The 481,189-nt window shown below is 42.3% G+C and overlaps 29 protein-coding genes, 1 long non-coding RNA gene and 7 other non-coding genes across 53 annotated transcripts; 24 read left to right on the top strand and 13 right to left on the bottom strand.

Moving 5' to 3' along the window:
• Nucleotides 1-121,300: 121,300 nt before the first annotated feature.
• arl13b (ADP-ribosylation factor-like 13b) lies at nt 121,301-129,280 on the bottom strand. 4 transcript variants are annotated; one of them, XM_069711814.1, is made up of 10 exons: nt 128,767-129,279; nt 126,988-127,058; nt 126,592-126,841; nt 126,049-126,154; nt 125,652-125,854; nt 125,102-125,207; nt 124,856-125,006; nt 124,220-124,342; nt 123,346-123,414; nt 121,301-122,575 (listed from the first exon to the last, which is right to left on the bottom strand). In XM_069711814.1, the coding sequence occupies exons 1-10, from the start codon at nt 128,823-128,825 to the stop codon at nt 122,562-122,564; spliced, it is 1,152 nt and encodes a 383-aa protein (XP_069567915.1). In that variant the 5' UTR covers nt 128,826-129,279; the 3' UTR covers nt 121,301-122,561. The 4 variants fall into 4 exon arrangements, with proteins under 4 accessions (XP_069567915.1, XP_069567913.1, XP_069567917.1 ...); XM_069711812.1 differs by having other exon boundaries at nt 121,301-122,732; nt 128,767-129,278; XM_069711813.1 differs by lacking the exon at nt 121,301-122,575 and adding an exon at nt 122,741-122,905.
• A 147-nt stretch (nt 129,281-129,427) lies between these two features.
• LOC138628664 (gamma-glutamylaminecyclotransferase-like) lies at nt 129,428-132,016 on the top strand. The gene is made up of 2 exons (XM_069711830.1): nt 129,428-129,520; nt 129,929-132,016. The coding sequence occupies exons 1-2, from the start codon at nt 129,452-129,454 to the stop codon at nt 130,421-130,423; spliced, it is 564 nt and encodes a 187-aa protein (XP_069567931.1). The 5' UTR covers nt 129,428-129,451; the 3' UTR covers nt 130,424-132,016.
• Nucleotides 132,017-132,801: 785 nt separating this feature from the next.
• Nucleotides 132,802-179,509, bottom strand: LOC138628658 (FERM, ARHGEF and pleckstrin domain-containing protein 1-like). Of its 2 annotated transcripts, none has more exons than XM_069711822.1 (28): nt 179,281-179,509; nt 173,344-173,571; nt 156,465-156,569; nt 154,850-154,892; nt 154,518-154,596; nt 152,361-152,458; nt 151,562-151,676; nt 149,771-149,918; nt 148,553-148,648; nt 148,280-148,446; nt 148,115-148,183; nt 147,913-147,985; nt 147,416-147,626; nt 141,197-141,405; nt 140,829-140,915; nt 138,601-138,734; nt 137,705-137,786; nt 137,518-137,579; nt 137,234-137,409; nt 137,004-137,134; nt 136,835-136,903; nt 136,641-136,730; nt 136,291-136,373; nt 135,752-135,864; nt 134,605-134,765; nt 133,730-133,837; nt 133,350-133,501; nt 132,802-133,158 (listed from the first exon to the last, which is right to left on the bottom strand). In XM_069711822.1, the coding sequence occupies exons 2-28, from the start codon at nt 173,515-173,517 to the stop codon at nt 133,083-133,085; spliced, it is 3,111 nt and encodes a 1,036-aa protein (XP_069567923.1). In that variant the 5' UTR covers nt 173,518-173,571; nt 179,281-179,509; the 3' UTR covers nt 132,802-133,082. The 2 variants fall into 2 exon arrangements, with proteins under 2 accessions (XP_069567923.1, XP_069567922.1); XM_069711821.1 differs by having other exon boundaries at nt 140,829-140,918; nt 179,281-179,508.
• Nucleotides 179,510-180,116: 607 nt separating this feature from the next.
• On the bottom strand, nt 180,117-180,190 carry trnai-aau (transfer RNA isoleucine (anticodon AAU)). Its single transcript has one exon. It is a non-coding gene; the product is annotated as a tRNA-Ile (tRNA).
• A 353-nt stretch (nt 180,191-180,543) lies between these two features.
• LOC138628627 (N-chimaerin-like) lies at nt 180,544-197,244 on the top strand. Its single transcript, XM_069711768.1, has 15 exons — nt 180,544-180,605; nt 180,896-180,968; nt 182,657-182,695; nt 182,780-182,835; nt 185,595-185,626; nt 185,748-185,861; nt 186,741-186,867; nt 187,399-187,560; nt 191,402-191,479; nt 192,295-192,379; nt 192,818-192,991; nt 193,862-193,939; nt 194,024-194,161; nt 194,242-194,347; nt 194,444-197,244. Exons 1-15 carry the CDS (start codon nt 180,597-180,599, stop codon nt 194,613-194,615), a joined length of 1,443 nt encoding a protein of 480 aa, XP_069567869.1. The 5' UTR covers nt 180,544-180,596; the 3' UTR covers nt 194,616-197,244.
• A 3,380-nt stretch (nt 197,245-200,624) lies between these two features.
• On the top strand, nt 200,625-200,697 carry trnam-cau (transfer RNA methionine (anticodon CAU)). Its single transcript has one exon. It is a non-coding gene; the product is annotated as a tRNA-Met (tRNA).
• A 270-nt stretch (nt 200,698-200,967) lies between these two features.
• Nucleotides 200,968-201,040, top strand: trnak-cuu (transfer RNA lysine (anticodon CUU)). The gene has a single exon. It is a non-coding gene; the product is annotated as a tRNA-Lys (tRNA).
• Nucleotides 201,041-201,312: 272 nt separating this feature from the next.
• trnag-gcc (transfer RNA glycine (anticodon GCC)) lies at nt 201,313-201,383 on the top strand. The gene has a single exon. It is a non-coding gene; the product is annotated as a tRNA-Gly (tRNA).
• A 313-nt stretch (nt 201,384-201,696) lies between these two features.
• trnam-cau (transfer RNA methionine (anticodon CAU)) lies at nt 201,697-201,769 on the top strand. The gene has a single exon. It is a non-coding gene; the product is annotated as a tRNA-Met (tRNA).
• Nucleotides 201,770-202,087: 318 nt separating this feature from the next.
• On the bottom strand, nt 202,088-202,159 carry trnad-guc (transfer RNA aspartic acid (anticodon GUC)). Its single transcript has one exon. It is a non-coding gene; the product is annotated as a tRNA-Asp (tRNA).
• Nucleotides 202,160-204,619: 2,460 nt separating this feature from the next.
• LOC138628621 (TSC22 domain family protein 1) lies at nt 204,620-224,708 on the top strand. Of its 3 annotated transcripts, none has more exons than XM_069711757.1 (3): nt 204,620-207,464; nt 221,293-221,344; nt 222,742-224,708. In XM_069711757.1, exons 1-3 carry the CDS (start codon nt 205,375-205,377, stop codon nt 223,006-223,008), a joined length of 2,409 nt encoding a protein of 802 aa, XP_069567858.1. In that variant the 5' UTR covers nt 204,620-205,374; the 3' UTR covers nt 223,009-224,708. The 3 variants fall into 3 exon arrangements, with proteins under 3 accessions (XP_069567858.1, XP_069567860.1, XP_069567859.1); XM_069711759.1 differs by lacking the exon at nt 204,620-207,464 and adding an exon at nt 217,700-217,782; XM_069711758.1 differs by lacking the exon at nt 204,620-207,464 and adding an exon at nt 220,609-220,917.
• A 12,650-nt stretch (nt 224,709-237,358) lies between these two features.
• On the bottom strand, nt 237,359-240,904 carry LOC138628663 (coiled-coil domain-containing protein 122). The gene is made up of 6 exons (XM_069711829.1): nt 240,723-240,904; nt 240,348-240,445; nt 239,689-240,087; nt 239,472-239,588; nt 239,149-239,222; nt 237,359-239,048 (listed from the first exon to the last, which is right to left on the bottom strand). The coding sequence occupies exons 1-6, from the start codon at nt 240,748-240,750 to the stop codon at nt 238,952-238,954; spliced, it is 813 nt and encodes a 270-aa protein (XP_069567930.1). The 5' UTR covers nt 240,751-240,904; the 3' UTR covers nt 237,359-238,951.
• Nucleotides 240,905-240,986: 82 nt separating this feature from the next.
• Nucleotides 240,987-243,694, top strand: mtrf1 (mitochondrial translational release factor 1). The gene is made up of 9 exons (XM_069711828.1): nt 240,987-241,494; nt 241,587-241,684; nt 241,772-241,853; nt 241,945-242,052; nt 242,215-242,387; nt 242,465-242,582; nt 242,719-242,855; nt 242,974-243,072; nt 243,164-243,694. Exons 1-9 carry the CDS (start codon nt 241,164-241,166, stop codon nt 243,299-243,301), a joined length of 1,284 nt encoding a protein of 427 aa, XP_069567929.1. The 5' UTR covers nt 240,987-241,163; the 3' UTR covers nt 243,302-243,694.
• Nucleotides 243,695-243,995: 301 nt separating this feature from the next.
• wbp4 (WW domain binding protein 4) lies at nt 243,996-247,282 on the bottom strand. Its single transcript, XM_069711826.1, has 10 exons — nt 247,188-247,282; nt 246,927-246,999; nt 246,764-246,826; nt 246,191-246,317; nt 245,876-246,082; nt 245,715-245,785; nt 245,542-245,617; nt 245,166-245,410; nt 244,816-245,054; nt 243,996-244,719 (listed from the first exon to the last, which is right to left on the bottom strand). Coding segments are annotated over exons 1-10 (1,305 nt in total). The 5' UTR covers nt 247,190-247,282; the 3' UTR covers nt 243,996-244,517.
• Nucleotides 247,283-247,547: 265 nt separating this feature from the next.
• Nucleotides 247,548-247,619, top strand: trnae-uuc (transfer RNA glutamic acid (anticodon UUC)). The gene has a single exon. It is a non-coding gene; the product is annotated as a tRNA-Glu (tRNA).
• A 197-nt stretch (nt 247,620-247,816) lies between these two features.
• On the top strand, nt 247,817-254,001 carry LOC138628711 (glycerol kinase). 2 transcript variants are annotated; one of them, XM_069711905.1, is made up of 21 exons: nt 247,817-247,998; nt 248,386-248,459; nt 248,542-248,648; nt 248,746-248,823; nt 248,901-248,980; nt 249,132-249,269; nt 249,371-249,480; nt 249,583-249,649; nt 249,898-249,915; nt 250,881-250,916; nt 251,002-251,069; nt 251,151-251,193; nt 251,276-251,356; nt 251,478-251,556; nt 251,722-251,818; nt 251,899-251,983; nt 252,139-252,259; nt 252,514-252,657; nt 252,754-252,840; nt 253,087-253,173; nt 253,327-254,001. In XM_069711905.1, exons 1-21 carry the CDS (start codon nt 247,906-247,908, stop codon nt 253,338-253,340), a joined length of 1,707 nt encoding a protein of 568 aa, XP_069568006.1. In that variant the 5' UTR covers nt 247,817-247,905; the 3' UTR covers nt 253,341-254,001. The 2 variants fall into 2 exon arrangements, with proteins under 2 accessions (XP_069568006.1, XP_069568005.1); XM_069711904.1 differs by having other exon boundaries at nt 252,751-252,840.
• Nucleotides 254,002-255,222: 1,221 nt separating this feature from the next.
• On the bottom strand, nt 255,223-259,559 carry LOC138628710 (insulin receptor substrate 2-like). Its single transcript, XM_069711902.1, has 7 exons — nt 259,470-259,559; nt 258,660-258,737; nt 257,400-257,907; nt 256,878-257,127; nt 256,496-256,745; nt 255,818-256,397; nt 255,223-255,727 (listed from the first exon to the last, which is right to left on the bottom strand). Exons 3-7 carry the CDS (start codon nt 257,882-257,884, stop codon nt 255,331-255,333), a joined length of 1,962 nt encoding a protein of 653 aa, XP_069568003.1. The 5' UTR covers nt 257,885-257,907; nt 258,660-258,737; nt 259,470-259,559; the 3' UTR covers nt 255,223-255,330.
• cyp4f3 (cytochrome P450, family 4, subfamily F, polypeptide 3) lies at nt 259,510-263,592 on the top strand. The gene is made up of 13 exons (XM_069711906.1): nt 259,510-259,713; nt 259,918-260,062; nt 260,152-260,205; nt 260,368-260,495; nt 260,885-261,006; nt 261,078-261,224; nt 261,544-261,655; nt 261,820-261,886; nt 262,189-262,318; nt 262,515-262,648; nt 262,744-262,808; nt 262,899-262,981; nt 263,059-263,592. The coding sequence occupies exons 1-13, from the start codon at nt 259,510-259,512 to the stop codon at nt 263,264-263,266; spliced, it is 1,599 nt and encodes a 532-aa protein (XP_069568007.1). The 3' UTR covers nt 263,267-263,592.
• A 445-nt stretch (nt 263,593-264,037) lies between these two features.
• On the top strand, nt 264,038-268,702 carry LOC138628713 (lymphocyte function-associated antigen 3-like). The gene is made up of 11 exons (XM_069711907.1): nt 264,038-264,290; nt 265,151-265,300; nt 265,386-265,511; nt 265,593-265,759; nt 266,078-266,177; nt 266,259-266,360; nt 266,541-266,561; nt 266,874-266,894; nt 267,039-267,065; nt 267,142-267,192; nt 267,296-268,702. Exons 1-11 carry the CDS (start codon nt 264,212-264,214, stop codon nt 267,313-267,315), a joined length of 864 nt encoding a protein of 287 aa, XP_069568008.1. The 5' UTR covers nt 264,038-264,211; the 3' UTR covers nt 267,316-268,702.
• A 1,190-nt stretch (nt 268,703-269,892) lies between these two features.
• On the top strand, nt 269,893-276,540 carry slc19a1 (solute carrier family 19 member 1). The gene is made up of 6 exons (XM_069711891.1): nt 269,893-269,910; nt 270,971-271,517; nt 272,215-272,998; nt 274,225-274,417; nt 274,816-274,957; nt 275,244-276,540. Exons 2-6 carry the CDS (start codon nt 271,245-271,247, stop codon nt 275,442-275,444), a joined length of 1,593 nt encoding a protein of 530 aa, XP_069567992.1. The 5' UTR covers nt 269,893-269,910; nt 270,971-271,244; the 3' UTR covers nt 275,445-276,540.
• Nucleotides 276,541-277,928: 1,388 nt separating this feature from the next.
• Nucleotides 277,929-279,502, bottom strand: LOC138628706 (C-X-C chemokine receptor type 2-like). The gene has a single exon (XM_069711898.1). The coding sequence runs from the start codon at nt 279,458-279,460 to the stop codon at nt 278,399-278,401; it is 1,062 nt and encodes a 353-aa protein (XP_069567999.1). The 5' UTR covers nt 279,461-279,502; the 3' UTR covers nt 277,929-278,398.
• A 6,666-nt stretch (nt 279,503-286,168) lies between these two features.
• Nucleotides 286,169-292,734, top strand: arpc2 (actin related protein 2/3 complex, subunit 2). Its single transcript, XM_069711899.1, has 10 exons — nt 286,169-286,401; nt 287,288-287,322; nt 288,081-288,193; nt 289,339-289,384; nt 289,603-289,789; nt 290,040-290,133; nt 290,400-290,526; nt 290,625-290,725; nt 291,498-291,598; nt 292,430-292,734. The coding sequence occupies exons 1-10, from the start codon at nt 286,328-286,330 to the stop codon at nt 292,449-292,451; spliced, it is 900 nt and encodes a 299-aa protein (XP_069568000.1). The 5' UTR covers nt 286,169-286,327; the 3' UTR covers nt 292,452-292,734.
• Nucleotides 292,735-293,540: 806 nt separating this feature from the next.
• On the bottom strand, nt 293,541-296,708 carry LOC138628704 (keratin, type I cytoskeletal 18-like). 2 transcript variants are annotated; one of them, XM_069711892.1, is made up of 8 exons: nt 296,334-296,708; nt 296,100-296,182; nt 295,794-295,950; nt 295,543-295,704; nt 295,330-295,455; nt 294,568-294,797; nt 294,313-294,347; nt 293,541-293,783 (listed from the first exon to the last, which is right to left on the bottom strand). In XM_069711892.1, exons 1-8 carry the CDS (start codon nt 296,706-296,708, stop codon nt 293,575-293,577), a joined length of 1,377 nt encoding a protein of 458 aa, XP_069567993.1. In that variant the 3' UTR covers nt 293,541-293,574. The 2 variants fall into 2 exon arrangements, with proteins under 2 accessions (XP_069567993.1, XP_069567994.1); XM_069711893.1 differs by lacking the exon at nt 294,313-294,347 and having other exon boundaries at nt 293,669-293,783.
• Nucleotides 296,709-296,742: 34 nt separating this feature from the next.
• Nucleotides 296,743-301,346, top strand: LOC138628705 (keratin, type II cytoskeletal 8-like). 2 transcript variants are annotated; one of them, XM_069711896.1, is made up of 10 exons: nt 296,743-296,791; nt 296,968-297,252; nt 298,068-298,276; nt 298,433-298,493; nt 298,708-298,803; nt 298,898-299,062; nt 299,159-299,284; nt 299,385-299,605; nt 299,725-299,750; nt 300,568-301,346. In XM_069711896.1, exons 2-10 carry the CDS (start codon nt 297,094-297,096, stop codon nt 300,744-300,746), a joined length of 1,242 nt encoding a protein of 413 aa, XP_069567997.1. In that variant the 5' UTR covers nt 296,743-296,791; nt 296,968-297,093; the 3' UTR covers nt 300,747-301,346. The 2 variants fall into 2 exon arrangements, with proteins under 2 accessions (XP_069567997.1, XP_069567998.1); XM_069711897.1 differs by having other exon boundaries at nt 300,522-300,649.
• A 1,487-nt stretch (nt 301,347-302,833) lies between these two features.
• Nucleotides 302,834-304,676, bottom strand: LOC138628646 (G-protein coupled bile acid receptor 1). The gene has a single exon (XM_069711797.1). It carries the CDS (start codon nt 304,669-304,671, stop codon nt 303,589-303,591), a length of 1,083 nt encoding a protein of 360 aa, XP_069567898.1. The 5' UTR covers nt 304,672-304,676; the 3' UTR covers nt 302,834-303,588.
• A 3,005-nt stretch (nt 304,677-307,681) lies between these two features.
• aamp (angio-associated, migratory cell protein) lies at nt 307,682-311,539 on the bottom strand. The gene is made up of 11 exons (XM_069711839.1): nt 311,398-311,539; nt 311,167-311,304; nt 310,961-311,080; nt 310,688-310,827; nt 310,312-310,456; nt 310,111-310,194; nt 309,367-309,482; nt 309,161-309,255; nt 308,979-309,069; nt 308,518-308,672; nt 307,682-308,366 (listed from the first exon to the last, which is right to left on the bottom strand). The coding sequence occupies exons 1-11, from the start codon at nt 311,477-311,479 to the stop codon at nt 308,291-308,293; spliced, it is 1,242 nt and encodes a 413-aa protein (XP_069567940.1). The 5' UTR covers nt 311,480-311,539; the 3' UTR covers nt 307,682-308,290.
• Nucleotides 311,540-318,163: 6,624 nt separating this feature from the next.
• Nucleotides 318,164-370,543, top strand: LOC138628623 (histone deacetylase 4-like). 4 transcript variants are annotated; one of them, XM_069711761.1, is made up of 27 exons: nt 318,164-318,478; nt 321,430-321,766; nt 334,071-334,139; nt 343,017-343,336; nt 346,801-346,951; nt 348,612-348,735; nt 350,254-350,372; nt 356,501-356,629; nt 356,731-356,840; nt 357,359-357,493; nt 357,581-357,773; nt 358,849-359,072; nt 361,391-361,609; nt 361,933-362,128; nt 362,762-362,895; nt 363,079-363,181; nt 363,287-363,333; nt 363,486-363,593; nt 364,084-364,139; nt 364,425-364,512; nt 364,620-364,739; nt 365,115-365,212; nt 365,570-365,688; nt 365,891-366,024; nt 366,456-366,540; nt 366,765-366,909; nt 367,181-370,543. In XM_069711761.1, exons 2-27 carry the CDS (start codon nt 321,745-321,747, stop codon nt 367,218-367,220), a joined length of 3,288 nt encoding a protein of 1,095 aa, XP_069567862.1. In that variant the 5' UTR covers nt 318,164-318,478; nt 321,430-321,744; the 3' UTR covers nt 367,221-370,543. The 4 variants fall into 4 exon arrangements, with proteins under 4 accessions (XP_069567862.1, XP_069567863.1, XP_069567861.1 ...); XM_069711762.1 differs by lacking the exon at nt 318,164-318,478 and adding an exon at nt 318,520-318,678; XM_069711760.1 differs by lacking the exons at nt 318,164-318,478; nt 321,430-321,766 and having other exon boundaries at nt 333,724-334,139.
• Nucleotides 370,544-371,699: 1,156 nt separating this feature from the next.
• LOC138628645 (ribose-phosphate pyrophosphokinase 2) lies at nt 371,700-379,393 on the top strand. The gene is made up of 7 exons (XM_069711796.1): nt 371,700-372,037; nt 374,824-375,007; nt 376,456-376,554; nt 377,081-377,205; nt 377,463-377,636; nt 377,746-377,905; nt 378,267-379,393. Exons 1-7 carry the CDS (start codon nt 371,916-371,918, stop codon nt 378,357-378,359), a joined length of 957 nt encoding a protein of 318 aa, XP_069567897.1. The 5' UTR covers nt 371,700-371,915; the 3' UTR covers nt 378,360-379,393.
• A 1,025-nt stretch (nt 379,394-380,418) lies between these two features.
• Nucleotides 380,419-382,832, top strand: LOC138628640 (thymosin beta-12). Its single transcript, XM_069711789.1, has 3 exons — nt 380,419-380,528; nt 381,668-381,780; nt 381,911-382,832. The coding sequence occupies exons 2-3, from the start codon at nt 381,681-381,683 to the stop codon at nt 381,943-381,945; spliced, it is 135 nt and encodes a 44-aa protein (XP_069567890.1). The 5' UTR covers nt 380,419-380,528; nt 381,668-381,680; the 3' UTR covers nt 381,946-382,832.
• A 27,252-nt stretch (nt 382,833-410,084) lies between these two features.
• On the top strand, nt 410,085-411,764 carry LOC138628641 (transcription elongation factor A N-terminal and central domain-containing protein). Its single transcript, XM_069711790.1, has 2 exons — nt 410,085-410,347; nt 410,553-411,764. The coding sequence occupies exon 2, from the start codon at nt 410,558-410,560 to the stop codon at nt 411,548-411,550; it is 993 nt and encodes a 330-aa protein (XP_069567891.1). The 5' UTR covers nt 410,085-410,347; nt 410,553-410,557; the 3' UTR covers nt 411,551-411,764.
• A 1,460-nt stretch (nt 411,765-413,224) lies between these two features.
• On the top strand, nt 413,225-417,304 carry LOC138628700 (ras-related protein Rab-9A-like). 2 transcript variants are annotated; one of them, XM_069711886.1, is made up of 3 exons: nt 413,225-413,354; nt 414,907-414,941; nt 415,621-417,304. In XM_069711886.1, exon 3 carries the CDS (start codon nt 415,716-415,718, stop codon nt 416,319-416,321), a length of 606 nt encoding a protein of 201 aa, XP_069567987.1. In that variant the 5' UTR covers nt 413,225-413,354; nt 414,907-414,941; nt 415,621-415,715; the 3' UTR covers nt 416,322-417,304. The 2 variants fall into 2 exon arrangements, with proteins under 2 accessions (XP_069567987.1, XP_069567988.1); XM_069711887.1 differs by lacking the exon at nt 413,225-413,354 and adding an exon at nt 414,185-414,535.
• An 893-nt stretch (nt 417,305-418,197) lies between these two features.
• LOC138628699 (neuronal membrane glycoprotein M6-b-like) lies at nt 418,198-440,443 on the bottom strand. The gene is made up of 7 exons (XM_069711885.1): nt 440,261-440,443; nt 425,172-425,358; nt 424,206-424,365; nt 423,700-423,868; nt 422,008-422,081; nt 421,834-421,899; nt 418,198-420,877 (listed from the first exon to the last, which is right to left on the bottom strand). Exons 1-7 carry the CDS (start codon nt 440,328-440,330, stop codon nt 420,725-420,727), a joined length of 879 nt encoding a protein of 292 aa, XP_069567986.1. The 5' UTR covers nt 440,331-440,443; the 3' UTR covers nt 418,198-420,724.
• A 9,929-nt stretch (nt 440,444-450,372) lies between these two features.
• gemin8 (gem (nuclear organelle) associated protein 8) lies at nt 450,373-453,534 on the bottom strand. 2 transcript variants are annotated; one of them, XM_069711795.1, is made up of 3 exons: nt 453,247-453,534; nt 452,351-452,837; nt 450,373-451,545 (listed from the first exon to the last, which is right to left on the bottom strand). In XM_069711795.1, exons 1-3 carry the CDS (start codon nt 453,247-453,249, stop codon nt 451,286-451,288), a joined length of 750 nt encoding a protein of 249 aa, XP_069567896.1. In that variant the 5' UTR covers nt 453,250-453,534; the 3' UTR covers nt 450,373-451,285. The 2 variants fall into 2 exon arrangements, with proteins under 2 accessions (XP_069567896.1, XP_069567895.1); XM_069711794.1 differs by having other exon boundaries at nt 452,351-452,840; nt 453,247-453,532.
• Nucleotides 453,535-453,955: 421 nt separating this feature from the next.
• Nucleotides 453,956-464,841, top strand: LOC138628644 (uncharacterized). Of its 3 annotated transcripts, XR_011311480.1 has the most exons (9): nt 453,956-454,230; nt 455,487-455,544; nt 457,394-457,702; nt 457,847-457,976; nt 458,152-458,185; nt 458,671-460,120; nt 463,345-463,468; nt 463,617-463,653; nt 464,005-464,841. It is a non-coding gene; the product is annotated as an uncharacterized lncRNA (long non-coding RNA). The 3 variants fall into 3 exon arrangements; XR_011311481.1 differs by lacking the exon at nt 453,956-454,230 and having other exon boundaries at nt 455,458-455,544; nt 457,850-457,976; XR_011311479.1 differs by lacking the exon at nt 453,956-454,230 and having other exon boundaries at nt 455,458-455,544.
• Nucleotides 464,842-466,875: 2,034 nt separating this feature from the next.
• Nucleotides 466,876-470,856, top strand: LOC138628671 (OX-2 membrane glycoprotein-like). Its single transcript, XM_069711837.1, has 6 exons — nt 466,876-466,900; nt 468,436-468,525; nt 468,759-469,010; nt 469,218-469,544; nt 470,246-470,339; nt 470,493-470,856. Exons 1-6 carry the CDS (start codon nt 466,876-466,878, stop codon nt 470,527-470,529), a joined length of 825 nt encoding a protein of 274 aa, XP_069567938.1. The 3' UTR covers nt 470,530-470,856.
• A 1,299-nt stretch (nt 470,857-472,155) lies between these two features.
• On the top strand, nt 472,156-477,313 carry LOC138628686 (OX-2 membrane glycoprotein-like). The gene is made up of 6 exons (XM_069711860.1): nt 472,156-472,226; nt 474,893-475,231; nt 475,353-475,679; nt 475,841-475,934; nt 476,114-476,152; nt 476,248-477,313. Exons 1-6 carry the CDS (start codon nt 472,172-472,174, stop codon nt 476,360-476,362), a joined length of 969 nt encoding a protein of 322 aa, XP_069567961.1. The 5' UTR covers nt 472,156-472,171; the 3' UTR covers nt 476,363-477,313.
• A 364-nt stretch (nt 477,314-477,677) lies between these two features.
• On the top strand, nt 477,678-479,650 carry LOC138628687 (OX-2 membrane glycoprotein-like). Its single transcript, XM_069711861.1, has 5 exons — nt 477,678-477,738; nt 478,385-478,723; nt 478,845-479,171; nt 479,329-479,422; nt 479,602-479,650. The coding sequence occupies exons 1-5, from the start codon at nt 477,684-477,686 to the stop codon at nt 479,642-479,644; spliced, it is 858 nt and encodes a 285-aa protein (XP_069567962.1). The 5' UTR covers nt 477,678-477,683; the 3' UTR covers nt 479,645-479,650.
• Nucleotides 479,651-481,189: the final 1,539 nt, after the last annotated feature.

Genomic DNA, 481,189 nt, shown 5'->3' with positions numbered 1-481,189 from the left:
TTTCATTTCAGGATAACAACAAGTCATTTTTCTGGACCAGGACTTGACCCATATTGCTGTGCTCCTAACGGACAGATGTCAAAAAGGGCTCCATGCCTGTAATTCCCCAAAGTCGCCTGCCAGACTGATGCAATGAAGGCAACCGTGGCAGATAAGGGGAAAAGTCCTGACCTGCCTTACAGCCATCCAGAGGTGAGTTGTCGGCTCTCGGGACGTGGTAACGGTGCAGTTTGTGTCTAACTTTCTCAGTGGATACTGTAAAGATGTGAAAATGAAGAGTAACAATGATCCCCAGTGAGGCCTGGCTGGAAATGATTCTGCAATTGTAGATCAAAGTTAACAGAAGACAGGTAAATGGATGTATTTAGTGTAATTACTGACAGATAATTGACCCCTTTTAATTAAGAATACAGCTTTTTTTTTATTCTGCTCCTTCACTGCTTTAAGAGCCATTAAATATTCTTTCAGTTACTCCTCCACTTAAAGTCGTGATCATGAGAAAACTAAATGAATCACAGATGTTTCTTTTTCACAAGTATGGACTCCACATTAGCTCTTTGGGTGACGATTGGCTCTCCAGTAACACAAGAGAAGAATTTATGGTTTTAATTGTTTCAGCCCCCATGGCTCCTGGAGTCACTGAAACAGCAAAGTGCTCGTTTTTTTCCCTCCTTGTGCAGTAATGTAAAATGTCTACCTGCCCTTTAACAGGCTGACCAAAGTGCAACAGGTCCTTGTAATGGAGAATAATCCAGCCCCCCTCTGCCCCCCGTGTCAAATCCTCATTTCAGCATTAATAAAAGGAGTGTTTTAAAAGAGAGGATCTTGTTTTTAAACCAAGATGTTCTTGAATGTATATATGCTGTTGGCTCTGTTGTGTATCTTCTGTTTGGGTTTTATTTAAGTGCCTTAATTGGTATTCTACAGCCCAGAATTTAAAACTCTATATTTCACTGCTGTAAAAAGAAAACACTCCTTACATTGTAACATTTGGGCCTTCGTGCCATCATAGTGATGGTATAACGACATTAATGTTAGTCCGTCTAGGCAAAACATGTCAGCTTGTCATAAATTAAAAAAGAATTTAAAAAAAACAACTATAATTACGTAGCTACAGAAAGGCCCATTCCCCACTTGCTTTAAATGTATAATAACATAATAAGTGCTGTCAGGGTATATTCAACTGTATTTAAAAGGCTGAGTCCATTTCACGGCTTGTCACTGCTCTGGACGGCACTTCACTGTTGCAAAATGTTGCATAATGCAGCTTCTTTCTGAGGGGAAGAAAAGACTAAGTGTTTTGTACCAAGTGGAAGAACTCGCGACCTGTCTCAAAGTCAGACTGTCAGTGCGCCTCTCCGTCATCACGGCTGTCGCCCAAGCAGGCCAAGTTGCCGTAGCAACGAAGTTAAATGCCCATATTGGAGAGTGGCCGTCACACCGGGCCTTTGTGCAGCTTGAACAACTTTTCGTGCTATAACCCCTCTGATGAGTGATGAAGACGCATTTATCACTTCAAGAAACACCTCCGTCGAGATAAGAGCTGCAATTTCACAACATGTAGAAACACGGTGGCGAAATATAATGTTTGATGTCAACACAGCTGCTTACTTCTGCACGGCGATGTCTGTAAGATGAGTGTGACCTCTGCAAATATCACAACCAATACCACATTCACTCCAGCTCTGAATGCAACTGCAGTGTTTCCACTTTATATTTCTACACCACTATATCATACGTTTTATTTCATTGTATTCTTCCATGAGAAATGTTTACATTCCAGTGAAGTCCACGTAGAAATAAAGATCTCGTATCAAGCCAATTCCTTCGGCAGTTGATAAACCAGTGAAGAACGGACTTGTATGCGCATGGAAGAAGAATATCCACAACACGTCTCTGTCTTTTAAGATATAATAACATGTCCATCATCTCTACAGATCTCCCCAAAGAAAAAGCATTTCTTATAAATTCCAAAAGGCATTTCTTATACATTCCTCTTTGCGGCGCCAGCGGATGTATGTCACATGTCAAAACATCAGCTCTTCTGACAACGTGTCACACTGCATTTATAACGCTGCGTAGAAGTGAGCTGCACATTTGCATGAAATAGAGTTATGAACATCATCACCTAAACCGTCCTTTCTCTAAGATGAAAAAGGAAAACGCTGTGTATTTGGTGGGATTGAGGTGGTGAGAAACAAGTTTTAAAAAAAAAGATGCTGGCCTCAGCAACTTCTCAAACACGCTTTATATTCAACCCAAGAAGAGCGGGATTATTATGATAAATGTGGTGCGTGAATGTTTTTAAGCAGAGCAGAGCTACTGGAGCACTGTTGACTCAGAAAAATTACAATTGTGTGTATACAGTAAATGCACCAAAGGGATGTAGACTTGGATAAATTGAATTTCTGTCAGCCTAGAAGGGTCTTCCAGATGGTCATCTCCTTCAGAGCACACTCAGACTGCCAGAAGGTTGTTTGTTTTACAGAGCCTCAACTGGTTTGTACAGTAAGTGTCTGCATTTGCAGATGTGGGTGCAGTGTTTACGAGTTCTGCTTCCCTTTGAATATTTGTTCTATGAGCTTCTTTTTTTTTTATTACTTCGCCGACTTGCAAAACAAAACGAAAAATAACAAGTGGTTTGGTTTCATCGGTGAGCATGCAGTCACCCTTGTGGGAATTATAGTGAATCAAATCTAAATGGATTAAAACTGGAAAAGTATAATAATGCTACTAGAAGCGAATTACGCTCTGGCCTCAAATTTTATGTACAGACATAAAAGTGAGATTGATCTTCTCATCTAATTCTGACGACAAAGACGCAAGCATATTTTTCAAAACACAAAACTTTTCTTTCAATACAATAAAAAAAACAAATTTTAAAACGTGGCTAAATTCGGGGAAAGCTGGTGGTTTTGAAATACATTGGAAAAAGTCAACATGTCCTGCCTCAAGTCGGCAATGACACTTTGATTAAAAAAAGATAATCAGAAAAATGATTCATGCATTGGCCATTACAAACAAAATCCATTGAGAGGTAACACTTTCCAGGCTTGTGAAATATGAATATTCCTTCATCAGGTTGGTTAAAAATTCATTTTTAGGAGACAGGGTTGAATGATGACGCAATTCCTGCATAGTGATATAATGCCAGGAGAAAGAAACGGGTAAATAGCAATAGTTTCACCGCAGCGGACCAATATGCAGAACACATCAAACATGGATATAAAAAAGATCTATAGGATCTCAGGAGATCATAAAAACTAACACATCAACTAATTGGGTAAAGTATTAGACAATTAGCACATTCATACCTTATCAACGATTTAAACAAGAAAAATGAAAATAAGTTCCAAAGCTGGAAACTCCAATTATGTTAAATAAGACGGGGCTGATAGCGAAAAGGAACATTTAACGAGGCCTCGGCCTTTGGCAGCCAGGAGAGACGAGTCACTACTTCCAGACTAAAGCTGAGAAAAAAACTAAAAAAACAGGACGACCTCCCGACTCAGCACACAGTGTGGGCCTCTTTGCAGCAGCATCCACATTTGAAGCATCGTCTTCTGTCATGACTACAGCGTGTTCGGTCAGAATCAGTCTACACGAGTCTGAGCAGACGTGAATAGAAACTGTAACCTGACTGCTCCGTGGGGGCGTTTTATTTGGAGATTTAAACATGTTTGACCTTTTCTACAATATTTGCAGCATTTTGTCGTAATGTCAAACATGAAATAGCTCATGTTAAATTTAATTGTAATCTTAGCCACAGCTCATTTTGAATTGTATAAACTTTACTTTATATAATTGGTCTTAACACCGAGGACATATTTAGTTGTGAAGATATAGTGCTTTAGTATTTTCATTTTTTACTGTACATTATGCTTTCTGAACTGAATGTATTGCTCATTAAAGAGTGCGATGAAATTAGAAAACTTTAATGGCACTTTAAATAATCTGGAAAATTGTTGGAAGGTAGCATTCATAGTTAAACATGTTAAGCTTTCGATCTGAACATGTACTATCAATTTTGTCAAGCGAGGACTTGAAGTTCTTATTATTCTTTGAAATGTACAAGACAGGTGCCAAAGGAGGTAAATCTCCTACTGAAGGTAAGCCTTTTTATTATTATGTAAGTAGACACTTCTGTTAGACAGGAACGGGATAATTTGCATCTCAAGTAAAAAGTTTTACTTAAACCCATCAAACGTCCATTAAAGATAATGTTTAATGTCAGCCCATTCATCCAGAGAGCTGCAGATCAACAACTCCATCAGAACTATTAAATTAAAAGGGTTTGAGGGCTGGTCTTGTGGTGAGAAGAAATTTGAAATAGAAAGTACTGTACATTATAATTATATACAAGTATAGGAGGACAACCAGTGGCTGATGCTTGTCAGATTGAACAAACCCCTTTTAGTGAAATGTTCTATCAGGTTGATTTTTCCATCATCTTTTACTCTGATTGTGGCATTTCTAATGCACCCGTCTCCACACTGTCACACAAGAGTGCAGCATTTATTTACAGTTGCCAAGTTCTCTAAGCATTTTATTTATTTATTTATTCTTATCTAAAGTTGTGAAGCCCTGCAGTCTTGCAAACTTTTCTGACTGCATCCACTAGTAAATGTTGACAGTCTGTCAGTTGGTCACTCAGGAGCTCTAAAACTCATTCGTTGTCATTGTTGTCATTAATTTAAGAATTTTAAGAAATTCTTTAAAAAAAAAAAAAGACTTAAAAACCCCCGACATATATCACAGGGTTATCCTGCTGCGGAGGACAATAACAGGATGACATCACCAATAAAGTTTTCCTGAAAATCAAAATGATCGCCTTCGATCTGAATAACATTTTATTTTATTCAAAGTGCAGAATCATGATGTAACATGGTTCCAATACAACATGGTGAAAAGAAAGCCTATAGCAGCATAACTAAGGGAGGGTTCAGGGTCAGCTGAGCCAGCTAAGTATAATGGAAGTGGGCAAACAGTTTATATTTACAGAATACACCTTTTGAACCTCCATTACTCAAACAGGACATTCAATGACAAACTTCTCATGTAACAGCATGTTGCTTCTGTTTTTTGCTGAGCAGCGACCTTTATGAGCACATGCATAGAGCTGTTCCTGAAAATCATGAAGCAGGAGTGAGAGTGTGGGCAGCGGCACGGATGTGAGGGGTTAGGTGAGATTGTGGAGGGGAGTCTTGCAGAAAGTAATCCCCCAGCGGCACGCCAAGTGAGCCTCTCGGTGGTCAGAGGCTTTCGTCAGCTCGCTCATTAAAGCCCCCCCTATCTCTTCTTCTCTCTGCTTCAAATTGCCTTCCCAGCCTCATACTGCGTCGGGGCCAGAGGGTCAACAGATTATCTACTTAATCCCGTTAATCCGCCCTCACATCAGTCCGGGATGATTCTCACCATAATTGTATTCGCTGCCGCCTCAATTAGAAAGAGGCAGGCGTGTGAGGAAATGAGGTGAAATGAGACGTCACGATGGATCATTGCAGAGGATGCACACATGTCTCTGTGTGTGTGTGTGTGTGTGTGTGTGTGTGTGTGTGTGTGTGTGTGTGTGTGTGTGTGTGTGTGTGTGTGTGTGTGTGTGTGTGTGTGTGTGTGTGTGTGTGTGTGTGTGTGTGTGTGTGTGTGTGTGTCACTTGCACGGGTGAGGGGCAAACTAAAGTTCAAGTCTGAAAAGCAGGTTTGTTGTGGTTCCTCGCTGTGGGCAAACCGGCGAGAGCAGCTCAGCGAGACGAAAAGACGACGACTCGACCGTTCTGTGTTCCTGCCGTCTACGGTGGCTCAAGCTGGTAACACAGCCTCCGGGGCTGAACCATTGGGTTCACTGATATGAACAGTAACTGTATCTGTATGTCCAAGGATAAAAACTCCATCCATGCATGAACAAGCGTGCAGACCTTGTGGAAATAATATGTAAATAACATCAGTTCACGGTGGATGAACATCTGCGTGCTTCTTTCTGCCTCTCCTATTATCCCTGTCAGTGTGACGAGTCAAAGGTTAACCACTCCTAATGGGTGGACATTATGTTAATTAGACCATCTATTAGCGTCCTGTCAGATTAGGCTCAGCCAACACGATGCGCGGTCAGAGGGCGGGAGGCCGAGAAAATCAAACAGGGGTGTTAGCCCCTGGAGAACTTTCCATTCCTAATGGCTCCACACTGTGGGGCAACTGTCCTCAAGCTGGGAGTGATGTTATAGGTAATGACCAGGAACTAAAGACATCTAACAAATGTGGCGTACTAGACTAAAGAGACACTTAAAGGTTTGATTGTTGTTTTTTAAGAACGAGAGGAAAAGCTCATCTGTTGGCTGCTGTATTTTCTAAATTTCAGCACACAGTGACTCATCACCACAAGTGCTGTTAAAGAAAAGTTCAACTTCACCAGTAGATTGCTTATTAGAACGGGTCCATGCAACAAAACGTTATGGATTCATCCATTTATCCAGCCATTAGCAGGGCAAAGCAAAGAAGCCTCCATCTGCCTCCCCCAGCTCCTCTCAGCACATCCCAAGGCAATCCCAAGCCAACTGGGGTATGTTATCCCATCAGTGTGCTCTGGGCCTGTCTATCAGTGTCTCCTCTGTCGGAAATACTACAACTCAACTGGCTTATTTCAGTGCACATGAGCTGATTCCAGACAACCACTCATTTTAACCCGTATTCTCAGTACACCCAGCAAATAAAACTCATTTCTGCTGCTTCTATCGAATTCCTTTGCTCAATGCCCAAAGTTTATTATCATAGATGAGAGTTGGACAGTCAAATCAACTGACAAATCAAGAGTTCACACTTCAGACTCAACTCGTCACCATAATTCAGTCTGAGACCTCCAGTAACTTGGGGTGGCAGCTCACTCTCAAACAGAAGAGATGAATGCGCCAAAAGCTCTGAAAATTAAGACACTGATTCCCAGGCTTTACGTTTGGCCACAAATAGTTCCAGTGCGAGGTCAAAGGTCAGTGAAGCTGGACGCTCACCACTCTGAGGCTGCAAAATTTGTCCATGAAAGTCACGAACAGATCAGGTGACCGGGGACGATCACGGCGATGAACGCAGTCACCCTCTAAGAACTGTCTGCATTACATGAAGCTTTCCTGCATTTCACTTGCCCTGCTGCTCAGAGGACGCAAGAGCACAGGAGAGAAACAGCTGAATGTGATCACTGGTCCAGACATCAGTTTGCCCTCAATTAAATCTTAAGCAGCAAACTTTTCAAAGATGAGGACCTGCCGGTGATCAGATGCCAGCCTTATTTCCCGATGAAAACCTGCGTTTTGTGGGTAGCTGTGCAGTTTGTCGAGAACAAACTGTAGGAACTTCCTCTCGACAAACGGCACCACGGCAGAGGACCGAGGCCTCCACTGTCAGACCTTTCAGTGTGGTTATTTATTTGTTTTGAATGACCTATGCTGCACAAACAAACTGCGCCAACGGAGTAAATGGTCCATGGAATGAGTCCGAGAAAGCACTACACAAACACTTGAAGTGCAGGAACAGTGAGAATGTTTCCAGCGTATGGATAACATGTAAAAGACTGTCAGCTGTTACAGATGTTTTGAAAGTACATCTAATCCCAACCAATACAGAAACGGGTTGATTTTGCTTTCGGTATGAGGAAAACAGGCAGAAAAGTGAATGCTTTACCTGGATTGAAGTTGTTTCTGAAGTCAACACTATTTTCAGGTTTGGTCACATTCCAATTTTCTCTAAAATAGACTCCCGTACCCGACAAAACCTTTGCAATTTTCATCTTCAGGTTCCTCTTTGCTGCAGGATTGTTTACATCTATTTCACAGCTCGGTGTTATACTGTATATTTTACTATGTTATCGAAGGCGGTGACCTTCCGATTATATTCAGTGTGCGGAGTGCCCAGAGGCCCCACTTATCCAGGGTGCTCCACCAGAATTAATATGCTGCTTGATACTACCAGGGTTCAGTGCTCTGCCTCAGGTGTCTTTTTACTCACTGTCGCTGCCTCTCATTGTCTTGGTCACCTTTCTGGTTGGGCACCGTTGTAATTTTGCCCTCTCGACTGGGATAAAGAATCCGTATGTATCTTCTAGCGTAAGGAAAAAAAACAAAAAAGGATACAAACCGACGGAGAGAAAAAGGTGCTGTGAGGAAACGGACCAGAATGAGACTAAAGGTGCGCTTGTCATTCTTGTGAATGGATTACCCCTTTCAATCTCTTTGACCTTCACTGTCTCCATGTCTGCTGGTGTGAAGTCAAGCTCGGGTGACCTTTGGATTTTTACACAAGACTACCGGCCCACCGACGTAACTCTTATCTTTTGCCAGGACTGATAATGCCTTTCCTCCCCCCCACTCATCTTGATGTGGAAAAGTCAGCTTTCCCCCTATCGCTAGATGCAGTGAGAAAGATTATGACTCGGTGAGTGAGTGAGTGTGTGTGTGTGTGTGTGTGTGTGTGTGTGTGTGTGTGTGTGTGTGTGTGTGTGTGTGTGTGTGTGTGTGTGTGTGTGTGTGTGTGTGTGTGTGTGTGTGTGTGTGTGTGTGTTAGAGCAGTAACCTGTGTCTCAGTGAACGGCAAAGAGAACAACATGAATTTGCCACAGTACAGTAATGGCCCCAATTTTCTTCAGAAGTTTTACATTTAAATCAAAGTGCAGTAAAGACGTATTTAATGTATACATATCGACGTATCTTACTCGAGGTACTTTTTGTCTCATCTCATAAAAAAATACAAATAAAAAAGGGGCAACAAATCCTGATCAATAACAACATTTGCGTCAGGGTTTGTGTAACTTGTCAAAGCTATATAAGGATCAGGATTTTAATGAGGTGAGTGACAGCCATATTATAATTTTGAAGTTGCACAAAGTTCCTGCACACTTTTCACCACTTCGGTCACTGAACTTCTTCAGGATTTAACTAACAATATAAAACAAAATTTACTACATAGACACTGGCTGCAATAATAAAATGTGAAATCCCAAGGCAAATACATCAGCGGTGTCATAAATAAATGTTCAAAAATCCCAGCATGAGACAAACAAGATCAAAAGTGGAAGCGTGACAGGGAGTTTGACTTTTTTCAAATTTCTTCAAAACTGGTCCGACTTAGAAGCAGCGACATCAAATGCACGGCTGTAAATAGTACAAATGAAAAATCTCAGCATTAAGTGTTGAATTTCTGCTCACTGTCAGCAGTTGGTTTATTATAAACACAAATGTTTCTATCATAACCATTACATACAAGAGCACCAGCTGCAAAGTACAATCTTAACACAGAAAAAGAAAAATAGTTTGTTAAGATGTTTTTTTTTAATTTTTTATTCATTATATAAGTTGTTATTTTCTCATGCGTTAATTTGACATGTTATTCTAGCATAAACTACACCAAATGTTGTTCGATATCATGATGGTCTACAACCATACATCAGACCAGCCTTCTAACTGTGATCTGAAGATGGAAAAACACTTTTCACTTCATCACATCACACAAATCATGGCTAGGCAGTCTTTGACAAGGAGCCACATGGGGATTTGTATTAAGAGCTCTCAAGCAACAACCACACAGTACATTAGACAACACTAAAAAGCTTTGTTAGCACTGAAATAAATAATTAAGTGAGGTAGGAAACGGATCACTTTAATTAACTGTAAATCTGCAAGGATGAACACAACCTGCATCGTATTGTTTGATTTAATGAAGCATATAAATAAGAAATTGGCAGGTTGGAAATGCTCACCTTGCGTGTTCACAGCCACCTCATGAGATGACGCAACACCTGGTGATGCTTGTTACAACCACATCACAATATAACTGCTGCACTGACAGTAAATGTACTGTTCGAAATTACCTTTATTCTGCAGGCTTTTTCCACAGCACTTTGGCTGTGACTATGGAGTGAGTACTTTGAACACGCATCGACGACACCATCATGTGTTTGATCCATCTAACCACCTCGACCCAATCCAAACTCTCCCGTAATAATTACTACCACCACATTTGGTAGTCATGGTGTTGTAAACCCCCTTCGACAATTATCAGTGGGTGAGTGGAAACAGGGACCTTCAGGACAATCATGCAGAACAATGCTACATTAAAGCAGAATTTTGACATTAGACATCTATTAATTGGCAAATTGCAGGGAAAGCACAGGTAGGTGGGTTGACGTAGGTCCTGATTTTTTTTGCATGTCAATTTTCACTGATATAACTGTCCTTACCCTTCAAAGACAAGGCAAAATGTCTGCTTTGAAAAAGATCTCTTGCTGGCCTTTTTTCAAAGGCAAGGACACAAACAGCTCATTTCAAGTTTAAAAAAAAAACAGCTGATTGTGTTGAAACTAGAAACGTATGGCACGGGTGTCCTCCAAGCAGCCGAACGCATTATCTCAAAACAATTAGAAAGACAGCTACGTGCTGATGACTGAGCTGAAGTGTGGCAGACAGGAGTGTTGTAAATCCTAGACTACCTGTTGGGCTATCATAAACAAACATGTAAAACAACACAGTGCTCCCAACAGAGGCCTTTTGGATCTGAATTAAAGGTTTAGAGAAAATCTTGATAATCCTCATTCTCAAAGCAAAAAGCCAACCAATACAGCAGCATAGATGCTGTAATAGGACATGAGATCAATGAACCTTTGAGAGGTCACAATGGAGAGCTCTTATGGGATTAAAAAAAAACCAACATGTTTACCACCACTGCTGTAGCATCAGTCTGCAACACAGCGTTATAGATTATATCATAGATTGATTAACCAACATCTCACATCCAGTGGAACAGCATCGCTCTTCGTAGAAGACTTATATTCTGGCAAAATTCTGTATTTGCATTAGTAATATGTAGGTCTAAAGCCATTTATTTTGAGGGGTAAAAACTTGAGTCTAAAAGGCATTAGCTGAGGGCCTTACACTTTTTTATTAGGTTATGGATGGATGGATGTCTGGCTGCTTTAATTTATCCAAGTATATGTATGTATAGCTGAAGCTTCCGTTTCTGTTATTAAATACTATTCCCAAGCTCCTCGTGAATCGGCCTTTCTCAACGATTTCAATAATGACAACGCCTCGCTTACATCAGGCAAATTAGCAGCAACATAATTTTCCTTCAGCTATCACGGCTATCTTTGTTTGGTTCTGAGACTGTGTTGTCTGTAAAAATACATATTTCATAATAATAGCAATAATAACGTACTATTCTTCTAATCCGATGACTCGCTCCAGTTTGAAGACGGGTGATCAAACGTTATTTTTATTCTCCCGACAGCTCCTCTGTTTTCTTTTTCTCTTTGAAGACATACAAACACCTGACTGACACGACTTTTGCCTCTACTGTCTCTCTGGAAACACACAAAACACACACGCGCGCGTGTGTTTGAATTTTCTTAGATTTCTATTCCTCGTGTTATTTTTGAATTGTGTTATATCTTGGCAGTTATTTTTCTCTTACTCTTTGAATCTGATCGATTTTTTTTATAGACACTCCTTTTCTCGTCTTGACTTCACAGATGGTCGTATCATCGGAGTAATCAAAATCTCAGATTTTTTTTGTTTCTGGTGGTTTGTGATCACTTCAAGAGCAGGTTGTGCATCTTTACAAGGCTGTGGTATTGATCACTCAATTAACTTCCCTTTTTTTATACTTTCAAAAGCCTTTCACAATCATGTTTTTATTTCTGAGTGCTTTATGCCTGCCTGCAGTCAACACTTATTGGCAGTGCTAGCAGAATTAAAAGAGATGTTCTCTCAACATCACATATCTATTATTATTCTATTTCATCTCCATAGCTTTATAGACAACATAATTATAGATGAAAGATATGTGGGAGTACTTTGTTTCAAAGGTGGTGTGCAGGTGGGACTGTTCAGTTCAATGAATAATCTAAATAGTCAAAAATGCCAGGCCACTTGTAGTTACAAGTTACTGCTCGGTGAAACAAGTGGGGGAAGAAAATGTATCATTCCTTATCCTTTGTCTTCTCATTGTCTACAGAGTCAAATATATCAATGATTGTCAGATCAATCCAGATTTCGTCAATAAATCTTTCTGGAAACTTGGAGATTACATTCAATTCCAGTGTTTTCTAATTCTGGTTTTCTGCAATTTCTGCAGAGGCACCTACAGCATCGTTAAGGTAAGGGAAAACATTTTTGGTTATGGCAACTAAAACATGGCTAAGGGGTGGTGAGGGCAAATGAAACACCTGGTTAAAGTTAAGGTATAATAAGGTATATCTTCTGCACAGATGTGGCTTCTTGAATGGTAAAAATGAGCGTAAAAGCATAGGGAGTTAGGAAGGGTTGAGTTACAACCTGCACCATTTTCCCTGGCTATAAAACCTCATGCAGCACTCTCAACATTGATTTACAACAGCGATCAATCAGCCCTCCCCAAGTTGGAGAAACTTTCACTCATTGCCGACATAAAATGATATTATTGTGGTAGGCCTGGGCGGGACTGAGCCTCTGGGACCTGGATGCAGCGCTGCTCCTCGCCTCCCCTGCTTTCCCTTCCTGGCCTGAGTCACACTCCCTAAACAGGAGTGGCAACAGGACGGGGATGAAACACTGTACCAGGGGAGCTGCCCCCTTCGCGACCTGCTTCTCAAGCCATCGATCTCACTCACGGGCCTCTGCACCGGCCCATGGGTCTCCCTGATTGAATTCCTCCTGTTCCTAACGGATCTGCTGGTGCTGGCGAGCTTGCTAGCAACAGGCAGGATATTATTTAAGCCTGGGAAACTTGATATGTATCGCCTGCCATGTTTTTTTTTATTTTTTTATAAATATGTGACTCACAAGGCAAGAGCTACAATAACTCTGTTGTTTAGTTAGATTAGATTTAAGTATCAAAAACTTTTATGTCACCTAATTCAACCTGATTACTTTCTTCTCTGCCCTCCCATTGCTTTGTGTCTGCAGATGTGTGTGTACTTGTGTGTTGGACAGGCGCCGTCAGCTCACGTGATTTATCCCGCAGTAAAACACTTGTTATGCAAAGCACTTATTAAAGCGTCAGCGGGGAGGATCGATAAACCATTCTTTACGACAACAGCTTAAGAAAACCTGGTCGCAGGGAGACAGCGTGCAGTGGTTGGCCGTGATATATGGCATCGCCAGGTCAAAATTAATTTACTGATGTGAATGTGAGAAACGCCATGCCAATAAAATGGCAGGGAGAGACTATTATGAATCAGCTTGCCTGGCTGTCTGTAACCATAAATACTAAAAACATCATTAGAGGCTTCGAAGAGAAACATCAATTATAACGATTATTAGTGAAGCAGATCTACGGGACTGAGGAAGTACAAGCAAGAGAGCTCGTGGGACTCTAATGACTGCCAGCAAAGACTATTTGTGAGGAATGTTTGTGAGACGAGTGCATAAATGTGTGTGTGTGTGTGTGTGTTTGCAGAGAAAGTGAAGGGGGTGATGGAGATGCAAGTATTGTCACATGATGGATCTAAATGCATCCGACACCTGTGGTCCAGTTGAATGTTTGTCTTGCTCACTGGCTCAGATTACATCACATCATACAGCAGTGTGCGTGGTACAGTAAATGATGGCGTTCTCCTCTAATGGGCTTGAAATCTTCACACGCATCGCATCACATCTCTGTGAAAAAGCTGTTTACAGCGGGGTTAAGGTACCTGGAAAGAACCAACATACGGAAGATCAACAAGCTTGTCGGCTGAGAAAAAAAAAATAAAAAAAATCAGACACAGGTGAACTTTTCATGGTCAGCAGCTGCCAGAAACATTTTTGTACGTTGCCATTTCCGTGGGGTTCAGAAAAAGCTTCTGACAGGTGCAAATTGGATTTAACACTTGGTCTGCGGCAGAAGCAGAAGTTGTGTAATGTAGGAAAGAACGGCATTAACATGTAAGCATCATATTATTGTTTTGGTTGATTGAGATGGATCAAATTTTTGCCACTTCCTAAACCATTGGTTAGTTAAATCTATAGTCATTATATTTTAGAAACCAATCTTTTAATTTCCCTGCAAAATAACAAAAGTTGTCAAATAAATGTAGCAGAATAAAAATTGTCCTCTGTAGTGTATTGAGTAATTGTACTTTCCAACATTAGTCTGTATCACTCCTATTTGAAGACCAATATATAAAGTAACTAATTAGGTTTAAAGAGCTGCTGAATCCACTTCAGGAATCAATGATCATCTCTGAAGAGATATTGATTCTTTTGTGCATATTTTAGATTAATACAGACTAATTAGTGCTCGCTGTCTTGTTATGCTGTCTGATGAAAAATGATGTAATAGCATGAAAGGTAAAACTGAAGCAAGTAGAGAGAAGGCAAGAACAAGCGGCCGACCTCAGCTGTCAGATCAAGTTCAATTTGTGAAAACAAGAGTGGACGCTACAGGAAAAAAAAAATGCATATCACACTCATAACTATGAAACACAGATGTTAATCCTCCAGCTGGTTGATTGTTAGAACAACCAATGCCTATGTAGGCGACCTCTAGTGGCCGTAGTAGTTATGACAGAAGCGATGGAGGGAGTTGGCATAGTATAATGAGTGAGAAACTCCATGTCGGGATGAAGCTGAGAATAGTTTGAATCAAACACAGGACTTTTACCCATGACACTGAGTCAGAGTTCACTCATTTTAAGGAAACAGCGAATTTCTTTGAAGAGGGCAGCAAAAGTCTCAAGAGACTGATTCGTCTTAATTCTTTTTGTTATAACACTGAAACAAAAAACTAATTTTATTAGAGGTTTTTATAACCAAAATGTCCCCTGAAAACACGTTTCATTAAATGTACTAAGTATTAGGACCATGTTAATAATGTTGGCTATGAACAGTAGATGGAAAGAGGGCTTTACACTAAAATTATATGTTAAGAAATTCAAAACGGGCGCTTAGGTTGATAAAAGCTTCAGTCACGCCAGTGTGGCTGTGAAATGCAAATGCTTTTAAGTTCACAGCAGGGGAGAGTCTGCAGGAAAAAGTCACTGGTCTTGATGAGGGTGAAGAGGTTCAAAAGCAACTTTGTCTTTAAAGCTTAGAAACTGTTTGATCACACTGCTCAGGCTCATCTTGGACTCGCAGAAATGTTCGTTCTTAGTACTTTGTGGAGTTGCAACCCGACAGTTTGCAGCACTGGAGGGAAAACAACAAGCTGCTTTACCCTGATGGCCAACGGGATCTATAATATGTATTTTTTTTTTAGTGGCTGCAGCCTGTTTAATTGAAAACAGACTGCAGCCACTAAATAAATGAATACATATTATTGCACAAAATTAAAAACATTTGACTTTGTAAAAGCATAAATGTTCTACTAGTGACAACTATTCATCGAAGTGGGGGTCATCCATCTAACAATGAACATGGCCACAGCTACAAAACACTTCCAGCTTCCCATTTGCAGGAGACTCGATTCCATTAGCTTTTCCTCACCCCTTCACTATATTTAGTTGAAAAGTTTATTTATTTATTTATCTATTTGCCAGCATGTGGTCCAAAAGGTTGATGAAACAGCAAGTGGTCTGCCATTTCTGTAGGAATAATTATATGGAAATGGCATTCACAGGCCACTGTGTCGCTCTCGAGCAGCCGGCATTGAATTGACAGCAGTGAAGTGACTGGCAGGAGTGAGAATAGATTGTCCCAAATGATTTGCTTTTCCTTCCGAGCCGGGCGTGTCACCAGCCGTTCTCGGCCTTATCTACGTGTGGTTAGCCGTCTGTACGAGCCGCTCGGAGCGGGCGCTCTTCCCATGCAGGCCTTGACAGGAATCAGTCAATCTGAATAGGGAGATGTCATTTTCTGATCTGCCTGGCTTTATAGCATTGCAGTTTCATCAGGCTGTGGTTGTTAGAGGCCCGGCTTTGGCCCAAACAATTTCCCTTTTTTCTTTCCGGATGTAAATTACAGGGGGACCAGCATGGAGGAGGTGAAAAATGATTCACATACATAATCTGGACTGGATTAAAATCAATGACCATCAGAGGTAATCACCCCACATCTCTAAAACCATCTGAACTGGGCTTTAGCATAATTTCAAACAACTACTAGTCCTTGCAAACTTGCAAAACGCCATAAAAGGAAGCAGACCGATCCACAGGAATGGAAGCATTACTTATTTCTTTAAAAAAAAAAAAAAAAAAAAAAAAAAAAAAAAAATCTGCAAAACTCCTGACCTCCACAGCAAGAATATGCGTATTTTCTATACTAATAGACCTCTGTGAAAAAAAAAAAAAAAAAACTTTTAATAGATTATACAAACATTGTCATAGGAAGGTTTTGTATCCAGTGACCCTGGTACATAAAACTACCTTTAAAAAAACAACATTCTTAACTTCTCCAAGTTCTCTTGAGGTTTAACACTTGCACTGTTGCTCTGCAGACGACGATGGCTCTACACTTTGAAGCCTCACCATGAGGTTGTCGTTTGTTTTTAGTGAAATGCATCTACAGGATGGATCGCCATGACGTTTGGTGCAGACAGTCATGTTCCTCACTGGATGTAATAAATGTGATGATCTCTTAATTCAACTTTTCCTCCACTGTCATTATCAAACCAAAACTTTAATTTGTCCATAACACGTTTTATTAAATTCTAAAATTGTAAAGGCAAATTCAGATTGTAAAAAAAATCTACCAACTACTAAAGTCTGTTATTGTTTAGTTATCTGACTTCAAACCGATCAAAGTTAATACAACAAATATTATATCTGAACTAGTATTTAAGGGGACATAAGAGGGAGCATAGGATAGAGCACAAAAGGCAAAAATATGAATACAAATAAAATGATTTTATTCTTCAGATGGTTTAGAATTGTAAAGGCTGGTCCAGCCCAGCAGATTTTATTGATGGCACAAACGCAGACATTCCCAAATGCAGTCGTGTTTACTCCCGTGAATCCATCCATTTAATTCTCAGCTGTGCTTATATTTAGAACTTTAACAGCAGACTGAGGACTTTCAGTCAATTAGAGAAACACTACATGATAAAAGGCTGAACCAGACAGAGCCACTTGCAGTTAATTGATTGGTAGCTGAACAATGCAGACCCACAATGATGTACAAGCTCCCCATTTAATTACAAGGAGGGCGGGGTTGCTGAGAGAGGCTCAGTGAGAAACATTTAATTCTTTAGGTAAGTAGCACCTCAGAAGATGTCTGGCTTTTTTTGACCAAAATGCTTGTTAACTTTAAATTTGCCTAAAGTGAAGTAGAAATCTGCATAAACCTGCAGATGAATAATTAAAAGGGGCGAGGATGAGTGTGTCAGTAGCAGCTGATTGTAAACAGCACAATTGTACATTTTTGTGTCGTTTCCACGGCACATGAGCTTCACTAAGAATCCAGATTTTGTTTTTTAAACACACTCTAGCTGGTTATTTGTCTTTTTGTGTTTTTGTATTTAGTGTGCTACCATGTCACACCTTCATACTCCTAGCCAAAGCAATCAGAAATACTTACCACATATGACCAGTTATATTTTCTAATGGGTGCTTTGAGAGAACTGTATTGAGGAAGATGGAGATATCTTTGCTTTTGAATTCAGACTTATCTCCTTTCAAAGTGTATCAAGACAAATTACATTTTTTAGAACTCTGAAGCAAGCCAGTTTTACAAGGGTACAAAAAAAAAGCCTTTAACAAGCAGCTATGAGTTCCCTTTCTTCAGAGTCACTGCTAGTTTAAGCCCTTTGTGTCTTCTCGCCTTTTAAAGCCTCCATTTTTGCACACATTTGGCAAATCAGATTGCTAACACGGCACAAATAGATGCAGATATGTTGCTATATTTCTATACTCAAGTATTTGTGTTTCAGGAAAACACATACAGGAGTTTTCTTGTCTTGCTGAGACTTGAAACCATGTTTTATCAGTTTTTTCTTTCCACAAGGCTGCAACATCCACCCCGATGCGCCATGAAAAATTCGGATTGACCTTCGTCTCACCTTTGAGAAAGGAAGTATGATGAAAAAAAAATGTGTTCAAGTGAACTAAGTGTCATGGTTGCAGAGACAGCTGCGGCGACATCTTTAACTTTCCAATAAAATCATTGTGTTATCTGTAATTGCATTGTCTGAGGAGGTTTGTTTTCTTGAAACCCGAGGTCAGGCCAGTGGGCTTACTGTAATAACATCATAATGACATGTTACATCTCCCAATCTGTGGTTTCTCAATCCAGTTAGTCGCTCACAGACAAGACTGAGGCTTATTGAACAGACAGTGAAACAACTATCTGTCAATAGTATCAGTGAACTGATGTGGTAAGTCTATTTAAGTTAATCACTTTAATAGACCTGCTAATGGTTTTCTAATGGAAATGTCTGTATAACTAGTAAACATTAGCATTTACATGATCCTCGAAAATAAATTGAATTTCTTCATGCCCTGGCTGTATCATTTCCACTAAAATAGTCATACTGAATGCAGCGCATTCAGCAATCTCTGTTATTATTGCTAATACGTTTTCAATGTCCCTCGCTATTTTTTAATCAAATGGGATTTTTCTCACCCCTGTGATAAGGGGCTTGGGAGTCAATCTCTCAGATTTTATGGCAAATATGAAGCTCTTCAAAAGAAAGAATAAAATGTGTCTGATTGCCTTCAAAAGCAGCCGCCGTTGTGATGAAATTCTTTGTCTCCTCGTGTGTGACATTGGAGTCTACCCGAAGGGCACCAATATAATCTTTTCCCTTACATTGCCGTGCTTTTCCATAACCTCCAACACGAAAATCGCTGCTTCTCCTGACGCTGGAAAAACCTTGATTTGTTTCCTATCAGATAAAAAATGACAATGGCATAAAAGACAGCGGTGATGACATGGAAATATGTATAGGCAGGTGAGTGATGGGTCTTATGGACTCATAAAGCATTGCATTTCATTTAGATGGTACTTTAATGTTCATGTTTTGTTGCTGATGGGAGGTGAAAGGTGCCTTTGACAGATCAGATTTAAGGCACATTCATACATGGTTACCTATTGTAACTCAAAACTTAAATTGCCCCTTCACTAAGCCCCTCCCCTGCAGACGCACCATCTAATCAGAACACAGTGACTCTAACTAGTAGTACTACTAGTGATTTGTCTGAAAATTAAAGCAATGTGAATGGAGCGTTTATATATATATATATATATATATATATATATATATATATATATAAACGCTATATATATATATATATATATGTTGTATTTGATTGAGCAGTGCATTTACAGTATCTGCTCAACTATAAGCTAAAAGTCCAACATAGCACTTTTGTGGTAAATCTCATGCATCTGTTTGTGGGATCACACGTTACACTGAAGGCTGCGTTTTGTTCTAAAAAAAAATTCTGGTATCGATCCTGCCATTGTGAAGGCTGAGTCTGGCATTTTGGCCGACACCGTCTTCTTTTTTGGAGCGAGAACTGACCATATTTTTTGCACCATTGAACTAAAGGATCTATTATTTGGAGAAAAAAAATGAAAAACCTCTCGTGTTAAATATGCTCCAGTTCTCCCTGTAAACTGTATGTGCAATGTGTGAGCAGTAGTTCAACTCAACAGAAGTAGCAGCAGTGGGTCAATTTGATCTCGGAGCACTTGTTTATGAGAAAAATTAAAAGGTCACTGGCTGAGAAGAATCTGAGGAGGGCACATTGAAACATGATTCCTTGAGAAATAATGTGGATTATTCATGCTGAGCAGACCAAAGCTTACATAGGACAGCTTGTACAGGTGGGTTGGGGATAGATGGCATCACTGAGTGGTGGCTTGTGGGTAGAAATTAGTCTCTCTCCCTCTCCCCCCGTTACCTCTGCTGGGAGCGAGCGAGGGTCGCAAATGACTGCAGTTGCCAGCCGCTCATATTTTACCCTCTCATTAGTAGTAAAGGAGGACGAGGTAATTACCGTGTTGGAGTGGCAGCGAAGCTCTGAGGTAGAGGAAGGAAACTCCAAATGATGAGATATGTATTTTACAGAGGCTGAAACCTCGGCGACAACCCGTCAGAGAGTCATCTAAAGCCGTCGAAGAAAATGTGTGCACGCACGTGTGAGTTGGCCTCAGATGATAAATAACACAAAAGCAACTTCATGTAAACTACCCTGAAGTTCAACCCAAGCAGTTATTTATACAGAGAAGCAAAGAAATAGATTATAGCAGATGAGTAAGCCGGGGTCAAATCAAAACCTCAGCCTGTTTATTGTAAAATACGAGTGAGAGTTCTGAGATAAACTGGAATGCTTAATGTGAACCAGACTTAATCGGCCAACATCAGTAGCTGCATCCAGACTGACAGCAGTCCTGTGTGAAAATATGCAGCCCTGTCATTCATTTCAAAGAAGAGATTTCATTGACAAGCAGGGTCACCTGGCAAAAAAAAAAAAAAAAAAAAATCTAATTTGCATTAAATTGTGACCCTTCAGCAGTACCTCTGTTCCAACTGGACTTCCCGGATCGTATTTCATCTTTGTCTCACCAGAAACTGACAGTAACTTGTTTTAACACTTTTGTGGCTGACTAGGAACAAAACCCTGAGGCCAGGTTTGAAAATTTAATGGAAAGCCTTTCCACATCCACATATTAATGCCTAACAATCATGTTTGGGTGTCCACATACTTTTGACCATGTAGTTTTGTCAGCTCTTACCATTGCTTTCTCGGTCTCTCTGCATTTCCCTTTCTAAAAACTGCTGTTATGATAAAGCCTGCAGCTACAGACTCTTCTCCTGTTGGTGATCTTTTCAACGAGTGCTTGAACCAATGTCAAGGTTTAATTAAATGAGCTGTGATTAAATTTAAATTGATTTATATGTTCTACAGGGCTAGTGTGCATGCGGACTGATCCTAGTGACCAAAGTTTGTATTTGGGTCAGAAGGCAGGAGGACGGCACATTAAGATGCTGATCTGACCTTTAGCTTTTCGTAGAATGGATAGCAGCTGTAGAGCCATTAGGATGTAGCCCATAATGAGGCTACTGTGCAGTGGTCTTCACAAGAAAGATCCCTAACCCTCATCACTCACCTGCCTACACACACTACCACTGTACATAATGACTGCCTAAGCACAATGTTAACATCTTCCCATCCTGAAATCACCTAAATCTGGAACATTTTAGCCTTACAAGGCAGGGACAAAGGAAATATCAGACAGCGATTACTTAAAATGTTCTGTGGACACAGTAGTGCACACTTTAATCTGGACACTCAGTCCCTCTTATAAGAATAATGTCTCCAAAAGTATACACAACACGGTTGGCCATCATCTGCACTAACAATGTGAGGGTTTTAAAGTTTTACTCTAACAAAACTGGGCTAATGCCTTCATCAGTCGGAAGCCAACAGCTGCCGTGACACACGGAAATCCCCGCGGGTAACTTCCAATCAGGCGGGCAAGCAGTGAGTTTCACTGCCTTCTCCGGTGGAAAAGGAAAGTCTAACGCACCTCTGACAGCTGTTCTTGGCGTCTCTTGGCGGAGTTGTGGTGGTCGGAGGTGTGCTGCGCACCCACCTGTGATGTCACAGGTTTAACAGCCTCTGTTTTCACCGTATACTAAAGCAGAGCAAGTACCCCAGAAGCGTAACGTTTTTGGTTTAGCGCGAGTTGATGCCATGAAACATTCGATTTAAATCATGTATTGTTTGAGTCCCTGTTTGCTCTTTACTTTTCCAGAATAACTCAAATACATAACTTTTTAGCAGTTCTAGTAATTAAAAACTCCAAACAATACATTTAAGTTACTCTTTAAATAAGAATATATTATAAAATATACATGTACAGTACGTTCATATAAAATCTCTACACATTTATATAAGGTACATTCATATAAGTACATTTGACAATGCACCAGGAATATTTTTTTCATAATGCACTTTCAGAAAATGTCAAGTAAGTTTGTAGTTGCCAGGTAACGCTTCCTGAAATGTGAAATTGTTCATCAATATTCTTTTTCTTAAATATAACTACATACTGTACAAGCATGCTTTACTTTTTATCTACATTATGCTCTCAAAGTTGCACCCTGCTATTTTCAAGTCTTGTATTTAAAAGTGCCTCTTCAACAGTGCACATACAGTGATAATTCTATGACTCATTTTAAGCGCAAAAACTTTTATGCAGTTCAAATGATCAAATCAAGGGCTCTCTGATTTTCTGAAGTTTAGTCAAACTGCATATCCCTGCTTAGTTAGAAGTTGGCTTTTTCTTATTTATGAATGATGATTGTAAAGTTAGATTGTTTGCATCCAGGTGGTAAACAGGTCAGTAGATATCTGTGCAACACAACATATTGACGTCTTTGACATGATGACGAAACTATTATTTCCTCACATTATTTTAATTATTTTAAACACAAAATTGTACATATTGTGCCTTTAAAGTGAGCGACCAACACACAAAGCTCCCGACTCAACACAGCATAGTTTTGTTTATATGATCAATTCCGCTTCCTGTGTGAAAAACAATTTAATATTGGATGTGCTGCCTCATTTACATGTAATCAAGAATGATTTACTGGCAGACGAAACACACCTCACAGAGATATTGACTGTGGTGCTGCCAACTGTACACCCCCGGATGTATTCCAGCACCACGGACAGCGGCACCTTTTCAATCAGTGTCCACATAATATTGGTAAAGCTGATGTGTTTGAAACAAATTACAGATGGGGGCATTTAATTCACAGCCTCACACCCACAGATGAAATTGGATTTCATTTGCTTGTGTGAGATGTCGCCTGCACCACACTTGCATTGTTAAGTCTGCAACTGAAGTAGCACTCTCAATATTTGACATCCTGACACACTAACTAAGAAACCGCCAGCATTACATCTGACGGAAACCATTATTCCCCGGTTGTGGGAGAGTGTTATGTGTGGCAATGACTTGTGTCATGTCCCATTAATAATGGTAATGATAGCATTAGGGGGGCACCGTGGGATGTAATTCAAAGATCTGCCGAGTGCGAGTGACAAGGTCATTGTAAATGACAGTAAGCAGGCCTGACAGTGCCTCACAAGGAGAAATGTGCACTTTTCTTTTTAGATCACTCACAGAAGTGCGATGCCCACACTAAAACAAAGTCTACTTTGTTATTAACCAGCAGCGAGTGGCAATTGTCTCATTAACATATGGTGTGTCCGGGTACATTAGCTGTGCCTTCCATATTTACATATGCTTCAGATTGTAGAGTTTGAGCTATCTCTCATCAGCAGCAGGTGGAAACATTACAGCTGGTGGACGCTGGAGGCTGCAGGGACTGAGAATTAACCCGCGACAGTTTCTATAACTAAATCCTGCCAGCTAATATCTTTATCTCCCTATTTCCTCAAAATCGTAATGAAAAAACATACTTTCCATTTTCCTCTTCCGTAAATCACCGCTGGAATTTACATAACTAGTTTTCAGCCGAACAAACAAAGTCTAGAGTTTCAGCTAATGATAAACACTGCATTTAACTAGTTCTAATACATCATCCTTTACAATTAATAAGCACTATATAAATAATTCATGATTTTGGACATTGATGTGTCCTTAAAACGTGCAAGTCCAGCAGTAGTTTACTCTATAATAAGGCAATTAATAATATGCACTGATTTAATTTATACCACATGCAGACATTCAGAAACGACACCAGATTCCATATTGTGATTTAACAACTTACATATAGACTTTGCTGGGACAGCTGTCAGATTGAAATAAAGGAGGGCAGCTGTGGTGAACAGTGTATCTTATTCCCTGTGGTTCAGGCTGGCAGCCTGATCTTACTGATATATATATATATATAAATATAAAAAAATAATCAAGCAGTGAACATCACACACTATTAATGTGTCAGAGGCACCCCCCTCCCCCCCCAAAAAAATATATAAAATTGACGGAAGGAACATACAATTAATTAACTATCGCCTTTCTCAGCGCAGATCTTTGTTTGTTTTCAGCCGGTGCTCAAAGCCGAGTGCTTTCAGCTGAAATCGCTGCTCTCTGAATTGAGTTTTAATTTCTTTGCCCAAACCCGACGCAACGCCACCGACAGCAAATCCACGATAAGTCATCAGATAGTGATTAAGTGGGATCATGAAAACAGTGCAGCTGTTGGGCTTTTTCACATGGAGATGCATTTCACAAGTATTATTAGCCCTCTCAGTGGTGTCCTTGAAAGTCACATAATCACAGTAATTCAAACAAAAAGTACGTTTTGTCGTTTCCACCACGTGTCGTTGAATGTCAAGTTATATTTATGAAACAAACATGACTTTACATCTTTCACCAGCGTGTCTATGTTGGCAAACTTCTTATGATGGACCTATTTTCTCCTGTTACCCAATGTCACAACAAAACATCAACAGCAAAAACACATGCCTCAGTGATTCTACTTTTTCACCGAGAAGTATGAAAGCGAACCTCTCGCAGTCAGCCAATTCTGACAAGGTAAACTATATACAGCAAATGTTTGTGCAGATTCAGCTCTACTTTTCAAGGTAGCCCTCAAAGCAGCGATGAGGAGTTCGCCGGGAGGACAAACTGTAATCACAGATCCACGGCCTCAGTCGCACGAGGATGAGACGGGGATGATGAGCAGAAAAGAAAGAGTGCAACAGGTATACCTGGATGAGTATGATTGATTTTACTCGTCAGCTGGCAGCAGAACAATTCAATGATCCAGGGACATAGAATCAGCTGACGTGAGCACGACTTCACTGTGCTGCCTACACCAGCTTCAAAAAATGACTTCATTCCCTTGATCATGACTTTAATTAATGTGAGGACCAATGTTTCTCGATTTCCATGATGTCTGAGTCGATTTCAATGGTTAACATCATACCTGGCTTTCTATCGGTTGGGGAAGTTTGACAGTTTCACTTCAGGTCATTTCACAAAAATCCAAGAGCGCGAGCCGAGATCCGACTGCAAGGATGAAGGGGTTAAACCGGAGAACAGGAAATGTGAGTGCAGACGCACAGTATTGAAAGAGAGCTCTTCAAGTCTGCGAAAGAGCAGCGACGGATTTTGAGAGGGAAAACTACAATATTTACACCCTTAGATTTAAAGAGCATGCTCCTGACTTTAGGCAGCGATATACCCTTGTACATTTAGCACGACTCACAGTGCCTAACAAAGGGCCTTTATTTCACAAGCTGATAGCAGCCAGCTGTGGGGCTTATCATGAGCAACACGGGGGTCCACTCACAGCCACAGATCAAACAGCCAACCCTGCCATGAGTGCACAGCCGGTAACACAACACAAGAGTCACACGATTTTTCACACCATGGCAACCCAAAGGTCACCTCCATCAGAAGCTTATTATTTAGCATTAATGGCCAATTTACTAGGCATGAATACAGCCAGTAGTTACACCTTAGAAGCCCTTCATGAAGACCTAACTTAGTTCACATAAAACTTTACAATAATTGTGCCAACTTCAGGCAGTTTGGTCACAATGTTTACATCAATCACATAAGACGCTTGCTTCAGCTAAGTTTGCCTAAATTGACATGCTGTGTGGATTTACGGCCTTTCAGACGGGCTCAGCCAAGACGACCGCTCCTGTGTTACATGTGCAGACCGCTGAGGCTACAGAACAAATGCACTTCTGACCGGTCATGAAGGACCTCCTGTACTCCCTTAAACTGAGCTCTTTTTACAAGTATGCGCATTTTAGAGTGGAGGAGAAAAAAAACTCGAACCTACTCGGAGTCGTGATTCCCAGCAGACCAGACGTCTTTTCCTGCATTGCTCCTGTACAACGGATACGTTTTACCTCCGGGTAATGGCTTCACCGCGGAGGAGACATCTTTCTCTAAAAGCCGTGTTTCTACAGTGGCATGTCCTACAGCCATTGTTCCGACCGGGTGAACAAACATCTTTTATTCAGAGTAGCGTTACTGCGGTGCATCGCCCCAATTTTAATGCAACAACAGTTGCTCCGGCTGCAGGAGCTGTTTCTATCTGATTGAGTGAGAGCGCCGTTGACCTTCAGCCATTTTACTGAGACTGTATTAAAAAGGCCCAGCCAGAGCCCTGATTTTATGGCCCAGCCTTCCCAAGGTCCCACTGACCTGATGGATATTACGAGGATAAATCAAACTTTCATGCCAACACACTCGTCCACAGCAGGGGATGGAGCATGACTGCGCGCTGAAGAATGGCATGACTCAGTTGAGGAGCGTGCGTGTGTGTGTGTGTGTGTGTGTGTGTGTGTGTGTGTGTGTGCGTGTGTGTGTGTGTGTGTGTGTGTGTGTGTGTGTAAATGTGCATTTTACGGTGTTTCACAGTTTTTACTCCGTCAGTTCAACGCAGCGTACAGAATGGGTGGCACGAATGGAGGCGTTTGTGTGTGCGTCCATGTGTTAGGATGCGTCAGTGAAATTGCATCAAAAAGTAGGCGAGCGAGTTAGCACAATAAAACCGCTGTGGTTTGACAGCTGCAGCATATATACTGTAATTCATCAGCGAATAGTGTGACCCGTCTTCTGAAGCTCTTGACTACCTCGCGGAGCCGTGTCAGTGCTGTGAAAGCGGCGGAGCGGAGTGCTCTTTAATGTGCGCACATCAACTTAACATTAACAATGCAGACACGTCGGGTGAGTGAGAGGACATTGGTGGATGGCAGCTCCATTTCCTGACTGACCAGATTCTTATAATCAGGGGCAGCCGGGGTTTGTTATTCTGGGATTTAAGCCTCGGCGTGGTGACAGCTGGATAATGCTGCCCTGATTCAGACACCAAGCTCGGCTCCTCTGGATTTACAGAGAGCGCTGAGGGCAGATACTCTTAATGACACGCATGTACTCTCTGACTTCCTATTTCTAACTGTGAAAGCTTCTTATTTCTGCTGATTATCGCCTGTGAAAATCGTCATATGGCAGAAACGTGAAAGCCGAGTTACGTGATACAGGATTACATGTTAGACAGCGTGTGGGTTGCGAATAAAAGTTTAAAGAAAACTAAAAGATGGTGGTGAAACATTACAACTGATGTGGGAGGTTAGAAGATTACGCAATCAGAAGGACGCCATCTGCAGTTCATAATTCAAGCAATTTTAAACCTGTATACCCATACTGTAAAGTACTGTAATTTTCAAGTTATACATGTATAGGTATATGTTTCTGTACACAAATAAATTAAGAGGCAAGTACTAACATTATATTTCTGTGTATATTGTCGAAATTAATTGCCAAATTTTCCTTTTTCCAAATTATACCTAAGAGTTCAGTTTTTAAATCAGTTTCGATGACCAGAAACTTGCGCAAAATACTGCACGCCCAACAAGAAACAGGATAAATAATGATACTGATAATAACAATAATGGCTGGCAATGTTTTATCTATTCAGGTTTCATCTCTCTCACCCTTCAGATATCACAGGCCAAAAATTCAAAAGCTATAAAAACATTTTTAAAAAAGGTGTTTAGTTTGTTTCCTCTCCCAGAAGAGCTTCTCCCCGAGTCGCTCGGGGTCCCACAGCAGCATTTCCTGCGCCTTTTTATCATAAATCCATTTCTGCTGTTATTGGGTCAGACTTACTCTCCGATGGGACTTCATGTTGCTTTAAAAACCAATAACGGAGCGCCTCTGGCCACTTTCCAGACAATTTATCATTGTTGCTAAATGTAAGCAGGGCACCGTGGTGATGTTTACAAATTTAAAGGCAGGTTATGGGAGAGCCTGTGCGGGCTAGTGCCCTTTCCAACCGTGTTTGTGTGTGTGTCAATCAGATCATGAACACAAATTCACACTTTGGTTTGTGTTCATCTTAAAATTCTTAATTTCTTCAGTTCTGAGGAATCATATGAGACTTTAGCTTTAAGACTGACCGCCAGGGTATGAAATGTATTTCCTCAATTGTTAATACTGAGTCAAAGACAATACATTTTCCACAAAGACAGGGAAGTTAATGTGAAGTATGTGGTTTGGACTTATGACAATAAAAGTGATCTAAATCTATTTACTAATTAATTTGGAGGATTTACAAGTCAGATTTGTTTCTATAAATGGTCCGAATTAAAGCAGCAAAAGCCAAACAGAAGTTAAGTGTTGCCACTTGGAAATATTCGTATACAACAAAATAAAATGAGCACAACCTTGGAGTCCAGCTGTGGCGAGATGACATGCTTCCTCACTGCATGGGCAGAGGAATGAGCATGACATGAACACCAAAGAAGGAAAATTATGATAAATAGTGCAGGCAGGTCCATCATCCTTAATTAAAGTTATACAGGCTGGAATTGAATTTGTTTTGACTCCCCCTGCCAAGAAAATCTCTAATTTAGGCAGCGTGGCAGGTTACTAAACTCTGTCTAATGAGACAAGTGTGAGTCCACGTGCCTTTGGTTTATAAGTACTGTTTCGCTTTTAATATGGTGCTGTGAAAGTAAATGAATCAAATGGCTCTTGAAGGACAGAAAACAATGACCAAACAATCTACATTTAGCTGCCAAGTCACAAATTTAGCTTCGCTTTAGCATTTGCCAGAAAACAAAGCTGAAATACTGTCCTTGTCTGACAGGATGTTGAGGATTTGCCCTTTGTGAGACCTCCTCTGATTGGTTATGTTGAGAATGTCAAGCAAAGAATCTGTACGAGATCTGAAATGTGCTGCTAACATATGAAAATGGTATTTTTTTATTAGTTGTAAAGAAAGTTGAGTGCTGTAGCTTACATGACTGAAAGATCAAATACGTGATTATATCCGGTCTGGTGATTATATCCGGTCTTTACTGCTCTGTTATACCACACAATGATCCAAAATATTGAATGAGAAATGTCACCAAGACTAACGACTCCATTTCCAGTTAACTGTGAACATTTTCCGGTGTTGATGGATGTGTTTACCATGTAGCAAATGACCTTGACAACAGATGGTGATTATACTTCCACTCTTTTTTTTTCCATTTCATTTTTCTCTGCAGCCTTACACCATGCCAACAATCTCAGAGCAATTAATAGAAATACAGAGTGAGCTTCAAAGAGAGACAGTGCACCATGCACAAGACTTCAGCCTTTCAAAGGCTTAATCTTTCAGATAATCATAGATATAGATCACAAAACAGCAAACCTGATTTCAAACCTCTTACCTGCTGCCCGAATCTCAACTTTTTCTCCACGTCTATACCACAGCAGTCTTATCTAGGAGTGTAGCCAAACATAAATGGAGAAAGTGAACTCGCACGTCATCTAAAAGACGCCGAGATGAAATACAAGCATTTTCCTACATATAAGCGACTTTTGACTTCGGTATCTAATTTAATGTGGCCAGTAAAATTACTTACAAGCATCACTATGCGACAGGCAAATGTCAAAGGTCTTGAGATATACAGCTTGTTTTTTTTCCGCCTTTCCCCTCACACACCTCATTTATTCATTAAATATGAATTGTTCATTATATCTTAGTCTTTCTAGGAGTCCAGTGACTGTAAATGCTTTGAAATAATCCCTGCACATCATTAAAACATCATTTCTCATCACTGCAGTTACCTTGAAAAGTCAAATCTATTGTTCTGTTCTGTGTTGCCAGCTGTGAATTAAGGTTTAATTTGGATGTTCAGGGCTGACCTGGTTGATTTTCCCAAGAAATCTCCAGATGTCTTAATGAATTTGGATTTATTACTTTGGCCTGGTTTCCTCAGCTCACATCACACAGTCGATACTGACCTGCTGACAAAACAGCTAAGGAGAAGTGTGCAGCTGGTTCAAACACCACATGTTTGTCACTAACGGTAAGAACAAGCTTGGATCTACTGTAGTGCTCAACCAATTCACCAATAACAGGTAACACTGCCCGTGTGCCACATATATAAAAAAAAATGATGTTGACCTACTGAAAATACACATCATTTTCTTGGAACAATTCTGCTACTGAGAAGGACGAGATTTTTTATTTAACTTAATACTACTCCTGAAGAAAACATGAAGCCTTCATTTCGGTTCACCATGTACACAAAGATACTTTTGAACATTTTTCTTCCCGCGAATTTAAAAATACTCATTACGCCCAGTCGAAGAAAACATTCAGCAGGTTACTATGGTGCCTTTTGGTTCTTGCTTTTTTTCGTTCAGCAAAGTTTCTGATTGTGAATCAATTGGCTTTATTATTTAGAGGATAAAGACTAAGAGCAGACAAAACATCGATCTACCGACTGGCCTTTGTGTTACAAATCAAAGGCTTTTTCGAGCCAATAAAAGTCCTTAAAATAAACGATAGAGACACCGGTGCATAACCATACTGTAGTAAGAGGCTGCAGAGCAGGAAAGCTGCATCACGGTTATAGGTAGGTAGGTAGGTAGGTATATACTTTATTAATCCCCGAGGGGAAATTTTTTCCAATGACGTTCACTCAAGGAAATAATCTGCCAGAGGTGAGGGAGCTGAAATCTCAAATTTTTGTTTGAAATACTTCTTCATAGGGATGTAAACCCTATGATATTTAAACTGCATTAAGAAATTTGCTGCAAATTGCAAGATTGTAATAAGCTGAAAACACAGATATGTTTGATAGTTTGATATCCAGACATTCACAAGTCTTTGACGATGCTACAGTTGTGTAATTTTTAGCTCATGATCCGATTGAAGCCTTGCTCTTTATACGACTCAACAGTAAACGGGAGTAAAGTCAAGTTTGGAAGTTAGGACTTAAAGCATTATGATCAACAATTTCTCAATATCTTTCTCGTTTTATATTATGAAAGATTAATACCTGAAATAGTCTCGACTTTCATCTGGAACGCGTCCTTCAAGCGTCTCCTAATGCGAGCAGAGAACATGTGGGCGAGGTTTGGTTACTGTACATCGCAAAGTTTCCAGCGCAGAGAAATGCATAAATGTAGAAAATGTACAGCCGCAGATGAGCATCCACCCACACCTCCTTCATCCTCGCTGTCATATCATAGGAAAGCTGAGGGAGGGGGGGAAATGAAATCAACCTCATGTAGGAAACACTAAATAAGGAAAGGCAGCAAGGTCAAGCAAAACTACAAACTGTTATGATTGAAAACTGAGTCAAAGGCACAGAAAAGAAAAAAATACAAATACTGACTCAGCTTTTATGAGGGACAATACGAGGCAGCTAAAGTGAGAAAGAAAAATTATCTATGCAAGACGATGTGTTCTCCATTCATCTGTTGTTATTGTGGCCACTGCTGACAGAAGAAAAATCACACAGGTCAGCGCTGTTCGACTGGCTTATTTTCAAAATGTTTGCATGCATTTGCCTCTCAAAATGTCCAAAGCGGCTCAGGACTGATGTTTTTAATAGGACTGTCAATTTTAAAAAGGGTTCAAAGCGATGTCTTTGAACAAAGAGTCCTTGACTTTGCCTCAGTTGGTGTGAGGACGTCAGTACGAGGGCTTTAGCTATAACTAAACAGACACATTTCCAGTCGACGTTCTTTTGTTGTTGTGGGTTTTAGTGCATTTGGAAAATGGAGGGAAAAAAGCATCCATCTCTGCGGACGATGGCAGGTGCTGTAATGGCTTTTATGCTCATGATTGCTTACATCTGAAAATATGTCTGTATCTGTGCCCATACAGTAACAAATGTTTGCCATATCCGTCTCCATTTTCATGTTTAGTTTACTTTCAAGACAGCGTGCCTAATTTGGCTTTAATCACTCGTGTGTGCGTCCCTCTTTTAATACGCCTTTTTTTACATTAAACATTTGGACATGTCACTGCAGGAAATCACGTGTAATTAATAGATTTAATAATAACTGCACTGCAATTAGGTGTGTGAGTTGCAGGGTCACGTTTCTTCTCACTTATTTTCTCGCTAGAGCACCTAATGGAGTGACGGCATTACTAATGTTATTAGTTACACCTTTGCTTTTCAAACTCAGTCAAAACCCTCTAGATCTGCTATATACACATATATATAACAGTTCTTATAGTAGAAAAAAAAATGTTTTGTTCTTTGTTACTTGAAGATGCATTCACCTTTTTTTGGCCACTTAGGGATCATTTCTGCACCATTTGGCTTCTCACCAGGTTTCCAGGGAACTATCTGGGTCTTCAGATATTAAAGGATTTTCTTCCTTCACCAGCTGGTCTCTAACTGTGTGTAAACTGGATTTATCAGAGCTTTTTCTCTCCGCCTGCTGCAGCTAAAAACAAGGCCGACGCAGAGAGGTGAGACTGAACCAGAATAGTAAAGTCCTGGTCCGTAAGACCTTAAGCTGAAAAGCACCAAAACGCTCAGTAGATTGGAGAAGTACTGTGCGTTCTCTCTGGGTTTGTCATCTGACAAATCAACCAATACACAAATATTGAGTATGTCAGCTTCAAAGAACACTGTCTGCCTTTTATGTTTGTTTCGAAGTTTTATCACCATCCACACGCTGTCAACGCTCAAGGTAAATTCAATGAAAAGTTTCAGTTGAGCAACCTTTGTCAGGTTATTTACTGGAGTTAAATGCCTCAGTAAATGTACCTGCTTGGTACCTTGCTTCAACTCACTTATGCTTCTATGTCTGTATACAGACAACTAGTTTTCTACTTTCCAAAAGCATCTGCCCTATGACAAAGACTATATTTTTGGTATAAGGCAGGACATTCACATCATACTGGTGTCAATTTCATTGGCCCTGATAAACATACTCCAATGAATGGATGGAGTATCTTTGTAGTTGTGGATATAAACATGATCAAAAAGATCAACAAGATTAAAGAAAAGCTTAACAACCAGAGAAACAAGCTAAATAAAGCATAAAACGATGTTGAAGTTTAAAAGTGTAAAATGGATATAAATGCATGACGTTGCCTGTTATTTTCCCAGTGCAGTTTCTACTGCAGCATCACTGAAAATCACAGGAGCGTAAAAAAGGCTTCCAAGTGATGCAGAATCTTAAGCAGATAAGAAAACACAGGTCCGAGTAAAGTGGATGAGACAGTCGCTTGTTGTCACTTTTCAGGAAAAGGCGAACAACCCTCACAGCTGACAAATGGTTAGAAAATCCACACACACATCACACTATTTTATCCCATTTCCTGTGACTCAACTGTGAACAACAACATATCTGCTGGGGCGTGGTGCTAATGTGACAGCCTCTGCCATCAGCCCGGATCTATATTCCTTTACGAAAAGACAAATGAGACATTAGGCCTTTTATCGCCATTCAGCCGTAATTATTTAGACAATCCTTTTCTGACACAAGCAGAGCTCTGATAGAGTGTGATTTACATGCCACACAACTTTCTAATTCTCTGAGCGTCTTCTCTCTAAGTCAATCACTGCGTACACCATCTGTAATTAGATGCCAGTCATAATGATGAGGATCTTTGTATTGGTGTTTGAATTTGATTAAGGTACTGTGTGAATTAGATTTCAATCTCCAAATAGCCTGGTGTAGGCGAACATCGTTAGGCCTGCTTATGAAGCCCTCAACCACTCCATTAAGTTGTTTTTCTAATTAATTTCAGAGTGTGTGTTCAGTGTATAAATACCGCACAAAGAGGAAAGTAAATTAGAAAAGTCAGCCAACTCTGCAGCAGCTAATGTAGTCTCACTGAAACTGCCTCCATATACAAGTGAGATAAAGCAAAATAAAAAAAAATTTAAAAAAAACTGCTCTTCCTTCAGCTGCTAGAAGACACAAGAGAATAATACATACATTTTTATTACACCTACAGGGGGAAAGATGCTTTATTATACATGTGACTTTCAGTAGAGTTTCTCAGTTTCCTGATATAGGCATCCAGTACGGAGGCTGACCCTTCACAACTTCCTACTCCTCACACTCTCTGCTGATGATCCACAATATTTTGCACGTTAGAGTTGTAAAAAAAAAAATGGTGTTGAACAACTTTACATGAGGTGCAGCCTGGCTTTCGCCTCCATCTGCGTACATACACCATCCGAGTTCAGGAGGCCGCCTATTACTGCCTTCCGAGGATAAAGTGAAGTTAACTTTGGGGTGTTTTAGAGGTTAAAAAAAAAAAAAAAGATTGTATTTTTTTCAGATACTTTGCATAAATTTTAAAGTATGTTTAGTGGAATAAAATCTGAACCATGAAAATATGTTTAAAGTGCCATTTCTGGAGGGAAAAATCCACACTAAAAGCTTTAAAGTAGCAATACGGCTCGCATTTCTGAGTCTATTTTGCGGTTGGTGGTGCAGATAACTTGCCAAACAAGACAGCATGACATTACATCGAGACATTTCCAGTGCAGCGCTTGATGGCTGAAAACGATTCTAACAAAAACATCTGCAGGAAAAGAAGCAGGATTTTTTTTTAGCGTCAGTCCTTCAAAACAAGAATCAAAGAGCAAGAGCTTCTTTCCTGCACCGCTATTTCACACCGTACATTCAATGATCACACAGGGAGACATTCATCACGGAGGAGGCACAGATAGCAATTTCCCTGGCAGTGGCCTCAACAGACCAAGATGCAATGCAGTAACTGATGCTACTGTTATGAGAGTATGAGGGGTGAATTTATTCTTCAAGCAGTTCCTGTAATTTGTATTTATTTTTCTAATGTTGGTAGTGTAAACTGATGTTGGTAGTGTAAACTGTAGCAAAACTCATATGGATGTATTCATGGCTGAATGTTTACTGTACTATTTTTGGGGGATATTTGATATATTGTGTATATAAATTTAATAAGGTTTGACCACTATCATTACATCACCTCTGCTTATAGCAATGCTCATATGTACTGTCCTCGACAAATTAAAAAGTACTAGAATGCATCTGCACTTAAACCAACCAGGGCTTCACATAAATGTAAAGTATTAAAGTGCAATATTTCCATATGAAATTAAGCGGAGAAGAAGTGTGAGGTTGGACTAGGAACACCTAAATATGAGTGTATATGACAGATGGATGCTTCCAAACTCAAGAGAGAGTTGTTATTGTTTTGAATTCAGAGTCATAGAAAAGGTTACCCAAATAAAAAAAAGGGCTTTTCTTTGTAGAGGAGTATCTGAACATGGCGGATCCTTCGTGCAGCAAAGGACGTCAGACATCAGTAGGGAAAGTTCAGAGAGCTTGACGCATTTGTTACATCTCACCGGTCATGCTGTTCTTATCTTACTCTTTCAGTATAATGTAATGTCACTGATGTTACAGTAGTCCTGCGTTCTTTCATCCTTTTGTACATCATGTACCGAGTAGGGAAATGGGTTTGACATTGACATAACTGAAGTAAGCAGCATATTCACTTTGAATTAGAAAAAATTGCTAGCATTTCTGTGTTGGAAAGTACAAAAAATAACTAAATCAAATTTAGAAGGAAATTAAGACGATTTTGATCCATATCACTGTTCAATCCAAGTTATATATTTGAATTTGTTTTACAGAGTATGCTCTACTTAGTAGCTCATTTTTAAATTTTCTAATGTGTCTTTGAAAGAAAAGCAATAACTATAGCTGCCAAACTGTGAAGCCATTCCTTTAAATATCAGATGTTTAAACAACTGACTTTGACAATGTGTGGCTACAAACCAGCCATCAGTGACGAACAAACCTACTCAAGCGAGGATCCAAGCAATTAATGGCTCGCTGTCCACCTCTAGCTAATGAACTAATTGTCTTCTTGCCCCTTTGTGCAGTGTTTTTTGATTTATGTTGGAGAAGGCATTAAGGTTTGTTTACTCCTGCAAGGTACATAAGCTCTTTGGTGATTTGTCTTAAACAGAAAAACTACTTAGCAGGTGAGTGTGAGAAGCTAAAAAAAAAAGAAAAAAAAAAAGGCTTTTAGAGTGACTCATGTAGATTTAATGTAACTAGTTTGGGCTAAAAATCCAGGTAAAAAATCTTGACAAATCTGTTATTGTTGTAATCTAAACTTCGTGAATGCTCCATCACAAAATATATTTTTATGTCTAAAAGGTAAAACATCTATTTCGATATTAGTCATTAAATCTTTGACAATGTGATGCATTTCAGTGGAATGTTCATTTTAATGAGCACATGTTTAGAAAGAGAGAATTAGAAAGAGAAACCTCGCCCCAAAGTCTAGATTTCATAACTGGAAAGTGAGTACTAGGGAACAGCATTTTCCCTCCCTGTGGCCACTTGGCTGTTTTGTGAGAAAGAGATACCAGAATTAGAGGGTATCCTATCTGGAGTCGGGCTTCCTCTGGGCCATGTTGGTTTCAATGCGACTGCCTTAAGGCCTGATTCAAAGGCTGAGCAAAGATAAAAGGCTGGTGAGCGGGAGAGCACAGGATGTTGTTTGTCATTGCTTGTTAAAAACAAACTGCTGAAGATCATTGAAGGTCCCATGCTTTCAAACTCAAGACCGCAGGCCTTGAACAAAACAAGTGAGGGAATAAGGCACTCCCAATCAAAATGAGGGTCCTCTCATCTCGTTTCCCTCTCGGGTGGTGACTGATGTTGCGAGGGTCTGTGGACGCACCGTGCAATCCATTACGAGGTATCCTCAGGGCATTTTGCCATCATGTTAGTGGTCAAAAACAGCTCTCAAAACAACATCTTCATAAATTTGTGGCATCATCGGAACGTCCTGGGCACTTAAAAATGTGTTTTCATCTCCAGGCGAGCAGCCCTCCGGGTTCAGAAAGAAGAAGAGATGTCCAGTTGCTGCAGTAGGGAGCATTACTGAGTGCCTGAACGGTGGCAGCATGGCTGAGTAGCAATGTTAGAGGTATAAAAGCTGAGAATATAAGAGGCAAAATGATGTAAATTATGGATAAGTGCTTTTCAAAAGTGGCATCCAAAATCAATGGAAACGACTTTTCAGGACATTATCTTGGTACGACTTTACATGTCGGTTAAAATTCAATTTCCATTAGCGTGTGGTCAAAGTAGAACAAAACTACCCTGTCAATCTACATCAACGCGAGATTCATCAGGTATTCAAGCCATGAAAATGCAAATGGGAATATTTCCCTTTCATTAAATGCTTGTAATTAATTTCTTAAACAACAGAGGACTTCTTCCTCCACACATTAATTCCATTGGTCTGTAGAGGCATATCTTAGCCTTTCCAGAATTAGCACAATTAACCACTGCTGAGTAACGATCACCGGGCCATTTGAGATTGCTTCTGGCTCTTTCCTCTCCATTTCAGCGGCATTATATCTAACGGCCTGACAATAGTGAGCCCATATTTGTTCAATATATGAACACATGAATTATTGATACGAGCTGCTATATCTGTTGCCACTTCCCTTGGGTAAAGCCACTTCTCCATGATGTTAGATAATGAAAAGAGTGAAGAGACAGATTTGCAATTTCTCCCCAAAACGCCCGTCTCCAGCTGTCGACTGTCTTTTTTAAGAGGACTGTCTGTCTCCTCTGCTGACTCTTGTACTAACGAAACAGCAGCAGGCTGCTCATGAAAAATTAAAATGGGTTCGGTTTTGATGGAAACTAATATTTTTACCGTCACAAACTGCAAAATGTTGGCAATCCATGTCGGTACTATGTGTTCTGTAGTATTATGCTATGAAATCCCTGATGTACATTGGTACAGTGACAGTCAAATCTTCAAAGAAATGCTGTCTGTAGCAAGATGGGCACCGTGTGAATTTCAGCAACACTGGCACAAGTGCTATTTTGTGTTGACTGGGTACACAACAACACAGAATCTAAAATAGCTCAGGTACCGACAGCCGACCCCACGACCCGAGTGATGCAACACGAGAAAAACTTTCCGGTGACACGACCGTGGTAACAGCTACTCCTGAAACAAGTGGGCTCCCAGATGCACCAGATTGTCTCGTACATGACAAAACAAAGTTATTCAACTTCTATAGCAAGTGGGCCACACCGGAAAAATCTCCAGAGGCTTGTGGGCCACACAGAATACTCTCACAATCAAGCATAGTCTCCTACCATCTAAGTCATGGACATCTTTGTTTCAGAAAGATGGATCTTTTTAGGGTCTAACTTAAAGTTCAGACACTCGCTCCTCCTTAAACCAACTGTATTCATATTTTCTAATTGTTTCAAGTTTCCTATTTACCACTGCAGATGCTGCTAAATGTGCTGATTTAAAACAGCATGACTTGATGTTTTTTGTTTTTTTTTTAATCTAGAGTACCATTTGTGTTCATGTAAAATGCCCAGAAACAGAGCAGACAGTGGCCTTACAGCAGTGTGGGAGTGTCAATCACGCTAATGATGAAATGTCCCCAATGCACAACTCATGAAGCCATAACATGAATCCAGATGAAATGAGCAATACAACAAAGCTGAGTACACCTGCGCAAAATCACTGCAATATTTATACTACGTGTCATTTTATGATAATTGTATCATCTGTAGAGTATCCGATTTGATGCATTATGCATGAGCGACAGGTAAAGTAGTCAGTTTTCAGAAATACAAAAATTATTCTTTTTAACTTTCAACTAAATTTCAAACATTTTTGCATTTAAAAACACGATGATGTGTTGTGCCTTGGGTTTTTATATCAATCAGAGATCATGAACATAAAATGGTTATACAGTGATATATGTTCAGCAAGTGCTGAGAGATCCCGACCTAATAAACACACACACTGTATAGTTAGTTAAATCAAGATCACCTGATAGGCCACATACAGAGGAGGAGGTCGGAAGATGAAGGAAGCTGCATTTGCCAACATTGTAGGCGAGATCAGCAGTAACACGATGAGATATTTCTGTCTGCATAGCTGTGAATGAGCTAATTATTGAGGAGCATATTGCAAACAGCTGATGCCAATCAGCCCGTGTAAGTGCCGCTTCAGTGCTCTGGCTGGTTGGGCTTCATTGTATGATAATGTCTTTTTATTTTTGTTTGTTTTGCATCTACATCGAGATGATCTGAAGTATCATCTCTCCGCTCATCATCGCTGCCAAACACACAGTTCTTCCTGCATTTCATTCAAAGTATCTCTGCTGTCAAATGCTGACAAGTTTTTTTTTTAATTTTGGGGCTTGGAGAGGATATCAGAAAGGCTCAATGTCATAAGGATAAAGTTTGAATGAAGCCCTAAATCACTCTGACATATGACAGGAGCGTGAGCTTGTGACATCACAAGAAATCTGTAATGTTGCCTTATGATATGTATGGTAATATGTCGTTAATAACAGCCTACTGAGCCGGCTGGGATTGTAGTACAGAATTGGTCGTCCTTCTCTTCCTAGTGATAACCGGTGTCGGTCATTTACTGAGCTGTTAACATTCAGAGCAGGTATCATGATTGGTGGCGTGCTTCTCTTATTTTTCCCCTTTGTGGACAACGTGATGTCACATCAAGCCACTTCAGGCACATAACTGAAGTTTCATCTGTCTCAAACTGCAAAGATAAATAAGCAGCTGTGACATCAGCCTATTAAGAATAACAGAGCAGGGGCATCTTCCTACACTCATCACTACACACCCATATTCATGCACGGAGAATGTTTTCGACCCATTTTTCTACCGACAGCTGCCTCAGTAGACCATAATGCAACACGGCTACAGCATATTTTCACTGATCCGTCATCTGCTCAGAGAGAAATTCGAGCCTTCTTTGACAGCTTCTCTTGTAATTTGAAGAACCTGCATGGCGCGGCATCACTCTCTTATCCTTCTGTAGACTTTGAAAGCTGCAATGTCACTGTCATGCCTTCCACCTGTACGACATGTTACGCCTACTCCTTCACGGATTTAAAAAGATGGATGGAAGGTGGATAAAGTTTATACAAGTAGAGGCTGAAGCCAGCTGAATTATGCTCGATCCAGGCAAACTAGTCAAGTGGGAGGTCTGTGAAGTATTTAAGTTAGGCATCTACAAGGCACTTAAAGGCTTTCATTGTGGCGGAGGTCAGTGCTGTTAGCCTGTTCCCAATGATGCAAGTAACATCGGGGCAAACAACTTTGTCTCAGAGTGGATTTTGTGGGTGTGCTGCAGTAAGAAGAGGTCAAGCACATTAAAAATATCTGCTTTTATGTAGATGTGAAAACATGTTTCTTTTACCAAACTGACATCCGCATTCCTCCCTTCTTTTCTAACTGCAGGAGCTGCTATTAATTTCAATATTTTATGGGATTTCAAATAAAGAGATCCAGCTTTTGTAAAAATGTGCCCACACGTTCCTCCAGAATCCTAATTTATCATAATCACGCCTAAAATTTCATCAATGATTCCCTTCACTTGTCCAAACGCCTGTGAATTTATAGCGGTTAGGCCATTAGGCTGTTATAAAGTGAAACATCAGTTCAAAATATCCAGACATAAAAAGGAAAAGAGCTCTCAATCTCATTTTACCTGCCTTCTATAGATCTGCTCCTGCAATCCTGTTTCATGTTTCCCGAAGGAACCTGGACCTTGATGGACTCAGACAGCCGTATCAAACTACAGAGTGACACAGTCTTTATTACATGCATGGCAATTTGGGGCATGGGGGAGGGCGGAGCTGTCCACAGAGAGGATATGATGAGTTAATGGCAAGGAACTATGTCTGATGTGGATGGTGGTTGTTGTTCGGTGTATCTCCATCACACTGTGAAGATACCCGACCACCACAGAGTGTTTTACAATTTGTCTCCGCAGTCGCTTAATGAGGAACGTTTTTACAGGGACGCAACATCAAGACAATACAAACCAGTTTGCAAAGAGGACAAAAACAGGGGAACATTAACAGGAATAAAGGGGACGCAGCTGTGGTAAAGTTGTGGACCATCTAAAGCTGAACAAAGGATTGCGCCATATTCAAATTAGTGATAAGGGAGTTATTAGTGGAAATTAGTTTTCTATTTATGTGCTTCAGGAACTCTATTATGTGGCAAAAGCCAGGATGAAAGAGAGGGCATAAAATAGTGCAGTATATAGGTCTGGAAATGATAAAAAATAATACAACATACAATGAATAAATACTAGCTCATGCACGACTGCTACACAGAGAAGCATCCTGACCATCTCTTAGATGCACAACATCTGCAAATAATGATATTTATTTATAATTCATTGTAGGCCTCAGCAACAGTAGTTTTCAAAACAATACAGCTCAGATTTAAAAAAAGAACAGCTGCTTTTATCAACACTTCTAAATCCATTTACATCCAAGCTTTCAATAGTCTCATAGTTTCATGTGTACTGGTGTTCAGCTGTTATAACATTCCTGTGCAATTACCAGCAGTAATGAGAGTATTTTAATATGCGTCTCCAAAAAAAAGAAACAAAGCTGAGGGTTTTTTTTTCTCACCGGTACATAAATTAGACATGAGGAGGCCTGTGCTGTATTGTGCAGTGTGAACTTTGCAGCTACAGAGAGGTGTTATTTTATCAATTAATAATTTATTAAGTCTATATTACATTTTAAAGTTTAACAAAGACATCACAAAGGTTGTCAGCATGCCCACTCTGTTTGGTTAAAGGTAACTATGAGGCAAGTCTTTATCCAAACAGACAGCAGTTCAAACCTTCAGTTAGTACCTGGGAACACAGAGTACATATACTGTGGATGACCTGCAGGCTGCAAACAGATGACTTAGACTACTGATAATGGGGAAAAACTATATGGCTCTATAGTGACCTTAGAGAAGGCAAACTGAGCCCTGTGAGATAAGTCTATGTGAAGGGGATGTTTGTTTGACACACACACACATATATATATAAAAGCTGATATCTGAGCAACTGTGTCCGGGTGGACATCAGTCTGAGACTAGCCTTGGACATTTATTGCACGTTAAAACTTTCGTTCTCTCCTCCAGTCCTCCCCGTCTACATCACATAAAGGCCCAAAAAAATATCCCAAAAATCTTAAGGGGAATAGCAGCACGAAGAAATGGCAGCTTTAGAAGCCTTAACCTCCCTCCCACAGCACCGCATGCCACTTCTGTTTCTGTGCTGCAAGCGTGAGCCACAAAACCCTGAATGAGGACGTCACTTTTAGGAGAAGTCAGGAGCAACCTGCAAACTGTCTCAAAACTTTTTCCTCCAAAAATAACATATCTGCAGCTTTTATCCAACAGCAAAACCATCCTTCGACGAAACCTAATGTCAAGATTACAGTTGTACACGTGCATATTGTACATTTACAAGACATAAACTGAAAATATCTACAAATAAAATTACTATTATTCAGCTTTTACATTAACATGAACTTTTTTATCAATAATTTCTGAAAGCAACTGCAGTATGGTTTATAATGTAAAGTTTATTATGATAAATAATCTATGATGAATTAACTGTTAAGGTGAAGCAACCAAAACACATGATTGATGTTATGTTATGGTTAAATATGACAAAAATGAGTGTTTTTGTTTGCAACATGGGGTCGGCACACGACAGTGATATATTATTACTATCTTCTATAGCTCGCAGAGCTGATAGAGACTGAAAACAGCACACCTGCTCCTTAGTTGGAGTAAAGATGCACCGTGGCAAAGTTTCTCCTCAAGAAGCATCTTGTCTACGTCTACGTCTACGTCTTCCTTTGGTATGCAGCACCATATGGCATGGTGCAAAGAATTTATACTTTGAAAACCTACGTTCCTTCCATCGGCCTGCAGGCTTGGCAGTAATTCGCTGTTCTTCTTGAAAAGTGGAACTGTGAGAAGAAGTGTCTTTTTGTGGCCTGGGGAAGGGTTGTTTCAGGGAGTCTACAGTGTGAAAACATACCTTTCTAAACTAGCAAAAACACCTGTAGGGAGGAAGCTGAGCCACAGACGAAAGGCTCGTACCTGCCAGAGTTACGACAACACCCGATTGGTACTACTATTACTTCTGCTGCCACTAAAAGCAATAATACACGTTGACGTTATAAACTGCTCAGCAATTATGACACGACAAAGCAAGACAGGAGAAAGGCAAGCCATCAAATTACTATAATTAAGCAGTAAGCTTAATAACTAGATAATTAAGCAGCTCAGAGAAGATTCTGCAAAGGGAAGTGAGTTTGATGTCGAGGACAGATTTACAAAGAACAGATTTGCTGATGAAAATTGTATGGCAAGGAAGGTTATTTGTGTTGTTATGTTAAAAAATTCAGGAGGAGGATGTTAAAAGTCAGTCATGGCAGAGACGCGGAGGAGAAGCGGTGAGTGAGGCGCGTGTTACATGATGCTGATTATGCATTCTTACCGGCACACTGGCGGTGTTACAACCAGCTTTTCTGAGTCAGGCCCAAGTGGGATGGAGTCTGGAGAAGCAGTGTGCCATTTCTTTTCTTCTTATCCCCCTGTGTGGCAGCAGATGGGACTCCGTTTCCTAGTGACAGAGACACAGAAACATGAAGCGGCTGATCAACCTGTGGACATGTCTGATAACCAAAACATCAGGGAGGCTGCCGAGACATCGTGAAGTTCACTTCCGCCTGTATTTAACTGCAGGGGTTATTTTAACATGCCCAAATGATGGCTTACTGCACTAATATCAATTTTACTGCAGTATTAATGTTAGTTTTGGAAATGTTTGCTTCAGTTTCAGTTATTTTCCTATCTTAAGGATGGCTCACGGCGAGAGAGAACCATCCTTCAACGAATGAACCCACGGTCAAGCCCAAAACATGCTGGTAGGGATCCAGCCTGCTTTACTGTCCTTTAGAAAGAAGCGCTATTAGCTCCCGGGGTGTTTTTCTGTAGCTGACCCTGCGCTCTGACCTTCCTGCGGAGAGGGATGAGAAAAAAAACAGAATTTCTCAGCAGGGATCACTAAAGCATGTAATTCATTCATTAATCCTTCTCGCCTCTGATTAAGAATATGTGCAAACGACTGATAAGTCGGTTAAATATGCGTGTATCACACATTTTATGAGAATGGCCTTTGTATTTGCATAGCAAGACTTTAAGCAAGTAGGAAAATGTAATGATGTCGTGGACTTTGTCTTACTTTTCTTTTCTTTTTTCTCCACTTTATGCACCAATAATATATTTCCTTACATGTATCATGTCAACACAAAAAATGTAGGGTTCAATTACAGCTTAGATACGGAAAGAAATAACACAAATATTATTATTTGAATATATTGTTTGAAAGTCTTAAAGGATCAGTGTGATACAAAAATATTTAGAACAACAAAGGTCAGAGATCACCTTCATTGAATTGCGGGTGCTCATGACCACCAGAGTTGGAAGGGCTCCGTGGACGGCTGATATCACCGAGGACTCTGTTTGGTGCCAAAAATGTAAATAAGTTAACTTGGTGCAGTAAAATCATAAGTAAACCTTCCCAGTTAGAAATTTTGAAGTTTAGATTTGCCATTCTGGTTAAAATTCGGAAAAAGAGTTGAGTGAAGAATTCCCGTTCACTCATACAAAAGTACATCTGACCTCTTCATTAGATTTTGCTGCTGGGATTTGATCTGATCACCTGCTCTTACATCACAAGATGTCCGTGTGAAATCACAGCAGCAAAAAAAATTAAAAAGAAAGAATCTAAACTAAATCTGGTGCCATTGACTATGCACTATTTCCCTACCCTTTGATATTAATTGGAGATGAAATGCAGACTCTAAAATATGCCAAGAACGTATATGCCACAAGGGCATGAGGTCAGGACAGACAGCTGGTTCACAGTGTGAACTGAAAGAAGCTGCAGCTTAAAAAATCGTCCGCCCAGCCTCATTCTCTCACAGTTATATCAAGTCGGTCTGTGCTAGTCAACGTGGTTGACTTTCTCCCCCCCAAAAAAGGCAGACATTGATAACCTCCACCCTCCAGGCAGCGTAATTGTAATGACTTTGCAACAAATGACACGTCACTGCCTTTAATTTAATTAACTTCCATCTTTATTGGCTTAATTGTTTGTGACAAGGCATTCGCCGAGACATGGACTAGGAGGGTGACGGGGTAAATGATATGGCGATGAGTAATTAATGTGTTTCTTAATTGAACTGGAAGCTGCTGGGTTGTATGTGGATCTGCAGCACTCGCTTTAACAAAGTGTTCCCCGGTTGAATGGATGGAGAGATTCCTGTGAGTGTCTCATAAGAAAAAAAATAACTCGTATTTTTCAGATGAGCGGTTGAAATTTGGTTTTAAGATTTGTTTATGTCTTTATAGCTTTTCAGATGTGCCCAGCGAGCGGACCTGAGCACCTTTGATGTGCAGTAAAAGCCGTCCACGGAGCCCTTCCAACTGGCTTGTTTGTGATAACCCAGGAGGACTGTGAGCGCTGCAGAGATACAGCAGCTGGGGTTCTGCCTTTTGTTTAATTAAAGCCCCTTTTCACACCAAGAAAGCTTTGGAAAACTTAAATATTTAACAGTTCATTTGTCCTCAATGAATGTGACTATTTAAAAAGAAAAAAAAAAAGCACCCAAGCAATTCAACATATTGCTCTGAGAACTAAATCCATTTTCCTATGAACACTGAGAAGGCATTTGTCAAATTTGTAGTTTGTCTGAGTGCTATTCAAATGATTGGTTTGGCATTTAGTCAGTGGAAAGTGACTCTAATTTAAACTGTCTGGCATGTTCGCTGTTTCTCAGAGCAAACACGGCTCCGAGCACTGACACTTGGGGCTTAAAGGTAACGTCCACCTTGTAAAGGATCACACACAAGCGCACTGTCAGCGGGATGTCTCATATGGTAGTTAAGATTTGAGAAAAGGAAGAAAGGCATGTGTTTGGGCTGCTGTCAAATTTGGAGCGCTGTCTGTGGGGTGCAGTTAAAAAGCCAGCCAGAACGAGGACCTTTTCTGATTGGTTTGTTTTGTGGGTTTTGCATTTAAAAGGCACAGTCCGCCACACGGGTCAAGAAGAGGCGCTGCCCTTCCACTAACATTTAAAACACAAAGTCCTTAAAGAGCATGAAATATACTTTACAGGAACTGGTTAGTTCTGGCTTGTACGGTATTCATATATGGCAGAGTTCATTTTACAGTTGGGAAAAAAGAAAATGATTGGTGTCCTTGTTTTTGCCTCAAGCAATCAACCCTCTGCTAAATCCCGCCGCCCCCGTTAATATCATTGTTTTATTGTTGCAGGGACTAAATAAAGCTTAAATTCGTGGAAACTCAAGATTTGTACTAATTCCTAAAACACTGGGCTTCATTTTACACAAAATTAGGCCGTTTTTTTATCGCCAGTTGACAACGGTTCATTTAGTTTGCCTTTAATGAGCACTGATCCCACCATATTTAATCACCTGTTGCTAGCAAGTTAATTAACTGTCCTCAAAAAATGATAAATTTGCCAATTCTGGGCTTCATGGCTTTGGGACGACCACTACTCCTGTAGGTAGACACAACAGCGTGGGAATACGTAAAGTTGAAGCCTAACTTTAACCTCCAGGGTATCCCATCTCGCCGCTCGACCGTGAAAAATTACAAAGCGGATTTCCACATGACCTTGAGCTCACGATCCTGTTGGACAACATGGTGTGTGCATTTAATCCCGTGTCAGAAGGGAAATTTCTCGCTACACCGGACTGATGATCACTTGATTGGAAGATCCAACGTCTGGGCATTGTTAGATTCTGTCAGTGATACTAAGACTTCATAGATGTTCTTTCACTGGAATACAAACAGATTTTTAGCTCCACAAGGACAGCAGCTAATCCCTACAGGAAAGACATGGTTATGAGCTTTTGTCTGCGCTTCTATGAATAGATCCTGTCCAGTCTTTTAATATGACACGGGTTCTTGCTCCTTAGAAGTAATAAGACAATAGGCAGGACTTAAGGATAACAAGGCCGACCAGCAGGCGAAAGCTGAGATAACGAGGCTCCTGACAGACAGCGAAGGTAAAAAATGGCAGGGAACCCAGAGCTCCCTTCTCATTACCAGTTTCTCACCCTCCAATTCCAATGCTAACTGTCTTTGCTCTATGTTGAGAATATGCCGGTGTGCAAGCTGTGACATCTCGTCAACAATGAGCCGAGGATGCCAGGAGCTTGTTTTCCATTTTGATGACAGGCTCGGATCAAGTAGAGCCGACAGCAGTGTGTTTTAGGATCAAATGCTCCCGACATAAGGTGGTTGTGATCGCGATTGGATTTTAGAGAAGTAAACAATGACCAGCTGATTAAGATTGTTTTGTTCAGGGAACAATCTCTGCCCATGAGTCTTATCTGTATTTTGCGGAAATATGTTGCTGAACGGTGTGGACACACTGCTACTGCGTGGGCGAGGAAACGAATATTTGGGCAGCATATTTCTCCCTTCTCCATTGCTACTGGATTAGTTTTCCAACTTTTAAGGGGGACCAAGACTTGTGGTTACTTTTATAGATTTTATTTAGTTCAATTAAGGGTCGAGCCTTCAGTTCAAATGCAAACAAATGTACCTGGTGTTGATTAAATTCCTAAGAATTTAATAAAAGATGAGGCTGGCTTTTTTTTTTTTTTTTTTTTTCCATATTTAACAAATTACATAAAACGACAGCGAAACAGAAGTCCTCCCTCATTATTAGTAACTGATTCAATCCTGTTTATCTCTCTTTCAGCTCCTACACATGCTTTTGTTTTTTTTCAATTCATTTATTAATGCGAGTATGTAGCTTTAAGTGTGTTTATATGGCATATCTTTGATAATAGCACTTTGGTCCAAACAAATACATTTATTGCTGTGTATCCTTCTGGGTAAAACCGCAGACAGTAGCGCCATGGGATCTATCTCTTTTATATTCAAGACAAGGGTCAATTATCTGCCTTTTATGTCGATACCAAACCTTTTTAGAGCCGTTTAGAGAGGACAGGCTGCCACTAGAAGACACCATATTGGCTGTGTGTGTGTGTGTGTGTGTGTGTGTGTGTGTGTGTGTGTGTGTGTGTGTGTGTGTGTGTGTGTGTGTGTGTGTGTGTGTGTGTGCATATAAAGGGTATGTGTGTTAGTGTAACTTTCCAAAAAGCCTTCTGCCCCATTGGCACTCAAATGAACCAGTCTGTCTCTGCACAAACATTGAGGGGTTAATAGGATGTTCACCTTGCGAATGCCGAACTGACAAAAAGCCCTCCGGGCAAAGTCCCACCCCCATTTCCTTCAGTCCCATGATTCCCAGCCTCACAGCCTGATTCATGAAGACAGCAGACATTAAAGTGTAATGACCTCGTCTCAGTTTCTTACATTTCTTCTGCTAAACTCTATAATTCTGGCACTTGTTAGACTTTTTCACTGAGCGAGGCAATTCAGGACGCGTGTTTTAGTGCCGACCGTGAGAAAAATAGTTTGAAGTAGATGAGTGCTTGTAAAGAGCTTTGTCTCCGACATAAATGGAGACCAGACAGCGTGTGGTTTGAAGACCTGAGCATCAGTTAGCGGTAATATCGGCTACATTTCAGGACAACAATAATGAATGACTTATAATATCATAATGAATGTGGATTCACATGTACATGTGCTGAGTGAGTTTATCCGGTATGTAAAAAAAAGACTCAAGGACAACTCTTTAAATCTTCCCTTTTGAACACACTGTGCTCTTTCAAAAATGGAGCAGCTCGCCCACTTAGTCACAAAGATATTGGTTTGTCAAGTACAACCACCGCAAAGGCCTCTGACTTGGCTGAATGGTGGATGAGCTTCGAAGGGCTCGGCCTCTTTTTCAAGCAAAAGTAACAGTGAAGCTAAGCGATGATGAAGAGTTGAGTCAAAAGGTATTGAAAACTACATTTTACCCAAGTATTACCAGTAAAGTCAATTCTTTATTGCACCAAGGCTATATGAAATTAAATATATGGAAATTGATGGATGTGTTAAACAATCCTTTTGAGATTTCTTGGCAGAACGACAAGCCAAGATGGAGAAAATAACACTGTCCTCGTGATTTTTTTTTCTTCAAATTATTCTCTGCTGCAGCTGTGCTCATAAAAACCTGTTTGTATGTCGTTTTGTTCAGACCCCACCTCTTCTTTTGTTTTCCGTTGTATTCATGAAATATATACATGAAATGTTCATTCCACTGTGGCAGGACTCAGCCGTTAATTTCTTCGAATCTCTATCCGATGCACGGTGAGTCCTGGATACAATATCATAGCTTGTGCAGTTAATTTGTTTTCTTCAGCGGGTATCCTGGCAACATTCATCTCTGTGAAAAATCTCTGACAATTGTCCATGCACTGCACAACAACGCCTCATAGAGCCAATAATTACTGTGATTGCTGCATACGTCAAATCAGGAGCATAATCTAATGGTTAAATATAATTTCTATAACTTTTCTCCAATTGACAGTGTTAATGGAACAATCAAATGTGTGTAGCTAATTTACATTTACTCATAATCATGGCCTTAAAACCTTCTGTGACTATAATGGAAGTACATCAGCAGGATATTTCAGGGGAAATGGAAGAATAACACTTGACAGCTATAAAATGGGTCTCGGTAGCTCTTACATTTAACATGTACTGATTTGGTGGGTGCTGGTCGAGTAGAATTTCTGCTCTAAAAAAGAAACATCCCCATGTCTGCATCGACCGAGGGAGGAAAAGAAAGAGACGGCGGCAGACAGAAAGTGTGAAAGAGACAGAGAGATTGATGACCTTATCCCCGAAAGGAGAGCAGATTCTTGTGACAATGGTGAAAGTTGATGAAAAAAATTCCTGTAGTTCCTTTAGTATTAGATTAAATAGTGATCGCATTGAACCAGGTGCACTAAATTGAAAATTTCCAGGAATTAAAATTTAACTAACGAAGGCTAATTTTTTTCTGTAATCCTTACAGAGAGCACTTGTAAAGAGACAATCCTATTTTCCTTTTGTTGTGGCTATTAAGGTGCTTGAGAAATGTAATGATCACGAAGCTGTAACGGTGCCAGTAACTAATGTATGTGCCAAGTAAAAAAAAATAATGTCAAGCTTTATGTATGAACAGGTGCAATAACATTTTTATTGCCCGTGGAGTCTGTCATGGCTGCAGGCTTATGTTAAAGGCAGAGAGACGTGCAGTGTGTGAACTGGCACGACACCCACTCTGTGCTCCAATTCTGCAACGATACATACTGATATATGTGCATGTTTTAGATAACAAATGTTCACGTGGGGGAGTAACAAAGACCCAACCAGAAAACTGTGTGAATAATGAAGAGTGCAATCAACTTTGCAGCTTTAATATACAACATCATCCTCCTACATCATCGTGTCCTATGATATGTCAAACAACAAAAGGAGCTCGGAGGAGAGGGAACGCTGCATGGATGAATCCTTTGCAGTTGCAGCCAACTACTTTATTTAAGCTGGATTCACAATAAGAACACAATTAGCAAACATCCACCTTTGCCAGCTTGCAACTTTGATTAATAGATTTTCTGATTGAACAACACTTAAGATCCAGCTGGCAGCTTCATTTCTCAAGAGTGAATATTGACAGATGAGAAACAATTGTAATGTGTCGACTCTCGTTTATCCTGCTCGTCACAGCGAACTCCGAGTACTGCATGCACCACTTTTACTGTTATTATGTGGCTGTGCTACTTGCTAAGAAACATATCCAGGAGAAGAAAAAAAATAGCCACATGTTGAAAATATAGTTATTAAATGCCATTTCCCTTCAGCCTATGATCTAAAACACTTTTCTCAAAAGTTCCCTAACCTGCAATTCATGTCCTTTAAATCCACAGGTATGCATCTGCAGCAGCATGGTAATGTTGGACAGATAATAACTGGTGTTTGTCTGCAGTGTGTTGCTGATCTCCAGCTGGAATTCACTTTTACAATTTTATGTGGTTCAGATTTGTGTTAAATTATTTACCTCATTTGATTTACAATGCAATAAATAATGGTTGCAAGGTTTGTCCATTTATGCCTGTGGACATATAACGGCTCTTTATTTATGTTACCTTGATGTAAAAACAGTGTTTTGAGACAACAACAACAACAAAAACTAATAATAGCATAGTTCACCTGAAATAAACAATAATTGTACGTGCTATCGAAGATGAGTTCTTGCTTGAGATGTATTTTCTGAAGGAGCTGTCTTCTCAACAAAATATTCTCCCTGTAAATGTGCTGATTTTGCATTGGTAGTCCATACTAAAAATTTAAAGCCAACAGGTTGGGATTTGATCACACCCCGACAGAGCGCCTCCAACAGTCTTGGATATCATAGATCACAGCTGTGCACTCTCATCACAAATCTGTGTCCTGAACTGACTGTAAGGCACATCACCTATGAATGAGATTAAACTGCTTTTTTATGAGCAGGATGGGGGGAAATTCTTTCACAAAAGCAGATCTTGCCATCAGTATCATTAATATAATAGATGTGCCCTTCAGTGGCACATTATTATTAAAGCGCAGCCAGGAGAAGGAGCCTTAAAAACATCCAGTCAGGCACAAAAAACACTACTCATGACTCAAAGTCTAAGCTACTTGGCTACTTGGAGGTCCAGCCTTCAAAGTATTAATGCAAAAGTCAAATTCTGTTTGCCTCCATCGTTATGTCTGTTTCCATGTGAAATACATGCTGGTTTCAGTAGTCTGTAATTTACATTTAAATGAAAGTCTTCAGTAATATCATGCACCAGCAAAAGGCATTTCTTTATAATCCTTCAAACGTGTGTTTTATAAATTAATCTGCAGTTTCAAACATTATTCATTGAAATCTTCCATTAAATACGACATCAAAGTCTTTGCTTTTGTGACTTTTTTTGCATTTCATGTTTTATTGGTTTAGATTAAATTATATGAAGTGCTAATTGCTTTTATCTCTTGTCATTTTCCGTAAATAACTCGAGACTGAAATAGATGAGATAGATTCAAACAGAGATGTGTTGCTCTTAACAGACAAACAATGAGAAGTAATCCCAAATAACAATAAAGAATGTCTATTCTATTTTGAAAAACTGAGTGTAGTATCATATCTTTTTTTATTATAAATCATTTGCGACGCTGCAGGAAAGTCAGTCATAAACACAAAGGATGGATTAGATTAGATTGACTGTCGTCAATACAGCTTTAGCCATCACCCCGTCCCTAACACGAGCTCATCATGTAGCCAAGGAGTGTCTCTCCTTGCTTGAAAGAAAGTGTGATAATATCTGTCATCATTCATTTCTCTCTGACCTATCACTGTATCGTCCAGCCTGCGAGTGTTTTATGTGATGCTGCAGAGCGTGACCTCTGTTCGAGACAGATGTTAAGATTTACTTGAAGGTACAGTGGACGGTCATGTCCCGGCAGTGAAAGACAACCAACCAGGACACCAAAACAAAAACTAAAAAAAATGGTACGTCATTTCGTTTACAACCGAGCTGGAGGACAGTCGGCAGACAGGCAGGTAGCAAAGAGCAGAGAGGTCAACTACCTCCTGCATTTCTGTGCCGTGTTTTTGAAAATAAAACATGCACTTGTTTCAAGATGAAACGTGTTGACAATGACTTGTTCTTAACATTTTTCTTGACATTTTAGGGCCTTTAGTGAATTTAGACTCAACTACTAGATGAATTCAGATGAAATTTTGTTCCTCGGTTCATGTCCCTGAGGGGGTGAATCACAGTGAGTTTAATGATCCTCTTCACTGTTGCTCCTGATTAACATTTTTATTTTTAGTAACATGTCTTGACAACTGATGGATGGATTGTCAAGAAAATACAGAGCCTGGAGAATGAATCTTCGACTCGAGTCTGACATTTCATCTATAGCAACCAAAAGCTCAAAATTTTCATTTATTGAGTTCAACAGCTTCTAAATGAGCAACGCAATCATGGTTCTAGAGAGTTATAGGGACAACTATCAAATGGAAAGCAATTACAGTTGGTATGCATGCTCTCCACAATGAAGAAAAATATTAAGGAAGCGTCACACAATGCGAGCACATGCACACAGACGGAAACATTGGGTGTCCTCGGTTGGACGGAGCCGTTTATGTCGAATCCTGAGCTTTTAAAAACATCAATTACTATTAGCTTTGTAGTTGTGAACAAAATAGCATGCCAGCTCAGAGCACAGCTGCTTAAGTGCAGCTTCGCAGAGCCACTAGCATAATTACAAACCCTCTGTCTCAAAAGTCACTAATTCACTGATTTTACTTTACTGATTTGTACAGTGGTGCCATAGGATTTAAAACTATTTAAGCACATACATTTTGTATTGCAGCTAATTTAACACAATTTGCTTTTAAAATGGGAAGAAAAAGGAACAGCTTTCCGCCAGACATAAAACCTGATTCAAGAAGGCCAAGAATCAACTTTAGATAAACTAAACAAGTGTTTTGAGCCTCTGAAGTTGGAGGTGAAGCACTCCACCAACATCCTCACTGCAACAATTAACTCGATCCAATATCCTGCTCCTCTCCGCCTCTTCATGTTCCTCGTATTGAACATTTGAAAATGGAATAGTACGAACAGACAAGACTGCAAATTACCATCAGTCTAGAGGGGAAACGGGTGGAAATTAACTGCACTTGCAAAAGGACTTACAATTGAATTAGATACAAACATTTGAAAATTGCTTTCTCATTGTGATCTAATGGTTTTTAATTGGCAAAAACAGTTTCAGTCTCCAGAGGAGATCTGTTGAACCGCGTGTCGCATATTTAAATTTTCGGTGTTTCATGTCATCCTGTCATAATAAAAGTTTTTTTCTTTTTTTCTCAGAATATTAAACTCTGTTTCATTTATAACCTCACCTTGTGCTTGAACCATCCTACAATATTTGAGATTTACACAATATAAATCACAACTAAGGATTGGCTCAGTTTCATTGTTCTATGTCATGTTTGCACACACTGTCCTCAATTAGTTTTGCTTTCATATTTTCAACATTTTTTGCAGCACTAAAAGCATTTCTGTGTAATTAGAGATTGCTCTTTGATGTTTTGCATCTATAGAAGGGAAACCCTATCAACGGCATATATTCTGAAAATGGAAAGCACTTTTAATATTACAAATAATTTTATCCTGTTGAAAAAGATGACAGACAAAAGAATATTTTCAAATTTACCGTAGGATGTGTGCAAAAAATAAATTGACTGATGTTGACAAAGCGACATAACTGTTCCTCTTTCTCTATGCAGGTCACAGTGCTGCCCTCCACTTGCACGCAACAGAGGCAGTCTCTGAACTTAATGATCCAGCCTCGTAAAAATAGAAGACATCTTTGTGTTAAACAGCTGAGCAAACTGAGGGTTGATACTTATTAACGGTATCGATGGGAAATAATCTTAAAAAGTGCAACATAACATGGTAATTTGCAATAACTTACTTAATTATATGTATAATATGTATATACTGTTAACAGTGAGTTTCAAAATTATTCATGGTACAATCTTTCCACAGTTCATTAAAGGATTTCCTACATTTCTGGAGGCAGTCTGAGGTGCGGTGTGTTCGTAAAAGTTCCAGACTCACTCCTTATCCCTCCAAACTTCTATCTGCCTGCTCGTAATGAACAGCGTATCTGTGCCACTGGCCTCCTTTGTCATGCCAAAGGGATAGATCTGTTCTTTATCTTCCACGTTCTTAAAATAAATTACACAGTGCGAGTAAAAGACAAGCAATCCTGCTGCTGCTGCTGCTGCAGAGATTGTGTGCGTGTTGGTCCGGAGTGGGTTTTTTTTTTTTATTGAATGGCTTTGTTTGGCAGCGATCTTTCTGACTTTACTCAAACAGCTGGAAATCCATTTTCCCCTCTCCAAAGTTAAACATGCAAACTGTTTGTTTCTATAATTCATGTTGTGTTTGCTATAACAAACGTGTACACACAGATAAGCAAACAGAGCTTTCCTCCGACTGAGCTTAAGCAGTTGACTTTGTTCATTTTTCATCAGCAGTGACTGAAATTCAAAGTGCAGTTGTCAGATAAAAGCCATGTATCTACAAAGAGTCTTTTTATTTATTAAAAATGGGTGCTTCCTGTTTAGTGCCAAAACATGTTTTTTTACATGACTGGCATTAAGTGGCACTGACTGGTGGCGACAGAGATAATGACGGTAAATTTACCACTGGACATTCATATTGATTTGTCAAACAGCAGGGTCTTTGGGTTCAGACAGAAGTAAACAAAAGCAGCTTTCTCGAGTCTGGCTGACAACAGTCTCATTCAACTAGTGCACATTTTGTCAGCTTTAATTAGCAGACATAAAACTGTCTGAGTGGGTTGAAAACTTTACGGTTATGGCTGCAATGTGAAATCAAAACTAACCATCAAATCTACAGAGGCACAGGTGTGAAAACGTCCCCTTTTTTTTGTTTTCCTCTCTTATATTTCTGTGTTTTCATGATTTGAAAAAATTACATAAAAACAAAAGACTCTTTTTAGAGCCCCGTGGAAACATGGAGAAATTCACAGCTTGACAGAACTAACGTGCCAAGTTTGCTAATCTCTGCTGCGTGCAAAATACACAAGTCTGCAAAAATGTACGAGAAAGCTTAATTTGGACCAAAGTTTTAGATTCATGTATCACCCCAAATGCCACAACATGAATATATGTTTTATTTCTCCGATAATAAATGTGTTTGGGTAACAAAGCACACCGAGCAATTAAGTAATTAAAAGAAATAACACCAAAGAAGAAGTCGTCTGAGCCAACTGGCCTGCTGCTCAGCTCCCAAAAGTCTTGCAAATCTTGTAAAACGCTGGCCTGAGCCTCATAACAAGACTTCATCAGGCCACAGCTTCATGGGCAACTAGGGGGAAGCCAGTTAAATGTCTCTGCAAGTTTTACATCCGGAGTTGGAAGAAATGTATATGAAAAAAGTTATCTGTTGTCCCCGTGAGTCAGACGTGCTGAGCTCCACGTTGGCTGGAAGGAAAATACAACTGACACAGGTGTCAGCTTCACTCATCATCTTCAGAATTCAATTTTACACAGCCAATGAAATTGCTCATTCACTGCTATTTTTAGATAGCGCATATACTGTATTTACTCATTTCCAAATGCAAATGAGTCCATTAAAACAGTTATGAGGGGAAAATCCATTATGCACGTTGGGCCGCAAGTCGTTGTTATTCAGGTCAAAGTTTTTGGTGGTGCAACTGCGTCTGCCGAGCAACATCGTGCCGGAAAGGCACGGCACTGCTGCGCTTTCATCACTCGCTCATTTGCCAACTTATAACATTCACAATCATGCTGGGATTTTTTTTTCCCCCATATAAATAAAACACATCCATTTAAATTGGGATGCGAATTTAATCGAGAGGCAGGTTTATCTGCAATTCTTCCCCATTATTTGGGAGAAAAAAATATAAATACAGCTGATGCAGTCGCTGCCTGCTCGTTATTTTCGTTATATTTAATTCATGTTTGACATATTTTTCCATGCGGATGCTGGCAGCCCAAAAAAAATGTTGAAACGGTAACATAAATCAACGCTGTGTTCAAGCACGATGATCATGACAGATGCACGAGTAAGACAAAGCTTGAGGGGTGTGTTTATGAAAACTGAAGCCAATCATGTTTACTTGTTGGGTCGTTTATGCATCAAAATACAAGCCGTGACTAAATTGACCTCATCACCAGCGGGATAAAGACATCTCGGGCTTCTTTGCTGCTGTGAAATCGCCTTCTCCAGTGTCTATTTAGTCATCTCCAAGAAGGAAATGTCAGCACGAATCACAGTCAACATGATGATTCAGAGTGGTCAGTCTGGCTTCCATCTTTATGACGACGGCAGATATTATACATCAACTTCTGCTCCTCCGTCTCCCGAAGATTCTCCCCGCACATCAAATTCGGATTATGTCGGATTATCCAGAAGGCCGTGACATATTCCAAACATCATAGGCTGTCCAAAATGACTCGAGCCTTAATAGTAGTAGTGACCTAATGAAGAGGCATCAGGGGAGGAACAGGATCCCACACAGATAAAGAGAACACAATGCTTGTAGATGTTAACAAATTGTGTTGTGCAACTGCTGAATTTGATGACGTAAATGCTCTTTCTTTTAGCTGCTTTGTTATCTGCACAACAGGTGCATCACCTCTGGCAGCCGAATTTACTGTAATACAGTCATCAGACAAGCAGAATCACCGGCTTGCTCCAACCTCGTTCTGCTCTCTCCTGTGCTGTCAGGTAGATCTGTGTTTATGATGCTCTGTTTTTCTTTCCTGTCTTTGTGAAATTCGGATGCGTCACAACATCTGTCGCATGCTAATGACGTGCCGGTGGTGGGCGGCTGAAATGTTCTCTGCGCTTTTTGAGGATACCTCAAAGCTAACAAATTAGCATTTTGATTAAAAACAGAGAAGAGGGGAAGGTTAAGAATCAACCTTTTACTTCACTCTTGTAATGGCGAAATTAGTTAATATGATAAAAACTTCTTCAGGTCCACAATTACAAGAGCAATTCATCAATGAACACTCGAAACTTGATTAAAAAGTTAATAAAAACTGAAAAAAAAGTATAGTAGTTGACGGACACAAAATGTACCGCCAACTATTTTGATAACTAATTATTTAATCTCTCTTTTTTCATATTCAAACACTAAAGTAGATTCAGCAGAATAGTCAAAGTCACACACTCCATGAGCCCATCAATACAAAAGCAGTTTTCGTTCGAGGTTTGCTGTGAAGACGGGAAGAACAGAGAGTATCTGCAGAGGTTCTTCTGACCCACGGGTATTTTCAAGCCCCTTGTGAAGGAACAACGCACTCCAAAGAACTTTTTAACTACAACTGGGCGGTGAATTTTGGTCGGTGAAAGTATTGAATAAATAAAAGAACACACGACAACACTGAGATTAATATTTAATGCACCACAGAGACGCCCTTTTCTTAGCATGCTACTGGCGCAGGACAAGTGTGTCGAGGGCCACCGGCAGCTTTGAGTATTTCACGTGTAAAGAGAAGTGAGGTAGTTGCAGGGATAGCTCGCTCTCACAATCAGAATATTTATGGATTGCTGTTGATGGGATTTCCACTGGGTCCTATAAAAGATTTTATCCTGAACATTAACATCTCCTCAAATATGTTTCTACACCAAATGAGACTTTAAGCGAGAAACATGTAGCGCATCTTTTGTAGCGTGTAACTCTGCCTCACACAGCATGATGATATAAGAGATGTTTTATTTGGATTGCAGCGAGGCCGGGGTTTATTGCCACGCCGCTTAACATGTTACACACAATGAAATAATATCCAGAAAGCTGTTAAACTCCAACATGTGTTTATCAGTTTTCATCTTTAAACTTCTGCTACGGTGAAACAAATCAAAACTCTACAGAGGCTTTGTTGTTAATAGCTGAAACAACACGAGAGGCGAGGGCCAGTCCAGACCAGCAGCCTTGTTGCAATTCTGGCAACACACTCCTCCGCCTGTCTCTCTAATGAACCTGCGGCATATTAATCCCTATCACTAATGAGGCTATTCAGAATGATAAGCTTCCCCAGCATCCACTAATGAACACATGCTAAAGCTGCCTGGGCCTCTGCTCAGCGCTCATCAGGCCGGCAGCAGCACCTGCCCGTCACAGCAGACGCCACGCCGGCTGCAGTGGTGGTGCAGCAGAAGCAATACTTCAAACTGCTCTTCCAAAAAATATGCAGTGCTTCCCACACGCAAGACTTGCCTGGGTGGGCCGCTCGGGTATATCGCAGGCTGTCCAAGTATATAATCACCATTTATTTATTTATTTTCTAAACTGCCCGAGAGAACGACGCTATTGACACGATTGATTATCGAGGGCAAAACCTCCGTCACCTGTGTCAGTGTTACTCCGCAGGTCAGCTGAATGCGCAACTTTTCAAATTAAAAGAAGAAAAGACTGAATGGATAACACGTGCATGTGAACTACAGACGGAGGCGATGTGAAGGGAATTCATGTGATACTCTGTTATGTGGACAGACAGAAAATTAGGTTACGTAATAAAAATGGTTTTGTTTTCTGTGACAGATGTGACTTGTCTGAGCTTCAAGAAATGCAGACATAAAAAACACTTGATCTGCTGTTGAATTTCAGCTGTTGTGATAAAACCTTGTTATCGTTCACATAAAACAAGCTTATTCGGCTGTTTTGGGTGGAGCTCAGCTATGTTAATAAATGATACTCAACAAGGGTTGAGTATCAAAAAAGAGACCCCTGATTTAGAGCCATAAGCAGGACTTAAAGGGTCACTCCACCAAAATTCAGAATTTTTTTTTTTTCTCAATGCATCTTTTTCTTTAGTAGAAAATAGTTTCAGACATTTTTAAGTGAAAACTCTTTACAGAGATGTTCAGACATTGCACCTAGAAAAGTGTGAAATTGAATAGATTTGATCCACTACTGCAATCTGCATATAACAAGGGTGAGATTTCATTTACGCGCTGTTTGTTTTGCCAAATTCATTTTGGTGAAAATGTGGCTGCCCCCTAAATTATGTTCAGTGGCAGCATTAAAGTGGTGTTTATGAGATTTACATCCCAGTTCTCATGTGGCTGAGAGTATGAAACAAAAGCAATGTCATTAAGACAAAAGGGGGGAAAGTATGGTTTCAGGAAAATGTAAAGCAAACGTCTCATGCTTCAAATCACTGTGACGATAAAATAATCATGCTTCAGGATTGATGAATAAATCGTGTTTTTACTTTTGTAAATTAATAGTATAGCATTGTTATGCTAAGCTTCTGTATCTGAATAATTGATAGGTGGAAAAGGATGTGTTTTTGGGAACTGGGTGAAATAATCCCTTAAAGATAATATAATTACAAGTGTGTGTGAGTATGGGGATGTGAAGTCATTGTGTTATAGCTCTAAATATAACTTTAGCCTATAGTTACACCAAATAAATGTCACATAACACTTTAAAAATCATATAAATCCCTTTTTTTCTGAAATAAGTTTAATCTTTATGTGAAAATTAACAAAAGACATGAAAAATAAAATAAAGTCCCCTTGGAGTCTCCAGTGTTTGTCATTGTGCTGTAAAGCGGTTCAGAGAAAAACCTGGTATTTCACATTAGCGACAGCTGCAGCCGATTGCTTTTTAGTCGTGTCAAACGATATGTCACCCTGTTTGTGACAGCATGACAGCTGTTATCATTTTCACACAATACACATCCAGCTCTTAACACTTTGGTGGAGAGTCGTCTATATCTTTTCACACCGAATATGTGACAAAGACCACGGCGTGTCATGATACATAGTCAGCGTAAAGGGGCGTGCCTGCAGCCCATCTGCTTCCAACTACATCCTCCGCTACCCCACTCGGCTCGCCGCTGCTGCCGGCAAAGTCCTCTCCTGCCAGTAAACGCCCTCACCAGGACGCCTGCCACGTCTCCACAGCCCACTCGGCCTAAAGGATTTTAAAAGCGCACTGATGTGCAGGCCCATCGACCAATCACTGCCCTGCTGTATTATGTGCAAGCCAAAGAAGTCCCATTCAGAGGGTGCACCAGCAGCAGTATTGAGTTGGCAGCATGTTTCAGACAGGCTTTGATGGGCCGCTGATCTGGCAGCGACATGAAGTCCCTGTGGTTCTTTTTTTCAGCACATGAATCAACCCTGAGGAAGTCCTTCTGAGGAGAGCACGTCCTCCACTGCACCCACAACACAACACAGCCAACGGACGCATTCTCACAGAGAAGAATTGGGCACACGTATGTACTCTACTCCAACATCTGAGCACATCTTAACACACTCCCACCACTGTGAACAACCATCTGTGTTGGATGAGGCACTTTATGAGGATGCCGGATGGGAGCCCATGAAAATCTTGCATGACACGCCGCATCTTGGCTAAAAACTGAACCCGAAACAGCACTCAAAGCGCCAGATGAGAATTAAGAGGTGTCAATCCAGACTGGCTGGCGGTTCGGCCAGACGTTGGATGAAAAAAGGGAAGGAGAGCAAATGCCAAAGAGGACACATCAATGTCGGTCTGCAGAAGTTACAACTTCAAACCCTGTAATCAAGCGTGTGCATCACAACTTGGACGAAGCAATCAAAGTAGGACATGCTGACATTTAGAAACAATCATCAGACACAAGTGACAGCAACAACAAGTGTTTTTTGGTTTCATGCAACAAATCTAGCTGATAAATCAAACTGAAAACTGATAACAGCATTTAGTAAACAAACAAACAATTTTAATGATTCAATTAATTTCATATCATTAACAGTCAAATTAAAATGTAAAAATGGACAGCGGACTTGTTTCACTGTTTGTTTTATTTGTTGCTAAGTAACAAAAAAAATAACGTTGTTTTTTTTTTTAATTGTGTTCATTTAAAGCCAATGTTGTAAGAAGACAAGTTAAAGTTTTAATACAAATGATTCTTAAAGCATCGAAGCAATCTTCAATGTTAACATGATGAGAAGAGACATTAGCTGTAGACTCTTACGGTGGAGTCACATTATCATGAATTAGTATGTGTGTGCGGTGTAATGCGATGGCTCTGCATGGATATAAACACACACAACTACACAACATCCACCAACTTCACCTCCGCAGCTTTCATTTTTTAAATTAAGGCCACAATATTTCCTGTTTTGACACTGAAAGCTGACATTGGACAAAGTTCTCGCACACTAAACAGAAACATAAAAGAGAAAATTGCTGTACTGTGCTCTCAGTGTAACAGTTCTGTCAGGCTTTAATTATAAACAGCTTCTGTGTGTGATAATGCAAGGTGTTGCCAATTTGTATTCACTGAGGTTGACAACATTTCTCAGTATTTGAGTTTGTATACAGCAAAGAAATTATGAATAGAGGTTGAGAAGACGTGATGAGAGAAAGGGGAATGTTTTGTTTAGCGGCTGCAGCTAGAATATATTGTCTATTGACAGTTATATATAAATCTAAAAATTACTGAGAGGGCTAAGAATATGCCTCTATTCACTGTGTGCAGATATTCAGCTTCAGGTGAATCTTTTTCCACTTGAACTCTGCATGTGAAGGCTAATTTTATTCTGCCGGGGGCTTCTGTCCCGACCTGAGCACGGCCGATCGGCACATGAACGTCATGACATTTCCTCTAAGAGGAGCGGCTGCAGGCCTGTGAAGGAGGTCAGGTCATGTTGCAGCGGATGAAACAGTCAATCCCTGATATTACGCCCTGTGCCACGTACAATAACTCTCTCAAAGGCTCAAATAATTCCCAGAGTCGTTATTAAATTGCAGACACCAAATGTCAGTGGATATCGTGCTCATGTGGAGTCACTTCTGCCCGTGGAAATTGTTCAACATTTAAGCCGCCCTGTGAGACAGCGGTGCGTTTTTACTGTATGTGATACCTTGACATTTTCAAGCTGCGGGCCTCGCATATAATAACTATTAACAAGCTACTTTTGTGAAAATAAAAAGATAAAATAATGTGCTTTCTTTTCAACAGAAACAAATAAACAACTAAAATTGTAAATGCCAAGAAGACAGCGTATATACAAATATGATTTTTGTACCGCAATGATTTACAAGCCTCGAGCAGTCTGATGTAGAGGTGGTACGCTTGCTGAATGTGAAACAGATTCGCAGCCACTTCTACCGCGACCGTGTCGATTACAAAGCTTTTTCTGAAAGCATTCAACTTCCCCTCTCAGTCGTGTTAAGGTCTTGGAAAAAAAAACATCAAGTCAGACGCGCTTGCCAAATAGTCGTGGAGCGCATTATGGTCCTCTTCAGTGGCAATGACTCTACCTTTCTGAAAACACACCTACGTCCTCGTATCGCTATTTCAAAGTCAATCGTTGGTTTAACACATTTTTTGTTAATGCATCACGGAGGAGGGGGAAAGGTGTCAATGTGAAAGTAGGCCATTGGGAAGACTGATGGATAGCATTATGCCAAACGCACCATTATGAGAGAGCCGTGGATCATAAACAAATGACATAACGATCACGAGGTGTTGTAGGAGTGGAGGGGAAGATGGGTATTCTATCTGGCTACACTAAACGCAGCAGTTAACGTGCTCCACTTATGATAAATCAAGGAGGCACTGAAGGGAGGCCAAGCCAGTCCACTACTCGTGCTCTTAAACACCAAACACAGTCGATCGGGGTTGCCTCCGTCTCTCCATCTTCCTCTTCTTTCTTCTAAAACTCTAAAACACAAAACTCTTCCTCCATCGTCTTCTCCAGCTTTGTAGCAGCGGTTAAAATGCGGTGGACCGGCTCGGTCATTCGGGGTTGGGGGAGCGGGGGGGGGGGGGGGGGGGGGGGGGGGGGGGGGGGGGGGGGGGGGGGGGGGGGGGGGGGGGGGGGGGGGGGTATCCGTGATCTATGTTGATGACACTGACTTGCAAGCACCTACAGTCTCACAAACTCCATTTGGAGTGACCTTAGTCATAACCCGGTCTCATGCCGCTGACTCCGATAGATACCCTCATTTATCATAAAGGAACCTCAAATTGGCCTTCTGACAATGACTTCCACATCACAAATGAGTAAATCAACAACTACATACATACGGAAATATACAAATAGCTGTAATTATCTGCACGGAGTGACGCACTATCAATCATAATAATGGGTCGTGCCGAGGTGGTGTTGTTAAAAAGAACCGGCCCATTATCTAAAGGTTTCCTCACAAGGTGTCTTTCAGCTCCGTGTCGCTGCCAGACCACCGAAGTTCTATGAAATCTACAACACAACTCTGAACAGGAAATGACCTGTAGGCTCCTGTTGACACCTCCCTACCTACTAAAAGACAGACAAATGGAAAAGGAATTTACTCCAAATGAAGGAGTGCAGTGGCAAATATGTGGGCTGAAGATAGAGCTTAGTAGCCACGCTAGATGGCAACATCACATACAAATATTCAGAATATAGAAGCTGCTGACTGCTATTCTGAGATTCACATTTTGAAGATGGCTTGTTTTGCATTTACACATCCCAGTTCGGCAGTAAAAAGCAGCTGAATATTACAACCTTGATGCTTCTCGATTAATAGTTTTGTTTCCAAATCTTAAGGCATCCTGTCACCCTTAAGGCAAAAGCTAATGTAAATACTGAAAGATATCATTCAGTGTTTTATATCTACAAGTTTGCCATTAATTAAAGTCTCCAACTTGTGAACTTTGGGAACGTTGCCCTTTTGGAAATTCTTCATGAAAGCATCAATTAAAAATAAATGTGATTTAAGTGACAGCTTTTAACTACACTTAACGATGACACTTGTGTCACTTTTTAAATTTATCATCTGTAAAGTGTTCAAAGTGCTATACCCCCTTAAGAACCTTCTTCACTTTAGGTAGACTCCAGGACCTTTGGTTAAATACTTGAGGCGTAGTAGAACTTTAAGTTTTAAACAGTTTTGCATAAAGTCTGCACAACATGAGCTAATCGCACATGTTCTTAATCAACATGCTTTCAGTAAAAAAAAATTAAAAAAGCCACCCCTTGCTTTTCTGTAGTGAAGTTGATAAATAGTCAAACCTCATAGTTTTCTGGTCTGTTTAGGGTTACGTACTGCACTTGAGACCGTCTCTGGTCTTTAATGTACATGACACGGACCAGCACAGCAGTATGTCAATCAGAACTGTACCCAGGAGGAACAGATATATCAATCCAAAACAACTGTGTGACAGCAAAACACTTCCTGTCTGCTCTGGAAATGGTTGAGCAAATTCAATTTAAGTCAGATGAGTTAAATTAATACTTCCCGTAATCTAATTTGAGAAAAATAAAATGTAGAACCATTATTAACATACTGTAATTCAACATTAAAGGCCTGAAAGAGCATCTGAAATGAGTCACAGTTGAAGTTGGAGCCATTTTAAAGTTTCTGAGTGGTCTTCAGGCGCTTTTCCCAAAGTCCCACACTAAAAAACAGCAGAGAGAGAGTCTGAAATTATTCATTCACTCTCTTTGTGTCTTCTCACAGTCCCAGCCAATCACTGCTTGGGACCCTCGTCCTCTTAGAAAAGCACTGCAGGTCAGAAATATGGAGTCAGCTGCGAGTCGCCTATACTTCCTGCCAATATTCAATATTTTTGTCCAACTTCACATCAGAAGTCTCGCAGTTTCTCCCTTCTTGGCAGCATGGCGGAGTCCACTGAAAACCTCATTAATTACATTGTGATTGATGAGTTAGAAACTCTTGAAGGCAGAGTACTGTGATCCACAACCCAGCTATTCAGAATCAGGAAAACTGAGGAATACATTACCGAGTTTAACAGCAGAACTAATTCACTGTAATATTAATAGACAGCTACATTACTAAAAGAAAGGTGCATTTCCTTATTTCTGGAGGGAGCTGCTGTCACGTGAGCAGCGGCCGACTTGACTGTCAAATCAACTAAACTGAAACAACAGCTGAGGTGAACAGGAATCAATAGCAATGTTCTCAGCCTTCACACGCCAACACGCAACACACCGGCCTGAAGGAAAAGTGGGAAACAGTATAGCTGGAAATATATATATATATATATATATCTATATGCACGAGTGTGAGAAAAAGTCAAACTTTTTCTACCTTTTTCTACAACTTGATCTTCTTACAAAGCAGTTACTTGTTCTTATGAATGATCCGAGTGAAGTGGAAGCAACGTAGCCTACTTTAAAGCGAGGAAAGTGTCAAATTGGATAAATTTGTGCCTCTTATTTGCTCTAAAGGCATACAATTGTTATTGTTACTTATTGTTTGTGTGATTTATGTTGTTTTACATCTGGATGTCTTTTATTTTGGGTTCCAGCAACACATTTCTTTGCAGGATTTTTGCTAAAGGAGCACACCACCAAGTCGACAAAGTCAAAGTCAGTCTACTCTTCGTAAAAAGTGCTCACCTGTAAAATCAGTTGTATTCATTGCTCATCGGACATCAACTTGTGTCAGCATGGGCTTAGAGACCCCGATTTCATGTCTAAACGGGAAGTGAAACAGCTGTTTTATGCACATCTGACAGAAACGATACGCCGTGGGCACACTGCTGCTGTGGTTTACCTTTGTCTTTTCAAGTTTACACATCAGTGATTGTGTGCTGGGCTCTGAGTCCTGCCAAAACACAGCAGATCTCTGCACAGCACAGTCCCTGAACGCATCGTGCAGACAGAGGAATGAAGCTGCTCTCACTGTGCACCATTAACCAGACAGTATGAGTCTAGCAAACGAGACTGACATGTGACATTGTGGACGGTGGTGTTGTTGTTATTCTTTAACTTACGGATCGAAAATGAGGTCAGCAGGTAAAGTTAATGGATCTATTTTTTTTTCCATAGTTAGTTTTAAGCACACAAACCATCATCTACAGTGGAATTGCATCCAATGGAATTTTTTTTCCAACCGTTCCAGCAACCACTGACTCTTTCAACTCACATGATACAACCATATACGTATTGTTTTAAGATGGACTTTAATAAATGTGAATCTTTTTTCAAAGTTTTGATGCATTTCTTCCAACATATCTCAGCTGACTGCAGTATTAAAGCTGCGAAATCTACCCTCCTCCGCCTCCGCCTCCTAGCTATAGACTGGGAGAGATAAAACTATATCTTTGCTGGTGGTCAATTTCCGAATTACGCAAATGTGAAGCAAAGTGCAGCTGAAATTGCATTTAAACACCAGTTACCATCAGTTCCACCCTTAGGGAAAAAAACTCAGCACAAATCCTTTCAATTCACAAGCATTTGATAAACAAATTGCCGGCGTGCCTATGCTGTGATTTGATTGAAATTGCTGTCGCATCAGATTGCCAATTACAACAAGTGTGTGATTACACTGATCGTTTTCAAAATGACCATCCCTGAATGTGCTGTCACTCTCGCACATTCTAATTAAACCAATCAGAGTACAATGTTTGCCTCTCAGCTAGTCATCACACAAAACACAGAGCCTCTCTTTCAATTGGCTGCAGGCTTTTTATTGGACACATACGATCTTGTTATGGATAAAGACCTGGATCTACATACCAATTTGAAGTGGACTTTGCAAGGCAGAATGAAAAATTATAAATACAAAGCCTATATTTTGAGGTTTCTTACTCTAGTAAGAAAGATAGTAGTTGCAGGAATGAGAAGTGAAAAATAGATCATTACAAAGTTAATTCACTGTGAAAATTACAATGGATTAAAGCTCACTGTGCTAAAAGGACATTTTCTTCTTTTTCAGGTTGAAGCGTTTAAAAACGGCTGAATTAATTGTTTGAACTTGAATCACAAAAGTGCCAAAATGTGACAAGTGTCTTCGAAAAGACAAACAGCCAACGGGAATTCAAAATGTCATGGATCTGTTTAATGGTTAAATGTACAGAGGAAAACGAGAGGTGAAAATGACTGTCTTTATGCGAACAGCTAAAAACACCGAAGGGAAAACATCAATTATCTGTGGAAGTAGAGCAAAGTGCTAAAAAGCAAATAAATGGTTGTGACACTAAAAGTAATCCCAGATCTTTGGTCCTGATGTTGTACCATCTTTGCTCTCTACTTTGTGCAGTAAACAACAGAACAAATGTTGATCATCGTTTCTGGTTTAAGTGTTTAAATGTGGAAAAACGTTTTTTTTTTTTTAAAAACATCAGCTATTAGCCATCTAATTAATAAGTGATAACATTGTGGTATACCTGCAGTGACGGTTTTAAATTGAAAGAGCATATTTTCTAAACTATTTCACAAACTATTTTATTGTATTTGTTTCATTATTATCTTTTTTTTAAAGGGACAATGCAGATGAATCAACCCCACTGTAAATGTGCAGGGTTAGCCAAAAGTCTGGATTTGACCAGTTGTCCCTTGGCCAGATGATATAATTGGCCATTTAAACTAACAATAAAACAACCACAGATGAAGGGCAACCTTTGATATGTATCAACAAGTTCTGTTCATAGCTGAATTCTGTAGAGGTTTGTTTTTCATTTCTTGGCCCTGAAGACTAAAGTGTGTAAAACCTGTTGTTGACTCTGGTTCTGGTCCAGAGACGCAATTTAATCTCCTCCTCAAGCGAACCGGCGTATTCCACTGCATGTGCACCAGATGCGAGAGTCGCTGGGTCTGCAGCCTGGAAACTGAATGATGCCATTGGTGAAATGGGACGTCATTATACACTGCGAGTCATTAGGTGCAGCACAAAGCAGGAGAGGAGGACGCTGCGGTCTGCAGAGGAGACCGAACCTCCGCTCGTTATTTGAAGCGAAGAAAATCTCAAAAAGGTTAGAGTCGTAATTTAGGATGATTCCAAAAGAGTTCAGTTTAATGAGGCACTTTCACACATGAAGCTCAGTTTAGAGAACACAAGGAACTCTCGGTGTTGTTTGTGCTTTCTGTGGTTTGTTAAGTTATAAAATGGGCATGTTGAGTTAAATGAGTTTAACATTTATCAAGCACAAATGGTTAATCGGAGAGCATTGTGGGAAATTTACCCTTTTTGAAGCTTGACCAAAGTCTCTTCAACTGTTCAGCTCTCCACTGCATTTCAATTCACAAGCCTCATTACCTGGGCAGATTGTAGCATAATTTGCACCAAACTAACCGGCGTAGGACTCATCTAAAAACCTGAAGTGCAGCAACATGTCATATGACATGCATGAGTTGACCCCATCGGCACCTACCAGATGGGACTGTGGAACACGACGGCATGCGAGTGAAAGTGGAGTGGAGTGGAGTTGTCCATTGTAACACCAGAAGACGGCCAGGCAGGAGAACAAGTTACAGGAGCGAGAACGTGTCAATCAAGTTTGATAAACTGGTGTCCTGGTCAATAACACGATCGATGCACCACCAGATATTTAGACAACAAACTAAAGCTCCTTCTACATATTTACAGAAGACTTGTGATGTTCAACCAGAAGCAACTCAAATACTTGATTACACTATTATCGTCCAATTGTATGCAAAAAAAAAAAAAACATAAAAGCTTAACTTTGACCAAATGGCCGTGTTGCCGTGACAATATCCCCGATGGTGCCAAATCGCCTGCATCTCCGTGGGAGGAAATGATCCACAGCAGAACAAATTGTACGTTTTATTGACATCCATCATTCTCCTTCGTTTTTTACATCGGCTGAGCTGAACATGTCACCGTCCAACAAATGTCACACTTCTATTCCAAGCGTGTATTAAAAAAAAATCCTGATGTGTGTTTAATTGGCAGCTTTAGTCTGTAGATTGATGAATAAGAGACGCAGACTGAGAAGCAGAGAAAACCTTACAGACACAAAAGCAAAGCAGCTCCACACAAATAAATTACGATATGCTAATTGCACAGATAAATCACAGGTGTAAACACACACACACACATACATTCATTATTTGTTGTACAGTTTTAAAGAAACAACATTTCTACTGCTGTTGCAAATCCATGAAGATGCATTCCTCTCCAATGTCCCTTAGGGGAGATATAATAATACGTTTTCTATAAAAGGTAAAACAATCCAGCCCTTAAATCTTAATTTTTAAACCTAACCTGGGGAGCCTTTTTCCTTTTTATCTTAAGACGGTGGGTTATTACAACTAAACATGTCAAAGGAGATGGATATTTTCACGACTCCATCTTCATTCTGGACCAGATATGAAACCTGTAGTTAAGAAATTTATTTTTACGTCTCAAAATCTATTAACAAATGAGTAAGCACAGCTTAGTAATTGTGTGTATTAAAATTTAGCATTTTTTTGTGAGCTTTCATGATACAGTAAAACTCATTTAGTCAATCAGTTATGACTGTATGGAACAAACTGTGTTTCTGATGCACCTAAGGGAATAAACAGACACTACCTGCCTTTGATTGAACGAGAATCAGATAATAATTGTATCAACGCGCCACTCAGGAACACCCTGGGAAGCAGCTTAAACCAAAACTAATATCGCATCTGAGGATGCTGTTTGTGACTCAAGAAGCAGTATGCATAATAAATGGGTTTTACTCAATCTCACACAAAAAGGCAAGTTCTCCCTGCGGATTATGTAACTCACCCTGCGCAAATAAAAGCAAATATGTACTTCACAGTTTGTCTGATGAAAGGGAAAATAAGTGAAAGAAAGGCAAAAAGGCAGGCTTTAAAATAGTCACCAGGACTGATGCCTGATGCCGCTGCTACAGTGAGCTGCATAACGTTGTCACTAGTTGTGCTCTGATGTTTTGCTTGAGGGCAGGTGAGGATTCTCAGGAAGCAACGATCCACCTCCACCTGGAACTTATCAAACCCGGCTGTCACAGCTCGACACTTGCAACCAAAGTTTACACGACACTTTGCTTTTGCTTTTAACAGTAACTTTCTTTGTGCATGCACCAGGATGAAACAGCAGCATCCAGTTTTTTTTAATACAAGTTAAATGGACTCCACTTATATGCCACTTTCCTCAACAAAGCCCTTCACAATGCCTGTCATTAAAGCTATGCATACAATGACCCCGTCTCCTAGCAATTACACTCTCATTACTGGGAATATAAATCTATAAATCGCTTGAATACATTTCACAGAAAAAGGTGGCATTACCTGCCATTTTTGCTCATTTACGTGCAGCAGAGAAAAGTGGAAAAGGGGCAGGCTAAGGTTTCAATATAAATCAGAGGTCATGATGACACATCAGAACAAAAAACAGAAAGAAGCTTCTCCAGTAAATTATTGTCTGGATGATGCAAATTTTGGCAAGTGTCATGGTTTAATGTCTCGCTCAGCAACAACAACTGTTGTGGCTGTACAGGGGGAGCCACGGATCGAACTGTCAACACCTCCATTACTGGACAACCTGCTTAGCATCAAGGCAATACAGCCTGAAGGCCGACTTGCATCGCAGTTCTCCAACAAACAACAAACAATCAACTATATTCTCGGGGATGCTGCTGCCATGTCAGAGAAAAGAAGACACCGATGCAGCAGCTCTGACAAAGAAGTGCAACATGCAAGACTGATGTCATGAAATCAGATTTTTAAATACTTTCACCCTTGAAGTCATTATGGACATTACAGCTCCTCAAATATCAGACAGCTACTGTTAATATATGTGACATGTTTTCTTTTAAAAATTTCGACATGGCAGCCGTGTTGGAAATTTAACCCGTCACTACAGTGAGACACTTCTGAAAGTTAAAATTTTCCTTTTTCTGATGTTATTTTTACTAATTGGGGTGAGAGGAAATTTCAAATAAGTGTCACCGCTGCTTTGTAAAAGGCCAGCGTGAAATGAACAGTACAAAGAATCCGACTGGTCTAAAGAAACACACCGAGGACAAGTGGAAAAAATTACTAAGACATGTTCAACAGGCAGAAGAAATGAGAAGAATTATGATACACTGCCAGAGAAGCAGCGCAAAGGCATCAATATTTAATGTAAAAATTATTATATGGAGATATTTTTCTTTGAAGTGCAGAAGAAAAACAGTTCGATTGACATTAAGCTAAAACAGTTGGAGGCGGTGAAACATAAACACATCTAGCAGGAGGGCAAGAAAATGGTTTGTTGTAGGTAAAGACAAAAGAGTCTGAGAGGAAAAATATAAAGAATGATTTGTGTGATCAGAGGCAATTGTGATCAAGTTGGATATACGAAAAAACAATGAAAGAAATCCTTCAGAACAGAATTTTAACAGTCACAAGAGAAAAAAATGTTTAATTGTAAAATAAACTACAAAACATCATTATAGATTTTCCCATTAATTGCTATTTCAATATATTAAAGTAAATCTAGTATTCTTGTTGCAATACATGCTTGAAGTGTCTTTTTTTCTGCCCTCCATTTAGTGGTTAAATCACTGCAGAGATATTCTGAATGTTATTGTGAAGTTTGTTGTGCCACAAACAAATATCTGGAGGATCTGAAGTGAAGTCGACACTGCTTACCGGCTACACGCGCCAAGTCTTGTAAGCAGCCAGCTGGTGCCTCAGAGTTGCCCAAAACTTTTTCAGCCAACCGGTTTACTTTTCCCACTGCTGCAAAGCACAGCCAAAAACACACATCTGACGTCTGCAGCCAACTCAGGAAAAGTGAAACTGAGAATTAGCAAGAGAGACAATCTGATAAGTGGTAGATTAATACGATTTTTGAAATGGTTTCAGATTTCTTTTCTTTTGAGTTACTATAATGTCTTTGCAGTGAAAGCACCATTTTGTAAACCCTTTCTATGGAAATTAATTAATTCATGGCTGCACCCTGCTGTGAAATAATCTCGGTAATCTCAAAGCAATATAAAGGATCCAAATTTGATGCAACCAAAGCCTCATTTGGCTTTAAATTGAGGGCATAAAACCCAGCACAACTCAAACATGCAAGAGTTGTGGAGAATTACATCTAAGCTGCAGACCATGCTGGGACTTTTTCAGCACCGTGGGTGAGGTGAGAATGTGATTCAAAACACGGCCATGTAATCGCTTGGGTTACTTGTCAATACAAGTCTTCGGGGGAAGAAGTTGGTTTCTAGCAGGTAGCCTGGTGCCCAATTACCTCAAATCCACAAGTCCTCTTCTTCCCCAGTTTTTTCCCCAAGGCCTGTCACACACTCATTCATTTTTAATGAGACTCGTGAGTTATGACTCATTTGGATATCAACGGGTACACACACGCACACTTCAACATCCACAGTTCGAATATGATGAAAAATTGAAGTAAAATTGCCTCAATAACATTTAAAATGTTTTTTTTTTTGGTTCCTGCTAGTTTTAGTGGAAGATTAATATTCAGGGTGTTTTGTCAATAAAGATTGTACCAATAAAGGCCTATCGTGTTTGCACTGAATTTTAAAAAGCCACATTAATAATTTGCTCGAGTCCAGTTTAAAAAAAAAAAAAGAAAACGGGGAGAGGAGTAGGGGTGAAGGTTTTCCGAGGAATATCATCCATCTCAGTGGAAACAAATGAGCAGAGTGATTTAAAAAAAACCTGGAAAGTTACTGTTACCAGCACTATATCCATTATAAGACATTTCAACCACAACGATCAAATAAAAAAGGCAGCCGTTGCACTCGAACTAGTATTTCATTAAAGACTCCACTCCTGAGTGACTTTGAGAACATGAATATTTTATTTTTTTGTTCATTAAAAATGGTTCCTTTTTGTCAAATTATTTATTTCTAATACATCTCTGAACATACTGCTGTTCCAAATCAATAGAATATAAACATTATTACACGACATATACTGATAATGATGTGGTGATGCTGTGTCCCCCTGATAGCAGTAAAGAAATTCTCTTCATGTTTGAGGTCAGAGGTCATGGTCAGCCTGTAGGCACTCATTTTCTGGCTCAAGGACATCCCAGCAGCACAGACATGAGCTCACACTGAAGCATGCTAACATGCTGAACTACGATGATGAGCGTTATACTGTACTTCCTGAACACCAGCACACTACGACTGTCATTGTAAACATGTTGGCATTAAACTCCAATTGCAGCGTAAATGAGCAGGAAACACCTCTTTTCCTTTGGGACAGAGGTGACGACGGCCACCCCCGTCATATTCCACTAAAATATCTGACGTTTTCAAAATCAAAGCCTAGTTTTTCCTCAGAAAGTACATTTCTTGTTTCCTCCAAGGATTTCAATCCATCTCTCCTACTTTTATACCGTGCATCTTGATGAGAACTAAATACTGGAGCGACTGCAGTGTTTCAAAAATCAAAAATGAAGCCATGTTTGTTTCAACTGGGACACCGGTGTTGCTTTTCATGTAGCGATATTGAAGTTAATCCCGCCTCAATGGATTTTAGGTCATCAAACACTCAACTGGAAAGGTAATTGTGTGCAAAGCGTGCTCCTTTCCATTCATGTAATAAAGGCATTGGGGATGCAGTTTGGAGGCCGACAATCTAAATCGAATCTCGTAGTTTCCCCCTAAACGTTTTCCTCGCTAGCCTTACTCTCCACGGAGCAGCTGATACACATCAGACAGAACCGGGAGGATAAAGTTCAGCAATGAGGGAGTTTTTTTTTCTTCTTCTTCTTCCCACTCTCGTTCAGAGCTGATGCTGATTCTCTCATACGAGGTTGTCTGTCATTTATATGACCATATTACTCTGCTGAGATACTTCAGGACGTTTTATTTTTAGTGTGAAACATGAGACGACAACATGTCCTAATCAGGTCGAGGTAATTTCATTTCGTCATGTGCAAAGACACGTGGGAGGCCTCTACGAAATACTGCATCATTTTAATCATCACTCACTTTGACTGACAGTATCGTGCTGTCACATCTGATCAAATACAGAATGTGCTTTTGAATGATAAAGAGACAACAGCAAATGTAGGAAGCCTCATGGCAAAAAGCTCTTGAACAGGGGTTAATAGTGAGAGTGTGACAAAAATGTGTACACACAGAGTCAAATTGTATGTCATTGCTTTGGTTATGTCATGGATGGATGTGCAGCTCTACTGGGTGGAGGACCAGGAACCCTCAACCTGGGCCACTGGCAAATAACCGTTCATGTTGGAAACTTGATCAAGTAACCACAAAGAGACACAGAACAACTTCAAGGAGAACGGAAATGGCCACAAAAACATGCTAAACAACCTCAAAAAGATGCTACACAGCCACAGTAAAGCAAAAAAACAACCAAAATAGCTGTAAAAAAAATAAATAAAAAATGGCACACAACAACCACAAAGAGATGCATAATGATAATAAAGAGAAGTAAAATGACTACAATGAGACACACAGTGACCAAAAAGAAATTGATGTAAGGCAACTACAAGAGCAGCATAACCACCACAAAGACACAACTAAAGCAACCAAAGAGATGCAAAACCACTTCATGAAAGTAGACTGCAAAAAGAGATGCAAAACAGACTGAATATGTTCCTCCTGCTGTGCGCAGGAAGGTTGTCTCAATCTGCATGTGGCTTCAGGCTATTTGGATTTACAAATGGCCACTTTCTAGTTTATTTAGCATTAATGTATAACACTGTCACTTATGTACAGTTTATTATTGTCGTCAACTAAATGTGAGTCTTAACTCATTTTGTAAATGTGTTGCGCTCACACGAAACCTATTTGTTCAATCTGAGAAGACACTCATTCATTTTCTGAACTTTAACCTTCACCGTTACAAACAACCTTGCATGACCTTTCCTGGTCCTGCAAAAAAACATAAATCAATCACGAATTCTTCACGAGAGACCACATTTCTATTTTCCTGCTCTCATCTGGACCTCTTGATAAATGTCAGATCCTCAGAGGTACACAAGCTAGTCATACTCATTAATTTCAAAAATGCTAATTGTGTAAGAAGTATTTTCCGTTTCATCATCTTCACCACTTGATGTGTCTGTCACAAACGGAAACGCAGAGACCCGCTGAAGATGGAGACTCGCTTCCCATTTGCCTCCCCCGTTAGCGCTCGGGTCTCTGGTTTGGCTCTGAAGCAATGATCCATGATACAAATGATTCATGAAGGCGTGACATGTAATGTTTTATATTGCCGCAATAAAACTTTTATAAATGTCACCCAAAAAAGAAAGAAAAAAAAAAAAAAGGGAGAGCAGTGCTATTCATAGATGTAGATACCAGACGGGGCTAAGATTAAGTTTATTGGTGCAAATTATAACCAAACTATTGCAATTATATGTAGTGGGTATTCTGGGTAGAAGGATATGAAGAGGGACAAATGTCAAATGTTGCCTAGCAACGTGTTACAATAATATTAATGTGGGCCGAAAAACACAGCCTGAACATCTGTTATTTACCTGTGAAATATGCTTTTCTTATAGTAAGCACAGCAGACTATACATTCTTTCCCTTGAAGGAAATGTTAAGATGAGTCACAGATTGACTTTATGAACCCTCTGAATGTTTCAGCTCCTCCATCCAAATGAGTTTTTTCTTTATACAGCCACCAGTTCTTATTTTCTCCAGAAAATCTGCTCACATCCCTGTAATATCTCCTCAGGCACATGCACTGTATCCACAAAAGTTGGGTCTGCTTTCCTCTGACAGCACAGAAGAGCAGCTCCAGTATTTTTTTTTTTTTCCTTTTGATGATTTCTTGGCTCCGGCGCTCATGTTTGCAAATCTAGGCTAAGATTTTAAAAATAACCCATTAATTCTGCTATAGATGGATTTCCTTTCACTCCCATAGGTTCCAGAATATACGCAGAATGGCGTTTATTTTGATTAAAATGTAAAATGTGCTTGTGTTGATTTATTTTCTAGTCAGTCTGCTTTTTTAACTCCTACCTGCTGTTTTTCTTTGTGTGACTGAAGGTCTAACTTTTACCCAAGGCCACATTTTGGACAAAAACAACATTATGTCAAGCCTTTTATCTTTAAATATTCCAAAAATGCTGACTGAAATAAAACAAGTTCTGCCTAGTAATGCAGGTTTATGCAGAAAAGTTCTGGTTCAACCACACTTTCAGAAAACATGATGCTTAAATGTCCTTGAGTGAGACACCAAATCCCAGAGAGTCTTCTCTACAACCCTACACAACCTTTTTCTGCCTGCCTGCAAAAGGTCAAAACCGGTAATGACAATGCATTTGCAAAATACCATCGTCACAGCGAACAGAATACCTGGATGACTTCCCCAAGTTACCTGGCACAAAGGCAGGCCGTTGACTCTCATATTGTTAATGTAAACAAAAGCACTTGTTTTTGCCAAGTTGTTCAATCTGCATAGCTCCAATTATTTCTAATTAGTGTGTCATTTGTGCCACAGGTCAGTGCGACACCGGTAATTACACCTCATTTTACAAGAAAGCGCCATCCAAGTGTCTCAGCAGCACTGTGGCTAAGAAGCAGCTTTAAAGCTTTGTGCAGAGGCAGAGCAATATGATTTCAGCATTGTTTGTTTTTGTAGATCTCACACTGACTCATCTTTTTAGATATAACTCTCAGAACACCTGTTACCACAAACACAAAATTTCTATCCTGATGAAAATCAAATTACACCTTTTGGCACTTCTGTATTACATCCACATCCTCACATTGTATTCAGTTTTACAGCTACTGCAGAGAACAATCAGAGAAAGTCTGCAGCCATGCTTGCAGCTTTGTGTGGCTGTAATTTGGTGACAGCAGTCCTTTGAGCATCATATAATTTCCAGTTGTGAAAACCATTGACATCCAGGTCCTAATTGAGACTGGTAAAGTTACATTACTGTGAAAGTGAGGAAGTAAGAGCAAACACAATCCCATTCAATCACCTTCACCAAAGTCCACTGTTAAAGAAAACATGCTAAAATGTAATATATTGTTTTGTTTGTCCAGATCAGGTCATCAACAGCATTAACAGTATTCAAAATCCAATTAAAAACATATTAATATTCTCTAATTAATCTTAATAATTCTTTTTTTTTTTTTAGCATTAGGTAGTCTTTATGTATGTCCGATGTTTTATTGCTCATTTTGTCATTAATGTTTCAAGTCTATGATCTTGTGCAACGCTTTGGGGAACTGGATTATATCCAAAATATGCTATATTGATAAATAGAATTGACTTTCTTAATTAAGCCAGATGGAAAACTCAGTAATGAGTAAGACGCAGAAACCAAAGCCTGAGAAAACTGTCAGCTGCCATCTTTCTATCGCTTACCTGTCACATTATTACCTTTCTTTCAACGTGACAGCCATACTATGTAAATGTAATCATGCTGATGTTTCGCAGGTATGTTTTCCATGTTCACCCACTTAGTTTCGCATTGTAAAATCATCTCGATGACAATGCTATCAGTTCAGCATGCCAGTATTGCTTAATGTTACCGATGTTTACATGTATTAATATGTTATAATGTTTGCTAGTTAGCACAAAGCACAGCTGAACCACAGTATTCGACACACTGAAATTCTGCCCTAATTCTGATTCTCTCGATTTGAATTCCCAGAATCACAAAAGTTTGTATACTTCCTCCAAATGGGCACATGAACGTCTGCACCAAACCGCATACATTCAAAAGTAGTCAGGGCATTTCAGCCTGAAGCAAAGCGGTTCACTGACTGAACAAAACCAATATTGCCATCCCTAAAGCCCCACCACTAGCATACCAAATATGTGTCTTCCATTTATAAAATCATTGCTGAATTATGAAGCAGCCCTGGATCCTCTTCGGTGCAGTCCGAAGATTACAAATTCATGCATAAACAGCATTTCTAACAGCTTTTGCTCAGCAAGTCATTTCCAATCAGGAGTCACAATGCAACTCGTTTGCAAAGACAGCTTTCGATGTTCCTTCTTGCGGATGAGACTTAAAATAACTTCAGGAGTGTGACATGGAGCAAACACTCACTCGAGCAAAAGTGTATTTTCGAGTGCAAGAAAACAATTCCATTTCAGTAAGCTTTTGCAAAATTGAATTAACCCTGGAGGGGTTAATTAGATGTGTGACGGTGTGAGAGCTCATTTCTGTTACTTTTTAATGTGAGTGAGGAAATAGTCGGCTGCACCTATATCACACAACTTAAATATAAACACTTGTCTCGTGTTTATGATATGGAATCAGTGGGTGAAAGCCTGAGATTTACTTTTTATTTTTTAAACCCTCCCTTTTGTAAGCGGTGTGGTCTCCCCCTCAATAACTAACACTATCTTAATAATTGAGAGACCTGGGCCACTGAAACTCAGCTGAAATATTAATGAAAAACAAGTTTATATATTCAAGCCATTACCTTATGTGGAGATGGAGCTTCACGCTCACTTTGACGAAGTGTTAGTTCAAAACACACAGTAGTCCACAGTTTGCAAACCATAGCATTTTCTTATCCCTTTCCAAAAATCCCTTTGCCCCTGTCAACCGGCTGAAACGTTTCTCACACAGAAAGCAAAAAGAAAGGTTTGCCTTCCGCTTCTGTGACCCCGGCTTTAATCCAACTGTTTTTATCTCATCGTTTTACCCCAACTTCACCCGAAAATACAACAAAACTTGTTGACTTGTGACCGCAAATTGTTCAATCTGGATAATCACAAATAGAGCCACAAGGCTTCAACAAAGATGGTTTCTACTGTTTACACCATCGCTACTCGTCTGCTGTGGAAATAACAGCCCTGTGGATGTGGAAGCTTCGTTGTCAGATCGCTCTCCAAGACTTACTTGGCAACCGTTTCACCCAAAGGCTGTACTTTCTTCTTTTTCTTTTTTTTTTGTATTTAGCCATGCCTTAGTTCATGGATGATCGGATTCCTGTCATGGCAAAGACTGGAGAAGCGTCAGCCAGGATAACTTTTGACTGGCAAGTGGAACAAAATGATAAGCTAACAGTAAGCAACTCCGCCTCAAAAGCAGATGTTTTTCACTATTTTACCCTCAGAGAGCGAGGGAATAATTTGGACAATGTTGGAGAAGCTGTCTGGCCACAAGGGCATGTGTAAGCATTTTTCTTTTGACAGAAACTGCTGGTCAAGTCTGGGTCACAAGCCTGTGGACGCCCCACTGGGCTGCACAGCATCCAGCCATCCTCCATCAGCTCCAAATGTCGACTTCTAGCAGAAAATACTGAAACCAGACCTTTTTCTCGTGGCACACGACTTAAAATGATTAAAAGTTAGCAAATCCAAAAATCCTCAAACCTACGCTGGTAATGATTAACTCCTTTGAACATCAGTTGTTTTTTGGTAAGCCGCTTTTTTGCCGAGTCCTGAAAAATCGTGCTTAGGGCACTGCCGGTCATTTTACAAGTGCTGATCCTCCTCCTGCTAAGCGGATTGGGGGGGGAGGAGTGTTTTGACGTTTTGCCAGTCTCAGTCAGTGATAAGGTTGACCCGGTCATCTCAAAGCAAGCTTCGACACAACACTGCCTTTTCTTTGGTGAATAAGACAACAAACTCTGTCCTTAGTGCGTGCCCTCGCACACAAAAGTACAATCCTGCCCCGTGACAGAAACTGCACCAAAGAACAAAAATACTAAACTCTTGTTTTTGATTTCCGCTTAGTTGCTGACATGTGAGAGGATTTTTTTTTTTTCAAAAGGAGCTGCATGGTTTCTCTCTTCTGTAGTTGCTATAAAAGCTGCTGATAATAGATGAAAGAAGGAGGTAAGCCTCAAAAAAGCATATTGTGACACTCGAAGGCAAACAATATTTGAGCTTAGAAAGCCAAGGTAAGCTGCAGCATAACTACAGCCCACTGGCAGTTTCTCCTTTTTCTCTCCTTTCCACTTTCATCTGCATTTATTAATCTAGAAAGTTCTGTTGCGAAGTGTCACAACTGGAACAAATTGTCAGCCTTGTTGTGACATCAAGCAACAATATTGTGTTATCAATTGGCCTGCAAATTGGTCCAGTTTACAAAGTTAATTTGTTCTGAGAATTAGTATGTTAGAGCAAAATGGGACACTGGGAAAAAATTTGACAATGTGGTCTCCACTGCAAAAAATAATAAATCAAAGTGCATGTTCCTTCATGCTTTTAGATTTTATTTAATTCAAAAGGACGCGGCGAAAACAGAGCCGTTCAATGCTCAGTAGTTTGTTCTCCGGAAGAAGTGGCACTAATAATGGCCTTGAGTTGAGACGTCTGTCAACTCTGCATTCTCCACAATTAAATAAGTTCTATACAAAGGAACATGTCTTCCGCTTCTTTGAATGCATTCGGCACCATCTAATTTGTTAAATTTTCACCACTGAAAGGGTACCAATTTGTAGAGCCGGGAGAGAAATTTTCAATTTATCAGAAATCACATCAAGAGTTTGCCTCGTCAACATCAAACACGACCCTTTGAAAACACCAAACACATGACAGCAACATCTTAGAAGAGTGACATACAGATCATGGCAGCACAGCAGGAATAATCAGATATCATACATGGTCTCTAAGTGACAACCCTGTTCATGACTGAAGAGTTTGTTCTTTCACTGATCTGCTTTATTGACATGAAAGTTTGCTCTTGACCTTGGGAACAATAGTGAGAGTGAACATTAATAAAATACATATTTGGAAAAAAGAAATTGTATCTCAAGGGCTTCAACTTAGTAAAAGGTTTTCCTCAGTGAATGGAGTATGGTGTTCATACATGACTTGTTTTCATACTTCATACTCTCTTGACAGCTTAACTTGTGAACAGAATTCATTTTTTTAGTTTTTACATAACTTAAAGCCCAAAGAACAAATGAAATATCAAGGACAGCAACCTGCAATCACTATATTTATTTTTGCATTGCATTCAATCCGCAGACTTAAAGCTAAGACCAACTATATTTTTCCCACTCAGGTTTCATTTTTCTTCTGTCTTTGAAATGTCTGGAAACCTCTGTAAATTCATTTTTATTTTTCCGGGGGTCATACTGACATTATGGGCTGAGGGCTTCAGGGTTTGATAGACAACTAAAACAATGACCAACATTTACTTTTTTGAAAGTAACTACAACCTGGAAAATGCCTTCATTATAAAAAAAAAAAAAAAAACGCAGAACTACTTTCACATTTTACTGCTGTGAGTCAAGTTAACCTGATAAATTAGTTGAATTTCACAGAAAGCCTGCGTCCTTGGTGGGCGCAGCTCGTGTTAGTCTTTCACCGTGCTGATTGATAGTGGCGGATGCTAATTCCATGGCAAATGATGCTATTATTCAGGGGCTCAAATTGAATTACTTCATCCATTGGATCTGCTTAACATTTTCCCCGTGGAGAGTTTAGCAACCAGTGTAATCTCCCCTATTTACTTACGAGTCCAGTTTTTTAAGCATCGTCTGTCTTTCTCCTTGCTGGTGACGTTGACGCAGTGAAAACTGTCTTTGCACGAATCATAACACGCTCGTACAGTTACATAGGGCTGCTCCAACAGGGAGATATAAAACATCCATTTAATCCACTAGTGTTTTTATGGTGACCATTAAGTGTCATGCTTGGTTTGGTTAAATTCCATTAAATTTTTCAGTTTTGCGTTTTTCCACTGTGTACATAACCCTATTCTGTCACAGTTCATTAAATATACTTTGTAAATGTCTGAAGTCAACATACAGCCCAAAATTGTTTTTCCAGGGCTCCAGGGAAGAGGACCTGCTCCCGACATGGAAATATAGGGCTCATTTAAAGGCACAAGAACACACAGCGATTCTTAGTTTCAGGTGATTATACACATCTAAAAACGTAATTATGAGTATTATATTAAATTTTTTCCAAGATATTCCCTTAAATCCGGTTACGACCCTGCTCTGCCGAATGGCTCAATTCCCTAAACTGTTAGCATTGAGACAAATCAGTCAACATGTGTAAACATGTTTTATGACAGTTATAGTTGTGAATTAGTCACATAATGTGGTAGGACAAGAACAAAGAAGTCATTTTTTACAGATGTGGAGAGTTTAGATCTCGAGAAAATTTTACTTTTGTCACATTTTTTGTATGCAATTACAATAGCAATTACCGTATAATCAAATGTGTGGAATTGTGATGAAACCGAGTCAAGTAGCTGCGTGGGCCTGAATGAGAAGTTCTAATATGCATAATTTGGAGAGGTTTTGAAGAGTTGAGGGTGGTTGTAATTGAGAATTTTTTTTTTATTATTTCTTCATGTGTAACAAGTACAGTGAAATGGTAATACCTCTGTTTCTAACATCCAAAAAATAAAAAGAGATCGTACTGCGTGAAATTATTTTGGGTTTTAGGTTATTGTTCTTGAATTAAATGAATTAAAACTCACTAAATGAGAAACAAATAAATCTGAAGAAGTCACTTTCGCACACACAAATTACCAACAGAGTCTTAATAGGTTAGACTTGGTAACATTTCCATAAAATCTTCCAAACAGCAAAAGTCTGAACCAAATGCTGTCAAAACAGCAGATAAGCTCGAGTAAGAAAATGAAATCCTGACACAGGATGTTTTTGTATCCAAACTAAGCACAAAAGACACAAAGGAAGCGCTTCAAATTCTGCAAACTGATCTAAATGACTAAAAGACATTGTATATGATGGAAATTCCCTAAAAAAAAAAACAACAGGCAGCTTAACAAGATAATAACGGATGATGGCGTTTTTAATCACAAAATGTATTTTTCAAACATCGATGGCCCAACTGTCTAGAAATGAAATCACTGAAGAAACACTGCAGAAAGGCTGAGTGTAAAATTGTGTAATTTAGGGAACACATCAGATCTGTAAACTACAGGAAACATATTTAGTTGAAACGCAGCGCTCTACAGAGATGATGATGCATTTTTGAGCTTGATGGATGATACAGAAACGCTAGTTAAGGACCACTAAAGTTGGATCCAATTTTCCATGAGAGCTTTGACATCGAGATCACCGCCTGAACTCCAATACAATCCAGAGATCCTGTGACAGAGAGGGACAACTTCAATCAGTCCACTGGTCTCACTTGTGTGATATCAAAAAAATTAAACAGAATATTGAACTACAATTTTATGAAATCAGGGTAAACCCCATCTGCTGAAGAAACCCATGTGATATTCTCAAAAGCTACAGAACAGCTGGGGAACCGACCTTGACTTTGTCGGTAATTTAAACCCTGAGCCACAGAAGGCGGTTGCAATCTTAACCACAATTTGGGGAGGGAAGATCAACGTCAGAGAAGAGACGAGGTTGCATTATCTCGGCGAGGAGGCTTGTTAGTTTGCTTTCTACGTCATTTTAACACAGGCGGTGAATAAAACAGAAGGCGTTGGTGCGTGTCGACTTCGGAGTTCATGGAAATTAAGCGATTAACGAAAATGTAAACAGTAATGTGACCTCTTTTCAAACTACATCGATCGATATGTCTACAATGAAAAGGGCTCTAATGACTCGAGTGTAATGTAAAGGGTTCACTGTGGGGATGAACACGAGCATTACCAGACAGCTTCCCGTTATGTCTTGAAAACCAGGCCGAGACTTGATGAATCATTTTGTGACATCTTCAGCCGACACAGTTGGTAACTGGCTGGTGAATACAGTGGACCTTTTAGTTCCTAAAGAGACGGACATCTTTCTTAAGACTTGGCAGAGCCTGAACAGAGATTAAAGACATAGATTCATGATGTATGATGCAGCCAGAAACACAAATACAAATTAATGCTAATGTTGCAAAATGTCTTCTGCATGTTTAAATCGGCACGAAAGGTGATAACATGCCAATGCATAAATAAGGAACGGATACCCTCGACATATAATATATGGACTGAGAAGGTCCACATATCCACCTTAAACCCTAGAAAGTTCATGAACAATAAATAAATTCCCAAAAAATTCTCCTTCTCTCTTCTCTTCCTTCTATTAACTAAATTTGCTGGCAGGATCTGGCTGTAGTGTTTGCATTACTGTCACAGCTCCTTCAGGTGCTCACCACCAGCTCTGTGTTTAAGAGAGCGGCTGCTCATCCACCAGTGACACAGCAGAACCTATCTGTGTACGGGGTGTCTGAGAGTGATGAGCCAGGACGGCTGAATACAGCCACAGAAACCAGTTGTCTTCGCTCCAAAACGGGAACCGCAGAGCGAGAGGCGGCCTGTCAGCTCCATCAACCCCGGGATCGTCCCAGAGAAGAGACAGCATTTTTATTGGCCTGTGTCTCACTCCAGTCCCAAGAAAACCAGTCTAATAAGTCACATGTGGCTCCTTTTTTTTTTTTTTACTCCTCATGTATTCTCTCTGTTTGAGGCTCTCTTTCACTCACACAAACACACTCTCTTCACTGCTTGATTTTATTTTCTATCCTCAGGCGGAGAGTTTGTTTTTGGTTTGTTTTTTATATATAAACTACAGTCTTTGTCCGGCAGACACTGACAGGAAAAACCGTACATTCGTCCCTCGGCATCTCACCGCTCTCATTTCTAAATATACAGTATCTAAAGAAGAAGCATTTTCATTCAGTTATTAATAAAAAAATGTTACTAATCAGAGCTATTAAATGCATTTAAGTGGTTATAATTGACGATTTCATGCTCAAACTTGTCTTCAACCATCTTTACTTTCAAGCGCATTAGTTAGAAACAGCTTATATTTCCCACAATGCCATTCAGCTCCACCCCCACTGCAGCGCTCAGCAGGTGGAACAGCATCTATCCGCCTGTGGTTTGCTCGCTCCTCTACTTTAAAATCCTCTAAAACTCTTTTCTCATGTGTGCAAAAATGCGCAAACACGCCTGATGTGCAAATTGGCTGCACACGTACAAATTGCACAGTTTAATGTTTAACAGCTGGTACTTTCATTCACAGCTAATTTTGACTAATTAGCCAGTCAGTCAGTAGCTAAAGCACAGGCAGGAAGTACCTGGAGTACCAGTGATCTCCACCACCCACTCCTATATCTCACCACATTAACACAATCGGTTTGTAAACGGCAGGAAAAGTGCCTGACAGCAGTAATAAACTCAACAAAACCTTCAGTGGAGAATAAAATGAAATGCAGTTCTCTCTATTCTGACTGGCTTTTACTTAAAGGAGTGAACAGCTGGGTGAAACAAACAAGTCTGCAGGCTCAAGGCCGCTACAAACAGTGTTCAAAAAAAGTACACAGCTTTTATGATCTCTCTAAAACATGTTGTGTGGAACTGTTCTTTTCCGTGCGTTGGCTATAATTGATATAATTATGTGAAGGAATGTGCACCCAAATCTGCAAAAAGAAAAACACCAGCCTGGTACTTCAATGTTGAGTCACTCTCTTTGTCCAATTGGAAGAGTAACAGAGGAAGAAGTAAACAAATGGGGATACAAATATGTATATTATCAACAGCTGTTTTCAACAATGTGTGACTAAATATCAGCATTGATGGATTATTTCTTTAAGCGGAATTTTATTACCCTTTAGGTTCTTGTTTACTTTTTAGCCCAATAATCATGAAAAACACTGACTTGTTTACATCAGTTTGAATTCATTATTGCAGCAGGTTTCATAGTTATGAATCTATTGTTATTAAAAATATGTAATATTTGTTGAAATGCTATTTTAGATACTAAACTAAAAACTGTTGTCCTCCTGTCTTCTGCTGCTGTCTTAATGGATTTTTAATGGGTATTTCAGAGCATCCAAGTAAGGTTGTACTGGTCTTGCTTCAGTCAATGGTGAACAGATGGCACTCCAGGCAGGAAAAAAACAGGGGTGAAATCAAAGTGTGTATTGATCCAGTAGCGTAATTAAACAAGACTGAGTGTCAGCACTTGGATCACATAGTGACTGAACTTCAGAGCATCTGGTATGAACCCAATCAGACAGAGAGAACACAAAAGGCGCAAACAAATCAGGAGCCAGGAAACAATGCAACCTCTGTAGACACCCATATTAAACACACATCATCGTATATATGAGCTACAGGTTTAGGAAAGTAGCTGAAGAGCAAGAAAAAAAGGTATAGGAGGAGAGTGACAGTAGCTTTGCAACCTCCCAGAGGATTTAGAAAAATACTTTTAGGAATGGGAGCTAGCTGCAGTTTTCCCCTCTGGATTGCTCTGACATTACTTCTTATGCATGTTAAATTTTGTTGCTTGACTCACCTCCAAAATTTGACAAGAAGTCAGCACTAAGAGAACTGAGAAAGTCCAAACACAGTTTCCGAACGTGCTCTTGAAAGAGCTCTCAAGAAGGGGCTGTCATTTTCACCCATGTTTCAAGTCAACTCTGCGACACAAAATATGTTAATAACGTGCTTTTGAAGTGTTTTGGAAAAAAAAAAAGAAAAAAAAAAGGAGTGCACACACACACACACACACACACACACACACACACACACACACACACACACACACACACACACACACCTGAGCGGGCCAATATCGAGCCTGGGCTTTATTCCGGCGGGCTGTCGGACGGAGACTGATGGAGGCTGGCAGACAGGCGTTTAGGGAGGAGTCCGTCTGTTCCACAGTGTGGCAGAGCCAGCCACCATCCATCTCCATTATACATATCCACATGCCACTGGGCAGGGGACAACTCCTCTGAGGATGACCAGAGGAGGGGGAGGATGGGGGGTGGCAGGATGGGTGCAGAGGAGGAGGGAGGGAGTGACTGTCAAACTCTTGTTATGCTGTTGTTCCCGGCTCCTCCTCAGCTCATACGTTTCGCACTTGTGTAAATCACAGGCGGAGGAAGAGGAGCAGTTGGAGGGACATGATGTGAATTCATTCGCGGTGGCCGGCTTCGCTCTCTATCGTCTCTCTTGAATCAGCATTTATATTGATTTCTGTGATTTTTTTTTTTTTTCAATCCAGTTTAGAGATGACATTTTAATTATTCACAGAAGCTTATACCTGCTGAGGCGCAGGTGACTGCAGCCAACTGTGAACCCACAGTCAGTTATCATAACAGATGATTAAAGATAATTTTGTAAAATGTTGTAATGTTATGAATTAAATGCCATGCTCAGTAAATATATTTAGGTTTATGTGGAAACTGTTTTAGGACATCGGCTTTGATTTTCTGTTTTGTCCGAGTCACACCTGAAAATGTAATTTCTTTTAGAGAGAGCTATACAGCATGACAAAACCCAAGATGACCGCACTGACTTGGATCACTGAGCCGGCATTGTGTCGACCGACTGTCATCACAATGCAACACAAAGGAGCCTTTGAGTGCGCCTGAAACAGGTCTGGATCCTTCTGACTTATTTCCCCGACAACCTGTGATCTGTAAATGGCCAAAATGATTTGGGAAGATTTGAATGAGCACGGAGATAAATGACTGGCTAGAAATACGGTTGCCATGGGAACAGGGGCCAGACGCCGGCGCCGATGTGGGAAATATAAATCACACTGATCAAGTTTAACTGAAACAAGCGAGCAAAGCTAATTATGGAAAAGCTTAGTCAAGTGGCCTCCTCTCAATTCTCACAAATGTACTTCTTTATGTTGAGCTCTGATGCTTTACAGCACAAATAATGCAGTAAATCTGTGTTTTTATACATGAGATCATTGCATTATTTCCGACAATGCAGAAAGCTGGTAAACCACATGTTAACAATTACAGGTAACAGATAAATGCAGCGTTTATTCCATTCCTCTGATTGGACAATTGCTGTTTGAGCAGAGATTATTTTTTTCCGTCAGTCCTACCATCTCACCTTCCCTCCTTTCCTCTCTTTACAGTTCACAACAGGATGAGAGCTAGAGTTACCCCCACCCCAGAAACATGTGAAGAGGGGCTGATGTTAAAAGTGGAGGCACGCCAGCTGGTGTGTAATCACTGTTTTAACCTCCCTCTCAGTCATTAATCATAGTCAACAGACTCTGGCAGGGGATGTGATCCTCCAGCCTCGTCCACTCCAACCAAACATGCGAGCTGATGACGGGCGGCCCGAGACAAGCAGCTAATCAGAGGAGCCTACAGTGAAAAAGCTGCAGAACTGGATAAAGAGTATTAACTAGTCATTTAAAAAGTCAGTAAGTATTATTTTAAATGTGTCTGGAGGGCTAAGCCTTGCCAGAGGCTCGACTTACACCTGTCGCTTAAACTCTGCAGTAAATGCAGCCCAGAACCACCTCACGTCACGACCATCTTTTTTTTTTTAACTAATAAGAGAATATGAAGATTTGAATTTGTACAATTTGAACGAGATCTTAAAAACAAAGAAAAAGTTTTCACTAATGTGTTTTATCCTATTTATGGCATGATTATGGCAACTTTGCCTCCAAGATAATACATTTATATACTCATCTGTTTTACCAGGTACATTTTAATGGTAATTTCTGCCTGGATTACATGAAGAGATATGTGGTTTTTTTGGGGGTTTTTTCCTGATGGGGAAATGCTATGTTTGTCTGAGGGTTTTGGGAAGGTGGGCGTACAAGGTGCAGGACTTTGACCCCACCGACCTTGGTTTGCCTGCACCAGGTTAGGCTGAGGCACCAAAAGCACTTTGGTTAGGGTTGGTAAAAGATTTTGGTTTTACTTCAAACTTAAAGAAAATGTTTCATTCAATTTGATTGATTTTGCTCTTCACCAGGCCGTTTCATTATTATGTTGATGCAAGCATAATCCAGACAGAACTGCCTTTCTACCCAGATACATTTGCTGGTGAAACTAGAATATAAATGTAATTTCTAGACAACCTTACATTTATATATTCAAGATATATATCTTCAGCATTAGCTCGATGACGTTCATGAAAAGTCTGTCCGGACTAATAAAGGTTCTTAACACGTATTCAGATTTTATTATTTATATTTTTATGCCTAAACTGCAGTCTCATAATCTGCCAGTTCCAAATAAAATATAAAATTCTTAATATGCTTCAAGGCTGCATACTTGGCTGTTTATCGTGTTTTAGTCGGTCCCAGTTTTGAAAACAAGACAAAGATTGAAGAAATTAAATGAAAACAAAATACTAAAAACACTTAAGGGGTAAGATTTGCACACTTGTTTTGACATTTATATATATTTTTTTGCTTCCTAACTTATTGTTTGGCATTTGAAAGAGTTTGCCTAATGGTTGACCAGAGTTGCTTCCCACTTACTTTATCTGTGTTCTTTTGTATTCTTATATCTGTCCATGTCCATTAATCCTTCTTAAGTCGTTTTGTAGAAAAATAAGACTGATGAGTCATGATACATACAGTAGCTGTTCTTCACAGGTTAAACTTAAGTATGAGCAAATTATTGGCAGATCAGCGTCACAAAAATAAAGTTCAACCATAACAAAAAACCAGTCTAAAAATAATGACAGCGTAGCTCGTGTTTTTCTGGAACTATGTATATTTAGGACTTTCAGCTGCGGATTATCAGCTCGTGTTAAGAAGCCTTACAATGTTTGAGCCGGCAGTTGTATTATTAAAGAGTTTCTTATTTGTGGCTGCGAGAGCGGAGGTCCAGACAGAAGAGAGAAAGGAAAAAAATGTGTGAAACAATTTTCTCCAGATGAGGATTTGCATAATATCATCCAAAATATTCCACGTTGCATCGATAATAACTTTCCATCTTTGCTCTGGTTCTCCACCAGGCCTATTTCCTCCGCAGTCATTTTTGATTTACATCATATTTCGCTGCAGTATTGAAACCAGAAACTTATTAGCCACTTTAAATCTGGAGGATCTGGGTTCAATAACCTGTGACCCCACAAAATCCTGAGATAGATGCTGCTCCATGTAATTCAGTTTGGCTCTCGGGTCATCATTTCTGATATATTTTCATTAGGTGGAGAGCTGCTTTTGCGCAATTCATTCCTCCTCAATAAACAGCAACTGCGAGACAAGCTGTAGCTTAAAAAAGAAACACCACAAGCTTCTTCTTGAGTAGCGGCTGTGAAAAATATTAACAGCCATCAGTTTTTGTCTTCGCCAGCCTGCACGCACACACACACACACACACACACACACACACACACACACACACACACACACACACACGTTTGTAAAGTAGGAAGTGCATAAGTGAGATAACACCTCTATTACTTTAACAATATTGCAGTTCTTCTGTGGGAACCCGCTGTTGGTTGTTAGTCACACTTATCAACTCGAGGGAAGCGCAACTTCAAAAGGCGCTTAGATCTGAGCCAAGCAGCCAGCCATTAGAGAAGAAACAACATATTAGCCTTGCTGTGTTTGATGGCTCCGTCTTCCAACTTAGAATGACAGTGTGAAATTAGACTAAACTGATTTGGTTCAGACCTGCAGAGTTCAACCTCAGGACAGCAGCATTGCTTCTTGTTTTCTTGCATCCCTCTGTTTGTTCGAAGAGTTTTTTTTCCTGCTGCAGTTACCATGGTATTATGAGTGGGTGAATACAACATATACTGCGTGTAAAAGTATCAGTATCATCACTTATGACATGTTCTACCGAATGGAAGAAATACTTAACATCTAACGTCTCTCTACAAAGTAATCTAAATTAATTAAAAGCATAAAATACAATAAGCCATTAGGAGTTGTTTGAGGTCACTGTCTGGCTAATTAAACATTCAAAGTTACAGCAGTAATTTTATTTTTGGAGCACTCTTTGGAGGGTGTATGTATATATTATTACTCCCTGTGCTGTACTTCCTAGTATTTAATTTGTTGTTTAATGTTGTTTATCATTTCAGATTTACTTCTAGCTCAAAGACCAACTCGGTGGTCTGAAGACTGACAATTAAAAGTTGACTACAAATTACAATATTATTTTATTTATAAGCACTATTAAAAAACTAGTTTCACATTTGTTCACTATATGATATTTATAATTGTTCAGTTGATCATTGGTAAAAACAGAAGCCTGTTTACACCTGAGTTCATCAAGAAAACTCAGGTAAACAAATGAGCATCAGATTGCATTCATAATTTAGATTCAGATGTTGCTCAGTGTTTCAGTAGACCTGTCAGTCACTTTGGAGGCAGTTTATTTGTGAGTTTTAGGTGGTAGGTCGCCACTTTTGTTCATATTTTCCAGATCAGAGGGTGAACATTTACGGTTGATGCTGTACTTTTGTTTTGTTCGGACTCTGCAGTGCATCAGGGATGCTGCCGCACATTTCAAAAGAATATAGAATAAAGTATTGACAAGAGGTCATTGGTGCACAGCTGGAGGGCTAGATCTTTTTGGAACAAGTGCATGATTATACATTATATTTAATCTTCATGTGAGCTTGTATCTGTGGCATATTGTGTGTAAAACTTGCCACCATGTGGCGCTCGGTGATTAAAGCCAGAGTTGCCTTTTCATTTTCCAAATGAGTGATGACAACAAAGTGGTAAGCAACAGTTCCCGCATCCACAGCTCCACCTACATGCTCTCCTGCTGAGGCTCATTACTGATTTTGGCAACTAAAGGCACAAAAGACCCCTGGGAAATAAAAGAGGCCAAGCACACACTGCTGCCCTCAAAAAGCAAAAAGTGTGCGACACACAAGTGACAAAATAAAATCAGCTGTGTTTCAAAACAAAACGGGGCTATAATGCAGATTTTACTCATCATGTCACTCAGAGTATACACCACACTGCTTTCTTCCAAGCTTTCTCGTTTGCACCAGGAAATAGCTTCAGCAGTTCATCATCGTCAAACGTGCAAGATTGAATTTTGTATTTGGATTATTGTACGTATTTAACTCCTCTGATCCTTGTCTGCGCTCTCTGTATCACTGTATCCAGCTACGAGGGACTATTTTACTTTCACCGTCCACAAACGTCAAAATACTGTACGGCTATGGAGGGGGGGGGGGGGTGATTGAGATAAGTCTGTTTGGCTGCTGGGAAGCCGAGAAGGAGCGCGCCGCAGTTCATTCAGCTATCAGAGATACGAAGGGCATTTCGGACATCAAAAAGCTCATTTGTGCGTGTCCACAAACAGAGTCTCCACCGTTTCCAGTTCTCAAGCTGAGCGCCTGCATCCAGCTCCATTTACTGATATCAGTCTTTTCATCTAAGTCGTGCCAAGAAAGCCAAAAAGCTTATTACCCAACACTTTGCACGGTTTCTTTAATGAATTATCAGATGAATCCATCAGTGTACTATTTGTTTAAGTAATTTAACAAGCAAAAAATATCAAACTTTTAATTATTCTGGCTTCAAAGGTTTTCTGCTTTTCTCTTTTACGTCGTTGTGCATTTAATTTCTTTGGGTTATGGATCATTGGTTGGACAAATAATGTTGCCTTCGGTTTCAGTTTTCTACATTTTATCAATAAAATACTCACAAAAAAATAGAATTCATTGGCCTGTTAATGAGGAAAATAATTGCTGAAGGCTGAATGGAGCACTTTGTATGAGGAACAAAAAAGGGACAAATTAATTTTCTGAGTGCGTAGGTACAATAACATTGTATGCATGGTGTGTACTTTCACCAATGAGTCATTGCAGCTTTGTACGATTAGTACAGAACCGAAGTGCAGCATAGATGCTGCACAGTATCTGTACAAAGGACAATCAGTTTCTTTATGTGTGCACAAAGTAAGAAAGATTTCTCTCGCGTACATTCTTGCTGCCAAGATGTGAAAACTGTGCATTAAATCGTCCAGTTTAAAGACACTGAGACTTCCTATGTGGCTCACGCAGAACAAAGCTCCAGCACAAATAGGCTCTATTGTGCCTGATCCTTATGCATCTGCAGCCAGTGGGGAGTTGTGTGCAGCGACAGTGGAGTGGTTGGCCTGGGTCATCAGCTGTTATTGTATTTTTGTGTGAAATACTGCATCAATGAGGGCAGTTAGGTTGGGAGTGCAGAGGCTTACTAAATATGTTTCAGCTCCTTTGATATTCAGGAAGTTTTCTTTGATTTATTTTCATTGTTTGTTTCTTTTGAGTTGGAGTACACTCATGAAAAACAGACAGCACTCATTTGATTATGCAGCAGGGTAATTGGGAAATAGAAGTGTTTTTCAGTCTGCAGGTAAAATGGAAAAATCTATTGATTCTACTGTGATTCATCTTAGTGTGTGTTGTAATGTGTGATGTTCGGAGAGCTTTAATTGCCACAAAGTAAAAGACGCTTTCCAGTCTTTGAAGGTCGCCACTTGAACTGTTTGCAGATTTCTCTGTGCTGCCATGAAAAGCACTAAAAAGTAAATGTTGCGTAAAGTCTCACAGCAATTACCTTCACAATTAACCATCTGTTTTGCAGGTATTTGTTTGATTAGAAAGTTGTATTGTACAAACTGAAATTTTTACCAGATGATGAAGCGAGGTGAAAAGTTAAGGGATCACCAAAGTCGACAGACCTAATCCTCCAATATCTGCAGTCAATTTCAATTTCATGAAAATCCATTCGACAGCTGTCAAGATATTTAATTTAGGACTACAAATGTCAACCTGATGGTGGAAGCAGGGTAAAAAGTCAGAGGATCAACAATGTCATTAGGCTTGATGCGCCGCAATCTATCCAGTAATTCATTTTCACGAAGCAACCAACTGCTAGAATGAGATCCGCGAGCATGGCTAAACTAGTAAAAGGCTTCTGTAATAGCAGCATCCCTGCTTTATAGAAAAAAGTTGAAAATAGTTTCTTTTAGATTCAGTCATGAGTAAGAGTTTTGCCCATTCATTGAGTGATTATGATGAAAGAGCATCCATTCATGAGTGAATAATAACAGCTTTTAAAATCTGAGGACACCTTTCTCCAATTCCCTGAAGGACAGCCTTTCCTCATTCCACGAGTACCACTCGCCAAAAATCTTTCAAGGACTCGCAGAAACTTGGTCTAACAGGTAGCTGAATTAATCGAGCACTGTCCAGTAAGAAAGGTTTTGAATGAGACATCGTGGGCAAAAGGTTTGAATTGTTTTCTTGCCAGGAGCATCTTTGGTCTCCCAGGAAAAGAACTTCAGAGCAGATGAAGAGTGCTGCAGACCACGAGCGCCATCTGCCCAAAGTCCTTTGGCAATGTCTATTATCCTGGTTTCATCAGGTGAAAATCCTGTTCTGGAGATCAAAACAATCTTTGAAGTAGGAGATGGTCTTTTAATGCTACAAAAAAATCAGGATGACCAAAGTTTAACCACTCAAGTCTTTAAACCAGTGTTTTAAACAGGGAAAAACGCATTCAATAATTATTTTTTTTTGCAGGACTCTGAAGACAAGGTATGTCTTACTTTGTAGCAAGAAATTGTTATTCCTTATTAAAAAAAAAAAAAAAAAAAAAAAAAATTTTAAATCAACTTAATAAAATGGAACCCTGAAGGTTAACACTCAAGAAATTTTCTCTTTAAATTAATTTTCAGCAAATAATGTCAAGATGTACAATCTTGTAAAAGGACCGAATTATAGCTGGAATTTAATTTTGATCCACTTGAGAAAAAGGTCAGTTCTTTTTTTTTTTTTCATTGTTCAATGCAGGAAAATATTTTCTTGAGATGGTGAGTGCACAATTTTCTGCCTTTAAGATAAATAAGAATCCACCATAATACAGACACAAAATAAAAAGTTCTGAAAAAATACATTTTTCAAAATATTTCTCAAGAAATGTCATGCTTATGTATGTGCAATCTGTATTACAACTTCTTTTGAATCTTTTCTTTCAATTTCTCTGCATAGAAAAGATCATTTGCAGGTTTCTGCTCAATATTCCCACACTTTGGCACTACAGGATTTCGAGTCTATTTCGGCGACTACAGTCCAGTCAGAAGCATAAAGACTGTCAGTTCACCACAAAAACTATGGGATAATTTGTGCCAAAAATCGGTTCAGTCGAGGCTCAAATCCGGAGCCAATGAATGTCAGGAGCAGTGAATCAGACCCAAAATCAGCATAATTATCCTTCTGTGTGTGGTCTTTCTAATCTCAAACTGCTGCCTTTCTGTTAACGTCTTTTATTAGCATATATATATTTTAACAGATATAGTAAATGTATTTAATATGCGCTACTTCATATAAAGCAAAGGTAAAAAAAACTAAACCACTTTGTATTAATACACAAGAAAACCATGAGTTTATAGGCTGGGAGCGTGTTTATCTTGATCTCTTGCCTCTGCTGCACATGAGTACTGAAAAGCAATTGATATCTGAGCGACCTCATATGACCTTTCCAACAAAAAAAAATCCACTAACTGCTGAAATGGTTACAGTCTGGAGCTTTTACAGAACAGACTGCCACGTTTCCAATACATTTCTCAATTACAGAGCAAGGCGAGTGCTGCGAAAAGACAAGACAGCGATGATCAAACACAAGCACAGACACATTCAACTTCATGCGCCCTTTCAACTCATCTGTCCTCTAATCTACTGTTGGCTGCAATGAGGCTCAAAGCTGCAAAGTCTACAGTCAGAATTAAGGGTCAGGAAGCACACAGACTTAATTGCTCAAAAGAGATCAGGCTAAAAATATTAAAAGCCAACATGAAGTGGGGTTTGAAGAACTTTTGTGACACTGGAGAGCTTCACAAAGCGTCGATGGCACATTCAAGACAGAGCTGTTAATGGCAGCCTTTACTATCATCACACAGGGAGGGAGATATAGAGAGTGTGAGAGTACTCGATGCTGGCAGGGAAGAAAATCTGCACAGTGAAGGAGAAAAATTCCCGCAGCTCCAGCCAGGACCTCAGAGTGGTTACTCTCTTTAAAAGCATGTAATTCATATACTTAGCAGCTGGACATTCTCAAAGGCCACGAAGTGCCAAATGTGCATCTGAATAAAACATGCACATAAAATCAGGTAACAGGGACTTTTCTAACCCTCATGGGCCCATATAAAAGTTCTATATCACTGATAAACAAAATTAATTGCCCTCTCTCATTTCCCGAGTTAATTGCCTTTGGGCGTTTCATTCTACAGTTAAGCTACATGTTTTATTTTTAATTATTTATTCATATAGCAAATTATCCTTCTTTATGCTCCCTCTCTCTCTTATTTTGCTTTTAAGCTCTCTCGATTTTCCTTCCCAGCCAAGTCCGGAGGTGTAAGGTGAGCAACAGTAGAAATGATGTCATGAATAAACCATTTCCCGCCCTCTCTCATTAAGCAATTACTGTTTAAATCAGTGCTGCTAATCGGTGTACCACCTTTGGAAATGTTTTATTTTACCTCAAGAAATCCAAACTGAACGGTGCCCTCATTATGTGTACACAGAAACCGTTTGTTCAAAATCTAAAGATTTACAAAGGTATCAACAACAGTCCAAAAACAAAGTTGAGTCTTCTCTTATTGTCTTTTCTTATTTTTGGCCGAGAAGCTCGTCTTCATTCTCCCCCTGTTCTACAACCCACTGCATCAGGTTGGAGGGTGTCTATCTTTTATTAAGGATTTTTTTCCAGCAGTACTGTCTTCTCCACATACCAAATTAATCCACAAGCACACTTTGCATTCCAGCAGTGTCTCGGTGAAACATGCAGCAGTCAAACTGAATTAAAAAATAGCAACATGACAAGAATTACACTGTGACCAGAGACGATTTTTTTTATTATTATTCTAATTCACTTGTGGACAGATGGTTTAAGTAGAAAATCACTGATCATTGTTTAAAACATCAGTACAATCACAAAATAATAGTTTAAAATGCCGATATAATGGGTAAAATTAAAACATATGGGGGGAGTACAACTGTAATGCCAATTAAGGGATCAAGCAGACTGTTGGCAGGCTTAATGCTTCTTCCATGATATTAGAAAGCTTTCCTTTAAAAAAAATGTTTAATATAGTCAATGCAAAACATGTTGAGTAATTGATGTTTTCCGTATAAATACACAGTCCATTGTTGAACAGCACAGCAACAAAACTCAAAGCCAATCAGCTTCATGAGGAAAGTATTTCCTTTTTAAAACTCTGCAGTGTTGGCCTGTTTTTCTTGCGCCAGTATTTGGCTTCAAATACTACAAAAGAACAAAAGCAGGAATAACAAAAACAGACATAGAGAAGCCAAATTCAGCCATCCATCTCAATTTAGTCTTCTCTCGCCTCACCTCAGTGAGTGGGGACTGAATATCTACATTTATCCACCAAAGCTAAGCTTATCCCTTGTTTTCAGTCTGCAAACTTCTTCTATTGGCTGCAAGAGACTTGATGCCAGAAGAGAGGAGGTCACACTCCTGCTAGAGGCCGGGGGAGACCACGGGACAGTCACTGAGGTGTATACCAGGGACATGCACGAAGACGTTCATATCAAGTTTGTAATTTCTAAACCAGTCAGATCATACAAATCAAGTCTGGAGGAGATGCTTTGTAAAAAGTCTTCCACAATCTGCAAACAGACAACATTTAAAAATAAATAAACTATTGGTGACAGAGTACTCCAGCTCATATGTCTTGTTATCCACCTGTCACATCTCCCTATGAAGACCTCTACACACTAACGTCTGCGTACAGCTGCATACTCCGACAAAATCCTTATGCACCTTCCACCTGCATCAGTTCTGCTCCGTTTGAGTGCACCCCACAGGGCTTTATTGTCTATGTTAATTCCCTCTGGTGCATTATTATAATGCTCCTTGAGAGTTAGTTAACGTGTTGCTATAGATTTCATGCTGGTACGCTGAATTCCCGCCGCAGGGAGCTACTCCCCGAGCTGAATCCAACAGCAACCGCTTTGAGATACGAGCAACTCTGACACATCAAAAGCTGAGGATCTGTCTCTTAAATTCAACTAATTGTCAGACCAAATATACAACAAAAAAAATCCATGATTACTGTTTCATTAGGACTTCACACAACCTTAGCTGGTAGTACCCAACTATTTTAACCCAAGACCTCCTAAAATGAAGCAAGTTCTATTTGGGCACATGTTCTCTTCTCTCTAAATCATCTTTGAAGGATTAATGTAGGGAACAAATCCAATGTTTTATAGGGAAAAAAAAGTTGCCATAGTTGAAATATGTTTTGTGTCCTGTTAAACACCTCAAAAGCCATCAGATTCATCCTCTCAGATGTGCATTAAGAACCAAATGTCTGCTGCTGTTTGGGTTGAAAACAAAACTCTATCCTCATCTTTAGGGTTGTCACATAATGTGCTCTGCTCTGTGCTACAGTAATGCAAAGAGTGCAGTTATTACTTCAATGGATTTCCAATACATACATACAACCTCCCGGCATCCAGGAGCAAATAAAAAGCACATTTCTTCACTTTAAATAGTTCTAAACTTCTTGAACTAAACGCTTTAAAAAAGAACCGTGTGTCCAGTTGGGGGAGCGAGACTCCTTTCCATCTCTTCATTCCAGGTGCACACAACTGCCCAATTTAAATCGGCCCTTTCCAGTATTTCTCTTTGTTGAAACAAACTCTGGGTGACCTTATGTTAGCACAGAGATGCAACTGACCCACTGTCGACTTGTGCAAAGTAGACAAAAACAAAAGCTCTGAGCAGAAAGGGCATCGATGTGCTGATTCTTAAAACAAACAGCGTGGAGAGTTACAGTAAACATGTTCAAATGAAAGAATACTTGATAATATACAAGATCATTATTTGATCCTCAGCTGCGTCAACTATTTTCAAGCAAAGTTTTAGTTTTGAAAAGGTACTTCTACATCTTCATTCCTGCAGCCACAGAAAATATTGTCCTCTGCATCGCCACAAACAACAGATCTGTCGAAGTCAGTCATTCTAGTAGACGTTTTACAACTCCTGCATCTTGTATGAAGCTTGCAGAACACACACTGATGCATACATTTGCTTGCTCGTACACGTAGAGGCTTTAAACTGACGACAGGGATCGGCTCTGGAGCTGCTCTTTGGACCTAAGAGGTACGATTTGAACTCAACCAGAAAACAGCTTACGGTAGGCTCAATGGAGGAAACGCTGGATGGTCGCGTGGTGTATCTGCATCATGTACACAACTCACTTTCATTCACACAAGCAACCCTATGTAAAAATCCCAGTACTTAAACACCCTCCCCTGCCTTCCACCCGGCACACCAGTGTCCATGTCACAGAGTGATTAATGGCTGTTCTTTGTGCCTGGCACTCACCTGCATTCAGCTGCTTGATTGATGGGGCTGTACGTCTGACAGATGGACAGATGTGGCGTGGCAGAGCACCCAGGCAGGGAGCGACACCTCAGTCCTGCCATTGCCATCAGCAGCCACTTCCCACTTAGAGAGGACACAGAGGAAAAAATAAATACAAAAAACAGTAAAACATTTGAGGGTAGTTACTGTTCAGAATCACAGGATTTCCCATGCATTGTTTTGTTAAGGTTTCTTATGGCAGGGTTTGGAGAAAGAACATAAACATACAATGTTAATCTATATATTAACACGTTTCCTTGAATAAATTAACCAACAAAGATCATTCACTCAACTCAAACGTTGACCAAATAAATGTCTAAATAATACTCTCTGCTGATCACTGAAAAAATATGAAACAAAAGTGACAGGTGACCAGGTTTGTGTGCCCATTGAGGATGTGTGAAGGTTTTGATAGAAAAAGCTCTGCCTCAGGGCTTGTTAGTGACTCAGCTGAACACAGTGGAGCAACATCTGACGTTTCTAACACTGCTTGACTGAGCTTGGACCCAAAATCAGATTCAGGAGGCAGATGAGCTATGATAAAACAGTCCTAACTTAAAAATATCAAACAAACCTTCAGGCTGGCAGGCTGAGCAACCATGCAAAGAAATCCAACAAAGAGTAGGCAGACAGTCGTACACTGGGATAGACACCGAGGTCACATCAGGAGGAATCAGGCAGCGGTGCAGACTAGAAAGCTACAGTAGTACATGAGTAATGCCACAACCAAACCAGGACCAGGAGCTGATTGCAGGTAAACAAGCAGGTGGGAAAATCATCTGAGGAAGGGCAGCAAAATTTGCCACGGCCCACTACTGGACATGTGAGGAACTTCTACTAATTCTTGCAGTTTTGAATGAAGTGTCCAATATATAGATCGCATTGACTGATGGTGGCACAAATGCACTGCCCGCAAAAGGAAGAGGAAGAAGAAGAAGAAGAAGAAGAAGAAGAAGAAGAAGAAGAAGAAGAAGAAGAAGAAGAAGAAGAAGAAGAAGAAGAAAAAGAAAAAGAAGAAAAAGAAGAAGAAGAAGAACACGACGGATATGACAAAGTGGGTCAAAGTTCAAGACACATTTTTGTGATGAGGTAGTATGTCCTAATTGTTAACATACTACATGCAACAGTAGATACTTTTTAAAGGAAGCTGTAGTCCGTACTAAAAGTAAAAAGAAATAGTATGCGATTCGGAACGCAGGGTGTGTTTCTATTAGCAGGTGCCTCAATGCAATGCACAAAATAAATGAGAGGAGCCATTCATGGCACCAACATATCAAAGTAAATTACATACGGTGTTGAGAAAGCTTCAGAAAACCTGTATATACATATATTTATTTACTGACAGTGTTGAGTCATTCTAAGCTCACAATTTTGATTGCATCCTTTCGTCATGTCATTTGTCTGTAACAGTTTTAATCTCTGAGGCGTTTCTGATTAATAGGTCAGCTCACTAAAAATGCATCCCACACCATGTACAATTCTCCAGATAGCTTCTTAAATTAAGGACGTTTCCTACTGAGCCTCGACTAAACCAAGGCAAGGTGCTATTTCTAAAATATTTCCTATTTTATACCCGCTCCACATTAGCAGTCCTCAAAAAAAGTGTAAGACTTTGAAAACAAGACGTTCCTGTCAGATATGGACCAAAGTGGAACATTAGCCCCTGTATCTTTATATCCATTCTTCATCTATTTTTTTAAAAGCGGTCTCATTCAGTGGGGTGAGACACCTTCTCTCTCTCCCTTCGATCCACACCACTAAAGCTCACCATGCTGCACATGAGCTACAAGACAGAAGCAGAGAGAGACTCTGTCTTCTGGGCTGCTGTTGCTGAAGTGAAAGCGGTGGTTTCTGTAGGAGAGGCAGACAAAGTCATAAATCATATGTCTACTAATGGCAGTTCCAAATGAGCCAAATGATCAGACAAGACAAGTGCCTTGCTTTGTGTGCTACTTCAGGCTCCACTATAACATCTGTGCGCTCTCAAGCAACTGTGCATGAGATGTGTGTCGCCCTTGTATTCATTAGGAATTGTCTACTGAGCCCTAACAGTTTAATTTAGTGTAATTTAGAGCATATCTGAGGAGCTGGCTGTGACAAACCATCAAGAGCAGACTTCTGTGGTAGTTATTCTTCGCCAAAAGCCAAATTCTCAACTACAAAAACTCAACTTTTTTTTTTTGAATTGACATGACAAATGTGCAAACTTCAGTTCAATTCTAATTTTAGAAGTTGTTTTAAAGTAGAGCATGTTAGCTCTGGCTATTTCAAGACATGAGAGGCAATTTATTTACAAGAAAATATCAGGGAATATTTGAATTTTTATGCAAAAAGTTCATACACTTAGATTTATATGGAATCGTGGGACAATATTGATGTTTAAGACAATAAACGGAGGGAACATTCAACCTGCACCAGGACCATAAAAAAAATAAAAACAGTTAAATTTAGTGACCTGAACCCGGTCAGAGCGAGGTTGAGGGCTTTCAAGTGCTTTCGTGCCAAGATGGGGATAATCCTGCTGCTGATACGACACTAAGAGCATAAATTAAAAGTCATAGTATGCAGCTCGGAGGACTATGACACAATTTGACGTCTAACCCCAGAAGGGGTCAGTGCCTCTTTCTGAGTGCCATAACCATTGACTGTTGGGCTTTTGTTCCATCTGGCAAGCGTATAATGGAGTTTGAGATGGGTATGCTGGTGCTGTATGGAGATACAGACTGAATGGAGGAGAATGTAATTACTATACCTGTCTATGCAACAATAGCTAACCACCTTTGTCGCCCCGGTTGAAGAAGCCGACAGCGAGTGCTGTTGGATTGTGGGATCACAAAAGCCGCCCTTGGTAAGCCTCCAATCAGTGTCTCGCACTTGCACTCAGACAAGAAAAAGTGACACTCCTTCAGTCAGCATGGCCAATGTGTGTTTTATTATTTATTTAACTACTTTCCTACATGAATTTTTTATTTTTTTATTTCAAGATGATACATGGCCAAGAAAGGAAGCAGCATTATAGCGGGCATAAAGGTTGCAGGCATGCAAACATAAAAATAACGGGGTGATAAAAATCACATCCACATAAATGGGGGTGAGAGAACTATACAAAAAGTCTGGAAAAGGCACATTCTAGTTTCAAACTTGGCAGTACAAGTCAAATCATAACCCCTTAGCAACCCATTTTCACTTTTTATTTTCCCCTGAGGTGGCGTCAAGGTTGGAGGAATCATCTCGCTGAACAGTGCCTGTCATATATATTCTATAGCAGCCTGTTCCAAGTCTTTATTGAAGCTGTATTTTAATATTATGTGTACATAAATTCACACCTTCTCAATATAGAGAGTACATGCATTGCAGATCCAGATGTATTATTTTATCACACTGGTCCAGCAAGTTAAATATTCATCTGGGTGTCATAAATGACGGAGTTCCTATTTGTAAAGTCAAAAACAAAGAAAAGAAGTGCATTGTTCCACTGATGTTTGGAGGGAGGCTGTAGCTCAGTTGGTAGAGTGGGTTGCACACTAATCAGAAAGTTGGTGGTTCAATCCCAGTTCCTCCTATCCACATGCCTAAGTGTCCTTGAGCAACACACTGAACACTAAAAAAAATTGCTCCCGATGGTGTATCATCAGTGTGTTGCAAGTCGCTTTGGATAAAAGCATCAGCTAAATGAAATGTTTGGTATCAACCATAATTTTGTACTTTTAAAACAAAACGCAGAGTGCTGTGGGGCTCAGATAGTAGAGCGGGTTGGCCACTACCTGTAAGGTTGGCAGTTCAATCCCCAGGTCCTCCAGCCACATGCTGACTTTGGCAAGGCCATGGAAACACCTTGCATGGCAGCTCTGTCGTCATCGGTGTGCGTTAACGGGAGGAAAAATGTCAGACGGGTTATCAAAGGTTACAGATCTGAGTTCGGGGCTCAGTTTGATGCCCGGCAGACTCTTCGTTCTGCAGTGTCATACAGGCTTTCCTTTCCTTCTAAATACAATAAGTCCAGCTCTGATTTTTGTATCTGATCTATCAGTATCATCAACTCCATCTGCTCTGTCTGTGCTTTCCTTAAGCTTAATGAGAAACCAGCAGAGATTAAGGAGCTCCCCCTCAAGGTCATAGCTGGGTATGATTTTTTTTTTTGTTTGTTTGTGATGTAGTTCAATGAGATGTGATTATATTTCTCATTAAAATATAAAGTGGCATCGTTCTCTGTTACATGAGAAGCTGCTCATCAGGTGTCACTCCCACCCACGACCTACGAACAGCTTGTTTTTAATGCTGCCATAACTCCTCTGGGGTATCATGCAGGATGAGCATCCAACCCACTGCGCACAGTTGTAGAAGATATACACTGTCCATGCTTGATGATGTCACTGTGTGATTAAGTGACGTGATAAAGGAGGAGGGCTAGAAGGAAGAGGATCATATGGGTGATTATAATCATAGTGGGGAATGGTGTAATATGACATCCGAGTCTGATCTTTAGATGTTTCTGTTTTACTGCATTGCCCTGTGATCAAACCTTACATTGATTAAAAAGCACTTTTATAAATAAAGACTAAAGCACTGGAACTCCATCAATCAGCTGTATACGGTGGAAAAGGAATCGGTGGTCTTACAAAGCTTGTAGCTGCTTCACGAAGGAGCAGATGCTGTGGCTTGGCAGGTGAAAATTATTTGTCTTGTAAACACCGTGGCTCCGGGCTTCAAGCTACCTCAGGTAGCTCTGTGTTTTACAAGACGGGAGATAATCACAGATTGCTGCAAAGTAGCTACTGGCAAACGTAGTCGGGAACACATTTTCATTCCTTGGTGTCAACTTCTCTTTTATTTCAGGTCTTCTGTTTGCTCTCTTAATGTAGTCAAGGGGGACTTATGTGCATTGTAGCGGCTGTTATATGGGTCATATATGAGACATTTCAATAAGCTCTTATCATTGAGCCTCACTCTGACTGCAGCTCGTCACCATAAAATCTATTTTACTGCTGCTTTGACTTGTTACAAGATTGATTTAATTTGATTTAAATGTGCTTCCACAGAGAATGATAAAGAACTCATATCCCCATACACTTGATTTGAATAGAGGTTTGGCAAACTTTAATTCAGCTATTCTTTGGAAATTAAAGAACACAGTCGAGTCAGTCTTTCCTTCACATCAGCAGAATTCAAATTACAGACTCTTTTAGGCCTGCTGTCTTTTTGCATGTATTTATTTGTAATGTAAAATTTCCCTTTAACTCTGCTGTAATGAATAATTCAGTTTTAATAATGGCTGCAGTAGTTTTGCATATACATGTAAAAAAGAGTTCAGTCATAGCGTTGAACCCACAGACTATCATCATTTAGACTTGCTGTGCTTGTTTAGCACCTTTCCGCTCATCTTTTTGGTTTTATAAATGCTGGTGTTACTGGCTTCAAAGCCTGATGTTTTTTAGTAAAAAAAAAATATCTGATAAGCACCACTGTGTGTTACCTACCGAGCATAAAATAACAGAAAAACAAAGGTACTAACTAGCTGCTGGCTACAGTGGAGCATTTACCTGCCAGATAGTTTCCTCAGTCGTTGGTGGAAACCAAAACAGACCTTATGACTGCCAAGTGGACACTCAAAAATGAAACACAATCCAAATATTGTCCAAATGTAGCCGAAATTCTCGCTAAAGGGGCCTCTGTGCCTTTACAAGTGCTTGTCAGATGGCCAAAAAGCTTCACAGTCAAAACCATGTTTCTGTATTTCTTTGTTTTTCTTGTGTGGAGTCACAAAATATTTTCTTGGTTTTCTTACCTTTACTTTCTTTGTGTGTTTTCTTGAGTTGCAGTTGAGCGCTCAGATCCACTTTATGTCAGAAACCACCGGGGTGGAAAGGAAGAGGGTAGAGCAAGCATAAGAGCCGGTTCACCTGTCAATAAAAATAATATAACTAATGAAATAAAGTATAACCCTTTTTTCTATTTAATCTCTAAAGTTTTTATTTAAATTCACATGATTTTTTAATAAAGTTTTTTTTCGTGTCACAAAAGAAACTGAAGTCCTTAAATTTGTAAACATACAAGAACAAAATAAAACAGAAAATGATTGGCTATTTTCTTGTTTACTTTGAATAAAAGATTAGTCAAGGCCATACTTTATACTTTATTGATGCGCTACAGGCATTTATCAGTCGATAACACAAAAATATCGATGCTTTAGGAATAAGTTAACTTCTCAAACTCACAACAAAAGGCTGAGTTCAGCTTCAACATAAAAGTTGGGGAGTTTCACACACTCTCGGGCAGACATTTGCATTAGTGCTTGCGGGTAATTAGCATCCTTACAACAGCTGTGGATTCAGTGTCTTGCTCAAGGACACTTCAGCAGGGTGGACACTTTTCAAACAGCGACGTGAGTCTGGTTCTGTGTCTGCTTGACAGGAGTCTGTTTACCCACCGGGCCACGGTGCCACTTCACACTGTTTTGCCATTCTTGCAACTTGAAAAGTGTCAAGCAAGAACAGATTTCTTTTCATACTCTGGCCTTCCTCACTTTTAGGTGACAGCTGCTGAGTTGGCACATGTGCATCGCGCTCTTAAGCACAATCTTACCCACGACAGCAGCGCTGACGGTGCACAGACACAGAGGACACTCGGTGGATCTTTGTGACTCTTTGTGATTGGTAAAAAGATATGAAGTGGAAGGACCAAAGTAAAAGCAATTTTCAGGAGCTGAGGGGAATATATTGAGGTCAAGTGAACTTCATTTTTTCCCACATTGCCTTTACATGAAGTCTCATCACACATTCATTATGTCTGAACAGCGGCCCCATAACACCTCGTGACATCGTTCTGAATACTGATTTCCTGAGCTCTAATGATGTATTCCTGCAATGACTATGTTACATATGACAGTGATGGGCTTCTCTTAGTAGGTGCTATTGTCAAAATAAAAGCTCCATTTCCTTTTTTCTTTATAATTAAAATGTAAAGCAGCCATGAAAATCGTTTTCTTTTGTTTAACATTATTTCTTACTATAATCTCAAGCTAAACAGACAAAAAATGTCACTTTCAATGTGACTAATATAACAATCCAATCAAAGCAAATATATTCAAAATGCTCATCAGCTGAGACCTTGATAAAGTCACAGTGGAAAACAACATCCATGCTTTCAAAAATAAATCAAAAACCCAGTAATTGCTCACATTCAGGGCTTATTTTCATAAGTGTTCGGCTCCCCTTGAAGAGCCCTCTACACCTCCCCACCACACCCAAACACTCTCAGAGATAGTGATAGAGAAAGTGAGCAAAAGGTAAAATGTGCTTGAATGCATGATTTTACAGGCGCCGCTTTAATATGTCTGAAATTCTGCAAAAGGCATCTCACTCTGCAGGTTTATTGACCGGGTCCTTTCTGCCTCGGCTGCAGTGACCATCAGATCAGCCATCCTTTGCTTCACAGTTTATGAACTTCAAAGCGGCGTGGACAGAAGTGAGAAGATGATGGACTGCAGGGACGTTAAAGAGAGAAAGCAAAAGAGCCAAGGCTCTGCCGGCTGTTTAATTTCAAATGAGGGAGATGACAAGGCACCCTGCGAGTGGACAGTACGGGTGGGTAGTAAATAAATCAGGACAACAGTATGCTGAGACACAAGGCCCTGTGATGCTTTGTGAGTAATAAGTAGGAGTTTCTGATCAATACATACATTTATAGGGAAGCCGGCAAAGCAGAGAGCTAGCTTGTGTCTTGGAGTACTGTGCCTGGTGATTTCTGAGTGTGTTGGATATCTACAGGGGAGGCAGTACAGAAGGCGAGTGTTATTTTTCAGCAAGTCAAAGAAAAAGAATCTCTTGCTTTTGGTCTGAAAATAAGATGAAACCCCACATTTTGAAGATATTTCAGAGCTAGAGATACACTTCGCACGCAGACTCATGCACATCCAGACTAAATGAACAGTTTTATAGTTTGGGAAATGTGTTAATTCGCATACTTAAATGTGAAGTCTCAAGCCAAGACAGGGCTAGCTTATAATAACATAAAGACTGGAATCAGAGGGAGACAGCTCGCCAATGCGGACACCTCTAAAGGTCACTAAAGTCTCTGCTGCTGCCCATAACACAATGTGTTAATTTGTGAAAAGATAAGCTGTTATTCCATGTTCCATGCTAAACTAAGCTAACTGCCTCCTAGCTGTAGTTATATATCTATATCTATATATATATATATATATATATATATATATAGATATAGATATATATATAGATATAGATATAGATGTGAGATATCAATCCTCTCATGTAACCCTCGGTAAGAACTCTAATAGGCTTATTTCCCAAAAGCCAGTCACAAAACAAATAAAGTGCCTTCCTCTGGTAGGCAGTAATGACTTTCTTGCAGCAACAAAACAAAATAAACTCTTAAAGCTGTCCAATTTATTAAAATTAGAGGACAGTGTTTTCATAAAACATGATGCAAGGGAGATAATGAAAGTCCCATCGCCGGCAAAAACATCTTTGATAATAAAACTGGGCGACTCAGGGGGGAAAAAGACTTCAGGAAGGTTTTACAAATATAACTAATAAACCCTATAACATTCAGAGTTATTAGCCTCTTGGACAACAAAGGTTTCGATGTGTATTTTGGCCTTTTTTTTTTTACTTTGTCTTCAGATCTTGATTTCTAATTTCAGCCAGACAACTGGACACGAGGCCTGTCACTCACATCTGTATGATGCCTGCAACAGTTTGTGTCTGTCTGATGAATTTAATGAGTTTAGTCTTTGTAGAGAACGGTGACCTTTAAAAATGACATCGCCAGATAAAAAGACTTTGTCTCTGCTCTGACAACAATAACAGCAAATGTCGTCTCCGAGGTGCAGCGACTGATGATACATTTGAACTCTGTGACTTGAGACTGGGTCTGATCTGGGGTGATCATTTCCACACATCCTGTGCGTATGCACACTCGCACACACACACCTATATACACCTGATAACGCATGCACAATAGGGGCGTTTGAGTTCTTCCTACTTTTAGCCAGGATTGTGCCGTTTCCATAGAGGTGCAAGATGTGCTGCTGCAGTGATAAATGAGCCCAGAGAGAGCAAATGTGTGAAAGGAGCAAAACATAAATGCCCAGAAACTGTTTGGAGTTCAGAGGGTTAAAAAGAAAACACACAAGTTGTATTTTTAGGCTTCAACCTGCTACAGATGAAGCTGACAACTTAAAACTCTCTGGCAGTTTGATTAAAGACTTTACGGGCAACAAATTGTTAAAAGGAGATCCCAAGAACTGCTGAATGATGTTTATTTCCTTGTCAAAATTTCCTGATGTCTACAGAACCTTCATCAACTGAAAAAGAAAATGAACAAAACCAGTAAACAGCATGGAACAACAGACTGCTGGCCTGCAGGGCATTAGATGGGTTAGCTTTCTACCCACGCAGCTCCGAGTTCCTACTCTTCCTGAGGACAACAACACACAACAACACAACACGCCAGCCTTACCACAGACCTGTTGTGCTTCTTCTCGGGCGATGACTTCAACCTGGTGTGACCGCCCTTGTTCACAAACTCCTTTCTGTAACAACACAAGTGGACAATTAAGCTCTGCGTTAACTCTCCGGGAACTGTTTTCATTCTCCCTGGTTTTAGTACGCCCACACTGACCACTCACAAATTCCTTTTGATTTGATCATTTCACATCTGATCTTGCGGTATCGGATTGACAGTTGGATTGTTCAGGAAAAATGTCTTTGTGATATTTCAGGCCCAGTTCCAGTGGACGATCTGCAAAGAGAAACACAGGTTGTTATTATTATGAGTACATCCCCCTAATTACAAGGTGCCTGATGGTTTTTACTTTCTCATATAAGCTGTCACTGACTTTATTTCCGTTACGTGTACTAGTTTTTTCCTCTTCCCAGCTCTCCTGCACAGATTCTCCTATCAGCTGGCTAAAAAACAAGCTCTGTACCACATATTGCACTTTGGGGAGCGGTGCATAGTTGGTTTTGAAACCACTGAGGATGCACACCAAGAGAAAAGGAGAGCTGGTGTTTATTTCCCCAAATGTTCAGGTCTGCCTCACTGCAATGGCTTTAATGGCTTCTTGTCCAGCAGCGACATTATAACAAGTCCTAAAAACGAGACAATCTTGAGGGACCGCGAGGCTTGACTGTGTTTTTCCTTTTGCTGTAGAGCTTCTTTTTTTTTTCTTATGTTACAAGACAAGCTGTCAAGGTCAATGAGAATTAGCCTGCACTACCTGACATCATGGCCGTTTAAGTGTGCCATGTTATCCTCGCCGTGCAGGTCATACGTTGTTTCTTTTTGGTTTTTTGCGAGTCAGAGCTGAGCTATTTTATTTTCAGCTCCAAAGATGCATCTTTCTTTTTTTTCCCCTCCAGCTTCCCCCTCCATTTCTCTGTTCATATCCTTGTTTATGCTGCTGTAAATAAATCCAATTTTCAGGACCTTGAAGTCACTGCGTGTTTCTGTGAACACAAGAGGCCAAACATGAAAAATGTGTCTTTGATGCCTCTTGTTAGATGTCCCTCTCTTTACAACAGCCTATATTTAGGCGCTGTGATTGCCACACTTCTGGCATAATGCAACAGAGGATTTCACATGACGGGTCACACATGAAGCAGTGATGAGATGATGGTAACCGCACCGCCTGAAACTTAACTGCGCTGATGTTGTCGAGTGTCGGGAGGAAGCCACACAGTCAGGGTCACTTTAAATGTGTGGACCGACTCTATAAAACATATATCTATATATGGGCAGAATCACTCCCCGCTCTGTGTCTGATTCACCACTGAGGGAGCAATCACTCTTCAGTACCTTCAATACCTTTCCAGACTGTTGTTTTCTGCTGCCCATCACCGTCGGAGCTGCACTTCTCTTGGTTTCGCTTAGTTCTGATTTGCCTTGTTACTCTGAATTGACAGTAGGTGTCTGCCTTCATCTTCTCTCAGCAGCAGTCGTCCACTGCCCACACGAATTCATCATGCAAAATAATGAGCTCCTATTTCAGCTTGATTTTACCGGCCATGCCGAAAATGTGTGACTCTGTATGGAATATATGTTTTTACATTTTTACTTCTTTACTGGCAAGGTAGTAGAAGAAGTCAGTGTAGCTGAAACTGAAACTTGAAAATTGATGTCATTTTCTTTGCTCAGCATTTCTCACATGATTTGCTCCTCAGTTCTTCAATTGTGCTGACATTCAGGACACACATGAAATACAGTTTGACTGTCATAAACACACGTGTACACAATCTCACCATCCTGTGACGGTGTTTGTACACCTTTATGTGCCTCTCTAATCAGCTCTGTCCAGTGCTTATTGATAAACCCACAGCTGTGCTTTAATTAAACCTGTTATTGATAACCTGTTGAGTCCCACGAACCAGGTGGACATCGAGCAACTTCTGCGCCACGTGACCTCCTCTTCACCGAGACGTGGAAGGACAGGCTACACGAGGAGAAAACCAAAGTGCACAAGGGACGGAGAGGCAGATTCTCTGTTCATGTGCCTGAAGGACCACAAACAAACAGAGGTTAGAGAGATGCAGTTGTTTACAGAAAGCTTACAGTAATCTTGCTGGCAGGACAACAAAGACGATGCAGTAAGTAGAAGGCGTCAAAGGCCTGAATCAAAGAATAAGAAAAGGGCTCAAGGATGAATTTTAAGTTTGAATTCAAAAATCAGTTTATTAGAAAGAATAAAGGGTTGCTTGTATTTAGATTAACATCCAGTGGCACTAATTCTAAGTAAAATAAACCACAATAATGATGATGTGATAGAAAAACTGCCAGTCAAACCTCAAACTGGATGGAAATATGATATTAAGGTTTGCTTTATGTATTGTTTGTATTAAACATCAGTTTTCTCATTGAGCCACATGAATCTGATCGTTTTTATGTTTCCGCTGTAATTGTTCTCTCTTCAGAGACGTTTAAATATGAATAGGGACATGGCGTTTACATGGAATAATTTCTCATCTCATATTGTTAGAAACTGGTAATTTGAAGTTTTCTTTTCAGTTTGAAAACCAAAGCCTGTTATTTTTCAAGCTTTTCTTTGCCAAGGAATAAAAACGAAAACACATTCATCAAATTAAAAGTAAGGATCATGGATTTGTCCTACGTTCAAAGATTTTTTTTTAATCTCCCAAAAAGTTCATTTGACATAAACGACAGTTGTATTTTGAAAACTTGTTTAATGTGGGAACATTGTGCTGAAATAGAAAATACGGAGGCAGGCAGTGTAGTTAGAGAAATAATTACAAAGACCAGATTGCCCATTGTTTATCACAGCCAATGGTATTTTGTGCACGAGTACTTCAGTGTTTAAGTTCTCCACTGCAGCCATCTACGACCTCAACAAGCTGCCCTTAAACATGCTGAGAGCTCTCAAGTGAAAAGAAATGTGCTAAATAGCCTTTATTAAGTCAGAGAGTGGGCGTAAAAGGGAAGAAATTTCATTTTATATTCTAAATGTTTCACTTTGAGCAGTTTAAATGCGCCACTTCATTGCGTGCCATGTTCACCATTCAGGTGTGGAGAACATTTCTGGCAATTAAGCACAGAAGAGCACCTGTCAATCATCTGTCAGACAGATTTGGGGCCGCACTCTTTGACCCAACCAAAGGAGACAACAAAAAGCAAAGATAAATTCGTTGGTGTTCGGGCTGCTAAAAAACCTATTCAGGGGAATAGGTGGCCCTCCTGTTCTCTGCAGCTGCCCTCACATCATCCTGTCACTCAAAGGCGGATGGCTTCATCTGTGCCAAGCTTTCGCACAATCCTGTTACTCTCTCAGTGTGGGTCCCCTCTATCCCCTCTCACACTTTCAACCCGATTTGCTGAGTCGGACCAGATATACCACAACCTTCCTCTGCTCCTTTTTCACCTTTTATCTCCTCTGTCTCATCCCCAAATTCCACTCGCCCATTATTTGCGCCTTTTCCTTTCTTTTCTCTATCACTCCTCCCTGTGAACACCTCATTACCCCTTATCTGCTTTTCTTATTCTCTCTCCCATCTCTCACAGCCATTTCCCCTCTAATCTCTCCCTTTTACTACCTTTTTGCATCTCCTTCTGTCGTTTGTTAACCTGCACTTTTTGTTTTTTTATCTCGCTGACCTCGATCAAGCCTTTGCATTGTGCCTTTATCAGTACTGCTAGTACCAAAACGCGAAGGAGGCATTGAGGGAAATGAATTGACTAACTGCAAAGTGCATCAGGCGCATTAGTCCATTGTTTTAGATGAGTACTCACTGCAGGCAATGAGGCCAGTGGATCAGAAATGATATTATAATGTGACATTGAAATAGGTCCAGCATTAGCAAAGCTAAGTGCATTTGTAGATAAGGGCACTAGATAGCGAAGGGCTCCGGCTCGAGTGCTTCGCAGGGCAGTTCTTTGATTTACATTAACTGGATTCATCTTCACCAATAGGTGCAAATTGCTTTTGTGGAATCAAGCCTGAATCTCATGAGCCAGCACTTATGAGCGGTCACACTATGGGACACGTCAGCTTGTGCCAAATCCCTGTTCCTTTGTTAAAAAAATAATGTTTTAAACCTGAATATCATTATTGTGTTGTTGAGCTATTAATTGATAGAAACATGTTTTTCCAGCAGGGATTTTCTGACAAAAAGTAAAGCTAAGGGCGACTTCTCAGTCAATGAAATATCCGAGATTTGTTTGCCAAGTGACATCTTGAATCAATCCAAACCTCAAATATATTGAGTTTAGTCTGATACAAAACAGAGAAAGAGCTAATGTTCACAGCAACCAGCAAATGTTTTGGCGTGTTGATCGATCAGTCCTGTTTGATTAACTGACTAATCGTTTCAGCTCTACACCGCACCGTTTTCTAACAAGTTTCCTTGATTTCTCCGCTGTACTGAGAGCTTTATAGAGTCGTAAACTGGACTTTGCACCAACCCAACATACCATCATCAAACAGTAAAGCAGGTGATAATGTCTCTGCAGGGACTGTGCAGTATAACAGAAACACCATATTAAAAAAGATTAACTTTAAAGTCACTTATAAACTCTTCACCACGGTTCATAATGGACTTCAATTAGCAGGATCTACTAGCTATTGAAAGGACTTAGAAACAACACTTTGATGTGGTCTTAAAAGAAGTAATGGAACACAACTGCACCTAAAACAGCATCTACAGATATAAAAAATATATCTATCCAATGGAAAACTGGTCAACAGAGAAAACTTGACTATGACTACTACCACTGGTGCCATTCTTTCACCTCAATACAAATGTGTAACGGTGTTAAATGTAGAAATAACCAGTTACTGAGTCCATGTAGAGACTGCTCCGTAATTGTGTCCTTCTCCAGGAGCTCAGAGAAAAACTTTCTCATCATATTCAACTCTCCTCTCTGTTTAGTTACGGAATGAGCCATGGCATGGGCTCCATTATAAGATGAAAGCTCAGTGTTCATTTTGTTCCTATATTTTTAACAGGCTTGGGTCAGAAACAAACTAAGAGATGCCATTCAGCCTAGATGAATGGCAAGACTCAGTAGTTAATAGTCCCATAGTATCTCCAGCTCCCCATATTGTATGTAAAGATAGATAGAAAAAATTTCCCCTTGTGGGATTAATAAAGTAACTATCCATCTATAGGAGATTACTAGAGCTGCACTGCCCTCTGCAGGCAACGAGAAATGACTGCGCAGTCGAGCAGTGATTCCCCAAAGGCTCACCCTGCTGCTGCGTAACTCCCTCCAGCACACAAGCTCACTCAATTACCTATTACCTCTCCTATTCCATTTTAAAGACAGATGCACAAACAGTAAGCCGGAAAACAACTTCATTATTTCCTCTTTATTTAACCCTCAGGGTTTCAGAGCAGGTTGTGCTGTCGCCACACGGCGCTCTGCAGGCATTTTTAAAAACTTGTACGACTGAAAAAAAGAACTGCCACTGATTATTCAAGATAACACGCGTGGTTACCCATTTCCCATGATGCCTAGAACCTGGTGCATGATGTAAGATCAAAGGCACAGGAGTTGCACAGCGATGACTGAGTTAGGATACTCATCATAATGTATCCTAACACTGCTCTCTTCTTCAGACATGTCTTATTTGTCTTCTTCACGGTCTATTTTAATGGGACAGGAAGAGAGGAAGAGCTTCCTGCAGTGACCAGTGAGCACTGTTGCTGCATATAAAGTGGCTCAGTACGGTGTGTGATAAATGATAAGGCAACTATTACCAAAGCAGCTTTCGGATCCATTTTTGAACAGATGCAAGATATTTGAGCTGTCATAGCTGATGGATGTTTGCAGGTATCATTTTCCAAGCGCATATTCCATGCTGATGTCAGCATCTCATCAATATCAGGATGTCTCAGAAGAATTTCTAGGCTGTGGCAGACACTTTGAATCACACAACATATATTCCCCCACATTACCAAAAAGATCAGACTTTCTACGAGCGGATGGCCAGAGGACTGAACTCTGCATGCAGGCAGTGAATTCAGCTGCCTTCACGTCCTTGAGTGAGACACTGACTGCCTTTCTGCTTATGTATTATAAGATGCTTTATAGATAGAAGCTTTAGTTCTACTCATTCAAGTCTGTGGGCGCTTACGGGCTTCAGTGCTGCCAATACTTTCCCTCCAATACCTGAATTCAAATTAGATAGTCACAACTCAGATCCTCTACTTAAAAAAACTACTAATGGAACTACGAAAAACAGACATATTATTCGTGACTTTGATTGGAATAACAATTGGGTTGAAAAAAAAACCTGTTGGTCTGTACCATTATGGTTTGGCTGTTATCAACTCCTCTGAAATGAGGGAAGACAGCAAAAAGGGTCCAGGAATCCCTGATCAGTCTTGCATCACATTCTTCTTATCATTAATGTACAATTTTAATTTGAAAAAGAAAGAAGAGCTTTCAGATAGATGCAGTGGCGTAAAATGTACCTCAGAAATGAAGTAGAAGATAAAATGGAAACACTTAAATACAAGTACCACTGAACTATTCAGCCCGAGTGGCTCCACAGTTATTCCACCACTGCCAGTTGTTTCATACCCGAGTGCTGCGGAGGTCTGAAATGGCACCTGTAGATGCCGAGCTGGCTGCAAATGGACATTCAAAACTGCGTGGAAAAAGAGGAAACATGAACAAAGGGTTACATCGTGTGGTCTCCTGTAGGCGTCGTGGCACACGAGAGCCTCCGTGTGTTTTTGATCTGCAGCCAGTTTGCCTGAAAGACTTGGAGCCAAAGGTTGGAGCCAAAAGACATCCTGTAGATCAGAAATTGATCTCACTGCAGGGGAAGAGAGAGGTGAGCATCAGGTTCTCCTGTACTTAATAAACTCTGTGACTTTCAACAATTCACTTTGTGATATTAATCAATTATATAGAAGGTGGAAGCAGGCGGGAGGAAAGAAACAAGTAGAATTGATAAGATGTTTTCAACTTTCTTGGCCTTTTACATGATGATATCGACATTAGTAGTAAAGCTCGAGGTCTTGTGATTGACATTTGAACACATGGAAGATAACAGACCGAGTCAAATTGAATATATGGAGTTAACAATTAACCGATTTGTATTTTTGTATTATTCTGCCTCTATGATTCATATGCTCACATCTCCTTCAGCCATGTTCATGCAGCATGTCCCACATGTTCAGGAAGTTAACGAGCATTGAATTGAACTGGTCTCTTACTGCAGGCAGCTATATTACCTGATGTGATTAACACTGCCATGAGGGAGAGGGCAGCCTCGCAGGATTACATGTGACCAAATCCAATGTTTCCAAATGAATGGCAGCCCTACTGGCAACTGCGCAACTGCCCAGAAAGATCTCATCTCAGTTCACGGCCTTTTCGCTGCTCGCTGCTGCCAAGTGGTTTAACACAACAGTGATTCAACCTATTCCCCGCTCATGAAAGCTTTTATGTCTGCCGTTTTAAACGCCGAGCACCTGCTGCTGCAGGTCATTCCCAGGAAAGACTCTCAGGGAGCCATGTGTTTTATGTTTCCAGCAGCGGCAGTTTTATTTGGAATAAACAGAGGAATAATAAAGAAATCGCACCTCTTTCAAAACCAGTGGTATGAATAGTTTATTGGATTTTCCATATTTGCGAAATCAATATAAACATCAATATATCTGGCAAATTGAGCAAAGAGACATCTGGCTAACTTGGGGGACAAGAAAAAAAAAACATTTTTATTGGTGCAACAGGCAGCACAGATTTCCAGGTGGTTAAAGGGAGTCTTTGATTCAATTCTGGAAACATCTTCACAACAGCAGGAAGTTTTGTAAAACCAGCTTGTGGGTTTTTCAAAGAGTGCTGGGGGATTTACTTTTTGGAGAATCTGATGCTGAGCTCTGACTCAGACATAATAGTAAAACATGAGAGGCATCTACAGGAAACCCCAGCAGCTGAACATTCATATAACATTACCACAACATGAGACAAGGAGGGCTATCATGATGTCAGATTTTCAATGTGGTGGCCAAAAGAATTAATGATAACAATATTATCATGATAATATGACAGCATTGTAATGATACTATAAGTTATTTAGTTTGTGTTTTGTCTTTTTGATAATAAAAAAAACCTCTCAAAATGTAATTGTAAAGAACATCATGTCCTTTGTTATGATCAAGACCAACCCATTTACGTCATACTGCGTCCCCATACTGTGTTGTTATTTCTGCCTACTCCGTATACATCGCCATGTCTTTCTTATCTGAACTGAGAGTCGACTATTGAACAGAATCCTCTGTGTCATTTCTGTAAAGCTCTTTGGCTGAATATTGTGATTTTTATCAACAAAACTGACTTACTTGACAACTGCATTGAGATCAGGTGACTACCAAAGCTGCAGCCAATTATTCATTAAGCCCTTGTGCCCTGTATATTCATTCCTCCCAGTTTGACCTTTAATTTGACAGCCATGAGGAGTGTGCCACCTAAAAAGTGCCAACCACAGCACTTGAAACAGCTTTTACAGGCTTACAGACTAAAGCTGATGTCTGATGTTTGGTAGCAGAGCATTTTTTTTTTTTTTTTTTTTTTACACTATTAAACTGTGCATACATTTGCACAGAAGAGGTACCAGATTGTCCTTTAACAAAGCCTGATTTTATAATCCTTGCAACATTTCATAGAAGCCACAAAATAACAAAAACACAAAATAACACTTACTTTTTCTTGACGGTAAAACCTCCCTCTCCTCACTTTCCGGTGTTTTGCTGAAAGACATTTGGGGTCATCAGTAACTAAAACAGATGCAGACAAGCAGATTTTGGCAGGTAAAGGAAGTAAATTACACCACTTCATCACCAAGTCGCTCCTGGAATGAGATTAACAGATTGATGATATCAAGAAGTGTGAGCGTAATGAGGGAGGGTGTTGATGGCTGAAAAGCACCTGCTTTAGGTGCAACGGTGCACCTGCTGTCGTCGTTCTGCAGGACACGGCGTCATCGCGTGAATTTCAGCTCCTGCGTCCCGACATCCTTCACTTAAATGAAGCTTGTCTGTGTGTCGACAACAGGGAGAACACTAATGAGACAGCACATTATTGCAATGCTCCGCTTGCAAGAGACATGGACTGCAGACACGAACAGATGTTTTACAATGCCTAAATGAGGACACAAAACAAAAACAGCTATTTTTGGAGAAAAACACCAAATCGTCATGTCCTGGATACAGAAAACTCATCGTGTCTCTCTGAAACTACATTTTGCTCTTTTATTGTTTTTATAAAATCCTGGAAAATCTCTCTCTGCCTGCTGTTTCTGGATAAAGAAGTAGAACAGAAAATGAGGCAAACCCCGCTCTCATCAGCACTTTGTAAATGTGCAATCACTTTGTCAACAAGGGACTCAAATTGCTCCCTTGTGCTTTGAAGATTCTCTCGAGTTTAATGTTGCGCTATCCATCATTTTGGAGCGGGTGTCAGGTCTTCATTTTCTTTAGCATTTAGGTTCAGTTGTCACGACTGTATGTTTTGCCCGTGGGGAGTTTAATTTGTATTAGTGACAGATCACTACTGCTGTGAGTGATTAGAAAGAAAAAGAGATGGTGTATCCAGGCTCAGTGTGTTTCTTATAAATACAATGGGTCCATTCAGTTCACTGTGCTCAGAAGCAGAAAGCCCAAAACATGACTGTAAAGTTTGATGTATTGCTTTGGACTATAAGGCCATGTTTTTAGGCTGACAAAATCAGTCAGCAGAAATCTTACACTGATTACACTGATTAGTCAAACAAACACAGGTGCAAATTTGTCCAGTCTTGTGTGGATACAGGTTTAAAACTTACTCACTGGTGGTGAATTTGGAAGCAAGGAGCCTTCAATTTAGATATTTAGATAGATAGATAGATAGATAGATAGATAGATAGATAGATAGATAGATAGATCTTCACCCACGGCGAAGATGATCAGGGGTCGCAGGGTCACTCAGCTCCAGCGCTCTGCGGAGGTTTCTGGGGATCGCTGTCTCCATCACAGATCCATACAAACAAACAAACAATCTGCATACAGCAGAATTTAATACGATGTCAGTACTGTAATTTATAAACTCTATCGTTGGTGTAACAGTAAATGACCAGTAATATAGTATTACACACACATATATATATATATATATATATAAATATATACATACATATATATATATATATAATATTCACTATGGTCAATATTAACATACCAACATATTTCACACATGTACTCATGTCTCAGTGACATCTCTCACTTATACCTAACAGGCATCATTTAAACGTCCACCGTTACTAAGCAACACACTCAACAGCTGCTCTCAATCTGACCGTTTACTTTTGGCGGTAAAACAAGAACATGACGTCATCGTTCCCGCTCGGTTCAACAGGTCCCGACGCATTATATAGCCCCGTCAGCTCCATAATCACAGATATCAACCACGTAAAATCATATTCATCAACAAATTAATATTTATCTCCGACTAGTTATTGTTCTCTTCTCTCCTGATAGATATCTTTAGCCCAACTAAGCTCCTTTATAGCTCTGCACCAACGGCTAACTGTTAGCAACGCATTCGTCACTCACCGGAGATTCTTCTCAGACTTTAAATAAACTTCTTCCTTCGGAGTCGGTCTGGTTAACGGTCAAATAAATAAATATCCTCAACAGCAGTGAGCAGAAATCAACCAAATGAGATTCTTCATGGTGTCGCTCATGACGCTGCTGTTTCATTGTGACATGAAGGGTCGTCTCCCGGGAGACGGCTTTGATGTCCCGACGTGCACGACAGCGCCCCTCTGGTGAACGTCGGTATTGCATTTCGCTACAGCAGCATTTATAGATACAGGAAAGCAATAAAATAACAGTAAAAACAATATTAAATATAAAAATGCACAGTATATACAATAAATAGAATAAAATAGGAAAATGTAATTAAATTAAATTAAAACTAACTAAACAATAGTGCAAAGTTGTTTTTTTTGTTTTTGTTTTTTTATATTTAAACAAACAAGAAAAACAGACAACGGTGTTATTGTTGTGTGATGGATTTTGCCAGTGGTGAGTTATTGTACAGTCTTATTGCGGTCAGCAGGAATGATCTCCTGTATCTGTCCTTGTGACAGCTGAGCTGGAGGAGTTTATTGGAGAAAGTGCTCCTCTGTCCCTGCAGCAGGTGGTGGAGAGGGTGGACAGGATTATCCAATATGGATAACAGTTTCCTCAGCGTCCTCCTCTCCACCACCTTTTCCAGACTATCCAGATTGTAGCCGATGATGGAGCCGGCCTTCTTAACCAGTTTGTTAAGTCTGTTGGTGTCACCGGCTCCAATGCTGCTCCCCCAGCAGACCCCAGTGAAGTACAAAGCACTGGCCACAACAGGCTGGTAGAACATCTCCAACATCTGGCTGCACACATTGAAGGATCGAAGTTTCCTCAAGAAAAAGAGTCGACTCATCCCCTTCTTGTAGACAGCATTGATGTTGGTCTTCCAGTTCAGTCTGTTGTCATGGAGACACCAGGTACTTGTACTCCTCCACCATGTCCACCTCCTCTCCCAGAACTCTCAGCGGTTGTGGAGCCGTCGTCTTCCTCCTGAAGTCGACCACCATCTCTCTGGTCTTGGCCACGTTCAGGAGCAGGTGATTCCTTCCCGCCCACTCCACAAAGTCCTCCACTACTGCCCTGTACTCGTCCTCCCGTCCGTCCCTTATACATCCGACCACTGCAGAGTCATCAGAGAACTTCTGCAGATGGCAGGACTCTGAGTTGTACTGGAAGTCAGTGGTGTAGAAGGTGAACAGGAAGGGAGACAGAACAGTTCCCTGAGGAGCTCCAGTACCACTGACCACCGTATCAGACAGCACACTGCCCAGATGGACAAACTGTGGTCTGTCTGTCAGGTAGTCAGTGATCCAGGAGACGGTGGACGTGTCCACCCCCCCTCCAACCCCACCACCTGCAGCTTCTCACTCAGCAGCAGTGGTTGGATGGTGTTGAATGTACTGGAGACATCAAAGAAAGTGATTCTCACAGAGTCACTGGTTCCGTCCAGGTGAGACTGAGCTCGTTGCAGCAGGTAGATGATGGTCGTCCACTCCCACATGAGGCCGGTACGCAAATTGCAGAGGGTCCAGAGAAGATTTCACCAGCGGCCTGAGGTGGGCCAAGACCAGCCTCTCCAGAACCTTCATCTGTGTGAAAAAGTGTTTTGCCCCCTAAACCTAATAACTGGTTGGGCCACCCTCAGCAGCAACAACTGCAATCAAGCGTTTGCGATAACTTGCAATGAGTCTTTTCCAGCTGTGGAGGAATGTTGGCCCACTGATCTTTACAGAGTTGTTGTAATTCAGCCACATTGGAGGATTTTCCAGCACCAACCTCCTTTTTAAGGTCGTGCCGCAGCATCTCAATATGATTCAGGTCAGGACTTTGACGAGGCCACTCCAAAGTCTTCATTTTGTTTTTCTTCATCCATTCAGAGGTGGACTTGCTGGTGTGTTCTGGATCATCGTCCTGCTGCAGAACCCAAGTTGGCTTCAGCTTGAGGTCACGAACAGACGGCTGGACGTTCTCCTTCAGGATGTTTTGGTAGACGGTAGAATTCATGGTTCCATTTATCACAGCAAGTCTTCCAGGTCCTGAAGCAGCAAAACAGCCCCAATTGCTGCTAAGGCTGCTAAGGGTGGCCCAACTAGTTATTAGGTTAAGGGCACAAACACTTTTTCACAAAGGGCCATGTGGGTTTGGATTTCTTTGGTTCTCCCTCAATAATAAAAACCTTCATTTAAAAACTGCATTTTGTGTTTACTTGTGTTATCTTTGACTAATATTTAAATTTGTTTGATGATCTGAAACATTTAAGTGTGACAGACATGCAAAAAAAATTGGAAATCAGGAAGGGGGCAAACACTTTTTCACATCACTGTATATGAATAAACATCAGCAGTGACAAACAGACAGGTGTATGCTAAGCAGAGGCCGGATGTTCATGTTGAGCCAAAAATAAAACAACAAAATACTCCATGGCAACAAGCATTACATTTCCAATGCAGCCACAGCTGCTCATGATGTAGGAATACAGCAAACAAACACAAACAGATATATTTCAAAGACCTTTAATTGTGCGGTTATAAAATTCAAACTGGGTAGAAAAAATATTTTTTTCAAACATCTAGGTCAATAACAAGAGAGTGAGTGTCATACTAAAGATCTGAAATACAATATTTTGGTTTTAAAGTGATATTTCATGGTTTCCACACATTCTCATGTGTTCTGACCCAATACTGGCTCTTCCAGCTGTCGGTGTAGTGATATGTTCTCCTCCCTTATCGTTCCACTGCAAACTCCTCCAAAGCACAAAGAAAGTTAACTGGGGCAATGGAGCGTGCCAACTTCTACATTCGTGTTATTTCATTTTATTTTTTAGGTGCAATTTCAGCTATTTCAAAGTGAAAAGGGATTCAGGAGACTGAGTCAGGGAACCTGGAACAACAACAGTGCTGGCTCACACCACAGGGGCACCTGAAAGGTGGCAAGTTGGAAGCTGGTTCCCACCTCAAGGGAAATATCACTTTAAAAACAGATGCACAGTGTAAACAGCAGAGAGCGTAAAAAAAAACCTGTAGCCCTGTAAACCAAAAAATATTCATATTTTTGTATTTTTAACAGTAAACAAAAAGATTATTTTTGATGCTTCTGGTGGGAGACAAGAAAACATACCTGATGACAGACTTTTCATTTCATGGCCATGACAGTTTTACAGTATTTAAAGTAAATGTCAAGACATTCAAGACTAAAACCGATTAACAATCAGGATGAAGTGTGAATGAGTGCTGAGGACAAATTCCTCAACCTCCACTCATCCTTATTTTACATCTCTGTTGTAAAAAGGGAAGTTTAAAGTACTCAGCTATGAAAAGCCACTTCAGACTTTTACCTTTCCATCCATGATCACATGATGTTTACACTATAAAACTCAAAGTGCAAAAATAAAAGATATAAATATGGTAATGTTTAATGGCGGCGTGGAAACAGTTTTCAGTAAGACTCAAACATATATGAGGTTATATTTACATTCTTTGTCAGTTAAAAGCATTTCAGTTGGACAAAAGGAGTCCAATCTTTTTAATACCGATATCAACAATAAAAAATAAAGTTTCAGTTTTAAAGAGTTCAGCACCAAACGTGCTTTTGACAGAATCCAGACAGACAGTTCAAGGCAGGTTCAGCGTCTCACACTGATTTGTGAAACAGATTTACGGCTTTAGAGCAGAAGTTCTCGTCGCCACTCGTGTTTAGCGTCCGCCGCACTTCGCCCGGCTCCCGCGGCCCCGAAACAGCATCTCTGTGGTGCAGACGTCTCACACACCGCTTGCTTGGGACAGCAAAAAAAAAAAGCAAAAAGGAGAGAGCCTTGATTGGTTCGGGAGTCAACCTCAATCAGTAACAGGAGGTTTAGAGAATGACGTCATGAGTGTCGCCGTTAGGCCGCGGCCTATTCGCAACGGGCGGGAGAGGTTTCTTGTAAAACTCTGTGGAGGTGAGGAGAAACAAAAAAGGTTTGGCTACATTAGAGCGCTATATCCGTCCAGTCCTGAAATTATTAAAAAAACACAGCCAGCCACTCTCCATTAATGCTCTATCTACGATTCAAGCCAGTGAAAAGCGATGAGGGGATGCTGCGGAGGTGGTTATGATGCGAAGACTGGAGGGAGAAAAAAAAAAAAAAAAAAGTGCATGAATACATGTTGATTAAAAGATGTCTGCAACCATGAAGGATCCACACACATTCAAACACATGTCTGGTGTGAGATGCAGGAGGGGGGAAAAAGAGAAAGAAAGACAGCAATGTGTGTGTGTGAGATATTAATTAACAGTCAACACACGTCTGAAGGCAGACAGAGTTCAGTGTTTCCTCTGCAGCACCATCGCTGTGACACAAATCCACCACACCTCATCAGGAAATCTGATGTGGTGCTACTATTTACAATATGTGGATCTGAACAGCGTGTTACTGCAGAGGAAACGTCAATCCGCCGCCAGAGGAGTTAGTGAATGAGTTAACCCACGGCAAGACCGAATTAGTGACACATTGAAGAGCCGATGGATGCGTGGAGTTACAGCGGACGTCACAGGCAGCTTTACCAGAATGTCTCGAGTCCCCGAGTGGCTGTAGTTTAGGCAGCCTAGAGACTTTAGGTGTGGCCCATCCCACTAAAAAAAAATACATAAAGAACAATGGTGAGGATATAACCGGAGGATCCTGCCCCTCCTTCATGCAGCTGCAGAGTTCGGTTTATCTGACTCCTTCAGAAGGTCCGAGGCGGCGCGGGAGGATTAACGACAACACAGCGATGCATTCGGCAGTCTGGAGCGAGACAGCGACGCCGGCCGTGTGCCAGATAGTGAGCTTCTTCATCTAATCAAAGAAGTATCTGAAGTCGGGGAGATCGAACGCCGCCAGCCTGCCTTCCCTTCTTCATTTAATCTCTGTCCTGCAGCTTCATCATCAGCTATCAAAGCGCTCTATCGATCGGATCGACAGCGGTGAGGAGACTCGAGCCGAGCCGAGCCGAGAGTAACCGTCACCTTTCGAGCTGCGCCGCCACAGAGCGAGTGATTTTCCGCGGGGCAGCGCAGCGAGGTGAGCCGTGTTGACGGTGTGCAGGTGGTGTTTCTGTTTGCACAAACCGCAGCAGAGCGTGCCGCCTGTAGCTCTTATCTACCAGCTCACTGTGGTGCTCTCTGCTTGTTCCGCTCCTCCCCGCCATGTTTAAATCCGCTGACCAAACAGCGCCACACGTGTGCAAGTCTTGTGTTTTTGTTGACAGTAGAGATAAGAATGTTGTGCTAACTCTTCAGGACTGAAACATTGGAGGCTTTCTCTGCAGTCATTGGGGCATCAATTTACCATGAGATGGAACTTCTGCACATTATCTGAAGGATGCAGTGGAAGCTGCCCGGCAACGTTAAAGCACCTTAAATCAGGACTGCAGCTGGTGACGCTGCACACACTGACCTGGAGGAGGCGGAGGGGTGGGGGTCTCCACCGGTCCATCCTCCGTCCTCAGTGGGTCCACCCTGTGCTTCCTCTTCAGGTGCAGCTTGCTCATCTTCTTTTTGCTCTGCTCACCTGTCGTGGCTGAACGTACAGACGCATTTCAGCGTTGGAGAGTCAACAGGTTGCATCACACGGTTGACAAAATACAAGTAGGACTGAAATTCCTCCTCAGTTCTGCCTTCATCATAGGACCCTAAGCAAGTTATAACTGCTCTGATTCATCATGTAATTATTTGTAATTTTCCTTTGTCGAGCACATTCAGTACTTTGTGCTTGGTTAAAATAAATATCCGTTTCATCGTTTGCTGTCAAAGTGAAAACCAGCTCTGAATTTCTTCCCACATGCTGCTACCATAGGTCCCTCTACCCTCACATCTACTCAGATAATCATTTTGATCATCTATAGGAACATTTTTGGCAGCAGGCTTGCATTATAAAACTACAGTAGTTTGCCAAACAATTAAACTAAATGTTTTTTTAATCCAATCAATCAAGCACATATTTAAGAACAGCCAACGGAATTCAACTGAATTTGGTTAGAAACTAAACGTCCAGCTTCCACGTTTGAAGATCCACAGAGACTGAACGACTAACCTGAGGTGCTGTTTTCCGGCGTTTGTCTCGTATCATCTGGCTCTTCGTCATTGTCCTCCTCACACTCCTCTTCCTCTCCCGCCTGCGAGCTGCAAGTCCTGCCCTCCTGCGTCGCTCTCTGCCTCTTCCTCTCCCTTTCTTTATCCTCGTTCTGAAAAGAACATGAAAGCCTGTCACTTCAGAGTCTCAACAGCGTAACAGTAATGAACCATCCCCCCCTGCTGTGTGCACACAATAGTTACGTACTTCATATATCACGGTGACTATTGGCTGAAAGGGGCTCTGAATGTTCTCATCGTCGGGCTCCTCTTCTTTGATCGGCCGGCCCTCTTGCTCTGCCTCCTGCTGCTCTCTGGACAGAGAAGACGTTAACCTTTCTGCATAATGATACTCTTCCTTGATGACGACGTCACATTCAGATTGAATTAGAATATGTATTTGTACCAACTGGTATTTAGCCACTGAGAGGGAGTTTGCTCTTTTCGATTGGAAGCAATTTTGTATGCCTCTTTTATTGAAGGATAATTACCACTTTGACATTTTAACATTTCCATTGGACCCAAGCTGTCTACACCATCTTCTGGCCATCTTCTCCCCTTTAATCTTTCCCAAATTAAATTTCTGTACTTGTGTATCTTTCACTTTATTACACTCTGCTTTATAGTTTAACCAATGTTATGTTTTGATTTTGTTTTATTGTCCTCGTTTAATTAACACAGAAAGTTATGGTTTAATTCATCAAACTTCTTTTCCAGTCCGAGCCCAGAGACACTGATCGTGTTAATGTTGTCCTCACCTCTCCTCTCGTATCCGCCGTACTCTCTCCGCCCTCTCCTTCTTGTCCTGCTCCTCCAGAGCCCGTTGCTCGGCCGTGTCCTTCTGCACGCGCTCAGTAATGGCCTCGTAATCTTTGGCAATGTTGTTGAGGAGCCAGTTCAGGCCCTTCTTGATGGACTTGTCCAACTTTTTTCCATAGCCTAAAACAGCAGAGCATGGCTCCTGGAGAGGGGACATATATGTATATATATATATATATATATATGAAATATAACAACACTAAAAGAACAGATTCATTTTGCACACCATTTTAAGAGTAAGAATGATCTGTTCCCAAAATAACCAAGCCATCCCTTCGTCTAAACGCTCTCAATGTCATTCAGCTGCTGCTCCACAACAGGTGCATAAACACTTACGATCTGACAGAGACACTTGTTCTCATTAACAAGCTTCTCTAGCGACAGGTTCTCAATGATGTCTGCTTCAGCAAGCGCTCCCTCCTGGTCTTGTTTGTTGGCAAGCCTGAAAGCAGAGAGAAAAACTAGCACGTTACTTACTGCTGTAATGCAGTTTTTGCGAGGTGTAGTTATAGAGGAATTCTCATGGAAATATGACTCTGCTGACTGTGGATTGCTGATTAGTACACTCTGCATACCTGAAAATATACTTTAAACTCTGTGTTCCCCAGCCCGTGCTTTGTGTCCCAGTTACTGATTAAACAGACGCCTCCAGGAATCAAGCTGCAGTGCACGTATTCAACAAATTGAACCGAGGGCTCAGACTTTTAGGCTCGGCAATTTCTCCATTATCTCCATATTTTTCAGCGTGCCCTGTGTGCTTTAACAAGTCATTCTGTTCTTGGCAGTCGCTGCATGTCTTCACCCAGACTTTCAATAGATGACATTATGATTTTTAGCCTTTGTCAAGTGTAATTTCCCGGGGGTTGACAGAGCACTCACACGAGCACGGGTTTGCCGGCAATGCGGGGGTGCTGGAGGACCTCCGCCATGGTCTCCCGTGTCTCCTGGATCCGCTGCACGTCACTGGAGTCCACCACGAACACCACGCCGTGGGACTCGGAGTAATAGTTTTTCCAGATGCCCCGGATTCTCTTCCCGCCGCCCAGGTCGAAGATGGTCACCTCGAACTTGCCCTGCTTCAGGTCAACCTTGGAAAAGCCCACAGTCGGAGCCACGTCCTGTGGATTCTCTGAAAGCAAACAGGAATCATGCAGACCTCCGGAGACGACTTCTGTAGCACATACTTCACAACAATTACATTTAAAAGCAGGGAGACATAACGACAGAAAACATACTGATGATGCGTAACTGACATTTATAACAAAGAGTCCTCACCTCCCTGGATTCCTCGCACTGTGGCAGTCTTTCCTGCATTATCCAGTCCCACCATCACCAGAGTCACTTTCCTGGAAGTCAAGACAGAAGGAAACATGAATAAACGTGTACTGACGCATCACTCCTGCATCACATCAAGACAACCTTGAGATGATGAGTTCGACAGGTTGCCTGGCATTACCTCTCGTGACGCATTTGGGGGCACAGATAAGTGAATTAATAATCTGAATGACCAACGCAATCAGAGATCTGCACAGTGGGCTGAGTGAGTCAGCAACAGTCACGTGGCAGAGACAAGATGAAAACAAGACAAAGATGATGCATATTTGCTCCGGGCAATGTTTGTAGTTATTCTTGCCAAATTGTACTTTTCTACTACTATAATCTGTGTACATAAAATGATCATGATTTTGTTTTAAAACTTCTTGTTTTAAAACAAACAGCATGTGCACACGGGGCAGCAAGCTGGGAGGGTCACAGCATCTACCACCACCAAGTCTCTCTTTAACACAGGGATAATGGGAATTGTAAAATTCAAGTTGTGTATTGAAACGTTTCTGATTGCAATTCAAGATGTGCATCTTAATGTGCTGCACTTATTTCAACAGGTGCATAATCACCATCTGACAACAGTCAGTCCCACCGAAGCTGTATAAAATAAAAAAAATTAAAAAAAAGAATAGGAAGTTTAACATATAAATGCTCTCACAATCATATTGGAGAATCCGGAGCCACTCGTCTAACCTTTCAGTAGAGGCTTACACGTAATCATAACAGCAGTCCTGCAAATCTTTGTGTTTACGTTACGGCTCCTGGCATTAAATCCTGCCGGGACAGAAAAACCATCTACCGAGTAAACACACACTAAGAAGCGCCGAACTGGAAGGACCGAGGGTAAGAAGACATGTCCCTAAAGCTCCATTGCACACGCAAATGTCTTCGTCTCCGAGCTGCGTACTCACCTTTGAAACTTGCGCCGAAAAGACATCAACCGCACTATCCATCTAACCGTCCTCTGGAGCCAACTGGCCTTCATCAGGGCGGGCTTACGATATAAAACCTCCAGAAAAGTGTGTCTACGACGTCGCCCGCTAACCCATATAACCCTCCGTCCCGTCACAGCGACGGGCCAAATGGAAGAGAGACCCACTGAATTGACCTCGCTACGGGATTAGGTGAGGATTTCAGACTAAATCCAAAGGATCAGATGCCTCACAGGACCCACGTGAGTTAAGCACCAGCAATTACATTTTGCTGGTCTTGCTGCTTCACACTCAGGAGCATCACCTGCTCGGAGTCGGGACACAAACAACACCTCAGTTATAAAACACACAGGAAACGGTCCGTTCATTTTGAAGCAGAAGAGACGCACGGCGTGCTTTATAATACGACAAAAAGGTTGAGATCTAAAGGTGACGACTAAAAAAAAAAAAAAAAGTATGATCATTATTCAATCTGTAAAATGTCAGATAATTAAATAAAACAAATAACAATTTACAAAATCCTGGAAATAGGTGTCTTTTAAAAAAAAAAACTCAGTCCAACTATTAGTTTGATTATGTTCTGTCTTTTGATTTAATTATTCAACATAATTGCCCACTATTACAGTTGTGGACATGTTTGTTTGTTTGTCTCTCTTTGCAGGAACAGGAAGCCTAAAAACCTAAAAATATAAACAGTATTTCAGTCATAAAATGCACCAAAGCACACATTTCTGCAGCCAGAAGAAGGTCTTTATTGACCGATGTGTGGTCGGTGTGGTGTTCAGGGTCCACTCACCTTGCAGGCTCTCGCCAGCGTTTCAACCAGTTGCAGCAATTCGCCATCAGGCTAAACATCCCGAGTCCAGACGACTGCGATCAACTCGTCATCCAGACCAGCAGCACCGGGGGTCGACTCTTTTAAAGACTAAATGATCTACATCGTCGTGTTTTATAAACGCTCGCATCGATTTCCAGAAGTCCAAAAATCCCCGTTACCTAAAGGCTAGCTGAAGCTAATGCGGCTAGCGACCGCGGGTGTCTTCTTAACTCGTTTGTGTGGCTAAGTCTGTCATTTTTTTTAAATTTTATTATTATTATTAACAACAGTTGTATTCTCCAATAAACGGCGTTTCGTGTAAAGTCTAACGCGGCCACGCTAGATTGTCATACTCACAAAAAAAAAACGTTAGCTTCTCGGCGCTAGCTGATTTACGGGGCTAACCGCTCGCTTTGTTTACGCCGTCTTTTCTGCTGCTAGGCTGCGGACGTGCTGACGTCACTACGTCGTCAGCAAATCAGCGTCAAATAAAAAAAAAAATGTTCCTGATTTAATCAGATTTAACTTGTCAAATGTCTGTAACACAAATATAGACACAACAATACAGGCCTGTTTGGTTTAGTTATTTAAAAAAAAAAATTATAAAGTTGTTTCATAAAAAAAAAAAAAATTTAACTGCGCTGCATCTGCGCATGTCTTACACATGCGCAGATGCGGTTCAGTTCACCGGCTGCCAGTCATAGTGGCGTCAATTATCTTCTCCTCACTCCAGGTACGTTTGTGCTCCTTTGTTGTGATTTATAGGTTGAAGGTCCTGCTAATAAAGCTTGTTATTATTCAGCCAGATGTGCAGACGTCAGTCATTACCTGTTGCATGTAGTGCAGAGTGAAGTTGCTCCTCCTCCACCTCTGCGTTCACAAATAACCTCTTTCTGGTTTAATGATCCAAGGTGTTAGTCAGTGATTATATTAATCATTGAGCTCACTGCAGTAACCAAAGAGCTCCTATTTTCTACTGTTGTTCTTTTTTTTTAAAAATTTTTTAAGGTTGCTCATTATTAATTCATCTCTGGACAATTTTCTTGATTAGGTAACATCCCTAAACAGATTTTGGTGGTCAGAGGTCAGAGGTCATAGTCCCGACACTAAATACTAACATTTCTTTCTTTGTCTGTTTCAGAGACGTCTTCCCTCCTCCGTCCTCATGACCCACATCTTCGTTTATGGCACCCTGAAGAAGGGGCAGCCCAACTACTACCGCATGTTCGACAGCACCAACGGAAAGGCCGAGTTCCTCGCCTCCGCCCTCACCACCCAGAAATACCCGCTGGTCATCGCCGGCGAGCACAACATCCCTTTCCTCCTCAACATCCCCGGCCGGGGTCACCTCGTCCACGGGGAGATCTACAAAGTGGACGAGCAGATGCTCAAATTCCTGGACGACTTCGAAGGCGTCCCCGCCATGTACCAGCGGACTGTGGTCAAGCTGGAGGCGAAGGAGGCGGTGGGGCAGGTGGAAGGAGGGGTGACGCCGGCACCAGAAAGCATCGTGGAGGCTTTTATGTACAGCGCGACGTCGTACCAGCCAGACTGGCCCTCGCTGCCCTGCTACGAGCGCTACGACTCGTATGGAGATCACGGGCTCCAGTACGTGACCAGAGAAGCACGACAGTGATGGAGACATCAGCTGTGATCCGCGATCTGTTCCTGTCTTCTGTGTCTGTCCATGTAGTGTTCCCTGTGATAGATAGACATAACGGCTAATTAAAACTGCAAGCAGTGATATGCGGGCCCTCGCAGCGGATCGAGGCCTCCGACGTGCAGGACGCGAGGGTCCACGTATCCCAGCTTGGAGTTAAAAAATATACCTAACGAAGACCCCAATGAGGGAATCTGAAAGCAGATTGTAGCGTCATATTGAACATTCATAATGTGGTGGACCAAGTTGTCTTTCTTTTTCATGATTTCAAATAAACTACGAAGCATAAAGAAAAAATTTGAGCTTTTATTATTGTGTAAATCTTTAAAAAAAAAAAACAATCCTCCTTAGTGCTGAATAATTTAGTTGATGACTAAAGAAGCACTTTCTCCCTCTAAAGCTTCTCTAAAAGGATATAACCTGAACCCACAGTTATATCTACTATTACACCACGTGTGTTAAAAGTTCAGTCTACACTTCTATGATATGCAAATCTGCAACTATACATGTCTGGATTATATTTACAATTGTCCCTGAAGGCTCCATAGCAGTTGCTTGGTGTGTAAAGTTTGTGCAACAACATCTGTGTCTCAGAGGATCACTGCTACCCAAGAATGGGGATTGTGATACGGATTCACCACATTTCTAGGATGAACTTTGTTTTATCACGATTGCTGTCATCTGGATTTTTAAGATGTATTTCATTTAGTAGGCCAAATGCCGTATCCTGCAGTGTTAATGACAGTGAAAAATAATCTGAATTTAATGGGGTCTTCCTCGTTTCATGCTGCAGCAGTCCAGCAAGTTTCATGAAAATCAAGCAGGTAGTTTTTCTTTAATCCAGACAAACATACCTCACTGGAAACATAACCTCCTCTTACTATGTCTTAGCATGTGACTCTTTTTAGGTAAACAATTGACATGTTGTGAAATGTTTAACTGTAAATACAGTTTCTAAGGGCATAAGTCAAACTTCTGCATGGTTTTTTCCTCATTAGCATTAAAAAAATATCTAAGTGACACAAAAATCTCCTGTCCCACCTAAAACAACTCTGTTTTAGCGTCTCTGCCCGGAGGATCATCTGAAGCCTGTTTGATGCTCGTCTCGTCTCGTCGTTAACATTCATTTACTGTGTTAATTTCTGTGGTGTTTCATACCAATCTGTGATTCTGCATTTTCTGTCAACACGACCAGGAACGACCTGCACTTCTCACGACGCCGTTATCGGTGCGTAGCTGTCAGGAAGGTCGTGTACTTGGTCTGTTGGTATTTTTACTGTGAAACATCCACGACACACAGGCTGCAGAGACAACTCATGAAACACGATGTTGACAGTTACCCGTGTGCGTGAATGTGTTAGTGCAGATTGATGGCAGGATAAGTTCCTGAGCTCACAGGTGTTAACGCTGAAAATGTGTTTAGTCATTTCCTGATTAAATTCTGCTTTTCTTTTATATTTGTCAACTGATTTTTCCTGAATTATTTTTTCTGATTTTCCATGTTTTGCCCTGATCCTCTCTGGAGGTTCTGTAACCACAAAAACTCAATTGAAATAAAACAAACAACAACAAAAACAACTTCTGATTTTCTTTTTTTCATATGAACACAATCTTTACTCATCTTTATTTAAAATAGTCAAATCCAGAAAACCTGGAGGAATACTGAGGAGAAGGTAGTTGGCAATCAACCGGTGAAATCTCTGTTGGCTTTGGAAGCAGGTTCGAAGTGTTTTGAAATCAGTTTGTCCTCTTAAACAAGACAAAAACATACAAGAAAACAAAGAGAAATGAATTAGAAGAATAATTCACAGTGTATCAAAGTACTGTACAAAAAGTTACAAAAAGGAAAAGATGGATGATTTTTAATTTTGTCCAAACTGGCATCACATTTAATTCATCAAATTATATATAGATTGTAAACTAATTAAAACACCGTGAGTGTGTTCACATGCAGAAGCTTTGTTTAGGTCCTATTCAAACATTGTATTTACATTTTCTGGAAGTGTGTTTGTACACAGGAATATTTAGAACACTATAATTGACCAGGGAAATATTATATGTCATATTTCAGTGTCTCAAATACTCCTGGTAGCTCTCTTGTTATGATGAAAAATAAAATCCTCCTCATGAACAGGGCAGGTGTTAGTGTGAATATTAAACACACGTGTGTGCATGTGAACAACACTCAGAAATAAACTGTCAGTTAGGTTTCGCGTTGCCAGTTTGACACAGAAAAATGTTAAAGTGTGAATTACATCGTGGACGACTGCAGGCAGTTTGTGTCTAATCAGACACGGGTGGTGCAGAGAGTGTGTAACAAAAAGGTGGGAACAAGAGGTGAAGTGGGAAGACCTCTGAGTGTGTGTGTGTGTGTGTGTGTGTGTGTGTGTGTGTGTGTGTGTGTGTGTGTGTGTGTGTGTGTGTGTGTGTGTGTGTGTGTGTGTGTAAAGAGTGCGAGTCAACTATTCAGAGGTATTAATCAGTGTCGGCTGCAACATGAATCTATGCCTTTAAAAAGAGTCTTTTCTGGTTTTTGTGAAGTCGAAGGTCCAGACTTTCACCCAGGTGAGTGTCAGAGAGAGAAGGAGGAGGAGGAGGAGGAGGAGGAAGAGGTGAGCTGAAGGAGGCAGAATCATCAATAAAGGTCTTTCCTGGTGCTCGGCAGGGAGCGGCTGGCAGAGCAGGTGGCGCTGCGGATCACCTCCATCCACCTGGAGATAAGAAGAAGTACATCTAATCAAACCATCTTTAGATCTACAAACTGATGAATGTGTCATGCAGTGTATAGGCTCAATAAGATATTGTGATCTAATTGATGAATAAGAGGTCAATGTCATGCTAAAATATCCCACGTTATCTTCCTCACAAGCAAGTTGGAGCAGGTTGCATTTATTTCACGCACCTTTCGAAGGTGTACTCGCTCTCTGATCTGAAGTAGTAGACGTGGGATTTAAAGTGGAGCTTGAAGACGTAATCTTTGTGGATGTTTTCCGACTCCGATGGGACGGTGACAGAGTAGCCGAGCAGAGGGAGGCTGGCCAGAGGGTAGTCGTCCTGCAGGCACACGAGTCAGGACAGTGAGGAAAACCTCACTCACTGCATCATCTTTACTCATGTTCATTGTGCTTGAACACTTCAAGTCAGATCTACTAACCCCTGCTACACGAGACTCAGCTGCAGCTACAGAACATTTCACTAAAATATACAATAAAGGCGATTTTAAGGAGACTGTCAACCACTTTCTTTCACTTGTAATTTTCAGTACACTCTTATGTGTCTAACCTGGTGTGACTTGTAGAAGAAGAGGCTGAAGTTGGTGAAGACCACCCAGAGCTTCTGCCAGCCATTACTGTTCTTAAACTTTCTCAGCAGGTTCCCTGACAGCTGGTTCTGCAAAGAGAAGACAGGGAGGAAAGAGAAGAAAGTGAGAACAAACCCACTTTAGTAAAATTTTATATTTCAATGTTAAAATGAGACGAAGGATGGGAAATTCCTCTCCTTCATTACACTCATAGTCAGAAAAGTTGAGTAAAAAAAGAGAACATTAAAGAGCACCAATATAAATTAAATCAAAAGTAGTTTAGATTTTAGGACACATATTTTCACTAATTGCTCATCTGTTTCACTCTTTTGCATTTAAGTTGTTAGGCAGGAGAAGATTTAGGACTCCGTAGACTTGCTACCAGTACAATTATTAATTCATGAGGAGCTTCATCTTGTATTTGTAGTGAACTGTCCCACTTATGGATCAATGTTCTCAGCTGTTGCAGTACCTCTCTGCTCCTGCGGGTGTCACTAAAGGACAGGCTGTGTGTTCTGCACCAGCAAACCACAGAGAGAGCCCGGGGCCCCTGAAGTCTGCTGAGGGGCCTCATCAACTCACTGGCCGGACTAGAGGCCTCTATCAACGTCAGTGTGGACAGAGGAACACATGGTTGTAAAGATGGAGAAAGATGGAGGAAAGAGAACAGGACAAACATGAGAAGAAGAGGCAAAGGACACTGGGACAATGGTCCTTTGCCTGTGGAGAAGACCAGAGGACAGACAACAACACAGACCGGACAGAAACAGACTCCACAGCCACGAGCTGGAGAGGAGGTGTGATGTGTGGAGAGAGGAGACGAGGAAGACACACACAGACAAACACAGTGCGGTACCTCCACGGCAACGCTAAAGTCCACCATGGACACGCTGGTGTTGCGATGCCAGCACACGTGCACGGTGGTGTTACCACGGTGACCCTGACGCTCCAGAGACGAGCGCGAGCCGCACAGCTCCTCCTCCGACTCCAGCTCGGCTGCGGCGTCCTCGGAGAGCTCTGGGGAACGACGGGCAGGTCAGACATGCTGGTTAGCAGGAGAAAGTCACTGGGACTGGGGGGGGGGTCAATAAATGGACACTGCTGTCCTAATGTAGACACATCACGGGTTCCTACTGACATCATTCATTCATTCATTAATGCTTCTTTTCAGGATTTACCTTGTTTGTAACTGCTCTTATGGAGCTTCGTACACTTCCAGCATGCAAACAGTTGGTTTGGGTTTCCTCCTCTGCCTTTTTTAAGGTGAGACTTTGGTGTAATTCTATAAGTATGCTATACATAGTAGGAGCTTTTATCAGGGTTTAATATGGGGGAGCTTCTTTGATGCAGAACAAAGACCTGATCAAAGAATTTAAATAAAGTCAGGTCCAAAAAAAATAAATAGAGAAAAATAGTAAAAAAAATGTACACAGCAGGTGATTTAGCTGAGACAGAAAGGAGACGTCAAACCAAAGGTGGAGGACTCATTGAAAACTGTGACAGGTGTTTAAGATAAAAGAATGAAAGAAGAAGAAGAAGCGAGAGGGGGGTGAGCAGCTGGGAAGTGGACCTACATATATCAGGTGACATAAAAAATATGATGAAAGACCACCTGGGACAAGAGATTATTCATGAGGGGCTGAAAGCTGCCGCCTGCCTGAGAGGGATTGAAAAATATCTTCTGCATCTGGGAGAATATTACCTGTCTCGTCCCAGCTGAAGCTTCTGTGTCACATTAACTGAGATTTTGGCAAGAAAAGCCATCATGGACAAATCAGACGTCACACTACTGACGTCTTATCTAATTTATTTTTCTGGTTCCCAGAGTCGTGTGAGACCTGGTGATGATGAAGAAATGTTTGGGTAGGAAGTAGCTGGCAGCAGGAGTTTGGGTTTAATGGTTCAAATCCTGTGGAAAATCTGCGTGGGTAAAGCGAATGACCGACGCACTTTGGTCCGGCCAGTAGCGAGCAGTCTGTACTGTACGTGGAGGAAACACTCACTGTTGTCAGGGAAAGTGGTGGAGAGCAGGTCGCTGCTCGGGCTGCTGCTCTGCTCTGCCAAGTCGATGGCCATCCTGATGTCCTCCACCCACCGCTCCATCTCCGACGCACAGCTGGACACAAACACACAGAAATACGTGGATAAAAGAGGTGAGAGATGTCTGTAATAGTTAACTTAAACTCTTCCAGCTCAACACACGGGATTAAAAAAGATGACAGAGAAAGAAAAAAAGTGTAAAAAGACAAAGCCAATTCCAATCACCGTGTATAATCAAGTCGGCAGTACAGAGAACAATCTCAATTATCTATGCACATGAAACTTTTTAATCAGTGAATGAGTAACTGAAGAGAAACTGGGTCACATAGTCCATTTTAATTTGAGGACAATCAAATTGGTCCTGTAGAGAAGCAGAGATCCATTTTTAATGAGGCCGACCTGTATTATTCTCTAAAACTGTTGTCTCCCATTCATTATGCATGATTTGATTTTGTTAGAAATTCAGTTGATTTCTTTGTTCTTGTCACATTTTCACACGTACCTGGCTGCCACCACCACGGACTGACGCTGACCAAACAAGGTGAATGAATGAGGGACTCCCCACTCCTCCTCGCTCTCTCTGATCTGCAAGATACAACATCAGAAAACCAAGAAACACTTCAAAAAAATCTGCAAAAAAACCTGAAAAACATCAGGAAGGTACATTTACAGCACATACATGCAAACAAATCCATAAAACTAGATGTGAAAACAAGCTTCAACTTCAAAATTAAATACAATTTCAACATCTGAAACATGGATTCAAGTAGTTTTATGTGTTTTTTTACTTTTACTGTGCCAGTCAATCATGCAAAAAAAAAAAATAATGACAATAAAAATAAAATGATGTACCGTCATGCCATAGAGAGGCAGCTGGCCATGAACCTTAAATTGGTTAGATGGGGTCATCCCTCGACTGGTGTACACCAAGGAATCACTGAACTGGAGGAAGAACAAACAGAAAGGAAGAAAAGAAAGAAAGTGAGGGAGATTTTCAGTCCGAGACACTTTGTTTTTGTTTGGTAGAAAGAAGCGTAAAGTCATACCAGGAAGAACATTCTCTGCTGAAGGCCTTTCCCAGATAGCTTGCTGAGGCAGCCGAGCCTGATAAACTCCTGGAAGTCAAATACATATACACAATACATGAATGAGAACAACAGAGGTGTCCAGGGTGAGTCGCTATGTGCAGGAGTCTAAGTAAATAAAGAGACGAACCCTCCCGGGGGTGACGAGGTTGTCGATGCCCGTTAGATCTTTCTTCAGCTCTAGAAGCTTCTGGAAGTTCTCCATCTTCATCATGGGGCCCTGAAGCTGCAGCACCATCTCTGAGATGTCCGCCAAGGCCGCTGGAGGACGATCGAAGAAGATAAGAAGATGGGTATAAAAAATAAATACAAAAAATACACAAGGGATCAAAGGTGGATGTGAAGAGGAGCCTTGTGTACCTCTACAGTCCCTGAAGTCATCATGCGTGGGCGGGTAGTGTTTGCAGAGCCTCTCCAGGATGAGTTTGTAGTGCAACAGGCGGTGCAGAGGCCTGAGGAGGAAGATGTTGAGGGGCAGGTAGCAAACTCTCTGCTGCTCAAAGTCGCGGCACAGAGCCTCCACCTTCCGACTGGACCTGAGGACAAACAGAGATGTTTTTTCTTCTCAAAAACTCTGCTACAATTTCATCAACTTGTCAAACGTTTATGACAACAAAATAAAAGTGCAGGTTTTTGCTTCCTACCTGCAGGCCCGCTCCAGCTCCACGAGGCCCTCTGAATGTTTCTGCAGGTGAACTGTGAGCTGCTGTACATGCAAAAGAGAGAGATCCCCACATTAGAGGCGTAACTCAGTTTCTACATTTGTAACCCAAACCTGACATTGAGGGATAATGAAGAAGAAAGAATAAGAGGGAGGTATAGAATATTTACCCTCAGACCCTGAATGTTCTTCAGTAAAACATCACCAATTCGTTGGTAGTCACCTTTAATGTGAGCGTTAGAGCGGCCTTCCCTGTGAGAGACAACAGGCAGGAGACAATATGTATGTGCAGTAACATTTATCCACCAGTAGATGTCAGCATAGAGCTTAGTTTATCACACGGGACTGGAAAATTCTCATTCATCTCCCACAATCCCATTCATCTTCTGTTAGTGTGTCCTCACAGAAACAACAGAGCAGATTCCCTTTGGGGGCACGGTGAGGACTTTGAGGTATTTGCATGTGTATATCAGATTTAGGGTCTTTTAGAGTCACATTATGGCTGAAGGTTGTTTAGTTTTAGGTGAGAATTCTTATTTAAAAGAGAGAAGAAGCTGTGCTGCAGTCTACTTCTCTTTGTTAACAAAGCTGTTCATCTCGGTTTCAAGAAAGGAAATGAATCAAATCATTTCATTACCCCCAAATCTGGTGTGTGTGTGTTGTAGCAAAAATGTATGTTTCAGACTGGAACAGCTGATTGGAAACAAGCCAGAAATACTACAATAGAGGGGATTCCTATGTTTTTGTCTAAGGCTGCTAATAGCAGCAGCACTAATCTGCTCTCAAAATGCTTCTCATTCTTCTGTTTTACTTACCAGTGATCCTAATCAACTGCGTCTGCCCAGCTAATCTTTCTAAACCTTTTCGAAACTTGTAATGACATCTGGTTTTAATCATTCATGTTATTTTTGTCCATTTTAGTTTCTATTATTTTCCTGTTTTTAGGCTTTTTCCTCCATAAAAAACTTAAATGTTAAGTTGATCCTCATTTTTTGCATAAAATGAAACTATAAAAGAAATAATTGGTGATTTTCAGTCTTGTGAATGGGCACATACAAACACTGACCACTGCGCGAGCCGCTGCTCCGTCTCTTTGAGGAATCCCTGGTGAAACTTGTGGACCGGATCGTAGTTGGAAGAGATCAGGGTCTTAACGGAGTCTGGAAATGCTTCGTCTTTCCCCACAGCAGTTTGGAAGGACTGGATGATTGACACACACACACACACACACACACACACACACACACACACACACACACACACACACACACACACACACACACACACACACACACACACACACACACACACACACACACACACACACACACACAAAAGGGCAGAAATAGAGCAGTGATTAGACATGTGGTCATGTGGAAAAAGAAAATGCATCACATAAAAAAACACAGAGATGATGATTGAATGATATAAAAGCTGTAATGAGGTGACTAATATGCAAGGAGCTCTACAGCGAAGTGAAGCGAATCGATTAGTTGATTGACAGAAAATGAATCTGCAACTACTTAAATAATCAATTAATCGTCTTTGTTTTCCCTGCTTTTCTTTGTCTTCTGTAATAAGCCCTTGTATATTTTTCGTGGTTGGTTGGTGAGACGACAGAGCTGTGGGAAACAACACTGTTTTTTACAGAGTAAATGTTTAGTCAAGTTACTGAGAAAATAATCTTTAGTTGAGTCAGAATTAGCTGTGTGTGTAGTTTGAAATCAACTTCTACACATGGAAAACTACCCACTAACCACCAATTACACACACAACTACACGCATTACTGATCCCGAGTCTGATCCCTACAGACCGTTAGCAGGTCGGCAGGTCAGAAAGAGGGATCTGACTTGAAAGCGCCAGAACTCCATCAGCGAGACACACACAAACAAACACGGTCGGATCCTCGTGGCCCCGTGCGAGCGCACTACGACCCCTGACACGGAGGTGTTATATACCCCTTCAGAGTAAATCACACGTCACCATGACAGCTAGAGCAGACAGGAGGCCGTCCAGCTGTTTCGCAGAAGGATGAGGACGAGTGACAGCGCGGGAGGCGGCAGGGAAGGAGGGAGGGAGGGAAAGGGGAGGGCATGGGATGTCAGGCCTGAGCTGCACAAGCCAAAGAAAATATTGAAGAGCTTTAAAATGTAAAAAAAAAAAAGAAGCCAGCGCACGCCTTCTTCCCACATCAGAGAGGGTGGAAACTGTTGTTAAGAAAAACAGCTGAGAAGGAGAAAAAGACTGAAGAGAAATATTTTCTCTCCACAGCGAGGTCAGAGGTCGCACGTTTAATATGAAGGTGATGTGGTCTTCAGCAGGCAGGTGTCTGGACCCGTGTTTCCTCATTGCTGCTCTTTATACTACCGCTGCTGTTGTTTTTATTTTAGTAACAGACAGTAAAAACAGACAGACAGTCAACTTTGACCCACATTAAGCTGCACTTTCATCCCAGGATTTGGGATGCAGACTTTGTGTTTCTATAAAAACAGTGAGTTTCTCCTCTGTGTTGATTTTAGTGGTTTTATATGTTTACTTAAAGAGCCGTGAGCTAATGGTCTGCGCACGCTTAAAGAACAAACAAGATGCAGCTTTGAGTTTCCAAACTCACATGGACGCTGCTTTTTTTTTATCGGTCATCTGTCCTGCACAAGAAAAACACTCATAAACCCTCCAATGTTGAACCTCTGACTTCAGCTCTGGGCCAAAATGAAGGCACATAAAAGCCCACTTCCAGAGTGGGGATAAAAAACAAGTCCAAAATGCAGGACCAGCATGCTGAAATGTAATATAAATGTCACATTATAGAAAACCAGCGATTGTCAGCTTGTGATTTTGGTTCACAGTAAAAAACTAAAGATAGATATTTTTGGTTTTCAAAAGACCGAACTGTGGTAACTTTATTAATATAAAGCTGTAAAAACAGCAAATTATCATCCTGATTCTGGCACAAACCAAATCTGACTCACCAGGTCTGGTTAAAAAGATTAACTTTGGTTCACTTTCCCAAAAATCCAGACTTTGAAATGACTCACGATTCCAGTACGAAGGCTCTGAAGGAGCCAGAGTTTAGCTCACTCTTATATTTCAGGGAGTGATTTAATTTCTCACAGCCAGATAAGATACACATCACAGTTTGGGTGGAGAGGACAGTACATATGGACACACACACACACACACACACACACACACACACACACACACACACACACACACACACACACACACACACACACACACACACACACACACACACACACACACACACACACACACACACACACACTCTTTACCTCTGTGATGACCTGCAGGTCTTTGAGGTAGGTCCGCTCTGTGGTCAACAGTTCCTTGGCGATGAAGTAGGCTTTATCTGTGGGAAACTTCTAGACACAAACACAAAGATGAGATCGATCTGACCATCCATTCATCAATCGCTATTTATTCATAAAATCCTTTCGTCATCTATAGAAAACAGTTTTAATCTGTTTATCATGGAAATGATGAACAAAGCATCATATTTTACTTTGTGATTATTTTACGGAAAAAAAAAATCTAATATTTTCATTGTTTCTCCATATTTTAATAACATATTTGTTATTTTCTCATTTTAAAGGTGATTTCTTTCTTTCTTTCTTTTGGTGGTATAGATCATAAAACCCACCTTCCTCCTCGCCTCCTCTTCATCCTCGTTACGCACGTATCCGGCCTCAGTAAGCAGCGGGCTTGTAAGCGGTGATAGCTGCTGTCCCTCGGGACACTGCCCTGCACCCAGGAGCCCGGTGCCACCCAAACCCTGCCCGTTCGCAGAGCCGTTGCCGTTAACGACCACGCGGGGACTTCCCAGCGGAGAGTCCTCTGAACCAGGACTTTCTGAGGAGGGAGAGGGAAGCGGGGAAATGGGAAAAAGAGGGGGAGGGAAGCGGGGACGGGAACAGAACAAAGAGTGAGATGAGAGAGAAGATGGCAGGAGAGGATAAGAGACGTGTTAAATTAGATTCTCTATGCGAGATAGAAAAAAGCCGTCTCATGAAATTCACTGCCAACTGGTTTCCATTTTTCTTATCATTTGATTCTGACAGACAGAATTATTCTGTCCTCATTTTCACTCAAATATTTTTTTTAACTCTATAGCCTTTAAAAGCTCAATAAATAAATGTATTCCCAAATAATTCCTCTAAATGGGGCCAACCTGAATGGCAATGTCTTTCAAAGTTAAACTATGACCTAAAATGAGCAGCTGTGATGTTCCAGCAGGTCACTACTGACAATCCACAGACTCTAAATGACACTACATCTATTCTAGCTATCTATTTAGATCCACCGCTAAAAATAAGCACAAAAACTTAGTGAAAGGTAATAAAATAAAGAAAAAAAGAGCAATAAATGCTAAGGACATTGTTAGTAAGAGGAATATTTATTTACAAGACCGGTCATAGTTTAGTTTTTTCTGAGCAAAACTTAACTAGAAATTATATTCAGATTACAAGCATGTAATGACAAAAAAAAAATCAGGAAGTATTTGGCAGTTTTGCTTGAAATGATTTAAACAATTAATTATTAAAATAATGAATCAATCGACTAATGATTACAGCCACACATTGTAACTATCTATCAATACTATATTAGCTTTACATTTTCCTAATAATGCACTGTAAATTTGATCTTCTATGTTATGTGTTGTGATGGCCTCTAAAATCAGCTGTTTTCTAACAGGAGTCTGGTCTGATTGTGGTTGAACTCTGGCAACAGAAGAATACAAAGTTAAACCTACTGGTCACTACAACTAGAGTCACTACAGGTGTTCACTACATGGTACTAAGTTGTGACTTTATACTTGCCCAGGTGCAAAGTTTCCAAAGAGTCCACTGCTATACACCAAACTGGATCATGGGTAAAACCATGGCAACCACTGAGTGCAGGTCTGTGAGGGGTGTTACAAAAGAACCACCATACAGAAAACCACTAACAACTACCACTACCACAAAACAACAACAAACAGGTGAAACAGCGAGCTACACAACACGAGACACAGACAGGAACGGGTGGATTCATGCTGCACGAAACGAACAGCCTCTACGCTACAGACGACAACACACAGTCCAGGCAGGTGGAGGGGATGTGGGTGGGTGTTTGAGAGGGGGACGGGGTCGTTCGATAAGCTGCTTCCTCTACAGAAAATGCTCGAGTCCTTTTTTTTTTTTTCTCCGGACATACAAAGTCGTTTTTTTTGTTGTTGTTTTATTTATTGACACTAGTGCACAAAATCAGTTACAGTGTTAAAAAGAGAGATGAAGGGTAAAGAAAAAAGTCACAAAAAAAAAGAGAGATCCAGTAAGTGTGATGAAAATAAAAAAACAAAGGACAGGTGTGCAGGAGTACAAAGTGTTACAACAGCAACAGAAAACCAGAGTCAGAGTGCCTTTAGGCCATACAGTCAGTGTGCGTTAAGGGTAAAATTAAAAATGGTTTTGTTTTGTAAAGACTTTCTGGAAGTTCATCAGCTGGACTGGGAGCAGTGTGACCTCTGCATGTTCGGCGGTTATTATGATGGCTTGACATGCACCATCAGAAAAATAAATTGGGATCATGCAGACTTAAACTGCAACCAGTCTTCATGTGTCAAGATTAGAAGAACAGCCAGAAAGCAGATTTATTCCTTTCAAAGAGGTAAAGAGTGTAAACAGAAAGAGAAGCACAGATGTGATAGTAAAACTTAGACCTTTTTTAAATCGTCTAAATTTAAGAAAAAGTACTTTAAGCAACCCGATATCAGCATATCGACACATCATGACAGTGTGTATATATCGCAGTGGAAGCTACAACTATCTTACTTTTCATTTTAAAGTAAATTTAGGCTATGAGTAACCCCCAAAACATACAAATTACATTATATGCATACAAAATCACAATCTATCAGTCTGTTACTGTGTGTACAGTACATTGAAAATACAAAGTAATGGAAGGGACTTCCTGCAAGTGCTATTTGGTGACAGGCAGTCAAAGGAAGACAAGGTGGACTCGACCCCAGTGTTCCTGTATGTGTGTCCAACTTCTGACAATACTCGGACTTTCACAGTTCACAAAATAAAACGCCACATCTCAGAGATATTTCTCTTTTTTTTTTTTTTTTTTTTGCACTTACATGATGCTTTAAGCTTAACTTTACTTGTGTCTGTCTACCTCCGCCTGCTCGCTCGCCGATAAAAGAGCACTGGAGTCGAGTCGGCCCTGTTCTGTCCTGGTGAGGGAACCTGGGGAAGAACACAAATGGTTCCTAAATATTTGACAAGAACACGGTGCAGGAATAAAAAAAGGCATGAAATCTGTAACGTCCACTAAGAAGCGAGCAGGAGTTTGTGTCTGTAAAACTGCAGAGCTACATGTTAAGTTTGTGTTATCCTGCACCGAGTGCGTCTCGAACATCTGGAACCATTTCGAGCCCCGCGACAGAAACACAGTGACAGAAGTGAATAACAACAGAGCAGAATGACAGAAGAGCAGCTTAAGCCTGGATAACATGCATTCACAGTAAAGAAAAGGAAATGACTGAGAACAGTGCTGAGGAACGTTTTTCTTTTCCAGCTGACAGAAGACATGCTTGAAAACACAGTGCAGTTACAAAGCGTGAAGCATCGAGGAAGAAGCAGTAGCTCTGACGAGCAAGAAGGTGGTTTGACTTCAGAAAGTGATAAAACCTTGATGACCTCGTAGGTTGGGGTGTTTAAGGGAGCACTGAGTAGTTTGCTCAAGGGAAAAATTGACTGAAACTGGTCTCAATACATTTGTATGCCCTTTGAATCATTAAATTCCCACCAGTTTCCTCTCAATAACTTAATTCACTTAAGTTTGATCCAAATGCAGCAGGAGCAACAACAAAAAAATACACGCTGTATTGAGCAGCCAGCCAATGACGGATGGGGATGGGAAGCTTTCAGTAAACAGCATTGAAACAGGTGAGAAAAACAGCATCCAGACAAAGTGAACGATAACAGTGAGTTACCTTTTTTTCCGTGTGTGTGGGTGTTGTGAATGCCAGGGGCCAAGCCAAGCAAAGCAGACAGCTATGGATGGTGACCAATTTACAGAGCATGGTTGTTGTTTTTTACGCTTATTGTGTGTGTAAAACCGCAAAAGAAAGAAATAAAAAAAAAATAAAAGAACCACGGAAAAGATTTAAAGAGTGAAAAAAGCCCAGAAGAAACTCCGACTGGAGAAATGTAGAGTTCAGTTAATATAAAAAATACAGATATAAAGTTCATACTCTCCCTAACATTTGAATTGACGTAAAACTATTTAAATTCTTGGTCCTACACTAAAGGACAAATACAAAAGAGAGTTTTCCTACAAAAAATCTCTACCACAAACATCTAGATTACAGCGCAAGTCACCCACAACGAACAGACAGACAGAAATCGACTGGAAGCATGAAAAAGTGCTCAGAACAGAAGGACGTCAGAACGAGAAAGGCAGATGGGTCCGTCAGCTGCAGCGTTCCTCCTCCGGCAGATCCACACAGCTTACACATCAAACACGATTCTCCTACGACTCTAAGTACGATCCAGCCTCTACCAAGAAACATTCAAATAACCTGTATAATTACAGAGGACTGTCAGCTCCTGTTAGACAAACTTCATATAACATATCACAGAGAACAGCCTCCCCTCTATTAAATACCTTCATTTAAGTCCAGCTAATCTTTAAGCCCTTCTATTGCACAAGACAGAGTCAAATAATGATTTAGAGAAAATGCCATATACTACTACTACTACTACTACAAGCTAATGCCACAGAAAGGCCGTCAGCAGCTTCCACAACAAGCTGTCACCTGATCTCCAATCAATGTCGCCTAAAAATCAACTCCCTTCTCACTTTTACAACTTAAAACAAGAAGAAAGTTTTTTCTCATTTCACAGCTACAATCAGCAGAAATCCTAATTTCTCTCTACATGAAACAGGGAGGCGAATATTACCAATGCTAACAAACGACAAACGAGGAAGAATAACAGGAATAATCTTCCCCAAAAAACTCTACATGTGAAGGTTTTCTACGCTGAATATACAGATTTCAAGTTATGGCACATTGGAAGGACAGTTTTCCTTAAAACATCATCGATGCTTAAACTTTTTACAAACAGCTGGCTGACTTACAAAAGTTTTCACTGTCTGCAAAGTTAGACGAAAGATCTCAGTTTGTTAAGATGTTTGCATACATAATTGAATACAAAAAAAAAAGCCAAAGTAGGGTAGATATTTCTATTCAGCGTTTCAAAAATGTAAATTTCCACACTCTAAAAATGCATTAGAAACTGTGTGTGAAGTGTGTTTGGTGGATTCGATCTAGAGTAATCACCATCGTGCACTTCCTCTATTTCAAAGTTCAAATATTAATGCCTCTTCTTCAGGGAGATAAAGTGTTGAAATTCTCCAAGAAGAAAAAAAACTGGCTTTAAAAAGTAGTTTAAGTGTCATATGCTACATTAAGAGGTTGTTAATTTTTACATAACATGCTTGTATTTATGTATCGTGCATCATCGTTTCTATTTTGAGCTACTAATTTTGCACGTCTACATTCAGCAGCTGAAAACCCGACCTCCGATATCTTCCTCATTAAAGCGGTAACACCCTTCCTCCTCCTCCTCCTCCTCCTCCCCACCCACGCCCTCCTCCAGCTGCAGACTCCCGAACGAGAACTTGCTACGCGGCATCGGCGACGAGTTCACGCCGTTCGAGTTGACCGAGTTCAGGGAGCTGACGGCCGCCGGGTTGCCGTACATTAACGGCTGGCTGTACGCGCTGCTGCCGGTGTCGGACTCGGTGTCGCTGGACTCGGAGCCGCTGCTAGTGGAGCCGTCGATCATTTGGACCGGCTGGTTTAGATTGCGGTTGTTGCCGGGCTTTCCGTGACGACCAAACAGGCGCTGGACGGTGTTGGACCGAGCCTGACCTGGAACGATGAGGTTCCCGTGGTTACCGTTAGTTACTATCGTTCTTCGCTCCATCGGGGCGGAACAGGGGGCTTGAGTGTGCGACCCGGAGCGATGGGGGTCACGGTGGTGGTTGGGGGTGGATGTCAGCTGGCTGAGGATGAACGGATCGGTATCTGATCGGTTCCTCATGTTGTTGTTGTTGAACGGTTTGGCCAAATGTGTCGGTGTGCGGTTTGTTGTGATCGGGGAGTAGCTGCCGTAGTGGTTTGGCAGGTGGGCTGACGGTGGGACGGTGGGAGTCTCCACGGGGGCCGCACCGGGACGCTTACTGAAATAATACCCGCCGTCGTCCCACCGCGGGGCCGAGCGAGGCTGACTGTGGCCGTTTGTCATCTCGGCATGACTGAGGGAGTTAGTGCGGTGGTGGAAGCTGCTGATCACCGGGCTGGAGCACTGACTCCGGGTCCCGGTTCCTAACGGACGGCCCATCGCTGCAGCCCGCCTGTCTCGACCCTGAAAGATTTCATCCAGCAGCGTGCTGTGGAGCGGGAGGCGGCCATGAAAGGAGCCTCCATTAGACAAAATCTCCTCATCTGTTAGCTCGTGACTCATGTTAAACTTGTTAGAAACAGGAGACTGATTTACAGCGTTTCTATTTCCCAGCATACCCTGCTGCTGCTGCCCCACCATACCCTGCTGCATCTTCCCCTGGTGATTGGTGTGGTAGAACCCATTTACGACCCCAAACAGACTCCCAGCTTGCCCCCCGCTGCGACCTCCACTCCCCCCGTGCCTATTATATGCACCAGGCTCATCCTCATTGCTGTCATTTGCGTTGCTGTGGCCCCTGGTAGCCCTGTTGTTCTTCATCACATCACATTCACTGTCTATGTCGCTGCAGTCTATGTAAGGAATAGAGGAGCTGCTGCCTTTGTTTGCCCTGCTGGATGGACCTGGGTTGAGGAGCTGCTGGTCTGGTGCCGATCCGCTGCCGTGGTAGTTCTGTCGGGCCAGAGTCGGGTCTGAGCCGGGGGCCGCCGGGACGCCGTGGAAGCCGTTGGTTGGGGGCGCGACCGCTGGCGGCTCCTCTGAACCATTAGATTCAGCTCGACGGTCCAGTCGGACCGAGTTCGGCTGGTCTGCCAATGAGACCGACATGGCACTCTGCAAATAAGAGGGGCAAGAAAAAGGACGGAGTATGATGAGAAAAAGGGGAGTGATGGGTTAAAGGGGAGAAAACTGGGCTCTTTAAGGAGAATTACTGACTTTGAATAAACTGTTATTTAAGGGAACAGCCTGAGAGAAAGCATTCAATCACTCAACAACAGCAGCTTTGTACTCAGCAGCTCCAGATTTAAACAGCAAGATGAGGAGAAGTATTAAAAACAACAAGTACAAGAAAATAAAAAGAGATGGAAAAAGCACATGTTGGTGTTTAAGTGTGTTTTACCTCTTTTGGCACATGTGATCTGAAGGAAGACGACTGAGGGGACATGCCGCTGGAAAGAATCTTACTATGCTTCCTGAAAAGACGAGAGGACACAGATGACGTCGACTCGTGCAACTTATCAGCAAACTAACAAATCTGACTACTGTTTGGAGCCCTTGCTGCAACAGTAACCGGGTCTGTCTCCTACGGTGACGCCTGTTACCTTTCAAAAGGAACTTTCTTGAGCTCAGAGTCTTTCACATAATCGATGATCTGCTTCTGGGTTCGACCGCTGCAGAGACAGGACACGGAGAGAGAAAAGAAGGTGATGTTAAAACAAAAACGAAAAAAGATGGTTCCTCTTCTTGCCTTTCTGTCCTCTCCTCACCTGAAGCGGAATGAGGAGCCTCGGGTGAAGAGGATCGGCTTGGGTTTGGGCTTGGGCTCCTCGAACAGTCTGAAGAAGGCGTGATACTCGACGCAGATCTTCCAGAATATTTTACAGCAATCCCTGCTGGCCATGGCGAACTCCAGCGTGTCGTGGTGGGCGTTCTGCTGCAGGATGCACAAGCAGACATTAATGAGGACAGAAGAAAGAACAGTTGAAAGGCAAAGAAGAATTGAAAATAGAAAAGAGGAAATAAATGTGATATGGACTTACGGTGGGGTCGGCTCTCAGCTTGATTAGGAACCGTTTGCGTTTGAAGCTGAGTTTGCGAATCTTGGACCAGTTAAAGGCGTTGATTTTTGTATAGCCCTGAATACAGAAGAAATGAAGAGGTTTTTATCCCGGAAAATGTAACACATAGTAGAAATCGGCTACAGCACATCTGGATAAAACTATCATTCAGTGCATTCTTCCCTACACCAGATGGGTGGAGAATAACCACAAAACCTCATGAACCAATTAACAGAGTTGTCATATCAGCTAAAAAGTTTTAAAGATCCTGCCACTCTTTGGAAATGTGGGAGAAAGATGAGGGTGAAGAAACTGGACTTAATTGGGGTCAGTCCGGTCCACAGAGGGTGCATCTCGTGTTTGGTTTCAAACATAACGGACAAAAGGTGCCAGAAATGTTTCACACTGTTTGAAAGGAAGCATGGCCTTTATTAAACCAGCGGCTGATAACTGAAGCTACAGCAGCTATATTTAAACCTCAACATGCAGCTGAATACTTTGGCCTGACCTCCTCTAGGTTTGGGGTTTGGCTTTCACATTGAAGAAACCCGTTACAATGAGTGGAGCAGAAAATATTTAAGAAATTTACAAGCTCATACTAGTTAGTTGGAATCTATTTTACAGCCTTGTGACTATCTCTGGGATGACTCACATTTCAGGGAAACACGTTGAGAATGTCAGGTATGCTGTTTGACCAGGGTCACAATTTATCAAACGCATAGAAGTGGAAAATCAGAGACGTGTTTTGAAGGTCAGGTTGCATTAACGGTATATTTCGGAATAAAAATGTAGCAGTAAAATTGCTTATATTATATGTTTTCTGTAAAAATGTATTTTCTGGCCAAGTTAAGCTTTGTTTTTGTTTCCATTTTCAACATTTTCATATTATTTCACACATTTTAAAACAATATAAAAGTATTAGATTGTTATAAATTTGACAAGTTTACTAGTGATGACATATTAAAATCTTTCCAAATTAAATCCCTGAGAACATGTAAAAAAGGAGCCCGTGCAGAGACAATCCTTGTCTCTGATTGGTTATTTCTACTCTGAGCATCCGGTGATGAATCATGTGATCACTTCTGTTAAAGGTTAGTCTCACACTGCGCTCTAAAAAGGACTAAGTTGCTTTAAAAATGGGTCCGATTGTTTCTAACTGAAGCGTTTGACAACTCCAGGTGCTGTTATTTGAGGTTTTACCTGGAAGACCAGCACCCCGGTGTGCGCCACCGACAGGCTGAGTTTTGATCCCTCTCGGTCCTTCGCTGGGTGCAGACGAACACCGTACATCTCTAACCGGCGGCCGATCTCCAGCAGCTGGTAGTCTGACTCGGCTGGCGTCTGCCCGCTGCGGAGGAGAGCGATCAATCAGGCCATCAGTTAGCCATCAGTCAGCACACCAATCAATGAGCGGCTCATTTAACTCTCTCCAAAGCGGAAGCAATGAAACGTTCACTTTAGTTTCTCCCTTTTGTGTGAGCTTGTAAATAAACGTGTCTCAATGTGTTCTCACACCAGATATAGGTTGGGCACCAGAGGCAGTTACCATGGCAACAGATGCAAGGCTTTTTTTTTTAAGCGCTTTTCTGATTGACAAGAAAATATTTAAGAAAATCCCAAACCAAGTGGGCATGTGGCACTGTTTGAAACAGATGTCGGACATCTGGAACACTCCCTGTTTCTATTGTGAACGTGGTCTTTAAATACCAACTCATGTCAATAGCGGGAACTGCAGAGGGCGGAAAGAAAATCGGCCACAAAAGACGTTTTTTTGCTCACAAAATCAGAAAATTGCTTCCTGTTTCCTGTATAAGCTGCTGAATTAGCCACTTCCTTCCTGCGTCGGTTAGTGTGTGTGTGTGTGTGTGTGTGTGTGTGTGTGTGTGGTGGGAGAATGCGGTGCTCAGTGTGAGCGTGACAGATTATTAACAAGTTAACAGTCCAGTTTTCAGCTCTTATCTGCAGCTGAGAGGAATTCACTGTACATCCATAAAAAAAAAAAAAAAAAGGAAATGCATTTGTCATTTATTTGCTAACAGCAGGAGGGAAGGCGCAGCTATAATGTAAGTGAGAAGAGATGTGTGTGTGTGTGTGTGTGTGTGTGTGTGTGTGTGTGTGTGTGTGTGTGTGTGTGTGTGTGTGTGTGTGAGAGAGTAATCCCAGGGGCACAGAGGGAGTGCCAAGTGGTATGTTTGCAGATAGCCACCTCTGCGGGGGAGAGATTTAGACGTGTGTGTGTGTGTGTGTGTGTGTGTGTGTGTGTGTGTGTGTGTGTGTGTGTGTGTGTGTGTGGTGTGGTACAGTTGTCATTAAACGTCTCTGCAGGAAAGAGACTGGTGGGCTGTGTGTAATTGTGTGTGTGTTTGTGTGGCATGGCTGTGTTTGAGACTTACTGTGGCAGCATGTGCGCTGTGTGCGTGTCTCCGCCGACACCTCTGAGATTAATGCCACCCAGAAACTGACCGCCAGTCCGACCGAAGCTTAGCTCAGTATTGTTTTCTAAGCAACCATAATCCTCACCAGCTGTTTGCAGGTAAACAGTGCGGCTTCTATCTCTTTTAGCGTGACCCGATTTGTTGGTTCCTTTCTGCTGTTAACGCTGACATGCTGTGAAATCATGGCGGTGGATGTTTGTCACTAATGAACACATTTATTTTTGGGTCCTCCTCCTTCTTGTTGAGACACTTGTCGCAGATGTTTTCACTGTGCTGAATCATAAACGTGCAGAGCTGTTGTCAAATTCATCACCTCACATTTGAGGTAACTTAACTTATTAAGGTATTTCTGTAAAGCACATTGAACTGCCTTGGTTTTCTTCTTCTTTTTTTTCTTTTCACTGTCTTTTAAATGTCATTTAATTTTTTTTAATGTATTTATATGTCTCTGTAAAGCACTTTGAATGGTGTGAAAGTGAAACAAAATATGCCCTCCTTTTATCCTGCTAAAAACGGCAAGAAATACAAGTGTGGCCATGCGTGTGTGGTAACTCACACATGCTTGCGGTGGCAGTCGGTAATCTTGTCTCTGATGGCGTCCTGGTCGGGCAGATACTTATTGTGGAGGAGATGCTGCCAGCTCTGGGTCTCGTCGAAGTCTCCGATCTCGGCTGGTGGAGGGGAGGGAAAGTAAATGTTTATTTGGGACAGACGAGGTAAATAAATGATCAAATAAAGATGCAGAATGGGGAGAAAAAGGAGATGAACAAGATACAGAAAGTAGGAGAGCAACATTTCTTTATTTTCTCAATCAGTTCAAATAAATTAAAACTCCATCTCAGTCCACTCCACTGTCGCCGAGTTGAAGTGCGCTCCATCTGTTCAACACCAGCAACGATACCCCTCGTACTGTACCACCCGCAGATGCACGTACAGGCTCAGCGCTGACGGTTGCCATGACAACCGAGTCTTTTTCCTTTTTTTTTTTGCATGCTGCGCTGTGGCCTGCAGCTGAATCAAATCTGTGGATTCTATATTCTCCACATATGGTGCTGAATAACAACCGAGATGAGCGCAGACAGCTCGATGAGCCGCTGCCCGGCGGTGAGTATACAGACCAAAGATTGCACGGAGAGAAAACGCTCCCACAAATCCCACATCATTAAATATGCTGAAAAATGATTTTATACAGTATTTGGGGGGGGGGGGGGGTATGATGCGTTGTGCAGCTGAAAATACAGACGGCAGCATGAACTGGGATCATCATGAACTGCCGGAGGATTCAATCTCTGGCGGCATTCATTCACGACGGGATAAAAAGGTGTGACTGTCTGTCGCGGGTCTGCTGCACTCACACTGAATGATGTGGGAGACCATGAGAGCGGCGCTGGTGTCGTTGCAGATGAGACGGCCGCATGCCAGGTCGCGTTTAACCTGCAGGGCGAACAGATACCTGGAAAGAGAGGAGCAGGGGGAGGGAGGGGAGGTTCGAGAGGGAGGAACAGCAGAAGACAGAAGGGGAGGTGTTATTAGGTTAATGCACACTCCATAAACTCAACAGCTTGCAATGTTGAAAGCAATTGCATTAGCATCAAAGTGCTGGCATTTGTGTTCACTTACACACTGCACTGCTGATACTGTGCATCTCCTGCCCTGCCCTGTGTCTGTTAATCATCACACGGTCAGCTGATTATACTACGCTCAGGACTTCATGGGAGACACACACGTGCAGCCAGCGTGTTGCTGCGGTTTAATCAAGAAAGAGCAGCGACTGCACCGTAAAGCAGAGCGGTGTGTGTGTGAAGACTGCATTCACACAGCTGACCTGAAAACCTACTCTCAGCTCAGACACAAAACTATTTGGATTCAACACACAGTCCCTAAAGGCCTATTTGTAGCCACATTTGCTGTATATTTTAGGGTAATAGTGAAAGCCAGTGAAAGAACAAACACAATCTGTCAGTAAAAATGGGCTAAATTCAGCAGAACTCATTTAAAATCTCGCTTTGAAGCGCAGAGCTCGGCTGATTCACCAGATTACTATTTACCATACATGGACAAACAGAAGACCGGCTGCCAGGAGTCCCCGTTCAGAGGATTAATGATACACAGCACCTTTTAATGTGATATCCAATTATAACTGCCAATATAGCTAATGAGGCTTCTGCGATTGCACTGTTTTATTTTAGTTTGGAGTGAAAGAACGGCAGGCAAGCTAATTTAAAGTGAAATACATGTAATATATGAAATGTATTAGTGACGTTGGCAGAAAAGTGTGATTAGTCTCTAAAAATCTGAGCTTTACTGGAGCAACAGTGTTTATTAAAAGAGTAATGACAGCGTGATATATATATAAAAATTAAAAAAAAAATCTGTATCGGTTTCGTCCGTGGCCACATCACCAATCAAAGGAAACACTGACAGCAGCAACACTGTGAGAGCCAAACAAAGGGGGAAAAAAACAGGGCAGCGTGCCCACTTCCTGTTTAACGTCGGAGTCAGCTGGCACACTCCAAGACGATATGAGATCAGTGGCGTGAACTGGCCGACTGAGAGGCCAGGCGGCGTCAGTGGGAACGATGTACAGCGATCTGGTGATGCTGTAAAATTAAAAGTTAGAATCTGTACAATTTCTGTCCAGGTTGATTTGGTGCAGGTGCACAAAGAGTATAAAATGCAGTTTGATTTCATTTTATAACTTGAAGACACTTCCTGTTTGGCGAGAGTCAATCCAGCTTGGGAGCTGAGAGAGCCACAGCATCATGGGAAAATGTGGAAGGTCAAATCATTCTCCTGTTTATGTTTCAGTGTGTGATGGAGAGCGGTGCTGCGCTGTGGGCGTCCTAAATGAACTTAGACAAACACAAACAGCTCAGTCGGGTCTCGTTGGCTTCATCAAACCGCACAGAACATAAAAGGGAAACAAGATGGCCGCAGATAATTTACACTTCATAAAGAATTTAGTGAAAATCAGAAAATAGTTGGAAACAGGAACACTGTCAAATATAATCTTTGAAAGCTAACAGGGCAAATAAAATGCTTCCCCAGATAACCCTGGCTGTCTCACATTAAAATAAGTCTTTCAGATGATGACTCATGACCCAAAAGTAGTCATTCGTGAACACCCGTCTCCTTTTAGCTGGCATGAAACAACAAATAGTTTCACGAGCCCGTTCCAGATGACAGACTGAAATGTGTTTGGGCCCAGAAAAGACACAAAAAAACCCTGTTTGATGTCGAGGCATGTGGATATAAATGTGTTATATCCACACCAAGAGACTTGGTCTGACCAAGAGAAACACAAAGCAGAAAACGAGAAGAGAACGCATTTTAAAAAGGCCTCTGCTTCACGTTCAGATACAAAGCTGTAAAACATAAATGGTGCTTAAAAATCCTCCTGAAGGACTGAAAACACGCCAGCCAGACGGGAAACCAGCAGCAAAACAACACGTCTTTTATTTTAAGACGCTCCGTCCTCGGATAGGTGTGGTTGCTGTGTCGAGAAGACGTACCGAGTCAGCTCCTCCAAGAGCTGCGTGTGGTCAGGAGGGAAGAACTTCACCACGAAACGAAGGATGGTGTTTTTCGGCCCTGAGGGAGGGAATGTGATGGGATATGGTTAAGAGGGAAGAGACAGGAAAGGAGAGGCAGAGATGTTGTGGAGAAATATCCTTTTACCGCCACATATTCGTCATCTTTTTACGCACTGATTTAGAAAGACTTGGTCCTTCTGTGTTTAAACAATATGGCGTCACTTATTTAACAGAACCGGTTTGATAGCACAACAGGAGCAGGTAATGTGTTTGAAGTGTGAGAGAAGAGACGACATCTGCGAGCTACTTACGTCTGATCTGCTTTAGCGTCGGCTTCAGCAGATCCAGCCACACCTGTGGAGGACAGAGAACAGCTTTGTTGTTATTACGCTGTCTTACTGACGGATATCTGAGGGATTTTGTCCTGAAAGTCTGCCGTGATCCTTCTGGACATTGTTGGCCTAAAACGGCAGCTCAGTGACTAACCTTAACTGTAGAATACAAACATACGGTATCAGCAATAACGAAATCTCTATTATCTAACTTTATTGCATTTTTCCAGGTGTGAGGACACGGATCATTTCATTTCTGAATTTGCTAAATAACATTGCAGCTGTGTTTGTGCAGCCTCAGTTCATTTGCACTGCAGATGGTAGATAAAGGTAATACCAAAGATTTTTTGATCCAGAAATAAATAAACATGTAAATTCCTTCCATTGGTTCGATTGGGGGACACACTGGATGTTAAAGACCGGTAATTTTCCACTTTCTCTTAGTTAGAACCAATTATTTTGAAGTATTCTGGCAGCAAACCGTCTCTGAGTTTCTATAACAAATGATGAATATGTCAGTTCTCTGCAGGAAATATTCAGAAACTGCTTCATTCAGGTCTTGTTGACACTGTTAACTCCATTAACACAGAAATTACCACTGACCGCACCGTTGCACTTGGAAATTCAATGTGAGCCAGATGAAGCCTAATGGCAGTGCATGATGTCACATTAAATCCAAAAGCCTGAAATGCTCCTCACAACGTTGGGACGTATCATATTATGCTGTGCAGCTTCACGTCCTTGTGTGTGGATCCGTATCTTTCTGCGTACGTGTCTGACAATGTTGTAATTATTTCTCCAACATTACATCAGTCGTTCCATTGAGCCACTTCAAAACAACTGTTCTCCTGCCCGAGGCACTGAAATGCACAGAGAGTGTCTCTGTTAGAAAACATTGAAGCGTTTGTATTTGCACACACATGTATTGACTGATGAACAAGTCGCTCCATGTGTGAGCTGCAGACCGGCAGCTAAATCCTCTTTTATATGAGCTAATGGACATTTAACCAGAATAGCAGTCAGCAGCATCAAACTGCAGACACACCCCTGGAACGTACAGCAAGCCTGCAACCTATTACAAGCAGCTGCTTTGTGGAAAAGGTGGAGAACCTGAAACCAGGTGGAGGCTCCGTTTCAAATCCACATAAATGCACATAAAAGGTGGAAAAAAAAAAAAAGAGCTTCTCTAAGAGTTTCCCTGTGTTGTATCAAGCACTTCTCTTACATGTGACAAAACACAACCTTTGACTGTGCACCCATGTGATACAAGCATAAGTGAACTTGTGGCATAGAGAGAGGAAAGCAGCGCTTTGAGCTCTTAGAAAAGATCTTCCCAGATGAAGAGGAAAAACTTTTAGAAGATGAATGTAGATCTGTGAAAGTCAAACTGAACAACAAATAAGAACACAGTCTGCTAAAAAAAAATCTTCCTTGAGGCTGCAAATGTCATAAAGCTGAAGCTACTTTGACAAATACTTCATACAAATGCACTAAACTTTGAGCTTTGAAGTGTTTAAGTCTGCAACCACAACAAGCAGAACAACATCATCTCGAGTAATAAAAGCCACAGAGTCTGAGTGTGTAACTGTCTGACCGTCATCTTCCTCTGGTCCTGGTACTCCAGTCCGAAATAGTCTCCCTCCGACAGGTTGAGATTGACACAAACCAGGTCAAACAACACTTTGCCGGGCGAACGATTCTGGAAAAGAAGAAGAAATGAGATTAAAATGATGACTGAATTAATTAATTACATCGTTTCCACGTGTGTCAGTCAGCTGCTCTTAGAAATGCACATTGTTCTTTCGATACATGAGTTTGAAATTTGATTTTCATCAGCTGCGGTACACCCGAGAGGGAAGTTGTTGACACATGTTACTTCCTGTATTTTCTGATGATTAATAATAAAGGAACCCAAAAAAAAAAATAGTTAAAGTGTTGATGATAATAAATTCAATATGTTTTGGTTGTGGGATTTTAATGGAGACAAAACAAGACATTTTAGGCTGCTGTTTGTGCTTTTGGAAAACACTTGTCCACCTTTTTTTTTTTTTTATATATATTTTCTGACATTTCAAAGATCAAACATCTAATTGCTTCCTCAAGAAAATAATCAGCAGATCAATCGATGATCAAAACAATCATTAGTTGCAACTCTAGAGGAAATGTTGCTTGGTGCTTATAATTAGTGTGACATTGTCTGACTTTATGAACAAGCACGGGACCCAAAAATGTGGATCCAAAATAGACACATGGAGGAGATATGGAACCAAACCCCAAATTAGCCCCGAATAATTTTAGCAGTTCGAGCTGAATGGCACCACCCTGGCAGTTTGCAGAGCTGTAGAAAAGTTACAGCGTACTATTATACACTCAGTGCAGCTGATGAGGAAATATGTGGTTGTAAAGGAACACATTCTTTACTCTCACGGGCTCACATGAGCAAAAACACAGATTAATCTGGACCTCGAGAGCAAAGACACAACTTCACGCTTCAGACAAAATATATACTCCAGATACACGTGACATTAGGAAAGGGACATTTTGTAGTGTGTGTGTATGTGTGTGTGTATGTATGTGTGTGTGTGTGTGTGTGTGTGTGTGTATTCTGTCATCAACAACCAATACAGGACTTATTTCTCCAAACGTTCGCAAACAAACAAACTAAAAATATCCGATAGTGATGTATAAAAGGACAAAGTGTTGAAGACAGTGACTGATTGATGCAAGAGTTAGTAATGGTGGATTCAACTTTTACATACGTTTTTCTTAAGCTTAAGGACATGTGGAAGAGTGGTCAGGAGAAAACTGGGAAGACAAGTCGGAGCTGTGAAGGCCAAGGTGCGAGCCAAGTCTGTCACCATCTGGTGTGTGTGTCCAATCTGTCCGTGGAGACACACCCACACACTGTCCGCACCCACCTGAACTCACACATGTCACCTCTACATATGGACACAGGCTGCTGTCCGACATCCAGGATACCAACTGAATGACTGTGTGTGTGTTTTCACAGAGAGATTGACAGATGCTGTTGTCCTGCACAAAGCTCATGGATCTCCAGAGTTTGGAGCAGGTCCAGATCTGGGTATAGCGGTAATCTTGGTTTAAACGAGGTTAGGAGAGGGAGAACAGGTTGGAAGAGAATCCGAGAGGGCTTAAAAGACAGGAAAGGAGACAATAACCTGCAGATAATGTCCAACTTCAACCATGCAGGGCCCAGTTTTCTGCAGCGCAAAACAATGTTGGTCTTGGTGGAGAGGCAGGAGTTTTATCATGTGACACAAGGCAGAAACAGGAGAATTGGAACAGAATACAACAAAGAAAACGTTGTTAAAAGCTGCATGAATCCTGCAGAAAAGGAGGAGACCGGAGTTGTCCGGAGGATGGGAAGGATGAGACAGAGAAGCAGAAGCCAGAAACATTTGTGGACAGGGTGCAGCAGGTCTTCTCGGTATGAAAAGTATCTTGACACTGAACTCCAAGTGTGTTTTGGGGAAAAGCAATTTCCTTCAATATCAGCGAACCCTTCTCCAATAACTACAGAGAGCATGTGTGCATGCATTGGGGAGATACCCTGTATCACATTCTGGTAATGTAACACAGGAATGCAGATGGGAATGTCGCCGCAGGAACGGCGGTGAAATATATATCAATCGCAGTTATAATAACACAGGCGTCACGAACACATGACAAGCGACCACTGAGAATGCTGCAGGATCGACTTACAGCTGTGAGCAAAGATTAAAACACCTTCACTCAGACTTCCACTGAAGACACTTGATTTTTCTGTCAGCTCAAGTAAACCTGGTTCTGCACTGCTATATTTTGTCATGGTCCTGTTTGTATTTCTGTCAAAATACCAGGCTGGCAGCCTCGAGATAAAAACCTAAATGTGGCTAAAAGATGGTGGAAAAAAAAAAAAAAAAAAAAAGCTGTAATGAAAAGGTGAGAGTGAAGTGCTGGGAAGTGAAGAAAGCCGGATCCCAAACAGACTTAAAAACCGATAGGCGCGGTCGCACTCTGCTCTTTTTTGGGCCCTGAAGCAAACCTCTAAAAACAACATACAGTGGCAGGCCAGACTCAGTAAATCTGGTGCACAGAAAGAAACAGCTGGCAAACTTCAACAGCCGTGAGGAGACGGTGACAGTGCAGAGATGGAAGCTTTGAAGGCCCGGTACATGTCTAAACTTTGGGAATGGTTGGTGAAATCCAATGTGAGCTTATAAAGCAGTATTTTTTGTTTACTGTAGATTTGCGTGGTGTTTCACTTCCACTCAGATGAGGGGGGAACAAAAGAGAGAAGTGTGATTATGTCACTGTGAACAGTCATAGAAGAACCAAAATAATGTATGAACCTTGGTGGTGAAATTTCTTATCATCCGAGATAAAACATCGAGGACTCCTGGATTTATTACTGCTGTGTGTTTTCATATTTTTATGACACCTTTATGGATGCAATAAGATCGCTGGCAGTGAAAACATTACAAAAGGCTTATATTTCTGAATTTTGAAATAAATTGCATCATCTCTCATATTTTAGTATTCAAATTTTACACCGGGTGAAAAGTCGAAAAGCCTAATGGGAAGATAAAGACAGACTTTGAGAGGCTTTAGCTTCAAAAAAGTGTCGCTTCAAATGGAGCAGCCTTTTCTCATGATCTGCCCTGATCTTGGCAACAGTGTCAGCACAGGAAGGAGTCACCCGTGGAGGTCAAACATGACATACATACACATATATAGAGCAGGAGAATAAAAACAGGCTTCGGTGTCACACGGGGATAGTGAGGATGTTAATGACAGGCAAATCTCTCGACACATTTTTATAAGTTGGAAGTTTTGAGGTTAAAAATAACGTGTGTGTGTGTGTGTGTGTGTGTGTGTGTGTGTGTGTGTGTGTGTGTGTGTGTGTGTGTGTGTGTGTGTGTGTGTGTGTGTGTGTGTGTGCGTGTGCGTCTATGTTGATATATTGCAGCAGAACAGACAGACTGAGGTCCTTTCACTTCAAATCACAATCGTTTCATTCAGCAACTCCCATCAATGAGGGTTTCTCAGTCTGCCAAAAACACACTGGTGCACATGGACACATTTTTATCATACTTTATCTTAAAGCCTGATTTTTCTCTCGTCTCATGGATGTGTTTTGCAAATCCAGACATAGACGATACTTTCTCAGTCGAATCTGCGTGCAATAAAACACGTCTTCGTGTGTTTACTTGCATGCAAACGCACAATTAAAGAAGTTCCAACGTCTCTAAAAGCAACCTGCAGAGGCCAAGGTCGCGTTCCTTCAAGGCCAAATTCAGTTTCACACAGCTGTCCTCTCGGGCCTGACACCAACACGGCTTCTCTCTCTGACGATAATTAGAAGGTTTAGCAGCGAGCCTTAACTGTCCAGCAGTGAACGGCACGGCAATCTGTCTTCAAGACTGGCAACCGTCCGCCAACTGTTCGAGCCAAAAAGGCTTCCAAGTCGAGCCTTAAAAAGGCATCAAAATAGCTCCGTATGTGGAAAACGAAACAAAAACCAGCATTTCTGTTTCTAATGCTTCGTCTTAAAATCCAATTTTGTTGTTTGTGACACAGCTGATGAGGATAACTACAACATTTGTATTAATGGTGCAGGACTGAGAAGTTGTTTATCACCACCAAAAAAGGTCTAACAACACAGAGGCCTCCCTGCAGCTGTGCTGACTGCTTCCTCTCTCTGTTTACCTTTCAGAAAATGACTCAGGCGCTTTTTGTGTAGAAAACTAGACACAAATTATAGAGGTGCCCCTGACTGAAAATGCATGTTAGGGAGTTGTGTGTCACAGTTAAGTATAGAAAGATCCATTATGGTCCGTTGGCAGGTTTATTGTGGTGGATCCCATTCAGTGAGTGCTTCTGGCTTGTGGTACTGACTATAAACAAGCCTGCATCAGTGTAAATTTGAAGTCAATGACACAACACAAGTTGCTGATACAGTGGGGAAAGATTTCAGTGTCTCCTGGATTTCCTTTGGAGTCACTCCATCACTTATCTAGACACAAGTTAGGCTCTTTGCCTACAAGGGAAACTTGCCAGTAAGCCATCACGGTGCCGGTCGACTCGTCTTCCTGCCAAAACGACACCCTCGCCGTTACCCGGCAAAGTCCTCGGCCAGCTAAAACACACAAAGAACACACTTCCTTTCCGCTCCTTTGAAACCAACGCTTCTCTCATGCAACAAGGTCAGTGCCAGGCTACACTGAGATGTGTTATATCAAAGTAATAGCTCTCTCGCCTTTTGAGGTCTATAGCTGTGAAAACCTTTCTCCTCTTTTGTTACCGTTTCTCTGTGGCCGCAGCTTCTTTTATGTTAGAGATGCAGAGTTCATGAAGATGCATCAATTCCAGTAAGAAACCTGTCTGTTAGTAGTAAAACAGTCACAACAGCAGTCTCCGTGTGACCTTAACTAACAGTACACTCTCCTATTCTCTCAAAACAAAACGGGCAATTTTCCATTTACCATATAAAAGTCAAAATATTACATGTCAATTATTCTATTAATTCTCCAATGTTCCCGTCACTCTGTTTCTTCAGCTTCTTTCTAAAACCCTGCAACCCACAGCCAAGAACAATATTCTCACCATCTGTGGCGGTGAGCTGAAGGTTTACACAGAGTCCCACAGCACCACTGATGCAAATGACCTATGAAAACCCAAAGAATGAATGGTGGTACCTCTATGTTGGGTTATGATTGATAACATATAGGTGTTTTATTAAACTTGCTAAATAAAACCACTGTAGGGATTTGTGAAAATTAAGAATCGAGATATGTTACCACACTTTTAGAATTGTTTTTTTGGATTACTGCAAGTCATTTTTGCACACGTGCATGAAATAGATGAAAAAGTCTCAGGGCAAATTGGCATGAATGGAGGGAATGTCGGAAAGGCACTCGTCTCCAGCCCTGGTCTGGTCTGGTCTGCAGCACTCTGACTAATGTCAGCAGGGATGGAAACCAGATGGGTGAGACTGACGATAAGAACTCTCCACGGAGTGAAAGAAAACACCTCGAAGCTGTTCACTTTCTTCCTTCAGTGCCCTGCTAGGAATACTAACAGCGGTGTTTCTGGCGCAGCTATTTTTTTCAAGGCAGAAGAAAGAAGACTGTGTTATTAGTTTTAAATTTACCATTACTGGGAAAAATCTGCCTTTCTCATAGACAGAAAAGACAAAGAAGCAAGGAAAGGGCACAGGGAGCGGTATGAAAGAAAAGGCAGAATAACACCCTGCAGAGAGAGCATCAGGGAATCACCTGACTAACCGCTCTCCGGCTGTATGAAGAAGTAATGTGCTGTAATTTGAGCTGCAAATCTGTGTGAGCTTTGTTCTCTTCATGGTCAGCATCATCCTGAAACTCTTGACAGCCTCATACCAGCAAGCATGCTGCGTCCTACTGCTAAACTGCATGTCAGTGGACAGAATATCAACAGCAGTTAGTTACGGCAACAATGTGCAGTGCAGCAGCACAAGAACAGAAATCATCTTCACACTCAAGGGAAGCTTCAAGTTTTAATCCAAAAGCATTAGTGTGTATTTTCTCTGTTGGTATGCATGCCAGCATTTGGTTAGACCCCCAGCTATTAGGACGATTAGCAGTGAGATAGATTGGGGGTTGTTCCCCAAAGCTTAAAATAATGTAGTCTACCCTGCAGACACACATTGTCTGAAAGGACCCATAAAATATGGTTTTGTAGTGTCAAAGCGCCGACTTAGTCCCGCTTTAAAATTAATGGTATCACTTTATTCAATGTCGCCTAAAGCAACTGCATCGCCTCTGAAATGAGATGACAAATCACACACCTCCCCTGCAGTTTGTCCCCATCCACACTGTGCACGGTTAACCCAGCAACTGCTGATGTCAGAGGCTAGAAAATGTCGGAGGGTTTCCCCTGCAGCCTGCTGGCATTGGCTAATGATGGATGTTTAAAGTGTCAAAACAACACCTCATTAGTTTGTGGACACTTCTGATTGGCTTTTCACTGTTACCTCTCAAACTGTCACTCATTTTGAAAAGTTTATCAGCCTGGACAGGTTGGATGATAAACCACTCGTCACACAGCCCATTAGGCTTTTTGTGTGTATATTCGAGGCGCAATCGAAAAGATCAGAGACTGTTCTTGTTGCAGAGCGAATGGAGCGCAACACGGTGATGTGCACGGATCAGAAGCTATAACCTTGGTGAGTAACTCAGGTGCTGATGCTGATCAAGTGATGTAACTTGGATTACTTACTCACAAAGGTTAAAGCTGTGTAGGCCACAGTGCTGCGTGCGCTCTGTTCGCATGCAACAGGAGAAGTCTCAAAACTCCTTGACTGCCACTCGTGTGCGTGTATATATAGGCAACCATTTTTTTAGGCTGCAGTTTTTAGCTTTCAACCTTATTAGGCCTCCTATTTCGGACAAGGTATCTGCATTTAGTCTCCACAAATATCACAATCTCCACCACCGACCCTCAGCTGCTGATAATATCTGTGTTTGCACACACACAGCTCACATTTATGTGATAAGACATATTTGCAATCAGGTTACTATCTGAGCTACATTCACTATCAGTCTGGTATGAGGCTAAAGAACGTCAGAGATGGGGAAATGTACAATTTCACCTCAAGAATAAAAATTTTAAAGAAGAGTAGAAAAATACAAGGAACAGCAGGACAGCTGGGCAAGGCTTCCTCCCTCCCTCCTCGACTGTCCACCAATCACACTCTCCGCCTCAGATTAGGTTAAACAGCTTAACATAGTGGCAAGACGTCAAAGCCCGTTCCTCAACACTGCCAGAAGGGAAAGGACTCACACAGACAGACAGACAGACAGACAGACAGAGAGAGAGACAGAGACACACAAAGCACATATGCTACACTGGACTGTTGAATAAACAGCATGCTGGCAAATACCTGCCGGCATTGTGGGAAATTTAAATGGTATAAATCTTTGATGGGGTATGATGACAATGCCTACAGGCTGCTTTAAACACAACACTGCCTATTTGTGCAGTAAATATATATATATATATGTATGTGTGTGTGTGTGTGTGTGTGTGTGTGTGTGTGTGTGTGTGTGTGTGTGTGTGTGTGTGTGTGTGTGTGTGTGTGTGTGTGTGTGTGTGTGTGTGTGTGTGTTTGTTATGGCTCGCAGCACACTGGAAGCAGACAATTAAATTGAACAGCGGAGGGGAATACATGCACAATGTTGTACCATAAAAAAAAAAAAAGCAATTAAGGTGTTGTGTCGTCTGGTGGTGTGCTCGTTTGTATGACGCCTCATGCAGTAATGAGGTCTGTAAATCTCGCAGCAGGGCGGCTTTTGTTTCCTAAAAGCTCCGTGGAGAAACAGGAGGATAAAATGGTAACGGTTAAACAAATGTAACAAGCTTTTATCTGAAGCGTCATCACGAGACGACTTGTAGAGTCGCTGTGGAAACTCAGTCTCTACTACAGGTTGTTAATATTTGTTCATCATAAAAACTCCAATATATCTGACATTCTGAGAGATTATCTATAAAATAATAACATTGGACACTCCAATGAAGAGTTAACTGTTATAGTTTGATCTCCTGCTTTTACATTTCTCACCTCTTTTAACGTGACAGCAAAGAAGCAGCCATTAAAAGCAAGTCCCAGATGCCTGAGTTTGGCCTGAGTTTTTGTTTATGTGGGTCTATGCATTTGTTGCTAAAACAGCTAATTTACAAGGAATTAAAGGGTGTGGAAACCCAATAAAATAGAATAGGGCTGCAGTTAAGCAGATAGATAGATGATTTACAAGCACAGGCTATTAAAACCAGCTAGACAGCTATTGAAGCTTGTCAATATAAAACCAATTTTGATGTCAAAATTTACATTTGTATTCTCTGCAGCCGCTCGGCTTCAAAACAAATTCTCCTGAATCACAGCAATGACCTTAAAAAGCCCCAGAAAGCTTCGTCGATCTGTTTGAAAATTAGAAAACAGCACATTTCATTTAAATAAATCAATCACAGACAAAGGCAGGAGGAATGAATCATCAAGGGATGCAGTCTTGGAAATTCCCATTTGGAGGTGTTAAGGGAACAGTCCCCTCAACAGTCTGCAGTTTAGGAATGATGGCAGAGAGACGGGGACATGACCAGAGAGAATAAACAGGAGAGGTGAAAATCCAAAACCACTTCATGTCCTGAAACATCACATTTCAGGCAACATTCCTTTGCAAGTTTCTTCGAGAAACAAGCGTCTGGACACTCAGGGGACACAGCAGGGGAGACACCACTGAATTCCACCGAGGCTTCTGGAAAACATCCAAAGAGACAAGGAGGGAGCGAGGAAGGAGATTAAGAAACACTTCACCTATTGAAAGAGATCTCAGTGCTGCATGCTCCTACACACCCACACACACACTCAATAACGTCCGAGGAAGTGGGAGTAAAGTTACTGGTCCAGACCTGCGGTGCGGATTGAGCGAGGTTGTTCTGTGGCCTTTGAAAGGTTTAATAATGGCGAACACTTAGCAAGGGGGAGAAATCTCATTTAGGATATTGAAGCAGACACTTGGGGTTTAAGCTGCAGGCTAAATTCTTAGCGTGCCAGACTCTCTCTCATGTTGAGGAATCGCTTCATTCCAGTTTTACTCTCCATACAGCAACAATTCAGCTTCAGTCCCTGTTCATTCATAATGCCCTTCAAACATGTGAAGAGTGGCGTGTTTCTGTGGAGAAATAAAGCTCTCCATCCCCCAACACACTCTACAGTCTTACAGCTGACTGTATCACCTTTGCCAGGGGAGAAGCCTGACAGAGGTAAACCACTCTCCTCCGTCATGGAGGGAAGATTTACAGCAGCAGGGGCGGCTGGGATGAGAATCAGTCAAGTCGACACAGAGACCTGTCCAGAGAAAGAAAAGTCTACTTTCTCAGAGACATTTTGTGCAACAGATTCCTCTCTGCTGCCTCGTTTCATCACGAGGTTCTAGTTTTCCCGTTTAAGGGAAGAGAAAATCAAATCAAGCCTCACACTACAGCTAAAATGATCCGATTAGAAAAAGACAGGACTGTTGGCTGATTAAATCAAAGCCTGAGTCCAACAGCAACACATATCACCAAACACACCTTCTATTTTATTTAAACAGACATCCCCATCCACATTCATTTGTCAAACATGAGATCCAAATGGGTTCTGGCGACCTTCCAGGGTGTCTGTTGCCGGCGATAAACCTGCAGCTGATGTTCATTTTCCATTGTGTGTAAAACAACAGCATCAAGGTATTACCACACCAGACTGAAAGCTGAGATATTATTAAGCAAGTTAACCATCAGAAATACAACAACTCCTTTCAAATACAGGATATAATTAATGTTTGAAGAGTGAAATGAGCAGATAAACTGCAACTACTGCACTTGTAATCCATAAAAACTACCAAATCTGTGGTTTTGTGTGGCAGAGTGAAGCAGGGGGTGCAGTGATTACCCTAAATGGGGCCCAGCTCTTCACTCTTGGCTTGACTAGCCTCCACCGGGGACCTCATTCAGTGCAATTACAAAAAAAGAAAAGAAAAAAATAAGGACATAATCTGCAGCCAAGCAGAGCAGACAGTGTGTTTGCTCATTCACTGGCTCATTCTCGTAATGCGAAAGGCTTCTGTGGGAGACGGATGTGTGTCTGTACTGGTCTTCCTCTCCCCCAGAGCTCTCTCTATTTCCATAACACCACGTCTCTCTTTTTGTCCCTCAGCGGGGCCCTCTTCGGTTCTCCTCCACCCCCACCCTGCTCCCTTTTAGAGACAAATCTCTCTCTAATTGTTTCTGCATCAGCTTCCACTCACTAGCAATAATCACCAAGTCTCACACGTTCCTTCCCTCCTTCCTGGCTTGGAGGCAGCTTTGAACTCCGCAGGTTTAAATGCTTCCACGTGGCTCCACGTGCACAAACGCGATTTAACGGCAAAATAACAGAATGCATGTTTCTGGTGAAAGAGTTCAACAGCGGTACAGAACATCATGTCTCACACCAGAGAGGCTGGTGAGAAGGCTAAAAAAGCAACATCATTGCCACAACCTGTAGCAGGACAATAAACTACACTGGCAGGTCGAAGCTCAGCTACAGAAAGAAGAAGTAGCTAAAGAGAAGTCAGTCCCTCTCTGAGGTCTCTGACCACAGGAATGAGACAGCGAACGCCAACCATTACATAATACAGCAACACAGTTCCTCTGTGAGAGACTCAGGCACACTGCGTACACACGTTTCCCCAACTTTGGTCACTTTATATGCAGATGAGGGTCACAGAAATGATTAAGACTGATATTTTAGGTTATATTGCAATTGCAATTTTTGAGAAAAGGTAAAAATCAAGCATTTTTGATTGCAACAATCACATAAAAACTCCAGGAGGGACTGATTAAAGCTGCAAGCATGTATTTTTAATTTTGGAAAATGCACATTTGGTGTTCTGAGAAAGGGATTCACTTGGGGGATTGTAGAGTCACAAAAATCCAGATTATCCTGATGTGCTTCATGTTGCTTCATGTCATCTATGTGATGTGACTCACTGCTGAGGGGAAGATGATACATCCTCCAGGCAATTCAATGGAAAAAAAAAAAAAAGAAAAGAAAGAACAATACATTATTTAGTCATGTTCATCCCTCACTTCCATCTAGTCATTAATTGTAGGATATTACATGGGCAAATCTGATTAAATATTCATTTCAATAGGAATCTAATTAACTCATCTTACTGCATGGCAGGTTGTATCCTGCACACATGTATTCAACGTGTGTATGTCCATGCCTATAAATGCACACATCCATATTACATACTTTAATGTGGCCCCAATCAAATAGAATCACTCAGTTTGTTACGATTCAGCAGAAACTGGGAGGTTTTAACACACACACACACACACACACACACACACACACACACACACACACACACACACACACACACACACACACACACACACACACACACACACACACACACACAGGGAGCAGGTCGCTGTAGATGATGAATGAGGCCTGCCAGAGCTACTGTTAGTTCTGTAAACACTCCAAGAAAGTAAGAGATTATCTAGAAGAGAAGACCAGAGAAGAGAAAATGGCTCATAAACCTGCAGAGATCATGCAGCTAGTGTTTCGGCCTCGCCCTGAAATAACTTCACTGTCTTTAAACATCACCTTGGTTCTACCCACACACTCAAACCACGGCAGCTTAATTACCAGGACTCCTGCCAACTTTACAACACGACCAGAGTTTGGCTCCAAAACACACACTCTCTCATCTCTTATCACTTTGCACTGGTTTCTGTCTTTCTTCTTATTTCCTGTGTAGATGTAAATTCGTTCATATATGCCTCAGGGTGAAATACTGCAGCAGAGGACTTACAAATACAAATTAAAAGAAAAGAAGCTGTTGCACAACTCAAAGTTTAAAAAAAAGTAACTGTCTGCGTACTAATTCTAATGCGAGGCTGCTTTAAAACTCATTTCCTCTGCTCTTGTTAGACCCAAATAGACTCAGAGATGGGTGTACACCAATGAGGCACTCATAGCTCCGTTGTGGAGGAGGGATGAAACACAGCACAGGAGAGAAGTCTGGATTTGAGCATTTGGAGGCCAAAATGGTGCCCTTAAAATGATAAAGAAGGAAGCCAATAAAACAAAAAAAATAGGAAAGTTCATGTTACGACAGTGTCATTGTAATTTCACTCGTGTCTGTTTTAAAACAGACACTTTTAAAAAGGTGTGACTCACTCCCGTTCTCATTCCTTTCATATCTGGTCTCCCCACATGTATCACTCACTCCCAAGGCAGCGAGCAGCACAAAGGCACATCAATTTCCAAATGTCAACGGCTCCACGTCGAAGCTAAAGAGCGACCGTGTGTGTGGGTTTCTGCATAATGTAGCTGGGGACTTGTAGCTCATTCATCACAGGCCTTTGGGGACTGCTAGTCCATCAAATGATGGTGTCTGTAAAGCAGTTTTATCATCCCTAATCCGCATAACCCCTCCTCCCCCCCGCACCCCTCCCAGAGTCCCGTATGTTTCCCCACAGCTCTCTCCGAGACAGAAACACACATGAGGTCAGGAGCGATGCAGATCATGAAGCCGCAATCCAATCATGTGACAAAAACCTTTGCTGTGATCTTATTACACGAACACCTCCCACACACGTGTGCGGAAACACACCGCTGTCCGCTCACTCCTGCTGCCTGCTTTCAAAGTCAGTCTTGGTTGTGGATACATCGGATGGTCTTACGAGGATTAAGGTCGAGTATAGCATGCTGGATAAGAAAGGAAAACTATGAACCGATCAGACTCCACTTATCGACAGATAAGAGAAAAATAATAGTGTCATACGATCGATCATCTATGAGACAGAAGCAACAGACTAAACGGGATGAAAACGTTAAAGCTCCCATCAGGTCACATGTGGCTCCATATGTGCAGGTCGTAATCACGCAAAGAATTACAAAGGCATCATCTGGACCAATGAGATTTCTTAGTGAGGGCAGGTCCATGGGGGACAGGCCTCGCAGAGCTGTCCTGCTCTCCAGGGACTCAGCAGGACTTTGTAATGCAGTCCAGGTCAAAACGGGGACATGACGACACGGCAGTTGTCTGACAAATCTGTAGTGAACTTCAGTTACATCACAAAGGTCCAACAAGAGAAGAAGATGAAAGCAGATTGTGACTGAATGTAAAAACCAGCAGGTTAAAATAAGACGAGCGTGTTAAAAACATTAGGATGATGGTTCCAGTGTTTCCTGAAGTGACATGAACCAAAACACATCATTTTGAAACTCGTTTATTTTTTTCATTTTACTTCTTAGAGCTTGTGCTACATAAAACCAAAACTTTTAGCGAAAGAACCAAGAACTAAACTCTGTGAATGGTTTCATTGATTCAAATACAAGAATCTTGAAGCAAATGAGTAACATACGGTCCATCCTCCATTATTCACCAAGCATGCAAATACACACACACAAAGCACATCCTCTCTATCTTCAATTATTCAGCAGGTGGGAGTGAGCGGGGATGTTCAGCACTCACACACTCCTCTGCCACGCTGCCCCCATTCAACATTAATAATGAAGCCTCCAAGGGTGCGTGTGTGTGTGTGTGTGTGTGTGTGTGTGTGTGTGTGTGTGTGTGTGTGTGTGTGTGTGTGTGTGCACGTGTTGGTCACTAATGCAGTGTGTGCCAATGTCATGTTACAATGTTTTATTTATGTAATGTGTGGAAAGAAAATGACAATAAATAATAAAAGTGTCAATAAATAAATGCAGAAGCTGAATAGGTTCCTTTTCCTGTTATGTCAAGAGAAGGTTTTACTGATGCTCGGGCCTCTGAACACCAAAGCTCCTTCTTGATTTAATGGGTTCCATGTTTCGGTGTCGACTCCACATACCCGCCTGACAGCCTGGGGATACAGACCATTTTATAAACAGCAGAAATATGATGAAAGCCTGAGAGGTGAATGTCAACCAGCTGGACCTGAGACATGGGTCTTTATGGAAGACGCATGTTGCAGCGGAACGTTTCGAATTTTCTTTCATTAAAAGGTAAGTCATTTCATTAATAATGGATTACTGAACTACGATTCATTGACCCATGTTGAACATATAATAAGGCTTTCCAGACTCTGAAGTCGAAGGTAATGAGCCTGTTCTTTCCGTGCAGTAGAAGGTTTCTGGTGGCATCACAGACTAAACTTCACATAGACATGCATCATCCAAATGTTACGGATCCCTATTAAATAAATGTCTTCAGTTCTGCTCTGCTCATTTGCTGCAATGAACTGCCATCAATAAATAAATCTACTGCTCATACAAACTGCATGCACTTCACAATAAAACAGTTTTAAGTGAAGCAGGAAGCTAACATGATTTATTTTGTCTAAAAGAACTATATATGCATTTTAAAAAAATTTTTTTTAGAAGGATGTCATTTTTGAGACTTTACATGGATAAAATATAAATTATTGAATGTTTTATGAATATTGAAGAAGAGAGACACTCAGAAAATTAAAGGAAACATATTTTCAACCACCAACAGTAAGCAAAAAGGTGTGCATAGTTTATGAAACACAACAGAGCGCCTTATTAACATTGAAGATCAGGTAAGAAAAATACAGATAGGACTGATTTGTGATGTCTTATTTGTGCAAAAAGACCAGTTAGCTTATCAGAATTTAAAATAAAAGGCTTACGACCAAATGCACACCTTCGCTTTCCTGTAATTGGTTACCGAAGTCTTTAAAACTTAGAATAATAAAGGTTGAAATTCAAAAAACTACTACGGTATGCCAACATTGTAACTTTAAAATGCATTGCCCCTTTCCTGCAGCATGTTGGCTGAGGTTTCCAGATAACAGGCTGGTTAATGAGCTCGCCTTCTACTTTACCCCCCTGTAGTGAAAAAATGCCCAAAGGATTGCCAACATTAGTGTAAGCTGCTGGCTTATCTCTTGATTCACCCGTTAGACTACACCTACTGCACAAACACACTGCGAGGCATTGTAACAGGAAAAGACAGATTAGGTGAGTCAAGGTCGACACACAAAGGCTCTTTTTATTTCACTGAATCTGTAATAAACGCTGAAAACAACTGTCATTAATTTGGGTGGTTCACTTTTCAATGTTTTTTTGCTCATTTTAGCTCAAGTCTCCCTGTTTCTGATGCCTTTTCCTTTCCTTTTCACCAGCAAACAAACAATCCCAGCATAAACAATGAATTATTATCATGGGATCTTGCTGCTCTGACGTCAGCCATTTCATTTATGGATGTTTCTGCGTGTGTGTGTCACCATGAAAGAGTTTGAGGACAAAAAAAAAAAAAAAAAGAAAGATTTGGCATCAATTTAGGATTGTGAAAACTCCTCAAACACTTGTGCAGATGACATCCCTCAGAGAGACACCAAATCCCAGCCCTCTGTCAAACTGTCCACTCATACACACATCCTCAGGCGGCGGCACACTAATGACCACATGCATTCTTGGCATTTTCACAAAAGCCAATTACGCCTTCCGCCGGACCGGCAGCTCTGGATGTTCGACGAGCCATCAGAGACGGAGATTCTCTCCGGATTCCTTCCTAATTATCATCACAAAAGGTCCCCCAAAATTAAAGCCGATAGTACAGCAGCTGGGTTTTCTGAAGGCATGAAACCACCGTCTCCGTCAGCTCGCGGCTGACATTAATTCAAGAATTCCAGAGTACCCCCACTCGGAGATGACATACCGAAGCACCACAGCACCGATGTCATTAAAGCTGCTGCCGGTGTCGCCTCTCGGAGGACTCCTTTCTCTGAACAGTTTTAGGGAGCAGCAGCAGACACAAACCTCACCTCAGACTCACTTATAGACACGCTGACACTGGGATTCAAAACACATACAAACACTCTGGACACCGCATCAGGGTGAATATACAAACAACACAGTTATGTACATTTGTGACCCAGAGGCTGCAGGGAAACTGAGATTAAAACAGGAAGACAATAAAGGCTGCAGTGTGTTTCTGTCTGAGATGCAGGCTCAGGGATCCGTAGGTGCAGTGTGCTTAAGACAGGAAGCTGGCTCCTGTCTCACTTCCTGTGTATCTCCAGGAAGTCCAGATCTCAGATAATGAATGTATTAATGAAAAACAAATCTGAATATTCCCACTGATTCACCACGCCTCCTGTGTTTGTTTGTTTTTACAGATTAGCATCAGTCATCAGTCATTAATGTCAGAGTGCCGAAAGAGAGCGATAAATAAAAGAGTCCTGAGATGAAAAGGCGCGCAGAGAAACACACGAGGTGTTTTAATCTCTCAGCTCAGCCCGAAAGGCAACTCTGCAACTGAAGCTTTTTATTTGGTGCCAAGGCTTCCATTCCATATTAATGATCTGGACTTACCTAACAGGTTTCAGCAGAATGCAGAGGTGTGTTCGAATGACTGATTTCCAAAATATGAGAACTAAGGTTACGTAGATGTTGTCACAAAGGAACCTCGTGATTCATGATGCATTTTATTACAATTCTGACAGTGCAGCCAAAATCATGTGTAATCAGTCCACTGCAGGATGTTGCGTCAGTATCGCTTGAACAGTGCGGATGACCGGGATCGAAGGAGGAGGTCATGAAGAAGTAGGTAAGGAGCTGTTGGATGGATTAAACACAGGACATTTGCCAGGTGACCAGGATTGGTGAGAAAGAAATGTGGAGGGCTTTTCTTGTGTCTCGGCAAAAACCTAAGCGAGCCAAAACCGGACACTGACAGTGTGCTGTAGTGGACTGATGGGTGTATTACATGGTTTGGGTGGGAAGGTGGTTGTTTTTGTCCACTGATAATGAAAAGTATGATGGAAAACAACCAAACTCTTGGACTCGGATGGATCAGTTGATTTGTGTGCAAAACTCACACATACAAATACTCAAAGATGTATGTCCGGATTAACAAATCAAGTCTGTAATCGTCCACCAAAACACTGCTCACCGATATCTGGAAGACTTCCTGTGAGTCATCGAGCATCTGGACCCTTATGGAGACCTGTCGGCCGGGAGGCTGGGTAGGAGGGCGCAGGCCCGGCTCCAGCGTGGACACGCCGAAACTGTCGGGGGCACCCAGCCTCTGCCCGGCTGTAGACGGCCTGTCGGCTGGTTCCACCATGGTGACAGACTTATCAGTGAGGGGCTGTCGAGCTGCAGGGACTTCTGTTCACGTCTGGGGGAGGAAGGAAAGACTTTTTACTCAAAATTCAGGGTATGAAGTTTGTGTCTTTATAAGTGCTTCAAGCCAACAATCTCCTGAGTCTGTGATTTGTTGGGCTTCTTAAATACATAGTAGGCAGTTATAAACAGGAGGGATCATGCATTTCCTCCAACATCCAGGCTGCTACACAGAAATAGCACAGTTACATCACATCCTGTGCGTTGGAACATTTGTGTACACAAACTCCATGTAAGGCACTCCAATATTGCATTTATAGGACATGCAAATGCTTTTAGTGGGTGTTGGATAGACTAAAAACTGCATTTTAAGAAACCCAGGCCGTGAATGTGAAGCAGAGAGCTGCAGAAACTGAAAAGCTCCAGCTGCCTTCTCTAAATAAGTAACGCTTTAATACTGCCTGACTTAAATGGGAATAGAAATCTACCCTGTGCCTCACTTAAAAGGGAGTTTGAAGGATCCTTTGTGCCAATGGAGAAAACACTGCTTGGATGGAAACTCCAATTAGTTAAAGAAATGTGTGAAACATCTTCAGTATACTTTAAATTGGCCTCGCACAACTTAAAAACCACAAGACATTTAGTCAGAGAGTTTTTAAGTGGTAATTTTTATTTGACTGGGTGATGACATGAGGTGTATAAACCGCAGACTGGGGCAGCCCCCACACAGCATGGCCAGATGCACGAAGAGGCAGACAGACGCGTGTCACACCTCTCCAGACGCTCACTTCTTCCAGCGCATGCAGGTGGGATTTACTGTGTTTCATAGGAGCTGAGTGCAGAGCTCGGTTTAAGGCCAGTTCAGACTTGAATCAAAGCCTCACAAGTAGGGCACATGGGATACGGTCTGAGAAGACACAAAGACACCCAACCCAACCCAACCCACCACCCCCCTCCCACCCTCTCTTCTTTCAAGCACACACAAACTTTTCAGCGCCCGCCCGCCCGCCCCCCCACCTCCATCCCACACTTGATAAACCTCAACCTCAGACAATAAATATCCCCAGCAGACAGTTAGTGACATCACGGCTGAGGAATGTTTCAGAAGACAGTCAGTGGGCAGTGCAGGGACCAGGGTTACACACTGCTGCACTGCCCTGACACACACACACACACACACACACACACACACACACACACACACACACACACACACACACACACACACACACACACACACACACACACACACACACACACACACACTGGTGATCCAGTGTTTGCAGCACTCTCCAACAACCACCTGATTGTCGATAATGAAATCCCTATTTCTTTACCTTCTGGGATGAAACTGCTCTTTTGTCGGTCACATTTACTCACATGCAGTCATTTCTTGTCAATAAATCAATATGTCGTTGGGAAAAAAATTGGACACCCTGTTGATTAACAGGTTCTAGTCGAAGGTTTTAATCCAGTCTTCTCCTGAGCAGCATTTATCCTCATTTTAAAAACACACCATGTCTTGTTGGTGCTGAAAAATGGAGCTGGACCAGTACGTCAATCAGAAATTTAGAAAGAGGAGTCTTTATGAAGATATGTTGTGACATATTGTGATCTGACCGTTTTAACTCCTAAATATCTCCCTCAAAAATCCAGAGTTGGTCGAGGTGCGGTGACAAATTATCCATCCTCGCTTCAACAGCCAACCTGCATCTGGATAAACACGCCGTTGTAAATATTTAGGGACAAATGGGTGGTGCAGTGAGCAGGGATGACCTACATCAAAGACTACATTAAGGCAAACATCCATCCTGAATACTAGAAGTGTGCGTTATTCACCAGCTCCAACACTGTGGTGAATCTACTGTGGACTTGTGTGAAAGGAAGTACAAAAATAATACACCAACAAAAAGAAAATTAATATGCGCACATAATAAATGAATATCTTTAGATTTTAAACTGTTGCTCAGACAAAACAAATTACACTCTAGGGCATCTGTTTGGGTATTTTCAACTATTTTCTTTTCTATTTCATAAATCAAATGAATTATTAAGAAGCTTATTAGTTAATGCTGGAAATACCTGCAGAGTTTTCGGTCAAATAGTCTGAAGGAGGAGGCCCCGGAAATGACACAGGAAGTGAATGTCTACCAGCTCCAGGGGAGCTACTCTGTTTCTGACCTCTGTCCTCAGTGGGAAAATGACTAACTTCTACTTTGTGAATGAACTGCATACTTCCCCACGAAACAATGTGTACAAGTAGAAAAAAAACATCAGTATTACTTTGATATCAAATCAAGCCATTCATTTCAAAAGTGAGACCTGACCAAAACTGGATTCACCATAGTTCTTAGCAGGGAGGTCACCTGTGTGTGCAAATACGTTGAAAAATCGTACACCATCCTCACTAATCCCTCCACCTGCACACACACAGGTTAATGCCTCTCCTCACCTTTGTGACAAAAGCTTCAAACTGGAAACTGGAACCCGGCCAAGGAAGTGACCTGACAATAAAGGGACCTGACATTCAAGTTACTCATTACACCTGTGGGAACGTTCGTCTGTTCTTGTGCGCTGCTTCCCTACCGCTCTGAAATGAAAGCTCTGCTCAGGTGTTTACTGGTAATTCAGCATCGGCCTGTTTGGGAGACAAGAAATGAGACGCCGACTGAGTGCTTCATATTCTGCTCTTGAAAGCCGACGCTCACTCACTCACGTAGAGCTGCTTATTTCTCCCTTCAAAGCAAAATAAGTGTCAACTCAAGAATGTGCTTTATGGCTAATCATTCACTAACAAGCAGGTGCCAATTACCCTGACAGACATCAGCCGATATTCAGCAGACAGCAGGGCTGATTTGCCTGCGTGTCTTCATTCTTTCCACAACAACTCATCAACAAGGAACCACAACAAAACACTGTGCTTTCAATGAGATTTGCAACACCAGCAAAATCACAAGTATGGTCAGTCTGATTAAAGACGCCGAGAATAAAAGCCCTGCTTGTTCATTTTGGGATCAATCTGACCACCAATTAAATCTTAAGAGTGGAAATTTGGTTGCCAGAGTTTCATCATCTCTGGCTGGGCTGGAGAGGATTATACATGGAGAGAGTTGTGCAAGAGAGGAATACAGAGCGAGCTGGGCACACAGGCACAAAGGAAGCTACTGTGGGAGCAGGGCTTTAACTCACAGGGACCAAGGCCTCTCAAGCAGCCTTTGAACTGGTGTTAGTTGAAAGTTTCCCATGAGTTGGAGCGAGGGAAGCCCGGCCTGGGAATCGGATGCGAGTGTGTGCATATATGTGCATCTGCAGAGAAAGCGTTACGGTTACACAGACATGACCGCTTGGGGCTTTTGTTATTAAAAATTAGCAACTCTGACAGATATTAATGTAAAACCTGGGATGTTTTGTGCCTGTCTGCTGGTTAAGATTATCTCTGAGGTTAACTGAGCAGTCAGTTCTGACTGACGGGGTTTAAATGCCTGACAATGAGGACGAGCTGAAAAATCTGATATTACATAATTTAGGTAAGAATATTCACATGGATGTTGCATAATAGGCAACATTTGCCAGCCATAAAACATTTCTGCACTTTGATAAGACAAATTTAAAAGCCAAATTCGATTAATGCACTGGTCAACAAAATGCTCAATTATTCACCATGTTAAAGGGATCATGGTCACGAGATAATACAAACTACAAGGATGTGATTGTACTGTGTGTGACATGTTGGAGTTTCATATACTGATGAGCTCATTCTTCCTAAGTTTGCAGCAGTGTTTCTATTAGAGAAAAAATATGATTATGATAATAGGGTTGGAAAACAGTGGAAAAAATTTAAAAAAAAAAATTGCTAACGCTTATGTGAATGTCTTTAAATGTCTAGTTTGGTCCAAACCTGAAAATATTCTGTTTACAACAACCAAACAAGTGAGAAAGATCACAGAAAACAGCATTTAAACTCATTTCTTACAATAAGTGAATTTAGCAATTTCCTTTAAAATACTGGAATAATAAATTGATCATCAGAACTATTGGATATCAAAGGTCAAACAATTGACTAATCCTTTCAGCTCGGATGCAGTGTTAAAACCTTGGAGTCCAAGTAAGACAGAGACAGATTCAGGCTGGACTAAAAAACAAGAACTACATGTTGTAAATATTCTGCCTGCAAGATCTACCCACTTAGCTATTTCCAGAGCGCTGTAGTGACTGTAGGATTTGGTTGAAGGCTCTGAGAACAGTGAGGCAAATAGATCTTGTATTTCAAGTATTTTCCCGTGATACCGTCATGAAGGTCATGAATAAATCACCAAGCTCAGAAACGAAAATGAAAAGCTAAAAAGTGCAGTCGAGATTAAGAGAAAATAGGACGCACAATGAGGACACAATAAAGGAATAAATCCAAGGCTCAGCTAGAGGCCACAAAGACGACTCATTACCTGCCTCGTTGTGTGCATTGTTACTGACTACATTCAACATGGCTCAACTGAAATGTGACAGGTGAGGCTGAGACGGAGGCTCCGACACAGCACGCTTACACCTGTGCTTCATGACAGATCAATGGCTGCACTGATACCACGTTTTATCAAGGTGACACTCGCCATCAAAGCTGCTCTGCTGCCCGCAGGAGAATTACTATTGGGAGATTGTGTGTGCGTGTGCGTGCGCGTGTGTGTGTGTGTGTGTGTGTGTGTGTGTGTGTGTGTGTGTATTGATCTCAGAAGCCACCAAACAATAGCAAAATGAAGTGCCTATATGAGCAAGACAATGCAGACGGTGGGTGCTGCCACCCCACCGACCCCCCGTGCTCTGACCTAACTCTGAAAGGAGGGGGTGCAAAATGAGCATGTGGCCCCCAGAAAATCAATACAGGAAAGGGATGTGTTTGTCAGCTGAGGGTGACACCTAATAGGTGGCCCTTTGTGCATCCTCCCGAGGGTGGGAGTTTGATTAGGGTTTCATAATGCCATGTTTGTCAGCTGAAATAAGACACACACACACACACACACACACACACACACACACATGACACACACACACACACACACACAGTCAGAGTACAGTTGGCAAAGAGCAAGCCCCAGAATGTAGGTTAGCAGAGTAATCCTTTAGGCCACAGCAAAGATGTCAGTAGGCAACCTGCTCAACTCAGGACACTGGGCTACTGTCTGTGTGTGTGTGTGTGTGTGTGTGTGTGTGTGTGTGTGTGTGTGTGTGTGTGTGTGTGTGTGTGTGTGTGTGTGTGTGTGTGTGTGTACTGTATAAGTTAGTGTTTTATAATAAAACGTATGTTTTGACAATGGTAAGCTCAGGCTGTGGTCAGGTTTTTTTTTTTTTCTTTAAAAGCATTGTGAATACGAAGCAGTAGAATAACTGTGGAAAGGAGCTGGAGGGAAAAAAAATATTACAGTTAAAGCAGCTAAAACTACAAAAGAAAAGGTTAAGTTTTCTGAAAATGTAGTAATGGATCAAAGTGGGCTATCGTCCTATCCACTAAGCTCACAGTAAAAGAAGCTCTGCTGGAGCTCTCCAAGATCAGCCGATTAGGAAAATAAACAGGCTGGTGGCAATCGAGGCGAGTTTATAGTAAAGAAATCGGGCTCAACGCGGCATAAGGCACTGTTGCTTTAAAACGCAAAAGACATTTATGCGTAAAAACTGGTGCGCGTATTGCAATAAAACTGCAAATCTAAAGTGTGCACAATACCAGAAGAGCTTCGTGTAACCTCGCTTCATAATCCGGATAGCATGATTTCCTTACCCCCTCTTCCTCCACAGATCCACAGATTGTCCGGCAGTAAGAGCTTCTATTTCTAACGCGCTCGGTTAAATCCCACACCGGGCTGTCGTGCAACTTTTGCCTCCGTGTTCCTCTCCTCGCAGCAGAGCCGCTCCCTCTCAGGTGGGTTTCTGCGCGGTCGCCATTGAGCCAAATGTGGCAAGCCGCGCGTTGAGCTCAACCCTGGAACAATAAAGAGCAGCACACACCGCCTCCAGCACCGCGCGCCACGGCACTGGTGTCAGCTGGAGAGAAAGTGCAGCTCCGGGCAGCTCAACAGCGCCACAAACCGGTGATGTGGGGAGACGGCTGCGTGGGTCGGGTACCATCCATGGCATGATAGATAATATTAGTTATGAAGGATTATTATTGTATTTTAAGTATGCAGATTAAGATTGTAGATGTAAAACACCTAGTTTTTTACAATAGGGGGTGTTTTAAAAGGGTAATATAGTTAAAATTAGCTCTAACTATGAATAATAACTCAGCAATATAATATTTATCATTATTATTATAGATAATGTAATGTAACCTAAAACATAGGTATGAAGATTGTGTTCTTTTACTTTTGATGTGATACTTTTAATATTTATGATACTCATGTTTACTGAGGATTTCTACGTACCTTGGACTATTTCTTCTTCCAGCACTGCATTCCGATTCAGGTTCTGTTCATTAAGAAAGAGATTTAATTATACGGTGGCACATCGCAGAGCATTTCATGCCACTTATTTCACAGTAAATTGTATAATCTGTTCAAATATATCAGTTGTGAATCGCGTCACAACTATGCTGGAAAAAAAAGAAAACAAAAGACGTGGCCAGTACGGGGATCGAACCCGCGACCTTGGCGTTATTAGCACCACGCTCTAACCAACTGAGCTAACCGGCCATGAGAGGCAGCTGTTAACAATGTCGGGTTACGTCATACGCAACATTCCCAGCTGGTATGAACAGTAGTAACTGTCACGATACATGATTTCTTGGTAGAGTTCAGTTACCGCAGCGACGGGAGGTCCGGTTTGTTGACTTTTATGTTCCTAACGGTGACACCACTTCACATATCACGACACCGGAACCTCCTGCAACGTAACTTAAGTACGACAAAACTTTAAAAAAAATTAAAAAAAAAAAAACTTTACACCGGTAACGGCGACGTCCTTCTTCGATAACGGAGCGTTTTGCCGGTTAAGGTCCGTTGTCATGGTTACCCCCCCCCCCCCACCCCACCCCACCCGCCAAGAGAGGGCGAGCCTGCTCACGTGACCGAGCAAGATGGCGACCCCAACGTAGAATGGATGCGTTATGTGAGTATTAGCTCACCGTTAAGTGAGCCGTCGGACGATCTCACTTCGCGGCGAGCACGTCGTCCGTGCACGTTCAAAGACCGATGTTTCATTTGCCATGTAAAGTCAAACAAAAATAAATATGAATCAGCTCCGTTGTGATCGTCGGTTCGTCGAGTCACCTGACACCGCTAACGTTAGCTTTGATAGTCTTGATCACTTATTATTGTTTATATCATCTCAGCTGTTTTTCTTTTTTTAAGCCAAGTTATTTATTTCCTTTTTTTGTGTGTGTGTTTCTTCTCTTTCAGGATTTAAACCAGCTGGGTCTGTTGGTTAATTGTTCATCACATCTGCGAATCAAGATGGCCCTAAATGTCTTCGGTAAGCAGCACCACACCTCAGATTGAGTCTTTTACGAGTGTTTATTACCGTTTATTATCATTTATCCTGACTATTTACCTCTATTACATTTTGATTAAAAAAAAAAAAAAAAGGGAGTGGGCATTTGTATAGATCCATTTGTATTGCATTTTTGGACATTGCATGTGTGACTCATCTTGAGTTATCTCTACTACACGTTGTATTTTATAAACTTACCATATGTATTTTAAATGTACAATTTTCTTTTTAAAAGTAACTTGCAAAAAAAAAAAAAAAAAAAAAACACCCTTCAGGTAAATGAAGTGATTTTGTTTGTCTGCAGATTAACGAATAAAAGCAGCTGTTATGGGGAAAAAAACGAGTTGAATTGTAGAGTTCATTATTTAGTCTTGTTAAAAGGGAATACGTGCCAGTACAACACCTCCGTTTCAGTGTGTCAGCGGGGTGTTATGTTATGTCTGCTTTCTTGTTAGTTTGCCTCCAGGAGGAGGGTGAGACACTTGGCCGGGGAGGATTTGGAGTTATTTTGAAGACAGGATACCGAGACGACGAGTGTTGGATAGATAAGGCTTGTAGAGTGAATACTGAGGACGCCGAGGCAGGAAACGAGGCTGTTAGTTTCACTCATGGGAGGAGGGAGAATTTGCAAGATGCTGACTAAAGGATAAACTTTAAAATGCATATTTATTGCCATTACATAACTGGATTTACTGTTATTTTTAAAAGGCTGTAGTGAAGTTCAAGTAGGTCGTTCAGTGTAGGAATGCAGGTATTTCTGATCTACCTATACAACTTTATTGGTCACAACCATACATACCATGTTAAATCCAATTCATACTTTTAAAGTACTGCATGTTGTGAAAGGAATTTCAGCATCGATGTGACCACCACTTAAAAAAAAAAACAGCTTTAAATTGGTAAAAGCTCCTACCGAGTTCAACCAAGCGACCCCCTGGGGCTTAAATGTTTCACTTTTAATTGCATTTACTACCATTAAATGTCAGCGTTGTTTATGGCTGCAGCTGAACAAACAACCAGGAAACACTGCTGTGATTTTCATCCAAGATTCCTTTCAGACCGGCAGGCCCGAGGGAGATGCTCATCCGCGGCGTATGAAAGATAAACATTGCACAGCTCATTTTGCAGCATAAAAAGGATTTCACAGCTTTTCATGCACCACAGGGTAGATCTATTTATCAAGCCACTTAGTCACCATTTTATGCTCTTGTGCAGTTTGTTGTGGAAATCATCCCTCAATCTGATATCCTGCAGTATAAACCATGCTGTCAGTGTGAGAACATAGAAGTTATTGTTTATTCAGCAGTGGCATTAATAAAACTGCAACATTTCCTTTTGCATTTTCAGAGTTTAGCCATGATGATCGTGTTTATGCTCTAAAATGCTGCTGCTCATCCCCCAGCTTCTCATCCAGTCAGCTGACATCTGAGCATGTTTGATTGAATGTCTGATTTTTTTTTTTTTTTGTACAATAATCTCCCCTTGATTCAGTTATTCAATTAACCACAGAAAGAAGATTAAACTAGGGCATTCTGACGCTGCCCTCTGGATTATAGCAAAATCTAGAGTACCGGCAGAGCAATGTCTTACGTTCTCCACAGGGGGGTGCTGTGGCAAAGGAATGCAGTTTGAGCAGCTGTTAAACCCAAAGTTGTACTTTCTGTCCTCAGATCATGATGAATACAGGCCACCAGTGTGGAAGTCCTACTGTAAGTATCAATAAAACAAGTGTACGATGTTCATAAGAGTAATTTTTTTTCAGTGCAGTGTTTACATTATGTTCTCCATCACAGTGTACCAGCTCCAGCAGGAGGCACCACACCCACGCAGAGTCACCTGCACCTGTGAGGTGAGAACACACTTCCTGGTGTTTACTGCCATGTCGCCTGTTATTCTTTAGAACTCAAATGAATCAGGTCAAGAGGAAACCTGTTCCTGTTAAGGAGACAGCAAAAATGGCATGCAGGGCAAGAAAAGTAGACGTACCTGGTGGCCACCCACCTGCGAAGATGTAGCAGCCCGAGAATCACCAACCTGCAACAGCTGGTTTACAAATAATGGTGAAAAACATTTATACAATTGCCCCAGATAATGTTTGAGTGCACACCAACACAAGCTATTTAAAATGGGCCATAAATCAAAATCAGATGAAATCAAGTGCACGAAATAAAACCAAAGTAAGGAAACTAACTAAAGGACAAAAACAGAAGTGGCAACAGAGCTCGTCCTAATAGGGCAGAGAAACACAATATTAACAACTCAAAGTAGTTCCTTGTTCCTATCACAAGAGGCACGCATACATATTAAAAACTTAAATGAAAACAAAATAGGATTACAATAATGAGAAGAACAGCGTACCTCGGGCCCCGTGCTCCTTTCCTTCATGCTCCACCGCAACAATGAGCCATGTTGCTGAACATGACTCCTTTTAAAGGGGAACAGGGAAGATCAGACTCAGCTGTTCTCCATCAGTGATTAGCAGGTGTGGCAGCGATCACAGGAGGGAGCCTCCTTCATCACTTCCCAACGGCACACAGGTGGTCGCGGCATGTTGCTGATGTCCACTTAATCCCGCCACCAGCACATCTGCCCACACGGGGGGGGGGGCAAACAACCAGATGTGTGTTGGGGTTTGTAGGGGGCAGCATGGTTTGGGGGTATCTAATAGAGGATTAAAAATGGAAGGATTGTGCGTCTGGTGTTTGTGTGTAAAGGCCATCCTTTTTGTGTGTGTGTGTGTGTGTGTGTGTGCTAAATGAGCAGCTGCTGGGTTTGATGCCCCTCGCCGGCCTTTGGACCGATAGTCGGTGTTGACCCAGTTAAAGCGAACAGACAGACAGACGGAGCGGAGGAGCCCCCGTGCCACCAGCAGCCCCGTGCTGTCTGCTGGGAGTTGAGCCATATGTGATTTAATGATGCACCAATGAGCATTTATCTGTGGCTGCTCCTTTTTACATTTGTGGCATCCAGGAGAAAGAGAGAGAGACAGGAAGGCTGTCCTTTTACCTGGACGACCTGCGCTTACACTGTGACATCAAACACTAAACCAGTCAAATTACATCACAGGAAAAAAACAAGTGAGGATGGATGACCGCAGGTTTAAGTGAATCAGTGCCGGAAAGATTAGTCACTTCAATTTAATGAGCAGACAGAGAAGATTATTAGAATTTAAAGCAGATTGCAGAGTAAACGAAAAAATAAATGAGCATTAGGTTGTTTTGGTGGACAAAACCCAATAACACTTGTTAGAAGAAAGAAGATCAAACAGATGTAAAGTTAGAAAGTGAAAATTCCCGCCATTCACTGGTCCTTTGGTTGGATTCATGACTACATATTTAATATATTTGGCTTTTAATTTGCCAGATCTAATGAGCTTGATGAAGATGTTGTCGGTGCTATATTTTATTGACAGCTACAAGTGTCTTGACATAAGATTTTCAAGAACTTGATGGATAAAAACGGTAAATCACCGCCTCAAATAAAAGTTCCACGTTTTTTTTTTTTCATGCTGTGCGAGACACCCTATAAAAAAATGACTCCATTTCACTCTGTCCCACTTTATTTCATCATTTCATTCAAAGACCCAGCTCATCCGGCGCTGACTGTCATTGTGTCTCTGTTTGAAACAGCTCTTTGCCTCCAGCTTCGCACTCTGTAATGTGCAGTCAAGGATGTCTGCTGAGCATTAGTAGCTGGTATTAGTCTGTCCGCCCCGTGCTCGGCCGACTGACAGGCCTCAGAGCAGTTTTGATTGGCGTCCAGAGGTGCACGTGGATGACTGACAACAGATGGAGAAGCATACCTCCGCTTGGCTCAGAAAACAGCCGCATCTACTCTGTTCAAGCTCAACTCACTCTGAATTTTACCATCTCGACCACGTTTTATTACGTTCCTCTTCGTTGATTCTCCTCATAAACACGAAAGATATTTATAAAACCAGATTGTTGGTATCTTGAATGTACATTCGAGGCCTCACATTGAAAGCTGAAAATCATTTCCCTCGTGTGCATCTTATTGTATTGGAGTGAGCAAGCCTGTCTTTTTTTCTATCACACACACCTGCCTGTGTTCTTCACACACACACACACACACACACACACACACACACACACACACACACACACACACACACACACACACACACACAGCATCCAAATTAATGTTCACCGCCCTTTGTTAGGTCCTTGTTGATTTATTGGCTCGACAGCAGTTTTGTTGAGAACAACACAATGTTCGGCTTTTTTCATCTGACCCATGCAATATTCTCTGTGCACACACACACAAACACACACACACACACACACTCACACACACTGGTTTACATTCATGTCCTGAAAATGTCTGGGAACATATTTAGCACATAGCATATGGTCGTGAAGCGAGTGGCATTTCAGACACTACATTGTCATTTGATGTGATGGATGATCTGCTGATGTCGTCACACACGCTCATCGGTTGGTGTCGTACTGATCCTTTTGAATGTATAACCATAAGTTGGTTGGAAGCTTTTACACCTGCATGGAGATCCAAGCTGTACTTTGTAAAACATGTGAATGGTGTCATCCTCCGGCCTGATGTGATCTCACTCATCTCTACTTTTCCCTGCAGGTGGACAACCGACCTAAATACTACGGGAGAGAGTAAGTTGCCTTTTGAATCCATCATCTCTCCATTTACTTGGATTTGATTTCACTAATTTGAGTTTCCTCAAGTGCATTAAAAAAAAAACAAAAACTCATGTTCGGCTCCTTTTCCGTCCAGGTACCACGGGATGATCTCGAGAGAAGATGCCGACCAATCACTGAGTCAGGCCGAAGGCAGCTACCTCATCAGAGAGAGTCAGAGACAGCCGGGCACGTACACTCTGGCACTGAGGTACGACAAATGTGTTGATGTCAGTGTTCTCGGCTCTTGTTTGACCTCCATCTACACCTGCCCTAATCTGTGTGACAGTATGAAGAGAGGAGCTCGTGCCACTGCGTGAAGCGTCTCTAACCTGCGTACAAATGCTGTGAGGTGTGAGGTTTATTTTTTTTATCCCTCCTATAAAGGCAGCAGTCGAAGCTTTAAGCGGCTCAGGAGAGCTCATCTCTAAACTCACATGCTCCTTCACACCAGGCTGTTCCTCGTGTGAAAGTGCGATTCTGAGTCCTGCTCAAATGACATTTCAGTTGTCTGTTGTTTTTGTGTCCGTTTTTTTTTTTCGTAACTGTGAGCTTGGAGTAGGTGTCACACTTTTTAATGGGTGCACGGCTTCATTTCAATTTGGTTTTGGGTCAGTTCAGTCTATTCATAGTCGTGTCATTCTTCCACCTGCACATCGTCCTCTCTCTTTCACTGCCTCTCATGTGGTTATAATTACCTTCCATAAATACCCCTTCATAAACTAGAGTCCCAGTCCTGGTGGCAGAAAAGGGAAGGTTGGATTTTGGGTTAATGATGTAACGGTGCAGTTTCATCTTGCAGTGGTTTCAGTGTGATCCACTAAGGAGCAGATAAAGTGTTGGCCCACTTCGGAGTCTGTCATTAATTTCTGACTGCAGACTTTTTTTGTGAATTGTGATTTTAACTTAGAATAGAGAGAGAAAAGGATTTTAGCTCCTTTTATTTCTACTTTTGTTCGATGTCTGCTTTTGAGCTTCGTGTTTTCACATCGTTGGACGACTACGCTTTGTTTTTTAGTGTCAAAAATAAGATTTACAGAGAACAGATTTTGCCCATCTTTGAGTCTTTTTTTCTGCCTCTTCTTCTCAGGTTTGGGAACCAGACGAGAAACTTCCGCCTCTACCACGATGGGAAGCACTTTGTTGGAGAGAAGAGGTTTGAGTCCATCCATGACCTGGTCACTGACGGCCTCATCACACTCTACATTGAGACAAAGGTGTGTGTTCGCATCCATCTGTCAACCCCTCCCATTGTAAAAAAACCCAACAAGAAGCATCTCTTTCCACATTTATAGCATCACTGTGAATTAACAGTTTAGCAAAGAAATGAAACCGTTCTTCTTGACTTAATAGCTGTAATCTCTCAACTTAAATACTCATTCTGGATGTTGACGTGCCAAACTGGCAGAATTTAAAAGCAGCTTTCAAAATCAGTCAGCTTGACTCTCCTAATACCTCTTTGATCACCACTTGTTTACTTCATCATCTGACTCCCTGGACTCTTTGAAAACCCTGAAGAAAGACGGAAGTTTTGCATTTGCATATGCTTCCCATTAAGTATGTATTTGTTTATTTAAACAATAAAACAGCACCAACGGGAACAAAACCGCTGGAGAATGAAGAATATTTTGGCACGTTTTCGTAAAGAGTAAGCTGGGTCACATGTGGCTTCACGGGCAGAAAAAAATGCGTCTAAATATAAAAACTCCGTGAACTAGCATGTTTACAGTGAGCCTGTCTCCTGTCAGGCAGCGGAGTACATCGCTAAGATGACCATCAACCCTATCTACGAACACGTGGGCTACACCACCCTGAACCAGGAGCCCACCCTGAAAAAACACCTGCCGCACAGCCCAGAGACGCCCGACGGACCGGCTCCGGTCAAAGACGACTGCAACGCAGAGGAGAGGGTGAGGACAGTCACATGTGTGTATACTGAACAAAGGTCAGATATCCACGAGATTTGCGAAGTGCATCAGTGTGATGCGTTCTGTTCGAGTTCAGCAGCAGCAGTCTGGAAAAATTTTTCTCTCCACCCTCGTATCCCATTGAACGTCATTCTGAGAACGTTTCGTCATCTTAGGAAGTGATGTGTCTCTGCTTTCAGAGACTGTGTAATAATCACAGTGAAAGCCAGTCAATATTTTCTCATCACTCCCTGCATTAAATATGGATTTTTAAAATGTGTAGGCACTCAGGCCAAAAGCATCCTCCAATTAACATATTTTTCTAGCAAACTGACCTGAAGGCTCCAGGGTTTTTTTTTTTTGGGGGGGGGCTTTGGTTTGCACAAGAAATGGAGTTGTTGGCACAGAGAAGACTATTCCCTGTAAGAAAAATTAAATAATTCATCACATTTCTTTGATTGGGCACGTGGCTAATTTGTTTGCCTTCAGTAAAAGACTGTTTAACATCATTCAAACTGTCTAAAGGAAATCTGTGGAAGTTCAGTAGAAAATGTGATTTGACGCTGAGATGGTTTTAGGATGAATGAAGAAGTGAGAGAGGAAGAATTCGGGGGCTAGACGTGCATTATATGTAAATATATGCAAGTCTAGACAGCATACTGTGCAGCAAGAAATGTTAAATAGTCTTTTTCAGCTCAGCAGAGGAAAAAAATCATTAGTGTGTAGGTGGAAGTGAGTAGACTCAAGTTTTTCAGGTCACTGGAACTTATGTGCAAACATAAAGGTTATGCAAATCATAATGCTCAAATATCAGCATGTATTGCATCACAGTATTTCCAGAATGTGGTTTAAAGTATATAACGATAGATAAATATGCATTTGGAAACTGAAAACCTGCAGAGAATTGGAATCGGAGGAAAGAGGTGAGGAAAGTTGCTGTAAATGCAGAAGTAGGATGGAGGGATGAGAGTTGAGGAAAATGGTGAACGGAGGTGAAGACGAAGAAGAAGAAGAAGGAGGAGGAGGAGGATGGATGCAGAGGAGAGATGGCCTCCAGCCAAGGGCTCTGCAGCAAAATTACATAACAGTGGTTTGCCTGCAGAAACCTGCTATCTCCCAAAAAGCAGACTACTGAGTACTCAGGAATCAAGTTTGTTGTCGCCTCATTAACTTTCATTCAGCCGTGAAGTAATTAAGAGTTTTATAACAGGGACGGAGAGGAAACTTTTTCTCTTTCGGAGGATGAAAACAGAAGGGACGAAATTATTCCGTGTGACGCAGAGGTTAACTTAGATATGCTAATTACAGGGCAATGTCAACTGCAAATTTTCGTCCTGCAGCTGTACGTATGTCCAGGTGGGCGAATGGAAATGAGGCAAGCGATGCGGCTTTATTCGGGCAGGCGGCTGCTGCGTAGCCCTCGCGCTCGCGTAAACAAATGTTCACAAGAGTTATGCAGTGCAGAATTCACACTGAACGCGCTCGTAGCAAAGTGGTGTGTGCACTGCATTTAACTGGCACACCAGTGCTCAGCCTCCTGAGGCCTCGTATGACCTGCAGTGCATGACCATCTACACTGCACCTCATACATCACTGTCCGTGTGTGTGTGTGTGTGTGTGTGTGGGGGGGTGGTCCTATGTACGTGTGTGCTTTCATAATTGGCTGGATTTGCAGACAAAGCAGTTTGCGGCTGTGACATTGAGATTGGGGTAGTTCTCTGTAGGGGAGACAAACACGCCAGAAATTCATACTTCATATGTTCACACAGCTAATCACCTGCTTTTAGGGGTTAGCTGTAGTTTTTATGGCCCCTGTGAAGGTGATAAAAACATGGTGATGCCTTTTTTTTTTTATGTATTTCAAGGCCTAGTTCTGAGATTTAGTTAATTTAATGGTGACAAGAAATATTGAGAGATAGATTTGAATTCGCATTTAATCTGGCAGGAATAATAATACAAGAACTCACAAAAATGATGAAGATTTACAGATAATATCTCCATCAGTAGGAGCTCTTTTATGAGCCACCCTCCATCGCACCATCCAGTGAACTGAAAACAGTCATTAAATAGCCACGATTAGTCATACATGTGTGGTGAAGGGAAGCTGAGTATTAGGGAAGTTGGACTCGTGGTTGCTAATTGTAATGGCATTTGTGGGTTAAAAATCCAATTAAATTCACATTTATGTGGGAATATTTCCTGAAAATGTCGCACAACAACACTTGATGTGCCCACTTCTGGTGTAAAATAGCTTTAAAAAAAAAAAAAAAAGGTCGAAGCTTAAAGCTGGGAAATCTCTCCCAGAGTAACAGGATTTAATGCAGCTCGTCTTTGTTGACAGCTGGCTCAGACCAGAAATGAGACAAACAAAGTCAAAGAAGACTGAACATCAATCCACCACAGGCGGCACTTAAGAAGTGTACTTCTCCTAAAGGGCGCTGCTTTCAAATTCAGCCTTGAACAAGTCTTGTAAAATGCGACTTGTATGATCTGAGATAATGGATGACCAGGGCTTTTGTTTCGGAGGACATCTGAGGACGTGGGATTTTGTATAGTCTGTTGTCGTGGAGATTTTTTTTAGTCAAGCTTGTAGAAACGCACACAGAGCAAATCCATGCAGTTGTTTACAGTGGAAAAGCGTCAGAAAAATTAGGAAAACATCAGCTGCTGCAGGTAAAATGAGAAAAAAGGAGGGAGGGAAACAAAGAGGAACAAAAAGTGTGAACGAATGAATAAAATAATAGCTTGTTTCCCGGCTCAGTCTTTCCCTCCCTCTCTTTCTCCGTCTCTCCTGGGACAATTGAGGTGGCAGATTTGGTGACGAACAACAAGAAACACTGCATCCTGATTGGCTCTGTCTCCTCTCATTGTGACCTGTTAAATTCATCCATTACGGCTCCCCTCCTCCTCCTCCTCCTCCTCCTCCTTCCCTCCTCTTCCGTATCTCTCCGCCTCTTTCCCTCCCTCCTCCGCTGCCTCCGCCTGGTGAGTGTGTAGAGGATGGGGAAAGCAGATTAACACACTCTGAGCCATGTGGGCTGAAGCGCTCACCTACACCAGACCGAGACACAGGAATGCACATTCGGTCGCGTCGGTCCCGTCTGGAGGATTTTACAAGCTCCTGCCGACGAGAGGAGATTTATTGAGTCACATTTATTGAAGTTTGGTGTCTTGGGACAGGTTTAATATTGGCTGGCTGGCTTTGGTTGTTTTTGTTATGAACTGGAATTTCAGCATGCAGCTCCATCAGTATGCAGCGCTAATCTGATTGGCTGATCTTTGTGGTACTAAGACAGCAGGATTGGTCCCGTGCTGGCTCCTCGGTTTGGGATGTTGTTGTCAGATGGAGCTTTGAAATGATTCGAGTCTAGTTGTTTTGACCTTTTCTACATGCGTATTGATTATTCTGGGAATTGTTTTCTTATTTTTGGAACGATCTTTTTTTGATTGTTTCATCCTTGGCAGTCTGATTGGCTCACTGTATATATTAGTGGGATTCAGCCTTTTTTTTTTTTTTCATATATAAATCTCCATTCTGAGTAAAACCCAGTCCAAACCTACAGGTCCCATAATGCCGAGCAGAGAGTCGTACGTTGTTAAAAGAGGTAAAAAGCAACCACGCAGGCGAGGCGAGAAGGAAACAAGTCAGAAGGGCTCTTTGTTTACCGCCGCTCTCGGCTTGAATGTCAGCGCCGGTTCAATTCACTCCTTGCCGATCTCCAGCGGCGCCTCGGATCCCGGCGTGGGCTCGGGAGCCCGTCTCAACCGGGCACCAGCCCCCTCCAAACCCACCTCCCCTGCTTCCACCTTCTGGCAACCAATCAGATCTTTTGCCCTTTCGCAGCTCACGTCGCTGGTGCGGCGGGCCACCCTGAGGGAGAGCGACTTGGCACCCAAATACGAGAAAGTCCACAACTTCAAGGTGAGACGCTCCTTCACTTCCCTTGATGCTGCTTGTGTGTGTGTGTCTGTGCATATGTGTGTGTGTGTGTGTGTGTGTGTGTGTGTGTGTGTGTGTGTGTGTGTGTGTGTGTGTGTGTGTGTGTGTGTGTGTGTGTGTGTGTGTGTGTGTGTGTGTGTGTGTGTGAACCACAATCGCTGATTCAGCTCATGGGGTCTTATTAGAATTCACCTCAGAGAGCACAGTGATAAAAAAAAAAAAATACACACACACACACACATTTCAGCTTTCACATTTAATGCTCTCAGCCTTTTGTTTGGTGCCGTACATTCAGAGATTTCCATCGTACATGTCGCCATTAGGAGGGAGCGCAAAGGTCAGAGCCACAGTGTCCTGAGCTCAAGAGAAATGTGGACAAACACACAATGACAGACACACACACACAAAGAGAACCAGGATGTGATGGAAGTTATTAGCATCTCATTATATGCAGCCAATTTGTGCAATAAATGAGCAGATTAAAACTCAGTTCCCACTATAATTTTTCTCTAAGTGCCCTTTCAGCTCTCCTATTGTGTCTCCATCATTCTTTTGTCAGAGCCTGCCAGTCCATTATAAAGATTACTGTTAGCGTTCAGGTATTACTTGACCCACTCCGGGTTATGTGAATAATTTTTCCGCCTTTTCTTTTTAGTGTGTAGCTGCTCAAATATACCACTTTGGCACATTCAGCTCATGTATTTTCAATTTTTAACATGTGTTGTGAATTCTGTGATGAATTTACATTAAAAAAAAATTATTTTTTTAAAAGATCCTCCTTTTTGTGTCTCTCCCAGGTTCATACGTTCAGGGGCCCCCACTGGTGTGAGTACTGTGCCAACTTCATGTGGGGTCTCATCGCTCAGGGAGTGAAATGTGCAGGTAAAAACACACACACATCACTTTATAATACACTTGTTGTCGAAGTCTCCCCTCTGCCACTCACGATTCAGCTCCTGATTCTCCACTGCCTTCGACACGTCACGCCTCCTCTCTGTCTGAGAAAGCTAAAGTTAGTCACCTCGCGCTGTTGACTCAGCGCTTCACGGATTTGAAATGTTAAAAGATTCAATCTGATGCCAGAGAACACACTGTCACCGTGATCGTGACTGCGTGTGGGTTGATGAACAGTGCCGCTGCAACACCTACGTTTAAAAGCAACTTTTGCCAACAAGGCTAGTAATTATACTGAAGTATCAGATCTGTGAAGGCGTTTTTACAAAAATACAACCAGGGAAGAGGCCCTCAAAGAGTCATTTTTTTAAGGCTTTAAATTGACAGAAAGTGATGTAAAACCATCTCTGCCTCTTTCTCTGTCAGACTGCGGGTTGAACGTCCACAAGCAGTGCTCCAAAGTCGTGCCGAATGACTGCCAGCCGGACCTCCGGCACGTCAAGAAGGTGTACAGCTGCGACCTGACCACGCTGGTCAAAGCCCACAACACCAAGAGACCCATGGTGGTCGACATGTGCATACAGGAGATCGAGGCTAGAGGTGAGAGAAGGAGAGAAAAGCTTGAGCGTGTGTGTGTGTGTGTGTGTGTGTGTGTGTGTGTGTGTGTGTGTGTGTGTGTGTGTGTGTGTGTGTGTGTGTGAGAGAGAGTGTGTGAGTCAGTGATTATATAATGTTGACAGAAAAAGCTTTTTGCTGCAACACTTAAGAGAGCGAGCAAACACCCACGAGGATGGTGTGTGTACACGATGTGTGTGTGTGTGTGTGTGTGTGTGTGTGTGTGTGTGTGTGTGTGTGTGTGTGTGTGTGTGTGTGTGTGTGTGTGTGTGTGTGTGTGTGTGTGTGTGTGTGTGTGTGTGTGTTGAGCGACAGTTTCCCACTGGGGAGCCGCCGCAGACGGGATTTTATCGACTCGGATTCACGACCTGAGTGAAACTAATAAGTGAAATCAATAAAAGACACCTGACTTGACTTGATTGAATTTGACTGAAGCCGTCCCCCCGCTCTTCCTCTCTTTCCCTCCAATCAATCACTTTACAACTACTTCTGTTGTTGTTCTCCTTCAGTTTGATTAACTTAAGCTGGCACAGGAGGAGAGAAACACGTTGTTTTTTTGGAGCTGCAACAATTAGTCAGAAATTAATCGCCAGCTATTTTCATGATGGATTAATCATTGTGAGTCATTTTTATTGAAAAAGAAAAGCTGGAAATTTTCGATTTAAGCTTCTTCCATGTGAATATTTTCTGCTCCCTTTAGTCCTCCATGGTAACAAACTGAATATCGTTTGATTGTGGTTGACTGCATGAAGATGTCCTAAAATTAAACAGAATATAAGCCAATGAAATATGTACAGCTACTATTTCAGTTCACTCATCCATCAAATTAATGGTGCCCCAATTTGAATCGTCCAGGTCTGCAGTCAGAGGGTTTGTACAGAATATCTGGCTTCAGTGAGCTGATTGAAGATGTCAAGCTGGCCTTTGACAGAGGTGAGTGTTGTTCCCTAAAATCATTTCTCCTTTCGGATCAATGAAACATCGGTGAAAGTCCTCATCGACGGATTTCCCCCACAGATGGAGAAAAAGCAGATATTTCCTCGAATGCTTACGAAGACATCAACATCATCACCGGAGCCCTGAAACTCTACTTCAGAGAGCTGCCTATTCCCCTCATCACATACGATGCCTACCCCAACTTCATAGAAACTGGAAGTAGGTCTTCAAGCAAGAATGAATGAGTTTTGACATCTTTTTATCATCTGATAATAACAACGTTTTCATGTGTGTCACAGAGATTATAGACGCAGAGAAACGTCTGGAGTCCCTTCATGAGGCCTTGAAGCTGCTGCCGCCGGCTCACTGCGAGACTCTGCGATCCCTCATGGCTCACCTCAAGAGGTCTGGACACACACACAGTGTTTCCACTGGCTAGTTGTTGGATTCCCTGATTCTTTCTAGCTGTGACATCAACTTTTCCTCCCTCTCTTCATCCAGAGTGACCCAGTGTGAGAAGGAGAACCTCATGTCCAGCGAGAACCTGGGCATCGTCTTCGGCCCGACGCTGATGAGGGCCCCCGGGCTGGACGCCATGACGGCGCTGAACGACATCCGATACCAGAGACTGGTGGTGGAGACGCTCATTACCAACGAGGACGTGTTGTTCTGAGAGGACAAATTTAAACTGATTCTTCCCGGAGAGATCGGCGGGAGATGTCGATGTCCTCTTCTGAAATAATGGAAGGAAAAAAGTGACTACTGACAAGGAAATGAAGGAGAAAACACGCAAGAGGAACGCTGCCTTTTTGCGTGAGGAGTGGAGAAACGAAGCGATGAAGGAAGTGACTAAAACAAATTAAGAGACTCTCTCGACCCGGTGGCTTTGAGTGAAGAAGTTGGTGGGAGGACGCAGTGTTTCCCCACATCTTGGTGTAAACATCGGTATTGCTTAACTCTAACTCGGCCAACAAACTTGAATATTCAAAATGTATTTTACAGAAATGAATTACAACAAGACGACTCTACCTGTTGAGGGGAAACACTGTGGAATCTCTCGTGTTCCTGATTTTTCTATCTTAAATGGATTCCTTGACATTTTTCTTTTCTCTTTCCATCACTGTTGGGAGGAAAAAAGGACCTGTGTTTCATCACTGAAGCCAGATAGTATTGCTTGCCAAAGGCTATATGGTTTCAGTGAAAACCAAAGTTATTACCCATAGAGCAATCTTTTTTTTTTTAGGTTCCGTTGATAAGAAATGGTTTTGTTTACTTCGTCCCCACCCCGTGGTGTCAAGGTGTCCATTTAATCCTCCTCAAGAGAAGAAGCAGCACTGGCTTTAGAAATGTAGACAGCTGGATAATGAATGAATGGAAGAAAGCGAATCAGTCACCCGTAACTCATTCCTCTGATGGAACTGAAGTGGTTTGGACCTATTGTGTTGTCATTCCTCTTTTCATTTACAGCTCCCGCTTCCATCGACTGAAGTGTAACTATTCCTCAATCCTGTTGAATCCAACACTCGAAGCTAAAGTAGAAAATGAAAAAGTTACCTTTTTCGTGCCGTAACATAAGCTTTTGCTTATTATTTTGTTTCTTCCAGTTTTGTTGCTGTGTAAATTGACTTTTATTTCCTCTATCTCTCAACCAGTCCTGCGTCATCTCACTTCTCCACCTGCCGGAGGCCGAAAACATGACGAATGATGCTTAAAAATGGAGTCCATTTAAAGGGAAGGTTTGGGGCACATTTTAGCATATTCAAATTATATTCACACATTTTTTTTTACACATCCGCAAACAGCACAGAACAAGAACACATAAAACTACATCTTAAAACCGTGCCAGAAAAACAGACTGTCTGCCAGACGACGTGCTCAGACGTTACACACTGAGTATTTGTCTGGCAGCTTCTTTTCATGTCACATGTTTTCTGTCTTGTTTCACACCAGTGGCAGGTGGTGAAGACAGAGACGCGCCATGAGTGACTTGGATATGTGAAACAGTGATTTATGTCGGTTTTTTGTTTTCTTGCTTCGGTTAGTCATTTGTGTGAAGCGGTATTGTAATTAAGCATTGTTATGAAGCAGATTTTGCGCTCAAAATGCTAATTGAAATTCTTAATCGCTTTCTCGCCTGCAATTCAGCGCTAATCATTTCAAGGCCTGTCTGCTTTATTGGCCCGAGTGGGATGAGACAAACGCTCAGCGATGCACCAGTGCCACCAGATTATTCAGAAAATTGTAATACCCTGTTTAATAAAAACCAAAACTCATAATGTTAATTACTTCGCATCCGTTTTTGCCATTCAAGTGGCGTCGGTGCTTCCATTTGAATGGTTGGAAAAACGAAGCATCTGTCCCTTCTGTTGGTTTAAACGTATCCAGCTGATGCTATTTAATCTAACTGTGAAACTGTGGCAAATGATCATTATAATTACACACGCATAAGAAAGCCCAGTGGGGGTCATGTTTCAGTTCTTTTTGATTTGTATTTTTTAGGGCCCGAGCACCGACGGTGCGAAAGCTCTATTGTTATTTTTATTTTTATTTTATATCTGCCTTCTTCCGAGAGTGAAAACCAAGAGAGAAATAGATTTTACATGAGTATCGGTTAGTGTAATGAAATGCCATACAGATGACGGAGGTTGTTGTGTTTGCTGTAATGTTTTGACCTCGCTCTGATGTGATGAAAGCAGTATTAATTGTGGGCCAATGATGATAATCTGTAATATGAAGGAGTGTATTTGCCATGTTTTGTTTTTTTTCTGTTTTGTTTTTTAAAACTAGTGCCATTTGAAAGGGTGGAGGTGTAGAATGGATGCCTTCTGCATGTACCTCCACCTCAGCTAACACACACTACACCCCACTTATTCATTTCTACCCCCATTTTTGTCGGGGGTCACTGATTAACTATTGCTAGTCTGCTTAATTTGCAAAAGTAGAGACGACCCGCCAGGCATTAGGATCCATTTTGCAAAGCAGAAACAGGTGAAAAATAAAGTGCACCCAAGCTGAGTTGGGTGTAAATCAAATGGATGTAACATAAAAGTAGATTTTTCTAACAAATCTTGATTATGTTTTTAGGTTTTCACATGTTCCTAAACTGTTTTCTTTATTTACGTTGTCTAACTGTGTACTAACAATCATCAGACTAACCCAATGACAACTTGTGAGCCTTCAGTGATCTGTGACACCTGCTTTTTTGGCACCATGAAATGTTTTTTTTTGGTGTTTTTTATTGTCATTGCTGTAAAGTATTTTCTATATGGTTTCTGCATGGTGAAATTAAATTATTAAATATGCCTTTTGGTTGTGTGGATTTTGTTGATTGCTGATAAAAATGGGCACTAAACGCAATTCTGTCAACACTTAAAGGCAGCGGTGGAATATAACTGAGTTATGCACATGAAGTACAATTTTGAGGTATTTTTTTTACTTTACTTGACTACATTTCAGGGGCAAATACTGTACTTTTTATCCCACTACATTTGTCTGACAGTTATATTGTTTAATGTTGTAATAGTACTTCATTAGTTAATTATTATTATTTTTTTTTTACTGTATAATCCTTGCTCAGGCCATTAGGGGGATTTTAGGAGTTAATGTTTTGAAATTAAATCCTGTAAAATAACTACAACTGCGACGTACGGTGAAGGTATTTGGTAAAATAGTTAAAATAGTTACGATAATCACACGTTTCTGCGTTGCGTGACGCGTGCGCAGTTTGCAGTTTAGTAACGACGCCTCGTGACGTCACGTTCGAGCTTCGTCCATTGGCTGCTCGTTAATTGGAGGTCACCTCGAGGTCATTTTCATGGACTTCAAACGGCAGGACGAACTTCGTTTTATTTTTTTTATTTTTTTTTCAGCTAGTGAGTTAAATTTAATTTAATTTCTAGAAATAGAAAGACACGTTTTTTTTTGTTGGTTTTTTTCCCGACAGATATATTGTTTATTATTTATTGTAGAGGACGTTTGCCGGCTCGTGACGCAACGGGACGACTGTTGGAGGAGCATCTTGCAGGAGGTGTTCAACTCAGACGGTCCGTTAATGTCACGGTAACGTTTATCAACTGCAATGTCTTCGTTACTTTTCACTGTTTTATATGCAAAGCGACGTGTTGTTTAATTCATGGTAAACTTCGCAGAAACGCGAAACGGTTACGACGGAATAACGTGGAAACTGACGCTTAAACTAATTTACAACTTATTTATTAACACGAGTCTTTTTATTTATTTATTTATTTTTTTTACTCGTTTATTTAAATTTGCATAAAATTTCAGCGTCAAGAAAACAAGTTACAGACTGTCCATATTGATAATCCCGGTCTAAGCATCCCGGTGCATTTTTGTTAGTTACTGGAGACTTTAACCAGTCTGGATAAAGTACTGCCAACTTTGCACCAGTATGTGAACTGCCCCACCCGGAACAATAAAACTCTGGACCTACTGTATGCTAATGCCATGGATGCATTCAGTACTACTGCCTTCCCCCCCTTGGTAGATCAGACCACAACCTGGTCCTGCTGACTCCCAGGTATGTTCCTCTGGTGCAGAGGCAGTCTGTGACCACCAGGACTGTGAGGAGGTGGACACAGGAGGTTAAAGACGCCCTGCAGGACTGCTTTGAGTCCACGGACTGGGATGTGCTGTTTGGACCACATGGGGAGGACATCAACAGCAGGACGGACTGTATCACAGAATACATCAAATTCTGTGAACACACCACCGTACCATCCCGGACTGGACACTGCTTCCCCAACAATAAGCCGTGGATCACCAGTGACCTGAAAGTTCTTCTTAATCAGAAGAAAGCAGCTTTCAGGTCTGGGGACAGGGAGGAGCTCAGGAGAGTGCAGCGCCACCTGAAGGAGAAGATGAGGGAGTGCAAGGACTCCTACAGGAGGAAGCTGGAGGCCAAACTCCAGCAGAACAACGTGAGGGAGGTGTGGACCGGTATGAAGGAGATTACTGGGTTCAAGGGGAGAGAGAGACAACCAGGGGGAACCTGGAGAGGAACAACCAGGGGGAACCTGGAGAGGAACGACCAGGGGGAACCTGGAGAGGTCCAATGAACTAAACTGTTTCTTCAACAGGTTTAGTTCACCACCCTCATCTGTCTCCTCCACACCTCACACCTCCCAAACACCTCTGCTGCCTCCCCCCCTCCCCCCTCTGCGCCCCCTGGTGAACTGCATAGAGCCCTCAATCTCAAAGGGCTCTTCCTCCATCGACACCTCGTACCAGCCTCGTGTGGGAGTGGACGACGCCATCATCTACCTGCTGCAACGAACTCAGTCTCACCTGGACGGAACCGGTGACTCTGTGAGAATCACTTTCTTTGATTTCTCCAGTGCATTTAACACCATCCAACCACTGCTGCTGAGTGAGAAGCTGCGGGTGGTGGGGGTGGACGCATCCACCGTCTCCTGGATCACTGACTACCTGACAGGCAGACCACAGTTTGCCTGTGGTCAAGACATCTGCAGAAGTTCTCTGATGACTCTGCAGTGGTCGGATGTATAAGGGACGGACGGGAGGACGAGTACAGGGCAGTAGTGGAGGACTTTGTGGAGTGGGCGGGAAGAAATCAGCTGCTCCTGAACGTGGCCAAGACCAGAGAGATGGTGGTCGACTTCAGGAAGAAGACGACGGCTCCACAACCGCTGAGAGTTCTGGGAGAGGAGGTGGACATGGTGGAGGAGTACAAGTACCTGGTGTCTCCATGACAACAGACTGAACTGGAAGACCAACATCAACGCTGTCTACAAGAAGGGGATGAGTCGACTCTTTTTCTTGAGGAAACTTCGATCCTTCAATGTGTGCAGCATGATGTTGGAGATGTTCTACCAGTCTGTTGTGGCCAGTGAACTGTACTTCTCTGTGGTCTGCTGGGGGAGCAGCATTGGAGCCGGTGACACCAACAGACTCAACAAGCTGGTTAAGAAGGCCGGCTCCATCATCGGCTACAAACTGGACATCCTGGAAAAGGTGGTGGAGAGGAGGACACTGAGGAAACTGTTATCCATCTTGGATAATCCTGTCCACCCTCTCCACCACCTGCTGCAGGGACAGAGGAGCACTTTCTCCAATAAACTCCTCCAGCTCCGCTGTCACAAGGACAGATACAGGAGATCATTCCTGATACAGGAGATCATTCCAGATACAGGAGATCATTCCTGCCCACCGCAATAAGACTGTACAATAACTCACCTCTGGCAAAATCCATCACACAACAATAACACTGTTGACTGTGTTTCTTGGTTTGTTTGTATATAATATATATAGCTATATACTGTACTGTATATATATATATATATATATATATATATATATGTCCCCTCGGGGATGAATAAAGTAAATACCTACCTACCTACCTAATAATTGGACGCAGCAAGATCTGCATCGTGACTTTATTATGTGGAAGTGCTCTGCTGCTCTCTGGTGGACAAATAAAAGAGGTGCAAGTAACCAATAGCTCGGGTGAAGTGAAAAAAAAAAACGCTACCAGTTGTGCTGTATATTTAATATGAAGGCAATATTGAGTAAATAGCATTTACAATTAGTTTAGAAGTTTTTCTGACAATAGAGTATATTGTTGAGGGATATGCATGATGGTAGTTCGGTGCTCATGAGTAGTTGAGGTGCCTGTTAAAACACTTCCGGTTTGCCTTGCTGTAAGGCCTCGTTGGCGCAGTAGGCAGCGCGTCAGTCTCATAATCTGAAGGTCGTGAGTTCGAGCCTCACACGGGGCACATGTTTTGTATTTTGCCATTATATTCACAATACTTTGGAGTCATTCATGAATATCTTCTTTTTGTAAATATTGAGTGAATGCTTTAATAGTCATTTCTACACTGTTGTTATAATACTATGATTCTAGTATCACGGTAGTTTGTTGGACATGTCCTAATAATTTTAATTGCAGCTTTGCAGGAAATCGTGCAGGTAAGTTACCACGATTGAACTTTGATACCGCGCCTATAGTAAGACTAGTCATTGAGGTTTTTCAGGTGGTGCAGCATGCCCGGCTAGCTCAGTCGGTAGAGCATGAGACTCTTAATCTCAGGGTCGTGGGTTCGAGCCCCACGTTGGGCGCATATTTTTTTAAATTTTTTTTTTGGTGTGTTTATGTGAGATGAGACGTGGTTTCTATTTGAACTTAAATTAATCTCAATCTACCATATGACATACAGAGAGATCAAAATATTGTTTCTCGCGGTCCCACAGGGTGCAAAATAAACTGGGCAGGATGCTCCTCATTGTGCTTTGGTAGAAGGCGCACATAGCTGACTGCTTGCAGTCAACAGCAATTGCGCAATAGGAGTGTGCGTATTTAAATCTTCCCGCCAAATTGTCCAAATATGTGAGCATTGGTGGTTCAGTGGTAGAATTCTCGCCTGCCACGCGGGAGGCCCGGGTTCGATTCCCGGCCAATGCAACATACTTTTAAATTTTTTTGGTTATATAATAAACTCGTGTCAGCCGTCTCCTTTTGTAGTAGTTGTGTTTACCACTGTTTTTGGTCATAGTATCAGTCTTTTGGTCCAGGTTGCCAATTGCAGCCATGCACACATGTAGTGAGGGCATACTGGGAACTTCTGGCGGAGGACCCCGTCCAGGAGGTCTTAGACTTCCACGTCAGTGCCTGCTGCAGTGATGGACGGTGGAAAAGGACTTTTGATTGTCCTCTGAAACCACATTGTCCATGATTGGAGGCGCAAAATAAAAGGTCCATTTTCTGCTGCACTCAGGCCTCGTTGGCGCAGTAGGCAGCGCGTCAGTCTCATAATCTGAAGGTCGTGAGTTCGAGCCTCACACGGGGCATGTGTTTTTTTTGCCACTAATCATAAGGTGTATTTGGTTTATACGTTATACGCTACAACAGTATAATCGAATATTTCCAACATGTTGCTGCACACTTTTAAGGGTCGTAGTTTCCAGGCACCAGGCATAACATCTCTTACTTTGAACCCAGTGACATCTCTTGTGTTGTTCAGCTGGAGTTTGGCCTCCAGCTTCCTCCTGTAGGAGTCTGTTAACTCCCTCAGCTTCAGAGTGATCACAAATAAAGTCAAACAGGTTGTTTTGGTCGACCACCGGTTATGCATAGGTAAAAAAGAGACGAAGAAAAAGTGTGTAACTCTCCCCGTCGGGGAATTGAACCCCGGTCTCCCGCGTGACAGGCGGGGATACTGACCACTATACTAACGAGGAGATGTTAAAGTAAAAAAAAAATATTTTTTTTAAATTTCTCCAGAGGTCAAAGCACCATGACCTTTGATGATTGGCCATCAAACTCTAATTAATTAATTCTTCAGGCCAAATAAATGTTGGAGCCAAATTTGAAGAGCTTTGTGTAAAAATAATTCCCTTGAGGGTCCTGAGATATTCCACTTATGAGAATGGATCAACATGAGGTCACAGTGAATCTGACGGTGGACCTTTAAATCACAAAATCAGTTTATCCTCGTCACCAAGTGAACTGACCCGTCCTCCGAGCCTCGAGATGGGAAGACATTGATACTCAAAATAGGTTTTGGCCTGAGTATCACTAAGATCTGGAAAGTCTGTCAGTGCTGCTCTTCTACATCATTAATGTGGGTCTTAAAGGTCATATTTCTGTTCCCATAATAATGTCACTCTGATGTTCATCGGTTTAACTTTGCTGAGAGAAAATGTAAATACTGTCACAGCTGTGATATGAGCCGGATGATCGGATGTAGAAATAGTAAAAAGTTTCATCCTGGGGAAATGTCATAACAACTTGTTTCTCCTGCTTATAGTGTAAAAAAAAAAAAAAAAAGTGCTGACATTTGTCTCAGTTCTATTGTCGATTAAAAAAAAAAGTCAATTGGCATTAGGAAATGAATCTGAACTAAGCTTGTTTTATTTTTCTTTCAGCATGGATAGTCTCTCCGGCATGTTAAACTTCGGACTCCAGATATTTGAGCAGAATTTCAACACTAAACCTTCAAAAAGGACTCGTGGATCACAACAGAGACAGGAAATCACAGTGGACTGGAAGGGTTGGTTTTATTTTACTCTTGCATTGTGAATGGGATTATATAATATGTTATCACGTGATGATAAAACAAACCTTGAAACTTGAGTTACAACCTGCAACTTACATGCTGAAAGAAGATTTTCCTCCTGAAATCTCTAAATGATGAAAATAAATGTTTAATCTGGAACGGAGATGCAGGTGAGTTAATAATGCAATCTTTGTTTTTATTTTCTCCTGCAGCATCACTCCTATTATTCCTGTGATAAAAAAAAAAAATTATGAATTTCAATCAATACCTCTGACAGTCGTGACAAAATTGTAAACCTCTGTATAAAAACTTAAAAGTAGCACTTTCTGCTTAAAATGTTTTTATCCAGGGTTTTATGTGGACATAAAATCCTGTTTGTATGAACCTTGAACAGATTTGCTCTTATTATTAGATGCTCTTTATTGCAACGTGTCTTTATTTTGCTGTAATACCAGTTGGTCAGTGACATATATTGAAGAATTAAATCATCATTTCTCAAGAGGAACGTCCTGTCATGATGACTTTTTAATGTTTGGATTGATATTAAATTTAAATATAGGTTAACGTGCGTCCGGTCTTTCGACCCGATGTTGACGTTCAGGTTGAACGTTTACAGAAAGCATGGCTCTCTGTTTACTCTCTGCGGTTTTCGACATTACGCAATCCCTGGCACTAGATTTGACAGTGGAACTTTCCCAGCGCTCACCTTCCCCTACAGGTGCGTATGACGTGTTTACGAGAAGCCATAATTCTCATATGTTTGAGGGGTTTTGACAAGCGTGTCTCAGCTCTTCACTTTTCTTTGCCTTCACAGTGCATCAATCACACACGCTGTCTTGATGCTGGATATTGAACACGAGATTCTCTCACCTGAAGGTACAAAAGGTGTTTGCTTGAAGATCTGTATCAGAGGATTTGTATAGTAATTTGTATAGAGGCTGTGCGCCTGAAACACCCAACAGGCAGAACAAACTGGTCTTTTATGAGGAGGTGGTTCAACCTAATCATACTGTCAGCTGGATTTTTTTTTTTTTGTTTAGTTTTTTTACATGACACATTGTCAGCAATAAATGCCTTGTAATCTTTACCATAAAACGGTGATTTGAATGCTAAAAAAAAAAAAAAAAACAGGCTTGAAAAAGCTTTTAAACTGTCTTTGCTCTGTTATCATTCATGGGGCAAATTTGAGATAAATCTATAATTCGTTATACACAGTATTGACCAATAACAGGTAAATAAACAAGGGAATATTTATTCTTAGAGCAGATTTGAAGACATCAGTCAACACAGTTTAGTTTATAAAGTTCCTATAGAGATCATAAACGGCCCAGACCCCAGTGCTGCCTTCAAGTACCTAACACATATTGTATTTCAGAATCTGTCTAATCAGCAGTTAGAAGTTTTGAACATGACCCTTTATGACTCCAGCATCACAATTCGCAATGTCAGCGAATATTTAAATAAATCAGTCTTAAAATAACACACAAAAAATTTTTTAAAAAAAATGCGAATAATATGCTCTTGAAAATAATGTTGTAAAATCCGACCCGGCGGTGGAGCGTGAACGCCGCATGGGGTGGCGCATGCGCAGTCGCAGTGTTTGCATTCCTCCCTCCCTCCTCGGAGACTGACAGCCCCGTTAGCTGCTGCTGCTGCTCGCCGGCAATGAGACAGCAAACACGGACGTGTCGAGATACGCGGGGACTTTTTACCGCCGCAAAGAGGGACATTACCGAGACAGCGTTGTCTGTTGACAAGTGGCGGTGTGTCCTTTGAGCTGGGCTCGTTGTTTTTAACGTTTATTTCGGGATGAAGGATCCTCGACGTCCGGGAGAGGAATGGACGCGATGACACTTTCCTGCGACACACACCGGCCAGCTAAGAGGGCTTCCACCTCCACTTTGAACACCACCTGAATAATTCAAGGACCTCGACTTATTTGTTTCCGACAGTAAAAACCTGTTAAAAAAAAAAAAAAAAAAGTAATAATAATCGATATTAGGATTCACAAAGTCCGGGAGGAGCGTGGCTAATCGCTTCTGGGCGATACTTAGCATTCAGCTAACCGCCAGCTAGGCTGCAATTTCGCATTCTCTCTCTCTCTTTCTTTTTGTTGTTGTTGTTGTTGTTTATTTTTATTTACTTCGCTGGTAATTTCTGGAGTTGGACTTGCTTTGAGAAGGAGGAACGTATTCTTGTAAAGTTCGCGTTTCTGCCCGATCTGGGAACGCTTGCTTGTTTTTTTTTTTTTTTTTTTTTTAAAGGACATAAATCACATGACTTCTCACTTATGGCTCCTTAGTATCGCGGTGCTGCAGTAGCTCGTGTCTCTAACAGGGGTTTTTGTTTTTTGTGTGTGTGCCACTTCTTGGCTTTGAGGACTTTCTTCCAGTTGAGATGCACCACCAGGACTTTTCCGGAGACCAGCCCGGCACCGGGAGCCGGAAAACGTCTTTTCACTTCAGGAGGGGCAGCAGCAGCGGTGCCTCCGCCTCCGCCGCCGCCGCCACCTCCTCCTCCTCCACCACCTCCACCGCCTCCTCCTCCGGACTCAACGCGGCTGATGACAATCCGACCCAGGCTGGATCCTCTTCTCCAGGACTCCACCACCAGCCCCAGTCCCAAGCGGCCGGGGCTCAGGTTAAGAAGAAAAGTGGCTTCCAGATAACGAGCGTCACCTCTGCTCAGATAAACGTGAGCGGCAACAACAGCCTGGCCGACGACACGGAGAGCTACGACGACATGGATGAGTCCCACACCGAAGACCTCTCGTCCTCCGAGATGCTGGACGTCTCCGTGTCCAGGGCCACGGACACGGGCGTGCCGGAGAGGAGCTCGTCCGACGAGACGTTGAACAGTCTCCACGGGGTCGACACACCGGGACTCGTGTCGCCCAACGAGCCTCTTCAGCCTCATTCCATCCCTCAGCAGAGCACATCGCTGGTGAACGGGACCGTGCATCCTCATTATTATCCTCAGCAACACAGCCAGGCTCTCCACCATCACTCTGACAGCGTGGGAGGGGGCGAACCTGCGTTGCCAACTCTCCCTGTTGCTCCAATGGCTACCTCCAGCCCAACAATGGTTTCCGTAGGTGGTCCGAGCCTGTCCCAGAGGCCGCCAATATTGGATAACGGTACACTTGCAGGAGGGGTGAGGCAACAGTTAGCCCCTATTGCGGGTGGGACAGCGGCTGATCCTCATGTACCAGGCGGTGGAAACATTTCTAATGTGCCTGCTGCTCCTGCTGCTGCAGTTCCTCCTTCAGGGCCTGCAGGTTTTGACAACACAAATGTGAGTGGGCAAGTCATCTCCGTTGGAGGAGGAACAAGTGTGTCTGCCGCTGCCCCCAGCACTCAAACGCAGCACACCCAAACTCAGACTGCTACCGGCTCTCGTTTCAGGGTGGTCAAACTCGACACTAACTCCGAACCGTTCCGCAAAGGAAGATGGACGTGCACCGAGTATTATGAAAAGGAGATTCCTCCGCCGGCTATATCTGAGGCACCAAAAGGTGCAGAGGTTGCTGCGGAGACCGAGTCAGGTAATGCTGGGATTGGTCCTGGCATACCTGCTGTACAGTCGCCTCACACGCTGCAGCACTATCAGCCACCAAGCCAGGACTTCGCCAGTCCACAAGCCATGCAGAGCCCATCACAGGGACCGGCACAAACCGCTCCCCTGACCTATGCTTCACCCCAGGAGGTTGTAGCGGGGACTCACATGCAGAAACCAGTCGCCTCCATTGTCGTCCCGACGGCAGCACCGCAGGCTGGTGTAAGTCAGCCTCCCGCAGTAATACCTCAGCAGTTGTCCTATCCTGTGGACCCCCACCAGGCTCAACCTCAAGCAGGTTACCCTGCACCTCAGCTCCACGCAGGGGTCATGGCTCCAGGAGGTGTCCGGCAGCCTGACTTTATCCAGCCGACTGCTCCTTTCCAGACTCAAGTCCAGCCTCCGTTGCCGCATATTACAACAGGACTCTCCATGACTCCGGTCCTAGGGGTCCCACCACAGCAAGCGGTCAACATCACTCAGCAGCTGCCCCATCAAGGCCAGGTAGCCTCCCCTGCTCAGGCAACTTTTGCTGCAGGACAGCCGCAGACCCTCCCAGCTCAACCTGTCCCACAGCCACAAATCCAGCATCCCTTTGCGCCCACCCATGGGAGCCCCTACATGCCTCTGACTGCACTGCAAGCTGACCTGCAGCCCCTCCTCACCCTAGGCACGACCTTCACCCAAGTCCCTGCAGGAGGGAGCTCCATTAAAACCTCCCAGCTGGAGGACGCCCAGAAGCTTCTTTTCCAGCACCAGGGCCTGCTGGGTCTGCCCAGGCTGGGGGCAGCAGGAGGTGGAGAGGGGGCTTCGGAGGCCAGCGGTGCCGTTGGATCACTGGCCCACATGGGGATGTCGGCTGAGGCCAGCGCCTTCATGGTCGCTGCTGCTGCAGGCCTCAGGACTCAGCATGCAGAAGGAGAGGAGGACAGGTGAGGATGGATGACCTGTGCTGCCTAAAGTGTTTATTCTAATATCAGCTCTGTTTTACAGATGGTCGTTTTAACCAAACAATAAGATAAATTTACTCTTTGGCACGTAATTCATGCTGCAATGCAGCAGCTGCAAAAATATTCTGAGAAATATTTTCTCCATGTCACAACCTTGAAACTGCATGATTTACAAAGTCTGATTATAGTGTCTGGCAAAGGATTATTTTTTTCTACACCGTAACTGTGGCTCTGCCTCTAACAACATCCTGCAAGTGATTTTTCTGTCTGTAACTGCAGAGCTGGAGAGAAATTCACATCTACAAGTCCACTGTCACATTAGTTTGAACCCCTGAAGTCCCTCCGACAGCGTTCAGAAGACAGTGGGTGCAAAAACGGCTCGCTGCACATTGCTTTTTGTAAAACGTGAGTGGCTGGCATTGAGGCAGAGGATCTGCTGAGTCACTGAGGGAGCTGGTGACTCAGCAGATGCTGTGGTCGACCCTCCCCACCATCACACGTCCACCTCCATTATCTCAGCACTCCTTGTGGCAGTAAAGCTATATTCTCCTTGTTCTCCCTCACGATATCCTTCCAGCCTTAGTGTCTCCTTTTCCCATCTCCCCTCAGGTTTAGTCTTTTATTAGACTCAGCTGATTTATACCACCCCAGCGGAACAATGTAAAGGTCTATTTATAAGTATTAATACTAAATGCTATGACTCGGATAGTTCTCCTGCTCAAAAGTGGTCATTGCAGTTGCAGTAAAGTCTCTAAAAATGCAAGGTTGGTCTAAACTGAGTCGATTGCCCTGGAGAAATCAGATGTCTTTCGGAGTCTGCTGTCCAGATCAGAAGTTGCGTTTCATAAAGCCGTCTGCAGGGAAACATAGCACTGTGTTGGAAGCAGTTTAGTGTTCCCGCTGTGCTGCTCTGTGTTCTGGTTAAGCAGGAGATTCATGTTGTGCATACAACAATAGTGCCTGCAGGGTATGGAGGGAGTTTGACTGACTTTTGTCAGCCTCACCCAAGCAAATCACAACTGAAAGATGAAACATATTCCTATATATCGGCTTTTAGCTAACTGCTGGCGACAAATGCACCAAAACAGTTTCCCCCAAACGGTCACCAGTGAAGTAGAGAAAAGTGAAGACTGCCGAGTTGTTCTGTTATTAAATCAACAGGTTGCAAAGTGTTGGTATGAAGCATCCACGTATCCTCAGCGGTTCAGCTCGTGTCCTGAGAAAAAGAGAGTTGTTGGCTGCGATAACTGCCGGCTTAATGTTGACGTGATTTTAGTAATATTCAGCTGCAGACAGAGCAGCACTGTATTCTGTGTGAAGGCTTTTGTCAGTAAGTCGTGACACCCCATCAACTCTTACACGGCCTCTGCAAGCGTGCCTCCAACTGTCTGACAGTTTGTCTGGCTGCTTTCTTGACATGAATCAGCCTCTGTGCTGCAGCAGCAGACAGTCTGGAGTGTGTGTGTGTGTGTGTGTGTGTGTGTGTGTGTGTGTGTGTGTGTGTGTGTGTGTGTGTGTGTGTGTGTGTGTGTGTTTTCTTTTGTTTATGGTCATGTCATGCTGTGTTTCTGTTACTGTCTCCGTTTTCTTTCTGCCTCCTCTTCCCTTGTCACCGTCTCTTTCTCTGTTTCCTCAGTGCATCCATGTCAGCTTTCCAACCTGAACCCGTCTCCCCCCTTTTCTCTTCCCCACACTCGGCTGCTCCATCCACGACGAGACACATCACTCTTTTTCTCCCCAGAAGTTACTGCAACAAACTTGTTCTCCACGGTGACGTTTGTCTGTCGAACACAAATCCGCTGTAGTCCTTTAAAATTTCTCCTTCTTGATGTCTGAACCCAGTTTTGGCTCTCAGCCGTACTTTCGGCTGTCAGGACTTTGGAAACGCTTGATGTAGCACAGCTGTGCGTGCAGGGCTGCTGCCAGCTTGTAAAAGCGTGTTTGTGTTCTGCAGGATTGTTCGTTTCGTTTCATCCGCTCTGTCGGTCTTCATATCTGTCAGCGAGGACAGTGATATTAATCGGTGCTTTCATCAGGTCCTCGTGCCTCCCCGGGCAGGATTTCAGCCTGCAGGTCGATGCCAGTATAATGTGACTCTCGGACAACCGTCGGCGTCGGTTCTCGGCAGAAGGGAAAACACTTCTGACCTTCACACACTCGCGCTTCTCAGAAAACTACGCACCTGTCGTCTGTGTCATATCCACACAACTCTCTCTTTCTGTCAACAACAACATCTTGACTTCACATACAGATTGCAGAAAATTTATAAAGCATTGTGTTCCATTGTTTTTAGTCTAAACTATGAAGACCCTTTTAAAGTTAGTTATATTAGCAATAAAGTATTTACCACTTGAGCACAAGGTGGGACTGTATGTTCAGAAAAGTATTTCACATTCATTTACCAGTAATTTTCTCTTCTTCAGACAGAATATTTCACCACAAGAGTAAAAATAATACTTAATGTCACCCAGGTTTTATACATAATGCAAGTGTGAGCTTATTTCTTGGTAAAACAGGTAATATGCTTTTCACAGCCAGCTAAATATCAAAGGTGCTTTTTATAGGGACATGACTTCATCCTTTGGAGCCATAAAAGTTACAGGTGCAATCTGGTGATTGTTTGCCTATAAAACTTGTCAGACATTTCTCAACAGCGTTCTATTAGCAGCAATTTCTTAATTTGAAGTTTTTTTTCTGTATTTCATTACAGTTTTAGGGAAATCCACATGTTTGGCAGCAGATGAGTTGGTCTGAACCTCTGAGGAACGGCTTCGCTGCTTGCTGTGTTTGTTGTTGTGACAAGAAGCCGTGTAATTTCCTGGGGAATGCGGTCTTATTTTCTGATTGTGAGCCGGTCCAAAACTGAACTTCATCTGTTTTTCAAAGCTTTAATCTTCTGATTCATCAGCTTCAGTCCGAGATTAGAGCTTTATTTTCGTTTGTTTGCTGCAAGATAAAAAAAAAAGAAGTTGGTCAATAACAATGTTTTCTGAGGCTACTTCTCATTCTGAGACACTCTGCGGCACATATTTGTTTAAGCTTGGTTGTCTTTCTTTGTAATGGCTTTTTGTTTAAGAACTTTAGCCTCTAAGTGGACATATTAAATGTAATGTAAAGATTTAGATCCTGTAAACTCGTCATAGCTGTGTTGCAGGTTATGGTCCATGTGTAACTGAAAGCTCTCCTTTAATCTGGTCGTTCAGTTTCTTTTTATCTGTGTTGTATGTCCTCAGATGGGCTTTGACTCATGATTTGCTTTGTTAATATTGACACACCTGCTATTAACCGTCACAAACTATTCTAACTCCTTCTAGTGAAGCTATAAACATGTGTTACTAAGTTGTGAGTTATGTGAACACACCTCATGATAAGAAAATGAGGTGTATGACTGCATCGTTAACGCATGACTTACCAAACAGCAAAGACCAGAATGAACTAGGACGCACAAACTCTAATCTTCAGTTGACTGTATGAAATATGAAATTGTGCATTTATTATTAGCAAAGCTGTTGAGGAACATAGTACATGTCGCTTTGACATACAAACCTGCTGGTTTCCAAATTAGGTTTCCTCAGGTACGTTTTAGGAAACGATGGCTTTGTTCGGCAAAAAAGAAAGAAAAGACATTTTGGGTCATTTTAAGAGGTTAAACTTTAGGAGTTCATGAGTAAATATACACATTACAGATTATGTCCATGAAGCCTTGCGTTGTTCCAACTGAAATGTTTGTCTTAAATTTTGTCTTAAATTTCCCTTTATTTTTCTTTTAAGAAAGTCACTGAAGCGTTTGAAGTTAATCTCCATGATGTGTCTGCCTACGGTCTTCTGTGCAGGCACGTCACCTGCTTGTGTCCGTCCATGCACACCACTTCCAGGTGCAATATTTGAATTGTAAACACGCTGGTTTTATTGTGTTGCTATTCCTGTTCTGTGAATCCTTTTAAATTAGAGTTTAGACAGCTGCTTGGTGAATCAATGACTTTAGTATTGCTTCTAATTAATTTGCAGGTGGTTCCTCCTGTCTGTCAAGAACAATAAATCACAGCTGAAGGTTGTTCAGTAATTTCTGTCAATTGGGTTAATGTTAAATTACGCTTCAGCAGAGACATGAACTCAGCTGTCATTTAACGAAGTCATCCTGTTGTGCTGCCATCACCCCACCAGGTGGCAGACTGGGCTCATGAATCCTCCAGCTGGGAAGACAGTTGTTTATATAACCATAATGTGCTTTGAGAATCACTGACCTAAAATGGGCCTTGGCTGAGTGGAAATGTCCTTCCTGCATGCAATGAATGAACCACCAACAAATGAGAGGATTTAGATCTCCTGTATGAAAATGCTGTGTGAGAAATCGGTATGTAATGCTTGCGGTCGGGTTGCTTTTTGTAGGACTGGACAGATTCACTTCTCCGATGGGCAAATTTATATCAGCTTGTCTGAATCAGATAATAAATGAGTCTGATTTTCAAGTTGCACTCTAAATTGACGAGTTCAAACAGTCTTAATATTGATTCATCAGACCACATGGTGTTTTTGTTTTTCAGCAACACACCAGCTTCAACTATCTTTTGTTTTCATTCATTAGATGAAATGCAGATTATTTCCCTGATTATATAATTTTGTCTATTAAGCGCCCATCATAATATTCTACTGATGTTTTTCTCAACCTATAAATGTTGATTAATATCAGGAGATTATTCAAGGATAGTGCTAGTTGTAGCCTTTTAAGGTTTTGGTTGAGTTTTATTGATTATGCAGGTATCAAGTGTGCATATTTCTGGAGCACAGTGATGTTTGGACCTTACTTGAGATAACAGAGAGATGGAAATGTTTTCAGGCTTTGCCTGTCTGCTCTTCTCAGTGGGAGCGTGTTTATGATTCCAGCCGTCCAGGTGGTTTATGGTGTGTGTGCATGTGTGTGAACTGTGAGGTGTTTTCAGGAGTTTTTCATGGGGCTGAACTGCTTTTTCCCCTTCAGGCTTTTTCACTGAGGGAAAAACATGAGCGAGGAGGAGGAGAGGTGAATTTCTGGTTTTAACTGGTTGTGTCACCTTCGCTCCTCTGACACCTGTGATCTTCTTCAGTTTCTCTTTGTTGTTTCAATTTGACTTTTGCTGTTTATCACGGTCAGCTTGACGTAACAGGAAAGAGATGTAATCATATTTTATATCCTGTAATTGAACCTTGTGATGTTACACATTTTTTAAACTCATTGGTGTTTTAATCAGCCCCATTAGGCCTGTAGTAAACAGAGTTTGGACATTTTATTATCTCATAAAAGACAAGTGAATCAGTTAATTGGTAACTTCAGTGATTATCTGTTGTGTATATGGGGCTTTGTTGCAGTAGTTTAATTGATGACCATGTTAGAGAATCTTGCAGGGGAGTCTTGGAAGTTATGATACAAAGGTGAATAATTGTAGGTGCTATGTGTTCTGCTTTTCCATCAGAGTGTTGCATTGATCTTAAAAGGTCAGCAGACACCAGTGAAACCTGATTTTCCACCTGTGTTGTTCAAAACACACTCCAGGATGAACCCCTATGCTCTGAGGCTTTGAACAACATGGCATGTGAAGAGAAAATATGACAGTTTCTGTCAGTGGTCTCCAAACTTGTATCATGCGCAGCCCCAAGAGCGATGAACATGAATGTAATGTGATGCTCTGTAATCATTACCCCACACCTGCTCTCCTCTCTTCGTCTGCTTTTAGACGTCTCCTGAAGCAAAATTCCCCCAAAAACTTTCGCACAGTAATCTGACCACTGTCGGACTTGCTCAAGACAAACATCAGATCCCCCTGAAGGTGAGCCCCTTCCTGGTAAAGCTCAGACTTCACGGTAAAGAGAAATAGTCATTTTTTTCCGTGTAAAGACAGTTGTGATTGTTTGGTGTCGGAGGTTGGCCCGTTCCCACTGTTCAAACACACTCAGATCACCACATGAAGCCTGAACGCTGCCGAGAGCCTCCAGCAAAGTTTCTCAGCCGCCGCTGAGAAGAGCCTCAGTGGTGACAGTCAGCTCTCTAACTGTGTTTTCATTACCAGCGAGCCCTCCGAGCTCAAACTAAACACTGTGCACATCCACGTGACGGTAACATAACTTCCTGCGACATTTGATGTCATCAGCGTGTGTAAAGATCGTATCACATTTATTTGCACGCATGGATTATAGCGACTGAAGGGAGCTGAGAAATGATGTTTTGCCAGACGATTGATTAGATGAATTAACTAGCAACTATTTTGATGATTAACTGTCAATCAATTTTTGTGAACCAAACATCTTTTGGTTTTGGACTGTTATCTTCCTGACAGCATCTGCTCTCTGGACTATTTTGGTTGTTAATCACTTTTTTTGACATTTGAATGTGCCACTCATTCCTCGTTATTGATGTGGAAGCTTTACACTTTTATTTTTACCTCCGTAAGAGCTTGCTGGCGGATGAGGAACGTGCGAGAGTGTTGAAAGTTAATGCCTCATCCATCAGCTGAACAAGGCACGTCACTGAACTAGTGGAGATGTCGGATGCTCAGTCGGTGTGCCCTTCCTTCGCGCCGTCTCCTCCCTCTTTCATGGCCCATATGGCCCAGAGGGTGGTTATGTAAGGCTTCGCGTGCAACGGCAGAGACACGTTCACTTCCGCTCCGAAGAGCTTCAGTTCTGGATGTCTGAGATGCCATGAGACCTGCTGGAGTTTTAGGGCATTCCAGCTCTTTGTTTTGTCTGTGTTTGGCCACAGATCAAGAGAGATAATCCTCCAGGTTTTAATTTTTTTTTTTTTTATCGCTACCTTGGTACACGTAGCCTGGAAAGGGGAAGATAAATTGCACGTTGCAGTTCCAGATTCAACTGTGTAATCCAGTGAATCTTGTTCATAGATACTTGCCAGTGCTGCTCCTATTCCTTTTTTTTCCCCTCCAGATTAGGGAAATAAAACCTCTTTTCTTGTGTGTGTGTGTGTGTGTGTGTGTGTGTGTGTGTGTGTGTGTGTGTGTGTGTGTGTGTGTGTGTGTGTGTGTGTGTGTGTGTGTGTGTGTGTGTGTGTGTGTGTGTGTGTGTGTGTGTGTGTGTGTGCAGTTGATCTGGCTGTATTAGTTCTCTGCTGAGTAAAGGCCAGAGTTAAAAGCCTCCCAAACCGGATTCCGCCAGTCTGCAAACATACCGTCAGACACAAATGCAAAGACACAACACACACACACACACACACACAAACAGGAGGCACGGACTCCGTGCGGACACACAAAAGCTCATGCCTCCCAATTGCTTGAGGAGAAGTGATGCGGAAGGAGGCGGGCGAATCACAGCGCAGCATGCAAACAGATGGGGGAAAAAAAAACAAAAAAAGAGGGATGCAGGGAGAAAGATGAAAGCAGGGCAACATTATTCGGGGAGTATTATGAAAACTGAGCACAATATCAAAGTGTCCGACTAATCTGTTTATCACTGGTGTATCCTGTTGACTTCCAGTTGTGCCGTGGTTTGAGAAGGCTTTTATGAACGCCGCTGTGTTCCCAATCAGATCTTTAATAGCTTTGCGATATCCTCTGCTGTCAAACTGTCTCATATTTTCCCATAAGTTTGAGTTGTGGCAGAGCTGGATGTGTTTAGGGACCACACACTGCAGCCTAATTGAGCACAGCTCTTCTTTCTCTCAAACCACACAATAAAGCGAGGCGGAAATGTTACTTACACTCAGCTGGATGCTTTTGTGAGACAGAACATGGATAAAGAGAGGTAGAAGTGGGGAGAGCGTCACATTTAGGTTGCTGTTAAAACTATTGATTTCTCACTTTTCTGGATCATCAAACCACTAGAGCTTAAAAATATCTTGTTTTGGCGTTTATCTTTGTTTCAGTTTTTCTTTACTCTCCCCAGAGTGTCTGAATTCACACCACATGTAAGCTCCCTTCCTGTAACTGTCCCAGTTTTTTATTTTCATGATCTCCATCTAAAAGATTCAAAACAATACTGCCTGAGGTTTTTACTCTGCAGCTCCTATAATATACAGAACGGTGCTGAATTTAGCATCTCATCCACCCACTTCTGAAGCTCTGAGCCTAAAAACTACCTTTTATACTATTACTTTAAAGATAGGTGGTACTTTTCTCAAATGTAGTCCTCTCCTTGTTTGTCAATGAAACTTTATTTCCCACATCATCTGCTGCCACACTGTGGCTGCACATCCACCCTTATGTAAGCTCCACAGGGTGTGGCGAAGATGTGATGCACCGCCATTTTCTCCTCTGGTCAGGTCTGCACGAGAACAGTTTTTAAAAAGGTGGAAGAGGAAGTTCGATTGCGGTTCGGTGTTTTTGGAATGCAAGACTTTCTAAGATGAGTGACGATGCTGTTTGCCGTGTTGTTAAAAGGCTTAAGGGAGAGTTAAATGAGCTCTGCCTGCTAGTTGTTTTATCCACAGTTTAGCCAGGTTAGAGACTAATAGCTTGGTGGAGCATCAACAAAGTGGCTCAGCCTTTAAGGAAGATTTTGATTTGGCTTTTAAGTGCCTTAAACTTCAGCTGCCTGTCGGTACTCAGACATCACTCTGCCTGACTTGTTGTTCTCTCGTCTACCAGGTCCCGTATACAAACACATGAAGCTTTAACATATCGGTGCGTTAATATATGGGTCAGCCCTTTGTGCCAGGCCTCAACACACAGGCTTAGATTTGACATAGATGCATAATGAATTTAAGCATCTGTGATGTTGTGACGTCAAAGTGTGCCACCATTGGCTGAGCCAAATTCTCTTACGCCATCAGCGATTGGCCGAAAGTAAACTGTCTCCATTTCAGCGACGGCTTCCCTCAGACCAGTGTTGAGCCTTTTGTTTCAAGTCAGCATGCGCACCTTGACCCCTGACCTGCAAGTACAGGACGTACAGATATACAGTCCGAGGAGTTGTGTCAATAAACTGATCTAAAACCGGTACAGCTGATCAATAATCAAACGGGAGTTAAAGTTGACACCATGAATCCCAGTGATTACAGAGATTATTTTCCATAACATCATTTTAGCGCTTCAGTGCTCCCGTTTCTGCGATTAGTGACACTTACAGTGGACGGAAGAAAAGATGTGACCTTCACCTAATGAGGTTAATAATCTCGCCGTGTGTGTTGAGCTGAATCGCACCAACAAACTCACTGAGCGCGTCCCGCGCCGCCATTTTGTGCTCCCCACATCTGTGCGCTGTCTTTGACCAGGGTTGCATTTCCTCTTTGTCCTCGACTTTTCCTTCACTCAACAACTGATGCCGTTTTCTTTACCGCTGGCTTACTTAGTGTTTTCAGGTCAGTATGTTGTGCTGTTCATCAACTCTTTGTCTAATCTGCCATCTTGTTTTGATCGTCTCTGTTCAGACTGAAGTGTTTACCGGGTGCGCGCCCGCGAGGGAGACTTTTTTTTTTTTTTTTTTCAGCTAGTACTTCGGTACACGTGAGGCATGCTCCAGTGGAGACCCATACTGTGAGGGTGTGTGTCCACTGTGCATCTGCTGATGAGGAGTGACAGGACGGCTACAGGCCCGCCTGGTACAACATGCACATCACCAGATAACTGGAGGAGGAGCAGAGTCTTGGCAGCGAGGGGCGTAGGTTTGTTCATATATTCAGGGCAAATGCAACGTCTCCTGAGCCCGGCACCATCACACACAGGATGCTGCAGGAAGGATGGGAAGCAGCGAGAGGTTGCAGAGCGATGGGAGTGGCTTGGGAGTGGCTTGCAGGCGGCTCTGAGTGTGCCAGCGGGGTATGTGGTCAAAAGTAGATCATCCTATTGGATGAATCATCCTAATCTCTGCTGACGGTTTATATAACAACAGAAGGGGAGGTGACATGACTCCTTATGCGGTGACATCACTGCCCACCCTCCTGTGTCGCCTCTCCACGCACCCAATCGTCTCGGAGTCTGTGTGTGATTCAGGCTCAGTAAGGAGGCAATCAGGAGGACTTAACACAGCACGGCGCGCTCCCGTTGTACACACACACTCCCTCTCCCGTCCCCGTCCTACACAGCTCCATCCTGGTCTCCATTGTTGCTCAGGCTCCCCCATGTGAAGCTCCCGCAGCTGAGGGGAGCAGGGGGGTCGGGGCCAAAGGGCGCAGGTCAGGAGGACGCAGGAGGTGCAGTGGTGGTGTTTGTTTTGGGGAGTTTACAGCGGGGCGGGTGTGTGTCGGGTGGTGGGGGGGAGGGAGGGAGGGACGATCAATGAGAGAGAAGGGGCTGGCCGGGGCAGGAGCAGCGCTGGGCAGGGACGCCATGGCCCTGAAGCTGCTCTTCTGGGAGCTGGAGAAGCATCTGAAGAGGTAACGATGGCTGTGGTGTTGTCACGTTGTCACGGCGGTGGTGTGGCGGGGGGACGGTAAACAGGGACGGACGTCAGGAGGGCTGTGTCGTGATGTATCTCGTGTTATTGTCGTTGTGATCGTGGTGGCGGTCAGTTGGTGAATTGTTGTCCGGCTGATGTTATTGTTTTAAAGCGAAAGACACGCGTCGGGCCTTCCGGTTGTCCAAAACCTTTTTAAAGAAACGTAACACCTGTGGTTTCCACATCTAGCTGGAGATCAGCATGTGAGCGTGTGGTGGCAACGAGGCATCGAGGCACATCACCTCAGCGTGTTCAAACTCCTGCTCAGCTGCCTTGAAGGGCTCTCGATGTGTTCAAGGACACGGTGTTCCTGCTTCCGCACATGCATGTTGTGCTCAACTGTGTGAAAGCATGAGAGCGTGACTGCTACACATTCACAACAGAAATTACCTTATTGCGCCTGCGTGCAGTTTAATTTTTCCCTCCAACCTCAACTGCCAGAGATAACTAACCTGTTCCAGTTCCTCCCGAGTATCTCAAATAGGCTCCTCAAAGCCAATAAAAACAAAATGTGTGCAGTCTGTCCAGCATTAAATCTGCAAACTACAAAAACACACCTTTTGTTCTGCACCCATCACTCGATTCGTACCTTCTCTTTGAGGCGTTTAATATTTGTCTCCACTGCAACATGTGACACTGGAATAAAAAAAATAAAATTAAAAAAAAGCAGAAGTCCCAACAAACGTTATTTTCCAGTTCTCTAAAATCACTTAATTACTGAAAGGATCCTTTGACCGTACAGCCGCAGTCACCGACTGGAGGAAGTGAAACACAAAGACATTAGCAGGTCCTCTCACGTGGACACACCGTTTAGGTGCTCAAAGCAGGTTTCTGAAAGCGCAGACGAGCAGTTTGAGGCTGCTTGAATTTCAGACGTCACTCAGCTCAAACTGATTCAATTGAAATATGAGTGGGAAAAAAAAAAAAAGAAACGACAGCCGAGATGGTAACGGCTTTAGTTTGTCTTTTTATATTGTTTATACTAGATGCACTTCCTTTTCTTCGTGTGCCGTTTATGCAAACCGTTTCCATAGCGATGATATCAGTCCACACCCTCATGAAACTTTGTTTACCTTAATAAGTTATTTATTATTGATTTGATGAAGTGAGTTTCGCCCACGCTATATTAATCTACAATATATCAGGTTAGATGATGAATCAAAGGTGCCATGATCATTATTATATGATACTAATTATTTTTACTATCAATTCATCCCGGTTCAGTTTACTGTCATAGAGCAATAACAAATCAACCAAATATCCACATTTGAGATGTGAGGATCAATATCTTTTCACAATTTTACTTTCCTTGTTATTGTTTGAGCTCATGATGTGCACTTTATTTCTGTTATTGATCCTGTGTCCTGCAGTGCTGGCACAAAGTATTGATTGGTGGATTAGACATTTAACTAAAAGTAAATCATAAACGGCAGTAAAGGTTAATCATCTCTCATTTGAAAGGTAAAAATACCAGAAATGTTCTGCGTTCAGCTTCTCAAAGGCTGCTTTTCTGTTTCCATCACTGAATACGTTTCAGTGAGACATTTAAATGACACATTTACTGATGAAGAAAATAATCATTTGCTCTTCTACTTCCCTATTCTTACATGTGCTGTTTTTAAACATGTTATTGTGCTCTGTAATGATGCCATTGTTTTAAGCTTAGTTCATTCTTTACATTTGTAATTTTTACTATCTCAGAAATGACAAGAATTACACAATTATTGCAAATAATATTTACTTTTTCCTGGATCATTTCCTCTGATCTTATTGATGATGAATTGATCATTTAGGGTCCTAACTTACAGGCAATAGTAGGAAAGTCATCTTCAAACCCAAAGTAATCAAATAAAATGATGAGGAAAGCAACATAACACTGAAATCAGCAAATGTTTACATCTTCATCTTGATAAGACCTGTGAAAATAATTTCCGTCAATTGACTCATTATATGAGCAGAAGACGCAAAGCTGAGACGGTCTCTAAGCAATGTCTAACACCGCCTCGTCATTAATAAATAAAAGAAGGTGGTCCTGTTTTACTGTACAGAACTGAGCGTTCCCATTTCATTCATTCAAACAGACCTGCGGAGGACAAAGCCGAGTGTCCTCTGTCCGCGGAGGCTCTCACACTCCTCCGACTGTCAAGTGTTCATGTTTATTTATTTATTTGATATGTGAATAGTGAAGTCATCTTTTAGACACTTTATACTGCAGGATCAGCCCATGGACAGATTGATAATGCTTACTCAAGTGGTGATGGGATGCCTGCGTAGAGGCTAATAGATTTTAGTGTGTGTGTGAGAGAGCCCACGTAATACAGGAGTTATTACCGATAGGGGGAGACATTGATTCACACAGCAGCTTGTGATTGCTGATCAAAGTTTGTTATCACCTCCAGGTCATATTTGAACTTGAACCCCAGACAGGACAGCACTTTATACGAGTTAGAGGATATAAAACAGCAACATAAAAACATAAAAAAAGATATGTCTGAGATTAAATTGTTGTCCTGTTGAAGTAAATCGACGTAGTCCCTGGTTTCGTTTCGTTTCGTGATGTGGATGCGGGGTTTTTATAGAGGAAGGCGCAGCAGGTCGGGGAGATGGTGCCGATATTATGCTAATGAGCTACCTCTCCTCCAATCAGGAGCGAGGCAGCGTCACGCTGTTGAAGTCATTATGCTAATGAGTTCGCTTCTCCGCCAATCGCGCGGCTGCTGGCGCTGTTTCCCTGCATGTATTATCCGGAGAGGGAGCCGAGGAGCGCGGAGCCGCAGCCCGCCGCTTCAGTCTTTGTGTGCTCTGTCCCGGCTGCGAGCTGCGCGGCCGCCCGGAGACCAGACCCACCATCCGGCGCTCAATAATGCGCTATTTTTCTACTTTTCTACCGCTGGATTTCCAGTCTGTCCTGCCGGTGATTGGCCTCCGGGGGTTTTAATGGACGGGGTAGCATGAATTCCCAGTGTTACACAGTGGCGATGGACCTTGGCGTTTGTCAACTGAGGAATTTCTCGATTTCGTTTCTGTCCTCTGTGCTCGGGAAGGGGAGCGCATCGCTGAGGGTTGACAATAGGTAAATGTCTGCGCATTATCACGTGCTGCTTCTTTTTATCTGCGTGCAGAAGATTCAACATGAAAAGGCGTTTATTCTCCGCCATCAAAGTCAAAGGCTGCTGCATCGACCTCCATTCAGGTCGCTTTGTTGCAGACACTAATCACGATTCCCTCAATGATAACCTGGTTTATTTTTCCTTTTCATAACAGCTACACCTAAAAAAACCAAAACAAACGTGCTCCATCGTTTTCCAGCCAGTCACGTCTCTGCTATTAAAAACCCTTTTTTTTTTTTTAATTATTATTATTTTTTTTATCTCTTAAAAAAAATTAAAAAAAATGATAATGTTACATCAGGCAGCCAACAAGCCTTTTCTTCTTCTGTGTCTTCCAGCTCTTCGGGTGCGAGTGTGGTGGCCATAGACAACAAGATCGAGCAAGCAATGGTAAGACACTTGTTTTTGGAAATAAATACTCGGTTATTTGAGCTGCACTGTGTGTAACAGGCCTCTCTCGTGCTGTACATGTATGTGTTGTCTCCGGTGTTATGCAACCCCAAACTCCTGCAGGGTTATCAGTTACTCCTCTTATTCTGCACCGGGTTATGAAGTCGTACGTGCGGGATCATGTTAGAGGGGGGAATAGCTGCTGCAGAGCAATGAATGAATGAATGAATAAATGAAGTGCTTATCTGTATTCTTTAAAAAAAAAAAAGCATTTCTGCACCTGCTGGTTTTGAGGCAATAGGAGCTTCCTGCTCTGTCAGGATTTGGACCGATGACCTCCGGCTTGTTGGCAACTTCATATGGGCCAGGCTAAGGTTCACACGCTACCTCCCCCCCCTCCTCTCCCTCATGCATATACATAGACCCTTCTCCCTCTCCGTCCCGTGTTGCTAGGCAAGCAGCAGCCTCCCCTCCGCGCAGTATAAATAACTCGGTGATAGGCTCCTCCCACTCCGGTGCAGGAACATTTTGTTCCCTGGCCGCTGCGTATCGGGGCAGGGAGGAGGGAGGAGGGAGGAGGGAGGGAGGAGGGAGGGAGGGGCTGGTCCACAGAGGAGGGGATGCTCAGATTATTAAAATCCCTCTTCAGAAAGATGGCACACAACACTGCTCAGGCATCATCCTGGGAAAGCACAGCCCCCCCCCCAAAAAAAAAAAATTAATAATAATAATAATAATAAAAAAAATCCCTCTTTCCAGAGGAATTCATGTTCTCCTTGTTTCCCTTCAGTTTGACTGCTGGCATGAGCTCTGCAACGTTGACGTGATTTACGAGGGCTATTTAGCCTCTGCTCTCAGCTGTGTCACACACTTCCCCTTAACGGCCTGTTTTTTCAGCCGCTCACATGTTTGTGAGTCACTGCGGTTAATCCTGCTGTACGATGTGTTGTTTTTATGCCACGAGGAAGTCCCCGTCAGCAGTCCAATTTTATATATATATATAGACTCAATAAAAACAGTGACGAATGTGCACGGTCGGGGTTGAAACTCAGGTTTATTGTGAACGACGGGGTTTTCCTTCAGTTTGTGGAGGGTTAATTTGACATTTTTCAATTGAGGATATTCAGTTTTATCTTCTTTTTACCATTAATATTACCGTGTGTGTGCAAGCTCAAAGACAAAACCAGCTGAAGAAGTCCAACTACACCCAGCAGATGTGGGAAAAGTCCCGTTCATTAGATTTGGGTGGTGCCCATTAAAGGCTCGAGTGCTCCACCTGAGAGTTACAATGGTGGTGGAAACCCTGAACTCATTTTGTGTTGTCGTGTTAGTGGGGGAAACGTGGGGGAAGCGATGTGCCGACTTACTGAGCTGACCGTCTCTCCCTCTGCCTTCAGGACCTGGTGAAGAGTCACCTGATGTACGCCGTGCGCGAGGAGGTGGAGGTGCTGAAGGAGCAGATCAAAGAGCTGATCGAGCGCAACTCTCAGCTGGAGCAGGAGAACAACCTGCTGAAGAACCTGGCCAGCCCCGAGCAGATGGCTCAGTTCCAGGCCCAAGTCCAGACCGGCTCCCCGACCGGCACCGCTCAGCCTCCGGTCCCGGTCCCGGCCGGAACCACGCCGGTCCAGCCCTCCGCACAGAACTCCGGCATGTCTGCGTAACCCGGACGACTGAGCAGCGGAGAGCCCTCTGACGATGAGAGACCGGGGGGATGGAAGACAGAAGATGAGGAGGAGGAGGAGGAGGAGGAAGGAGTTTCGCCATACTGTGAACGGACTCTAGCAACAAGACCGACTATGCCACCGTTTGGAGGAGCACTTCAACTTTACCAGAGGACGAAGAATAACGACTTTTTTTTTGTTGTTGTTGTTGTTGTTGCACCTTTTATTTAACTGAAAGACTTTGGAGTTGCACCATCGTGTGTGTGTGTGTGTGTGTGTGCGTCCGCTTTGTCTCCCACTTTTATTACCCGCTTAAGACAATCTCCGTTGTTTTGCTGGTCGTCGTCACGACGATGACGACAGGAGGGACAGAGCTGACAGGAACTTGACAGTCGACTCCGCCGCGGCCGCCACCGTTCGAGGGAGGGAGGAGCTACCGCCATGGGGACGGCCAATCAGAGGAGCACGCTCGCGTCGGTGCCGTCGCCTCCCTCGCGGTGTGACCCGTGGAAAGTGTGCCATCAAACCCTCCACCCACCACCCCCCACCCCTCCCTCTTCGCCTCAACTGTCCATCAGCACAGTTTTTTGTTTTTGTTTTTTACTCGGCATCTCCTCGTTTTCTGTTCTCCATTTGCACTTTTTTTTTTTATTATTTTATTTTTTTTCCCAGACGATGTTGACAGCGGACGAACTTTAAACGGACAAAGAAACAAACGAAAAAAGATTCGTACGACCCATCTGGAATGGGAGTTTTTCTCGACCTTCAATCCTCAGCATCTGAAGAGAGTCTCGACATTGTCGTTTCTCAGAGTGGAGGGGGGGGGGAGGTCATGAAACATTAATGACATATATGTCAGCTGCGTCTCTTGTTCACTTTGAGAACTGTTCTTTCTGAGGTCCACGCCACCGTCCCCACCCTTAACGCCCTCGTCTTCGTGGACGGAGCATTAGAAGCATTTATGCAGGGAATCAATGTTTTTTTTAGGGATGGCTGGGAAAGGTTTGTTCTGGTCTGTTTTCCTGCCCTTCGTTGATGTAATTAATGGTCTGTAAAAAAAAAATAATAATAACAAAGGCTAATAAATAGGACATGACTGTTTCTAGGTAGTGGACTTTATACAGATGAAACATTTTCAGTTAAACTCTGCCAAGTGCCTGGTTCCTAACCATAGATACATATATGAAAGGTATTTTTTAGTCGTGTTCGTGTATATATATCTATGGTTTTGCCAGGTTTTGAACTACCTGTGATGTCATTACTCAGGGCGGGAACAGAAGAGGATGTTTTACCTCGACACTTAGACGCTGTCTCTCCTGCAGTGACTCACGGCCTCGTACTGTACGTGAACTCTCCTCTGCCGTCGCTTCACACTCACTCGCTCAAATGATCTGGACTCTTTTACCATTTGGGGACGTGTGCAGTTGCTTTTCTTTTTTTATTTAAATAAATGTCGAAGGTTTGTTTTTCTTTTTCTTCTTTTTTTGGTCTTTTGTACAGCCGAGTGTTTTTGACTTGCTCGTAGTGCAACTGGAGCACAGAACGCAAAAAGGAGACACTTTGGCAAAAGAAAGGAAGAGGACGGGGAAAATGCCCAGAAGTATGTGGATGTTTTGTGCATGTTTCCTCAACCCATCACAAATGTGACGTTCCAATTGCACTAGACAGTTGCACCTCAAATAAAAACAAAAAAGGAACAACTTGGGCTGTCCGCCTTTCTTTTTCTGAGATGTTGAGGTTTGGGATTAGTCGAATTTGATCCAAACAGGTTTCCTAAGACATCTGTGGCTAAAAGATGAGTTTTAGTTGTAAATAACCCATAAATATAAACTATTTTCTGCCTCTAGAAACCCTACAAGTGTGGATTTAAATCACTAAATGTAGGCTGACCGCAATTAATATAAACTCCCACAATTTAAAGATAAATACAGCTGATTTTCTCCCAGTTCCTGACGTTCTTCACCAGACCTCATTACGCATGCGCAGAGGCGAACCACAGTGTAAATATTTATCTATAGGCGGGCCTCTCATTGGTTATATACGACCGAACCCCCCTACAGACTTCCTGCGGTTTCCCCGCCCACCGAGTACTCACGTGGACACGCACGAGGCGGGAACGCGCAGCAGAAACGCGAGGTGACGTCACTCGAGGACGACGTTAAGGAGGCGGAAAATGGTGAATTCAGCGAACGCTCGTTATAATACTGGTCAGACACTAGTTCATAATGCAGATGCTGTAAATTATATTTCTAATTTGTTGCCATGGAGACTTGGAAATGAGCACGTGATAATAGAAGTGCCTTTTTTTTTTTTTTTTTTTAAGGGAAAAGGCATAAAAGTATAAATAAAATCAGACACACGTTGTATTACATACATTGCACAGATAATCTAAGGTTTTATAGTTGTATGTCTCGACAGTATTAAAGTACACTTTTTGGAGGGATTTCCGTCTATTAATCTTTTTTAATCCCTTCCTAACCACAGACTGCAGCTTCTGACGCACACAGACGCTACAGGATATGATATATAGGATTATTTTTTTGTATTAATATCGATAAATACAAACCAAAGACTTAACATAATAATACACTCAGCTGTAATAAACCTGAGTTTAATACTCGGTCGAATTTTTATTATGTAATAAAAGGCTGTAAAGTCACCAAACAGAATGAACGCATATTGAAAATTATTATCTTCATTGGGTTTACTAATGTATTGGACTGTTTCCTGCACCTAAAAAAAAAATTAAAATTTAGGTTAGAAACAAGTCAGAAGACTTGTTTAAACCATCTCTAATGTACGCACTGATATCTCTGTAGATACACAGTAAACAACGGGTTGGAGATTTTAATCCAACTGTGAGCATAAATATTATTCCCTTTTATTCTGTTTTAATTCACTCTGTGCACGACAAGTGAGCCAACCCCATCTGTTTGTGAACAGTTCTGGAAGCCTGAGATGGTGTTTCGGTGACGGACGTTTCGTTTTCGAGGCCAGATTTGAACCTGGAGGTGCAGCAGCTCAGCAAGGCCGGACTATATTTTTAGAAAAACATTTTCTAGGCTGCACTTTCCCTCCAGTTTGTCTGCTGAGTAGAGACTCAATTCGTTGCTTTATAGTATTTCTTATTCTTTTTTTTTATATTTTTTTTTTATAAAGAACAAACTGCTGAACGTGATATTTATCTTTTCTAATCAAATTATTGTTTTAATGTTTGGGAAGTCAAAATGTAATCGAGTGTGGATTTTAATCTGTCGTGTATCTGTCTGAAAAGGCTTCGACCTGCCCTCCCCTCCACGTCCCCCCCGCTCTCTGTCCTCAGGTCAGTCTGATCCAGGTCCTGATCCAGGTCCTGATCCAGGTCCTGACCCGGGAGCGACCGGCTCGACCGGCTCAGACTCCGAGTGGAGACGGAGCTTCCTGCGCTCGTGTCCAGATGGCACTTTCGCAAATCCCATTTCATTGACAAAAGGTGTTTTCTTCAAGCAGGCCGCCGCGGTACAGGATGTACTCTGAGGCCGGGGGTGGGGGGGTAGGGGCGGGATCAAACGTGGATTAACCTATATTTGTGCCGCTGCCGATGTTTGGAGGCAGACACCGAGGCCAATTATTTACATCACGTGGCGTGACCTCAGGGCGGATTGTTCTCAGGGTTGTAATGGATTTTTATTGACAAGTACACACATGTTGCGAGCTGTATTTCTGGCCTACTCTGTCCAGACATCCAAAGACAAATCTGCCCCAAAATCGACCCCAAAAATCCTCTTTACACCCCCGGCAGAATACCTCCCTCTGTGCTGTTGATGTATTCCCTATTGCTGAGAAAGCAGGTGTCCTGCTGGGTAAACCCTGGACGTCCAGACTGTCAGTAAGTAGGGCTCCAACTACTGTCCCCCCCCCCCCATCCCCCCTTGAGACTCCACGCTGGGGGATTAGCTCGTCCAGTGTCCGGGCAGGAGGTATACACTTGTTGTTTGTACACACACAGAAATAAAACCCGTCAGCAGCGCTGTTGTGGCGCCGAAATCCCAATATACAAAGGCTCAAACCAGATTTTGAGGCTGGGAGGAGAAATCCAATGAAAAAGCATTTGACCACGCAGCAGGTGAAGACTTGTCTTCATCAGGAACGTTCAAAATCAAGTTTACTGAGCGGTTTAAATCCTGTCTTGGTTTCCGAGCTGTCTCCCATCGATGCACAGGGGAATTCTGCTTTGCTTCTTCCTATGAAAGCAAAGTATTTTACAAAGCAAGAAACCCACAATGTAATCCATTGATTTTGTATCTAACATTATGTTCAAAGTCAATGTGTTCAACTTTATTCCTTCAGCTTCACATCGTGTTCATGTTTGATCATAATACCATCACATCCCAATTCTTAATTGTGCCGACTAAGCTTTGCTTGGCTAACTGTTGCCGAGCAAAGGAAAGAAAAGTAGTCAAAGAAAGTGGAAAAATGATTATCAGTACATCTGCAGGAAGATGTTCCTCAACACCGAAACTAAGAAGGAACTCGTGCTGATGTCCTGCCTCTGATTACGGGGTCAGACACGCAGACAATGTTGTGGCCAAATTTCATTGCCACACGGTAATCTAATGTTCTGTTTTATTAAAAACAACCCTTTGATTCCACACGCGTGTATCTGATCAGTCCGGTCTGTGGAGCTTTGTTTTTTTCCGTCACATGTCCAAACACACAAACACACACAGAGCAGCACACATGTGCTCCCAATCACTCGCAATCTGAGTCAGCTGCCGCCGCCACCGGCCTGCGACGACGCCTCCGCACCAACCTGAACGTCTACCAGCTCGCCGACCGCAGGAGCGGGGCGAGTCCAAATTGGAGGAACCCTCCGAACGTGTGGGCACGACCGGTTCTCGTTCTCTGGCCGAAGTTAGTCGCCGCTGTATGTGGGTCACGTCTGCGGTAGCAGCTGAAGGGAGGTGTGAACACGTGGCTACACTTAAATAGAGCGTGAGGTGAAGCTTTCTGGAGGAACTGCCCATTCAAGAAGGAACCGTGGCCTCCGACACGTGCGCAGAATAAAGAGTCTGATTGGTGGGCAAGTGCTGCAGAGGCCTCAGTCGGCCTCAGTCGGCCTCAGTCGGCCTCTGGTTCCTGCAGCTGACATTTCATGTGACCTTCAGAGAAATGTCCTCACGGAGACCCTTTCATCACTTCTCTTGTAAACCGTGACCGTCTTCGCCTCTGGGTGACTATTTTCCCGCCTGGCCGCTCCATGTCTGGTTTCTTCATCATCCCAATTCAGATGCAGACTCGAGCTGATGACATTGTGCAGCCAGCTTGTAAACAAAATAGCATGTGTGCGAGCTAGTAAACACACTTCACGTGGCTTTTTCTGGCTAAAGTTCACCGCAGCGAGACCGCGACTGTTTGACGATGTCTCGAATGCCGCCCGCGCTCCATTTTAAGTGCGTTTTCCTGCTTCAGAGACGGAGAGCGGCTGTCCGGGATGGATATTTTTAGAAATGCATTTGGAAGTTGTTTGGAAATCTGAACATCGTTCCACTTGCAGAGAAGCGAAGCTCCAATTTGCTTCGAAACGCGGTGCAACTCGAGGCTGCGCTGGATGCTGTCACCGCCGGTTTTAAGAAGTCGGAGTACATCCCGTCATCATGTCGACTGCTGGTCCAAAATATTGAGTCTAAAACAGATTTTTTTTTTTTAATTTTTACCCTTTTGAGCTCACAGACAGTCTGCAAAAACAATGACCTTGAAGCATTATGGGACAGGAAAGAAAACAACTTAATTCTAACACACTGAAACAACAAATTATATTTTATCATCCACGTCAGTAAAGAGATATTGAGATTATTTATTTATTAGTTTCTGCCTATAACCTGAATTATTTAGCACACTTTTCATGAGGATTCAGTATTTCATGGTCAGTGTTTGTTTGAGCCCACAGGAGGTCCGTTCCTCTGTCCTTGTTTGTCCTCTCTGCAAAGTCAGATTTCTCAGAAGCACGTGCCCCCCCCCCCCTACCCCCACCACCACCACCACCCCCACCCGCCTCCACCGCCCAGCACCAGCCGTCTGAAATTTCAAAACAAGCCGCAGACGGAAGCTCGGAGGAAAGCGGCACGTAGCTCACCGGGGGAGAGAAGGGGATTATGGGGGATTAGGGCCCTCTGTTATCCTCCACTTTTCCTCCCCTCAGCACCTTCCCCGGCTCCTTTTGAAGTTGTCAAAACAGGAAAAGTTTGTGTCCTGAAATCTCTGTCCCCATGGTGATGTGTTAACTTTATTTCCTTTGGAAATACGATTTTAGACACACAGCATGAGTGAATTTGATTTCCAGTAAACAGGTAACGGCATTTCCTCACTCAGCTGTCTGTCTGAAATAATTGCTAATATGTTGATCTGGTTCGACTGGTTTCCTACATGTCTGCATCATTATTTTTTTAAGCCGTTTCCCTGTGAGAAAGCAGCTGTATTCCTGCTGTGAGTGTTAAGCATCTGATTTGTCCAAAAAAATCACCACACACAGGCTTTGTTTGGATTACAAAATGTCATAAACAGAGATTTATGCCTGGATTTATGGTTTTTTTTGGCCTTCAGATTTGTTATTTCAAACTTTTTTTTTAAACAAAAGGAAGATGTGTGGTTAATTGATGTCTGCTTTACTAAACTAGACAGACAGCAGCAAATGTGCTGCAGCTCTAAATGACACTTGGTTTCTCCTTAAGTGCACTTTGCTTACATCATGTGTTTGTTTTGGTTGATGTACTCGGAGAGTTGTGTGTCTTGTGCATGCAGCCAGACAGTCATTAGAGCAGGAGAGACAACAACACACCCAATAGTACTACATTCACTTAAAGAGCTTTTAGTTCGGGGGGCCGTGAAGCAGCGGGTTGAGAATCTACAGTGTCCAGTGTGTTCACTTGCATCAAAACAAGTAGTTTAAAAAAAAATTATAAACGTGTTTGCCACAAAAATTTGATATACTGCAATCATATAATGAATCAGAGACTCAGTAGCACATCAGTCACCCTTAAAAACACAATTCAACAACCATAACATCCCATTGGCGTCAGAACTGCGTCTGACCTACTTTGGTCTCCAAAGACGTCACAAAACCTAAAACCCTACGTCAGCGACCCCTCCATGTGGATATATTTCAATAATAGGTCTGACGGTTTCTTTGATACTGCAGCACATTGGCAGGTTTTTAATCGTCAATTTTTCTGACGACCACAATTCTTCTCTTCGCTGCCAATTTATAAAAGCCATTCGAATCAGGCACGGCCGGCTCATCACGCTTCGACGCTTTGCAAATGTAAAAGAGGTGAAATCGGAGCGGCAGTTCACAAACCAACGGATGACGTCAGTGTTGCTTGGAGGATGCTGACTGAGCCTCGGACCTGTTCGCTTTATCTTTAGTCTTTTAGCACAAAAACATGTATGTAGTCATGAAGTGCTTATGAAGGAGTCTTTTACATCTGATGTACAGCCTTACAAACACACTGTAATGTTATTGATAATTGCTCCACACTGTGGTATCGATAGCAATTGATTTCCAGCCTTGTGCAGACTGACATCAGCTGTTTGATGAAGTGCAGACGTTCTGCCCTCCGGCCGCTGAAGTGCTGAGCTGCCACAATTAGAGGGCACGCACGGCTGTCACGATGCCAGCGTGAGCATTAAACGTGTCCTTCCTCGGCCTCCACACGGACACTCGGCACTCAGACTTCAGACCACAGGAAACCCAAGACTCGACCTCCTGTGACACAGCGGCGACCTACAACCACAGCAATCTCAAAAATAGCTGCGACACCGAGCCGGAGTCGATGATGATTCTCGCTCAAAGCCACCAAGTGAATATTATCGTGTGTGCTCGACTTTTTTCCTCCATGCAAATTCCCCGCCGTGGGTGTGTTTGGGCAGGTGTGCGCCAAATGGTGAACAAAGCCTGGGGCCTCTTAACGAACCTGGAGCACAGATCCGGTTAAAACAACGCAGACCTGACCCCAGATCAGCCTAGATAATATGGAAGCTCTGAGCAAATGGGAAAACAAGAAGCTGCAGGCATCATCTGGTTGATATCGGCCTGCAAGAACGTGCCCTTCACAGGAAATCCTACGTTCTGTTTGTACAGCGAGGGCGTGATCAGACGGCAGGCAAAGTGACTTTCCCCAAAAGCATATTTGTTCTGAGATCGTCTTTCAATAGAGCTTCCTTTGCATCTAGTTTTATGGTTGTAGTACTTTCATAGGGTAATATCCCCCCCCCACCCCCCCACCCACCCACACTCCTGCAGCTCCTCTTTAAACAGCAGTTAAACTGAGATAGATGCAGCTGATGTGGGTCAGTCAGTCAGTCACGCAAGCACAGAAACCGCCTGCATTCGTTTTCAGGCCGTCTGATGCTCCATTTCCGTGCATCCTGCATGTCCTCGAAACCCTCGTTCAGCCCGTGTCTGGTACAAAGTGTTCAACCGCACACGCACACACCCTCGACATGAAGACACAGTCTGAGGTCAGCTTCTATCACTGCACCACTTCCTGCTTGCTTCCTCATTTTGAAGACAGGAAGAGAAATCAGCAGCCCCCTCTTTCTTCCTCACGCCATCCTTCACTTCTCACCTCACACCATTTCCATATCCATCTTCTGTTGTTTTTAAAGAGCCTTTGGGACAGACATGCGATATCTCTTCTCCACACTAATACTAATCCAATCTTTATTCTTCTCTCAAGCTTAATTAGAAAGTTAAATCCTGTTAGTTTCATTATGTCACTCGCTGTATTGTAGGGCCTATTTGACGGCGTCTAAATAGATAATGTATTTTTAAATTGTTCCCTCCTTAAATGTGCGTCCCTGTCACGTTTTCAGAGCGGCTGCGGGCAGCGGCGGGTGACACGTGGAGCCGACATCAGCAGGAAGAAAATACAAGCCGAGGCAAGAAAGGAGGCGAGCACTAAACACAGTGGAGAGGAGAGGGAGAGGCATGCTGTCCAAGTAGGGATGACAGTAAGCACAAATTATTTCTGTTCATACACACTCACTGCTGCACTGGAGAACCGTGTGTCCTGACAGTCAGACATATAACACCGCCACGTTTTAAATTATACAACATGATTGAACGATGATGACGATGGCAGCTAGCTGGAAGACAAATCAAGGTCTGATCCGGACGAGGGAAAAAGTACGTCGTCGTCTCGATGTTTGTTGGAGGAGTTTACATCCTCCCTGTTTAAAGAAATAGAAGCAAAATGCATTAAGTTCGTCAACTCAATTAAACTTGGAGGGAAGGAAACAACGAGTCAGAGAGGCACTGATCGTGGTTTTGTGAAAGAACAAATTAGATCTGTGATTACAAATCTATACAAGAGATATAATAGACACACACAGTATATACTGAGTTTATATATCGATCAGCTCTGCTGTGGCCAGTGTGCTATAGTGACCCCCCCAGCCCCCCACCACCACCACACACCATCCCTCCTCCTTTTAGCTGAGGGTTTTTTAGGCTTTGAGAAGTACAGGGTGTTCCAGCACAGTCTGTACATGCAGTATACAGCAAACCAGCTCGTATCCACACACACACACACACACACACACACACACATGTGCATCCACCTGCTCAGCCTGTGTGCACACGGACAGACCAACGTTTCCATTCTTTGCATTGTTTTTAATATTTCCATCCAGACTGCAGAACATCGTGTCCTCCTCCGAAAGAACAGGTGCAGAGTTGCATTAAATATGAGCGTCTGGCACGGGACACGAACGCCCGCAGCACGGTGCATACACAACATACACAGTGTCATATGGTGTGAGTTAAAGGTGAAATACAGGTCAGAAGTTGGGAAGTTTGTGGGGAAACTTTGGGGATAAGGTTTTCTAGGGTTTATGAGTCATCGTGTATCTGATTCCATCTTTACTTTTCAATCATAAAACCGTTTCTGGAGGAAAAAGCTAATTTATTAAATAATTCAAAACTAATTATAAGGAAAATAGAGATAAATACTTGAACATAAATTGAATAAGGACAGTATGTTCCAATGCACCGGTGTGCATCGTCATTTGTTGTCATTGATTTAATGTGGAGCAGCCTGCAGTTTATATCTCATCGCCTGCATCTTCAAAATCTTCTCACAACATATCTTCTTTCGCTCCTTCATCCAAAACTCACACTAACTCTGTATTTGTAACTTTAGAAATGTGGGAATTGAAGCTCGGTGCAACTCACACAAACTCGGCCAAATGAAGGTGCACAAAGTAACACACACACTCACGCGCTGTCAGCGGCAAGCGAAAGCAGAGGAAGGGTCAGTGTTTCAGCTAAAGTCACGAAGCAGGCAGCAGAGCGTGGGCCGATGTGTGAAATACTGCACATCTCGAGAGCTTCCAACAACAAACTCTGCCTTTTTCAGGCCTTCACCTTCTCACGATTGTCTGTTTCGCAGCTGAGTGTAATTTGTCATTTTTACAACGTTGAAGTGTTAAAGCTCACAAAGGCGGCTCGAATAAAAAGCTTTGACAGTGAAGCTTGTAATACAACATGTTCCAAAGGATTATTTCCCAACGGAGTCCCCCTGCAGGTGCAAAGCAATTGGCATGAAGCAAAGCCTGATGCAATACCACATTACAATAATGACAACATTCAAAATTCTTGACAACACGAGGGCTGTGTTTCTTCATGCAAGAGCCACGCACACCGCCGATTCTCCCTCTGAATGTAATAGCAGCAGGAGAAGGGCAAATATTGGTGTCTAAACACCCCCACACACACCTGGTGCACAGCACAGAGTGGTAAACAAGCAGCCTCTTCACAGGCAGGAGTTGAAAAGGCTGCTGGGTTTGTTTGCATGATGTGTTTATCTCAGTCTGGAGCCTCTTTTTAAAATGTAAAAAGGAGAAGTCGGAGTGATCTCCACTCGCCTGCAGCAGGAGAGATTCTGTAAATGTCCTACATTTAAGCTGTTTCTAGTGTTTATTAGGTGTTTGTGGGAGATAAAGTCGAGCCCTTTAACATATTGCTTTTGTAGCAGCATGAATAAGGCAGAATAAGAACCATCCTTATTCACATGTCAAGTTTTTTAGTGCTGTTACATTACACCAGTACTACTAGATTGATCTGTGAATCCAGATTTCTTTCTAATATCTGTCCTCATGCAGAGGAATCTGAAATGTGAGTGAACAATACCCTATATGGGGTTTTGTTTTGTGGTTGTTCTCATCCATATAGGAAGATTATAGGAACAGAACAGGGTGAAGGGAAGGCCGTTGTTCGTGTTTCTCATTGGCGATGCTGAATGCCCACTGAAAAGAAGAAAAAAAAAATCACTGCAGAGTGCTAAAGCTGCAGCTGTGGTTTCTGTGTGAGCGGGAATGAATAGGGAACAGTTCGTACGGGGCAGCGCGGAGCTTTCCCAGCGCCACATGTGAGAGAGGAAGAGGAGCTGTGGAGAGGAGAGACACTTGAGTTGGTTCCTCCCCACCCGTGCTGCCGTCTCGGTTTCATTCATAATTTACTGCCCCACTGCTCCGTCTGCAATTAGGATACAGAGAGGAAACAAGCTAAGGCAAGCCTCCCTCCTCCTGCTCGCACGCACACTTGCTTCCTGTGATGTAATGGGCGACCCGGGACTCCCTGCTGCTCCCCCTAGCTGCCCTACTTTCTGCCTGTGGAGGAGCAAAATCAGCCTCCTTATCTCTTGTGCTGCTGTTTAACGACAGGCCGTAGCTTTTTATGGTGTGTGTGTGATGGTGTAAAGCACGTAGTGCCCTTGACGACACTGTTTATTTACCACGCTATATATAAGTAGTGTGCTGGAGGCGTGCTGCTAGTTGATAAGGATCAAATCTGGTGAAGATCACGTTCTCAAATTTAGCCGATCTTTGAGAAGATGCATGTGTATCAGGCTAGTTTCTAATCTGGGTCACCGTGTACTTTTTACAGAAGCAGGTCAGATTAAAACAGAAGGAAGATTAACAGCGTAATGATACTGAGCGCTGGACACGTGCATTATAAGAATCTGGAGATTAAATCATCAGCTTTGCTTATATTTCACACAAACTAGATGCATCCAAAAGACACTGAGACAAAAATTGTCAGAACATTTTGAAGGGAGACGGGAGGGATATAAATAATGGATAGTCAGGAGTCCGTTCACATTCAACAACACAGTGTACAATACTGCTGCTGTGTGATGCAGAACATGCACACATTAATCAACACCTTCAGCAGATACAAGGACATGTTAAACTTCTTAATGGGTTTGGAGTCTGGATAGCAGGGCGTTAATGTGTGTGTTTGCTTGCGTTGCTCAGGTCAACAGCAAAGTGGAGCTCCGTTTAAGGCTCGCTTCGTGGGTTAAACGTTTCTTTTATTACGTCTATTTTGGCCTGGGCTATTTTGTCTAGTTAAGAGACGACCTTCTTCAGCCACGTCATGCTCTCAGGTTCACTCATCCCACTTTCCCGTCACTAAGTCACAGCCAACTGCGGACTATGTCCTGTCTGCGCAACTCATTACATTCCTCAGACTAATACCGGGCCGCGCCTTCACTTCACCTGGTTTCTGTGTCGAGGTGATGCCAAGAAAAAGGGCATAGCAACCTCTTGAAACTAGAAATGTTCAATAAAAAAACGCCTACATGACTCACCAGGAGGGTCTTTTTTTGTTTGTTTTTAAAGCTAAAAGAAGAAAAGGAAAACCTTAGTCACCAATGAATCACTTGCTGACAACTATTAAGGCTTATCTGAGCGTATAAAGGCAACAAGAACAGGCAGGCTGTTTAAAGTTGGCTGAAAAGTCAGCAGGTGTTGTCGGTAAACGGGCAGGCCGGTGACATGCTGTTTAGTCTAACGAGGACCGATGGGAGCAATTAGAGGCCGGCAGAGTCCCAGTGGTTTCTCTGAAGGGTTTCCCCTCCTCGATCCTTTTCAATTCTGCTTACCCACGCGTTTATTTTCCCTACGTCGACACAGACGGGTTCCCATGAATCTTACTGGATAACTTTACACAGACGGTAATTACTTGAACAAACAAAAGAAGGTAAATAAACTACCAGGTCTCAGGAAGTAAATCCCCACTCAGGCTGACCGTAAGCAGCAAAGCCCCAGTTACTGGCAGCAGTGAAATATACACATGTTCGTCTGGGAAATGACACTCTTTAACTGTAACTGTTCATCCTTATGAGACGAGCTACAATCCTGAAATCTCCCCGTGACAATAGGGAGGAGGGAGGACGGTCATTTGGGACATATTTCAAATGTTTTTCTTGGCAGCTCAGCTACAGCTACAGGTGCACATGTGCACATTTTAGAGACCATGTAAGAGTCTCATGCCGTTTAAAACACACCACACAACCATCCAAATAAAAACGCACTCCCATGGTGCATCAGGCTGGTTTGTTTTTAGCTGCGTTGGCCACTCTGTCAATCTCAGCAGTAAACGTCAACCGACAGGAGCAGGAGTCCAAGAATTTACTAGAGAAATCCACACAACTATCTCTCTGCCTCCACGCAGCAAAAACATGGGCAGCTGGCCAGAGGAGGCACAAGCAGCTGTAAATGTGCCACATACACACACACACACACACACACACACACACATAATCATCCAGGAGATGCAGTAAAAGTGGTGGTGTGCAGAGATGCAACTCTTTTATATGCAGCTTTTATAACAAATCCCCTCAAGATAAAAAAAAAAAAAAAAAAAATGATAGCCTGACATTAACAGTGGAAGAAAAACAAATATATCTCCATTATGTGATCATACAATCATGATGTCTGCTACTGTGCAGTGGGACAACAGCTACGATCCAGGGCCCAAAACTACCTATAGTCAAATTAAATGTTAAAGGACGGTAGATTAATAAGAAATTATCATATAATTAAATTACAAACAGCTTCAGAAGTTATAAAAGACTCAAGTTGTGCTGACAGACTTCCTTTGTTGATGTATTATATTCCAGCTCATTGTGTTGCGCAATCAGTGCTAGTATTTAATACACGGTAGCTCAACACCGACTTGAACTGTACTGAGTTATTGCACTCTATTGTTGTTATTTCCACTATTTTCTGTTGGGAGCCAGTTTTGTTGGAGAAGCAGAATTCATGCAGTAAGAAGCGCATCGCATCAACCGATGATGATTATGTTGCACGGAGAAATAAATGAGCTCAGACGTTCAGCAGAAAGCCTCTCAGTCGGTGTGCAAACACGTTTCATTGGCACATTAATTCATTAACAGGTCAGGTCAAGGTGAACACAAGGTCAGAGAGATGGTTCTTGTAAGGAGATGGAAGTTTTTAAAGATTTTTTATTAACAGATTGTTTTGTTAATGGTGAAAAAAGAGATTCATGGATTAGTTTTTCATCTTTTTACATGAGGAGAACGCAAAATTATTTATTAATCATGTAAAAACAGCCTTTGAGGAAGATATACTTTATTAAAACGGGTTGTTTCGTGTCTTTTAGAAGAAAATAAATTGAATCGACTTCTCCATGCAGATTTAATTTCCCTCTTGCTGGTAAATCCCTTAACTCCTCTTCTATTCATCAGCTGAGGATATTTATAAATGTCGCTTGATGCCAAAGTGGAGTAGACTAATGTGTCACAGCCAAAGGAAAAGAAAAAAAACAGCATGTGGTAGAAAGCTGGTGTTAAATTCATTCCCTCATTACCTCGGTTTAATTAGCTCGGAGTGGCGGCATATGAAGGCATTTATTTTTAAGTATCTTATGAAGGAACTGACTGCAAGTCGTAGTAGAAGCCATTCGTTATGTAACAGCGTGCCTGACTATGGATAACTTGCATTACTGTGGTCGAAACACAACAAAGGACAGCGAGTTTTGGCTTAACAGTACTGGAACATTATGTTCATCTTCATCACGAGAGTAAAGTTTATTGAATCGTAACTAAAAACAGAAATGTTTTTGCCCGAAGGCTGGAAACTACTGTATCATCGCTGCAGTGTGTTTCTATTTATACAGCACTGTCCTTTCTCAGAGGGTGTTTGGGTCAGTTTGAGTAGAGGAGGCTGGAGGCTGAGTAGATGCTAATGAGGTGAGTGAATATCAGCCACACAATCCGGACCGACACACTTCCCCCAGCGCACCTTTAAGGAAAATGGCCCACCAAACTACAATTCACGTAGCAGCTTTAGTTTACGAGACAAAGCTTTTAGGGTAGTTCATCACACCTCCCATACAGTCAGTTGAACTTTCTGATTGTAAATTAAAGCTGTAATTTAGTGGCTCACTGACTGTACAAGTCAAGTTATCTCTGGGAACCATCCGGAGACACAAACGCATCAAAATGTTATCAAAAAAAAAAAAAAAAGAGAAAGAAAAGGTTGTAGTTTTTTAGGCTGATTCATTGTGATGTGCAGAGATTTTGCGAAAGGGCAGTTTCACTTGTTTAATTAGTTTTGGAGTTCTGGTTGAAGTAGCACAGTCACGCCCTCGTTAGCCGGCAGTGGGACTGTCGCCTCCAGAACATCAAGCAAACCGGTGAAGCGGAAGCTGGAACAGTGTGCACCAAAACAACACCGACCCGTCGACAGTTAGCGTGGACACTTGGCTTTTGTTTTTGCATGGGTCAGTGCCGCGGACGACTCGTTGTCACCACCTGACCTACAAATCCCGTCCCACGCTCTGCTGATGCTGCAGCTGATCCACAGGACAAGTGAAGCACAGACGAAATCACACGGCTGTGATTAATAAACTGATATATCTTTATATCTGCGGTTTCTCTCCAACAAAACTTCGCAAGGAACACATTCAGCAAGAAAATATTAAAATCTGCTGTCAACCTGTTTGAACAAGAAACCAGAGTTAAACAGATAAAGTAACACATTTGATGGACAATGCTGCCCCCAGCTGGTCAACTTGAGTAACTGCAACAATCCCTAATTGAAGAAACTCGTAATAAACGCAGGTTTCCATCAAACCTAATAAAAACTCTACAGTTTAACGACCACCGACCGCTGAGTCCTGTGACGACAGCTGCTGCCTCTTGAGCTCGGCCAGCTGTCTCCTCATGTGGTAGATGTCGTCAGACAGTTGCCTGAGTAAAGCAGAGACAGTTTATTTTGCTTTCTTCGCACGCAGATATTAATATCACATCACGGTGTCATGTCGGCGGATGCGTTTGCATTGGGTTTCACCTGTGGTCGGCCTTGGCTCTGCTCAGCTGGCAGCGGAGCCGCTTGATGATGGCTTCGTAGCGCCTGTTCTGGATCTACAGCAACAGAAACACACCAAAAAGTTTTTAATGATGCTAAAACATCATTTATGTCATTTTCAGATTTCTAACTAGGTCATTTAGCTGTTTTTTAGATGTATTTGTATCCAAGAAATTTGCATTTTTCACTGTTTTTAGATGGTTTTTAATAGATTTGAATTAAATCTGTAGATTAACTGATGAAGACATAGTTACTGTATGCCGCTGTAACTGTTCAATGAATGCACAACTACCTCTTTGCCCTACCTCGATGTCTTTCTTTATCTGGGCGTGAAGCTCAAACTCTTTTTGCAGCTGCTCTCTCCTCTCAGCGTTGCTCGCCCTCTTCACAGAGATCTCCACCTTCAGAGCATCAATCGCTTTCTGCAGAGAAAAGCAAATACAAACAAAGGAAGTAGTTAAAGAGCAAAAAAAAAGAAAAGAAAAAGAATAATTCAAGATCATTCAGGTCATTTTTTCTCACCTTTGCCATCTGTACTGTTTTTCCATTCGGATTCTCCAAATCTTCCCTCAGCTCCTCTTTCTTCCGAGTCAGCATCCGGACGAGCACCTTCTTCTCCTCCAGCTCTTTACGGGCCTCCGTCCGACTCGCCGCCTGTAAAACAGCTGCCTTGTGACCCTCCATCTTGCGCCGGTAGGTGTTGAACCCCGCCGCCGCCACCAGAGCAGCCTCCTCCTGCTCGTTGATGAGAATCTGGATCTCTGCGTTGTCCCCGCTGACGGATGCACAGCGATCGTGCAGGACTTTCGTCTGCCGCTCCAGCTGCTCCACCTCTCCTTCCAGGATCAGCAGCTCCCTCACTTTAGATCTCAGCTGCTGCTTTGCTGCCTCACCTTTCTTCTCCACGTCTGAAAGTGTCGCCTGGAAAAGGAGGGCGAACAAAAAGCCTCAAACGAGGCAAACTTATCGATGATATGGAAAAAGGACCACAATCATTTTACAGACAATTTTATGGCCAGAGTTGCATGTAGATATTCAAGATCCAAGTTTGGTGGAGGGGTTTGGAAGTCCTCCCCCAAACATGTTTGATCAAAGATATGCAATTTGTTTTAAGTGCACAATGGAGAGAAAACGTCAGTTAATCAGTGTAAGTTTGTGCCATTAGTGAAGTAAAGATAAACCTGCAGGGAGCTGAGTGTCCTCTGTTTCTCCTGCAGGGCTTCAGTCTGGGCAAAGCCGTGCTCGCTGACGTCCTCCACCGCCCTGGTTAAAGAAAACCCTGCATGTTCCCGAGATCCTGAGTTAAATAATAACAATAATAATAATAATAATAATAATAAAAACGTTAGAAACCACATCTTCGTTGTTCTTTTCAAGCGTGCAGCCAATAAGTTATTTCTTGCCAGCAATATTTCCAAATGTCATCTTTTGATTTTGACAAGCCGGTGACATTCACATTAATACTCAGCAGCTGAAACATTTAACTATTAATTTGATGCACGTGACAATAAACATTAAACTACTAATACAGCTAATAATAGCTAATAGCGTCTCACCAGAGTCACGGTCGCCAAAGTTTGCCATTTGGTAACAACGCTGATATTCACTAAATACGCTTTTCTAAAGATAAATAAAGTTTGCGTTTAAGCAACTGAAGGTCGAATGAAAAAAAAAAAAACGTATTATTAATTATAGTTTTTGGACTCTGGTCGTTATTGTACCGTAGCTGGAAGTCACACTCCGGTCCGCTAGGGGGCGCTACCGCAACCGTAGCTGGAAGTCACACTCCGGTCCGCTAGGGGGCGCTACCGCAACCGTAGCTGGAAGCCACACTCCGGTCCACTAGGGGGCGCTACCGCAACCGTAGCTGGAAGCCACACGCCTTCAAACAAAACAACAACAACAAAAGAAAGGAAGAAACCACAGCAGCCATGTCCTGCTTGTAAAGACTTTATTTTACTCCATTTGTTGTTTGTTAACAAATGAATTAAAGCGAGATGCTCCTCGGTCGCTGGTTCCGGCTGCGCTCCTCGCGTGGTGTAGTTTGCGTCAGCGGCATATTAAAAGGAGGGCGGAGGTCGGCGGATCGTGCGGCCGTCCCGGAGCGCCTCTCTCACGGTGACCACACCGAGTCCGTGCAGAGGTACCTGCGGCAGCTCGTGGAGGAGCACGGGCGCCTCAGCGAGAAGCTGGAGCGCGCACACGTCCCGGAGTCGGACAGAAAAGAGCTCCTGAAGAGACGCGCGGAGCTGCTGCCTCTGGCGGATGCGTACGGGAAGCTGGAGGAAGCCCAGCAGGACCTGGAGGAAGTCCTGTCACTTCTGCACAGTGAGTGTGGCTTTTAAAATCCTGCGTTTCTCTCAGTGAGACGTGTTAAAATACCTCATTGCACATTTCTGCTTTTCATCTCCCGACTGCAGGTTGTGCCGGCACCAGAGATGAAGACGCACATCTGACGCAGCTGCTGAAGGAGGAGGATGCACAGATCTCCGGCAAGATTGTGGCCTTAAGAGAAGACGTAAGACCACAAAGAGGTGGTTCATTATTTGTGTTATGATGAATGTGTGTCACAATGAGGATGTCTCCTGCTGCGTTTGATCTGCAGCTGATCAAAGCTCTCGTCCCCACCGACCCTCTGGACTCCAGTGATGTTCTGCTGGAGGTCGTATCAGGACGGACGACGGGAGGTACGAAGGAACACGTGATTTACATGATTGTATGTTGTTGTTGTTGTTGTTTTTTTCCCCACTTTCTAATGTCTGTTTATCTGGTTTTCAGGTGACATCTGTCAGCAGTTCACCAGAGAAATGTTTGACATGTACCAGGGCTTCGCCTGCTACAAAAACTGGGACTTCGAGGTTTTTAACTTCACACCTGCAGAGTACGGTGAGTCGTATTTCTGTCTGTATTTCCAAAGGGTCGTGACTCTTGCTGCTTCCTCCTCCGGCCCACGCCGAGACACTTCCACCGAGTTTTTATGAAAATGGAGTTGATCGTTTTTCTGTAATCCAGCTCACGAAACAGGAACTGTAACACTGTGTGTTGCAGGTGGTTTGCACCACGCAGCAGTGAGAGTAGCCGGGGAGGACGTGTACAGACATCTGAAGCATGAAGGAGGAACGCACCGGGTGCAGAGGATCCCCGAGGTCGGCCTCTCCTCCAGGATGCAGCGCATCCACACGGGAACCATGACTGTCATCATCCTGCCTCAGCCGGTGGAGGTACAACTCTCCTTCTCTGTATTTATGTCTCTTGTTATCCCGGTTTTATTTTTGTCTCGTGTGTCCTGCGTTCACAGTGTGACGTCCACATCGATCCGAAGGATCTTCGCGTCGACACGTTCAGGTCTCGAGGTGCTGGCGGCCAAAGTGTGAACACAACAGACAGCGCGGTGCGCGTCGTTCATCTCCCCACCGGTGAAACACCACAAGAGTGGTTTTTTGTTTGTTTTTTTAAGCTTCTCCAGACTCGTAGTTGTTTTGTTTTCTTTGGAAACATGAATGAAAATGTCCCAGAAACATGTTTTCGTGGTTATCTCACCCTTCCCAACAGGTATTTCTGCTGAGTGTCAGCAGACCCGCTCCCAGCTGCAGAACAGAGACACGGCCATGCGTGTGCTGAGGGTCCGACTCTACCAGAGCATGATGGGAAAAGAGACGGAGCAGAGGCACACAGCCAGAAAGCAGCAGGTGAGAGAGCCTGGAAAGTGTGTGTGTGTGTGTGTGTGTGTGTGTGTGTGTGTGTGTGTGTGTGTGTGTGTGTGTGTGTCTGATATCATTCGTCCTGTTTGACCTTCGTTCGCTGCAGGTGGGCACACGCTCCCAGTCAGAGAGGATTCGAACCTACAACTTCAGCCAGGATCGTGTCACAGATCACCGCACCGGATACGTCACTCGAGATATTAAGGTTAGACACGAACGAAAGGCAAGCGTCAGCGCGTCTCCACCAGTCTTTGTCAGCGCATTTTAAAGTCGACGTCATGTGTGTCTGTGTTCAGGAGTTCATTAGAGGAGGGGAGGCGCTCGACCACCTGATCGCCAACGTCCTGGAACACGCGGAGAAGGAGGCTCTGCTGGAGGTGGTGGAGAGCAGCAGCCGGCTGAAACCACCGGAGGCCGGACGGTCCGCAGACTGACGCCCGCCGCACCTCGCCGCTCACACGGCACGGCAACGGAGGCATTTCTCAGAAACATCTTGCAGCACTGCGGCTGCCCGTCAGGACATATTTGATGTTAATGGTGCAGTTTACTGTGTAATAGTCACGTTGCAAATGCTGCTACGGAAGACAAACTTCAGCTGCTACAAAGAGGTTGTTATTTTTTATAATGAAACTCAACTTATATGTTATGTGTCCTGGTATTTACCTAAATAATATTGCAGCTTTATAAATGAGTTCTATTTATTTTGAGAACTAAACATGACGATCTTTTAAGATGAGTTAGGTGCATTTATTTGTCAGTTTGCTTGTCAAGTTGAAAGCTGCATATATAAGTGAATATACAAGTAAATATTGCGCAATCTCAATCTACCTCGTTCTCTGGCCTTGAACTTCTAATACACACCAGCAATAACGTCATAAAATACCGTAAAGAGTCCATCGTGGTTCTCTGCCAATCAGGGTGTGGTGAAACCACCTATCAGCCTCACACACTCTCACACCCTGCATGTGTGCCAGCTGACCAGCGACCTCCAATATGATTCCTGTCGTCACTTTAGCTCTTAATTTGCAGTAAATTCATGTTTTTTTTTTCACCACGACAGCCGGATGAATCCTAACTGTTGGCTTATTTTTGATCAGTCTTTACTCAGGTGGGATTGAAAAGCTTCAATTTCCAAAATACTTTCATTTATTAAGATCATATCTTCCCATCTTTAATCACTTCTATCCAAATGACAAACATTGCAACGCTGTTTCCACAACGATGATTTACTAGATTTAACCTACAAGGGTAAAAAAATACAGATGTGGAAGTACAATAAGTTTTTGGAATTGCTTCTTGTATCTACGCTTACTAGACTTACTTACAAGGCTCACATTAATTATCAGAAAGATTAAAGATTATCATACTTTCTGCTGATTATACAACTACCATTATGACAGAAAAAAAATATACAAATTGTCCAGTGGGTAACATTTTTAGGATTAGAAAAATATTTAAGTTTTAAGAAACAGATTTGAGATTTTTTTTTTTATATGTTTCTGTGAACAATTTGTCTTTAAAATATGGAAAAGGAAAAAAAAATACACTTCAAAAATCAAAACTGTACATCAAAACGTCAAACGTTCCTAGAAAAAGAGTTTTATTGGTGTAAAAGTCTCTTTCTGTTGCGTTCTGGCTTGAATTCTTGGTTCAGTCGTCATCGTCTCTCTGTCGGAAGCTCCTGGATTTGCCGTTCTGTGTCTTGTTTTTCCTGAACGAAGCCGGTCCGCCTTCCTCTCCCAGGGAGGTGATGATGCGCTCCTTGAACTTGGGCTTGGGCTCCGGCGGCAGGTCGGTGGGAGCGCTGACGGCGCTTCTCTCCACTTTTGGCAACTGTAAGTCCACTTTTGCACTGGAGAGAAAAAAGAAGAAGAAATACAGCGTCTTCAGTAGCTACTAGCACACGTATCCTATCGGGCTTCTAATTAAACAGGTTCTCGTCACTTACTATGGATCCTCCACTTGCTTGATCTTTTCCCAGACCCCATATGGATTGACACCTTTTGGCCGTTTGGCCCGTATCTTCCATATTGTTGCTGGTTCCTGTGTCTTCTGAGGCTCAGCTGTTGTGCTTTGGACCACCTCCTCCTCCTCTTTCTTTTTTTCTTTGTCATCCTCTTTTGGAGAATCATCAGTGGTTTTATCTTCTCCTTCTTTTTCCTCGGCGTCGGACTCTGCTTGTCTTTTCTAAAAAAAAAAGAGGAAAACTGTCGAGGTTTTTTCTACACAGAATTGTGATGAGCGGAAGTTTAAAAATGATCCTTCTGAAGTCTCGTTGAGTGACGGGACTCGTCTCACCCTGAAGCTGATCTTTGGGACTTTGGACTGCTGGTCTGTTTCCTCTGGGACTTCAGCCTCCTGAGATGCCGGCGCCCCGTTGGAGCTCTCCTCTCCTCCTCCTGAGAGCGGCTCCGGCTGAGGGGTCGAAGGCTCCTCCCGAGGGGTCGAAGGCTCCTCCCGACTCTCCACCTCTTTGTTGGACTCGGAGCTGGACGCAGACACCTCAGTAGAGGCCACGTCTGCTGGGTTCTTCCAACTGGACTCTTGAGAGGTAAAAAAAAAAAAAAGAATGTGATTACCAGGCATTATCTCCATAAAGAAAAGGAAATAAAATCCAGAAATGCAGCAGATTTAATAGTTAATTACAGTAAACTAGATTAAAAAGATGTTCCACCTCCAGTCACTGTGTTGTAGTAGTATGTGAAACCATCAGGACTGACAGCTTCCATCCAAGCACAGCCCGGAGAACTCTGAAGAGAAACACAATGTTGACATATAAATGCAAACCCCGTTTAAAATTAAATGAATATAAAAACTACAAGATGCTGCAGACTAGAAAATAATTACGTTAGTTTGTTCAGACTGTGCAGAGGCTGAACTCGCTCCGTGGAAAACCTCCGGTTGGCTCCATTGAGACTCTGTTGTTTAAATACAAAGACATGAATTAAAATGTGTGCGAATACTGTGGATATATGTTGGTTAACAAAGAGCAAGTGTGATTTCCTCACCTCCAGTTATTGTGTTGTAGAAGTATACGTGTCCGTCATCTGACCGCCCTTCAACCCAAACCTGCATGTTTCTTTGCTCTCTGGGCCTTTTGTTTACTTTCTGTTCTTTCTTCTGCCGTTTCTTGGGCTGCGGTTGTGCCTGAGGTTGCGGCCTCGGCTTTGGTTTTGTTGGTGCCGGTGCCGGTGCCGGTGTCGGAGAGCTTGATCCTAACACAAAGATACTTCATTTAAATATTATTAAAAGAGCAAAGACTCCTCTTGAGGAGCTCGCAGGTTGCATACAATTATTATTATAAATAAATATCCAACATTTACCGTCTGCTTCCCTTTCTATCCTCTTCAAATCTTCCTGATATGCCTTCAGCGCAGCCTCCTCCATCGCCGCGAACTCTTTAGACATACGCTCCTCCTGTTTTGCCTTTTCGATGCTCTTCTTCTTAATCTGCAGACGGAAAGATAGTGCGAGGTGAGTGGCAGCAGCTAGTAGCCAATAAGAAGACAGCTTTACAGTCGTGGTAGGAAAGTCTGGACCTTATCTCTCCTGCCAGACATGTATTTATTAGCTGTTATTAGTCGTGTATGTGTGTTTCACTGAGGACCCTTAATGATAAATACTGTATGATATATGTGCAGTATAATCTCTCTCTCTCTATATTTTTTAAAACTACATTTCTGAGAACGTAAAGAGATAATTTTGATATTTAATCTGAATGTAAAATTAGATTTATTTATTTTTTTACTCAGCGAAGGTACAAAATAAACTTCAACTGCAAACCAATCAACATTAAACAATATAATTATGCTTATTTATGAAGAAAATATGATGTAAACAGCCACAACTCCCTGCTTTAAAACCGATATATATATATATAAAATACATGTTATTACCTCTGAAATTTTGGCAGCCACATTTTCTTTGTGGTTCTTCCCTCTTTCGTGGAACTCGACGCTCTGCAGAGCAAAAACAACAAACAACAAACAACATCAGCGTAACGTGTCAATATATTTGTCCTCGTAAACAATAAAACTTGTTATCTGTAGACCGACTCACAGGTTTGTTGTCCGCAATCCAGCACTTACAGTACTGGCAGAACTTCCTTGGCTGGGACTTCCAGTAGTCAGCCCTGAAAATGCACCAAACTATTATTATTGTTGTTATTATTGTTATTATTAACACGTGAAAGAGTCAAGATTGCCTTTAGCCTGCAGAGCTAACGTTGCTAACTGGTTGAATTCCTGGGCAGGGCAGAGTAATTAACAGTATGTGTTACACATCATAAATATATACATGTATATATCTCTCATTACTTACATTTTAAGCCTGTGTGGTCAAAACACAACGACGAGTTTACTTGGAACCAAATATAAAGGAAACCGCTTCACACATTTCAAGAATGACAACACTGTCCGTTGGTGATGGCGTCATAAGCAGTCGCCGCACAAAGGAAAGCCGGTAAGATAAATTGGAAATAATGCAGGGAAAACGTCAGAATAAAAAAAAATATGCATATAAATTCATAAGTTTTCAAGCTTAACGAGCTACAGGGTTGCTAAGACCACCAAGGTTTATTAGGAGGTCAGTAAAAAGTTACGCGGTGTGTTTTAATGAATAACGAACAAAAGACGCACGTGTTCAGGACATATCGAGATTATTCGTAACAGTGTCGCATCGTCCCATATGGTCTAGCGGTTAGGATTCCTGGTTTTCACCCAGGCGGCCCGGGTTCGACTCCCGGTATGGGAACGCCTCTTTTTTTTGTTTGGGTCTTTTCTTCTAAAATGTAATATAACAGATGTTCAAACCCCCGCAAGCAAAGACAACACGAGTTTTATGATTTTTGATCCTATTTGGGTAATGCATATTAACAACGACATGTTTTGGATTCGCAAACCCGCAGATGAGTGCGTCATCACTCAGGGCCAGAGAGTCGTTACGTTTGAATGCGGCGACTGACCCACCGTCTGAACCACCCGAGTTTGCGTGGAGCCCTGAGCCGCTTTGCCGGCGGGTGGTAATCGGTTTCCTGCCCATGAAAGGCACCATGGCTGCGTCCTCACACCGGATGATGCTCGGGCCGCTGGTTGCTGCCATCGACCAAGGCACAAGCTCGACTCGGTTTTTGGTAAGACGAACCGGGGCGGGACGGGACGGGACGGGACGGACTCCTCACCGGAGGTGTGACGTCGTCATGTCTGCATCATAAACGTGTTGCACCCGCAGGTGTCCTTGGGTGCATCGTGTCCAGCATATGTCTTAATAACTGAGATTAAAGTCTTGTAAACAGATTTAAAAAAAAAAAAAAAAAATTTTTATATATTTTTCTGATTTAAAAAGTTCAATATTTCCTAATCTGCTTTCAATTTCTCCTTTTACAATTTTAATTGCAGTATAGTTTATTATCAAATTGGATTTTCTTTCAGCACCAACCGTGACTTCTTGCACAGATGTAATTTTTAACTGGTGATAATTGTTGAGACTGTTGACACCGGCTGTTTTGGGCTGTTTGAAGGTGTTCAATTCAAAGACAGCAGAGCTCCTCAGCCATCACCAGGTGGAGATCAAGCAGAGCTTCCCCAAAGAAGGGTGAGTGAGTCTGAATCACGTACGTTCCCAAACAAATGCACCCTGAATGTAAAATGATTTCGCCCTGTTTTTGTTTTCCCAGATGGGTGGAGGAGGACCCCAAAGAGATCCTGCAGTCGGTGTACGAGTGCATGGAGCGGACGTGCGAGAAGCTGATGCAGCTCAACATCGACATCTCGAACATCAAAGGTATTCGGAGGAGTTACCGTGAGCTGTTGAAGCGGCGCTTCGTCCGCATATCAAATCTTTAGTGAATTGTTGCTCGATTGTTTTGTTTTTTCTTCAGCTGTCGGAGTGACAAACCAAAGAGAGACCACGCTGGTGTGGGACAAAGAGACGGGGGAGCCCCTCTACAACGCCATCGGTAATGCTGTGAATCTCTTTGCTTTTAGTGAACTTAAGATCGAACTGCTTCTGATTTGCGGGTGCTTGTTTGTTCAGTGTGGTTGGACCTGCGGACTCAGTCGACGGTGGAACGTCTCATCAACAAAACTCCCGGAAGGAATAAGAACCACTTGAAGGTGCAGGCTGTTATCTGATTGTTATCTGATTGTTTTCAATTGCTATTCCTTTTTTATTATTATTATTTTTTTAATATCCCATTAAATGTAATACCGATTTAAGAACTTTGCAGTCTTGCAGCCTTTTTGACTTGTTTCTGTCGTCCTGCAGCATAAAACGGGGCTCCCCATCAGCACTTACTTCAGCGCGGTGAAACTCCGCTGGCTGATGGACAACGTGGACGAGGTCCAGGAAGCCGTGGAGTCGCACCGCGCCATGTTCGGCACCATCGACTCCTGGCTCATCTGGGTAATAATGAGCCGTTAAGTGAGACGTTCCTCCGTCGGGATGGCGAGGAACTCACCCGATGTGTGATGTGTGTGTGTGTGTGTGATGTCTGGCCTCACCAGTGTTTGACAGGAGGTAAATCCGGCGGCGTCCACTGCACAGACGTGACCAACGCCAGCAGAACCATGCTGTTCAACATCCACTCCATGGACTGGGACCCGGAACTGTGCAAGTACGACAGCTGACCTTCGATCTCGCCTGTCGGTTCTTTGAAAGCTTGTAAATAACAACCAGCCTCCGACACCCAAACCCCAAATCCTCCGCCTCCCCTCAGATATTTCGGTGTCCCCATGGAGATCCTGCCCCGGGTGAGGAGTTCGTCAGAAATATACGGCCTCATGGTGAGCAACGCCAAAATCCACTTAAGCCTACTTACAATTTCACTGTGAGCAGCGTTAATATGAACTATTAATCTTAATGATGTCGCTGCTGTGTCCAGTGTTCAAAACAGCCCACTAATAAGATACGTGAGGTTTGTTTATTTTATGTTTTCGTGCTCTCACTCTGTTGAAGTGCATGAAGTTTGACTCAGAAATCCTTTTAGGCATCTTTTCTGTGTGTGCCATTGTCTCTCTTCTCTCACTGGTAGAAAATATGTTCTAGCCGGGTAAGTGACACTCGCCATCACTATTTACTCCTCCTCATGCAAAAAAAAAATTAACCCGCCCTGCTTCTCAACAACACGCCATCACGCAGTGCATTTCCAAACATCCAGGTGAAGGCTCATGTTATAAATCGTTTTATGTAGAAAGCAGTAGGTTTAATAAATTATTATTTTTTTTTTAAAAGTCTGATGAAACGTCATAGAATTAATATTCGAACGCAGTATTTGAAGTGTAAATAACAACATGACATCGTACACACAGTACAGGCTCCTTTGGAAATGTACTGGATGGTCCCCCTCCATCCCTCATCGCTTCTGTGGTGGCACGCTACTCAGCCGGTTGTCATGACGCCCTCAGCTTTCTAATCAGGCCCTCGTCCTCCGCCACGTCCCATCACATCTTCTAAATGTCTTCACTCTTTGGCGGTTTAATTTCATCGACTTTCTCTTCTCTTTTAAAAAAATAAAATCTGTCCAAAGGGAAAGCTGCACGTAGGAGTGATGACATTTTAATTAAAGCAGGTTCACACTCACCATTTTTGTGTTCCCTCAGTGTTTTCACTTTGCTTTATTTATAAATCCTGTGGTAGAAATGAAAATAGTTCAGTGTATTTCTGTTATTTGGCCTCGTAGTCAAATAACGAGTGTATTTTCAGTGTCAGGACGACGTTGTTGCTCATAGTGATGAGAAAAAGATGGTTTTTTTCATAGATTTTTGTGAACTTACGTTTTTCTGTTGGTGGTATTTTAGCATCAAATATGCACGCAGGTGTTTGATTTTATATGTCTGATAATCGGTCCTGATAATATCAGCTTCTACTTAACATAACAGACAATTCACGTCTTTTTTAATTTTTAAGTAATAATCCATTGTCAAACATGTTACGACCAGAAGTAAATCAAGTTATAGCAGAAACAGAAAGTTCCCATTCACTGACTAAACATGGTTTTATGATCTTTTATGACAGAAATCAGGGGCTCTTTCAGGTATTCCCATTTCAGGGGTGAGTTAATCTCAGTTTTTTTACGTCACCAACATTGTCACGGTGCTTCATGTGCAATAAAATCTCTGTATTTTATTGTAAACAGTGTCTTGGGGATCAGTCAGCAGCTCTTGTCGGACAGATGTGTTTCCAGGACGGGCAAGCTAAAAACACGTACGTGACTTTTGAGCTTCTTCAGTTCATGGCTTCTCCTTTGTTAGAAATCCAGCTGAAAAGGTTTATCATCTGTTGCAGGTACGGGACCGGCTGCTTCCTCCTGAGAAACACTGGATCCAAGGTACTGGAGACTTGGAACGAAAAATACTAACATCTGCACGCATTTGCATACAGTGACATTTTTCCTGTGTTGTGTTTTTCAGCCTGTGCTGTCAGATCACGGTCTTCTGACCACTGTGGCCTACAAACTGGGTCGGGACCAACCGGCCTGTTATGCACTAGAGGTACATTATAACATACTAATTATTCTTAATTAAAATGTGTAAACAGTCAAATAATAGTTCACATATTGGTACTAGTTTTCTGTGTGTCAACCTTTTTGTTTTTTCTGCATCTTTTCTGCAGGGCTCCGTGGCCATCGCAGGAGCTGTGGTCCGTTGGCTGCAAGACAATCTCGGGATCATCGGATCATCGGAGGAGCTCGGTACGTCCTCCTCCTCCTCCTCCTCCTCCTCCTCCGCATATTCAGGGCTGTGGTGTCATGTCATGTCTCGATTATCTGTAAAAGATGCAACAAACAAGTGCAAGCATTTCAAGGAGCTGTTATTAGTAACATCCCACTTCCTGTCCTGTTTCTGTCCCTTTACAGAGAAGTTGGCTGCATCAGTCGGCACGTCCTACGGTTGCTATTTCGTTCCTGCGTTTTCGGGTCTTTACGCGCCTTACTGGGAGCCGAGTGCGAGAGGGTACGACCACCAGCTGCTCCGTAGTGTGATCAACATCTCGCAGCGCATGCCCTCTTAACAACTCTCTCTCCGTGTCACAGGATCATTTGCGGGTTAACTCAGTTCACTAATAAGAATCATCTGGCGTTTGCGGCACTAGAAGCCGTCTGTTTCCAGACACGAGAGGTGAGAGCTTTCTCCTGCTCTGATTGGTCCTCAGAGAAATGTCCTGCACCAGCTTCATGAAGTGAAATAAGTGTCTCGTCAGTGTTTTTTTGTTTTTTTTAATTTGTTTCGATGCAGGTTTTTATACATTAATTGTAAGATCTGTTTGGCTGCAGATACTTGACGCCATGAACCAGGACAGCGGCATCCCGCTGACTCAGCTCCAGGTCGACGGAGGGATGACGTCCAACAGGTTGCTGATGCAGCTGCAGGCCGACATTCTCTGCATCCCTGTCGGTGAGACGTCCTTTCATTTCCTGTCTCACTTTTTTACATCAGAGCCACGTGGTTCCATATTAAACAAACTGGCCGTGACCAAACTGGTGAGTTCTCCCTGGCACAAAATTGCCTCTAGATTCTTTCAGACCGTCTCCAGAATGCAACCCAAAACACAGCTCGGTGCTTTAGTGTTATTCTAACGAAGAAAAGTCTCCGTACTTCTACTGACTGTCGTTATCACCTGTAAATGTCGCGTTCATTGTTATTTCCAGTGAAGCCGTCGATGCCGGAGACGACGGCGCTCGGTGCAGCGATGGCAGCCGGGTCAGCGGAGGGGGTGAGCGTGTGGAGCCTGAACCCGGAGGACCTGAGCGAAGTCACGTCGGAGAAGTTCGAGCCGCAGATCAACCCAGAAGGTAACGGCGTGCTGCCGACGGGACGACGACGACGACCATGCCCTGCGTGTCATCAGTCGCTGCTGCTTTATACAAACTTCTCTCTGTGCTCAGCAGAAAGCGAGTTTCGGTACGCGAGGTGGAAAAAGGCGGTTCAGAAATCCATGAACTGGGAGACGACGGAACCTGTGTGTAATGGAAACGGTCAGATATTCACATTATTATCATTATAAACTTTATTCATGTTAAGTTTTTCAAACAGAATTACAATGTGCTTTACAAGACAAATAAATGCCCAAATATTAAAGGACAAGTTCACATATTTTATAGTCTATCTTAAAACACGCCCATATTTACATTTAAATCTACAATGCTGATCTTCAGTCCTCCCGAGTCGTACCATAATAATTGTTTGAGCTTTGAAAATTGTTTCCGTGTCCAACTTTAAAGGTGAAACCAGTATCTTCAGCAGCGTCCCGCTGGGCTTCTACATCATGGGCAGCATGTTGATGTTAGTCGGTGCGAGATACATCGCAGGTCAGTGGCTCCTTCAGGATGTCTGTCATTTAACATGTAGGAAACAATATAAAAAGAAACGTAAGGTTAGAATAAACCATATTAGATTTGATGTCCTCAAAATAACACCTGCTCTCCTTCGCCATGTTTCTGTCCACATCGGGTCACAACCAGGCTCAGAGTCCTGAAGGCATTCAAGCAAGCAGAGAGGAGAGAGGAAACCTTCACTCTTCATGGTGAAACACTACTCTCGTTGCACTCTTTCCCAAAAACCATCCCAGAAGAAAAGTAGGAAATCTGGATGACTTTGAACGGTTTAATGGGGCTTTTTCATGATTCATCTCACTGGTTTTTTTCCCTCTCTATGGTAGACAGGAATTTAAGCAAGAGTGTGCATGCAGTATTTCTCTTTTTTTACTGGGTTGATATGGTATGAATTTCCGAGCTTGTGTATGTAATCAATGGTAATTCAGATTGTTGTTGTTAATGTGTCCACAGCTGCGTGTCCTGAAGTACGCTTGTCTAATTTGCATTACTTCATTGTCGTGGTCCTTTAACAATCATCTTGTGATGTTTTGTTGTTAAAGATCTGCCATTTTGAGCAACAGGAGGTTTTTTTTCCAAGCACTTTATATTTTTCCGCTGTGCACTAACAAGTCTATATATATACAGTATATATATATATTTTTGAAGAGGTTGGGATTTTGGCAAAGACCGTGAGTTAGTCTGTAGTTATAAAAGAAAGAAGGATGTTGCTTTTAGTGTGAACTTCTACATGAATGTTTGTAAAAACTGTAAAATATGTTTTCTGTAATGGCAAACATGCAATTAAAGGCGAAGATGAATCGATTTCTGTGTTATCAGATGCTGCGGCTTTAATTCCTTACGTGGTTACATGATGTTTGAAGTCAATCTGTGCCTCCTTTAATGTCTTCAACACAGGCTGGACATAACGGCGGCCGGATAATTAAATCAGGTGTGTTTGCATGTAAAAAAAAATCATAATTTGTTCGAGAAGTGTAGTGAAGTAAAACCACAAAGTAGCAGGAAGTGGACGTGCTCTTGCAGTACTTCTACAGTACAGTGGCGAGACACAAAATCTACAAATTTAAAAGGCATTCAACCAAAGTAAAGACTGAAATAGCCCCTCTACTTTAATAGCCTTCCAGCAGGTTGAGAATTTACTTTGCAGTTCACTCTCCCGACCAGCAGGCGGCAGTGCCGCATATTGTCTTGCAGGTGCAGCTCAGCTGGCCGGAAGAGAAAACGGAGGGAGGAGGTCCATGCGGGCACGTGTGTTTGTTTGGGAGGGTTCATCAAGGCTCGTTTTCCCATAACAACGAAGGTAAGCTGCATTTTCTTGCCTATGCAAAAGAGTAGACCTTTAGACTGACGTGTCTTTGTGTTGCATTCACTTAATTAGCGTTTATTTAACATTTAACAGTGCAAATAGATTCGACTTGAAAAAGTGGGATGGGTTTAAATAGTGTGACGTCATGTCACTTCCGTAAACATCAATTAGTTCTTGACATATGGGAAATAAATATACAGTTTGCACATATCGTATTTAATATTGTCAGAGTTGCAGGTTAAATTCCTCAGAGCACGTGAATACTGTCCTCTTTATTGCGCAATCCTGTTATTTATATATATATATATATATATATATATATATATTTTTAAGTGAAAACCACTTATCTACAAGAGTTTGTAATCTTGTATTTCTCAAATTAATTCAATCTTCCTGAATGTATTGTGAAAAATCCACGTGGTTGTCACAGGACAGTCACGCTAAAATTATGATGCATTACTGTACATTAAAGAGGATACAAAATAGTTCAAATCAGCAGTTAAATCTGGGCAGTTTTCAGTCTTAGCTTTGGATGTTTGACTGAAATATAATCAGACACTTTTTCAGACAAACAAAACTTTATTTTTCTCAAACATATACTCCAGTATGCAGTGCAAGACATTAAAGGTAAGTTTCTTTTTACACGTGCACTTTCACATCAAGTGTGCAACATGCAAGTGTGATTAAGTGAAACAAGTGCCTGCAACAATCTGAGTGAAATATTCTCATTCATCAAGTTCAATACTTCATGGCCTGTGACAATAAAGTTATTTTCTGTGTCAGAATAAATAATCGGTTTCTGTTGAGACATAATTTAGTACAAACACTCAGGATCTATCTTTAGCTCGAAGGCATGATGGCAGACATGATGACAGCCAAGTTCTTCTAACGGCAAACTGATGCGGTACAACTATGAGTCGACTAAAGCGGCCTGGATGAGAATTCAGACTCTCCGCTCTCTGCTGTGGCCTCGTACAGTCTGGTCTGCTCGTGGTCATCAGGCCGCATCCATCAACACTCCTCCCAGGACCAGAACTGGCTCTGGTCTGTGCTGGTTGTTCCTGCTGCCTTGCGTCATCCTGTGCTTGAGCGGAGCAGCCAATGCTCATCTGTGATTGGTCAGCTTCTGTTCCTGACCGTTGGACTGACGTCACAAGCCAGCGTTGCGGACTGTGTTCGTCCGTCCGATGGCGTGACGGGTGCAGAGGGGAGTTCGCCGTGGAGCTAAAAGAACACAAGTTGTATTTATTGGTAACTTCATGGTAAATTTTGAGGCTTAAACTTGCCGTGTGTCCTGCAAAGTGTCCTAAGCACCTGTTGAGTGATGTTTGAAGGGAAGAGGAGGAGATGGAGTGAGCCGGCCGGTTGGGTTTATGTGGGCTCACCATGGTCACATAATCATCCCGAGATAACACAGAAGTGCTGGGGCTGACCTGCGGGGACATGATCATGTAGCCGGGCACTTCCTCCTCCTCCTCCTCCATTGGCTCCCTGCCCTGCACCTCACAGACTCTACCACTGCACTGGTCTGTTTTCATTTCCATGTAGCTACCAGGTTCAGGCACAGCACTCTGCTGGGCTCTGGAGGGGCTGAGACGGGAGGTGAAGCTCGGGGTAGATTCAGGATTTGTGTGGTCTGGTTTGCAGGGCCTCAGGTCACACTGTGCTGGACTAGTCTGCATGTCATGGTTTCTGGGGAGCAGGGCCTGGGGACCAGGTGGTCTCACATTCACGGGCTTATCTCTGTATTTGGGTCTGCAGCGTTTTGAGGCCAGTAGGATGTGAGTATGACTGTGACTGGAGGTTGGTGAGCGGCTGAAGTCTGGAAGAGCTTGTAGTGTCCGGACCATCTCCCGAACCACCTCATGAATGTGCTGGGCCAGAGCTGGGTTTCCTGTGCATAGCAGGGATGAAAGGGATCAGTCTCACTCACATGTTGAGGCACATCACTGTAAAAAATATACATCACTTTTAATTTTTTTTTTAAATCACCGTGGTCTCTCGCTTCCATCCAGATCTCTCCAGGGCCGTTCGGTGCCGACCTGCCGAGCTCCAAGAAAAACAAGCCATCCGAGTGGCCGAAGCGCCGAACGCTCAACAAAGGTATCGAGACAGACGGCAAATCATTGCGTGCACAAACTCGGACCAAGATGAGAAACGTCGCAGTGAGGCAGAGCCGGCTCTCCCCTGTGAGGGACTTGGAACTGCCCAGACCTCTGGGCTTCACCGTGACGGGCCACACCTTTGACCAAAGTGAAAGGAGCAGAGGCAGCAAAAGCTTTATACCCAATAAAGAAGCGATCGTACTGAAAGAGGTCTTTTAGTTTATTTATGTCCACTGTATGTGACAAAAACAATAAACTTCTGGACCAACCTCTTTGAAGAAAGCCGAAGGGGACAGCGTGCAATACCCATCGTCCTCTTCATCCGCCCCGTCTCCATGCTCTTCATCCTTCTGCTCTTCCTCCATCAGTTTCTTGATGGCCAGGTACCAGTCTTCTTGTTCCCGCTGATCCTCCATCACCACCATCAGGGTCTGATCCTTGGCATACAGCGCCACCATGTGGCCTTTCCAGGAACTGCCAAGCCGACTGGCACCGAGGCAGCAGCGCAGGTAAACTACCCTGGGAAACAGGATATTATTATAGATTTGAACGTTCCTTTAGTTACCTTCCTTATGCTTCCTTATGCACACTGAAACTATGGTACTTAATACTATAAAAATGAGTCACTAATCAAATGACAGCAAAATGTTAAATAATGCACAGAGAGTGTTTTGGTTCCAGGGTTACCGAGCTGGTCATTAAGGCTGATTAAAATAGCTGATTTTATGAGTTCATGCATGCTGCCAAACCTCGTTTAAGCCCTTTGATGAGTTGTAGTTACTTTTACTAACCCTTGCTTGCTCGAGCTGAACATCGCAGCTTTACCAGCAGACTTCTCCGTCGCCGTGAACTTCTCCTGGTTCTTGTACCACTCCAGTCGGCTCGGCCCGGTGTGACTTCCTGCTCTCAGGACAAAATACCTCCTGTGGTTCCGATCCAGCTTCCCCAGGTAACCTTGTTTCACCACGTCGCTCTGAGGCCCGGAGGAGGTCATGAAGGTGCCAACGAGAGGAGCCAGAGGGCTGCAAGCTCGGCGGGTGCAGGAGAGTTCCTCGTAGGATTGAGGCGAAGGACATTCGCTCAACAGCATCCCGATGCGACGGTCTCTGCGTGCCTCATCCTGCCCCGTCAGAGGATCATCCCAGGGAGGCGGCACAGGAGACCCGACTCGCAGCCACGTCTGGGTGGAGCTGCAGGAGCGAGACGACAGAGGGGAGCAGGAAGCAGGTAGCGATCTCCTTTGGTTGGCACACCTGTCATCATGCCCTTCTGCCATTTTGTTTATGTCGAGCTGAAAACCTGCCGCATGTACACAGGAGGAAGAAGGAGTAACTACGGTCTGCTGTGACACTAGACTATCATTTTTTGAAAGTCTTGTGACTAGAAAAATCGGCTGGGTGGAAAAACTAAATGCACATCAGACATAAAATCTTGAGCCAGACTTTAAGTTTACGTCACAGAGTCAGTGTGGCCACTTCACTTTTAAAGAACGCAATATCTGCCAAATTACAAAACTATTTCCTGCTCTTCAAAAGCTTGTCTGAGACCGTGCAGAAAATAAGATCCATTTGTAAAAGAGTATTTCAGCACCTACAAAAATTTGTTGTCACTTAACCAATTTCAAAACAGCCCAAATAAGGTCTTATAATTATAATTATTATTTGTATTAACCTCTCTTATTTATATTATTCGGGTAATGCAATTGGACATTAAGATTTTCAAAGACAAGCAATTATATTAAAATCCAAATGTATAATTTGGAGTTTAGAGTAAAATAAAGATTCCATCTACATTTAAAATCATGGTTCATGCTGTTTTCTTCAAACATCAATACCCAATGATAAAATTTTTTTTTTTTTCATATTAATCAAACAATTTTTAATCTGACCAGATACTAGCCTATACAAGTTGTAGTGTTACTATTAAAAACATATATGGAAAAACAAATGTTTATGGACAAATTCCAGCTCCTTCCGGAACTGTTGAAATATCGGTCGCTAATTAGTTAAACGTGCAAGTTAACAAGCCCTGTTTGGATAAATTAAACTTACATGAAACTGACAGGTGTAAACATTACACCTGGAAACGTGCACTGCGTCGCATGCTTTCAGCCTTTCGTTTCAGGATGCCTGCAAAAGCCAAGCAGAAATCACATTTTCAGTGACTTCTGGCTTTGACCGGCAGGTGAACCAGGTGTCAATCAGTGTGGCCTTCAGGAGCGACTTCGTAAAAGCAATCACTCAGGTAAGGAACAATTTAACAACTCGATATTTTAAATTCTCAAGTAAAAAAGAAACCTGCCAGCATATAAAAATCTAATTTTATGTTTCAATAAGCTATAAAATATATTTTGAAAACATCTAACTAATCTGTTGATGTACAGACCGATTGCTATTTTTAAAGGAACTTCTCACAAAGTTTACAAGAGAAAAAGACCATTAATATGTAAATGAAAATAAACAAAAATCATTTACATCCAAAGGGTGAAGAGATTAAGTTTCCTCATGAGCTTAAATTAATTGCTCAAATTAAGAACTAATGATTGAAAACAAAGGGAGAGATGACAATAAAATCTTTAATTGAGACTTATGTTTTTTTATTTTTGAGGTTTAAAGCTTCTACAAAGTTTGTTTAAAAAGTCACAGTTTATTTCTTGAGTTTATCTTCTCCTTTGTGTCTCCATGTCATGTGATGATCTGGAAAATACCTGATTATTTTTCCAAGCAACAAGGAAGTGGTGTTTCACAATAATTACAGAAGTTGTTTCTGTTGAAATAATTGCAATAACCGCTGGATCGGTTTCTGCATGTTTCTACATAAACAGCTGTCACGCCCACAGCCACAGCAGGATAAATGCTCACCTGAAGCTCCGGGGATTACTTTCTGACCTTCTGCACCAGGATGGCTGTCCTCCAGAGTGTCCTCTTTCAGGTCCTCAGCTGGACGGGCCTCTGCCTGGTCCTGAAGGCAGTCGGTACAGGACTTGTTGCTATGGTTGCGGTTTGGACTGCCAGGCTGCTGTTACGTCACGCCTGGTACACTCACAGGTTGTCCTGCTTCAGCAAGCCACCAGCACACTCATGGCTGATAGGCCACCTGGGTCAGGTAGGACACACTAACATTATCTACAATCTGGGCATGCTTGGTAAATAGTGACACAACGTGAACAGGAAAACCCGTGTGGGATGCTCTCTTTACAATAAAATGCTCTCTGAGAATCTAGCAACCCGCTCACCTTCACACTGTATGACTGCGGTCATCAGTGCACGTCTTTAAGATTGGTTTCAGGGTAAAACCTTTGTGCCTCAGATGCAGGGCACCGAAGAAGGCCTCCTGCAGGTGGACGACTTAGTGCGGACGTACAAACACTCGTGCGGCTGGTTCATCGGTCCTTTCTATCACCTGGTCAGACTCTTCCACCCTGACTACGTCAAACCTCTGCTGATGGCACCTGGTGGGGTAACAAACCACGGAAACAAACAGCGCAGCGACCTCAACGTTTACATCGCTTAATGTTCTTCTTCTTCCATTTACGTCTTCAAGCCGACATCACAGTGAAGGATGAGCTCATCTATGACCACCTGCGTCCGTGGCTGGGTGAGTCAAACACATGTTGCTCTGATCAACGTCCAGTCAGTTTGAATCACCGCTTGTTTCATGTTTCAGCACACTTTCGTGTAACAAAACTACAGTAGTTATATAGTCACATGACACTGTTCTCAACCACCAAGTGTTATTCATCTATGTCTTGTGTCCCAGGAGAGAGTCTGTTGATAAGCAACGGGGAGGAGTGGGCTCGCAGGAGACGACTGCTGACTCCAGCTTTTCATTTTGACATTCTGAAGAGCTACGTCATCCCATTTAACTCCTCAACTAAAACCATGCATGTAAGACACACACATGCACAGCACACACAACTGTGTCTTTGACATTTAATTTACACATCTGTAAAATGGCTGCAAAACCATTGGTGTCTGCATCAAAAACTGCACATAAAAGGACGATAGTGGCGAGCTCTACGTCATTGTTAAAACGTAAAGTCTGCCCATCTTTAAATCAGAAGAGTAATTGTGAATCATTGTAGTTAATTTGGCTTTGTACGATATAATTTATTATCCTGGCTTTGTGGTCATGATTGTATCAGAGTGATTTATTTTATGTGCACACGGCTACAGGCAGCATTCAAAATGCTGAAGTATAATTTAAATCTCGGTTAGTTTCTGTGCAGAAGCTGAAACTCGTGTCCTGCATCTCCCTCATTGTTTCTGTGTTTCAGGAGAAGTGGCGCCGCCTGGTGGCAGAAGGCAGCAACAACATAGAGATGTTTGACCATGTCACTCTGATGACACTGGACAGTTTACTGAAATGTGCCTTCAGCTACAACAGCAACTGTCAGGAGTGAGGAAACACAATTATTTCAACCCACATATCCTATACTGCACTGTACTGAAGAAAAATCCTCTCTGCAGGATGACCAGTGAGTACGTGTCAGCCATAGTGGAGCTCAGCGACCTGATCATAGACCGCCGGCAGAAGATTTTACACCACTGGGACTGGATTTACTGGAAATCACTGCAGGGCAAACGGTTCAGACAGGCCTTAAGCATTGTACACACGTAAGTGCACTGGTTTGACCTTTTGACCTTCCTGCAAGTGTGATGACACACTAATACTGCAAAATGGTGAAAACCAAGCAGCTACTGAAACATCTGTTACTGATTATCTTCTTTTTCTCATGAAATAATGTTTATAATCAGTTCTATTGAATTGTAATTTTCTAGGTCACCACCTTTTCAAGTGCAGTATCACACAGTAACTCACAATATGCTATATTAATGCATAATAAATTATTTCTAATCTTCTTTGATAATATATTTAAAATCCGCTCTAGTCGTGTCTATTTTTGTTCTACTGTATTCTGTCCACGGTTTGCAGGTTCACCAGGAAAGTGGTTCAGAAACGCCGTGCCCTGATTGACCAGCAGTCTAATCTCACCACAACACCACGGAGGAGGAAAGATTTTGTGGACATTATACTGCTGACAAAGGTGGGACAGAAGAAGACATGTAATTAATATAATCAAATATAATTTAAGCAGCATGATGGAAGCAGATGAGAAAAGGCTACCAATTAGATTATTTTAAAAGACCAAGGACTGTAATGTGAATCTGTATTACTGATAAATATTGTTTTAAAATGTGTGCATTGCAGGATGAGAACGGAAAAGGCCTCACCGATGAGGAGATACAGGCCGAGGCCAACACCTTCATGTTTGCAGGTGAGATGCAACATTTACTAAACATCGTACTCTGTGGTGACGAATGTCAATTACAGGAAAAGGATAGCGGCTAAAATATAGTTTAACAGCAGCACAAGCAAAGAGTCATAACTAACATGACCGAGGTGGTGAACAGACAAAATAATATCATAGAAATAAAGAATGAATGTTGTCTTCCATCAGAAAGTTACACAGTCTTACTTTAAAGCTGCAGTTTAAAGTTTGTTACCTTCGTCTTAGTTGACAGTACAAGTACCCGGACACTTTTAAAATAAGATGAAATGCTCCTACCGTTTCCACAGGTCATGACACAACAGCCAGTGCGATTTGCTGGACGTTCTACAATTTAGCGCGCCACACTCACTATCAGGAAAAGTGCAGGCAGGAAGTGATGGATCTGATGAAGGGACGAGATGAACATGAAATAGAGTGGTCAGAAAACACACACACACACACACACACACACACACACACACACACACACACACACACACACACACACACACACACACACACACACACACCCCTTTATCCATCCATGAAACCAGATGAACAAATCAGTTAAATTCCTGTTAAAATGATCAAATACTTACAGTATGTGTGCACTTCCACGTCTCTTGATCTAAAGGGAGGATCTTACCAACCTTCCCTTCATCACCATGTGCATCAGAGAGAGCCTGAGGCTCCACTGTCCTGTGCAGGCCGTAACGAGGAAGTACACCCAGGACATGGCGCTGCCGGGGGACTGCACAGTACCAGCGGGTGACGAGCACACTTAAGAAGCTGTGTTTTGTCAGTTTGTGATCACCTTTCGACTCAAAATACTTTCTTTTTTTTTTCCTGTGAACTTTCCCAAGGTGCAATCTGTTTGGTCAGTATTTATGGAACACACCACAACCCTGCTGTCTGGAAAAACCCACATGTAAGAAGTTGACGAAATAATCTGAATTTGATTCCTACTTTGGGATAAATCTGTCATGTTAAATCTGTATGATCTCTACTTTCTAACCAGGAGTTTAATCCTCTGCGTTTTGACCTGACCAACGCAGAGCCCCGCAACGCTCACTCCTTCATCCCCTTCTCCTCAGGCCCCAGGTTGAGTTTTATCATTTAAGCGCCGACTATAAGTCAGGAGTGTATCGGTAGAGAAAATAACCCACGTCTGTTCACAGGAACTGTATCGGTCAGAAGTTTGCCCTGGCAGAGCTGCGAGTGGTCGTGGCGCTGACCCTGCTCAGGTTTCGTCTGACCCCGGGGGTGAACCCTGAGTTAGGCAGCAGCTCTGCTGGAGTTCGCCGTCTCCCTCAACTGGTCCTGCGTGCCGAGGGAGGCCTGTGGCTGCAGCTGGAGCCTCTGAACTTGGCCCAACCTGAAAGATGAATGATCCAACAAGATGACATGTTCACCTGTTTTATAATGAGACAACAAAAACACAGAGGCTCTGGATTTACAGCTTGAAGTTATTACAATGATTTTTATTCAGCTTCTAGCAGCATTTTTAACATTTATTTCCGACAAAGTACTTTGTTGGTCTTCTTTCTCTTTTTAATTTTTAATTTTTTTAATTTATTTATTTTTTAATTTTTTTTATGTAAACGTAAGGTAATATGATAAATTGCATACTGCAATGTAAGCAATACACTGATGCAACTTTTTGTGCTTTATTTCACTGCTGGTACTGTTTTACTGTGTTAAATTTGGTTTAAATAAATCATGACTGAATAAATAAACGCATCTACAGAGTGATCTCTGGGTTTGGGTTGGTTTTAGAAACGATTTGTCCCTGAATTGACTGATTCAGGACAAGTTTGGGCCCATACTTTACTCTATAAGAGACAAAATATGAAGTATTTATTACACTCCTATTTATCAGATTACACTGTGGTGTAATTACGATTTAAAGAAAGTTATTTTTCTGTCAAGTGTTGGCTGCAGTAAACCGGCAGGGGGCGTAGATTTGCCGCTTTGAATCTGGAATTATTACTTTAATATTCTTTTAAAAAGTTTATTAAGCATCATATAAAGTTAGTTGCATTAGTATGAAAGCTTTTATTTTGAGGATCCAACAATATAAACAGTACAAAACAATCTTTGTAGATATTAGTATTTATGTAATGGTAATAAATAATACGGGGGGAGGCGGAGCCTGTTGAAGGTGGTTTCAGTTTAACTTTCACTTTCAGACCTGATTTCTCTCATCTCATTATATCGGTTAAAGCCAGGATGCTGAGACTATAGTGAGTTTAGCCGTTAACTAACGTTGTCTGACATGTTTCTTTGGTTTCTGTGGATTTCTCCTCGTTTCTGACTGTTTACCAGACGAAGATGAGCCCGTCTGTGACTTGCATGCTGGTGTGGGTCGGCTGGTTGGTTGTTATTTTAGCTGCTGGGACTGGAAAGGCCGGTGAGTTTACAATTCAAAGCTTTCTCTAAACCGAGTTGATTATGCATGATAAAAAAAAAAAAAAAAAGAAGTTTTTTTCCTGTTTGCTGTGGATTGTTTCTCGGTGCTCCAGTTTCCCAAATGTCAGACTCCACCCAAACCAGATCAGCGTGCAGAACCAGCTAGTTTACCACACTGCTGCAGCTCAAGACAACAACACACAGCACTGCAGTATAAAGTAGAATACTTTGAAGAATAGAATAGTTACAGAACAGTTAGTAATAGAATAGAATAGAATAGAATAGAATAGAATAGGGGCGAACAGATTGGATAGAAAAGAATAGGATAAGAAATGTAATAGAAAACTATTGACTTGAACATCAAATAGAGCATTAATTGTGATAAATTGTAACATAATTTAATAGGCTACTACAGAATTCAATAGAAACAAATAGAATAGAAGAGTATAATTGAGGAGGATGAAAAAGAAATAAAAACCTGAGTGCAGTCCGCCACAGAATAATTAGGATTACATGCAGATTAGTCTCCTGGACTCTGTCACTGAACATGTTCTAACATTGAAAAGTAAAGTAAAGCTGCCTGCTTCAAGATGCAGCTTCATGTCAAAGACTGCTAAAACTAAAGGCGTAGTCGATGACACACCTGGCTTTCATTTTAGAAATACTGAGTTGAGCACTATTCGGAGTAAAACTTGAACCCTCATTATGAGACACTTGTGTAAAATGAGTCTAAAGATTACTGGCCAAAAGGAAACAGATTAACCTCCATTATCTAAAATCTGACTCCAGTCAATTGAAGGTCCATTTAAAGGATGTTTGGGTGATAAGAGCAGCCCACTGAGCTCTGTCTTGTCCGTGAAGTTGATACAGTCTACGGGAAACTGGGTGATGAAGTCGACCTCGTACCTGCCTCTGAAACGGGCATCATCACCAGCATCACATGGAAAGACAATCCTAACATCGCGATACTGTGGGATGGAACAGTTATGACAAAATACCGTCATTTTAAAGGTAAACCGTGTCTTTTAATGTGGCCGTATTTTCAATAACGTGTGACTTTAGTTGTAAAGCCGACACTGTCCGTGTTTCTTTAAAGTTCGCGGCCGCCTGAACACATCAAACGGAGTGATGACAATCACAGCCCTAACTCACCACGACAACAAAATGTACACGCCAGAGATCAACAACGTCGTGGGCACGCCAATACGACTCATAGTCATCTGTAAGTGAGTCCGTTACACAGTTTGATTAAGTGAAGCAACGTGGAGATTTAAAAAATAAAGTCTTTTTCCAATGACATCAGCTCCGGTCCCTTCACCTTCTGTCACTGCATCCTGTGATGAGGAGAAGATCACATGTAATCTGACCTGCGCTGGAAACACCAGCGGAGCTGAACCAGTCACCTACAGATGGAGGTCCGATGATAAGGAGATGTCAGTTTCATCTGACAACTGGCTTGTCATTGTTAAGGTACTGTTTATATAGTGGGAGGAGTTTTGGTCGGTATCTTTGTGGCTGTGCTGATTCGATTAATCAATGAATAGACTAAATTAATAAGTAATAAACTGAGAAAATAAACTTTATAAAGTCATGAAAATAAATATTGGTTCTTTTCTTTCTGTTCATGTGATTCAGCTCTTTTCCTATTATTTATTTGATTGGTTGTAAATCTAAACATGCTGAAGGCTCCCCCCCCCCCCCCCCCCCCAAAAAAAAAAAAAAACAGTTTAAAAAGTGAATGTGTTCAATAAATAAATGGTAATATTTACTTTTTCACCGCTCTTCCAGGAGAATGATTCAAACATGACGGAGGTCAGCTGTGAGCTACGGAATCCGATCAGTCAGGAGAGCAGTGAACGCATCGCCAACCCTCTCATCAGCACCACTTGTGAGTTATCACTGTAAAACATCAAACTCTACAACAGAAGAGTGCTCCCATTAAAAATCACTCATCGCTGTCATTTTCCAGCCGCCGTCGTAGGGGATCTGAAGATCTACTCAGGACTCGTAGTCTTCATCTGTCTGCTGAGCGCCGTGCTCCTGCTGGTTGTCGTTCACAGATTCAAAGCAGGTGACAAAGCAGAAGACTGTATTTAATCAGCATAATAACATTCAGCATCAGCAGTTAAGCTTTGATTTATACAAATAAAATCTGTTTCATTTGGATCACTTACCTGCACTTGTATCTCATTTCAGACTGATAAAGATGGATGTAATCTCAGATTGTAATCACTCTGTTGATTTCTTGCAGGGATGTGGTTCTTCGAAAAAGGTAAGAAAAAAAAAAAAAAGATTTCCGAGTCAGAACAGTAAAAGTTGTTTTATACAGTTTTGGGTATTTTCGATTCAAACTGTGAGCTGCAGTTGCTCCACATCTAAAAATACACGACAGGTGCTGGTGACAGAAAAAAAACTCAAGAGGAAGCGACCTGTTAATATGTGTAACCCACTGGTCCAAACTAGAGCTTGTTAAATGAAAATATGAAAACATCAAGAAAAGTTTGTCAAATATCAAATTATTCTGACATCTTGTCTGCAGAATTAACCAACATATTAATTCTCTGTTGTATTTGTCTCCCTGCAGCTTCCATGCCATGGCAACCAGGTCAGTAACAACCAGAGCTGCTATTACTGCTCTTATGTCTTAAAAATCTTGTTTGTTGCTTTAGAAATAAGATCATCTTCTGGTTCTTCTGTGCTTGTACCTGCTGTTTACATCACTGCTCTTGTTTGTTTTCCACCTCTTCAGGCTTCTGGAAGAAAGACGAGATGCAGCGTAAGTTCGTCAGTCAATGGTCTGTATTTATTTTAAGTTAAAAGTTAACATCTTTATGTTCATATTGTTACAACAGCAACAGAGTCTAACGGCGCCGCTGGTCCTTCACACAAGGGACAACAAGAGGGTAAGATGCATCCACTAACAGCTATCACTGTGGCAAAAGGTTTTGGTGTTATTAGCAGCAATGGGTGACTCATTTAATCTTATTTCCTTTTGTCGTCTGTCAGAGGAATACGAAATGCTATAGATGGCCAAACAACAACCTGTCAAGACCTGAAACGGAAATGTTCGAAGAAACAGCAAACAGAATTTCACTACAACAAAAAAACTTTAAATAGACCAGAGACTGGGATCAATGCAGTAACTAAAACATATTATTGAAACTTGAAAAAGGAGATTTTTGAGGGATCGTGTTACTTGATGAAGGTTTTTGAAGCCACAGAACTTGAATGTCAAGATGTTTTCAAAAGGCAACACTATTTTAACTAGCTGTTACAACTTAAAGTCATTTTTTAAAAGACACTACAAGGAAAAATGAAAAAAGGCAATTAGAATAGAAAAAAAACAGGCCGATAAGCTCTCACTAAGGGGCAGATCTTCCTGAGCTTTATTTCTAGAGTCCGAGAGAATTTAAACAATACGAGGAAGCCCAGGAAAATGTGTCTTCTCGTAGCGGACATGCATACCTGACACGGACCGGCACCTCCAGCTCATTAAACCAGTGGGTGGGGGGGTGGTTTGTAATTTGGTGGAGAACATTCATGCGACCTCGCATTGTTGGAGAACAGGTTTGTCTGTGTTGAGGAGGAGCTGAACTGACCCGACGTGGGAAAACAGAGGTCATTGTGTGGATCATCCAACAGGAAGAGCTTTGTCCAGTACTCCACCACTGACTCCTCAGCTGCACGCCAGTGTGTGTGTGTGTGTGTGTGGCAAATGCCCAAATTCAATCTTCCTGTTCTTATATTTTTTTGTCATTTAATTTCTATTATCATTTATGCAAACTTACACCTTGCAGAGGGCACTGATGTTTTTTTAGTGTTTTTTTTTTTTTAGCTCTTTATCGTTTTTAACTGTGAAGTTAAAGTGTTTGAATACTTATACAGTAGATGTGTCTTTAAAATGGACAATGCGTTTGTTTTTCTACTTAAGTTTTCTCTTCATCTAATTTTAAAAGAAAAGTGAAAGGATGAAGACTTTTGGTTACGAGAGACTCATTCAAGGTCAAACTGGCTTTAGTGTCAGATTATTCGTGTTATTAACACTACAAGCAGCACTACTTCATTAAACGACCGTTACTGGATTTTTGGAGCTGATACCGTTAATGAGAGAAAAAAAATCAGACTGACAATTATTCTTTAAATATATCCTGCATGTACATGTTTTAAACAACCTCAAATACTTGTGTAAACATGTGTAACAAAAATCTGGAGGCATTTACTTTATTTTCAAGTTTATTTCAATGAGAATTAAACTGCAGCGCTAGGAACACTACAGAATTTCTACGTTTTAGACAAAAGGCACTGACAGATTTGTACCCTGGTATTTATTGTGGATTGTTGTTTGAGGATTTTTTTCTTTTTTTATACGAGCTATAGTAAATAAAATCGACTTTCTTTTGACCTATTTTCACTAATAGTAGAAATAAGATCATCTTCTGGTTCTTCTGTGCTTGTACCTGCTGTTTACATCACTAATAGTGAAAATAAACCACTATACTAAATAACTAAATAGAATATGGAGCATTTGAAGCTGCACAATTAAAGTTTGGGGAGTCTTAAATTATGAGAATTGGCTGTAATTTTTAAAGCTTGAAAAATGTATATTGTGCATGCACCTCCTGTTTTCCCATCTTTTTTAGTGTAATTTTGTGATGGCTCTCACACTCATTACATTACATTACATTTCATTTAGCTGACGCTTTTATCCAAAGCGACTTACAACAAGTGCATTTCAACCATGAGGGTACACACTCCCGTTCTCTGCAGCATCATTGACCTGGGGATGGATCTTTGGAGACTTCCTGTGCAAGTTCATCAGCCTCATCATCGAAGCCAACTTCTACACCAGCATCATCTTCCTGGCTTGTATCAGCGTCGACCGCTATCTTATGATTGTGCACGCCAGTGAGACATGTAGGACTCGGCAAAAGATGTGCAGCAGGTTCCTCTGTGCGGCAGTGTGGGTCCTCGGTGGGGGGTCTTGCTCTGCCGGCACTGTTCAATGATGCAATCAAGATCGACTCTGACTTAGGTCAGGTGATAATTTGCTCTGAAACCTTTGACATCGGCAACCCATGCTTTTCAGGTTGTGTTCTATTGTGAATAAATAAAATAAAAAAAGTGAAAGGCTTTGCTATTTTCCAGTGATGAATTTGTTCCTCTCCTTTCATCACAGCGCCTCCTGCTGGTCATACGATTAAATTGGGCTATTGCAGACAGTCCTAAAATCTATATTTTCGTAGACCCTCTCCAATTCACCTCCCATGCAACAGGGGTATGATATGAAGACCCTGAACTACAATTGGAATTGAAAAGGTGGGCTGCATTATTATTATTATTATTATTGTTATTATTAGAGGTAGTAGTAGTAGATACAAATATATATATATATATATTTTTTTTTTAACTGTTTAGCCTTTAACTACCATCTCGGTAAACACCATTTTATTACGTATTTTAAAAATCTGGGGGGGGAAATTGCTGTTATCCCAGTTTTTGTGATCGAGGCCGTACAACTACATTACCCAGAAGTCCGTGCGTCTGCTGAAACACGTACGTCACACACAGGCTGCACAGCACGTAATTCAGAGCTGCAGCAGATTCAGATAAGAGCACACGAGGTAGGTCATGTTTACTGAATTTTTGTGCAGCCTAACAACGCAACACAAATAAATTACACTTTGATGATGGGAAGCCAGCTCGGTGTCGAGTTAACAGGTTGTCCGTTTTTTGGGGGGTTTTTTTGGGTTTTTTTTTCCCATTAAACGCTGTGTTGTGCGAACAAAAGCAAGAAGGATGTCTTCTCATTGCATATTGTTAGCCAGTTAGCTCGCCATAACTTCGCACCTGCTGTTGTTTTGGTGTGTGGAGCCTCTTGCATGTTAAAACACTGCGCTGGCCGGTCAGGTGATTGTGCAAGTTGTTTGCGTTGCTCCTTCAAATGTTGACACGGGGCTAAAGAGTTCAGTCGCCTGGTTGTTGCTCTCATGCAATCTTTGAGAAAACTATATCGGTCTGGTCTTGTTTTACTCCGGAGCTGAAACAATTATTTGAATATACAGTATTGTTAATATTCACAGAAAATGAATGGACAACAATTTTGATGGAAGTGAAGAGTCTAAAAAACTAAAATCCACAGGCTCACCTTTCTTTAATTGGAAAAATCTGCTGGTTTTTTATTTTTTTATGTTGTCATATTGTGATATTAAAACAGAACCTGGCTACACAAAATATTTTCTGTGGGTGGAGAGAATCGATACGGCGTAGTATTTATTGGGACATACATCTTGCCTGGCTATATTATATTATATTAATATATATATATATATATATATATATATATGTATGGAAAGTTTTGATTTTTTAAATGGCCATGTACAAGTTGGGATCAAAACGTCCAGAGACTGCTCCCTGTTGCGCATGAATGGAGCTGTTATGTGCATAGAGACAGGGAAAGCTATAAACTTTGCTGCACTTCATTCTCTATGTACCCGTGTATATCCTGATGTATTTCCTAAGTTAAACAGCAAATGAAGTCCAGAAACTTTGCCAACATGTATTCTTACCGAACAAAATGATGTTTGCGGTCTGTTCGTCATTGCAAACCATCATCGTTTTCCAGAGCTGTGAGCTGCAGTGTCAGAGCAGTCTGACTAACTGACAATATTGTTGTGTTTACAGTTTAACAATGACACCAGACTCAGCAGCTGGGTAGCGTGCTGTCAGACAATGTCACTGCGTGGACTGGAGCAAAGGTCAACATTTTCTCTTGCATGCCAACGACAGCATGTAGCTGTAACTACCCGGTCACTGCCCTGTTAAATGGCTCGTCGTCACCAGAGGCAGAAGAGTTGAGAGGAAACCACATCAAAACAAATCCTCACGTGGTGAGTTGTCAGAACGAAAGAAAAAGTTGCATTTTGCAGAACAGAGTGGCCTCGAAGCAGCTGACACGATGGTCGCTGATGACTCGGCGGGGAGCGGGGACAGGTCAGACGGGAAGATGGAGATGGATCTGGAAGTGCCTGCGTCCGAAGCTGTAGAGATGACTGCTTTGGAGGCCCAGTCTCCCTCCAAAGATCCCCCGGAGGGAGCCGAGGATCCCACGAAGTGGAAGTGGGCCGTGATATTCTTGTGTTTCTACGGGTTCATGGGATCGATAAAACCCGGGGAGCCGTTCATTACACCGTATCTGCTGAGCCCCGAGAAGAACTTCACCAGGGAGGAGGTGAGTGACGCCCTCAGACGGATACGTGTCTCGTCTTTCTTTGTTATAAAAGAACAGCGGTGCAACCTCATTTGGAATATATATCGACGCAGTGAAAGTTAGTGTGAAACATGGAGGAGATGTCGAGTTCAACCGTTGCGCCGGTGGGCAGTTCAGACTTCGTAGAAATAAATCTGTGCAGAAAGTTAACCTCTCAGAGCATTTAACCGGTTTGCCTCCATGCAGTTACTGAACAGGAGAATTAATGAGTTCCCTGTGGGAGTTTACTGATCCATTTACTGTGGCCAAAGTTCACATTCCTCCAAACTGGGTCAGTGTGATAGGTTTGTGAAGGTTGATAGAGATTTGTAGAATCACTCTTTTTTTTTTTTTGTTTGTTTTTGTAATCCCTCTTGACCTTGTACCAAGAGCTACTTTCCAATCAGCCGGGAACAGAGTGTCGAAAAACACTCTTTGCAAGGGGCATGTTTTATCACAGGCTGTTTATATCTCCCATAATTCCTTAAATGTTTCCTGATTAGTGCAGCTGATCTAAAGCTGGTGTTTGTGAAAACAAAGTCAGTCTGCCAGAGACATTTCAGACTTCAACTAATCCAATGCCATGAAATCAGAGGTTACAGAAATCAAATAAACAATTTAAAACGTGACTTTTGGAGGTGTCTCACGACACTCACTGACTGGCTTCATTATTTTCTAGGTGACCAATGAGATCACTCCTATCCTGACGTACTCCTACATGGTCATGCTGGTGCCGGCCTTCCTGCTGACGGATCTCCTGCGCTACAAGCCGGTCCTGGTCATCCAAGGTGTCAGTCAGGTGGTCATCTGGGTCATCCTGCTCCTGTGCAGCACGCTCCTCCAGATGCAGTTCATGGAGTTCTTCTACGGCGTCAACATGGCTTGCCGCGTGGCCTACTCCTCTTACATCTTCTCCTTAGTCAACCCGGTCCTCTACCAACGTGTGGCGGGCTACTCGCGCTCCTCGGTCCTACTGGGGGTTTTCACCAGCTCCGTGCTGGGACAGCTATGCATGTCTTTCGGCAACATCAGCTACTACACCCTCAACGCCATCTCTTTGGGATTCGTCAGCTTCAGTCTGCTGCTGTCACTGTGTCTGCCGTGGCCTAAACGCTCCCTGTTCTTCAACCAGACCAAGAACCAGGAGCAAAGGGAACTGGCAGCCGCAGCATCCAAATCAGAACTGGACAAAATGAACCCCAAAGAAGGGGGCTTGTCCTCTGCCGCCCCGTTGTGCTCTGTATCCCGCTGGAAGGACTCTGTTTTTCTACAGATGTTGCTGGAGTTGAGGAACGTGTTGAAGAGGCCCAACCTGAGGCTCTGGTCCCTGTGGTGGGTGTTTAACTCCACGGGGTATTACCTGGTGTTGTTCTATGTCCACATCCTGTGGAACAAAGTCTACCCGGCCACCGAGTCCAAGCACGTTTACAACGGGGCGGTGGAAGCAGCTTCGACATTACTCAGTGAGACACTTCTGGATATTCAAAGTCTAGTTTTTACAGAAGTAACAGTGTTTTATGTCTAATTATTGTTATAATTAGTATTATAATGTTATGCTCAGTTGGGCGTCATCTTCACCGCTCTCTAACATAGGGGGTTTCCACAAGGCCATGCAGATCCAGCTTGCTAAATTTAGATATAAAAAAAGGGGACAACCGTGTGCACGAGAAGAAAATATGAGAAGCTCTCCAGTTGGAGGCCAACAGGAAGCTTTGCATTAATAGTAGCATCAAAGAGTTGCTGTGATAACACACAAATAATTCTTCATTTAGGATTGTTTGCACAGGACTTTAAAATACAGGTGTGATAACAGATTGGTTTCCCAGAGAGTTGTCACACCAGAGCCAAAGAGTCACATCATTTTGTTCCTTTTACACTGAAGTGTAATGTCCCAGAAGACCTTGCTGAGTTGTCTAACTAATGTCAGTAATTACTGCTGGAACGGAGCCATTGTTAGTGGGATTTGTTCCACCCGTGGCGTCCCAGCTTCTCCACTTTAACTGCTGCCTTTTTCCTCAGCCTCATTTTAAGGAAGAACGACACAGAAGCCACATTTACTTGAAGCCTGTTTAAAAACGGTTTAAAAGCTCTCAAACAATAAAAATGCTCCATTTTACCAGTTCAGTTAGAATATACAGTCCCAAACCCATTACAATTTCAGCCCATTGCAAACGGTTCAATTAACCCTTTTCATAAACTCACCAATAGAATAATTGCACCATGTAAACGGTGAAACGGTTTACTTCTTGGTCGCCTTCGTTCTGCTCTTCGTCTTCATGTAAAAATCTGGACGAATGTTTCTCACTTCCAAAAAAATGCCGACATCCAAGTGTGAAATTAACCACAGCACAGATTTAGTTTTTGATACAAACTGTTAAAGAACTGAACATTATTGGATGCTTAGAAATCAATAAATCAATATGAAAAGTGTATTTAACCGCAGCTACTGACGGACAATTACTTTCACTTATAAATCTGATGGTAATTCGTTTTTAAGATGAACAGTTATTAGAGTTCGGGACAACTAGATGTTTAGTTCTGATCAAAACAAATAGGAATTAAAAAAAAGACCAATATTAACACCAAACATTTGGTCTGGAAATGCTGCAGATTTGAACATGAACAACGTGCTGTCATGAAAAGGTGACGGTATTTAAGGAGCGGTGATAATTTCTTTTTGTTTCTGCAGGTGCGATAGCTTCCTTCATGGCGGGTTTTGTTAAAATCCGGTGGAACGTGTGGTCGGAGCTGGTGATTGGCATCATTACAGCAGTGCAGGCGGGTCTGCTGCTCTTCATGAGGACGACAGACAACATCTGGCTCTGCTACTTGGCCTACGTCCTCTTCAGAGGCTTCTACCAGTTCCTGGTGCCTATTGCCACGTGAGTGTTAAATAAGGTCTGCCGCTTACCGTCTTAATAAGAAACTCACCGATGCACCGACAGCACTTTCCTCATCCTGAGTTTAAACTGCGGCGCAGCAGGAAGTTGGTCGCCGAGCAGCGGCGCAAAGATGATAGAAATTATCCTGAGATCACAACATCAACAGGTCAGAGGATTCAGCGTGATAAATATTGAAAATGCAGATTTGCGTACTTGTTATGCGCTGACACGCATAATGAGTGAAATTTAAAGCAAAAGTTGAGGAAATAAAGATGGTGAGAACCTGCTGAACGTGATTGTGAGTCAGCTGTGATGAAGAGAAAGAGGTCTGACTCCTTCGGCGGAGTGACGCCGCAATCAGCCGTCCGCTCTGTCACCATGTTGTCGTCTCTTCGTAGTTTCCAGATCGCCTCGTCTCTCACCAAGGAGCTCTGCGCCCTGGTGTTTGGCATTAACACGTTCTTCGGGACGATACTGAAGAGCATCATCAATCTGATATTTTCCGATAAGAGGGGCCTGGCGTTGGACGTGCACTCCCAGGTGAGTCTGCCCAGCGATGTGTCACACCATTATTATTTATTGAATTTGTGCAAGTTTGTGTGTTCATCAAAGGATTTGCATTGTAAGAAAATAATTTAAAAAAAGAGACTGATAAATAATTTTGATCTCAATTCTCTCTACATTCAGATGAATACCTTGTAAACGTGCAGAAATGTTTCCTTGTACCTCCTACAGTGATCGTGAACACAGCGTCATCTCAGTCAGTATTTCATGATATCAGCTGTCATCCAGACATTAATTATTTTACTTCTGTTTCCTCCTACAGTTCTTGGTGTACTTCATTTACTTCGCAATTCTCACCGTCATCTATTTTGTCTGCGCCGCTTTTGTCATCACCCGTCACTACAGAAACCAGCCCAGGTCAGGAGGCGGGGCCAGTGAACAGGCCACGCCCACAGAGCTCAGCCCTGTGGCAATAAATTCAGAAACTCAGCCTCTTTCTAACGGCAAAAGTGCCATAGCATAATCACAAGGAATGCGTCTCTTGCCTTAAACATGTTTCCATCTTTTATTACCTGGATTCCATTTTATTTCCAATAAGCTCCTCAGACTCAGAGGCATCAATAATTTTTTTTACCCTCTGATGATGTTGGGGAGCTGTTTAGTGTTCAAAGTGCCTCTTCTGCTGTGTCAGTCACACAAGCTGGCGTCTTTTGTATTTGTGTGTGACGATCAACTTTTAAAGCACGTAGTGACACTGCTTTTACACAACACTGAATATCAGGACCAGTTTTATGTTTTGTATTTCATAAAGTCCTCCACAGACATTCAGTAGTGTAACACTCCTCCTGTTTACTTAATGTTGCATTTATTGTAAGTGCCAGTTGAAAAAAAAAGTGACCACATTAGAACAGTAGTGCTTTCGTTATTCATAGTGACATTTCGACCTCAGTGTTATAAATCAGATTACGAATATTATGTTTTTCCACTGCCCATTATGTGAAATATTATGGGCTTGTGGTTTATACAATGCAATTTAATTTTTGAATGATTTTATTTGTAATGCTCTTTGTTTTGTAGAAGCAGCACCAGAAAAAAAAATTATTTGAATCTCTATCAGGTACTTTTTAACACCATGGAGTTTTTTTTAATTTTTTTTTATAGAAAGTTTTTCAAATCAATGCGTTTAGTTTTCAGTCTTGCTGCTTATGAGTTTGTCTGATTGTCATTTTGGCAAAAAACAAACCACAGAGAAGAACCCCTGAAGTCCGGTGTTCTTGATTTTGGATTGCCTGTTTTTACATTTACGGGCGCTGAGTTGGTCCTGTAGATACGTAGGAATGCAGTGTTACTTGATTCAACGCAAGCTACAGTGGAAACCTTCAGCAGGTTTTTAGTTACTTAAAAAGCAGATGAGTGGAGGTGCCGAGGAAACAGTAGTTTGTGTTTGTCATGACTTTTGAGTGGATTTATACTTAACATTAAGAATGTGTCGATCTATTTGTTTTTATTTTGATTGAGATAATGGCTGAAAAATGACTGTGAACCTGTCTAAATGCTGTAAAAAGGAAATCAGATGTTTCTTTTTTATTCACAAATAAATTACATTTGGTGGATAAGAAGAGCCTCCATCAATTTGTTGACTTTGTAGTCAACCAAACTTTTTTTTATTCACACAATTCTACAGTTAAGTCGGTTTCGGTAGTTTATATGATAATAATAGTATGTTTAAAGGATGGATTCTTGAATTTGATTTGTTTGGTCAGTTGCAGTTTCTGCTCACAGCAGGAAGACCAAGAGTTCTCTGATCCGTACTTGTTTTCCTGCATTTCTCTGCAGGAAGCCAGTTATTTGTTTTTTAAAATCTTGTTTCTACAGCTGAACCCGTCGCTGTGCTGAACCTCCACTGGAAGAAACACTCGTTTTAACTGGAGAATTAGCTTTTTTGGAAAACTAGCTGTGATTTAAAATCTACAGATCTAATAACCGGTGATGGAAAAGACACGGGAGTCTCTCTAAAAAAAAAAGTGCTGAGGGTACTTTATGTTCATATTTTTAGAATATAAATGTGCACATAAAAGTTCATTTAGTAAAAACATTTACACAGATAAAATAATACCAACAAAAAGGCTTCGCAATGAATCTTTGACATTTAGCAGTATGTATATTATCAGAAAAACAAATATTAATGTGAAAAGCAGCAACAAACAAGTGTTCAAACCTTCAGGTCATGACTAATCAGTGACACTGTGCCGTGTTGACTTGCTGCTCTCTAGTGGTTAATTTGGGAATTTTATTGATTCACAGAAATGTCCAATTTATTCCATTATTTTACTTTTGGTAAGAATAAAAGATTTGCAAAGTGACCAAATGTTTGGTGTTAATATTGGTCTTTTTTTTTTTATTCCTATTTGTTTTGATCAGAACTAAACATCTAGTTGTCCCGAACTCTAATAACTGTTCAGCTTAAAAACGAATTACCATCAGATTTATAAGTGAAAGTAATTGTCCGTCAGTAGCTGCGGTTAAATACACTTTTCATTTTGATTTCTAAGCGTCCAATAATGTTCAGTTCTTTAACAGTTTGTATCAAAAACTAAATCTGTGCTGTGGTTAATTTCACACTTTGTATCTACTACTACTACCTCTAATAATAATAATAATAATAATACTGCAGCCCACCTTTTCAATTCCAATTGTAGTTCAGGGTCTTCATATCATACCCCTGTTGCATGGGAGGTGAATTGGAGAGGGTCTACGAAAATATAGATTTTAGGACTGTCTGCAATAGCCCAATTTAATCGTATGACCAGCAGGAGGCGCTGTGATGAAAGGAGAGGAACAAATTCATCACTGGAAAATAGCAAAGCCTTTCACTTTTTTTATTTTATTTATTCACAATAGAACACAACCTGAAAAGCATTTAGGGCATTTCCATATTTTTTTACAGAAAAATATCAATATTTATAGTTTATACAAACAACATGACAATCAAAATAAATGTATGAAATATATAAACACTGAAACATTATGTACATCAGCTGCTAAAAGCTTTGTCAGAGTGAAGGTTTGAATTTATTTTGGTGCATCATTTAGCTACATATGTAAAATACATGCACTTCAAGAGCGTTTGGTTTGAAACACCTAAACGGTAACAGATCCACGTTACCTCTGATGCACAAATTTAAAGCTGCTTCCGTTTTGAGCAACAAAAATGAACATGGACTCAAGTTTCACCAGACTAAGACCAATAGAGGGCAGCAGTATAACACATAACACAAAGGTCGAATATGAGCAAGAACGTGCAGATGTACTGAAATATCCTTCATCAGGCAAAAACAAAAACCAAAAAGTGAGAAAAAAAGATGATTAAAATAATGATTCATTGAAGTAAACTATTATATTTCCTGATTGGTTTGGTTTGTGAACTGGTTCATTTTATAATGTGTACTACATGTAGAAAAAAAGTCGACCAAGCGTTCAGAAAACAGTTCTGGATCCTTCTGAGGTCTGAGATGTTGACCGGCTGAACTTTGACCCTGAAATCCTTTCCTGTCTGCGTTTCCTCTGAAAAAGAAGCACCATTTTATTCCTGAACTTCTTTCCTACAAATGCGTAGAGGAAAGGGTTAATGCAGCTGTGGAGCAGAGCCAGGCTGTTGGTTAAAACTAATGACTTGGTCACTCTGCTCCTCATAGCACAATCAAACTGTATCAGCTCGGCCCTCATCAGCGTGTCGATCATTATGGTTAAGTGGTACGGTGTCCAGCACAGCAGAAATGCAATCAACACTGCTATGATCAACCGCATGGCCCGGTGCTTCTGGAAACCACGCGTTTGCAGCAGCCTTGCAACAGTGATGCTGTAGCAGGCTACCATGACAACAAGTGGGACCAAAAAACCAAAGATATGGCGGAAGCCACGAATGGCGAGCCTCCATCCGGTTGGGTTGCCGATGTCAAAAGTTTCAGAGCAAATTATCACCTGACCTAAGTCAGAGTCGATCTTGATTGCATCATTGAACAGTGCCGGCAGAGCAAGACCCCCACCGAGGACCCACACTGCCGCACAGAGGAACCTGCTGCACATCTTTTGCCGAGTCCTAAATGTCTCACTGGCGTGCACAATCATAAGATAGCGGTCGACGCTGATACAAGCCAGGAAGATGATGCTGGTGTAGAAGTTGGCTTCGATGATGAGGCTGAGGAACTTGCACAGGAAGTCTCCAAAGATCCATCCCCAAGTCAATGACGCTGCAGAGAACGGGAGTGTGAGAGCCATCAGACCGTCTGCTATTGTCAGATGAAACAAGTACACATCCGATGGAGTCAGAGCCTGTCTGCTGGTGCCGATCACCCAAACCACCAGCAGATTCCCTGGTATTGCCAGTAAAAAGATGGCAATGAGGAGGACAGACATAATCACAGCTGTTGGAAGCTTCAGTGATTCTAGATCGCATGAAAGTGTTTTTGGATTCAGGATGAGTGGGACAGACTCATTCAGGTCAAAGTAATTCTCCTCAAAGACATAGGTCAAGGACATGGCTATGGATGGAAAACAGTGATATTAGTACACCATCATCGCAATACAAAAACCTCAGATTTAGCCTTAGACACGAAACTGGACAAAATTACACTAAAAAAGATGGGAAAACAGAAGGTGCATGCACAATATACATTTTTCAAGCTTTAAAAATTACAGCCAATTCTCATAATTTAAGACTCCCCAAACTTTAATTGTGCAGCTTCAAATGCTCCATATTCTATTTAGTTATTTAGTATAGTGGTTTATTTAGTATTCAGCAACTGTGCCGTTTAGACGAGCTGTTTGGGCTTTCTTAAGTTTGTGATGTCAGCCGAGCCGAGCAAAAGTTCATTGATTTCAATGTGGCTTAAAGGCATAGACACAAAAGAGCCTGTTCCAAGAGCTCCAAAGAGAAGTAAAACTATATTTTGAATAGTTTTTAGTATGTAGAACCGCAAAAATATTTTCATATCAAGACTACAAATAAAACATTGAAACAGTGTAAGATATGGGACCTTTAAAGTGAGCCTTTGCTTAACAGCCATCCGAACTGTAAGTACAAGTGAGAGATTCAGGATAAAAGTAAATCTCAATCTGCAGAAGAGCAGCACATGTAGGGAAAAGTCATACAGAAAATAAGCCGACTCAGTAATTTCAATTAGAAACAAATATCTACTCAGAGGTTTCTAACATCTGCTAAACATTAGCTTTAACAAGAAATTGGTCACACCAGACCAAACAAGGTGTGAAGTGACTCGAAACATCCCTCTCTAATTGTCACCTGTAAGAAAATAATGGAGCTCAGAAACTCACCTTCTGTGTTGTCTTGACTGCTTGATGACCACAGCTTGGCACCTAAATGAGTCCATCTTAAAGAGCATCTCTTTAAATGTTATACAATATTGGGTGTTTCTGTGGGGAGCTGACCCAATATCCAGCTTCCTTCCCCATCCAGTGTGTTGCTGCACACACTAGTCTTTCTCCTATAAGATATGTTGACATGTAAAGCACAGGTGGAAATGATCAAACAAACACTGTCATAGCTCACAGGAACATTTTACTGCAACAACACTTCCATTAATAACATTAATAACGTTGTACTGTTCATTTCATTTCATAGCACCTGACACTTTTCCATTTGTTCTAAATGTATATTGTGAAATAACTACGTCAAACTATGATGCTGACTTGCGCTTGATGACCTTGGCTCTGTTGCAGGAGGTTGTTGGGTAATAAAGGGTTGGGGCACTTTCTGGAAATGAAATACTGAAACTTGTCACTCTTGCTGATGCAAAAGTCTGGTCTAATGCCACTGCTTTGTTCTCACACTGTCTATAACATACTGTGAAACAATAATTAGCGAGCAGGTATGCAAGCGGAGAACGCAGTTATTTCTTTTATTTTGGTGAGAACCTTTTGGGGCACAAACATCAGTGAGCATGTAGAGAAAAATGATACCCAAACATCTGTAATGACAGGGGACCGTGTTGCCTCCCTGAGAGACCCTCCTCCTCCTCCTCCTCCTCCTCCTTCTCTTGCTCTTTAAGTAAAACAAATGTGTATCAAGACACACAACAAACCCCTCCACCTCCCTTTTGTCTCCATAAATCACCTCAATCAGGTGTTGAGAGGTGGGATGCGCATTAATCAACGTGTTGCGTTGCAGCCGTTGTTCATGGTGACATAAAGACCTTATGACTGTATTGTCACTGCCAGGACTGTCCCCTAACGAGAAGGGCCTGTTTTTAGCTTCTTGTTACTTTGGCAAACACTTTCTGGGTCAACAGTATATCCGTGTGTGTTGTCACACCTGGAGACCAATTTCATACTAAAACTGAGCAAGTATCTGAATCTGTAATACTTGTTTTTAGCTTATAAGGTCAAAAAATATGTTTTAATGAAGAATAATTGAAGAAAGAAGTCAGCATTTCTCCTCAACATACATGTACAGTATATCTGCTATCTGTTCAAATATTGTATATTTTTGATAATATTATCCATATTACAAAAACAACATTTGGAAAATGAGAAGACTAAAAAAATAAACTGAAATGTAAATATAAAGTCGTAAAAAAGTGTTCGGCCAAAACCCATAATGTTATAACTATTATTTGCAATGCAATATGAAACAGCAGATATTTCCCCTTCTTTGGAAAAGTTCCAACTAAACTGGAATAAAAGATTTTTTGTGCCAGCTGTCACTCATACTTATTTTGCACTACTGTTTTTTTTTTTGTTTTTTTTACAAATAAGTAAACAATAGAGCTGAACTTGGCACGGATATGAACCTTCTTTGGAAAGATTTTATCTTGTTCCAGAGAAAATGTTTGTTGTGTACCAGACAGATTTTCATCTTTGTTCCTTAAAGTGCTGAGGCCACAAACATCGTACACAATGCCAGCATCTTGTCAGCATGTTTGTATTTTAAGTTCAGGCAGAAACTGGACCCTGCTGAATTTATGATTGTAATCATAAACTATGCTTGGAATGTTCTTTCTATTTGTGTTTGTCCGTTTTTTTTCTTTTAACAAGTTTCACTGTTACAAGCATCAACATGCTACATCACTTTGCTGTCACTGACATCCTACTTTGTTTTCTCTAACTTAGGATATATATTTACCGATTCCAAAAACACTATAAATGATGGATCATAGCCTGCAGAGGAGCCTCTTCTTAATGAAGTAAAAATAATGAATAAAACATCGACAAAAAAGTATTCAATTTAAGTAAAAGAAAACATAATTATATGACTTCGAAAATCCACTTTTTAGAGTCCACTTAAATGTTCAGAACTGTCAAAATAACATAAAAACATCATGTTTCCTTGACATGAACACAGATCTCATGTAAACTTAACATAATTCCCTGTCAACTCAAAGATTTTTGAGTTTTTAATTCATATATAATGTAATAAACATTAACACAGAATTATGTTGAGTTAGTCACCGGTAAAATAAGTATGCGCGCTGGATAACCATTTAAAGGGTCATTCCGCCCTCTGTTTATTCCTCAGTCACTCCTATAGTGTAACACACACAGGTGCAGATACAGTGGTTTCTGTTTTCTGTGCAGAGGCTTTGGGATATCTGTCTGGAATTGTGTTTGTATTGCTGAAAGCATTTTTACACTATATAGCTAAGTGTTATCTTATATACACACTGTAGACAGGCGCAAAGGAAGATGTGAAAGAAAAGGTTAAATTCCTCAAACAACAGGAACAAAATTCAGATTTTATTGTGATCAGGGGCTATTTTTTCTTCTAAAGCAGTTCCAATAAAAACGCTCAACCACATTTCTGTGAACTGCCCCTTTAGACTGCTTCGAGGAGCCTGAGGAACTTGTACAGGAAGTCTCCAAAGATCCATCCCCAGGTCAATGACACTGCAGAGAACGGGAGTGTGTACCCTCATGGTTGAAATGCACTTGTTGTAAGTCGCTTTGGATAAAAGCGTCAGCTAAATGAAATGTAATGTAATGTAATGAGTGTGAGAGCCATCACAAAATTACACTAAAAAAGATGGGAAAACAGAAGGTGCATGCACAATATACATTTTTCAAGCTTTAAAAATTACAGCCAATTCTCATAATTTAAGACTCCCCAAACTTTAATTGTGCAGCTTCAAATGCTCCATATTCTATTTAGTTATTTAGTATAGTGGTTTATTTAGTATTCAGCAACTGTGCCGTTTAGACGAGCTGTTTGGGCTTTCTTAAGTTTGTGATGTCAGCCGAGCCGAGCAAAAGTCCATTGATTTCAATGTGGCTTAAAGGCATAGACACAAAAGAGCCTGTTCCAGGAGCTCCAAAGAGAAGTAAAACTATATTTTGAATAGTTTTTAGTATGTAAAACCACGAAAATATTTGCATATCAAGACTACAAATAAAACATTGAAACAGTGTAAGATATGGGACCTTTAAAGTGAGCCTTTGCTTAACAGCCACCCGAACTGTAAGTACAAGTGAGAGATTCAGGATAAAAGTAAATCTCAATCTGCAGAAGAGCAGCACATGTAGGGAAACGTCATACAGAAAATAAGCCGACTCAGTAATTTCAATTAGAAACAAATATCTACTCAGAGGTTTCTAACATCTGCTAAACATTAGCTTTAACAAGAAATTGATCACACCAGACCAAACAAGGTGTGAAGTGACTCGAAACATCCCTCTCTAATTGTCACCTGTAAGAAAATAATGGAGTTCAGCCTTCTGTGTTGTCTTGACTGCTTGATGACCACAGCTTGGCACCTAAATGAGTCCATCTTAAAGAGCATCTCTTTAAATGTTATACAATATTGGGTGTTTCTGTGGGGAGCTGACCCAATATCCAGCTTCCTTCCCCATCCAGTGTGTTGCTGCACACACTAGTCTTTCTCCTATAAGATATGTTGACATGTAAAGCACAGGTGGAAATGATCAAACGAACACTGTCATAGCTCACAGGAACATTTTACTGCAACAACACTTCCATTAATAACATTAATAACGTTGTACTGTTCATTTCATTTCATAGCACCTGACACTTTTCCATTTGTTCTAAATGTATATTGTGAAATAACTACGTCAAACTATGATGCTGACTTGCGCTTGATGACCTTGGCTCTGTTGCAGGAGGTCGTTGGGTAATAAAGGGTTGGGGCACTTTCTGGAAATGAAATACTGAAACTTGTCACTCTTGCTGATGCAAAAGTCTGGTCTAATGCCACTGCTTTGTTCTCACACTGTCTATAACATACTGTGAAACAATAATTAGCGAGCAGGTATGCAAGCGGAGAACGCAGTTATTTCTTTTATTTTGGTGAGAACCTTTTGGGGCACAAACATCAGTGAGCATGTAGAGAAAAATGATACCCAAACATCTGTAATGACAGGGGACCGTGCTGCCTCCCTGAGAGACCCTCCTCTTCCTCCTCCTCCTCCTCCTCCTCCTTCTCTTGCTCTTTAAGTAAAACAAATGTGTATCAAGACACACAACAAACCCCTCCACCTCCCTTTTGTCTCCATAAATCACCTCAATCAGGTGTTGAGAGGTGGGATGCGCATTAATCAACGTGTTGCGTTGCAGCCGTTGTTCATGGTGACATAAAGACCTTATGACTGTATTGTCACTGCCAGGACTGTCCCCTAACGAGAAGGGCCTGTTTTTAGTTTCTTGTTACTTTGGCAAACACTTTCTGGGTCAACAGTATATCCGTGTGTGTTGTCACACCTGGAGACCAATTTCATACTAAAACTGAGCAAGTATCTGAATCTGTAATACTTGTTTTTAGCTTATAAGGTCAAAAAATATGTTTTAATGAAGAATAATTGAAGAAAGAAGTCAGCATTTCTCCTCAACATACATGTACAGTATATCTGCTATCTGTTCAAATATTGTATATTTTTGATAATATTATCCATATTACAAATACAAAAACAACATTTGGAAAATGAGAAGACTAAAAAAATAAACTGAAATGTAAATATAAAGTCGTAAAAAAGTGTTCGGCCAAAGCCCATAATGTTATAACTATTATTTGCAATGCAATGTGAACCATCAGATATTTCCCCTTCTTTGGAAAAGTTCCAACTAAACTGGAATAAAAGATTTTTTTTGTGCCAGCTGTCACTCATACTTATTTTGCACTACTGTTTTTTTTTTTTTTTTTTTTTTTTTTACAAATAAGTAAACAATAGAGCTGAACTTGGCACGGACATGAACCTTCTTTGGAAGCCAGGTTACAGTTGCCTGATCAGGAAATGTTTGATTAAAATCTGGATTGAATTTCATCTTGTTCCTGAGAAAATGTTTGTTATGTACCAGACAGATTTTCATCTTTGTTCCTTAAAGTGCTCATTTTAAATGGCCTTGGGTGAAGGAATGCAAGTCAGCCATCTGATCTGCTCATTTGATTTGTTTGAATATATATTTGAATCAACTGTTTGTTATGTTGGTAATCCTGCTTGATGTAAAAAGTGAGGTGGGGGTCTATTGCAGACTTACTCCTCATTATATAAAACTACAGATATAAATGTAAAGAGGACAATATTTGTCTCCAAAATATTGTGGAGTAGAGTTAGAAAGTAACATAGCACGGACATACTCAGTACAAGTACATCAAAACTGTACACTACTTGGGTAAATGTACATCTTAGTTGAATTCCACCACTCCATTTAATTATAAGTAGGTAGGTAGGTATTTACTTTATTAATCTCCGAGGGGACATTTTTTTCGCTACAGCAGCATACAGAAGCAATAAGATAATAATAGAATAATAGAAAAGCGTATATATCTATATATATTATATACAAACAACCAAGAAACACAGACAACGGTGTTATTGTTGTGTGATGGATTTTGCCAGAGGTGAGTTATTGTACCGTCTTATTGCGGTCGGCAGGAATGATCTCCTGTATCAGGAATGATCTCCTGTATCAGGGGTGGAGGCAGCAGAGGTGTTTGGGAGGTGTAAGGTGTGGAGGAGACAGATGAGGGTCGTGAACTAAACCTGTTGAAGAAACATTCATTGGGCCTCTCCAGGGAGCCCCCATGGTTGCCAAAAGTACGATTTTGAATACATGACGAGTATTTTCACAGTGTGGTATTAGTACTATTACTTTCGTAAAGGACCTGAATACTTCTCCCATCACTGCCTCAATTATCAATGTTGTCATTAAAAAAAAAAAAAACATTTTTTTTTTTATTACAGGCAACATTACAGCCACCCCCATTCCGTACGGGGTCCTGAGTGTAAAATACGCGGAAGCTACAGGCGGAAGGAGCCTCGACGGAAGCGGTCTCGTCTGTCTGTCAAGGGAGGAAAAAAATAATAAAAATAAAATAAAAAATAATTCAGAAAGGACACCGGTCATTTCTCTTCTTTCTTCGACACCCGGCGCCAGCTGCGATGATCCTGTTAGAAATCAACAACCGCATCATAGAAGAGACGTTGACGTTGAAGTTCGACGGCGCGTCCAACGGGTGAGAATCATTGTTGCACCGGGCTAACGCGGCTAACGGGAGCTAGCTTCCGCCTTTTTTATTTATTTATTATTATTATTTTTTGTTGTTGTCTCGGGAGACGGAATATCTCCGATTATTATTATATATTATATATTATTATAATCTCACTTCCAAACAGATGCTGTTTTAATGAGTGTTTGAAAGACCGCTGCGACCGGGTCGCCTCAAGCCGGGGTGTGTCTCTGCCCTCCGGGGGAGGTGTTGTGCCAAAACAACCCCCCTCTCCCGGGGAATTATGGAGCTCCTCGGTGGCTCTCAAACCCCGTAGAGACGTAAAAAATATAAAAATACAACCTATGTTAGGTGTGGAGCCTTTTAAAAAAACGTTTAATGGGGGTTTGCCCCATGAAAGTGGGTTCAGGAAAACCGTCGTGGACACAATAACAAGAGCCACGAACCACGAGGCGGCTCTTATTGTGTTAAAGTTTTTATTTTTGTTTTATTTTTTTTTAAAGATATTTATTCGCTGTGTTTCAGCCAACCCTCGCCCCTTTTCTCCAGCTTCCGCATTCCTGTATAGTCAAGCACGGTCAGGTCTGCTGGGACAAGTCGCTGCAATATCATAATTGATAAGATAGATTTCAAAATAAAAGTAGCCCCCCCTTTTTTCTTTTTTTTTTCTTTTACTTTGTAAAATGTCAGAACATTATCCAAAATACCTTTTTGTTTTTTGTTTGGGTCTGGGGGAAGAAAAAAAAATACTGCAAAGTCTCAAAATATGAATAGAAATGCAATAATAGATATTATTTTACTTTGCTGAAAAAATGTAAGAATGATCAAATTGTTTCCTGTCAATCAATTAACTGACACATCGTCCTTCTCCTTTCTTGTTTTGTCTTCACAGAACCAAACCAGAGGCCGTCGATGTGACGTTTGCAGGTGAGCATCTTGTGTAACAGCTTGCTGTTTACTTCTCTGTTTCCACCTCGCGTCACAGTTGCGTAACTTCATTTTTTTTTTTTGATTGGTGTTAAAATTCCACTTCGACATATCTTTTAAATCAGCGATGCATATTTGTCCCGGCTTTACTGTCAACACGCTTCCTCGGTCGTTAATCTCTGACCCCGAATACCGCACTCGTGTGTGTTTTTCACTGATTAATAGTGTAGTAAAATACAAAAAAAACAAAACATTGGATAAACAAATAATGAGCAACTTGGGCAAAAAAAAAAGGCAGACTTACTTTGAATTACCGACTCGTGTGCTTATTAAACAAGTTTACACTGACACAAAAATAAACGCGTTCATCCAGAACTCTGGAGGACTTTTTTCATGCACCCACAAAAAACCGGCCGTTTCTTTTCATTTTTTTCTAGTAGCACATATTGTCTGTTTTGTGAAACACTTGTGAATTAGAGCAGCCCTCTTAATTGTGTCAATGAAAAAAAGACCACTTTTTAACACAGAGTGCTTTTCTGCTTGAATAAAACCCAAAACAGACCATAAAATCTTGATTTAACACATTTCCTGCACACGTTCAACCCTGCCGGTAATCCCTGCAACACTAAAAAAAACTGTCAGATCTAATGTACGAGATTGACCGAATTCATTTTAATGTGCCGACGTGGCTTGAGGTTTGTAGTTTGTGTCAAGGGTGTTACATGCCAAGTATTAAGTGTTGTTCATCTTGGCCGCAGATTTCGATGGCGTCTTGTACCACATCTCTAACCCCAACGGGGAGAAGACCAAAGTGATGGTCAGCATCTCGCTGAAGTTCTACAAGGAGCTGCAGGAGCACGGCGCTGATGAGGTGAACGAGAGAAAATCTGTTGTAACGCAACAGAGCCGGCCAGGAATCTGTTTTTTTTTTTTTTTAAGTGGTTTCAACTTCTCTTTACACGTAGAGCACAATTCAAGAGTGGTTGATTTCTGTTAAATCTTAGATGGTTAAAAAAAAACTGAGGTCATTTTTGCACTCTGCACGCACAAGCGCACACACAAACACCTACAACATAAGAGCTCTGTTGCCATGTAAGGAAGAAAGCAGCTGCTGAGGCTTCTGGTAGAAACAGGAAGTGAGTTTGTGTGACTCACCCCAGGCCAGGAAGTGCTGACTGCTGAGCAGCAGCCAGAGTGTGTGAATGACTTGGCTGCCATCCAGCTGTTTCCCTCCTCGTTCCCTCAAAGTCAACAGCAGAGGGATGAGTGAATGGTTGAACAGTGTTACGTTCACTTATTCTGCCTGTGAAAAGTTTAAAGGAGCAGACGGAGGGGAAAGCGTGTTATTGTTTATTCTCACACATACTTATCTGTTCTCGCTTACTCGTCTTTGTTAAAATAAAGCCGAGGAGAAAACATGGACGACTTTTGGTGGTCCATTATTCGCATACCTGAGTCTGATTTGCATATTCCTACAACCTCGTTTTCATTTCAAGATGGCAGGTATCCATTAGAGAAGGGGCCTCTCTTTGAGAAGAGGACACACAAACCTCCTCTTAGTATAAAAGCCTTTTATTGTGCAGAAAGTCTGTTTATCTTTCGCTCAGCTGTTTTTGGTGTTGACACTTCTGCTAGAAGCTTTTCTTCTCTGAAACCACTTTATTTCACAGGATTCCCGCCGGCTACGAGAGTCACTGTCATTTCTAAAATCAAAGGCTTGTTTTGAAAGTAGTCGAAGGAAAGACGATCCGTATATTGTTCCTCAAAGCAGCAGCGATCAGAACCTGGTTAAAAGCTCAATATACATTTTATTGAATGTTTATTTGTGTGGCATAAACAATGCGACACACATAGCCTGAGCTAATTTGCAATTCCCGTCCATTACACATATTAATTACACATTGTTTTTTTAGACCTGTTATTTATCTGTGACCTGAAATTTTGCTTTTTAAAATCATATTCTTTTCTATGCGTTTAGAGAAATGAGACAAATAGAAGTTGTATTTTTCATTTCAGCTGCTCAAGAGGCTCTATGGAAACTTCCTGGTTTCACCGGAGGCTGGTAAGTTACTGATCTCCTCTTAGGAATTACTGACAACAATAACTTGTATTTGTTTTTTTCTACTTGAAACTGTTACACCGCTAACATCAGATCACTTTCAAGATCCCTGTCACTTTTGATGAAATGTTTTAGTCGAGAGTTCTTAGTTTGTGGTTTCTGTGAAATTAAAACTTCTATGTGATTCATTTATTATTCATCTTTCGTCGGCTTCCTCTCAGGCTACAACGTGTCCCTCCTCTACGACCTGGACGTGCTACCAGCCAATAAAGATGAGGTCGTCCACCAGGCGGGGATGCTCAAGAGGAACTGCTTTGCCTCTGTGTTCGAAAAGTACTTCAAGTTCCAGGAAGAGGGCAAAGAGGGCGAACAGAGGGCCGTGGTCCACTACAGAGACGACGAGTCCATGTACGTCGGGGAGAGCTTTTGACTTTCAAATGCCGTTTAAAGGCAGAAGGGTTTTAAAATGAAACAAAGTGGTTAAGACACATTTCACGGGGGTACTGAAACTACAAGTATGGTAAATATTTTTACTGTAACCATGGAAATTTGTTCTTAAAGTCATAGAAAAAGATTTGGGGTCTCGCTCCCCTTTGTGTGTTAATCCTCGGTTCTCTGAAGGTCTTAAAGTGACTGACGGGTTTTGCTCTCGTTTCAGGTATGTGGAGGCCAAGAAAGACAGAGTGACGGTGGTGTTCAGCACGGTGTTCAAAGACGACGACGATGTCATCATCGGCAAAGTCTTCATGCAGGTGAGCGAGGCCACATGTACTTTCAAGTCAGTCGGTTCGTTAAGACTGATGCTGACACTGCAGACATTATACACAAAAATAAAATCTCAACACACTTTACCAAAATCTTAGACGGTCACTGGTGAGTAAGTTCTTTTTTTCTTTTTTTTTTATATAGTTTGTTCTGAATTCGTCAAATTAGTTTAATCTCTTCCAGCTGTGAGAAATGGTTTTGTTTTACTCTAATTTGAAATGAATTATTCACCACTTCCTTTTGCTGCGTGTAGGAGTTCAAAGAGGGTCGGAGAGCCAGCCACACGGCTCCCCAGGTGCTGTTCAACCACAGGGAGCCTCCTCTGGAGCTGAAGGACACAGACGCTGCTGTCGGGGACAACATTGGATACATCACTTTCGGTCAGCACACGTCAGCCGATCTCCTCGTGGTAAAGCTACTCCATTGTAATTACAGGACAAAAGATTTGATGGACATTCCCTGCTTTGACTTTTTTCAGTCCTGTTTCCTCGTCACACCAATGCCAATGCCAGAGACAACACCATCAACCTCATCCACACCTTCAGGGACTACCTGCACTACCACATAAAGTGCTCCAAGGTGAGTTCAACCAGGGTCCAAACACTGCAGCCAAACAGTATACAAAACAAACTTTCCTTAAATTATATATAAATATATTCATGGATATTGAATTGAATAATCTTTTATTTTTCTAGCCTCTAAATTTCTAATCTACTCCACCTAAATTTGTCAAATTGTTGGAGTTTGTAGGAGATGGTTCTTTTTGGACGATTAATAACCATATTGTTTGTTATTTTTAAATAAATCTGCTAATTTTATTGTTCTTTTGGGGCTTCAGACCGAGCTCTCTTCTCTTATGAGAAGTTTTCGCAATTGCAATTTTTCTTGACAAACCTGTCAAGCTACATTTTAATCACATTAACCACGCACAGGTCCTGAAGTCCTCCTCTGTAATCATACGTTTCATTCTGCCCTTTATTTTCTACCGCAGTAGAAACACCGACCATCGGTGATCTCAAACGAAAGCAATACCTGAGGAGGGCTTGTTTTACCTGATCGTACAGGTTTTTGTGGTAGAGTGTGGGCATTTGTGTAAGCATAACACAAATGCTTTAAGTGGGTCCTTAATTGGCCTCCTCCTGACTGTTAACCCCAATCAAAGCCATCTTTTGGATGAGGCATGTGATGGATGTTGCGTCAGACAAGTGCTGGTGACATGCACTGTCAAAACAAATGACCTCTCCTGTTCCTGTGCACAAAAATGTGTTTGTGCATCCTCATGGGAAACAAACAGAGCAAGATGACATGATGGATTGTGATTGGTGCATTCATGCGTGCGATTTCTCTGCAGGCCTACATTCACACACGTATGCGGGCCAAGACGTCAGATTTCCTCAAGGTGCTGAACCGCGCTCGACCCGACGCCGAGAAGAAGGAGATGAAGACCATGTCGTAAGTCGCCTCCGCTCTCCTCTGGTATCTGTGCTGTGATTGCCACTTGTTCACATCAAAGGTCTGAAATGGTCACGAATGCATCATGTAGGGAGGATACGATATTATTTTAGCGCATACATCTTTAATCACATTGTTTGAAGCCTCCTCTTTGCCCTCCCACAACTCGGATGTTTGATGAAGACACACTGATGTTTGTCATCCGTTAAATTGACTCATGAAAGCAAAACACCACCAGATTCAGTCTTCAGATACAGATTCTTTGTGAGCTTTGGGTCTGTGTATTTTTGAGGTGTTTCCCTGCGCAGCTATTTCATTGTTTGAAATGAGTCAGAATGGGATTTTTTACAGCTCTCGGCTTCACTAAAACATCCAAATAATTGCGTGTGCACTGTTTCGTTGCCATGTAGCTCTGTAATAATGGGGAAGTTTAAACTGTCGGAGTCCAGAGAGTCTTTGTTCTGTGGGTAATGTGTAACTAAAACAAGATGAGAGCCCAACCAACATCTTTGAAGAGGGATAAACATTTCAGAAGATCTCTTGTGATCACTCGTGTTTAAATTTGAAGCCGGGTTGGGCAAGATGGTCCTAAATTGCTATCACGATAACAGTACGACTGACGATATGACAAAATACTGAAAAATAGGATCAAGTTCAGTCGCGAGATTTAGAGATGCTGACGCACAAATTTTGTTACCTTTGAAAGAGTCGGGCTCACTATTATCATACGGAAATCCAACAATTTTTAGTTTCTGACCAGCAATGACGTGAAGCTGTTTTTGTTTGGTGAACTTTGTGTGACGTCTCGTGTGTCTTTGTTTGACTTTACAGTGGAAAGACCTTCTCCCGCTGAGGCTGACCTCCACCCGACAAACCCAAACCCCGCCGTGGACACGCCCAAAAACGCGCCACAGTGAGACTCGACGCCACATCGGACAGGACTTCAGGACGCCTCCAAATGCCCCCCACCCACACCCCTGTGTCCAGATTTTTTTGTTTTGATGAATAATAATGTTGGCTCCACTTAGGGAAAGCCAAAGCTCAAGATAAATGAAAAAAGGGCATTCCTTGCTTTGCATAGTTAAAAGAGAATTATTAGTCCTATATAAATATATATATGAAAAAAAAGAAAGAAATTTTTGATACGATATCTTTTACTCCATTTGGTACTCTTGCTTGCCCCTCAGCCCTCACCATGCAGTATCCATATATTGGATGACTTCGATCCCCTAATCCTCTGTGCTTTTATGTCGTCTGTACCATCGTCAATTGAAAAAATGGAATAAATCACTCATAAAAAAAGCATCCCTTTGTGTGTAACGTGGCTAATGTGGATATTTTGCCAAGCTTTCTAAACTTTTAAAGGATGATCTGGTCTAATGTCTTAAAATTGTCTTAAATGTGAGAATTTGATGTTTTTACATGATGGCAAATTTAACATATTTGGATTTTGAGCTACTGGTTAGCACAAATAATACATTTATGGGCACTTTTTAAGAATTTCCTCATAACAAATTAATTCTTAATCGATTAAAAAAAGGTATATTTGGGTTCTTAGATTAGCTGAACTACACCACATGCTTTCTATGAAACCCCTGACATCTGCATACTTACCCAGGGATACACATTTAGAGCTTTTCACAAAATGATAATGTCTATGATTACTTTGTGCAAAGGTGGCCTCATAATTTAGATATGAATAATTTAGAAGTCAATGAAGGAAGGTTGGGTCATTCTCTTTGAAAACCAAATTTATTTATTTCACAGAGATCTGATCAAACACAATCTCAGGAACTCCACAGGTAAAGAACAATGTTAATGTAATGCTTGGTTAAGTAACTGAAAAGAACAGAGCAGAAATAAACTTAAAAATCAAGCTTTGGCCACTTCACCCTCCGTTTTGGTCTTCTTCATTCTCAGAGGAGGAGGAGGAAGAAGATGAGGAGGAGGAGGATGAATCCTTTGATTTTTTCTTTTTAGCCGGGCTGCTGACTGGAGCTGCGTCCTGGTTGACAGCACCCGTCTGCCTTGACGACGTGTCCTTCCTCCACCTCAGGGGGCTTATCTTCTTCAGGTGCTTTTGGAGGAGCAGATTTGATTGAAGGGGCACTTTCTTGCTGTACAAGGTTTTCTTCTTTAACTTCTTCCTGCTGTTTGGGCACATCCGCTTCAGTCTTTTGCTGGTCTGTGAACAAAAAGATGAAACTAATCTTACAGCCTTCAAGCATATAAATGTGTTTAGAAACATGCTCTTGGTCCTTCAGCTTTCTGCCAGAATCAAGTGAAAAAAAAGATTTTTTTTTCTTTTCTTTGATTGTTTAGTTAGTGGCATTGTTGTTTCCCCATGTAGTGTTAAAATCTGGTGCGATTACATGCAATCTAACAGTAAAAGTGCAGTTTAGTGGTGTTATGTGACAAGCTGTAAAGAAATAGTTTTGACATTTTGAGAAATATGCTTCTTTTGATACACTGAGATTAACACTAATCCTTCTGACAGTTGTATCTATCCTCTTATCAAAATCCTTGTCAAGAAAGTCAAAAGGCATTCAAAACTATTCCTTTTTTTGTTTCCTGTTTGTGAGGAGTCAGATTGCAATGCCAAATCGAAAGCCTGTCAAAGATACTTTGGTGATAAAGGTAAACCTGTCGATCCGGTCACAGCCCAAATGCAATGTGATTTAATTTTTTTTTTTCCTGTTGGATCCAGGACTTACCACTGTGCAGTGCATCCTCTAAAGCAAACTCCAAGCTGTCAGGGGAGAAGAGCATAAAGTATTCTAACTTACAGAGATGGAAACAAGTACACCGTGCTTCTGTGAGCATTTCCGTGTTTTGATGCTATTCCTTTAAACCCTCTCAAGGAAGAGTTTGTTGCTTTAGGGCAAATATTTGTGGACTCGAGAAGAAAAGACAATGACACATTGAAATCTACAGCTGTGATGAAGTACTGAGCCGTGACTTTGCCTCACCTGTCAGTATCAGCGGTCATGCCATAAAGCAGTTGCTGGTAGTTATTGATTTCCTCCTTCAGCTTCATCTTGACACCCAGCAGGTTCTTGTTGGTCTCCACCTGTTGCTCCACCTGGGACCTCACCTCCTTCAGCTCTGACTCGAGGTTGAGTATCGCCTGGTTGATTGGGGCCATCCATTGACCGTACTCCGTTTTGGTTGCCCTCAAAGTGTCTTCAAGGTTGCGGATCTGAAAGGACAACACACAGTCACTTCTTTATGGGGATCCCACCCCGAAATCTCTTCAGTCTTTTGTCTTTGTGTAATAAATCAAGAGGAAAAGACCTTAAATTAGTGCTTAGACTTTTTTCATGGTCATTTTTGGTTTTGTTGAGCAAGAATTAATCCAGCTGTCTGCAGACTGATGCGAGACAGATTAGGAGGTTTTTTTCTGGTTTAAAGTAGCATCTTTACAGTATAATGACACGGCAGTCAGGAATGTTTATGAAGAGGACCAGTACACTAAAAGTCCTCCAGGCGGTTTTTTATCATTCCTGACATGATAAATAAATATTTACTTCTTCCGACCGCAGGCTGATTATGTAAAAGAGGAAAATATTGAGGGTCTATGTGTCCAAACAAGGCATCTCCAAACTTGCCTTGACAGCCATTGCTGTGTGGGTGGTTTCAGGTTATGTTGTGTTTTTGTTGTATTTTATGGCAGCGGAACAAGTGACATACTGTTTCTGAAAAGGCTTGTGTGTTCGTTTGTGTGCGGTTACCGTGCTGAGTGAACTTTGAATCTGGATTTCCAGAGTTTGTTTCTGCTTCAGCAGATCCTTGAGCTCCGTCTTTCCAGACTGCAAGGCCTCCACGTTTTGGACCTCCTCTACTTTGATGTTGTCAGACTAAAGGAGGGGAAAAACAAGAAGGAGGCAGTGAGATAAAGAGACAAGAGGCAGCAGATCGCCTTTAAGATCCTGCAGGTGACGTACCTCGCTACTGTAACACTTATCTGTCTCCTTCAGGTTCTTCTTGGCTAGTTTATCATACTGGATGCGGATATTGCAGAGCATCTCGGGCAGGTTGGAGTCCTGGGATTCAATCTCCACCTTCACCTCGGAGTCCTTGATCTTGTCATGCAGAGCATCCACCTCCTTCAAGAACCACAGTTACAAGTTTGCCACATGATTCACGCTATTTGTACAGGAGAAGATTTTTTGAATGTGTTGGTTTCCAGCCTCACATCCTTGTGCTCCTGCTCTATTTGAGCAAGGTTGTCCTTCACCAGGTCGATCTCTTTCTGTGTTTGCTCGCGGTTCAGTTTGGTATCATCGATGACCCTCTTCTGATCTTCCAGGTCTTTCTCTAACTCCTTCCGGGCCTCTGTCTCATCGTTCAGTCTGCAAACAGGAAGAGGAGCCCAACAGTGATCAATCAATACCTCTGACTATTTTGATCTAAAGTGTGGCCTCATTTAAATTCCCATAGGTACTATTTCCTGAGCTGTATTTTTTAAAACAATCTTTCATCTCGACTGCATGACACTCACTTTTTCTTGAGGTCATCATTGGCCAGTTTTGTGTTGTTAATCTGGAGAAGCAGCTTTGCATTGTCCATGGTAATGTCTTTGATCTGAGGGGATAAATTAATGACTTATTAACAGTACTAATAATTTAATTTAATTACTTAAGAAAAAAAAAATCTAAAAACTTAAATCGATTCTTTTTTAATTTGATCATATGTGTTCCCATAAATGAATCAAGAATTCAATCTGATTACTCGCCTGCTTCTTGCGGTCTTCTAGGGGTTTCTGGACTTCATCCCAGTTGCGTTCCTCAGGTGTTTCCCTCTTCGCCAAAATGTCATCGATCTCTTTCTGCATGTCGCAGTTTCCCTCCTGCAGCTGCTTCACTCTGTTCAGGTAGGTGGACAGCCGATCATTCAGGCCCCGCTTTATCTGCCTGTCGTCTGCGGGGACGGCAAGAGCAGCAGCCGGTGAAGCGGCAGCGGGCGCAGCAGCGTTTTTGGAGACGGGAGCGGAATCTCTGTCCGTCTCATTGCGCAGCACGTTACGCAGCCCCTCCAGGCTCGACACGGATGCCCTGGAGCCTCTTCCACCGGCTCCACCGAACATGCTGGCGGCGGTGTTAGACGACATGATTATTGTTGGACGATAAAGAGCTGACAACAACAGAGAATGATCCTGGCTGGAGAGTCACCTGATGGATGTGAAGGAAACAGGTAGGTTTTATACCTGCTTTTTACGCACAAATCCGCCCTCAGTTAAGCCATTGGCTCTTGGAATTCAAGACCACTTCTGGAAAAACTGGTTCGGAGTTCAAATTCAAGTTTTCCATGTTGACTTTTTCATTTTTTTCACTGTAATATTGCACTTGGCCTCTTCTGATTGGACGCAGGGACAGTTTGGGGGAGGTGAAGGGTGGTCCCTGTCCACCTTAAAAGCAGGTGGTCTGGAGGGGTGTGGGTGCCTTCGCTGCTCACCTGTTTCAGCCACACGTCAGCTCACTGTTACAAGTTTCAGTATGTCTAAACCAAGAGATTACAGCAGCCAGTCCTACACACCGGGCACTGAAGGCCCGGCCAAAAGCCAGCCCAGCAACAAACTCGACTCATCAGGGAAATCCAGGGAGAACGACGAGAGTTTTGGACTCAATGACAAGTTCGTCCAGTTGATTGACAAGGTTTGTAAATTAAATTAATACCTTTCCTACTACAACTCTTTGGCTATATTAATTAATTAATTACTGATCATATGTAAAAGGACTTAACAATTAAGCAGTATTTAATGAATGCATTGAGCAATACATATTCGATTGAAAAATCACAAAAAACCAGGAAAAAACAGGAAAAAAAACACCAACTTTAAACAATATTTTTACAATGTCTTCCTTCTCTCTTATGTTGGATATTAGTTCTTTCTGTCTCAGGTAATTTTTTTTATTTCCAAAAATATTCAAATGGTAAATAATTGCGTAAGTCCCTCACTTTCTGTATTCCTTGATTTTTTTTTTTTCTATTTGTTTTTATCTAGTTCCTCTTTCATTCTCACATTTGAACCAGTGCAAAATCTGTGATCTGAGTAAAATCAGGCCCTTGTGAAGAATGTAAAGCTTATTGCCTGGAGCTTGAGTCAGCCTCTATCTGCTCTGATCAATTCTATTACCGGAGGCCACGAAAACTGACTCCTTCTGCAACTGTCTTCATGTAAAAGATTGTTGAAAGCACATGTAGGACGCCACCTTGTGGTAAATTAGAAAACTTAAGTTTGAGGTCTGAAAGAGTCACTGGTGAGTCATTATAACAAGAAATGTAAAGTGATTCAAGGTGCATTGCTGTTTTATTAATACATTGGTAACAACTACAAAGATGTAGATGCAACATTTGTCCACAAGCTTTCTATTCTTTTTCCCAGAGTAAATCATCACTCTTATCAACCTGAATTATATAATATGCAAAAAATTCCTCCTGCATTCCCCTCACCTTGTCTCTGTTTTAGGTGAAACGCCTGGAGGACGATAACAAAAAGCTTGACACCAAGCTGAAGATCCTCAAGGATCAGGAGGACTACGAGGGGAAGGTGGACGCGATCGTGAAGCAGCTGGGGAACGAGCTAGATGAGCAGATCGAGACTTTGCTCCACGACCAGGACGACCTGAAGGACGACCTGCTCAAGAACCAGGAGGATGTGGAGGACACCAAGAAGAGGTCAGAATGTCACAGCGAAGCTCACTTTACTCAGTGATTTGCTCTTCTGGGTCTTCTAGTCTCTCTGGTTTGTTGCAGCTGTAAACACCGTGTACACCCAGAGGGCTCAAATTCTTTGCAAAAATGCTTTTTGACTCTATTTTTCATTGCTTTCAGGTACGAGGATGAGATGGACAAGAAAGCTGAGCTGGAGAATGTTTTTATTGTCACCAAAAAGGTACTGTATGCCTTTTATGTTGCTTTTTTCTTTTAAGTGTTTACAAATCTGTCTTATATTTGCTAATTCTAAAAGACTGCTGTATTGCAGTGCATTTACCACACTTTGTTTTGCAAATAAAGTGCACCTCTATATATTTTAGAAGAAATGTCTTTACTTTATGCCATCGAGGCACCAATACACTTATAATATGTGTTTTATATGTGTGTTACAGGATGTAGATGATGGTCATATGGCGGCAGTAGAGCTGGCTCTGGAGCTGGAGGACCTGATGGAAAAGCTGAGCTTCCTCAGGGTCGGCTATGATGAGGTAATGACACAATGATATCGAGTACGAGAGAAGATGAAAGTAAAAAATAAGTTCCCACTGACTGTTGCCCTCCTGTTTGTCTGGCCTCCTGCAGGAGATCAAGGAGCTGGAGTCGCACATCCATAATGAGACGGTGATCATCCGCAACAACAGCAAACACTCTTTGGACATGGACGAGATCGTTGAGACGTTCAAGGATCAGTATGCAATAATGGCCACCCGCACTAGGAACGAAGCTGAGCAGTGGAACCATATAAAAGTGAGGAAAAGTCTTTTTCTGACTGCTACCACAAAGATCAGTCTTAACACTTGTAAACAGATTGTATAAGTTCTTTGATTTCTGCCCTCCCCTCAGACGGGTGCCACGGTCTTAAATGCAGGACAGCGTGAGCAGGAAGTGCGTAACATAACGAGGGACATCTCAGACATGCTGCGCTTCATCCAGAGGCTCTGTGGAGACCTGGAGGCTCTCAAAAGGAAGGTTGGTACCACACAAATGCACACTTAGTTCAGGGGTCTGCACACACTTTAAACCCTGCAACCAGCAGCTGATTTTTTTTCCCGTGTTTTTTTCCGGTTAGGAAGACTCCCTGAAGAAGAGCATCAATGATGTCAGACAAGAAGGTGAGGAAAACATGGACAAGGCCACCGAGCACATCGCCCAGCTGGAAGAGGCCTTGAAGCGGACCAAGCATGACCTGGCTGGACAGATCCGCAAACAACAGGAGCTGCTGCACTTCAAGATGGCCCTGGACATTGAGATCGCCACCTACTTCAAGTTGCTGGAGGGCGAGGAGCAGAAGTATGTAAAGCAGAGGGGGATTTAGATGACTTCACATCAATATGTATGAAATTAAAAACAGCATATTTACATGTAGAAACGCTTGCACTAACAACTGTCTTTGTTCCATCTCTGCCAAGAATGAGCGACCTCATGCGCCGCACAGGTGAGAACCATTTTGTTTTGGAAATTAGCAGCCCTAAAAACCATAAGAATTATATTGACATGGAATTTCAGGTTGTTTTGTTACATGTTAATGTGTTTTTCTTTGATTTGATTAATTCTGTCAAAATAAACAGCTATAAGACATTATCAGCGATTTAATGGCTTAAAACTGAAACACGATTGCAAAACTACTGATGTCAGAAATATACACAACAAAGTTCTCAATATATGACTGCACCGCTGTGAAAGCAATTCAGCCATTTAACAAGGCAAATGTACAGAAACTAGTCGTGTGTTCAAGAAGTTGGTAATTGGAAGTTTTCCCATTTGGGAACAAGCCTCTGTTTGAGTTGAGAGCGTTTAAATGTGGACAGCAAAAACACAAAAGTGACAAATGACCTCGCCAGCATCCATATAAACCAACACAGGGACCAAATGGAGCTCAGGAGATTGATATTATTTGCACAGTACACATTTTGATGTACTGTTGTTTTTAACATTTAAAATAACAAGCAAATTGAGTAGGCTAGTCTAACCAAGTCTGGCTGTTTGGTTATTTCACCTTAATTTCACCGTGTGACATGTAAGCCAGAACATCCCTACTTACCAGTAGGTCATGAATGCACCCTTGTTGAAAAGAGTTTTAATAAATCAATCAATAAATAAATGGACACTTAAAAAAACAGCATCCATTTCACGGACAGCCTACCAGCGTTCTCCTGCTTGCTTCGTGCTTTTTGCTTCACTAAAATCAAACCTTTCTTTTGCTCAGATTTATAAAAACAAATCAACCAATCCACGTCCTTACTTGCACGCAGAAGTTCACCTGCCGCCGCAGCAACACCTACCAGAGAAGCCACAAGCTGCAAAACCCGCCTTCGTCCCGGCCACCACCATTAGTCCACCAACGGACCCCTTCGCCAAGAAGCGTCTGCTGATCCGGGTGGAAGTGGAAGAAGGCAGAGTCGTGTCTGAAAGCTCCTGTTACAGCGACTGACAGAGGGCGACTGTCCATCACGCCTCTCTCTGCAGAATGACAATACATCCATAACATGTGAAAAGAAAAACTTTCAATTAAGTTATTAGAGAATCCCAATGAGTTTTAATCAATCTCTTTTGTTTGTGTGGTTTCTGGTAGAGTGAACAGTCTGACATCAGCTTCACGGCAGGTCGAATATTTTAGAATCTCTGCATCAATGTGTGGACGTTTGTTTATGTTGAGCCGTGTTTTTGAAAGGATTTTCTTATCTTTGTTTGCATGTGTAAAGACTTGTGGTGTTCCAGCAGCTATATTTTTTCTCAGATTTCTTCTAGTTGTTTCTCCCCAACGTTGTGTGATCTAAAAAGGAGAGTTTGTCTAAGGCTGAAAAGGTTTCTCAATGATATGAATAATAAAAGAAGTAACTTGTGAGTTCAAGTACAATATTAAAGGGGTTTCAGTGGGGCTCTATTTTTTTTACAAAATATATCAGATATGTCTGAAATCCTGTGTGTGTACCTTAGTACCTCAAATTTGTCAAAGTAATCACAAGATATCAGATAGTTTACTGTTAGATTAAGGATTATAAATGTAATTAATAAAGAACCATGAACAATATGTGTGGTTTTTTTTCAACTTTTATTCAAATATACAGTTGCTCAGAAACGCATCCAAAACTTTACATTGTGTCACCAAAGTGCAGTCTAAACATGGTCCTAACCCCGAATACCTAAAGAACATCACCAGCCTATCTGCAAAGTGCACAAATGTGTTTTCTGCTTTAATTAGAGATTCTCATTTCCTGATTTCCCCACGCGCCACCTGAACTTCAAAATGCGTCATGTGACTCACGTCAGGAGTTGCACCTGTAATGCTTGTTAATTGTTCTGGACTTTCAGGTGTGAAAACGCCCTGACAACAATTAAGGAAAAATAAAACGGAACAAAACAACCTTGACAGTAAGTGGTTTAATAGAAAAGTCCAATTTAAAACTCAACATTTTAAGAGTCACAGTTGTTGCTTGTGTATAATTATGTTGTTTAATGTTTTCGCCGTTGACCAAAAACTGTCAGGAAACATGGCAGGCAAGAGGCTCGTGGATTTAACCGCCTTGTTATGTCAAGGATTATATTTAATGTGTGTGTGTGTGTGTGTGTGTGTGTGTGTGTGTGTGTGTGGTTTTAAGCATTCACATTGAATCTTATATTTGTAAATATAACAACAACAACAAAAAAAATTAAATTCAAATATTTTTCCTGTACTTTTAACATTTGAAACGTGTCAATTTGAGCCATAGGAAGCTTATCTGTCTCCATAGTAACCTGGCTGACACTCCAGAAGTTTTAACAAAGGCTTGTTGGATCAATATTCAAGGCTTGATTGAATGTGTCCACAGACATGGACATGGACATGGACATGGCTGCTTTCACTCACAACAGACGGATGGTTTTGTTATGAAGTCGTCTAATGGTAAGTGCCTGAGTATGTGTATGTGTGTATCATTGAAGGTGCGATATAAATTTAACTGGAGACCAGCACATTATCATCCCAGATATCCCCGTTAGTCCCGGTACAGATCTAGTATCGTGGTTTAAGATCTGTACCGGGTCTAATGTGGTCAAGATGTGAAAAGAAAAAGCTGTGAAAGGTTTCACAAATGTGAAAAACCTGTGAATAAAAGTGTTTTATTCGACCCCAGAGCACCAGCAAAATAAAAAAAACCTTTCTTTTTTGACTGCTCGTAGATCTGCTCCATCTGTCACCCTGCAGTGTTTACTCCTACTTCCCTCGCCAGTGTTTATCTTTATACTGGTATGCAAGCTGAGGAGGGGAAACGGCTGTATCCACAGTCTGTAATACATCCCAAAAGACTTGGGGAGATTAGCATCGCAAGAACATGTAGGAGACAGACATCAGCTGAAGGTCATGTTTGCATTTAGAACATGGATATGGAAATCCTCAACGTTATGAATTTCTAGTCTCTGCTGTATTTCGATGAAATGTTTGAGGGAGGTTAAATGCTGTGTAAGCGGTCTCGTGCCTTGCAGAAACATCTGCTACTTGTATTTTGAAGTTTTATGTGCTGTAAAGATCCATTCAACGGAAATAAGCTTTTTTTTATTTGAGGCTTGATTAAACACAACATGTCATGCATGATTTCCCCCCCAATTACAATGGGTTTTTAATGTGTACACACTGTGTGTGTGTGGGGGGGGGGCGAAGGCGAGCTGAGGAGGAAGAGCAGACTTTAATGAAATTAAAGAGCAAACAAGGTTTGAACTGTTGGGACGTCAGGACTGCTGGGGTCAGGGAGGTCCGGGGACGTCTGCGTTGCCTTCCTAAGCCATGTCCCAGCATGTTTTCCACATCTGGATATCAACTACATATGTGTCAGGAAGACGGAGGAGAACCGGAGGAGGATGAGGAGGAGGAGGAGGAGGAGGAGGAGGGAACGAGACTGCCTGGCTCCAGCTAATTTGTTAATTAATGCTATCTGCATCAACCGGATCTATCAAACACACCCTGTCCAAATGTGAGAGATGTTCAGAGGTTTTGGGGAACACACTGATTTTCTCTCAGAGTTTGATGAGAAGATTGAAGGTTGCCATCACACCAAATACTACAACAGCAGCTGGTTGTGCTTTCTTTAGGCTTATATGTCTGTTTTAAGGGAGTTGTCCAGGGGAGGAGCACAGTGAGTATCTTATGCCGCCTTTATTCTGTCTAATATATTTGTTTGCCTTGTTTAAGAATCACTTCTTCCAATTGCGCGGCTTTCTCAAAGAACAACAATAAATAATTTGCCACAGAATAAATCCAAACAAGCATTTCCTCCATGTTTGGATTCAACAGTATTCTTTCAGAGTGCAACGTCCTGTGATCCCCGCGTCCTTCGCCTCCACCTGTCCCTGAGTTTCTGGAGAAGTTTGTATGCCGGCTCCGTGTACTGCCTGTTGGCCAGGCCGAGCACCAGCGGCACCACGGCCATGCTTCCGATCCCGGTGCAAGACAGCACAATGTGCACGGTGGAGCTCCACCTGGTGTCACTGATCAAGACTGCTATGCAGACATGCGTGTAGATGAGATAGGGAACCCAGCAAGCGAGAAAAGTCAGCGAGACCGCCACCACGCAGCGGGTGTAGCGCAGGTTCAGCCTCTGCGCCCGGTCCGAGGCCTGACCCCCTCGCTCCACCGAACGATGGAGGCGGCAGATGTCCTTCAGCTGACCCCGGGTGATGCACAACACGCGTCCGGTCATGCCGGCGATGGTGAGAATAGCGGGTAAAACGACTCCGTACACCTCCAAGTAGATGAAAGCGTTGGGGAACACCCGCCTGTACGAGCAGCAGGCGGTTCCGTTGGTGGAACAGTTTGAAAGAGACGTTAACTTTTGGCTACTTGCGCAACAGCCGTCCCAATCGGGCCCCGTCCAGTTATTCCACCCGAAAGCAGGCAGAGACGCGAACAGAAGTGGAGGCGCCCACACCACGAGCAGCGCCAGAGGAAAGCTGCGATGCATCCACAAGTTGTTGTAATGCAGCGGGTCAGCGATGCAGACGTAGCGCTCATAGTGGACCATTACCAGGTTGAAGAGGAACGCCAAGAAGAGGAAATTTGGGAACACGTGAGCCACCAGACAGGAGCTAAAACTCAACTGCCGGTTCAGACCCATCAACGGGATGAAGGGCAGCGCCACGCCCGTACACATGTCGGCCACCAACAGGCTGAGGAAGAAGTAGTTGGGCGTGTTGTGGAGCTGGCGGTTCCAGGAGATGCCCAGAATGATGACGAGGTTGGACAGGATGATGGAGGTGGACAGCGGCACGGTGATGATGTAGATGAGGTGCTCTTCAGAGAGCAGCGCCTGGGAGTCGTTGTAGTCCATCATACGTGAAATCCTATGATCCTCCTTTTTGCAGCCTGTCTCCAGTCTCATCAACATGCAGCTACCCTGCAGGGAAGGAGACACACAAACTGTCTTATGTAAAGAGACACAGGAACAGTTATAAAACCCCACAACTATAACTCGCAATGTTACTTTCTGTCGTTTCCTTGCCACCCGAACAAATGTGACCTCTTTGTTAGCCAACGGCAAATAAGAGCACACGTTAAGCTTCCTTTTAATAATTCATCAGCCGGGACTCTGGAGTTACAACCGTCTCTGTGTCTATTATAGTCTGGAAAGTGATGCGTATCCAGAAGATAATTCAACGAAGCTTACAGGACTTTTACAGAAGTAAAATATACACAGATTGTCACAGTGAACTCCAACAAACCGCACCTATATATTACACATAGCTTTGTGTCTACAGGCTTTATGGTTAAGCTTTACTATATATACTAATATGCACCTTATGTGTTATAGACATTGCTACACGTGCATGGTCATTGTTCACATATATGTAAAAAGCTTCAAGCCCCAAATACAGTTTTCTGGTTTCAAAGTCGCCAAATATTGTCTTTAAAAGGTAAATAAACAAACGCAAACTGATTTCTCAATTTTAAATACAAGGGCTGTTTCAAATTTCAAATTGTTAAAATACTATGTAATGCAGGAATCTATGAAATGTTAAAATATGTAGAATAGCAATGATTAAAAACAGCAGAAAGGCACGAGGATCTGTTGCAATGAATAAACTGAAGGAGCAAAATTAGTGAGACTTTTACCTTTTTGTGATGTCCAGTCTTAAGAGACTAAATGTAATGAAAGTACAGCTTCTTGTCACTGTCCTGATAACTCCACGCATGTTCCCCTATATATCATATCCACCAACTACAGGAGCTTCTTCTTCATCCTTCGAGGTGACCTCGGCGAACTCAGCCACATCATCCTCTACAAAACCTCACGGCGAATTATGACAGAGACAGCGAGCAGCCAAGTGTGAGACTGTTCCTCTCTCGGACTTTAAAGGGGAAGTGCAGAGAAGGAGGAGGCAGCACTTGTTCAGTGGCTTTCCTGTGTTGGGCAACCGGGCCACAGTGTCCACCAACCCTCTTCCAACTAACAAGCTTTTTTTGCACAATTTTACATCCATTGACTACCGGTAGATATTTTCCATCACTGTCTTTAAGTCCACATACACAAATGGAGGATAAAAATGTTCACGATAAGAACATTTCGCTTTGTCCTCATGACAGCCGCCTGATGTAACATGTAACCTAGATATTTATCATCCTCAACTAAAAGCGCTGTAAGAGATTACCTTTTATTAAACATTAATAAGGCCAATTAGACGCCCAGACTTTTTTTTTTTTTTTAGAGCTAACTTCTGTGTAAAACTTCTCTGATCTATTTGCTTCTTTTATTTGGCCCAGCACTGACCCGAACATACACGTACAAAAGTGTGTACGTCTCCACAGCTTGTTATACGCGTCTCATATTTAAACACAGCGTAGGATGGAGGGCCGGTGGTGACCTGCTTTGTCAGCCAAACACGGACGACTCCTCCGCTGATGGTTTAGAGAAGACCCGGTGCCGGTTGAGATGGACGAAGTCCAGTCAGATTATGCTTTTAAACAGACGTTCCATGACGTGACGTGAGTTTGGACAGACACTTTGCAGGGAGGACAAGCTGGACATGAAAAGCACAACATCTTCAGACGGAGACGGACCACCTCGGCTTTCTTGGAACTCCTGGCTCTGCACAACCGTTCCTCTATCTGGTTTATTTCTGCATACAATCGAAAAATGTAACGTGATAAGATTAATAAGATCGTCTGGCACTGGACTGATATCAGCTCTCCATTTCTGTGCTTGAAGTGGTAGAAAGTTGTTTCGGCCCCGTGGAGGTCCGAAGGTGAGAATCCTTCCGCACTTCACACACACTTGCTGTCTCCTGACACGCCTGAGTCGACAGCTGTTATTTTCCCCTTCGAGCTGAATAGAAAGCGTATTCTCCTGCTTTTACCTGAAATCTCATATTTTCTATCAGACTAAACGGTGTCCACGCAAGGCGCAAACGCGTGTTCGTGGCTGTCTGTGTGAGTTATGCACAGTTGCACACAAGGACTGTGTGAGCTGAGGTACAAGGAAGAAGCACTTGTGCGCAGGATACCGACTGACGTTGGTTTTTCCTCTTCCTGATGGGACAGCCGAGCAGAGAGGAGGACCAGCAGGCAGAAATAAGAACAATTAAAAACGTTTAAGTTCGACCCAGTCTGGTCTTCATCAGAGTGTAAGTAACCAATCAGAGCTCGGACCGCTCATCCCAGAGTCTCGCATCCATTAATATCAATGATTGTACACTCAGCTGCACAGGATGCACTGCACTGAGTCACAGCTGTGATGTTAATGCTTCACTTTCCACCAGACGCAGACCGGTGCTGTGAGAAAAAAAAAATGTTCTGACCTTTAGGTTTAATAGGCTCCTATCAGTCACACGCTAATGGAAATGTACTAGGTCACAAGTGACTGGAGAGCTAATGTGGTTCCTGACAGCAGGAAATGTAGTTCACGACGGTTTCAAATTGTTCATTTTTTTTCCTCATAAATACATATTATAGACCGACTTGTGTTAAACATGGTATGGACAACTCCAAGGCTACTGGGGCAGAACCTGGATTCAATTATTAACAACTAAATGTGTTATTAAAACTTTTAAAAGTTAAAGTCGGCTGCAATTTTCTGCCTTTTATCACACGTAGGCCGTGGGAAGATCTACTTTCTTTCAAGGCCCAGACTGACTCACATCCTCCCTTTTATTCATATCTGATAAAAGATCTGAGTTATAACAGAATCACTAACCATCTTAACAAGCCAAGAGACCACTTGGTTTAAACATTTTATGGTACCTTGCATCATTTCCCAGCCCTCCAAATGACCACTTTAGTCATCCAGTCTGAGCTCACAGCTTCAAAATGCATCATCATCTTATCACTACTGATCAACGTGGACAGAAATAGATGGATAAATATGAACTCAGAGGAAGTGAACACAAGACACAGAACAGCCCTCAGCTGAAAATGAACTTTAATGGTTACCCAAAAGAAAGTATATTATTAATTATTTTGTATTTACATTTGAGTTTACAACAAAAACGAGGTGTCGGAAAGCTGGAAGACCACAAACACATCTTCAGGGAGGAAAACATTTGGCAAACAAAATACTCCCATTATGGAAAAAAACTTCCCTTCTCTATCTTTTTATATCTAAAATCTATTTTAGGACTAAAACAGATGTTGAACACGAGACATTATAATGCATCACACTTTGAATTTCACTTTGTTTAGGCTGTCAGATTCTCCAACAAGAGCGTACTTGAACTAAAATAGTGAGGAACAATTTTGTTTGAAAGAGAGTCTTAGTTACTTAAAGTGTGCTAGAAAATGCTTGAACATCTGCCAAATAAGCACAACTGAGGAAAAGTGAACTTTTGGTTGCTACATTTCTACAAAATCACAAGATTTCAGGACCACAAACGCAAATACTTAAAAATCCTGAGGAGAAGGGAACCTGTTTCCTTCAATGTGAGTGAACATAAAGTCTGATAATGAAATGTCTCTGATGTTTCTCCTGAAAAATGTCCTCTCCTCTCCTCTCGCCTTTGTCTTCTGTCTGTCTTTTACCGGTCAGGTCTTTGGAGGCAGAAGACTTTCGCCTGGTTGTCTCCTGAAGCGGTCACTGCGAGAGACGCTTCCCTGAGGACAGACGAGGAGGAGATCAAGAAGACTAATTCATCTAAATCTGCTTTCTGCTTGGGTATTCACACAAAGCAACAAAAATGCTCAACATTGTACTTCAATAAGAGCCGGCGTGCTGTTTAATCCGAGCGTTGGAGTGACATCTCACCTGTTGATGCTGAAGTTGAGGATCTCTGCGGTGTGGCCGCGGTACTCGGACACCATGTTGCCAGAGCGGGCGTCCCATAAACGCAGCGCTCCGTCGAGACTGCAGGTGGACACCACAGAAGAAGACTCCTCCCACCGCAGGTGAACGATGCCAGCCTGGAGGAGCGCGGAGAGGACAACAGGAGACATTTACAAACCATCAAATCACCTTTGCGAACAGCCAATATCCTATTTTTATTACAGTATAGAAATAAAGGGGCTGTTTTAAGTGCATTACCATCATTTCTTTCTTGCAGTAAAAAAAAAAAAAAACGTTGAACAAACTGTCCTGATATTCAACTGTGTAAACTGCAAAACGTAACTCCTTAACTCGACGTTCTCTTCCTGCTATCACTGGATGTTTATTTTAACACATTATCTGCTACAGCAACTCAACCAGACCACCCCGATGGCGGCCGTTACCTCGTGCAGGCACCTGTGCCTCAACGCTTGTGTTGAGAGGTCGTATATGGCCAGAGTCCCGTCCAAGTACGCCACGGCGATGAGAGGCAGGCTGGACAGGATGAGAGAGGTAACACGTTTAAGGAGCTGAAGCCGGATTCCCTCCACGACTGACCCAATCTTGATGTTTCTCAACAACTCACACGTTACAGAATCCCACAGATTCTACGGAGTTGGATTCTTGCTCGTCTTTCGATCCTTTTGCTTTGCCTCCCTCCACGGAGAACGCTCCGACCACCTTCACACGCACGACAAACACAGATATTAGAAGATGCCAATCGACCTTTCCTATTTCCTCTTTCCTCTTTCCTGTCCCGTCTGCCTGTTATTGTGTCGTCATGGCAGCCACCTTGCCCGTTGCGGTGTTGATGAGCTTGGCACAGGCGTCCACTGAGCCGGTCAGCACCAGAGATCCATCCTTGTTGCATGCCAGGCAGGTCAGCGCCCCCTCGTGTCCGTCCTGACCTGTCAAAAGGAGCCACGACTAAATGTCCACCATGAAATTCAGTATATCAACGACGTTGATTGTAGTTGTCCTCCAACTTCCTGTTTGATTATCTGCATGTCTGTATTTGATTAATGTCCGGGACTTTTATCATTTCCATTAATAGCTTATATTTATCAATGCCTTCAGTTTATTTATAAAACTTTGCAACTGTGCTGGAAGAACCACTTCAGCAAGTAAACAATTAATCTAAAAACAGACCATTACTCAATGACCCATTTTAACTGCTTTCTCATCTCAATAAATACAAATATCACTTTCCCAGTGGAGTCGGAGCAGCACAGTTACAGGAAAGATCAACAGACAGCAGCATTTGAATGATGAATCTGTGGGAAACTGGACGAGTAGTTCGTGCAGAGCGTAAAACATCCGACCGTAAACAGCAAACTGTGTGTGGAAGACGAAGTTCTGCCGGCTGCACTGCAACCTTTGAAATATTGTTGTTCTGAATTTGCGTCAGATGTTCTCCAGAGGATCACTTCCTCTTTTAAGTTCCCGTATTCGCAGCTGTAATTTCGTTGCGATCATCGTGAGTCACCCTGAAGAATCGAAGCGTCGAGACGAGAACTCAAAATGCCGTTAACTCACCTTTAATGACGTGGATGGCGTTTCCCTGCTTCAGGTCCCACACGCGCACCGTCCCATCCTCATAACCCACCGCAGCCCGTTTACCTGCGCAAAAAATCTCTGTTGTTAATCGGCTTCTTTCAACTTTTTAATACCGTGAATGCTTTTTTTTCTGTTTCTTTGTGAGTGAATTTGTGTCCCTGTACTCCCCGTGTCTCTCACCGTCAGGGAGGACTTTGCCGCTGGTGGCCTGACACGCGGGACTCTGGAAGGTTTTGCAGTCTCCTGCGGGGATCTTCCACATCCACATGTTGCCGTCGTTTGTTCCTGCCAGCAGCACCGGGGCGCAGGGATGCCACTCCAACCACTGGGGAGGAGGCGCAGCCAAGAAGGAGGCGTTTTAACAGCTGCTTTACACACAAACTATTTTCCTTTAGTTTCCGCTGCATTTTTATATAACTCCTGCGGGTTGTGCGCCTCGCTCAACGGTGTCTGATCGTTCACTTCCTCCACGAGACCACACATCCATTTAAAAACCCCAATACACACACACACACACACACACAAAAAAAAAAGGCTTCGGACCAGGAGCCCTCACCTCCAGATCTCCCACTTCAAAGGACCAGATCTCCTCTTTGGTTTCCACTTTCCAGACTTTAATCGTCCCGCTCATGTCGCCCGAAGCCACCATGGACGAGTCGTGGCTGAACACGGCGCACGTCACCGAGTCTTTGTGACCTGCGGAGACAAAAGACAGGAAAAAAAAAACAAAAAAAAACCAAAACTATTTCAGTGTTTCACAGATTATTGTCAGCTCCGGTTTCACCATGTTTGTTTGGATGAAGCGTCTGCAGGGTGTTCCTCCTCTGACCTGTGCACTCCAGCAGAACCTCCCCGTCGCTCACCCTCCACACGTAGGCCTTGTCGTCCTCCCCTCCCGTCACAGCCAAGCTGTTTGTGGCCGGATCCAAACTCACGCAAAACACAGAGCCTGGACAGGAGACAGGAAGCCAGAGACATTGAGACATTGATTGACAGCCACGTGGACTCGTCTGAAGGATGTTTGTTTTTGTTTACCTGTGTGTTTGGAGAAGGTGAGCTCACTGTCATCTTGCTCTGCCTCAGCCTCCATCTCGTCCTCGGTCTCCCAGCCCTCATCATCTGCCTGGCCGATGTCCTCGAAGTCCACGTCCTCCAAGTCATCAGCCAGGTCATCTAGGAGGAGGAGGAGGAGGAGGAGGAGGAGAGGGTGAGTTACTGTGGATGCAATCTGTGATCTTTGAGGAGGGTGTAATCCGTCACACCCACCTGGGCCGGGCTCCGCGTCGTTCAGGTCGATGACTTCGATGATCTCCTCGTCTCCGTGGAGCTCAATGGAATTTGTCTCCATGTTGTCCACGCTGTTAGCAAAGCTACAAGCTAACAAAACAACCGGAAACTAAAAAAAAAATATAAAAAATAAAAAATAAAAAGGGGAGTAAAGCTAAGTTTAGCCTCCCGTCGCTCTCCGGCTACTTACCGAGTCCAAACGGGGTTAAAAGTTCCCGTATTAAACGAATGGAGACGAGCTGCAATTAAAAGTCAGGGGGGGAAAAAAACAACAACCTCCCCTCGACATGTTTTCTTCACGTGTTGTGGCGGACGCGTAATGATGACGAGTCACGCACGACGTTTGGCGTCGTGTACCTGTTCGTCCACGAGATGGCGGTGTTGGCAAATGAAGACGTGACGACGCTTATAATAATTGCAGCTACTAATTATTTTTTAATGTTTAAGGAACAATTGTGTTTCAATTTAGATGTTTTAATAATAATTTGGCAGTTTCAAAAAAATATATTTACATATTTCTGACAGATTCAGTTGGCAGTAATTAATTTATTAGTAGTTTGTCCCACGCTTTCGCAATAAGAGATTCATTAAAACAGTTATAATGCAAGTAATGTTATACAAAAATTCAGAGATTGAAATATTAATAAAGCTAATCAATATTAAGTTTGATTAAATAAAATAATAAATTATAACAATTTGCTCTGATCTTTTGTCCTCTTTTATATTAATAGACCTCGTTTCTCCAGAAGCGACCCAAAAGGCAAAAATGTGCTTGCACGGGCAAATTTTTTGTGGCCACTTACTCACTCTCAAAATATCACGGCCAAGTGTTCTTCATTCCTTTCTATCTGATTTGGCCGATTCTCTCGTGTTGCGATACTCTGCTCCTTCTTGTTCAAACAGCTGCTTGATTAACACTCACTGTTCCTCTCTCAAGACACCGACACGAGGTTACCTGTTATTACAAATCTATTATTACAGGCTCAGAAGGTGAAACATTGCATTTGGCTGAGTCAGTCCAACCCATGCTTTGTTTTATCCTTCAATCATATGCATTTATGACAAATTTGCGAATGACATTGCATTTTCTTAATATTATAAATAATATACAGATTGCTGCATGATTAAAATCAGGTTGAGGGTTAATTAATAAGGACCCGATGTTTTAAGATAAATAGTGTGACTGTGTCAGGTGCCTCACATCTGCGTTTTGGCTGCTGAACAGTGCAGTTTAGAGATATGTCAGCATCTCTAAATGCAGGATATTTAGACAATTTATCAAATGAAATGAACACGTCCTTTATGATCTTCTGAGGAAACAACGCTCCCAGACCCTGCAGGGAAATCTCATTTTTAAAAATGCCACAGCAGAAAGTATAGTGCCACCATCAGGGGTGAAGTGTCCTTGACCAAAGTATTACATTTAAAATGAATACGTGCCCAGCTTCAGGTCTGCAGACCCTGACCTGTGACCCCTGACCTCTGTGAGCATTGTGGAAGGATCAGAAGAACTTGAAAACAAAAGGTGTAGATGTGAGTATCCACACTATTCACATGCCTTCATCAGCCTGCAATAAAACCACAGGGGGAACATAGAAGCAGAGCTCTCTCTTCCTTGATCCCTCCATCAAACATTCCCTGGCCAGAGATATTTTATGAACACTTAACACAGTTTGTCTACTTCAGGTTTTTTGGTTGGAGTTTTATGCCTCTTGCTATATGCTGCTGGCATGACTCACCGACTACATGCCCAAATAAGTTTTACTGGCTGCGAGGGACCTCCATTTCGAGCCTTCCCTGGAAAAATACAACCATCTCATGATGTGGTGAGATGTGGAAATATCAGCGCGTACGTTATTTAGACGTTTTAAATCTGCAGCGAGCGAGAGATTTATAAACTCTCCGTTGGCTTATGACTAACGCTGGAAGAGGCCCCTGAACCTTCATGCTGGAAACTTAGATCACATTAGTAGCAACAGCTTCTTAACTTCATCAATCTGTTTCTGCAGGGTTTTTTCAGGCCTTCGTGCCAGTAAAGACCTTCATTCAGCTCCTATTCACATCATTTCAAAACCCTATAACATTGTCAGATGCATTTCGGAGTATGAATCAAATTTTTGGATATTTTTTATTACGGTTACGTGGCCATTGATTTTAGTGAATGTTACAAAAATACCTATTCAAAAGCTGATATTTTGCCATATAATTAAATGAACTGGTTTTCCCACCGAAATATTGCAAGTAGTCCTCGTTTTGCCCCGAAACAGCACCGAGACCATCATGAGACACTCACAGCCTCCATTAAAAACCCAGACTTAGGAAATTCTTTCAGGCTTAGCAGCTCTTTGACGCATTATGGCCCATAAATAAAATGATTGACAATACAATTGAATAAAGAAAAGGAGGGCAGATGAACAGGCCAGTCAGGATCATACTTTATACACAGCCTATGGTCAGGAATGAGAGGAAATATCATATCAGAAACCATGTGATCCATTTGCAAATTAGCACTAAGCACAAGTAAACACCTGAGGCTGATGGGAAGGCCTTTAGTTTTGCAGGTATTCTTTCAACCATTCAGTACTGGACAAATCTTGACCTGGTGGTGATTCTTCTAAGGCATCTGACTGTGAACGTCTTGGGAAGAACCTGAGTGTTATTGTTCATTCTTATTTTAAAACTTGACCTGCACATTCATTCTGTTATTTAAAGGCAGCTTCTTTCAGCTCCGAGTTTTAACCAAGGTCAAGCCCTCCCGTTCTTAGACAGATCTTATTTTAGGATTTTAAATGTAGCATTTGTTTTGGAGTATTTCTACGTTGTTGTGATGTTGCTTTGTGTTTCTTCTAACACTGAACTCCTCTCTGGTTTAGTCAAAATTATAACCAGACTTGACTTAATTTGCAGCTGTAAAAGTGTGTTTGCAAGTTAAGGGAATCATTTTAACCTAATTGAAAAGTGACAGGAAGTATGCCTTGTTCAGAACTGGTGGGTTGTCTTTTAAATCTGCCTGTTTTTGCCCAGACGCTGTGCAGCAGCACATTGGGTGGGCTTTCTCTGTGCCGTCATCAGGACAGCAGAGACCAGGAGCGACCCGTCATAACAACATTTCTCGGTTTATCACCCCGACAAGCTGGTTTATATCTGAAAAGCAGGACGCTCTGGGGTGCTGTTACTTTATAGGCACACACACATGGAAACACACACTCGGCCTGACCAGGACATGGAAGCATATTCATCTCCTGTGTGTGTGTGTGTGTGTGTGTGTGTGTGTGTGTGTGTGTGTGTGTGTGTGTGTGTGTGTGTGTGTGTGTGTGTGTGTGTGTAAAGGTGCATGTACTGCACACACACACACACACACACACACACACACACACACACACACACACACACACACACAAACAGTATCAGCAATAAGGCCTGGGAGCTGTTGCTGCGTGAGAGGTAATTATTCCATGCAGCTCAGCGTGGCTTTGATGGAAAGTTTTAGACTAACTGGCTCGACTGTAAGAAGCCTTGACTCTGCTTCTTTTTAACAAGAACTCTTTATTGCTCCTTTTGCTCTCTTTTCTCTGTTAATCGCTTCAGTTTCAAGGCATCCTGGAAAGATTTCATGGCTAATTTTTTTTTTTTTTTTTTTTTTTTTACATATAAGCAATTTAAGAGAACTGCTGAACACTTATAATATCATCAATATGTATAAGAAGCTGTTATTTTGCAGTCCCATCACATTCTGTTAAAAGCACAGCGAGATGTTTCAGAAGTGTTTTCTTCCTCGCTGGCCAAAGCAAAGCTTCTTTATGACGCTGAGGTCTGCAGCGCTTTTGTCTGCACGCCGCGTGTGACTCATGTGGGACCGTGTTGGGTGAGACGACGGCTTCCCTTCTTAAACCACTAACAGTCAGTTGTGTGTGTGTGTGTGTGTGTGTGTGTGTGTGTGTGTGTGTGTGTGTGTGTGTGTGTGTGTGTGTGTGTGTGTGTGTGTGTGTGTTTTGCAAGTGGTCTGGTCCACAGCCTGTGTGTGATGTGTCTGCTGTGGTAGCAGAGCGGAGGTTTGTGCAGGCCCTCCGCGCTCGCCTTGTTGACTTTCCAGCCTGATTACGGCTCCTCTTCCAGCCGCTGGCCAGAAAACATGGTGTATTTTTGGAACATCATTACTCAGGAGCTGTGTTTTTAGCCCGAGCCATGTAAGACGCCTCTAAAGGCATCGTCCTCCAAAAAACACAGGACTTATAGTAACACACATGACATAACCCTTAAAGAGAAGGGGCAGAGGTCTTCTCCCCTGGATGCAAAATAGTTAAACTAACATATTCAGCGATTTGGCAGCCCGAGTGTGTTCACTGAATTGCAAATGTGCTGCTCTGGGCAATATAAACCAATCTAATCCCTGCTTTGACATCATTGCCCTGGACGCACTCACTCACTCACACACACACACGCGCACACACACACACACACACACACACACATGCACACATTTGAGTGTTTTATGCATGCCTGCGTCAGCAAAAGCCCAGAGACAAAACAATACAGATGCAGATGATCAAGAGCAATTTGTGCTCCTTCACAGCACTCAAAGCTTTTTGTATGAGACAATGCAGTGATACTGCTTCCTTACTATGGTGAAAAACAGACCAGCAATGCATCTTTTAAAGCCTTTTATGAATTCAATTTTCTTAGTTAACAACAATAAATAGTGTCGTTTTTAGCCGTGGTAGCGTGATGGGTTGCCACTAAACCTGCACACAAGCACACATTCATGTTCCCTTCACGATCAAATTCATTTTGATTGATTATTTAATCTAGCAGCAGATCAAAATACTTTCAATTACAACTAAAAACCTGCAAAAAATAAACATTGTTTTGTGTTAATTTTGCAAATCTTAAATATTAGACCTGCATGATATTTTGCTTTAAGTAACATTGTGCCTAAATGCCTGCTAATACAATTTCTTTAAACTTATATGCTATTCATCAGCTTATATGGGGTTTTAATTTATAATTTCAAAAGTTTTCGATGCAAGTTTTAAGGTTGCCGTTCTAGTTTTTGTTGTTTGGAGAGAAGCAGAAAGTATTTAGGTGGCCTTCACAAACATGAATTAAACTGGAAGACTAAGTCTAAATTATCTCAAGTGGAAAACTTATCTTATGTTTGTGTTCATGGATACACAGAGAAAGAAGGTCTGCAGTCAGACAGCTCTGAGGTTAAAAGCCCCAAAGAGCTTACTCAAGCACAACATCAGAGATGCCTCCAAGACCGACCGCCATTACGTAACCGAAGCTCCAAATTATAAGCCTCTGTTGCTATGGATACGGCTGTCCTGACGGGCCTTCCCCGTGCTCTCCAAAAAGAGGAGCGATCCCGATTAGTACAAGTTGTAGTGAAGGAACACAAAGCTGGGGCCAAGTTAAACACAATACAAGAAGCTCTTCTGAATATTAAAAATGTCGATGGTGACAAAGGGCAGGTCGGGACGGGAGCCAGTGAGCATCAGACCCCCCCCCCCACCCTCCCCCGCCCCGCCCCGAGGTCATAGGCTGAGGTGCCCTGAGCAAGATGGGGACTCACTGGTCACCATGACGTCTGACCTCCCTGTAGAGGAGGAGCGTGAAAGAGAAATAATAATGACCTATATAAATGCCGTCACATTATAATCAACAACTACAAGGTCGAACTAGTCAACTAAAAGTAATGGTTAAACAATTTTTAAAAGCTAAAAGTAAAGGAAAGGTGATTGGAAAACTAAAGATAAACGGTATCGGTGCTTTTTCAGCCACTTTTCCTCTTTGGTTAGTCGGCCTGCCTCTTTCAAGCCCATAGTCTAATCCTTCCAAAATTTCTCAGTGAACTTCAGTGAGCCGTCAAAGGGGCCCGGAGGCATGAGAGCAGACTTAACGGCGATCAGAGCTGTGTAGTCTACCTGCACTCATTGGATAATAACACCGTCTCTGCCTGCAGATGCAGCCTATGTAGAAGCCGGTTAGCATATTACAGTAATCGAGTCAACTACAACAGGCGGTGGTGTTGCAGTGTTGCCTGTGGGTGGCTGTTGAGATGCAAAATCCAATATAAGGCAATGGAAATAAAGTCATATCGGATTACAGCAGGCAGCAGGCTTCTTGTTGCAATGAGCAAGAATTAAATAAAAATGTTTGTTTCATTTTGCCACTACTAATAGAAAGTGTTGAATAACGCCAGGAAGGTTGGCAATGTTGTGATAGATCTCAGGCACCAAGTAGCTTTATTTGTAATTTACAACATACATGTTTTAATAAACAAAATAGGAAATGTACAAAACATGTTGACACGACAAGGGTTTGTTGATATATTAGAGCTAAAATGATCACAATGGAGAAAAATACCATAAAGTAATATCAAGTTGGTGTAAACTAAACCTGAGTGGTGCAAACACACTTATCGATGTTAATAAGGATAAAAAAAAAATTAAAAAAAAATAAAGTTATTATAATTCCTCACTGATATACAGGAAATCCCGGTACAAATAGGAAAGAAAATATTGTATTTTAGGGATTAAATGAAGCAAAACTGGACATGGAGTGTCCAAAAAAATCCTGCAGGAGGCAATATTAGTAGGCAATATTGAATATACAGAAACGTAAGCTCCTATATGCATATTATGGATCTGTAAGGGGATAGGAAAAAGTTATTAAAGCAAGTTAGTGACTACATCAGACACTCAGGAACTGCATGCGGGACTACAGGACACGCCTTTTTCCTGATTAATGACACAGCCATAGTCCCAACCTTTCATCCAAAACGTATCCTCGGAGCTGATCACATTTTCATCAGGCTTGACCCCGCCTCTGGTAAACGCAGGGGCGCTCCATGTGACGCTGGGGCTGGAACAAAAAAATCCAGTATGGCGGAATCTGTCAGGAGATGAATTTTTTTTTGTTTTTTTTTTCGATCCCCCCCCCCTACTCCTCCCCTCAGCGCTGAGAGAAAAAAAAAAAAAAAAAAAAAAAAAACCCTTAACATGGGAGAGAAATAAAAGGACACATGTTGGGACGACTGGGCTGCCCGCGGCCCGTGGAGGTGAGCTCGTGATGAATGTGGCGCGCCCGCGTTTGATGTTGATATTCAGGCAGGGGATGCGACGCACAACAGACAGGATTCATCAAAACAATGTCCGGCTGAAGTTTCCACTCTGCTCCTCTTCGCTTTCGGCTTCCCGGTTGTATTTTTTTTATATTTTTTTATCGGCTGCCTCTGAGCCCGATCGCGATCTGAACGCGGTAGGAACGAATTTCACATCTTAAAAAGCGTTTCGCTTTATAATTTCTATACGGTTTATTGCACTATTGCGGGCGGGAAGTGTGTAGGCAACAAGGAGGGAGGGAGGGAGGGAGGGAGGAGGGGTGTGCAAAGGAAAGGAAAGGCGATGTTTATTATGCCGATTGTTGCTGAGCTATTTATAGTGCACGGCCGAGCCTTAGGCTTCAATGCAATGTTCATAGTAGTTCATGGTGTCTGTCGCCTGTTAGTCGTTTTACATGCAAGAAGAAGGTGTAAAACGGAGGTACAGGCCTGCGTGAGTGTGTTTGAGTGTGTGTGAATGGCTCGGGATGGGCGGTGGTAATTCTCTGCATGCGTCAATCTCTCTTTTTTTTTTTTTTTCCTTCTCTTTTTTTGTGAATGGGGGCGTACGGGTTGTTGAAGCTGTTAAAGCAACATCAAAACAGCACGCTACGGCTGGTTTAAAGTGTCGCTTAGCGCACGAGATGGTTTGTATCCGGAAATAGTAGTGAGAAATGGTGATATACTTTTTTTTTTTTTTTTTTTTTTTTTGTCGTTAGGTATGTTGGGGGAGTTTGTGTTTGGACTGGAGGGGGTGCAGGGTTAGGCTTACTTAGTGCACCCTCCTGTTTGGCCCATTTATAGCAGCCATCACAATGAATACAAAAATATGTGTTTATTCCACGTTAGCTGGTGCTTTTTTTTGAGCTATTCTTTCATAACGTTGCTCTAATTTTCCTTTAATCCATATCCAGGTCTGTGTTTTCTATTATTTCTTCTCTCTGGGCTTCAGGGCTCGTCCCCCCAGATCTGTCACCCTGCATCAAGCAAGCCCATTTTAGGGACAATGGCCCTGGACACACACATGAATACCCTTCCCGAGACAGATGAGATGCCCTGGGAGAATGGTGTTGCATGAAGCCCCCCTGGAGTGTCAGCTTCTCCCCATGACCCACCCCCCCACCCCCCATCCCATCCCACCCCCGCCCCTCCCCGCCCCGCCCCGCTTTGCTTTGCTTTTCCATCACAAAGTGTGCGTGCGCTGTGCAGTGACCGACTTTTTTGGGGGGACAATTTGTCCTGCGGCTGCACTGTCTGGCCCTCTCGTCTTGAGACCCACCCCCTACTCTTTAATGCACACACACACACACACACACACACACACACACACACACACACACACACACACACACACACACACACACACACACACACACACACGCACGCATATCCATCCTGCTTCAGAGGACCTCGGAGACCTCTGCCAACACACACAAGGGCGTGAACATGCACGCTACCCCCCCCCCCCTCCCGTCCCATCCACCCACCCCCCCCCCCCCACCCCTTTACCCACCTCGCCCTAGGGCAGTTTCACCCCTTCTATTTGTAGTGGAGAAGTCGACTTGATGCTCTGGGCTTCGAGCTGTGATTACAACTGACACTACCGCTCCGGGCTCAAGGAATTCAGGCTACTCTCCGAACAAAACAAAGAAAGGAACAATCATTTATATTCAGAAACATCCAAAAAAAAGACCAACCAGTTACCTCAAAAAATTAAGAAGAGCAGCTGTCCCTAAACAAAATAGAGGAATCAATGTTTTTCTTCATTTTGAAACTCATGTTGGTGAGACTGTAACGTGACTATTGCACTCATAGTGAAAGTGAATCATACTATTTACATATTTCTTTTAAAATCCTGGAGCACCAGCAGTCAAAGAGAAACCACGTCAGGGACAAGCAATTTATTGCCAGTTTGGTTTACAGCTTCCTGCTGTGTACGGTTGAACTTGTATTGATTTCCTAACAGTGGTCTTGGATCTGCATGGCAACAGTGTTTTACTCTGAAAAACCCTCAGGTGAATTTCAGGGAGCAGAAACTGGCCAGATTAAACAAACAAAAAACACAAACCAGGAAATAAAGATGTTGATAACAGATTAAAGTAGAATTCAAATTCATCTATTTGTTGAAGGTCGGATGTCATAACTTATCTAACTGGTTGCTTACGTTGTTTACTCTGGTTAAGACTGCTTTAGGGCTGAAACCATGAGATTATTAATTGATGATAATATGGTAAAGGTTTAATTACAAAAACAAAACAAGGCCCATAAAGATGATTTTTTTTTTTTTTTTTTTACTTTGCTGTTAACCTTTAATGCACATTTTTCCTGATTTCCTGTTCAATATTTAAGTATAATTTCTTTCGATGACGTAAAACTGTCAGAGTTATTTTAAGCCATATCAGGTCAATACAGTAAATGGACTCCAAGACTTCAGTCATCGGTTGTCATCTCCAAATCAATGACATTAAAAGATCAATGCTGTGAATAAGTGGAAAACGGGCTGCGTGTGTGTGTAAGAGGCGTTAAAAGGATGCATCTCTACAGCTTTTTTTTTTTTTTACTCCCAGTTCCACCACTCGTACTGTGTTCAGACCCGATACCAGAACTGTCATTTTCGCACTTCCTTCTTTCACAGTCTGTGACATCATTTTAATGTGAGTTAACACCCTGACCGAATAATTGAAACTAATAGTGGAAACGCAGATTTCTAGAATGACCAAGAAACTGTGTTTTCAGTTGGAGCTGATACCCGATTCGTTTGCCATCGGTGCAAATGCAGATCAGACTGACTTCTTTATATGCTGCTCCAGTGAGGGTTTTAAACCAGTGTAGATAAAAACCCTCAGATATCAGATGAAACCTGGTGTTTTTTTCATCAGAAGTTAGTAACATTGTCCTTTTTCTCATAGGTTGGTACCTGTGTGAGACGGCGAGCGACCTCACTGATTGGAGAAGCTGAATCGATATTCTGATGGAGATTGGCTGCCGCTGCTGCCGGACGTCTGCTTCCTGTTTCCTGTTCGAGCGTCCCGGTTGTTGGATCAGCCCCGAACACGCATTCAAACACACTCTCCGCAGTTTTGGCAGGATAACAACCTCCTGGTTGACTCCCTGTTCAGTAAATCACATCTGCTCTTGAACGCTCACACACATCTGTTCGGCAATACACGCACACACCGAGCTCGCCGCACTGCGTGGACACCCACCTGACCGACCTGTCAGTGATGACATCACACAGCCACCAAGGTAAGAGACACAGTGTCCTCGTCTATGTGCACAACTAACAAGAAAAACACGAGATTAAAAATCATTTTTAAACTTCTTGTGTAAAATGGGGCTGAGAGATTATAGAAGAGATTCTCGCTGCTGAAGCACAGTGTGAATCTTCAACTAAATTTTTAACTGTCGTGGGGAGTAATGAGAATTTAACTCCTCACTACAGTCACATTAAGGAGAATCTGTGCTGCTAAATCTGCCGCATTGATATATGCGAACATTTTGATTACGAACAGAGACAGATCTATCTCGCCAAAACGCAATAAAACATTTTAATCTGGTTTTATCATTCTTAATGGGCTTTATTCAATATGAATGAGCTCCGGAGGGTGAGAGACAAAGTCCATAACACTGGCTCATTAAGAGAGTCTACTTTCCTCTTTGACACCTAATCAAGCTCAGTTTAGAAGCTCTGGCTTGTGTTTTAGTGAGCTGATAAATAATTTGGTAACTAGCTGGCAGATGAGGAGGTTTGCTTCCCGCCCCGGTCGCTGTGGTACCTGACAGTGTCCACCGTGTTTACTTTGTACACACCTGGGAGTGTGTGCACTATAAATACCACAGCTGAGGCAACCACCAGGTCCCCGAGGGACAGGAGCGAGCTGCAGCCTCAGCCGGCGCCTTCAGCCCTCCAACATCTCCATCACTGAAACATGTGAACACACTGAGGAGGGTGGAGAGGATATTTCTGTGCCGTGTGCTTTTTGAGTTGACTACAGCCCGTGCAGAGATGACACTCCTGATGTGGTGTCGACTCCCTCTCCCTTTCCCCAAGTACGGCCGAGCGCATTATATTGTTGGATCAACCTCAGATTAGAGCGGCTCAACAGTTTTCAGTAGACGGCCTCTTCTAATTCCTTTACACGTTCACTCACCTCCGTTACCAACAGAGCTGACAAAACCAAGGCCCTGCTAATCCTGACAAATGATTCTGACAGTGATATCTTGGTAAAGTGACATGTCAGCTGATCAGAGGTGTGTTCATCTCTTTGAAATGCATGAAAGTAAAGTATGATGAAATTATCAAATCATATTCACAAATTTGATTAATTACAAGGTTTAACTCACTAAACTGTTAATTTTTTTAAAATTATTTTGTGAAACATTGTGATTAAATGTAATTTTAACTGTAGTCTGACAGTTACTGAGAAAAAAATATGTAATCAAATCACAGTTACTGTTCAAGAGGTTATATTTGAATATATATTAGGTTCAGTGAAATCCTATATGTGGAATATAATATGCACTCTGAGGTTTTGCATCTTTTCGCCATCTGCCTTCATCTGGACAGGCTCCATTCGTTTGGCAGCATGAGCTCAGATTTTGATCCTCGGTTTTGATTGGTTGTTTTGTTTGAATTCGCACCGCCTCTCGTCTGCCAATCAAATCAGCGTGCATAGATCTGAGCATCCACACCGAGGCGGTTGGCCACGTCGTCGGACAAGATGAGGAGATATTTATTAAGAGTCATCACTCGGCTCGGAGTTGACCTGCTTGTCAGTTTGAAGAAAATGTTTTTAATAGTGTAACTAGTAATCTGTGACCTGAGATTTCATTTCAGAAGTAAGTGTTCTTTTCTGAAATATTACCTCGATCTTCAGTTAGTCGTTCCCGCTGGACGCCCCAGGATCTGCGTGTCCCCCTTGTTAACTCACCTCTCACCAAAACAAAAATAGCCGCGATGCTCCGTGTGAAATCAGGACATCCCACTCCTACCTGCAGCGACTGCTCACTGTCTTGTTTGCCTCTGTGAATCCGTCCGAGGGGACGATCCTCGGCCCTCGCGGTGCTGCCGAGCGTGGGCGTCGGCTTGAGGTGTTGCTTGTCTTACGTGAATGACAGCTCGGAGACACACTTGTTGGATGTCGGTGCACGGAGAGAGACGCAACCAGACAGCCAAGACACATTTAAAGAAATGTGAAAAATGTGCGGCACTGTGACCGTGTGGCACTTGTCAGGCTCGTGCGTTTGACTTCCTTTTTCTTGGATCTGTTAGTGACAGTGATATTTACAGACATGAGAAAGTGCAAGGTGAGGAATTTGTTCTGCTTAGAGAGACGCATCTGTTCAATTTCTCTGCCCATAGTTGCTTTTTTTGACTAATAGACGCAAGAAGATTAATCCCGCGGCTTCAAGTTGAGTCACGGCTTTCTGCCGCTACTACCATTAAACTGAATTTGTTTTATATTGAGTGTAATTGAACAACATTGGTTTTGTTCTCGGGGTGAACAGCAAGACTTTCAGATCCGCGGTTTTGTTGTACTCTTGCATTTGCAGTGTGATCCGAAGCTGCCAACTTTTTTCTGAGCTCGCTTTGCACTTATTTCCAATCATCTACCAGCCCTCTGAGTAAAGCTGTGTGTGTGTGTGTGTGTGTGTGTGTGTTTGCCCATCAGGTTCACCCTCTTGCAGCAACAGCAGCAGCAGCAACAGCAGCAGCTCTGGCGTGCTTGCCTGCTTATGTGCCATTTTTGTAATCTGTAAATGAGCTTACTAGCGCGCACGTTTTTGATCCAGGACTTACTCATTTTCTTTATTACAGCAGCGGTGGGATTTTTAGATTAAATATAATTTTCCATAAATCTCTTCCCAGAAAAGTGAAATGTAAAACGCTTTTGTCGGGTTTTTGTTTTCCAGAACAAAAGCGGTCAGGCTGATAAGGCCCTACGCATCACTTTTCTGCCGGCATATCAGCAAACAGGCTGGTGTGTTTGCACAGGAGTGATTACTGTGTGTACCGACAGCTTTAGCACATTAGCTGGTGACATTTGTTTTACACTCATTTTAGCAATTAGCTAACATGTTGGCCATGTGTTGGTTTCTCTAAATGTCACGCTCAGGAGGAATTGTCTATTTGGCTAAAGGTGTGATATTCAATGATAAGTCAAACATCTTGAAGCACAGATTCAAAACATTAGCGCGATAAGAGGCGACCACTCAGCCGGCAAACCAAGACCAAAATTTGTTTTCGCCTTTTTATTTATTTTGATCGCTTGTTTGTGATTCATTTCCACTGTAACAGTTTATTTTGCCGTGCAGTGTCCCTTTCATTGTCTAAACTCAGCGTTCATGTTAGCGTCTTTCCTTTGATTCCCACTCTGGCCCCTTTGTGGTTGTGGTCACTTGCACACAGTTCCTGCTGACAATCTGGGTCCCCCTCTGTTCAGATGAAGAGGGTGACTACGCAAACCACATGTGCCACACACCGAGAAGAAGGTTAAAGACCACTATGCACAAAACCAAATCTCTGAATCACCACTCCCCCCCACTGTAGAAACCATTTTTTAAATAAAAAGTCACCACTTTAACCGAACCCCTGAAAGGCTGAATGACAACAATGTTGTTTCAGGGCGACTTTCTTTTGATGCTCACCTGTCGACTCCTCCTCAGCATTAAAAGGTTCGTCTGACCCGTCAGCTCCAGAGTCGCCACTTTCCTCTCAACGTTTTTATTTTTGGGCCTCGTATCCATTTCAAAATGTCTCTGAAATCAACGACTGAAGAGGCCGAATCTGACCGTGTCAAGCATTATGCAACGTCAGACGTGACGTGACATAACTCTCTGTGGCTAAAGCACAGGCAAATTCGATTTCTATATTATTTAAAATCATTAACTTCTCTTTCACGTCATTGTAATGCTTTGTGTTTATTTTGTTTGTATAAAGTGAAAATGAATGATCATATTTTGGACTGGGTTCCAGTTGGAGTGCAGTTGTTAGACCTTTCTGCCAGGCTCTTGCGTACCACCACTGGTCCACATACCACAGTTTGTGAATCTGCTCCATTATAAACTAACGTATAATGTACAAATGGGTCAAAACTTCTTGATTTCATTACAAATTTGTATGTTCAAAGAAAAAAAAGGGAAAAAAAGCCCAAATTAAAAGAAAATTATTTGTTTATTTCAAAACCTTCACTATCCTTAGAATAAAGAAGACAGTCAACATATAATTATAACAGGCGGTTTAAAATAATGACTATTTATCGTCAGCTGAGTTCTAATCTACATGTTCACAAGCATGTCGAGGCTACAAAACCCACCAGAGGGACTTTACATACACTTAGACTGACTGATGCACACCAAAGCTTTTGATTGCCACTGTTTCAAAGGATGCAAAGCTACCTCACATCAAACAGTCGGTCGGTATGAACAGAGAAAGAAGACAGTTTATTTTGATTGCTTATATTTACAGGGAAAGACGAGGGTTCGCCTCGGATGGTCGGTTGTGAAATTCAATGCAGGCAGGGCGAGCTTTGGGTGAAAATAGTGTCTCCGTAAAGACAGAAAGGTGATGCCACTTGCTGGTAACGATTTGTTTTCGTCTTACTCAGAAGCTTTCCAGGAAAGTCTGCGTTGTTTACCACTGGAGAAACAACTAGTTCTGCGCATGAGTCACACACACACACACACACACACACACACACACACACACACACACACACACACACACACACACACACACACACACACACACACACACACACACACACACACACACACACACACACACACACACACACTGAGGCCAGTGAGCGTTTGCTAAATAAGTGCCAGAGTATTTGTGAATGAGAGGGTCGAACTTCAAATGGTTGTATGCAGGAAAATTAGAAATGAGCACATACCACGGCAACTATGAAAAGCATGTCTGCAGCGGGACAAGAAGTGTGTTCAGATTAGATGTTTTTACTGCTTTATTTTGCAGGGTTTGTGTGGGCGTGAGCGCCTTTTATGGCTATGAACTGGTGAACTTGACACAGTGCTCCTTTCCTCGAAGGCTCAGCCGTATCTAGGTTACAAGCGTCCGTTTCTAGGTTTACACAGCCTGGAAACACTACGAATCAGAGAGGAAAATAAAGTAAAGTAAACACGAATGAGGAAGGTCAGGAGGAGATTGGATTGTTTGGGCTGGTAACCAAGATTAGATAATTCTTTTCAGGCTTTGGGCATCTATAGATTTGTGCATTACATATGCAGATTTGTGTGTTGTACAAAGCTGTGTTGAGATTTATGGACCCGGATGAAACAATGATTTAAGAGTCAAGTCAGTTCTGTTCTTATAGCTGCCAGCTTCAATAAGTATTTATCAAATACTTCCGTCCTGGTAAACCAAAGCCCTAAATCCAGATATACAGTAAGCGCTAACTGTACAGCCTGTATGTTTCTGAGGCTTTATTGCTGTGGTGACTTTTCATTTCTTCCTGAGGGTGTCTGTCGAGAGCGAGAGCCTAATGTGATGTGACACGGATACGAACACAGACACTCAGTTCTTCCTCTATGAAATATAATAATTGAAATTGAGAAAAGTTTAAAGTTCTGAAGCTGGTTAGCCAACTGTGCAAGTGCAGCACCACAAACTACATCTTCCATAATGATCGTAAAGTTGATTCAACACCTCTCTAAAACCGTATTAACGAAAAGGGGACATTACAACCTCCATGACGGTGGGATTTATTGCAAGACAGTTCTTTTAGTGGGCATTAGTTGTAACTCACAGACCTTATATTAGACCGAAAATCATTTTACATACAGAACACCTTTCTACCTTTGGGTAGTTTTCAGGGTCCTACAACAAAATGTTCTTTCAGTTTTCTCATTCATTTCAACTTTTGAACTCGAAAATTTAATAAATCTATTATATAACTTAAAGATGATTTTTTTTTTTTTTTTTAAGAGTATTACATAGGAGCAGTAGAGATAGACAGGAAATCCAATTTGTCAGACCACAAAGAAACAAACAAACCGCCCTGCAGCCTCGTAGTTCATCACAGATCAATTAAAGTCTGACAGAAACGGTCCGGTCAAGTCAGCAAAGGTCCAACTGATCCAATCTAGTACACTTTTTAGTCCAAAACACATCATTACAGTCATAATACACAGATGCCACTTTTGCATCATTTGAAATCTCCCGGCAGATGTGCATAATCTTCTCTAAATTATACCGTTTTTTTTTTTTTCTCTGTGAGGAATTCTGGCGCTTGAGTGAAGTAGATGAAGGCTTCCTGATCGTTAGTTTGGCTTGTAGTGAATGTTTCTAATATTCCATGAGAAGAGACCGCACAGCAGCAAGTTCAGTAGTTTCCACCAACGTCAAACACTGCTGACGTGATCATTTTAGTATTATATATTGAAGGAACAGTTAGACACTTTAGAAAATACAAACGCGGATTCGGCCATGCTGACAGTTTGATGAGAATATTGAAACCACTCGTGTCTGTACGGTAAATAAAAAGTTGCTATTAACAGTTGATTAGCTTAGCTCGGTTTAGCTTCGATGCTGGAAGTAAAGCAAAATAACAAGCCTGGCAATGTGTGATGCAAAGTCTCCTTTGCCCCATCTGAAAGACATGAGAGTGGTATTGATGTGCTCCAAAAAACTCTTGGCCAGATGGTGAAGAAGCATTTTTCTTCTGTGTCACTTACGTTTTTCTGAGCATCAGTTTGGAGCTCCAGATTGTCTTTTTGTGTGTACTTGTGAGTGGACTTTCACTCCCTGGTCAGGAGGGAGTTTCGTCAGGAGTGCCAAGAGACTGCCGGTGACATAAAGACATCGTAGAGACACACACGCGTGTACACCCTGGAGGACGTTTTTTTTTTCCTCCCCCAGTGCTAATGTATGCACGTACGTACTCACAAATACACAGTGACATCACCTTGAAGAGGCGAGTCCCAGCGGTGCATCAAACGCTTGCTCCCTGAGGATTTTAACCTGTTGGGTTGAAGTCTGCGTTGTCTCTGCCTGTCCTTTTTAAAGAAGAAAGAATCCCGGCAGCAGTGTAAAGTTTTCTGTCTCTGGGTTTCATACCTTCAAGGTAATTGTTGTCGTGACCAAAAACTAATCTGGTAGGTTTATTAGAGCAAGCTTTAATAAAACTCTGCACCCTGCTGCTGTATTTTGCCTCATTGTAGGTGGCAGGGACAGAAAGTAATTTTTTTTTCTTGCCTCATGATTTCACATTCCCCAATTTGACAACTTTCACTCTTCTGAATAATTTGATGATCTTTTTCAGGACGCTGCAGAAGAGTATGCACACAGATCTGAAGCTATAAATCCATATTATGGATTTGTTTTGTTCATTACACCTGCCAGATACTATAGACAGGGAAGCAGTGGCACATAGATTTAGGGGACAAACTTAGGACTGGAAGATCAGCAGCTTGTACTGGCTGGTAAATAGAAATTGAATGTCTTTTCCCACCAGTAAAAGAAAGTGAGGACACTGAGGTACTGTCCCAATAAAGTTGTAGTCTTCCCGGGCTTTTGTTAGATATATATCTGTTGAGAAGGACTGTGAATAATGTAGCTTCTTTTCAAAAGTTTACAGAATTAAAGTTGAAGCTTTTCTGCAGCGGTTGCCTATAGAGATGTAAAGTTTATAGATGGTTCATGCATTAGATAAACATTTACTCTGTTTCAGTGACCCCTTTTCATCCTCTCCTCCAAATGCACGCACGTCACTCAGCTTAAATCCAGGGGTGAAGGGGTTAAAAGCTTTCACTGCAATAACGAGGGCCCGGCTTATCCCCGAGTCTATTTTTAGAAAACACACACACACACAAGATATGCACACATGCCTGCATGGCGAACAAACAATCATTATTTTTGGTGTCCTGTGCTGATTTCCCCCCTTGTTCACGATTGAGCGGTTCGCTGCCGTGTGTTGTGCAGCTAAAAATGGAGCACGGGACGAGTGCATGCATGAAACAGCCGCTGCCTCTTTTGTGCGGTGGTCATCCAGAAAGGTGCACGGGCCTCATCGAGGGTAATTTCGAGCCTTATTGTCACTTTTGTCTGCCGGACCACTTGTACCGGCATGTTGTTTCTATCCTCTAAAGCCCAATTACGAAATTGTGGCCGATTGCAAAATGCACCTCGGCGGCGTGTTAACACAATGCCGCACCCTCTCTGAACCCGGTGAACAGAGATGAGGTCCCGCCAGCCGGGGAGCTCTGTCCTCCCATGTCCCACCGCCTTGGCTGAACATGACTAACAAGGCGATCCCAGAACAAACCCAGGGACTCTCTTGTGCAAAGACTGACCCCCTACATTCACAAGCTTCACTTTGTCCTCGTGCAAGTGGAGCGCAGTGCCCACCTCCTCCTGCTGCACCCCCCCCCCTCCCAAAAACAAACACCGAATCAAAGCTTTTATCCAGGGGCGATGTCCTGGTGCATTAGAAAAGCCCTGTTTTTAATTGGTATTAGGACAAAGACAGCAGAGAGCGAACATGAGCTAATGAAAGGAATGGGACGCATCTTTTGTCCTTGTGTCTTTTGTCTCATCCCGGCCGAGAAACGGGATACACTGTGTTCTGCCAACGAGCTGTCAGCGGCAATTACGGTTTACACTGCTGCCTCGGGGACCTATCCTCGTGCCTTTTGACATGGTGGTTGCTCCACGGTGCTTTGACACGAAGCATGCATGTCTGGCCAGGGCGTCAAAGAAAATGCTACTGTTACGCATCAAAGTAGGATCTTTGCTGCAACACGTAAACACCGCAATGAGTCGAGGCGAAATATACCAAATGTTAAACAGTGCACCTGTTGCTCCGTGTGCATACGAGGTGCAGAGCAACTGTGATCTCTCGTATTGTGGGTGTTTGTTGTTGCAAGGCCCAGCTACTGAGCCCAGCATCGCATATCTCCTAGCAACCATGTGCCCATTAAGAATCAGCTATGTGCAAAATATTCGCTGAATATATGAAAACCTCTGTGGATAAAGAGAGATAATTTACATAGTCATGTGGCATTGTGTCTCCATGTTGCATGGGGAATTCCAGCATGCATCATATTGAACTCTCGAACTCTTTTCTTTATCAAACTTACAATATGCTCCTAAATTTACTGCTTTTTGAATGGAAGTTATGAACTTTCACTGTTTAACCATCTGAACCCCAACGCAGTTTTTACTCCTGTCACATTTTTACAAACAGTTGGCTTTATTTTATTTTTTTATCACTGGAACAGTAGATCCTCCACCTCTATGGAAACAGCACAATCATGGCTGGCTTAGATTTGATTATTTTTCCTCACGGAAGCATTTGGTGCATATGATTAGTTCAAGGACCAACAGAAATGTAAAACAAAATAAAAAATAAAATTGGCAATTTAAAAGTAATATATATTTTTACAATACCTGGTTTACTATAAATGGTGTAATTTGGGTGATTATTATTAATTTTTTTTTCCAAAGAAAACATGCCTTTTTAAGCCTGGTTGTGGTGTTAAATTATTCACGTGCTAATAAATCGCAAACAAACTTTTCCCTCGTGTAGATTCAACACAGGCATTGTTATGTCTGGTTACACTGAAAAACGAATCTGAGGCGAACTCTCATGCATGTTAGTGTGTTGTGACTCAGTCAATGCCTCTCTTGTTCCAACGTCTCTGCAGTTTGGGTTTTTCAGTCTCTTCATTTAACCTCACCTCATGACTTTAATGCATTTTTGGATGTGCAACAGACACCCACAGTGTAATTATCAATTTCCAACTAATTTGTGATTTTATATCAAATGACGGCATTCACGGAGCAGCACAAAGAAGCACTTAGACGCCGTGCCAAATTACATTACCACTGTGCTTTTCCGACTCTACCAGCATGAAATGAGGGTCAGATGTTTGTTTCCGACTGTTCACGGGACGCAAAACGGTGGAGGCTCACACAGGGGTCACCCATTCTCTTTTATCAGTCGCCATGACGTCAGCCAGTGCCCTCGGGAAGCAAATTTGCGACCCAGAGGAAAAGGCTCTTCAAGGAGAGGCGTGTTTGATTAATCGTATTGTTCCTGTCTGGTTCACCTTGCACACTGGAGTCACCCTGGATGAAGCAGCCAGAACGGAAGTGCACTGAATGTAATGAGGCTGGAGCATCCTTCCTCTCTTTCTCTGTCACTGTCTCTCTTTGTAAACGCCACAGCGGCACAGACAGACGTCTCATTCTCATTTCTGCTGCATAACAAAGGCCTCTGTCAACATACAGTATGCTGTCCATGCCGGGACCGGGGTCAAGCTTGCCCCTGCACACAGAACTGTATTTGGCATCACGGTGGACAGAGTTGCCCACCGTTCGGTTGGCTCGTTACTCCTGCGTCCAACCTCACTTACAGGGCCGATCATAACATGCGTGTTTTCGACGAGCTTGAGTTGACTGACTTTCTGCCCGAGGGTGGCTGGGGCTATTTATAGCTCCCCGTCTCCTGATGCTTACCCAGTGGGACCAGGAGGATAGAAGGATGGAGAGAAAGAGAGATATGAGGGAGGGAGGAAAGAGGGAGCTGGAGAGAGGAGGGGGCTGCTGGGTAACTAGGCTACATCTAAGATTGATGGACCCTGTTGCCAAGGTATGGGGCACTTCTCCTCCGCAAGTGCTTGTGTACGTGGTTTCATCACGTCGCTCTCCCTCGTCGTCTGTCCCAGTCTCCCGCGCTGATGTGCCGCCTCCACGTGCGTGTCAGGTATCCACCGTGCGGTTCGGACGGAAAGCTTACATGCTTTGTCTAACTTACTACAGACAAGGATATCCACCGTCACCTAATTTCCCCGCACTTAAGTTGGAGATGTAAAGCTGCTACCGGCAATTTCATCAAAAAACGGCGTAAAATTACCCCCAAGCCACAGGTGTCACCACACACAGATGCACCTCATTTCCATTGCAAAAATGCAGCTGTGTGTGTGTGTGTGTCATTTGAATAGGCTCATCAGGAGATATCATTAATGGGGATCTGTCTGTTCTTGCAATATTTCCTCACTTTTTACATAAAGTCTGACACTTTGCGTATATATGAGACCGCACGTGTTACCCGCGTCTCAGAAATTTGAATTAGACTGGCACCTGTTTGGAGGTGTTTTATTTCCAGCAGTACCAGGCAGCCGCTGATGAGAGGATTTAGTCAAATAAAAACCCCCATGTATGTTTTGGAGACTCGCTTCGGCAGGACCACAACGTGATGTTGGGAGTCCACACCCAAGTCCTCACAGGGATTGGCGCATCCTGGGTGCAGCCGCTCATGCAAGGTGGTGCGAGACGAATACACATACATAATCAGTGCAAAAATGCATCCTCCAGCTTCATGGCTAATTAAGTGTGTGTGTGTGTGTGTGTGTGTGTGTGTGTGTGTGTGTGTGCGTGTGCGTGTGTGCGTGCCAGTCTGGTCCAGAGAGAATTCCAGAAATAGATTGTGCACAGTGAGACGCTCGCCTGTTTTCCTCTTTTATTCCTCCGAAGGGATTTTACATGGGTTTTCATCTCACATCCAAGGGAATAATTGCATGTTTGTGTACTTCAGATGTCTTTACGCCTTGTGTTCAGAATACATACGGATCAGGTGCTTATGATGACTAAAAATACATACGTTCTGTATATAGAGAATGTGTGAAGTCGCGCTGCATGTCAGCTCCATCCTCTCCTCTTTCCTCCCTTTTTTTTTTTTTTTTGCGCTATTTTGTTGTTTTTCCTCCATTTCTTCCTTCCTGCTTCTCTCTCCCCTCCTTACCTCTTTCTCCCCCCTACCCTCCGATGCCTCCTCCTCCTCCTCCTCCTCCTCCTTCTCCTCCACCACCACCCCTCTCTGTCGCTCTGCTTTTTATAGCCATGTCTTCCCAGGGCTCGGCAGCTACAAAAGCCTTTTCATGTTGCCACTATAATTACAGCCTACACACTTGCACACACACACACACACACACACACACACACACACACACACACACACACACGGAGGCGAAGAGTGTGTCTTTGTGTCTGCATGTGTGTGCGTTGTGTGTGTGTGTGTGTGTGTGTGTGTGTGTACGTGCTCCGCATGTGCTGTTATACACAAAAGGGTGAGCTATTTTTACATCTCTCCCTCCCTCTCCTCCTCTCCATCCCCCCCCCTCTTCATCCCTCTCTGCTGCTGCTGCCAGCCACATTTGCTATGCTGAGCACAGGCAGTATCAGTCGAGCCCCAACATCCCTCCTCTCACACAGGAGCTGCTGAACGCTGGCTCCCTCGGTCTCCCTCCGATTTCCAGCTTATTTCAGAGCACCTCTGCAGCCGAGCATCTCCGCAAACCCCCGGCTCGCTCGCCCGCTCGCTGGTCATGGATGAGGCGGTAGCTCGGGCGGCGGTAGCGGCACCACCACGGCATGCACTCGCCGCCGTGCAGATGACCTGAAGCCCGCTCGCTCGGACTTGTGTTTTTTTTTCTTTTCTCCAACTGCCTGATTAGCAGGTTTGTCGCTGGCAGCTCGTCTCAATGTTGCGGACCATATTTGAAGCAGAATGCTCTATCTCTCCCACAGAGGGAATCCTGGGAAAGGAGCAGCCGCTGGAGGTCCTGAAGACATCGGCGCTCAACCACATCCCAACAGGTTGGACACACTCGTGTTTGTTTCTGTGCATGTGTGTGCATGAGCTTCCATAAACCAGAGCCTCTCTGTGTGTGTGTGTGTGTGTGTGTGTGTGTGTGTGTGTGTGTGTGTGTGTGTGTGTGTGTGTGTGTGTGTGTGTGTGTGTGTGTGTGTGCGCACAAACGTGATTCCACTATTAACCACATCCTGTGTGACTTTGCATGCGTCGGTGTTCCTCTCAGGATGTGTCCAGTTGCCCTGATTGTTTGTGGTTCCTTTTTTGAGGTGTCTTCACTGTAAAGATCTGTTCTAATATTGCAGCGCTGTGATAGCTGATAGGTTTAGAAAGAGACCACGCTGCCTCCTGTGTGTTTTATTAATGCAGTTATCTCACAGTGCCATTTTGTTGAATGAAAATCCAGCGGGCTGAAACGTCGGCACTCTCGTTTGTGAGCTCACGCAAAACTGCTCAGTCTCGAGAGCGATGCCTGCCAAAAATATAGAGCAACGCAAGCTATTATACATCTTGGTGATGTGTTTGCTTCAAGTTTCCTGAGTTTCCTTTAATCGTCCCAAAACAAATCGAAGCTACTCAAAATATTGCGTCCGATTCCCCAAGTATTGTGAACACAGTCAAGTCAAACATTTAGACTCCGATAACATTGAAGATAAGTCACAGGAATGAGGAAGAGGAAGGAGTAGAGAGGACGCAGGATACAGAGAGGCGAGAGAAACGAAAGGAGCACAGATGGAAATGAGGTAATCTGAAGGAGAAATGACTCTGAGGTAATGTATGCATAATGCATTATCTAATTCCATAATGAGGAAACTTTAACTGCTCTATGCCTTTTCTTTTTCCCCATCGAAAAAAAAAAAAAAAAAAAAAAAAATGCGAAGAGCGCGATTCCTAATTTGCTCCCCATGCGTCTCTTTCTGTTTCTGTGATTTCACAGAGCAGCGATGGACGTACGTGCTGTTAAACACTGGAAGAACAGGACGCTCAGGCAGCCTGTTGCTGCAGGAGAACAAACAAACAGCAAAGTTGAATCTTTACTTAGAGCCTCAGCATCTTCCTCTCCTACCAAACCTCCACATTTTCTTTCATGTTGTTGGGGTTATTTTCTGTGTGCCTCTGGCTAAGATGATAAAATATTGAAATCCACCAGAGTGACTTCATCACATATTCTCAAAATCTGTTGTCTTGGATACCGAGCTGGTAAGGGGCTCCGCGTCGGTCACGTTTGTGACCCGGACTGTTTGGATTTTCTCCTCAGGAGAGCATTTAAAATGTACTCAGCTGCGTCTCTTCACTGCAGCTTGGATGAGTGTGTACTGATGCAAAATGCTATTGTTGCAACGCTAAAGTCATCTAATCTCAAATGTAATCAGACGCTGGTGCATTTAAACACACAACATGCGGTGTTTTCTTTTGGGATGCAAAGCAGTGGTTGCTGCACCTGCAGGGAGCTGCATGACTCAACACCTGAGTTTTAGTTTCACACAAAGTAGCTCTGCTTGTTTAAAATGCTTTAAACTTTTGTTATGATTTACTCAACTGATAATTTGAGCTCCTGGGAAGTTTGCAGAGGCCTAAAGTGGAAATGATACAATTACAAATCTGGCTCTGCATGTGTGAGGACACTTCCGTGTCTAATCTGGCAGTAAACTGAGTATTTGAGGGTTATGAACTGTTAATCAGACATATTGAGCAGTTTTGAACTGCCATTTTTCACTATTTTCTGACATTTCATAGCAGAATCACCAAGCAAATAACAATAATTGAGGAAATAATCTGGTAAACTTGATGTAAATTCTTCCTCTGTCTGCATCGAGTCAGGAGTAGAAACAGTGTTCGGGAATCACCTCTCATTCAGGCCAAGCACACTTTAAACTATATGGTGTGTATTCATTGAATAGAGCACAGCTTTGCATTAAAATGTTCCTCCCTATCCTTTTTTCCTGCGTCAGCTCAGGCAGCGAGGTGTGACATGCTCGATTTAAACCCCGCTCCAAAGCCTGAGATGGACTTCTGCACGTACTGCACCTCAACACCCCCCCTCCCCCCGCCAACACACACACACACACACACATACACACAGCCCTCCTCCTCTGTGTCTCTGCCTCACAGTCAACCACCTCCTTCCTCCCTGAGCTGCGCTGCTGCAGACCATTGTATGATGTCATTAAGACAGCGACAAGCCAGAGCTTGCTTTTGGCAGAACAAGACTCGCTGCTCCTCGACACGTTCCCTCCACCACACCCTCCCTGTTCCTCTCCTCGCCGAAGTTCTGTCTCAGCTTTTTATAAGAGGTCACGGTGCCATTTCAGAGATCGCAATCAGTCATCACTGCAAGTTTACGACCTGAAGAAGAGTTTGCGCCGAGGCAAAACTTTACAGCCGCTGAGGGACTCAGCAGGAGAAAGTAACACGGGTGGATCTTCACCAACCGCCCCAGGAGAGACCACTCAGTAAGCCGACCACAGCTTTTCCCCACAGTCAACAGATCTGCTACTTGTTGCCGCTCATCTCACCCTGCTTCTAAATTCACTGTGAAACCCCGTGCAGAATATCCTCTTCTTTGTCATCTCTTTGCACAGTTAAAAAAAAAAAAAAACTCCACATTTTACAGAGGCTGCTCTAAACAGCTCCGCTCGGCTCAGTATGACATCTATTAAGCCTAACGAGTGTGGAGCTCAGGCAGTCAGACCGTGGGATATACACTCGGCGAACCGATTCTCAAATCAGAGACGCCAGCCCTCTGCATTGTCTGGTATAAATAGATCCGCGATTGGAGCCAGAAGAGTTGTGTAGTGCGCCCGAGGGGTTGTAAACAGATTGTGATTTGTTGTGGGGAGATGGAGGGAAGAAACGTGGGAGGGAAAGCTACTGAGAGGGGAAGGATGCAGAGCAGGGCTGGAGGATGGAGGAAGGAGGACAGTGGGGAGAGGAACCTGCTGAAAAGAGAAGGTGGAGAAGTTCACAGATGGAGCTGAAGGAGAAAAGAAGGGCTTCTAAAGAGTGGAGTAACCTGCGATGATTCACCGTAGATGAGTCAATCGTCATAGAGATTCTCTAACGCTTAAGATTTTGTTTTCACATCAAACATAAGGAAACTTTCAAATGCTGAAAGGAAAGACAAGAATAGGAACAGAAATGTGAGGTCTCCATTCGCCTTTATTTTGTGAATCAGGCTTCAGATCAAAGAGGAAACTCCATTGAGAGAAAATGTCTTCACTTTGACAAACTGTCCTCGCTCTCGTCAAACTCCTGTTGATCCCGGTGAAGTCGTCAGTTGTGTAAGACTCCTGGAAGCTCCTCCGGTCTCCCCCGAGACAGCACGTTTGTCTTTGTTTTAGTTTTTGTGCAGGTGCCCCGACATAATCGTCTATCTGACACGCATCAGTAAACTGAGATACACGTTTGACGTCAGTGCTTTTATACCACGATGTGCTGATACCAGTTTTTCGAGTGGCAGCCAGGTTGGTCTTCTCACAGCCATAAATGCTTCTTGTAACCTGCTCGTGCTCTGCCATGCATGGTTCATTGAGTTTGTGCTGTGTGTTTTGACATTTAGATGAGTGGGTTTCAAGCAAGATTTGTAATGAATGTCTACCGTAGTGCATTTTATGTAGCGTAAACAGTTACGCAACGGTGGTTATTTACAACACTGCTTCATCTCCTGTTAATTTTGGATAAAAAAAAATGTCAAAGCAGCTTCTTAAAGCTCAGTGTGACATAAGCTGCTTCGATGTGTCCAGCCAACAGTCCAAAACCTCCGAATATGAACGTGTCATAATTTAAGATGAAGAAAGGCAGCAAAGTCGCACATCTGAGGACCTGCAACTGCAAAATTTACATATCATATATCCAAATTCACATGAAAATAATGCTAATTAAGGATTCTGTGTCTCATTAATTCAACAAATGTTTCATTTATAACCTGATTATTTCCAAAATGCACACTTAAACCCAAACACATCCACATTTTGTTTCACTGTTATTTTCAGTTTAGCAGAATCTGCGATTGCTGAAAGTTTTATTTCCTAATGCATTGTAGACCTATTCAGTTGTCAAGCAAATACACTGCATTGATTTTGATCATTAGAATGAACTTGAGCTGGCCACTGTGCAGCTGTGTTATTAAGGAAATTACAAGCGTTGGACTCTGCGGTTAATCAATATTTAAAGACTTGAATCAGATCATCCCTAACTAAAGCAGTTGTGACACTGGAGGTCAAGAAAATAGAAAATACTAAACTAATTAATAAAACATGATTTTGCAAAACACATTACATTTCATTTAGCTGATGCTTTTATCCAAAGCGACTTACAATAAGTGCATTTCAACCATGAGGGTACAAAACCCAGAACAGGAATCAAGAAAGTACAATTTCTTCAAGAAAGCCAAACTACAAAGTGCTATCAGTAAGTGCCATTTTAAGATACTAAAGTTCTACTATTCAAGGTAAAATCTGAAGAGGTGTGTTTTTAGGAGCCGGGACAGAAAACAGTCGTGATTTTGTGGAGTGTTTTGCTTGCAGCGAGGGAGCAACACGCCGATTGGAAAACACCAAGAGGATAAATGACAATAACAAACACAGACAGCTCAGTAGACCATAATATATGAAAGGAGAAACCTTCTTGACCTTAATGTGCTACTCCACGTGCACATTCATGCATGCACGCACACATTCAGTATGAATTACAAGCAATGAAATGTCAAAATATAAGTCAAAACAGTTAAATATTTCAATACTGGCATAAAAACAAAAAAATTCTGATTGGACAATGAATCAAGATCATTATTATGTTTAAAAATAAGCGACAACAAGCAATTATATAACACTAATCCCTAATTTTATTATGATCTTCTGGTATTAAACAATGTGGGCAGCCTCCCTGCGGGGAAAGTCCTTACTTTGCTTCACCTGAAACCATTTTGTGGTTTTATTTGTTTGGGAAATGCAGGCAAATTCCTGGCCAGGAATGAACCGCACAAGAAAGATGGTTATTATAAGTGGACGGGGTGGGAGTCGGGGAGGGGGGGGGGGGGGGGGGCGCAGCTGAATGGGACGCCTGCAAGTGAGAAAGAGGCAGAGATATTGAATGCACTACAAACCAGCGTGGAGGGTTTTCCTTGGCCTCAGAAGCAAGGAAAGCAGGTCTAGCAGGGAAAAGAGCAGAGAGGGTGAGGAGACAGAGAGACAGAGGGGGAGAGAGTGCTCTCTCTCTCTCTCTCTGTGTGTGTGTGTGTGTGTGTGTGTGTGTGTGTGTGTGTGTGTGTGTGTGTGTGTGTGTGTGTGTGTGTGACGCTGGTTCCTGGAAAAGCAGAGGGCTGCAGAATAAACAGGCTGCATGCCTGAGACTGCCCTGTGATGTCACCACTGGGCAAGCGAGGGACGAGGGGAGGAGAAAGAAAGGAGCAGGGAGAGAGAGAGAGAGAGAGAGAGAGAGAGAGAGAGAGAGAGAGAGAGAGAGAGACGCCCATCAGGTTAAAACAAGAGAGGGGATGAACGCTGAGCCAAAAGTGACGGAGGTTGAGAGCAAGAGAAGTCAGATGAACAGGAAAGGAAGCTGTCATTCCCTGTAACAGACTGAAGGAAGGAGGAGGAGGAGGAGGATAAGGGGGAGAGGACGAAGAGAGCGGGCTGTGTACAAAAGGAAGGAGAGCACTGATGGGTACGTCTAACGACAGCACCGATTCCCACCTTTTCTCTCTCTTCCCGTCTCTTTTGTGCGGTGACGAGCAATTAGCGCTGCCGGTGTGACAGAGATGCCATACGAGGCGTGTTTGTGCGTTTGCGTGCGTCACCATCAGTAAGTGTGTGAGGGTGTTTTTTGTTGTTGTTGTTGTTGTTGTGTCAGAGACTCAATATCTGTTGAAGAACATCTTGTACAGGGAGATTGTGTGCAAACGCTTGTGTATATGATTTATGGATTTGCATTAGCCAAGAATGGAGCTGCAATGCTTTTGACAAGTGACGTTTTCAGTCAAAATCACATCTCTCCTCGCTCTTCTTTCTCCCCTTCACTAATACCTCTATTACTCTAAATTAATTATCTTGCTCTTATGCCTGCTAAAACTAATATTTAATATCAAAATAAACAGAAACATGAATTATTCCGCTAGTTCGTCACTGGTCACAGTGAAGGCTTCACTTTGACGTCAGCTTGCAACTGACTCTGAAAACTTACTAAGGAGTCCTTTTAACGTAATGTTTACTCATAATCTCAAACTGTGAGGTGACTCATACTGAGCCAGGTAAAATTATCATATAACAGATTTTTTTAAGTGAAAAAACTAAAAAGTTTGCAAGAAAACACTAATTTAATTCCATAGATCTGAAGATAATTTAAATTATAAAGTCGCTTCTCTCACCAATTTTTAAAAAAATTAAAATTTGTATTTACTTTCTATTTATTTCCGATTATTTTCTTATTATGACACAAATTTCATCCCATAAATGCAAATAAAAATGTTCTCTGCAGAATGTTTCACAGTTGTTGGAGTTTGTCTTATCTAACAAGCTCCCTCGTCTTTCCCCTCTTGTCTCAATTGCCAAACTTGAACCGTTCTTGCCTCTAAAATGAGCAACGGCCAATTAAATAAATATTGGGCACCTCGTTAGTCAGGTTCACCAGTAGCTAAAAGCATGCAGCTCTTTTTCTTGAAAGGGAAATAATAGTGAAGGGCAGAGACTGAGGTGAAAGAGGAGATCAAATAAAGCATCTTATGATGGGAAATGTCAAACTTCAACAAATTGACTAGTTTTCACTTAAATGGGTTGTTAAGAGATTAAAAGGCTACCGACCACTGACTCATATGTTGTTGTCGTCCCCGACGTGACAGCGGTCCTTGAGGACCTGCTGCATGTTGTTGCTTTGTTCTATTATGGAATAGATTATAATAACCGTGGGGATGTGGCTCACCTGCTGCATGACAACACAAAAGAGGAAGTGGAGTTTTTCCGTGTATACTTGGTTTAATTACAGATTTGTCTGCGCTGAGGAAGATGTTCAGAAAAAGAAAAGTGCTTTTTCTAGGCTTTTGTCTGCGCTCCATTTAAAGGATCTTCAATACGTGCTAGATGGCTTTCTTTTTCAAACGTGGCACGAATGATGTATCATAAAACAGATCTAAGGAGACTGCGTCTGTGTTGGTGCCTGACAGATGCAGGATACTCGGTCCTGCCTCAAAAGTTGCAGTGGACATGAAAGTATATCAGCAATTTTCCTTTTTAAGCTGAATTGTATGTATGGACAATGAAACCCTCTTAAAGGGTTGTTTTATGCTTGAATGTGACATCATAAGAATAATCCTTTTTTTCTGGATGCAGCTCAGATGTAAATGTGCCGCTGGATAAAGTGTAAGTGACTGTGTAGCTTGTGTTTGGGCACTTGTGTGGCTCCATGCGTTCCTACTAAGTGTGCCAGTGATGCTGTGTTTGCCTCTTTATTAACACGAAGTTGAAGGCAAGTATCTCTGGCTCTCGCTCAGCTCTCTGTAAACATGTAGGTAAATAATCAGCAAATCGACTCCTATTTATTGAGATTTAATGGGGAGGAAGCTGCTTGATTGGAGGGCTTCCTGTGCAGTGATTTGTGGGTGGCTGGAGCTCCGCGCCTTACCGGGTCAATGCAATCTTTGTCAGATGTCGCCGGGCTTCATGTGCAACTACGGCATCAGTCACAGGTTGTGTGAGTGCAGCAAATGTAGAAGAGATGAGGAGGAAAAAAGGGCATCAGTGTCACTTTTTAATTGCAACGGATTTTTCAGTGTAATGTGGAGCCTTATTGATTCCCAGAAGATTTTCTCAGGGATCAGAGGTCAGGGCTATTTAAAACCACTCGTGGTACTGGTGTGATTTTAAAACAGGACGGTGGTCACCAATGAGGACTGCAGTGAGCACCACATCACCTTTAAGTATCAGATAATACAAAATTCAGATTTTGTTTTGATTTGATTAACTCATCAAAAAACAATGAATACATCTCGGTTACAGGCGTCTATTATGTGTCACATTAGAAAGTGATTTATTATTATATGAAACTCTGCTAATGTGTCTAGAAAAGCATGTCTATGATACGATTTTATTTATGTTATGTTATTTATGCATTTACACACTAGTGTCTCTCAGCTCTGTATTTCCTTTCACAAAAACTGCACATCCGCTGGTAAAAATGGGAGAACTTCTACCTTGCAAAGTTGATTCAAAGCTTTCAATCACTTTTCGAGCACACATTAAACATTTAAAAGAGCTTTGATTTAATCCCATTCGGCTTGCAGTTGTACCAACTCGGCAAACACAAGGTGTCTACCAGAATCAAAGTGCCACACACGAACATGTTACACAGATTTCTCCTGGCCTTGCTCCGGGTTTTGACCTCGTCTCCTTTTGTATTTTTCTTGCTTTTGCATCTTGCCACTTGAATAGAAAGCCATCAGGTGATCTGACACCTATGAACATGCAGCACCATATATGACTCAACTACAAGGAGCAGATGGAAAGGGTTAAGGCTGTATCACTTTCTTCAGCAGTTGGCTGAATTATTAAAGCTCCATGCTTTATTTCACTCTAATGTTTCTAAAAATACAGCAGGAGCTGAAACCCATTCAGAGCCTGAAGAGGATACTTACTTGCCTTTAATAAAAAAAGATGTTACAGTTTATTTTTTCTCTGTCCTTGACTATTTTAATAAACCGTGTTGATATGACTGCAATAATCATTTTCTCAGTTTTCTTCACTGACGTCTGTTAAGAATTAAAACACTGGAGTTTGGTGGGTTTTGCCACCTGCCAGGATCAAACTTGTTTAAACTAACTAGATGAAAAGTACACCAAGTAAAGACCATCCGACTCCGCTCCAACGTCTTTCCTCCTCTGTCCGTCCCTGCAGTGGACATCAACTCGGCGCTGCCCCTGCGTCTCCCTCCGGCTGCCATCCCCATGGACCTGCGTGTGGACCATCACCAGCAGCAGCAGCAGGTGTCCTCGCTGTCCCCGCCCGCCCAGCCTTCGCCCGGCCCCCTCGGAGGAACGGGCCAGGCCGGCGGGGGCGTGGTGGCGTCCTCGGTGCGCGAGCAGCAGCTGCAGCAGGAGCTGCTGTCCCTGAAGCAGAAGCAGCAGATCCAGCGGCAGATCCTCATCGCCGAGTTCCAGCGGCAACATGAGCAGCTGTCTCGCCAGCACGAGGCCCAGCTCCAGGAGCACATCAAGGTATTATTGATATTAACCCTCTCAACATCAAGCAGTTTTTTTTGACTGTTGGTCTCAGCCGAGTTATTCAAGGCTACCCTGTTGCCCTTTTTTTTTTTTTTTTTTTTTTTTTAAGAAAACACGCTTTTCAAACCTTCTGTTGAGTTGTTTCTGTCATGTTCCTTTAAACCACATCCAGAATGCTGCAAGAGAAAAGTAAGAATAAAGAAAAACAATCTAAAAAAGTTCACCTCCCCAAAGATATTGAGTATATTGAATATATTTGGCCTTGATTTAAAAAAAAAAAAAATTAAATTAAAAAAAAAGGAAACCACCATCAATCATTAAAGCTGCAGTTTAACATCAGCCAGAAGAAATCAATCAAAGCTGTGCACAAGAACAAGAGTGCTTTTTTTTTTTTTTTTATCTAACTCCTCCAAAAGGCAGCAGCCTAAAAACAAACCAACAAGCTTGAAGCCCAAACCTATTTAAAACTTCACTAAACAATGCAAAGACAGCTCTTCATTTATTCTGCCACCGGATTCTTCATTAACAGACTAAGCTCAGCAACAGAGAGCAGCTCCGTCAGCTTTTAATCACTTTGCTCGAAGTGGAGAGGGAATGGAGAAACTGGAAGGCGCCTCATTTACTTTAACTCCGAGAATAGAGAAGAGCAATATAAGGATGTGTTTGGATTCAGAAAACCTGTGAAAGATGGACTGTTGTTTCGCTGGTGGTGTGTTACATAACTGAACCCTGATGCTCAAGCCCTGTTGCAGCCTTACTTTAAATATCAGCATCCAATAATATATACTGTAGGCTCAGAAGTGAAGTGGAAAAACTCGTGTAGAACCAAATACAAGCTGCGAATGTTTGACTGGATGTTTCTGCTCTTTCCACGGCCAATATTTGTTTTCGTGAACATACTAAAATTCCACAGAACGGTAGCTCAAGCTCAGATCCCGTGCTCCATGTCGGAGTGACCTGGAAATACAAAGTGAATCTGGATCATCACGCCCACACTCGGAGGCTTTAATACATCGGGGCCCCTGAGAGCACCACAGCGCTCCTGCGGGGCTCAATGTCATACAAAAATATTCCAGTGTTTGTTCTTTTCAAAGAATATTACTGCTGTAATGTGAATTGTAATACACGCAGATACAGCTGAACTACTTAGTTTTTTTTCAGGACTCAGAATAAAATATCTAAAAATGGATTGTGGGGGCAGAAGATTAGATTGCAGTGTGCAGGATTACATTAGTTTGAATGTAATTTATTTCTCATGTGCAAGTTGATTCGTACTGGAAGTCTGTCTTTCCTCACCCTCTTTATTCCTTACTTTATTCCTGTGCTCTTCTTATCCTTTTTTTCATCTTGCTTTTGTCCTCTCTTCCTTTCTTCCCTCTTTCCTCACTTCCTTATTTTTGTCTTTTTTCTTCTGTCTCTTCTTTTCTTGCTGTCTTTTCCCTCTTTTCTTTGCTGATGTCCTTCTGTCCTTCCTTCCTTATGTGCCCCCTTTCTTTCTTCTGGTCTTTCTTTCTTACTTCTTGCCTCTCTCTTTTACTTCCTTCTTTCCTTTTTTTTTTTTAATGTCTCTGTATTTTTGTCCTTTTTTCATTTCTCTTAATTTTTCCATCTCTCATTTCCTTCCTCGCTCTTTCTACTCATTTTACCCTTTCGCTCTGTTTCGTTTGTCTTTTTCCTAAAAATCAATTCCACCAATCAACTCGGTCCATTTGACGTGCAACGCAAAACCACCCAAAGCACTTTACAATTACACTGAAGAGAACACAGACAGCGTCTCGGGAATGTTGAAACAACATGCAGGCGTATCTGCTCTGTGATGCTGAGGGATGAGGGATGCTGTCTGAAGGGTCGTCTGGCCTGCGGTGGGGCCGAAGGACCACTCAGATGGAAGCCAGTGACGCACAGCCTGAGCAGGGAGGCCCGGCCTCAATCAGCCCCATTCACAGCCCCTGTGTGTACACACACACACACACACACACACACACACACACACACACACACACACACACACACACACACACACACACACACACACACACAGAATTGTACGGCCATTAAAACATACACATCCTCTTAAATGTCAGCAAACACGCACTCAACGCATGCCCAGTTCGCTTCCACGTTAATGACACGCACTCGAGCACCCACAACTGCACGCATACACTCTCGGACACTCCCATGTCTGCAGTTTATTGCACGCTGACAACAGGGTGCTCTCACGAAGTGAGAGATCTCCTGAAGCTCTTCAGAGTGTTCGCCAAAAGGAAGTTGTGTGTGTACATCTCTGGTCTGCTGAGCCGCAGGGGTTTTTGGGTGGGTGTTTCTGTGTGCCTATGTGGGTGGAGAGGTTACTTTGAGCCTTCCCACCCACATAACCCCCCCCCCCCCTCCTATCCCCAACCTTGATTAAATAGCAAAAAAAAGAAAAAGGATTGAGGCGTCGGGCTGGAAGCGGGCCAGAGAGCCGACGAGCTTTTCTCACGAGCCCCACCTCACCTTCCTCTCACCTTCAGCCTAATTTATTCCCAGACTCGTCTCAAACATTTGATTTGCGCCTCACGGTAAACACAAGTTCATGTCCCAGCGACTCAGCGTCTATTTACGATGGTTAAAACCGTCATCACAAGTTGATTACATGCCGTTACAGTAAACTAATCAAATATTGCCATTGGTTGCGCGATGATGAAGCAGAGAGGAGTTTGCCTGTTTATTGTATGAAACAGAGACATTAAAGAGGAGTTGGAACTCCCTAATTTTAGTGTCTTTTAATCTCCAGAAAATGATTAAAGCAGGTTTGGTGAAGCTCTTACCCTCATCGTAAAGGTTGGGTCTCTTTCAGTGGCACAAAGAGGTATTTGTGAACACATTTTGGCTTTTTAGGTAGTTTATTTTTAAAATTTCAGGCCACAGGTGGGTTTTGCTTCTTTGGAATAAAGACAGATTTTCAAATCGAAAGCATTTAATAGCTGCTCCTCTTTCTATTTTTTTCTAGCGTGATGACGAAGTAAAGCAGATTGGATTATGTATTTTGCGAAAGCCTCATCCCCGGTAAAATTGTTGATATTTATTTGAAGGCTTAAGCTCATGGCCTGAGGTTTTTATAGAATTGCAAAGGGTTTTTTCTATTGCTTTAAACAGCTGTCAGACTTATTTATTTAGATGGCAACTTAAGCATAGTAGAAGCAAAACATAAATAGATGTTTGAAGATGAGAAAGTAATGAACTAATTATATTGAGAGCAGAAAAGAAGTCATTTATGATGCTATCCTATCAGGCAGCTAATAGGGCTGCAGAAGTGGTAAATAGCTCCTCACATATGTGGTTTATATTTATCGTTGCTGTGTGCTAATAACCCTTGTTAATGTACTTTTAAGCTCTTATCGAGTAGTTATGTGAAGCCCTCAGACTTCTACGCGATAAAGTCCTCCTGACATGGTTCTGTTGTTTCCTTCCTGCAGCAGCAACAAGAGCTTCTGGCACTGAAGCACCAGCAGGAGCTGTTGGAGCACCAGAGGAAGATGGAGAACCACCGTCTGGAGCAGGAGCTGGAGAAGCAGCAGAGGGAGCAGAAACTGCTGCTGCTCAAGAACAAGGAGAGGGGGCAAGAGAGTGAGTAAGATACAGAGAGCACCACGAGACAAACTAAATCCAAAACCAAACTCTGGTCCTCGAGTTTGTCTACTAATTTGTCAGCTGATGGAAGATATTTTATCTGAAACAACATTTCACTTGGCTTCGATTTAACATGTTGTGTTCACGTATAGCTTCATAAAGAGCAGCAGCAAACATGGAGGAAGGAGAGTCGCCACAGATGTTCATTTTTAACATGAACAAATATAAGGAAAATAGTGAGAAAAAGAAACAGCCAAAACTTCGTGTAAGTAGCATTCAATATCCCCTCCACCACCACTGTGAACTATTGTTCACTGTCTTCACCGACACACACTTCAGTAGCATCTGCCAGGATTAGCAAGAACTCCCCATTCAAACCGCTCCAAGTTTGAAGGAAGCGTCATATTTGTGTTTGCATGTCGGTGTGTTTCCATTTTACTTGGAGAACCTGTATATTTACTGTGGTAGACGAGCGGGTATTAGCCCGGTGGCCTTGACGGGGGCGAGGCCGAGTTATTGCTGGTGCCTGCTGGATGTCTCTCAACAGTTCATTGAAAGCAAGTGGAGTGGATGGGAGTCCTTGAGAGCAGTTTACACAATATATGGAAAATGGTTACAGGTCGCGTCTGCGTCCGTGTGAATCAAGTGTACGTGTGTGTGCGAGAGCTTGTACCGACGCGACTGCTTCAACGAGTTATTATTTTATTGATTAATCTTCTGATTCTTTTTTGTATTTATTGATTAATCATTTAGTTTCTATGATGTCAGAAAACACAACTGGAGAAGCTGGAACCCAGATAATGTCTGGTGTGTGTGATTGATCAATTACGTAACTATTATAAAAATAGATTGACTGTCTGCCAGTTGGCTGATCAATGAATTGACTGGTCGTTAGAGCTCTACAGAGGGGTATTGTATTTCACTTATTAGGCCTGGGAGACACAAGAAGACTTGTAATTTAACAAACCAGCCTTACATGGACAGAATCTCTAATTTTCCAACCATCATTACTCAGATATCTATAATTAGTCATCTCAAACTGCAAGATTATGGAAAAATTAATGCATACCAGGGCAGCGGTGATGTCACTCGTTGCACGTCACTGCCTGTTTCTGTCCTTCTTAATGCCTTGTAAGCTCTCTGCTGTTAATTTTGAAATGATCCACCTTTCTGTGCAGAAAGAAAGTCATTAAAAATGTTCTTAAATCATAAAAAGATTAATTTGTGTATATAATTGTTCTCAAGTCATTTCTATTGGATATTTCCTCAAAGACAAACATGGAGTCTTGAGTTTGAAGTTGGAACGAGGCAAATGGTGAATATAAAATATGTAATACATTTGGTGTCAGACAGAGAGGAACAGGATTTGTTTCAAACTTCCTGAAGGGAAATGAAGCGAGAAAAGTGGACGACGAATTCAAATGAAACTTGTTTAGTATAGTTTTATTGAGACATTTGAATCATTGTGATGACCTATTTTTCACACAGACAGCCACTCTGGCCGATTTGTGGTGGTAACTGTGTCTTCTGGTCCTGACTTAGAATATAACAAATGTGGTTAAAGTAAGATTCACATTTTCTACAATAGTTTTTAGGATTTTATTTTTGTGTTGTTTTTTTTTTTTGTTCAACCAACGGTTCTTACTATCTCCATCAGGCGCCGTGGCCAGTACTGAGGTGAAGATGCGTCTCCAGGAGTTTGTCCTGAACAAGAAGAAGGCGCTGGCCCAGCGGAGCCTCAACCAAGGAGGCCTCCCTAACGATGCTCCCTACTGGTACCGGTGAGGAACACTTTGATTAAATAGACACGGAAAAGTAGAGTAAATTCATGTAGATGTCACTCACAGTGAACAGCAGAGTCAGCGGAGGACTTTGTGGCATGTCTTGACATCATCATCACCCGTCTCACATCGTAAATCAATATCTATCCTGTCAGTTTGCAGCTGGAACACAATTCAAACAACTTTTTTTTAATGTTCATGACTCTTCGATAAACATCATAAGCCGTAGAAAACAGTAGAATATACCTGATCATTAAAAGTTTGGGTGGTCATTCTCTCTCTGACAGCAGATTAATAATGTATTGGATTGTGTCTTAACCTGTCAATAAGCTTCCTCTTGTTCTCACCTGCCACATTGTGTGAGCCGGACTGAGAGATGGATTGAGCAGGGTTATGAAACAAAAATGGCAGCACACACACACACACACACACACACACACACACACACACACACACACACACACACACACACACACACACACACACACACACACACGTACGTACATGTAAGAGCAGGATATTGGAAGCTGATGATAGGGGCTCTCGCACTGAAGACCTTGAATGTTTATTGTAGCGTCTTTAGAGCCTTTTGCAGGTGAGTACACTTGCCGTTTCCTCTTTGTTCACGACGGATGTCGCGCGTCACATGTTTACATTGTCTATGGGTAACCGTGGATACAACACGGTTTTGCAAACTCAAGAACTTAATATGCATATATGCACACTGGTCATATTTAACTATAAAGTGGTTAATATTAAGTCCTGGTCAAAATACATTGTGCAACAATATCAGACAGGAATTTAGAAAAGAGTTTTTTCCACTGACAAATGTCAATCATATGTTTTGTATGAAAAATGCTACTGTGGTTACCAGAAGGACAATATTTGCCTCTGAAACCAAACTGTACAGAATAAAATACAGTACTTGACTTAATGTTTCTTTCCACTAGTGCTGGTTTGTGTACCATAACCTGACACAACCCAAAAATACTTTAGCATGGTGGTTCACTGAAGGACATAATTCCCAAATGATGTTCTCCAAGATTCTATGTTTCACTTTGGCACAAGAAAAACATCCAATGCAAATACATAACCAAATAACCGATGTTACATAATCTACATGTGTGACCCAGTGAAACACCCACAAGTGTTGACTTTCAGCAGCTCAAAGTAACACAAAGTGTGTCTTTCTAAATCTGCCTGATATGAATTTCTCTTATTGGACTCATCGTCCCACTCAGCTTGGGAAGAGACGAGTGTGTACATCCGCTTGTCAGGAACATGCATTTGGGCCGAAGCCAACTCGGCTTAACTTTGCCTGCAAACACCACCTTATTCTGTAGGCAGTGAACAGATGGGGACACATGTCTGTATCTTTGCCAAGGGATTTGCATGATGCTTTAATCATACAGATCCATGACAGCCGTGAAGTTAGTTACTTTGTTGGGATTACTCTCACAGTCAGACATGCACTTTTTGGTGATCTCTGCGGCATCTTTGTGTTTCGTTGTTCTGCAGCAAAACCCAACACAGCTCTCTGGACCAAAGTTCGCCTCCACAGACTGGCATGTCCACCTACAACCACCCTGTGCTGGGCGTCTACAACCCCCGGGACGACTTCCCACTGCGAAAGACTGGTACATCACGCGTACACTTTCACACACATGCTCACACACTTAGTTTTGGCAGCTCAGGCTGGTCTATTTGCCACATGCATGCTGACATTCAGAGAGGATTACATACTCATATTTTGAAACTGTCGTGTCCGGTAGCTGCTATGCAGACTCGTGTCTAACATAATTCAGATGGCATCAGAGCTCTGCACCACTAATCACATCCACATTAGCCTGTCAGGGTCTCCCAGCATCCCCCACAGGAGAGCGTTAGGCAGAGTGGAAGCGTGGGTGGTTCAAGAGTTCAATAGAGTAAGAGTCCAGTGGAGTCAGATTTTTACCATTGCAGCCCCTCATGTTTTTTATATTTGCTGATCTTTGGAGGTTGTATTAAATCAGATGTTGTTTACGAAAGGCTTTGTAAACTTGAGTAGACAGTCTTCATAATTAGAAAATTACAACTTTAGCCAGGACTTACTTGCCGTTAATCTATTTGATAACTGCATACAAAAACTAACTGGTTCTGGCAGATTTTCCTTGAGTGCCATGTCACTCGGGAAAACCTCCTCGAGCAGTGCAGTGATTACTTTTGGGGTTCCCCATGGCTCTATTCCCGGCCCTTTATTGTTTTCAGTCTACGTGGTACCTCTGGGTCAAGTAATTCACAACTGCAATATTTATTTTAACTGTGATGGTGATGATACTTATTAAACAACCCGACCTCGCCTCTGTTTACTGACAAAAACCCTTTCTTGATAACATCATGTCTAATTTACTGGTGTTAAATGCTGATAAAAATCTACATAGCAGAACACAGAAGCAGCGATCTGCTTTCTTGTGTTGATGCTGCAAAAGGGAAATCTTATTTTTTTTTTTTTTAAATGATTAATTAATCCATTATTTGTGGTGCTTTATAACAAATCAACTAATCTCTGTCAGCTAGTAAAACCACAGGTAAAATATTTCTTCCCATATTTCTGGTCCAATAGGAAATAGGACCTGTTTTTTTCTTGACATATTTTAGCCTAATTTCCAGCCACTAGCAATTGCTTTCATTTTCATTTGTATCCTTAGTTTTGTCTGCAGCCATGTAACTTAAAATTACTTGCTCTACTTACAAAGACAATATTTGACTTGTTTCAGCTTATACAATCACAGCAGAGAGGGTAATCACAACACCTTTGACATTTCCAACTGTTGTCCTAAGAATAGATTAGTAATTGGTTTTACTTTCACTTTTACGAAAGTGTTATTGTTCTTTTTCTTAATCGTTAAGAACTTTGCAGCCTAAAAGGTGCCATATGTAAATGATTGTTCTCAACAGAGTGCACTTGAACCTTGAAAGGCTGCAGCTTCGAGTAGGAACTGTGCTTGTGCACAGAGCAGCATGTTTTCTTTTAAATTCGGGACAAACCTTGTCAGATCTCATTAGAGCACCCGAAACGCTACAGAATGTGCCGCTGGAAAAAAGTTTTCTTGCGGCTGACGTTCTACCGTCTTCAAGCCTCAGCGCTCAAACTTCAGAGGCCTTTCACAGAGTGAAACCAGCTGTTTTCACTGTGTTTTTGTCAGGTGTGTGTGTGTGTGTATGTGTGTAGCTTTGTGTGGGTGTGTAAAGTGTGAGCGGTGTGTGCGGTGGTGTAGCCGTGAAGCAGCGGTCGTCTTACAGTGCAATTATTCACTTAGCGCAGCGGCAGGCGGCTGCAGCCAGCGCTCCAGCCCTGTTGACTCTGAGCCTTCGGGCTGCTGGCTACGACAACAGATAAACCACAGTTGACACTGGCCCACACAGCCGCATTCCTCCCCAGCAGCCGAAGAAGGGGAAAAAAGTGAGGAAGAACGGGAGAAATAGAGGAGTAAAAAAAATTTAAAAAAAAAAAAGGGAGAGAAGGAGATATAATGAGTACAGAAGCAACAGTTATAATCAAGAGAAAGAGGAGACCGGAGAAACTTTTAGCGGCTTCACTGAACATTTTCTTGTCATGAAATTGAAGGTTTAAGGACAGAAAATGAGAGCTGGCACGCAGGATTTAAAATATATCCAGCAAGTGGCACAATGATGCCACACTCCCAAAAACCTGCTTCATGGAGAGATAGAAAAAAAAAAAAAAAAAAGCATGCGAAGATGGCAGGGAGTGAAACGATCGTCCCTGGAGTGTCAGTTCGTCCCTTGATTCCTATAAGGCTGAGGATTGTGCTCCGCTGCCGGGAGAGAGGAGAACCTGTGCCACCCTGATATTTGCCCACAGCGATGACGTGCTTTGCGGGGTTTACTTATGGTAATACCAGCTCGGGAGAGTTTAGAGGCTCTTTTATATCACCGCCAGGCCATAAAGTAGAGGACTGCAACTCAGGACTCCCAGCAACGGTCGAAGGAAGCAACAGCGCTCTTTTGTTCATCTCTCATCCGCCCTTTCACATTTTAGAAATGTAGTGCGGCTGATCATCTCGTGAACAGCACAATTTAAAACCAGTGCAACAAGAGAATACGCTTAAACATCCACGACTAGCGAAACGTTTTTTTTTTTAAATTTTTTTTAAATTTCATTCCTGGTTGATTTGGTGACAACTGTGGTTACTATGGCAACAGCAAGCAGGGTTTAATACGACAGCATACAGAGCAGCGGGATACAACAGAAGAGCAACAGGTGTATGTGTTTGCAGTGCAGCCAAACAAAGTCAGACTGTGTTTAATGAAGAAGTTTGTCCAAAATGATTTCAACTGCAGCGCGCTGCACACTTTGTGAGTAGTTTTCCACACTGTAGGACGCAGTGAAAGGAGCTGATTAACTTGCTGAGAAGCTGAAAGTCTTCAGCCTGTCACCTGTAACTCTTCGTCTAACAGCTTCTTTTGGCTGCTGATGACTGCTCTTTTGCTTCCAGCAACATTTACAGCTGCATAAAATCAAATCTTTGATCACTCTAATATAGTTTCCTTGCACTGAATGTAAATGCAGATAATGCTGGAATCCATCTTTTAGGGCTTTATTTTAGCTGCTTGAACAGCTACTGGCAGCTACAGGCGTTTATTTTTTTTTAGGTGAAGACGGTGAGAAGCGAAAACAGCAACGGGTTAGGATAGATGCTGCTGTCGCATCAGTTCTTACCCAAGAAGAAATTTCCCCTCGGGGATTAATAAAGTGAAAGAAAAAAAAGGAAGGATGGTCCTAGTGGTCCTCAGTGGTACTGCACTTTAAGACACTACGGCATCACTTTTAAGACCCAGAGACTATGGTTTTACCACAACAGGAATTTTCCATTGCAAAGGTGGCAGGAGTGAATGCAGTACTAGACCGATGGTTTATTTGGTCACCCGCTAATTACTTTTTTTTAAGGTGCCCGGCCTTTTTTTCAAACAGTTTCCGAGGACGACATCTGCGTAACAAACCGTCAGGTTCGTCAGGATAACATTTAATGGCTGAAAAACCACTGAAAAAACGTCAACCACAGATAGTATGTCGAGGTGTAGCGGTGGGAAAAAGAGTCGCGTGAGAAATGATGTTCGATGAAAACCTGGGCCACATAGACGTGTTTTAAATGGTTAACCTTTCTCATACAGTACATGTTTAGGGGTGAGAGAGCATCACGTGAACAAAGCCCTGCCTGGTACATACACAGAAATGCCTCAGAAACATGTAGTCGTGGCGGTGGGAGGGGGGGGGCGAATGTGTGACTCGCAGTGCTCTTTGTTCGAGTCGGAGCAAAGCACGCTGTTCCCGTCTTTTCACTGACGGGGAAGTGTGTTTGTAGCCTAACTGGGCCACCTCGTCCTTCACATGGATACAATAGCACATAGGCAGACTTGTACCGTACATCGCATGCCGACGGTTGATAAACCGACTCTCCAGCAAGCCCATAAATAACAAAACAACATGCGGCTGTGCGGCGATTACAGGATGTCACTCACTGGTTACCACACAGGCGACAATACACCGTTTGTGCAGCGATGTCATGTGTGATTGTGTGTGCTCATGCTTCCTCGAGGTCCGCAGCAAAGCTTTCAATCCTCGCAGCACTAGGTATAATTTCCAATTCGAAACTGCAATAATATTACAGTCTCACTTTTCTTGAAATTAGTCAGTTAATTATTTTATTTAATTAGTTAATTAGTCGACCAAAATGGAAATAATTCTGGGTAATAACTTCCACAGTTCGGCAAATCAGAGAATGAAGATGGATCCAATACACACATTCACGTCTGATTTTCTTCCCTTAACACCACACTATGTGGCAGCAGTTGCATTTCTTTAAGCACCACGTTGTGTTGTTTTCTCTTTAGTCACCTCTAAAGAGCAGAGAAAAGCTCTCTTCCCAGGTATTGACATTTTCCCCATCAATTCCACTTGGCTTTGACGACATCTTCTCTGTGATGTCATACTGGATCATTCACCTTTTAAAACGTTTTTTTCTTCATCGATTAAGTAGAAACAAAAAAACGAATTACTCTTCTTCGCTTTGTTTTCCTCACTAATAGACGCTGTTTTTAAATGAGTTTCTGAAAGAAATAAGGCCTGTGATTGGCCTTGGAAGCAATAAATGAAATGACGGGGTTTTAAAAAATAATTTTCATCAAAAACTCTTTCCCCAGAAAGATCACGATTATTCAGCCTTGAGCACAACATGAGACGCATAACAAATCTTTTTTTCCCTGGAGCAACAGAATAATATCAAATCTTTGTGAAAGCTAATGAGAATATTTGTCTCTCCTTTATGGACGTAGCTTCAGCTTTTAGTTTCTGGACAGAGCGGACCAGCAGTGATTAAAGACAAAGGCTTTATATTAAAACTTTTCTTAAGAAAAAAAGCAGTCTTTACATTTTCAAAAATGACCTGTCTGCCGTACAAAATCAGGCAGCAGCCACTACCTCCGGTTTGCAAAGGTTCTCATTAAGTCAATGTATTATCGTTTTATCTTTGCGTTATGTCCTGCTGATGAGATTTTTAAAGACTTTTTACGGAATAGTTTTCTGATAGTTGTTTCCAAAGATCTAAAAAACTAATTTAAAGACACGGGCCCCAGAAATCCTTTACTGGGTTTGTAGTAAATTGGCTTCACAAACTCAGCGTTAATTGGTTTCACTCCATCTGGACTGAGCTCTCCTTCCCACTTTGTGCTACTGCACCTTCACACTTCATATTTCACACTTCTCCCGTTTCCACACATTTATTTTTACCTGACACCACAAATGGGAACAAGTTCGTTTGTGATGAATGTTTCCTAAAAGGAAAGTTTGCTCCAGGGAATGTGGCTTTTCAGTTTTATAAAAAGAGATATAACAGCAGATTGATCTGGTTGTGTCATAATCTGGGATAGCTGTGTGCCACTTTTGGGCAGAGCTCTCCTTTGATGTTGAAAAAATTGGATAATGAATAGTGAAATTATTCGAGGCTGCTGATTGGCAGGGCAAAATAAACAGAGCATTAGTCTCCATGGCTGGAGCCAAGGTGACATGCCGTTCCCTTCTCCCTGTCTCCATTCACAAGTCTGTGACAGCGTACACAAAAGACCCAAAGGCCTTTAGGCGTCAGACACGGCTCCCAAATTGGAGCTAATTGCTTTTTAGCTGCGATGTCTTTGGGAAAATGGATCAGAATTTGGATCGTTCAGCAGCCTCTCAATAGGAGGGAGGAATTGTGCACTAAATGAATAGCGGCATGTAACAGTTGGTCAGGCAGGTTTCATAACAGCCGTTCTGTGGAAGGTGCTCCGTGACAGATCAATGTGCACAGTTACTGGTTTGAGCTGAAAGCCTGTGAGACTGTGGCTCAGGTAACTCTCCCACCCTCCTGATTGATTTGTCCAAAGCTGTACTGCCGCCATTTATCTGTTAAACATCAAGGAGGTCTGACAGGAGTGTCGGCGTCGGAGCTGGAGCTGGCAAGACACCAAAATGACCGAGTTACCGGAGATATTAAAAGAACGGGGCAATACCGTAGTGAAATAGCTGAAACTGTGGGTCGAGGTGCCATACGGAGTAAAGATGAAGAGATTGATTTAGACAAGCATTAGAGGTCATGTTGGAGAACCAAGGTGCCACATTTCACATCTTTTATTTGCTTTTGTCAGTGAAGCTCTAGTTTTGCTCCCGTGAGAACATAGGCTTTAAATTGGATGATACCAAACAGTTTGTCTCTTTCTGTGTGTTCTTCAGCCTCGGAGCCCAACCTGAAACTGCGCTCGCGGCTGAAGCAGAAGGTGAGCGAGCGTCGGAGCAGTCCGCTGCTCCGGCGTCGAGACAGTCCCGTCACCACCGCCAAAAAACGCTCGCTTGACATGGCAGGTAAGAGACACCGTAACGTTCCTCAGACTGCTGCTTTTTTTTCTTTTCTTTTCTTCCTTGTGACTGTGTGTTCTTGATTTTTGTGTACGCGTGTGTCTCAGACTCTGCATGTAGCAGCGCCCCCGGCTCAGGACCAAGCTCCCCGAATAACAGCTCCAACAACATCCCCAACGAGAACGGCATCACTGTGTCAGTCTCCAACAACACAGAGGTACACACACACACACACAGAGCAAGTCACTAGTATACTTTAAGCGTAGACCAATATGAGTTTGCTGATATATTGGTCTCGTTCAGCAGAGGTCAAGGAGTACAGTTTCTTAAATACTTCTAAGTACTTAACCTTCATAAACCTAAATTATAAACAACTTGTGCAGCCTTTCGTTGTCTTACTCTCTGGGCACTGAGCTGTAGGTGCTTGTTATTCACTTTTGACCTGTGCAGCCTGCACCAATGCACTGAATAAAGATGATGGGTCTGCAGAGGAGGCGACAGGCCGAGGAGCTGGCAAGATGTTTTGTGGCAGCCATTAGGGCCTCTCAAGCTGTGTGGGGGAGTTCTAGTGGCTGTGACAATTTAGCATCAGCAGCCGGGTCCAAATGCAGTTTTTTCCCCAATGCAGGGACACCCACCGAATGTACTGTTCTCCCTGTGGGCTGGAGTCTTCTTTTTTTTTTTTTTTTTTTTTTAGATGCAAACACAGATAAATCATTTAAATGTGTTTTCCAGGCGTCTCTGGCCCAGAGGCTGTGCAGTGGGGCTGAGCGGGGCTCCGTTAACCAGCTGTCCCTCTACACTTCTCCATCCTTACCCAACATCACCCTGGGGCTGCCCGCCACCGCCACTGCCACCGCTGCTTCCAACGTAAGGAGGACGCTGCCGCCAACAGACCGTCTCTGCGTCTAATTCACCGTTCATGTGGAGTGTAACGCTGCTCTCCGTCTTGTGCAGGTGACCTCGGCCCAGCAGGACGGAGGTCTGCAGCCGGCCCTCTCCCTCAGCCCCCCCTTCCTCTCCGGTGGCCACTTGACCCCTTACCTGTCTGAGGCTGGAGCGGGAACAGGCGGGCACGGAGCGCACAGTCCGCTGCTTCAGCACATGGTGCTGATGGAGCAGAGTCCGGCACAGAGCCCCCTGGTGACAGGTAGGGGGAGGAACGGGGTTTTTTTTTTTTTAAAGCTAGTTGTGGGTAAAAGTCATATAAGTAACAGTCACAGTGAGGAATAACAGCAAATCAGCAATTGGAGCTGAGATGGAAATTAAAAGTACTGCTACTGGGTGACAAAAAAAAAACAACAAAAAAAGAAACACGTCACACAGTCGCAGAGATGTGTGTCCGTGGTACTTTTTGTGCCCCTTTGCACTGACAGACGTCCTTTCATTAGCTCAAACTAATGAGCTCCTTTCATATGTCAGCAATGCTATGAGAGTGTGACATGGGCACATTGTGCAGCCTTTCCCATCAAGCTCATTCATTGACCACCACATCGCTGCTATTTTCAGCGGGGCATTAGCGGTGAATGAGCGGTGATGCACATACAGAAGCACTCGTGTGTGTATCCGCGCACAGAAACGTCCTGACGAGGACGTGCGCACGCCCGCACACAAGGCCGAGAGCCGGGAGGGAAGTTTTACAGCCCAGATGCAGTAAATGACCTCGAGGGAAATATTTTTAGACGTTAAAATAAAAACACTCAAACTTTGCCTTTTCACTTCCTCCTGTTTTCTTACTTTGCTCAGTGTGATGATACTTTTTTCATCACAATGGAAGATTCACAGCACGCCTGCACAGATGGCTGTTTTTGTGTAGTTCACAAATGCATCTGCTAACTAATCTTAAGTTCAACACTAATGAGAGTAAAGCTGACATGAGCGCATCATGTGTTTATCTTAAAATTGAGGGTTTAGCTCATTAGTGCAGTTTATACTAAGAGTCCAGGATTTTCTTCTCATTGTGGTCTCGCGAGTCTAAAATAGACCTCGAAGCCAGCTGGACTTTAGCTGCTTCATCGTTTATTCGCACACGGACAGTAGAACCTTTTTTTCCTGATTCTGATATTTTTTTTATTAGGAAAACAAACATGGCGGCTGTTCCGGAAACGCCAAAATAGACCAAAGAGCCGGTCGCAGAACCAGGAATCATGACGCCTAATGTAAATAGCTGTTTGTAAATAAAAAACCGTCTTATGTAATAGCGTCTTCATTGTTTGCGTCCTTAGGTGTGAGCGGCCTGTCTATGTCGTCGGCAGCGTCCATGGCCAAGCTGCAGCGGCAGCACCGGCCTCTGGGGAGGACCCAGTCGGCCCCGCTGCCCCAGGGGAGCGCCGCCCAGGCCCACGCCCAGGCCCTGGCCCTGCAGCAGCTGGTGGTCCAGCAGCAGCACCAGCAGTTCCTGGAAAAGCACAAGCAGCAGTTCCAGCAGCAGCAGCTCCACCTCAACAAGGTAAAGGACGGAGACACATGTAGTCCTTCTTTATATGTCTCTTGCATCCCGTCTCGCCGACTCTGGTGTTCCTTTGTGTTGTAACCAAAGCCCAAAAAATGTAATTGTGATCTACAGTATTTTTTTTTCTTGTACTTTTCTGACTATAAGTCCAAATAATGCTGTTTGGTGTTCAGCAAGTCAAACATGTCATCGTCATTGTCGTCCTACAACAACTTAAAAGCAGTTGCCTCTCTGTGCTGATGAAGCCGGGTGATGGAGGAGGCCACAGATTTGACATTAGAGTCAGATAAACTGATATCTAAACAGGGCTATAAGCTCCAGAGGGCCAGCTGAGGGGCTGTGGTATAGTAGTTTGCGTAGGCAGCAGCCTGCACTGTGTTTGCTGTGGATGTGTGTGAAGTTGTTGACTTCGCTCGGCCTTCTTCTTTCTCTCTCTGTAGTATTTTTGTTTGTGCGTAGGCGGAGGCAGGTATGGGTTAACACGTATGGCAGAGTGTGCACGCGCGCGAGTGAATGTTTGCATCCACGTCTCGGTGACTGTGGCCGAGACAGTTGCCACGGGCTGCGAGGTATAACTGCGCTGCCATGGCAACGGAGCGGAAGCCTCCGCCTTACATGGGCAGGGAGGAAGCGAGCAGCCGCTGCTCTGGATGGCTTTACCTATTCAAGCAGAGTACTGGCTGTGGAGGAGAGGTGGGTGGATGAAACAAGGGATTTCCTCTCCTCCTCCTCCGCCTCCCCCGCTCTGCTCAGCTCTCGCTCACTCCCTCCATATGTTTCAGAGCTCTCGAGCGGCACCTTTTTCACACAAACACCTCTGGAACAGCCTTCGGCTCGCCAAGGTTGGGCTCTGCAGTTATGTCAGGACAGAAGGGAAAATCTCTGCTTCAGTATTTTATTCTGTCAAATTATGCAAAAGAAGAAAAGAGCTAGTTTTGTTTTGCTTCATTTTTATAATGTGAAGGATAGAAATTGGTTTAGTGACTTAATTGATCAATCAAAGATGAAAAATATCCCCTGGTTATCTGATTTTCTACATTTTGTACCATCTTTAATCTCTTTTGCTTTCAAACTGTCAAACCAGTCTTTGCGTTGTCACAAATTTAAAGGAATAGTTTCAGAAAATATGTTTATTTTGTCTTTTTGCTCTGAGTTAGATGAAAATTTGACCACGACCATCACTAGTTGTAGCTCTAAATTCAGCCCTTTCATTAAAGGATGATGAAACAAAGTCAAGCAATTTAAAGATGTTATTTTGTATTATTAATTTAAATTACTTTTATAATAGACCAAACAAGATAAGGCTGAGTTGAAGTCCTACAAAATAGCTGTAAGTTTGTAAGTCTGTAAACATGATAGAGATACATGCAGGTCTGCGTCAAGCTGTCTGTCTGCTTTATCCTCAGGTGCCCACTGCATTTGTGATCAGTGAGGAACGAAGGGACGTCGGGTTTGCACTAGATAAAGAGGAGGCTTCTGGGAAAGTAGAGCAGAAGGGGGGCCGCAAGGTCAAAGGGGCGGGGGGGGGGAGAGACAGACGTCTGTTTGGACGCAAAGAAGATGAGGGAGGTGAATGAGAGTTGGTGAATGCTCTGACGTCAATGCTGTCCCCTGGCACGGAGCCAAGGGACCCAGAGGCTTACAGCTCTGGGAACATACACACACTTCCACCTCCTCCCACACACACACACACACACACACACACACACACACACACACACACACACACACACACACACACACACACACACACACACACACACACACACCTGAAGATGTAGCCCACTCCTGAGACATCCAGCAAACATTTCTCTCAGTGTTCACATCATAAACACTCACATGCTGTGGAGGCGAGCACTCTTGAGCCTTTTGAATGGTTCATGTCAGCGAGAGTGAATGAACAGACAACTGAATCACTGCTCGGTTAACAGCCGGCCCCAGAATGAGTCGATGAAAAGCGGCACAACGGGGAGCGAGGAATGTCTCTGTTTGAAGTGACACATTTTGCCCCGGAGTACAGTCGGCAGAGCGGCCACTCACAATCATTTGGAACGGAGAGGTTTTGAAATGAGCAAGACACCAATCTGACTGAGTAATCCAAATTAAGCTTGTTAAAAGAAGAATGCTCCAGAGAAAGGAGCGCTTTGCCAGGAATTTGATTCAGATGAGAGCGTGCCCGTTTGTCTGAATGCAGCCTCACACGTTGGATAGGATTTGTCACAGCCTGCTGTTCGATTGTGAAATAAATTTCACATCATAGCGTCGCCCACCCTCCCCGTCTCACCCTCTCTCTCCTCCCCCTCCGTGTCCCGCAGATGATGGCCAAGCCCAGCGAGTCGCCCCGTCAGCACCAGAGCCATCCCGAGGAGACGGAGGAGGAGCTGAGGGAGCACCAGGACGGCGGGGCTCTGCCGCCGGGGGTCACCATAAAGCAGGAGCCGCCCGACCCGCAGGAGCTGCAGGAGGAGGCGCTGCAGCAGCACAGGGAGAGGGAGCGGGAGAGGCAGGCGGAGCAGGAGCTGCTCTTCCGACAGGTAGAGGACATCCGCCCCAGTTTACAGCAGAAAGAATGAACTGTTCCTGGGGAAGTTGTAGAGAGGTGAAAACAGTCACAGGAATGTAATTTGGTCTGTGAACATGTTGCTCAGTGTCCCTGTGATTAAATACAAAAGGAAAAATCAAAGCTACATCATTTGTTTTGGCTGCCATCTTTTGGTCATAAGTTGTACTAGCAATATAAAAAAGTAGTTCTTCTTCCCTTCAGCTTCTTAGTGCTTTTACATTTTCCCATGACGACATTAGAATTCATATTCTTTAAATGAGTTTCCCCCCTTTTTGTTTTTGTGTGTGAGAGCAGCAGGCGCTGCTTTTGGAGCAGCAGCGGATTCACCAGCTCAGAAACTATCAGGCCTCGATGGAGGCTGCCGGCTTGACCATCTCCTTCCCAGGACACCGCCCCCTGTCCCGGGCCCAGTCATCCCCGGCCTCCGCTTCCTCCTTCCCCATCAGCGTCCCAGCACCCGATCCTCCCGTCAAGCCTCGCTTCACCACAGGTCGGCATCGCCATCCAAGTTTATTCAAATCTTAAATCGCTGTGAAGCTGCCAGAAATATTTATCGCCATTAAAGCAGCCTCCCTCTGGTCTGCCTCGAGCAGTTATTTTTGAAGTTTTGGGCTTTCGAGTTTCTCTTCCATCTCAGTGCACTTGGGACTGGGAAGACCCAAAAAAAAAGCAGGTGAATTGGCCAGAAAACGGTGTAACGGTTCCAGCCTCCATCTGGTAGCAGAAATAATCAAGCCAGTTCTTGCCAGAATTTTTTTCTCTCCCACTCTCTGTTCCTCTCCGACAAGTGACTGAATGATGAAGGAAGCGGAGAAATCATTCTGAAAGACAGAGTGAAGCCGCATTTAGCAGCTGTGTCTGTGTTAGCTGTGAGGATGCTGAATATTGTAAGAGTTTTTGTATGCATTCACCATAGTTGAAGATATTTTTAGTTTGGCCTACTTTGTTGCTGCTTAGTTACAAACTCCATAGAAAAATCAGGGAAGAAATGTGGCATCAGAATGTGAATATCAGGCGGAGACGATATTGTGCTTCATCTTTTTCGAAATCAAGCTGTCATTAAAGCACGTGCTGTGTGTCAACGAGTGTTTTAATGTGTGTATGTTCGTGTGTGTTTCCTCAGGCCTGGTGTACGACTCTCTGATGCAGAAGCACCAGTGCATGTGTGGAAACACCAACAGCCACCCAGAGCACGCAGGACGGATTCAGAGCATCTGGTCTCGGCTGCAGGAGACCGGACTCAGAGCTCAGTGTGAAGTACGTTCAGAGTGGGAATATCACCACGCTGACCACCACACAGAGTAGCAGAGTGCATATCAGAGCTGTATCCATCTGTGTGTGTGTGTGTGTGTGTGTGTGTGTGTGTGTGTGTGTGTGTGTGTGTGTGTGTGTGTGTGTGTGTGTGTGTGTGTGTGTGTGTGTGTGTGTGTGTGTGTGTAGTGTATCCGTGGGAGGAAGGCCACTCTGGAGGAGCTGCAGACGGTTCACTCTGAAGCCCACGTCCTGCTGTACGGCACCAACCCACTCAGACAGAAACTTGATTGTAAGCTTTCACACACACACACTATTAGACACACACACAAACGCATTAGAACAACTCGGCTCTGCTAATAGGCTCTGATTTAATGTTTTGTTTTCTGACTACCAGGTTCAATCACTCCTATGTTTGTCCGGCTACCGTGTGGAGGGGTGGGCGTAAGTGATTCAAACACTGGTTACTCTAAAAGATTTGATTGCAAACCTGCGGCAAAAACAATTTCTATCTTTTCAGACTCTTTACTAATATCAGCTTCCTTTCATATTGTGGAATCATCTCAGTAACGTGAGCCTTGCTTGTGTGCATTTAGGTGGACAGTGACACCATTTGGAACGAGGTCCACTCCTCCAGTGCGGCCCGTCTGGCTGTCGGCTCCGTAGTGGAGCTTGTTTTCAAAGTGGCCACCGGAGAGCTGAAGGTGACCGCCAAGTCTCAAATCAAAGTATCAAAGATTGCGGTCATGATATATCTTTTTTATTTTAAAGGGGTTTAAACAATCGGCATCCTAATTTTTTGGGATTAAATATCTTCCTTTTGTCTTCCCCCAGAAATGTTATTTTTGGAAACCAGACCTTATAAGTCACTGAAATGTTCTAGTAAACTAAAGTGTTGTCACCTCAATTAGCATTTGATGTAACACAGTTATGACCTGATCGTTGTTATAACCACAAATTGTTGTTAAAACTTGAGATTTGATGCTTGAGATTTGTTAAATTACATCATTTGTGATAGTTTCCACATTTTAAAAGCAGCTTTTTAAACTTTATAAACCCCCCCGTCTGTGTGTTTTGAGTGTGTATTTGGCTAAATTCGAATGTTTTTAGCGGTGATTTGCTCCTGCTTCAGAGGAAGCAGTTAGTGGCCATCAGTGCCGTTGTGGCTAACACACTCCTGTCGCCTCTCTCCAGAATGGTTTCGCTGTGGTCCGCCCTCCTGGACACCACGCAGAGGAAAGCACTCCCATGTAAGGCCACAGCCGTCGCCACACTCACTCAGAGACACTTAATCTGTGCATATACAAACACCAGAGTCTGGAATAGAAATTACACAAACCATCTAGTTTATTTGCACATAAAGCAGCGAGTGCCTTTAATCTGCCAGCTGTCTCCTGGACTTCTTTATTTATTTTTCATACCCTCCTCACCAAGTGTTTAAAATGTACTTTAAAAACATGTGAATGGAGCAGGAAACAGGTTATGACGACTTCCATAACTAACAGGAGCACTCCCTCTTTCTGCTGCTGTTTCAGGGGTTTCTGCTACTTCAACTCTGTGGCCATCGCAGCCAAACTGCTGCAACAGAGACTCAGCGTCAACAAGATCCTCATCGTGGACTGGGTGAGTCTCCACGGCGACCACGTCTCTGTGATGAGAGGAGGCAGTTCGGTTGTCCTGAAAGCACTCAGCGTGGTGGTTGTTACATCACTTGTACTATCTACCCTCAGGACGTTCACCACGGCAACGGCACGCAGCAAGCGTTCTACGATGACCCTAATGTTCTTTACCTGTCTATTCATCGCTATGACGACGGCAACTTCTTCCCTGGAAGCGGAGCACCTGACGAGGTGAGTCTGTGTCCGGGACCCGTTAACCGTCGTCAGACCTGGAGAAAAATGGGTCTGAATTTCTTCTGCCAACACATAAATAAATGAAACAGTGATAGCTTGTCGCCTTTTAGAGACACTTTTTAATAACCTAGTAAAACAGTAAACGCTTTTTAAGCAATTTCACATTTTGATATGTACGTTTTGTTTTCATCCAGACCCTAATCTTGAACTTTTTGAGCCTCAATGCATTTGTTATTTGCTCCATCTCGTACAGTTCCCACATGTTCCCTCAAAGCTGTCTACAAGCACAACAAAACAGCTAAAAGCAGTAGACTAGAGGTATATCTGTGTTTTTCTGCCCTGTATAATGTACATGTGTGATTCTCCCCGCAGGTGGGCAGTGGTCCTGGAGTCGGCTTCAACGTCAATGTTGCCTTCACCGGAGGCCTCGACCCGCCCATGGGAGACGCAGATTACCTGGCTGCCTTCAGGTACCAGATCCAAGTTACACGCAGTCTGTATTTATATCGCAGCTCCCAGTTATACCTCAATACGTTTATACTCAGCATCACAGACATCTTGCAATTTTTGAGAAATCAAAACTCAAATATATTACATTTTATTGGCTCATAAAAAGGAATTTGGACCTTGAACTGGATTCTTTTTTATTATTTAAGTTATTAACTGATTATTAGAAGTTGGATGAGTTCTGCTCCTGAGTCCATATTTGCAGGCTCATAAAGATCGTAATAATCTAACATCGCTCTGTTTTAAGTATTGTCTTAATTCACATTAACACATTTACTGTCACACTGGATAATCTTGATGCTCCGCCCTCCTGCTCTCAGGTCAGTGGTGATGCCCATAGCCAATGAGTTTGCTCCAGACATCGTTCTGGTCTCTTCTGGCTTCGACGCCGTGGAGGGACACCCTCCTCCTCTGGGCGGCTACACTCTGACGTCCAAATGTGAGTACAGGATTATTAGAAGTGTTTTTCTTATCTCACGCTGCAGCAACCGTCCAAACCCAGACACAAAGAAACACACACAGTAGATGGAAATTGTGTTTCTGGGGCTTAAAATTTGCTAAAACTAAATCAAAGGGAACTGCTGTATCGCACTGAGGATGACTTCACACATCTTCACCTCCCCTCTGTAACCTTTCCTCAGGTTTTGGCTATCTAACCAGGCAGCTGATGACTCTTGCTGGAGGCCGGGTGGTCCTGGCTCTAGAGGGAGGTCACGACCTCACCGCCATCTGTGATGCCTCCGAGGCCTGCGTGGCCGCCCTGCTCGGCCAGGAGGTAACGGAGGTCATTTTGCCAACACACAGGATCTGAGTCCTAATCAAAGGATGGATCAAAGGCTCCATGTTGGAAACAAAACAATGGGACAAAGTGTCAATCAGGCCCAAAAAAGTTTTTAGTCCTGCTTCCATTAATAAATAACGTAAATAAATAAATTAATTGTGTTTTCTTTTTTGGGCTTAAATGCTAATATTTAACTGTAAAACCTGTAAACCACCTTGTGGGGCAAAACTGAAGGGTAAAGTTGTGATTCAAAATTAGGATTTTAGGTTGGTCACTTGTGCCGCAGTTATCTGAGGTCTGAGAAACCAAACTGGGAGTGGGATAATCCAGTTTTCTACCAGCCTGACCTCTTGTGGAAAACATGTGAACTGCAGCATGTTACTTGCTGATGTTTACATTTCCTCTTGTGTTTTTGTCCTGTGCAGCTGGACCCAATCCTGAAGGCCGTCCTGGAGCAGAGACCCAACCCCAACGCCGTCCGCTCGCTGGAGAAAGTTGTAGAGACTCACAGTGAGTTCAGCACACACCAACACTCACAGGAAGGGGCACAGTGTTCAGAAGACATTTCATTCTGTATCTTTAAAGCTTGTCTGGTGTAAAGTAAAATAGGTTTTCAGGCTTTTCCTGTTTTAATGGTGAGGTTGAAGGAATCTCCTCCCTCCCTGTCTGCTTCATTTCCTGCCTCTCTTTCTCTTGTTTTCTCATCCTCCTTCTCCTTCGCGCCGTCCTCTCAGGTAAGTACTGGCGCTCGGTGCATCGCTACTCTCCGCAGCTCGGACTCTCCCTGCTGGAAGCCAAACGAGGAGACTCGGAGGAGGCCGAGGCCGTCAGCGCCATGGCCTCTCTGTCGGTGGCCAACACCAACGCCATGGATCAGAGGTAAACCCACGGCTCACCAGAGGATGCTGGGAGACATATTGCAATCATTTTTTTAGGGAATACTAAATTAGTGGCAGAAGAGGACATGATTGGACTAAAGTGTCTGGTACAAATGACAACATGCAGCACAGAAGCACATAATATAAGGCATGAAGGGAGGAATATTTGTGCGAGCCAAGTCCACTAAGGTCGGGAGGTTATCTTCGTGTTTAGTGTGGCTGCAGTGCTGAACAGCCTGAGGTTGAATATCCGTGTTTTATTGTCCCACCAGGCCGGAGGAGGAGCCCATGGAGGAGGAGGAGCCACTGTAATGGAGGGAGACCCGAGTGCGTCGCAGCGTTACCATTGACCTCTCCGGAGAACGAAGCATCTCGACTGATCCCTTCATTTAGCCCCCCTAACACCACTCACCACGTCAGTCACCTTGATTGGCGGCCCCTCGGCCAAAACGAGGGAGAGGGGGTGGGCTCAGCCTCAGAGTAGGGAGCCAATCAGAAGACAGAGGACTGAATTGGAAAAAATAACTACATAAACATAACGGCGTTGCTTGGCAGCACTCGCTCAGAGACTCATTTTTTTCTGTCAGTCTTCACACCTCAACGTTAGCCCACAGCGGCTAACCGAGTGATCACGGCAGCAGGCGAGTGGATTTGGAGCGTAGAAAGGTGCGATGACATTTGTGTGGCAGAAACATAACGGTGCTTTACGCGGCTGCCCTCTGACCACACCCGGTATGGACACCAGGGACAGCAGACGCCCCCCCAGCTGTCGAAAAGAAGCAGCCCGGGCATTTTCTTTTCTCTTCTCTTTACTATTTTTTCCTACAAACAGGGGCATCGCGGCAAACAAGATAATATTTTACATGATGCGTTCACTGTGGACTTTGTTGGCCGAAGTTTGAGTAGGCTCTTACAAAGATTTGACGGTGAGACTGTCGCCTCGCTGGAACCAGCCTGTCGTTTGGAGGATGACGAGTGAGAGGAGTGCCTTGGTGAGCTGGATTTTAGGATTGTTCAGGAAAAGATTGCCTTAAGTTTAAAAAAAAGATTTTCTGGCCGAGGAGTCGGCGCAGCAGAGGGAGACGCAGAGTTTCCCCGAGACGAGAATGACAGAAATAAAGCAAACAATCTTTCAGCATGTTTACTTGGAACGTGATGAAGACAACGTTTATGTCTCTCACAGCCTCTCTTGAAGAGTTACTTTACTTTTTGGATGGATCTATTTTTCTGTAAAAAGAAAAAGGAAAAAAAAGAAGTCGCTTTGTAAAGGTAGTTGCCAGCTTCAGTAGAAACAGGTGCAAACATGGAGACCTTCAAACAAGGAATTAGATTGAAAACTGTCAAAAAGCCTTTTATGTAGCCTCCCTTTAACCGAAGTCATCGCTTTGTAAAACACATGAAGCATGCATTTGAGCAGAGACCAGACTTTTTTGCAAGATTTTTGAATGTTATCCAAAAGAGAAAGCCAAGCAAGAGAAGCCAAAGCATGAGTTTGCGCATACAGTAGTGCTTTCACTCCACTTATAGCTGGCGGGCCGACAAACATTTCACGTATTGGCCCTTTTTTAGAGAAGGCTCCCGATACCCAGTTCAATGTTTACTAGTTTACTCCTGCACAGATCAGGTGAGCATTTCTTTCCGTGTGCTGATCCCATGCTTTGCCGGTTGGCAACTACCTTGGTTACTAGTGTGAGCTCAGCATTAGTCATGTACATTGAATTGAATATATTTTGAGAGGCAGTAATCGAGTATTGTCCATTTGTATCTACATGTATGATTTCCACATCAACGTTGTCGATTTACAATATCAAAAAGTGTGTTTGGTAAGCGTGTCCACTTTTTATTTTTTATCGTACAAGATTATTTTTCTAACTTTTTTCATCCATAGATTTTGTTCTGTGTTTTTTATCCGTTTTCTGGATAGTTATAGGGCTGCCATTCACATACTTACTACTCATGTCGTTTCCTGTTCAAGACTTCTTTCTTTCTTGTATTTATCAAAACTAAGGAGCGACATTTTCTTTCTTTCTTTCTTTCTTTCTTTCTTTCTTTCTTTCTTTCTTTCTTTCTTTCTTTCTTTCTTTCTTTCTTTCTTTCTTTCTTTCTTTCTTTCTTTCTTTCTTTCTTTCTTTCTTGGCGTTTCTGCATTTTCATCGATTCTGTATTTATAACGAACTGTTTATAGCAGATTTGTATATGGAAAATTTATAAATGTACTCTAACGAATGACAGCTATGATATTGTGAGCAAAAACGAAACAGTATGGTGTACGAAACTCCACGATAAGAAGCAGCAGCATATTTAACTTGTCATCGACTGCACTGTTTTCAAGATGCCCTCTAGTGGTCATTACACGGCACTGCAAATTGACCCCTTCGGAGTAAAAGATTTGATCACTTCGTTGCCTGATCGATACACTTTCCTCACGGGCACTTAACCTTTCAACTGTGACGACATCCTAAAAGAGGTTTTCGAGGCCGTTTTGATGTAGCTAGCCGAGTTTTCCGTGGCGGGAAAAGAAAAGAAGGGGACACGGATGCTCAGGGAGTTCGATTCAGGATGGAAAACATCAGCCAATCATTTTTATATCTCCTTCTGAGCATGTGTTGCAATCTCATGTTTGACTGTCCCTGACATCAGTGTTTCCCTCTTCCCTTTTCCTGCTTTAGTCTAAAAGATCAGACTCTGCAAGTAGATCCAGTACATTGAAATTAACCCCCATCTGCTTTGTCAAACACCCAATTAAAGACGACTCTCATGTTTGTTTTAAGTTAATATCATTTTATAAACTTGTAAGATTTGAGATTAAGTTTATATTTTTTTTCATGTTTCACAAAACATTCCACTTGTTACTCGTTTAATTTGGCTTAAACTTTTATTTTCAAAAGGTGACTTTGAGGTTTTTTGTAAAAACTTGTAATACTACTCTTTCTTTTTTTTCTTTTTTTCGCCGTCTGCTCGCGCCAACTTTAACTCTTTGCATGGTTTGTGAGTCAGCATGCCTGCTTGTCTATGTAACAAAAAATGTATTTGCACAATAGAAGAAGAACACTGGAGGACTTAAAACTAAAAAAAAAAAAAAACCTCCCTTGGCAACTCCCGAGAGCACCGGGCGGGACGGTTTTTCTTCCTCTCTGGTGGGCAAACGATTCAGAAGACTTTGTCCGAATGACTCCACTGAGAAACATTTGATATTGTTCTTATTGTTTCCAAGACGTGATTTTAACATGATTTAGCACTTAACAACATGTATGGACTGTGCTCAAGAGAAACATGCTCTGCCAAACCTCTGCTCCATTCACACCTTAAAGAAAAAGACTCTCCCAAAGAATGTTCATCTTTTCAAAGATTTCTAAAACGGGCACAAGAGAAATGACGGATATCAGTTGAGGAAAGGTTTTGGATAAAGGGCATCGTCGTTTGATTGTCACACACACCTCGGCCAGTTCTATATATATAACCACTGTGGCTCAAGAGCAATTCTTGGTTTACATGTAAATGGATTTGAAAAAAAGTTATTTTTTGTTTGTTGTTTGTCTCTATTGATGAAAAATGTTATCTTTCTTTGGGACCTACGCTTTGGACATTTCATCTCTGACATCATCTATAAAATATATTTCTGAAAAATACAAGCAGCTGTGGTTGTCTTATTGGTGTTTTTTGTTTTTGTTTTTTTTGCACGTTCAGCGATTAAATAAAGCCAGGATTGGGAAACTTAGTGCTCCTTCAGGAATTTTGCAGATTAATAACAAGCACAGATACTCTTACATTTAACAGAGACATTTAAAGTGGGGGTATCTGCTTTTAATTACAAACATCTGATTATCTAGCTGATGAGGCAAAGACCAGGGGAAGCTTGTGGTGTATTTCTGCTTTTATCTCCTCAGTGAAATGATTACTCAAAGTCCATGTAAGCACTATCCGATCCAAATAATCAATAGTGCCGCTTGTAGTGGAATTTCTGACCAAACAGCCGAGTCAGGTTCCTCTTTTCTTTTTCTTTTTTTGTACTGGATATCTCTGCTAATTCTTCCAGTTTTGTTACCTCTACTTGATGTGAAAAAAACTGCTGCCTGGCACATGACAACAGTAAAGTACATCACGAATGTAAATGAAAGGGCATGCAGTCCCAGATGGCTTCTTGAGTGGAAAATCTAATTACGAAAGCCAGAATTACAAGCGTGCCTGCTGGATTTAGGCAAAAGTCCAAGCAGCAAATGTCAGGTGACTTTCATCTCCTTCACTTTTCATGTGATTTTCAAACCCAAAAAGCTGAAACAAGTTTCACTACTGGTCTGTGAAACACCAAAAAAAAAAAAATTAAATTATTATTATATCCAAAGGCCCAAATTAAAATATCTCAACAGCAGGTTTGAATCAAGAAACTGAGAAAAAGCCAATGATATTAAGTAAACGGGTAGAAAAGATACCTGCACACTTAGAGAGAGAATAAATAAAAGAAATGTGCAGGGTTGCATATGAATAATAAATACAATAATTATATATATATATATATATTTTTTTAAAGGAAACAAAACCTGTTTCTCTTGTAAAGAATAACTTGTCCATTAATAAGAAGCCGTTATCAGGTGTGTTTTACGAGACGAGAACTTTAACCTTCTTCTTCTAAAAAAAAAAAAACTTGATCGACAACACGAAAACAGGTTAAAAAAAAAAAAAGTGATTTACGAAAAAAAAAATACATTTAAAAAGAAAAATGTGAATAAAAGCTTCGGAAAATAGGTGGAGGAGGTGGAGGAGGACTCTCCCGACCAATGAGCGGCAGCCACTTCCTCCACCAGGCAGCACGCAGACCCCATTATTTCCTCTCTTGACGACCGACGCGCCACAGCGATGCTCGGCCTGCAGCAGTAGCAAAGTCCCCCTTCTGCATCACCCTCCGGTGGGGAAGACCCCCTCGTATCGCCTCCTTCCTTCCTCCTCCTTCCTCCTCCTCCTCCTCCTCCTCCTCTTCTTGCGCCACCCTGTCCCGGGGCCTCGTCGGACATGCCGAACATCGTGCTTTTCAGCGGGAGCTCCCACCACGACCTGTCCCAGAAAGTGGCCGACCGGCTGGGACTGGAGCTGGGCAAAGTGATCACCAAGAAATTCAGCAACCAGGAGACGTGGCGAGTAAACTTTGTGGACTTTATGACACGTGTTTTGTTTGTTTTAATAGTTAAATCTTTTTAATCCCATGCGGGGCTCGTTAGCTCGAAGCTAACAATAGTTTACTATTCAGCGGGCTCGCGCACGTGACCAGCTAACCCACATGTAAACACACCAGGCTAGAAGCTAACACGCGTGCTTCCTTTATCGGACAGCCTCCCTCCCTCCCGGCCTCGGCGACAGCTCGCGATTTGGTCCGGTTTTGTGAACGGTATCTCCGCATGTTGGCTCGTAGAATAAACCGGAGCAGTTGTGAAATTACGTAACGTTATATTTATATTTATATATATATGTATATTTGTTTTTGCCCGTTGCGTTTCATGCTAGCTGCGCTAACGCTACTTAGCCCCAGTTAGCTCTGAAGCTAAGTGGCAACGAATTATTACAGGTATACTAAATTCACCGTGACGCGGTGTCCTTGCCACCTGTGGCTATTACAGTGTAATTATAACAAGCATTGCTCCAGCCGGTGAGTGAATCCTCGCGTTTTAAGCGCCGTTGTCGCCCAATTTTGCACCGAAAAAGACCCAAGAAGAGTGTGTCCGATAATGGGTGCCTGCTAGGTCATTGCCATTTAACGTTGGGCAGCACACGACTCTTGACAGGACTGCAAAAGTTATAACATAACGTCAAACATGGCATTTTGTTTTCTAAGAGGATGTCGTAGATAAATAAGAGTAGAAGCTGCTTGTGTCCGTCTCTTGAAATGCCGCCTGTTGGTGAGGAAACGTCGGTTTTAACTGTCCCGTGGTTCAATCACATGCACTTCATTTGTGGGTCGTTTGCAAAATAACCAAGCTGACCGTGAGTTGAATCAGAGTCTGCATGCAGCTTTATCTGACCCCCTGCTGCTGCTGCTGCTGCTGCCCGGCCTTGGACAAGGAAAGTTGGGGTCATGCAGCTGGTTTGAACCCTCCTGCAGGACGACCTGGAGGTGAAATGTCTGGCCTGTTTGCACGCCTCTACGTTTGTCCGCTGCAACTTTAAACTCTCGTGGAAATGCATTTCACTCTTTCAGATGCAGCGACGAGGACGGCGAGATGCTTTCACCGTATCACAATGCACTCTGGATAAAAGCATCCAACCAGCACTGAACAGCATACGTGGTTTTGTAATCTTCCCCTTTGCAATCTCCTCTTTTAAAACAGCTTACAAAGGTGTCTAGACCCCTTTATCCCTTTTTATAACCCTTTAGGGTTGCTGATATCCTGAAACACAACCCTAAAAAACCAACTGATTATCTGTAGCATAGTTCTCTCTCTAGGGAACGCAGTTGTTTGTGCAAAACAAAGATTATTTTCTCGTCCTCTCGCCGTAACGGGGAGGTGAGATGACTCAAGAACCAAAGTAAAGGGAGTGTTTGTTTTGCACACGATCAAAATGTCCAAATAGGAATTAATTGACACCTCGTTTCAAGTTTTTTTGTTTTTTTCCCCCCCTGAATTAAGAAATAATTTGAGTTTATTATCAGAATAACTTGACAGAATTTTGCAGTTTAATTGTTATACGGTCTGTGCTGACTTGAATGAAATGCAGGTAACTGTTTGTAATAAAATAAAATACAAAAGGACAATGCTGATCAATATTTCTGAAAGCCTGAGGTGACCTCGTCAGCTTGCCGGTTTTATCTGACCAGCTGTCCAGATATTTAGCTATAAAACCATAAATATATTCAATTTACTGCCTAATGAGAAAAAAAAAACATGCAGCAGATCTTCACAACTAGAAACGATCCAGAGAATTTAATCCTAATTCGTCTGTTTTTAAACTATTTTATTGAGAACGACCTTCGGCGATTCTTAATCTGCAGCTTTTTGCTACCTTCACAGACGGATTGTGTCTGATTCTCTTTAATTCTTCTTCTTCTTTTTAAATAAAAAGTCTTGTGACTGTCTGCGCTGGCCCGACTCAACAACTCTGAACAAACGCACGTGTGCGGTGGTCACATGACTGAGGCCTGGAGGACCTGCTCATCCCACAGAGGAATGTTTCACATGTACAATGTCTGCTTTAGACCCGGTGCCTCTGGCAGGTTGACATCATATGTGTGCTTTACAGTGATGTTTGTATTTTTCCTCCAAACATCCTCAGATGTGTTGAAGCCCGAGTTTTAACTCGTAACCTCCGCATGCCGGTTCAGCCCGAGTGAATTTAATGTTTGGGTTTATTTATAATCTGCAGGTCGTGAAAAGTCTTAACAAATTTTCCCTTTAAAGAAATGAAAGCCTTTCAAAGTATCAGAAAGTCCTCTGAATATTTCCTTCCTGCCTGCTGCAAACAGTAACAATGAATAATGAGCTTTGTTGTCTGGCGAAGAAGCTCCTTGACACATAATAGACTACTTGAATAAATATAAAATACTACGAATAACAAATTAGTTATGATTCAACTGGCAAATCCTTTCATCAATTTTGTGTTACTTGCCCGTGTCCGAGTATGTGAGGCCCCATGTAGGACCACCAGGCACCGTCTTTGTTTGTTTAGTGTCTCTTTGTTGTGGTTTTGTGTGTTTTTGTCACGTTGTTTTTCCTCCCTGTGGTTGTTTTGAGTGTCTTTGTGTTGTTTTATTTGTCTCTGTAGTATTTTAACTGAACTGCTTGACTGTCAAACAATAAATATTAACAGTCCATTCAGACAGCGGCTGTGACCCCCGTCGAGTAATCCATACACGTGTCCAGGTCATCTTAATTCATTAATTATATTACTGGAAATGATTATAAAGGAATTTTGTATTTTATTTTAACAGTGTGGAAATCGGCGAGAGTGTGCGTGGCGAGGATGTTTACATCGTGCAGAGCGGCTGTGGCGAAATCAACGACAACCTCATGGAGCTGCTCATCATGATCAACGCCTGCAAGATCGCCTCGTCGTCCCGCGTCACCGCCGTCATCCCCTGCTTCCCCTACGCCCGGCAGGACAAGAAGGACAAGGTAATCACCCGACACCGCTCCCAAGTCCAGGCACACGGTTTCAGGTCACTGATAGACAATTACTAGTCTTATTAAAATATTCTTTTTTTTTTAAATTTTTTATGTCATCATACACCTTTAGTAAAGAAACCGTCACCAGAATACTACAAAAGACTTAAATCAGAGACAGTATCTGTACTCTGCTGTAAGTCCTGTGATCTCATATTTATATCACTTTAATTCCTTCAATTAGCTTTCATAATCAGTGAATAAACATTTGATGAATGGTAAACACGTCATTAAGAAGCTGTCAGCAGATATAACTGTCCACAGCTATGAACCCTCCTGTGGGCACCGTTCAGTGGAAGCTGCAGTGTAAACAATAATAAATCAAAATGAGTCTTCACAGGACAAGTTGGAACACAATAGAGGTCCCAATCGAGACCAAACACGTCGCTGCAGCTGCACCTGATGCTCATTAATGAGAAACCTGCGAGCTGAACTGGTTCAGGTTGGAAATCATTGGCTTGCTGCTGCAGCAACAAGAAGAATCTTCTTCTTTAGCACCTGCAGAGATGGTTTTCAAGTTTTTCCTTCTCTGCCTGCACATTCGCTGAGCTGCAGTTATTTAATAAAGTCTCATTGTACTCACATGAGGATGTAACGTGAGAGTCACAGCTCTGCAAGCTTGGCTTACTTCAGATCGAAATGTCGCTGTGTAAAATGAGTCCAAATGTTTGGAAACATGAAACGAACTCAGAATAAGTAAAAGCGATTACCTGTTTTAATAGTGAATATATTCTTTGTTTGTCGTCGCGAAATGTTGAATTTATAAATGAAATGTGTTGACAGATTTATACACTGTTAAACCTGATGTGTGTTACACTTCTCTACACGTTTTTTTCAAATTGAATTCAAGATGGGGGGAAAAAAAAACTTTGTCCAGAGCTGCTTCATATGTTCGACGTGGATAATTCAACAAATCCTGACACAATACGTCTCGTTTCTCTGACGCTTCGCTCGCGTCGAGTCGTCCTCAATCTCCAAAACGTTCATCCTCTGGCTGTGTTTTGCCAGCAAGCTCTGACGCCCGCTTGCCTCGCATCAAATAAACAGAACGTGCCTGGAGCCTCCATTCGTAGAGCGTCCATCACGGAAAGGTCGCCGGTAAAGAGTCCGGCCAAAATGTCTTTGGAGAAGACGAAGCAGCGTACACGTACTTTAAAGTTGATACAGGAAACATGAATTTATTTAAACCCAAGTGTAAAGTGGCAGGAGGTTTTCCCTCGGGATCCGATAGCGGCTGTAGAGGGAAACGGGCTGATCGCGACTCGGAACGGGAATTTCCTCCGGGTTTGAAAATCGGCGCTGAGAGTTCACGTGAAACTGTTGCGACAGCGATGGATGGATTGAGCGTCTGTCTCTCACTTTACTGACCTCCAGCGACTGTGTTTTGATGCTTGTCTCAGAGTCGAGCACCCATATCAGCCAAACTGGTGGCCAACATGTTGTCTGTGGCCGGAGCGGACCACATCATCACCATGGACCTCCACGCCTCACAGATCCAGGTCAGTACGCCGACTTTTACCGTTTACTGTATCTTTACTTTGTACCGACAACATGATGTTGTTTATTCAATTTGTCTCCCTGTGCTTTTCCCCCTTTGTTACCCAGAGTTATCTTATGTCTGCAGCGGGTTAGCTTAGCTTAGCATAAAGACTGGGAGCAGGGGGAACTGTTAGCATCACTCCACCCCAACTCTCACAAACGGACGTGCTTTATATCTTGTTTCATTAATCCGTACTAAAACAAACTATTTAAAGCTAAATCAATGAACTTGAATAATGGCTTGATTTGTAGCAAAATGAACCAAGAAATGGTATAAAACCAAATATATATGTATATAATTAATGATGAGTTAATTCTCTTGGATTTTATTCTGGTTTTTATTCTAAAGTGTGTCACCTAATACCTTTTTCAAACTGCTGAACAATTAATTGTTACATGTCTAATTTCATGTTCTGATATAAAATTTTGATTTTGTGGGGGAAAAAAAAAACAAAAACTCTGCTTTCTTTCTTTTTTTTATTGAAGGGATTTTTTGACATCGCTGTAGACAACCTGTACGCAGAGCCGGCTGTCCTGCAGTGGATCAGAGAGAATATTCCTGAGTGGAAAAACTGTATCATCGTGTCTCCGGATGCTGGAGGAGCAAAACGGTGAGACGCAGGGAGAAGACGTAACCACATGTCTCGGCGTATTGTAATCTGAATCTGCTGTGCATTGTGGGTAGTATTTAAAAGCCATTTAATCAGCAGAACCTCAGTGATTCTCATCTGCTTAGTTTGACAGATTTTAAAGTCATTTGATCTCAGTTGCTGCAGAAACGAGGTCACACCAAAGATTGCAATGAAAGCATACAAATGAACTTGTTGGAGACGCAGTTAAAGCTTCATTCTGTCTACTTCCTTTTCAGCGTGACGTCTATCGCCGACCGTCTGAACGTGGACTTTGCTCTCATCCACAAAGAGAGGAAGAAGGCCAACGAGGTGGACCGCATGGTGCTGGTGGGTGACGTCAAGGACCGTGTCGCCATCCTGGTGGACGACATGGCCGACACTTGCGGCACCATCTGCCACGCTGCCGACAAGTCAGTGTCGCCTACATCCTTTTAGATTTGGATTTTTAAATACTGTCTGTGCAGACTTTTGTGTAAACGTTTGTTACAGCTGCTCATTCGGTTGGTATTTCTCCCGCAGGCTCATCGATGCCGGAGCCGTAAAGGTCTACGCCATCCTCACTCACGGCATCTTCTCAGGTCCGGCCATCTCTCGCATCAACAACGCCCCGTTCGAGGCCGTGGTGGTGACCAACACCATCCCGCAGGAGGAGAAGATGAAGGCGTGCCCCAAAATACAGGTACGCACACTCGGCAGCTCCCGTCTTCGGGTTTAGATTCGGCCTCTAAATGACATTTATTCATCCGTTTCCATGGAGATGATCGGATCTCTAAAACTGAAGTGTCGTGAGTTTGCAGCTCAGCAGCCGGCGCAAACATTTACATTTTCAGTGACGCACAGAATCCCATGGAGAGAGAGACGGTCATGAGTCTGTTGTATGATCTTGGGTTCATCAGGTACAAATTGCAGCAGCGGCATGTCGGGTTTCTTTAACTAGCCCGGAATGACACAACGTATAACAAACTCATAGATGTCACAGAGTAAACAAGTAATGGTTGAATATCTATGAACACTATGTTTGTTTCCTTCGTTACCTCCAGGTCATCGACATCTCCATGATCCTGGCGGAGGCGATCAGGAGAACCCACAACGGCGAGTCTGTGTCTTACCTCTTCAGCCACGTTCCTTTGTAAAGAATTAGGGGGTCGGCGGCCCTCTCCTCTTCCTCCCTTCTTCCTCTCCTCTCCTCTCTTTTTAGCTGCATATCTTCTGGTAAGGTTTGAAAAAAAAAAAAATTTAAAAAAAAAGGCCCGTTAGGTTTCGGCCAACCACACGTGACCGTTTAAAGGTCCCGCCCACTCGTCGTCTGACAGACTGAAATATCACTTCCTCCTCCAAAGTTCATATTTATATCTTTTTTTCTTTTCAGTTTAAGTCTTGCTAACAACCATAACCCCCCTCCCCTCCCCTCCCCGCCCCGCCCCCCCAGGCCTGTTGTTCACTTTAACCAAAGGGTCCATTATGTAACATCCCTTATTATTTGTACCTCATATTAAACTCTCTTTGAATAAGGCATTTCACTGTCATGATCAGAAAACATTTTTGGCCCCTTCTTGCTTCACAAAGTAATAAAGACCATTAAAACGTGCACCTTCCTCGCCGATTGTTACCAGCTGCTGAGAGCATTGGAGTTCGAGCCTAACTAACCACTCAGCCGGTTCTGACGTTGATTGTAATAGTTGTGCTATCACCAGAGCCCCGACAGTAGCTGCATGACGAGTCTAAACTGTTGACGTGACCACGAACACACAGTCAAATTAGAATTCTCCTCACTTTTAAAAAAAAAAAAAATTAGTGAGCTTCTTCTGCAGCTTGATTTCTCTCAATAAAGCTGCTGCTGCACGTTTGTATGGCAGCCTTCTTTACTCACAACCGTGCTAACAAAATCTCTCGAAATGAATAAGGTGTAGTGGGTGCTGCCGCGCCCACGATCCAAAAGGTCATGAAAAATAATCCAGCCCAAAGCTTCGTTATAGTGTTGAGCTGTGATTTGTCTTGTAAAGAAGAGATGTAATTGTCACATAGCGATGAGGCGGGTTTCAGTATTTGATGGTGGCCAAAAAGCAAAAGTGTGATTTGAATTTTTTTTTTTTTTTTTTTTTTTTTTTATATACATGTAACACATCAAGCTTTTTCTTCGACAATAAAGCTTTGACAATGGCTTTCAGATGGTGTCCTGCTTGTCTCTTCTTCAGCAGCGTAAAAGGGACGGTACTGCAGCCTACATTTCCCACAATGCAACTTTCTGCATCTATAAACAAAATGACAACAGAAACTTTAAATAAAAGGATTAAGTTGGACACATTTTGATGCGTCTCGCTATCTACTAACATGAATAAAGATGTGAATCTCGTCTTCTACTGTTCTTTATGGCTGCAATTTTTAATTAATTAGTTGATTGAAAGAGTTTTTCTAATTGATTAATCGTTTTGCGTAATTTATAATGAAAGAATACTGAAATTGTGTCATTACAGCTTTAATGTGAATATATTTTGCTTCCTTTAGTCCTCCATGACAACAAACTGAATATATTTTGGTTGTGGATTGTTAAAGGTTTAAAAGGTTTAGTTTGCTGCTGTCTGCAACTTGTCATCGGGCTCATCTAAGGAGGTTAAAGGTCACAGAACACGCCTATACAGCTGGCAGGGCTTTATTTTGTAATTCGAGGAGAGATCTTTGCATTTTAATGATAATATATTTGCAGAAATTGATCTTAAATTGTATCTGTCACGTCATCTCTAAATACAGTGGAGGCACAGAAGCCTTCCATCTGTTGAAAAGTGAAGGGACACCACCAGGTGGAGCCCAATCCACATTAATGTGCAGCCAAGGCAGCCCCAGACATAAAAGTAATGAGGAAGAAAACATTTTAGGCAATCCAAGTCACAAGAGAGTCGTTTTCAGATCAAATGTTTTTTAAGCAATGCTGCATGTGAAGTAAAACATCTGTATTAATGGTGAACGTGATTGTAGGGGGCGTTATGTTATGAAATATTAGACGAAGTGGGCCATCCGCGGACCACGTGGCTCAAACCGTAAAAGCACATTAAACGCACATATTTTCATGCGTTTCTTCTGGGAGGTGAAAATATGAAGCTGCTTTGAGGAGTTTCAGGTTTTGGTTTGTGCGTGAGGATGGATGCTTGTACCTCTCCGCCCGGCAGGGGGATACAGAGGATGGGAGCTGGTGATGTCAGATGTCATTAGCATATTTCTGACTATATCTAATGCTTGCGCAAAGACGCGCCACTACTGCTGCAGCGCACTGACCAGAGATCTTCCAGCCTTCAGCACACACATCGGTAAGCCCTTTTCTTCAAATAATCTTACTCCTTTGTTGCCTTATTGTTTTCTCCTTTAAGAAACAGCCAGATTAATAAGAGACGTGATGAATAATGCACAGAGAAAAGATATAAAGATTTCCAGGATAAAAGAGGATAATGTGATTTATCAGTGAACGCAGCTTGTTTCTGTTTCCTAAAAGCTCCCGTCAGGCTGTAATGTGACCGCAGGGCAGACATGTGTGCTATGTCTTTGTTTAAAACGCACACATCCAGCCTGTTTCCTTTGTTGCTGTGTGTGTACGTGAGCTGCACGCTTCTGGTTCCGTTATTAAAATGATGGCTTAACACGTCTGCGTCCGTTTCATTGCGTTAGGAGCGCGCCTCGTGGGCGCTAATCGAGCAGTTTTCGCACAAAAGTGGAGGTGAACTTTTGGATTTTTTTTTTTTAAGACCAAGATGAAGAATGCCAATCTGGGCGGTGGTTCCTTTAGATTGCGCCCCAAGGGGAGAAGTACGTGACCAGTGAATTTGCGGATGTTGCACAGCTTCCATGTGGAAACCGAGTGGACACTTTTAAATCTATATTTTACCTCCAGCATATGATCATTTTTCTCATTTTTAAAGCGTTTTTGCGCACAAACTGGCCTTTTTTTTTTTTTTTTTTTTTTTTTGCACATTTCTTCTCGCTCTGCCCATCATGGGAACTACTATTGTTATGTAAATATCCAATCTGAACGCCTTGGACTGGCTTCATTGTCTGGAGCGGCTTGTGTCCCCTCTGCGTGCAACATCCCGGGGCTGTGCGTTGGGTAACGGGGGTTGGATGGCAGTCAAATGGAGCTGGGGTTGAGCCGCAGGCGAACAAAAGGAGGCGGACGCACATTTGGAGAGGAAAAGTAGTTCTGCGGTTGCGCATCTAGTTAAAACTGGCAAATGATTTTTTTTTTTTTTTTGGTGGTGGTTGAGATTTAGGCAACGCCCTTCGACTGATAAAATGTCAGGGTAGACCACATGCTCCGGTGGTTTCCGCCTTTGTTATCGCATCATCAACATATAACAGCCTCATAAATACACATATTTCTTGGGGAAGTTTGCTTTGATGACCATCACCTGTAGTTTGCTCCTCATTTAAGATGATTATTCTCTCATCTTTCCAGACTAACTGCAACCATGAGTGACAAACCCGACATTTCAGAGGTGACCAGCTTTGACAAGACCAAGCTGAAGAAGACTGAGACGCAGGAGAAGAATCCCCTGCCCTCAAAAGAAAGTGAGTGTCCCTGCTGCATTGCATCACATCATTACTGTGCTGCTTGTGTGCATGAAGGAGGCTGACAGTGATTATTATCCAGCTTCCCAGTGTGAATCTCACATCTTCCTCCCTCTCTTCCTCTCTGCAGCCATCGAACAGGAGAAGGCGGCGGAGACGTCGTGAAGCCCCTCCCTGCTGTCATGCACTGTACACCCCCCCTCCTGCCTTGCCTTGTTTTCAGTCACTTCTTTTTAGCTGTATAACTTTGTAACCGAAATTATGAAACGACAACAATAACCAAGCTGCACAGCCTGCGGACGGATGATGCCTTCGTCAGGGCGGTCGTCCCCGCACCCTCAACCGACACCACCTATTCTTTCTGATGAGGAAGATTTGGAAGAGGGAAGGGGCGTGGGGGGGGACTGCAGAAGACGTCCCTAAAAGTCTCTTATTCGACACCACCTCCAACATCGAGGTGTAGCAGAGGGACGGGACGGGGTGTGGCATGCGTCCCAGGAAGATATCATCGTCTCACCAAAAAAAAAAAAAAAAAAAAAAAAAACACCACCACCACCACCCAACTTCCTGTGTGGCCGCTTTCACGCCAAAGCTGAGGCATCAAGCTTTGTTTTTGTTTTTTTAATTGTTTTTTCGTCTTCTAATTTTCGGAAAATGCACAACTTTATTTGTACGCTGGCCAAAATGTAAATGCCCCCGACAAATTGATACTGTTGTCTGTCACGATGTTTTTTCTTTTGTATGTACACAAGGATTAATAATTGTAATGGATTCCATCTAGATCTTGGAGACGCTCCAACGGACCTTGTTTACGGTTCAAGTGTAACGTGCTTTGGCCCTTTTGTCAGATTGATTCGGGATAGCTTTTGTGTTGCAATCTGTCTCCGAATTGTCTCAAATGAGTAAAAGGAAAAATGTATTCCATGTGTCTGCTTTTAGATCAGAATTCTTTGGAGTTTTGTAAATTCCCAGCAGTCATGTTACTCTGCCACAAACCATTACCAGAAATGGAAAACCGTGAAATGTTGTAATAAAAAAGAATTTGTTACTAAGTGTACTGCAGAGTGCTTCTTCAAATCCTCTGAAGTTTGTCCACGCTCATTCACCGAATCACTCGACACCGCTGCACATTTTCTCACGTTCCTCCAGATTTGACATTTATTTCCATCTGACGGTCGGACCGCTCGTCTGAGCCGAACCCACTTTTCACACCATCTTATGCTCTTCTGACGTTAAACGGTCATTTAGCATTACTTAAGGGATGAGGCTGCGCACTATTGAAAGGCTTAAACATCTTCGCAGTGAGCCTCGCAGGGATTTACCGGCGCAGGAATTTTTGTTTGTGTGTGTGTGTAGCAGAGAAGAAGGGAAAAGAAAACTTGTTCGACCACCTGTCATGCAGCGCTTTACTTGAGACGGCTGTAAACATCAGTGTCAGCTCAAAGGTTACTTTAAAGCCAGCGATTATTGCAGGAAATAACTCAAGAAGTAAAAAATTGTCCTCGAACAGAAGGACGGGAACTTAATGATTCCAGGCGTTAAGCTAAAAGCTGACAAGATATAAATACACGTCTGTCAGAACAAAAGAAAGTGTACCCGACGTATCTGCCAGGTGATTTGTTGCAGTGGCTTATGGGACAGCGTGCCCTGACCCAGAGTACAAGGTGTAACTTCAGCGGGAGATTTACTCAGCCCTTCACCCTAACCTGCCTTTGTCCTGAATTAGCCACCGCCTACAAAGACTTAATGGCATTAGCATGACATCGCTGTTATTTCTGGCTAGCAAGCATGCAGCTTCTGTACACCTAACGGTGGACATTATTTAGTCCTTATTGAAAAGGCTGAGTTTCAGGAGAAGTAAATCCCTCCTCGGTTTAGTCAGCACGGTTGTAGCGATGATCCATATCGAAATCCTAAGCCGTCATGTGATCACATGGGACATGAATCCAAGCAGACGCTAAATGCAAAGAGGAGACGTGATCAGAGTCGGTTTACAAGGTGAAGGTATATTGGTTTTCAGGCCACGACATGGTCCGCAGATCCTCCATGTCAGTGTAAGTGGATTGGTGTTAAGTCAGTTACTCTTAATGAGGCATTAATCTGCATTGAGGAGAAGGAGGGGGGTGGAGGGGTGGAGCGGGTCTGGGCGGCGGTTAGTGTGCTACAGTCTTAATGCCAGGTCCTCGCTGGGATGGCATTAACACCTCCCGTCTCTGCCGCATGGCCGCGCGCAGGCCCGCACTCGAGCCTCACGAGAAAGTGACGGAGGATTTAAGGTGGAGCAGGCGATGGGGTGGAGTCTCTGTCCAGGGAGGGGAGAGGTGTGGAGGAGGAGGGGAGAGGGGGGGGGGGGGTGGGGGGGTTTCGGATGTGTCAGCACCAAGCTTGCTGGGATCCTCTGGGTGCCCTGCCTGGTTACCCATGGCAACAGCTGCTGCTGAGTCACTTCTATTGGTCGGGCGGTCGGATGCCCGTCGTCCTCATGGAGATCTGTTCTCCCCGGCAAGCACTCGACTCCAAACCTGTCCTGTTGGCGTGGTTTTGAACACTCAGGAGATTATGAAACATGCTGAGCCCTCGTCTGCATGGAGATATATTTTGACCATCTGGCTCCTGCAGCCTCGCGGGTCCACTGCAGGCATGTCTTTGAAAGTGGCCTGATTAACAGAGGGTTGATTGATTAACGGTCACTGGATGGACATGTGCCATTGTTGCAGCTCCATTAGCAGACTGTCCCTCCAACGGATCTCCCTCAACTTAATGGTAATTAATGGCCTCAAACGTGTTATTTGTGCTAGCAGCGTGGCCTCGGGGATAGAAATGTATTAGTCAGTTGGAGGAACAGACAGCAGCTAATGGATGGATTGAAATTAAATTTGCTGTCGACGTCAACGGTTCTGCGATGACGAATCTGACGGACAAAAAAAAAAGTCATTGCTGCTCAGTGTTTTCACTGATCGTGAGAAGCACTTCAACATCCGACTGAACGGCACAGCGGACTGGCATTAGTTAATGCGGACTGGCATTAGTTCCCAAACAAGTATCTCCTTTTTTTTTGCGGTCATTTTTCCATCCAGGGCCCTTGTGGTTCAAATAGCTACTCGTGTGTGCACCCGTGTTGGTGTTGGTCTTCAAGTGAGATGTGGTCAGGCTCATTCCAATCATGAGGCAGCAAAAAGAGATTGTATGAATTAGCCAATAAACACCTGGTCTTAAATTAACAGCACAGTATTTAACTGTTATTTCAAGGGTGCTCTGATTGGTTTATGCCTCAAACACACACCTGTGATTAATTAAGGCGCTAAGTACCAACCCTTCGAACCATGTCCTTCAATTTGCACTCAGATTAGCTGCTGTTAAACGAGCAGAAGTGGATTCGGAAACGCCCTGAATGGATTATTGTCTGTATCCACGCATTACATTTTTAGACTTGGTGCATTCACATACATTAACAATGGAAAGATGCCAGTTCGCTCAGGACACCCTCATTTAAGATCACGATACATCGACGGCGAGAAGAGCGAGTAAACAAAGATCTGTGCAGCGCTCCTTTTGTTGGCTGTGTTATATATTATCTGCAGGTTCTGGTTGGTTTTCCTCCGAGTCAATTATCTATCACTCGCCGGCAGAGACAAACACTGGGTCTGCGGTAGGTTTCCATGGCAACCACCCACCCAGGAGCTGCGTTTGCTCGTGAAGCAGGACCACACGTTAACACCTGACCATTATCATTAATAAGATCCGCGGGCTGTGTCTTCAGCTGCAGAGAACAAACAGAGAGAGGAGGGCTGGAGAGGAAAAACATAGTTTGAGCTGCATGTTTGTGTCATTATCGTGGTTTCCTGTCCAAACCATATCACTCCAGACAGATGACTGTAATCTTATTGTTGTGTGCTCGCTATGTCTGCTGTCAACGGACCAATCGAAGCCATACAAAGAGCACAAGATAGCTTCAGCCGGCTGAAGGCCTTTACACAGAAAAACAAAAAGAAGCACTTATTTACGACAGTATTGAACTTTTCCATTTTTATACTTTAATAACACCTGTGATAGTTTTAAAAATATATTTTTGCCAGTTTTTAATACATTTGTTATGAAGAATAAACTGGTGCGAATCTATTTGAAATTCTTTTTGAACATTTGCATCTCTGCTGTTATGAATACTTTTAATACAAAAGCATGTAATTTATTGTTTCAAGACTTTAATATGCAACATTTGTTCCTTGCGTGCTGCTGTTAGAGGTCATCGAATACCACTCCTCTCCACTGGAGCTTTTTTTTAAATCAACATATGGCAGTGTCAAACATGTGAGATGTGAGGTTAGCTCATCGATGTGACTTCAGAGTGTAATTTAATACAGCTATCAAAGCGCAGGGGACTCCAACGGAGACAAATCTGAAGCTGACGGGAACACTTAATACAGAGGTTTATTGTTTTATTTGTGCCACACCTACTTCATCAGACTTTCATTGTCTTTGGTCCCTCCAGTAAGATAGTCACATGAAGACAGAATTAATCAATGCATAATGGTCTTCCCATCTCTGTCTGAAAACTTGAAATCACAAATTTTGGTGAGTCACGTTTCATTGGACGATGTGCTGCTAATAAAGCTGCTGGTAAAGTTCATATTTTATTAATAGCTATTAGACCCGGACTATGGTTTCCTTTTTGTGATCCTTCCTGAGGTTTCTTGCATTTTTTATAGAGGGATTGTTTAAATTGGACCTATTGTCATCAAAAGCTTTATGTTAACAACCTGATATCAAATAAAAACAGCAATAGAAAGTCCACTGAAGTAAAGTAGTGGCTTTGTCCAAGTGAGGTTTTATCTGTGCTCCTGACAGATCCTGAAACGACTCAAACGAAGAACACATATTAAAACGTGTCACGCAGCAGCACAGGCCTCAAAATGTTTCAGCAGTCATGTCCTCTTTGTGCAATGTGTTTACAGATAAGTGCTGCTCTGTGTCCGGAGTATGCCGGAAAGCAGGAACTACCTTTTTATAGCGCTTTTCTGAACAAAGACACAAAGTGCTCTGAAAAAGAAAACACATGAGCCGTAAGAAAAAGCAGACGTGAAATGTTGGCTGCAGGGAAACAACTCAGAGCCCCTCTGCACCTATAAAGTCAAGGCTCGCTCTCCTGTTGCATAAATGGTAATTACATCAGATCCTGTGAATTGGTAAAAGTCCGTTAAACAGTTGTATGACTGCTAATTACACCATCAAACTGGTGCATTAGAGCCCAATCTCATTGTTAGGAATCAGAGAGCGGGCGTGGCTCCAGGTTACAGACTGCAGCAGGCTGAGCTGACTGTCTATAGCTCGGCTTGATTATCCCAGACATGCTCTATTAGTCTGGCCCCAGGTGGGGCCCGGATCAATAGTGTGTAAATGGTGTTGACGTTCCCAAATGCTTGTAAATGCATTAGCCAAAGCATTGTACAGAATCAATGCAGCTGCATAGACAGCAGAGCTCATCACGGTGAGTCAAGACTGGCTCTCTGAGACTTGATGCTCCGGAGAATATCAACTCTGAGGCGATGACCAGGACTAGTGTGAACAAAGGAGAGAGTCTGGCCTGCAGCTGTGCGTGCGGGGAACACACGATTGCATGAACAGATGCATGTGCGGCTCGCCTTTCACGCATGCGTGAGTCACCTTGGTGCACCCCTGAAGTGTAAACACGGAGAAGCTCTGTGACTGCTCTCCTGAGGGCTTATGCAGAGCGACAGCTCTGACATTTCCTCCGAGCGGAGGGGCTGCGGCTGCCGCGCTGCAGACGCGACGCCACCTCCCTCGCCGCAGGCACAGATCTGGGTCACTCTCTGCATCTCCTCTTCCTCCTCACCGAAGACGACGTCGCTGCAGTAGACACCTGCCACTTTTGCTTTCTCTTTTACCGACGAAAACATTTCGACTTTGTTTCGATGAACACGTTCTGTATCTTTAATCACCTCAAATACGATACTTTCTTTGTAGCTGTTTGATTTGTAGATGCATGAGATGTTGCATTTTTGATTGTTTAAAATTTAGTTTGAAATGAAATGCAAAAGTAGCACAAATGCATATCTAAAATAATTAATGAACTTCCTGCAGACATTTTAAACCTGCACAAAAAGACATTTCATAAAATTTTGCATCAGTTCTTGGAACCGTCTTATTGTAAAAGCTGTGTGGCACACAGGTCAAACCTGAAGAAAAATCTTGTTAAGAAACATCTTTTAGATGAAGAAGAAAAGAGCGTGGCACCTTGAGACTCTCCAAAGCAGAAGAATGTTGATCATGAGCGTTAATTACCTTGATTGTCCCGGGAGAGATGTGCTTAATTACTGCCCCCTTGTTAATAACAAGCTTCGTCACGTCATGTCGGTATTTGCTTTTTATTAATTGCCAGGAGACCGACATGCAGCAGCACAGAGCAAAGGGTCGGGGAAGCTACCATTCAAACAGAGATCCAAGCTTTTGTTGTAGAGGCAACCCCCCCCCCCCCCCACCCCCGCTAGCCGTGGTTGTGCTTGTTTTGTCATAGTCTTTGACCTTTGACCTCGGTGGAGGGAAAAAGCAGAAGAGGATTTCCTAACAGGTCTTCATGATGTTAGAGTTATGCATGAGCTAAAGGGGACTTAAATTGCTCCTTGCTTACTTTCACAGCTCGACACACCTGATCACTCAGCAGGAAGTGCTTCTAGACTGCCATTAGGATTGTTTCTCGGTCTTAGAATAAGTATTTGTGTTTTTTTATGCTTCCAATTAAAACAACGTCTGAGCCTACTTCCCCACAGGAAGTCAGATCAGTTTGCTGGATTATCCAGGCCACATTGTTGAGATTTGGTCGGTGCGCTGCAGACTTTGGCTTCTCTGCTGCTACCGACAGTTATGTAAAATCGTTGCATAAATCTGCAGAGATGCTTATATGCTTCTTCACAGATATATATATATATATAGATGATGTGAATTTCCCCCGGTTTGTTTATCCGGTGTTGTTTGGTGATGAGGTGTCTGTTTTGGCTGATAAACTGACGCTAGTATATAAATAATGGTGTGAATCCTTTTGTACAATGTGTTGCTTTAAATATGTTTGATGCCTGATGTGGGCTCCCTTTCTCTGCTGGCTGCCGCTACACCCAGATAAGTGTTAGAACATGAATGAGTGGATGCACAGGTATATTTCTATGTGTGCCTCAGTTTGCCGCATCTGTGGATCGATCAGATTTTTCACATTACGTTCTCCTTCTTCGTATTCCTGATGCTTCAGCTCTGCACATGGAAGTGAAGAGCCCAAGGACACCTTTTCAGCCCACAGTGCTGGTGTCGTACAAACCTTGATGGATGATTTGGTTTTGGAACGGCGCCTGCAGCGTTTCACACCGTCCTGACTGGAGCTGGGGATTTAAAAGACACTTCTCCTGCTGTAATTAAGAGCTGGCCTTTTTCCTTTTGCTGCTGCTTACACATTAAACCAGGGATGAATGGTGTTTGTCAGTAGATCTGCCAACGGTGATCAGTTTGTGTCTGTATTATCAGGGTGGGGACGCACTGATAATTTAATCTGCCTGTGCCTGTGTGTGTCTCTTTTAACTTCCCAACAGTACTTCTCTGTTCTTCTGTCTGCATGGCCTAAAGGAAAATGTATTATTACACGCATAAATAACACGGGCACGTATGACGTGCTCTTTGCCGTCGATCTTTGTTTTGAGGCCCCGAGGTTTATGGCATGTTCGTAATGCGTTTCTCAAGAAAGAGTTCCAGACGGCCCGGCCTCATCTTCTTTCTCTCTGCGGGGTGTTCATTAAAGTCTCCTCATGGTGTTACATCATATCGAGTCTGTGACACTAACTTTGCTTTAAGGCCTGTTTGTGGAACACCTCTGCGCACATAGGATAATATCCCCACATGCTTTAATGAGTCAGACGCTGTCAGATGCACAGTCTATTGCGTTAAATATGTTTTAAAGAGAGACATCTCACACGCAGACTCTGACTGAGTTTCTGTACTTTAAACCGACACCACACCCACGATGCACTTCACCTCCACATCTCATAGTTGTTAGATGGGGTGTTTAGTTTTTATATCCTGTTGGCGAGGTCGGTCTGGTGGCGATAACGCCTGCTGGCGTGGCAGTGAGTCAGACTGAGCCGAGGTCAGCTCGAAGCTGTCAACAACAGCAAAGCTGCATACTTACAGTGCAAGGTAAGACAACAAGGAGGCTGGACTCCTGCCAGCGTCAGGGAGCCAAAGAGTGCACAAACCAAAACATTAGGCCTACATGTTGATAACATCAGCCACGTAAAAAAACAGACATTCTCTGTTTGTTTTATGATGAAGCCAATAAAAGACGAGACTCAACACTGAATTGATCCATGATAATTCAGAGCCTGATCGTACTTCATGCTCTGTCCTTCAGTGTTGTTCCTAAACTATAAAACAACAACATGTGAATCAGCAACATTAGTCTTTCATCATGCAAATCATTAATACAGCCTGTCATTCATTTTGAAATATCCTCATATTACACTATCATGCTGATGTTAATAATCACTAAAGTGAAACTAGTAAAACTAGTGGTACCCAACTGTTTATTATGCAGACATGACCGTGGTATCATTCTGCTTGTTTGAATATCGCCAAGAAAGCAAATGTTTCCCAAAATATTGAGCTGTTCCTTTAAAAGCTGGCAACTTTCTTCAGGCTGAATTCATGTGCCAAGAAATACAAAGAGGAGCTCTTTATTCGGTGAAAGCAGTCACAGATATTTTGGTTCAAAAATGGACTTCATGCACACTCACAGACCCAAACACACTCTCATGAAGACCAAGAGGTTTTTTAACAGGGAGGGTCGGCTGGTAGAAGGGGAAGCAATAGCTGGGCTGAAAGTTTTGGTCCATATTGTCTGAACTGGAGGACAGCTTTGCTGTCAACCATCCAGCCCCGTCAAGGACGTCAACACAGATGCGTGCAACGCAAAACCTTAATTTACCCGTCGCTCCGGTATCCGAGGTATCCTGCACCACATGTTGTTTTGTCTAAAGGAGGTCATCAATGGTCTCATTGAGAACGCTCATTTTGGCAAAGTACAAATGTTATGGCAACAAAAAAAAAAGTGTGTCTGAATGTAACCCATTGTCTCCTCGACCCTACATGACAGAAGATATCAGATATCACTTTAAAAACTTGTAAGAAGTAGTTTCTGTGCCTCGAGGGATCAGTTTGGAAAAAACAATACGCTACCTAAAAGCATTTAAACCTCTCACATCTCTGGCGTGGCTGCCTGACCTTTGACCCCTCTGGTTTCCAGCAGTGATCAGCTGACTCTGTGATTCATTATCATTGCAGCAGTTTACACCATTTTATTCTTATGTCTCAGCAACCAAACACGCAGATAGGAATCCAACCGAGATAGTGATCAAGTCAAAATTGGCTCAGCTCCCTCGGCCCTCTGAATGTCCCAGCATGCCTTTCAGTGCATGTGTGTGCGTGCGTGTGCGTGTGTGTGTGTGTGTGTGTGTGTGTGTGTGTGTGTGTGTGTGTGTGTGTGTGTGTGTGTGTGTGTGTGTGTGTGTGTGTGTGTGTGTGTGTGTGTGTGTGTTTTTGTGTGTGAATAAGGTCTTTTGTGTGCTCACTGTCCAAAAAGAGAAGTCTGGCTGCACTTTACTTCCTTTCAGTAATTACAGTGCTCACTGTTTCAGAATCAGTTTGTATGTTATTTTAAACTGCAAAAATAAAAAACCAAGTCTCATTTTGAAATGTTTGAAGACGTCACAATTCATCTAAGAGATGATTGTCGGGGTAATAAGAAGGAATAAGTTGCCGTTTTGTTGGAACTCATTCATAACGTAATAGCTGTCAGTTCATACAGTAACAGAATAATGGAAAACAGCCTCGTATTCAGGAGTGGATGCGAGCGGTGGCTGTTGCTCTGTCCACATCACGTGTGGCTCCAGTCAGACTGGTTTTTACGCCATCTCCGTGGCAACAGGTTCTCGGCGACAACGTGGTCGAACGACGTGCAGCCTGTTTCGATTTGTTTCATCCGCAGAGGAGCGTTAATGCTCCCTCGCACCGGGCCTGAAGACGAAGACGCTTCCTGTTCACTTTGTCTGCAGGCCGAGGCGGGAAGGTGTGCGACGTGGTGCGCTTTTTAGGTCGCCTATTTAATGATCATCATAAAAGTAACAGTCCCACACTTTAATCAATGATGTTTATTGTCAGATCAAACACATCTAGCCCCAGACTGACTCACTGATAGTGTGTGAGCATTGTAGGTCAACACCCAATCAATAAAGATAACGAGACCTGATTTAATTCCAGTGTACATTGTCTGAATTACAAAAGTACAGTCAGTGGTTGTTGTTGAAGCTGGTTAAAGTTGTGTTTTCTTGGTGTTGTGGTTATGTCCTAATGTTTGCAACTAATAATAATAATAATAGCCTTTTTTTGTGCAGTAAAGTCTTCTGTTTCTGGTCATGTAAGAGTTTTGAATGTTCTGTCCTGCCTCACTACCGGTGTCAGAGTCCAAGGAAGTCAAGGAGGAGATTGCTCTTCCTGTTTTTGAGTTCGAGGGTTTTACGGTCCTTTCTGCCAAGTTTCCACCATCTGAGTATCAAAGGTGAAACCACGTTGTTCTGAGGTCTGGATTAATGAATTATGGCGATTTGCGGGCGCAGCGTTTGTTTGTAGCGGTGGAAACTTCCTGTGAAAACATGCCACACACCGTACAAAGGGACATAACGGGAAGACTTGAAAAGAAACGACGAGAAGACTGATGAGGATCCATGCGGCTGCAAACAGGCGCTTATTTTTGGAGCACATATGCACACGCTGCTTTGCTCCAAATCAGCAAACGGGACTTCCCGCAAGCTGCAGTTCCTTTAAAGCTGGCTTTAAAGGATCGAGCCGTTGTTGGGTGAATAGAATCGCAGATGCCCGAGTGCCCCTCCGTCTTTGCAGGGAGAAACAGCCGGCCCCTGTGTCTTTTTGTCCGTTGAGGCTCCCCCTCCTTACATAAAGGCTTTGGTCAGACGTGTGCCTACATTCCCTTGCCCCACCACCTCTACCGTCGTCGCAAGTTCGGCTGGACTCCTGCCCAGATGAGCACCAACTCGTCCTCTTTGTCTGCCGATCTGGCACATGATGAGCGGCTTTGGCAACTGGCACCGTGGGCCGAGCTCCAAACGCCACCCACACCCCTATTGTTCCCCCCTTGCCCCGTTTTGCCCCCCCAAAAAACTCCCTGCACTCAAGCGTAGGCACGGCGCCAAGGCCGGCGCAATAACAATCGCGGCGTCAGTGCTCATGTGTAATGCCTGCGCGGGAAGCTGCTTCATTTGGCACAGTTGTTGTTGTTGTTTTCTGGCTAGTCACAGTGTGGTCGAATTAAGACAAATTTCTCTTTGAAAAGGATTTGATCATTTTGGCAAGAGCAACATCCACATTTGAATACTTCAGCATGACGTCAATATCCTCGCTTTTGCGCTGAAACATGACGCGCAGGCTGCATATCATCGATGCAAAGACACGTTTCAAATAGTGCAGCTCTGCAATCAAGTGGAAACCAGGTGTGCGGCCCTGAAGCAGTTTTCAAACCCACAGTTTGACTCTTCAAATGGGGCACCACATAACCAAAACCACATGATGCTAAAAAAAGCACACCAAAAGAAATCCAGCGAAGAACCAATCGTGATCTAATGAGGCCTTTAATGCCCCTTTAAAATCTTAGTGTCAAGAGCTAATATTATTTTTGTTACTGCGGCATGCATGTATATACGCAGTGAGTGTGTGTGTGCAGTAAAAACACAGATACGGCCCTCATCTTCTGAAATTGCTCTCATCTGAATGTAAATGTTTGGATTGGCACCGGCGAGCGAGATTTCAGCCCCATCTGTTACGTCGTGGATGAGCACTCCTATGCAGCTCGGACTTCTTCGCTGGATGTGGGAGGGAAGAAAACTGACGTGGGTGTGGAGGGAATGTCAGCTGTGAGCGAGAGCGCCCCCGCCATGCCGGAATAACAAGAGGAGACACGATGGTTGGAGGATGTTTCCCCGAAAGGCCGAATAACAGAAGTACTACAGTAAAATATTTTGTTCAACAAAAGCAGCTGAATGAAGCTTAAATATATCCAGAGTATGTGGGTGTGTATGTAAAACGAAATGGGCTCTACTGCTGCAACAAAAATAGAGCCCACAGAGTGAATGCCGACTCACCCTCGACCTTGTTTTCTTTTGATTAAGAGGGACTTTTTTCTCCACTCTGAGTGTTATTTGGCCCTCTGCTCGTATGAGAAATTTGAGACAAAACAGGAGTGGATTGACATGAGAAACAGCCAGAGAAGGTCGGGCGGGGCGGGGCTGCGTTAGAAAGAGGGCTGCCACGATCCCAAAGAATCCTCCTTCGCTCACCCTCCCCCAGCTTCTCCTTCATCGGAGGTCAGAGCGGGGTTACTTCCCAGAAACAGGCCCACCCTCGACCTCTGTCTTTCCATAACAAATCTCCCCAAACACAAGAGCACTCGTAGCCCCAAGAGCTTCAAAACTGTGCGCCTGATGGAGCTGGATTGGTTTCACGGAGCTACAGAATGTCGAACGTGCATGTGAGGAGTGATACGTGTCCAGTTGCAGCCTGTAGGGTTTCTAAATCTGCCTTCGTGCACGTCATCCTTTTTGTCATCTTGTATAAAGCTCACTGGCAGATTTGCTTTTTCTGCTTACTTGGACGTGACACACGCAACCACACTGTTTTACTGTATACTTAGAGATCCAGTATCCAGCTTTCTTTATCGCATTCACGATGCTCCGCTTCTTGGTTCCCTCTGAAGTCAGCATGGTCTGGTGGTTTTCTGTTGGTCAACAGGGTCAAGTTTAACCTCAAAAATTGAGCGTGGTGCAAAGACATTTCGGAGATGTGCACACAATCCTGTAAATCCAGTTGAAGTGAATTGCTGCAAAATGTAGTCAGTGTAATGTTGGTGTAACAGGACCTTTAGGTCATGTTCAGGCAGACATAACACTGCATGGAAAACAACTTGAATATGAGGCCACTAAGAGTGTGGGAAAAACAGGGGAACCTCGATTGTTTCTCGTTACACGTTACAATTCAAAGTCTCCCAAATAAGCGCTGTGTTGTTAAATCCTGCTTCATATCACACGAGGTTGTGCAGAGTTTTGGTACCTGATGGTCTTTTAAACTCCACGAGGATCTACTGTTTTACTCAAAGTGGATTTCTTAGTTTGTTTTTCATTGCCTCACCTGTACTAGAAACAACACGCCCCTCTTGCATTGTTTAAACACGGTCTCTTCATATAAACAGCCAAGGGCCAGATTTCAGTTGCACTGTAGTACTGGAGGGCCAAATGTGAGTCAGCTATGGCTTTCTGGATTTGGATAAAATTTGAGTTTTTAGACTTGGGATGATTGAGCTTAAGTCGGATCAGCTCCAGGGATCGGAGGCTTAACTTTTATTGTGGTTGATGCAGAAGAACTGAACATGTAAGCACAGCGGCTGTATGTGGACTCGGTTCAGATGCTGCACATTCACGCACTGTGTGCATCTGGATCCGATCTACCTGTGTTGTCCAGTGTGGGAAAGCCTTGTCCTGGTAAGACTTTAATTTACCTGCAGGCTGAACGAAGGTCATTACATCATGCTGCTTGAACCGATTACCTTCCAGCACTTCGAATTAAAGGACTTAAACTAAACAACTTTATCAGTGCAACCATTTTTTTTTTCCAAGTCATGTGCATCTTGGAACAATCCGACAGTTTGATAGGGTCTGTTGACATTTTCAGAGGCAGTTGAGACAAATACAAGCAGTTTTAAACATTTACATTCCTCCGAGCAAACAGGGTGAAGAGATTAGATTGTGGTCCTGTCAGACCTGAAGTTTCCCCACAGTGCAGTGTCTGTCTCCTCTTCACCAGCCTCTCACATTCCTGCGTCCCCCAGACTAGTCGCCTCATAGACAAATCATAGCCATTAGACAATAATCAATTTGCACGGTGACGGGAACAACTTTGCTAAATGGATTCTCGAATTTGCACATCTATGTCGTATCTCGGCAGCGGGAGCGCCCCTTTGCCAGAGGGGTGAAATGGTTTAGTTGGATTGAGAGGCCGCGCTCGGTGCAGATAAATAGGACAACCGGTGCTGCCAGCTACAGTAAAGAAGCTCTCTGCACAGCGAGGGTTTACTGGGTTTTTTTCCCTCTTGACTCTCAATAGAAGAGACATGCTCATACATGTTCCCATAGTACCAAGAGCTGAGGATGCTTTTATGGTTTAAGAAGATTTTAAGTGTTAGATTTAGAGCATAATGTTTGAAGTTTTCATGGAGATTGACTTATTGGCAGCTAAACCTGGCCTTGAAGCCAAATATGAAGTCTCGTCGCAACGCAGGATTTGTTGCATGATGTCATTTTAATCTGGAACTCAATGTTTTACTCATTGGCATTTTATAGTGTAAGCTAAACCTAATCAAGAATATGGTGTCTAAATTGATTCTGACACCACTGACGCTCCCCACCAGCCTGTCAAAGAAAACACACACACACACACACACACACACACACACACACACACACACACACACACACACACACACACACACACACACACACACACACACACACACACACACACTAATCCTGCTTGACAAGATGCTGATCACGTCGACGAGACTGCAGCCACATTCTTCAGATAGACGTGCAGGTCCTGTCAGGCTCATGCGGTGTTTGTGAGTGTGTGTGAGGCCTCCGGCTGATCTTATGTAACTAATGACGGTCACACAGATGGAGTTTGAGATTCCTCTGGGCTATACAATCCAACTTTTCTCCTCCTGTCAGAGATGACATAGCTTACCTCCATTTTAAGCATTTTTCTGACACTGAATTGCAGGCTGAGTTTTTAGGAAAGACACAAACTGAGACAGGATGGATTTAAGTAGAAGTAAAACGACCTGAATTCAAATTGTCTGAAAGGTCATTTTAGAAAATACGCTTGCTGAGAATAAGATTGACACCAATAAAAGTACCGTCAGCCTGCCGCTGTTAAACTGATGTAATTATGTTATCAGCATCTAACCTGATAACTAACACGTGATAGCCAAGATGAAATACAATGAAATAGCTCGAATCACTCGTATTGCTTGAACTGCATGCCACATTTATTTGTTGAGTTTGAACTGCAGTCGTCTCGTGACAATCAGTAAAGAAGTTTATGAGTGGTTAATCTGGAGATCTGCTGTATTTATATCTCCTCTTCCTGGTTTTAAATATGATCTGTAATTAAGAGCAAATTAAAGTACTGAAACCTGCTATTAGGTCTGCTTGTTCACTTGAAACAAGAGACAAACCTCAGCCTGCAATTCATTGTCTGTGTATTTTAGCGCTGAACATGAGTTTTACTTTGACAAAGCTTAAAGTAAAAGTGGTCAGATATCGAGTGTGTGCTGAAGACACAGTCTGCAACGACTCATTCAGGAGGTTAAAGCACGACACTGTTAAATCTGATTGGAGGTTGTAATGTGTAAATAATACATGAGTGGGAGTGGACGCACCCCTAAGGAATTGAAAACTTGTGGTTAAAACGTGAGAGAAAAGGTCACAGGAAAGCGGATCTCCTCAGACAAAAGGCGAACGACCTGTTTTCATGGGAACTGGAACATCGACGGTGATGGTTTGTTTTGTTTGTTGGGCATCAGGTGCATTTTAACAACCACAGAGTAAACTTCCTCTGAATCTAAATGATACCGTGAGCTGGTTTGAAACAGAATCACAGCTGGTTAAAAAACAAAGCTGGTGTCCTTTTACTTAGGATCAAAATTTGGACCTACAACGTCCTAAAAAAATAGCCTGCACAATTTCGAGAAATCCATCCATACCGAAGATATTTATGAGAGAAATAATGTTTGTCTTTATATTCCCAACAACAGTGAGATCTCCTGCTATGAAAATGTTGATCAAGGATTACAGCTCGGGCCGTTACAGCAGTCATTTTAATAAACATACAAAGGGAGCAGGAGAGAATTAACTTCAACACACAAACAGATTGCAGACTTAAATAAGATTCTCCTCCATTTATCAACACTGCGTTGTCATGGAAACGTGCGCCCGGGCCAAAAGTGAACAGATGGCTGGAGCAATAGATGGCTTCGACTCAAACTAGCTGATCTGCTGATTTGCTTCAGACCGGCGGGGATTGTGTTTGGACTCACTCTCAGCTTGTGTTTCACCGGCACCGCCGCGATCACCCAGCGCAAGGGTTCGTTGTCTTCGGTCTTCTTCTGGCTCTGACACGACCCATTTTTTTTTTTGGTTTGTTTGTTTAGATGTGGTAAAAAAAAAAATGTAAACACCAAAGTAAAGGAATTTATTTTTCTTCCAAGTTCAACAGGTGTGAATTGTTAGGCTCCATGTGTTGCTCATTTTACCCCTATCCCATGTAATGATTTGAATCAGCTGATGTTGCACAATCACTCGGTGCTAAATTTGTGCAATCTGATAATTTACAATCACCCCAGCTGGACCCCGAGGAGAGAGAAAGCTGATTTTATTTTGCTCTTCTTCGCTCTTATGTAATCTTTCATCTCAAGTTCTTTGTTTTTCTTCTCTGTTCTGTTTATAATTTTACCCTCCAGCAGTGAGTCCTTTATTTTGAAAACTGCTGTGCAAATAAAGATGAATTTCACTGTTTTTCTCTTCGCTTTCCTTTCACTGCCCTGCCACTGTATTAATACGAGTATTAATATCAATAGAGCCCAGAGCGACTGAGAAAACAGTCAGTCAGACAGACAGTCTGCCCTCAGTGCTACTTTCCAATATTACCCATAATCCACCAGGGTACATCTGTGCAGGCCAGTCCAGTTATCATGCTTAGAAGCAGCCAATCAGACCTCCTCTTATGTAATCCCTGCATTCATCTAACAGCACACTGAAGGAAGACAAATTGTAGAGGAGTGGATTGCGTGTGGGTGCACACACACACACACACACACACACACACACACACACACACACACACACACACACACACACACACACACACACACACACACACTGCCATAATTTTGTACCTCTGATGTAATCTCAAATTGCACTTTTTCCTATTCACCCTCAAAGCCTATTTTTTTTCCCTCTGCTTTTGTTCTTACGTCTTTTCAGCTCTTTCACACACACACACACACACACACACACACACACACACACACACACACACACACACACACACACACACACACACACACACACACACACACACACACACACACACACACACACACCTCCCATCCTCCCGACCAGCCATAATTGCGAACATTCCTCGTCCCGGAGCCAGAGTCTCCTGTTGTACATTCCTCAGACATTAGACTGAGCCACTGCAGCAGATGGGAATTACTGTAACCGCTTCTGTTCCGCTTATGTCATCACACACATTGTATGTGTATTAAGAGTGACGTATAATGTTTGGGATGCTATGAATGACGAGTGTGTTCTGCTGATGCTGCGAGCCAGTGGGCATGTGGTGGTGAATGTGGAAAGTAAAGTTAGGTTTATTATACAGCGGAGAGATTATGGCAGTAAAATTGTTTAAAGGATTCTTCTGGTCAATGTGCATGTGAAGCCAATTTTCCAGCATGCTCTCACTCTACTCTCGATCTTTGACTATGTTGTCATGCTATTTGTAGTTTATGCTGCATCTTATTTTCCTACATTTTCATTGAGGTTATGTCAGAGCTCCGATGCCTTATAATTTCTTTGTGACTCTACCATTACAAGGCATAAAAAAATGATAGATATGCTGTGTTTGAGATGGTCTCTGTGACTCATTCAGCTTCATACTAGACTGCAGCAGAAAGAGGGTAAATGTAATGTAAATGTTTTTGATGCTCGTATTACTCAAACCGTTGCAAGTTGATTGAAATTACATGAAACATTATCTCTTAACTTTATCAGGAAGCAGCCTTCAAATGTGCCACATTTTCATCCTGAGACAGGAAATGTTCCTTTATCTCTGCCCATGTTGCCTGCAGTAGATAATGCTCCTCAACAGCCTCTCATCTTGATGCATTTATGGTTTTAGCTCTTAACAGCAACGTTGCACAGCTGCTGCTGCAAGAAAAGAGAAAGTTATTCATCTTGTGGTGGCCGAGGAGACCCTCACCCTCCTCCTCCTCTCCTGCCTCCCCTTTGCTCCTTCACTGCTGGTTGTTCTTTTATTTTCTGTCTCTCACTGTACGTTATTGACACACCCGTGGCGGGAAAAGCCCGGGCTTGCCATTGTTTGATTGGGGGGCACCGTTGGGTCCAAACAACAGCCGACCAATAAGAGGACCCCCCTGCTGTGACAGCTGCCGGCTGTTTCACTGATCTGTGGGCATTCCTGCTCATTAGCAGTCTTTGTTGGTCATTTTCTGTGTGTGTGTGTGTGTGTGTGTGTGTGTGTGTGTGTGTGTGTGTGCACATAGCTGGGTGATGAATTGACTGTGGCAGGTAATCTAAGAGGGACAGAATAAATATGCATGAGACTGCCGGAGAATGTGTGTGACGGCACAGCAGGTGCAGCGAGCAGAGACTTATCAAGTCTTCTTCTGTGTTTGAAATCATCCCGGCTTTGAGACCCCACCTGGGGTCAGACGTAAGATCTCTTGTTTGCATGACGTTGGCGTTGAAAAATGGGCTTTTGGCAGCCCGTGTGCAACACACACACACACACAAGCTGAAATCTGTCACTCTTACCTCATTTAGCGATCCTTGCCAAGTGGCAGCATGCAGCCATATTTGGACACGAATGAACATGCTCCCATTTTCTGTGCAGGAATTTCTTTATCCAGGCTCTTATCTTTGTTAATTGATGCTGTGATAGGAGACACTTCTGGCCTCGGAGGGTGTCGTCGTTCGGGAAGAGAACGGGAAAGACAGACACTTCTAACTCGAAGCACACTTTCAATCTATTCATCCTTCTCACACTTTTAAAGCGAAGCTTTAAGCGAGATTATAGCTGAATCTTTCATGGTATTCTGCTCTTAGGTGGTAGAAATGTAACAAGGGTAAAAGCAAAACAAGTGATATGATATGTGTTGCAACACATGATCCAGCTCAGCTGCTTTTTGGATTTGCATTCGACACGTTTTTGGTTTTCAGGGCAGGCATAAAGGTTTTTCAAGCATGAGGTCAGCTCTAAAGAATGCGGGCCGCCCCTTCCTCTGCTACACTGAAACCAGTCAGATAACCTGCTCATTACAAGGACAATGTGTTCGCACATCAAGAGGGACTTTTTCTCTCTCGAACCACACACATCCTTGAGCTGAAGAAAAGCTGTGTTTGCTACAGAGAGCAGCCATTGTTTCAGGAATGTGGGAGGGACAGGGTGTTTATTAAGGCGAGGATATTAGCTCGGGCCTGAAGAGTCAAAAGACCAAAAAACAAGAAATTCTGTTTCTCCGTCCATTTGTTATAACATCACAAGACTCTTATTTATCGCTTCCACATATTTATTCTTTAAACTTTTGGTATCTTATTCAGTAGATATATCCATTATATAACTGTATAGACCCTCCGTCTGTTGAAAAATACATCTTTAAATGTTTTCACAGTAATCTGTCCTATTTGTTGTCAGTGTGGGGGCGTGTTGACAACCCAAGTAGTTTGGATGCTGCTGTGTTTCACAGAGCTGTGATTGTTGCGTGCACAGCAGCCCTCCGGGACAAACATTAAGACCTTGAAGCTACTGTGCAACCGAGGCAGGTGAAATATTATTTGCTTAAAACCCTTAACTGTAGCAAGTGATTTTTTTTTTTTAGCACTGAGAGGTTGTTTTTTTTTAGGGATTTTTAATGCATGTTAATTGGTGTCCCAAAAGTAAAGACATTTTGTGTGCCACGTGAGTGCTCTACCATCTGAGCAAGGTAGAGTGGCCTTAAAGTCGCTGGTTCGGGAAGGACTCTTAACCTCTCGCTTTCTTTCTTACTATTTCACAGTATTTCTCTTCTCAGAAGACAATGCTCAGAGCAGAAGTTGTTTATCTAAATATTTGTTCAAATTGGATGTTTAACAGTGCAAAATAAGCCTTTAGTTTTGAACAGTGAGGAAGAGGCCGGTGAAGAGGCCCAGATAGAGAACTGAGAGCGACCTTTCTCCTGCCTGAACCCTCTTCACTTCTGCATTTGCCCTCTCTGAGAAGGAAGTGGGAGCTCTGACTTCCTGCTTCTGGCACAAGTGGGCGGGGCTGGAGAAGGAGGAGGAGGAGGGGGGCGGGACCTACTGTAACTCAGGTCCTTACCCAGAATGCCTTGTGTGAATTCAAGTGGCAGAAAGGCAGGAAGTGTGACCCCAGCTTGATAACAGTGGGGGCTGCTATTTCTGAAAGCACCGAGCAGACAAGGAGGTGTCTGTTCTGCTTCCTGTTGGTTGTTTTGTCAGATGTGAGCAGCTGAATGTGTCTTTATGTGTCAAAATGAACTGTTTGTGCTCTGAGGTCGCCACGCCGACAGACAAAGGAACCTCTACATGGGCTCTGTGATGAGTCTGGAGGAGCATTTTTGCAGGTCCAAACTCCTCTTTCTCTTATCTCCATCATTCTGAGATCAAATCTGCGTTTACTTGAAGAAAAGACTTCAGGCCTCACAATGGCTGACCTGATAGCCTCCAGATATTGTTATTCAGCCTTCACGCTGAGCTTGAAAGACTGCTGCTGCTGACTCCACATCAGTCCTACTTTGATAAAAACCTGATGTGGAATTTTGGCCCTCGCCGCCTCCTTTCCTTCCTCCTTTCTTCCCTCAGATGCCAAATAAGGACAGTTTGCCACATCTGCTGAAATTCGAGGCCTGTGTCATAGCTGTTCGGCCTCTCACACCAACTGGAAGAATGAGAGAGAAAAAGTGTGATGTTTGTGGGTTTGCTCTGCTGACTTGATCCCCTTCTCTTACTATGAAATGTATGACATCATCTGCTTTCTTCCACTCCTCCTCCCTCTCTCTTATTTTCTCTCTCCTCTATCTTACCCCTCTTTCTTTTTTTCTTTTTTTCTTTCACATGTTTGCTGTTATGTAACTCTGTTACCAGCCAGCCAGGGCGAGATTGTGAACCTTTGTACCGTGTGGTGAATAACATTTCCCCTTTTCCACCGCTGGACACAGCTGCAGTGTCTCTCACACTGTGGTATCAGAGAACACGCAATTAACCCAACAGGCTCCGCACTTCTTTTGGTATGTTTAGACAATATGGCCTAACATGGTCATTTTCTAGTTCCTAACAGCTGATGTAAATGCTTTTAAAGAGCGTACATGATAAATTTGGCTTTGCTTTGACACTTAAAAGGAAATTAAGTAACTTGAGAAGTAAATAATCCTCACGGGGAGGTTTGCTTTCTGTAAAATGAACCACATTTTGTTGCTTTTTATAGATTATTGTGCAAGACCTCACTTGGTCAAGACTAGATCAATATTTTCTGCATATTTAATGATATTATGTTCCTTATTTTCAATGCAAATCAGTCAACAAATAATTCTGAGCTGTTTACACCTGATTTGAGTCAAACATCGGTGGTAGACTAAATGACTGCTCACCATCTGTTGTCTGTTTTTCTTGGTTGTTTAAATATAAAAAAAAACCAACAACTTTGCACTATTGTTTAGTTAGTTTTAATTTAATTATTATATTTTATTGTATATACTGTGCATTTTTATATTTGATATTTTTTACTGTTATTTTATTTCTTTCCTGTATCTATTCTGCTGCTGCTGTAGAAAGAATTTCCCATTGTGGATTAATAGAGTAACTGTCTATCTATCTATCTAGCTGTCTTCCTGCTAAATGTCACTTCCTCAAAACTGTGAACCAACACAATGTGTGTGTGGTTTTGTTTTTTTTTGCTTTAAAGTTCCCCTTTTGGAAAGAGACAAGTGCTGCGTGTTGGCTCGAAGCGAGAAAGTGAGATGCGGTTTACCTCGGATCGGCCCAAGTAGGAAAGCACTCCAGTTCAAAGCCAAAGGGGAATGAAAAGAGACCTGCTCTCTGTCTTCAGATGTCCCCACTCACAGTGCACACATGTGTTTCATCACACCAACCTCATTGTAGGAGCAGCTTTTCATCATCTGTATGAAGTTTTAGCCACAGATGACGTTCAGTGACCACCATCTCCATCTGCAGAAGGTCGGAGGTCAAGTGCTTGCAGAACTAAGAGGACTGTAGGAGACAGCAGCTTCTAGACAGACACTCGTCAAATGCGTGAATTTCAGAGCTTTGGGGTCTGAATTTAGGGTGTGTGTTCATACCGGGCATATTGGGAGAGGTTTGCCTGACCTTTGCATTGCAAGTCTTCACTGTTGAGACAGTTCTTCATGGAGTCTTTGCTACAATTCAAACCACTAAACCTCAAATTTGAGGGCAGATTTCAAAAGTATGCAGATATCCCTCTGAGCTGAAGGACAGACACTGGAACAGATGTAATAAAATGAGCCGGGTTATGAATTTAGCTTTTTATTTGGAAATGGAAACCATGTAGCTTTAGAAAGTTACACATACTGTTGCTTGAAAGCTTGCTTTGCTTCTGTGTTGTAAACAAAATGGAAGTGAATTCAGTGTTGTTGTTTTTTGTTTTTTAGAGCTGTAGGTGTGATTGCATCCTTTTTTCACACCTAAACGGCTCACAGCTTTTCCTCATTTCACAGTTCACACGGAACAGCGTGTGTTTGTGTGTGTGCATTTCTTTATTGATTACTCAAAGACAGAAAGAGAGAGGAGGTAACTCCTGCTGTTGGCAGTTGATGTCTTTGCCACATGACCAATCAGGAATTTGTGGGATCGTATGTGTGAACACGAGAATTCAGTCGAAATGTGTGTGTATGTATGTATTCAGTCTGAAAACCCACATCGTCCGGCGCTTTCTTTCTCACTCTATCACCACTCTTATCATCCAGTGTGTCACCCTGCAGGTCCGATTCTCCTAATCGAGCCTCCATCAGATGGCTGAAAGTGGAGGACATTCTCTGAGAGGAGAAATGGAGGATGTAGGAGGGGAGGGGGAGGAATGTGTTTGGTAAATCTGTAGGAGAGGGGGGGAGGTGGGGTTGAGAGGAGAAGTGATGAGGAGGAGGAGGAGAAAAGGAGGAGGGGGAAGGTGAGGAGCAGGAAATGAAGGAGAAAGGAAAGAGGAGGAAGAGGAGGAAAAGGGAAAGCTAGTGGGGAGTGAAGGGGTTAACAAGTGTCCGTGCGCGCGCACGTAGGTTTTACCACTACCACTAATACACACACACACACACACACACACACACACACACACACACACACACACACACACACACACACACACACACACACACACACAGGCCCATGAATCTTAACTGTGGGATATCTGGAATTCAGGCTCAATCACCCAACGGAAATTACCAGAAAGAGGGGGCGGGGTGGTGGTGGTGGTGGGGGGGGGGGGTTGCAGGCTAAAAATGTAAAAAGGACAGTACATGCTGCTTCTGTCCTTTCAGATTTCAACAAAATACGTCTTTTGATCGTTGAACAGTGCAGAAGTGTATCCTCTTCCTTTTTCTTAATCATGGCACCGAAACCTAAGAGTGCAGATCAGATGAGTTATTTCCTGCAGGGGGATTTTTGTCTCACATTAAACAGCAGCAGAAATATCTTGGGAATTCCGTTTTTAGAGAAATTTATACCAAAGCATGTCCCGAAAGAAAACTTGATATCCTGCTTCATGTCTGAGGGACACAAGAAACAGGTTTAATGTGTCATATTAGGACAAAAGCTGTCTGTCATAGTGGTCATTTGGAGGCGCCACCCTCCTGGACAAAAGCTCTTTCACGTGTTATCGTTTATGTACTTTATTACACAGTTTTAAATCTCATCACACAGGTAGATATTTAACAGTGTGTGTGCACAGCAGTGTGGTTCTGGCTGAAAGAGGGAAGGTATGTGTAATTACAGTTGCATCATATGAGCTGCATGTGAAAGACCCAACAGTTTTATGGGCAGAAATGCTCTGATTGGTCCACAACACCTGACGATTAAAGATATTTGAGACGGTTGAACATTAAGCTGGAAATTATTATGTTTAGGTCACAGTTAGAAGTGCCTACGGATTATTTTTTTTTCTTCCTTTGTTTGCAAAATAGCTGGCTTGGCTTGGCTTTTCCGACCCAGATCCGATGTAATTTTATACATCTAGTCTTAAACAGCACTTCTACATCCACACACCCTCCCCACTGATTACACTGCAGTTTGTTTGGTGTTTTTCAGTTAAAATAAGTTATTTATAGGCTTCTGATCCCGGTTGTGACACAAAGTTAATCAAAAGTCACATTGGCTTGCTTTCAGGATGTCACATTTGTGTTTCTACATTTGGTCACTTGACTCATCAGAAAACTGGTTTCTTGGACAGAAAGCTTTGCTTTTGCTTACTCAGAGTTAGATGTTATAAAAGAGTCCCGGTCACTGAATTTCTTCATCATGAACACTTGGAAACATGTAGACTCGTATGTGGTAATTCTTTTAGAGTCAAATGCATTTGCTATCACACACAGCTGAACACACACTTGTGCACAGTTTGAACTTGGAGCCTTCTGCCGTGATCATGTTACAAAAAGTCCGGTAGATGCTGCACAACTGCGAACAACATAGGAGGATGTGGTTACTTATAACTCAGAGCTCACTGGTGTTGGATTTCCTGTAAGGTCGAACATGTGTCCAGTTGGTGTGAGTGTGTGTGGGAGACAGGGGGGGTGATGGGAAAACAAATGTTATGAATCAATGTGGATGATTGTTGGAGGGAACATATGGTTGTAACCGCAGAGGATTTGGTATGTCACGTCTCTCAGCGCGGAGTCATGTGTGAGTTTTAAAATCCATACTCATATTTTCTCTTTGTGATTTCGGTCACTGACTTTGACGCAAAGGGTTAACATTTGAAAACAAACAACTGGCATGGTTTCAGAGTTTGAAACTTTCTTTTGAGCCGCCACCAAGTGAAACATTGCATCACATCACCAGAGGTGTTATGAAATTCTTACAACGCAACATAATCTGCATTGTTTCCCCACAAAGAGAGAAGAGTTGGTGTATCTTGTGATGCTGCTTTTGACTCATTCCTCCACTGTAGAGCAAAGCACAAACACGTGGTTATCTGCTGCACTTCCTTATTGTTCTTGGCTTTTTACAAACGTTTTATCACACAGGGTAAATATTATCATTGGCACACACACACACAAAACAGTTTTTTGCTTTTTGTGGTTTTGCGTTTCCTGCTGGAGACAGTGCAGGACTGTTAATAAAAGCGAAAGACTGACACTGTCTCATTTATGACCCCTAAAATAGAAGAGGCACCTCGCAGTGTCAGTCAAAACACAACAAACCCCACGGCAGAAGCAGAGAGAGAGAGAGAGAGAGAGAAAAAAAACTTCCATTTCAGTCATCGTCAACCTCAAGGTCACGGTGGGTGGAGAGGGTGGGGGAGGGAGGGGCACGATGGGCAGGGAACAGCCAGGCAAACCCCCTGATCGTCACACCCACACCCACACCCACACACACACACACACACACACCCACACACACACACACACACACACCCACACACACACACACACACACACACACACACACACACACACACACACACACACACACACACACACACACACACACACATGATAGGAAATAGAGGTTGATTTTGCCACAGCGTTGGTCACACCTGTTTTTACAGCAGCTTCACTGGTCGTCAACCTACGATGTGTTCAAAGAGTTACTAGAAACATCTGCATGAATAAAAGTGAAATAATCAAAGTTATATACAAGTAACAAATGTATTATAATTTATATAACAATATATTTCCACTGGTACAATATTTTTTTGCCATTGTAAACAAAAAAATAATTTAGCCTAATTTTACAATAGATGTAAAATATAATTATCTACTTTCTTGTTAGGAGTTAGATCATTAAAAAAAAGCAATACCACTATGCACTCCCCCTCCCCCTCCCCCCACACACGCCCACACACACACCAATACTAGAAACCTGACTGCACCCGAGGCATGTCACTCAAACAAGACACGCTCCAAACATAGCTCTCTTTGAGACCTAATATTTAATCTATGATGGAATTATTTTCAGCCAGACCACCAGAGCACTGATCAGAAGGAGGGCATTTATTGGAGCCAGAAGCTTTTTGGGAGCCAGCCCCTAGTGGCCCTCAGCGGTATTGCGCTTTACGGCACTTCCCTTTTAAATTCCTGGAAAAGCTGAAATATACATTTATTTGTGTTGGCATTTAAAAATAACCTTCTTCTTTCCCCCAAAAAAATCAGACTCCTGTCAGCAAAAAGAAAATATGCATCACTCTCCCTGTTGTCTCTTCCTCCCTCCCCCTCTAACAATGTGTGCACAGTCCCTACACTGACAATCAGAGAGAGACAAAGCACTTACCTCACCGTGTTACAGAATACCTTTTCACTCTGTTGTTCTGTTACACACACACACACACACACACACACACACACACACACACACACACACACACACACACACACACACACACACACACACACACACACACACACACACACACACACTTGGAGTATTTTCAGGTTGGAGGGGGGATTGCAGAGATTTACTATGTTGTCATGAATGTCTGTTCATGAAGAAACTGATCACTTTAACAAGAAGGCCTCCCTCCTTCATGATTTCTCAAACTCAGGGTGGGTTAATGTGTGTGTGTGTGTGTGTGTGTGTGTGTGTGTGTGTGTGTGTGTGTGTGTGTGTGTGTGTGTGTGTGTGTGTGTGTGTGTGTGTGTGTGCTCATGCATACACCCATCAAGTGTGGCGTGGTCTGCACAAGAGGCGGAGACAACAAAGCAGGATGTGATACAGCAGGACTCCACTTCCTCATACATCTCTGTTTGAAGCAGCACAGTGCAGAGCGCGCCACCTGTCGGCCACCTGCCGTCACAGCAGCAGCGTGCTGGTAAAATTCCATTCCCACAGATTAGAAACACACAAGTGCAAACAGGCCGCAGTGAAATGACTAGATAAGATGCGAGGAGCCTTGTGAGTGTTTTTGGGAATTCCAGTCATGTGTGGCTGCAGGAAAACATTTCAGAGGGTTGGACAGCTGAAAGAGGGGTCTTCTTTTCCTTTTTTTGTCTTCTACATATGTGCACTGAAGGCCCAGCCGGACCCCACCCATCTCAACACAGGGGCGGCACACAGTTTGAGACGGGGGACCCTCTTGTGCCCGAAAGGCCGCACAAAATCCAACCAAAGGAGCAAACAACACACACATAGAGAAACTTGACGATTTCCTGACACAGAAAGCTCCTCAGGTTGGCACTCTAGATCTAAAGTTAAACATTAACGCTGCTAAAAGCCTCCTGAAAGCTTTAACTTCCATTTGAGGCTTTAAAAGCTGCTGTTTGAAGACTTTGAGAGCCAGAAGCTATCATGCAAAGAGACACCGTCTCAATCTTTCCCTCGGGGCCTCCACCGCCATCGGCCCCGGCTGCATGAATCTCGTGAATCTTGAAAGCAGATTTTTCAAACAATATCCACTGAATACATGAGAATCCTTTCAGCCCCACAAGGCTTACTTTACCACTCACATCACTCTCAGTTGTTTAATCACATCAAAATGTCTCACTGGCTCTGAGGAGAATAATACCAACTACCACAAGTCCGTCCACTGTCCTGGTTTTTATCCTCAGAAACACTTCCTGTCTTTAGCTCCACAGCCACAAATTATCCTAAACACTCATTCATCTTCTTTCATAACTGATAATTGCGCCACAGCCAGCTGAAGGACTTGCCTCATCTTGTTTTGACATACCTTCTACTTCTGAATACTTGTCTGTCGGGCCGGTTGGCTGTTTGTATGTGAGGACTGTAAGTTTCTGCAACATGTAGCTCCAAAGGTGATGCAAATCCTCCATCAATATCACAGCCATAAGAAATAAGTCTGGACATAGAGATTAATGCATGAATATACTTGAAATTATCCATCAGTGACTACTTTAATCGCTGTACTACACCCTCAACTCCTAATATGCTTTGACTCAGGTTAATCTAACTCTGTTGTTATTGTAAGAGAACAGAAAAGAGGCGTGAAAATAAACAGAAATCCAGCCACGTCTCTGAATAGCTGCTGTGGGAATAACCTGAAAAGCCAAATGCACACACCTTAATCCTTACAGAAAGCACTAATCCTAAAGCACAGTTCAGACAAATCACAGCTGCACGGCTCTGTTGTGATACGTGTTACACATTTAACACACCACAAAGTACCCTGGGACGACTCAGGCTCTCATTTTAGAATTTCCATTCCCCTCCAGTCTGTAAAAAGACAATATCTACATTAAAATATCTTACAGAGTGTACATTCATTACCACTTTAAGAAACTGATGTCAAACCAACCCTAAAACCCTCATGAGTCTGATTCTGTGAGGCTGCAGCGCCATCTACAGGTGAATACAGGCAACTGTCTGCTTTGGAGACACATTCAACATGGCTGCTCCCGTGAAGACGTTTGTTGGATTGCTGTTAGCAGGAAGAAGCTGTAAACCATGAAGGAAATCAGGTAAACCAATATAAACACATGCAAAGATATATTTGAATGTGTTAAATGACTCATGCAGACAAATAGCACATCAGAAAAACAGTACTTGCTTTTTTAGTCACTGGCAGAGGCCCATACAGAAAGTTATGCATGTTTATCTGCTTATTCTTAAAGATGACTCTCTTTATTGTTTATAATGATGATGTTTATGGTTTAATCTGTGCAGCTAACATGCATGCAAAGGAAATCATCCACACTGCTCTACAGATAGAGAAACTCAATGCAGACAGAAACGATGGGAACATCATGACCCTCCTCGGTGACCTTGAGAAGTCTGACATCACAGCCGAGCAGCTGGAAACAACAGATGTTGTCAAGGTCCTTTACAGACTCCTAAAAACCTGCTCAGACAGCAGTGTGAAGACGGTAGCGAGGAGCTTGTTGTCCAAGTGGAAGAGACAGTACAGCAGAGAAACCCGAGGAGGAAAATACACAGAGGAGGGTGAGGATCCGAAACTCTCCTGCAGGGTTTCTTTACCAGAAGAGGTTGGAGATGGTAAAGTTCCCAAGCAGGAGGATTTCCACTCAGCGCAGACATGCAGGAAAGAGAGTACTGCAGAACAAGAAGCACCATCCTTACAGGCAAAACCTACAGCCCTCAACAGCACTCCCGCACCCTGTGATTTGTCAGTTGTCAGGACCAAATGTGTCCAGCTCCTCCTCACCTCCCTCCACCCTGAACCTCCTGATGAAGACAAGGCTGCAGAGCTGGCCGGAGAAATCGAGCATCACATCCACGAGCTCCACACACCCAACCAGCTCAAATACAAAGCCTGTGTACGGAGAAAGGTGGCCAACCTGAGGAACCCCAAAAACTGCCACCTACGTCAGGGCCTGCTGAGCGGCTCCCTGTCTCCCGAGGCCTTCGCCCGGATGTCTGTCGAGGAGATGGCCAGCGCGGAGCTCCGGCAGCTGAGGGAGGAGTACTCATCTCAAGGTGTGAGCGAGAGGCAGCTCCCTCAAAGCATAGAGGGGACGCAGACGCAGAAGATTCGCTGCAAAAGATGCGGGGGCTCAGACTGCAGAGTGACGCAGGTGTCCAGGGGGGCCCTCTTCCTGCCTGCATGGGTGAGGCGGGGTGGTCCTGATGAGGACGCCATGACCTTTGTGACCTGCAGCGCGTGTGGGCAGCAGTGGTACCACAGCAGCTGGGTCTGCCTCTAAGGCCAGTAAACACGGGTTCTGCCTCCAAATCCTACTGTTATGTTGGACTTTCATTGTTGATTAATCTGTCTTCTTTTCTTTATTAACTGATTCAAAGTTTGGTCTATAAATTGACAAAAATGCTTGAAAATGCCCCTAAATTTCACCTGTTGTCCTGTTTTTATGTGTATTTTTTTTGTGTGTGCACACTTGTGGTTAAAGAAATAGTTTTAAGGATTTAGTGTTTACTTTTAATTACAAAACTGACTTTTTAAAATGCATTCATCAGTAAACCCAGAACTAAAATCCAAACTCTGCATCTGCTTTTCCACTTTAGGCTGATAAAGCCGTGTCACTGCCTATTACAGTTGCTTTCAAGAAGCAGCCTTCGTCATCGTCTTCCTACTGAATCATTTCCTGTTGTTTGACAATGCCTGATCAAGAAAAGTAGAAAGCTTCTTTAACTTTGACCTTTGACCTCACAAATGCACAAGTTTTGATCTTTATGAAAACAGAAAACACTTATTGTCAGTAAATCTGGGTATGAATGTCAGGTGAATTCCTTTAAAAAAAAAAAAAAAAAGAGCAGACATGCCTACGTCCTACGACAATATCCCATTCATTAGTGGCAAACTGAATCCACTGGATGAGACATGTGACCTGAGAAAAGTGTGAGCATGTGAGCCAGTAATCTGCCCTCCGGCGCAGCTTCGGGGCCGGATATCCCATGGAGCTCAGCCGACGTGGCACAATGAGTCACCGACACATCACAGTGACATCACAAGATGTGTGTGTGTGTGTGTTGGTGGGGGGAGAGAGGGGGGGGGCATTTACGGGCCAAAGAGTTGTAAAGAAATTTCACTCTTTTACTCTGTTCGTCTGCGTCGTTATTAATTACAACTCCTGGTCCGACGCGGCCGTCCTGTTTATTGGTGTGTCCAGAGATCAAGCAACACCCAGTCGTCCTAATGTCTCAGATATGAAGCTGCGGTATCTTGTCAGTGAAAGTGAGACTTTGGTATCTCAACCCTGTGGCATACTTCTGTCTTATGTCTCCTTTCTCATGCATCTTATCTCTTGGGTGTTGTGTCGCAACAAATATTTCACCCCTACTGTCACGGTGGTCTGTAAAATCGATGCTCTGCAGCCCTTTAACTTTTCTTACCCTCACACACAGACACATGTGGACATACTGTGGACACAGGTAGGAAATTAAAACACCACGATAGATGAATTCAACACACTTTAATATGCTTGCAAACCTGCAGAGATGCATCTATTTATTACAGGGTATTTGTTGCTTTATCTGAGCGGTTCCTAATATTTTGGGCTGTTTGGCTTAAAACAACACAGAGTTTACATCATCACAAGTTAAGGGCTTAATTAAGGCATTACCTGTTGAAAATAGGGTGTTTTTTTACACACAAAAAAAGTAAGAAATTGTCTTCCATATTTTCAGTCATCTTAGAGTCCCACACATTTATTTGGCAACCTTAAGGAGGGTCACAGCGTTCATGTTTTAATCCTTCCTCATCTCTGTTAACACTTTACACGTTCAACATGTTTCTGAAAAGTCTACTTGACCGTACACATATAAAAATTGTAAAAAAAAAAAACAACCACTACGTGGATGTACTGAGTGCATCCAGGAAAGCGCCTGATGAGAGGAGGCGTGACAGTCCCGGGTCATATGAGCGTCATCAGCGGGGACACCGGAGCGCTATGTCACCGCCTGACAGCTGCACCCTGCCGGGAAAGAGCTGAAGAGGTTTAACCGCTGCAACCTTGCAGTGAACACCACGCCGACAGGTGCCGTTTCTGACAGGTAAAGACTTTCATTTCAGCGGGGAAAGTTCTCCATTTTCGTCGTAATAGTCGGTGCGTAAAGTCGTGAGTGTTCAACCACTCGCATTATCGGACAGAAACTGTTGATAGTGAAGCTTCCATTATCGGACAAACCTCCGGCTGCTTTGCTTCTTTCCATATTCTCCGAACAATATTGACGGCAAGTTCATACAAGTGAGCAGAATTTAATACACTAAACCTGACAGAAAGGGTGCGCTTGTTTTGTGGTGAATAACACCTCGTTTGATCGGGTAATTTATGCCAACGTAAAACCTCCCGGTTTTAACTCGAAGTCTTGTATCTTCCACGGTGTTGTGTCTGCATGTCATAATAGATCTCCACATATTGTGCAAAAGTCGTGCAAAACACAAAAGTGATGATACAAGGAAAATATCCGCTATGAATGGGAACCGCGCCCCGGTTTGGCTGCCTGTCCGAAAATGGATCTATTCAGGGTTGGCTATCTGGAAACGGCAAAAATGATGAAACTACACCAAAAGCAACTCTCAAATATATGATGTAATACATTTTCTGTGTCTTTACGTGCAGGTTTACAGTGTCAGCTTTAAAATGCTTAACAGGCATCACATGTGGCTTGTTACCAGTGTTATTAATCCTTGTATGGCTCTAATAGGCAAATTATTACCTTGCTGATTTATGTCTCCTGCCCCGAATTTAAAAACAGGTTTATTTTTAAAGTAAAATAGGAGGAAATATAAATTTCTATTGGAAATAAGCCTAAGAGCATGCAGCCTTCTCTTTATATAGGATCCTCCTTCTGACTGAGGCACATGACTCCTGAATGTGTGACTGTGTGTGTGTGTGTGTGTGTGTGTGTGTGTGTGTGTGTGTGTGTGTGTGTGTGTGTGTGTGTGTGTGTGTGTGTGTGTGTGTGTGTGTGTGTGTCCATTCATTCCTGCTTCTTACTCTGCTGCTTTCATAAATGGTAATGTCCCTCCAGAACAAATGACAGGAGGAGCTTTGTGTTTCAAGGTCCCAGGACAAAGACATCATTTAGTCCAACTCTTGCTGCTTTTTGCCTCCAGCTCACGTGACATCACAGACATATCAATTTAAACTCGTTGAACTCCTCAGAAGAGTCTTAAGTTTTCCTAAGTAGCAGTGGATATGATCACTTTTGTCCTAAATGGCTGCAGACGTGTAAGATTTTCCTTTTTGTAATATATAACATATAACACTGAAGTCATTTTGGTTTTAGCTGCGGATTAATATCCTTTTTTTAACCAAAATTACAGCTATATTTGGCAGCTGATTAATGAGACACTGCAGCTTTACTGTCACTGTGATGGATGAGGTGATCCTGTTCAAAGCTGTCAGATCTCCCACGTTCGTCTCAAGAGATTGAGGTCGTAGGTGGGATGATTGTTTTTTATCCTGAACTGATATGTGAAGTCGGTCAGTGCGTGGTAGAGGATTAAAAGCACACTTAAATCCTCGCAAGTCACTTGTTCGAGTGGGTGAACTCCTTCGGCCACTTTGTGATCTGAGCCCCTCTTTCTCTTTTCTTACAGATCTCTGACGAAGTGATGTGTGTGCAGATGTAACGGTGAGTGTGTTTCCACTGTTGTGGACGACCCACTGGTCCTGTGATCAGGCTCCATGTGATCCACTACACGGATCATTTCATGCACATCATATTACACTTAGCGGAGGAAGTTTATGAGTTGCGTTGTGTAATAAAGCGGGCCGTGGCTGTTTAACAGGATTAGCTGGTCTACTGACAGTCTGAAAAAACATGTAATCAGTACTGTCTCACAGGCCGATAGTGACAAAGTAAAAGTTCACTGAGAAGCAGTTTGTTCTTATCTCTCGTTATCTCTGAGTCTAAAAGTACAGACACACCCAACATTTCTCAGACCGGTTCTGTCTTGAAAATAAAACTGCGTGCGAGCAAAGCAAATGTTACTTCTGCTTTGATCCAGCAGCAGTTTCCAGATTGCTCATGCATGCATGCAGATTTCTGCTCTCAAAATATTTGCATGCAAACAGAAGAGAGTATATTAGAACAAGTTGAACATATTTGCCTCAAAGACTTGATCCAGTCAGGTTACAGACTCTAAATGTTTGCAAATTCTTCATTGAAGCTGTTTAGGTTTTAATCATTTCAGATGATAAATAACCGAAGTAAATCTTAAGAAGACTTTTTAATTTGAGAATCAGGCTGCAGCTGATTTCTATTTTCATTTTTGATTAATCTAAAGTTTAGTATTTTTTTATCTCCCCAGGTCAAACTGCTTCCTCCCTCGTTGGTGTCTCCAGACCTCGTGTGCAGAGTCTTGGTCCAGACCAGTAACCTCAGAATATCCGGCTCGCTGCAGCCATGATGTCCAAGTCCGCCCTTCTCAAGGTGATCCTGGTGGGTGACGGTGGCGTGGGCAAGTCGTCGCTCATGAACCGCTACGTCACCAACAAGTTCGACTCGCACCTCTTCCACACTATCGGCGTGGAGTTCCTCAACAAAGAGCTGGAGGTGGACGGGCGCCACGTCACCCTGCAGATCTGGGACACGGCGGGTCAGGAGCGTTTCCGCAGCCTCCGCACGCCTTTCTACCGCGGCTCCGACTGCTGCCTGCTCACCTTCAGCTTGGACGACGGGCAGAGCTTCCGTAACCTGGCAAACTGGAAGAAGGAGTTCAGTTACTATGCTGACGTGAAGGACCCTGACAGCTTTCCCTTCGTGGTGCTGGGCAACAAACTGGATGTCCCCGAGCGTCAGGTTTCGGGGGACGATGCTCGGCAGTGGTGCCGCGAAAACGGCGGACACCCGTACTTCGAGACGAGCGCCAAGGATGCCACGAACGTGGCGTCAACCTTTGAGGAGGCAGTGCGTCGTATCCTGGCGTCGGACGACAGAGACGATCACCTAATCCACACCAACACAGTGAAGTTACAGAGGAAGAGTCACACGGAGCACAGCTGCTGCTGAGCTCATGTGATACTGGTGCAGATGTCTCCAAAAAGAGGAACTGGTGTTGGTTCAGCAGCTACTGTACAACACTGCATGTGCTGTCCTCGGCTGGATTCTTGATCAGGATCAGCTTTCTAAGCCAGTCTTCATATTTGTTTGGTCAAAACTGACTTTTTGGTGCCATTTCTTAACATTTTTACACCATCAGGAGCCTATAAAATTCTTCTAGACCTGCTTACATCTGATCCTTTTTAGAAACAAAATCATTTCTGATGTGGCTTTGCAGATTGTTCAGATTATCTGTGGTGAGTGAGTTTAAACACTCCGCTTTAAGGTCAAATATTTGCGGAACTTGAGGGGGTTTAATACCTTTAAGTATTTAAGGATTTCTGCCACAGTAAGTATGAAGTAAGTGGGTAGAAGTTTGAGTGCTGAGATTATTATTTTTTTGCCTCTTAAAGCACATACAAGGCCCAGTTTAAAGTGTAGTAGGGAAAGTTAAGCACTGCAGAAGAAACTATGCAACTACATTTAGAGCTAAAACTGCAATTCAGTACTGAATATCCTTAAATAGACCTGTGACACAAACCTGCAAAGTTTTGACTGTACATATAGGAAGCAATAAACACTCCTTGAATTCATTTCACTGCTTAGAAAACTTTATTATATTACTATTAGTGTTTCACGTGCTGTTAAAAGACATTATTTGCAGTGAAAATAGATTTAGCAATAGATGTCAGCATGATACTGCCAAACCAGGGATCTTAAAATGTTGTTGATGTTAAATTCAGAATTTTATTGATATCAGTGATGCCAAAAAGAAAATAAGTATTTCTCAAAGGAGGTAAAGAAGCTGTTGAGCCTGCTGGAGTTATTCATGTCCTGTTTTTAAAAAATTATTCTTCAGTTGTTGTAATGTTGAAATGACTCTAATTAATGTATTCATAAGGGTAAATGACACCCGCTATGTTTTTACACTGGAAATAAAACAGAAGTCATCAATGAAACATTTTCTACTATTTACATATTTTTGTAAAGCAGTTCCTTTTCTGTCCGCAAGGCGGAGCCCTTGGATCACAAATGGGAGAGTTAAACACCGAGTTTCAAGAGTCACATTCACCATCTCAGGTGTTATTCATTGGCTGATGAACAGGTGGTGTTCAATTTCAGCACTAATTAGTGATTTCACACACACACACACACACACGCACGCACTCATCAGGCAACCTGAGTGGAAACATCAGTGTGGGTGGACTGTGGACCTGTAGCATATTGAAACGTCTTCAGTTTCAAGTATTCAGTCTGAAGACCAAATCCTGATTTCTTTTTTTGATGTTAAATCTCCAGAAACAAACTAATGCATGTAATTAACTCAAGTGGAATCACCTGGGACTTGATGAGTGGCTTCATTACAGCTGACAAACACAGAAACAGGTAGGAATTTTCTATCTTTCTTTACTCTTGCTTCAATCAAAAAATGTCTTGTAATAAAATGAATTTTTTTGGGGTTAAATAAATTAATTTATGCATTTCGTTGGTGCATCCAGAAACCTGAAAACACTTAAAAGAATTGATTCATTGTTGAAGCAGAAATGTGGGAATAGCTGCTTTTCACTACTGTCTCACACTGTATTAACTTTAATATCTTGGAATTTTCTCCTGTTGGTTGAAAAAAAAAATGCAATTTTAATAATTCATTGTAGTCACTTTTGATGGGAAATTGATATTTCTGATATTTTGAAGACCCAAGAATGACATTATTTGAGAAAATGGCTTATGAATTTCGTCGTTAGTTGCAGCTCTGCTACCAATATGTCATCTGTTTTATCCCTTTGATTTTTAATACTTTTCCATAAAAATCACAAACTCAAGAAAGAGGCAGGAGACAATGGTGTCACGATAATAAAAAATATCGGTTTTACTAGAGAAGGTTACAAAAATCAGCACTATATAGGAGTCATAGAACTATTTCCAACTTAAAAAATAAAACCATAATGAAACACCTACAGGGACTACAATGCCATCAAAGTACAATGGAGTTTTCTTTAGAAAAGAGTGGGTGGGAGGGGAGGAAGGGGGCAAACACCGCCTACCATAGTTGTCAGTACAATTGACTACACATCACCTGAAAAACTGCAAAGACACAGTCATGTCTCCTTCATGCAAATAACGAGGAAACAACAACACCCTGACACGCATCGTCTTAGAGGAAATTGAAGTTTGCCTTTACATCAACCTGGCGGCAAAGCACGTATATTTATCAAACATAACACACATGGCAATATAGTCCTTTTTTATACAGAATAGACAGCTGCACACATGGACGATACTGACATGCTTCATCTCATCAAAATTCAAAAATTTGTCTTGTTTTTTGAGGGTGAACTAAGCAGTGATGATCGGTATAGAATATAGTTCATGATTATTAAACAATATCTGGTTATAAAATTAATGTATGAAAATTCCTGACTTGTTTTATTCAGAGTGTAAACATCCAAAACAGTCTCTGTGGCTCATGTGAGAGGCATGGCGTCAAAAAAACAGAAAAGTGACTCTTTTTTTCCTCAACTCACGTGTTGATGAGTCACTCATTTGTCTGGCCATCGAAAAATAAGCACAAACGTCTTCCATAAAATAATTATTACTGAATCACAAGAAGAAATCAGCTGCCTAAAACTGATAAAACATTAAAAATCAATTTCCATATTATTTTTTTTCACATTTTAAAATGTATACGTCACAAGCACCTCAATCGATCATATATGACTGCACTGTATCCCTCTCACGACATATCATTTAAGATGTTACATTACAATTATTATATCAAATGCAGAACTAGTATTTGAGTGCTAAACACATATCTCAAAGGGTACATTTACATATATTTGTGGAAAAAAATGATAGAAGAGCATGGCAAAACACTGATTGTGTCCTCCCTTTGTTGGGAGAGGTGTAAATTGGTCTTTTAGGGTGATTCGGCTATTTACAGGTGATTCTCAAAAGGAGGAATTGATTGAGCAGGTTTTTACTGTGAAAGTCACACAGTAGGAGTACCAGTCGGAGTTTAAATGGAAAAGCTTCGGAAAAGAACAAAACTGGTGTAAATCAGATTTGGTTTGATACCTGAGGTGTGTGTCTGTATTAAGACCCGGGCAGGTTTAGCTTTGATTTCTGCTGCCGCTGGTGATGAGAGTAGCAAAAAAACCATAAAGGTCTTTAAAGGAATATGTTTGAAATTTTTTGGGAAGGATGCTCGTTTGATTTTTATTTTATTTTTTTCTTTTCCTGAGAATTAGAATACAATATTAATGCCACTCTCACAAGTATTGGCCTTCACTACAAATCAAGTTAAACCTAGCTCTGTTTAAAAGAAACAAACCTGGTTTACTAAGATTATTTATAAGTAGGCCTTTATTATCTTGTTTCACAGCATGAGAGAGTTATTAATGTCCTCATCTAACCCCTCACATGAAAGCAAATAAGCACATTTCCCAAAACTATTCCTTTAAAAAGAAAGTTTGCTACCCATCTGGTCTTAAATGAACTGTTAGTACCTTGGTGGGAAAATAAACTCTGATCATGTAAATGCACAGTAATCCTTGAGATACCACATGAATTGAGATTCTTTTAGGTATTTCTATGAGAGAGATGGGGTCGGGGTGGTTTGTGTTTTTAAGGGATTTTCTCCCTCATTTTTTTTTAAATTTTTTTTTTTAAATAGTGCAACAACTTATCGAGCATTAGCAATAAAAAGTTAAAGATGGAGAGAAAAAGTAAAGGAGAAGAAAACCTATGAGCGCAAAAACGTAAAGAAGAAAGATCATAAGAGTACCTGGCATACTTTTCAGAGTATTAAAAAAAAACAACAACATTCGTACACATTCGCACAATATATTCATATTCATATATATATATGCATATAAAACACCAAAAAAAACGGAGGAAGTTGGTCGCTGCCTGGCTTCCCTGTGGCTGAAGCAGACAGTGAACAATGTTTTTTTTTTTTTTTAGGCTGTTAGGAGAGGCTGTGCTGGCTCAGGGCGCGAGGCCATCACAGCCGGGCCACGTTCACGAGCCGCCGCCCAAAAGCACGGGGGAGGAGACGCTTCTGAACTGATGTAATGTACCTGAGCTCGACCCCGGCGGGCCAGCTCTCCCGTTCTGAAGCATCTGCCTCCGTCTGGGCCTGCCGCTTCTCCTGACCCTCGATTCTCTTCCCCTTCTGGTGTGAGTGCACGGCCACAACCCTCAATAAACATCGTGGAAGGGAAGAGGATGGAGAATCAGGAGGTTGAGGGGGAACTATCAAACGTGACCGAGGTGGTTTGTTTTAGCGGAGGGTCGTGGGTGGGTGGGTGTCGCGGGGTGGGAGTCGAAGTGTGGAGAGGAGATGGGTGGTGGCGGGAGAGGATCTCTTGTCCTTATGAGTAGGAGGAGGAGTTTTGGCCCTCCTTGGAGCGCGCCTCGGCCTCCAGATCCTGGTCGTCCTTGGTCTTGATGTCCTGGTACTCGTGCGTGGACACGGCGCTCCTCAGATAGGCCCAGTTGGCTGCCAAAATCATCAGGTAGTGGATCTGAGGAGAAACGACGTGTTTTCTTCAGCATAGGAAATAATGTGCAGGGGAGGACCTTCATAGTACGACTAAAATAGTAAACTTCTTTTGTATCGTTTTGAGGATTTCTCAAGTCGTTTATTCATCACGCCCCCGGTGGGTAAAGGCTCTTCATTATGTTGTTTTAGTTTCCATAAAAATTATTGCAATACAAGCAATGGACCCCAAACAAACTACTACAATGTCCCATACTTCATACTAGCTGGGAGCAGGTTTATATTATAACTAATTACTAAAAGAAACTAAAAATAACATTTTATGACATTTAATCGGCACAAATTTTACTTTTTCTTTATGCATTGTATTTTGTTTAGTGTACTTAAGTTTGTTACCTTTTCAGGGTGAACAAACTATAAATTTAAACCCTGTTTAATATTCCAGTATAATGCAGTATAGGATTGGGGCATTGAACGCAGTGCTTACAGGTGATTCCACTGATTAGTATCAATCAGTGGTTTTATGGTGTCAAATCTTCATAATTACATGCTGACAATTATGCTAAACGATAGACATTTTATGTCATTATGAATAAATGTAGTGTTCATCCAGAGCAACGTTACAAACCTCTTTCCTAATATTGCACTGCATCTCTCCCTACCCCCTCAATAGTTATCTGTAACACATCCGAGCGAGCAGAGCTTCCAGGTGACCCAGTGCAACATCTGGAGAAGTGCTCGTTGCATTTTTAGCATCTCTGTTTCCCTGGACGCATCAACAGAAGCGCCCGCCTCCGCACAGAGTGAAACACTGACCCTCCGTGAGCGCACAGAGGGAGGGAGGGCAGGATTTCGACCCCCGGTAGAACGGCATACTGCGAGGGAGAGAGAGGCGGCGTTGCCACGGCAACAGATAATCACGCCATGGCAACGTTGCATATTTTGAGCGGCACATTACCGGCGGAATCGCGAGGAGCTTACCAATGCGATGACGGTGGCTCCGGCGCCGGCTAGCGCAACGATGTAGAGGTGGTAGGAAAGGTAGAACTGAGGAGGAAAAGAGGAATTCGAGATGAAAAGGAAAAGGAGACCGAGAGTGAGAGTAAAAAAAAAAAAAAACAACAACAAAAAAGCTGAAGGTCAGCGTCCTCTCACCTCGCTGGTGTTACAGATGTCTCCCAGTGTGGCTCCGCAGGCTTTTCCCGGGTTGGCGTTCCAGGAAATAATACCTGCGGGATCAGAGAGATGAAACGTCACAGGACTGACACTCTCATTTGAGACGAGAAGCTTTTTCCTCCCCAGAGACTGTATGATTGAAGGCATTATGAATTAGGCTCAGATAAAGATTAAAGGAAACAGGGCGGCTGCTGCTGGAAAAATATGGGTCACTATTTTGAATCCCTTTTTACTGTAGAGTCTTCCTTACAGACTCGTCTTGTCCTCTTCTTGTCGGCGATATTACCATCATGAATAAGATTAGCTGACGGGGATGCTTTGCACAAAACAAGAAAATCCTTTGATTGATTGCTCGTCAACCGTCGATCCCAAACTGCTGAAGATAATTTGGCGAGTGTTGGTAATTGGGGTTAATATTTCATGCAGCGTACTCATACAGTAACGCAGCCAATGAAGCATATGTGATCCTCATCCTACTTTGTAAGCCGGCCAGCTGTCTTTCAAATGTAGGTCACATACTGTACATTAGGCCATCACACAGACAACCAGATATGCAATCACAGCAGAGTGTTACGGCGTTGTAATATTGCAGGAAGGTGGATTTTCAAAGATCCAATCACGCTCCGAACAGTCTAAATATATTTTTAGACCTCTTCCTTTATGATGAATGACAGTTAAAGCAGCCAGAGATGAATATGTGATATTTATAGTGAGAGTAAATCCTTTTTAATCCCACTGTGGTTTGAAAAAATGTTGCTTTCTTGCTGTATTTTGCCGTGCGGCAGGTAAAGTCTTCAATGTGTGGGAAAGTGTGCGAGTGGCACCAGTATGTTCTTTCATGTGTAGTTAAAAGCTTTCATTGCCGAGGCTAGCCAGCATGTTTGAGCCCTCTCGCCTTGATCTGGGGAATTTCTCTTAAACTTTGAAGACATGTAACGCAGCAGGTGTTTTAAAGCTGCAGCTGCAAATCAACGTTCACCAGAGATGTGCAAGATGTGGTTTTAAAAACAGCTTAACTAGCTTAAAAAAAGAAGAAAAAAAAAGCATTGTATTTTTGTAAACAAATGCGCTGTTAAATATTTTTTACGTGTGGTCAAGATTGTGCAGCGCTATCGTGCTTACATCTCAGTTTATATAGGTGTACATACAAAACGTATTTCACATGGATTTTGTGATTCTTATAACCATTTTGCAACTATCTGGATTTTTAATAATGTATTTGGAATTATTCTTTAATTTTTATTGCAAATGGCCCAGTAATCAGGACCCTCCTGTCCAACAAGTTGTGCTCCTGCACACCTGATCCAATTCAGCTGTAATGAAACTGTGTCGGCCTTAACTAGATCAGGTGTGCAGAACCTGGAGCAAAACTATAAAGGGCGGGCTGGCCTTGAGGACTCGGGAATGGGCTGAGAAACTGTGAGGAGGCTGCCAAGCCTCATTGAAAGGGTTTATTTGAATGAAATCAAGCTTTAAGAGGTCCTAAAGGAGAAATTGCCCTTCAGTTCTCCAAAAACAGATCTTGATTCTTTAAATCTCTCATGATGTCATGTTTGAGACCAGTAATTTAATTCATCTTAATTCACCTGCAAATCAACCTACAGTGCACACAGTTAAAATACAATATCACACTCAGTTCAGTAAATCTAAAGAAAAGGTAAAGCCACTGACCATACTGCCTGACGTCCACACAGATGGAGTCGGGAGAGGTGATGTTGGCGTCAGGAGACTTCATGGCAGCGCAAGTAGTCCACATGTTAAAGAAAAGGAAAACGGGGATCGCTGTAAAGCCGAAGATGGCCAGAAATGCCAGGAAGAGGATGTAGGTCAGGAACATGAACTGAGGAGAAAGGGGACACGAAAGGAGAGATTTAGTTTCATTAAAACAAATAAGACTAAGAATATGAGTGTTTGTGTAAATATAATGTGCGTGTGTCCGTAAATGAGTCGAGGTGTGCGACTGATGTGCCTTTCCAACACTTGTCATGATGACCCTTGTCCAGGCTCGTCAAGCATAATGAACGACTGTTTTGTTTTTCTAAGCCAGTTTTTAAGCCATAATATCATATAATACACATTAAAGTGATTAAATCTCATTTGGAAGCTTTTATTTAGAGTCTAACTGGGTCAGTGGGTGTGATGACTTGCAGCAGCTGCTTGTGTGCGCGTCGACGTACGAAGGCGGTGATGCAGCGTCCACAGACGGTGGTCTTAAAGTCGCTCTGCAGCTCCTTCTTGATGGCGCTGGTGGTGTAGAAGCCCTCAGCCAGCAGGAGGATGGCGTAGACAAAGAAGAAGGAAGCAATGCCATAGATGATGTACTGAAAGATCTGGATCCTGGACATAGACAAGAACATGAACATGTGTCAACAGGATTAAAAATCAATTCTTTTGAGGCTGCACATTGCACGATGCAAATGCAGCCAGAAGCTAATGTGAGGGTTTGGGACCCATGCAAGTTTTGGGGGTGTGGTGAAGGTAAAAATTCCAACACCACCCTCAAATTTTTTTTTATGAGGGCTAATAGTTGCTAACTTTAGAGAAATATGAACTAGAACTTATTATGATTACTGTCTTGATTTTATTTAAAATTGAGCTTTTATTTCTATTTTTCTAATATTTTTTTATTTCAAACAGCCTCTCTATGACAACCTCACATTTTTAAGTTTAACTTGATCCCCTTTCTAGTAAATAACTTACAGTGGCATAATCTCTGCCAAAATGACTCAAGTCGAATCCATTAAACAAAAACCCACCAGAAATATATCTATTAAGAATCTTTTCGATGGATAAAATGTTGTAAATGCCTCATCCTTCTACTCTTGTAGTCTTTCTGGACGTGCTCTCGCAGTCAAGAGACATTTACTAGATTTAGGTGCTCTGAAACATGGCAGATAATGTGGGTGGCTCTCCTCGAACAGATATAATAACTGCAGGGGTAGTACCAGTATATTCTGGCCACACGAGTGTTTTAATAGAAAGCATAGCAGTCCATGAAAAATGGTGCCGGAACTCAACAATGATTCCCCTTTTCCAAAGGTTTGCAGATGATGAGGCTCTGGTATCAGGACATATATGATAGTGCTTTAGTCTTTCTGAAAGCTTCAATGATGAGACTTGGACTGGAAACAGTGAGGACTTACACCACGGTGAGGGTGGCGTGGTCGCTGGAGACCCTGGAGAAGTGGTTCTCCAGCATGGTCAGGGTCCCGGTCAGCGCCACGTGGCCGCAGCCGCAGAACAGAGCCACGCCTGAGAAGCACAGGATGGTGGCCACCAGCGAGGCGTAGGGCACCCCGCCCAGACACTTGATGCAGCACTCGAAGCATCCTACAGGGGGAGACAAAGATTCAATTCACCTTTTCCGTGTTGTACTTAGCTGCAAGACGGCTAAAGGCTAAAAAGGTTTTGAGGAGGCTGCAACAAACAATGTAGGTCAGATTTGAAAACACTCAAATGGCAAAATTGCAAGCCGAATGTACGCTCAAACAAGCAGCACCAAAGAGAGCAGACTGCTGCAATGTGACGTCTCAGAGTGACTCGGTTGCCGCTGCTGATGACACTCGGTGCAACACTCGACGGCCTTATTTGTCCACTGCTGTTTGATTTTTACTCGTGCAGAAACCTGCGTGGATGTCTGCACTGCCGGGGCTGAATCAAGCATGCATGCTTCAAGAGCGTCCCGCTCGTCTCTCAGAGCCGAACACCTCTTCCTGTCAGGCATGTCGAGCGGCTAATCGTAGCATCATTCACTGTAAAAGTGTGTTAACTTTGAGCTCAGCTGTAAGCTGCGCTACATTCTCGCTTCCTACCATGTAGAAACAGCTCCCATTCGTCCATAGAGGTTGTTTTTTTTTTTATCTTCTTATAACCAGATTGATCTAATCAAAATTATTTCAAATTAAATTACTCCACTCATTTTCTGGGGAATCAAAGTGACACTGAAGCGAAGCTGAAGATGCCTTTGCTGTAAGAGGCTGTTACTCATTCAGGAGAAAGCGAGAATAAGATTTAATGGTGTGCTTCATATGTTTAGGATGTCGGTGCAGCTAAAAACTTATGAACTTGACGGGAGAGATTTTTTTTTAAAAAAGAGGCTGAAAAAAGATTAAAATTTGCCAGCGCTTCAATCATATTTTCATCTTCTTCCAGCACATCTCTCTATTCTAAAAAAAACACCCTCCAAAATGATGATGAATAATTGAGAATCATCCCTTGTGCTCAGGCTGTTTCTGCACACTGATGATGATGAATTAGTAAATTTGTTTTCCATTAACCGTGGCATTAAATGAAGCTTTCTTGCATGAGTTATGGGTTTGGGATCGCTCCTCTCGCAGTCGAAAGGATGCAGAGGGATAAAAACAAAAAAACAAAAAAGGAAAATAACACATTGTATTGAGCACACAGGAGTTGCATCTTATATAACACCCGTTAAAAATAACTCCTCAAGCAAAGCAGGAAGTTACTCCGGGAAGAAAGGAAAAAAAGACCAAATGAACTGTCTTGTGTGTCTGTGCCACTTTGCTGTTTCCATGACAACCTGCTCCAATTGGCAAATCTGAAGCATCATTATTTCATGTTCGGAGGTTTGCTGAATCTAAACATTTCTATTTGTAAAGCATTGATTGACCGCAGTGTGTATGTTTGTAACTTGCACCTGCAGCTCTGCGGAGATGATTTGGTCTGACAGCCTCCGCTTCTAAAGTGATGCCGAGCATTACAGAATAACACGCTTACTGCCAGTCATGCCGCTTTATGATAGATACCGTGTATGACAGTCGATCCTGTGAGAACATGAAATTCCCTCTAACATCCACACAAGCAGGAGCTGGGACCCTCCGACAGCTTTTATCACCATCAACTTCAATCAATAGACTCTTGACAGCTGATGACATGAGCTGGTATCCTTCCACATAAAGCAATTAAACCAGACACAAGGCGAGGCTTTCTCAAGGTTTTCACCATCAAAGCAGACGGAACAGAAATCCTGCCTGAAACACGAAAAAAAAAAGTCATTTTATTTTGAAATGACACCCCTCATCTACCACTTGTCCAGGCCAGGTAGTGATACGAGCCTGCGGACAGTTTTTATTGATGGGTTTAAAAGGGCACATTGATTAAGCGCCCCGAGGCGAAGAAGGGTAATCAATAGAGGGAATAGTAAATGGTAGAGCCTAAATGTAGTGATCTTTATGTTTTAAATTCAGTGTTCACATTATGTGCACCTGGTTCGACCCCTGTAAATTCTGCAGACGTTGAAAATTTCAAGCATTTGTACACAAAAGACTTAAATTATGAATTAATTTAGATATAAACAAAACTGTTTCCTGAAAAGCTGAGGTTTTAGCTATTTTAATGCCAGGGCTCACCTTCCCACGTACAAATGTTCCACCAAAACAAGTTCTCCCCAGCAGTATTTTGCACCGTCGCTGCATCCTGAGCTTTGCTCATACGAAGAAGCCAGAAAGATATACAGTAGGAGTGCAGCGAGACCATTCACTCTTCCACTAGCACCATCAGCAAGTCCTTTTGTCACCAATTGTAATGGCGGAAATCTTTTTACAGCGCTCATGGTTTTAGACCTCATTTGTTAATTATAATTAACAAACAGCTGGTTATTTATATAAACTTGTCTGCACTGGTCCAGTTTCCATGACATAATATAGTTTTGAATTCATCATTTGAAGTTTTATTCTGATAACTAGTCACTGTTTTAAAAAGTTGAGGCTCTAAATCTGAGTAAATATAAAAAAAAGTCCAACATTAACTCTGAGATGCATCTGCTATCCTCCATGTGCTGCTTTTGATGAAGACTCCGCATTGCATAACGCAGCGGAGGCTTGTTGCGTAATAGATCCAAATCCTATTAATGTTAATGAAGGAAGCGGGCTGATGGAGAAGTGTAGCTGATAAGGCTGGATGGCTTTAAAATCCTGAGCCGAGAAGCAGGCCAGGTCTCGGGAGGGAAGCTGCGATGGACTCGCTGGTCGATACGACGACGACGACCGAGTGACTGTTTAATAGCTGCTCTGCACTGACACTCCACCCCTGCTGTGAAAGGTCAGTCGCAACAGGTAATTTAGAGGGTCAGTGTTCTTTTATTGAGAGAAGAGAATAAAACCTGTCAGAGCAATGTGATAATCCTGCTTTTTCAAATGCAAATCAAGAGTTTCCAGGTGATCTCATCTTTATCTCTGTTCATAGATGTGGCTGGAAAAGGGCTTTTTGCACATGTTCATTTAAGACAAATTCCGAGACAGCATGACTGGTATTTAAGTCTTTCAGTATTTCTGCCGTGAACTATCTCCTCTCCTGGGCTCCATGCAGCTTCATGGATAAGTTCACAGGTTTCTTTTAAGCACTGAGCAGGCCCCGCCATCCGGTCCGCCTCCGGCTATGACTGTTTGTCAGCTTCAGTTTAATAGTGCGCTAATGGGAAACAGACAGGCCGGAGTGGTCGGCTCAAGCCGGCCCTAATGGAAATCAATGGACTATTCATTAGAGTAGAATTTAGGTGACACACCGAGGCTGGCCCATCTCTCTTGTTTTATACCTCGCTGCATCTCGCCACCTCTGCTTCTGCCTTCGCCCTGCTTGTCTTCTCCTCCGCGCTCTCTTTGAAATACGACTGCATGCCCACGTTGTACTTACAGTGAGCCAGCTGGAGTTAATCGCTGAGACAATATGTTACGCTCCCGTTACGATGCTGTAACATATATCATCTCGACAATCTCAGACCGAGGACGTTGCATCAGTTTTGTGGGAGCGTTTCTCGGGCTGCCTGTGAAGGCGGCTCGCCAGTAAGGAAGAACAAAAGATTGGGGACTTTCTGTTAATTTTGTCAAGCGACAGAAAAACAAATAATTTGACAGACAAGAGCTGCAATTAAGGATTAACATCCCTGCTGTTAACGCTTGTTCTCCCTCCAAAAGAGCTGCCGCGGCCTGCAGGACAAAACAAGAAAATGTTCCCCTGCTTAAATTAGGATTTCAATTTGAGGCTGACAGTTAACAAAAGCAAGACAACAGACAGACGGAGGAGAATGACAAAGAAAGGCGGCATAAGTGAGGAGTTTGAGAGAGGAAAAGAAAAGCAGAGGTGAATGGAGAAGACAAAAGGTGCAAGACGGACTAGAAGGCAAGCAGAGGCACGAAGGGAAGACGAAAAAGAGAAGAAGGTGAAGAGGGAGGCAGAGCGAACGATGACGAACGCGAGAAGCGTAAGTGAAAAGCAGTTCTTGGCCCCGGGGCCGGCAAATGGCAGTTGCCATAGCAACGCGTTAACCACGACCCAGTTCAGCGGTAGGGTAGTCCTTCGCAGCGGCTTTACTCTTCACACACACACACACACACACACTGATATGACCTCGGTCAAAACCCAAACATCGGTGCTAAATGATGACAGCGGTCTGGAAGTGGAACCAGAAATAACAAACAAGCCACAGGATTTATAAAAGCAACCGAGCTGATGACGAGAAGAACGGAAGGAAAGGAGATGCAAATATTCCTCTGCTCAGGGTTTAGGAATTGGGTCAAAGAGATATTTATATATATAAAGAGGCGGTTTTGTCAGAAATTCATGGATTATTGACAGTGAAGTTGCTTTGCTTGTATTCTCAGTAGCTGCTAGAAACATTAAGATTTGATTCCTCCTAAGTCTCCTTCACTTTAAGAGCTCACTGATTCCAACCAAAAGTATTTATCTGTCCCATGTCATCATTTATGATGCAGTAAATCAAGCTCATTTTCACCGGGATGTGATTAAACCCTTGTTTGTTTCTTTGCCCACTTGGTGACACAACATCGATATCCGCTTTATGTTCAGAGGCTGGAAGTAAATAATAAAATAATCGTAACTCCTGTAACTCCTGCAGAGCACTTTTGTAAAGTCTAAAAAACATCTTCCGTGGAGTAAATACAAAACCTTCATTTGATTTTTCTCTTCTTTTCCATCGTATTCAACCCCAAGTCTTATTGGACAAGAGAGGGACTGAGGCTCTTTGACTGGATAAATGAGGCCTGGCACATGATAGAAGTGGTTGGAGACAGAATCTGTCACCAACTTCTGACATCCTTTGTGATTACGCTGCGCTTCCTGTCAATCACCTGACACCCACGACACAACGTGAACGGTGTTTGCCACGAAATTATCCCTCACATGCATGACGCCGAACAAACTTCACTGTCACACTTGTCACTCGGTTTGAAGTTGTAGCATTTGAAATCGAAATAACTACAGCATGCACTGCAAAATAAAGATCAAATTAAAAAGTAACACGGACAGTAAAACCTTCGTATTCTCTTTTGATAGCAGCACATGCATATTTAGATAACGTTGCCTTAATTTATGCGCTATATTTTTTTGGTTTCATCGATTTTTGAAGCAGCTTTAAATATAAACTGGGACTTGGGGAGGGATTACATCGGCTGTCCTGATACTTAATGATTTGCCATAAACTGTACCACCCAGTGGCTCGGCATGATTATTGCCAACTGTTAGCGCGCACAGTGCATCTGCCAGGAATAACAGCGTTAATAAAGCTTTGTGAATATTTCAGTGGCCGATCTGGTCCCTGCCTGTGGCTGTGTTCAAATTTAGAAGTGCAGTATTCATTATGGGGCAATTTCCTCCGAGTGCATTATGGGTAGACTCCCATAAGAGTTGAGGAGAAACCTCGGAGAGAGGCCGAGAAAGGAAAGGTGTGGGAACGTGAATAAAAAAAGCGACGGGAGGGTGATGGACGGCTGCGTCTCCTCTAGTTCAGATGGAAAAAGAAGCCCCATCTGTTTGATGGCAGCAGGCTGAAGCCACAACAACACACAAACTCGCAACTTCAGCATGGGAGCTTTCCGTCTTTCCACTTGAGCAGAGGGATAAAATGCTCCTCAAAGCTTTTATGAGCGCTACCTCAAAAAAGCAAAAGAGAAAATGAAAACCACATCATGAAGCTAAAACCGAGGCTGTATGTCATTAAACCATCATTATAGTTTTTTTTACGACTTTGGATTTAATTTCTGTTGTTTCAGCCAATTTTTTTTTTTTTTACATTTCTTACACCAAAGTATTTACGAAGAACTAAATTTGTCACGTTTCCTCTAATTTGTCACATCTGACTGAAATTGATCCTTCTTGTACTTTTATCTTTGTAACTCCCACCCTTGGACTCAGGATCCAATAGATCCAAAATCTTATTTAAGCAATTGTACAATGACTTTTGTACACCTGGCCTGCGTTGATTTAAGTACTTTGCCTCATGTCTTGGTCCACAAACTAAGATGCTGCAAATTGCCGGAAGACTCGCGGATACCTCCGCTTCAATGAAAGTGATTTTAAAAATCTGGGAACGGAGCTACGTCACCACAACAAGAAAGAAACATTAGCAGCTGGATAATCAGCCTGGTTGTAAGCGAGCCAGCGGTTCAGTCAGATTATTTATATTGGCAATAATCTCTCATTGCACAAAGTTGGCAACGCTGATAGGCCGCAACTACCATGATCTGCCAATAATGTTCTCCGTTAATATGTTAATCATTTTGTGTATAAAATGTGAGTGTAAAATGGCCCTGATAAATTCTCTGAGCCCAAATGGACGGCACAGCTTGTCCTGAAAGCGCAGCAGCAGCAGCAGCTTCGGTTCCCATTGTCTATCCGTGACACATTCAGGCACAAGGCCTGAATTTTGCCCGCACTCAGAAGTTAATCACCACAGTTATGTGTGCAAAAGTAAAAAAGCGGACTTAAAAATAAGCCCTAACAACAACCTTTCTTCATCCCGGCACACATCCTTCTCACAAGCAACACATTATTTTTTCAGTAATTGTCATTGAGGACACAGTATACTCTGTGCTAGGTAAGCCAGCCTGAATCCTTTTCTTTTTTTTTTCTTGTTTTCCCACGGTACATAACTGACCCTAATCTTCTGTTTGTGAGAAACCCTTCGCTGTTTATGCGGCATTATGAAGGCCACAAGGTCAGCACGTAGCCACGCGTAGCTGAGCTTGATGGACTGCGCGGCTCTCAAATCCCGTTCTCGGCGCCTGGTGATCAATACTTTTATCCCACTAATCTGCGGGACTTTGGTTCCCTCTAACTGTCTTTCTGTGGCCAGGCTGAGCTAAACCCTGGGAGAGGAACCAGAGTCCTAAAATGCACATCAAACACACCTACCCTGTGAAACCAAAAATGCTTACACAGATGGGGCACATGCAAGAGCTGTACAAAACACATACAGATGTACATAAACACACAAACTGTACATCTGGCGCAAATTACGATCAGCTTGTTTGCATCTGAATCAGCATGTCTGACTGGCACTTCTAGCCTGTGCAGGACAAAAGCAAAGATAACAAGCAAGTAAAAATAAGAAGTTCAAGAACCTTTTTATCTTCAGGCAGTCGTGTCATTTGGAGTATATTATCACACAATATGATGCAAGAAAGCTGTGTTCCTCGGGGGCTATTTGGTATAATGAGGCAAGTACAATTAACAGCAGAGCTCTATAAGAATTCATTTAAAAGCACCTGGCTTTAGGGTGCAGTGATTAGATCAAAAACCTGATGGCAGAAATCGTCCTCTGACCGCTTACTCGGTGTGAAAACTGTCTGAACCGCTCTCTGTTGCGTGTCATCTTCTATTCACCTGTCCCGAGCCGCCGTCTGCCGGCTCAGCGCAGCTATTAGTTAGAATCTTGTTCTACCAAAATGTAAAATGGCCCCTGTGGCCAGAAGTGCCGTGCCATCGAACTGAATGGCTCAGCGGTTACGCAACCAACTTGGCTCATGTCACTTTCCCTGAGATGTCAAAGAAGTCGGTGGCCCTCCCCTGGCCCCCTTCGCCTCTGCTCCACCCCTCCTCCCCCTGACGTGATTATGGAGATACACTTTCCAGCAGCCTCAGGGGCTTGCTGAAAAGTGTGTGTGTGTGTGTGTGTGTGTGTGTGTGTGTGTGTGTGTGTGTGTGTGTGTGTGTGTGTGTGTGTGTGTGCGGCGCAAGGGCCCAACCAAGCATGAACTTTCAAATATGAGTCTCATTTACTGTAACACAAGGGCACTTTCTATGAAAGCTGACTCCACATAGTTGCGTCTCTCGTTGGTCATCAAACATTAAGCAAATAGAAAATAAGATATCAAAATGAAGGAATTAACCGAATGGGCTCCAAAAAGAGGAATTTTTGGAAAGCTTTATCTGTTGAATGTAAATAATAAGCGGGACAAAAACAGACCCCGGCCTGAAACTTGTGACACAGAATGACCTCCACATCATTCAGGCAAGTCATTTTATCGATGTCAGCCATGGCCAATGATGACAAGTGCTAATCGGCATCAGGCGTTTTATGGGCCGTGGATGAGAGGAGCAGATTGGGCATCAGTGGGTGATGGAGGAAGGCCAGAGGAGGTTGGCATCACTCAGGAACAAGGCATGCTGCGCCAACCTGCCACTTGCTGCTATTCATACCCACTGCATGCAGACTGCGGTTCAAACATTGTTGGAGGATGCGTTTAGATAACCGTTTTGCTTCCAAATTGTAGAAATCTGTTGCTTCTCTCTGCACAATTATATTCATTACCAATTGATGTTCAGATTTTTTTTCATCAGTGGCTGATTTGGAGCCTGATTATTTTGTTTGTAAATCATGAGATGATTGTAAACTAAATCCTGCAACAATTTCTCAAAGCCCTTCAAATGTCTTGTTTTGTGATATACCAACTGTCCAAAACCCGGGTTTTCAATTTAGGATCATGTTTTGCGCTGCTGTGGTTCAGATGGAGCAGGTTGCTCACTAATCATAAGGTCATCGGTTTGAACCCTGGGTCTTCCTGTCTACATGCCAAAGTGTCCTTGGGCAAGTTGCTCCTGATGCCAGGCGAGCACCTTGCATGGCAGCTGTGGTCGAGAAATTATCACTTTCATCCTCTTACAGGTTTAAAGTTGAATTCATTCCAAAATTGCTGTTGATTTTCTTTCTGGTGACCAATCGACTGTTTCAGATCAACTTCTTTTATATCAAAATAACAATATTTGCTCTTATTTTACTGCAAAAAAAAGCTATATTTAAAGACTTTTCCCCAATTCTGCTAGTTTTCATGGAGACAATTAAGAGGAAGGCCTTTTCTAAATACTGCTTGTTTTGTGCACGTACGCTGAGAAGAAAGGACAAATAAATATAAATGTGACCACAGAGTCGGACTGAGAGGGCTGAATATGAGCACGATGGTGAACGGCACGGTCTCGCCCACATGTGTGCACACAAAAATAGAGCTTTTACTTTAGTGCAAGCAAAGCCCTGACACAGACATTCCCCTCAACCACTTCTGGTCATTGACACGTAAACAAATACAAGCGCACACCGACACACACAACACAAGCACATGCACAAGCACATGCACATGCACATGCACATATCCAGATGGAGGCTGACAGCATGCTTTGGGCAAATGGCTTCAAATGAGGAACACATGAGCCTCCCTCTGTGTGACGGCTTTCACATGCTCTCACAACCTCACACGCCTCGGGGGCGAGAGGAAGATTGGCGAGGGGTGTGGGAGGGAAGGGGGTAAGGAGAACCAGGAAAAAGACAGGGAGGCAAACAAAGGATGACTGCGGCAATTTATCAGTAACAAATCAATTAATCTGCACAGTCGAGATCTGAGAGAATATGGGGGCAGATTTGTCAGAGCAGTTTTGAGAGCATGCAAAAACAGAATTATGAGCGCAGTCAATGTTTTTGTCACAAGATGTGAGAAAGAAATCGGATTTTCTTTTTTGTGCTTTTTGGATTCCCTGCATGCAAACTCAAACTGAAAGCAGAGAAAAACTCATCTGGTTTGACCCTCAGTTGAAGTGTTTTTTTTTGTTAGACCCAACTTGTACTTCTAAATACATTCACATCTGATCTGGTTGTTCATTAAGTTGGAGACCTTAACAGACAGAAAAAGGCCTGTTGAAGCCTCTGATATATAATCAGAGTCACTTGTGCTCACCTTGATGTTTTTGTCTCTTGGAAACCAAACCAACAAAAGGGCCTCACCTGGTTTTTAAACCTGATTTTAAGCAAGTGAAGTTGATATATGGTGAGCATTACCTCATGAAGATGTAATTGCAAAGCACTGTATTTGTAGAGTATTTTTTCGAGCATCAATCTGGTGTGTGGGAGCCTTTTTTCCTGCCATAAAGAGAGAAAACTGGAGAGAGAGATTCAGCCTACGTAAGAGGTGTTTTATTTGTAACAAAGTCAAGCAGGAGACTAATTCAAATAGAGGAGAGTCCATCCATTAGAGTAGATGTGTTTTTGTGTGGGGGAAGTTTGAAGTTTGCGGTTGTGTTTGGTTAAACCAGCTACCTCAGATAAAGATTATGCAACTCATTTGGTGACTCATATTTCACCATGTCAAACATTTTGAGACCCCGAACTGTCAAATAAAGCAAGTGACACTTGCGTTCACACTTTTCGTTCCTAAAACACGGCCGCAAGCAGCTTAATAACAGCTACATCGACGTTTATTGCAACCTCTCGTAGCTTTGATAATTACAACTAGAGCAAAGGAGGAAGTGACGTGATATAGTATGAAGATGGAGAACTTACCATATGTAACTTAAATAACTTGCGTACATACTTTAACCCAGACAAATCTTTTCCTAAATCTTTTCCTTAACCTAACCAAACCGTGACTATTTCACGTTAACCAGGTTTTTATTAGTGTTACCATGACGACGAAGGTCTGGTTGACCTGTTGCTGGCGCTCTCCAACAGTCGTATGTATTGTTTTGGCAAAGATCTAATTCTGTGGTTTTGGTAAGAGGTCGGGTTGTTAAGTTTGGCTCATTTAAAACAATGGACATTTATTATGGTCCAGATTAGACACGTCAACATAAATCGTTAAAAACCTGCAGGATTAGTCTGTGATCAAAGCTGCTGTGGATAAATGTGTGCAGGCTAAGTGATGAATGCACCAGTTTTCTAACCTTAAGTTATTAGACACATGGAAGAGCTGAATAATGAGTGGCTTTCTGCAAACTGTCACTCCTTCTCGGCTGTGGAGAGGAAGCTTCTTAGGATTTGTTTGTGGCTGCGGTGCTTTGCTTTGGTCTGCAAAGTGGATTACAAGGCAGAACAATTCTGAATACGAGCAACAAGTTCATTCAAAAGAAAAGGAGCAGAAATCACTGCTGGTCACCATCTAATATCTACTGAACTATTACCCATATTTTTGACAACATAAATCGTGAAAAAAGGAATAAAAGAAATGTGAATTTATGGATATAAAGTCAAGAAAGCAGGGAAAGGAACCTGTCCAGTAACCAAAATTCAGCCCCAACAGGGAGAGCAGTCCAGCTCCTCTCCTGGCGCCTTGCCTGACTGATGATCATTCAAACAGGGGTTGGCCTTTAGGTTCAAGGCCTCAGCCTGGGCTCAGCTGGACTGAGCTGCCGACACTGGCCTGGATGTTATCAGAAAACCACACCAGTTTCTCCTCTTGTAACCTTTGTGTAACTCATGAGGAGTTTTAGGCAGGCGAGTTTAGGGCTGCAATTTAATTTTCATTTCTGGATTAATTTGTTTAAAATTTGAGGACACAGCCAGCACATGTTCCCAGAGCCCAGGGTAGCATAATAGAATAATAAAATGTGACTCAGATTGAAAAGCAGGCTGCCTACTAATCATAAGGTTGCTGGTTCAATTCCCAGTTATTCCTGCCCAGGTGTCATAGTGTCTTTGGAAAGGACACTGTGCCCCAAGTTGCTCCCTGTAGCCAACATCCACCTCGTATGACAGCTTTGATATCACTAAGCAATATAAGTGCAGGCCATTTGACTTAAAACAGCTTGTATTAACTCTTTCCCACACAATCTTAAAATCCATCCGTGCTCAGGTCAAAGGTCGCATATTTTATTGAGGAAAAATAGAACTTGGAGCTCTAATTGGGATGAACTTTCTGTGTGCATGAGAGGCTGCAGAAGCTTTGCCCTGCCATGCAGAAAATTCAACAAAACCTGCACCCCTCCAGACGATGATGTAATCTCTGACGGTTCTGATCTAAACACTATAACCAAGGACGGCGAGCCAGTGCTGCATTATGTAAGAGCGATCTCTCTCACACACACACACACACACACAGGGAGGGAAAGAAGGTGTGTGTGAACAGGCCAATCATTCACTATAAAGGGAAGGACAGACACAACAAGTAGAAATGCACTCAGGGCCATTTTGAAGCAGTCGGCGCTGCCTCATAGAGAAACATTAAAGGTAAAAACAAAAACCTCACAGGAGACGCATGCTTCCTCCAATCAAACTGCCTCACACTAATGAAATCCGATACCTCAGAGAGCGCTGTTGATGTCTCGTTATCCGACTCCTGAGCACCGACTACCTCGACGCACATACAGATTAGAGATTATAGGGAACAATCGAAAATTAATTTGATGCTGGTGCATGATGTGAAGATAAATAATCCAAAATAATCTTATGTGGTCTAAAATCATATGTATTTTAACGAGTCTTAGTTACTGTTTAGCTATAACATGACAGGTAGCTGTATCCTCATGTTTCCAGTTTAAATACTAAACTAGGCTAACAGTAACTTCAGTGTCATATTGAATACACTATTCCTTTATGGTAAAATAAAGTTAAGGAGTTCAGTCGAGACTGATCGATTTTTCCAATCAGGTGGCGTAAACACCTGCAAGACATTTAGATCTGAACAAGAATAAGCAGAGATGGAGACTTGAGTTTTATAACAAACACATGGTCTTTTATTTTTGTCAGTTATGGATGAAATGCATCTGGTTTGTGTTGATTTTTGACATTTCCCTCTTATCTAAAACTGACCCTGGACTTGTAAGATTGCAGAGTATACTAAACAATTTTCAATGTTAGATTGTAATATGTCTGAGAGTTAGGATTTTGTAAAATGTAGTGTTTACTTCAAACTTCATACATGTGCTTTCTGAATCAAAAGCGCTGGCACCCGCCGACACAAGCTCCTTACATGACAGCTCTCGCCTTCTTGCCCCCACTGTAAATCTTCAGCTTCTTAATGGATGCTACAAGCTTATGGTCACATTCCAGATGTCAAAGGCACACACAAATGATTACACCGACAAATAGGCCATCCTCCAATCCAGTCTATTTTGGGTTGCTGGAGTAGGTGGATTCGGTTGCGCAACATCACACCTGGAGCACAACAGTCTGGGCTGCAGAGGCTGAATTTAATAAAAACATCATGATCATTTCCACAATGTTGGTGATTAAGGAACTTAGAAGGTTAATTGCTGACAATAAATATGTCCGTCCTCCTGCTCAACTGTCCTCAGGGGTCTTCAAACAAGCTCGCCCACTCTGTCAATTGAAGTTGGATGGTAAAGCCTGTCATTGGACACTGGTCTGTGCGTAACAACATGCCTCAGGAGAGGATGATGTAATGTTTTTTTAAAACATCACTGTTGAGGGACACCCTACTCTTCTGCCCCTTACGTCATACACATACTGTGACCCAGCAAAATCACTGGGGCAGAGTCCAAGTTGAGCTGCAACGAAGGATGTTTTAAAGAGAAAAGGGTGCTGCTACTGGCTTTCTGGAGTCACAAAATCAGACTAAAAAATGCAATATCCAAAGCTTCAGGTGCAGGAGCATAAACTGGACTCCTCGTTCCTTCCAAAACAGGAACATTGTCTAACATTTTGTACCACTGAAGCTCAAAATATGTCTATTTGCTTCTAAAATAGGGACATTTGACGCTAAATATCACTTTAAAAATATATATTTCTATTTGTACATATCTAGACACACGAAAGTGAAAGAAATCTGCAGAACAAAAGGGAATGGGGCAGAAAACAGTGGATGGTGCAGTGAGGTGTGTAAAGCCCTCCAGGTCTGCACTCTGACATGCTATCCTGCTCTCTGATAGCCAACAGGACAAAAAGGCAGCATGCCAGATCAGCCACAACACTACCGTGGACTAATGTAGTTGTAAATAAAAAGACAAAGTATGTGACCCCCGTCATCATAATTTTCCATCTTTAAAACACCAATGCTAGACACAATCGTGAATTTTTCATTCAATTAAAACTGTGCATTCATATTTAAGCAGGTCCACAAACAAGATGGCCACAATAAACAGCCTGTGGTCAGAGTTCCTGACAACACTTCTGTGCCCCAAACTGAAGGATGTGATTTTACTACCAAGCCACAATGAAAACAAATCGGTGCCATCCACTCTGTATGGGCGTCGAGTCCTTCAGCGCCCACAGACACGCCTACACAACACGCAGATTCAGGGTGAGCAACAGTTTGACAATGATTTGTGGAGAAATTGTCTAATTTCACGACGGTCTTTGATATTAGACGTGATCTTTGCACCTTTATATTTTAATATTTTGCATGCATTTTGCGAAAGCACCTGATATTTGGGATTTAAGGGCGTGGAGAGCATTTGTGTGAATTCAAAGTGAGATTTAAAGGGTGTTTGTTGCAGCCTTTGAAAATCAAATATTGCATATATGCACCCCACAAAGGCTCCGTTACCATGTCTGAGCGGTGGGGATGCAACTGATGGACACATCCATCTCTCTGCGTCAAGTGCACCGCTGATAGTTTCTTTTTGAGCCTTCCAGCTCCGCTAATGGAGCTGATTACTGTGCTCATACGAGACAAAGTCGTCGTACATCGCAGCGCCGTCGATTAATCACGCTCCTGACAGATCAGACACTAAAGCCTCGGTGGGAATCGCCGATAAAAATCGCAGCGGGAGGATCCACCTGGCAGAAAACAATGCACAGAGAGCGCAGCATACAGCCGCCGATTTATCATCCGCTTATTACGCAGAAATGAGCTCATGATGGTGCAGCAACGCAAAAGCAAATTGGCGTTAATACATGCCCCATAAAACCAGACCAAGCACCTTCCTTTACCCACCAACCCGCCCACCCCCTTATTCTCCTCCATCAGCCTTCAAATCCCTTTGGAGGCACAAAATACCACCGCGATCGTCAAATTGCGCTCGAAACTGTGGGAATAATCTCGGTCACCTGCAGCAGAGGGACCGTTATATGCCTCCCGAATCGCCTTCAGACAGGTGAGAGGCCAAAGAACAAAACAAAACAGCACCGCTATTGTGTCGCGCTCAGGCGAGAAGCCATTGCAAGTAGGTTAAACCGCTCAGGCTGGCGCAGACGCAACTGTCTCCTAAGAAAATGGCTAAAAACGTGCAAATGTCAGCGGCTGATTGAGCGTACCTTTACTCTCCTGTCCCTCGTCCTGAGTCTCCTCTGCGTTGGACTCCATGGCCGGCTTTGTCCCATCCATTATTTTAGAGGAATATGGTCTCCTTGTGCTTTGCACTTGTACCTTACAGTGTGTGGATGGTGGAGCCTCTCCTGGTAACTTGATGCTCTCTCTCTCTCTCTCTCTCTCTCTCTCTCTCTCTCGTACACACCCTCCCTCCCACCCCCTTCTCTCTCCTTCGCCCAGTTAAAGCTTAGCACCGTCTCTCAATGTATATTAACAATCCAGTTTCAGAAATGCAAAGACAGATTGGATTTATTTCGCTCATGCGGATTAGTGTCCCTCAAAAGATGGCAGATAACGTTTTCCGGCACCTCAAATCACCCTTAACTGTGGAGAAAATTACGCTCATGGTATGAAATACTTTCCAAATCTCTCTGTTGATGAGACACGATTGCCTTCATATCCTTTGAAATCCTGTCATGCTACTCCATCAGTGGTTTCCTGTGTCTGTGGTTTTCTTCTCAGGCCTCAGTGGAGCAGAGGAGGATACAAGAACAAAATGTGCAAGAGATGTAAATATGCAAACTCATGGGTAGCCATGCATGGACGAATACACACACACACACACACACACACACACACACACACACACACACACACACACACACACACACACACACACACACACACACACACACACACACACACACACAAACTCACCGCCCCCTCTCCATCTGGTGAGTTGAGAGAGAACCAGAGAGGAAGGAGGGAGAGGAGGGAAGAGGAGAAAGAGAAAGAGAGGAAGATGTAGTGTGCTGCGAGAGAGTGTAACTGTAAAATGTAACTGAGAATCTAAGCAAGGTCGGACAGGCTCTACTGTGGTTTTTAGTTTTCTGTCTCACCAAACTGGTCTGCACCAATTTCGATCTGAGAATGAAACAAACAACAACACATCATTTACCTCTTTTAAGCATCCAATTAACTCCAAACAACAAATTTGGGTACGGAGGGTGCTTACATGCTATTTTTGTGTGTCACATGTTTCTCTTTGTTGTTAATACACTTGTTTAGCCATCCAAAGTTGTTTTCCTTGGTTATATTAAGCTCCACTTAGATCGATCTGATGTTTGATTGGATCACCTTTGACCAATCAGAGCTTCTTAACCGCTAAACAGCCATGTGTCATGCTTTACTTAAGACAGGATCCTTTTTGTTTGCCTCCTGATTGGTTGAGCCCACAACCCAATGAAAGACCAAGCAAGGTGAGTCCCTGAATCCTTGAATGCTAAAACATGGGTGTGGTGTGTTTATTCAGAGAAGGGAGGAAGGGGAAGGAGGGGGTCATTTTCCATTATTCACCCCATTTTCTAATAATAAACACATCCTCAAACAATAGGACACCATCTGTCCCGAATCCTCTTAAATGGGGTTTTAATTCGGGCCCACGTGGCCCTTATTCAGACAATGAAGCTCAGCCCACAGAACAGTCTACCCCCTCACCCACCCGACATCGCAGACAGAGGTGACCCCACCGGCCCCTGATGTTTTCATTCAACCAAACATCAAGACACCCAAACAGCTAAAACGACATTCGTGACATTCAGTGGATCCATTTACCCCGAGGGCTGAAATGAACACCCATCTGTACCATATGCTGGTGAATCAAAGAAGGCCTCCCATCAAACTGACTTTACGACACATGAATGGTTTAGAAGAAACCTGATCCACTGCATACATGAACTAAAGTCTCTATGAAACATCACTAAAAACAGTCTGTGCTATATACTGAACACTGATTTTTTTTTTCTAGTCATCATAAGTCATCATCACATTAAAACAAACCATTTCCTGATATTAAAATTATTATAATCCAATGCACTAAATATAGAACCAGGAATTGAAACACATTCATGAAATGTATTCAAAAAACATAATTTTCTCTTTTAAATCCTGTTTCAGTCTGGATACACAACATGATGTACAAAGACTGTGACCTTAAGTGATCTTTGCTTTAACTCCGACGCTGATCAACTACCTTGTCATGTGAAATTTAAATTAACAAATGTATTTGCTATAGGGCTTTAAATTGTGTTGCCCCTATCGAACAACGTGAGTTCATATAATGAAGAGGAAAGGGAATGGCATAATCCAAATTTTGTTATATGATCTGCAGGATAAAAAAAAAGTCCTAACTTGTTCCAAAAAAAGATAAATAAACGTCCCACAAACTCTAAACTGTTTTATCAGGCGAGTTTCAAGTCACATTTTACTCTCAGAACCCCCCATAATCCCTTGCTGGGTCACACAGATTAAGGACTTGTCCAGAAGATGAGATACAGTGCTCTCTGGCACTCTTCACCGTCACCCTGTCACACACATACGCATGTGCGCACTTGTAAAACACACATAATGTGCCGTGCTTGGACTTTAGACACAAACCCTGAACTACGGTGCGTTCCAGAGAACTCAGAAAGTGGGAGATCTCGTAATTCCTACCAAAAAAAACAAAAAAAAATGCAACGAAACGCCTCTTGAAGCAAGCAACCGGTCTGAGCTAACATGGTCACAATGTAAAAATGACATGTCACTAAAACCACACAGAAAACGTCAGGAGGTAACTAGGATTCATCCCCTGGGGAAATCTGTACCAAATTACATGGGAATCCCTTTACGAACAGATATTCCAGTCTATAGTGAAGGGATGGACCAAACATTACCATCCCTAGAGCGAATTGGAAGAGAGATTTGTAAGAAATAAACTGGTTTAGCTCTGCAAAGCTCCTCATATCAAAAGGATGTATAGTGTGTGTGTGTTTGAGGACGGTGGTCAGGTTTGTGGATTCATATATAATCCTCTTCAGCTATAGGACTGTGCTTGTGTGGAGTGTATTATCCAGAAACAATTAACAATACAGTGAGGTTGAGACTATGAGAGTAAGGACACCAAGATCAACCCATGTCCTGTAGTTTAAACCATAAACAGCGCGTTTGTTTGTGTGAGCGAGCATGAGTGTAAATGTCAGTGACGCCAGGAAATATTTTTAATGCAAACTCTCAGAATTGACCCGTGCACCCGCAGATTCACACATCATCTGGGTCAATTTGAACTGCTTGCAGGACTTCAAAAGGAGATCAGTGAGGACTTATTCTCCTACACAGCGGCAGAAACTTCCATATCTGCCTCCGCAACTCTCGGAGTCCAATAAAGGAAAAGCCACGAGTGCCTGTCGAAGGCCTGTCTTCCCTCATTACAGCAAGACGGACGAGAAAGTGGAGCCCGAATGGGGTCGTCCCGCAGTAATGAGGACATCGCAGCGCCTTCATGGGAGCAGATGTGGAGCTAACGGGACTGAAGAAAAAGACGAAGAAGAAGAAACGGAGGACAGAGCAGCCTTTGGACACCGCGGTAAAGACAGTCAGCTTCAAACGGATCTCAAACTATTGTTCAAAATGTGTCTACAATGAGCTCTCATGGTGGTCACATCCTCAACATCACAGCACTCTGATCTCAGAGGCTCTGCTGTTGCCATGGAGACGTGAACCACCGGTCTGCTGTAGTGATTCAGATCTTTTAACGATGCTATCAGTTCCCAGAGAACTTCTCACACGGCCTTGCAACCGTTTGAATCCACCGAGTCCTGCAAGTCAAAGTGTGGAGTTGGAGCAGGATGCACTTTTCACGGTCCAGGCTGAAATAGCTCAATAACTATTGAATGGATTAACAGGGAATGTTCTGCAGACATTCATGCTCCCCAGAGGATGAATCCTACTGACTTTAGTGATCATCTGACTTTTCATTTAGTGCCAGGTTTCCGCTGTAGATCCCCATCAGACTCAGCCAGATCCACCACTCGCGCCTCCCCAGTTCGTCCGAATATGGTCACATCTCGCTCCAAAAGAAATCTGCATTTAGTTCAAAGTGTTTTGTGGTCCCTAAAATATTACTTATGGTTCAAATTGGAACAAACCTGGCCATCCAATCGATGAACAAAGAAGCACCAACTCTCCAAAAGATGAACGCTTGCAAATTACAGGATGACAGGCAGCATCAAGGGGATGCTAATGTTGTTTTAATGCTGGTTATTGTCTCCTTTATCTCCGGCGTGCTGCTCAGCCTCACTGCAGGCATTGCATTGACCTTTTAACTGTCTTCCTGACACGCTGCTCAACACCATTAAGCATCGCTTTTGTTGAGCACTGACACTGAGTACCAAGCCCTGAGCTTTGATCCCAGAGGTTGACCTCGCCGTGACCTACAGTATCATTGTCCCACGCCTCGGGAAATCACCGCTGTGCCGCTCAAAGCTATTTGTGCCGGTCTCTTTTTAATACAGGGCTCTAGGTCGCTGAGAGTGAGATGATACAGGTTCAGTATGGTTGGATGCGGAGGACTATGTTTGCTGCAAGTTATTTTCAGCTGCACTGTTCTCTTGGCCTCACTGTGTAGTTGCTGTTGTATGCCTGTCAAGCTTGCGCCAGTCCTGAAAATTGAGAAATATGTTTTCCAAGGGTTTATTTTGTACATGTTACTCCATCAAAAATCGGGTTTTTTCTTCTGTATGCAACAGTTCAGGCATCTGTTAGATCCCTGTTTTTCCACAAACTGCTTGTACCCCCCACCCCCCCCCCCCGTTTGGGTATCTGTCCCCATTAGTCTAATATAAGTGTTTTATCAGTAGTGCTAAAATCAGGCCATCACTTAAGCAAGCGTAAACATGCAAAGACGTCGGTACACACTCGCGCACACACAAAAACAGTGCCTGGCCGACGGCTTTATGAGCCTCCCGCTGTCGCTTTAGTCTAATCCTTGCCATTTTAATGGGCTTCTGGCTTCCTCTAAAAGGGAAACCTTTGGCAGACAGTGAGGATGAAGCCTTACACCTCGCTCGTCTCTCACCTGAGAAGTTCCGCTAATTTCTCTGAAGAGACCGTCTGTTCGTGTGACTTTGTTCTTTTGTGTGTGTGTGTGTGTGTGTGTGTGTGTGTGCGCCCATTTCTGGGCCCTTAATCTGGTGGTGGTAGTGATGATGATGATGACCCAGTTTCGCCCCCGCCCTCAGCCGTCGGTCGCCAAGGAGACGCTTCCCTCTCATCCCTGAACAGAACCATCAGATGCTGACAAAGGTTAATCCATCCCAAACACACACACATTCACAGAATCTAACGACATCAGCATGAATACCAACACTTATGAGTCCTAATGTGATGTGGCAAAGAAGTAGTCCAACAAATGGGATTTGTCTATTAGCAGATGTTTAGTCTTTGCCTTTTATTGTCTCTCCGTATCTGTCTGCTCTCTTCAGTAGAAACAGAACAGAGGCTCAGCTTGAATGCAAATTCATGCAAACTAATCCCATCATGCTTCGTCATCATCTGTAGTGCCTGAGACACCTGCACTCCTGTCTGCGTTGAATTTGCATGTGATTGCAATGTTTCGCTTGAAAGTGTAACGCAACAAGGCAAACGAAGGTTCTGGTTTGGCCTTTATCATCACACACACACACACACACACACACACACACACACACACACACACACACACACACTCCTACACACCCATCCCCCCAGGGTGCCCTCCGTTCTGCAATTTATCCGACAAGCCACTAATCCCCACTGGCCCAGATTTGGTACACAGTCTGCGCCACATGATGTTTTGTTGTCATCGCCATCCCAACAACTGCACACACACCCTGTCCCAATGACAAACACACACACACACACACACACATATATATATATATATGTACATATATATATATACACGCCCTCACCCAATTCAGACTGCCTGGCAGCATCATGTGACCTCTGCGGGAGTCATGTGACTCGGAGGCTGCTGCACCTGTGACCTACTGTACGAACTGCAGCACACGCCAGCAGCAATGTGGGATAAGAGCTGTTTCCTTCTGCACACTCTGAGTCACTGTGTGGAGGAAATGTAAAGCAGGGTGGGTTCATCATCTTCATCACCATCATCAACGCTGCAGAAGTGGGAGAGCGACAGAGGGAGGGAGAATGGCATCCCCTGGTGCCCGGGGTTCATATATATATTTATGTATTGTCTATTTTTTTTTTGCCTGCGTGGGCTCGTGTGATCAGACGTATGACCGCTCGCATGTGCCGGGATTTGAAGTGACGCCCGCCTCGGAGCTTCGTGCGTCGCTGCGTTGCCGTGGCAACAGGTCCTCTTGACGACGACGATTGATTCCGACGCATCAGAATAGCCGTCGGGCTGAGCTTAAAACGCTCACATGTGGAACGCAAATAATGTGCACAGAAGACACGGGCCAAATCAGTGGCACAGTAGCTCAACACAAATATATGTGACACTTTCAAAACATTTAAAAAAAAATTTTTTTTTAAAAAGCACCACACAAAAGGTACAAAACATGAAGTCAATAATACAAATTCTAAGATCAAATGCAGGTGAGGCAAAAGTTGGGTCGATGAGAGAAAAGCTTTGACGCGGCCACAGCAAACGAACAACGAGGCCTGCTGCGGCGGAAAAAAAATAAAAACAAGCATGAGCTTTAAATTGTGAAAAGGGGTGATTAATGCTGGAAGTAATATTTAAATGTGGAGGCCAAAGCTCCGACGTGACCCTCCTGTGCACCTGCTTCCAATCATCTCAACAGCCCTTCAGTTTATACAACCTGTCCCTGCTCACCAGTCCAGTTTGTGTCACTCAGCTTTGACTCGGGAACATGTTTTGAAAAGCGTTGAGGTTCTTGGCTGTGTTGTTCCACTCAGTTTGCATCAAACCCCTGCTGAGCACTCAATAGAGGAGCAGTGTTTCAGAGACAGCTTGCATGTGTCGACAAAAATATCTGTTGAACGAACCACGTGAACCTGTTGGCAACCGAGCTAACAAACATGCTTCGTTTAGAAGAGAGAACTCTTCCACGGGAAGAAAAGATGCACAATTGGGGAGTAACTGCAAAGTAGAAAGGTGAGTGGAGCCGAGGGACTAACTAGCATTCGCATGTTTAGATGAAAGTAGTTTAATCCCAGCATTGTCCTTGTTAGTCAAAGAGCAACAGTTATGCCACAGCTGATTATAAATCCTCATCGTGAGAGTTAATTTAACACTTTTAGATAGTTTTGAAGAGCAGCCCCGGAGTCACATCGGCTGAACAAACACCTCTCATATCAGCACTTGTCAACTCTTAATGATCAACACTGAAAAATCAACACTCGTTAATGCTGAAATTATGTATTGCAGCGGATAGGTTTTAATCTTTGATAATCTGACATTTAAATCGTGTTATTTTTAACGTTAAATTCATTTATCGCAACACACACCTTGGACAGTGTTTCTTTTATAGTTTTCTAATAAAATTGAAAAAAAAAAATTAAGATGTAATGTTGGAGGAAAGCTGCTCTGAGCTTGCAAACTGAATGTGCAATAAAGAAACACGGTAATTCTATTCCCAGGCATTCATAATAACAGTACTGCTGCAGTTTAAGTGTACTGTTATTCTAATCAGGTCACTGGATCGTTCCACTTTTCTCCCTTTTTTTTTTTTTTTTTTTCCCCAGCTGAGTGATAATTTATTCCTTCAGAATCAAACAATCCTTTAAAATGTGAGGCCTTTGAAGTCAGTCTGTTTTGGCTGCTGTTACATTCAGTATCCATTCTGCAGATCAGCGCCTCACAAATCCACAGGAGAGGATGCAAGAGGATATGAGTTTCCACACAGAGCCGAGCGGAGACGAACTGCAGGGGAAAAAAAAGAAGAGAGAACACAAAGAGCGAATTCACGAAGGAGGACGCACAGGCGGGAGGAGGAGGGGCGGTGGAAAGAATAATGATGAAGACAATGAGAGGGGAGATGATGAGAGGAGCAGATGAAAGATGGGATGATGATGCTGACGATGATGAGACCAAAGTAGCAGTTTGGGGGGAAATAGCAGGCAGAACAGGGGGAGCTGAAAGAGGAGAAGTTTACGATGGCTTCCTGCAGAAAAATGGCTCTGGCTCCCCATCGCAGTAAATCATGTCACTTGGCTACATCCTGTCTGTTCTCAACTTCTCACCAGCCTGAAGGCGATAAACAGGCCCGCTGCCTTATTGGAAACAGATGTTATGAATGGGAGAGAGAAACACGGACAAAGAACGAGAGAGAGATCCAGAGGAGTCGAGAATAGAGGAAAATGCTTGAAAAAGCTGGTAGCTCTGGATGCGTGGCCGAATGAGATCAAATTGAACACTACCGGCTTCAGGTCAGCGTCTATAAAACAGAAGCTGAACTTCGGCCAAGACATTCTTCCTCCTGAACAAATCGGAAACCAAGAGTGAGCGCATCTACAGTCTGCAGAACCGTGAAGATCAGATGTGAATATGAGTCCACTGTTGTTTCTCTGTTTGGTTTGTTCTGCTTGGCTTTTCATCCCTGAGGAACCGCTGTCATTAATGCCAACAGCTACCCCTCTCACCCACAAATTATTATTGTATACTAAACAAAAAGATGTTATCCAAGGCCAAATTGCATTACTCCAAATAAAAGGGCTCAAAAAACTCCAGACTCCAACTAAACCAACCCTCTGTGAACAGTAAACGTTCTCCTGCATCATTTTTGTGTACTCTCCATCTACACAACAGCAATTGTCAGGCTTGTCCTGCCTGTTTAATCCACAGAGGGAGTGGATCACTCACTCTTAATCCAATCAACAGCAACTCTCACATGAGCAGCGGACGTGGGAAGGATGAAGTGGATCTTCTTGCTGAAACTCAGTCTGGGAAGCTCAAACTTTATCTTGCAACAGAAGACAAACTCCAAAGGACTGACCGGGGAGTAATATTTCAACCAAATACTTCAGGAAATATCTGAAATATTTTGAAGGGAAATTACTTTATTGCTTATCAATATCGTGTTGCTGTCTTGAGCTTTAAACTCTGCTCTGTCCAGTGACATGCAACACACACACACACACACACACACGCAAAGACACGGCACAGTGCTCCATGCGTGTTATATGCATTGCACACAAACAGTTTGTGCAGATGGCAGTGTGACATCAATCGAAAAATACGGAACAATATGTGCTCGTGCACGCTGATTTGAAGATGTGTTGATGTTGAAGTGACAAAAATTCAGAGTGAAACGGTGAAAGTTAACAAACAGAGCAGGTTTTGCACGTCTGAGATGCAAATCGGAGTCCTTCTCACCAACGACACAACCACCATGCGTCACGCGCAGCGCACACGACCAGAAAAGATCCGCGCGGCATCCAAACACAAAGAAATCTGGGAGAAGTGTAAACGATCGCCAGCAAAAGTAGGATGATGTAAAACAAGAGTTTGCCTACCCATTTTTTCAGCTCCTGTGGAAAGTGGCCCTGAGAGAAAAAAGGTCTTAAGATGATGTCCACAGGTTGTCTGAAGGGGGGCAGCATGTAAACAACTGGATGTCCCGTTTTGGAATCGAGGAGGGGAAGGGGGAGGAGGGGTGACGTCATGGCCGGGGCTAGAAATGGATCAGACTTTATTAATCCAAACACACAAGACACGTGTCCTCCTCGATCCTGCATGCCATACCAAATATAGACAACATTTAAAACGCAACGACACATGTTTTTATTCATTTGATTAATGATCTCAATTCTCTTGCGATATTTATTGCTAATTAGTGATACAGAGTTGATGTTATATTTTCCTGTGATATGCACGTGCAAATTTATACAGTGGAGTATCATTTGCTTTCTCTGATGGGTATGGATTCTTGTTATCCTGCAACAAACTAAAGCACAACCATGTGAGTATATTTCAAAAGTTTCAACTCCTGGGGTGGTGTGACACAATGAGATCATGAAAAAAGTATAAGACAAATGATAACGCATCCTCACAAACATCTGTTGGTTTAAAGGACAATAACTACACTGTGTTTTGTTATAAATTAGGAAATGGCTTAACCATTTACATGCACCAGTCTGTGTTACTGGTGTGTCTTCTTGTGTGCTTGCTGATGAAATGAAGTTTGATGTGTTAAAATTTTTATTGAAACACTCATCGGCCCATTTTTTTTTTTGGTGTAAAAATGTGTCCGAAAGCTGAAAAGCAGAAATGTAATCAGGTTCCCTTTCCAAGGAGAGGTCACCCAGAAATCACCATCAACAAAGCAGGTTGTCTCCAGTTATCAAACACTTTATTATGAACAAAATGTAGATTAAAATACACAGCCCAAAGAAAAATGTATATTAAAATACACAGTCCAAAGAAAAAAAAGGTGCCGGCTGGTGCAAACAGTAGATAAAAGAGAATCATCAACATCCCCCCCCCCAAAAAAAAAAAAAACACAGGAGCGCCGCTTTGTACCTGACGAAATGTCAGAATCAGAGAGGCGCAGTTTAGAAGGAATAACAACAAATCACTCAGTGGAATATCAGAAGCAGCCATGCAGGAGCGCTGCTAAATCTGCACAGAGGAAAAGGGGGCTGAACATGTTGGATTTTTTTTTTTTTTTTTGTAGTAAACTAAGTTGACAGGCATAAGAGGAGCTACTGCAGCATGAAACATCACCAAGCTGGAGGCTAAACAGAAACAGATTAGCAGGAAACACGCAGGCACATGTTGTTTGAATACATTTCCATCACCTATGGGGGTGGTTTCACTGTACCTCTGACCCTCGGCTGACACTGTCCTACTTTTTGATGCTTGTATTCTGAGATTTTTGCCCTTAAAATCAAACGCCTGACAAAACCGTTAAAGCTGTTGTTGGCCAGCACCATGCGCTGGTGTTTAGTGTAGTTTATGAGGACGTGTAGTGTAGTAGTATCGCAGCCGTGGGTTTTCATTTGGAGCAACAGCTGTCAGGTCGGTGACATTCACGCCCGGCTAAGCAGAAGCTCGGCTAATTTAGGCAACTTTTTTCTGGCCTTAAAACAACTTTCTAACCCTTAATTAATGCAAACCGTTGGTTCTGGATCAGCAGCTCCGGCGGCCACCGTCCATTACAAGACAAAACTGTTGGCTCTGAGAGAGATCTTAGCCGGGATCTCCTCCAAATCAAACAGTTCACATCTCTGCCCGCAGCTGTTCAGAGCCTCAGCGGGATGACGGGCCAGTAGTTGGGCTGCTTGAGGTCACAGTTTCTGTTGAAAGTCAGCTGCATCGCCGTCTCCATGGCCTGGATCTTGGCCGCGTCCTTGCCGTACAGCTTCTTCATCTCGGCCGTGCGTGTCTCGTCCGGGCGCTCGCAGGGAGGAGCGGCGCTGCTCTGCCAGGAGACGGCGTGCAGGGGCTGATCAGCCTGCACGTAGCCTTCCTGCTGCTCCGTCTCCATCTGCTGCTGCTTCTCTGTGAGAACAAGCGCAACAGACTATTTTTAGACGCTGTGCGATTCTGTGCTAGGTTATGTTTACAATAATACAACATATATATATATATATATATATATATATATATATATATATATATATATATATATATATATATATCATATTACTTATATATGGGTCGTATTATCAACTACTAATCTTAAGGTGTAGACAAAAGGCTGTGTATGTAAATGAGAGTGATACTGCTGGGCCAAACCAAAAGGTCACAGGGGGGGGTCTGCAACCTTTGGGGTCATATTCTGTTTCTCTTTGAGGTACTTGGCCAAACCAAAAGGTCACAGGAGGGGGTCTGCAGCCTGTGGGGTCACATACTGTTGTTCTTTGAGGCATTAACAGGAACAGACTGTGTCTGGAGGACTCCAGGGGGTGAAGGAAGACAACCACCACCTCCACCAACCAACAAAGGACACATCAATACACATGACTTTTTGGACTATAAGAAGACTGGGTCAGAATAAACTGATTATTCTGCTGCTGTTAAATAAATATATTCTCCTATTGCCTCATTAAAGAACAGGCAGGACTGGGGGCTGACACATATCGGCTTTGTAGGAGCAGGAGCCCGAGTCCAACAGTCTTCACCTTAAACTACGGTGTGTGGTCATGCATCCCCAAAGCAAAGCAGTTTCTTACTCACTAGTCCTCAAGATAATGAGGACAGCAGCAGGAGAATAATCCAACTTTTTTTTTTTTTTTTTTTTTGAAGCTGTGTATCTGCTGCCACCCCTCCTCCACCCTTCCTCCTCCACCCCCTGTTCACTTACTCAGCTCCTCTCGGTGTCTCTCTGTCTGGGCGAAGTACTGCCGCAGCTCCTTGCTGATCTCCATGTTGCTGACGTCGCACTCGATGTCGCTGTCCGAGCTGCTTTCCTTGTCGTCGTCGTCGTCGTCGTCTTCGTCGTCGCTCTCCACGGCCCTCCAGTCCGCGTAGCGCTGCTGCTGGAAGCTGCTGGGCCGCCGCTGATGGAGGCTGCTGGGGCGGCGATGCTGGAAGCTGCTGGGGCGGCGATGCTGGAAGCTGCTGGGGCAACGCTGATGGAGGCTGCTGGAGCTGCTGGAGCGGCGACGCTTGGGGCTGTTGGAGCGACTCAGCCGGCAGTAGCCCTGGCCTTGGTCGGAGACGTCGGCCCCCCAGGCCTTTCGGTAGGCACGCCGGTGCCTTTGGTGCCAGGCCATAGACTGCTGGTAGTGCTGCCAGTAGTTGCTGTACACGGAGCTGGAAAACCAGGACATCACCATGCCTACTTCGTCCTGCTTGAGATGGATCACAACAACATTCATTATTAGTTTCCTCTCCTGCACAAAACTTTGGCCTGACCCCTGGATTTCACCGGTGAAGTTGTTTTAGTGTCTTTTTGTTGTTGTTTATGGTCCAATTCAGCTTGCAAGCGAGTTTCTTGACTTACAATAAAGAGGCTCGAGCTGCAATCAAAACTTTTAGTGATGCAATAACGAGGCTGTTGTTTACAATCCAGTTCATTGTTTGGTTCAAGTTTTATTATAAATTGGAAATGTGAGAAATTTGCTCCTTAAACGGTCTTTTGTTCTTTCAAACGGAACTTTATCGGCACCACGTGTGTGCAGGTTTAACTACGGCTCTCCTATGTTGCAGCCTCGTGTCTCATTTGGAAATATAACAAAACCTTTTTGGTTTCCTTACCATGACTGGAGATGCTTGCAGCTCCGTGGATCTCCCTGTTGTCCTCTGCAAGCCTGCAACACATGGAACAAAGACACCAAATGAGATGCCACGAACAAACCGGCAAATACAAACACGATCAGCCTTTAGGACACGATAACCCTCCAGAACAGTTTGCAGGTTTTGAAGGCGACAGAAACGGAAATATAAGAGCCCAGCTTTTCACCGAGCAACAACATGAAGACGGAGCGACTCATCATACCGTTAACACGTGGATCTGATGCCGCGTACACACGTGGGACCTCTACTGTGTCCGCTGCTTGTGATGCTTCCGCAAAGAAAATTTCCCGGCAGCCTTTGAGCCACGCAAAGATAAGTCCTGACTACGTGGCGCCACCCAGTGGACACTGTGTGCATATTCAAACGAACATTTCTTAAAAAAAATTTTAAAAAAAGAGTTGCGTTATATTTTTTTTGTACTAAATTTCAAGGCTGTTTTTTTTTTTTTTTTTTTTTTTTTTTTAAATTGCAACACGTCTCTTTGGACCCCTGGGGCTGTTCCCGTCCATGATTTTCAGTTTCTGCTTCGTAGTTTTATTTTGAAAGGCAAATTGACGCAGCGAAACCGGTGTCACTTCCGGTGATAGACGGCAACACTTATCCCACAGCAAGTAACGCATGTTTGCACAATTTGTTTGGTTTTTCTTTTCTTTCCAGAATATTGAAATGTCTGTCAACTGTTGGACTCGGGCTCCTGCTCCTACAAAGCCGATATGTGTCAGCCCCCAGTCCTGCCTGTTCTTTAATGAGGCAATAGGAGAATATATTTATTTAACAGCAGCAGAATAATCAGTTTATTCTGACCCAGTCTTCTTATAGTCCAGAAACCAAAAAGTCATGTGTATTGATGTGTCCTTTGTTGGTTGGTGGAGGTGGTGGTTGTCTTCCTTCACATCCTGGAGTCCTCCAGACAGTCTGTTCCTGTTAATGCCTCAAAGAACAACAGTATGTGACCCCACAGGTTGCAGACCCCCTCCTGTGACCTTTTGGTTTGGCCAAGTACCTTCACTCTCATTCACACATTCACAACCACACCCTGTTGTCTACACCTTCATTCACAAACATAGCCTTTTGTCTACACCTTCATTCACAAACATAGCCTTTTGTCTACACCTTCATTCACAAACATAGCCTTTTGTCTACACCTTCATTCACAACCACACCCTGTTGTCTACACCTTCATTCACAAACATAGCCTTTCGTCTACCCCTTAGGATTAATAGTTGATAATACGACCTATATATAAGTAATATGATATGGCATATATATATATATATGTTGTATTATTGTAAACATAACCTAGCACAGAATAAATAAACAACGTAATAAAGGAAAGTTTTTTTTATTTTATTTTTTATTTTACCTGCTGGTTGAACGGCAGCGGGTGAAAATGTGGCGCTGAAGAGCAGGAGGAACCCATTAGGGGTGTTTTTGGCTGTTATTTAGCAGTGGATGTAATCATCAGCATTGTCCACCAGTCTATAAATCAGTTTTACTCCACTGTGTGTTTTCATAGGAGATAAATAATTAAAGAACTGGTCTGATAAGCATTTAAAGTGCTCTACATCTCATTTTAATCATCACATAAAAGTTGGGTGACCAGATCCCAGAAAACTTAATGTGGGACAAATTATGCTGCAATTTGCATAGTTTGTGATTCTGGTGACTCACAAATTTCCCCATTGGGCGCAGCCAACCTGCACCTGACCCATGCATTCACAGTTTGATGGACATCCCACGCAGACCAAACACAGTATGTTTGGGGGGGGGGATCCTGTGATGTGTTTAGCCGTACAACACAACTTAACATGCATGCAGTCATGGGAGTTAGTCACCACGGATTACATTTTATTCCTTTGTGAATAGATTTTCTTCAGTAATTTGGATTAAACTACAGTGTTAAAATCTGAATTTTATCAAGACTGAAGTTAAGAAAACCCACAAATCCAAAAAGTGAACATTATATAAGCAAAGACATCGTCGTGGTTGAGGGAGGGGGAGTAAAACAGAATAGTTTCATGGAGCGTTTAAGTGCTGCGAGACATGTTTGACTGTATATCTGGGTCATGCTTTGGTTTGAGGCTTCAAAGCTTTCAGAGGAAATGGAAAAAGACAGATGTGTCTTTTCAAAATGCATTTTGTCCGATGTTGTTTGAATGGATGTGTTAACACACTAAAGTAAGCATTTTCTCTGATTGCAGGACCTGCATGTTCTGAGGTACGACGAGTTCCCCCTTAAATATTACTCCACATTTCTGTGTAAGTATTTTGTGACACATCTGGGATGGTATATTTTGGTACGCATTAATGGAGCTGATATTATTCTAGTGAATGAAATACTATGGATAGTGAGAGGCAGAGTAAATGAGAACTTGTGTCTGGATGAATTTGATCTACTTATACCAATAGTATCACATAAGTGGAAACCCACAAGCACATATCAATTATAATGCCTTTATTTTTTTTATGTCTGTCAAAGAGATGACTTACTTATTATGCAATACAATGAAGCACAGTGCACACATGTATGATCTTATTGTTAATTTAAACATGCCAAAAATATCAAAAGTTACACGCTATTAAGGAAAAGTTAAAGATCAATAGTCAGTGATTTATGTTTTCATGCAAGCAGTAACAATAGGCAGATTTTTAATCTCAATAGAAAGACCTGGATGCCAGTAAACATAGGTCAGACAGTGTGGTTGTGTCTCCCTCTGCTGGCAAGACTCTCACAGATGCTCTCAGATACTGTCATCCTTCTGGTGCTTTGCAAGCCAGTCTTCTCATACAGTTTGTGAAACAAGCTCAAACAGATGTTATATTTGATTTTTGTGGTGTTAGTAAAATTAAAGTAAGTGAAACGCATCATCTGACACTGTTGAATAGGTCAATGTTGATGAACATTTAAAGTCTCTCTGCTCCACTCAGGTGAACATTTATTTTAAATTCTATTTGCAGCACAAGAGCAATAGTTTTTATGGTTAACTTATCAGTGTGTCGGTCACCTGTAAAGCACTTTGAACTGTAATAACCTGTATGAAAGTTGCTATATGAATAACATTTGATTAATTGATATTCTATCTGAGAGAGACTGCAATGCAGCACATTATGTTTTTGCCCGAATATTCCTCGACTGGAAGAATCCTTACGCTTGTCACCAGACAACTACTTCACCTACACTATTAATTTGTAATTAATATAATCCTATAGAAGAGCTCTGGTTACACTTGTGTGTAAGTGTTGTAATTGGTTCCTCGTTTATGATTTACATTACCAGTTTTATATCATATCATGTATAAAGTGCAAAGGCATCTATGCTTTACGGCACTGATAATATACAAACACACACCATGGAAAAATGTTACCCTTGAAGTCTGTCTAGTCGCTTGTCTGTTCCTCCCTCATTTCCTTCTTTACTGTCTAATGTCCTTCTTAAAAAGGACTTTGCATAGATATGTGACGTCGGTAAATAAAATAACATTCAGTGAAAACCTCTGCGATTGAAATTTACATTTTATATTGCTAATGTTTGACCGTTGGGAAATCTTTAAAGATTTGAAGTTTAACAATATCTGATGGAAAATATCATAAAGACCTGGGGTAAGTTTCGCTGTTTAATACTAATGTTTTTATATATATATACATATATATATGCCTTTTTAGGAAGGATGATTTGGCACAAATTGAGACTGTTCTTTGAAACCACTTCTCGTCATTCAAACAGCGTGAACTATGAATTCGGAAGCAGGCTTGTTGTCCAGTTCCTTCTCAGGACAGTTTACCAGCAGCCTTTTTTTCTTTTCTTTTTCCATTTCCCCTCCTTTGGTATTGTTTACTGGTTTCTGACAGCCACACAGTTGAGACTTTTCTTTCAACATGAGACAGTGGAAACTGTGTTTTGTTCGGCTTCTGGCCGTGTGTTTATTTTTAGACGCTGAAGGTACAGTAAAGGAGCTTTTCATTCTTATACATTTCCTGCAACTCAGCCTGCTGTGTATTCTGCTAGACTTTGCTTCAGCTTTAGTTTTTTTTTTTTTTTAAGTAGCCATATATTATGATGCAGTCAAAAAAAAACACCTGAATGCTTGATGATTTTCTTAAATTTCAGAGACCGTGATGAAAACCATCAGTAGGGAACCAGATGTTACTCCAATATGCTCCACTGCCGCAGTCAATATCATCACACTCATAGTATGCAAGATCATAACGAAGGCGAGCGGCGGAAGAGAGTGCCGTCTGCTGTATCAACATGGGAAGGACTTTGAGCACAAATGCGACTCCAGGTTCACGCTGACAAAAAATTGGACTGTGTTTCTCCACCTGATCAATTTAACACCAGAGGATAGTGGGAACTACACCTGCGACTGTTCCTACCGGGGAGGAACAAATACTGTCCGTCTCGCCATCACTGTGGAAGGTACGTGTTCTTTATGTTCCTGCTTTGACTTTCTAAGTTTTGGGATTTATGAGTGTGTGTCGCTGACATGCACGTGTGCATTTTATTGCAATTTGTGCCTTATAAATACACTTCTCTTTTTTTTTTTTCTTTTTTTTTTTAAAGCAGACCAAGATGCCACCACTTCACCAATCACAATGCTCAATTCTACCGTTGTGATTTGTACCGTTACTGCATCAGTTATAGTTGCAACCGGCCTTTTTCTTGGACTTGTTCTGAGAAAAAAACATTGCAGGTGAGAATTAGTGCTTTATGCTTTAAATGGATGCAGCTGATTTTACAGTGTACTGAGAAAAGCACTGTATTTTAGGATATGTAACAATTTTATAGCTGTAATGTATGTTTTTTTTGTGTGTTTTTTTTTCTTGTAAAAGTAGAACTGCTGTAACAATATCCCCTCTTGTTTTCAGAAGTCATACAAGATCAGGACCGTCTGGGTTATCGGTAAGTGAAGTCCCCAGTGAGCCGTGCACAATATTCTTTTGTGTTTTACCTTCCCACTCATTTTTTACACCCTAGGTATGGTGTTAAAACTGCTGAAAGGTGTCATTTCCTGAAAGATTGAAACCAAAGTCGCATCCTTATTCACAATGCCTTTTAATGTACATAAACTGACCGTTTGAGTGCTTTCAGCCAATTGTAAATCTTGCTTTTGAAAACAGTTTTATGCAGTTATGTGATAAACAGTTTGTCTGTGGGGAGGAGTTAGTTGTTGGCAAAGACAAACAAATGGGCCTTTTTAAGTAGCCACTGACGGCACCTTTTAAAGAGACAATGAGGTCTGAGGGTCAGTGGCGGAGTACTTCACATTTATATTTGATGATTTAAAAACTTTATTTGCATAACAAAAGTTCTAGTAAAGCGATTTGTAATGATTTTAAATGACTGCAAGTCATTATCTCACTACATTTTGGTGTTTTTTTTTTTAGACTGAAGATGACAGATATGATCCGTACGCAAGCCTTGAGCAACCGGAAAGTGATCTCTACCAGGTTTTATCTTCAATGTGCCAGCAACATCACGGCCATGACGACAAATTGAGCCAGCAGCGCTACAGTCACAGCCCTGTCCCATTTGGAATAGGAAATAAACAGAAGAGAGACTCATCAAATTTGTGAAAACAGGAGTTGTGATAACTGTATGAATATTGTTACAGTGCAGTCTAAGTTGAGTTTCTTTGAAATGTCCAGAGTAGTATTATTGCTGACTATTTATGGAACGCATTTCTTCTTTTTTAAGAAACACGAATGTGAACTATCTTAAACTGGTGCATTCAGATTCATTCATAGTCTTGTCTTGAAAGTTTCAACGGTGAAGTCTCACACTACCCGTTGAGACGCTTCAACATCACCGTGCGGACTTAGGTCTTAATTTAAAGTTTCTTTAGTGACGGTGTTTCTGTATTTGTGTGGTCAAAATGTTCCACAAAAACTCTTCTGGTTATTATTCAACACCAGAAGGAGAGATTGTGACCACATTTTACATTTGGTCAGTTAATTTGTGTTTCTACCTGAACCTGTGTTGATTGTAAAAAAAAAAAAATACACTTAAAACCTTTTTTATTCATTTTCTTCTACATCTTCACTACATATAAATCCCGACAAACATGGATGGAAACCACAACTTGATAAATGGAGGTATACAACCACAAGGCAATGACTCGGATGTCTTTTTATATTTGTGTTCTTGCTCACCGTTTTACCGTTAAGACTGTCTGAATATAAAACACAGCAGCAGTCCTGTAGATGCGCTTCCTCTTTAGAAGCGAGGACTCGGTGTGTAAGGCATCACTGAACAGTCCTATCTTAACCACGATGGGTGTATGGAAACTCTGCTTGGTCCTGCTTCTGCCATTAGCTGTTTGTTTTGACTTCAACGGTAATGATTTTTTTTTTCTCTAACAATCTTCTTTTGGTTTTTCTGTAATTTTTTTAACCAAATTAGAATAATTATTCACAAAATACAAAAACACAGCAGTTGCTAACCCAAACTGTATTTCATATTGCTTGTAATTGATTGATTTTGTAGTCACTCTATACTATTTGACTACTACTAATTATTTGATTGCAGCGACTCTTGTGAAAAGAATTGGGAAGCAGCCAGACGTAACTCCAATATGCACCAATGAAACACAGACTATCATCACGCAAATAATATGTTGGATCAGCACAGAGAGAAACAGGACAGCGTGTTCACTGGGGTATCGATATGAACACGGCTTTGAACATGGATGTGACTTCAGATTCAAACTTGTGACAAAGAACCAGACTTTTTTTCTCCACCTGAATAGTTTAACACCAGTTGATAGTGGGAACGCTACCTGTGACTGTTCATATATTGGAGGAACAAATATGACCCATTTTAATTTCACAGTGGAAGGTAAGCACATTTTCTTATGTTCATCAAACTTTGGCCAAATTTAAAGTGATTCTTTCCTACTACATTGTTTTTGATTGTTTACATGGCAGTATGATGCTCGGCTTGTTTTTGTTTTCTTGCTTCTTTTGATTCACGATGAGAGAAAAGCTTCTCTCACATTGATGTTGTGTAACGTGATCATTTTCCACTGCATTCGCGTTGAGAATTTCAATGACATCCATTTATAAGAAATAAGACCTGTTTCAATGTGCAGAATAAATAGTTGTAATACTTTTAAGTTCATTTGTGTATTTAAATGTATCTTTTCTCTAAACTGCAGAGTTAATAAATCTAATAAAATCATGTAGTGCACTTGATTTGAATATTACATTGTCACTGTATTTTTTTTGTATTTCCAGTTCCATTTCTCTGACAAAGATTTTTTTTTATATATATATCTTAGAGGACGAATTGACCATCAGTTCAACAGGACTGCTAGCTGTAGGTTCATCAACTGGTGCAACAATAGTCATCATCATAACTGGAGTTATTCTGGGATGTATCCACTGGAGGAAAAATCGCAGGTCGGAGAATATTATCCAAACTGGATTCACATCAAAGTAATGGCAGATCAAGTGAAAATAATGCATTTGAATAAATGAATTGTACTGTATGCTTTACATTTCTACATGTTTATATCTCATGTTCCACTAACTCCAATATCCATTCTTATTTAAAAGTGTCTGTTCAAGGTCAGAAGCATCTGAATTATCTGTACATGACTCTCCAAGCTGGCCGGTGAGTAATGTATTACGTTCTACACAGTAAATGGCAAAGTAGAGAGTTTAATGGATGTGATTAGACATGCATAAATATACATTTATATTGTCAGACTTTTAGCTGATGTTTTTTTTTTTTTTTTTTTGTGGATCGACACATCATGACCACCAATTAATGACTTAATCATGTTGATGAGACTCGGACACTCCTGAGTCACGAGCCATTTGAAAACATTTAGCATTAAGATTTTTTATTTCATTCCATAGCATTACGATGACGCAGATGACCTGTACGCAAGCCTTCAGCAGCCAGCAGAGGACGAATACGAAACTATCGCCTCAGTTAACCTACAACTTCAACCTGGAAACATTTAAAACCAACAGTCAAGGCAAAAATTCTTGCATGAAATGGTTTTGTGGATTTATCAAAAAAAGTAGCGTCACTGGCCGAGGTTCTTTGATTTGGCTGATTTTGTAAGATGTCTGAAATAATTAGAATCTTAAAGTGTTAAAAGTCCAACTTGCTGTACATGGTGTATTAATATTGTTTCCCAGAATATTAAGATTAAAGCATTTGTTAAACAAGTCTGTGTGTGTGTGGACGTCTTAGTCTCGATAACAGGCCAGAGGATTCTATTTTTAAATACCAGCGACGGTTTGGTTGTTGACCTACAAAAGAAAGAAATTCACTGCCTCACAATTTTAATCATCACACAACAAAAAAATAGTTTCTGGGGAGATTATTTTCCTAATCAGAAAATATATTTGTTTTGTGGATGGTGATGTTGACCAGAATATATCTTGGTAATGGTTTTATTACCAAGGGTGAATAGTCAGATTCGTGTTGTCACTATCTTGTCATTTAAGAGACTTGACAGGTGTTTTCTAGTAACTAAGGCCAAACAACCTTAACAACTTCAATTCTTTTAACTGGTGGTGATTGATAAACTCTGTATAAAACTATAGATATAATGAAGTAAGTGGAATTTAACTGATCTTGTAGGACTTGCCAACCCCTGATCTCCCCGTTTCAGACTTATTACTGCTGGACTGAAGACCTTTCTGGTAATACTTTAGCATTATTGTGCCTAATTTTCTCATCATCATATGGTGTCTCTTTAGTTGAACAAAATTACAGGAAGTCATTTGCATCAAGTGAAGTGTACTTTGTGTTATACATTGTTATGTGAATGTCACATGGTGGTTTTCTAATCATGAAGTGAGGGATAGAAATAACAATGAGCTGCTGCGAGCGAGCGCTTCTCTATTTCCAGGTCAAACTCAGGCTTTGAGAAATGCAAACACCACAAAACTAAATATATCAGTTCAAGAGAAATAAAGGCAGCACTCTGCCTGTTTTACAATCTGGACTGTGACTCCAGCTCAAACTGTAGGCTGAACACCTGAATGTAGACCTGATATCTGATGACCATGCATCCTATTATAGGCACATACCTTTATTTTGAGTCTTTAAACTTCACCCAACAAGACAGTGAAAGTTGCAAGAAAGTCATTCAGCCTGAGTGTTTTTTGTACCGTGTTCCTGCTCGTTGTTTAGCTTTAACAGTGACAGCCAACGGTGACTCATTTCCCTTTTGAATAGGTTTTCACCGCTGTGAGAGCTTGAGGTTTAGTTATGAAAGAGCGTTCTTCTCCTTTCAGTACATTATTCAGTGCTGCCAGCGTCTTGACTGGTATGGATGTATCAAAGCAGTGCTTTCTTCTGTTTCTGACACAATCTTTGTGTTTTGATGCTGACGGTAAAGTAACATTTATGTAAATTGTTTTTCTCTAATAATCCTTTGGTCTGTTTCTTATTGAGAACAACTGATCATTTTCTGGTCAAATTTAAAATGTGATTTGAATATTCACAAAATGCAACAACAAAAAAAGCCACTTCCTCCTGTATGTAACATTGATATTTGATTGCAGTGACTCTTGTGAAAAGAATTGGGAAGCAGCCAGACGTAACTCCAATATGCACCAATGAAACACAGACTATCATCACGCAAATAATATGTTGGATCAGCACAGAGAGAAACAGGGCAGCGTGTCTACTGGGGTATCAATATGAACACGGCTTTGAACAAGGATGTGGCTTCAGATTCAAACTTGTGACAAAGAACCAGACTTTTTTTCTCCACCTGAATAGTTTAACACCAGTTGATAGTGGGAACGCTACCTGTGAGTGTTCATATAATGGAGGAATAAATATTATCCATTTTAATTTCACAGTGGAAGGTAAGCACATTTTCTTATGTTCATCTCATTTCTTATGTTGGCCAAATTTAAAGTGGTAATTTTCAGTCTGTGTTAACATAATTTCGTGTTGTATGATGCCGATATTTATAGTCTATAAGGTAAAGAAATCATACAGGATTTGGATAAACAAATTTGTGTTGGCATCTTTTTTCTGTTTTGCTGGTTTTATTAATATATTTGTTTTTTTTCTTCATAAATATTTAGAGGATGAAACCGTCGTCGGCCTTTTCGACCAAACAACAGTTGCTTGTGCCTTGAGCGGTGTAACTCTGTTCATCGTTGTACTTTTAGTTACCCTGGGGTTCATCTACAGAAGAGTACGTCATAGGTGAGAGACAACTATAATATCCACAGTTCATGTTTTAAAAAATATATTATCTTTAAGAATGAGGCATTTGACTCTCCTGGTTATATCTATTGTGATGAATGAATATTACCTCGAGTTGTTTATTTATATTTGTCTGTTTATTCAACAGAAAACAGACAGAAACGGTGAGCAGTCATGCAAACACGGTACTCTTCAGAAAATGTTACACCTTCTGTGAATATATATATATATGTATATACATACATGTATATATACGTATATACATATATATGTGTATATATTATATTATATATATATGCATATATGTATGCATATATATATATATACAAAAATTATTAAAGTTAAACCACATGTACATATAGATATATATACATATATATGTGTATATTTATATATATGTATGTGTATGTATATATATATATATACACATATATATATATGCATATATATATATGTGTGTGTATATGTATATATATATATGTACATGTGGTTTAACTTGAATAATTTTGAATTTTGTTCCATATCTCCTTCTGCAGGGGTCACAGGACATTGAACCATACAGCACCTTCACACGAACCGAAAATGGACTTTATTCAACTGTCAAACTGCACAGCTCTGAAATGAATACTAATTAATGAATACTAAACACACGTGTGTCGACCAGAAAGGACGCACTTTCGATCATTTTTTTTGACAGAACCGTGAACCATCTGTTCTCGTGTGTTTCATGTTAATTCATAAGAATAATAAGCAGTGTTGTCCTGCTATCCACAAGGTGGCGCTATTTTGCTTTGTGAAAATGTACATTTCTATTGTATACTCGTATCCACAGTTGATTTGTTTGTTGTGTTTTCCATATTCTGCTAAAACAGTTGAAATATTTGTGCTATTTTTTAATTATGTGAATTTTGTTGTTTACACAAAGGCAAAATAATAAATTCATGTACAATTCAGCTTTTTCGTTCTTCCGATGACAGCTCGATGTCACCATGAAACACTGAATGCCATCTTAGTCATTTGTTAGAGCATCCCAAAGAGAACAACATCACCTGCTGCACAATGTGAGAATCACTGTGGCCCTTAACTACTTAAACCGTGAATCATGAACATTATCTCAAGCAATTAATACATCAATAGTAAATATTTGGCTAATTGTGTTTTTCAATCCATTGAGTTTACTGGCTTATTATTTTTGGTTTCACACCAAGGAACCCTGATTTGTTTTAATTTAGAGTTTTATAATGTATTTTGATATTAATTATGTGTTTGTTTGTAATACAAGTTATTTAGTTCTCTAGCTGTATGTACACTGTTTATCTTTTATATATGTGCATGCATTAATAAATAAATCTCCTGTTTTGTTCAGAATGCTACACGCTTTACCTTTTTATGACCTGACTCGTGCAACTTGAACCATTTCCTTGGCTGCAGCTCTTACGATAATGTAACTGTAACTTCAATACAAACTGGCACTGTAGTCAATTTACAGTCTGCCTGCACGACTGCCTTGATTTATTATGTTACACCTTCAAAAAGCAAGGATGTTCTTTTATTTTGTACTAGAACACCCAAAGAGTCCTTTGTCATTGTTTTTCTCTGTCTGGTATTCCCCTGCTCATGCTGACATTCCTCTTCTTTTACAGAGGAAGTGCTTGGTCAAGAAAATCTGATCTGAGACCCACTTATCAGTAAGCAATGTATACTTCTGTCCTACACACTACTCGTCGTGTGTGTGTGTATACTGTTTAAATTGACTGTATTTCTTATTTTGTGCTTCATTGCACTATTTTGGGGTTTTGGACAGGCCAGATGCAGAGTTGCAGTGAAATTTTAAGGGTCAAGAGTTTTGATTCTCAGCCCACTGATGGGAGATTTAATGGAAATGAGTCAGCTATCCTGACTGTAATAGCAAATTCAGCACTTTGTTGCACATGACGAGGTCAGCCGCATTCAATCAGCATTCAAAGTTTACAAGCTTTAGGGTGTGAAATGTAAAGGTACATTTCAGCTAATTTCAAAGTAACCTTTGCTGCATGATGATTACATGAGATTATGTCAGATGAGATAAGGCTAAAGAACTGTCTCAGTAGATACAACAGCACAGCTTCATACCCTCTGCAGGATCTAACGATGGGCTGAACAGCATTTAACCCAAATACTGGGCGTTTTACTTTGTGTTATGGAGTGTAAAAACAAAATTGCAGCTCAGGAGTGGCATCAAAACCCTCAATTCTGTCTTCCGCACACACCCAGACACCCAAATCACAAAAACTCAACTTTAAAACCATGAAAACTGAATTTGTTTAGTGAGTGACTGACAGACTGTGACTGTCCTTAACTGGTACTGACTGAGTGATAAGATAGAAAATCAGAGAAGTGACCCCGGCAACCAAAATAGCGTACGATGTAACCTAGATGATAGGCCCGGGGCTTTAATACTACCACACTGTGCTTCTCGTGTCTCCTTCTGGTTTAAAATACCAGGTGTCAGCTGTCAGGTAAAGTCAGGTACTTCCCTGTAATGTTATCATGTGCACTCTATTTCCACATAAGAGCACATTGGTTGGCACGGTGGTGCAGTGGTTAGCACTGTCACCTCACAGCAAAAAGGTTCTGGGTTCGAATCCGGTCCTGGGCCTTTCTGTGCGGAGTTTGCATGTTCTCCCTGTGCTTGCGTGGGTTCTCTCCGGGTTCTCCGGCTTCCTCCCATCATCCAAAAACATGCACCTCAGGTCAGGTTACCTGGCGCTGCGCTAGTGGCAGCCTGCTGCAGCATCTCCCCCTGAGAGCCCCCCTGCTGTAGTGAAGACATTTCCCCTCGGGGATTAATAAAGTGTATAAAATCAAAAAATTGCTGTTAATCAGCTATATAAATATAAAGTACTTATTGCTGCATAATTGCATGCATTACATAACGGCTATATGCATCATCTTCATCCGTGTAATCTTAATGATTCATACCTTTATTAGATTATTGTAGAATTAGTAGCTCTGATATTGAAACCAATAAGTCACCTAAAAGTTCCAAGAAGTTGTTTCACCTAAATGTTTGTGTTGTCAACCATTTTAAAGTATTTTCCAGTACATTTAGATTTGTTTATCCCCTGGCTGTGTGTCCTGTCACCTCTTAAAAATGTTTGGCACATAGCCAGACGAAATGTCAGGTTCTTTCCTTCTGTGTCGACACTTTCAGAAGAATTTGACTGTAACTTCCTCTTCATTTGTAATCAACTGATTTAATGATTTGATTAATTTTGTATTGGATTACTGAAGCATGGCACCAAACACAACCCCATCATGTAGGGTTAAAATCTGGCCTGAAGCTCTATAGCCATGTGATATGTCTCACTTGTTGTGCTTTTCTGTAATATTTCTTTTTATTTTATATATTTATTGTAAGTTTCAGGATGACGCAGGATCACGTTGTGCAAGGTGTGATTTGTTGGCATTGTGCACACGTGGACAATACCATGTCACCTCATGAGGATTACCAGAACAGGGCAACTATGGGGTAAAGCTGTGACACATTTGATTTTTTATTGAAGTGAAACATCTTACTTTGAACTGGCACCCCAGCGCAAAAGATAAGGCAGATAAGAAGGTAATTAAGACTTAGCAGTTCCTTGATGAAGCATCCTTGGACATCAATTTCACCACTTATAGCAAATGATCCACATCCAAAAACATGCACTTCAGGTCAGGTTACCTGGCGCCGCGGTCGTGGCAGCCTGCTGCAGCATCTCCCCCCTGAGAGCCCCCCTGCTGTAGTGAAGAAATTTCCCCTCGGGGATTAATAAAGTGTATAAAATCAAAAAATCAAAAAAAAATCAAATGCAGCAACTGCTTTTTGTTTGGCATTAATCTCACAAAAATATTCTGAAAAGGTTTCATCATCTTGTTTACTAGAAGTTTCTTTACCTGTTGTCCCCTTATCAGGAAGGGGGAAGTTTGGGGGGGTTTTCTATTGCAAATTCAGACTTGTTGACTGGAACAACACGTCAAACATCACATGAGTTACCATCATGAGTATATAACATGCTACTTTGGGAGAATTTTTTTTTAGTGGTTTTAAGACCTCAAAACAACATCACGGGAACTTCTGCTTGTCTGATTTTTTTTTTTTCACTTGAGAGTTAACTGGATTTGTTGTGATTCCTGGACCTTGCTGTCGTAATATAAACAAATGGGGAAACACAGTGTGAGTGTGACATTACAGTGTAATTCACTGAAAGATCATTCAAGTGTATCTGCAACGACTTCAAATTGACGTCATAGTCAGCTGTTATCTCCTGTAGTCTCATAGATTGATTTTAATAATAAGAATTAGTCATGGTTTTTTAAGACTAGTCAGGACATGATGATTTTTTTGATAATCCTGCTTCCTAAATGTTGCCTGTGTTGATTCCTGTAATACAACCAAAAGAATGCCATTGTTTTGAAATGTGTAATTTCCTGGTTATATGTTATATGGCTGGAATCAGATTCCCCCACCCCTTATATTTAGTTTCATTTCAGCTGGGCTGCCCAAGTTTAAAAGACAGCTCAGAGGCAAAACTGAAAGTATCCTTGTGTGTTCTGCAGTGGAAGAAAATGCTGCTGCTCATGATTGTTGTTTCTTTGCTGTTTAAAGGTAAGATACAGGAAAGGCTAACCCTCTCTATATTCATTGCTGATGCTTTGTATCTTACAAAATCCAGACTCTTTTTAGCCATGCATTATCTTGTAGCCTAAATGCACCTTTCATTTATAGACGATATTTTATATAGCATTATTTAAAGATGTCAACATTTAAAGAACTTGGAAGGACATTTGTAGTTTTACTGAAAATCCGATATGTTTTGTATTTTAATAGTTAATCTCCGCAGTTAGTTTTTTATTGATTCTTATGAATTACTCAAAAATCACAACAAATAGATATGTCTCTTTAAACCTGCGGTAAATGACGCGCAGCTTTTTTCTTTTTTTAGTCTCGAGCACACACATTACCGGAAATGGAAACGCAACAGTTGACTACGGCGGTGACGCGCATTACTCGTGCCAAGTGGCCAACCCGAAAGGTATGGAAATATGTATTTTGAATGATATCTGATCATCTGAAGCTTCTGGTGTTCACTGTTACAGCCCAGGTTGTAATTCATTCATATCTTTGCGCAGCTCGTGTTATCCAGAACATTTGTTAGAAATTGAACAACTCTGTTTTTACTCCTGATGGGGTTTTTTTTGGTATATATTGTTGGAGGTTTACCATTTGCCCCCCCACCCCCCTCTCCTCCTCCTCCTCCCTCCCCAGGTGTGCTTCAGGTCACCTGGCAACGGCTTTTTAAAGATGAGTCAATAGAGAACTTGGCAACATACAGCAATCGGTTTGGAAAGCAAGTAAACGAGCCTTATCGTGAAAAAGTGATCTTCAAGGAAGCGTCTCTCACGTCAACATCCATCACTGTGAAGAATGTAACATGGGCAGATGAAAGCTGCTATATCTGCTCATTTAATGTGTATCCTGATGGGTCCAAAAGAAGGCAGGCTTGCCTCACAGTGCAAGGTAAATGGATGCAAATTCATTCATGCAAATGGTTATAAGAATAACTTTTTTGATTAATGTCAAAATTCTGAGAAAGCTGAAAATCGTGTTTTTGCTGCCCTTCACTGGTGGAAGTAAAAACATTTTTGCTCTTCACACTAGATTTTATATCCGTGGTAATCTAATGACTGCAGTTCTCAAAATGATTCCTTTCCTTTCTCCACAAAGGAATATTGGAGGTGAACACAAGCCACAGTGTCAGCAGTAGAAATGAGAAGGAGGACAGGGAGGCTGTGTTCAGCTGCTCCGCCACAGGTAAACCAGCGCCAACCATTGAGTGGGAAATTTCACCCGGCGCCGCCAGTTTAGAGCGACCAGCGACTGAGACGGTAACGAGCAGCCACCAGACATTCACCAGCAGCCGCAGCATCACTCTGAAGGTGCCTCCAGACTGGAGTGGACACGTGGATTGTGTGATGAACAGCGGGACAGTGGGACAGAGACGGGAGAGGATCCCTTTGTCTTTTTATGAGGAAGAGAACAAACAGGAAAAGGGTATGTTTATCTGTGGTTTTGTTTCACTGTTATCAGCTGTGCTGCAGGTTTTGGTGACACAGTTCACATCCCACTCAGGGAGTCTCACTGCTTATCTTAATCCAGTGTACCGGAAGTTCATTTTCCAAGAAAACTAAAGAAGATGCTTTGCAAATGATGTTATTCAACAATGGATTGACAGAAGGGAAACGTTTTAACTGGCTCTGGTTCTTCATAAATTGACACACCCAGGAAGTCCAAGTGGCCAAGTTGTTAGAGTTAAAGCTTCCGGAGAATTCCCAGCGATGTGCAATTTGGCTGATCATGCTCACTGACTGGAATTCATGTCATACATCCGTCAAACCCTTTCTTCAGGGGACATCTTTGTTTTGGTGTCAGATTTAACAATGACTCACGTCATGTCTATTTCCTTAAAAGGCAGGGACAAATGTGAAATGAACAAGTCCCTGAAGGGCAATTCATGCTGTTGTTATGTAAACTCCATGAATCATGTTGTCTGAGTCGATAAGGCTGTGACTCATTAAACTGCGATGAATTTCAGTTTCTTTCTTGCTGCAGTAGGTTTCATGTTCTAGAAATCTAGAAGTTAGTTATCGGACTTTAAAAGTAAAAATGGCTCCATGCAAATTTCCCAGCTTCTCCTTTCAGGAAAGTGACGGTCACCTTGTTTCTGTCTCTAACCATGTGCTGTTTCTCTTCAGGGAAACGACTGCCTTCATTCGCGATTGCATTGATCATTATTGCTATTTCTGCTTCCTGCATTGCTGTTGTTGTTGCTGTAATAAGACAGAAAAGGTGAGATACTTTACTCTACTGTAAATTACAGTAAACTCACAACAATATAATTTTCAGGTTTTTAATGATTATCAACCCATTGACAGTATTTTTCTGTATTTTCTGACCACAATATAATAAACTCTTTTTTTCTCTCTCTCTCTCTTCTGGCAGGTTAAAGAGTAAAACAAGAAATGAAAGTGTTGTATGATCATTGCTTAGTCTTTCAGTAACTACATTAGATTAGTAACTGTGGACATTCAAGTACACAAGCCAGCATTACAAAAACAACCATTTTTAGCATCGTAACAGTGAATTAAGCTAAAAGCTGTTATCCATGAAAAAATCGTTCACTGGCATTTTTTTAAATGTCTTGCAGAGTGTTGTGAATTAGACAGGAAGTTTTCAAAATACATTTCCTTTCAATCGCAGTATTTAGCACTTTAATGTCATGGAGCTTTGTTGAATGTAAAAATACAGAAACCATGTCCAATGCTTGGTGTAGCATTTGAGGTGAAGGAAGAGTGAGTAGATTAATATTTGAACATAATATATCACATGTAGAACTTTTAAGCAGTGAACTTCACTCGTATTCAGAGTTGCAGTGACTGCAACACAGTGCAATTATAAAAGGTTCCTCCAAGGAAATCTAGAGCAACGTCCCAAGCTCCTGTGTTTTGGTGACAGAACTGGAAGTAAGGAAAATACCCTGTGGGAGGTGTGAATGTCACAGACTGAGGCTGTGGTGCCCTCTAGTGGTAAGGAACGAGAAAAGTCTTCCAGTTGTACACCGGTGTTACAAAGAAATATCAGTTTCAGCCTCTTCAGTTGTTGTTTTTTTCCAGCAAACTGGACCAGTGATATCAGTTAAACAGCAATATGTAGTTGAAATAATGACATATTTCATACTAAACGTTTTGTTTTCTCCATATTATTTAGTGTGTTGATAATTTTCCACTTGCAGTATGCACTTTTCTTGAAATTTGCACTTTTCTTGGAGTTTACATTTGAAATGTTTGTGTATTTTGGATGTTATTTATTGCTTTATTAGACGCAGTGTATTGAATGCAGACTTACGCTGATGCACAACTGAAATACATATTTACTGTGTTTGTTTTTGTGGTATAGATTGCTTCTTGTTAGTCCAACAGTGGATCGTCACCCTGTGGTGTTCATTAAGTTTCTTCACAGAAAATAATCTCTTTAGTTCTGTAATATGAATAATTTATTTCTGCTTGTAAGTATTTATTTTTGTTGAGTGAATTAAATGTTTTAATGTTTCCAGTGATTTCACTGGTGTGCAATGTTTTTGTTGCAGACGCCTATGTAACATGAAACTGCAAGTAAATGAACATCTTTTAAATGTAAACATTTGTTTATTTGTCTTGTTTGGATGTAATTTAACATCAAGTGAATTTAATCCAGAAATATTTGCCGATCAAATGATATTAAATCCTGTCCACCTTCTTGTCGGGTATTAGTGTAATTTATTCATTTCTTATGATTTGTTTTTCTGTCCACTCAGTTCACGCTGAAGTTCATAGATGAGTTTAACGTCAGTGAAAGTAAGTCGGTTGTTAAACTGCGCAGTGAAAAGGGAACAATCACAATCTCGTACTGTAAAAACAGCATTTTTAGAGCAAAACAGTACAAGTTTATTAAAACACCAGTTTATTGGACATTCGAGTAAAACCCAATAAATCATTTATATTGTTATTTAATACAAGTATCGTTTTTTTTGTTTTTTTTTTTTTTTTTTTTTTTAATTATCGTTTTATTTTGACAACCCACGGATATCCGTCCTACTGTGACGTCACCTTTCTCAATTTGAATTTGTCTCTCGCGGAGGAAACATGGAGGGAAATGCTGTCCTGTATTTCTTTTATGTGTTTGGGATCTTTTCAAAAGGTGAGATTATTTATGTTCTATGATAATATTACCCAGTTTACAGTGGTGGCAAGGAACTATTTACATTTATAACTTTCACTCCACATTTTGGAGGGAAATATTGTACTTTGTACTCCACAAACGTACCTGAAAGCTTTAGTTACTTTTCAGATAAAGAATTGACACAATGGATAATATAACAAGCTGATAAACTACAACATATTGTTAAAGATTAAACTGGTTTTACACCCAAAGTCACATTTCAGATGTCTGAGTTACCAACTAAACCACATAGTGGTTTTTCACTGCGTCGTTTCTTTTTCAATAGATGATCACATGATCAAATATTTCAGCAAAAATTAAAGATTAGAGGACAAAGTCCAAAACCTGAAAACAGATTTGTGGATCAGAACTTTGTTTTGTCTTCCAGTAATCATCTGATGACCCCACAGATTTATCTGATGCTTGACTATTCATAATGTAATGAGATCATAACTAATAATAAATCAGTCAGACGGTTGAAACCAGTACGTTTACTTTATTCTGCTGCTAATACCTCTGTACTTCTACTTAAGTAGGATATTTAGTTGCAGGACTTTGACTTTGATTTGGTAGGTAGGTAGGTAGGTATATACTTTATTAATCCCCGAGGGGACATTTTTTCGCCACAGCAGCATACATACAGGAGCAATAATAGAAACAATAGAATAAAATAATAATAGAATAGAATAATATAATAGAAAAGCAATAAAATAAAAAATATAAATATAAAATATAAAATGCACAGTACATACAGTATATATACAGTACATTAAATATCTCTATATATTATATACAACAAACCAATAAACACAGTCAACATATATATATATATATATATATATACATACGGTACAGTATATATCTATATATATAATATACATACAATACACAAGCAACCAAGAAACACAGTCAACAGTGTTATTGTACTGTGATGGATTTTGCCAGTGGTGAGTTATTGTACAGTCTTATTGCGGTCAGCAGGAATGATCTCCTGTATCTGTCCTTGTGACAGCGGAGCTGGAGGAGTTTATTGGAGAAAGTGCTCTGCTGTCCCTGCAGCAGGTGGTGGAGAGGGTGGACAGGATTATCCAAGATGGACAATAGTTTCCTCAGCGTCCTCCTCTCCACCACCTTTTCCAGACTATCTAGTTTGTAGCCGATGATGGAGCCGGCCTTCTAAACCAGTTTGTTAAGTCTGTTGGTGTCACCGGCTCCAATGCTGCTCCCCCAGCAGACCCCAGTGAAGTACAGTTCACTGGCCACAACAGACTGGTAGAACATCTCCAACATCTGGCTGCACACATTGAAGGATCGAAGTTTCCTCAAGAAAAAGAGTCGACTCATCCCCTTCTTGTAGACAGCGTTGATGTTGGTCTTCTAGTTCAGTCTGTTGTCATGGAGACACCAGGTACTTGTACTCCTCAACCATGTCCACCTCCTCTCCCAGAACTCTCAGCGGTTGTGGAGCCGTCGTCTTCCTCCTGAAGTCGACCACCATCTCTCTGGTCTTGGCCACGTTCAGGAGCAGGTGATTTCTTCCCTCCCACTCCACAAAGTCCTCCACTACTGCCCTGTACTCGTCCTCCCGTCCATCACTTATACATCCGACCACTGCAGAGTCATCAGAGAACTTCTGCAGATGTCTTGACTCTGAGTTGTACTGGAAGTCAGTGGTGTAGAAGGTGAACAGGAAGGGAGACAGAACAGTTCCCTGTGGAGCTCCAGTACCACTGACCACCGTATCAGACAGCACACTGCCCAGATGGACAAACTGTGGTCTGTCTGTCAGATAGTCATTGATCCAGGAGACGGTGGGCGCGTCCACCCCCACCACCCGCAGCTTCTCACTCAGCAGCAGTGGTTGGATGGTGTTAAATGCACTGGAGAAATCAAAGAAAGTGATTCTCACAGAGTCACTGGTTCCGTCCAGGTGAGACTGAGCTCGTTGCAGCAGGTAGATGATGGCGTCGTCCACTCCCACACGAGGCTGGTACGCAAATTGCAGAGGGTCCAGAGAAGATTTCACCAGCGGCCTGAGGTGGGCCAAGACCAGCCTCTCCAGAACCTTCATCACATGAGATGTGAGGGCAACCGGTCGGTAGTCGTTGAGGCCAGATGGAGTCTTCTTCTTGGGGACAGGAACCAGGCAGGACGTCTTCCACAGCACCGGGACCTCCTCCTGCTTCAGGCTCAGGTTGAAGAGGTGTTGTAGGACCTCAGCCAGCTGGGCGGCGCAGGTCTTCAGGACCACGCGGCTGATGCCGTCAGGTCCTGCAGCCTTGCGCTGGTGGATTCTCTCCAGCTGTCTCCTAACCTGGCCAGTCGTCACAGAGAGGGGGGTGAGGGGTGAGGGGGGATGGATGGAGGAAGAGCCCTGTGAGATTGAGGGCTGTATGCAGTTCACCAGGGGGCGCAGAAGGGGGAGGGGGGGAGGCAGCAGAGGTGTTTTGGAGGTGTGAGGTGTGGAGCAGACAGATGAGGGCGGTGAACTAAACCTGTTGAAGAAACAGTTTAGTTCATTGGACCTCTCCAGGTTCCCCCTGGTTGTTCCTCTCCAGGGAGCCCCCTGGTTGTCTCTCTCGCTTTGAAGCTGTCTTTGAAGTAAAAGATCTGAATCTGACCCCAGACTGTTATTTCCTCTGCAGGTTTAACACTTTTTATCCAAACACAGCACACTGTGGTTGGAAAAATGGGAGACGAAGTCATCTTGAACTGTCAGATTATGAAATCTAAAGATGTCCAACAAGTCACATGGCAGAAAACCTTACCTGAAGGAGAGACAAATGTTGGATCCAACCACAAGCACTTTGGCCAAACAGTGAATTCTCCCTTCAGAGGTAAAGTTGAGTTTGAAGATGTTGGACTGCTGAACACGTCCATCGTTATCAGGAACGTAACGGAGTTGGATGAAGGCTGCTATCGCTGCTTGTTTAACATCTACCCTGACCCTGCTGTGATAGGCACAACCTGTCTCCAACTCTATGGTAAGAACTTTACTGGATCACTTTCAACATGTTCGATCAGTGTCTCGTACAAACTATCACAATGGACAACAAATATTAGAAGCCGTCGTCTTGACAACAATCTCTTTGCTTTTCCTTGCAGAGCTGCATGAACCTGTTCTCCATGTCAGAGAGTCAAACTCTTCTGAGGAGTTAGTGGTGTCCTGTTCAGCCACTGGTCGACCTGCTTGCACCGTAACCCTGAATGTCTCACGACAAGACCTCCACCTCTCACCCAACAACACCGTCAGTGTCTCCAACACCAACGGTACCGTCACCGTCACCACCACAGCTGTGCTGTCAGGTGTCCGTAGACACGGTGCTCAGGTTGGATGTGCGGTACGAGTGCTCTCTGCTCCTCAGAGAAACGTCTTTGTGACGATTCCTGACGTCAAACCAGAGAAATCTGCATCTGCTCACCGTGAATCCAGTAAGTTGGTGTTTCCATTTGGTTTGTAATTTCTTTATGTTTGTGTTTGTGATGATTCCTGACGTCAAACCGACGTCTGCTGATGGTGAGAAACACTTTGAAAATCAGAGTTTTTTTTTGTGAATGTTGCTCACAGTCACATTTTGCCTCTCTTCTCCCAGGTTGGATCATTGGATTAGTTGTGGGGATGGTTATAGTCTGCTGTCTTGTTCCAGTATTCATCTTTGTCCTGCTGAAACAGAAAAAACTGAACAGGTGATTTTTATTTTCAGCTTTTAAGTCTTCTTTTAAAATAAGTATCTCAGTGCTCACATGGTTGTGATTTACTGACTTTGAGAAGCGACAAAGAACAACACAAGCTGATGTTTTCTGACAAAATGCATAAATAACTAATGAATGTTTGTACATTGACTTTACTGTCTTCTGTCACTCAGGAAGAAAACACCACAGAAATCTGCCCAAGACATTCATGAGTAAGAAACATATATTTATTTGCATATACTTAATTTATTCTGTGTAAGATGATTTATTGAGTGGGAATTAACTAATATCTTATTTTCACTTGAAGGAACAAAACACCTTTAATGATAAAGGTGAATGAGCTCAGACAGCGATGGTCTGGGACGAAACCTGAAAATTCAACCACCAAGAAACCAACATCATCAGCAAAACGTTTGTTTTAAGACAACAACTGTTGTTCAGAAACTAACAGTCAGACTTCAGCATCAAAACATGTTTATCATGTAAACGTTCTTTCTGTTGTAGAAAGTTTGTTGACAATTGCAGCTCAGTTCTTGGGAAATTATTACACCTCTTCATAACAAAAGGATTTATGTACTCAATATTTTTAATCATCACATTTATGTACAATTCTGGGTTTTATGTACATATTGTTTTAGTAACATTTAAGTTTTTATGTTTATATAAATGTATTCAATGGTTGTTTTGTTTTTTTACCTTTTCTCCAGAATAGAAGTCCTTTAATTAAATGAAATGTATAAAAATGTTGTAGGTTTGTCCTCTGCTGTTTCTTCTTGCTGTTATTTTCCTGTAAACTGAAAAATGGCGAAGATTTATCGACAGAGAATCTAACTAATACATATCCTTCAGTCTGAATCTTGTCTTACAGAATCATTAAAACAAAGAAACGAGTGTTTTTTGGCCAGAGGGAGTGCAGACTTTTAGGGGAAAGTAGAGCTTAAAGAAGCTGGACTGCAGAACAACTTCTTAGTCATCAGAGAGGTGAAGGAGCTGCTGTCAGCTGGGAGTGATGGATGTTGATGTTCATGATTTATTGAACTAAAAGGGAACTAAAGCTACATGTTTAGGAAGAGTTCAGAAGCCTTATTCTAAAAAGACATCAATACAGCGCCTCCTGGTGGAGAAAACCGTGAGTGTTTTGTTTCCCTCTTCATCAGACAGCGAAGCAAACTTCTTGTGCCCATTTTTTTTGTAGCAGACGCATATTCAACATTAAACTAAGTATATTCACAAAATTATTCTTTTAAATGTAAATATTTGTCTTATTTGGATGTAATTTTTACATCAAGTGACTCTAAATGAATATTTGTAGTTTTCAGTAATTTAATCCAGAAATATTTGCCGATCAAATGATATTAAATCCTGTCCACCTTCTTGTCGGGTATTAGTGTAATTTATTCATTTCTTATGATTTGTTTTTCTGTCCACTCAGTTCACGCTGAAGTTCATAGATGAGTTTAACGTCAGTGAAAGTAAGTCGGTTGTTAAACTGCGCAGTGAAAAGGGAACAATCACAATCTCGTACTGTAAAAACAGCATTTTTAGAGCAAAACAGTACAAGTTTATTAAAACACCAGTTTATTGGACATTCGAGTAAAACCCAATAAATCATTTATATTGTTATTTAATAAAAGTATCGTGTTTGTTTTTTTTAATTATCGTTTTATTTTGACAACCCACGGATATCCGTCCTACTGTGACGTCAACTTCCTCAGTTTTAATGTTGCCCGCCGAGGAGGAAACATGGAGGAAAATGCTGTCCTGTATTTCTTTTATGTGTTGGGGATCTTTTCAAAAGGTGAGATTATTTATGTTCTATGATAATATTACCCAGTTTACAGTGGTGGCAAGGAACTATTTACATTTATAACTTTCACTCCACATTTCAGAGGGAAATATTGTACTTTGTACTCCACAAACGTACCTGAAAGCTTTAGTTACTTTTCAGATAAAGAATTGACACAATGGATAATATAACAAGCTGATAAACTACAACACATTGTTAAAGATTAAACTGGTTTTACACCCAAAGTCACGTTTCAGATGTCTGAATTTCCAGCTCCTGTGTAGAGGGTTTTTCCCTCCATAATTTGCACATGGTTTCTTTTTCAATAGATGTTCACATGATCCAATATCTCAGCAAAAATCAAAGATTAGAGGACAAAGTCCAAAACCTGAAAACAGATTTGTGGATCAGAACTTTGTTTTGTCTTCCAGTAATCATCTGATGACCCCACAGATTTATCTGATGCTTGACTATTCATAATGTAATGAGATCATAAATAATAATAAATCAGTCAGACGGTTGAAACCAGTACGTTTACTTTATTCTGCTGCTAATACCTCTGTACTTCTACCTAAGTAGGATATTTAGTTGCAGGACTTTGACTTTGATTTGAAGTAAAAGATCTGAATCTGACCCCAGACTGTTATTTCCTCTGCAGGTTTAACACTTTTTATCCAAACACAGCACACTGTGGTTGGAAAAATGGGAGACGAAGTCATCTTGAACTGTCAGATTATGGAATCTAAAGATGTCCAACAAGTCACATGGCAGAAAACCTTACCTGAAGGAGAGACAAATGTTGGATCCAACCACAAGCACTTTGGCCAAACAGTGAATTCTCCCTTCAGAGGTAAAGTTGAGTTTGAAGATGTTGGACTGCTGAACACGTCCATCGTTATCAGGAACGTAACGGAGTTGGATGAAGGCTGCTATCGCTGCTTGTTTAACATCTACCCTGACCCTGCTGTGATAGGCACAACCTGTCTCCAACTCTATGGTAAGAACTTTACTGGATCACTTTCAACATGTTCGATCAGTGTCTCGTACAAACTATCACAATGGACAACAAATATTAGAAGCCGTCGTCTTGACAACAATCTCTTTGCTTTTCCTTGCAGAGCTGCATGAACCTGTTCTCCATGTCAGAGAGTCAAACTCTTCTGAGGAGTTAGTGGTGTCCTGTTCAGCCACTGGTCGACCTGCTCCCACCGTAACCCTGAATGTCTCACGACAAGACCTCCACCTCTCACCCAACAACACCGTCAGTGTCTCCAACACCAACGGTACCGTCACCGTCACCACCACAGCTGTGCTGTCAGGTGTCCGTAGACACGGTGCTCAGGTTGGATGTGCGGTACGAGTGCTCTCTGCTCCTCAGAGAAACGTCTTTGTGACGATTCCTGACGTCAAACCAGAGAAATCTGCATCTGCTCACCGTGAATCCAGTAAGTTGGTGTTTCCATTTGGTTTGTAATTTCTTTATATTTGTGTTTGTGATGATTCCTGACGTCAAACCGACGTCTGCTGATGGTGAGAAACACTTTGAAAATCAGATTTTTTGTGAATGTTGCTCACAGTCACATTTTCCCTCTCTTCTCCCAGGTTGGATCATTGGATTAGTTGTGGGGATGGTTATAGTCTGCTGTCTTGTTCCAGTATTCATCCTTGTCCTGCTGAAACAGAAAAAACGGAACAGGTGATTTTTATTTTCAGCTTTTAAGTCTTCTTTTAAAATAAGTATCTCAGTGCTCACATGGTTGTGATTTACTGACTTTGAGAAGCAACAAAGAACAACACAAGCTGATGTTTTCTGACAAAATGCATAAATAACTAATGAATGTTTGTACATTGACTTTACTGTCTTCTGTCACTCAGGGAGAAAACACCACAGAAACCTGCCCAAGACATTCATGAGTAAGAAACATATATTTATTTGCATATACTTAATTTAGGTAGGTAGGTAGGTATATACTTTATTAATCCCCGAGGGGAAATTTTTTCGCCACAGCAGCATACATACAGGAGCAATAATAGAAACAATAGAATAAAATAGTAATAGAATAGAATAATATAATAGAAAAGCAATAAAATAAAAAATATAAAATATAAAATGCACAGTACATACAGTATATACACAGTACATTAAATATCAATATATATTATATACAACAAACCAATAAACACAGTCAACATACATATATATATATATATACATACAGTACAGTATATATCTATATATATAATATACATATAATATACAAGCAACCAAGAAACACAGTCAACAGTGTTATTGTACTGTGATGGATTTTGCCAGAGGTGAGTTATTGTAAAGTCTTATGGCAGTGGGCAGGAATGATCTCCTGTATCAGGAATGATCTCCTGTATCTGTCCTTGTGACAGCGGAGCTGGAGGAATCTTTTAGAGAAAGTGCTCTGCTGTCCCTGCAGCAGGTGGTGGAGAGGGTGGACAGGATTATCCAAGATGGACAATAGTTTCCTCAGCGTCCTCCTCTCCACCACCTTTTCCAGACTATCTAGTTTGTAGCCGATGATGGAGCCGGCCTTCTTAACCAGTTTGTTGAGTTTGTTGGTGTCACCGGCTCCAATGCTGCTCCCCCAGCAGACCCCAGTGAAGTACAATGCACTGGCCACAACAGACTGGTAGAACATCTCCAACATCATGCTGCACACATTGAAGGATCGAAGTTTCCTCAAGAAAAAGAGTCGACTCATCACCTTCTTGTAGACAGCGTTGATGTTGGTCTTCTAGTTCAGTCTGTTGTCATGGAGACACCAGGTACTTGTACTCCTCCACCATGTCCACCTCCTCTCCCAGAACTCTCAGCGGTTGTGGAGCCGTCGTCTTCCTCCTGAAGTCGACCACCATCTCTCTGGTCTTGGCCACGTTCAGGAGCAGCTGATTCCTTCCCGCCCACTCCACAAAGTCCTCCACTACTGCCCTGTACTCCTCCTCCCGTCCATCACTTATACATCCGACCACTGCAGAGTCATCAGAGAACTTCTGCAGATGTCTTGACTCTGAGTTGTTCTGGAAGTCAGTGGTGTAGGAAGGTGAACAGGAAGGGAGACAGAACAGTTCCCTGAGGAGCTCCAGTACCACTGACCACCGTATCAGACAGCACACCGCCCAGACGGACAAACTGTGGTCTGCCTGTCAGGTAGTCATTGATCCAGGAGACGGTGGGCGCATCCACCCCCACCACCACCACCCGCAGCTTCTCACTCAGCAGCAGTGGTTGGATGGTGTTAAATGCACTGGAGAAATCAAAGAAAGTGATTCTCACAGATTCACCGGTTCCATCCAGGTGAGACTGAGCTCGTTGCAGCAGGTAGATGATGGCGTCGTCCACTCCCACATGAGGCTGGTACGCAAATTGCAGAGGGTCCAGAGAAGATTTCACCAGCGGCCTGAGGTGGGCCAAGACCAGCCTCTCCAGAACCTT

The sequence above is a fragment of the Brachyistius frenatus genome, unplaced genomic scaffold (genome assembly GCF_029030835.1).
Source record: "Brachyistius frenatus isolate BFR_SWC_R1_liver_20210118 unplaced genomic scaffold, ASM2903083v1 Contig_103, whole genome shotgun sequence".
Lineage (NCBI taxonomy): Eukaryota > Metazoa > Chordata > Actinopteri > Embiotocidae > Brachyistius > Brachyistius frenatus.
This window is presented reverse-complemented; position numbering and strand designations above follow the sequence as displayed.

Bases quoted from the DNA above. Each gene is read 5' to 3' on its own strand.
- arl13b (XM_069711812.1), bottom strand. From the start codon at position 128,825: ATGTTTAGCCTGATGGCGAATTGCTGCAACTGGTTGAAACGCTGGCGA. The intron at 126,842-126,987 runs GTGAGGACTCTT...GTTTGCTTTCAG, and splicing joins AGTGCGAGGAATCCAGGGAG to AGAATCCACAGGACGTGGCT. The intron at 125,007-125,101 runs GTACGTAACTAT...TGTTCTTTTCAG, and splicing joins TAGTCACCGTGATATATGAA to AACGAGGATAAAGAAAGGGA.
- LOC138628664 (XM_069711830.1), top strand. From the start codon at position 129,452: ATGCGCAGATGCGGTTCAGTTCACCGGCTGCCAGTCATAGTGGCGTCA. The intron at 129,521-129,928 runs GTACGTTTGTGC...TGTCTGTTTCAG, and splicing joins TTATCTTCTCCTCACTCCAG to AGACGTCTTCCCTCCTCCGT.
- LOC138628658 (XM_069711821.1), bottom strand. From the start codon at position 173,517: ATGGTGGAACCAGCCGACAGGCCGTCTACAGCCGGGCAGAGGCTGGGT. The intron at 152,459-154,517 runs GTACGTCTTCTC...CTCTCTTTCCAG, and splicing joins CTCTTGGAGGAGCTGACTCG to GTATCTGTTCGCCCTGCAGG. The intron at 141,406-147,415 runs GTCCATCCAGCA...CTCCCTCCTCAG, and splicing joins CCAGCAGCTCCTCAACCCAG to AAAGTCCTGGTTCAGAGGAC.
- LOC138628627 (XM_069711768.1), top strand. The intron at 182,836-185,594 runs GTGAGAACACAC...TTTTCCCTGCAG, and splicing joins GAGTCACCTGCACCTGTGAG to GTGGACAACCGACCTAAATA. The intron at 191,480-192,294 runs GTGAGACGCTCC...TGTCTCTCCCAG, and splicing joins AGAAAGTCCACAACTTCAAG to GTTCATACGTTCAGGGGCCC.
- LOC138628621 (XM_069711757.1), top strand. From the start codon at position 205,375: ATGCACCACCAGGACTTTTCCGGAGACCAGCCCGGCACCGGGAGCCGG. The intron at 207,465-221,292 runs GTGAGGATGGAT...TGTGTCTTCCAG, and splicing joins GCAGAAGGAGAGGAGGACAG to CTCTTCGGGTGCGAGTGTGG. The intron at 221,345-222,741 runs GTAAGACACTTG...CTCTGCCTTCAG, and splicing joins ACAAGATCGAGCAAGCAATG to GACCTGGTGAAGAGTCACCT.
- LOC138628663 (XM_069711829.1), bottom strand. From the start codon at position 240,750: ATGGCAAACTTTGGCGACCGTGACTCTG. The intron at 240,446-240,722 runs GTGAGACGCTAT...GGGAACATGCAG, and splicing joins CTTTGGCGACCGTGACTCTG to GGTTTTCTTTAACCAGGGCG. The intron at 239,223-239,471 runs GTAGGGCAAAGA...CTGTTGCTGTAG, and splicing joins AGATAAAGAAAGACATCGAG to ATCCAGAACAGGCGCTACGA.
- mtrf1 (XM_069711828.1), top strand. From the start codon at position 241,164: ATGCTCCTCGGTCGCTGGTTCCGGCTGCGCTCCTCGCGTGGTGTAGTT. The intron at 241,685-241,771 runs GTAAGACCACAA...TTTGATCTGCAG, and splicing joins TTGTGGCCTTAAGAGAAGAC to CTGATCAAAGCTCTCGTCCC. The intron at 241,854-241,944 runs GTACGAAGGAAC...TCTGGTTTTCAG, and splicing joins ATCAGGACGGACGACGGGAG to GTGACATCTGTCAGCAGTTC.
- wbp4 (XM_069711826.1), bottom strand. The intron at 246,827-246,926 runs GTGAGTCGGTCT...TTTGCTCTGCAG, and splicing joins GGATTGCGGACAACAAACCT to AGCGTCGAGTTCCACGAAAG. The intron at 246,083-246,190 runs GTAAATGTTGGA...TCTTTGTGTTAG, and splicing joins GATAGAAAGGGAAGCAGACG to GATCAAGCTCTCCGACACCG.
- LOC138628711 (XM_069711904.1), top strand. From the start codon at position 247,906: ATGAAAGGCACCATGGCTGCGTCCTCACACCGGATGATGCTCGGGCCG. The intron at 248,460-248,541 runs GTGAGTGAGTCT...TTGTTTTCCCAG, and splicing joins CAGAGCTTCCCCAAAGAAGG to ATGGGTGGAGGAGGACCCCA. The intron at 251,819-251,898 runs GTACGACCACCA...TCCGTGTCACAG, and splicing joins TGGGAGCCGAGTGCGAGAGG to GATCATTTGCGGGTTAACTC.
- LOC138628710 (XM_069711902.1), bottom strand. From the start codon at position 257,884: ATGGCAGAAGGGCATGATGACAGGTGTGCCAACCAAAGGAGATCGCTA. The intron at 257,128-257,399 runs GTTAGTAAAAGT...CCTGTTTCCCAG, and splicing joins TTCAGCTCGAGCAAGCAAGG to GGTAGTTTACCTGCGCTGCT. The intron at 255,728-255,817 runs GTGCTTAGGACA...GTGTTCTTTTAG, and splicing joins CTTCAAACATCACTCAACAG to CTCCACGGCGAACTCCCCTC.
- cyp4f3 (XM_069711906.1), top strand. From the start codon at position 259,510: ATGGCTGTCCTCCAGAGTGTCCTCTTTCAGGTCCTCAGCTGGACGGGC. The intron at 260,063-260,151 runs GTGGGGTAACAA...TACGTCTTCAAG, and splicing joins ACCTCTGCTGATGGCACCTG to CCGACATCACAGTGAAGGAT. The intron at 261,225-261,543 runs GTAAGTGCACTG...CACGGTTTGCAG, and splicing joins GCCTTAAGCATTGTACACAC to GTTCACCAGGAAAGTGGTTC.
- LOC138628713 (XM_069711907.1), top strand. From the start codon at position 264,212: ATGAGCCCGTCTGTGACTTGCATGCTGGTGTGGGTCGGCTGGTTGGTT. The intron at 265,512-265,592 runs GTAAGTGAGTCC...CAATGACATCAG, and splicing joins AATACGACTCATAGTCATCT to CTCCGGTCCCTTCACCTTCT. The intron at 267,066-267,141 runs GTAAGTTCGTCA...TTGTTACAACAG, and splicing joins GAAGAAAGACGAGATGCAGC to CAACAGAGTCTAACGGCGCC.
- slc19a1 (XM_069711891.1), top strand. From the start codon at position 271,245: ATGGTCGCTGATGACTCGGCGGGGAGCGGGGACAGGTCAGACGGGAAG. The intron at 271,518-272,214 runs GTGAGTGACGCC...ATTATTTTCTAG, and splicing joins AGAACTTCACCAGGGAGGAG to GTGACCAATGAGATCACTCC. The intron at 272,999-274,224 runs GTGAGACACTTC...TTGTTTCTGCAG, and splicing joins AGCAGCTTCGACATTACTCA to GTGCGATAGCTTCCTTCATG.
- LOC138628706 (XM_069711898.1), bottom strand. From the start codon at position 279,460: ATGTCCTTGACCTATGTCTTTGAGGAGAATTACTTTGACCTGAATGAG.
- arpc2 (XM_069711899.1), top strand. From the start codon at position 286,328: ATGATCCTGTTAGAAATCAACAACCGCATCATAGAAGAGACGTTGACG. The intron at 286,402-287,287 runs GTGAGAATCATT...TTGTCTTCACAG, and splicing joins TTCGACGGCGCGTCCAACGG to AACCAAACCAGAGGCCGTCG. The intron at 289,385-289,602 runs GTAAGTTACTGA...GCTTCCTCTCAG, and splicing joins CCTGGTTTCACCGGAGGCTG to GCTACAACGTGTCCCTCCTC.
- LOC138628704 (XM_069711892.1), bottom strand. From the start codon at position 296,708: ATGTCGTCTAACACCGCCGCCAGCATGTTCGGTGGAGCCGGTGGAAGA. The intron at 295,705-295,793 runs GTGAGGCTGGAA...TGGTTCTTGAAG, and splicing joins TAGAGCAGGAGCACAAGGAT to GAGGTGGATGCTCTGCATGA. The intron at 294,348-294,567 runs GTGAGGCAAAGT...CTCCCCTGACAG, and splicing joins ATGACCGCTGATACTGACAG to CTTGGAGTTTGCTTTAGAGG.
- LOC138628705 (XM_069711896.1), top strand. From the start codon at position 297,094: ATGTCTAAACCAAGAGATTACAGCAGCCAGTCCTACACACCGGGCACT. The intron at 297,253-298,067 runs GTTTGTAAATTA...TCTCTGTTTTAG, and splicing joins TCGTCCAGTTGATTGACAAG to GTGAAACGCCTGGAGGACGA. The intron at 298,277-298,432 runs GTCAGAATGTCA...CATTGCTTTCAG, and splicing joins GTGGAGGACACCAAGAAGAG to GTACGAGGATGAGATGGACA.
- LOC138628646 (XM_069711797.1), bottom strand. From the start codon at position 304,671: ATGTTGATGAGACTGGAGACAGGCTGCAAAAAGGAGGATCATAGGATT.
- aamp (XM_069711839.1), bottom strand. From the start codon at position 311,479: ATGGAGACAAATTCCATTGAGCTCCACGGAGACGAGGAGATCATCGAA. The intron at 310,457-310,687 runs GTGAGGGCTCCT...CCTCCTCCCCAG, and splicing joins TTGAAGTGGGAGATCTGGAG to TGGTTGGAGTGGCATCCCTG. The intron at 310,195-310,311 runs GTGAGAGACACG...TTTTTTGCGCAG, and splicing joins CGGCAAAGTCCTCCCTGACG to GTAAACGGGCTGCGGTGGGT.
- LOC138628623 (XM_069711760.1), top strand. From the start codon at position 334,025: ATGTTGCGGACCATATTTGAAGCAGAATGCTCTATCTCTCCCACAGAG. The intron at 362,896-363,078 runs GTACGTTCAGAG...GTGTGTGTGTAG, and splicing joins GACTCAGAGCTCAGTGTGAA to TGTATCCGTGGGAGGAAGGC. The intron at 363,334-363,485 runs GTAAGTGATTCA...GTGTGCATTTAG, and splicing joins TACCGTGTGGAGGGGTGGGC to GTGGACAGTGACACCATTTG.
- LOC138628645 (XM_069711796.1), top strand. From the start codon at position 371,916: ATGCCGAACATCGTGCTTTTCAGCGGGAGCTCCCACCACGACCTGTCC. The intron at 375,008-376,455 runs GTAATCACCCGA...TGCTTGTCTCAG, and splicing joins GGCAGGACAAGAAGGACAAG to AGTCGAGCACCCATATCAGC. The intron at 377,206-377,462 runs GTGAGACGCAGG...CTTCCTTTTCAG, and splicing joins GATGCTGGAGGAGCAAAACG to CGTGACGTCTATCGCCGACC.
- LOC138628640 (XM_069711789.1), top strand. From the start codon at position 381,681: ATGAGTGACAAACCCGACATTTCAGAGGTGACCAGCTTTGACAAGACC. The intron at 381,781-381,910 runs GTGAGTGTCCCT...TCCTCTCTGCAG, and splicing joins TCCCCTGCCCTCAAAAGAAA to CCATCGAACAGGAGAAGGCG.
- LOC138628641 (XM_069711790.1), top strand. From the start codon at position 410,558: ATGCATGCAAAGGAAATCATCCACACTGCTCTACAGATAGAGAAACTC.
- LOC138628700 (XM_069711886.1), top strand. From the start codon at position 415,716: ATGATGTCCAAGTCCGCCCTTCTCAAGGTGATCCTGGTGGGTGACGGT.
- LOC138628699 (XM_069711885.1), bottom strand. From the start codon at position 440,330: ATGGATGGGACAAAGCCGGCCATGGAGTCCAACGCAGAGGAGACTCAG. The intron at 422,082-423,699 runs GTCAGTGGCTTT...CTGATCCCGCAG, and splicing joins TGTGGACGTCAGGCAGTATG to GTATTATTTCCTGGAACGCC. The intron at 420,878-421,833 runs GTAAGCTCCTCG...GTTTCTCCTCAG, and splicing joins GAGCCACCGTCATCGCATTG to ATCCACTACCTGATGATTTT.
- gemin8 (XM_069711794.1), bottom strand. The intron at 451,546-452,350 runs GTAAGTGAACAG...TTGTTCTCACAG, and splicing joins GAGACACCGAGAGGAGCTGA to AGAAGCAGCAGCAGATGGAG.
- LOC138628671 (XM_069711837.1), top strand. From the start codon at position 466,876: ATGACGCAGGATCACGTTGTGCAAG. The intron at 466,901-468,435 runs GTGTGATTTGTT...TTCTTTTTTTAG, and splicing joins GCAGGATCACGTTGTGCAAG to TCTCGAGCACACACATTACC. The intron at 468,526-468,758 runs GTATGGAAATAT...CTCCCTCCCCAG, and splicing joins CCAAGTGGCCAACCCGAAAG to GTGTGCTTCAGGTCACCTGG.
- LOC138628686 (XM_069711860.1), top strand. From the start codon at position 472,172: ATGGAGGGAAATGCTGTCCTGTATTTCTTTTATGTGTTTGGGATCTTT. The intron at 472,227-474,892 runs GTGAGATTATTT...TTTCCTCTGCAG, and splicing joins GTTTGGGATCTTTTCAAAAG to GTTTAACACTTTTTATCCAA. The intron at 476,153-476,247 runs GTAAGAAACATA...TTTCACTTGAAG, and splicing joins TCTGCCCAAGACATTCATGA to GAACAAAACACCTTTAATGA.
- LOC138628687 (XM_069711861.1), top strand. From the start codon at position 477,684: ATGGAGGAAAATGCTGTCCTGTATTTCTTTTATGTGTTGGGGATCTTT. The intron at 479,172-479,328 runs GTAAGTTGGTGT...CTCTTCTCCCAG, and splicing joins ATCTGCTCACCGTGAATCCA to GTTGGATCATTGGATTAGTT. The intron at 479,423-479,601 runs GTGATTTTTATT...TCTGTCACTCAG, and splicing joins AAACAGAAAAAACGGAACAG to GGAGAAAACACCACAGAAAC.